The 491970-nt window shown below is 47.0% G+C and overlaps 55 protein-coding genes and 3 long non-coding RNA genes across 84 annotated transcripts; 23 read left to right on the top strand and 35 right to left on the bottom strand.

The window, feature by feature from the left end:
- Positions 1-6944: 6944 nt before the first annotated feature.
- LOC117893562 (RNA-binding protein Musashi homolog Rbp6) lies at positions 6945-180169 on the bottom strand. 6 transcript variants are annotated; one of them, XM_034800227.1, is made up of 14 exons: positions 179688-180141; positions 167246-167286; positions 121344-121425; positions 107484-107568; positions 104716-104757; positions 65329-65421; positions 26058-26106; positions 20478-20560; positions 20257-20341; positions 16699-16734; positions 16548-16631; positions 9217-9282; positions 8900-9141; positions 6945-7192 (listed from the first exon to the last, which is right to left on the bottom strand). In XM_034800227.1, exons 1-14 carry the CDS (start codon positions 179792-179794, stop codon positions 7151-7153), a joined length of 1137 nt encoding a protein of 378 aa, XP_034656118.1. In that variant the 5' UTR covers positions 179795-180141; the 3' UTR covers positions 6945-7150. The 6 variants fall into 6 exon arrangements, with proteins under 6 accessions (XP_034656118.1, XP_034656122.1, XP_034656119.1 ...); XM_034800228.1 differs by lacking the exon at positions 6945-7192 and adding an exon at positions 8457-8534; XM_034800229.1 differs by lacking the exons at positions 6945-7192; positions 8900-9141; positions 9217-9282 and adding an exon at positions 13205-15230 and having other exon boundaries at positions 179688-180147.
- Positions 180170-180314: 145 nt separating this feature from the next.
- Positions 180315-182575, bottom strand: LOC117893573. Its single transcript, XR_004648808.1, has 3 exons — positions 182187-182575; positions 180470-180534; positions 180315-180330 (listed from the first exon to the last, which is right to left on the bottom strand). It is a non-coding gene; the product is annotated as an uncharacterized LOC117893573 (long non-coding RNA).
- A 390-nt stretch (positions 182576-182965) lies between these two features.
- LOC117893881 (AFG3-like protein 2) lies at positions 182966-186253 on the bottom strand. 2 transcript variants are annotated; one of them, XM_034800652.1, is made up of 4 exons: positions 185906-186253; positions 185321-185805; positions 184849-185244; positions 182966-184790 (listed from the first exon to the last, which is right to left on the bottom strand). In XM_034800652.1, the coding sequence occupies exons 1-4, from the start codon at positions 185987-185989 to the stop codon at positions 183296-183298; spliced, it is 2460 nt and encodes an 819-aa protein (XP_034656543.1). In that variant the 5' UTR covers positions 185990-186253; the 3' UTR covers positions 182966-183295. The 2 variants fall into 2 exon arrangements, with proteins under 2 accessions (XP_034656543.1, XP_034656544.1); XM_034800653.1 differs by having other exon boundaries at positions 183296-184790; positions 185321-185802.
- A 973-nt stretch (positions 186254-187226) lies between these two features.
- LOC117895275 lies at positions 187227-187888 on the top strand. 2 transcript variants are annotated; one of them, XR_004648908.1, is made up of 2 exons: positions 187227-187250; positions 187802-187888. It is a non-coding gene; the product is annotated as an uncharacterized LOC117895275 (long non-coding RNA). The 2 variants fall into 2 exon arrangements; XR_004648907.1 differs by having other exon boundaries at positions 187237-187389.
- Positions 187889-190979: 3091 nt separating this feature from the next.
- On the top strand, positions 190980-196190 carry LOC117895273 (cold shock domain-containing protein E1). The gene is made up of 10 exons (XM_034802798.1): positions 190980-191893; positions 191952-192466; positions 192540-192934; positions 193017-193224; positions 193281-193748; positions 193817-193970; positions 194032-194201; positions 194264-195238; positions 195293-195470; positions 195532-196190. The coding sequence occupies exons 1-10, from the start codon at positions 191857-191859 to the stop codon at positions 195546-195548; spliced, it is 3117 nt and encodes a 1038-aa protein (XP_034658689.1). The 5' UTR covers positions 190980-191856; the 3' UTR covers positions 195549-196190.
- A 3537-nt stretch (positions 196191-199727) lies between these two features.
- LOC117895274 (E3 ubiquitin-protein ligase CBL-B-B) lies at positions 199728-204929 on the bottom strand. Its single transcript, XM_034802799.1, is given in 7 exon segments — positions 199728-200481; positions 200483-201493; positions 203094-203225; positions 203282-203403; positions 203468-203592; positions 203653-204060; positions 204125-204929. Coding segments are annotated over 7 exon segments (2607 nt in total). The 5' UTR covers positions 204676-204929; the 3' UTR covers positions 199728-200223.
- A 3232-nt stretch (positions 204930-208161) lies between these two features.
- Positions 208162-212835, top strand: LOC117895329 (agrin). Its single transcript, XM_034802901.1, is given in 5 exon segments — positions 208162-208571; positions 210831-211141; positions 211143-211852; positions 211914-212111; positions 212169-212835. Coding segments are annotated over 5 exon segments (1896 nt in total). The 5' UTR covers positions 208162-208438; the 3' UTR covers positions 212713-212835.
- Positions 212780-216358, bottom strand: LOC117895327 (exocyst complex component 7). Its single transcript, XM_034802897.1, has 8 exons — positions 216222-216358; positions 216004-216169; positions 215432-215946; positions 214391-214455; positions 213598-214328; positions 213217-213539; positions 213018-213151; positions 212780-212961 (listed from the first exon to the last, which is right to left on the bottom strand). The coding sequence occupies exons 1-8, from the start codon at positions 216267-216269 to the stop codon at positions 212859-212861; spliced, it is 2085 nt and encodes a 694-aa protein (XP_034658788.1). The 5' UTR covers positions 216270-216358; the 3' UTR covers positions 212780-212858.
- LOC117895331 (protein matrimony) lies at positions 214527-215355 on the bottom strand. The gene has a single exon (XM_034802904.1). The coding sequence runs from the start codon at positions 215254-215256 to the stop codon at positions 214645-214647; it is 612 nt and encodes a 203-aa protein (XP_034658795.1). The 5' UTR covers positions 215257-215355; the 3' UTR covers positions 214527-214644.
- A 27-nt stretch (positions 216359-216385) lies between the features above and the next one.
- LOC117895326 (intraflagellar transport protein 122 homolog) lies at positions 216386-220644 on the top strand. Its single transcript, XM_034802896.1, has 10 exons — positions 216386-216571; positions 216630-216860; positions 216917-218854; positions 218914-219188; positions 219248-219395; positions 219461-219661; positions 219726-219846; positions 219902-220058; positions 220112-220389; positions 220445-220644. Exons 1-10 carry the CDS (start codon positions 216507-216509, stop codon positions 220538-220540), a joined length of 3510 nt encoding a protein of 1169 aa, XP_034658787.1. The 5' UTR covers positions 216386-216506; the 3' UTR covers positions 220541-220644.
- Positions 220560-222423, bottom strand: LOC117895330 (NADPH-dependent diflavin oxidoreductase 1). The gene has a single exon (XM_034802902.1). The coding sequence runs from the start codon at positions 222394-222396 to the stop codon at positions 220642-220644; it is 1755 nt and encodes a 584-aa protein (XP_034658793.1). The 5' UTR covers positions 222397-222423; the 3' UTR covers positions 220560-220641.
- A 145-nt stretch (positions 222424-222568) lies between these two features.
- LOC117895332 lies at positions 222569-225213 on the top strand. The gene is given in 4 exon segments (XM_034802905.1): positions 222569-223106; positions 223174-223419; positions 223422-224127; positions 224174-225213. Coding segments are annotated over 4 exon segments (2010 nt in total). The 5' UTR covers positions 222569-222667; the 3' UTR covers positions 224793-225213.
- On the bottom strand, positions 224829-229836 carry LOC117895328. 3 transcript variants are annotated; one of them, XM_034802898.1, is made up of 6 exons: positions 229682-229836; positions 229474-229630; positions 227587-227661; positions 227234-227534; positions 226536-227113; positions 224829-226473 (listed from the first exon to the last, which is right to left on the bottom strand). In XM_034802898.1, the coding sequence occupies exons 4-6, from the start codon at positions 227490-227492 to the stop codon at positions 225238-225240; spliced, it is 2073 nt and encodes a 690-aa protein (XP_034658789.1). In that variant the 5' UTR covers positions 227493-227534; positions 227587-227661; positions 229474-229630; positions 229682-229836; the 3' UTR covers positions 224829-225237. The 3 variants fall into 3 exon arrangements, with proteins under 3 accessions (XP_034658789.1, XP_034658790.1, XP_034658791.1); XM_034802899.1 differs by lacking the exons at positions 229474-229630; positions 229682-229836 and adding an exon at positions 228017-228185; XM_034802900.1 differs by lacking the exons at positions 229474-229630; positions 229682-229836 and having other exon boundaries at positions 226536-227080; positions 227587-227720.
- Positions 229837-231829: 1993 nt separating this feature from the next.
- LOC117894709 (serine protease 1-like) lies at positions 231830-232678 on the bottom strand. The gene has a single exon (XM_034801890.1). The coding sequence runs from the start codon at positions 232652-232654 to the stop codon at positions 231872-231874; it is 783 nt and encodes a 260-aa protein (XP_034657781.1). The 5' UTR covers positions 232655-232678; the 3' UTR covers positions 231830-231871.
- A 671-nt stretch (positions 232679-233349) lies between these two features.
- On the bottom strand, positions 233350-248346 carry LOC117895815 (titin). Its single transcript, XM_034803741.1, is given in 8 exon segments — positions 233350-233950; positions 234016-234568; positions 234639-237116; positions 237193-238049; positions 238052-238606; positions 243652-243783; positions 244001-244175; positions 247991-248346. Coding segments are annotated over 8 exon segments (4959 nt in total). The 5' UTR covers positions 248129-248346; the 3' UTR covers positions 233350-233879.
- Positions 248347-250722: 2376 nt separating this feature from the next.
- LOC117895795 (rab GTPase-activating protein 1-like) lies at positions 250723-277227 on the bottom strand. 4 transcript variants are annotated; one of them, XM_034803711.1, is made up of 11 exons: positions 277216-277227; positions 276542-276898; positions 275887-276162; positions 275648-275831; positions 275377-275564; positions 274145-275310; positions 273900-274088; positions 273124-273843; positions 272608-273063; positions 272042-272200; positions 250723-251300 (listed from the first exon to the last, which is right to left on the bottom strand). In XM_034803711.1, exons 2-11 carry the CDS (start codon positions 276843-276845, stop codon positions 251181-251183), a joined length of 3762 nt encoding a protein of 1253 aa, XP_034659602.1. In that variant the 5' UTR covers positions 276846-276898; positions 277216-277227; the 3' UTR covers positions 250723-251180. The 4 variants fall into 4 exon arrangements, with proteins under 4 accessions (XP_034659602.1, XP_034659601.1, XP_034659603.1 ...); XM_034803712.1 differs by lacking the exons at positions 250723-251300; positions 277216-277227 and adding exons at positions 251421-251449; positions 271196-271197 and having other exon boundaries at positions 272037-272200; positions 276542-276967; XM_034803710.1 differs by lacking the exon at positions 277216-277227 and having other exon boundaries at positions 276542-276967.
- LOC117895805 (isocitrate dehydrogenase [NADP] cytoplasmic) lies at positions 264030-267891 on the top strand. Of its 3 annotated transcripts, XM_034803726.1 has the most exons (3): positions 265906-266100; positions 266214-266279; positions 266394-267891. In XM_034803726.1, exons 1-3 carry the CDS (start codon positions 266005-266007, stop codon positions 267642-267644), a joined length of 1413 nt encoding a protein of 470 aa, XP_034659617.1. In that variant the 5' UTR covers positions 265906-266004; the 3' UTR covers positions 267645-267891. The 3 variants fall into 3 exon arrangements, with proteins under 3 accessions (XP_034659619.1, XP_034659617.1, XP_034659618.1); XM_034803728.1 differs by lacking the exons at positions 265906-266100; positions 266214-266279 and adding an exon at positions 264030-264131; XM_034803727.1 differs by lacking the exon at positions 266214-266279 and having other exon boundaries at positions 265908-266100.
- LOC117895798 lies at positions 268020-271697 on the top strand. 2 transcript variants are annotated; one of them, XM_034803715.1, is made up of 6 exons: positions 268020-268297; positions 268353-268683; positions 268744-269148; positions 269416-269784; positions 269843-270544; positions 270623-271697. In XM_034803715.1, exons 1-6 carry the CDS (start codon positions 268094-268096, stop codon positions 271543-271545), a joined length of 2934 nt encoding a protein of 977 aa, XP_034659606.1. In that variant the 5' UTR covers positions 268020-268093; the 3' UTR covers positions 271546-271697. The 2 variants fall into 2 exon arrangements, with proteins under 2 accessions (XP_034659606.1, XP_034659607.1); XM_034803716.1 differs by having other exon boundaries at positions 270609-270988.
- Positions 277228-277584: 357 nt separating the features above from the next.
- On the top strand, positions 277585-279358 carry LOC117895802 (heat shock 70 kDa protein 14). The gene has a single exon (XM_034803724.1). The coding sequence runs from the start codon at positions 277721-277723 to the stop codon at positions 279257-279259; it is 1539 nt and encodes a 512-aa protein (XP_034659615.1). The 5' UTR covers positions 277585-277720; the 3' UTR covers positions 279260-279358.
- LOC117895806 (DNA primase small subunit) lies at positions 279271-283431 on the bottom strand. 2 transcript variants are annotated; one of them, XM_034803731.1, is made up of 3 exons: positions 283294-283431; positions 280607-280772; positions 279271-280547 (listed from the first exon to the last, which is right to left on the bottom strand). In XM_034803731.1, exons 2-3 carry the CDS (start codon positions 280761-280763, stop codon positions 279385-279387), a joined length of 1320 nt encoding a protein of 439 aa, XP_034659622.1. In that variant the 5' UTR covers positions 280764-280772; positions 283294-283431; the 3' UTR covers positions 279271-279384. The 2 variants fall into 2 exon arrangements, with proteins under 2 accessions (XP_034659622.1, XP_034659621.1); XM_034803730.1 differs by having other exon boundaries at positions 280607-280775; positions 283294-283425.
- Positions 280883-283011, bottom strand: LOC117895807 (UPF0183 protein CG7083). Of its 2 annotated transcripts, none has more exons than XM_034803733.1 (2): positions 282689-283011; positions 280883-282614 (listed from the first exon to the last, which is right to left on the bottom strand). In XM_034803733.1, the coding sequence occupies exon 2, from the start codon at positions 282608-282610 to the stop codon at positions 281300-281302; it is 1311 nt and encodes a 436-aa protein (XP_034659624.1). In that variant the 5' UTR covers positions 282611-282614; positions 282689-283011; the 3' UTR covers positions 280883-281299. The 2 variants fall into 2 exon arrangements, with proteins under 2 accessions (XP_034659624.1, XP_034659623.1); XM_034803732.1 differs by having other exon boundaries at positions 280883-282611.
- LOC117895801 (HIV Tat-specific factor 1 homolog) lies at positions 283404-328228 on the top strand. 2 transcript variants are annotated; one of them, XM_034803722.1, is made up of 7 exons: positions 283404-283529; positions 323136-324218; positions 324272-324474; positions 327398-327564; positions 327626-327812; positions 327879-328015; positions 328072-328228. In XM_034803722.1, exons 1-7 carry the CDS (start codon positions 283487-283489, stop codon positions 328190-328192), a joined length of 1941 nt encoding a protein of 646 aa, XP_034659613.1. In that variant the 5' UTR covers positions 283404-283486; the 3' UTR covers positions 328193-328228. The 2 variants fall into 2 exon arrangements, with proteins under 2 accessions (XP_034659613.1, XP_034659614.1); XM_034803723.1 differs by lacking the exon at positions 283404-283529 and adding an exon at positions 315978-316115.
- LOC117895809 (peroxisome biogenesis factor 2) lies at positions 283566-284741 on the bottom strand. The gene is made up of 4 exons (XM_034803735.1): positions 284610-284741; positions 284479-284556; positions 283984-284415; positions 283566-283924 (listed from the first exon to the last, which is right to left on the bottom strand). The coding sequence occupies exons 1-4, from the start codon at positions 284646-284648 to the stop codon at positions 283616-283618; spliced, it is 858 nt and encodes a 285-aa protein (XP_034659626.1). The 5' UTR covers positions 284649-284741; the 3' UTR covers positions 283566-283615.
- Positions 285520-287464, bottom strand: LOC117895811 (adult-specific cuticular protein ACP-22). The gene is made up of 3 exons (XM_034803737.1): positions 287339-287464; positions 286290-286532; positions 285520-286211 (listed from the first exon to the last, which is right to left on the bottom strand). Exons 1-3 carry the CDS (start codon positions 287348-287350, stop codon positions 285972-285974), a joined length of 495 nt encoding a protein of 164 aa, XP_034659628.1. The 5' UTR covers positions 287351-287464; the 3' UTR covers positions 285520-285971.
- Positions 293448-295253, bottom strand: LOC117895808. Its single transcript, XM_034803734.1, has 3 exons — positions 295109-295253; positions 294488-294626; positions 293448-294431 (listed from the first exon to the last, which is right to left on the bottom strand). The coding sequence occupies exons 1-3, from the start codon at positions 295163-295165 to the stop codon at positions 293635-293637; spliced, it is 993 nt and encodes a 330-aa protein (XP_034659625.1). The 5' UTR covers positions 295166-295253; the 3' UTR covers positions 293448-293634.
- On the bottom strand, positions 296851-297731 carry LOC117895813 (cuticle protein 8). Its single transcript, XM_034803738.1, has 3 exons — positions 297560-297731; positions 297257-297488; positions 296851-297178 (listed from the first exon to the last, which is right to left on the bottom strand). The coding sequence occupies exons 1-3, from the start codon at positions 297563-297565 to the stop codon at positions 297006-297008; spliced, it is 411 nt and encodes a 136-aa protein (XP_034659629.1). The 5' UTR covers positions 297566-297731; the 3' UTR covers positions 296851-297005.
- On the bottom strand, positions 301660-302583 carry LOC117895810 (pro-resilin). Its single transcript, XM_034803736.1, has 2 exons — positions 302187-302583; positions 301660-302109 (listed from the first exon to the last, which is right to left on the bottom strand). The coding sequence occupies exons 1-2, from the start codon at positions 302525-302527 to the stop codon at positions 301698-301700; spliced, it is 753 nt and encodes a 250-aa protein (XP_034659627.1). The 5' UTR covers positions 302528-302583; the 3' UTR covers positions 301660-301697.
- Positions 307516-310112, top strand: LOC117895799. 2 transcript variants are annotated; one of them, XM_034803719.1, is made up of 3 exons: positions 307516-308378; positions 308444-309105; positions 309171-310112. In XM_034803719.1, exons 1-3 carry the CDS (start codon positions 307590-307592, stop codon positions 310069-310071), a joined length of 2352 nt encoding a protein of 783 aa, XP_034659610.1. In that variant the 5' UTR covers positions 307516-307589; the 3' UTR covers positions 310072-310112. The 2 variants fall into 2 exon arrangements, with proteins under 2 accessions (XP_034659610.1, XP_034659609.1); XM_034803718.1 differs by having other exon boundaries at positions 308444-309109; positions 309175-310112.
- On the bottom strand, positions 311102-315515 carry LOC117895803 (adult enhancer factor 1). The gene is given in 3 exon segments (XM_034803725.1): positions 311102-313010; positions 313079-314187; positions 315254-315515. Coding segments are annotated over 2 exon segments (1470 nt in total). The 5' UTR covers positions 313929-314187; positions 315254-315515; the 3' UTR covers positions 311102-312390.
- LOC117895797 lies at positions 315932-320337 on the bottom strand. The gene is made up of 5 exons (XM_034803714.1): positions 320197-320337; positions 319016-319225; positions 318735-318950; positions 316170-318671; positions 315932-316086 (listed from the first exon to the last, which is right to left on the bottom strand). Exons 1-5 carry the CDS (start codon positions 320333-320335, stop codon positions 315962-315964), a joined length of 3192 nt encoding a protein of 1063 aa, XP_034659605.1. The 5' UTR covers positions 320336-320337; the 3' UTR covers positions 315932-315961.
- On the bottom strand, positions 324946-367964 carry LOC117895800 (trichohyalin). Of its 2 annotated transcripts, none has more exons than XM_034803720.1 (7): positions 367366-367964; positions 337418-337474; positions 329103-329314; positions 328716-329030; positions 328548-328659; positions 328220-328468; positions 324946-327350 (listed from the first exon to the last, which is right to left on the bottom strand). In XM_034803720.1, exons 3-7 carry the CDS (start codon positions 329152-329154, stop codon positions 325754-325756), a joined length of 2325 nt encoding a protein of 774 aa, XP_034659611.1. In that variant the 5' UTR covers positions 329155-329314; positions 337418-337474; positions 367366-367964; the 3' UTR covers positions 324946-325753. The 2 variants fall into 2 exon arrangements, with proteins under 2 accessions (XP_034659611.1, XP_034659612.1); XM_034803721.1 differs by having other exon boundaries at positions 328220-328444.
- On the top strand, positions 342646-345597 carry LOC117893635 (glutamic acid-rich protein). Its single transcript, XM_034800321.1, has 8 exons — positions 342646-342802; positions 342860-343429; positions 343489-343923; positions 343984-344217; positions 344273-344494; positions 344546-344788; positions 344849-345082; positions 345432-345597. The coding sequence occupies exons 1-8, from the start codon at positions 342688-342690 to the stop codon at positions 345530-345532; spliced, it is 2154 nt and encodes a 717-aa protein (XP_034656212.1). The 5' UTR covers positions 342646-342687; the 3' UTR covers positions 345533-345597.
- A 4271-nt stretch (positions 367965-372235) lies between the features above and the next one.
- Positions 372236-372768, bottom strand: LOC117895814. Its single transcript, XM_034803739.1, has 2 exons — positions 372537-372768; positions 372236-372474 (listed from the first exon to the last, which is right to left on the bottom strand). The coding sequence occupies exons 1-2, from the start codon at positions 372674-372676 to the stop codon at positions 372390-372392; spliced, it is 225 nt and encodes a 74-aa protein (XP_034659630.1). The 5' UTR covers positions 372677-372768; the 3' UTR covers positions 372236-372389.
- Positions 372769-375730: 2962 nt separating this feature from the next.
- Positions 375731-377764, bottom strand: LOC117893376. Its single transcript, XM_034799970.1, has 2 exons — positions 377454-377764; positions 375731-377404 (listed from the first exon to the last, which is right to left on the bottom strand). The coding sequence occupies exons 1-2, from the start codon at positions 377697-377699 to the stop codon at positions 375881-375883; spliced, it is 1770 nt and encodes a 589-aa protein (XP_034655861.1). The 5' UTR covers positions 377700-377764; the 3' UTR covers positions 375731-375880.
- A 716-nt stretch (positions 377765-378480) lies between these two features.
- On the top strand, positions 378481-379289 carry LOC117893378 (nuclear transcription factor Y subunit beta). Its single transcript, XM_034799972.1, has 2 exons — positions 378481-378544; positions 378607-379289. Exons 1-2 carry the CDS (start codon positions 378542-378544, stop codon positions 379225-379227), a joined length of 624 nt encoding a protein of 207 aa, XP_034655863.1. The 5' UTR covers positions 378481-378541; the 3' UTR covers positions 379228-379289.
- A 146-nt stretch (positions 379290-379435) lies between these two features.
- On the bottom strand, positions 379436-389726 carry LOC117893375. Its single transcript, XM_034799969.1, has 5 exons — positions 389063-389726; positions 384086-384332; positions 383906-384029; positions 381371-383838; positions 379436-381299 (listed from the first exon to the last, which is right to left on the bottom strand). Exons 1-5 carry the CDS (start codon positions 389615-389617, stop codon positions 379492-379494), a joined length of 5202 nt encoding a protein of 1733 aa, XP_034655860.1. The 5' UTR covers positions 389618-389726; the 3' UTR covers positions 379436-379491.
- LOC117893377 lies at positions 387145-389140 on the top strand. Its single transcript, XM_034799971.1, has 3 exons — positions 387145-387369; positions 387434-387688; positions 387935-389140. Exons 2-3 carry the CDS (start codon positions 387647-387649, stop codon positions 388958-388960), a joined length of 1068 nt encoding a protein of 355 aa, XP_034655862.1. The 5' UTR covers positions 387145-387369; positions 387434-387646; the 3' UTR covers positions 388961-389140.
- A 454-nt stretch (positions 389727-390180) lies between the features above and the next one.
- Positions 390181-395594, top strand: LOC117892990 (TBC1 domain family member 9). 2 transcript variants are annotated; one of them, XM_034799343.1, is made up of 11 exons: positions 390181-390224; positions 390794-390960; positions 391213-391471; positions 391538-392099; positions 392160-392308; positions 392377-393778; positions 393848-394065; positions 394128-394366; positions 394478-394834; positions 394898-394992; positions 395052-395354. In XM_034799343.1, the coding sequence occupies exons 1-11, from the start codon at positions 390181-390183 to the stop codon at positions 395352-395354; spliced, it is 3795 nt and encodes a 1264-aa protein (XP_034655234.1). The 2 variants fall into 2 exon arrangements, with proteins under 2 accessions (XP_034655234.1, XP_034655233.1); XM_034799342.1 differs by having other exon boundaries at positions 394128-394834; positions 395052-395594.
- On the bottom strand, positions 395475-398340 carry LOC117892992 (pre-rRNA-processing protein TSR1 homolog). Its single transcript, XM_034799344.1, has 4 exons — positions 398146-398340; positions 396531-398083; positions 396199-396465; positions 395475-396131 (listed from the first exon to the last, which is right to left on the bottom strand). Exons 1-4 carry the CDS (start codon positions 398249-398251, stop codon positions 395610-395612), a joined length of 2448 nt encoding a protein of 815 aa, XP_034655235.1. The 5' UTR covers positions 398252-398340; the 3' UTR covers positions 395475-395609.
- Positions 398341-398519: 179 nt separating this feature from the next.
- LOC117893646 (ras-related protein Rab-26) lies at positions 398520-411410 on the bottom strand. 3 transcript variants are annotated; one of them, XM_034800334.1, is made up of 7 exons: positions 408397-408533; positions 403817-404559; positions 402635-402745; positions 400444-400552; positions 400159-400269; positions 399894-400038; positions 398520-399826 (listed from the first exon to the last, which is right to left on the bottom strand). In XM_034800334.1, the coding sequence occupies exons 2-7, from the start codon at positions 404477-404479 to the stop codon at positions 399712-399714; spliced, it is 1254 nt and encodes a 417-aa protein (XP_034656225.1). In that variant the 5' UTR covers positions 404480-404559; positions 408397-408533; the 3' UTR covers positions 398520-399711. The 3 variants fall into 3 exon arrangements, with proteins under 3 accessions (XP_034656225.1, XP_034656223.1, XP_034656226.1); XM_034800332.1 differs by lacking the exon at positions 408397-408533 and having other exon boundaries at positions 403817-404623; XM_034800335.1 differs by lacking the exons at positions 402635-402745; positions 403817-404559; positions 408397-408533 and adding an exon at positions 409762-411410.
- LOC117893651 (probable serine hydrolase) lies at positions 408596-416599 on the bottom strand. Of its 2 annotated transcripts, XM_034800342.1 has the most exons (3): positions 416254-416599; positions 415260-416198; positions 408596-408614 (listed from the first exon to the last, which is right to left on the bottom strand). In XM_034800342.1, the coding sequence occupies exons 1-2, from the start codon at positions 416350-416352 to the stop codon at positions 415305-415307; spliced, it is 993 nt and encodes a 330-aa protein (XP_034656233.1). In that variant the 5' UTR covers positions 416353-416599; the 3' UTR covers positions 408596-408614; positions 415260-415304. The 2 variants fall into 2 exon arrangements, with proteins under 2 accessions (XP_034656233.1, XP_034656232.1); XM_034800341.1 differs by lacking the exon at positions 408596-408614 and having other exon boundaries at positions 415076-416198.
- On the top strand, positions 412516-415143 carry LOC117893648 (polycomb group protein Pc). Its single transcript, XM_034800337.1, has 2 exons — positions 412516-412768; positions 413080-415143. Exons 1-2 carry the CDS (start codon positions 412652-412654, stop codon positions 414085-414087), a joined length of 1125 nt encoding a protein of 374 aa, XP_034656228.1. The 5' UTR covers positions 412516-412651; the 3' UTR covers positions 414088-415143.
- On the bottom strand, positions 415076-438884 carry LOC117893661. Its single transcript, XR_004648809.1, has 3 exons — positions 438873-438884; positions 436239-436246; positions 415076-415224 (listed from the first exon to the last, which is right to left on the bottom strand). It is a non-coding gene; the product is annotated as an uncharacterized LOC117893661 (long non-coding RNA).
- LOC117893650 (probable serine hydrolase) lies at positions 417136-418572 on the top strand. The gene is made up of 2 exons (XM_034800340.1): positions 417136-417326; positions 417392-418572. The coding sequence occupies exons 1-2, from the start codon at positions 417225-417227 to the stop codon at positions 418334-418336; spliced, it is 1047 nt and encodes a 348-aa protein (XP_034656231.1). The 5' UTR covers positions 417136-417224; the 3' UTR covers positions 418337-418572.
- On the bottom strand, positions 419318-420008 carry LOC117893659 (pupal cuticle protein Edg-78E-like). The gene is made up of 2 exons (XM_034800351.1): positions 419916-420008; positions 419318-419841 (listed from the first exon to the last, which is right to left on the bottom strand). Exons 1-2 carry the CDS (start codon positions 419925-419927, stop codon positions 419491-419493), a joined length of 363 nt encoding a protein of 120 aa, XP_034656242.1. The 5' UTR covers positions 419928-420008; the 3' UTR covers positions 419318-419490.
- Positions 421003-422612, top strand: LOC117893655 (pupal cuticle protein Edg-78E). Its single transcript, XM_034800346.1, has 2 exons — positions 421003-422022; positions 422093-422612. Exons 1-2 carry the CDS (start codon positions 421828-421830, stop codon positions 422444-422446), a joined length of 549 nt encoding a protein of 182 aa, XP_034656237.1. The 5' UTR covers positions 421003-421827; the 3' UTR covers positions 422447-422612.
- LOC117893660 (pupal cuticle protein Edg-78E-like) lies at positions 423183-423798 on the bottom strand. The gene is made up of 2 exons (XM_034800352.1): positions 423710-423798; positions 423183-423623 (listed from the first exon to the last, which is right to left on the bottom strand). The coding sequence occupies exons 1-2, from the start codon at positions 423719-423721 to the stop codon at positions 423276-423278; spliced, it is 360 nt and encodes a 119-aa protein (XP_034656243.1). The 5' UTR covers positions 423722-423798; the 3' UTR covers positions 423183-423275.
- On the bottom strand, positions 424297-426096 carry LOC117893657 (pupal cuticle protein Edg-78E). The gene is made up of 2 exons (XM_034800348.1): positions 425463-426096; positions 424297-425373 (listed from the first exon to the last, which is right to left on the bottom strand). Exons 1-2 carry the CDS (start codon positions 425472-425474, stop codon positions 424966-424968), a joined length of 420 nt encoding a protein of 139 aa, XP_034656239.1. The 5' UTR covers positions 425475-426096; the 3' UTR covers positions 424297-424965.
- LOC117893658 (pupal cuticle protein Edg-78E) lies at positions 428111-428945 on the top strand. 2 transcript variants are annotated; one of them, XM_034800350.1, is made up of 3 exons: positions 428111-428316; positions 428375-428733; positions 428811-428945. In XM_034800350.1, coding segments are annotated over exons 1-3 (387 nt in total). In that variant the 5' UTR covers positions 428111-428289; the 3' UTR covers positions 428812-428945. The 2 variants fall into 2 exon arrangements, with proteins under 2 accessions (XP_034656241.1, XP_034656240.1); XM_034800349.1 differs by having other exon boundaries at positions 428112-428316; positions 428375-428945.
- Positions 430850-434822, bottom strand: LOC117893642 (transcriptional repressor CTCF). The gene is made up of 3 exons (XM_034800329.1): positions 433872-434822; positions 431392-433801; positions 430850-431328 (listed from the first exon to the last, which is right to left on the bottom strand). Exons 1-2 carry the CDS (start codon positions 434491-434493, stop codon positions 431451-431453), a joined length of 2973 nt encoding a protein of 990 aa, XP_034656220.1. The 5' UTR covers positions 434494-434822; the 3' UTR covers positions 430850-431328; positions 431392-431450.
- LOC117893649 lies at positions 435569-464098 on the top strand. Of its 2 annotated transcripts, XM_034800339.1 has the most exons (7): positions 435569-435971; positions 436308-436596; positions 436831-437162; positions 437515-437594; positions 437659-437967; positions 442864-442875; positions 464083-464098. In XM_034800339.1, exons 1-5 carry the CDS (start codon positions 435894-435896, stop codon positions 437963-437965), a joined length of 1086 nt encoding a protein of 361 aa, XP_034656230.1. In that variant the 5' UTR covers positions 435569-435893; the 3' UTR covers positions 437966-437967; positions 442864-442875; positions 464083-464098. The 2 variants fall into 2 exon arrangements, with proteins under 2 accessions (XP_034656230.1, XP_034656229.1); XM_034800338.1 differs by lacking the exons at positions 442864-442875; positions 464083-464098 and having other exon boundaries at positions 435570-435971; positions 437659-438216.
- Positions 438996-440019, top strand: LOC117893656 (glycine cleavage system H protein, mitochondrial). Its single transcript, XM_034800347.1, has 3 exons — positions 438996-439291; positions 439382-439660; positions 439721-440019. The coding sequence occupies exons 1-3, from the start codon at positions 439174-439176 to the stop codon at positions 439819-439821; spliced, it is 498 nt and encodes a 165-aa protein (XP_034656238.1). The 5' UTR covers positions 438996-439173; the 3' UTR covers positions 439822-440019.
- LOC117893645 (acetyl-coenzyme A synthetase) lies at positions 440587-447840 on the top strand. Its single transcript, XM_034800331.1, has 6 exons — positions 440587-441121; positions 445301-446039; positions 446110-446264; positions 446330-446498; positions 446560-446749; positions 446810-447840. Exons 1-6 carry the CDS (start codon positions 440811-440813, stop codon positions 447256-447258), a joined length of 2013 nt encoding a protein of 670 aa, XP_034656222.1. The 5' UTR covers positions 440587-440810; the 3' UTR covers positions 447259-447840.
- Positions 448478-451021, top strand: LOC117893644 (proteoglycan 4). Its single transcript, XM_034800330.1, has 4 exons — positions 448478-449049; positions 449104-450101; positions 450161-450532; positions 450587-451021. The coding sequence occupies exons 1-4, from the start codon at positions 448597-448599 to the stop codon at positions 450990-450992; spliced, it is 2229 nt and encodes a 742-aa protein (XP_034656221.1). The 5' UTR covers positions 448478-448596; the 3' UTR covers positions 450993-451021.
- LOC117893653 (inositol monophosphatase 1) lies at positions 451729-452979 on the top strand. The gene is made up of 4 exons (XM_034800343.1): positions 451729-451888; positions 451944-452077; positions 452135-452503; positions 452556-452979. The coding sequence occupies exons 1-4, from the start codon at positions 451733-451735 to the stop codon at positions 452818-452820; spliced, it is 924 nt and encodes a 307-aa protein (XP_034656234.1). The 5' UTR covers positions 451729-451732; the 3' UTR covers positions 452821-452979.
- On the bottom strand, positions 453712-481014 carry LOC117893647 (ecdysone-induced protein 78C-like). The gene is made up of 5 exons (XM_034800336.1): positions 480865-481014; positions 480662-480803; positions 456055-456689; positions 455719-455994; positions 453712-455656 (listed from the first exon to the last, which is right to left on the bottom strand). Exons 2-5 carry the CDS (start codon positions 480672-480674, stop codon positions 455279-455281), a joined length of 1302 nt encoding a protein of 433 aa, XP_034656227.1. The 5' UTR covers positions 480675-480803; positions 480865-481014; the 3' UTR covers positions 453712-455278.
- Positions 460103-462491, bottom strand: LOC117893654 (peritrophin-48). The gene is made up of 2 exons (XM_034800344.1): positions 461563-462491; positions 460103-461500 (listed from the first exon to the last, which is right to left on the bottom strand). The coding sequence occupies exons 1-2, from the start codon at positions 461570-461572 to the stop codon at positions 460758-460760; spliced, it is 753 nt and encodes a 250-aa protein (XP_034656235.1). The 5' UTR covers positions 461573-462491; the 3' UTR covers positions 460103-460757.
- A 1053-nt stretch (positions 481015-482067) lies between the features above and the next one.
- Positions 482068-484791, bottom strand: LOC117893632 (ecdysone-induced protein 78C-like). The gene is made up of 2 exons (XM_034800317.1): positions 483427-484791; positions 482068-482087 (listed from the first exon to the last, which is right to left on the bottom strand). Exons 1-2 carry the CDS (start codon positions 484541-484543, stop codon positions 482068-482070), a joined length of 1137 nt encoding a protein of 378 aa, XP_034656208.1. The 5' UTR covers positions 484544-484791.
- Positions 484792-491970: the final 7179 nt, after the last annotated feature.

The following is a 491970-nucleotide window of genomic DNA, read 5'->3' as shown; positions in this document are numbered from 1 at the left end:
TTCTTGGTTATATAACTATGTATATAATATATATATATATATCATTTGGTTTTTTATATGTATATATACGGGACAGCGGGTGTCCTATGAAGGTTGTTTTTTGGTTTTGCTTTTTGTTTTGTTCTGTTCTGCCTCTTCGGTCGTAGTAAATATACAAATTCGTTACCGGATTTCTTTATAGAAATGAAAAAATTGTTTATTAAATTCATGTTATGCTTCTATTTATGTGTATGTGTCATCATCATCATCATCATCATTGTCCGTCCACTTCCTTCCGTTTCCGCATCCGCTTCTGCCGCTTCTGCGGCTGCCACCGCTTCTACTTCCGTTTGTTTGTTGCGGTTTCTGGTTTCTGGTTTCTTGTTTAATTATTATTATTATGTTCTTTTTGTTTACCTTGTATAGTTTGCTGTAAGTGTAGTACTGTACCAGTTTATGTTTTATTTATATGTATAGACCTTATGTACACATATTGGCAATGCCTCCCGCGGCCCAACATCTCGCATCCAACATCCAACATCCCTCGACCCACCATTCAACATCCTTTATCCACCATCATCCCAATGCGTCCATCTGGGACTTACTCTCTAGACTCGCTCATATCATACCATTTGGTTTTGTGTTTGTTTTCTTTAAAGTATTCGCACTGAAAGTTGTTCGAGCTCTTGGCTCTGTAGACAGTATAGAGCCATACGGCCTGTCGTATGTGTTTTTGTATGTTTAATTGATTCTCCTCCTGCGCCTCCTTAATTACTTTACTTACATAGGTAGAATACTTACAAACTGGGGGGGGCCCTGCTTCGGGGCACTTTATAAATGTATTTTCATCATCATCAACATCCTCGTCGTGCACTCCAATACCTTGTAGTTTCATACGAATATCGAATTGCCTCGCGTCTCCTGATTCACTTCTCTTACTCTTGCACTTAATCTTTTTCTTTGTCTTTCGCAAAAGATTCCTTTGACTTTTATGTGTATAAAGTATTAAAATGATTTCATTTTTGCTTGGTTACGCATTTCTCTTGTAAATACAATTTTAACGCCGTTTCGCCGTGTCTTCTCTTCGTTTATGTATTACTCGTACTTGTATTTGTTTTCTTTTGGTTTTTGGTTTTCTTCTTTCCTTCATTTTGTTGTATATATTAATATATAATTTTCCATATAGTATAGTGTAAAATATATAAGAGATATTGTCAATATAGTAAAGGTGTTTGTCAGCAGGAGTTCTGCCACATCGAACTGACACATTCCTGGGGGGAATTTCTTACTTATAGCAAAAATAGTCAAGTGATCGTTCGTATGAAGGTTCTTTTGTATGTAAGTATTCTTCAACGTACACACATAAATGTATGTGTATATGCCGTGTTCTTCTGTCGACTGTTTGTGTGTGTGCCGTGTATGGGTGTGGTGTATGTACATATGTATGTAAAAACAAAACACAAAAAACAAAACTGAGGATAGAAATGTTGTCTTGTGTTGCTATAATATTGCTATCATATAAAAGCACGTCGAAGTGTATGTAGAAGGCCCACAATGTGTGTCTGGTGTTGTATGTTATCGAAGATATCGATCTTTCGATTTCCCAAGTGCCTTTTAGCGAGGCTTCAACGTGGATGTGTCAACTGTCTCCTTGTTTGTGTTGTGGTTCGGTGAAAAGAAAGATTCTTCTTCGATCGTTAGCGCCTAGACATTAGTTAAATTGTATTTCATTTTATCGTAGTCGTAATCGTTATCGTTATCGTAATCATTATCGTAATTGTATCGTATTTGTTGATGGTGTGGCATACTCATACACATAATTAGAACTGATATGTTTTTAAGTCAATAATAAGTAAGAGAAAAACGGAAAGCAGTTCGTATATGGTAACTACGTAACTTCTCCTTAGCTTCACTTTCAATCTATGTATCTTCGTGTCAGCTCCCACTTTATAACTATTTTACATTATACCTTATGCCGCATTTCGGTTTGGTTTTGGTTTTTGCTTTCCCGGCTTTAACCACCAATTGACATTTTGACTGAAAACTGCATATACATTTGTGTGTATGTATTTATGTAGCTTAAAGTATGGGTACATTATTTTTAAAAAATCTTTTACGGCATACTCTTTATACACACAATTGATCGCTCTTTGCACATCACTCTCCATTATTCATTATTCATTATTTGCTCTTCGTTCTCTATATAAAATGAGAGTTTGACTTTTATAAATGTTCCTCTTTATCTTTATCTTTATCTTTGTTCTTGTTATTTATTTATTTAATTATTTTTGTTCAATTTAAAGCTTTTGCGCCTGCGCCGTCGAGTGTCGTCGCTTCTCCACCCTCCTCCTCAGCCGCCATGGTTTGTCCTCCTCCTCCTCCTCCGACGGCGCCTGAGTAAAAAAATAATGAAAACTGTTTTTTTCTCTTATGTCTTTTCATTGTTTTGTTTTATTTCTAAAAAATGTATTTGTTGTTGTTGTTTTTGTTGTTGTTTGTTGTTGTCTTTATGTTGCTCTCTGTGCTTTTGTTGTTGGTGTAACTTGTTCTAATTGACTGAAATTGATTTTGTTACAAGGACGCATTGCTTGTGGTTGAAGTTGATCCGGTATACCAATAGTTATTATTACATTTGTAAGTATGTTTGCATGTTTGTATCTACTCGTACGTATATGTAGATGCTGGATGTCTTGTGATCTGCGATCTGGTATAGCTGCTGATGAAGTTCTTTAACAATAGTAGAGCACTACAAATCAGGGATAAAGCATTTGCACTACTCGTAACGAACGTTAACAGGGAAATGCTAGAGAAAATTCAACGTTACACTTAAAGCTGTCTCTTAAGCGGACACGGGACACACGCCCAGAACTAACCTCAGAAATCCAGCTCCGGTTGCCCTGTCGACCCACACCTGTCTCACAAATAATACGAGTACAAAAGTTGCCAGCGGCGCTACAAAGATGTACTTTTGGGAGGCACAGCTGCCTCCAAAAATCCAAAAATCAAGACTCGAGTCAGACGAACGACTCGTACGACAGTCGAAGGATCAAAGACCGAACGAAGATCGAAGATCGATCACCGACAGCAGATCAACCCGTGCACATCATCCGTTGTGCATCCATTGATTGATGCTGTGTGAGTTGTTCCTTGCCTTACAATCAATCGTTTACTTTAATATATATATTTTTCTTTACGTGTAGGTGTATATATATTTTTATGTATATTTATATATTGGTGTATATTTTATGTATTCCTTTTGGGGGTTTGTTTAACTTCGCGGCTTGTTCGTCTCGAGTTGTTCTCATTCTTTTTTCGGTTTTTTGAATTATTGCTTTTAGAACATGTCTTAAAAATATATTTATTTATATATTTATATGTGTATATATATGTATATGCCTTAGAAGTAGGTTTAATATATATATTTTATGCAAATATAACATGTTTGCCCTTCTCGCTGCCATCCTTCCTTGCTCCCTGCCTTCCTCGTTAAAAATATTTGCCGTCGCAGGGGCGACAGCTGCAGCTGGAATACTTTCAAATTACCCCCCGACCAGCTGAGTGCTCAGCGGAATCTGCGCTAAAGTAAACCTCATCGTGCCTGCCACTTTAATGACTCCTAAAACACCCATTCAAACTCTTCCTTCCTCTTCTATCGATATGCCCGCGACTGGCAATGTGGCCTGATCTTTTGTCTATCTAAAATTGAAGAGTTCTGTCTTTTCCGCTTCAAATCTTCATTTCTCTTCTTGGTTTTGGTTTGTTTTGTTTTGTTTTTTGATTATACAATACATAAATGTGTAGATTATTCGGGACTATACCCGGCGGGTCATGCTCGAAGAAATTTCCGAAATTTCCAAGAGGAATTCTCATATTTTGTTTGGTTTTCCATTATGGGGAAGTTAGTTGGGGATGCAACTTCATTGAGTCTCCCAATGTTTGTTGGTTTTGTTGGCGATCAACACTCTTCTAAACGCTTCTAAATGTAGTTTATGTTTCTGCTCTGCGGTTCTGTTCGCGCTTTCGATTTCTTTATAACTAGGCATATATCGTATAAGTATATGTGTTGGTGTGGTTTTGGGGTTTTGGGTTTCTGTTCTCGCGTTCCGGCCCCCCAAGAGGCTATCTGTGTGTGTGTGGTATTGTATGTAGGTTTGTTGTTGGTCCGAGACTTGACAGGCAAAGTCCTGGAGAGCGTTGGTTTGACAATTTGGCAAAAAAGTTATGAAAGGAACATTTTCACTGTTTCGGCATTTGCTTTAGCTTTCGCTTCGCTTCTTTTTTCATTTCTTACTTTTATTTCTATTCCTCAATTGGTTTTTATTCTGCTTTCTCTGCTGTTTTTGTGGCTGTCTCTGTGGCTCTGCTTTTTGTTTATTTTAGTTGTAGTTTTTCAGCTTTTTCCCGTCGCCTAATGCAAAAAATCTCAGACTGACAGACAGGGAGAAAAAGCGCATCGCGTATTGTTGTTCTGTCAATTATAGAATATTTTCTATCTCTCTGCTATTTCGATTTTGGTTTTTCCCTTCTAGCGTTTTTGTTCGTTTGTTTTCTTGTTTCTTGGTTTTTGTTCAATCTAATTTTCCCCCACTTGCTGTGTGTGTAACAAATGTCGTTTACTTATCTATCTGATAGGTTTTGGTTTTGTTTTGTTTTGTTTTGTTTTTCCAATAATTTAATACTCCATATAGTTGTATATAAATATATTTTTCTATTATGCCCCCCGATTGCATCTCAAATACTCGTATATCTAGTACATTCCATGTCCGAGTGATTCGCTGCCGGACGGAGCGACTAGAAAAAAATTAATTGCACATAACGTGGCCTGCATTTCAGCGTCCTCTTCCTCCTCGCTAACCCCCTCTATCCGTCCGCTTCTGATCCGCTTCTCTTATACATACATATGCTTGTTTACAGATACATATGTACATACGTATATGTATGCATATATTTAGTTAAATGTTCAAACATTTGCGATTTTGCGCGCTTGTTTTATAAATATTTTATTTACTTAATCGTACTATATGTGTTGTATGTATAATAGTTCATTGTTATATTTGCATATGCACTTACCAAGTAATTTGTTTAAGTTTTTCTTTCCTTCTTTTTGATTTATCAGTAAGATCTGTGAGTGTTGTTGTGTCTCTCTGTGTCTTCAGTATCTTTGTGTGTTTTGCATCTCAAAAATTGTTTGTGTGTTTGTTTCTTAGATATTTAGGGAGTTATTGGTTTGTTTTCCGCTTGTTTGGTATTCGCAAATAAATTGATTTATGCATGCCAGGCCTCGAGCTGCAGAAATTCTCGCTCTCCGCCACACTCACTCGCTCTCGCTCTCGCTCTCATTGTCATAATTAATGCTTTAACATATTTGTCTAACTATCCACTGTGTTTAATTAGCATTTTGTGTGTACCTTTTTCGCTTTCAATGTGAGCACAAACACATAAGTTTTTTCATTCCATGAAACTAATGACAATAAAAAGGGGAACTTCAACATATTTCAATAATAACAAATTGCCTTCGACTTTTCACATTTCACATTTGCTTTTCTTTTCTTTGCTTTGCTTTGCTTTCTTTTGTTTGTTTTCGTTAATTACTTTGGCCAATAAAGGATTTGTTGTACTTTAACATAAATTCATAAATATATGTACGTAATTGTAGCACAATACAATTTTGATTTGATTTGACTTTTGTGTGTCTTATTTGAGTGCCCGCCCGAATCGAGAAATCAGGACAAATGTCGAACCGAAACTGATTTTAACATTTGCAAGAAGCGTTTCACTCATTCGACTGCGATTGGTAGTATTAATCGTAATCGTAATCGTAATCGTAATCGTTATCTGTATCGTAATCGTAGTCGTGTTTGATAGTACATTAACTTGTTGCTGGTTTCTGCATTGTTTGCATTGGTTTTTCTTTTGATTCAATTAATTTCATTTGTATATATTGCGGTTTACTTTATACGAATATGTATAGAGTATATATATGTGTCTTGTCTTTACATATATGCATGTGTACATATATCGACTTTAACTTTAAAAGTTACAACTTAGATACGTTAAGAATAGCAATAATAATGATAATAATAATTTGCATTAATAATACGCAATCAAATGATAACATTTTCGCTATTACTGCAACATTTTCTCAATTTGTTTTTCAACTTTTATCGTTTTATTAGTTTCCCCCGATCTTTTTCGCATATACTCCATGTATATGTATACTTTTTTGTGTGTGTTTTTTACTTTTTTGTTGATTTCTCATTACTTAAAAGTGTGGCTGGGCTGCCACAACAGCGTTGTTGTCATCATCCGCGCCGCCTCCTTCAATTTTCGCTGTGTGTGCAGCCGCAGTCACGCCCCCGTGGCCTCGACGTCCCGCCGCCATGATGCCACTCTTCCGTTTAATTTGCATTTTAAACGATTTTTGCTGCACACGTTGCATCTTTCGGGGGCACGACTGCCGCTGCTGTTGCCGCTGCTGCTGCTGCCACTGCTGCTGCTGCAGTTGTTCTTGTTGCAAGTAGTGTGGTTGTTAAATTAAAATTAATTCTTTTTTTTGTTTGCATTCGCTCATAGTTTTTTTTTCATCTTTCTTTCTTTTTTTTTTTGTTGTCTTCTTTTTTTTTTTTTTTCTTTCTTTTTTTGGTATATATTTTTACATATATATATAAATCTATATATATGCGTGGGTGTATAGGGTTTTTTTTTTTTTCCATACGTATATATACGTTAATTAATTAATTATAATATGTGTGGTGTGTGTGTGTGTGTGTTTGTTTGGTTTATTGTTGGTTGCTCTTGCAGTTGCGTTGCTGTTGTCGTTACGGATTTTTCATTTTGCAATGTGTAATATGTAATTTATTTGATTTATATATGTATATACGACGGGTATATGCATATAGGTATGTGGGTGTGTGGGTGTGTGTATACATAATTTTAAATTATTTTTGTTGTTGCCGTTGCTGTTGTTGCTGTTGTTGCTGCAGCATTACAGATACTTGTACTCCTGCGTTCATCTCTGTGTGGTGTGGCGTGGCGTGTATCTGTATCTCTCTGGATGTTCATATCTGTGTGTGTCTGACATTGTTGCTAAAGTTGCAGTTGTAGCTGTTACTTTTGTTGTTGTTGCTGCTGTTGCTGTTGCTGCTGTCATTGCGGTTGTCGGCGCCACCTTTTAATGGTATCCATTTGTAAATGCCGCAGGAATTAGTGGTCCCTGTAAATAAACGTTTCGTGGAGAACAAAACAAGCAAACACCAAAAATTATTCAAATAAAATGCAATTTCTATGTATCTGCACATCTACGCACACACACACACAAATACATGTATGTATGTATATATACGAGTAAATATATGTATAGTAAATATATAGAAAGTAAACATTTATCGGTAGTTTGTTAGGCATAAATACATACATAAATATATGTATTCAATATAGAAAATATTACAAGTGAAAAGTTATTGGAGGAAGACAAAAATATTCGATTGTTCAACAAATAAATAGAGAAAGAGAAAATAACTTGGGAGCCGAGGAACTTTGCCCAAAATGCTGATAGCTGAGGTTTGATAAGAGACGGGCCGAAAGACCCCACTGGAGTGCCCTTTCTATCAATGCAAATGGAATGCAAAGTTTTACTTGGGATTATTTTGGTTCTCTACTGGTTTTCCATAACTGAATTAAAAGGCAGACTGATTCTGACAGTCTAAAAAGAATATCTTTAATGGCTAGAAATTAAGCAGAATTTATCGATGAGCACAGATGGCCTTCACTTGTGAAGTTAAAATCATTAAATATTGAAATAGAATTAAAAATATCCATCTATCTGTCTCTCGATAAACCTCGCCGTCACTCATGGATAATAGATATGTTTTTGTATAGGATTTAGGCATTTTTTGCTCTTGGGAGAGGGCGTGGGGCGTTGCATCGACGCATGGATATGGAAAATGGTTGGAAACATTGAAGTACTGAAATATTCATATAATACATTTTGTATACACATAATATGGTGTACAGTAAATAAATGAAAAGACTTTTAATTGGAAAACGGCCTAGAAAACTGTGCTTGTGACGTGCATACATATTATTTTTATTACGTTCATTTATTGTTTGTTTTTTAATTATAATAATTATTATTTGAAAAGTTCAAAATGAAACATATATTTTTGGATCGACTATTTTTGGTTGAAGTTAAGGAAATTTGTATTGTTAATAATTGAAATTGTTTAGTTGAAACAAACAAAAAAGAAGAGAAGAGAACACGCTGTATTTTGTTGGTGTGCCTACCTTGTGCAACTGCGTTTGTTTTTATTTTATACTCTTATTATTTTTGTTTTGTTTTTGCGTTTGCTTTTGCTCTTGCTTTCGTTTATTATCATTATTATATCTTTTTGTTGTTTTTGTTGCATATATATATATGTATATATATATATTCTCGATTTAAATATATAATTGTTTGCTTTACTTTTGCGTTACTTTTGTTTTGTTTCTTTTTGCGTTTATATTTTTGGGTTTTCAGTCTTTTATATATTAGCCATCGCAAAGTTCAACGAATAAATCTGTACGAAATGAAAGAGAAATACATACAATATATATAGAAGGATAACGCATTTGTTGTTGTTTTTTTAGTTTAACTCTACATCGGTGGTCGCTCTCTATCGCTATGGTGTCGGGGACGGATGTGATTGTGTGTGTGTTTCAGTGTGTGTATAAAGTTTAAAGCAAAATCATTAAACAGAACAATTAAACGATGAGTAAGTAGCATTTGGGTATTTCCCATCGCGCCCTGACATCTCCCGAGTGGCTAACTATCGCACCATGGCTAATCCGAAGCCCAAAGGATTCTTCTTCCGTCTTTGGGCTTCAGATTTGCAGATTTCTAATAGCTGTAACTGTGGCTGGGTCTGGAGTGGGCTGCACTTACCGGGCTGTAGTTCAACGGGGCTCGGCTGACGGCGATGGGGAAGCCGGATGGCTGCGGACTGGTGGCCTGCACATAGCCCACATTGTCGGCACCGGCCGAGCTGTACATGTCAATGGTTGGTCCCGGCGAGTTGGTGGATGGGAACCCCTGCCTGTTGGCCGTGCCAGCGGCTGCGGCATGCGGCGATGCCGAAGGCCCAAAGCTATGGGCAGCCGCGGCAGCCGCCTGATAGTTGTTCATCACTAGAGGGAGATAAGAGAGAGGGGTGGAGACGTGTTTAATTGTTTTGCGCCCTTGCTCATCACTCATCTACTTACCTGACAGCGCCTGGGTCAGCAGCGGTGTATTGTTGTTGGGTGTCAGCTGCCCATTGGTTAGATCAACTGCAAGTGGCAGAAGGGTAGACGCGACATTAGTGGGGAGTGCACACGGTAGAGTGGGGCGGGGGACAGAGCTAAGAGTTAGGGGCTGGGGCTGAGTATACGTAGGCAGTGCCCAAGACAAGAGTATATAATATACGAGAGATAATCTACAGGTCACAAAACAGGAATAGGAGTATACGAGTATGGAGTGAGAGAGAGAGTACGAGTACGAGTACGAGAGTATATGCGTTTCTTATAAGTAGATAGTGGGTACATATGTGTGGTTATAGCGGTTACAAACGAGTACGAGTACGAGTACGAGTTGTGTGTGTGCTTGTGCCAAGAAAGTAAGCAATCAAAAGCGAAAGTAAAGAGACACTAACTAAGTAGTCCCGGAACAACTACGTTAAACACAAACAAAAGAACAGAAGAACCAAAGAGTAAAAGATACATACGGATACACGAGTATAACGGCGGGCAGGGAGGGTGAGGGGTTATGGGGAAACGCTAACTGGAACGCAGGTTATGAAAACACAAAACTGCTCGGTTATTAAGCGAGCATTGCATTGGTTAGCAGTGGGGCAGGGCCGGCAGGGGGTTACGGTTACGGTTTTCCACTCTGGCTGTCTTCTATGATGACAAAACAAAGCCCAAAGCCAGAATAAACCAAACGAGACCAAACCAAACCAAACCAAACCAATCCTAGCCCATCAAAACCCATCCAGAGCCATCGAAAAACCCGTCCAAACCGAGCCAAACTCAGTTAGTTCGCTTGGTTTGGCCCGTGATGTGCACTTTCCTTTGGTCGCTTCTCCTCTGTTGTTAACGCGCGCTCTCTCCCTTTTTTTTGTGTTTGCCCTGTTTTTCGTGTTTTTCCTTTTCCCCCTAGATATAGCCATGGCTATAGCTATTACTGTTGTTCCCTTGTTATGGCCACAGCTGCTGCAGCAAGTAAAAATACGCCAGCGCCAATATTGAAATGACAACAGAATGCGAATGCGAATGGTGAATGAATGGTGAATGGTGAATGGGGTAGGGGATGTGCATGGTGGTGGGGTTGCGGATGCGACGACTGTGAATGTGAATGAAGGACGAACGGGGTTTGGTCTAGTTCTGGACTATCTTTTTTTTCGGGGTACCCTGATGGTTCTGGTTCTGATTCTGCTCCTGGTATAGTCCCTGACAAGACTCTCACACATCAGCCCCAATGACATGCCCCATTCCAAGAGGGGTAGCGGTGGGAAGGGGGGAATACATACGAGTATGAATGAGGGAAAGCGAAAAAAGATTGGATAACGGGTAACGGGTTAAGGATGGATGAGGCGGAGGGAAGCGACGATGTTGCGTTTCCTGCGGAAACACAAAAATTGATGTAACGTAACGTGATGTAACGTAACGAGGCATGGCCGTGACTCGTCGTCGGTTGCCTCACACTCCCCTACACTCCCCTGCTTCCCTCTCCCTACGCTTATTCCCCTGCCATTTCTGTTGTGCGTTTTATGGCGCCAATCAACTTTGGCTTACGTTTAGTTTACGTTTTTGCGAAATATCCGAGCGCCATGTTGTTTTCATTAGAGTCTGGCAGTGCCACAAAGAAACAGCAGCAAAAGCAGTGGCAGCAGCAGCAGAAACAGCAGCAGCGGAAAGGAGAAGAGCGAAAAACAGCAGAAATAACCCGTTGAAGCAGCAACAGCAGTTGCAGCAACAGTAACTGTAACCGTAACCGTAACCGTTTCTTTTCTAAATAAATAACTTATTTAGTACGGGGACTTTTTCTTTCGGTTTTTTGTTTGGCATTGAATGAAATGCGTTTCCGCTGGTGGAATCCCTGCCAATTGTCCGCTTCTGTGGTGTTGCAAAACGTGGCGCAAAAAACAACTGTTTCTGCTTACAGCTGCTGACCTGGCAACCCTCTATTCGTTCCCCCCACAGGATACACGCTTCAATTGAGACATTTGTGCAAACAAAATTGGTTAAAGGAAGACATTTACATGATCAGCGGGCGAATGCTACACAGTTGTTTCTGATATAATTCAGCCGAATGTTACATTAAGATTGCTACAATTTTGTGTGGTTATATGTTTGATTAATCAGTTACAATTCGTTATGTTACTACAGCTAATGAGAGTGGGTTACACATGATACCTTTTCCAATAGCAAATTCTATTAGTATTTATAGTCCAGCTATAATCGTTGTAGTCTTTTGTGTGAAATGTTCCATAAACTGAGGCAAAACGAAGAAGAAAACACTACACATAAATACGAGTTTACGTATGTTTTTTTTTTGTTACTCCATGTTTTGGAGGAGAGACTACGACTGCCGCCAATCGATGTTGATGGGGGGACAGTTTACAATTTGTTTTTATTAGGTTTTTATTAGGCTGTTGTTGCTACAACTTTTGCTATCATCAACTAACAGTTTACATAATACATAAAGTCAAGTTAATAATCATAAGATGCGAGAACGTCTTTCGGAACGGTTATAGGTTCAATATATGTTGTATATACTATACGATATATAGAGATATGTAATGTAATGTATATAAAAAGAGTAAGTATAATGCTGGTATGGTACGATTATGCATTGGAATTATAAGACGACCATTAGCTGACCTTGTTGAGTGTGTGTCGAAGAGTGTTGTGGTTCGGTTAGATGTTGCTCTCGATGTTGCAAGTTGTTTGCTGGCTTTGCATTCTGCCTTCTGCCTTCTGCCCGTTGCCTGCTGCGGATGTTGTCGTTGCCAAGTTGCTGTCAAGTCTAAAGCGCACACGCCCCGCTGGCCACTTTGTCACTCTCTCTCTCTCCCGTCTGTCTGTCTGACTCTGCCTGTCTCTCCGTCGAAACCATTCAAGAAATTTGCCTTCGAAAATGCTAATAATACCCAGAGAGTCTCTGACAAGAGCCAGAGACCGACCGAACGAACAGAGACAAAGGCAAATGCAAATGCAAATGCCCTGCAGCCCGGAAAGGATAGACTTTGCTTTGGGTTTGTTTTTTTTTTTTTTCTTTTTTTTTGGTTTCGGCTTTTGTATCCGCATTTATTAGATTTTATTTTCACGTTATTTATCTTAGTTTTTGTGCATTTATTTAGTTAATAACTTTTCGGTTTTCCATTTTGTAAGCAATTTTCAATACTGCGTTTGGCAAATGGTTTTCCATTTTCTTTTGTTCTCGTTTGAAGCGTTTTCTTATAAATCACAGTATATACGTGTAAAATACATATAGTAGGTGTGTGTGGGATGTGTGTGTGTGTTAGTGTGTGCTATATAGGTTGTGTGTGTAAATATATATAACTCGAAAGCGCCTTATAATATTTAGTTGCAAGCAGCACCCTCGAAGCACTTGGGGCCACCAACTGCCAACCATCTGCCCAGATTGTGTGGCCATGTGGCAAGTGGCGATAATTGCATTCAATTAACTAAGTAACAGCTTATCAATCTATCAATTTATAGATTTAGTTATAGATTGATCATTCATTAAGGTATGCCATAACTAGATTCGAACGTCGAATGGGTTTTTCTTTTCACTTTTTGGCTTGTATGTGGGAGAGGGCCATTGAAAAATTGCATTTTTCATCAACTTAAAGAGAGAGAGATTTGTTGTTGCTGTTTGTGTTTCGTTTTTCGTTTCGTTTTGTTGCTCTTCGAAAATGGATGGACATTAATATTGTATTTATCGTTAAGTATTGTACAAATCAAATTGATTCACGGCTCCTCCTCCGCCTCAGCGTACAAAATGAATACTCGTCCAATGCTTAATTTGTAAACCCTCGAATATTAAATACGTGTATATATAAATAGTCATGTATATAGATATAGGTATAGTATATAGTATATAATAATGTCTATATTTTGAATAAAGAAATTTCCAAAAATTTCGCTCGATTTTTGTTGTTTGCTGTGGCTAAACATTTCTTTCTTTTGGTTTTTTTTTGTTTGTTGATTTTTTTAGCGATGCACCGATGAAGGAAGGAATTTTTATAGTTGATTTTCTTAAAGGCTTTCAATTCGTACAATATGTGGGGGGGTGGCCAAATGCGGTTTGTTGCTAGTATTACGAAACGGAATAATACAACAACGGATAATGGGCAAATGGATAAATGGACAAATCTACTAATTAATGAACTTTTTGCTATGGCAAAAATCTCTGCACACGTTTGCTAATTATCTCTAAAAACTCATGGGAACCACCAATATATACATATGTATATATATCTACATTTATGTATGTAGACCGACAACAGAAGCGGAAGCTCCAGCTAAAACTGAAACTAAAATAGAGAAAAAAAACTGAAAATCAGTAGAGGAAAATGGGGTATGGAAATGGCAAAAACAAAACGAAACACACACAAAAAACCAAAAAAAAAACCAGAGTAAATATCATACATAATATGCAGCAAATTAATTAAAGGATAATAATGGCACTACATGTGTGACAGGCCTGCTAAAATTTGTCGTTATCTAAATGTTATTCCATGTGCATTTTATTTCGCAATTCCAAATTGTTGCTGCCGCTGCTGCTGCTGTTGCTGTTGTTCCAATTGTGGGAAGCAGCAACTAATTTATGCATAGTACAAACGTATACAAGGAGGAAGGACTACAAATGAAATTTGCATTTAAATGCTACGGTAAAATAGTTTTATAAATATTAAATGTGTGTCGGGGGGAATGGGATGGGATGGGATGACTCTGAATCGGGATGCGATTCGAGCACAAATGCGAGAATTGCCGCACAAATGGGAGCAGTAATAGCAGCAGTACTGGGACCAGGTCAAAGGGTACAAATGTACGAGAGATTCGTGTGTGATTATAGTTGGCTATCGTATATATGCAGTTACTGTAGATAAGTATATTTCCGATATTTCTAGGGTTATCTCTAGTTAGCGATATACGAGTATAGGCGATACAGTGTGGTACGTATACATGGTTATATGTTTGTTTATGTGATTATGTTTGCCTACAGATCTAAAGATCTAAGCCTAAGCGATGCTACACGGTTATACGGTAGATACTTTCATTCACATTGGCTATAGAACTGCTCTAAGAGGTTAGAGGCTAGCCCTCTAAGCCTCATAAGTATTTCTGCATGAGTATTGTGCTACGTGGATAGCGCTAGCTACTACTTAGGGATTCCAGCTAATACTGATTCGATATGGGGAGTAAGTGGAACGAGAGAGTGGCTATAATGTCAGCTATTTATGTCAGCTATTTGTGTGTCAGCCACAAGACTGCAGCTCTAAGTGTTTGTGTGTGTGGATTACATGGACTCGGAGGCACACATATTCGTTGTGCAGTTCTCTTCGAATCTCTGGTTAGTTTTCGTTTCGAGTTTGAGGCTCATTTCATCATGTTCTGGATGCGGTTATCGGCTGGTTGTAGTTTTAGTTTTCAGTTGTTACTCGTACCATTACCGTGGATATACATATGGGGCTAAACTATGGCTGTTTGTGGCACTTGCGGCACTTGCTGTTGCTGTTGCAGTTGCTGTTGCAGTTTGCAGTTTGCTGTTGTGGTTGTTATTGATTGCTGTACCTACTTGTCACTTGTACAAATGATTTATTTGGATAGCGTGTCGTTGTCGTGGAGACCCGAGGAGAAAGAGACAAAAATGGCAATGAGAATCGAAATGTAAACATCAAAAACTTTTGCAGGGCCTTGTTCTCGGGTTCTCTGGCTATCTCTCTGTGTGTCGCTGTCTGCCTCGATTCATTGTCAGACTCGATTCAGCTCTTAGAAATTTATGTTGCCCAGAAACTGTGACTTGATGGCCGCCGAGCGGGCTGTCAGCGCTGTGGCAAGTGGCAGGGCCAGCGCCTGTTGATGATATCCCGACTGGGGTGGGCCATGAGCGGCGGCAGCCGCCGAAGCACCACCGACAGCAGAGGCACCGCCCGGAGCGGCTCTGCTGCGGCCCGGTGTCGCGCTACAAGCGGCACCATAACTCCTACCGATGCCGCAAATGGTCAAGCCTACAAAATCATACGAGATACAATATAGATAGAGAGAGAGATTCAGATGGAGAGAGAGAGAGAAAGAGACACACGCTAGAGCTGCAAAACCATCGATCGAAAGGGTTGGGGCAGACGCCTCGAATTGGAATTGGAAACCTAAGCTAAGAGAAACCAATAACAAAAGAATGGAGAGAATTGTTTGCATCGATTGTTTTACAGCTCTAACACACGCAATGGGTTCGCATGGGGCAATGGCTGGTGGGGGTTAGATCTGGTCGGGTAGCGGGATCGGGTATCTGGTTATATATGGAGGTTTGTATCAGCTAGAAGCCCTAGTAGCCACGTGTTCTGTAGTTAGCTCTCTGTGTGTGATCTGTGAACTTTGTGACTGATGCAAATGATAAACGCAAGGCCAAGCACAGGGGAGTTGCGCGCAGGGAATCGATTCTAAAGGGGGAGATTCTATACCAAATGGAAGTGGGTGAGGAAACATCTGATTCAATGTGTGTGCGTGTGTGTGGTGAGTGTGTAATCTTCTATTTGTGCATTGATATGACGAACGCTTTGGGCTTTAGCAAGAAAAGTGATTTCATTTATTGATCGTGATCGTGAGTAATACTCGATAAATAGTCATTTCAGCTGTGGTAGATTCGATTATCCCAGATCCCAGATCCCAGACACACCGGCACATGGGGGATCCCTAGGAGGAGCCGTTGGTGGGTGCCACCATGTAATCACCAATCAGTATACGATTCTCCGGCATTACGCCCATTACACCGGCTGCAAAGCAAATATACAAAATTAAGAAGTAAGGAAACAGAAACAGAAACACAACAAACACACACAAAGAAAAATACTCAAAGAAAAGTAACAGAAATGTTTGATTTACTGACTGACTGAGTGGGCTGATTGGCTGATTGGTGGATTGAGTGGATGATGGAACACAGAAACGAACACGAACGAATCGAATCGAACGAACACAAGCACCGAGGGCAAACAAATCATCATAATCAGTGCCGGAGGCCAGTTAGTGGTAATGCTAATGATTATTACACGACTTTCGTCATATCAAGTGACACAAACTGTTCGAATGGGGGCTGTGGGGCATGGTCGGTGGCTGGGGTGTGGTGTGCAGTTAGTACTCGTTTTAGTCACAGAAGTTTCTTCACCTTTCGCTACACTTCACACACTCTCACTCACATACAAATGAATAGAAAAGAGAGGGCGGTGGCTGGGGTGTTTGTGTACCTACAAATGTGTGTGTGTGTGTGCATGTGTGTGTGGTGGGGTGTTGTTGTACGCACATATACGAGAGCATGAATGAACGGGACTTACCAGTTGGATAGGGGAGTCCGAAGGAGGGATAACCCGAATAACCGCGACCAGCGGCATAGGCAGCATAAGCAGCTGCCGGAAAGCCTGCGATGAAGAGAATAAAGAATCGATTAGGATCACATATTTAGAGATATATTTCTGTTATAATTACCTTCGGGCAATGTCCCCAGACCCCACATGATGTTATCTAAAAAGGTGGATCATAAAAAGAGATCAAATTACTAACATTCAGTCGTTACGATATCAAAAATATTAGAACTAATTGTTAGAAACGAAAGAGAGTATTGAGATTATATCAGATATATAGTAGTGTGTGTGTGTGTAGGACTAATTGTTATAAACTAAAGTATATATGAAGAAAGATTGTTTTACTATAATGTAGATCGGTATTAGATTAGTGTTTTTGTTAGTGTTTCGATTCTTGTGTACTTAGAGTTCTATGCTATAAAATATTATGTGTTATATGGCAACTAAGGAACACCATCGACGAATCGACCGATCGATTGTTCCACTATATGTACTAGTTGTATGTGTTTGTGTAGAGTTCTAAGATTTCTAGAGATTCCCTCCCGATGGTTCTCTTCTTGTTTGCAATAACAGCCTTGTTTTGAGCTATTTAAAGTTACATATAGTATATGGAGTTAGAGTTACATTTTGATCGATATGACACACAATTCTAAACACTTATTAGATATAAAGTTATCTAAGACATTTAATGGCTATGCTATGAGTATAAATTGTAATATTTTCGCTAATAATTCACTGCTTAAGATACGAGTACGTACGAGTACGAGTACGAATAGATATTTGTTTAAGTATATTTAGAGTAAATATCCGTTGCGGGGGCAATTCTAAGGGCCTGTGACAGTGCATTTCTACGAAAATGCCACATGCCAGCAGGCCATTGCCCCGCACAAGCGGCTAAGGATAAAGGATTAAATCGAAATTGAAATCAAATCAAGAGAATTCATAACTATAATCACACACAAAATAACTAAATATATGTGGGCTAGAGAATTTGCTACAAATCAAGATTAGGGTGGGTCGGGGAAGGAGAATATAAAAAAGGTTGACATCTATTAGGAGGGAAATATTTTTGTAAGAAATTTGTATAAATTTTGCTTTGGCCTGGCATCGCTTTCCTCCAAACTTCAATCATCAACTGTTCACTTCTACGACTCTCCTTGCTCTTCTCTCATTCGTTCATCTTTGGCGTCAGTGCGTTGACGGATGGCTGGTTTCCGTTTCCGGCTTGTTTGCTTGTTTGCCAGTTAGTTTGTTGTCGTTTTTGTTGCTTTTTGCTGGTTTGTTGATTTGTTTTGTGGCAACTTAGGCTAAGATTACAATGGATATAACGTCAAGTACAACGTTGTACGAGTACAAACTAGAATTCTGAACTTGAGCAGCGCTTAATGCGCTTATCGTAATGCAATATGTATGTATGTAGTACGAGTATGTAGAATATATGTAAGTATGTATGCGCTTCTGTAAGTATGTATGTACGAGTAATAAATAGCTAGTTTCATGTTTAGTCAAATATTAATGGCTATATATGCAAGACAAGTACAGTATCTACATACAGCATGTCTGTATGTCTGCTCAGATAAGTGGATGTGGGAGTCAAAGTACAAGAAGATGCCGGTCTGTCTGTCGGCCTGCACGGTAAGTTGGCTAAGGTTGCCCTGTTATTGCGACCCTCAACTGTCGGTGCTGTAATTTGGGCAAACGGCACAGCAGGAGCTCTTGTAATTGGGCATCCATTATCCATGATCCATTTTACCAAATTACACACTGACAGCTGTCCTAAAGGCCACAACAAATGGGCATCATAACTCCACCTTTCCATCATTCACTCTTCCAACTATCATACAATACATTTGATTTATGTAAATATGTACGCTTGTATGTAGATACTTTCATTTCTAATTCCTTTCTTGATGCTTGCTCTTTGTGTTGCTCTTGCTTAATCGCTAATTTGATACATTTGCTAAGTTTCAATTCGATTCAAATCCGATTTGTTGTTGAACTTAAATGTTCATTTTGCATTTGCTTTTGGCCACTAGAGAGTAGGAGTTTGAGTTACACTTTAGAAGAGCTATTGATATGAGAGATACGTTTGATGTACAAGAAATATATCCAGTTAAAACACAAATGAGGCGCCGATTAGCAACATTTGTTCCTGCTGTTTGCTTCGCTTTGGTTTTTGGGTTTAATTTTTACATTCATGTGGGTTTTGGGGGGCTGGCTCTTAGGTGTCTAAGACATACATATGTTACATGATCGCCCTCTAAGGTCTAAGGTTTGCTTCAGGATTGCCTAGCAGCAATCTGCGCACATCTAAGCAGGCCCCTCTAGGACCTGCACTTAGCCTAGAATACTTAGAATCTTAAGCTAGTTCGAGTTACTTCAGTTCTCTTAGGATCTAATCGAAAGAAAACGTGTAGAATGCGCGCTAGTTGAGTTAGTTAGTTAGTTAAGTAATTAGTTAATTAGTTAATTGGTTCGCTTAGACACACACTCAAAAGATACGTCTGTGGTTACATGGCTAAGAAATTGTTACACGTAATCCTAGGCCTAGGCTTAAGGGCGTTGCATACAAGCGCCGCTCTAATCATTTTTTTTGGACATTGAGACGGAATGAGAGTTCATATGTATAAAAGATATATATGTGTATATGTGTGTGTATATAGGTATATAAATATATATCAATGTGTGTGTGTGTGTGTCAGTGTGTGCGCTACGAAAAGCTTGGAAATCCATTTGGAATCGGATTGGTTATCAATTCTTTAGTGAATCATTTCCACGTCTCACTGCTGCCTGGGCGGTCACATGCCGGGCAGCTGGTAGAGCGAAGCTGCTGCCGCCGCCGCCGAATTGGCGCCCGACATCTCCAGGCCGCCCGGCATCGCCAGCAGCTCGCTGAGCGGATAGTGGGCCGCCGCCAGCGCCGCGTTCTGGCGCAGCTGCGCCTGCTGGGCCACGGCGGCGGCTGCTGCCGCTGCGGGAGTGTTGGCAGCCGCCGACAGAGCGCTGAGCGTGGCGCCGGGCGCTCCACGGAGACCGCTGCTGACGGCGGCAGCGGCCAGCAGCCGCTTGTAGCCCATCACGGCAGCAGCGTCCGCGTAGAGGGAGTTGGCCAAGGCGGCGTTGTTCTGGCTGGCATTGGCTGCCGCTGCGTACTGCAGCAGTGAGGGGCCACCCGTGGGGGCGGAGTTCGAAAGGGGCATGAGCGAGGGCGTGGCGCCAGCAGCAGCGGCCACCGCTTGGGCAAGGCTCTGCTGCTGCTGCTGCTGTTGTTGCTGCTGCTGGTGGGCGGCGACGGCAACCGCCTGTTGCTGCTGCTGCACCGCTTGCTGCTGCTGTTGCTGCTGGTTGACAGCCGCAGCAGCGAGGGCGGCCGCTGAGAGGTGCGCGGGCAGCGGATAGGGGGAGTAACGCAGCGAGGCGGCGGCTGCCGCGGCGCCCAGCAGCTGGTGGTGGGGATGGTGTGCGTGTGCGTGTGGGTGTGTGTGTTGTTGTGCCTGTGAGTGTTGCTGTTGTTGTTGTTGTTGCTGCTGGTGGTGGTGGTGGTGCTGCTGCTGCTGGTGCTGCTGCTGCAGCACGGAGGCGGCAGCGGCTAAACTACTTGGCAGCAGGCCAGCAGCGGACGAGGCCGCCGCCGCCGCTGCCGCCGCCTGATTGGCGTGGCTGCCCCAGACTACCAACTCACCGTAAGCAGAGCGGCCGGCCGCACGGGTCTTGGCCAGGTTGGCCGGCAGCATCACTTCCTTTGGCTGCGCCTTCTTGCACTCGACCTGCAGAGAGAAGAGAGAGGGTTGGAGAGAGGGTGAGGGAGAGAGGGTGAGGGAGAGGGAGAGCGGGAGGGGAGAGGGCAAAGAGTTGTTGTTGTGGAGTTAGTATCTGGGATTCATGGCGCTACGCTCGACTTACCATTTTGTTGTTTATCTCATGGAAATGAATTTCGCAAACTTTGTCTACCACATCTTCGCTTTGAAATGTAACGAAGCCAAAACCTGCAAAAAAGAGAGCGAGAGAAAGAACGGGATAAAAGAAGAACAGCAAAAAGAGCGAGCGATGGAGCGAGGAGTGCGGCAGGGGGGTCGGCAGAGTGGGCAAGCAGCAGCAAAAAGTTGAAGGGCTGCAAAAATTGAACGAAATATGCTTTTGTGTGTGCGGAGCGGAGCGGCTAAATAATTTACTCAAGTGTCGAGACTCCGAGACACAGGCTGGCTGATGCCGGCGCCCTCGGGCCACTCTTCTGCGCTCTCTTCGCTTTCCCCCTCCCTCCTGTCCGCCTATCCTTAGTCTGTCCTCAGGCTGACCTCAATATGCATCCCCTGCAGGGACTCAAGTGGCGGCTGGGCGAGTAATTCAAACACTGGACGCTCGGCTCTGGCTCTGCTCTGGCTCTGGCTCTGCTCCGGGTTTACATAATAAACTTTGCCAGCGGACAAAACTCTGCCCATGCGCCTGCTCTCCGCACTCCCCTCGCTGCCCTCTTGGCTTGGGAAGAGCCTAATAACTTTGTCTTAATGGCTGGCTGGCCCAGCAGTTCTGGCAGTTCAGCTATTTTTGATATCCTCAAATTAGAGGCTGACGGAGAACTTAAATTCCATTCCATTCCATACCAAAGTCATTCCAGTGGGAGCAGGGTGCAGGGCGCAGGGCGCAGGAAGAGCTGTCCCGAATTGGCAAAGGATTTATTGTTGCTTAATTGCATTTCTTCTGTTTGTTCAACTTACAAAATTGTATACTCCCCCCCGAGGGTAGAGTGCCCAAAACTTGTTGTTTATCGGATCGTGGAATATGATATTATCTTCGAGGATTCTCCTGCGGCTCTTCCCTTGAGGCGTTCCACCAATTTGGTCTTATCGGAGGTTTTCAATTAGCGCAATTGTCTGAGATTTCACATGGTCGAAGGCAAAGGACTGCTCATGCTCCTACTTCTCTTCCCTTCTCTGCTGCTCTCTCTCTGTGCAATTAGCAAGGCCAAGTGCAGACACCTGATGCCCCCGGAAAGCCCCTATAACAGTGTCTGCTGCTCCCTCTCTCTCTCTCTCTCTCTGTGTTTGCCTTTGGTATGCGGGCGTGCAGGGCGTGTTTGGGGCGTAACTGACAAATTAGTTGAAACAAGTAACAGTAAACACGCAGGCTTATTAGCGACATGTGCCTGGAAGGAGTAGAAAGCCAGAGCCATAGCCAGAGCCAGAAGAGGCTCGCTCCACTTGGCCCCAAGCTTTCAGCTCCGAGCTTCTCGCTTTTCGCTCCTCGCTTGAGACAACGTGCGGGCGGGCTGGCTGGCTGGCTGGCTGGCTGCTTCCTGCTCGTCTCTATCCTTCCCCTTCGGAGTGTGTTTGTATTTGTTTTAATTATATAAAATTAGCGCACGTTGCAAGTTGCACGTAAAGCTGCCACTTCTGTGTTTTCCTGCTGCCTGTGCCTTGGCCTGCCTTCTGCTACTTTTTCGCCTTGGGCCACTCATAAATCAGCCGTGGAACAAATGAAGCCAGCAATTTTTTGGCTCTCCCAACCTCCCAACCTCCCAACCTCCACCCACCAGCACCCACCACCCCACACGTAACTCAATCAAAAATGTATCTGCTGGCTGTACAAGTGCGCCCTGGCAGCTTGAGGAATGTTCGGTCCGTTTGCCTCGTTGTCTAGTTAATTCTGCGGCTGCCTCTCCGGCTCAGAGCTCATGTTTGAGCCTGGTTCTCGCTCGGATGGTCGGTCTGTGGGAGCTGGGAGCTGGGAGCTGGGATCTGGGGGCCTCGGTCTGTGGCCCAGTCGCCATTTTTACCTGTCGAAAATTTCCCGCAGGACGACGACGAGGACGCCGATGGCAATGGCCATGGCGATGGCGATGGCGATAGGAGGAGCTGACGATGGTCTTGGCAACTGCAAAAATTGCACACTCATGCATGTTATTGCCAAGAAGCGGACAGGACATAGATATATGTTCCAGGCATAAGCTCTAGCTCTGCTTCTGGCTCTCGCTTTGGTTATGCCTTTGCAGGGGAGCGAGTGAAGGGGGGGAGCAGGCAGCAACGGAGCAGCATTGCGCCAGCTGCTGTTATGACTGCGCTGCGCCGGCTTGCCAAAAAGAAAAATTACAAAATTTTCAATTTTAATATTAGTGGCGGCTGGCGGCTGGCGGCTGGCGACGCCAACTGGCAGTTTCTGCTGCTGCTGCTGCTCCTCCTCCTACTTCCCTGCCCCTCTTCTACATTTATCTATTCCACCTTTTTTCCACCCACCACTGGCTGCTTAGGCGCACGTTGGGCATGTCCTTGGCTTGCCAAATGAAATTCATGGCATAGTTTTGGTGCCACCCACCTCTTGTACGCCTTGTGCTGTACAGTAGAGATAGGCTAAGGGCAACATGTGCGGCGGGTCCAAATAATACTAAGAGGTGCCCAAAAGAGACATCTCATTTTGGCAGAAAAATCACAGCTCAATCTGGGAGAGACTTTGATTTTGGTTCAACCAAAAGTGCATTTATCGTTTGTAAAATTGATCGATGAATAATCGTGTAAGGAAGTTCCTTTGGGTTCCATTTGCTCCTTGGGCTCTCTTAGCGCATCTCCACTGTAATTCGAATTGCCTTCGCTGCTGCCCCCTGCCGCTGCTGTTGCTGCTTCCTGTTATTTCTGCTATTGTTGCCATTGCTTTTCGGGCCTGCCCTGGCCTGCCTATATTGTTTTATGGCATATTCATATATTGTTTCCCTGTATTTTCAGTTTTTTGCTAGCAGCTCCCATCCTAGTTCCCATCCATTCCTCATCCATGAAACGATTCGCTTGTACGTAGTTTTTGGGCCAACTGTTTCTGTCGCTTGTTTTTTGGCCCCTGCCTCTCTGGTAGCTGCAATTTCCAGTGACCAGGCTTATGTGTGTTCCAATGTCTGTCGTTTTGTCTATTTGTCTGACTGTCTGTCTCTCCGTCTCCCTGTCCCTCGGTGTGCCTGTCGCTGGTGCTGCACACATGATTTATGAATGAGTAACAAACTTGCTGCCGTGTAGCCGGAGCAACCGGCGCACCGAGCGACGTCTTTTCCACTTTTCCTTCACGTTCGTTTCTTTTTTTTTTTTGTGTCCAACTGCCGCTGCCCCCTCTCCGTTGGCTTCTTTATTATGGTCGTTGGCTTGTTTGTGTGTGCCAGCCAGCACGCTGGCAATTGCCACGTATACGAGGCAGCCCGCTCTTGGATCGATAAAATGCAATTACAGGCATATCGCAAGTGCCAGTAGGCAGGGGCAGGAGCAGGGACGTAGAAGCAGCTGAAAAGATGGGGCAGGCGGTAGTCCGACGACTCGTGGCAATAAGGTCGTACATCGTCCAACTGTACAAAAAGTCGCCAACGCCATTCGCCATCGCCATCGCCATCGCCATTCTCCATTCTAGCTATCGTTGTCCTCGTTCTCGTCCTCGTCCTCTCGGTCGTGGCAATGAAGGCTTCTGCTACAACTAATACCCTTTGATTAACGACACACATTTTCTATTGACTTGGGTACGGGCGGGGGCATGGACGTTGGCCTGTGAAGTTGGGCAGTTGGCTGCCAGTGCCACTGCCGTTGCCGCTGCCTCCTGCCTCTTGTCTGCTGCCTCCTACCTCTTGTCGCTTCCCCACCCAAACAATGCCTGCATATTTCATACCGTGCACTCCGATCGATGCACGCAATTGTAATTTGCAATGCTGACATGGCCTGGCCTGGCACTCGTCTCTCTCCACTCTCCCCTCGCTCCTCTCTGCTTCAGGCCAAATGAATTGCTCAGCCAATGAGTCGTGTCAATAGCTAAACTGCCGGCCAATGCATTTTTAATTGGCAAATCAGAAAAGTAAGCCGCACCACACACACACACACACACACACACACACACACACAGTCGTAGGTCTACGTAGGGCCATACCTGAGTGGAAATTCAGTGGAAAATTTGTTCACATCATGGCCACAAAAATTTCTCATTATTTTCCTTGTTATAGACCCGAATGGGGTTCGTCGGTTGGTTGCTTTCTTGGGTCCCCACCTCGTGCCGAGAGTCTAAATCTTTAATGTGATGGCACCGGGCCGTGGCGGTCGTGTGTCCTTCACATTATTTTAAAATGCTTCATATTCGTTTTTATTGGCAGTAGCTGCTTCCTTTTCATTCTCTCTCTCTCTCTCTCTCTCTCTCTCTCTCTCTTTGTTTTCCCTTTTCAAGCCTTCTTTTTTATGTATGTACATATGACTGCATCATCGTGCAGTTTCAGCGTACTCCAGCGTCCAATTAAGCGAAATGTTCTGCTGGGCTACGTTGCTCTCTTCTGCCCCCGCAACAGCTCCACTCTCTTTTGCGTTCACTCTGCTCTGCTCTGGCGCTTATCTGCGATGCGGCGCACAGAAGTGTGCTACAATTTTTTATGGGCCGCGCACAAGCAAAAATCATGTTTTCTTATTCCCGTGTGCGTAATTTGAAGGGCGCAAAAGTTAACAATGTCCGAGGAGGGAACCGACCCACCAACTATTGATGTGTGTATGCTGCATCTGTGTTCTATCTGTGTGTGTGTGTGTGTGTCTGTGAGCTAATTACTTTTGACCAAAGAGCAGCGGCAGGAAGAGGAGGAAGAAGCGCTGCTGCACTCACATTGTGGTCTGTGTCTGTCCGGCTGCTCCCTTCGATTCGAGGTTTGTGCAAAATTGGGCACATCAATCTTAATGCCCCGTGTCTCAGGTTGTACCCCCCACCACCCCCTGTGCTCGTGAGCTGCTGTTTCCTCTGCAGCCACTCACAATGGACATGTCAATGGGAGGCAATGGGAGCTGGTCGCAATGCGAAATTCGGGGCGTCATTTAAAACTTTAATAAGCAAAATTGACAAGCGACACAAGGCATCGGACTGTGTACAGGACATGGACATGGACACATCCAGGACACATCCCGTGGCGCAGCAGGGGGCGGGTTGAACAGATGAACATCAGGTGGACACACGGACGGAGCTGCTGCTGCTGCAGCGATGGACAAGGCGCAGTCGTGCGCTACAAGTTCGTGTGTAGCGGATGTACACACTGGAGATTTAAGCTTACTGCTGCTGCTGTTGCTGCCTCGGCCACTGCCTCACCTGACCTCGCTCTGTCTCCGGAACGAGCTGCTGGGGTATGCTGGGCCATCCTCTTATGGCCCTTATATCCGGTTGCATTGGCAGGTAATCTTTTCGGCTGCCTCTACATCCTGTTGCCCTGGCCCTGCCCCTTTTAATGCCTTAACAGGGCCCTGAACACCGTTTCGTTTTAAAACCTGATTTAGCCCTTTCCCGTCTGCCCACCCCCAAAAACGCCAATGGCAAAGCCCTTCATAAGTATCTTTTCCACCGCACAACACACACATAAAAGGACACACACATTGCATATGTCTGCTAAGCTCTCTCTCTCTCTCGCACTTCCGGCCAACGGAGGACTGAGGGCTGCGGCGTCTCATCGTTAAGCACCGGAAACGTTGCTAGCAAGGGGTGGAATATATCGATAACACTCACCTCTGTGCCGATTGGTCTGCTTATCGAACATCAGCATGGCATCCTCGATCTGCAAAAGAATCCAAAGAGAGCGTTTCGTTAGCTTCAAAGTTGCAATTGTTCATTGAGTTTTTTCTTAGTTTTTTAGTTTTGCGAGCAACTCAATTAATGGGCTGAATAAATGTTCGCAGCGGCAGACAAAACTGCTGCTAATTGCACCGTGAGTGCGCACAATGATGGCCCATAGAACACATTCCAGCCAACAGCCCACGCAGCCACCCCATTGAACAATTCAACAAACCAAGAGCAAGGGAGAGGGAAAGGAAGGGAGGGAGAAGCGAGGAGCGAGGAGACAGCGAAAAAGTTTTAGCCATTATGGCGCACAAGAACTTATAATGATAGTTGACTGTCAAACCAGGCAACTAACTAACTAACCAACCAACTAACTAACTAAATAACTAACTGAACGGAGCGGAACGGAACTGACTTCGGTGCGAGCCTCAACTGGCTCATTACTGGCTGGAAATCAGCGAATGATGCACTGACCAAATGGCAGCGTGACAGGAGGGACACAAACTCGTTTCACTTGTCATTTGATATTTTAATTGATGGCCTAAATGAGTGCATGAATTGTGCTGCCGGATGGAGCTGCTGCCACTGCCTCTGCTGCTGCTGCTGCTGCTGCTGCACTTCTGTCTGCCAATTGGGTATCAAATTTTGATTGCATTCCCCCCATTGAATTTAATTTCGGAATCAATTTAGTTGCCACTTTAATGACGGATATTCGTATCAATTGTTTGGCAAGTATTTTGATCTGAATTGCAATTAAACACAGAAGCAGCCAGACAGCAGCCAGGCAGCAGCCACTGCTGCCTCAATAATCCTCAATAATCGTTTGACAAAAGCATAAAGCAGTCGGCAGGCCTTTTCATTGGCTTTTTCAACCGACGACAGACGACAGTTTTCACCTTCAGTTATCTTGTTTGGGCTTTGGTCTTTGGTCTTTGGCTTTGGCTTTGTGTCTTGTCTGTCGTTGTCTGCCATTCAATATTATAATGTGACAAGTTTTTCATCATTATCCTCATCAGCTTGGGCTGCTCCTTCTTCTATCCTTGCCTGCTAATTGCACATTTCCTGTCAAAGTTTCGCTGCGGCCTTTAATGAGCTGCAAGAGCAGCGAAGAAGCTGTTGTCGGGGCTCTTGTCGAAGCTGAACCTGACGCTGATGCTTACGCTGACCCCAAGCCAAAGCCTGACCCCTGAACTTCAGCTTGAGTGAGTGGCGCCCATCCTTGTCCTGCCCTGTCCTGTCTCGCCCTGCCCTGCCCTGCCTGCTTATGGGCCATTGATTAAGTTTAATCAGTGCGCTTACGGCAACTCTTGCAACGCAACTCCCGTGCACAGTAATTAAAATGCAGCCACGACAACGACAGCAACAGCGCCGGCAACTGCGGCCTTATAAAAATTAATTAAGCTTGCGCCGCACTTTCCCCCCTTGCCCACCCCGCACGTGCATCGATCTGTGCCTTTGCCACACTGCCAACTGGTTGTTGTTCGCGCCTGGCGCGCCCTGCAATTCGCAGCTCTTCAAGTGCAGCCGTCGATGCAACCAGCTACAACATTGTTTTTCAATTAACAATCAACAACAATGCCGCAACAATACAAACGGAACAGAGCCCGAACAGCGAGAGGTTGCTGCACGCGCCAAATGACACAAAAATTGCCAGCTCAGGTGCCGGAAGGAAGAGGCAGGAGGCGGGAGGCAGCAGCAGGAGGCAGGTGCTGCAGTCAGGCAGTGCCAAGTAGGTGGCAGCTAGCGGTGGCAACTACAATTGCAAATGTTGTTGTTAATTAAGCGGAGGCACACACACACACACACACACACACACAACACACACCGAAACACTGCTCATTGCGGCCCAGCCTGTTGTTAATGTTCCCGCCCCGCCCCATACGATGGGCCACGCCCAGAACCCAGAGCCCGCGTGGCCCTCCAATGGCTGTCATAATTACACTGCCCCTGCCCCCGCAACAGCCCCTACAGCGACGGGGATCGGCTCGGATCGGCTCATTATGTTGTTGCCTCCCACCGGTGGCGCCCAGCCGCAAACTTTAATTCTATTAGCAAACGTTAAATGTACACCACGAATATGGCTGGGCAGCGTGGCAGGGCGCTGGCTGCCACATAGGAGACAGAGGGGCGTGACAACGGCTGCCGTTGCTGCTGCTTCTGCTGCTGCCACTAACAAGCAGGCGCACGCGGCGGTAATTTTATTTAAATCTGAATTCATTAATTCGTCATAATCCCCAATCATTCGGCCCCCGCCGACCGCTGGCTGCTGCTGGCTGCTGCTGTCGTCGCAGGAGAACTTCAAAAAGCCATCAACGACAGACGTTGCTGCCACAGCAGCAGCAGCCCTCCCTCCCTCAATCCTCTTTTGCCAAACCAAAATGCCAGGCCATTCATTTGGCTCATTTCGTGTACAAAAATGCTGCGCTCAGTGGAAATGGCGACGCTTCATTATCGTAATCGTTATATAAAACAGCGGGCAGACTCCGCAGACTCCGCAGACTTCGCTGACTACAATGTCAGACAGAGTCCAGAGTGGTATTCGTGTGTGTGTGTGTGTGTGTGTGTGTCTGTAACTGTGTGCGTGTATATGTATTTTATGCGTTTTGTGGCACATTATGTGCCTAGGGAGAGCGAGAGCGAGATGAGTGGCGACTCCTGCCGCCTGCCGCCTGCCGACTGCCTCCTTGCCTTCTGTGGCTGACATTAATGAATGTTGCCGACAAAAGAGTGCTGCTGCGGGTGATTTTTATTTCTCTGTGTGTCCGTGTCCTCCCCAAAATTAAGGCAAGAACTGCCCCGAAAAATGAGCCCCAAAAGCAGCCATCGATAAGGAAGTTGCTCAAAGAGGAAGATGGATGGCTGGCTGGAAGGATGAATGAATGCCAGAAGGAAGCAGCAGGAACGGCAAGCAATTCGGAGGCTGACTGCCTGCAAGTCTGATTCTGATGTAGCGCGAAAGGGTTCTCGTTTTTTCCGACTGCTTTCCCTTGATTTTCCCAACCAGAAAAAGGTTTCTTGGCTCTTCCCCGCTAAGTGAAACGTTTTAATGAGGCATTTTCATGATTTTCCCCCTGCATTTTTGCAGCTATTTTTGATGGCCGAAATGGGTTGTTTTTCGAGGCAAGAGTTCTTTATTAAGCTAAAGGGTTGCTTATGGGTTTTCCTGATGTTAAACTAAACAATTTTTGGAGTAAATAAAAGCAAAGGCAAGAGAATTCTGCTGCCACATTCAGGAATCAGAATCTGTTGGATTGTCGTTCAATGTCCAATTTTGTGTGCACTTTTCGTGGCATAATCTTGTCTCTGGCCGCCACTTGTTAAAACGTCAGCAAGTTCCCCATGCCACTTGCCACTGCCACTTGCCACTGCCACTCCCTTTTGCTCTGGCCATTCCCTCTCGCCTTTTGGTTTTGTTTCAAAGTCCCCAAAGTTCTAACTGGATAATTTGCAGTAATTCATCTTGCTGGCGGTTTTCTCGATTCTCTGCTTGAGTTTTTTTCTTTGGCATTCCCTTGGTCTGCTGCCTACTGCCTGCTGCCACTCCCCCTCCGCCCGCTTTTGTATGCCTCCTTGATTGCGACAATTTATACGGCGTGAGGCTTGTCAGGATTTGGTTTTTGGTTGCCATGACGTGGCTGCGGCTGCTTGCAAAATTGAAAAAAGGAATAAGTGGCAGGCAGTGGCGAGGCAGTTGTGGCAGGCAGCAGCTCTTCAAAAATAGTGCCAGAGAGACCCAGAGATAGAGAGAGCGAAATTTAAAGCTGCAAAAGTGAATAGTCATACATCTAATGATAGCTGCTGCCGCCGCTGCTGCTGCTCCTCCCTCCCTCCCTCCCTCCCGCCCTCACTCAAAAACCCAACCGAAAAAGCACTCGACTGGCTCCCAGCACTTACTTATTTTTCGTTTGTGCAAAAAGCGAGAGAGCGGTGCGGAGCGCAGCGGAGTGATGGGAAAAAAGTAAACTTTTGCTAGCTGCTGGACGTGTGCGACTCTCGTCTGTGGCAGGCAGCAGGCAGCAGGGATTGGGGGCACGGGGGCACTAGCTTCAGCTTCAACTTGAGAGCTCGTGTCTGGTTCTGTAACTGGGGATCAGCGGGCGGGGGTGGTAACATCTTTCAAAAAACTTTTGGCCAGGCGACAGCAAAAAAACAGCAGCGGCAGAGGCAGCGGCAGCGCCAGAGAGTTCTTATGTGCCACATACTCCACATGTGTGTATGTGTGTTCCGTGTGTGTGTGTGTGTGTGTGCGTGTGTGTGTGTGTGTTGCATGTAAGCACATGACTGCGTGCGGTTGAAATATAGATAAACTTTTTTAAGCTCGTATTTATTACATATTTGGCTGTAAGTAGAATTTAAGTTGCTTTTTGCTTCGCCAACAACAGACATCGACGCACAGACACACCGCACACACAGACAGACACACACACACACACACACACTGCGTATGAGTAATGTCCAAGTGCTTACGCCCCCAGCCCCTGCTGCTGCCAATTGCTCCTTTCAACCGCTCACTGGCGCATCTTCTCCTGCTCGCACATGTGTGGCATGCGATCTGCGCTGTTTGTGGTAAATTTGCAATCAAAAACGCATCAATTGATGCCAGCAGAGCGAGAGACAGAGAGAAGGACACACAGCGCATTAATGAGGCACACTCGTGCATGGCCCAGGCACAGGATATATATTTCAATTCAAAAAGGATTCCATTTATAATCCGCAACTTGATTTGTTATGCCAAAGCACAACAACAGCAGGAAGCAGCAGGAGCAGCCGCAGCCGCAGCCGCAGCAGGCAGGACAAAACCGAGAGAGAAGAGACCAAAACCTCGACATTAGCTGCACGAATGGAGCGCAAGTATGAATATTAAATATTCTTCTATGCACAGAGAGAGACAGAGAGCAATTAAGAGCCAGAGACAGCGACAGCTACAGACAGTGTAAGAAAGGGACGGATGCTGAAAAAACACTTTTGCATAGCTGATAGCCTCGGACTGCCTCTGCCAGCCCCGTGCTTGGCTTAGTAGATCAACTATTAATGGAAAAAGAAGGAAGAGAAAACCAAAATCAAATCAAAGCAAATGAAGGCACGCACCACACACGCACACACACACACACACACACAAAGGTGAGCCATGGCAAAAGGTCAGGGACGACAATACAAAAGAGTTGAAATTTGCATCAATTTGCTTTGTCACAAAAGCCCTGCCCAGAAACCGAGCTTTAATTTGATTGGATTGGCATCGATAGGAGACTTGGAGGCTCCTTGGACTTGTGGCTGATATCTCATTACATCACACACAGCTTTGAGGTGGGGTTCATAGTTTTATAACCACTCGAACGGTTAGCTTAAACATTTTCAAATTAGTTTTGGTACTTGGGTTGTGGCTGCTGCTGTTGCTGGGGCCCGTGCAGATTATCTCACTTATCAATTTGCTGGACAAGCAAAGTTGCTCCAGGGGCTATGCACACACACACACTCGACACACTCACACACACATGCTGCTACTGTTAGCCTGTGCAAAGATAAACTTACATTTTAAGCGTCAATCTCCATTATAACCCTAATGAAAGCAGCTTTTCCTGGCCAGGCACTCACCCACACTCGGACTCTCTCCTTGCCCCCCCTTCAGCTCTAGTTCTCCGCTTTCTTTTGGCCCGGCTAAAAACTTGTCATCAGTTTTAATAAGCTGGCCGCAAAAACTTTGTCACTTCTTTCCCAAAGAGAGCGGGAGGGAGAGCGAGCAAGCAGGAGGTTTCTGGAGCTACTAAAATTTAATTAATATCGATTTCGGATTTGAAAAGGTTCTGCCTCTCGACCCAAACACACACACACACACACAACTGCGTGCGAGGCACATTTTGCGGCAGGCCAAACAACTTCGGAGTGGGGGGAGCGAAGGGCACAAAAAGGGGAACGCAGCAGCAGCAGCAGCAGCAAAAAAGAACCCCAGCTAAGAAAAAGATGAAGATGAAGCCGCTGGGCACAAAAAGCGAATTGGTGGGGCCACCGCGGGGGCATGTGGCACGGAGCAAATGCGAATTGGGGCCCCTCAGCGCTCCACGGCCATACAAAGATGTTACAAGCTTAGGCAGGAAGAACTTGCAACGGCAGCAGCAAGCAGGCAGCGCCACTGAAAAACTTTTAATCTTTGCCCAAGCATAAGTAAGATATATGTACTCGTGTGTGTGTGCGTGTGTGTGTGTTAGCCATATGTGTGTGTGTGTGTGTGTGATTTCAAGAATGGAGCAGCAGCTGCTCAATATTTTTGCAAAGACTTGCCGAGTGGGATTGAGATTTCTAATGGGATTGGTTTTCTGTTTCCATCTACCATTCGCTCGCTCGCTCTCTCTCTCTCTATGCACGCCCCCCTCTCTCACTCCCCCTCTCGCTCTTTTTTGCAGTCTTTTCTCAGAGTCCTGTGCCTGTGGCAAGCAGTTAAAGTTGCTCTTCTGGCCATATAAAACAACTTGCAGAACAATTTTCGTTAATTAAAATATTTTCAATGTGTAGTTATATGCTCGGTCTTGGCTCTGCCTTTGCCCTGTCCCATGTACCCCTGTGTGTCCTGCACAGAGGGCGCCCTGGCCATGGCCTCCACTGCCACTGCTGGCTACTGGCTACTGGCTGCTGGCTGCTGGCCCTGGGTCGCCATCGTCGCTGCTAAGGATGCTCGAATTACAAAGCAAATTATAATTTCATGAAAGTTAAACGAGCAACTCTCCAATGCTGCTGCTGCTGCTGCTGTTCCCGCTCCTGCTTGAGGGTCACTGAGCTGGGTGGGGGAGGGGCTTTGGGTCTGTGCTGTGGCAGCGTGGGCGTTGCGCACTTGAGTGCAAAGGTGGCCCAGGCCAGGTCGCCGTAGCTGTGCCCGAGATTGGGAATTAAACATGCTGCCAGCCAGTCAGCCAGTCAGCGAGGGAGCCAGGGAGCCACAGAGCGAGCAAATGCAAAATATATAAAGAATAAAAAGTGAATTGGGAGAGCCAGAGCTGAGCTCCTGCTGTGGCTCCAGCGGAAGCGCTGGGGCCCCAAAACTCGGGCACCAGCGGCAACAATAAAAAGCGAATTCTTCTTTCTTTTTTCTCTCTGTGTGCAAGTGCGAATTTATGTCTTCAATTATTCAACGCCTCATTTGTATGCCCCGCTTCCTCTCTCTCGTATTCCCCTCTCCCTGTGTGTGTGTGTGTGTGTGGGAGCCATGCTAAAATGCCAGCATGCATTTCCGTTTCCGGCCAGTGGCAGTTTCCAGTGCAGTGTTGGCATTGCCATTGCCATCATTGCCCCTGCATATGGCTAGGGCTGCACATGTGGCATGTCCCCACCCTGCCACTGCCTCTCCTTCCTGCCACACACCGACCTTCTACTCCTCCTCCCGCTCTGGCAATTGAAATTTCAACGGGCGCAAAAGTAATTCAATTCAACGCCAGCCCCCGAGATGCAGACCGAGACGGAGACGTCGGCCAGCCTCTGGACCAGGACTCGAGAGTCCTCACGAGTGCCGTCTCCCCCTCCTGCTGCTGCTACTCACCCATGCATATCCCTATATAAGTTTTCCCGGGCTCAGGCTTGTCGGCAGATTCCACTTTGAAGGCCCAGAGAACAAAGCATTTAAGAAGTTATTGTCATAAATGTTTGAGTTTTCTGGTTGTTCCACGGCCTGCCCCCTGCCACCCCCCCAGGTCCCTTAACATGTCTTCACCTCTGACTTGCAAGCCCACTCCTCATGGCACTCCCCCTCGGCCCCTGCCACTCGTTCCGCCCAAAGACACAAACTTTTATTTAGCCATGTTTGAATGCCGCCTGCAAAAGCCACTGCCACTGCCGCCCAGCAATTTGCAATTCTAATGTAATTTTTTCGCGAATCATAAGTTAGGAACAAGCCCCTCCCCATCCCCATCCCGCTCCCCCTCCCTCCCCCGTATACACCCACCAAAACAACTCAACTCTCGGAATGGCGTCGCCCTTTTTGCAATCTAAGGCGGGGATTTGCTTGAAAATATCGGCACCCCACCCCATCCCCCGCTGCTCTGTCCAATTGTAAAGTTCTTCCAATTCGGTTATGGCGGCGGCGGCTTTTGCTCGTTAGTTACGCGGCACAAATCGATCAGCGAGCAAACAAAAACGGAAGACCCGGAAAAGAACACAGCAGCAAAAAGAGAGAAAATATGTTAATTTGGGTTCATGTTTATTGCGGCACGATGAGTTAGAGAATTAATACGAGATTGGGAAACCAAACAATCGAAACGAATAAGGAATGCTCTGCGATTAGAGATAAAAGAGAGCGGAAGAGGGTGGAGCAGTGGGAAGTGGCAGCATAATTAGCTCCGCTTCATAATTAGCAGCGAAAAGGGATTTGCGAGCAGCACAAAAAGGAACAAAAAAGGGACACCGAGCGGGTCGAGCCCGCAGCAGCCGCACAAATGAAACTCAAATTTAAACAATGCCACATCGCATTTACATTTGCATTATTTAGCATTTAAGCGTCACGCGTTGCGTAAACAAATTGTGCAAACAAAAACAACAACGGCAAAGGCAGCAGCAGCGGCAAGCGCGTAATTCATTAAACAATTTCTTTGCCGCTTTCTTTTTCTGCTGCCTGCCTGCCTGCCTGCCCTGGAGTATTTGCTCTTTGGAATGGATTGGGCTTTGGGTTGGGATTTGGGTTGGAGCTTATCTCAAGTGAAGCTGTAACTGAAGGCAGCAGGCAGGCAGCAACTGAGACTCTGGGGATTTAGTTGGTCAGTTTTTAAAGCCCCCACAACTGCACACACATACTGCCTGTGTGTGTGTGTGTGTGTGTATATCGCTTTATACACACCAATGCACTTATTGGTTTACTTGTTTACATGGCAAGCTGCTCGTTTTCACACTCTTTCTTATTTGCTTTCACATTTTCGCATGCATATGCAAGCAGCGGCAACGGCAACGGCAACGGCAGCGGCAGCCAGGAGCCAGGAGCCAGCAACCAGCAAGCCAGAAGGAGGGACCGAACCGAACCGGACGATGTCCAGAACGATTCTGGGTGCAAGAGCACAGAGCACAGGATGTCCCCAGCTACTACATGTCCTTGCTGTTGCTGTTGTTGTCCTGCGGTGGCATTGCAGTTGCCTCCCATGTGTGTGTGTGGGTGTGCGCCTGTGTGTGTGTGGGCGCTTTAAGTGCGCTTGTATGCGTCTGCAGCTTGTTTGCAATGTTTTTACATCGAATGTTGATTGTACAAAACCACTGAACAAGAAAAATTAATTATACAAAAACGTCACCGCCAAACAGCTACCGAAAAACTGTTGACCCAATCGAAGGAGGAGCAGGAGGAGGTGCAGCAGCAGCAGCAGCATATGCATGCATGTGTGTGTTTGTGTGTGTGTGTGTTTGTGCTGATGAAATTTCGTTTCGTGTTTTTGCGGCTCAGATAAAACGAATGAATTTATGCCTAACCAAGAGCGCCGTCCACAGACACACATTTGCTCGTATTTCATTAAAGGCAAGTATTTATTTATTATTTAACATGCGAATAGAAATACGAAATATTAGACAGACAGACAGGCAACCCCCCAGCAACCGCAGTGTTTAACCCAAGCGAATGTAATAAATCAGACCTAACTGGCAGTTGAACAAAAGGGCAGCCAAGTGCAACAGCAGCAGCAGCAGCTGTGTCCAGGGCCATCTAGAATCAATTTATGCAAAGGCCTCGCTTGTCCCTCCCCCTGCCGCAGCAGCACTCGAATCTCTTACAAATAATAATCCTTCGAAATCGGTTAAAACAGCTTTTAAGCAAATGTAAAATGTAAAATGTAAAATGTAAAATCCTGCAGCGTACTTTTAAGCATCTCGCTTAATATGCCAGCGTGGATTCAATGGCTGGGTTGGCTGAGCCGCGGCAGCAGGAGCCGTTACAAAAACCAAAGACGTTGAATGCCGCGGGCTCTGTACGTGTTCAAGTGTGAAGCTGCCACAGTGCTGCCACGCCCCCGCTGCTGGGCAGCATTTCCTAGTGCCTCCTGCTGCCTGTTCCTCCACCTACTCTGTGCTCTGCGCTTTGTGGGCGGCACAAATCGACGCTTACACTTATATTATGTATTTTTTGCAGTCGCTCTGCTCTGCTCTGCTCTGCTTGTACTTCTGTGGATTTTTTTTCTACATTTTTTTGTGTGCACGGAAACTGCGTTTTTGCATTTCTTTCCATGGGCATTGCGTTGCATTGCATTTAGATGTTGCTTTCGAGTGTAGATGTGTGTGGGTGTGTGTGTGTGTGTGTGTGCTCGGCTTTTGTTGCCTTGCAATGCAATTGCTTAGACCCCCCGCCACACTCTTTCGGTTAACCGTTTTCTGGGATTCCAGCAAGTTTTTATTTCAAGCAGCCAGCCAGCAGCAGCAGCGGAAGTGCGGCCCTTGTTGCTGCTGCTTCTAGAAGTGGGAAAATGCTGAAAGGTGGGCCAAGAAAGTGGGTGGGGGAGGGGGCAACAGTAAAGTCAGTGCTGTACGCTAGATGCTGTCTGCTGTGTGCAACATTGTGGCACATGGCAAACTGAAACTGATGACAACGACAATAACTGTAATGAAACTGAGATAAGCTCTGGCCAGCAGCAGCAAAGTACTGCAGGGAGTGGACTTCCCCCCCTTCTGGCAGTGCTCTCCCGGAGACCAAATGGCATGCTCATTTGTACTGCCATTGTTGGACGCTGGGGCACAAATTGTGTGCAACGGGAGACGTTCACTGAGAGTGGGGAAGGTGGAGCGAGAGACGATTATCGAGGCTGCTCCACCAAAATGAAGGAGTGTCCAAATGGAGCTTAGGGACTGAGCTCTTCCCCCCACCGAAATCAGCAGTGATTGATGGCAGATGATGGATGAGGTTAAGAATTGGAATGAGGCTGGGTGCGATGCCTCCCAAAGTAGTGGCTGCTGCTCGTTCCAATTTAATATTTAAATTGGTTTCTCAAGATTCAGTCATGCAAATCGATTAAACTCCACTTGCCACTTCCACTTCCACTTGCCACTTTCCACTTTAGGCTTTTCTTTCTTTCTGCCACATTCTGCCACACACTCTGCCCGCAGCTGCCACTCCCCCACTCTTGCCTCTCGCTCTCTGTCAATCTTTTTCTTTGCGTATTTTTTTTGCTGGCCGAATTTTTGCTTTCCAAATCTAACCTCTCCGCTGGCCACTGAATAATTAAAAAAAATTTGCCACTCAGTTGGCGGCTGCCTCAGACCCCTCTAAACCAGCCCGGGAGCAAACAGTGTGACAGCCTCAACCGCTGCTCTACGCCACTGGCTCCGCTCCTGTCTTCTTTCTCTCCTCCTCCTTCTCCACTTCCCCCCCTTTCCAGCATCATCGTAGCTGTCAGCTTCAACTACGCTTTCGTTTTTACTAACCGACAAAAAAAAACAGAAGCGAATGACACAAAGAGAGAGACCGAAGGAGAGAGAGCGAGAGTGCCAGAAACGAACGTTGAAACTGTTGATGTTGACATTGCGCCTGGTCTGGGCTTCGGTTCGGCCCCTTCCCCTGCCGCTATTCGCATCCGTATGCTGCTCACTCCCCCCCCTCCGCACACAGTCATTCCCATTCCTCATGTTTGGCGAGTGATTTATTTGACTGACACTTTTTTCTGCGTTGATTGCATCGTAATCCCAACATAATGAGTACTGTTATATTTCATGGCCATTCCTCGTCTCATTCCTCGAGCGAGCGACCCAAATGAAGTAGACAATTTTTCAAAAAAAACAAAGACGGCACATAATGGCAGGGGAATGGGGGGAGGGAGGGCTGGCACACAAACGCTTTTGCCATTCGCCATTCCATTGTGCATGTGGCACACGTAGGCGGCCACTTGAGAGAGGACTCGTCGCGGACAAAACGTTGCTCAAATTTTCATCATTTGTTCGCGTCAGAAGCAGGACGAGCAGCAGCACCAGGAGTGGCAGCAGGAGCTGGGAACAGGAGCTGGGAACGGTAGCTCTGAGGTAAGACTAAAAGGCAGCCCATTTGCCACACACATCTACTCCGTTTCGAGGCGAAGGGGAATTTATATTTGGGTTTCATTTCAACCAAATTTCATTTCTTACGCTCTGCCACATCGACACTCTAAATTGCTGGATTGAAAAGGGGAAAACAGCGTTGAGGGAGCGCTTTCCCATTCCCCCTGTTGCCCCCTTCCACACACACACAAATCAGGCAGGAGTCTGACGCTTGATAGAAATCCCTTCGAGATGTAGCAATATTTGCAGTTAGCTTCAAAATTCCTTCGTTTTCCGGAAACTCTCAGAGATGAGAGCCGCCCGAGGATTCCGTGCCATGATCGTGGGACCGCCTGGCTGCGGCAAGGGCTTTGTGGCACAAATGATGGTGCAGACATACGGCGCCGTGCACATCTCGACGGGCGACATGCTGCGCGATCACATCCGCTACCGCACATCCCTCGGCAAGCTGGTGGAGCAGTACACGACGCGGGGCCAGCTGGTGCCCGATCATCTGCTCACCCGCATGGTGACCGATGCGATCGGCAAGGCCGGCAATCGGAACTACATACTGGACGGCTTTCCGCGGAACATCAACCAGGCTCGGACACTCGACTCTATGGTGTCGCTTGACTTTGTGCTGGACTTGTTCCTGCCCATGCAGGCGATCATGGCGAGACTCCGAACGCGCCTGGTGCACCCCGAGTCCGGGCGGGTGTACAACGACCACGGAGACATGGCGCCGCGTGTGCCCGGCCGCGATGACATCACCGGCGAGCGTCTGGTGCGCCGCGCCGATGATATCTCGCCTGCGATTGTGTGGGCTCGGCAAAGGCAGTACGTGAAGGAGGCCTATCCCGTGATTCATCACTACACGCAGCAGAACATTCTGCACACGATCCTGGCGCGACAGCACGAGAGCATGGTGCCGCTGGTGAAGCGCTACCTGGCCAAGCGCTGGCCCAAGCGGGAGCTGCGCAGATTCCGGCCCCAACGTCGCATCGAGCTCGTGTGTAATCAACCAACGAAGTGTCGTGGCAGTTCTTAGAGCACAAAGTTCCATGGTAGTGGTCGCGATTGTGTGTATTAAAGGTTCAATTTCTCTGTTTTCATTCTCCTTGCAGCATTGCTCATCAGATAATGTATTCCTTGGGGCAGACACTTGTCCCATGAACACCTCGCTGTGCGCCGCTGGCTGTCATTGCAACATCGCTGTCCTGCCGCTGGCTTTCAGCTTTCCTGCAGCTACTACTCTCTGACCAACAGCCGCTTTGGCAGCCATTTGGCACCTGTTAGCCTTAGGCCGCTTTTGTCTATTTGTGGCTCGTGGCACTGCCGGACAAATGCCCTTTGTCAGCCATGCCCAGCCAGCACACTGGATTCCATGTGGCTTCATTGTTGTCCGCGCTTTACAGATGTACGGCAAATATTTCAAAGATTTTTCGAGGCAGTGCTTAAAAGTTTAACGAGGGGCCAGGGCAGACATTGCAGCGTTTTTGAGATTTTTCTATGCATAATGCGGAGATTTTGAAACTGGAAGTTGGAACTCCAAATGGGAGCTAATTTCTCGACGTCTGTCTGGGACTTTCCTTCTCTTTGCTGTTGCTTTCGTTTCCCTTCCTTTTCTGCCTTCAGTCGCATCTGTGTGCGGCGGCAATAAAAACTTTTATTGTTGTCACACGTAGCACACACCCCACTGTAGCCAGCCTCGCCTGCTATCTGCCTGCCCCCCTGCTTGCCCCTTTGCTGCTGTGCAACCTGCGTACATACTTCCGCTTTCCGCTTTGGCATTGTCCTTCCCAGCCACTCTACTTATTTTTTATTTCGGGGCCCCTGGCCAAATTGAATAAAATGGCCTCAGTTAATGGTTGTCGGGCTGATTCAGTTAGCGCATAAAATGAGCAGCGGCTCTATCCGCCATCTCGCCAGTACCCCCCACTCTCTCCCTTGCTCCGCTTTCTCTTTGGCTTTCTCGCTGGCTCTTCTCGATGTACATATATATTTTTCGGTCACAAATGTGGCGCTCGGCCTAAATCTCGGTTTTACGAGCGCATTCCTTTGTTCTGCTCTCAGTCCCTCCGTCCCTGCGTTGCTCTTCGCAGTTCACATTTCGCCATTGTTTTCTTTATTATTTGTTTTATTTTTACATACTTTTGTGCGAGAGAGAGAGTCGGAGTCTTTAGTTGGGCCATTACGCCAGGCAGAGTCCAGAAATGGTGGTGGCAGGGGGTGGCTAGCTGTGTGAACAATGTGAAAATCAATGCTAATATATTAAACATGATTGTTCTCGCTGCATGTGTACACACTTTTTTATGACAGCCTTACATCGGTACAGTACAGTTGGGCACAAAAAGCGTGGCTGAGAGTGTGAGCGAGAGAATTGTAACAAATTGCAGTCAACGCATGAATAAATAGATTTTAAATTTCACCAACAACAAAAGGAGAGAGAGCGAAGTAAACGCTGCAACAAAAGGCACATGATTTTGGAAAAAAGAGAGCGCAAGAAAAAGTCGCACGCAGAGCATCGAACATCGAACGTCGAACATCGAGCAAAAAAGAATAAGAATCAGGAATAAATATATTTTTTGTGCCCTGAAACAGGGCACACAGACAGCGGGACAGGCAGAAATTCGGTGGGGTTTGGGTGCTGGGATGCTGCATTTAAATGAACGACTGCAAAATGCAGACAGTTGGACATGCAAATGGCAGTGACGAGATGTAGGTGGCACGTGGCAGGAGGGGAGAGTGGCTGGTGGCTGGTAGGTGCTGCTGCTGCCTCGGATAGGGTTTTTGGTAGCCTCCTCCCCAGCTGCTGCTGCCCAGCATTGGAATGACGAAATGCCCGTTCGCTGGCTCGCTGCCTCGACTGCCTGCCTCACTGCTTGGTTGAGTGTTTAAAACGGCTATTGTGCAGCTTGTGGTTGCTTTGCAAATTGAATAAAAGTTCATTCGAGTGTAAGGGAACCGATAGCACACCAACACACACACACACACACACACCCAAGCGAAGCGTACAACAAAAAAAAGGGAAAAAGAAATGCAAACCCAACTCTGCGAACGAACGAACGAACATTGAATGAATGTGAATGTAATCGTTTTGCAAATGAAAATTGATTTTTGAATTGTGGGTGGCCATGGACGTGGCCTGCCCTGCCCTGCCCTGGTCACTCTTTACCCTGCACCCTCCTCGCTGTTGCCTTGCAACCTTTCCAACATTCAGCATCCGGCGCTCTATCATTCCGGGCAAGCAACTAAATGAAATCAGCGACTGGACACGGCAGCAGCAGCTCCAGCCGCAGCAGCATCACAAAAACATGCAGGGAAAGGATTGTAAAGAAGGTGAGAACTTTTGGATACCCTGGAAGAGCTGTGGCAGCTATGGATATTTCCCGACTGAATTGGTTTAATTGGTATCAGAGTTAGATGCAAAGAAATTAAACTATGTGCTGGCAAAAATATGTCATTTGAATGATTCTCTCTCTGGAAAATATTACTGATGAAAGATGTTAAATGTGTGATTTTTTTTAAGTGCATAAATAAGTAGCAACTGAGAGGGGTTTCCCTATGAACGGAGGTGCCAGATGGAGTAGACATCGGTATGAGAGACATATCCACTACATCACCGCTCTTGTTCATCTTAATCCCCCCACAATAGCACTTCCCAAAAGCCAATTCCTTCTGCAGCGTTGCCCAAACACCTGCTCGTAATAATAATAACCCTCCTCTTTCCAGGGTACATACAATTACATACCAAAAATATACATTTCCAGCGTGTTGTGGTGCATCGCGCGATGTGCAATTTGGTTTTTAATTTAAATGCCAAATTTAAATATAAATTTAAATCTCTCTCACAATCGCATAACCAAATATGAAACCAAAAGCGGATAGATAGAGAGATGGCGTGCGAAAAAATAAAAAAAACGCATGAAAAAAGTACTAAAAGGAGGAGGAGGAGGATCAGCAGCGGGAGCAGTAGCTGAAGCAATAAAGAAACTAAAAAATTGCCATTAATAATGCAAGGCTTAAATATTTGAATGCTGCCTGCCTGCCTGCCTGCCTGCTAGTGCCGTGCAACGCGCTTCCCTCTGTCCGACGCGTCGTGTCTATCCGTTGATGGTGCCACAAACACAGTGGGCGCTCTAATTGTGTGTGCCAGTGCGAGTGTGTGTGTGTGTGTGTGAACGCACAGAAGTATGCTATACATTTTTCATGCGGCCATAACAAAAGCAAAAACATACGGAAAATAGTAGCGCGCTGCTTGCTATGCCAGTTGGAAAAGCTCGACGCTTTTCTTATGCCACAACGAGCGCGTTTTGCTCAATTCAAAGATGGGATGCACAGACAGACAGACAGAGAGACAGACAGAGAGACAGTCGAGACAGAGATAGAGAAAGGAGAAAGGAGTAACAGCCAGAGAAAGGAGAGCCAACAGATAGACGACGGGCAACAAAGTGGATTTAAATTATTCAAAAAATGCGATTGTTATTTGCAAAATGTGCAGTGAATTGAGACGCGCACAGACAAGCGACGACGACTGCGATTTCACGTTGGCGAAATAATGTTGTATTTATGAGGATGGAATAGTTGGCTAAAGAGTTGCATAACCGTTTTGAAGGCAGGGACCAGGCAGGCAGGCAGGACCAGCACCATGTCGGAGCTGCTGATTGAAATGTTGCAAGATGCTGGCAAAAAAAAGAAAAAAAAACCTATTGAAGGAAACTAAAGATTTTGCGCTTGAAATTGGTGAAAATTGAAGGGAAAATTGTCCCGAGACAAGCATTTCCGCTGCTAAATGCTGTTGCCTTTGAGTTTCTTTGAGCAGCGGACAGTTTTCCCTCATACATAAATCATTTGTTGCACATTGAAAATTGCTCAAATGCAGCGAAATTTATACAGCAATTACTAGATCTCCCTTAGCCTTTACGATCTTTCGGATCTTTATGATTTTCCTCACAATCTATGCCAAATTCTTCCCACTTAAGCGTAGAAAAGCTGTGCACAATCCTAACCACAATTGGCAGCTGCATCATTTCTCGGAGGCAAGAGCCACAGCTGCGGCGCCATGCTCTCTATCAGCTATTTATCATCGGAGTAAAGCTCCGAGTAAAGTTAAGCCGCTGCCAGTCACCCCCCGTGACTGATGCACCGGTGACACTGCACTCTCTCTGTGTGTCCTGTCTGCTGTCTGCTGCCTCCTGTCCTGTCCGGCTCTCAGTCATTATAAATGAAAGCGCACCCAACAGCATCTATTCAGCAGAAAGTACCACTCCTGCGCCATCTATGGTTCCCATTCTCATCTTCCCGCAACAAAAAAAAGGAGAAGCTGCAGCCAAAATGGTTTTAATCAGTTATTCATGAGACGGAGGGACGTCAAACAAAAGCCGCTGATGCTGCCTGCTGCCTGCTGCTCCGGCTGCTGCCGGTTGACATTGCAAGTCGCAGCTGACGGTGCGGCAAAGAGATGATGCCGCTGATGACGAGGCTGATTTCAGTTGCCGCCTGCCGCCTGCCACTTCTCCTGCCATTCTGATGATGCAAAAAAATACAAGGAGCGAAAAAAAATTTATGAGCTGGAAGAAAATGTTCTGCCCCCCCCGGCAGAAGATTCCAGCAACAACAATTAGCTGCAACTTAAAAGGAAGGAGGCGCAAAAGGTTTGTGTTTATTCTGCAAGCGTTGAGTTGAGTTGAGCTGAGTTGAGGCAACCCTGACAGCAGACAGATGCACAGAGAGAGAGAGACAGAGAGAGAGAGAGGCTGCCACGTTCAGGTGGTTGTTGCAGCGGCATCTTCGTGTGTGTGTGTCTGGGTGTGTCTGTGTCTGTGTTGATGGAAGAACCACTCCAAACTAATGAGTATGCACATATTGTATGCAAGTGTGCGAGGGGTGGCAGGGGTGCTCCCTTTGTTGCAACAACTCAAAATGCACTTGGAGAGCAGGCAGTGGCAGTGGCAGGTACACACGAGCACACAGAGAACAGAGAACATAGAACATCGTCTTGTCAAGAAGGGTCTTGTCTCGGCGCTGTTGTCGGGCGCTGATTTTGTTTTGTTCCCCCGCGCAAAGAGCCTTCAAATTAGTTGGCACAAAACATAAATGCAAATGAATGCGACTTGATGGGTGGCAGGCAACCTTCCCCCTTCCCCCTTTGCCACTTCTTCCATGCCTCATTAATGCAGGCCTGATTGGACTTTTTGTTTGCTCACACATATGCGAGAGAATGAACGCCTCGCCTCCTCATGCTGCTGCTGGCCCACTCTTTGGCCATTCCCATTTACATTTACATTTACTTACATGCCCCCCCCCCATGCCACATGGCACTTAAGTAGCTTGGTTTTAAACAATTACATTGGACGCCTTTTGCCACATTATGCTCCATCTGCCACCTGCCCATCCGCCCATTCCCTGTCGCTGTGTGAATGAATGTTGTCTGCTGATTGAAAATTCTTGTGCAAAAATGTCGACGTCGACGTTAACGTTAACGTCGTTGCAGTTGCCGTTGCTGCTGCTGCTGTTACTCTGACATGCTGCTGCTCATTACATTAATTGCTTTGGCTTGTCTTTGCGACAGCCACAGCGGCGGGCAGGCAAGTGCAGAGGGCGAAGTGCAGAAGGCACTGCACACGTTGCGTATGCGTATTATGCATGCAAGTGTGTGTGCGTGTGTGTGTGTGTTGCATATGCGTACAGATATGTGTGTGGCAGTGTGTGTGCGACAGGCAGGCAGCAGCAGTCGCATTTCAATTTCAATTTTGCAATTTTGGCAGCTGCCAGGTGGCGCTGTCTCTCCAACTGTCTCTCTGTCCGACTGTCTCTCTGTCCCTCCGTTCTGTCTGTCTCTCTGTCCTGTCTGTCTGCATCGCCCATATCATGGCAGCAAGCTTCATTTATCCCAACCCATTTGCACATTTTGCCCCCTCAGAACCGAAATGCAAAAAGCCTTTTTATCGCTTTTGCCCCTCATCAATTCACTGGCTAACAGATTTGCGCAGCTGTTTCGGCCCATTCCCCTCCCCCTGTAGCTGTATCTGTGCCTGTGTATGTGCTGCTCTATCCCTAATATCTGTCTCTGTGTCTGTGACTGCCTGTGTGCAGGAGGGCTCTTCTATCTCTCTGTGCACCCGAAAATGTATGTCGCCTGTCAAATTACTTGAATCTCTGCTGCTGCTCGCATCTCAATGCAGTTGGACCCACATTTGTGCGCTTGGTTTGTCGTGTCAGTCAAGCATAATATGATTATGTAGATGCTCTCTCCCTACCTCTATCTCTCAGTCTCTACAGGAAGCAGCAGCGACAGGATACACACACTCTGGGGGCAGGGATGGGCAGTGAGCGGGAGAGAGATCGCATTATGCCAATTCCTGGCATACAAAAAAAAAGAAAATGAAAACTATCTATCTATGGGATACACACAGCACCGCACACACACATCAGGCATAGTGGCTGAGGGAGAGCGAGGAGGCAGAGGGAAGCGCTGTCAAATCGTATTTATTATTTCATGTTTTCATTTTGAAAATTGCCATTGCTGCTGTTCGGTTCGGTTGGGTGTCTGCCGTGCCTTGCCTTGCCTGAATTCTGATGCTGTTTCCATTTCCCCATTTCCCATTTCCCATTTCCCACTTCCATTTTGCCAGTTGCTTTCGCTGTGATTACAGAAGAACAAAAAGCACTATCTGTCTATAATGTCCGACTGTCTATCCGATTGTCCCACCGTCCCTCTGTCCCTCTGTCTCACTGTCGCTCTGTCTGTCCCACTGTCTGTCTGTCTCTCTGTCTCTCTGTCGGGGTAACTAATCGACTGTTGTGGGAGCGCGTCAAGTGCCAGGAGTTGTCCTCCCCCCAATGCCATTGTGTTTGCGGCTGGCAAACACTCAAAGGGAAAGGTGGAAGGTACAGGCAGGCTGGGCAAAACCCCACCGCCGCATGACTTCACAGGAAACACACTTTCCGCATGCACACATGTGTGTGTGTGTGTGTGTTCCCTGTGTGTGTGTGTGGGTGGTGGCTGTATTTCTCTGCCTCAAAGTCCCCTAGCAATCAGGATTTGGTATGCAAATTTGTAAAATGGAATTGCATAAATATTAGAAATCAATATTGGTTTCAATTCAAAGCCAGCCATGAAGGTACGTAGGTGTCCTTACCTATCTCTCTCTCTCTCTATCTATCTCCATCTCTATCTATGTGTGTGTCTGTGTGGCTGTATCTAGTGCGAGTGTCGATTAAAAGATAGCCGGACAAAGTGTTCTTAACTTGACTAAATGCTTTCAGTGTCAATTTGCTTAATGCTTCAGTGATGAGACGAGCACAACGAGTGTCGAGCTCGGAGCACCCGCAAAACTTTTCCCCCCACAGCTGCTCCCTCTCTCTCTCTCGCTTTTCCAACGGCACTTGAACGTGTGCTTAACATGCAGTTAGAGCGAAGCGTTACCCTCTGGACCTCTTCGTGTGTGGATGTACGGCTGATGATGATGGAAAACAGTTTGCAACTAATTAAGCTGCACGCACAATCTAACATGCAAGTTAACACCAAGCAGCAGCAGGGGGGGCAGCAGGACACCCGAGACACACTCGAGCATGTGGGGAACTGTAACCAGTGGAGAGGGTAGCGCTGCAAAGGGGCAACAGTGCAACCAAACAGCACCGAAATGGCAGCAGCAGCAGCGGATTGTTGGATTGCGGTTGCAGCTCGGTGTCCCCAGGGGAATTGTGCATTGACTGTCGCATTATATGCAAAAGCCGCATAACCACACATTTCCAATAAGCCTTGCCACACGGTGCCTGCCACACACACACACAGAAGGCCGTTCGCTTGATGTCTTTGGTGTTTGACAAGGTAATATGCAATAAAAACGATACCCTCCAGCCGCCGCCGCCGCCGCTGCTGTCCGTCAAACGTCGCGACGTTGCGTGGCTGCGTTGCCACATTTGACCGCAGTTAACAAAGGCACACAGACAGAGAGGCCACACACTCACGTGCCTAGACGGGGCATAAACCAATAGCAGGGAACAGGCACAGAAACTGAGGCAGGATCTGCCACGAACTGTGGAACGTTGCTCGCTGCTGCTGCTGCTGCTGCTGCTGCTGCTGCTGCTGCTGCTGCTTTGGGGGTGCTGCTGCTGGTGGTTTCTGGGGCTGGGAGTGGGAGTGGGCGCAGTAATAAGTGACGCATTTAATCTGATTTGCTTTATGACATGTTCATGACGAGAACAATTAAAATGTGCGGTTGGCTGGGCAGCAGAGAGCCAGCGCTGGGGCATTGCCAATGCCAATGCTGATGATGATTATGATAATGATGATGTTGATGTTGTTGTTGGTTGGCCGGCGTAAAAAGCAAATTGTTTAATGTGCTGTGAATAAGTGACAAAACAGCTAAACTTTGCGTAGGCCTCGTGCACGCTCCCCGCCATCCCCCTGTTCTGTGCCTATTCCTGGACTTTCTGCCTGCCTTTTCTGTTCCTGGACTTTCTGGTCATGGAACTTTATCGACGCGTGGCCGCCACATAGCAGATAGCATCGACACACAGGGAGTAGCTATGGGGAGCTGTCCCTCAGGCAGAACTTAGTCTTATCGCACGTAAGGGTTTATCCCATTAGCTGCAGTTGACTGGATTATTAGAGTGAATGGGCATAGTGGCTGGAGGAGGGGGGGATGCTCTCTGATTAGCCAGTGGATTATTAATGATTGCTTTGCTTTTGCTTTTGCTTTTGCTATTTCTTTTTGGTTCTGGCCAAAATGTCAACGATATGCGGAAAGGAATGGAACGGCATGCCATTCCCATTCGATTTGGCAAATAGACAAGTTCGCTGTTGCCCTCTCTCTCTCTCTCTCTCTCTGTCTGCGTCTCCCTTCCTCTGACTATAATTGCGACAGTAATTGGACATAATGCGACAAAGCTGACTCTTTCGCTCCTACTCTCTGTCTGTCTCTGTCGCTGCTCCTTTGGCTCAAATTGTTTGGCTGTTGTCTACTTACAGCACGCCTCACTGGGCTCCTCCTCGTTCTCTTTCTACTTCTGCTCTTCGCTGCTGCTTGTTATGGGTGGGTGCTGGTGCTGGTGCTGGGGCTCAACTTTGTTGCAGTTTGTTTTTACTATTGTTTTGTAATGGCGAAATTATAGACCCAAGCGACCCTTAAGCTTCATTTCATTCTGCCACATCTACACACACACCCCGCCTGCCCCTCCCGCAGACATGCTTCGCTCCTTGCTCATCTTTGGCATTATCTACTTCCGCCATAAACAGCAACAACTTTTCATCTTTTGTGCCAAAGCCAGGCAACATTTTTCGTCTTTGTCTTTTTACTATCACTGCTAGTGGCCTCCCTCTCCCTCTCTCTCACTCACTCTCTCTCTATCCCTTTCCCTGTGTGTTTTCTGCTGCTGTCTCTGCTGGTTAACCACGCGCCATGCTCTGCACTTTTATGATTTTTATTTTGATTTCCTTTAAACTAACTTCTTACGGCCGCAGCAGCGGGGGGCACAGGGAGAGCAGAAAGAGAGTGTGGAGAGTGTCTGGAGGGGAGTGTGGAGTGTTCTTAGAAGAGAGAGAGAGAGAGCTAGAAATCGTTTGCTATTTTTGCAAATTGCCTACAATGAGGGCCGCAAGTTCACTTCCTGCTCGCTCGCTCTCCCTCTCTCTCTCTCTCTCTCTCTCTCCTGTCTCCCGTCTCCCCCTGCTCCTCTCTTGTTTCTTTTTTCAATGCTACGCTTGAAGTAATGTCACAGCATCTCTCTCCCCACTCTCCTTTCCCCTGTGACTCGCTCGTTTGTTCCTGTTTTTTTCTTTGGCACCCGGAAAATATTATTTCGCTTGACTTTTACAACGGCACAGGAGGCAGGAAGGCAGGAAGGCTTCTGCGCCTTCAAGTAGGTTCCTGCTGCTGCTCGCCTCTCCCCTTTTTTGCTTACTTTTATTTTATGTTTTTTCCGTTTAGTTGTTGTTTCTCTCTCTCTCTGTGTGTTCGATGTTTCGGTGCCCCGAGTCGCTGGCGACGTCCCGTCCGAAACTATTTTCCTATTTGTTTTTCCCTAACTCGATTTTTCACTGGTTGCCTTTTGTCTGCTTGACTGCGCCTCCAACTCCAGCTAAAGGAGACTCCTGCTGCTGCTCCTACTCCTCCTTTTGTCCTTCTGCCGCTGACAACACACACACCGAAAAAAACACATTTGACAAAAGCTGAAGGGCAACACAAAAACAGGCCCCCCTTTTATTTTTGTGTGTGTCCCGTGTCCCGTGTCCTGTCCTGTGTCTATTTTTGGGCTATGCCCCACCCGCTTCAGTCATCTTTTTTCTGGCCTTTGTTGTTGCTGTAGCTCCTGCCGTTCCTTTAGGTTTCCTTTGCTTGCTGTGGCCAGTTGCCCAGTTGCCCGTTGCCATTTGCCATTCATTTTCCATTCATTTTGTTGTGTGTCGTCATGATTTCCCTGCTAATCACAACAATTGACGCGTGTGCGTCCTCCTACTCCTGGGTTGTGTCCAGACTCAGATCGGGCTTCGGCCTCGGCTTCCATAACAAATGATTGCCATAATTGCATGGCCCCCTGCCACATTGATGGATGTGTCGTAATGGTTTTCCATGGCATAGAGTCAGTCCCTCCCGCTGATGTATAGTTTTGCCCATCCAATCTATCCGCACAACACACAAGAAAGAAGCGAAAACTGAAATCGAAATCGAAATCGACGCTCAATCGTTGATTATGTTGCTGTCTTTGATCTATTTTAATGCCCCGCGCATTACGTTATCATTTATTTGAGAGGAAAATTGAAAGTATTTATCAAGCTGCTAATAAATGGACGCGCAGGACCCAGCGCGGACGAAGGACCCCCGTGCTAAGCTGCTCAGCAATTTTTCAAACTCGAAATTAATAACGATTTTTTTGCTTCCCCTCTCTGTCGCTCGCTGTCGTTTGTCCACTTTCTCATCCGCTCATCCGCTCATCCTCTCAGCCGCTCATTCCCTTCCATTTTCATTTTGCTTTGCCTTTAATTTTTCTTTTATCTGCCATTGAACAATGGCCAGCAAAAGATTTCGTTGGGAGGGTGGCAGAGGGAGAGGAGGAGCTCTCCACTAGCCAGCATAATAAATTAAGCGCTGCCGCTGCTGGCCCCCTCCGATGGCTGCCACTTGGCCAAAATAAATTGCACTAAGCGAAAAATAACAACTCAATCCATGGGGGCAGAGGCAGGGCAGGGCAGGGCAGGGCAGGGAAAGAGGCAGAGGCAGCCAACGACAAACGACACAAAAAAAGCTGCCGGCCAGAAAATTGAAGTTGAAGCAGAATCAGAATCCTCGTATAAGGATTCGCAGGAGCAGCAGCAGTGGAACCAATGCCAGTGCTCAACAAATGGAAAAAAGTGCGCAACACAATGGCTCCTGCCCAGGAAAAAAGGGATATAAACAGATTACGTCGTTATTGGCGTTGCTCCTGCCTGCTCCCAGCTCCTGCCTGCTGCTGCTTCTGACCAGCACGTGCCCACACATGTCCCCAGGATAGATGGCCCTGCGCTGTCTGCCCCTGCATAGCCCCTACCCAGCATCGCGTATCTATGCATGCCCCACCAACGGACTGTCCCCCGATTGATTTTGCGTCATCCGCTCTCATGTCACCTGCAGGGCTAAGCCGCTTTCAGGGAACGGGGACGGGAACGGGCCAGTGGCCGGCACGACATTGGACGCAGTGAAGCGTTAACGTATCGTGTCGCCTTTGTGCCTGTCCAGCTGCCAGCATCCTGCTGCTGCTGCTGCTGCTGCTGCTCCTGGCCGTGTCCTCTCTGCATTAATTTATTTCATGTCTGCGACGCTGTCTCCTGTCTTCCCCTGCTGCTGTGTCCGCAGACAATCGTGCAACTATTCACGGCTGCGTTTTGTTAATTAATTTGCTCATTTATTGGCAGAAGAGGGGATGGCCAGCACAAGACAGTTCCCTCTCTTCGTGATTGCCACAGCAGGAGAGTCTCCGGCAGCTCCTTCCACCTCCTCTGATTGAGTCCTTAAGCGGGCATTGCAGCTATCTTCGGACAGCAGCTGTCTAAGCGTTTTTCTCTGCCCGTTTTCATGGCAGCTTTTCCGCTGTTTCTGTTTCGGTTTCTGCTTGCCTTTCAATTCTATTTTGTATTTTTCACTTTGGCTTTTTCGGACTGTTTTTCCCACATTTTTCGACCATTGGGTTTATGGAAAACAATAACAAAAACATAAATCATGCGAGAGAGAGAGAGAGACTGAAGGATAATTTCGGCATGGCGTTTGCTATTTCTTTTTTGTGGCCGCATCTGCAGTTTTGGCATCCCTGCCCCTAAATGGGGCAATAAGAGCGAGTATGAATGAGCGGATTTCCCCCACGGCTATTATCTGCCATTGTTCGTTGGCCCCCGGGAAATAATATTCAAGTGCTGGCAAATCCCTCGAGCTGGTAGAGTAACTCTCGGCAAATCCACCTTTTGGGTTGTCCTTCCGCTGCTTCTGTCTAATCTCTGGCATCCTTGCTGCCTGAAGTAGATCCTTCGGCCGTAAATCATTTCACCTGCACTTACGGGGCCAAAGCCATCGAACACTTGCCACCGACTTTGGCCACTAATTTACCATTATGTCGCGTCGACTTTGCCCTCAACTTGTCGTTCATTATGTGCCCCATTCTATGGGGCCTTGCCACTGCCACAACTACTTCTCCTCCTTGGGGCACTTACTATTTATTGTGCCTTAGAGGTAATGTCTCTCCCCCCCCACAGCCCAACCTGCTGCGTGCCGCCCCACTGCTTTTTGCCCTTCATTCAAGCTGCATTTTTCATGCACGTTCGTTATTATCATTGCTGCCACGCCCTACCCCGCACACCCAAGTCTGCCCCATCATGGCGCCCTCTGCCTGCCCCTTGGCTGGTGGTGCGTTAAGCTGCAACAGCCGTTGATGATAAGCGACGAAAATGTGCAGAAAGCTGAAAGTTTCGCACAATTTTTTATGCCACACAGAAGGCCAACGCGAAGGGAAAGCCAAGTGGTGGGGGGCAGGGGCTGCACAGAATTTATCACTGCAGGACGCTTTTCTTTGGATGAGCCCAGAAGGAGGAGCAGGAAAGAGGCAACGGCAAAGGAGGAGCCAGAGGAAGATGCAGCCGGACGGAAGCTGCCTCCTTGCTGCAAATAAAAAGGCAAAAGGGAGGGTGGCGAGAGAGAGGGGGTGTTGAGGAAACTGCAACGCGCCATTCAATTTGATTACTTGCGTCATAAATACCGGAAGCGTCGGGGTATTGAGGCACTATCCAACGATGCAACGATCCAGCCCCCCCACCATCATCAATGGATGCTGCTGCAGCTGCCCCACCAGTTCGTGCATCTTATCCTCGTGCCCCATCGCCTTAAGGCGCACATGGGGGTGTGTGGGTGTGTGCGTGTGTGTCTCTCCTTCGAGCAGAGGAATATGAATGCCACGTCAATGAATGACGGCGGTAATATCCTGTGCCGTCAGCAATTGCAACGCCAGTCGTGGAGCGGGGAGAGGGGCAGCGGGGAACGGGGCATGGGGCATGCAGTGACGCAGCAGCTTGGCGCTTTTTGCAGGAAGAGCAAGGGCTCGGAGGATGCTCGGGGGCGTGGGCCACTGCGCTCCTTTTTATGCACTCAAAAGAATCTGCTTCGGCGCAAGAAAAGGCATTAAAATGTCGACAGTGAAAGCTGCAGCGTGGCGGCGGGCGGAGTCTGAGGGGAAAACGTATTAGTAACAGACTATTGAGATGCCAGGCGGCAATCGGCAGGGGGTGGCGGAGCGACTGGGGGTGTGGGGATTGAAGACCGCTTGAAGGCGGATGGGTCTGTGCGAAATTCTTACAAGTGCCGCCTGCCAAATGACTTATGTGCCATGCAGGCAGTGGCACTCAGTCAGTGGCAGGCAGGCAGTCGGCAGGATGCAGCATGCAGGACGCATAAAGCAGGACCCAAAGATGCAGAATGGAACAGGGCAGCGCTTAAGGCAGCTGCAGGAGGATGAGGGATGCAGGATGCAGGATGCAGGATGCAGGACTCCCCGACGACACTATCGCCAAATCAGCGGCGTGGCTTGCAGCAGCAGTGGAGGTGGCAGTGGCAGTGGCAGTCGTGGCATCAACCATCGTGGCGATAAAAACGAGCAGGATGCAGCACCCAAAATGACTTTGGGGCACACACAACATAAGTGCTTATACGTACGTGTGTGTGTGTGTGCGTGTGTGCGTGTGTGCCTGTGGGTGTGTCCATGTGTGTGTATAATGACTGATCGTGTGATTTTTTATGCCACACACACACACAGAGAGAGGGGGAGAGCGGGAGAGCGAGCGAGAGTTGCGTTGAAAGACGATTTATCTTGGACTTCGTTGGGTGATTGCCACCGCCCTGCCCGCTCTCCCATCATCCCCACCCTTTACACCCACAAATCAAACAAGCGGGGCATGAGCAGCAGCAGGGTGTGGGGTACGGGGTGCGGGGTGCGGGCTGTGGACGCTTGTGGAGCGCATAAAAAGTGGCAGGAAAATCAACAAACAAACGAGTTTTTCCTGTGCGCTGTCGAAAAATGTAAGTTGCGGTTGCATCAAAACGAAAGTCAAACAGTGAGCGAGCGAGAGGGAGAGATAGCGCAAAGAGGAACAGAAAAAATAATAGCAAAATATCTAACCAGGGAGGGGGTAGAGGGGGGCAAGCGGTTGGCAGAGATTAACTTTCGGGTCGCTCAAAGCGACCACAGCAAGTGCTTTACATTTAAAACACACGGGGAAAAGGCAATGGGGAAAAAAGAGGCAAAAGAGAGAGCAAAGGAGAGGGTCGACCGAGGGAGTGAGGGATGGGAGCAGGCAGCTGCAGCTGCAGCGCAGCTTGTTAGTGGCTGGCCAGCGTGGAGCGACAGCGGGGACACATTCAGAACGAAACGCAGGCAGAATCGCAGAATGTGAAATGCAAAACGCAGGATGATGGTTGCTGGTCGCTGGAACGGCCTGGGCCGCCTGGCTAAAGCGCATATGCAAAAGCCGCAATCCGCCAGATTAACAATTAGCCGGCATTTTAATTTATTTAATATTTATATAGCCAGAAAGCTACTAAATGTAAGCGGCGGAGCAGCAGTGAGACAGAGATAAGAGCATGTTTCAATTGCTTAAATTTGTCATCATTTATTAGTACTATGAGTAGCTCCTCTAGCTTTTGCTTGCCAACATTTCCTACTTGAAGAGACCTTGAAAAAAGAAAGGGTTTAATTTTGCAAAGAACTTTATCCTTTTGTTGGAAGTTTTAGCTCAAATTTGGAGTAGAAGCCATGGCAATAGAGTTCTGTTCATTCTAGCAATACAAATTTGTATTGCGTCGTAGGTTATTCAGTTAAAACTGCATTTTTCAATTAATTTTTGCAATATTTTCTGCAATTCCTTGCTCAATCTCGGAATCCCCCAAATAAAATACACTCCTAGCTTGGATATTCTTAACTTTTTAGATGGGTTTACTATGTGTTTAGGCCACAGAAGTCACTAGTCTCTAAGTATTCTTTGAAGCCACTCAATCAACAAACAATAAACAATATTCGAATCACAAATTTCAACAGAAACTCTAAAAGTTCGGTTAGTTTTTCATTGAAATGATATCCCAAACAAAGTCAACGAAAAGAAAATGAATTTGTATGCACATTTTCCATTGAAAAAGTTCCATCTTCCATTGATACATAGCTCTTTCTATAAGCGAATCTATTATCCCTCATCATTAGGGCATACTTCTATCGAAGAGCAACAAATCTTCCAAGGAATCTTCTTATTCTTAAGCCTTTGCCTTTTGCATTTTCCTTCTAATTCTGTGTATCCATTACGCTTCAGTCCAATGCTCAATTTTCAATGGCAAATCGATGGCAATGGCTTTATAGACAGACCCTTTCCTTTCCATTTACTTTCGTTTCATGTAACGCCAACAAAACATGTCCAAATGTCTAACAAGCCCAAAAAATGTTTGGACCAACGCCTGTTTGTTTGTGTTTTTTGTAATTTTGTAGGCCTTGTGGGTATGCGAATGAATGTTGCCCTTGGCTGTATGTTGCACGTTGTGTTGTACGAGTGTGAATGGTGTTGAATATTTATGTTGGCACGCAGCAAAAAGGGAAGCGGCAAACGGGAGTTCAGGGGCAGCGACAGGCTGCAGTTAAGGGAAAATAAAACATGAAAATGAATTATGATACATGTGTTTGTTCCAGTTAGCAGCGGAGAGCGAGTGCCAGGAGTGGCACTCATTCATTTAAATGCCATTTTAAACTTAAATGAAAGTTTATGGCTTTTTATTTGCAATGTCGCATATGTTTGGCTAAGGCGAAGCGGCTGCTGTCTGGCTGGTTGCATGTTCTGCTGCTGCTGCTGCTGCTGCTACAGGGTGTTGATCTACTGGGGTTAGGGGGCAGCAGCAGCAACAGAAATCGTGTTCGCTTCACGTTGTTTTATAGCAGAGACGTGTGTGCACACACACACACACACACACGGGACACACGCATATGCCACGTAAAACTCGACACTTTACATTTGCCCTGGCAATAATTTATTTTTATTTGCCTTGTTTGGCTGCCAGAAATTCGTTACCTGCCACGGCAGTGGGAACAGAACCGAAAAACAGAACGCGCCAAACACGACATGAAGGGGCAGGGGTGGAGGGGTGCGAGCAGGCAGGTCCAAAAGGCAACATTCAGACATTAAGAGAGGAGTGGAGCTGAGAGCAGAGAGCAGAGAGAGGAGCAGCTACATTTATACATAAATCAAATTAATTTTGTTGGCAGCAGCAACGTGCGCCATTTTGTAGCCACCTGCCTGATGCTGCTGCTGCCCATTCCACCATTCCACCTCCTGCTCCTCCCCCTCCATGCTGCGGTGGTGGGGCGCAAAAGTGCGTTTTAATTGCAAAGATGCCGCCGCCATAGCCACCGCCTGCCATCGCGCTTGGCATCGCGATTCGACGCTAATTAGTCGCACAATTGGCACGAAATAAAAAGCCAGAAAAACAAAGGAGCGTACGTGACTATCTCAAGCTGTCGATCCATGGGTTCCACCCCCCCCCATGGCCATCAGAAAGTTGGTTTGGGGTAGAGTCGTGATAAAACGTACTTTTAAATTGTCGCAATGGGGCAGGGGAGATGGGAGTTGGGGCAGAGGCAACCGCATCGCACGTGTAGCAGCAGCAGCGCACACACAGAGACACACACTCCGACGTATTCGTATCATCAAATGAATATTCGCTTATTTGCATCTCTCTCAAGAGGTGGTAAAGGATACAGGATACACCCCCACAAAAGCACACGCACACACACACACACACACACACGCAGATAGTCCTGCTTCGTTCGTTATTTTACTACCATCTGCCAGGCAGGGATTGATGGCAGTTTTTGGATGGTGCCCCTCCTCCCACTCCTACTCCTTGCTCTTTGCTCCTTGCGCCACTCTGCTGCTGGCTGACAAAATGAGTTTTTCAGTTATTTCTTTTTAGCCATATCTCTGCTGTGCAACACCCTCGCAGCGCACTGAAAGGGCTGCTGCCCTGAATGGAGCTGGCGCTGGCGCTGGAGCACGAGTCGCAGGAAGGTTAACCTTTGATTCAACAGCTGGCTTTTAAATTAAGATTTCTGCCCCCACACACACACACACTCTCCCTCCTCCTCCTCCTGCACAATCTTTCACTGGGAGCATTTCTCTACTTGGAAATGAGAAAAGTTGGAGTGTAGCAAGAGCAGCAGCATCACCCTGCTCCTCCTGCTCCTCCTGCTGCTGCCTTGAAGAGTTGTTTGCCAAGACTTTTCACGAGTGAGGAGCCAAGTTTTTTAGAGAGCCAGAGAGCTAGAGAGACCGAGAGACGACCTGGCAAATAGGAAGTATTATGGCTTAGCTATGCCGTGGCATATTCCTGTGCATAATTTTCAAATGATTACAAAAGGTTCGAGCGAGGAGGCAGACTTGAACTTGCAGCTGGATTATGTTATTACCTCACTGTACTTTGTGTGTGATACTCTCGTGCAAGTGGAAGTAGTTATCCATTCAAGAGGATATCCTGCTACACATGAGCATTGCCTCTGCCCCAACCTCTGGCTGTGCTACTTTGCATTTGCTACCTCATCTGCATCTAATGATATTGAATAAGCACTTGAAAAACTCATATAAAGTAAACAATTGATTTCCATTACGTGGCCCCAGACCCCAGGAGTAAAACCCTGGACCTAGACCCAGGCCGAGACCCTGCCACAGATCCGTGCCATCCAGTCGAAGACCTAAGCACCCCACAGGGACTGTGCCGACAGCAGCAGGAGAGAGCGAGAGAGAGAGGGGGAGGGCAAAACCGCAAGGAAAAAGAACAAGTAAAAGTTGTAGAAAAAGAGAAAATGGGAGGAGAGCTGAGGGGGGGTGCTGCGGAGACTTAACAACTTGCCATTTGCTTAGCCACCGTTTACTTGCACATTTTCCGGTTTTTCCATTGCAGATTTTTGCATATTTCTTGCCCACTTTCCACAGCCAGCCAGCCAGCCAGCCAGCCAGCAGATACTTTTCCTCGCATGCTGGCTGTAAAAGTATTTTTCCCTTTTCCTTGTGCTTTTCCTTTTCCTTTCTTGTGTGCAAGTTATTTTCATATTTGTTTAAAGTCTATTTACCGCAAGTTGACAGTGAAATATGCGAAACTAGCGCGTAGCCAAATAAGTGCGACAGTTTCCGGTTACAACTGTGTGGCAATGCCACTGCCACTGCCACATGCCACCACCGCACTGCACCGCACTACGGGCATGGGGCATAAGCAGGAACCAGCAGGAGATATCTAACTGCTTGATGGGGGGAGGAAAAAGGCTTCCCTGCATGTCATTGCGGTTTGTTTGTTTGCTTGACTTGCGCCTGCCTGGGTAAGGATTTCATGTGCTTGAGCCATCGGTGGGGGGAGGAGGCGGGGGATGGCTTCCTCCCGGCGTAGGACCAACCGCAGAGCGCGTCTGTCTGTAGCTCTCTCACTCTCACTCTCTCTCTCTCTCTCTTGCGCTCTGTAAATGTAACTGTATCTGCAGCTGTCTGTGTGGGTTGCCTGCCTGTCCGCATGACAATTTGTTGTGCATGAAATCTGCTGCTGCTGCTGCTGCTGCTGTAATGTTTTTTGCGCAATTTGCCAAAGCCATGCAAGGCACGAAGCAGATATGCAGGGCAGCGCCACAGCAACGAAGCAGCAGAAGCAGCAGAAACAGAGCCAAGTGCAGCACGGAATACGAGTATATTCTGCCGAGAAAGAAGTAGGAGAAGCCAGCAAACCAAAGAGAGAGCGAGAGCGAGAGAGCGTCGCACAGGACTTTGGCCATGCCCCTGGCTACGGGGGACATGAGCATGGGGGCAAATACTAGTCTGGAGGAGCCATGGCAAACAAACGGTTATCCCAGCCGAGGCGAGGCGAGTCGCTCCCTTGCAAGACATATTAGATTTCGCTTGCCCCTCACTCACTCTCTCCCTGTGCAACTCTCTGCATCTGCATCTGAAAGTGTAGTTGGGCCTAACCACTGAGACGGAAGTAATGTGTCTATCAAAGCATTAACAACGTACCACCACCCCACCAGCACCCAGGGAACCCAAAGAGAACCCAAAGAAAACGAAAACCAAAACGAAAATGTCTTCGTTGGGAGCTGCAAGTTTTTTGTGCTTTTGTTTTGTATATCCCCCGCCCATAGATCGTATTGATATCTCATCGGAATTGGGGGATTTACAGGCATGAAGATTGCGCCGAGAATTTCGGATTTATTTGGGATTGAAACTTTAACGTCAAAATGTCTTTGGACTGCGAACTTTGCCCTAGCCTTAGGCACAGATTGTGATGAATTTTCACTGCCCTTAGAGTCCGTTTCCCATTGCAGTTCTATTGCACGAATTCCCGCACACATCAAAATGATTTCTCATTGCATTTTGAGGGCTTAAAAAAGGGATTAAACTGTCTTCTAGGCTGCACTTTTTTTTGTTGTGTGTCCCCAAAAGCTCCGACAGATGTCGCATTGGATGTGGGATTTAAGTGTCGCTGGGACATTCCACATGCATTATTCATGCATAAATCTTTGAGTTTATTTGAATTGCATGCCACACACACATACACACACATACACTCAAAAAATGTCTCCTTTATGCCAAATTGAACACAAAATTAAATTAGTTGCGGCCAAGGGATTAAGGTACGGAACATTGCCATCGTTTCAGCGTTCATTGTTGCTGCTGTTGCTGTTGCTGTTGCTGCTGCTGTTGCTGTTGCTGCTGTCTGTGTTTATGTACAACTAATTGGCTATGTAAATGGCAGCTGAGAGTGTCCTGTACACACACACACACAAAGGCACACAGAGAGTCTCGTACATATATGCTGTTAATTACAAGCAGAGGCAACCACAGCTTATGGATGATTTCGAAGGCTCTCAAGTGGTGCGGCGCACTCTGTTGAGGGGGGGAGGCACGCCACCCACTCAGGTTTGAGGTTGATGTTGATGTATTCCAAGAGGCAGAAATGCGACGCCCACATTGACATTTCGAGGCAGCGTTGTCATGAAACCTTTTGCTAAGGATTATGTAAATCTGCCACTCATCGTGCCACACACACACGCACACACACAGAGTGCGAGAGAGTGTGGGAGGCATGCCTTCATTTACATTTACATTCAAGCTGAAGATTTGCGCATCATAATTTATGCCCTGCCTCATGCCCCCCCCCAAACAACCTCTTGCCTAGAAAAACGGCACAGGGGAGACGCCTCAAAAATTGCCCACAGCTATGACAGGCGGGCAGCAGCTGAATGCGAGGGCACAGGTTCAGAGGCACAGAACAAAAAAAAAAAACTCTCTGGCACACAGATCGAAGCACAGTAGTTTGGGGGGCACAGACTGGAGCAGCACAATCCTGGCTACAGCCCTGAAGCAGAGAGACAAACAGGTGCCAGGCAACACCCCGAGTTCTCCTCTTTTTCCCACATTTTACTCGCTCACTCGCTTCGCCTTCTTCCCCCATAATTAAATCATAAAAAAAGCGATGGATTTTTAATGAAATTAGTTTTGGTTTTTCCTTTTGCTTTGCTTTTACCTTGCCTTTGCCTTTGCTCTTGCTTTGCATGATTTGTCATAATTAATACACACCCAAGTGGGGGGGCGTGGCAGTGTTATCTGACATTTGACTGCCGGTGCCGCACTCCGGACACTCTCTGGGGAAATGTTGCACTTTGGTGGCCACTTGGCTGCCCATCCACTTTTGAGTGTTCCCAGGAGACTCGAGGTTCGAGCTTCGAGGTTGCCCCATAAAATGCTTATGAAAAGCGCTTAAATTTAGTAACCCTTAATGCCCAAAGACTGGCCAGGGGGAAGGTGGCAAGGTGGCCGAGTGTAATGCAAACACCGTAAACACCTTTAGAAGCCAGAGGGTGGGCGGGAGCTCAGCACTGGACTTTGGCTGCCAGATTCTGATAGTTGGCTCTGAGCGGAAATTTCCATAAGAGTTAGCTGGCTGCAGGGGGGAGAGACTGAGGCAGGGGAGAGCGGGGTAGGACATAAAATGGGATTTTACAAAATGTGTAGTTTATTTGCAATTTTTTAGCCAACGAGAGGTTTACTTTTCTGTTTTGATTCTGTGCCACCTCTTAGTCCGACCCTTTGGCCACCCCGTTAGCTATCCTCTTGACCACCCCTTTGCTCTAAACTTTCCCCTGCCTCTTGCTGCCTCTTTGCCCATGTTTTTCCCACCCAACATTTTCACTCTGTCTGATTCTGCATGTGGAATTTTCGTTATCGCAGAGCTTGCAGCAGCAGCAGCAGCAGGGGCAGAGGCAGAGGCAACACCAGCTGCATCAGTTGCAATAAAATCAGTGGCCAAAGGTTGCAGCATCTGAGGTCAGCACTTGCCCCTTCCCTATCGTTCTATGTGTGTCTATGTGTGTGTGTGTCTGTGTGTGCTTGTTAAATAGAGAACATTTGCAATGAAAATTTTGCGCAGGGAAAATTTTTGAAAATTGTCCGTTTTGTTTGTGTTTTGTTTTCTTCCTTTTTTTGCACCGCCCCCTGCCAACTGCCACTTTTCGGTGCCTTTGGTTTTTGTCTCGTATTTCGTATTGGGTTGGGGGAGGGGAGGGGAGGGACAAAAGCAGTTTCCGATTTGCATTTAAAAGGTGTGTTCAAGGGCCCTCGGCCAGATACAAAAAGCTACAGCGGTGCACAAGGGGCACAGGACATGCCACAAATAGCCTAAAGGCTGCAGATTCAGTTTCCGAGTTGGAGCAAAGATTTCCAGTTAATTTGTAGATAATTGAGGCAGAGAGGGAGAGAGAGGCATTCGGCAAACATTCAACTGATTTCAGCAAATATTCCCCACACTCTGCAGGGTGTCCGTTGCCACACGGGGTGGGCCTTTGGTGGGGGCACATAGCAAATGGCCAACACTAGACCGAAAATGCAACTAAACAACAATGGGAAAAACAATGAAAAATGCAAAAAAATACACAGTGAAAATGTATTCTGCAACTGTAAACTGAATAGAGGCAGAAATGTGTTGCTGGCAATGTGGCATGTGGAATGCTGACTGAAATAAAAATGTTGAATGCTGCCGCTGCCGCTGCCGCTGCCCTGCTGGGGCAACATGAAATTGGCCTGGCAGCTGGGTCATAAATTTCTATATACTCCAGGCAACAAAAAAAGAGAAAGCACACAAACAGATACACATTCCACATCCCATAGAGAGGGAGTGCGGGAGAGAGTGTGATCTGAGAGAGACAGCAGCTACGCATGCAACTATTAATCATATTGAATGGCTCTGCCCTGCCCCCCGTTATGGGGTTCTGTGTCTGCCAGAGTTTCAGCTAATCAATCTTTTTCCAGGAGCAATCTCTACTCGTCCCACGCTCTTATCCGGGCGGAAGAAAAATGGCCGCTAAAGTCATTAACGCCTCGCTGGTCACCTGGACAGCAGGAAGGAGGAGTTCCAGTGACAGGAGCAGGCAGCAGGGAGCAGGCAGAGCAGCAAGTAAGAGCAGTCAAGGGACTTGGGTCTAAGCCGGGCCAGGTTTGCCATTTTGCTATTTTGTTTATGGCCATGGCGCAAATCTCTACCCCTGCGGATGGGCCGGGGCCGGGGCTGCTGCTGCTCCTGCTGCTGCCCAATGAGGCGGCAGGCGAAAGCCAAAAGGGGATTAGTTGTAATCAATAACTTGGGCAAGTGTGTGTGTCTGTGTGTGTGTGTGTGTGTGTGTGCTGGCTCTGGCTGGTTCTTGGGCTTCTGTTTTGTTTGCCTTGTCGAAAGTTTCTGCACAGCTTATGGCCGGGCTTATGCACACACACACAGAGGCACTCCGCCCCTGCCGCCCATCCCTTTCCCACTTAACCATTTTCCCAGGCCAAGTTATTATTATAATTTTCTTTGCCAATGCGGATTAATTGAAAAGTTTTCCATTAAGAGTTTGGCGCGCTTGGTTAAATCGCCAGGCAGCAAGGCAGCCAGGCAGCCTTTTGTTTCCACCTTTGGCGCTTCCTTTGTGGCAGCAGAAGAGGTCCTGCCATTAGCATTACCTTGAGTTTCTCATGCACTACCAGCGCAGGATATTTATCCTTATGCTCACTAGTTTTGATCGTTATGGATTTTGACAGTTTTCCACTCTCCGGGGGCTATGATGAAAATTACTTAAAAGCATTTCGCTTCTCAGCCGCTGATTTGATTGATGGCCGTTTATGGGTTTTCCCCCTACCTCCCTCTCTCTCTCGCTCTCTCGTCGTTATATTCGCATTATCAAGTGGGTGGCAGCAGCGAGTTGCTTCCCTCACGTTGGGGCGGCGGCAATGAACCATTGCAAATGGCAGTTGACGTCTTTGCGGTGAAGAGCTGACAAAAAGTTGCGCCAATTTATGTCAATTATCGGCAGCTTTACCTGCCCCAAGACCCAAGTGCCGCCACAGAGGCGTTGAATTTCATTTTATTGGGGCACGGAGGAGCGCATGGGATTTTCTGTGGCATGGGGAATCCCCTGCTGAAAGCGTGGCATTGAGAGAAATCTCATCGTGAAAGCATGGGGCATGAGAGAAATCCCATTCAGAACGTTGTGGAATGACAGCGGGGGAGTGGGGGAATAATTTGCTTGGCAAAAACAAATAATGGCATTTGTAGTTGTCACCCGATACAGCCATCGGAATCGATTGTGTTGCCTTTGTGTTTATTTTCTGTTCAAATTCATTCAAATTTGTCGCAGTTCAATGGGAAATATGAGAAAGCCCAAGGAGTAGCATTTTTAAAGGGAATTGGATGCTATTTAGTAATTCTTGAACTGAGAAATATCCTCTATATTCTGCACAAAACTTTGGGATACCTTTTCGAGAGGCTTTTTAGCTACCACAATCCCACATTCTCCTTTTATTGCTTTCAAAGATACTTCCCATATTCCAGCTTTTGCTCCTCTTACCCCTGAAACTCTCCCACAAGTTTAAAGCCATTGTGCCCCTCCCCTTCTTTCGATGGCTTTTAAGGCTCCCCAAAGATGAAAGACAACATCCCACACCCCGAAAAACGTTTAACCATCGAACCATTTAAATCTTAAACTCTTTTTCAATGGTTTCCTGCGTACACTTGAATGTCATTTCATTCCTCCTGCTACGGCTCCTGCGCTGCGTATCGTTAATGAATATCCGCATTTGGCTTTCTATGGAGGGGATCTGGAGAGAGGGGCTATGCCGCTCATTAAAATCGGGGAAAAACCAAACAAAACGAAACGACGAAACGGATCGGAATGGAACGGAGCGGCACAAAACGCGTCTAACAAATCGATTTTCGTTTAGTATCGTAATCAACAACACACAATTTTTGTTCTCGTGCTAAAAATTTGTGTTTTTGCGCTATAACAAGTCTGGGGGCGTGGGGTGTGTGGGCGTAAAAGGCTTCCATTGAACCGAACCTCAACTGAACTCCCCGCTGTACCATGGGCCTGGGCCTTTGCCTAACATGGCTGAATGGAGGAGGAACTTAAAGAGCACTCGAACAGCACTCAGCCGCAAAGCACACACACAGCTACACACACTCGATATGCATATGGTTGTGTGTGTGTGAGTGTGTGTGTGGGGTTTAAGTGGAGTTGCTGCTGCAGGTGGGGCAGGGGCGAGACGGGCATGGGACTCCTCCCGTGCTTCTGCAGTACTTGTCAAGATTGAATTTGGTAGGAAATTTCCTATTTTTTTGGCTGTAGGTTTTTCCTCTTTCATTCGTTTTTTGGGGGGTTTCGTTTCATGTCTCTTTCTTTTATTTTGGCGTTTTTATTGATCAAACAAAACGTAGCAAGTGGCAGCCAGTGAAGGTGTCATTGCTGCGCCGCTCCCGAGCCCACCACCCCACCAGAATTGCCAGAACTGCCAGAATCAGCCCAGAGCTAGAGTAATGTATACACACATACAGATGTACACACAGGTATGTTTGTGAGTGTGTGTGTGTACTGGGGCCTTGCCTTGCGGAATAGATTGCATGATTTGTTCCACAACTGTCATTCACATTTCGTTTCATGATTATTATTTTGCTTCAATTCATTTAGCATTTGCTGGCAGGCAGGCCGGCAGGCAGGCAGGTCTCTTTTGAGATACGGTACATAGTAATACAGATATTTGTATGTATGCATTTCTATGATGATTCAGATATTTTCATGAATATTCAAATGAGAGAGAAACATTTGGCATATTGATTGCACAGAAAGAAATCCAGTCCCTCAAGCTTAAGTTTGCAGCAGGTAGAAAAAGCAAAGCCAGCAAATAACCAACAAGAATTGTAGGTACCCAAAATACAGTTATTATATACAAAGCGCACCAAAAGCGCACATTCGATGTTGTTGTTGTGCAAGCCACGACCCTTTCGTCTCCTCTTTGCATCTGTTTTTAGCAAGCACTTTCGACGATCAGATGCAGCGCCCAAACTGTGCATGCACAGACATGCATGGATCGGCTGGGCTGCTTGTCTCCAAAAACAATAGCAACAAAAATGCTCGTTCTCGACTGCGCTCATTTGCACCTTTGTTGGTGTTGTTGGGTCGAGACAGAGCTCCGAGTGCTACGAACAAAGCACGAAGTAGAAAACGCAAGCGCAGGTAGAAAGTTTGTTCGGCTCAGTGGCCGATCGGTTGTGCTTGGCTTTTGGCTCTACTTCCAGCGGGATAAATTCACACACCTTTTATAAGTAGATGTTATCTTAAATATTGTACATATCTTATACACGATTCAGCTATAGTTTTCAGTCTTAATAATAGATATGTAGATGTCTGTAAGTATGAAACTTCCACCTACCGGACCAAACTGTTCAAAATAACTTTTGACATCCTCCAGCGTGGTGGGCGCCGAGAGGCCGCCCACAAAGATTTTCTTCGTTCTCGTAACCATCTGCAACACACACAAAAAAGTAAGAAAATTCATGAGAATAGTGTTAAGCAAAATGCAGAGTACGAGTATAAATGTACGTTGGTAGAAAAGGTTAAGTGGTATGGCCTGCTCTGGCATTTAAATATGCATTTTATATTGGGGTTACGCAAAAGTTATGACCCCTCCATCATCCGCACCCCTGTCGCCCACCCCAGCCAGCTACGTTGCCTCCTCCGTCTCAGATGTTGAGTTTCGACTTTCCTTTGGTGGAGGCGCTGCTGGGGCGCTCCACCTTCCTGCAGCTCCTCCTGTAACTTATGGGCTATCCAACTTTCGCTATGAGTCGTTCGACCATTTTGTGCATTTTATGTACTACATGCAAGTGCTCTGTCTCTGTCGCTCGCTCTCTCTCTCTCCCCTCTCCCTCTGTCTCACTCTTTTCTCTGTGTGCAGCTGGCATTTTTAAGCTGACATTTTCAAGTGCCAACTTTACGCAGTTAGCGCCGCATGCGGCAGCAGCCCCAGCATCAAGGGGGAGAAACAGTCGAGCGTCGAGCAGTCGAGCACCGAAAATGATGGCGAGACATGAACGAGAAAGGCAGCACAGGCGCAGCATTTGTATGCGTGTGTTAGGTGCTTCCCACTCTCTCTCTCTCTCTCTATGCTCCTTTCTCTCACTCTCGCTCGTTCCTGCCTTTTGTACAAGTGTGCGTATGTGTGTGTGTAGTGCAACGCCAGCCTTTTTAGCCCGCAGGCAAGCGTAAACTGTTAACGTTAAGTGATGGCAGTTAAGGCACAGTGGAACGGCACGCTGGAACCTCTGGACTGTGCGCCACCAAAGTCAGAAATAATTCCAGACAAAATAAAAATAGCTACAGAAATCTACAGTTGATATCTGATCCATATCTACAGCTGGTCGGACTAGAACTAAGGTTCGGGCAGGGTCTCCCTTATTGCATTTCCAAAGCCAAAATCATAGCGCCCTCGGAGAAGGACTATCATAATTCTTTATAAATTATCCAAAAAACTTGTTGAAAGTTTTCTGGTTACTCAGCAAAGAGCCAAAGTTGCTGCCCCGTTAAAGTGGATCTCCTCGCCCCTCTGGCAGGTCATATGGTTAAGGGTATCCCTGGGCCCAGGGTGAGCGTTGGAAGCCTCGACTGAAGCCGGATGAAGCTGATGACGCTGATTGCACTGACGCTTGCAACAAGCTGCAATTTATGAGCACGGAACAGACAACAGACACACACACAGGGAGAGAGATAGAGAGTAGCAGGAGAGAAGTTACAGCAGCAGCAGCAGCAGCAGGATGAAGTGAGTTAAGGATCAGCGCCAGCAGCGAGCGAAGGGGAGGATATGTCCGTTAAGGAAGCTAACGATATGTAACAGCGGTGCTGATGTTTTCTGCAGTGCCAGCAGTAAAATTCATACAATGTCGTAAAATTAAAACACTTGTGCTGCTCCCCAGTTAAAGGGGCAGAGCGAAGGAGAAAGAGAGTGAGAGAGTGAGAGAGTGCGAGGGATTGCAACTACAAAGTTAGTCGTGCAGCTTTTTGGCAAAGGCAAATCGCTTTGGCCCACAGCGTACTCTCTCTCCCTGTGTCTCAGTCCCAGTCATCGTCGTCTCATCGTTGTTCCTCGTTTCGTTGTCTGCTGCTGGCTCCCAGATATCCTTGCCACTTCCTACTGGCTGCCACAGATACATACTCATGTATATCCCTCCTGCAGGCTTCTATTTTTTTTGGTCTACGCTGCACTTTGCGCCAGGTTAAGTTTCGGCTGGGTGGGCGCCTGGAGTTTTGCGGTTCATTCGAGGGGGCGGCAGGCAGCACCGCGGGCGGCGCCTCTAACAATTTGCAACAGCACAAAAATAGAGGCAGTGATGGGGAGCAAGTGGGGCTGTGGCTGGGGCTTGGTGTAGTCAAAATCAAGTTGCAAGCAAGTAACTGTGAAACAACATGACGTCCGAGGCACCGGCAAGCGGCAACACTGCCACATAATGGTGCATCATAGCTGCGAACAGCCTCCCGGGGTCTCTGCTATTGCCACAAAAATTGCAACGTTGTTAAAAAGCGATTCAGTACGAGCAATGCAATGGCCAGCACTTTGTATGTGTGTGGCATGTGGCATGTGGCATGAAGCGCGCGGGGGGTGTGCACTAATCACTGCCACTAAAATGAAGCTACTTAAACTAATAAACTGAAAGTGGAACTCAAACTAAGATTGGGTCTTCGATCTGGAAGGTCTTCCGGTGGCAATGTCATCATCAAATATATATGGCAGCCACGGCCCGTGGGGGCACGGGGCAGCGAACACGCCCAATGCTGATAGCGTGGAGCATGAATCAAAAGTAGAAACACACCCAGGCCGATCCAAGAGCCGTAGCCAAACGCGACCTCAAGACAAATACACGCACCGCAAGCACAAAGGGCAACAGCTACAGATACATCTACAGATATACGTAGATACAGAGCCACAGAGCGACAGCTACAGGAAGATACAAATGGAGCCGAGGCACACACGCATACTAACAGAATGACACGGCATTTTAACGGCCACCAGAACCACACCAGAGCCAGAGCCAGAGCCAGCCCCAGCCAGCACCGCATTGGAGCAGAGATTAGGGAATGTCAATATTAGCCACAACGACTCCGATGAGCAGCCGGCAAATGCGGTGCGGGAAGGTCTTCAAAGGTGGAACACCAACAGACAGACAGACAGACTGCCACAATGTTTGATGGCCATGGGGGTCATGTCTTTTGGCCGAATAATGCCTGGAAATTTGACAAATGACGTCAGGAGAGTGGGCGTGACGCAGGGAACAGCAAGCGCTTGAGGGGCGTACCGCTGGTTACAATGCAGTTGACAAGAAAGTCACTCGTTGGATGGATGGTACGGGCGATAATGTCGAATAGATGTGAAAGGGGAGGGACAAGCCGACAGGAGGGGGAGCAGGAAGCACAAAAAGAAAGACACAAAAAGAGCGGACCATTAAATTTGTACGATTGAAAGAACAAAAGGAGAGACAAAGTAAAGTTTGTGGCACACCAGAAGGGATTTTGCTACTAAAATTGGATTTAAATCCATTTCTGTGGGTTTTATTTCCCTGTAAGAATTTAGGGCATTTCTACTGTAAGAGTTATTTAAATTTTCAGGTGGAAAATTTCTTGCAGACTAAAGAATACATTAAACCAACAAGGAACACCTGAAAATATCTCAATTTCCCTCTCTGTTTCAAGAAAAAGCTCTTCTAGATATTCCAAAGTATAATCCAGTTAAATGTAAATGAAAAGCTACATTTTGGATGGTGTTTGCACCCCTCAAATGCTTCATCCTCCTTCAATCCTTTTGATCTCCAGAAACCTCTTCCATTTCTAAGCTAAATGGAGTCTGTTCAACAGCAAACATCTCCTTAGCGCCTTACAATCCTTCTACACACAAATCCCACTTTCCTACTCGCCTTAATATAATTTTAATCAGAGCTAAAGTTCTTCAAAATAATACACCAAAAGAGATTGCGAGATAATTAAAGCTCAGCGCAGATAATTCTTTTGTGCGCAAGTTGAGGCTCCGACAGCTCTTGAGTTGTGTTTGCATCTGCCCCATCTTGGCTTGCCTCGCCTTCGTCCCAACTGATTATTCAATTTAATGAGCCATAGTTGAAATAAAATTGACACTTTATCAAGGCCCATCATCGATGTATGCCGCTCCTCTCCTCTACTGGAGTCTCTCTCTCGCTCCTCTCTCCGTTTGACAAGTGGCAAACATATTTCAGTTTGACAGAGCTGCTATCGATAGCATTAAGCAGAGAGTTTTCTCTCAAGGCTTCGAAGGGAGCAGCCCAAAGGCTTGCCGACATTCCCATCATCTCCTCCATCATCTGCCCGACGGAGATGGAAAAGCGGAAAATGGGAGAACAACTCACAAGAGATGGAGCGTCTGTCTGTCCCCGTGTTGATGTCTGGTTATGTTTAGTGGAGGAAAAGGCCAAATCAATTTAACACTTTCAACTAAATTATTCATTTTGCATAATAATTTTCAAATCTGTCAAAAATTTCCACCCACACAGGCACACGCACACAGCGAAACACACACACACACATTGTTGTGAAGCCTTTTAAAGCAGCATTTCAGCGATCCTTCAGCGGCGTCTGCACTTTCACACGCTCCGGAATGAGCTCATTGGAATGGGGCATGGGGCATGGGGCATGGGCTGGGATGGATTGGGGGCACTGCGAAACGCTTCCCAAAAAGCACTCAAATAATTCCCGGGCGTAAGCTAAACCATCGCCAAAGTTGCCTGTCGGGCGCGAGGCAGGGCAGGGCAGGGCAGGGCAACACAATAGCACAGCGAAACGGAAATTGGTGGAAAGGGATTGGAAAGTGAGGCCGGGGGTGAGATGATTGTAAGGGAATCCTGCCATGGCAAATGGTGGTGTGGGTGGTGCGGGGGTAGGACTAAAAAGTAAAACCCTTTAACCGTGCGTAGGCGCCGGCGTCCGTCCGTCCGTCCGTCCGTTCGTCCGTCTGTCCGTTCGCGAAGCGTCACAAATTCTGTTAAGCGAAAATTTCATCAACGGCAAAAGCAAAGGCACACAATTTTCATTCGCCATTCAGCCCCACACCCCCTCCTGCTGCCCGCGCTCGTTCGTTGTCAAAATGAAAGGAAAATGTCTCATAAATCCTTTTAATATTAAATGAGCTCGTTCTACGCGACAAACCCATTCCAGGCAGCCAGCCAGCCAGCAGCCCGAGGAAGAGCAGCGGCAGCCGCAGCCGGACCCACAACAGGAGGCATGGGGCAGGGGGTGGCATGGGGCAATGAACACACTTAAAATGATGTGGCTAATGGGAGCAACTTGCCTGGAAATTGCGAAAGGCACAGGCACAGGCACCGGCACCAGGCGCGACACATGTTCCACGATCTGCCAGACAGAAACCCACGTGTAACCAGGACACACAGGTTCTCCGGCAGAGCAGATAGGGAGAGAGGGAGAGGGAGAGGCACTCTGTGCACTCCGCCAATTGTCATTAAATGTAATTTTTAAACCTGTTAGCGCATGTGTGCCATAAAATGTAACGTTAAAAAGGGTTCGAGGTTTGGGCTTGGGTTTGCCAACACCCCCACAAAAGGGCCTCCCTAGGATGATGTGCCCTTTTTGTTGTTGTTGCTTTTATTGTGAAATTAGTCGGCAAAATGCGGCTGGCTGGCAGGGGAGTTTATTAAAGTTTGCCCCGAAAATACTTGATGCGTTTTGCCTACTAAAGGGGATGAGTGGGTGGAGGGTGAGGTGTGGCCAGGTTATACAGGAGCATGGAGGGGGGCTCTCTCTTCAACGACAACAATTTGTAACATTTGCCGCACTTCCCGCAGCAGGAATTTTGTGTGCGGTGGGGGGCGGCAAAAGCCTGGGATTCCTGGAATAAAACCAAAACGAAGATGCCACTTCAGCATCATTCAAAGTGACAAATTATCCATGCAAATTTTATACAAAAACACAAATACGCAAAAAAGAAAGGGGAAAAGGGAGAAAAAACCTTTTGGGCTCGTGGGAAAAAGAAGTGTTGCATACTTGTGACCGAAAAAAGGGATGGTAGAGGGAGAAGTTTTTCACATTGAAATATGAGAATTGATGGAAAGTTTGACAAGTGCCAAAGAGATGCTCAAAATGGAAATGCAAAGAGCGAAAGGGGAAAGGGAAATGGAAAGAGCAGAATCGATGCCTACACCAGCATTATCTTTTGCTCATATTCCTCCATTTCTGGGGCTCCAAGTTCCAAGTTTATGCATAATTCGATATGGCCTGTGCCCCTGTTTTTGTATTGCTTTCAATTAAAACACACACACACACAGCCTACAGTCTACACATGTGTGCGCCTGCCACAGCTGGTGTCCTGCAGCCCCAACCCCCCAGATTTTGTGCAATTTCCTTTACTAATACTTTTTGCGGTCAATTTCCTTAGAAATTTGCTTGGGTTTTCATTTCATTTCGTTTCGTTCGGCTCTTTCTGGTTGATTTATTACCTCCCTCTCCGTTCGGGGGATGTCCTTATGCTGCTGCTCCTTAATTTCGTTGATATTTATGCGACGGCAAATGTGCGCCTCCGACAACGTTCGTTCGTTGCCAATAAACACGTTCCCGGGCAGTGTCACTGACAAGGGATAATGGGGCTGCGCCCAGACTCATAGAGAAATCAGCATTTGAATATGCCCAAGGGAATGGACAGACAGACGGACAGATAGATAGATTTCTGGCAGGGATTGAGGGACTGGGACAGCAGCCACTGCCCATCAAAGGGAATGCAAATATCTGTCTCTCTCTCTGCCAGAGTGTTTTTTGTGTTACTTTGGCTTAGACTTGTAAATCAAATGAAATATATTGCCAGAGCACACAAAATACATTTGTCCTGGGAGCTGCGGAGAGGAGAGATCCACAGCAAAAAAGAGTTACGGGAGGGATGGAGAGCGGGAGAGAGTTGTGGCATTTTAATGAGCTTCATAATGCGATGAGGGGAGGGGGGGCTGGTTGCATGCAGCACAAAAACTAGCATTGGAATGGCAAGCAGGGAGTCGCCTTATTTATGCAAAACAATAATGAATATTATACAACAAGCCCCGAAATGTAATTCTGTGTAATTAATTATTAATTTATGCGCATACATTTAACTCGCACGCATTGTCGTCGACAGCAGGAGCAGGAGGGGGAAGAGCAGGGGGCGGAGGAGCCAGAGGAGCAGCACCAGCAAGCAATGCCAGTGCCAGTGCCAGTGCCATGTGTGTCGTCGTCTGCTGCTACTGCTGCTCCTGCTTCCTCTCGCCCCTCTCTTTTGGCATTGGCATCCTGGCACAATGGCGGCTGGCGGATGCGGAAACTGTTTTGCTGCCTGTGGATGCTGCCATAGAGAACAGCATCAGCAACAGCAACATCCTTTGTGCTTCTACCTCTTAATTGCTGCGATTGGGTAGATGGTTTCTGTGGGTGTTGTTTCCCCCATTTGTCTATGCAAATATGCAGCCAACATTTAAGAGTTATTAAAGTGTGACTGACACGGCACAGTGCTCGAAAAATGTATTATTTGTGAGAGTTCTTTTGCTGTGGAAACTTTTGCTGCAGGGTGTACCATTGGTAGCGCTTAATTGTGGCAAGTTTGAAGGGTTCTTTGGGTGCCCTTTGGACGTGGCACTGCTCTAGCTGGCATTTGAAAGTTATTTTTGAACTAAAACTTAAGAGTTATCACAGCACATCTTGGTCTGAACATCTAAAATGCCATTCAAAGGAGAATTTGCACTATCTATGCTCGAAGCAGCATCAATAGGTATCTGCTGTTCGTGTTTATGCCACCTTTATCCCCCCGTTTATTGCCGCTGCTGCAGCGACTAACGACCAACAAAGTCGTTGCTGATGCTGCTGCCTGCCTGCCTGCTGGTCGCATGTTGCTGCTGCTGCTGTTGCTGTCGGTTCTAATGTTAAGTTGAATTGTCATTAAAATTGTCGTCCATAATTTCGACATTAAATACACACACACACACACAGACGCAGGCAGACAACGAGCGAGTGTAGGAGAGAGAGCGAAGAGGCATAGCAAGCTGATGATAGTCGTCGTCTAAAGCTGCTGCTGCTGCTGCTGCTGCTCGGTATGTAAATTGTGTGTGTGGCAGGAGCTTGTCCTGTGTGTGCAACACTTTTATGCGACTACAGCATAAATGCTTGCCACTGCCACACTCAAGTGTGTGTGTGTGTGTGTGTGTGGAGCGTGGTTAAAAAGTGCCAACGCAGCATGTTTTCAACATTGTTTAAATTTATTTGGTAGACACACACACACACAGGGAAGACTCTTGCCACACACGAGAGCGACTGAGAGAGGGAGGAACACCACTTACACAGCACACAAAGGACGCATAGATGAAGCGAACGGACAGACAGACGGACGGACGGACGGACAGAGGAGCGACATCCTCTGGTTGGACCGCAACTTGTGCTTAAAGTTCTTAAATTTGCATAACATTTGGCGAGCGCTGGAAGAATGGGCCACACACATCCTTGTGTGTCCTTCCCCCCCCCGCACTCATGTATGTCCTGCCTGGCTTGTGTTGTGTAATTACCAGGCTCATAAACTTCCAGGACCCAATCATCATTAGGAGACGACCGAGACGACTGAGACGACGCGGTCATTACATAATTATCGCAATCACAACCGTTGCAGGTAATTGAAATTGTGATTCCTCGATGAGCCACCACCAACCCTCCCACACCCCCACCCACTCCCTTTATACCCCCCACTGATACCATTCCGGGTGTCCATTTGGAGTCGATTTCGGATAAAGTTTTCGAGCGCAGCGGAGAGTCGCTGCTGCTGCTGCTGCCGCTGCTGGCTCCGACTGTTTGTGGCTTCCATTTAACGCTAATCACTTACAGTCACACAACAACCCACACCCCACCCCACAGCCAATACAGCCATTCTACGCCCCTCTGTTGGCCCACTTCCCTCTCGCTCCCTCTCTGGCCAAAGTATTTCTGGCCAAAATAATTTGTCTTTCCCATTTCCGCTGCCTAGAAGCAGCAGCAGAAGCACCAGCAGCAGCGGTAGATTGAGGCAAAACTTTGCTGCTGCTGGCTCTGCGTATGGTTTTTGGTTCTAGATTGTTTTTGGCCAAGGTCAAAGGCAGCACAAGGGACCAGGGCAGGGAGGACTAGGTGACGGTTTTGCTTAATTAGAACATTCATTAATCAAATCAAAACCATTTGCCACCCCTGGCTTTAGGCCCACTAACCGACAAAATGAGAGACAGAAGCAAAGGCAAGAAGCAAGCGCAAAGAGAGTGGAAGTAAACTTTTGGCGAATGGCGGATAAACACGCACAGGGTGGCCGGCCACTCTCGAGCTCCTGCAGAAGGTGGATAAAAGGTTCGGGAAATAAATTCAGTCACATAGAAGAAAAGGAAAGGAAAAAACAGCACGACAAACGGCATAACAAAGCGCACAGATTCGGCATACAAGCCACGCACCAACACACACACACACACACACAAACACACAGGCAACACACACACACACACAGAGTAACAATCAAAGGAATAAAGCAACAAGAACGGATGAGCCGAGCCATTAAAACACATTTGTATATCTATTTTTAGGGCGAAATAAAACCTCAAACTCCCCGCCCGAAAAACAGAAACAGAAAACAGAAATGCGAAATCAACAAGAGAGAAAGAAAAAACTCCAATGCTAGGCGGAACCAGCGGGACAGCGACAACAATAGAGAGCACACAAAAGGGGAGAGAGAGAGAGAGAGAGAGGGAGAGGGAAAGCGGAAGGAGACTGAGCGAAAGAGCGACCGAAAATACTTAAAACTACTTTAATTTATGGCTCACGCATTTCTGTGTTTAGCTCTTTTCTGCTTGCTCTGTCCCCCGCACTTCCCTTCTTCACCCTCTTATCCCCCGCTTGCCGCACTTTCCGCTCATTTCTGTTACTATTCATGAGCTGCGGACGCTACGGCTAAAGCAATCAGTCAGCAAACAACATGGCTTTGAGTCGTGTCCTTCCTCCGTTCTCTCTCTCCCCCTCTTTTTCTGTCTCTTTATTTGAGTGGCATTCAAAGCGTATCCTTTTGCATAGAAACACCCAGAGATTCAAAGGTTTTCGCTGTTCTTGAGACGCCTCAAAGAGTGTGTGTGCCTAAACGTCTGTCGTTGCTGGCTGTGTTCTGGTTTTCACTTCTTTTTTTCGTCAGTCCATAGGCCAACCCCAACGTGCGCTTTTCTGGCTGAAAACTAATGAGAAATCATAAATCTGAAGATAATTTTTTGGTGGAGAGCGACAGACTCTCTCTCTCTGTGGGCGGCGTCTGCGGAGTTGCGACAAGTTTTTGCTTTTTTTTGGGGGCTTTACAAAGTCAAAGCGATATCTCGCCTGTGACTGGGACTTTTGCCAGGGATCTCACTGCCACTGCAGTCATACGCCCAACTCCCCCCAGTCACACCCCCCGCGCTCGTTGCTTACTGCCTTCCTGCGCTGCCAACTGCTGAGTGGGTAAATTATGCATAAGCGCACTACCCGGCCACATTATGACGAGGCAGGCGGACGTCTGCTGCAGAACGCAGCTGCCTGGATTATGTATGAGAAGAGGCAGCAGCAGCAGGCAGCAGGCAGCAGTGGGGCATGGCTAGAGCATGAAGGCAACTCACTTGTCAACGTGCTCATCACATTTCCACGCCCCACCACCCCCTGCAAACCGTGGCTACCCTCTGCCGCTGCCGCTGCCGTTTATGCGCACCAAGGCAAACAAACAGCGCAAAATATTTGTATGCTAAGCCAAACACATGCCACGTAGAAGAGGCAATGCCACGCCCCCCAGCCCAGCCAGCCACTACAGCGCCAAAGAAGGGCAGGGGGGAGGAGGCAGGAGGCAGTGGGGAGGCTCAAGTATTTTGCATTGCTAAGCAGAAATTATAAATCAGGGCAATTGTTGAAGATTTGTGCAGGCCGCACAACTAAACTGTCGGCAGGAGGCAGGCAGCAGAATGGAAATGGAAAATGGCAAAAGGGAAAAAAGCGGAGAGAACAGGGCAAGGGAATGAGGGAATGAGAACGAGGAGATTGGGATTGCGGCACGCACGCCTCGCTGGGCTAGCCCGGTGGCACACGGTAGGATGAGGCTGCTGCTGCTGCGCTGCTGCTGCTGCTGCTGCTGCTGCTGCTGCTCCTCCGTGATTCTCTGCTGTTGACTAACTGACTGGCTAAGTGACTGACTGACTCGCCTCGCCTCGCCTCGCTGCTGCTCCCAGGTCCTGTCTCTGTTTCACGAACGTGCGCAGGCAGTCAAAAATATTTTTGCAAGCACAAAACATGAAAAATAAATAACAAAAAAAGATTTTTCCATACCAATAACAAGAAGTTTGAATGAAAAAATCAAAGCTGGCGGCTGTGGTTGCCCTCAAAGATGATTCATAGACAAAGCCCATTGATTGCTGCATAATTTGGGGACTTTTTTGAATGGGAAAAGTTAACTGGCGGAGCTCCGAAATCTTGCAAGACCCTGAAACTATAAGTCGCTCTTCCTGCCTGACAATTGTATTCCCAAAATCGTTGTACCCTCTGGCAGGGTACATCAGAAATGAATTTAACGAATATAAAAACAGACGCAAAGCGAGACAAGCAGGATGGGAGGAACACAGGCAGATGGAGAGATGGAGCGATGGAGAGCTGAGGGATAGGCAGAGAGTGACTTCGAGAGAATGGAGATGCCACGAGACTGAAATCATAATTTAATTTCACGTATTTTTCGTTGCCAAAAGACAAGACGAGAAATCACACACACACACACACACAGCACACACAGAGAGACAGAGCGACAAAAACAACAGCTGCCAGGGAGGGGCAGAGCATGTGGCAGGGCTGGGGAGTGGGTGACGGGAGGGGGGTGGCATTGGAAAACTGTAGCTGAAAGCTGCAAAGCTAAGGCGGAAAAGTGGAACCTCTCTGCCGCTGCCAGACGGACTAAAAGCAGCGGAAATAACACGCTCCGCAGCGCCGTTTAAAAGTGTAAAAGCCGTCAAGAAGATATAGGGAAGGAAGAAGCTCTCCCCCCTGCCACAAGCCACTGCTCCTGCCACTGCCACTGCCGCCGATGCTGCACGCAGACGTCGCAGTCAGTTTTTCTTCGTTTATTTTGCTCGTCTTATTTTTCTTCCGTTTGCTGTGTGTAAGGTTGAGTCACTTTTGGTAATAGAATCGCAACGCGTTTTGCCTGGATTTTAATTTTAGTAATGGAAGACAATGCCAGACAGCGGCAAGGGCAGTGGCAGTGGCAGACAAATAAGCTGAGGAGCAGGAGCGGGTGAACCCTTAAGATATGCTGAGATTTATTGCCACACGTTGCAGCAGCAGCAGCATCATTTCAAGTTGTCGGCGATGCCCCAACCCAACCGCAACACATAAATCTATCGAAAGCAACTCTTGTGCGGCGAGCAAAGTGCAAAATTTACACATGATTTTTATTATTTAATGCTGCTATTGTTGCTGCCACTCCCACATGCTGCATGCTGCTACACGCTGCTTGCCTCCTGCCTCCTCTTGCTGCTGCTGCTGCTGCTGCTGCTGTCGTGTGGTTTTTAAACGATTTTTATTAGTGTTTCGGGCAGGAAAAGCGGAAAAGGCGGAAATAACAGCCACGCGCCGTAAAGTAGACAACACATTCTGCATGCCCCACACTGCGTGAGTGTGTGTGTGTGTGTGTGTGTGGCATGCAACGACTTTTGCATGGTGTGCACGTAAATGACCGCCGACTGACGATTTAAATTGTTACGCCGCGTGTCCTGTGGGTGTCCTGCGCTGCGCTGTGTCCTGTGTGGCCGTTGTCTGAAATCAAAATGCATTACGTATACGCAATAAAAATTACGCATACGCACACATCCCTGTGGGCAGGGTGCAAGGGGCAAGGACTGCATGTGGCACATGCATTTTATGCGTGCCGCGCATTATCATTTAACATTTCCTGTTTCTGCCACATTGCATACAGCAGTGAGGGGTGTGGCGGGGTGTGGTGCGCGGTGCACGGGGCCGCGAACGTGTAACAATTGGCTAAATAGTTGATTGTGCGTCTCGCTGTGTGGAGCGGCAGAGGAGGGAGGAGCAGGGGCAGGGGTGCGACCCGCAATTGATTGGCCATTGAAAAGGCAATAGACTCCAGCGATTGGCGAACGAACACGCCGGACGGGAGGCTGGGGGGCAGCAGTAAATCAGGAAAATTATACAATTATTGTGGGGATCAGCATCATCCTGTGGATTTTAATGAGTAAATTGCTGGGGCTTTGTCGCAGTCCATCTTTTATGCATTGCGCGCGACGAGCGAGAGTGCTTTTCGCACTGGTTTAAGCCGGGCTTTCCCTTTGAAATGTGTCACAATCTATAAACATTTTGGTGACATCTCCCAACAAGTTCTCCACTTGAGTTTCCACCGAAATGTGTGCCACAATGTGGCGCTCTCTTCTCCAATTCAAAGATTGCCTCTCAGCTAACGACATGTGTTGCCACACAGCAGCAGCAGCAGCAGCAGCAGCAGCAAAAAGGTTCCATTTTCCCCGCAGATTTCCACGGAACTTCTCATCCAGAAACCACATCCGTGCCGTGCCGTGCCGTGCCGCTTCGTTCCCACTTTTAATTTCTTTATTTGCCTTTTCTTTTCTGCTACCTTGTGGCGTTTTTTATTTTTTACTTTTCTCTTCCCGATATGCCTGAAAATTGCAATTGCTCTGTCAACTAATCATATAGAAAGCTTTCCTTTTTTTCTGTACCGCTGACCGAAGTTGCCGCCGCTGCCTCTGTTATTTTTTGCACAATAATTTACAACATTATTGCCGCATACGCCGCCGCCCGCGTGTGTTTGTCAACGTAAAATAAAAAGCCGAAACTTTTACAATATTTTCTTTATTTTTGTAGGGAGGGGTGGCGGGGTCGCAGGTTCAGCCAAGAGCTTCAGCTCATTTCCAGCTCAAATAAGCGTAAGTAAATTTATAAGACAAACAAACGGAAGGAGGCAGCAGGCAGGCAGTCAGGAGGCGAACACAAAAACTGATGTTGATGTTGCCAGCAGGTGGACAGGTGCTCCTGGATGCCCTCCAGCCTGCAGCTCTGCTCTCTGTCTCTCATCATCAGCGGCAAAAAGGAAAGAGAGAGAGGGAGAGAGCCACTGTGGCTGTGGCTGAAGCCAAACTCAAGCCAAACAGCTTCAGGGCACCACAGGGGAAAGGCGAGAGAGTCTCCCTCTAGTTCTGGGGCAATATTCATTCTGGTGGCAAACAAACACGCAGCAACAATGGCCGCTGCCATTTGTGGGGCAATCCAATCCTCCTGCCCGCTCCCCCTCCGTACTCTTGCGAATCTCTGGACTTAGTTGATGAACTTCGTGTTCAAGTTGTAGCACAAGAGTTGACGCCTCGCAGCCAAAAACTGCGACGGCTGCTGTTGATGGCTTGAAGGAGGGAGGCAGCAGCTAGAGGAGGCGCCACTGCCAGCTGTAACACTGATGGCAATTCCAAGAGACAACAGCAGGAGAGGCAGCAGCCACGGCAGCAGCCAGCGCCACTCCTCTGAAGAGGTTCGCTTTTTCTTTGCTTTTGCCGTGAGTTTTTGTTTTTCTTTCAGTTTATTTTACTTTCGTGTGCCATGGCGTCGGCATTTTCACTTTGGGTTTGATTTTATTATGTTTTTCTTTGGGACCGCACTGCCCCATGCCCCATGCCCCATGCCACACAGCCTGCGCACTTCTGCTGCTGCTCAGAGTTTTCCTTGCTTGTATTTGACTTGGCCTGCAGCTGGACCGGGGGGAGATTCGACCTTTGCCAGCACTCCCACCACCCCATTCCCATCCCCCATCCCCCGCCCGTTACAATATCAAGTTAATTGTTTGAAATAAGTGTTGCCTGCCCCTCCCCCTCCCCGCCCCCTGCCACATGCCGCACTCCTCTCCTGCTATCTCTTTCTGTTTTGCTGATGTTGCGGTTCCTTTTGTGCCGCCTTTTTGGGGCACAGACAACTACCCACATTTATAGTGTTGCGGTCGAGGCAGCTTCCCTTTGCTGGTTGTCAACGCCAGCCGCAGCATGCCCCTGCCCCGCTGCTGCTTGTAGTTTAGTTGCCTCGTTTCTTGCCTGCATGTGGGCGCCCCTTCTTTTTCTCCAACCCAATCCCTTTGACTGCCACTCCCTCCCCCTCTGCTCTGCCCCTGCCGCAGAGTCTTCGCTTCGTGGAGTCTTCTTTGCCGCTTCTCTCAATGTTTGGAGTGCACTTTAGCCTGCAACTCTTGAAATGAATCTAATAACTTGGCCCACACGCACACACACACACACACACACAGATACACACACAAAAGTAGTAGAAGTATTCGAGTTTTTTGGGTGATGGAAGGAGGGTTCGGGGGGCTGGCAGCTTTTGGGTAGAGAAAAGCGGATTTTGTTTTGCAAGTTGTTCGAGTGCTTTGGCGGTTTCTTTTCCACTTTTCCCACAGCTTTTCTCTCTCTATCTTCTGGCTGGCTTTTTCCTTTACCTCTTGCCCCTTTCCCCTGCCCAAACCCTTTGCCTGTACTCTCTTTCCCTGCCTTTTCCCCACTGCATTGTTCTGCCTGGCAATTCAAATATTTTACTTGAAGAATTTCTAACCAGTTATAAGTTTTTCCCTGTGCCACCACCCCGCACCCCGCACCCCTCACTCCTCCCTGCCAGGCCAATGTTAACAGCTCTATTAGTTCAATTTATTTGTCTGGCCGCAGTCTTTGGCTGTGCGAAGGGAAAACAACAATTTTCCAATGCGAACAACCCCTCCCCTCCCCCCTTTGGTGGTGGTGACATTTGCCAAAGACAAAAGTGGGTGGCGCTGGGGCTGAGATGCTCTCTCCCACTCTCTCCCTCTCTGCTGGAAGTGGAATTCAACGTTGATTGTGTTTGCAATTTCATAAAATAACAATTCCGCTTGCGTCTCTGTCTCTCGTCGTGCCTTCGGTTCGGTCTTTGGCATCTTTCATCCTTGTTATTGGCGCCCTCTGATTGCCGCCGGCGGGTTGTACGGTTTGTCCTCCGCCCGTCCCCAGCCTCTGCTTGGTTTTGGTTTCCTCACTGTAGGTATGGCACGGCAGTGGCTTGGAATGCGTTTGTAAATAGCTGGCAAGGTGTGGGCCAGGCATGTGATGCCACCAATGTCCCAGCCCCAGCCCCAGCCTCAGCCTCAGCCATGAAGTCAAGTTTCTTCCCTGCTCTGAAGTGGCAGGGTGCTGGCTGCCTGCTGCCTGCTTCCTGCTACCCGTGGCATGCGCCAAATTCAATTCACACAAAATACCCGTAATTCAACACCCCAAAGGGAAGAAGGGAGCACGGATGGAGATGAATGCCACTCCACTGACTGATTGCTTTTGCCTTCTCTGCTCCACCGAAAACACAACACTCCCCGCAGCCCCAGACCCAGAGCCAGAGCCAACCCCCGCCCCAAGGGCGCATTGAAATGAGTTAAACCAAAGTCCTGCCATGTCGCTGCTTCCTCCCTTCTTCTTTTTCTCCAGAGCTGCTGCCTGCCTGCCTCAAGTTTGCTGCTGCGTGCCACTGTTGTTGTTGCTGCTGCTGCTGCTGCTGCGTGTCTGAGATTTCAGGCGACAGCCAGCGCGACATCGACATCTCAAGCGACTCGTTGACATATTTGTATTGTATTCAATCGATGAATTTCTGCAGCTTCTTCAGTTCTCCCTCTCCCGTGCTGGCACATTCCCCATAGGGGAAAATGACTTATTTTGCTTACGCACACATTGAAGAAGTCCTCAGCAGGAGCAGGCACCAGCTTGCTGCCTTTGCAGCCATTTTCTCCCGGAGTTGATTGCTTGCCACCAGCCAGCAGCTTCTCCTTGGCATTGCCTGTTCCTGTTCGGCTCCTTCCTCTCGCCTGCTGCAAAAGTTTTTTACTTGGCTGCCTGTCGACATTCGCGTGGATATTAAAATTTTAATAAACCCTCAGCAGCACGTTGACTGCGGGGGAATCTGCTCCTGCAGCTGGCTGCCTGGTTGCTGCCACGGCTTAATGCCACAGCTGGCTGCCTGTGCTTGTTGCACTTGACGGAAACGCGTCAGCCGTTGCTCTCGCTGTGTGTCTCCCCCATTTGCGGCAGCGCAAATGCCACAATGCCACACACACAACAGTCTTGCCACTCGAATTGTAAGCCGCGCCGCACCACCCGCTGCCTCTGCTGCCTCTGCTGTGGCTGTCCCCAATGATTTTCTTTTGCGGATGGAACACACATGGAAATATTGTTGATAAATCAAATTCCAATACAAAGTCACTGCCACTGCCACTGCCACAGCCAATTTGGTTGACAATTGCTTCCTGCCACACACTCCTCGACTGTGCCCCCACCCACTCCATCAATGAAACAGCAAAAACTATCATTCAACTTTCTGTGGCATCAACTTTAAGCCCCGGACACCAGACATTTGTAATCCTTGTCTCTGGGAATTGCGAATTTCCAATTGGCTTTTGTGGCTGTAAAGTGAAACCTTAAGCGCGTTTGCCTCCGAATAATCAAAAAAAATAGTTAGTAAATAATAAAAGAGTCGAGAGAAAGCATAGACAGAGAGTGGCTTTCAGGATTCGAAGGACTCCAGCGATGCAAAGGGACATTTAATGCCCGCTTAGGCCGCCGCTCACTTTTATGGCCCAGCGAATGGAACGCGGGACACATTTTACGTCTTGCGGGTGCCCAGCCACGAGGCAGGACTGTGGACCAGGCAGTCAACAAACCATTAAACTCAAGTGTTTGCCACAAGAGGGAGCGAGCGAGACACAAATCTAAAATGGCATTTAGACGGCGATGGAAGTCATGAAAATGCTGAGGGCACAGCTAATGTGGTTACTTGTGAGATGGAGGGCCAGGTGATCATTGAGGCTGCTGCAGCCATTTTGCTTGGTTGCCTGATGAAATGCCTTTTGCTGGCAGCAAAAGTTTAAATTGGTTTGGGCCAGGAGGTGGACACGTTTTACGAGTACTACTTCCAGCTCTAACTGTCGCTGTATCTGTGCTTCGATTGATCGATTTGTGGCAGGGGCTAGTGCAGAGCTCTGCTAATGAAGACATGTAGCCTGTGCCATCATAACATTCATCAAAAAAGCGCTAGAGGAACGGGCAACCGCACTATAAATATATTTCAACTTATTTATGGCCACTTTTCGATGAGGGCTTATTCGCGTTTACAGCCGGGTTATAAAATTTATGGGCACCCCCACACAGAGAGCGCGGACCAGAGGTCGAGGATCGACGGCCTTCTGTGTCCAAAAAGTGCGAGAGACACGCGAATTCCGGGTGCTGCCTGCCTGCCAGCCTGCCTGCCTGCCAGCCTTCCGCGTTTATTTTCTTTGGTGCGTAATTATTTTTATGACATTTTTTCTTTGCCTTCTTTCGCTTCCTGTTTGTTGTTTTTTCGGACAGGCGGGCAGGCGGCGGGCAGGGGCAGGGACTGGCTGTAGCTCCTGTTGTGTCCGTGTTGAAGTGTTGGCATTTGCCAAACAAATTAAAAGCAAATTATAGCGAAGCAACGAAAATGAAATGAAACGATATTATCAGCACAGCCCCCACACGAAAAAAGAGGACAAACTAAATTTTAGAATCCCACTGCTGCCACCCCCCCACCGCTCCCGCTCCCGCTCCCGCTGTTCCTGCTGATGATGGTCGTTGGAATTTTAATTTCTGTGTTGTGCTTTTGCACTCGGACGGCGGCAATGCTGCCACTTAAAGCGATTTACTTGCAAATCTTTGGTAATGGATGGCGCCCAGCGCCAAGGTGAGAAACGTGCCCGAGGACCTCAAGAAGCAGGAGAGAAGTAGAAGCAGCAGCAGCAGGAGCAAAGCGGGGCCAATGGAGTGGACTCGAGTGGAGCGAGTGGCAAGTCGCCGGGCGAAACGTGCCTGACGTTGGACATAAATTAATTTATTGCGTGCGCGGGACAACAGAGAAACAAAAACACAGAAAAAAGTAAGGAAAGAAGTAGCAAAAAAAAATAATATGGAGAGGGGGAAGGAAGAGAGGAAGAGCAGAGAGGAGCAGAGAGGCGACAGCGAAGGAATCGCTGAGCCACAAAAATAATTCATTTCATACTTTCTTTTTTTGGCGGCGTCGCTTGGGAATCTTATTTGAATTAACTTTCATTTAATATTCGCTAAATAATTAAGAAATTAAATGAGGCAAAGATGACACTTAGATGGGGATTCAGCTTGTGATAATTTTATAACCGAGAGTGAGCGTGAAAGAGGGCAGAATTATTGCAGCTGCCCCCAAAATGGTTTCTTCATGTTCCCGTCATTAAATATTTTTAGAAAATTAGCCCAAAGAGTTACTTGATAAACATTGATGCTTGTGTATAGCTGATTGTTCAAACTTACAACGAGTTTTTTTGTTGGAATTGTGGCGGCTGCTGTCGTCGACAGCGGCGTTCCGGCTGCAACGTTCACGGGCGGACTAATCGCCTTGATAGTCGCCTGCGGCGCTGTTTGCGGCGGTGGCAACGGCGGAAGCTGCTGCGGCGGCGGCTGCTGAAAATACTCCGCTGGCTGCTTCACGTAAAACAGATTTACTCCAAAGTGTGAAATTTTGATCGGTTTTATAGCAACACCTTCGACAGGAAATGTGTAATGGATGGCCGACGTTTAGCTACGTCGGTCGGTTGGTTGCTACAGATTATTTGTTGCTTTCTTTGGCAGATCGGATCCTCTTTGGCAGACGACTGTGGGGCACGCTGCTGATTCGCTTTGATTTTCACTTGAGTTTTGTCTTTGCGGCTTGAATTTTCCCTTGTTTGGGTTTGGGTTTGGGTTTGGGTTTTGTTTATTTTCTTTCACAACTGTTTTGAGAAGCTCTTTTTGGGTTTCTTTGCTGATTTGTTTTTGTGTTGATTAAATTTTGTTGTTTGTTTTTCGGGTTTTCGGTTTTGTTACACACTACTAAAGCTCAACGTTAGACAGCGCGACAAATGTCCTCCTTCCTGCTTCTGATTGCACTTTGCACGCGTTTCAATAAAATTCACACAAAAATGGTCAATAAAATTCACTTTTAGAATGCGAAAAATGCCGCTTCGAACAGAGAAGAAATTCGCTTTTTTGGGTATTTGCGGAATTGCAGAGATTCAGATTTGGATTCGTATTTCGGTTGATTTCTGTGGATGTTTGGATGCTGGCCGCTTGGGGTTTTCGTTTGTTGTGACTGCTCGCTCGAGAGAGTGTGTGTGAGTGGAGAAATGATTTGGTTTGGTTTGGTTTTCCTCTTTCTGGTTTGGCGTTGGCGTTGTGGCTCAGTGGCTCCTGTGGCTGCTGTGGCTCTTTGTTGGCTTGGCTGGCTGCTGCTGTGGCTGGCTGCTTGTTTCACTAGGCTACTTTGCACGAGAGGACTCTGTGGAGACTCTGAGGAACAGAACGCAACGACTGCTGGACTCGCTTGTCTGATAACGACTGAAGGACTCTCGCGAATTGCGTAGGATTTTTAGCAACAGCCAAAACGCAGCAGGAAGCAGCGTCTCAGTCTCAGTCGCTGTCGCTGTCGCAGTTGGCGTTGTCGTTGACGTCGCCGTTGTCGGTATCGTCGCCGCTTCGTTGGCTTTGGCTTTGGCTTGACTCCTGCCTCAGAGGCGGAAAAGGAGCGCAGAAGCATTACAACAACGGAAGTAGCTAACAGCCAGAGAGAGCGGCACAGCGAGCGAGCGAGAGAGCAAGCACGAGCGACAGAGAGAGCGAGATAGAGAGACAATGCACCCCCACAGGCTGTGCTCTGGTATGGCAGAGGCGGCTGGGCTGCCTCTGTTAAGTGTTGATGCGGGCTCCCGAACTAGGGTTGTCGAGTGCCGCAAATGTTTAACTTTAAAAGAAAATCAAAGCAGGAAGCCTTAAAAAAAGGATTTTATGAAGAGATTGGTTGCTTTGTTTGGGTTTTGAGGGTTTCTTTTAAGAGAATTTTCTCAATTTTTGCTAAAAATAAAATTACTTATTACCTTTCATCGATTCTGCGTCTCATTTTACAATGTTGCAGGCCAAAAACATTCACTTTCAGGCCACACAGCAGTTGGAAGCAACAGCAGCTGGAGGAATCGGCTAACAGCGAGAGTGTTTTGTGTCTCCAAACTGCAGCAGCACAGAGCCAGAGTGAGAGAGAGAGAGCGCCACTGCCGAGAGAGCACACAAGCACGGAGAGCGCGAGTGCTCGTGTGGAGAGCGAGAGAGTGAGTGAGAGCAAGCGACCAGCCTACGCGCGTCATTGTTGCACCTTTATGTTTGTTTTCGTGGGTGGCCCGCACACACACACACACACATACAGTGGGACAAGGAGCAACAGAGACGGGGCGATGGAGGGGGGGCAGCTCTAGCGTTGGCGCAAACAAACAACAATAGCGAGTCGTCGTCGTCGGTGGCAGAAATGCCCATGTAACCTCTACAGAGGGTGCCAGGCGGCTCCTGGATGTTGCGAGAATAGTCCGGGATAGTTACAGGGAGAGCCAGGCCATGATGATGATGGGGAAGCTGCAGAGGCAATAACAGGTGCGTCTGAAAGAACTTCAGGGAACTCCCAGAACTCTGCGTAAGCCCAAATCTTAAATCTTATTCTACAAACTGTCCCCCTGCAGTTTCTACAGATATTTGAGCGAAAATGTTTCCCTAGCTGCCACTTGAGGCAGAGTAGGCCTAAACCTCATCATCGTTGTAATCATCATCAACATCCTCCTGCCCCCTGCCGCTCGCTCTCGCTCTTCCTCGCTCTGGCTTGCTCGGGCATTCATTCTCCTCCATTGTGCTCCGTGCTCCGTGCTCGGTGGCTCTGCTGTTCCTCGGCCGCTGTGTCTCGTGCGTTGGTGAAAGTGTCAACTTGACATTGCCTGGAGTGCACGCGCCATCGCCGCCACACACACACACACAGCAGTGGCTCTCTCACACACACACACACACCGTTTGTGTGTGTGTGTATGTAATGTAGAATCCGCTTGCGTCAAATATTTTTGCCTCCTTGCTTTCTGCTTTCTTTGCCCCCGGGGGCAGGGTTCTCGCTTGTTCGCTCCGTTTGCTGACATGCCAAAAGCCTCGCAGCAAGTGGCGCTCCGCTCGCTCTCTCGAGCGGTTCTCTCTCTCTCTCAGCGCATACTCTGTGTGTTGCATAATTTCCCCGCTTTGTGTTTGGAGCGCCACAACAGCAGGCAGTCAGGCGGGCAGCGACGTCGACTGCGACGCAGCGTCTGCGTTGTCGGCATCGCAGGCAGCGGCAGTGGCTGCGACTGTGGAGGCTGGCTGCCATGGCAGCTTTATCAGTGCCGCCATGAAATGTTGTTCCCGGAAAATAACCCAAAGGAAATGCTGCACACACACGCACACGCTGCCTCATGTGTGTGTGTTGGTGTGTGTGGGAGAGCAGCAGCAGCAGCAGCACCAGCAGCAGTGTGGCAGTGGCAGCAATAACTGTGTACATGTAAATCCTGGTTTGTTTCATTTGCCGATTTGGAGCGTCACCTCTCTCCCCCGCTGCCCCGCTGCTGCTCCTGCTCCTGCTGCTGCCGCCGGCACTAACTTTGTACGCTTGATGATGATAATAATGTTGCCCCTTTTGCCTTGCCACACGAAGCATTGGAGGAGCCCTAACCTCTGACCCAACCACAATCCCCAGCCCACCCTCCTCCTGCCCCACACAGCAATCGTGTACCCGAAAAACCCAGACGATGGTCTATGGAAATTCGTATGCCGATTTTCGAGCGATTGCAATTGATTTGTAATGTATTTCATTGTTGTGTGTGTATCTGTATCGCTATCTATGTGTGTGTGTGTGTGGCGGATAGAGGGGTAGCTGGAGGTTGTATAAAATTTGTATTGATTATTTCTATTGCCTTTTGTTTCGAGCGACAGAGAAGCGCCGAAGTCGATGCTTTGTTCCGCCATCTAATGATAGCATTGGGGGCATTAAAAATGCCATGCAATCCCCCTCACCCATGGGTGTGTGTGTGTGTGTGTGTGTGTGTGTGTGTGTGTGTGTGTGCAACTAACCAAAAAATCATCATAAAGTGCGCAACTTTAAGAGCAGCAAATGGAGCAGAGCAGAGCAGAGCCGCAGAGGGAGTCTGCGGCAGGTGCATGCTGGATAAATTGTAAACTTTGGATGTGCCGCAGAAATGCTGCCCAGACACGCACCCAGGGGGATGGGGAGGGGGTGCCAACAGGGGAATTGGCATGTGTACAAGTCAATTATGGGTCAAAACCCACACAGGACTTGGCGTCGCCCACCCAGTCTCAAGGAGATGAGTGTGGCAAGCACTTGAACAGTGGAGTGGGGCAAGCAGCAGCTAGCAGCGAGCAGCGAGCAGTGGCAGCTTCTGCTTCCGCTCAACGCACATTTTTATGAGTTTTCGTGTGCGCTTTTTTGCTCGCTTTTGTTTTGTTTGTTTGTTGCAAGATGGAAGGAAGGAAAAGCCAAGGCAATGGCCAAGCATCCATCGAGGAGCAGCAGCCAGCAGCCCAGCCCATTGGCCATTGCAAATGAAACATGTTTGGCTTTATCGCATTTATTGACGACTCCGCTGGGACGCTTTGCTTGCCACACACACCCATGCACACCCATACACTGCCACAGATCAAACAATGCCACTTGGGAGGAGGGATTGATACGGGACAGAGCAGTAGGGGAAGCTCCCCCACCGCTTCAAATTGCGCTATCCAGCAAGCACCAAAAACAGACTTATAAAAACATTATTTTATGTGTGTGTGTGTGTGTGCAGGGAGTCCGCTCCCTGGCAGCGTTAAGCGGCAAACAGCAAAACTAAAATCACTTAGAAAAGCATTTCCACAGCCGGATAAATGCGAGAGTCGAGTGGGTGGGGAAAGAGCGCAGCAAATGATGAATGTGGTTAGCAGTTCCTGCCTCCACCTGCTCCCCCTGCTGCTTGCTACTTTCTCCTATTCAATATTCAATATATTCGACGGGCTATTGTGGTCGCCTATCGATTCAAAAATCGCATAATTAATGAAGTTTTAGGAAGCGAAATGAATAAGTTATGGAAATGGAAATGGCAACTACTGCCCGGGCAATGGCTTACAGAGAGACTCTATTTTGGCTTTTTTGCACAACCCTAATCTAGCTGCTGCCTGCTGCCTGCTGTCCCACCGTTGAGCTGATACATTCTGCCACATTTAAACAATTCTGCTTGTTAAAAGCTTACGCGTCGCACTTTACTTTAAACCGCACACAACAAATGCCACTTCATTCGCTTGATATTTGTGGCATGAAGCAGCGGGAGAGGCAGCAGCAGCAGCAAAATCACACACATCCTTTTGCCATCAATTCTCTGAGCAACAAACAAATACACACACGCACACCCCTAGTTAAGAGACACGCACCCACACACACACACACACACACACACACACACACACACACACACAGAGAGAGAGAGTGGGCGGTGTGTGGGCGTAGATGCCACAACACGCAAAGCTCTTTTCACTACATAACGGAAGTACATAGAAGAAGGAACCAGGAACCAGCCAAAAAGGAAGAACAAGGCAAAAAGCAGGCCAGCAGAACAGTGGCAAAAAAGGCTGCTGTGGCAGAGGGAGGGAGTGGGAGAGTGAGGGGGGAAGAAGCGCGGGATAGCGAGCAAAAGGAAGAGAAGCTTAGAGTAAAACTACTGCGGCAAAAACAGAATCCTAGCTGGGGGATAGAAGGGGCAGCGGTTGGTTGGGTGAGGAGCCCTCGGCAGGTGGAAACTGGAGAGCAAAAAGATATTCATTCTATCGTAAAATAGCTAAGGAGGCGGCAGTGGCAGCGGCACCATGTGGCATGTGTGTGGGTGGCAGCAGCAGGCGGTCTGCCCCGACAGTCCGTTTGGGAGTGGCGGAGGGAGGGAGTGAGCGCACTGCTCTGGTCAGCGGATAACAGAACATAAATAATAACGACAGCGGGAGGAAGCCAAGGCAAAAGCATCTTGCCACACACCCGAAAGTGGGAGACGCGGGGTGGGGTATACTCGTATTTGATTGCCTCAGGGTGGCAGGCAGCAGCAGCAGCAGCAGCACCTCACTTACATTAGCGAGGGAAATCAGTTGCCACTTGCCGGACTCTCTCTCGTTCTCTTTAAACAAAGATCGCTGCCAAAGCGGGCATTCCCTTTGCTCCAGAGGGGGCTTCCCGCCCATTGCCGTGCTTCAAACCCGCAACTAAAATTAGCCACAAAAATAATAAGCAATAAATTCCCACTCACACTTTCGCCAGGGCCCATATCAGCGTCACATTCGCCTCCCCCCATCGCTCTCTGTCCACCGTTCAATTGAAATCGAGAATCTGTTTGGGTTCTTTTTTTTTTGCGACAGGGGCCCCAGCTGGACGACTTCCTGGCGTATCCTTAATCGCCATGTCCTATCGGTTTCCTGTGCGGCAGGCAGTGCCGAAAACTGCCAACTACAGCGCGGGGATAACCATGCCCCCAATGCCATGGCGGCCCCCATGGGGCCAGCACATTCTTCCGCCGAAGAATGGCCATGCGATATAACTCATTTATTTATTTATTTGTGCGATGTACAGTTGTATTTATACACACACTCGTAGTCAGGGGCGTAGCTCAGAGGGGGCTATAAAAACAGGAAGAAATGGGGCATTTTTCTTTGATTTATATAAACCAAATGTTTGACCAACAGCTGAAAAAGTTGAAGTTTCCTTCAAGTAAATTTGAGATTATTTCTGAGAAATTCCCCTACTGCAAGGGGACTTTTACCCCCTGTGTTTGTGTGCGTGCCTTGGTGTGTATTTGTGTATTTGTGTGTGTGTTTGCGTGCATTGAAGCTTGCGTTTGATTTAATAGTTTATTAAGATACGCGCGCAGCACCAAGTGCAGATTAAGGCGAGCGAATTTGCTTTGCGGTTCGTACTCCAGCCACTCCACTGCCCCCCCACTACTACCAGTCGCTCCGCCTCCCCCTCACTCACTATTTCCCCTCTTCGCTAGCCACATAACTACTATTACCCCTCGCAACACTCAACGCCAACCCCTAGACACTTAAATGCGACGACCACTGGATTTTGGCTGTGGTTTATGGGCTTGAGCTGGGGCATAAATAGATTTTGGGTTTGCGCGCTGCAGAGAGACAGAGACAGAGAGGGAGTGGGGAGTGGGGAGCGAAAGTAGCGAGGCAGAATTCTGTGGGTGTGGTGGATAGTCTGTAAGTAGGTCCTCTTATAGAACTGTTGAATTCTAAAGAATTTGTATTGAAAGCGAAAGGAAATATTCTTTTGTGCCTGATTTCCCCCATCATTTGTATGGATTTTATCTGTCGTTTGGTGTTTATTTGGTATGCGGCTTGGCTGATCGGCTGGGAATAGGTCTTTGCGAAGTATTCTGCTAATGGAAGTGTTCAATTCTTAAGAAGTTGCCAATAAAGTTTCAAAATAAAAAGTACTCTTCGATTAAAATTATGTTTAAATATTTCTAAAATTTTATCTCACGTTTGGTATTTATTTGGTATTTATCTGGGCTTATTTCGGAATTTATTGGGAATTATTTTGGTTGAAAATTTAGAACAGAAACTGTCCAGAGAGCATGAGGTAGCTCCTTAAAAATGTTTGAACCTCTTCAGAATTTCTTGGTATTTAAAGTATTTATTTAAAATTATTTCTACCATTGCCATATTTGTACAATCAGCCTACATGAGGAACTGCTTTAAGTCCTGGCCTTCAAACTGCTGCACTCAAATAATAATCAAAAGTGAAAGAAATTCCACTGCGTGCTGCGTGCGCGGTTCAGCATTTTGTGTGGCATTTATCTCGTTTAGTATTTATGTCGTATTAATGTGGTATTTATCATGCATTGAGTATTTATTTTCCGATTTATCTCTCAATGCGCTCCCCACACAGTTATTGCTTCATTTTCATTGGCAATTTGTTGCACAAACACACACACACACACACACACACACACACCGAGAGAGACTCCTGAAACCTGAATGCGAATGGGAGACGCGTACCGCGCGTTGCGAATGAGATGAGACACGAAACGAAACTCGTTTAAAAAGCTCATAAATTAATATTTTCACGCTTTAAATGCCACAACATTGCAGATCACACACACAGAGGCAGACCACACTGCGGGAGCCCCGTGTGGCTGCTAGACGATTAAAATGGCTGTTAATGACAAGTGAATGTTATATATTACAGCAATGAAGGAAATTTGTTCCACCTCCATGCCATGCCAGCCCGCACCCCCCTTTCGATGGAGGAGCAATGACGCCTCTCCTTCACCCCATTGGCGGGCTGTCATTGGATAGATGATGGAGGATGGAGCATGATGGGGCTGCTGCTGCTTCGGCTTCTGCTTCTGCTTCTGCTACTGATGATGATGGCAGCTTGATGGGGCACTGTGCATGTCTGTGTCTGTGTGTGTGTGTGTTTTTGTAGTACGTCTGCTGGCGACACCGAAGCCTGCCTAATTATTTAAGATCAAGGAGCAGCAGGCAGCAGGCAGGCGGGTCTGGGTGTGTAGCCTGCCAAATGCCAAACAATGGAAATTAAGGCCCAAGTCCGACTCGAGCTCTGATCTAATGATGTTGTCTCACTTGCCTGCTCCCTGCTGTCCGCCGTCCTACATGTCCTTTGGCTATGTTTCAATGTTATTAATGATGCCCCATATGACACACATAAATACCAATAGACGCACACACAGGCACAGAGACACACACAGCAACACCTCTTTTGGGTTTGGAGTTTTGGCATCCATGGCCTTTAAATTATGCGCCATATTTTCAGTCAGCGTTTTCATTTTTCTTTTTGTTCTCTGTGCACTTTTCCCCCTATCTCTCGTCTCGTTTAGGCAGATGTCGGATGTGGTATGCTTTGCCTCTAATACACACGAACACACACACACACACACACACACACAAAGTTCAGGGGGGTGTGGCGCGAAATGAACGATTGAACCAGCAAACAACAACAAGAGCCACAGCAATGGCTGTGTGGCAGTGGCAGGATGACGATGAAACGACGATGCCAGCACACGGTGAAATCAATGTGTGTGATTTGCCAATTATGTGGGTTATAGCTGTGTAGCTGTGTGTGTGTGTGTGTGTGTGTGTGTGGTGGGTGGGAGGATTGGCCTCGTCATTACCGCTGTTTCCATTTCCGGCAGACAGCAGAGAGCAGGCAAGGCAGGCTTCGATGTCAATTTCATAAGCAATTTACGCAGACATGGAGTCAAAAAGAAAGGGAAGGGGAGCAGCAGGAGAAGCAGAGAAGAAAAGAGAGAGGGAGAGAAAGAGAGAGAGAGAGCTGGAGGCGGGTGAGTGAGATAAAATTCCCCCCTCGTTCTGCCAACTGTTGAAGTGCCCGGCAGGCCGCATCAACATTTTGAAGTGTTCCTCCCTTCTTTCGCTTAAATTTCCATCAAAAGTCGTTGCATAATTAGCTAATTTGGCAATCAATGGGAGAAATATGCACCCCCCATGATATTGGCTATAACCGAGCCTCTGCTTTGTCCTAATTACTGCGCTGCCATAAACAACTGCAAAAGTCACAGCCCAAAAGGGGAGGAGTCCAAAAATAGCAGCAGAAAGAGTGCAAAAAAACCGAGAAAAAAAGGAGTGGGAGATGGAGATGGTGAGACAAAAGTAATGGCCACTATAATTCACAGTTACTTATTGTTTATCTGCTCGTTTTGGGGCAGCTCAATGTGGGCCATAACTTAAATGCGGCAGAGGCAGCCTTCGCCGCGCCTTTTGTCTTTGCTGGATTTTGCCGGCGTTCGATTTAATGGCAAAAACCCAAACACACAGCCTCCCCCGTGTGCCAAGCCATGCCTCTGCCCCATTGTGTTGCCCATGCCCCCACAAGTGGCAAGGCTTTCTCTGTGATTTAAATGATGCGAATTAATTTGGCGAATTTTCAATCTACCCCTCAACAAAGCCCCGCCGTTTCATCTATAATACATTTGCAACCTGTGCAGCAGGGTGTGTGGCACTGGGCGGGTGAGGGTATAGCAAGGGGAAAGGTAAATGGCAGCGGCAGTGGCTGCCTAAACTCCTCATAGATGATAGATTTTTAGAGATTTCTGCTGCGAAAGTTATGGGCAGCCTTACCCTTATATTCAACATACACTTCAATCCAACAATGGCCTGGGATAAGGAGCAACAGCAGCAACAGCAACACCATCACCGCAGCAGCAGCAGCAGCAAAAAAATTAAAAAAGTAAACAGAAAATCAGAAAAGTACAAAAAACGAAAGCGAGCAAAAAACAATTGCCAGGCTGAAGAGAAAACAAGGCCAAGGAAAATCTCAGTGTACACATAACCGAAAGCCAAAATCGTGGCCATAACTATGTGCGGCATCCACACAGAGAGAGACAGAGAGAGAGAGAGAGAGAGAGCGAAAGAAGGAAACGGCAACAGACAACAAAATAAAAAACACAACAGAAAGAAAACAAAACAAAAAGAGTCAAAAATAAAAAATGAAAAATGAAAAACAAAAGGCAAAACACAAAGCAATGCAGTTCGAAGGGAGGCGGGGGTGTGCGGGGGTGCTGGCGTAACTACAGACCAAAAGCAGATTGCATAAAAAATAGTTGAAGAGCCGGACAGCAGCAGCAGCAGCAGCAACAACGGCAGCGGCAGGAGCAGCAACAAGAGGCAGCAACAAGAGGCAGCCACCACATTGGTGGCAAACATCTCTTTTGCGGGCGGGGGCGGGGCGGTCGTTGGTCTTTGGTATTGGAGCGGCATGTGGCAGATTCAGCGTGGGAGGGCGGCAGCAGGCACAGGAATTGAGTGGGCGAAAGTTTAAACAACTATTTATTATAAAATAAAATACAACAAAATAACCAAATGCAATAAGGAGCAAGTCCTCAGAGCGCAGGCACAGGAGTATGCAATGAATGTTGCCCTGGAAAAGGCGGCTGTCGAAAGGGGTAAGGAATGGGCAAGGATCATTTTTGGATGAGGAAAAAGTTGCTCTAAAGTGTGATCTACGTCCTTAAATATTCCAGACACAATTCTGGCTGACTTTTGTGCTATTTTGGGTGTACAATAGCCGGAAAACACTCCAAAACAACGAGTCTGCATGGAGTCTTCTTAAGGCAATAAATTCCAAAAGAATATGCAATGATTCCAGTCTGCAGGTCTAACGAAAAGCAATCCTTACAGAATATGATCTCCTCCACAATCTGGCTAGATTTCAGCAGCTTCCAATTACCATATCCTTGATTGTTCATAGAAAATTGCTTAATAAACATTGAAAAGATCCACAAAAAGCCGCAAAACTGACATGGAAATCTACCCTTCCCCATATCTATGCATAATTTTACAGGGTATAAAAACTATTATACACATTCAAACACACACACAGACAAAGCTTTCTCTCCCCGAGTTCGAGAGGGCGAGCGGATGGGACTGCGGGATAAATGGAAACAGACAACAGCTGAGCGTGAAGGTGGCACGGCATCAGCGATTTTTATATTTTGTTTTTTTTTTTCGCAACGGCAGGGGGCCTCTGGCCAACGCAGACCACAGCAGCGGAGCAGGAAGGAGGGGAGCGCATGGAGCATGGAGCATGGACCATCCAATCCATCCATCCAGTGGGCACAGATGAGAGAGCAGCACACAGCGGATGGAGCCGAGTCCCGCTCGAGAGCCGGAGCCAAAGGAGCAACTTTTACGTGAAAATGTTCAAAATTTAATCAAATTAAAGTGAATGCGCCGCAGGCGAACATATTTCGCACGCGTCCTCTGGATGGATGCTGCTTGGCTCCGCGTGTCGGAAAGAGACAGAAGGAGATAGCCTGCTGGCTGGGTGCGAGGAGGATAGCAGCTCTGTGCTGCGGCTACGTTCGCTACATTGCTGCGGCGTAAGTTTAATATGTAAATTGTTTTTACTCCGCCTGGCCTGGCCTTCCCCCCCCAGCACCCACACACTCACGCTACACCCTGCCCCTGTGGCAAAAGCTCCTCCACTCGACATTAAGTGGTTATCATAGCCATTTATGAGGCTGTTAAAAAGTATCTCATTAAACATAAATGGCCGCCCGCTCAACTAGAAACAAGACTAGATACGGGATATACTCGAAAATACACAAAATATTGACTCTGGGGCGAGGGCGAGGGCGAGGGCGCCTCTCTGCGAGCGAGAGAGTGAGAGAGAAAAAAGCAAAGCACCGGAATCGAAAATCCAAAAAGCGGTCGCAGATGTTTCAGCGGTTTTTCATATGTGGGTTGCATGTATGCCATGCCCCAAGAGGAAGCCCCCCCCGTGACCCATTCAATTCCCATTTTATTCACACACACACACACACACATACATATGCACGTGGATATTCTACCGAAATTCCGTTTACCTGTCAAACTTTTGCCATTTGTGGCCAACATATTTTGAAGTTGCCCAAAAGCCCCGCTCCCAGCCGCCCACAGCCACTGCGAGCATTCTTGTCAGGCCACCCTCCAGCCTGCCCCCTCCTACACCTTTCAGCTAGAGGGGGCGGGCATAGACCTGCCCTTCCTTAGCGAGAGACAGAGCCGAGCTGGCCCCTGCCCCAACCCACGTTTATGCCTAAACTTTGTCAATTATTTGCGGATTTAACATTTTGTTGCTGGTGCGGATTTTGATTTTTGATTCGAGTTTGAAACAGAGCAACAACAATAACCATGGCAGACGGTCGTGAAAGGGGGAATAAAGAGGGAGAAGAGCGGGACACACAGCCACATCCTTAGATGGAACTAAAGTGAAGCTCCTCATTGCTTAATTTGGGTTAAAAAACACTCATGGCAAGGGGTGGACGGAAAGGCGAGCGGAGGACTCAGCTTTAATTGAAATTTCTTGCGAGAATTAATGTTTAAATTTTTCATTTAATTTTACAAATATATTTCCCAAAACTACAGAGCTACTAGAACTAGCAATTAAAATTCTTTTGCATGAAAATGAAACACTAAGACAGGGAAAATATGGAATATGTCAATTATTGTAGCGAAAATTTAAATGGTAAAGGTATTTTGAGCAATACACATTCTTCGCCATTAAATTAAATATGTGCAATGGAATTTCTTGAGAATTTCAACCTGTAACGAAGCAACCGGCAGTCACAAGTGAAGTAAAAGCCAGTAACCATAAAGGAAACTGCAACGCAATGAGAGCAAAAATCTTATATGCAAGATAGTTCCAAAGAACTGCCACTGTGGGATACATTTCAAGTGGAAATTCTGAGTTCAATTTGTATGAAAACTCTAAATATTTATATCATCTTTAAGCTGAATATTAACCTAAAGAAGGGACTCCTTATTTAATGAAATCTGAAACTTATCTTCCTCTCTTTAGGACCACTTCATTATTATTTCTTTTCCAGTAATCGGGCAGTAACGAAATTTAAAATTAAATTCCCTGTTCCACCATCAAGAGTGTAACCCTCCCCCCTACAACAGCCCTTTGACCGGACTTTTAGCAATATCATTAGCGAAATTCCCACCCAATCAATAAACATTTATAAAGGTATTCCGTATTCCTCCTTTTCTAGCTGTTCATGTTTATATTTTTATTTATTTTTTTGAGCAAACATTTTTTGGCATATCAAATAACTATCAATGCCGTCGCACAGTTGCAAATGCCACTTGCAAATGTTGAAGTCTCTTGCAACAAATTATCAGAGGAGACGTCAACGGCACCTGTCGTGTGCCCCAGCTGCCACCCCAAGCCTGCCACCAACCACCCACCCTCGACCCCCCTATCAGAGACAGTTGTTGTCTGTTGGACAACGAATATTGGCATAAAAAATCACAAAAAAACGACAAAAAATATATGAAAAGTCGAGCAGGAAATAAACAAAAGAAAATGAAGGGTGGAGAGGTTAGATGTTGGGGGATCCAAAGTTTTTGATACCCTTGTGGGGTGATTGTTTCTGATATGAATAATAAATCTTCAGTGATTGTTCGTCTTAGAGTTTTTAAATAAGAAGAGGTAATACTTATTAAATTGAATCAATCTTGATTCCTGAAGCCTGATCCTGAGTATATATTCATTAGTAAATTATTTACTATTTATTTCTTTATTATTTCTCCAACCATAAACTCCAATTCCCTATCTTCTAGGGTATTTGTCCTCGTAAAAGCGGGAGTCGTCTCAAATCAAATGAAATATGGACAGCAGCAGAGATAAAACACTGACAGAAAGAAGGAGAGCGGCAAAGAAGAGAGCGCTAGATAGCGTAAGACAAAGATGCAGAGAGGGAGAGCGAGAATGCGAAGAGCGAGAAGAGACAGACGCTGATTGTTGACAGTTGATGGGGCAACAACAACTTGCAATTTTCCCAATTGGATTATTTTGGCAAAAAGCTAAATAAATATAGCAAATAGATATGCAAAAAGTGGTGGGGTTTTGGGGGTGTGGGTGAGGTCAGGCAGCACCTGGCATTGCATCACTATCTCTCGCTCTCTCTCTCTCTCTCCCTCTGTGTCTGTGTGCCGTTTATTATGCGTAGAAAGCCCGGAGAAAGTTCGTACAAAAGTAATAACGCCACAGAAAAGTTCAAACTTCAATTGAAATAAATTAATTTCAACATTCGGACTGACAGACGGGCGGCAACTAACTCGACAATTACACTCACACACACACTGCACAGAGGGAGACAGAGAGAGAGAGAGAGAATCAGAATCAGAGAGTGAGAATCAGTGAAAGGGCAAAGAGACAAGAGACAGACAGGCCAGCGATGCACTGCTCCTGCCGCATAAAATAGTTTGAAGAACTTTCCGTGTCCCTCTCTTTTTTTTTTTTTTTTTGGTGGCGGTTTGCCCTGTGCCCCACCAACGTGGCTCGGCGCACATCTCTTTTGTTGTAAATGTAAAATAATAACGACAAAATTGCACTTTCAACTTTTTGACTGCCGCTCTCTGGCTCTCTCTGTCTCTCTTGAGTTCTATTGTCTGCACGGGAAAGTTGAATTAATCGAGGGCATACCACACGCCTGCAGCTGGAGAGGACACCCCTGCCCCCGCCACATAGCAATTGAAACTGCAGTCAGACGCATACTTCCGACATAGTTTGGCTGCCTCTCGACGACTGTTTCATCTTGATTGATTACATATTTTACAAGTTATTGCACACACTCACACAGACACACAGAGAATGGAGTGCTGTGGTGAGAGGGGGCAGTTGCTCTCTCCGTGTGTGTGTGTGTGTGTGTGTGTAGGTAGACGTGTGAGAAATACACGGTATTTATTAGATTTATGGCTTGGCTTTCATGTCTGTTTCGGTTATAATGGGACTCTCGCCTGCAGCCCCCTCCCCCGTACCAAGAGCTGTGTATTCAGACACAACTTTTTAATGTATTGGAAATTCACTTGGCAATCCCCCTACACACTCCTTGTCTCTCCTTCTCTCTGTGTGTGTTGTGAAATGCTGCAACATCGCATCCGTGTGGCAGGGCAGGCAGCACCCGTAGGTACTAAAAAAAAAAAAAAAGTAAAACTCATGTCGAGAAGCGGTAAGCTGTGGCAATTGACTGAAACTGCCGGTTTAAATTAGAAAAGTTTGCACAATGTAAGTGTACAACTCCCAACCCCACTCTGCCACATGCCACACACATAGACACAGAGACAGAAAGAGAGAGGGAGTGCGAGGAGACAGAGACAGAGACAGACGCTGTGGAGGCACATTCGAGCGTGTTAATTTAATGGAAAACGATGCCAGTGCCAGCCATTGATGGGGCTTCAAGAGGGAAATATTGTATGTCTGTGTTTAGACACGAAATTTGTCAAAGAAATTGAACTTTGCAACTTTAGAATTGAGATTTTGTGGATGCTTCTGTGTGGGGCAGCAACTATAATTCTACACAGAAGAGCGAGAGCGAGCTGCCAGTGAGGCTGGGTAATTTTTAATGGCATTCAGGCATAATGTAAGAGACTTTCATCATAGGAGGGGATTTCTATGACAAATTGGAGCCAATGTCTTCCTCAAGGAAAGTTCTTTGGATCGTGCTAAAACTTACTTTTTAGGGAATTTTCTGAGCTTGTATCTGCCAGCAAACAAGCGATATTTGTACCATTTATTTCCCTTTTACAGACCAAAACTATAGCTGCCAGAAATCTCAGTTAAATATGTAACAAAAATCCATTTATATTCCCCCTCCAACTACCAATCCAAATCCCAACTATCATCACCAGGGCTAACAGCGCTCGACAGTTCCATAACTTCCCTGATCCGTGGGACTATAATCAACTCATTTTGTTGCACGAATTTCCCTGCAAGTTTAGCTACCCGCCATAAAGTACTCGCTCTGTAAGCCATACTTCTGGCTGGTCGAAATCCATGCGTATAATCCACTTATAGCCCAAAACGTACGCTCAGCCTCTTGTACGCACCTCAACTCGGACATTAAAGGATTTTCTCCACTCGACAGTTTTTTCTTCCTCGCACACACACGGAGAGAAAGGGAGAGGGGCAGAGAGCGGAAGGACCTACCACCCACACACGATTTCTTTTGTTCGGAACAAACAGTCATAAATCCTAGCCCCAAGTTCAAACTGTATCTGCTTTTTGGGGGAGAGGGGATGCCCAGCATTCTGTAGATTCCTTTATTTTATGTGGCACTTATATGGGGCAGGACACACACAGCGCGCCCCAAAAAAGAAATCCATTTCACTTATTCCTTCATGCACTTTTATGGCTCTAGTCCGCTGCCCTGTCGCTGTCGACGCTAACAAAAATTTTGCACATTAAAAGCGAACTTTTTTACATGACATATGTGTGCCACACAGAGTTGGAGCGTGGCGCAGCCCCTGCAGCCCATCTTCACCCACTTTTTGGCTTCTTTTTTTGGCTTGGAAGACGGAGGAGTCTTATATTTCCCTGATGCTCTGGCTAACTATGGGCCCTGGTCATCATATATGCTCCATTCCTGCTCATATTTGGTCCCCTCTCAGTCTGCCTTTTGCCTCCCGTTGCTGCCTATCTTTTAACCTCATGTGACCCTCTCTTCTGGCCCATTCATGGGCACTTTTGCCTCCCTCTTTTTAGCCACATACAAAGCTTACACAAATATACATTTCATATTCATGGTGCGGAGCTTAAAAAGCCAAGAAATTAACTCCGCAAAAGTGCGCAAAGAGCGAGGCAATAGACTCGATGGGACATGTGTAGCGGAAAGGCCCCTTTACAGCGGGGCATGGGGATTAGGCGCAGAGGCCTACTTAGCACCCTCTTTCCGCTCCGTAAACCCCCCGCTCTCCCTCTCTGCTGTGCCACACTATTTTGTGCTTAGTCGGCGGCTCATCTGCATTTTATGGTCAAACAACACAAAAAAAAAAAGTATCATCATAATTTTTTCGCATTTCATTATGGCGCGCACTGTATGCGTGTGTCTCGCTCGCACCCCAGCTCTACTTCTTTCTCTAGTGAAATCTTGGAGCAGCGTCATTTAGTATGCTTCATTTCATTATGTCTACTCTCTCTTTCGCTCTCTCTCTCTCTCTCTCGCTCTCTCTCTCATTTGGAAAAACTCTTAACTTTCGCTGCTACCGCATGGAATTTGGGGCCACATTTTGTGGGCAATCCTTCTGTGTCCTGGTTCCCGTTGCCTGCTTCTCGCATCTCGTTCTGGTTCTGGTTCTGGTTCGTCCTTAGCAAACGGTGCGAGAAATTGTCCTCTCTTTTACCTCCATATCCTCCCCTGCTCCTCCTCGCCGTCTTTAGCCGCTTTTCCTTGCGCCATTTCCCTATGCCGTTTTTTGCTCTTCTTTTTTGGGATGTCGCTTGCAGCTTTTCCATTCCTTTGCTTCGTTTTTTTTTCATCTGCTGCTTCCTCCTGCGTGGCAAAACTCCTTTGGGTGTCTCTGCCATTTGCCTCGCACTAAGCCTGTGCCTGTCCCTGTCTCTCTCTAGCTCTATCTCGCTCTGTCAGTCATTTTTTCCTCGTAATTTTCATAAGCAGCCGTTAGACGTTGGATTTATGTTTTTAAACGCCTTTTAATATGCGAGAGGATATTCGCGCGTAGCTGCCGCCTGAGTCCCCCCAACAAAACACAAAGCCACTCGGCAAATGCCGCATAGCCACCGTGGTCCTAGTCTGCCACCCCTCCTCGCCACATCCGTGGCCGCCTCATCTTTATCCTTGCTCCTCTCCACTCATCCTCCTCCTCATTCTTCTTCTGGCTTCTGGCTGTCGTTTCTTGGTAACGCGCCGCAAATCCAGTGAGAATGCGTTTAAAAAAATATTATAATAATAACATTACGTAAATAATTGTTGGCTGCTGCTGCTGCTGTTGCCGCCTTCGAGGGACGAGAAGCTGCTGAGTGGGTTCGGTGGTTGTTGCAGGGTGCCAGGCACGCGCCTCTGGAATAGCAACGGAAATCAGCTGCGTGTTGATAAGCACGCATAGCACAGCAGGAAGGGGCAGCAGCAGGAGGGGGGCAACAGAATGAGCAACAGAAGGGAGGAGTAACAGCAGCAGCAACAGAAATTCGAAGGAGCAGCAATACGAAGGGGAACAGTAGCTGGCAGATGGAGCCGGAGTCGGTGCCTTCTTCGAGTTGGCTTCCTTCTGCTGTGTGTGGGGGACTCAGACTCCGAGTGTATCTTCCACTCTGTGTATGATTGTATCTGGCTGCGTGAGTACCATTTTGCGTGCGTATTATGGTGTGCTCTGCGGTTTGTTGTACCAGGAAAACTGCTTTCATATCGCAAATTGCAAGTCGAATGGCGGAATATACTATAACTAGAAAAAATTCCAAGAACTTCCTGCCATAGCCAGTGCAATTGATTCCGTAATGTAATTCCAGGAAGAAGTTATGAAATATTGATCACTTTCGATGGAAATTGAATCAAAGCGGTTCTTTATTGCCATTTAAATCGTTTCGTTTGTCAAAATTAACAATAACAAAAGGCCTTACATCAATGCCCAAACCACCAAATAACAGAATTTAACATTTCTGTCGAATAATGAATAATTCGCTCATTTGCAGTAATTTGTATACAAATTACGATAAAATGCACAAATTTCGATTTAATTAATTTCACTTGAATAGTCCCCCAACCCCAATCCCAACCCTCTGCATGTACTGCATTTTGGTGTTGTTTAATTATCATTTCTATAATCGAATTATGACGAATATTGACCTCAATTTGAGCTTAAACGATACAACAAAAAACTAATCAAAATATGGGCCACCAATATCGGAAACCAAATAGAGTTTTTTTTGTTTTATTTCTACCGAAAGTAATTGATTTTTTTTCTGTTATTTTGGTTTGTGATTTAACAGCAAAAACATTTGCAGCTATACTTTTCCTGCTAGCCAAGGGATTCCTCTTTCTTATAGAGTATTTTATGTCTCAAGAAAGTAAAGGGGGAGGGGGAAAAAAACCGACCAAAAACAGAGGCACATTTGTAACGCGCTGTCTAACCGGGACTCAAGAGAAAGGGCAGCCGCGGCACCCAAACTGTGCGTGTGAGAGAAATTGAGAAAGGCAGAACGAAAAAAAAGGAAAGGAAAGACTGGGTAGAAAGCTCTGCCTGCAGACAGAAGCACTCCACACACCACTTCTTCTGCACTTTTTGGCGAAATTTTGTTGTCATCATCACTTTAAGAACGTGAAGGAGTGGGAGAGAGGGTGAGAAATATGTGGGGTGTCGCGGGTGGCCCGTTTGGTTTGACGCTGAAGGTAAAAGTCCTGTAGACAGGGGAAAGCCAAAGCCACCGACGCCTGTCAGACACAAAGTTATCTTCTTTTCTCCCTCCCCACAGCCACGGGGTTTTGCAGCCTGTTTTCGCTGTTGTGTGCTTCCTCGCTTTTTCCTGTGGTTGTTGTTGTCATCTTCCGTTTTTAATTTCATCTGCCATTTACTGCTACTTATGACACATCCTTTTTGCCGCGGCCCACCCCACCCACACACCGACCCTCGCATTCACAGAAACTCAATTCTGAAAGAGTCTCCCACACAAATATCCTGTCCCATTTTTGGTATTTCTGTTTCTGTTTTTCCTTTTTCTTATTATTTATTTTTATTTTTTCGGTATTATTATACCCTTACAGTAGGATATAACGATTTTGAGCATTTGTTTGAAAGAGATAACAGCCTAGAGGTAAAGTAGTTTTAGATCAAAACAAAGACAGAAACTACGCACCACACTGGTGTCCCGTTTCGTTATTTCGTCTATGCTCTTTACACTGGTGGGCTCCGTGCTTGCAGACAGCGAGCGTCGTTGTTGTTGCTGAGAGAACGCAAGTTTGCAGCGCTGCTCGAAAGCAAAACGAACATGATCGGACATGCACGACATGGAGAAACCAAAACCACCACCATTTGCGACGCTAGCAACTTGCAAGCATCGCAGCCGACTGCAGCTGTTGGGGTTGTTGTTGTTTTTGTCTGGGCGAGAAATAGAGCGAAGCAATTGCGAGAGCGCTTATTGTGCGCGTGGCCAGGTAGTCAAAGTGAAGATCAAGAGATAAGACAATTGCAAAACCACTGCCGCTCGAGACAAAATAAAGCAAAAACAACAAAAATGCAACAAGCGAAGAACTGTGACTGCATGCTCTGACTCTGACTCTGTGTGTACAAAGTCAAAGTTTCTGACCATAGACCAAAATTTGCATTAAAGTTTTTACAAACGATCTTTACATTATATTATTTTAATTATAAGAAATACCCATGGAACCCTTGGGCTCAGTAATTATAGAATCTCCATAGAATTATAACCCAAATATTATTAAAATATAATTATAAATGTTTCTTAATAGTGTATTAAACGCTTCGACTTTAGAGCCTTTGCTACCTTTATCTTGTTGTATTTTTGGTGGGAGATTGGTACTTACCTTGGGATGTGCACGTCGCGGAAAAGCTACTTTTGGATCGACCTGCAAAAGAGAAAGACAGACAAATGTGAGAAAGAGAGGGATAGAGTAAAAGTGCGGAGTAGCTACAAAGGAAGGACAACAGAGAGGGAGAGAGACATAGAGACAGACAGTGCGTGTGGGGAAAAAGGAGAGAGGAAAATCGTATGCTTAATGACATTTAAATGAAAAGAACATTTCGCGCAACTCTTCATATTAATAGCGTAGCATAAATCTTGCATAAGCCCTGCACTGCACATTAAATGAAATTACCCCAAAGAGAAGGCACACAGGATGCGGGGGTGGCGGGCGCATGGCCATGTTGTGGCAGTGGCGGTGGCAGTGGGTGGCTCTTCAAGCTGAGCACGCACGAATTAACGCGTAACAAATTGCTCGGCCAGCGGGCAAAAAGGCGGAAAAGGGGGGACATGCGGGGGTAGGATAGGACACTGCCACAGCGAGAGAGCGAGCAAACCCGGGAGAGATTTCTCTCCTTTGCGACTTACGCCAATAAGCAGCGTCATTAAAAATAATTAAAAATCATAAAAATTCAATTTTAAGCACTTTTTTCCTCTCTTCTCTGATTTTCCTTCCTTTTTCTCCATCTCTGGAGGTTTTGCCTTGTGGCTTCCACATTAGTGGGGGAAGACAGCAGCCTGAGAGACAGCTCGTCTTGACAGGTCCCCCACCTCCTATATCCTACGTTCAATGCAGGGGCAGGAGGTTGGGTTGTATCCTTGGGATCTACGACTAAATCTCAACCAAACCGAAGTGCTTCTGTTGCAGTATCTTAAGCCAATGAAGGAGGGGCGGCGGCGGCGAGTGTGCGGAAAATCAGTGGGAAAATGGGCTCAAGGAAGCAACGCAATATCCTCTGGCGAAATCACAGATGAAAAGTTGTCACAGGACACGAATGTGACTAGGATCTAGGCGGCAGGCGGCGGACAAGCGGCACGGGGCAGGCGGCAGGCAGCGGCTGTGTGTGTGTGTTTGCCGTGTTGATTTCCTGTGTTGCAGAACAGAAAACGGGAAAAACAACGGCAGCCGCATGGCGGGAAATTGATTTTTAGATTAAAATTAAAACTAATCAGCGTTGAGTGCCGCACGACACACAGCCACTGCAGTGGGAGAGAGAGGGAGAGAGATTGAAAAGTGGCTAAAAACTGGGGGACCAGTAGCTGCGCTCCTTTTTTTCGGTGGAAAATACATCAGGCCGAAAAACCGTAACGTAAAATGAAATGAAATGAAATTCATTTTCGTTCTCGTTCTCGTTGCCTGTGCAGCCAAACGGAAACACAGGAAAATCCCTGACCATTCCCAGCGAAGAATCAAGGAGAGCGAGGCGCTAGCAGGGGCTGGGGAGAGGGGAAAGTATATACGATATATCCAACAGATATTTCCCCATATATACATGTTTATATGTAAATGCAGTTTTGCAAAAATCACACATAAACACAGACGAGGGGGAATGCGCATTTTATTTACAGTTGGGAAGGCATTCAAAAAGGCTGATCAAATGGACATCGCTCGAAAGGACACATCCCATCCAGCAACAGCGACAGAGAAGCTTCACTTAATTAGGCTAATGCCAATGCGGCGTATGCGTAATGCGTATGAAATGCAATTACCGCCGAGTCTTCACTGTACGAGTGGATTTAGAGCGGTGGATTTTGGGCGGACATTCGGGCTAATCAAAAGCCGGGCTTTTTTTTATTTCCCCCAGCTCATGTGGATGTCTGTATCGCATTTCGCAACGGATTTTGGTACACCTCTGCATGGGAGATACTTGAAACGCAGAAACAGTAGAGATTGGATCGTGGTTTCCAGGTGGGGATGGACTGCACATCAAAGGGAATTTATTAGGAACACAAAATAAGGGGTACAATATCTGTTTTTTATCTTTTTAATCTTTAAACATGGATGTCTATAATAAAAAACAATTTGTTTTTCTAATACAAATTAAAATAAATTGAAAGAGTAAATTATTTAATGAATCAAACTAAAAGATGGCTGTAGATTCCAGTCTCTCTCTCTTTTAAGTAATTTTGCAGCTTGATTAGTTTTCTTTGCAGTTGAACAGCTCAAAAGTCGCATAAAAAAGTAACCCCAATTTCTCACATTTTCATGGCGCTGCACTATAACATGCAGATGTTTTTTTAATGTTTCGCTTTGCCCCTAAAACTACAGAATTTTACTACCAGAAAGCTACTTTGATGGCACCCAAAATTTCATCAGCTAATCATAATAAGCAGCCCGCTGGAAAAAGGAACATTGCCAGCTCATTTGATGTTCTGCACCGTCCCTCCGCTCTCCCCAGCACTCTTGCAGGTAATTAAAAATTGTTTGGCCTTTACAGCAGCTTTTGCTACTCTTTTTTGGCAAACGTTTTTTATGGCAGAATGTGCTGTTGTTTTTGGTGTTTTATTTGGCAGGGACACTGTTACGCTTTGACTTTCTAATTGCTGTCAATAAAGAGTAGATGAGAGAGGATTCCATATGGCACAGAGTGTGATGGAGAGTGGAACGAATTTATGTTGATGATGAGTTGACGTCGCGAGTCTGCTTTTGAGCAAATATTTAGCATAGTTTTCCCCCCAAGTGGGGAAGTTTTTTGTTTGCCAAATGCCAAAAACACAAACACGAACAAAAAATGGGAGAAAAATGGTGAAAATAAGGGTATAACTCAGGGGTATATAGTATGGGGTTGTAAGGGGCATGCAGGGGGCATCTATAAACATTCAAACATTTACCTTTTTGCCATCCAGCTCGTGTGTGCCTTGGGTGAGTACCTTATCCACGCTATTTGGATCGCTGAATGTGACAAAGCCGAAGCCTCTGCAACGACAAAAACATACGAGCAAAAAACAAAATAAAAAGAGATAGAGATAAAGATAAAGCCAAGATAGATATAGTAAGTGCGAGAGAGTGAGGTATGGTATGGCTTTGGTCGGGCGAAAGGTAGCAGAGATGTTAGCGAGAAGTTCCTGCAAATATTTGCACAGCCGAAAAGGAGACGGCGTCGCCGACAGAGTCCTCGAGAGGCAAGTAACTGAAACTGAACCTGAATCAACGGCAAACGAGTTCTAAGGGACAAGCAAGGGGAGGGGCAGGGGGTATTGCTGGGACCTGCTGCCATCGTCAGTTTAGCACGTGCGCCAATTAGGCGCTCAAATTACATCAAAATATTGCCAGAAAGAGAGAGGAAGAGAGAGAGAGAGGAGAGAGAGAGACGCTAGGAGCGTAGCTGGTTGCCTGCCGAACAGTTCGAAGCCGCTAACGGTAGACGCTTACAAGCCATTACACTCCCTGCCCCCCCACTCGCGCTCTCCTCTCTCTCTCTCTCTCTCTCTCTGCTGTCTCTGTCTTCCTTTCGTGTTGTGATAAACTTATTTTTGTTAAATATTTAATTAAAATGCTTATTATCTCGCACTGCATTTTAATGAGTCTCCCATGCCAGCCGCACAAAACCCCGAGAGTCAGCGGCAGAAACCAGAGCCAAAATGTGGCAGCGGCAGCGCCGGAGTCAGAGTCAGAGCCAGCAGCGGGAGTCAGAGAGTCAGAGGCACAATCCAACAGGCAGCCAGCATGAGAGGCAGAGGCAGCAGCAGCAAAAATACAACAAACCAGTTCAGAGATTTTTGGCTGTGGCTGTCGCTCCACCACCTCCCCACCTGCCACACTCCCCCTTTTACACAGCCTGCCTTTCTGTGTGTGTGTGTGTGTGTGTGTGCGGCACGTTTATGTTTATTTGAGTTTTGCCACTTGGCAGCAACGCTTAACGAGGCATCTCCTCCTGGCCTTCTTCTTTTTCAGACGCACCACCGCACAGGCCGTAGCCCCAGCAGACACAGACACATGCTCGTATTTGTCTTGCTCTTTTAAGCCCAATCGTGTCAACCCCCTCCGCATACCCATCCCCCCCTGACGAGCAGTCAACCCTGATCCCTGGCACAATCCTTATCCAGGAGCCAAAGGCAAAAGAAGAGCAGCCGCAAGCACAGACAGTAATTAACGACGATTCTATTGCAATTGTGGCAATTGTTACGCTCCTGATTCCATGGCTCTCTGGTTGCCATGCCCCGGCAAGGTCACAGTGTGGCATGGCACTGTACCCCTAATAGTCCTGCGCCCAGTCCTTGGGGCACTAAATGGTCAACTGCTGCTGGTACTCAAATTACTATGATATAAGTAGGATATGCCCTGGTCCTTTATTATATTGGTATTTGGCATTAAATGGCATGCCATTTGCTGCTGGAAAAGTGGAAAATTACACATCAATTATGGCTGCGAAAATGGAAGGAATTACCATTGATTCTTGGAAGCAAAATAAACCTTCAACTAGCTTGAGTAGAGCTCATAGGAGGGGAGGTGCAATAGATGCAATTAGCTAGAATTTTAGATGTTTTATCATTGAAAGATATCTATGGGTAGGAGCAGGAATCTCTACACAAAATGCTCTCAGACAGCAGCTCATGGAATTTTCTATTAATTTATTCCAGAGCCATCTGTAGGCTGGCTTTTCATTGGCCTCACCATAATTATTCTCTGTTCCATTATCCCCATTTTGGAAACTATTCCAAATCTCTCTCTCTGCCGCTCTAGATATATTTTCTAATCTCCAACAAACACTGTTGGCTCACTGCTGCAATTCTCCTTCCACCCTAAATGCCCCTAAATCTCTCTCTCTAAACGCTGGGCCACACTTAATCATTCCTTAAGCTGCCACCCACTCCCACTCTCTGCCGTAACATTCCTTAGCTTTATTGCCTACACCAGCGAAATCCTTGAACAAGAACAAATTTCCTTTTTGTTTGCGAAATTTATAAAAACAATTTGCATATGGGAAAAATGGCAGAAAAGGAAAATCCTTTTTTTGCCAATGATTTGGCTTTGCATTTTGCTTGCCATTTCGAGTAACGAGTATCGAGGAGTCATTATTATTATTATTGTAGTTCCGGTGGGAGGGTTTTGTAGCTGCTTTCTGGATTCCTGTACAGCTGCTGCTGCTGCTGCCGCTCGTGCTCCTTGCTGGTGCTGCTATTGGCAGCAATGCCACGGCACGGGGCACTGTCTGGTACTCTGATATTCTCGCATTAAATAAACATTTTATCGTGATATTTATAGAACATTCGATTCTGAATCGAACAACAATTTGTGTGTGTATTGTGTGTGTGTGTGTTGCAATGTGCAATTTGCGCAGCAAAAAAGAGGCCTTCTCCTTCGTGCACCTATTAATATTGATTTAAATGGGAGATCCCCACCAACGGCAGGAGAAGCGGGCTGTACCCCCCTTAGAAGACTGCCACAGGGGGTGTATTTTATGGGGGCACTGTCGACTATAAGGGCAGTAGGCGTAACTTCAATCCAATGTTCAAGTGGGTCACACAAAATTGCACAAAATGTTGCAGCAGGCAGGGCAGTCAGCAGGTCGAGGGAAAGTGCCACAAAGTTGAGGACAGAGATTGTTGCAATTGCTCTAGAGATACGGGACTGCACTGACAGGGGGAGGGCTGAGAGAGAGAGAGAGAGAGAGAGAGAGACTCTCAAAGTGAAAAGCCACAAATTTAAAAGGCAAAACTCAAAAATAATGTGTCTCCTGTGTGCAATTTACTCACAAATTCAGATTCAATTTATGCAACTCGAGGCAGACAAGACCCTTCCACTGTGCCACCACCCCCCGTGCCACCTACTGCTGCTGCCACATGCCCCAAAAACGAGGAACGGCAGGAGAGACAGAGAGAGAGAGAGAGAGAGAGCGAGCGTTGCGCTGGATAACAACAGAATTTTGTGTGTGTGCGAAGGAGAGAGCGGGTAAGCAGCAGAGAGAAATGCAGAGACATTCAGGTTTTCCTTTTCCCCTACCCCACCCCCCGCTGAGGGTGGTGTGTGTGGCATGGTGTGTGTGTGTGTACATGCAACTTGGGTTGCTTGTTGAATTTTATAAAGCCGTTTCAGAATGCTAATGAGCGCCACGCACACACAAGCCAAGGATGATGCTTGCTGCTGCTGCTTGCCTCAACCTGTGGCAACAACAGCAACAGAAAAAAGGGTGAGGTGAGGCTGCGACAGGTGAGCCACAGCCAGAGGCAAGGCGAGGCGAGGCATGCTGTGTGGGGCTGCTGCTGCTGGTGGCGACGGCGGGGGGCGTGGCAATCATGTAACACATACAAAACACCGCAGACACGTACCCAAAACAAATCGGAGGAGGCCAACACACACACACACACACAGGATACACAGGGGGGAAACAGTCACTGCGAGGGGAGTGGGGTGTGGGCTGGGGAGCTGGGGAGCTGTTGCTAAAAGCAAAATAAAAGTGTTATTTGAATTGAGGCAGCAGCCAGCAGCAGCAGAGAGCTTGCAGCTTGAGCCAGAGAAACTTTAGTCCTGCCCCTCCCCGCCTGCCTGCATTCTGCTTGAGCTTACGCACAATTTAGCAGAAACCAATACAGAGACAGAAACATAGTTACACTCTCTCACACACACACACACTGGTGAGGCTGTGGCAGGGGCTGCAGGCTGCAGGGCATAGCTGGAGCAGCGTCCTGCCTGTCTGTCTGCCTGTCTGCCTGTCTCTGCAGTTAAGTTCCGGCGGTTGGCTTCCTGCGTCTTGGATTACCGTAAATAATCTCACTAAATGAGTTACCAAAAACGGTCAAAGTTCAACTATCAAGGTGTTGCGAGCGGCACATGGCCCCACCCACCCACTGACTCCTGCTGCTGCTGCTGCTGCTGCCATGTCCGTGTGTGTTTGTGTCTGCTTTTGTAATCGCAACATTTGCCTTTGGGGCGCCACACACAGCTAACAATATTAGAGGCAAAGTCCGCCACAAACATATGTCCAAGCAGCTAAGGGAGCGAACAGGACTCTGGGCTGGAGGATGCTCACGTGGTGGATGGGCTGCTGCTGTTGCTGCCATTCCACCGCCAGGCAAATGCAAACCAAATTGTAACTGAAGACTCTGCCTCACTCTCGCTCTCTCGCTCACTCTCTCTCTGTCGCTTTTGGTTGGAGTAGAGACAACGAAAGGGAGGGAAAAAATTGGCATTGCTTATTGGTCATTGGTTTCTTCTTTGATATTTTTCCTTTCCATTTGGTATGCACATTTTGAAGACGCATCTCCAACTGGCAGCTAAACCCTGATGAACCCTGCCCTCGCTGGCACTCTCCTGCCACTGCCCCTCCCCATTTTAATTGCCACAAAACCCTTGTGCCACCGTCGACCTCTCCTGAGCGGCTCCGAAAGACAAACTACTGAGAGAATTGCTCTTGAAGAGTCACAGCGGAAGTAAGAAAACAATTGTCTCTGTGTTGCTCAGGCAGCTCCCCCTTCCTCCCCCTCCTCCTGTCTATTTCTACTGCTGCAAGTTGCAAGTCAAGGCTGAAAATGGGAAGTGGAACATTATATTGTCTATTCGTCGGCTCTAAAAAGCAACAGAAAGGCAGCCGCAAGCCATGCCCTCAACCTTACACAGGGAGCGAGAGCGTGAGCGGGGGAGGGTGCGAAGGGGGGGCAGCACGACAGCAACGAATGAAAGTAGCTGACGGCTAACAAAACTTTCAATCCCTCCATCGAAATGGATGGCAGGGGGTGGCGGCAGGGCGGCAAACGCATATTCAAATGACTTTTTCGTGTAAAAATGTTGCAGAACAAAACAAAACAAAAGGCAAAAGGCCCGCCCCCTCCAGCCGCCCCCACAGTAGAAGGAACAATTGCAGAAAGGAATGCAACTTAAGACGACATTCCGGGCCAAAGTGTGCGCGGGTGTATGCCCCAGATTGGTGGCAGGAGCACAAGAGGTGCCAGAGCGACTCAAGAGGCTCAAGAAGCTGAGAGCTGGAGCTGGAGCAAGCAGCAGAACTGTTGGAGAAATGGAGACTCCGCCAGAGACTTGGACAAAGATGGAGGCCTCGCCTGGACTGCCACTTCTCCAAGTCTTGAGCGAGAGAGAGTGGGAGAGGGGGAGTGGGAGTGGGAGAGCGAGAGAGTCGACGTCAAAATCCCGAAGCGCACTAACAAGCACTTGCACGCCAGCCCGACCCCTCTCCACAATCCGCCATCCATCAGCTGAAGATGAGAAACAAAAAAACGAAGGAGAGAGCAGAGAGCAGAGAGACCGGAGACCAGCGAGACCAGGGACCCTGTTGGCCTGCTCGCCGAGGCCTTTGTGCGGTTGTTTTTGTGCACCAAAAATGTTTTGTTATACGCCAATACCCTGGAATAGTGGAAAGGCTTCAAGATTGCTAGCTAAAGGCAGGAAAATCTGTGATCTCGGGCATCCCAACTGTCTAGAACTTTCAGTCAAAGCAAAGAAGTCTAAGATCTTATGCGTAAAGATCGACTTCTCATGGCTTACACTTATCACAGGCAGATCCAAATTAACCTTAGCTGTACCCCAAATCGTTCTATCAGTTCTTCTGATGTCCTTTCTCTTAATTTCTGGAAACTTTAACTGTAATTAATGGAAACTTTGGCACTTTTCGGATATTTTTTCTCTCAAAATATTCCAAACTCAGTGAAATTTCATTGGTTTCTCGCTATATCCTCCCCTGGGGTATCTTTCATTCGATCTGTAACAAAGATTCCCACAAGATTCTTTCTTAGCCTGTCTTCCTCCCACTCTAATCTTCACCCCCCCCTTGGCCAGACTGCGCGCTGTCGTGTGAAGTGGGGCCGCGTGCATGAAACTTTCACAAGTGGCTTTCTGCCTTGGCGCTCGCTCTCCCTCTCCCACCCCTATCCCCCTCGCACTTTATAAGCCTATACACTTTTTTTTGCACGTTTTTATGTGCCGCCTTTTGTCTTTGTTTCGTTGTTTCGTTGTCGTCCTGTCGTGTCCGTGTCCGTGTCGTTTTCCTGGGCACAAAAATGCATCCTTGAACACGCACACTTAACTGTGTTGGAGGGGCACTGCGTGAGTGGCACAACCTCTTGCTGCTGCTGCTGCTGCTGCTGCTGCTCTCTCGCTCGGCCTCTCCTTTTTGGGGCTAGCTCTTGTTGGAGGCTACTCAAGGCAGTGGCATGGACACATTTAAGACGAGACGCGACGAGACTATGTTGCCACACCATCAACAAGAGTCCACCTCGAGAGTTGTGTCTGTGTGTGTGCCTGTGTGCGTGCCCTTGCGTTGATGTGGCAGCAGCAACCTCCGCCCTACCCCCCCTCTATCCAAGCGCTATCTATGCGGGCGGGTTCGTGGGTAATTTTATTAATCCCGCAACGAAACGCAAAGCAAAGAAAAGCTCTAAGAAAAAGGGGTTCTCCTTTAGACATTTCTTTCTTGTTGTCGGGGGCTAAATATTTAAATGTCCTGGCGGCCATTATGTGGGAATTTATCGATTTAGTGACAGTTTAAGGACACACATTATGGCCGGCCATTTGTTATGTTTTTATGGGCATTTTCGGTGGCCTGTTGCCCCCTCTGCCCCCAGCCTGCTCGTCCTGCCTGCCGCTAATGTCAATTTTTGAGTGTTGTTGCCACATTAAATTTGTGTGGCAGCTGCCGCACATGCCCCCGCTACAGCCCAAAAGAACGTCATTTAGTTGAGGCTTTTCTCCAGCTGCAGAAAGGTGACTTTATTTTATAATTCATTTTATTATTATTATGAAAAAGTGCGGTCGGTGGGCAGGGGGGAAGCAATTACAAAGGGTGGAGCACAGCACGCCGAGGGGGGCAGGCAGAGTGAGTGATTAGGGGGCAGAGTCTGTGGGGATCATAAAAATATGTTGAAATATTCTTCCATTCTTTTGGAATTTTGGATTTTTTGTTTGTTCCTTTCTTTTCATACAAAAATACAAACATAAAATGCGCATAAAAATTCGTCGAGGAGCGGCGGGCGGCGGGGGCAAAAGCGCATGAAATAATCAACAGTAACAATGGCAGGGAGGGAGGAGGGTGAAGTGCTGCCCCCACACACACGAGTTGACAACATCCGAGTGTGTGTGTGTGCGAGTGTGTGTTGGTGGGTGAGTGACATCTCAACCAGCAATGGACCATGCCACTGCCACTGCTGCTGTTGCCTCTGCCACTGCCTTTGCGCTGTCCTAATGGTCTTTTGCCTCCTGTAACTGACTGATGTTGATGCCACACACAAATACACAGAATGAGTGGGTGAGAGTGGGAGAGAGCAACGCCATAATTAATGATGAAAAATTGCTACCCACACAAGCACACACACACACAACAACACATGGACACACAACATATGCAGCAGCCAAGAGCCAAGAGGGCAGCAGCGAGAGCGCAGCAGTGGGAGAGAGAGTGAGATAGAGAGAGACAGAAGTGTGAGCAAGCTGCAAAACCATAATGAAAGGCTTTGCCATGCTGGCTGCTCAGCTTTCCTCAGCTTTAGATACTCTCCAAATATAAGACACGATCGAAACGTACTTCAAAATCGAAGCATAACGATTTCTGGCAGTGAAAGAACATCCTGGCACCATACTCTACGATAGATTATTGTCTGATTTATGCTACTATGCACAAAACCTTACGAAACAGACCATTTTTCCTGAGAAACACTTGATTTTCAAACGAAACTTTCTCAGAAGCTTCCTATGAAATCTTCCTATAAGTAATGGTGCTTCAATGTCAGCTATTTGTACGATTCCTGCAGCCAAAAACAATCCACAATATGTACTCTCCATCTGCGTAAGGGTATGCAAACACACAACCATTTCGATTTTTGGTTGTTATGTGCCTGGGAAATGAACATGAAAAGGGCAAAGCGTGGCTGCCATTCGCGCTTCTGTTCAAAATATGTGAAAGATCTGAAATGGGAGGCCTGCTGGTCAAGAATGAACGGCAGTGAGGGGCTGAAACGATGGAAGCTGCTCGACTGAGTGCCAGAAGGTCAGCTGTGGGAGAGAGAGCAAAACGCGGCCAACAAAAGCCCAAACCAAAACCAAACCAAACCGAAAAAAAACGAGAAGGGACGTGTGAGACGCTTCTTACGCGTCACAACTTTTATACCCGGCACTCAGTACTACATCTGCACTTTATCGGTTATTTGTCCAATTTTACATTTTTTCTTCATCTGTCATCTACATCAACAACACTACTCACGCCAACACGCTCCTTTAGCTCGCCACCCTCCCCTAGAGCAACACACTGCAGAGTCAGGGCAGAGACTCGGAAGAGACGCGACAGAAGCAGAGACGTGTCAGAGGCAGAGGCCACAAACTGCGCGAAGCAGAATGTGAATGACAGAATGTGAAAAAAACATAATAATACTCCAATCGGATCCCAATTTGGTGATCTGATAGATATGGTCATTCCCTACGGAATGGCGTTTTTAGTTTTCTGTTATCTTCAAAATTGTAGGATTGGAAGGTTTTCGCCCTTTTGCTGGGGCGGAAGGGGGCGGGGCTCATTTTTTAAATACACTGGTTTCAGTGTGAGCATACAGCAGTCTGGATGCACAATTTGGTGGCTCTAGCTCTTATAGTCTCTGAGAACTAGCCGACAAACAAGACGGACGGATGGACGGACAGACAGACATGGCTCAATCGACTCGGCTATTGATGCTGATCAAGAATATATATTCTTTATGGGGTCGGAAACGTTTCCTTCTGTGACTTACATACAACCGTTATTCGCACAAATACAATATACCCTATTTACTCTTAGAGTACCGGGTATAAAGAAGGAAACAGCACTCGGGGCATTAAGTGGCGCACTAAAGCGTCGAAATGTTTGAGGGTTTGAGTGGCCAAGTGATTAAATTGAGTTAATTATGTCCTTCGGGAGGTGCAGAAGGGAGTGGTGGCAGCAGTGCTGCTGCAGGACAAATAACAGTTTCAAGTTGTATATAAATTATTGCCAGGATATAAAATGACACACACGAGCGGAAAAGAAAAGAAAGCGCACTGGTGGCAGGGGCATCCGGCAGGCTGAGGGTTGCTGCAGGCTCAGGCAGGGATGCGTTACGCCACAGTGAGAAAAAACAAAGCAAATTTGGGGGATTATTAACAAAGTGGAAAACCTGCGAAACGTAAATGAAAATACACAACAAAAAAACCCACTAAATCTCCATTAGAAATACATTTGTTCCATTTATTCCATTTGTCAAAAGAAAGTTTTTTCTGCTGCATGGACAAATATTTCATGTTTAAAAAGCCATAGCAAAAACATAGCGAAACAGCGACCAAAGAGGCAAATGAGTTTCCAACATAATCTAGGCCGTTAATTTCGATGAAAGAAAAACAAGCTGCCAACATCGCACACCCATGTAATCGAAGTTCTATCAAAATTTTATCGGGGTCCCCCTTGAAATCACACCCCCCGCTACACGCATCTCTCGTTTATCCCTTTAGAACTTCTGCCCGCCCTGCGTTTGGTTTCTCTTCTTTCTTTAAGGTATTGTATGGCAGTTCTTATCTAAAAACCCGTTAAATTTATTATGCAATGCGATTTCTCATTCGATACTCATTTCAGGTACCACACGCACTCCCCCACTCCCGCTTTTCTCTCACTCCCTCCGCACTTTTTATGGTTGTCCAGCAAATAAATAAAATAAAATGAAAATTTTACACTGAAAATACAAAAAAACGGCATTCAAAAACGTTTGGAATGGCGCCAGATGTGTATCGACATGAAGGTATCTCGGTATTCAGTTTTTATTTAAATCGAAAATAGGGCTTGAAGCTAATAGCCAAATGGCATTTATTTTCTTCATGCTGTCTATAATATAATCTGATCTGCAATCTAGTAGCTAGAATTATTCCGCATCTTCATAACCTTCATACCCAGCATACCCCTTTGAGTGCTGGGTGCACACATTAACAAGCGGTAGCCAGCAAAAAATTTAACTTAATTGCCAAAACACACACACAGAGCAGGAGGAGGTGCTGGCATCTCCCACACCCCCACAGCAACATTCACAACAACAAAAAAGGTGTTGTTGCTGTGGCTCTGTTTTTCGCTGCTTTTTCTGCTGTGCTGTGTGGGGGCGGCTGGTTGAGGGGTGTGGCGTTTGCTGGGGGTCTGCTGCTGGCGTGTGCGTGCGCCGCCGTGCGATATAATTTATGTTTCAATAACTTTCGAAACTCATTGAAAAGTCGCTTATGTTTGCTTCAATGGCAGCGGCAGCGGCAGCAGCAGCAACAGCAAACATAAGGGGAAGAGAAGAATGCTAAAAGTACAACAATAAATTGTTTGGGATTTACTTATGCGAGAGCGGTGTGGGGTGGGTTGGGGGTGCCTGTTTCTGCCATTTGCCATTTTACTCAATTTTTTTTGTATTGTTGTTGCACTTCAGCGACCTCCTGAAAGTCTTTGTCTTTCACCCGCAGCAGCGGCGGTGGCGGCAGTGGCAGCGGCAAAGAAAATTCTCGCTTAAGTTGCAAAAAGTTTTTCCTATTTTTTTACTTTCCCCCCGCCTCTACCACTCCAGCACTCACTCCTTGCGAATGTATTTTGTTTGCCATTTGCTTTGCTGTTTTCTATTTTTTATTGTTGTGCGTTTCGTTTCGTTTTTTTTCTGCGTTCATTTTGTGCTTTCAAAATTTATTTGCAAGTTTTCTAATTTGTATTTCACTTCATTTTATTCTCATTTGGATAGAGAGAGCGCACGACATGGAGAAAGTGAGATATGTAGAGAAAAGAGAGTGGGAGATTAGGGGGCATAAGTATGCAATGCCTGGCGCTGCCTCAGGGGTGTGCGCATATTTATTAACCACACTGTTGACTCCACGGCAACTTTTACTTGCAGCTTGTTGCTCCAACTCTAGCTCTCTCTTGCTGTCTCTCTCTCTTTTTTGCCCTGCCTCTGCCCCTGTGTGTGTTTTGAATTTTGTTGTCGCACCTTCTCTGGAATTCTGTTTACATTTATTACTTTGCGCAAGTTTAAGTGAAAAATTTACATAAACATTTTAAGCGACATAAAGTTTTTATTAAATTTTGCTAGAGAAAATCCCTGACACGATGATATCAGACGGGTAACACTGAGAGAGAGAGAGAGAGCTGGAGCAGGCAGGCACCAACGACAGCCAACGACAACGACAACGACGATGGCAACAAATAGAGCTGCGGAATTTACAACTACAGCAGGGAGGATTTTCTCCCATTTCCATCTCCATTCTATGTACAAGCTTCAACCTGATTGCTGCTGCTGCTGCTGCTGAGTTTTTAAGACACTTTCAACGAGCAGGGGCACAGCAGAGAGAAGGTGTAGCAACTGTTTTACTGTTGGCAGTACTACCGGGAAAGAGATACGAGCTCTAGGGTTCCCCACTGATGCTGCTGCTGCTGCTGCTGCTCCTTCTTCTCCTGCTGCAGCACGCAGTTCATAAAAATTTTGCCAGCCAACATGACATGCACAAAGGCGAAAGGACACACGGGACCCTGGTCACAGGCACTGCGAGTGAGTGAGAGACAGAGACACAGCACTGCGAGTGAGAGACTGAGGGAAAGTGGGCTGTACGACTGAGAGTGAGGGCAAAAAAGCAGTGAAAGACTGTGAGAGAATGCGGCATAAACTTTCGTCGCTTGTTAACCTGAGAGCTAAGAGCAGAGCCAGCAGCCAGCAGCGAGCAGCAGCAGCAGCAGAAAAGTTCTACCCATTCCACAGACATTAGATGAAATTCAATTAAAACAAAGATATATTTCGTGGGGCATTCCAGCAGCAACGGCAGCAGCAACCAGGAGGAGTGCCAGTTCTCAAGTTGTTTAAAACAAAAAAATGCGCTTAAAAAAATGAACAAGCGAACGAATGAACGACAGTGAAGAAATGTGTGTGTTTTGCTCGCTCTCTCTCCCCCCTTTTGTCTTTTTTCTTGTTCCGTATAGTACATTGCGTATACGCCCCATAAAACGCTTAATTAGTGCGAAAAGAAAAAGCAGCGCATAAACATTTGCTAGTTTGTAAGTGATTTTCTTTCTCCCCCTCTTGCGCTTTTTTTGTCTTATTTTCTTTTTGTGTTGCTCTGCTTTGGCGCTGCTTTGAGTGGGTATTAGAGCAGGCAGAAAAAGAAAATGTTCTATAGAAAATATGTTTTTTGAAACCATCATTTATGGCAATGAGAGAACTGCATTGAGTAGGATCGAGCCTGCAGCAACGTGTGCTAGTTCGAACATCGAACATGATCAAACATGCTCGAGCCGAATACAAAAGCAAACACCTATCTGCACGAACGTACCTAAAAGCGAAACCGAAGACCAAAGATCGAAGCCGAAGCCAAACGGAAGCCAAAGCGTTGCTGTTGCTGCTGCTTGCAATCAAGATAAATGTTGATCACTGCAGCTCCCTCTCTCTCGCTCTCTGTTGCTCTCCGTTTAGCATAAAAGTGTTTTCAGTCAAGCTGTAATTTCTTGTCAGCTCCACAAATACTCATCAAAGTAGAGCCACACCCTAGCACTCCCACTCTCCAGTAGCTGCTTAAACTCTACTTCCTTTCCATTTTAATAGTGTAACTTGGCCGCGGTAGTTGGAAATTTAAATTGACTCTCTCTTTTTTCAAATGTCGCCTCATTATTCATACGGCAGGCACCGCAGAAACCCAGCTAATTTGCGTTAAGCATTTTTAAATAAGGTCAAAATGGGTGGGTCGAGACTGGAGCAGGGAAACAGACTACAGAGTGAAGAGTGGGGATTTCAATGGAGTGGGGAGGAGTGACTGGTTGGTTCAGCCAACTGAATGTTGATCGAAACCGCAACAAATGACAAACGTTACGGGTGGAAAATACACAACACGGAAAGCACAAACACAGACAAAGCGAGGGAGAGACTGAGAGGTAGAGCAAAGCGCGAAGGAGTAGCAAGGGAGAGAGACAGCGAAAAAAAACGAGAAGGAAAATCAATGAAAATGAAAACCAATTAGCGGTTAACCAAACTGTTCAAATTTGGAAATGGATGCGCAGCCGTGCATGGCCATAAACAACAGCAACAGCAAAAGATACAGCAGCAGAAGGAGGAGCAGTAACAGTAGCAGTGGGAGAGAGACAGAGACAGAGGCAGAGATAAAGCCAGGGGAGATGAGTGATAGCGAGAGGTCAGCAACTACAGCAACAAACAAGAGGTTGAAAGGTAAAAGGTTGCCACAGGTTACAAAATTTATTACGCAGACTATAGCCATAGCAAGAGATATGTACGAGAGTTTTGCAATAATTAAAATCAGTTTGCAACACGACACCATTTTCGATGGGGCCTGGGGGTCACCATAGCGAAATTAATTGAGAGCGCAATAAATTAGAGAAAACATTTCTGTTATATTTTATGCATGAGAGAAGAAGTTGACGAAAGATGTAGATGCTAAAGATGGTAGAATCATTTCTGGGAACGGGAGAACAGACTTCAAATGTGTAGAAAAGATCGGCAGATAGGGAAAGCAGATGGAAAGATATTTCCGAATGAGAAAATGGAACGAAAAATGCAATAAAATTCGAAATTAAATAACTAGCTGACAGTTTCAGCTATGGTAAAAATGCAATACCTCTGCATAGGATATTGCTGGGGTTTTAGGATAAAGAAAAAACAAAGAAAACAGCGCTTGAAAGGGTATAAAAATATCATTGATGGCAGATCCTTTCATTCCAGATAGCAATAACAATTTCCACCGACATCTTCGTTAAATTTCACTGTTTATTTCATCTATATAGCTGCTACACTCACCTGGATCTACGCGTCGTGGGATCCTTCATGACCATAGCCTCTGAGATTTCACCATAGCGTCCAAAGTAATCGCGTAAGCTCTCTGTAAAGAAAAACAAAAGAAAAGCAACAAAAATGAGTGACTGAAGGAAGGTACATACTGCAAATCAATCAATCAATCAAACTGTTTATATAAATTCAACTGGGAATACTGCTGGAAGTAAAGTAATTCCTTCAGTACGTAAAGTCGCCATCGAAATACAAAAATCACGACACAAACAGTAACTAATTTTATTTATGCGCTTCATAAAAATACTGGAAAAACGTAAACAAAAATCGCAAAACTTTGCTGCTGGTTTCTGCTGGCTCTCTGGACATCATTCACATGCTGCATGCGGCATACACCACACAAATACATACATTCGTGGGTGGAGGGGTGGGGCACGTTTACCCGTACTGCCAGCTCCCTGTATGGATTCTCCACTTCAGACGGGTACGTCGGCAGCTGTTGTCTGCGGTTTTGTGAGCTAATCTGGTTCTGCCACCAAGCGGAGGCACACACACACACACACAGGGCGTGGAGCAAAAGCACTTCAGCGGCACGTACGCACACAAACGCAAAACTGAAGTTATTTCAACAAAATTGCCAGACAAATGGGAGGAAAGCAGAAGGATCAAGAGCAGCAGCAGGAGCAGGAGCCGGAGCTGTGGCAGTGGCAGGCAACAGCGACAGATACCAAGCCTCGTTGGCTGCGATTTAATGCAGCAGCAGCAGTAGCAGAGGGCTGGGGAAAAAAACCGATAAAGTCATCTCTCATGGAGTTCGCATGGAGGGAAAAAAGTCAGCCCTAATCCAGTCGACGCAGGGACGTCATAAATTCAAACTACAATAAAAATTCAATAAAACAAACGATTTTTTCTGCTGCTGCTGCTGCTGCTGAACGGAGTTCCGCCAAGACGCTTCTTTAGCCATAAATGTGGTGCGATTTCTCGCACCAAAAGGACACCACACACACACGCACTATAAGCAGCGTTCCCCCCTCCCCAGCAACCCAACACCATTCGTAGAATCAAGGGGCAAAAGTGTCTGTGTGGCTGTGTGTCTGTGTGTGTGGAGCAACTAGTTGCGCCTTGTGTGGAACCCCACCAACAAAAGGGTAGTGGCATGTGGCACATGTGTGTCTGTGCGGCAGTCAAGTGGGGGCAATGCAACGCGAATCGCGCGTCGCGTGATTTACATAAGTATGCACAATAATTATGAACAATAAAAAACAATTTGTTTGCTTATGACAGTTTTGGTACCATAAATAACAACAGCAACTGGCTCTGCTCTGCTCTGCAGTGCTGTGCAGTGCTCGAGTGTGGCATGTGGCATGAGGCATGTGCGGAACGGGGCGCAAGTGGCTATGGGGTATGCGTGTGTGGCATGTAAATTGATGGCCACAACCAGAGCCAGAGGCCAAAAAAATATAAAAGGGTTGCGTATGTGGCGCTGCAAAGTATGCTACACTTTAAGTTTTAATGGGCAATTGCTCGGCCACCGTGGAAGAGAGAGAGTGAGAGTGAGTGGGATGATGAGGTATGCATGTATCTACATACATATATTCTGTATATTCTGTGGCATGACCGTCCATTAGCTGCAAGGTGTAGTAAAGTAGATAAACCTCGGGGGCAAAGTTATTCGTACTTTTCTACTTAGTAATCGTATATGTGTCTACCATTCCGAGTGTGTGTGTGTGTAGGAGGGCTCTGTCTTGGTATGAGAAGTAGGAATTGTTGGGCAGTTCTTTCAGCTTTGATATATCGGCTTTACATGTGATTTTTATGCGTATTTCTTGCTGCTCTTTTCGATAGATCTTTCGCCTATATTCAACAGTTTCCCTAGCTCATTCAGCTCTGAACTCTGACCTTTTTTAATTTTTCACAGCTACTTCCTTTACCTATTAATAGTCATGTCATCACTGCTTCCTTTGCAGCTCAAATCAAGCAAATTCCCAACTAATTTCTGATACTTTGCTGCAGTTTTGCAGTTGACTTATTTGGCACATCCTTTGACTATTAAATCTATGTCAAAATATCTTCAATTTCCCTTTTGCCCTCCACTCCGCTTTTGGTTGATTTCCAAATCCGAAAACTTCATCAACATTTTGATGCGATTCAAAGGTTTTTCGGACAGCCAGCTAAAGTTTTATACGAATTATAATTGCATTATTGGCTTCGCTTTGCTTTCAATTCAGTTTTGATGCCATCAGCCAGCAGCCATCCTGTCGCGTACACATACATACACATATATAGAGCCCTCTCTATTACCAGATTTCGTATCAAAATGCCAAAATGAAGTCATCATCAACATGTCAATCATATACCGGGGGCCCATCATCGTTCACTTTGTCAGGAGGACACAGGACACACACGTGGAACGTGGAATACCTTTCCGGCCAATTAACCATTTCAACATTTCTCACAGTGCACTTGCCCCTCTCCCTCTGCCCCATTCATTGCTCCTAGTAGCTCCCGCCGCCCCTCCATGTCCACCCACTGCACTGTCATTCCATTGCGACGTTCATTTTTGAGTGACAGCTGCAAAGTTTGTTTTGCATTTCATATTTGCGAGCTCTCGTCATGCAGTCGGCTACCCCGTCAGTGTCCCCCGCCTGTCCGTCCGTCCGTCCGTCCGTCAGTCTGCGAGTGTGCTCAGCGCCAACTGTCACTTGACTGCTGCTGCTGCCACAGCCACCGCCCCTGCCCCTGCCCCACCCACGCAACATGCAACACACGACTCCCACTGCTGCCCCCAACGCTGGACAGGGCCAATAGAATGCAGAGGCAAACAAAATAAATGTGTAAATGTGAAACAAACAAGAAAAAAGAACGCCAAAAAAAGAGAAAATTAAAACAAGCTGCAAAAAAAGTGAAAGAATGGGAAATGGTCAACAAATTAAAACGCGGAAAAATAAAAATAAAATTAAAATTTATTTGCTACAACAACAAAAAAGTGCTCATATAAATAAAACAAAGAACAAGGGGGCGGGGCAGGGGGGAAATATAAAAAAAGGAAGAGGAAATAGCGGAGGAGAGAGAGGTGTGGGCAGTGGAGTGGCGGCATTTGAAGAGTAGAAGCGCAAAGGAGACAACAGAGTGAGAAGTAGGCAGAGAAGGAGAGAGAGAGAGAGAGAGAGAATGGGAGAGAGCGAAAAAGAGCAACGTAGCGGTGGGGCAACAGGCAGGCGGCAATATATTGTAAAAACGGCTGGGCCAGGGCCAGGGCCAGGGACCGGGAAGCAGGCCAAAAAAGCCAAACTTGGATTTAATTAAAATGTTTACCACAGTCATTTCATTTTCATAGCCAGCAAACATAAATTTTGAAACGCATAGGAGGGCAGGGGACACAGTAGGGGCAGCGGCAGCGGGGGGTGGATCTGTAGCAGAACCACAGAGGCGAAACAGCTGCAAGAAAATGCCAGAAAACCATTAAAGTTGTTTGCCATTTTCATGCACAACAAATACAAAACACATATACATATTTATCCCCCCCATACATCACATATAAATACACAAAGACAAAGCAAAGGCACAACAATTTGATTGTTGCATTTGTGGTGCTGCCGTTGCTGCTGCTTACGATCTAGAAAATGCCAAAAATCTGTGAGGGAGCTGGGAAAATGGACTTTCAGGTAATTAGTTCAAGCAGTCGGCTACCCACAGCCCCCCCGCTCTGTGAGCAACAACAAACGACCTTCGACCTCCTACAGTGTCAGCAGAAAATTTATCCCAAATCCATTTAGTGAAATTATTTATAAGAAAAGTCTCTGCCAACCAGCAAGCAAGTCCCCTGCCCTGAGTCGTTCTCCTTACCCCTAGACCAAAAGGCAATCCGTTTTGCGGTTGCAGGCATATTAACCCCTTAACGTTCCACACAAAAGCCCTGCCGTACCCCGCTCTCGCTCTCCCTCTCTGTGTAGCGTCTCCACCCGCTACCATCATTCATCCATCTATCCCTTAGGAGGGTTAGGCCACACACCGCACATGTTGTCAAAAGCACAATGCTGAAACCATAAATTTATGTGCTTTCTATTGTTTTTGCCAAAGAAAGCGGAAGTTGTGTGTGTTCTCTCTCTCGCTCTCTCTCTCTCTCTCTCTGCTCTGCTCTGCTCAGCTCAGCTGCGGTGAGAGTGGAGGAAAAAGCAGAGCCAGCACCAGCACCAGAAGCAGCAAAAACTAGCAACAAAAAGCAGCACAGAGGCTGAGGAATGAGTGGAGCGGCTTGGGCAGAGTGAGCTGAAAAAAAGGTGTGCGCAAAGGGATTTCAATCAATTGTGAGGCAAACGGCAACTGGCAACTGGCAGCCAGCAGAAGAACGAAAAGCAACAAAAACTAACAACCTCTGACTGCCTCCTCCCTGCCTCATGCCTCATGCTGCCGCCTGCCACTGATTCTGTCCTCTTCTATCGTTTGTTTGAAAACGCAAATTGCTATTTTGCCTGAACATCACACAGAGTGAGATGGCCATAGCTTAGCGGGGAGAGAGAGAGAGCGAGATGTGAAGCCTGTTGTAACACATCCTTCCCCACTCCCTCCCTTGCGTGTGGCATCATTTTTCATGCGCTCCAACAACTTTTGACAAAGGTCGGTCAAGCAAGTCTTAAAAACTTTGCGACAAGACAACGCACGTTCCACGCTCCATGCTCTCCACGCTCCCCCTTCCTGTTCGCCTATTCGCTTAGTGAATTACGCAGGCTTTAAGGGGTTAAGGGGGTTAAGGTTCAGGCCCCATGCACACCACCAGCCCACCCCCATGGGGCCAGCGGGTAACAGTTGTCGCTGTTTGCTCTTCGCCCTAAGCCGTAAATAATAATATTTAGACAAGTTGGCAGCACCAAAAACGTCTACAAAACGTACAAAAAGCGGAACGACAATTGATGCCTGCCCTCTCGGAATGGTTTAGCATGTGGATAACAGTTAAGTAGAACAGTTGAGAGGTGGTAAAAATAATGAAAGATGTGAGAGAAAGCCAAAAGTCTCACAATTTCTTATCAAAGATTGGAAGGAGTTGCTCAGAAAGAGTTCCTTAAAGTTATTCAAGCTCTTTCATCTACAAATCGAACCCTAAACCCGTATATTTCGCATAAGAAGTGCCCAAGATATGCCAAAAGTAACAGATAATAAAAGATAACAAACGAAAAACCCCTTCGTAAACCCTCTCGCAGCAGCCGCCCAAACAGTATCAAAAAGCTTTAAAATAAATTCCAGCTTAATCCTAGCGAAAGGTTCTTATAAATGTCTGCAAAAACACTCCACGCTTTGATCTATAAATCAAAACCTTAAGCCCGTATGTGCCACATGTGCATAAGTTATCTTTTAATTAAGTTGAAGCTCTTCCGACTCCTCTTTCCCCACTGTGGAACATCTTCATGCAGCGCTAGAAATTACAAATTAAAATATCTGATTTCTGGTAAAAAATTATAGAAAACTTTATTTAAATTTCCCCTCTTGCGCCTGCAGCTCCCCCTTAACCCTACTCAGGGAAAACTTGTTTACAAGCGTCAACATTTCTACCTGCTCTGGCTGAAGAAAATGTTTGGCCCAACTTTACGTATCCAAAATGCGTTGCGATTTATGGTTTGGCTTATGGGGGGAGGAGGGAGGTCTACCAAAAGTCCATAGACTTATAGATTGCCAAGCTCTGGCACTTACCATAATTGCATTTTTGATTTCCAAGCAGTTTTCTTGGACAACTTTGAATAATTTATGTGTGTGGCTGTGGCTGTGTGTCTCTGTCTTCTCTGTTGTGCAGTTCAAAGGTTTGGAGCCTGAAGGCAACGCACAAATTAAAATCAACGCACACCGAAAAGTGATTGATGAATGGCTTTTCTTCTGTTCTTCGTTGTGTTCTCTGTTTTTGGCCTATTGTTCGGGTCAAGTCATTTAAATATGGGGAATTGCTGCGGACAATGCGGACAATGCGGACAATGGGGGATAATGTGTATTTGGGGAGTTGGAGTTGGGTTTTGGGCACACAAACAATGGATCAGAGATAGATATATTCCAAGGTAAACTTGAAAAACTAAACAGAATGTCAAAAAATCAAAGTCCAAACAAAAGGAAGGCAAAAGGGGCAAGGCAAGGCAAGGCAAGGCAAGGCAAGGCCAAGGGAGAGAGTAGGCTTCAAGTTGAAGCTGAAGACGCCACGACGCTGGTTAAACAAAAGGCGGTTTCAAAAACTTTTCCACACACACACACACACACACACAAAAGCAAACTTTGAGACAACTTTTGAGCGCAAGAGAGAGACATTTGGAGAGAGGTAGAAACGCAATGAGACAGAGCGAAAGTGGAAAGTGGAAGCTGCTTATCTCCGACTGACATACACACACACACAGAGAGAGCGGGGGCAGGACCCCAGGGTGGCAGCATCAAAAGCATGCTAATGTCCAGCAGTCCTGGCCGCAAATATTGGCCAGGGTAAGGTGCGGGCTGGGGGGCCATAGTTGGACAGAGACAAGAGCCAAGAAGTCAAGCACGAAAAAGGGTCAAGAGGTGGGAATTCAAAGGAACAGACGACACGGCGAATCCTTCGCTCTACGCAGGATATGCGACTCTGCAACGCATTCGAATCAATTGATTTTTTTTTTTTGGGGGCGGATAACTGTAGAAAGGATCCATCGGTATCCATGGGCGGATGAAAGGACGCCGGAGTGTCCGTCTCTGAATGCAAAAAGTCGCTTCCTTCCTTCGTTTCTTCGCTTTTTTATTTGTGTGCTGCAGCCAAGTGGAATAAATTTCCAGCAGTCAAGGTAAATCGTCGTGGAAATCACTGAAAGCAAATTAAAAAGTAACAGAGAGCAGCAGCAGCAGCAAGAGAAGAAGGAGGAGCAGGAGGCGAAGCAGGAGCAGCAGCAGTGGGAGTTGCGAGCGAGTCAATAAGGATGATGAGGATTCGAGTGTATTCGTGGAAGCGGCACCAAAAGGGTCAAGCCATCGACGCAATAAACCAAAAAGGCGGCGATCGGGCAGGCGTGGCAGAAGTCTGGGATCTGCATGGGGTGTGTGGTGTGGGGGTGCATGCCTCTAAAGGATTTCCTTATAAATTATTGTGAATTTATGCGAATCATTTCCAGTTGGATTGCCCCAACGTTGCCATAGCAGGGGGGGAGAGGGAGTCGGAGCAGGCCAAAGCCGGCAAGGATTTTGAACTTTATAATTGAATCCATTACTTAAGAAACGTGCGTCCAAGATTTCGATGTATTAAAGTGTTTGCAGGGACTGCACCAGCACCCACCCCCCAGCCAGCCAGCCATTCATTCTACTGTCGAGCCTCATCACGAATCAGGCGCTGATTGCCAGGCGGCAGGCAAGGGGTGAGAGCGAATTAAGTTTTTTTTTGTTGGTTTGTTTGGTGTCTGCATCCCCCACACCCACCGAAAAATAAGTTTTAATTACGGGCATATGATGGTGGCCGATAATAATAATAATAATAACAACGGAGCGAAAAATGGAAAACCAAGCGCCAGGCGCACTGAGCAAAAACTTTTGGCACCAAGGCAACCCCAGCGAAAGCAAAAGCCGAAAGAAAACCCCAACAGAGAGAGAGAGAGAGAGAGAGAGAGAGAGGGGAAGCAGCGAAAACGTAGGATCCACTGACTGAAAAATTCTATTATAATTAATAGCAGAAAATTATGAAATTAATGCAGAAAACACCACACGAACAGGGGCAAGCGGCAGTCAGGCAGCAGGCAGCAGGGAAACATGCCCCAAAAATTGGATTCATTAAAAATTGAAGTGGGTTTCAGAAGCGGCTTTGCCTTCGACAGACAAAAAAAACACAAAAAACAAGCAGAGCGGCGAATGAGATACAGTTAGAGTATCTTCTTATGGCTTATCCCAAATAACTTGGTTCGAATGCAGCCAAAAAGGGTTCCATGAAGCAGTGGGGTTAGTCCTAGATAAGGCTGGGTTGTGGGGGTTGTACCCACAATAATTGAATCTCTTTCGGTCTCTTTGCATTGCTCAAATCACATTTCATAAAATGTTGCTCCAAATTGTGATGAGGAACGGCCGCAAGCAACGGATTACGTATAACGAATAACGGATTAGAGGTTACAGATTTCACACGCCACTGAGCAGATAATCGGGCAAAAGGGGGGCGGGGGAAACGGAAGGGGAAGTCTTTTATGGAATGGTTTTAGTACAGGAATGGAATGGAATTCGATTTGTACGCTCTTCAATCATGATACTTCCCTACTAAAAATATTTCCAAATCAATTTAAACCTCATTTCGAGTGTATTTTCTGTGTGGATTATCCATCTAAAAGTTAGTTTTTTATTTCTCCCAGCAAACATTCAACCAAAAAGCCATTTTGCTTGAAGAAATGTCCCTTTAGAGTGTACTTTTCCATCATTCTACCTACAGTTTCCTCCCTGCAAGTGTCTCTGCCTCATATCTATCAAATTGAAGCTCTCACTGGAGTCTGTTTCTCCCAGCAAAGAGACTTACTTCAGTTACACTCTCAAAGAGCGAATCAGAGACCAAAGTTACTTTCATTTGCCCAAAGTATCTGCCACTTTATGGAGTACTCCACTCTGGATTTCCATCTATCTATCTATCCTGCGTGCCATAAAGTGTCCGGGAGGCCTCTTCTCATTTTCCATTTTCCCCACTCGAAACATTTCATTTCATTTCACTTTCCCCAACTGGATTTTCCTGCCTGCCTGTGCCGCTTGCCGCTTTTGTTGCACGCAATTTTTCATACTAATTACCAAGCAATTTAGTTTTGTGTGTTAACACTCTGCTCAGGCCAGCACAGCTGCCTGCCTGCCACGTTGATTGGCATTGGCAAGCGGCATTGGCAAGTGGCAGTGTGCCAGTGGCAGTGTGGCAAGCGGCAACGGCAGGTGGCCGCCTCATTAGTGGCTTAACTTGCTATACAAAATGTGGCACTTATGGCAAACACAGAAGCGGTGGCAGGAGCTGCCAGAAGAGAGAGAGAGAGAGAGAGGTGGCAACACGAAACATGAAAAAGCAGCAGCATCAAATTGACACTTAACCGGTAAGAGGGAAGTGAGGGAAGAGAAGTGGGAGGAGAGGGCGAAAGGGAATCAAGTGAAGGGGAGAGATGAGGTGATGCTGAGAGGCAACAATGAGCAGCCACACGTTGACCAGCTAAGAGGATGGCTCGATGGCTGGCTGGCACAGGACTAACAGGAACAACAGCATTGCCGACTGTGTAAACAAAAACGACGATGACGACAACGAAGAGCAAGAGGCAAACACACACACACACCCAGAGAGACACCGAACAGGATGAGGAAACGACAGGCGACAGAGCCCTGCCACATATCAGTCAGCGGTGCAGAGCCATGGGGGAGTACCCATGGAGATCCCCCCCCTTTTAAAGTCGCTTCGACGCTGGGGCACTTGTTGGTGTCCATAAGCTGGCTGGGCAAACAGGCAAACAAAACCCAACTAACAAGCCATAAGACGACAGCCTCTGCGCTCCCTGGCAGTGCCAGTGCCTGCCAGTGACAAATTGTGCCAAATCGAAATGGCAAACAGAATGCCAACAGCAGCAGCCACACTGAAAGCTGTGAAGAAACAGAAATAAAGAAAAAGCAAAAGAAAAGGGAGGGAGAGAGCGAGCGAGTGACACATGTACCAGCAAAGAGAGACAAGCCAGAGAGGAGGCAGGAATCTTTGCTCTACAAACAGAAGCAACAAATATGCAAATTTTTCACACAGCTGCTAATTTGGCAGAAGCAGAAAGAAAGCAAAAAAATGATTCTTAGGCTGCCATAACTTTGGAACAACCTTAGAGGCTCTTTGGGTTTATGATCAATGGGGGAAGAGTCTTCGGATGAGCAGAAAAATTTTCAAGGCTTCATTGCTTAGTGAGTAAAAGCTTTAATTTATAGAAGTTTGTGTTTACAACAGTACCCAAACTCCAGTTTTTGCTCTTAGGGAAATATCCTCAGCTATTGCTAATCAAAAATACCTCCCGCTCTGCGCTGCCTTCTCATGCGTAATCAAAATCCTCTTACCCACTTCAGAGTGTATCAAAAAATATGAGCAACAGTTCCCCAGCCTCAGAAAATAGTTACACGCAGGCAGGGAGCGGGGAGCAGCAGCAGGAGCAGCATATTGATGGCCGGCAATCAAATGTGCCACGGGGCGTGTGCGCAGCGAGGATTGCAAGATGGAAAGTGGCACAGAACTGGCTACACTTTTGCTCCTAGGTCCACTTTGTGCGGCATTAGCTAAACAAATAATCATTACATTTTCCATTTGTTTTTTCTGTTTCTGTTTCTGTTTTTGTATTTTGAATGCCCGCGTTGCCCGCATGCCCCATGCCCCATGCCACATGCCACATATATCTCGTAACGCCTCTCACTGTGTTTTCTGGAGTGTATCGATGGCCGCGCAGGGCCACGGCAGCAGGCAAATAAAAATCTCTCACGCATTCCCGGCACGTACCACATGATGCCTGGGCCGACTCCTCCTCCTCATCAACACCGATGCCACGTCGCCACCACTTGACGAACGTTGAGTTACAAGCAAACAGAGCGCTCTCTTGAGAGGCGCATAAGCTACGACGTAGCTATGTGCCACCCCTCCCTCCCTACCCTTGGGGCAAACCCCATCCGCAGCCCATGTCCATTGCCTTGCTCTACCCCGCCTAGCCATCTCCATTACCATTTATATTCCCCATCTTTCACTCGCATTTAAAAAAGTATCAATTTCATTGTTACGCGAGCTCGTTTTTTTTGCCTTCTCCTCTCCACACTCCGCACTCCACTCCTCTCTACCACTGCCTCCTATTTCTACACTCTCTGTCTCTGTTTCTCTGCTTCACTCTGTGCTTCCTCTCCGTGTTTTGGTTCTTTATTATAAATTCCCCTAAAGAAGAGTATTAGGAGTATTATGGTAACAGCAAAAAAACAAACCAAAAATCTAGAAAATAAAATGGCCGATGAAGAATAAATAAATATACTGCCATCTGTAAATTCTAGTAAAATATCATTATAAAATCTACAATTGAAAGAGACAAACAGCACCAACAGCACCCAAGAAATATCTCATCAAAATATTAAAACCTTTCCTCAGGTTATTTCAGAAGAATTCTTTGGCAGAAAGGAAGAATCCCCTTAGAGCACATCGCAAGAAACTGCAAAATTCTATAAAGTCTTGAATTAAATTCCAGGTATATAATACATATTCCAACACTTTATTCCCTCAAGTAATTCTGCACATCAAGTTCTGCTAAAATATGTTTATGTAGCTCTCTGATTGCGGATGCTTCCCCTCAAAGTGAGAGCATCGAAACTTCGCTTCAAACTTCCCCCGCAATTTCTCTTCCTCATTTTCATTTGGCTGTTGGAAAGTGAAATAAATTTTGAAACGGCAATTGCACGAAGGGGCATGCCCCATGGCAATATTAGATGAACATTTTCCGCCAGGACCCAGCGAGAGAGAGAGAGAACAGAAGCTGAGGAGAAAGGACAGGGCGCAAGGCGAAGGACAACAAATTATTGCCCGGTCATGACGTGAGTTTTCATTCGACTTTGACTTTTTGCATAAAATTTCAATAAGGCACAGGCAAATGAGTTTTTCTTTTCTCCCACTCCCCACCCACCCCCCTCTCTCTGCTGCTCTATCCCTATTTTCTCAGGGTAGATAAAGTACCAATAGTTTGAGCTTTTCCTTCTTTATATTTTTTGGGGTGATTTCTGTCGTGTCCCTCGTGTCAAATTGAAGGCTAATCAGGGGTCTCAGCTCGCTCAGGTTTTGTCCCTTAGTTTTGCCCACAGCAGCAGCTGTACAGCGAGAGGGTAACGAAGAGGGGCCTTGGGGGCAGGGGGGGAAGTAATGCATCATTTTGTGGTCAAAATGGCAAAAGCGTTAAGTTTTTATGGCCAACGATGGCTTTTTGGATCCAGACCAGGAATATAATCTCCTGCTGTTTGTTCGCTCTTCGCTTGCTGCTGGCTGGCTTGGATTTGTTTTGTTTTCATTTTGTTTGGGAGTTTCGTCGCTCGTTTGCTTTGTATTTTATTATTATCGCTCTTGGCAGGCGAAACATGGCTCAAAGTCTCCCGACCCCTCCACCTCCCCAGACATTTAGCCACTCCCTGCTCGCAGCAACAAACCAAAACCAAAAACCGAAACAACAATAAAACCAGTCAAAAAGCACTCGAAATGCCAAATGAGTTGGTCCCGCCCACCTTTTGCCTAATGGCTACGTTCATGCCTCGTGCCCCATGCCACCACCACTGTCTCCCCGGGAGACTTTCTCCCCTCTCTGTGTGCTCTCACCTTTTGCAATTAATCCGTGGCAGGCACCGCCTCCTACGACTTCTCCTCCGCCGCTTTCGTTTTGTCCATGAAGATTTTTGGCCAAGGAAATGGCATGCCATGCCGTTATACCCCGCTCCGCTTCCCACCCCATTCGTTATCTCAACATTTTGCTTCGTTTTTCATAAACAAAACGAGAAAATCTGTTTTGGCTCGAAGCAGATTCCACAGGAAGAGCAGCAGCAGCAGCAGCAGCAGCAGCAGCAACAAGGCGAAGGAATCACTTCCAGCTGCAATTTGGCATCGTTTTGCGGCGTGGATTCTACTACTCCCTTAAGCCCTGCCGTCCTCTCCTTACCCTTACCCACCACTCGCACTGAGCCAACTCCCATAAGCCATCTCTCTCGCTCTCTCTGCAACAATTGCTGCTGCTGCTGCTGCCATTTTCCGGTCTCAAGTGACAAATATTAGACGAGTCTTTATCGCTAATTAGACTTTTGGAGACCGTAAATCTGTTGTCATTTATTATTGTTGTTGCTGCTTTACCATTTGCTGTTGCTGTTTGACTTTTTGTTGCTGTGTACAACTTGCAGTTGAGTTGTTCTTGTTGTTGAATGCTTGCAAAATAGTTTTATTGCAGTTGTCGTGATTGTAGAGTTTATTTTTGTGGAGTTGGAATTCAGAAATGTTTGGCTTTTAATATTTTATGTAGTCGTTGTTGAGTTTCTGGTAATGTTGTTCTGTTGTTGAATTGTAATTGAAGTTATTGGTAAGAGCACTAGCACCTCATGCTGTGAGTGCCACAGATAAATGCACTCAGAAGTTTGCCAAAATGTAGAAACAACAAGAAAGAAAACAAGAGCGACACTGATGCCGGAAATATTCGCGACTCCAAGTGAAGTTGGTGCCAACGGAGTGCTCCAAACCCAAAAGGAAGTTTGGGGAAGTTCTCTACGAACAGGAAACTCTCGAGCATAACACAGATCATCCACAATCGAGAATAAGAAGCCACATAAGTAGCCTCACTCTGAGCATGCGATCGACAACTGAATACTCAGGCAATTTCAACCATTTTCGCCAGCGAACTCTTAATTTTCATTCATTTTCTGGATGTTGCTGCTGCCCCTCCCTACATTCTCCCCCTGCTGCTGTTGCACCACAGGCGGATGGCACTGCCAATGGCTAACTATGGAAAACAATGGCCTTGGATTGCATCCAGCAGACGAAACAATTCTGCGGGATACGGATACGGATGCGGACAAACGACAGGCAGTCACAGCCGGGAAAGAGTCTGGGGGGGCTGAACTGGTGGCAGTGTCTACGATTATACGAATTTTTTATGGCACATATGAGACTAATAGACGAAGGCAGGGAGAGAGAGAGAGAGATGGAGAAGTGGCGAGAGAATTGTGGGGACACAGCAGCTGCCGCATGCCAAGAAAACGAGCCGAATGCCAGAGGCAATTTATGCGGCTCAGTGTTGCATTAAATGTACAGTGAAATGCTCGACTTAATAAAACAAAACAACAACAAAAAATACAATATAAAAATGTATAAAAAAACCAAAAATGGAAGGAGGCAGAGCTCAAATAAAGAGGGAGAAAGTAGAACAGTGGCTTCAGAAGGAGAATCCAATTTGAAGTGTGGCCGGAAATGAAGCGTTCCCCCCCGTCCCGCATCATGCATACATATTTTTGTAGGTAATAAGTGATTTTGCGGTCCTTTGTTGTACATATGTAAATATGTACATATGTATGTATATTTGTATGTATGTACATATGTACATACATCCCCTCTGGTTACGGCTACGGCAGGGTATGCTTATTGGGTGTTTAAATATGCAACAGCGGAGTTGTAGTTGTAAAATCAAAATCTATGCCCATAAGAAGCGAAGAGCAGAGCAAAATAAAGACAGAAAACTGCGCACCAAACTGCAGTCCCGTTTCGCTACTCCCTCTATGCCCTTCACACTGGTGGGCGCCGTATTCGCTGCGAGCGAGTGTCGTTGTTGTTGCTCAGAGAGCGCAAGTTTGCAGCGCAGCTGGAAAGCAAAACGAACATGATCGGACATGAACGACAGCGAGAAACCAAAACAACCACCATTTGCGACTCATGCAATTTGCAAGCAACGCAGCAGCTTGGAACCGTATGCGCGTTGTTTTTGTTGTTGCTGAGAGAGCTGCATGGAGCGAAGCAAATGCGAGAGCGCTTATTGTGCGTGAGCGCAAGCAAAGGTAGTCGAAATGAAGATCAAGAGATAAGACAAATGCGAAATGCAAGAAGAGGGGCAGAGCCTGAGTTTATGTGGAATTCAATTCGGTTTTAGCATGGGCTTTAATTGAATTAATATCTTAATGCACATTTATACTTATTTACCTGATTCTGATTTACATTTAACATTTAACATGTGATTTCAATTATTCTCATGGAAAATATTTAAATGTAATCATTCTTCGGTTTTAGCTTTACCTTCAGTTGAAATCCCAAGAAATCCATGAAAATTTAAGCATTCCATCATTCCCCCAAGCTGCTGTGAAAGCCCTGCTAAAACCCCGTTAAATCTCTTTAAAAACATCCCATCCCCAGAAATGAGTTCTTAATGAGTATTTCATAGGTGATTGTTCCTTCGGCTTCAGCATTTTGGCTGCCATTTCCGTGTTTCTGGTTCCGAAACCAAAAACTTAGTTAACATCCACACACACACGCACGCAGATGCAGATACAGATACAGGCACTCTGTGTGTGTGTGTGTGTGTGGCATGTGTATGATAAATAGCTTTCAATTTATATGCCTCCTCCTAAGGGCGGCGGCGGTCAGGCGCCAACAGTTTTTTGGGTTGAAGGAAACGGCAGGCAGGCGGCAGGCAGGGGGTGGAGACTTAAAGGTGTTCAAGGGTCATTTATCAGGCAGAGCGGCAACATTTAGCTGGCAAGGTGTGTCAGTGTGTGTATGTGTGTGTGTGTGGCAAGGATATTTATGCCCTTCCGCCTCTGGAGGCTGTCTAGAGAGGTTTCTGGCTGGCTGCCTCCACCAGTGGCAACAACTAGTGGCATATTCATTTCGATCTGAAAGTGAAAATCATTTGCAATTGTGGCAGGCAGCAGTCTCGGGACTCGGCATGGTCGAAATTACTTTAACCCGCCACCAGATGGGGCACACACAGCGTACATGTACCGTACAAAGTTGCACCTCACACCAGAGGTATGCCTGACTTTCCCTCTTCCCCCGCTGTCTCTATTAAATGAGTGTGTCGACAGGTGTGCAAGTAATTACACTCACACCCATCATCAGCAGCAGCAGCAGCAGCAGGGGAGGTGCTTTGGTTTTGTGCCACGTTTTAGTCTTTTTTGCATAACGGCAGCAACTGCTGCCACATACAATTTATACTTGCCGCTGCCACTGAGGCGCAGACAGGCATTCTGCCTGGCAGTCAGTCAGTCAAGGAAAAATGGTTGCCATTTCCTTTCGTTCCTCGTCAAAATTAATTAATTTGCAGCGCTGCAGCAGCAAGGAGGTCCGCTGGCTGGTCTGGCCTGGCACATTCCTCCATTCCATCTAGTAGCTTGCGGTTATGCCTCAGAAGCCCGCCCCCACCCCCACACACCACAACCCCAGCCGACAAATCCATGGGCACGATGCGGCACTCATACTTAGCCCATTAAAACAGGCAGAAAACAGGCAGCCGCCCACTGTGGGGCGCTCTCTGTCCCATTCACTAATATCGCTCATCGTCCCACAGTCGCATAGTCCACAAATCAAACCATGAAGGCAGCCAGCCAGCGATTTACACTGTGAAACAAGCATGAGGGACGGGGGTAAAAACATCTTAAGAAATTCTTTAAGCTATCAATAGAGAGGTCTCCGAGCTCCCTGCACGATCTTCAGCACTCCCAAATATCCATCCAGAAATATCCATAAAAAATATCTAGCTAAAAGATACAAATCAGTAGGTTCTGCCACTTTTATTTTCTATCTACAGGGCAGTAAAAGACCCAATAGAGTTCTCCCTCTTCCGCACCCAACAATCCCACGCCTGCCCTGATGAATGGAGAGCAATTCCCTTGGCCCATTCAAAGCATTTAAGCAACAAAAGCAGATTGAAATATGCATAGAAAACAGCAAACAAAAGGCAACTTTTGAATGTTTCCGATGGATAACACTTCGTGTTGGGCGCTGGCCGCTCTCTAATCGAAACGCAACTTTGTTGCGGAGTGAAATCAAATCCAGGGGTCAGTTGGCGGCTATTGATTACCAAAGTGCGAGTGCGGGGTGCGGTGCGGGGTGCAGGGGGGAGGGAGAGAGCCAAGCCAATTGAATTGAATTTGTGCTACAAATCAAGTAAGCAACTTAGCAGCTAAACAACAACAACAAAAGCAACAGCAGCAACAACAGCAGCTACCTGCCACCAAGCCCCTAAGCCATGCCCCCATCCCCATCGTCTCCACCCCCCATTCTTTCCTCTTCCTGTCAATAGTTGACCCCAATCAGAAGGGAAGGGGGGAACACACACAAAAGTACGCACGTAGATAAGGCAGTGGGGTGGGGGGCATGGGGCATGTGGCATGAGCAAGAGTAGCGGCAATCAATTGCAAGGAATGTGAAGAGGCAGCAAAAAAAGAGAAAAGTACAAAGAAGGGCACAAAGGGGCAGGCCAAAAAGGGGGAGGCAAAAGTGCACAAGCTTTTCGCCTTTTGTGCGTTTAGGGGGCGGGGATTTGTCTGTGTGTGTGTGGGTGTGGGTGTGCCTGCCCCACGTGGCAGTGAAGTGCAGCTATAAAATACTAATCCGCATCAAATGAATGCTACATCAATCTTGTGTCGGTCGCAGGCGGCACTGAAGCTGAAGCTGAAGGCTGAGACGTGGATGGAGATGGAGGATGCGTCGTCAGGTGCGTTGCAGGCAGGCGGCGGGAGGGGGCAGCAGCAGGTTGCACGTGAAGGCAGGCAACTGCCAGCGAAGAGCTTGTGGCTGGCACAGAAATCACAGTAGAAAACTGATGGCAGGCGCAACTTTTATTTCGTTACTAAGCCCAGAAAGAGAGAGGGATATCCAGAGAGAGAGGAACGACAAGAGGAACCGCTCAAAAGTCATTTCCTGCAAATGTTGTCAGCATCGTTGTCGGTGTCATCCTGTGATGCCGTCGCTCCTTCTGCTGGCTGCCGGCTGCTGTCCTGGCAGGCAGGAGACAAACAGGCAGCAAAAACTAGGGATTAGGGATTTGCGTGCACACATAAATGAATTTCGTGCACGCATGCGGGTGGGTGGCAGGCAGGCAGGCAGGCAGGAGAAAGGGCAGCAAATCCCCGCCCCTGAAAAGCGCCACCTAAGCCGTAAGCAGCTGCTGCCGCAACAGTAAACGTTATCTACACACGTGCAACGTGTGTGTGCGCGCTGCTGCAACATGCAACGACTGCCTCCCCCCCACCACCACTCCCACCTGCAACCAATGAGCCGACCTCTGCATCACAATCCCTTCAGTATCCTTTGGCCCCGCAAACCAGACCCCAAATGCAGGAGACCCCCGGTAGATCCCCAGGATCCCGGTGCCGGTGCCGGTGCTGAGACCCCGAGCATGAGGAGCCACCAGGCTGTGCCCCGTCTGTGTTTGCATTGGTGTGCAATTGTTGGCATTACGTGCCACTCTCGATTGCCATTCAATGCCACGAGCAGCAGGCAGGCAGGCAGGCAGGCAGGCAGCAGGCGGCATCCATCCCGAAATGCGGAGGCAGCGAGGAGCTGTGGCAGAGCCGCCAACTATTGAATTACTTTCGAACCGAACAGAGGAACCTGCGACTGCGAGACTGCCACTGAAGATTGCACTTGAAATAGGATTCACAGCTCACTCGCTCCGCTCCCCGCTCCCCTCTCTCCCGCTCTCTCTCTCCTCCCTGCCCACCAAAAGCTTCAGATTTTCAATTTCCGTTTCCGTTTTTCCTTCTCTTTTTTTTGCGCTTTTGCCAGTCTCTGCCCGCCACCCTGCTTTGATCTGTGTGTGTGTGTGTGAGTGTGTGTGTGTGCGGATTGGGTCTCTCTTTTCCACACCCCTCCTTGCCAACCCCCCTCTGTCCACGTTTTGTTCATGTCTAAGCAAATGGAATAAGCGCGCCGCTCATTGCTGGGGCTTGTTGCTGCTCAATGGCTGGGCTGCCTGGCTGGCTCGATGGATGGATTGTAAAATTGTTGAATGGCATATTGATAGAATGATGGAATGCTTAGCTGGATAGATAAGGAGCTGGAGGTAGTTTAGTGCGATTCCCACACCAAAATGAATGATTGGATTGCCTGGAAACTAGGGATAGTTATAGGAGCTCCTCCTGCTTGTCTCAGCACAAAATATACGCAGAAAAGTTCCTTCCCTATTCGTATTGGAATTCTATTAGCTCAATCGACTCGACTCGAATCTGATTTCCAATGCATTGGCCATAACGTATTCATAGTTACAAAACCGCAGCACACAAGCTCTGTGGAAATTGTAGCTGCTTTTGCCACACATGCAGCATCAACACCTAGCAAGCACAGAAGAAGCAGGAATAATGCAGTGCATTTGCAGGCAGCAGGGAGGTGGGAGGAGGCAGCAGGCAGGCACAAGACAAGAGCAGGCACGTGCATCATTGACGTTGCCCCAGGCAACAGTTCACACTAGCAGAATGCGCCACCTACTGCCTGCCACCTCTGCCACGTACTCCACACCGCCCACTGACTCCCCCCCTTTGGGTAGTACATCAATCCTTTAAGACGCAACATTGAGTGCCAATCAACAAGTGCGTTCCATCTTGGACTACCCAACCTGTGTGTGTGTGTGCCTCACCCCGCTTCCCGCTTACATGCAACAGCACGCTGAACACTTTTATTGCTAACCATTTCTTTCCGCTGCTCCACCACCTCCTCCTGCTGCTGCTCTGAGGAATGGCAAATGTTCTGGCAAGGATTTGTACATACACACGTTTTGCAGGGAGGAAGAGGGATGTGGCGGGGTGGCCGAAGTCGGGATTGAAAAGAACTCGGGCACGTATTTGTCACGTATTATATATTTATAGCAACCAATGAACCGTTGAATGCATGGACAGACTGCAGGATAGGATACGGCCAACACGAAGGATGTTGAATGCATAAAATGATTCGCCACCTCCCAACCCAGCCACCCAGCCACCTCCTGCCACAGCTCAAACTCCACATCTGTAAAGCTTTCTTTGCTCTGCTCTACCCCCTCCACACCTCCTTGGACATTGCTCATACGCCGCGTTGTACTTGAGGAGAATTGAGGATTTAGTTTAAATTGAATATTCCTACAGCCCAGAGAGGGCGGGGGAGAGGGGGCAGGGTGCAAAAAAAGATGGCAACAGAGGGAGACAACCATCACAGTTTAATTATAATTTTAATCACTTTTGCAACAGCAGCAGCAGCAGCGGCAGTGGCAGCAACAGCAGCCATGGAGGCAGGAGGCAGCGGCGGTGGCGGCACGGAAATGAATTTTATGAAGCGTGCTCCGAACTGTCGTCCCCAACATAAACTGTTGTCAGTTGATGGCTGCCTTGCCCCAGCAGCAGCGGCAGCAGCAGCAGACTGTCTCCTCCACCTCCCCCTTGTAGCAGCTTCAGTTCCTTGCCTCATGCCACATCATCGAGAGATCTGGCAAGAGCAGCTGGTAGCTGGAACCCAAACGACTGTCATGTCAATTCAATTTTTGTGCTTCCGTGCGCGGCGACAAGTTTTTAGCCAGTTTTCTAACCTTCCCACACCCAAAACGCCCAGCACCCCCAACCCACCCTTTGCTCTCGCTCACTCTGTGTCTCCCTCTCTCTCTCCTTGTCGCCCCCCGCCTGACAGCAATTCAGCCAACGGCACTTTATGTACATCATCATCAACACCTTTTGCCAGGCGCCATTTACACGCCGTCGTCTATCGTCGTCGTCGTCTCTAAGTCTAATCAGCGGAGACAGCCATCAGTCGAAGAGTAGAGATAGCGAAGGAGAGAGAGAGAGAGAGAGAGACGAGCGGAGTAGGGTTTGCTCTCTATCGCTTCTTCCTTTCTCCATCATTCTTTGTCTACTTCTCTCTCTCTTCTGCTGCTGTTTCCACTGCTGCTGCTGCTGCTCCCTGGATAAGCGAATCAATTTTAATGCCGCATTTGTTGCTGGATTTTTTTCGTAGAGACAAAAAAAAGAGAATTAACTGCTAGAGCATACAGCAATGGGAAGAACCGACCAAAGCATACCCTGCAAAATAGCTGAGGAATATAAATCGAAGCATTGCCGCTTATTCGAGAGCCCAAACCAACCCAAAAAAGGCAACAAAAATGGAAGAAATTATAAAAATTAATTTTCATTCGAAGGGACAGCGCAGCGCATCGGTTGGTGGGTCGTTGGGCGGCAGCGGCAGCGGCAGCAGTTCAGCGGAAGGCAGAACAAATTGAATCATATTTTTAACACACAACGGGGAGGGGGAGGGTGGAGGAAAATGGCTACTGGGAAATTATAATTGCCAGCTGGGCATTTGCTTTAGACTCAAAAACTTTGCGCACTCTTCAGTGCCTGCCGCCTGCCAGTCTCTGGGCTGCCGCTGCATGCCACACTTCACTTCATTCATAGAATATTATGAATTAAACGAGCGAGAAAGCTATATACGTATACGTATGGATGGACAGAGACAGCGCTAGAGCTGGGAGCAGGGGCAGGGGCCAGAGACGAGGCTGCTGACATGTTGCTGTCCACAGGCACGCATTCTCTTGCGGCATTTTCTGGCGGCTAACTGAGGACTTGGCCCGGCTTTTGGCTTGCCACCAGGGGCAGCGGTGGCGGTGCGGTGCGGAGGGACGGGGCTAACTGTGGACTGTGGACAACTTTCCTAACGGCACGCGCGCTGCTGGCTGCCACCAAAGAGAGCTTCCTGAATCTCTCTGTGTCCCTCCTGCGGCTGCTGCTCCTATTGCTCCTCCCTCCTGACCCCTCCGCCTGCTGCTGCTGCCTGCCTGCCTTCTGCTGCTGTCGTGTGGCCCCAACGACAAGTCAGCGCCTGGCCTCTCGCCTGCCCTGGCTGTGTCACTCAGATGAGCCGCAAATATCCAACCCCAAAATGCTTGCTCCCCCCCGCCGCCAGCCACCGTGCCACACGTTGATGCCACGCACGAACGCTTACTTTGTCGCATGCACAACTTTTTGGCTATTAAGTCATTTTTTGGCTTTTTAGATTTTTGTGACGACAAATTCGCTCGCAATTCTGTTGCGCGTCCACTAATTGTGGCAGAATCATGTGGCACATACACACAGACACACACACACACATACACACTTAAATCTATGGGTGGCTGTTGCTGCCCCCTCAAGTTTTTCCCCCTCAAAGTTTCGACTTTGCATCGCGTGTGCTCGTGACAAATTTCAACAGTTTAAGGCCTCAAGGCAGGCACAGAGAGAGAGAGGAGAGTGCAGTGGGAGAGGGGCAGCGTAGAGAGTGAGGAAGGAAACACTTTATCATCTCTGAGGCACTCTGGGGCTCTGGTCAAGTGTTGGCCACTGTCCCAGACACAATCGAAGCAGCTGCCTGCTCCTGCTGCTGCTCCTCCTCTGGCAACTCTTTTATAAGAAAATTTACTTGAATGAATTTTGTGCAGAGTTTTCGAGTGGTGCAAAGAGAGTCTGTGGATGGGTTTCCCCATAACAATGACAAGACAGCAGCCAGGCACAAGTGAGGCTGTGAGGCCAGTGGCTGTGGCTGTGGCACTTGGAGAAGTGTTGATGAGGCACAGCACACAGCCGGGCGGACCCAGCCACTCAAATGTTTGCATGAAAAATCAATAAGAGAGTCAAGAAAAAGCTGGGCAAAAAAGGGTAAAATCTGCTGTTTCTGTGTCCGAAAGATCACAGGTTTTATTGGCCAAAAAGTTGAGTTATAAATAAATTTTCAATCACAATTTCCAGCAAATTTCAGCAGCAATTGGACAACTAATTCCGTACCTCAGCCCCATCAGTATTTAACTACCATAAAATATAATTTATCGAACATAAAACACTGCAGAAAAGTCCATGGAAAATATCTTTAATTTGGATTAGAGTTTCTTCAATGGAAAAACCTTTTGTACATAGTTTTTCCCGACTTATTTGCTGGGGAAAACTCTCTGAAAATCATCTCTAAATCCATCTTGCCATCTTGCCATAAGTAAGAACCTTTTGCCAACTGCAAATCCAAAAATCTATAGAAGAAACTTTGACAACACAAACAATGGCCCGAGCGGGAGGCTACTTTGCCACTCCACTGAGCAGCTCCTTGCCCCTACCCGCACTCTGCACCCTCCTCCCCCTACCATGGACTCCTGTTCCTGAAAAGTGAAAAGCAAGATTTGTCACGCACTGATGCGTCTTTAAGCGTTTTAATTACCCACCAAACGAATGGAAATGGAAACGAAATGGAAGCCAAACCTGGCACAAACTTTGGGGGCATAATATGCAAAACCAGGACAATAATTCACATTGTCCTTCGTGGCACAAAAGGCCAGGCAGCAACTGTTGTCCGTCTCTGTCGCTCTGTCTATCTCTTCTGGCTGTCTGTCGGTCCAGCGATGTGCGGCCTCCATCAGTGAATCTGCCTCTGGGCGCTGCCTCTCGGCTCTGCTCTGCTCTCTATTCTGCGGTGGAGTCCGTCCCCCCTCTTCTCGCTTTACTGTAACCAGAAACAGATCTCTTTCTCTCGCTCTCGGCTGTGAAACAAAACCCCTTCTCGCTCTCTCACTGCCATGAAAGCTGAATCCATGGCTGTTGCAGTTGCAAGTTGCATTTGCAATTTGCATTTTGGACGCTCTGGCAATTAATAGCGCACACGTAAACAAAACACGAAATGCAGGCAGAGAAGGATGACAATGAAGGAGCAGCAGGAGCAGCAGCAGGAGCATGAGACACATGGGGCACAGGGACCCTGGCTTTGGCTCTCTCTCTCCCTCCTGCCTCTCTGCCCGCTTAGGACAACGACGACAATGATACGACGATACTAAGGTTTAGGAGGACTATCAAAATGCAAAGCAGGCAGCCAGCAGGCAGGCAGCAGGCAGGCAGCAGGCAGGCAGGCAGGTAATGAAAATGCTTAATGGCTTGCAAAGTGTCACAGTGGCTGAGCGCCGTGACCAGTGGGCGGATGGGGAGATGGCAGTGCCATTCCATGTCCATGGCCATTTGGTTGATTCGGAAAGGAGTCCGAGTACGAGTTCGAATCCGGCTACAGGCAGCAGGCCGCAGGAGGTGGCGGCAATGCAATTGGCAAACTTAAAGCGCGTTAAATTCAACTGGCTAAAACACAGCCAGAGAGAGGGGTGTGGTGGGGGGCACCACCAGAGTGAAGTGCGCATAAAAAGTCAATTAAAAGAGGCGGCACACAGTGGCAGCGGCAGCGGCAGCGGCAGTGGCATGAAACTCACTTGCTTTTCCAGCTGCGCTTCGCGTTTTTGAGCTCTTTTTTTGTAGACCCAGCAGATGCCTGAGTGTTGTGCCCCCTTCCCCGGTTACTATCCCCCCTCCCCGCTGTCTGGGGTGCGTGTGTTTGGTAAGACTTTCGAGTGCATGAGGAGTGTTGGCCAGCGCTTTTAGCAGAATAAACAGTGAAAGTTGCGCAAAAAGGACACGGCCAAGACAGAGGCAGCCACACTAGGACACGGGACACACAGGAGGCGGCAAGAGGCAGGAAAGCAGGAGCCAGAGCCACTGCCAGAGCCACTTTCCAGAGCCAATTTCCAGGAGCCACGAGTCGTCGTCGTCATCCCTGCCACCGTCCAATGCCAAGAATAAAGAGAGATGGCCATAAAAATGGCTCTGAAAGAAAAAAAGAGTGTGAAGCATGTTGCATGTTGGAGACCGGGACTGGACCTTTGAACGTGTTGAACTTTCAAATGGCTTTGCTGCTGCTGCTGCTGCCGCTGCCAGCTAATGGCATTACAGTTCACCCACTTTTACCCACACCCCGCGCTGGCTCTTTACCCCTTTGACTGCATACAAAGACAGAGGCGAGTAGCGGAGGAGGTTGAGAGCGTGCGAAAAAGTAGAGTGTAACTGCAATGTGGTGTGTGTGTGTCCAGTAGTCCGTCTGTCTGTCTGTCTGTGTCTGTGCACTGCAAGAAAATTGAGTGTAATTCAAGTGCGAAAAACTAAGAAAAAGTGGGGGAAAAACTAAGAGGAGGATCGCTGCCCTTAAGGAATACTAAAAGATAACTATTATAATAGGAAACGTCATAGGATTTTGGTATAATATTGGAAAAAATGTAATTAAAAAAAATACATTTAATATAAATAAAATTCTGAAAGTCAATGAAATCTCAATAAATATGTATAAAACATACGAGAAAACTATTTAAACAGATTGGTTTTATCTTTTTCCTACAAAAAGACACCCAGAAATGTACTAAAATATTTTAATTTATGATTTAATTTGAACCAAGAAGGAATTCTTTACTTTAAAATAAATTTAATTTAGATATCCATCAAATTCTGTCAGAACAAATCACAAAATGTTTCTCTCAGTGGCTATGGGCAGAGGCAAGACGAGCAGGAGGGCTGTGCAAGGGACAGGGGGTAAGGCAAGAGTGCAATTAGAGTGACGTACGCTTTATTGATGCCCATGGCCATTTGGCATGCATTAGGACGCGCGACTATCAAACACACACACATGGCTACAAGACACACACACACACACACACACACACACACGAAGACAGTGCCGCTCAGAAGCGGTTTCCAAGGTACAAAATATCAAAGTTGAAGTGTGCACCTACAGCGACAGTGGAACGAACGAACGAACGAAGAGACAGACAAACGGACGAACGAACGAACGAACGAAGAGACAGACAGACAAACGAACGAACGAACGGGACGGACGAACTGTTCTCCTTCGTTTGTGTCACGCAGCACTGGGTTCCCTATAAATTATTTCTTATGATAATTGGGGCTCAAACGTGGGCGAACAGCAGCAACAAAACAAAACAAGCGAATGGATAGAAAATCGGTTTAAGGAGTGTGGGGGGTCTGGGTGGGTGGTTGCACCAATCAAAGTGCAGCAGCAGCAGTACCAGCAGCAGCAGCAGGCAACAATAACTGCAATCAATTGCTGTTTGTTAGAGCGGAAATCGGTCGACATTTGGCCCCATCGTAATTACCGTTATGCCACAAGCCAACTGGAACTTATGGCTTAAAGGCAAAGGCAAAAGGTCTGACTGCGTGTCTGTGTGTGTGTGTTTTGCCATGCCACAAAAGACAAACACACATGCCACCTCCAACTCTGTCTGTAATCGTTGCACTCTCTACGCAAATGACACGGAAAATGTCTTTCAAATTAAATGAAACAACGATTTGACGATACTCGGTACGATGCCATGCGATTGCGGGTTAAGCATTTTCCAGTTGACTATTGATTTTTCACCCTCTGCCACACACCTCCCTCCCTGCCTGGGCCACACTGTCATTAAAAGTGTCAGAGATTTGAGTTCTAAATCGGAAAGAAATTTGTATTTTCTTGGATTTTTATGGCATTTATTGCGGTAAATGCAATCAAGTGTGAGGGGATTGGATTTCCATTGAATGCAATATTTATTAAAGATTTGCTCATAATGGATCCAGCAGAAAGATACTCGCAAACTTATTTTATTCTTGCAGATTTTTGTGGAGATTATTTTGTTGTTGTTGTTGTTGTTGTTGTTGCATGTGACAATTAGATTTTGTTGCATTTAGCATTTAACACAGATTAAAAACATTTTTCATGTTTCTACTCTTCTTTTGCGTATTTTCTTCTTCGCTTTTATGTGTAAATAATTTTGAAATACTTTTTCAGAGAATATTATTCTGGGGCAAAAATATGCAGAATAGTTGTTGCAAGTGCCACTGGGTGGAGGCTACTCTGTATCTCAAAGATATGTATGAAGGAATGGCATCATCATATGAAAGTGTACTTAATTTAACTGCCGTCATTCCAGCCACACCCCCTACGCCCAACCCCCTCTCTAGACACAAGGGTTCCATCTCGCGCTCTCTCTCTTTTTTGGAATCTTTGTCGCTGCTGCTGCGTAGATGATGATTTAAAATGTGCATAATAAGCGGCGGCACTTCGCAATGGAATGCTAGAATGAAACGGAGGAGGAGCAGAAAAACAAGAGATACCCCGTGCATGTATATGTATAGTATATGTATGAATGTATGTACATATGTATGTATAGACTCTAGAGAAGCAAAAGGAACAGCAGTGTGAGCAGTGGAACAGCAGCTAGAAGGCCAGCTGGGTGGGGTGCTGGGGTCGGGCAAGAAAGTCAGGAATACATTTGAATCACAAAACTAACAAATAAATAACACAAACAACCAAACGGAAAGATGTGTAAGACAAACAATTCCAAAAAAGGGAAAGAAAACAAAAAAAAAAAGGAAAAGCGTTGGTAAATGTTGGGCATGGCTCTTGCGATACCCTGGGCGAACGATCAATGCGCGGATGAACAGAGATTTCGCAGAGATTTGAGGGAAACACACCCATGACTGCAGCATTCGTTGAATTATTAAAAGGAATAAAAGATAGAATAAATATAATTCTAATAAAATTCGATCTCTGATTGCTCAGACACAAAGAGCAGAATTAAGACGAGAATTTAGTCAGAATCTGTCAGAATTAGGGACTACATAGAGTACTCTAGATATTTAAAACATATCAAAAATACTTTCTAGCTTGCATTTCTATGATAAAGAAGAAACTTCATGGAAAAACATTCAAAATAACGCAACGAGCAGACAAATGGCAAGCGGAGATCGTACAGAAAGACAGTCAGAGAGACATGGAAAGAGAGAGAGCGGGAGGTAGAAAGAGATAAAGAGGTATGGTAAGGTAAGAGAAAGAGCTGGAAAGAGAGAGAGGGAGACACGTGTGGAGACAGAAAGATAGATATAGATAGCGAGAAATGTACATACACACATCCATGTCTACATACTCGTATGGAATGGAATGGGGGAAAAACATATTCAAATTTTAAAAATTCGCTGGATTTTCCACGCTTGCTTTCCCTCTCTCTCTCGCACGCTATCGCTCTGCCTCATTTTTCTCGTTTGCATTTTTGGGCAAAACAGTGCGGAGAGGCAACTTTTCACACATGCATCCTGCCTGCATCTGCATCTCGTGCATCCATAGATATGTATGCGTGTGTGTGAGTGTGTGTTTTGGGTGTGTGTGTGCCTGTGAGCAGTGCATACATACATATGTATGTGTTTACAGTTAGCGGGCGCCAAACCAAGGTGTCGCCGTGCGCCCAAAATCGTTTCGGCGTGAATACATTTGCCCCCTACCCAGCCGTCTCCATGTGTCAACCTCTCTCCCACTCCCCCTACTCCTCCTGCCACCCTCTTCGTTACCATTTTGTGACAGTGGGGCAAATGTGGATGTGTGTAGGAGGGAGGAGCACTGGTAATTTAGTTAAAATATTCCAAAAGTTTTCCATAAGTATTTTTCGCTACACAGAAAAATCTCTGAATGTATAAGAAAATGCGCAAATGAATTCGATTTTGCACAAGTTATTGCTTGTGGGTGGATGCTCGAAGTGGGTGGGTGTAGACGTGGTGCGAAATGAATTCATTTGCTATTTGGTATTTGTTATATAATCAGAGAAATGCAATGCATTCATCATCACAAAAAAACTGCTAGACAGCGTGAATGTTATTCGCAAATATGAACCACATACTTGTGGGTATTAAAATTCTCAAAGGTTAGAATTTAATTAAAATAAATTCATGGAATTCAAATGCTTAATTATTCAATTCAATAATTATTCAGTATTATTAGTGGATTTCAAGCAGTAAAGTGAGAGTTCTAGTGATTCTAATGCTAGTGAGAATTATCTCCCTTCTCACTCAACTCTTTCGCCTTTTACTTTCCCAAAGTTTGAACAGTTGTTGGCCCCACTGTACCCCTGAGTACCCTGTGTGCACGCGGCCTGGGTCCATAGTCTGGGAGTACCTTGAAATCGTCGTTTCGTCGTTGCTGCAGCGAAATGTATTCGCATTTTCGCAAACGCGCTGCATTAATTACCGCAGCAGTCGCCTCTCAGCCGGCTCTTCCTTCTCCTCCTACTCCATCTCTGCCTGTCCCTGTGTGTTTGTGTGTGTGTGTGTGTGTGTAGAGTGTATACGCTAACACGTTTTCCTGGCATGATTTTCCCAGCCCGACACCCACTCCTCTGGCAGCTGCTGGAGGCAGAATGGTGCACGGTCAGCGCTCAGCCGCCTCACTTTGCTTGGGTTTCCGCTCTGCCGTTCTGCCGTTCTGCCATTCTGTCGTTTCGCCTCGCAACGTTCGGCTCTGGCTGTGCTGATATGTTAAGCTGCATTTTTGGCTTACAAAAATATGGAGAACAGTGGGCCAAGGGGGAGGGAGTGGAGGGGAGACGGGAAGAGCGAGTGGTGAAGGGTGCACAGAGCGAAGCACCTGCACAAATCCTTTTAGCTTGTTTTGGACATTTTGTGATGTATTACGTAAGTGGCGGCATTTGTGGTTCATATAAAAGAGAGTTGCAAAATAGACCACTCAACCCCCCCCCAGCAGCCACACACCCACACACACACACAAACCACAAAAAAGAGAAAGAAAGAAAAAGTGAGTTGGCATTGGGAAATCCTTAAATGATGAAGCATCCAGCATTCATTCGCTTTAAAGTTGGCAATGAAAAAGTTTTCTACATGGATATAATGAACTGAGAGGAGTGCGAGAGGATAGCAGGGCTATGGCTATAATGAAGGGTGTGTGTGAGAGTGGGGCGCGGCTAGGCTTGGACACCCCAAACTTTACGATGAATGGGGGATGAGCGGAGTGGAAGCTCTGGCAAAAACCTGGTAATCCATTAGGTTACAAAACAACTTGTCAAAACCATAAATGAAAGTGGGAATGCAACTGGAAATGTAACTGTGTAAATATATGCCTTTTAAATGAGGCAACTTTAGCTTCCACATGGTTGACGTGTCATGAGGCGGTGATCCTCGGTCTGTTCGACACCTCGTAAGGCTGGAGCTCCTTTGGGATACTAGATGGAATCACTCGGATATGCTTTTTATGTGGTTTTCAATCAGTTTATATTTTATTATTTTTTAAATTCTCATAAATACAAGTGAGAGATTGTTTTCTATAAAATATCACGGAAATTTAAGCATAAAGATATTTTCTGACTGTTGACTCATCATTTATGGGTCTGTAAATTCTCTCAGCTGTTTGAAATATCATGAAATTGCACATCAAATGTCATTGCAGCCTGGACAATCTGTACCATACGCACAATTTGTCAAGGAAAATGATCTAAAGTCCCATTACAAATATATTGTTGTCTGGAAAGTCTTTAAACCTGTACAAAATATCATTACAAAAACTTCAAATACATCTTTCTATATGCGTTTCCCAGTCTAAACCGTTAAGAATTGCCCTACAATAATTCTCCATGTCACATTAAATCCCTTAGAACTTTAAATTTCCTTCAAGTTTATTGATTTTAGTTGTTGTTTTTTGTTTTGTGTGCGCTTTTGTTTGGAAATTGAATTTAAGGATTGCTTTGCTTTTCGGCTTCCTAATTGATTCTGTGGGACACAGCAACAGCACTTCCTTCTGTTGTTTACCACAATATCCGGAACTGGTAGCTGGAACCACACAACCTTGTCGCATGCCACACGCACACAGCAGAGAGAGAGAGAGAGAGAGGCCAAGGCAGGGGCAGGGGGCATGCCACAAAACTAAAAGGTTTTCGGTGCACATCGAATGCATAATCAACAAGGAACAGCAGCAGCAGCAGCATATATTTATGGCCTCTGCCTCATACGATGGCAATATAAATCAAAAGCTTTTGCAACTCCATCCATCATCCAGGGGATGCCTCTAGATGCCCCATGATGCATGCTGCATGCTGCATGCCTCCTCCTTTGTTTGCCACAATTTTCGCACGAATTAAATGCACATTTGCACGACTCTCCTTCTCCTCCATTCCCTGCCTGTGCAGCAATTACAGGAGGCAAGGACCCTCCCTTGGGCGGTTACATTGCACTTGGACGCCTTTGGGGCATTGTTGTTTGTGTGCGCCACAGAACGCTGTGTGTGTGTGTGTGTGCGGGTATCCTCAAGGATAAACGATTAAGGAAAAACCAAAGCGTGAAACTAGGCGAAAAATAAAACAGAGAAAAAGAAGGAAAAGCAGGTGAGGCGCCGCTGAAGCTGAAGTTGAAGTTGTCCTCAAATTGAAGGCAAATTGGAGAAAGAGATGGAGAAAGGCAGCCAAATAGAAGAGAGAGACAGGAAGCATCCAAATGGTAGAAAAAGTAAAGATGCAAATTGGTAGAAAGCGAGCGAGAAAAAGAATAGAAAGGACAATCCATAAACACAGATGAAAAGCAGAGAGGAGAAAGCGCAGAGCGTGGAGCATCCTCTTTGGGCTCTTCCCCTGCCCCCTCTCCGCGCCACCTGCAACTCCTGCCACGTTGCTGCGCTTGCGGCAAATTCAATTCAAATTTTGTAAGCATTAAAATTGTTGTTCCTCTTCCTGTTGTTGCTGCTGTTGGTGTTTCTCCTGGCTTGACTGCAGAAAAACTTGGGTAAAACTTGAGGCAAAACGCGAAATAAAAGTGATTGTAAGTGCCAGGAGATGGAGCAAGGGAGAGGAGAGAAACGAAGAACTGAGCGAGCAGCGGGGGAGTGAAGGAGCGTGGGGTGTGGGGAGTGGGTAAAGCCTCTGCACAAAAGCAAGAAAATTTATGAAAAGATAAAAGACGCAGGCGTTCATTCAAAACATAACACACACACACAGATGCACACCCACACACACACACACATTGAAATACAGGTAAGAGGGTAAGCGACAGGTGAGGACAAGCGCCAAAGCCAAAGCCAAAAGCAATTTTAAATGGCGGCAGGCGGCAAGCCTGCCTCAAAGTTGGAGTTGCTCGCTCCCACCCCTTGGCTCTTCTTACGCTCTTCGCGGTTTTGGTGGCTGCCACTTGAGGCAACATTACAGGCAGCCTCCACGACTTTTTGAAGATGCTCGAACGCGCCTGGCTGCTGCCACTGCCACTGACGCACTGGCGACACCTAGCGTGCACAGCGGGACGCCCATGGAAAGGCTCGAATGAGTTGGTGGAGATTGGAGTTTTGCAGAAAAATAAAGGCGCAAAATGAGAGGGAAGGCCATTCAGGCGACCCAGTGTCCTACGGCTGCAGGGGGGGAGGGAGCTCCACCACATTCAACATTCGTGCGGCCTACTGTTGCAACAACCTACCCTCCTCCCCCTCTCCTGCTGCTACTATTGCCTACTCCCACTACTCCTTTGCCACGTCATTGCCTGGGCTGCGCACTCAGCGAAAATAAAACGCAAAAATATTTAAATTTAAATAAAATAAAAATTAAAAATAAAATGAGAAAAATCTCGCCAGAATCGAGAAATTTAACTTTTTTGAACTGAATATCAATTTACAAAATCCGTTAAATATTTAAACATTAAAAAATACAAAATTATAAAATTTGCTAATCCTTGAGCCTGAAATATCCTTTTTTACGGTGCATAATATGCAAAATAAAGGCAAAAAACCCAAGTGATACTTTTTTGTTCACTTTCATTGGGGATGTTCCTGCCGCTGCTGCTGTTCGCACCCCCATTCAGCCCCTTCCGTTCCAGCCACGTTGCTTGTTTGCGGCAAACACAACACAACCCAAAAGCCTCCTCCTGCTCCTCCTGCTACATAGTCCAGCTCTAGCTGCCACGTTCCCACACCCTCCTGGACACAGGAAGGACCACAGAGCGGCGTTTGCTGAAAAGAAGTTTTTTAGCAACTCAGCAGAAAAAGCAGAGACAAAGGAGGGGAGAGGCAGAGGCAGAGAGGAGTACACAAAAGGGGGAATACAGCAGGAAGGGCAGAAGGAGGCTTTGTCTGTGGCAGCACATTTTGAAAATGTCCTCACTCTCGCCCGGGACTCGGTGTGTTGCCTAATGTTGTGTGCATGCCGCCCTCCTGGATCCTGCAGTCCCTCCGCCTGTGTGGCCATTGTTTGGGGGAGGGAGGAAGGCAGGCGGGTGGGAGGTGTGGCAATAAAAACACGCAACAAAAGCTGAAAGCTGCAACACACAAAACATTTAATCACACTTTGCAAAACTAGTTGAAAATGCAAGCTGGCAACAACACTCTCTGTCTATACATCTATCTGTCTATCTCTTTCTGTTCGTGCCTCATGCCCCAAAGTCTCTGGTATGCTGTGTGTGTGTGTGTGGGTGTGGGTGAGCTGTGGGACCAATTGGCAAATTAACTTTCAATTCAATTCAATGGCAACATTTGAAAGATACATTAACACCTGCCCCACAGAGCAATTGAGACAGAATTGAATGGAGAAGAGAAGAGGGGAGAGGTGAAGAGAAGCCACACACAGATCGAAGGACAGTGGGGGAGGGAGAGGTACATGCTGCCACGCCTTTCTCTACAGCATCCATTGACGACCCCCGCTGGCCATTTGATTTGGCTTCTACTCTCTCAACTTGATGACTCTTTTTCCAACGGAATCAGCAACTGTGTATTTGTGTGTGTGTTTGTGTGCGTGTGTGGGTTGCAATTGAAAAGGTTAATCGAGTCAAATTTGCAACGATAGTTAACCTCTTCAACCACATTGCGTATCCCTACGTATTTCTATTCCTCCTTTTGTTATTCTGCTACTCTAGGGCATCGAATGGCAGCGTGTGCGGGGCGGGGGTCATGTGCGTCTAACAGATACAAGTTTATGCGTAAAGGTCAGATATATCTGTGCATCTTGCGGCTTACAAATTGAATAAGTTGTCCTTGATTAGAATGTGGACGAGAAAATGCAATGGAATCAGAGTTCACAGCAGCTGAAAGATTCATTTAAAATTTGTTTCCTATTTCTATAAAAATCTCCACAGCTAAATCAATAAATACAAGGAAAAACTCTAAGGTTAAAGGGCTGAAATGCTACATTTCCCTATAAGAACTCTGTTTTCGTTTTCGGAAGTTTTCATTGCAAAAAATTAGGCTTTAGCCAGAAATATGTAAGTTCTCCAAAGGCGGCAGGAATGCTCCAATTATGGGTAAACAAAATAAAGAGAGAAGCCAAACTTTAGTTCCATTTCATTATTTCTTCTTCTTATTAGCTGAGAGCGAGATTCAGCCGAGTCGAGAGAGAGTGAGAGAGGGAGAAAGCTTGCAAACGAAATGAACATGAACGGACATGATCAGCGGAGAGATGACGAATATGCAGATAAATGCAAGAAATGCAACAGCATGGAATCGAAAGCCGAGTGGAGCGCATTGTTGTTGTTGTTGTTGCTGAGAGAGCGCTGCATGGAGCGAAGCAATTGCGAGAGCGCTTTTTGTGCAAGGGAGGAAGCAAAGTAGAAATGACGATCAAGAGATAAGACAATTGCGAATTGGCTGGCGCTCATGACAACAGATGAAATTCAAGAAGATGAGCAGAGCAGAGTCTCTTCTCACTCATCTTTTCTTCATGGTGAATCAAGATTCCACGTTTAATTATTGTTTAGCCTTAAGCAATTGTTGATTAAATCATTTACCATAAATTATTCTTCACACCAACAAGAAAACTATAATTTATAATGCTTTTTCCTTAGATATTTTGCTTCTCCAATGGGCAGCATATCTTGATCTTTCCATCGGCAGCAATTTCCGTAATATTTCGTACATTATTATTTCTCCTGCATATGTATACATCCTGCCTGCTTATACTCTCTCTCTCTTTCCAGCAGAAGCTTATCAACAGCTTCTACGATAGGCACTAAATCAATTTCTGCCTCGCTGCCCCATTAAACCTCCGCCCAGACCACAATCCCGAGACCCAACTCCCTGGCTGGCATATCCTTCCACCTTTTATGCAATGTCACACAGTGAGAAATAGCAGCAGCAGCAGCAGCAGCAGCAGCGGAGTGAAGATAAAGCCAAGCCAAAATCCAGAACAAAATCCACACATCACACAACAATCTCTCGCCCGGCACTTAAGCCGTTGCTGCCAGGAGCAGCAGCAGGATCTATGTATATCCAAGGACTGGGTAACAGAACACAACAGAGAGGAGAAAAAAAAAACGGAATGAATAATTGCCAATATGCCACAAATTATTTCAAATGAAATGTGAGGTTCCCGGCGACCACGAAACGAGCTCGTAAAATATGTATTTATGATTTATGTATAAGAGCCAGAAAAATACACACACACAAGCAAAAAATATTATACAAGGCTGCCCTGCCTCTGCCTCTGCCTGCTGCATAGATAAAAGTTTGACAGGAATTGGGAGGCGTGGTTGGGTTTCTCCTTTTTTTGTTGCTTGTTGGTGGGCGTCATTGCAATGCATTGCAACCCACAAAGAGCTAGAGGGAGGGGTGGAGAGAGAGGTGAGGACCCTTTGTGGCAGTCAAAAAACTTGGCACCGCCAAATGAGATAGATCTGGCACGGACGAAGGCCAAGCAGCCGCGGCAGCGGCAGCGGCAGCAGGAGAGCCACTTAAGCAGCCCCAAGTCCATGCCCTGATCCGCCGGAGTAGATTGCCAACGTCAATGTATAACGTTGCAATGTTGCACACAAAGGTGGTGCACAAAAAACGCCAGTAAGTAATGAGTTGTGGCGACTGGCAGCAGGACTATGAGTGTACCCTAGACGGCAGCGAGGAGACGCAATGAATACTCCAATCCTTTGATGCCTCTGCAAGTCATAGCCTCCCTCTCGTTTCCGTTGCAGGGTATCCATAAGTTTTGCTAGAATTGCCTGCGTTTGCGTTTCCGTTTCGGAGGTGGTACGAGTGAAGGCAATGTTTGTGCCACACACAAAAAAGGCAACTTGAAAGCCAGCCAAAGATGCACCGACAGCGTGAGGCAGAGGGGGAGAGGGGGAAGTCGCAGCAGCAACGAAAATAAAAAAGGCATTTGCAATAATAATAAGTTGTTTACGGCGCGTGAGGTTGCATCAAAACAAGCGCGCTGACATTTAGGGGCGGACACGAACACGTCGGATACGGACTTGGACACGGGACACGCGGATGTGGACACACGGACTCCACTGAGTCTCTGGACACAGAGCAAGGGGACGGAGATTCCCCCTGCTTTTTTTTTGCATTCGTAGGCAGCGCATTTCCTCCTTGAACAATTTCTCATTCCAGCTGCCATCGATCTCCATCGTCTTGCAGTGTCACTGTGGCGCCAGCTGTCGTGGCTTTTGTGCAACTGGGCAAAAAGCTTGACGCCATTTTTATGAATGAAAAGCACTGGGAGGCAAGCAAAGCTTTAAGAGCGGCGCTAAGAGAGCGAACACAAAGAGAGTGAGAGAGCAAGAGTAAGCAAAGAGCGCGGCAGAGCGTAAGAGAGCGCAAGCGGAAAGCTTGAGCGGCTTTTGGGCAGCAGCAGCAGCAAGCAGCTGACTCCAGCGGCAGGCAGCAGCGGCAGCGGCAGCATGTGGCACACGTTCGCCGCCCAGTCACGTGCCAGGGCGAACCCAAACAGGACCTCTGCCCCCGCAGGACTTAGGCCGCACGCCCCGCCCCCCATTCGCTGCACTTGGTGACACATTAAATCGGGGGTTTGCCCCGCAAGTCGCGCCACTACTTGCGACTGCCGTCGTGTGATTTGTGTGTGTTTGCAACTTCGTTGCAACTTCGAAAACGTAAACGTGTTGCAGTTGCACGTTACACGTTACAGTCACAGTTGCTGCCATTGGCGGGGTCATGCAACTTTAATGTGTAAACAACACCGTTGTCTGCGCCACCTTGCAACAGCAACAACTGCAACTCCCTCCCCCCCGCCTGTCTGACTGTCTGAGAGAGTGCTTAGCGAGCATGTGGCATGCGGCATGAGGCATATGCATGTGTGTGTGTGTGTACCGGAAGCAGACATGTTGTGACACTCTTTGACTTGACCTCGCCTCGCTCCCAAAGCTCGAGACATGACCCCGAGACGTTCTGCCACACGCACACCACGAAAAAGGGCAGCCTGATGCACGCATGTCAATCGGAGCTACCGCATGCCCCCCACCCATTATGCCTGCCCCAGCCAACAGCCAGCTGACATAATAACAACACACAAGTTGCAGCAGAAACAACAACGACAACAACAAGCTGCCACAACCCGAAACACACACAATTTTCGGTTATGCAAAAGAGCTACAAAAATTTGTGTGTGACCCAGTTTAAGGCCAGAAGCCAGAGGAGGAAAATGAGGTGGAAAACCCAGAGAGCGAGCGAGAGAGAGAGAGGAGCACCGGCAACCGACAATGGCAACGGCAACGACACCGGGTTGCAGCGCCAGCGCCAGAGGCAGAGGCAGAGACGAAAAACGAAGACCGAGACGGAGTTACGTGGCAGGTCCTGTGGCCGTTTGTGGGTGGGCTTTTTGGCTAGACGAAGGCTCAGCTACACAGACACTGAGGCAAGCGCACACACACACACACACACACACAGACAGAATGTATGTGACTGCTGCAAGAAGCAAGTGGCACACAAAAACGAAGGCAGACACGTAGCGCACAAAATTTCGTAATAACTTAATCGATGTCGACTCGCTCAGGAAAGCCTCTCTAGAATTGTTTGTGTCTGTTATTCGCGATATACTTATACACTGCAAAATACTAGGGGGAATAAACAGTCCTTAAACCAGATAGAAGTTGCAAGTAATAGAAATTTTTCTTGGGAGAAAAAGATGTGGTATAAAAATACTTCCTTGAAGAAAGAAAGGCAGCGATAGCTGGTGAAAGAAAACTCTTCCCGAAAAGAGTACTGGAAGTTGTTCAGATTTCTCATATTGGAGATTATCTGATCCATGGAAAAGTTAAGTCTTAAAGAAATGTAAGCAACCAAAACGATAAACAAAATGGTTGGCATAAAGCAGCAAAGTATGTGGTAAACATTCATGGGAGTAAAGGAACTTTGAAAGTGATAAGAGATCATCAGAAATCCATCATCAGCCATAGATCTACAAAAATCACTCTCCTTCCTTAGTTCCTTCTTTCTACTATTCTTCTGTCTGTACATAGGAATTCTTTTCAAAATACTTTTGCTGCATGAATATTAGGGAAGACTTTGATATGGAAAAGAATACTCGAGGCTGAATTTGAATGGACGCTTAAATCTCTGTAAAATCTCAATAATAATGATAATAATTGGCACCAAAGCTTAGCAGCTTTTACGAGTATGCCACAGTTCTGTTGCAGCCATAAAATTAGTTAAAATATGCCAAAAATCGTAGACCCAGAATGCATAATTCCCACCTTTCCTCAAGGGTATCCAATTGAGCGCTTTGAACTCTCCTTTTTCGCCTGAATTTGGCTCCCTATTTTTTTCAATTTTGTGTGAGAGAGCTGCAAGCAAAGCTAAAGAAGAGCTTGAGGAATTTTTTTGGGGGCAAAGGCAGGAAGTTGGCAATATATTTGACTGCTCTGCAAACGGAAGGCGCAGGCAAAGGCCTTTAACAATGGTGCTACAGCCATGTGGCAGAGGTGGCAGGCAGCGGCAAAGAGCGCGCCGCGCGTTGGTTAACAATCGTCGAGGAAAATGTCACTTAGCTTCTACTACTCGTGCTAGAGGCAAAGCCAGAGGAAAAGCGCAAGAGCGCAACGAGCTGGAAACAATGAAAGCCAAAAGTTGTCGCTCCTTCGCTTCTGCGGTTCGTTTTTTTTTTTCGGGTGTGAAATTCAGGGACCCAAAAAAAGCGAATAAATGGCTGGTTGGATGGTTGGATGGATGAAAGTTCTAATGAGAGCGGCAGGTAGGCAGGGAGGTGGCTGTGCTTCATATTGAACGTGGGCTGTGTTTACCTTTGCTTCGCTTTTGGTGTTGGAAATTGCAACAACAACAAAACAATCTTATCGCTGCACAGGTAGCGGACTCCCTTGAAACCCTGCCCCTTTGAAACCTCAACCTCAGAGATGGTCAAACGTAGCAGCAGAAACTTGTAGCCTCCAAATCATGGCAGTTGTGCAAAGAAACCACCAAAGACCACACACACCCAGAAGTAGAGCCAATATTAAGGAGGCGGCAGATGTGGAGGAACCGCAGCAGCAGCAGCAGCAAGTCCTGCAATTGAAATGGAGGCCCAAAAAGACACTGGAAGAAGGCATGGCCCGAACAACAAACACATAAAGTCGATAGCCCCCCGGCTTTCAGTCCAAGGGAGGAGAAGGAGGTGGGGGCTCTGCTGCCAATGTGTGTTTGTGACGTCAGTGGGTGGAGGAGCAGGAGGAACTGCAACTACAGGAGCAGCCCCGTAGAAGTAGTCCCAGCAGAAGGACTCCGCCCGAACCAGCAGGCGCGAGCAGTCCTCGGCAGCTCTGGTGACTCCATTGTGCACCCCCTCACTCCCCCCTGTCTGTCTCGACTGAATATTTGCTCGTCTGCTTTTACCCATTTTAGTCGGGGTTTTCGTCTTTTTTTTTGCTTATTTTAGACCAAACTGGGAACTTGCGACTTATGACTTCCCGAGCCGACAAAAAGCAAAAAGGGAATGGGCGACGTACCCAAAAGGGATAGGACACCCCGCACACTGCCACACAACTGCACACCCCTGCACCCTGCCCCTCCGCCGCACCATCCATACGCCTCTTACAAGTTTTTGGTGTTGACATTCACAGAACGCTCATTAAATGTGCTCTATCCTCGTATCGCTCTTCGCTTGTGCAACCAAAAGTTTCCCCTGAAAAACTTGGGAAGAGAACTCCCTCAGAGGTGTCCCATCTTATCTCTCTTTCTCTCGCTGTGATAAGTACAATTTTATTAAATATTTCTACCATTAAAAATATTGAAGTTCTGGAGCATAGAACTCCCAGGGAAAAATTCTTTTTTGTGCTTTACTTTTGCCCCAAAAACTGCTTTAAAAGTGCTCAAAAATATTGATATGTTTTAATGAAAGCAAAGCCATAGCCGATTTGATTATAATAAGGTCCAAAAGTTCTCAAAAAATCCCAGCCCCAGCCCAAGTTTAAATGAATTCATTGATATCTCAAAATAATACAAAATATTCCTTTCTCAGCCACTTCCCAAGTGATTCTTGAGTTCCTTTCACTCACAAATCCATCCACAAACCCCATCCAGTTTCTTGCACTCTCCTGCCATTCTTTACGTCTATTTTCCCTCTACATTTCTAGCTTAAAGCCGCCCACCCAAGCCTGCTTGCCGCTGTTTAGTCTTAAATACAAGTCCAAACCCTTCTTTAATCTATATTTTATGCCTCCGCCTCTCTCGCCTTTCCCATCGTCATAATAATAATAATAATGATAGTAATAGTTTGTTGTTGTTGCATAATTTTAATGTGTCGTCCTTAATTTAAATGCTTCCGCTGCACACGGGACGAAGCGAACTGAAACGGAGCAGAACCGAGCAAGCAAATCCTTGGCAACGTCACGACATGGCCTCGTCTTCTATCTACCTCAAAACGTGGCACGGGGCAACACCATCATTCCCCCTCTCTCTCTCTGTTTTTGGGCGGCTTCTTTCTGCATTGTCGTGTTCCGCTTTTGGCTGCCAAAAAATTGTCTATTAGTTGGGCCAGGCCAGAATGAACATTCCATAATAATGGCATATGACAAGCGCCACATGCGGCAGCAGCAATCCAGAGACCCCTCTGGATCCCCATCCAACTGAAACTGTAAAGTGTGGGAGGGGTTGTTGGGGGTCCTTTGCTTATTAATTTAAAATTTACGTTGAATGCATTTAGGCGTCAGCTTGAAGCTCATTTTTCTGATTCCTCCCTCTTGCCACTTTCCTGCTTCCAATCTGCAGTTCATGCCCCAAAGGCAACACGACATTTTGATACTTCGTACAAGTTAATTAATTGTTGAGGCAGGAGGCAGGCGCAGGAGCAGGAGCAGGGAGCCAGGCCCTGCTGCTCCAAGTCGCCTGCCTGTGTAGATATATTCCCATGTACGAGTATATGTATATTCCAGTGTCACTTGTGTAAATATTCAACAGAGACACGACCCACCGCACTCTCTACGCCCTCTTGCTGCGCCTCTAAGGATGTGGAAGACGTGTCTAGGTCTAGGAGGAAGCCAAAGGCGCAACAACACTGTTGAAAAACGAGCCACAGTCTGTGTGGCATGTGTGAACTTTTTAACCAAAACTCGTGCCAAAGTCAACACAAAACGAGGCACAAACGATGGCAGCAGGAGAGCAGGAGAGCAGGACAAGGGGCAGCGCCAGATAGGAGGACAAGCCATTGGCCAGGACACTGGCAGGACATTAAATGCAATGCAAAAAGCGTAGCCAGGCAGCCGCAAGAGAGAGGCATGGCTGTGGGGTGGTGGCATTCTATCAAAGCCAAGATGCGATGTGGCCACAGAGCCGCAGGGATAATCACATTCAAAAGAATATGAAGCGCCGTCCTGCTGCTGCTGCTGCTGCTGCTGCTGCTGCTGCTGCTGCAACAACATCGCCAAAGATAGCAGCAAGCGGTGGAAGGGATGCGGGAAAGGACAACGAGGGAATGGCGACAGTCAACGGACTGCCAAGCGAAACAGGAAATGTTGCGCGGACAAATTCAATGCTAAGAAGCTGTGGCAAAACCACTGAACTTTGACTGATGGACGCACGACAGGGAGAGAAAGAGAAATGAGAGAGAGAGAGAGAAAAAGTGAGAGCGGGGAATGGCTGGATGGATGGTTATTTAAGGACTTGGCCCAACCGTCCGGCACTTATTTTATTGACAATTTTATTTTCCCTCTTCCTTGCATTCTTTTTTCTCCGCACTTCTGTGTTTTTTTCTGCCAGCTTTTCAATTTCAACGGCCGCTTGCGGCAATTTGTTGTTAACTGCCTCTATCTACCTCTCTTTCGCTCCTCTTTCTCTCTCTCTCTCTCGAGTGCCATAAATTAATCAGGAAATCGAACGAAGCAACGGCTATGCTGCCCCTCTGCCTCTCTGTCTGCATCCTGAGGTTGCCGCCCACCTGGGCGTTACTTTCCTAACATAAAATTTTGACAATTTTTAGATTTTAAATATAGAATCTGGTACAGCAGCAGCGCACAGGAATATTTTGTCATCATCGTTTGTTTCCTGATTGAATTCCTCCTGCTCGCTGGAGGGCAAATTTGAATGTGGCACTGGAATGCCAGCCAGCGGAGGCAGGCAGGAAGTATTAGCCCAAGCAAATTGAAATGGGAATTGGCAATCGAAACTTTGTTTAGAAAACTGGTTAAGATTGATAGTTAAAGATTTAAATTGAGTTCGTTAATTGATGTGAGGCAGAGGCGGTGCATAAAAGTGCCTCAAAGGCGCAAGGAAAACCTTTCCGGTAAGCGTTTCATTAAATGTGTAAAATATGCCTCCAAAGCTGCACTTTCTTTTATTTTTATTGCATCTCCCTGCGCTGCATAAACCTGCCAACAATCATCTGGCAACAGCTTCTCCTTTGAGCCACGAGTTGTGTACCAATCCCACACCCACAAATATCAAACGCTGTCTGCAGCATATGCAAAAACCTTTAGAACTCTTTTGAGGAGCTTCATCTATTGACTTTACCTGGACAATTTCGGCGGCGTCAAAGGGCAGAGAGTGAAGGAGAGGTATATAAGCCCCAGATATGCACACAGTCATAATGCTCGATGCAAACAAAGAGCAAAGGCAGCCGTGGCTGCTGGAGATTTTCTTCGAAGGGCAGGGCCTGGGCTTCATTTTCATTTGCATGACACTGAAGCTGACAGACAAACAAACAAAAAAAGACAGTAATAATAATAAAAGGCAAGCGTGGAGGCAAATGCATATTTATTTGCCCAAAGTATGTTCCAGGCTCCATTCTTCTCCTACCGATGGCCACGATGTGTGTGCACGGATTTGCAGCGTTTCGTTACGTTTCGTTTCGTTTCCTTCAATTCACTTTTCCATTTCTACTTTTTTATTTGGTTATTTGTTGCATGAGTAATGGGGCATCTCCTCCGCCGCTGCTGCTGCCGCTGCAGATGCAAATGTACTTGGCGGATACAGATACAGCGATACCGAGAGTATCTGTATCTTTAGTGCATATATAAATAGTATTTCAGTTGAACGCACATCCAAAATAGCAGAAGCAAAACACAGGGACAGGGGCAGGGGCAGGGGCAACCTCTTTCGTATTGTATTTCGTAAAATGTTGTTAAAATTGACACAAAATCAGAGACGAGGCAGCGGCAGCCAGCGAGAAGTCGTGTCTGCCGTTGAGACAAAAGCCCAGCCCCAGCGGCCTTTCATTCACTTGAATGTCTCCCTCTCTCTCTCTCCCCCCTCACTGAATGTGTGAATGGGAGAGAGCGAGAGAAGTCTATTCTGTATCCGCAAATCCGTAGCCCCAAAAGTCAGACCCAGAGTCAGAGTCAGAGTCTGAAGCTGAAGCTTTGCCGGCGGGCAACGAGCGAGTGTTTCCCGGCGATAGCAGCGCCAAATACATTTCGTCAATGCACATACAATTATTTCCAGCAAACTGCTTGCGAAATTAAAATTAAATTACTACGCGAGAGACCTCGCAGCTGGGAGCAACGATCAGGGAGGGGACCGTCGCCTCTGTCGCTGCTGGCAAAAGTTCATTAAGTTATGGATGACGTGACGTGGTGGTAGTTGACACGAAAAACGAGGCAACGAGCAGTGGGTGGCAGGCGCCTAAGAACATCATTAAGTAGCTGCAAAGACAATCGTGCCAATCATTAAAAATCTTTGGGGGCACAAGCTAAAGTCAAACGCTTTCATGAGTGGCTGAAGCTGAGGCGCTGCAATGCGGATGCTTTTCCCTTTACATCTTCTGCAGTTATCAACACGTTTCACAGACTCTGCCTGTGCCGCTGCTGTCGTCGTCGACCTGTCTAAAGCAGCCACTAACTATGCTGTTAGACCCAAGCTCGAGCAGCAGCCCCAGCCCCAGCCCCATGGCGCATGTTTATAGACGCCCTAGATTAGGTCTTTGTCAGCAAATTTTCGAGTGTGTACTGTAGCGAAGGAGAGGCATATGCCATATGCCATATGCCTCGTGTGGCTGCTGGCTGCTGGCTGCTGCTGCAACTGTGTGCTCGAGTGGCGATAGCTGCGAAAAATCCAAAGCATAAGCTTTTGGCGCAAGTGGAAGTGGAAGCAGCCCACTTGAGGCACAGGCCCCACTGTTCCGGCCTCCGCCATCAGTGGCAGAACAGGACACAAGTGAAAGAGACTTGGCTTGGCAAGAGGCAAGAGGAACAACAACTACAACTGCAACTGCCACACAAAGCAGCCGTGCGGGGGTGCAGCGAAATCAAAGACCAAGACAATGTCTGAGGCTCGGACTTTGGGTTCTTTGTGCCCAAAATGTTAGCTAATTGAATTGTCCTGAATAAAGGCAAGTCTTTGAGGGGTTTCGCAGTTAACTATTATGTAAGTTGAGCATAACTGGCGCATAATCGATTCATTAATAGATTATTTGGCAGAAAATTGACCCCAAAATGCTGGACAAATTAGTTATCAAACCTGAACCTAACAGAAACGACACCAAACCGATCCGTGTAGCTGCATCTTGCCACAATCCCCACTCTCTAAAGTACGTTTTATCATTCATATTCGTTTCCTCTGTAGTTCTTCCACGTTCTTGGGTCAATCAACTTCATTGTCTGGCAATTTTTTGGGTCATTATTTAAATTAACGATTGATAACCAATACGCCCCTGCCTCCCAGCCTGCTGCACGTGCCACTCATTGACCCCGCCTGCAGAGCCTGCAATTTGCATTCCATTCCAATTGACTTCTTGGCCATGTCTCGAAGGAGTTTCCTTCCGCCAGAGCCAAATACAGAGAGACACTTTTTTACGCCCATCGTTTGCGGGTTGTGTCGGGGAAGGGTTTTGTGGCGAATGTGTGTGTGTGTGTTTTGGGGCTAATTTACCAGGCAGAGTAGCTCCATTGGGAGGACCAAAAGGCGGCTGCCAAGAGCGAAAATAAAAATTAAAAAAAAAAATGTACACCACACGTCCGAAAAATGGCCAAAAGATAACAAAAGTGAGACACAGAGCGAGAGGGAGAGCGAGGTGGGAAAGGCTACAGTGGGAGAGAGTAGGGAATGGCTACAGTGGGAGAGAGAAGGCGGAGGCAAGAGGCAAAACACACTACACTCGGCAGCGGGACAGGGGGCAGGGGGCAGGAGGGTGCCCGGTATTGAAGAAGCCATTTGAAAATTTGAAAATTTTTTGGCACAGGTACAGGAAAAGCACCCCACCCTCCCTGCACAGCCCGCTGCTCCCCCTACAGACCTCCTACAAAATACGAAAAAAAAAAACTGAGAAAAAGAGACAAACCCAAAGACCGCATTGACTCTTCAACTATTGCTGCCGCATATGTGTGACTGTGTGCGAACGTAGCTGTGTGTGTGTGTGTGTGTGTGTGTAGATATGCGCTATAGGTTATAATATGTTAGCGTAATGCCCCCGGACAGAACGACAGAGCGACGCGAGTGTGGCACTCTGATGATGGGCGGAGCCAACAAATTCGCTAAACAAAAACACAAGCGCGCTCGACCCCAACGCCAGCCAGCAGCAGCAGCAGCAGCAGCAACAGCAACAACACAAAGCGAATGTATCTGTATCTGTGTGTGTGTGTGTGTGTGTGTGTGTGCTCTGTGTGTAGCTGTGTGCACTGCAGATGTGTGTTGGCGGCGGCTCTAAGGGCTCTAAAGGGCTCCCAAAAGGCAAGCGCATCTTGCCAGACGACGGCTGTAGCAAATCTCTACGTTTCGCCCTTTTTTCCCATATTTTTCTATATCTTTTTGTTGTTGTTTCTTTTCTGTTGGAGTGCCATCCAAAATTTGGTTAATATGAATGCTTGGGAGGCTGTGTTTTGGCTCCTGCCTTTTGATTAGCCTAATGAAACTATGCGGCAGAGTGAAAGAGCCTCGGATTCCCTCTGCTATCTGCTATCTGCATTCATGCCCCATTCCCATGTGCCCCCATTTGCATCTGTATCTGCATCTGTGTCGCTGTGTATCTTTGCATCTTCCAGGCCTACAACACAATTGAAAAAAAGGGAGCAAATCTCAAGCATTTGATCAATTACAATTTCAATTTAAAGGCAACAAAAAAACCCCTGCAACTGTTCCATCTCTCCTCTCCTCCCCTACCATGTCTTGATTCATTGTTTTCTCAATGAGAATTCAAACACACAGCAAACGAACCACCAGAAAAACTGATGAAAACGGGAATCAATTCGTATGGCAACTCAAATTGAGATACAAAATTCAGTTAGATGTACGGCGAATAGATGCATTCCCCCTTCCCTTTCCACCGAGTTGAGGCAATGAGGGAGCGAATTGATTAGCCCGCTTCAGAGCTGCAGAAACGAGAGACAGAGCGCTTCTCTTTCCATTTGAACTGAGACAAAATCTACATAAATCTCGCTGAGTTCTCATCTCAGAAGTGAAGCAAAATAAAGACATTTCAATCCACATTTTAATACCACAACGAAAACCTTCAGAGGGTCTTTTAGTTTCTTAGCTTTTCTTCTAGTTTCTCGCATTTTGCAGCAATTTTCCTGGCTCTCTGGTTAGCAAAGGAGTGAGAAGAAAGAGAATCACAGATGTTAATGGATGATGACCCCCTTTTGGACAGAGCAATTCACTCCACAAATTATAGCAACCGCCAGCTAATTGTCAGTTAACTTTTAGTTAAGGTAAAAGAAACAAAAATATTGAGGCTTACCTGGACTCGTCTGCCAACTGAGGCCGCCAATGAACATTTTGCTGCAACGAAAGAGAGAGAAGGCAGATGATAAATGATACTTTAGGCACATGTGCAACAGCAGCAAGAAATTAGATAAATGTTATGGCTAAGTAGCAGAAATCAGAAGCAGATCTTTTATCAATTCCCGCGCCCATGTCCAAGTCTTGCAGCGTTGTGCCACCGTCTGTTGTGGCACCATTGTGGCATTGTGACAGCGTTGCACTTGCTCATCTTCATCATCATCATCATCATCATGATAATGTCTGTTGTCTCGTTGTCTTCATCATTATTTAAATCATAGAAAATAAGCCGCTTTTCCCGGGCATTGTTTTTCAGGCTGGAACAAAAAAAATCTCACCCACTCACTCTCCCACAGGTTCACCCACAACACCCTTTGCCCGTCTAGACCCGGACCCATGGCTTATGCAACAAAAGAAAAAGAAAGATGCAACATTTGGAGTCTTTGATTGTGAGCGAAGCATTTGATGCTCTTACTTTAAATAAGAGAAGAGTTCCACGAAGAATTGAAGCAAAAATTCTCCTGATTGAAATTTTTGCACTTAAAAAATAAAATTCTGTGGCAAAGATAACATTAAATGAAGCAAAAATCGAAGCTCTTTATTAGGTAAACGCACAGGCAAATTCCTCTGACAAACTTCTCTTAAAAAACAAGGAACTTTCCTTTACAAAGGGAAAACAGAGTATGGGGGGGAAAAACAAAAGGCAAAGGCTCTGTGCCCGAAACGAAAGTAGGCGGCAGCGGTAGCGGCAGTAACGACGACGACGACGACGACAATGATTATGAAAACTTCAACAAACTGCAAAAGAGCGCAACAGTGGCATACAACATACAACGCAACGGTGGCAGCAAAGGGAAGTGGAAGTGGACCAGCCAGTGTTTGTGGCTGGAGGAGTGCAGCGTGCAGGGCGCTGCTGCAACGGCCTATGTTGGGCAGGGGTTGAGGGAGTGCTCGTGGGCTCGTGGGGGTGTGGCAAACAAAATGCACTATGAGAGGAGGCAAATGTTGGTGGCGACACGAAAAACGAATGTAAAACACACACAAAAATGCATAGAAACACAAATTGCAATGAAAAGCAAAATAAAAAAGGCGCGCAACACAGAGGCACTGCCAGAGGGAAAGAGACGGAGCGACAACTAAATGAAAATGTTAATAAAATGTGCAACAACAAGAGCTGCAATAGCGGCAGGCAGGCCGCCACCAACAAAAGAGTAAAGTAAAGCTAAAAAGAAAAACTAAACCAAAGAACGGAAGAAGCGTCGAGCAACAACAAGTACAGCAGGAAAAGCAGCTGGAAAATGTAGAGGGGAAAACGGGGTAAAGAGGGCACAAAGTAAAGGCACGGCAACGGCCCCTCGCCGCTTCGAATCCACTTTTCATGAAAATAGGCCTCCCAATCTGAGAATTTTTGTACTTTTTTGGGCCCAGGTAGCTAAAACCTTCGACTCTGGCAAACAATTTGTCATTAATCAATGTTTCTGGTCTGTATTTTTCTAGCCATTTTCCAAGCGATTTTCCAGCTGTTTTGCGCTACGAGTTCTCCTTTGGGGAACTCCAACTCTCTGAATTGGCCATGCAAAATAATCAATCTTCATGGAAAAGCAGAGATATCGGCCACAACTTGTGTTGGGAAAAACTAAAGAAAAAACCGTTACGAGTAGATGGGGGCGGGTGGAAAATATGTCCAGAAATATGCTGAAAATATGGTAAAAATAGTTGGAAGAATTGTTGTATTTTTTTTTAAACTAAATTCCAATCTCATTCATCATTTTCCAGTGGCTCTTGAAGTTTTTCATCGATTGGCATTTGCTTTTCATTATATTTTATCTTGGCACTTATTTTGTTGTTGTTTTCGTTTGCGAGATCTCATCATTCATCAGCATTTGATTTTCACTTTGTCAAGACTGACCCCTGCCTCTTGACAGCATCCCCCCTTGTCCAGTGGTTTCCCCTTTTCTAATGCTGACCGATCCGCAAATATTTGTATTCATTTCATGATAATTCTCTTCTGCTGCTCGTGCTACTTGCAACATTGTCTATGGGGGTGCCGCTGCCCCATTGGGTTGTGCACCGCAGGTGACCTTCGAACGCACTTCTCTGCCCTGCCCCCCGCTCTCCTATGCCACACACACCTCTCTCTCTCTCTCTCTTACCAGCCAATTGCGAGTGCACCAAATAATGCGCACGACCTTGTCCCACACTGGCAATCAGTATGAAGCCTCCGCCACCACCCACAACCCCCCAGCAGTGCCACGTTCAGCGTCCAGCTGTGTGACGCGTAATTTTGCAAAAAAATACAACAGATTGGGGTGGCAGAAATGGTTGGATGGGCAGCGAGGGGGGTAAAAGTGTCAAAGTCAACGCTGAATACTGTTTAAAGAGAGATATTCATTCCGTACGTCGTTCCATTTGTTTCTTTTCGTTTTTCTGCACCCGTTTGGAAAAATGTTGTATAAATTGCAAAAGATTACGCATTCGCCGTGGTGTCTCCACGTACTACGATTATCTGTGGGTTTGGGATTCCATTGGGTGATGTCTCCATTCCATACTCCCGCGGGTGCACACCATAGAGAGCTTTGATGACATTTGCCTTTTGTCTTTTACAACATATCTTCCTGCATTCTGCCCCCCGCCTCCTGCCACTCCCTCTCTGATGGTATATCTTCCCTTAGGGGCATGGCATTGCCGGCTTATACTACAGTTTTCGCAGCTATTTACAGATTTCCCACAAGTCCCCACCCACTCAGACAGACACACAGACAATCCTTCCTCCCCCCATGTGTAGGTTGAGTGTGGTTTAGAGCTGTGGGAAGGAAGTGGTTTGAGGTTGGGGCGGCTGCACTAAGCTTACGAGTCATAAACAAGTCAACGCAACATGTCCGATTAGTAGTGCAACCACCGAAGAGACTGGCATTTGTCACCCACTGCCTAAGCCACGAGCGTATGGGCGTGCGGAAGTGGGGCGTGGAAAGAAGATGCTGCCTGCCTGCCAGTGCCCCCATATGATTATTCCTCTGCCCTTAAACTCTAATCTGCACTTGCAGAAACAAATCGCTGTACAAAGATACTCAGCAGAGAGAAGAGATAAAGAATTTGAAGAATAGATCTTCCATTAGTGATAATTTTTCCACAATCTCTTCCACTAATCAATCTCTATCTATAAATGTATCCAAGTTCTTGCAGTTTTCTATATTTTTGTCGAGTGTATCTTCTCTCGCATGCCACTCTATGGCCGCTGTTTCTCTACGGCTGCGGGTGCGGGTGGTTGGGTGCTCTACAGCTCTGCTGCTCGGCTGCTCGGTCACATTTGCTTGCATTACGAAATAATTGTAAAGCGCACGTCACTTTTCTATAGGCCTTCGTCTGTCTATCCAGTGGCCCGCCTCTCCAACCACCCTAACCCCCTGGTGGGGCAGCAGCACCACTCTTGGGCCATTCATGCGCAAGTCGTCATCCATCGCCCCATTCACGGGCCCATGTGCTCTGTCCCAGTGCCCGTGCCCGTGCCCGTGCCCGTACCCATACCAAAACCCGGACCCGGTCTCGGGCTCCGTTCAGCGAGGTTTTGGCTTTGTGCTTGACGCTCGCCGCTGTCGCTGTCTCTGCCACTGCCACTGCTGACGTTCGCTTTGCCGCTTGTTTGCCATTCAAAATCCGTTCAGAGTTTTGTATGCACATCCCAAGTGTTGCCTTCTCGCTTCTTCTGCATTACATTTGCATATAATACCATCTCTTTCTGACCTTTCTTTCTTCCCTCTCTATCGTCCGCTGTCTCTCTTTACTCTCTTCTCTCCCTGCGCTAGTTGACGTTTTCTATTGTGGCTTCATTGTTGAATAGAAAAAATGTGCAAAATAGTAACGAAAAAAAAAGAAACACAAAAAACGAAAAGAAAAGAAAAATAGCAAAACAGCCAGAGGGACGACTGCCCCGCTCCCGCTCCACCACACACACGCATGCTGCCGCCACACGCGCTGCCTCTTGCTGCTGCCTCTTGCTGCTGCATCTACGCTGCGTGGAAGTGGACGTGGTCGTGGATGCCATGCCGCTTACATGGAAATAAAAGTGCAGATCTTGTAACTTTAGTAATTTTTCACATGACAAATTATGTGAGCGGCGACCAAAGCGGGACAAGGTGCAGGAGGTGACGGAGGAGTACTGTGTCGAGAGGCCAACAAAGGGGAGCAACACACTCGGGGCAGGGAAAAGGGGGTGGAGTGACATATAGTGGCAGCAAAAGGGAACCCCATACACGGTCGACAGACAGTCAGAGAGACAGAGACACTCAACAGAGAGGGAGATTGGGAGAGGCCATTCAAAAGGCGCCGAGTTGTGGCTTTTAAGAGCGGACAGTCCGCATTATGCAACAATGTGTGGCAGGCGACAGCAGAATGTATAAAACATTAAATAACTTTAAAGTCTGCCCTTAAAGTGTGTAAAACATTATGGAGGAAAAAGGAGTGAACGAACTTCTGCATAGAAATCTCAAACAAAATGCTCCCAAAACTGTGGCAATGACCATAAAAACAGAAGAAAGTCTTAGTTTATCGTGACTTCTTAATTCCTTAAATTCTGTACCGACCATTTCCATATCGCCATTAAACCACACACAAATTATAAAGCGCTTCTTCCGTGTTGCATAAAGCCAAAACATCGCGTAAAACCCAATGCACATTTTATTTCATTATTTTGGTTGCCTCTTCCACACAAAATCCTCTGAACCTCTGAACAATTTGACTCCCGCAAGGCCCAAAGCGGTGCAGCAGCAGCGGCAGTGACAAAATGTTAGGATGGAAGACTTCTTAGAGGGTCGAAGCATTAATACCCTTCAAAACTCTAGCGAGATATTTGCTCAGAATAGGCCTTCACTTTAAACGATCCTCCTGTGAAAAAATAGGGAACGATGTAGCAAACATTTCCCCAAAAATCGGTATACCCACTGCTAGGGTGTGTAGGATGCCTTCCCTCCCCCTTATCCATGATGACTATCATGTGCGGCTATCAACAACATCATCAAAATACACCAGCAACAACAACAAAAACAACACAGAGAATAAGAACAAGCAGCATGAGGTAGAAAGGAAGAGAGGCGGAAAGGAGGATGGATGAAGAGCATGTAGTAAAGAGAATGTAGTAAAGCGGAGAGTGGATGGCGGAGGTGGTGTAGAATGTATGGAGGGGATAGCGGATAGCGGAAATCGTTGGACACAAAACTAAAACGCATCGAGAGCAGCAGCGTAGACCCAGAGACAGGGCTAGAAGTCTACAGAGGTATGTGTGTGTGTGTGTGGCCATGCTGGAGAGATACGAGACAGTTATGGGAGCTGGAGAGTTGTGGAGAGGAGTGGCAAACTCTAGGCCAAAGCATAAATATGCTGCTGCCGACAATTGTCTGAGACATTCGAAGGCGCGCAGCGCCGGGCCACCGTCGGCAGAGGCTGAGTGTGTGAAAACGACACTAAGCGGGGGAGAGGTAGGGGGTTCCATAGTGGGTGTGCATTAGATGGTGCGGGGGGTTGGAGAAAACACGCAAAACAGAGCAGAAATATGAACCGATGGTCAGGGAGAGGGAGAGAAAGAGTCGCTGAGCGTAGAACGGTGGAGAGCTTAGAGATAGTGGAGAGCGTGGAGAGTGAGCGGTAAGCGAGCGTCAGACAAAGCCAGGCAAAGGCAAAGGCAACGTCTAAATGTTGGCCAGGCAGCAGAACCAGAAGTAGAAGCAAATGTTTTATGTAGCAGCAGCGCACCCACAGATAGAGAGAGAAAGAGAGATAGCCACGGGAGATGATGGTACAGTGGGTGACAAGTGCTAAACCAGCAATTAAAAAAAACGAATGCTTCAAAATCCAGTGTACACCACTGTACTGTGGGGGGAGCAGAAAAACCTAACCATTACATGCACCCAAATTAAATATTCGCATACAAAAAGTAAAGCAAATTCTAATTATTTATTTATTTGTTGATAGTTATTGAACCAGCAAATTTCACACAAATCACTACATACACAAAAATTGAAATTTGTGACCCACTGTAAGCCGGGACGACGCGACGTGTGTTGGTGCACGCTTGCGGGGGTGGGTGTGTGTGCCTATGCGAATGCGTGTATGCTTGATAGTGTGCGTAATGCGAATGTGCACGAAAAAGCGTAATAGAAAAAGAACTTTACAGTTGCATCGATTTAATCGTGCGGAAAGCTAAATATGAAGGAGAATAGCAGAGGAGAGAGCCCAACAGAGAGAGAGGGAGGTAGAGAGCAAAAAGGGGTCCAACCAAGGCGGACCCAGCGACCGACGACAGCAACCGGCGACTGCGTCTGGAGGCAACGTCATCAGCATCTATGGGTTGGCTGCGGAGAGTGAGGAAACAGAGGTTCACTGGGGCAGAGGCACAGCCTAAATTGGGATACGCTTCGGCTCATTTAAAGCAATTCTACTGCCGCTGCTACTGGTTCTGCCGACATCGCTGCAAACAGAAACACAATTACCAGTACATGCAATTTATAATGAATAGCGGACGAGGGGGAGAGTGGGTGCACTGTGCGCTGATTTTAGGGGATAGAGAGGGTGAAAAGGGGGGGGTCATATAACCCGCTGCACTTTGCGGTTCAAAGGATGCATTGTGCCGACTGCGATACAGATAGCAAAACTTTTGCACTGCTTTCCTCTTTTCCACTTAGTTCGTCGTTTCTCCATTTCTTGCAGTTTTCTTCTTTTTTTATCGTTTATTGCATAACATACGCCCCACTTTTGCGCGGGTGGAGGAAACGGAGCCGGTAGACAGCGGCGGCAACCAGGCGACCAATATAATGTTTGCCTACACCTATAACAGTTCCTTCTGCTTGCTTCTCCAGGCCTCCTGCTCCCGTTCCGTTCCTGTTTCTGTTTCTGCTCCACCCAAATCCCACTCGACGTCATTTTCTAATGGCGGCGGCTTATACTTCCTAACCAGAAAAAGAGTTTACTTTTTATTTTGCTGCCAAAAGTTATGACTGCATTTAGCAGCAGGAAAAGCAGCAGGGAAAACTTTCCTTAGCCTTGCATTGATTTCAAAAGAAAATCGCACAGAGAGAAATGTACATACTTTTTAGGCTAAGTATTGTGCTCGAAAGTACAGCTGCTGCCCAAAGTCTCCACTCTACCGGCGTCTCCGTCCCATCTCATGTCAAGTAACCCCATTTTAATCGAACTGTTTACTTAAAAGTGCAACTTAGGCAAATGAAAAGTTTTAGTTTCCACCAAATGGCGTGTCAGACGGGCAGGGAGATTATAAATTGAATTTTGATAATGTCAATTGTGGAATTGCACACAAAAGTTTCTGCTATTTTTGCGGTTTAAGTGGTTCTTCTCTCTCTCTCTCTCTCTCTCTCTCACTCTCACACCCACCCACACACGAACACGCTCTCCTTCTACACGCTCTCCTTCTGCACACAAACTTCTTTGCCATGGCAGAGTTCCGTTATTTGCCGGCTGCTGCGGGCAGTTGACTTTGTCTCAATGAAAATCATTAATTTACATGTTTATACACAAAATAAACCCATTGAAGCTCACCCGCCAGCAAACAAACACTGAAATCTCATAACGAAACACTTTTTTAACACATTTAAGACACTTTAAACCACTTAAAAAAAAAAAACGAGCGGGAACTCACGACACGCACCAACTTCACACACGCACAAGAAAAATACACTAACGCCATCGCTTTAAGTGTTGCTAAATGGTCAATCGATTGATCTCCCTGCAGTGTTGGGAATGTCCAGCATCTGTTGGTGTCTGTTTTGGTTTTTGTTTTTGTTTCTGGCTTATTGGTTATAAAATGAATATCTGCAACAAAGTCGGCTGGCACTTTACGCTAATGGCTGGCCTAGAGTCAAATTGCCCCAGGTCTCATTATGCATACCAAATGAAAGCTTATTGGCCGGACAAACGGCACAAACACGAACACGGGTCAGCATGGACACGGACGAGACGAGGGACAATGACAAGCAAACAACAGTTTGGGGCAATATGGAACTGCGCGGCACACACAGCGACACAAAATCATTTGAAAGCAATTATATCAGACAAAACAGGAGAAGTACGCTGTGGATGTGACAGACGATTGGGTAAATGGGAATGGGGTCCGGTCGGTCACTCTCCATTTTCAGTGGCTCCATGCTCCTCCGTAGTCAGTACAATGAATCAATTTACGAAACGTAACAAAGCCGCAATTACAAGCAGAGCGATAGAGAGGAAGAGAGAAGGAGAGGGAGAGAGAGAGAGACGGAGGCAAGAAACAAAACGACAATTATGAAAAGAGCAGCGAGTGCAATTGCATTGCCCCGCCAAACCAACTCTTCCCTACCCCACTCACCTCCGTCCCATCCTTGCGCGAATGACAACAACCTCTCTAACGGTTGTTGCAGCCGTCGCTTCCCTCTCTCGTGGTTCTTGTTGTTCTTGCTGTTAATTCCTAGGGCCCAATTTTTCGAAAGGGGCGAGCGCTGGACGACAGAGAGCGTGTGCTGTTGTGTGTTTTTGTTTTTGTTTTTGGTTTGCATTGCTTTTGATTCCTCTGTGCTTTTGGGTGCCGCGTGTCAGTGTTTTAATGGATAATTGTCGAACTCGAATGCCAATGCGGATGCCGTTGTCGTACGTAGCCAGCCATGTTCTCGCCCCACCACATTCATAGAGGGTAGCAGGGGATGGATTTACTAGCTCAACCCCTGGGTTGGTATTATCCTAAAATAACTAAAATACTTGTTGATTTTTCAACAATTGTTCAATTGTTTTATCAGTGAAGATTCCTTTAGGCGCCACGGAGGTTTCATGCGTTTTACAGGATATTTATGCATACTGAGACTCTAAATAATATTTCTTGAACTGTAATTAGTGAATTTTTTCAATTCATCTAACATGCAATTAAGATTTAATAGAAGGCTGTAATTAAAAACAAAAACAAAACACTTTTAAGTGTAGGTAAAATACAAAAAACATTTTCCTTCTGTCTGATGCTCTGTTTTTACACGAGTTTGTATTAGATGAAGCATGATAGTTTTAGGGTATACACATACATTTTTCATGGTTTATATTATAAGCTATAGATTAAGAACCCTAAAATCTCTGCTCTCTTGAACAAAATTAACAAATTCCTATAAATAAAAGAAGTAAATTTGTGGCTTTCTACCCAGAATTGATCCCATCTACTAAAGGGTATCCCAGCTGCTCGATCAGCCTACACACGTTTGTTGTTCTTGCTGCATTTTGCCACTAAAAATACATTGGCAAAGTGAATTATATTAATAGCAGGGCATTTATTTAGTTATTTCAAAGTTCTGTTGCGTGTTGTTGTTATTTTTGCATTTAGTTGCGCCTTTGTGTTTATTTACTTTGCCATTTTGCGCCAGCAGAAGATCTCTCAACGGCCACCGATCGTCTCATCCTTTCGCCAAGCCAAATAGATCTTCCCTTCCCTTCCCTCTCTTACATTTCGGTGGCACCTTCTGTTTTCCTCTTTCTCGCAACTTTTCCACGGGTTGGAGGCCCTTCAAAATATTTATAAAATTGCCAAAAGTAAGAGCATGAAAGAGTGGGAGAGTGAATGAGCAGGAAGGCGGTGCCGAGGCCGGGAGACCGTTCAAATTTACTGAGCCATGGCGATCGCCGCGAGGAGAGCCACCGACCGACCGAACGAAACTGTGAATGGAATTGTTGCATTTGCATGTCTCCCCCGAAGTTGCACAACCAAAATAGAGATAAAGATAGCAAAACAGAGAGAAAGAGAGAGAGAGTGAAAGATGCAGAGATGCGGATGCATTTGTATCTGTATCTGTATCTGTTTCTGTTGCTGTGGGGAACGTCATCAAAAGGTATTTTACATTAATTCAAGATTTATGCATTCAACATTCGCGCTGCTCTGCGCTGCACTGCCCTGCTAGGTGCTGCATTTCCCATTCGTGCAACGCCACACACAAAACTTTTACCCGACTGCAACTGCTTGCAACAACTGTTGCCAGTGTGGCACCTGCCAGCAGCAGCGGAGATGGAGGCAGCAGCAGCAGCAGCAGCATCGGTCGCGAGCAGCAGGTGATCCATTTCTTTTATCCGGTAGCCTACCGAACCGCCCTTCCCTGCCCTGCCCCGCCCTGCGCTGACTGCCTGCCACTTGAAGATGCAACATGCAGCAGCCTATTTTTGTGGCTGTTGCTGTTGCTGCAAGTTGGCCAAAAACTAATGCAAATAGACAAGAAGAGCTGCTGCATCAAACATCCCAAAAGCCCACAGCCCCCACCCCGTGCCGCACACTCTTTGTGGAGTGCTGAAATTTGCAGCATTTCGATAATAGATATACGCGCATACGAAATGTGGCAGTGGCAAGGGGGGAGGGTGGGGAGAGGGGGAAATTATGTATCACATGTATATGCATGAACTGCATAATTTATGGGGATTGCGTGTTCAATGGATTGCGACGGCTGTCCGGGGCCATATGGCCATAACTACTGCCCATTTCCCGCTGGCCCGTCTCTCCTTTTTCCCTTGGAGATCTCTGCCTTACAGTCGGAGGTAATGTCTGACTTCTTCGCGATATGATGGAGAGTTTCTGTGCTTCAGTGTGACACTAGAGATGGTTATGGAACGCTCCATTAGTGTCTCATATTTAAGATTTACTTTGTTTGAAGTTGCAAGAAATTAAATTAAAATTGGGGCATAAAGTTGGGATGATATTTTGTGATCTTTGCTGTGGGTTTTCTTTTCAATTTTCTGGAGAAAAGAGCTGGGATCTACGATTTATTTGATTTGGAGTAGAACTAACACAAATCTCAAGGGTTTTTCTTGGTATTTTACTTGGTATCTTTACCCTAATTTTTCTTAGATAAACACACAAACCTACAATCCAATTCCACGCATTTTCCCATAGATCTCTTCCCTTTTCATATGCTCCCTTTCCTGACTCCAATTACATTTTCCCCCTTTCATATGCATTCCCTAGGAAGCTCATTTATGCTACACATGCATGAATACTAATGCCACATCGATTGTGGCATTTGCCTCCTTTCATAATTTGTTCAGTTCATGGACTGCGTCAAAAGGCTGTTTTGTGCCTGGCTGCCTGCCTGCACCCAGACGCTGCCCATCATCATTACCTTTCAATCAGTGCCACAGCAGTGCCACTCGACTGCCAATCATGGGATCACTCATTTGTTTGTCTGTTTCTCTCTCTCTGACTTTCCAGCAGAGACACACACCCACCCACAGTCCCCCACAGCCGTTGCAATCCTCCACATCCACAGCCAGATGCAAATTATCAGCAATGCAGCTTGCAATTAATCTGCTGCATATGACACCGCCGCAATCACAACTTAACCCATTTTCGGTGCAGAGTAAATGCGACACAGGAAGTGGCAAAGCGGCAGTGGCCGTGTGGCAGAGTGGCAGATACTGGACCGATGATAAACTGTAACCAGTAGAAGGACGAGTGCCGAGTGCCGAGTGCTGAGGAGAGGACTAACTGCAATGCACTAAAGCACTAAGCTCTCAATGGCTTTAATTGAATTTTGATGTCCTTGGCAAATTGTTTTCTAATTAGTTTCGCAGACTTTGCACTCCCCTGTTCTCGGCCTAGACACCACTGGACGGGCCTGGACGGTACTGGTGCCCATAGTTGACATAGAAAAACTTTCTGTCAACAGCTCTAACTGCTTTCACACTTTCCTACCCCCGCCGCATTCCCCTTGCCACGTTACTCACCATTTACCACTGCTCCCCAGCCATTTCCTGCTCTTCAATAATGACAAACTTAAAACTAAAACAATTAATGCCACGTCCACGACCTCAGACATAAAAAAAAAACACATTAAAGAAAGAAACGGGCGAGATTTTTGGTAAGCGAATAATTAGATACTCTTAAGGAGATAATCTTCGGGCAGTTATCGAATTTGGATAAGATTTTGTGGCATAGTGGGGAAAGTTTTGCCAATTTGTTTGCAGAAATTTCACATTTCATCGAGTGCAGCTTTTGGGATGCAAAGTATGAAAATAAATGAATAAAACCTTTATAAATAAATGGGAATAAATTTTCTTCAAAAAATCATGAAATTTTCTCTAGAAAGAAATGTTTGAGAACAAATCGTTTTTAGGGTAAACTTTTCTTATAGAAATTTAATTATAAAATGATTGATTTTTGATTGATATTTTGGAGAACTTTTTGGGGTATTAACACAAAAACGAATGATGGTAGAGGCAAATATCTAAAGAGCTTGGGAACCTAGAATCAAACTAAAAGTTCAAAGAGCAGACTATGATATCTAGGGGTTAATATAAGGTATATGTGTAGATAGATCTTAGTTCCTTGAGAATGTCACAACCTTCAAGTACACACTGCAGTACCCTCTTGAAGTTCTAAGAAATTAATAGAGTAAAACACTTACCCAGGATCATTGGGCACCTCCGAGGGCGAGCAGGGACCCAGCTCCACTTGCTGCTGCTGCTGCTGTTGTTGTTGCTGTTGCTGCTGCTGCTCAATCTTGATGTCCATGTTGATGTGGGGGGAGTGTGTTTATGTGTGTGGATGGATGGGATTGTGTCTTGCAGGGGACTGGCTGGCTGACTGTCTGCTGCTGGCTGCTCTCTGTTGCTACTCTATAATTGTTGCGCTAACGTCTGCTGTCCGGGCATTGAGCGCGGGGCTGGGGGGCGTCTGTGGTGTGGTGTGGTGTTTATGGATGGACGGGGGGATGCTGCTACGATTACTACGGAACGGCTAACAATCCCGGCCCTTAATCATTGGCCACGCTGGTGGCTGCTGCTGCTAGTCTGCTGTTTAATTTGCTTGAGGATTCCTTGATTTCCATTTGGCTACTTGGATTTTTGCCACTGCTTTTACTGCCTTTACGTTTGCTTTAATTTATTTTTGTTGCTTGGTTTTGGATGACTTTTGGTTTGGTTTTGGTTTTAGGTTTGCTTTTGGCCTTGGCTTTGCTTTGGCTAATAATCAAATAGAATTGTTCACGTTTTTGTTTACATTTCACACTGGGAATCACATTTCTAGGTTGCTTCTTTTGTTGTTGCTTTCTCCTCCTCGTTTTGCAGGCCACTTTTGGTTAGAAATATTTTTTTGAAACAAATATTTTACTTGTTTTATTTAATTTTATTTGATTTATTTATGGGGATTATTGTTATTTTTGTAGTGTTTTAGAAACGTTGCGTTAACTTTTGTTGTTGTTTTGCTTTGTTGTTGGATACTTATTGGATTTTGAAGGCACCAACATCGTATTACTGCAAAAAAGATTTGTTTTTTTTTTGTTTGTTGGTTGTTTGTGGTTTGCGGGTGGTTTGGGGGGGTGGTTGGCGGTGTGAAATTTAATTAAATTGTAATTTTAAACTTTCGGAAATGCAAACTTTCGACAGGCAACTCCCTTGCTCGCCCTCGCCCTCTCCCTCTCTCTCTCCGTTTTCCGCAAAAAGTGCAATGATTCGCAACGAAAAATCGTAAAACTGCAGCGATTGGGGGGTGGCACAGGGAACTGTGCGGCAGTAGCAGAGAGTGGGTGGCAGGTGGCAGCTGGCAGGTGCACGGCATTGACGGCTGAGTGACAATTTGGATGCGGGTACAACAATAGAGAGTGAAATAGATCTGCCGTAGTTTATATGCAACTAAAGCCAGCCAATAAATTTGAGTAAAAGAACGACACTCTATCGGTGGAGTTTCAATCCAGTTATAGCAGCCAGCTGTCTAAATGGCAATGAATATAAAGAGGAGGCATGGCAGATACAGCTGTAAAAGTAGCAACTAAAGGTAGACTTTTTCAGGTGGAAAAGAACTGTGGAAAAATCTCTAGAAATATGATACAAGAACCTACTGAAGAAATAAATATAACCAGGCTCCCGCTTTGGCATCAGAGAAATGCCGAAGCAACACAAAACCTGACGACTCACAGAAGCTCCAATCACAGGCAACATTTACACCAAGGATCTGCTTCTCTTTCCATAAACTTTATGGCTCTCCCACTAAAATATTTCTGGGAACAAATTATAATTTTTTAATAAAAAAAAACCACTTTGTCTCCACCTGATCTCATCCACAGGCTAACTATTTCCCATAAAATTAACTTTTATAGCTCTGAACTTTTGTCTTCTGTTCGGACTAGCTCCCACCACCCCTCCCGCTCTCTGTTTTTGCATGTTGCTGTGCGCTAATACGCGCCTTGATCTTTTCCCACACCCACAACAACAAACAATTGATGGAGCAGCACAGAGAGACGGACAGATAGAGTGAGATGGAAGAAGAACATTGCATGTGCTGTGGACTCCCACAACAGCAACAACTGCAGTAGCGGCAGCGACAGCAGCAGCAACAACAACATGAATAACGCACTAATAACGCACAGCATGCAAGCTTTCACAAACAGACACTCATGCACACCGATGCACCCACTCACACACACACACAACCAACGGAGAACATGCACCGTTACAACGAGTGCAGAAGTTAACTGGCGGCAGCAACAAACACGTGACCCGACAATTGCGACAATTGGCAAAAAAAGAGAAGAAAAACAAAAACAAAACACAAATCAAACACAAAAATTGCATTGCAAATGAAAAGCCCCAAGAACGATCAACGGCCACAGGGCGGCATAATGAATGATCTTAGTAATTTGAAATTCGAACTTCAATCTCCGTTATGAATGGACTTTTGCCGGCCGGCTGCCATTTTGCCTGCACCAAGCAGGCGATCAACCAAAGCTAAATGCTACTAAACTCGCAAGGGAGTCGAGAAGAAGGAGACAACGAAGGAGCAGAAGGGCACGGAGAGCAGATGGATCCCGCAGCGGGTAGAACTTTAATTCAACTTTGATTTTTGTCCGCGCACTTTTCTTTCCGACTAATTCTCGCCTTGTATTTGTTTTTTGTTTATTTTGTTTTACATTATATAATCGTCAAATTGCATTCCACACAGCCATCGTCGATTTAACAAAATGCAATTCAGCCAACTGCTGCTGCTGTTGCTTATGATTATATTGTATGATTATTGAGTTGAGTTATGGCCGGCGCACTCCACTTGCTTGCAACTGCAGCGGCAGATGATTCGAAACTGGGGGACTTCAGCGGAATACTATATTGTGGCTATTATTGCGACTGCGATTTGCTGCTGCTGGCTGCTGGCTGCTGCTGCTGTTTTCTGTGCGCGCACACGAACGCGACAACCAACAAAACGACTCTACGACACGGCAGGCGGCAAGCGGCAGCTGAGACCCCAACACACACTGGGACGCCACTCGATGCGATGGATGGTGGTAGTTGTAGTTGTATTTGAGCAAAGCTTTGCGGCAACTTGCACTACTTAACGTGTCCGTGCCGGCTGCACAAAGCGCATCACATCAGCATCGGAACAGCTGATAAGTGATAAGCGGCCCACAGTCACTCAGAGAGAGAGCGAGTGGGAGAGAGTAAAGAAAAGCATGTGGGAATAAGAGAGCGTAGGAAAATTAAGAGCGAAAAGCTTACACTGGTGCATAAAAAAGGGTAGCAACGCGCAGGGTATAAGTACAGCTAGGGTGAGGCCATCAAAACTCTGCTCAATCAAACGAGATGAATTTACCGAATCGCAGCAATTAACCGCAAGAGCGGCTTACTCCACCCACCTTTCGCTCGAAATACCTTCGAAGAGAGCGCCTGACAGAAAGCTCCGTTATAAATTCAAGCGTTTTCCCACACTTAAAGGCGCGTTGCATTTATTGTTCCATGTTCAAAATACAGCTAACGGGGAATTTAGTTTTCAGATCCAATGCCCCGTTCTTAAACCCGAACAGGGACACATCCATGGGGGTGGGGTGAGGTCTAGCTTAAAAATATGCAAAAACATTGTGAAGAGCGTGCGCTTGTTTGTGTGTGTGTATTGAGTGTTTGTGTACGGGAGTGACACTCCAAGCACCCGTTAAAGCGCTGCTCTTCCGCTTCTCCATCCTTTCTGGTTGCACATTCTCTAACCTCGACTAGGGATTACAACGAAAACAAAGAGACGGCGGACGGGCGTCTAGCTGGTCTGTGCGGTCACTGGCTTGGTCGGGGGCGGAGGCGACGTGGAGGTGTCTGTGGGCGGTGTGATCTCCTTCTCCTTGTTCCAACTCTTGAGGCCCTCGGGCAGGGTGGTGTCCTCCTCAAAGGAGCCGGTGCCCTCGACAAACTCCTCGTAGGTGGACTTCTCCTTGAAAGGACGCGGGCCGAGCAGCTCGATCATGTCGTCGCGGCTGAGCACCTCGTTCTGCAGCAGTCGCTCGGCCACGCGACGCACCTCCTCCTTGTGCTTGGTCAGCAGTGTGGTGGTGGCCTCGTGGGCGGTCTTGATGATGGACCGCACCTCGCCGTCGATCATCATGGCGGTGTCCTCCGAGTAGGGCTTGCTGAACACGGGATCACCGGCCTGGCCCACATCGAAGCTCACCTGCCCGATCTTGTCGCTCATGCCGAAGCGCACCACCTGCGAGTACGCGATGTCCGTGATCTTCTTCAGATCATCCTGTGCGCCGGTGGTGATGCGATTGAAGAACAGCTCCTCGGCCACGCGACCACCGATCGTCATGCACATGCGATCGAACAGCTGCTCCTTGGACAGCAGGTAGTGATCTCGGGGCAGATACTGGGCATAGCCCAGACCCTTGCCGCGCGGTATAATCGAAACCTTCAGCAGGGGATCGGCATGCTCCAGGAACCAGCCGGCCACAGCGTGTCCCGCCTCGTGGTGCGCCACCGTTTTCTTCTCCTCCGGCGCCAGCACATTCGTCTTCTTCTCCATGCCGGCAATCACACGCTCGATGGCCTGCTCGAAGTGCTTCAGCACAATCGAATCCTTGGAGTCGCGGGCGGCAATCAGGGCGGCCTCATTGCACACGTTCGCGATGTCTGCGCCAGTGAAGCCAGGCGTCAGGGCTGCCATTTTGCGGGCGAGATCGTTCTTGTCCAGCTCCGCCTTAAGTCCGCCCAGATGCACCTTGAAGATGCTCGCCCTGCCCTTGATGTCGGGCGCTGGCACATAGATCTGACGATCGAAGCGACCCGGTCGCATCAGTGCCTTGTCCAGGATGTCCACGCGATTGGTGGCAGCCAGCACCACCACATTCGTCGTCGTGTTGAAGCCATCCATCTCCACCAGCAGCTGATTGAGTGTGTTCTCCTGCTCCGAGTGGCCGCCAAAGTTCTTGCCGCCACGCTTTCGGCCCACGGCATCGATCTCATCGATGAACAGGATGCAGGGAGCATGCTTGCGGGCCATGGCGAACATGTCACGCACGCGGGACGGTCCCACGCCCACAAACATCTCGAGGAACTCCGAGCCGGAGACTGTGATGAAGGGAACATTCGCCTCGCCAGCGGTGGCCTTGGCCAGCAGCGTTTTGCCCGTGCCCGGGGGTCCCGTGAGCATGGCGCCCTTTGGTATCTTGGCGCCCAGATCGATGTACTGCTGGGGATTCTTCAGGAAGTTGACAAACTCCATGATCTCAATCTTGGCCTCCTCGCAGCCAGCAACGTCCCTGGGGAAGAGAATAGAAGTTACAAAATGAAAGCAGGATGGAGACTCGCGAAACTCACTTGAAGCCCACACCAATCTCTGTGGGATTTGTCAGCTTGGCTGTGGACTGCATGACGCCGCCAAAGAGACCGCCACCCTTGCGCCCCCGTGCGCCGCCCATCATGTCAGCGGATTTGCGCATCATGTAGACAAGGAAACCGATGATGAGCAGCGTGGGCAGCAGACCCGTCAAGCTGGACGCCTCCACCTCGTTGCGATAGATGACGGGCACAAAGTTGATCGATTCCGTGCCCTGCTCCGTTTGCGCCGTCTCCAGATTCCGCTCGAAGCTGTCGACGCTGCCAATATTGAACCAGAGCACGCCGCTGCCCTGGCCACTGTTCTGCTGGAGGCGCACACGCACCCACTTCTTGTTAACCACCTCCAGCTTCTCCACCATGCCCTTGGACAGGTAACTGAGCAAAGAAAAAACAACAGAAAAAAATTCATAAATTACATAATAAAAATTGCAGAGAAGGGCCTGCCTCGCACCTGTTTACGAACTCCTTCCAGGAGATCTCCTTGTAGCCCATCTCGAAGAAGGCAAACGAGCCGACAAGCACCACGGCACCGATGGCGCCCAGCAGTATCCAGCGCTCGCGATCTCCGCCACTGCCCTCGCCTATGGGGCGACCGCCGGGCGGATTTGAACGTCGTCCAGACGCTCCGCGTGAACTGTTGCTAAACATTCCGAAATTCCAATCTGATTTGGACTCTGAGGCAGCTGCCGACTTTGACGTTTGGGGTTGTGTTGCTTTGGATTTATCTGTCGCCGATTGGCTGTCCTTTGCCACAGGTTTTTTCTCCCCATTGGCACCTTTCGGCTGTGTGGACTTGCCGCCGGCCTCAAAGTACTTTTCAAAACCCTTCGGCGGCTTCTTGCAGAACAACTGCAGCTGCTCCACGAAGTAGCGTATGAGTGGCGACAGTTCCCGCGGCAGCATACCAACGCCAGCACTGGCTTCACGCTGCACCTGCTGGCCGAGAAGGTGTTGCCGGAGGAGGAGGAGGAGAAAGCAGAGGGTTTATAAGGAGCCATCACGTGACCCTTGCTAATTCCGTCATCCTGTTACTCACTTTGTTTGGCAGCGGACCGGACATGTAGCTGCGTCTCATCAGGCTGCTCATCGCCTTGGCCGTGCTCAGCAGCCGGAAAGCCATGACTTTTCTTTGGGGTTATTCAACGATTCCGGATGGTTGTGTTGTTGTTGCGTTTGCCTGAGCTATCCCTAGCCAAATGCCCCAGTGCGATGCCTACCCTACACTACGTCAATTTGGTATCAAATACTGTGTGTTGTTGTCCTGCCAAAGGTGTTGCCGCCTCATAGAGCAGATTGTCGTTTTTAAATTTAGTAAAAATGTAAAAAATATTACGCGTAGCGGTTCGCGATTGTGAAATTTCGATTCTTGTAATCAGTGTGACCGCGTATTTATCGATAAAATATACTGCCTGACCCTCACAAATATACCAAGATATACCATAAATAAACCCAAATCCTAAATTATTTTCCTCGATTTTGAAATCCCATTTAATATTAGCAACAAGCATGGACTCTAAGCACCTAAGCTATTGTCTGCGTGCTGATTTTTTAATAAAGAAAAATGTTTTCACTCAATTACCATGTTAAAACTTAACATAGGTCTGTCTAGCTCTGTTAACTAACTACACATTAAAATACGGAACTGTGAAATCACAGTCAATGATTCGTTATCCAGCACCAGCCCCACATTAGCTATGAAAACGGAAAATCTTATGATTACAATTTGTAGAATTTATGCCGGAAAGATGGTTCGTATAACCATAATTATGTTAACTAATTTACATATAAAGGCATGCAGCCGACAAGTCAACTTTCAATTGCCGCACAAAAATACCGATAAAAAGGATGCCCCGATAGGTAAAGTCAATAGCCGCGGGATTTCTCGGTCTCTTTAATCAACTTTTAAGCATTGACTACAGCAAAATCCGTTCTGTTGACCTTAAATCTACAAAAATGACCCATTTTGGCGAATTTCCTAGAAAAAATGATATAGCTATATATGAATATGAATACAATATATCCCTGACCGTTTAGCCTCAGGATAGAATTTCCCTGAGCGTTCAGCCACAGGAGAGAATTTCCCTGACCATCAAATGAAACATTCAAATACAAATATGTATAATATATGGTCATAAGGTATACAATCCAATAAAAAGAGTACTTATAATAAGCCAAATTGATTCTTCAATCGGATTTAATTATTGGTTCAGTGTTAAAAGTCTTTCAAAGCTCGTAACGACAAATAGAATATCAAATCGTGGAATATGATTTTAAACTGCGGGATATTACGGTATATTTTTAAATTGAGATGGTATATTTTGGTATATTTTTGAGGGTATCACGGTATATTTTCCGCGGTCACACTGTTGTGCTGTCGTGTGGTACGTATTTCACTCGTGAAAATTATTTTCTCTTAAAATAAGACAATTAATTAACTAAAATTCGGCCTGAAATTATGCACAAAATGTGCCGCAAGCAATGCTGTGATAGTGAAGCATTGCAGATTGCTGTAAAAACCACGTTTAAACGCCTAAAAAGCAATTTTCAAACCAGGCAATTGTGTCTGGTCTGCTAAGGGGTGCCAAATTTGCAGCCCGAAAAAAGTGGAAAAAAAACGTTTTTACCAACTTGGCACCGTGTGAATGTGTGTGTGTGTGTGTGTCGGTGTATGTGTGGCTGTATGTACAGTCGGCTGCTAAATTTACGCAAAAAACCACAACAAAAATGTGTAAAAATAGTTTACAATTGCAGTATGCTGCTGTGTGTGTGTGTGAATGAGAGAGAGTGTGCGTCTGCATGTGTGCGTGCAATTTTTCCGGCAGCCAAATCAATAAAACTGCAGCCGACTGCGGTGTAGATTTCACTGCCCAGAAAAAAAAGTATTTGCTAATTGTTTCCACCTTTCTCTTCCCCCTCCCTTACTTTCTTGCAGCTTTTGTAACTAAAACTCCGTTTTGACATCACTTTCATCATAATCTGAATAAAAATAATAATAATAAATAAAAAATACAACAAAAAATAAAAAAAATATATAATTAAAACACCATCGAAAACGAATCAAAAAATAATGCATAAAAAATAATTGAAAGTCACAGCAAAAATATCTAAAAATCAACAACAACTACTACACCAACAAACAACAAAAATCAACAAAAAGCTCAAAAAAGTCAACGAGGGCAAAAGCAAAACTTCTGCCATCAACTTTTTGGTTTTGAACACTTCTTTAGTTAATGTTTGCTTTACTTTGCAAAGAAAGAGAGAAAACACAGAGGGAACGCCGAGAACCTACCAGTTAGTGGGACGTCCGTGAGGCCTGCGTCCCGTAGGTGAGAGGGAGACAAAGCGACTGCGCAAATAAAACAAAAAAATACAACAAAAAACAACAAGCCAAGCTTGAAACGGAAGACTTTCAAATAAAACAAAACAAAACCAACAAAAAAAAAAAAAAACCAAACAAATTGTAAACGCTGTGAAATTAACTCGTCAATACTCAAAAGCACCAACAAAAAAACACATAAAAACCAACAACAAAAGCAAAACTAAGAAGAAATTGATAAAAAAAAAAGAAAGCGAAAGCAAAAGCAAAAAAACGGCAAGCACTGAAAAACCAACGGAAAAACCTAGCGGTAGGATAAAAACCGGCAGACGTTCTGTGGACGTCTCGAGAACTCGAATAACAGTAAAAGGCAAACAACGCGTGAAAAAAGAAACTTTCAAAAAGCAAAATCAACATCAATCCCAAAATTCCTCATTTAATTTCCTGCAAAAAGCTTTAATTTAATTACGAATTTTTCTGTTAAGTCAAAGTGAATTCAATTTGCTAATTATTTAACATTAAGACAACTACAAAAGGAAGCTACAGAAGCAGCAGCAACAACAAAAACAACAAAAGAACACCAACCAACAAACAACTGAATTAATGTTTTAAAGTACAAAAATAACCGGGAGTAAAACAAAACTAAAACATAACAAATAAACAATTTAAGTTAAACGCAACATCAATCTTAAATTATTGAAATACAAAAGAAAACAGAAACTTCTAGCCTTTAAGCCTAGATAACGGTATAAGCCCATCGGGCCGAGGACAGTGTGTTCGCGCGAGAGAGAGCCAGATAGGAGGAGAGCGGAGTAGCCAGAGAGGAGCAGCCAGGAGCACGAAATAACTAACGGAAGAAGGAGCAAAGCAAAATAAACGATAAAGCAACAATTGTGCCGCAAAAATGTGTGAATAGCAAAAGCATAAAACAAAAGAAATCTACTAAATAACGGTAACAATAAAGCAAAAAAAAAACATTAAAACCAAAAATCTACAAGAATTCTATAAGTTTTAAGTACCGTTTTACACCACAACAAAACACGAAGAAGAAGGAGAATGAGAATGAAACCCTAGTACATCTATGCAAATAAACGCAAAAGCAAAACAAAACCGTTAAAACATACGCGAAAAACTTAGCCAACACTTTTTTTGTACATAAACCGAGCGAAAGGAACACACGGAAAATTATAGAAAAGAAAACTGAGGACAAAAAACTGTGCCGGCCTTGTGCCCCCCCAAAAAAAAAATCAACAACCGTTTTTATTTTACAACAAAACATGGTTTTTTACTAGTTTTTCAGTTGAATTTTTTTATAAGTGTACCTAGTGAGAAATGTTAAAAGTCTAAAACAACAACAGCAACAACAAAAAGCAACTGCAACAAAGGAAAGTAAAAGAAAAAACAAAAATAAAAAAAAAAAAAAAAAAAACAAAACAAATTCAAAGAAAGATTTAACAACTCTGTGATAATTACTGTAAATTTATAAATTTAAACAAAAAGAAAAAAAGAACAAGAAAAAACCACACAAAAAAATCTCTAACGGAATGAAAGGGAAATAACTGTAATTTTTAACAATAGCAAAGGAGCGAAAGCGGAAAAAGGAGAACGAACGAAGAGAGAGAGAACATCTTAAACCAACAACAACTTTACACTTAAGAGCAAATGCAAATGAAAAGATAAAAAAACATTGAAACAAATTCGTGATATCTTAAAGGACTTCGATACATATATACTATAGTATATTATATATTATATTATATTATATAAACTATTAAACTAAGCTTAAATCTAGTAAGCAAAAAAACTGAAAGAATAAGTGAAAAACAAAAACAAAAACAAAAACCAACCAACCAACAACAAAACAAGCAAAATAAAAACCCTAGGTTATAAAAAAAGACTTCAAAACGCATTCAAAAAAAATATATATATTATTATTTAAACAAATAAAACACAAATAAAAATCGTAGTCGCTAAGATTTCAAACAACCATAGTAAATGATCAGAGAAGAACGAACCTCTCCGCCGTATGGGAGTATCTACATACATATATCGACATAAATATATATCTATATTCTAAAGCCGTAAAAGCCCCGTAATTTTTGCTTAGTGAATAGTAAAAGAAACAGCAATAGCAAGAACAACTGCAGTAACAAATCATACAAATTGTGCAACCGAAAAGTAATAGCAAACGTACAGCGAAAAGATTTAACAAAAATAAACAGACTAGCAGAAGGAGGTGGAGTATTGGAGGAGAAGAAAAAGAAGTCGAGAGGAGAAGCCTGCAAACCCTAGAAGCTGCCACAGCCGCCACAGAAGCAATCAACGTGAAAGCAGCCAGCCCCCCATCGTCCGCCCCTCCACCCACAATCGTCGTCGTCGTATAGCGCCCAGCCCACACACACACACACAATCTTGGGCCAAATCCAGCTCCAGAATCACTCAAGAATAAAGGGAAACCGTGAAACCGAAAAGCAAATATAGTAATAAATCACTACTACTTCCTATAAACCACAACGATTGCCTACAAATATATATTATATACATACATATATATATATTATGTACATTATATAGAAGGAACAATTATAATCACTTCCCAAAAACAAAAGCAAAAGCAAAAAACACAAAATATTCAAATATCAAACAAACAAAACTAATCTAACCCAAAAGTAAAAGTATTCCCAGTGTATTTTTCTAGTAAAACTAAAATATAAAAAAAATATACCTATATTACAAAAAAAAATCAACCGATAAAAAATCATCAATAAATGCAATAAAATTCAAATAAAATAATTCAAATTCAATTCTAAAATACAACAAACAAAAAACACTAAAACCAACGGCGCAGCAGCTGAAGCTGGAAAAGGAAATGCATTTTCATCGTAGGACACGAACAAGAACCATATTTTGAAGTACCCCCGAAAACACACATAAAACACACAACAAGGAGCGATCCATCAAGGAAGCAGTGAAGATAAAGAGGAGAGAGTAACGAGAAGGAGCAACCACAACTACCAAAAGGATAACCAGAAACTACAACGTTACAATATTTGTCGGCATTTTTTACAAAACAAACAAAAACACAACCAGGAAACACACAAAACACAACAAACAAACAAACAAAAAACCAACCAAGAAAAACCAAAAGAAAGAATAGCAATTTTTTGTGTGTGGTAAAAGACAAAAACTTTTATTAACTTCGAAGACAAGGAATTTCAGTGCCTCTTGTGCCAGTGTTTAGCCAAAATATATATACACAAAAAACAAAAACATTAAACAAAAAGATTTAAAAAACAAAACAAACAAAAAAGAAAAACGAACAACAAATACGTATTTATTGCTTAGTTTTTTTCCTCTTTGATAAATAACAATTACACTAAAAATCGAAAAGAATAAGGATAACAAAATAACAAAAACAACAAACAATAAAACACAAAATACAGTTTTAGTTTTTATTTTTGTGGGCCACTTTTTGGACCCAGTCACCGCCGCGCTCTCTTCATCGTTCTCGTCACACGGATTTCTCGGGGTGTTTTATCATCCAAAAAATATATCATCAACGTAAAGGCGCCCAGTCAGTGCGTCAGTCGTCGTCTTGCTAGTCCTCTTATCAGAATTTGTTCTACTTTGTTTCCTCATATCGAATCAATCGATCAATCAATCAATTCAGCATGAATACGCAATCGAAGGTTTATCGCACAGGCGAAGGTGAGTTTCTTTTTTGGGTGAATATAAATTTGGAGCTAATTCTGTCTCTCCCTTACAGAGATCTACGAAAACTTGCCATGCGATGGTTATTTCAATATAAATGCCATTCGCAATTTGGGTATACCCACAACTTTCCCTACCATTGGAACATTTACGCTTGACTCCACCACTTTGGGCCTGCAGCCTCAACCGCCGCAGGGTCCATCGCCTCAGCAGCAGCAGTCCATGCATCATCTTCAACAGCAGCAGCAACATCAACAACAACAGCAGCAGCAGCAGCAACAACAGCAGCAGCAGCAGCAACATCAGCAACAGCTTCTCCAGCAGCAGCAGCAACAGCAACAACAACAGCAGCAGCAGCAGCAACAACAGCAGCAACATGCCAGCATTGGAATGTTTGATTCGACTGAAGTGCCCGATGTACCACAGATTGGTGTCTTCACATCGAACAGTGTGCTGACCAATGGCGCTGGCAGTTCATCCTCAATCTTTGGCTCGTCGAGCAGTTCATCGGCCGCCGCAGCGGATCCCAATCAGACCACACGGGAGACCGGCATCATTGAGAAGCTATTGGTGAGTACTTCAAAACTTTCACCCTGTTGGCACTTTCTAATGTCTGCCCTCCCATGTTCTATCTCCCCTACAGCATTCTTATGGATTCATTCAGTGCTGCGAGCGTCAGGCGCGTTTGTTCTTTCACTTTTCGCAGTTTAGCGGCAACATTGATCACCTGAAGATCGGCGATCCCGTTGAGTTTGAGATGACCTATGATCGTCGCACCGGCAAGCCGATCGCTAGTCAAGTTTCGAAGATAGCCCCAGAGGTTGTGCTGTCCGAGGAGCGTGTCACCGGCACCGTGACCACCGAATTGCGCACGGACAGTGCCAACAATGTGCTCAGCTCCAGCGAGACCACGGGCCGTATCAGCTATGAGAATCGTGGCGAATGTTTCTTTCTACCTTATACCAAAGACGATGTCGAAGGCAATGTCAACTTGCGTGCTGGCGATAAGGTCAGCTTTCAAATTGCAACGAACCAAAGGTGAGAAAGTAGCAAGTGAAAGCAGCAAACAGGATAAAAGTCATCACACTCTCTCTCTGTCTGTTTATCTTTGATCCAACAGAGGCAACCTGGGCGCCTGCCATATACGCCTAGAGAATCCGGCCATGCCGGTCAAGTATCGTGGAGTGGTTTGCTCCATGAAGGAGTCGTTTGGCTTCATCGAACGCGCCGACGTGGTCAAGGAGATATTCTTTCACTTCTCCGAGGCCGAGGGCAATGTTGAGCTGCGTCCTGGCGATGATGTCGAATTCACCATTCAAACACGAAGCGTAAGTATAGACAGCATACACATTAGAAGACACAAAACTTACCCCTCCTTCTACAGCAATCTGCCACTGTGCCGCCGCAGGGACGTGAGTTTGCGTGCAACATTACGCGCCTGCCGCCCGGCTCCGTAATCTTTGAGGATGTGGACAGCACCGTTTACAAGGGACAGGTTCTCAAGTCCCTCGATCGCAACAATCCGGTGCGTCAGAACAACGATCCGTTGCCGGGACGCATACGTTATCGCGCTTTGGACTACTCCGAGGTGGAGGTGCCGTTCGGGGACAAGGATCAGAAGGGTGACTTTACGCTGCGCCACGGCGATTGGGTGCAGTTCCTGCTGGCCACCGACAGGCGCGATCAGCTGCAGCGTGCCACCTCCATTGCCCTGCTGGACGAGACCTTTAAGGTGTCTGGCGAGAAGCGAGAGCAAGGCACCATTGCCTCGCTCAAGGAGGGCTTTGGCTTTTTGCGCTGCGTGGAGCGTCAAGTGCGTTTATTTTTCCACTTTACCGAAGTGTTGGATACGGTACGAAAAGAATACATTTAAACCTTTAATCGTTACATTTAATTATAATATCTTTGTGATATATTTAGAGCCGCGAAATCGATGTTAATGATGAGGTGGAGTTCACTGTCATTCAGGAGCCTGGCTTGGCCTATAACAACTCGCGTTTGCAGGCCATACGCATTAAGCATTTGCCGCCCAACTCTGTGGAATTTGAGACACTGATGGCCAGCAATATTGAGGGTAAGCCCACAGCATTTTCACAATTGTATATTCATTATTTACCTCTCCCCACTCCTTGCAGGCTGCGTGACACGTGAGGCGCCCAAGAGCCCTATTAAATCTCAAGATCGCTTCGAGGGCGGTGTTATTACCTACGAAAGTGGCGATGTTAAAAAGACTATAATGTATTTTCTTAAAGACTGCGAAAAACCACCAAGGATTGGGGAGCGTGTACGCTTCGATATTTACATTGTAAGCTTTGTCTCTCTCCCTGATTTCCATTCGAACTTTAATGATTTGATTTACTCTGACAGGTCAAACGTAACAAGGAGTATATAGCCGTCAATGTACAGCAAATTTCGCTGCAACAACAGCAGCTGCAACAGCAGCAGCAGCAGGCGCAACAGCAATTGATAAACCAACAGGCTGCTGCCCAGGCGGCGGCAACCGCAAGTCTCTCTCAAACCGATCAGCTGTCGCTTACAAATGGCATCAGTGGCAGCAGCTCGACCGCTTCACTGCAGAATGGCTATGTGATGCACGGCAGCCCCGGGGGCAGCATTAGCAGCGTGGGCAGCAGCAGCAATCAGGCCAACATGGATGACTTTAAGCTGGAGAATAACAATCTGGCCGGCACCGAGGGCGGGCAGGTGTACCGCGGCTTCATAGCCGTCATGAAGGAGAACTTTGGATTCATTGAGACCCTCTCGCACGACGAGGAGGTCTTCTTTCACTTTAGCAACTATCTGGGCAATCCCAATTGGCTGGAACTCGGCCAGGAGGTTGAGTATACCCTCGCGCCCAATGGCAACACCTCCGTTTCGGGCAATTGCCTGCCAGCGGAGAATGTGCGGATGCTGCCCAAGAACTCCATACCGCAGCCGTCGGTGCTGGAAACCGTGCACAATGGAGTGGTGGCGCGTCCCCTGCGTTGCATCAATCCCGACCAGCAAGAGTACGCTGGCCTCATTGAGATACTCGACGAGCAGCGCACTACAATCATCTCGCAGCACGAGTTCGGCATCACCAGTCTGGTGAACAAGCGGGATCTGTTGCAGAAGGGGGATCTGGTCAGCTTCCGCATCGATGAAAGCGGACGGGCGGCCGATGTGAATGCGGTGCGGCTGAAGAAACGTGCCACAGTGGATTCCATCAAGGGACAGTTTGGTTTTCTCAACTTTGAGGTGGAGGATGGCAAGAAACTCTTCTTTCACATGTCCGAAGTGCAGGGCAACACTGTGGCCCTGCATCCAGGCGATACTGTGGAGTTTTCGGTGGTCACCAATCAGGTAAGTCGTTGGCTATTTAATGTAATTTTTGACTAATTTATGTATTTTTATCAGCGCAATGGGAAATCTTCGGCTTGCAATGTTGTGAAAATAAACGATCGTCCGGATCGATTGATCTCGCGCCTCAAGCTCAATGGCGATGATACGGTGCCACGCCTGATACTCATACGTGCACCCAAGGGGCCACAAGGCAAGGGTTTCTCTGTACTAGCGCGCCATCCACGCATTCCAGGTAAGGATAATACGTTTGGGATACTTCAAAGGGGAATTTTATTAACTTATTTGCATTGCAGGCAACTTGGTGGAGTAGAGAGTTAATTGTGACGTGAAATGATGTTCCAAAGCCAGGGATATTAGATGCAAATCAAAGACAACTACAACAACATACAGCTATAAACTTGTATACTTGAACGGAGCCAGGCCATAAGCAGCAAGCAGGCAACCAAGCAACCAACCAACAAACCAATCAACCAACTAACAGCAACGTGAACTTGTCGTTAAACCTAACCATAAACACACACACACACAACACAACACAACACACTTATATTGAATATAATCAATCCCTAGGAGCAATCAAAACACTATTGGAAGCGATAATAATTGATAATACGCGTACACACAAATATAATAATTATTAAGATCCAGGGGGGGAAAGCGAACCTTTCTTCCTGTGTGTCTGAAAATGGAAATCTATTTGTAATATTACTAAACAAAAACACTCTAACCCCTCCAAAAACCAAACCCATTGTAACGCTTTGTTCTAAACTCAAAACGAGAAACTCAAACTCAAACGAAAATTCGTGTTGTGGCTGAAAAAATGAAAATGAAATTCTGAAAGTTGTCTGAGTGATGAGAGTCTGAGATGAGATAAGATGAGATGAGATGGAAACAACCAAAACGTTTGTATACGTATACTATTTTCAACTAGTTTGATGTTTAATTTTAAAATTAAAAATAACAAAATGAATCCAAAAAGCAAAATGAAACGAGAATTATAATCTAAACAAAAGTAATGTAATTATTCTACGAGTAGAATGGCAACGAAATCCGTGCATTAATCGCGTTCGAATTTTGTATAAAAACAAAAGGCAAAAAACAGCAACAGCAACAACAACTACGCTCCTCTCTATGTAATGCAAATACGAGTAGTTCCTGCTTCTAATTGTATCTTGCTCTATATTCTTCTGTCTCCTTCAGCCGAACACCTCCTGTTCTTTCGATGCTTTCAAGGCTTAACTGTTAACAATTTATATTTATTATTAAATAACACAGCAACGGAAACACCAACAGCCCCCCCATCCCAAACTGTCAAAAGCAATAAATACCTTACCCAATAATAACGAAATGAAGCGAAGCAAAATGAAATGAAAAAGTATTTATGATAGCTAAACAAAAAGTCTAATTTGTATACAAGCATACATACATACATACATATATATACATATACATATATCTATATATATATTTTACATATACATAAACATAGCTGCTAAAATTATTTTATTTGTTGATTATTTTTTGTACTTTCGCTTGGAACCTCTTTCACCTCTTCTATTCTGTTTTTCTGTTTATAGCATCCAGACTATTCAGGTTGCATTAACTTATTAAAATTAACATAGGATATTTATTTAAACAAATCAGCAACAAGAAAAAAAAACCATATACATATATACTCTTTGGGTATTGTATCCAAAACAAAAATCACATAAAAACAACTAAAACCTAAAAAAAAACACATTTAAATGAGGTAGAAATTTACGAACAAGTTTTGTGTGTGACGAGATGAAGAGAGCAAATAAAATTTGCTGCGCCAAATCTGTTGAAAACCATTTAATGAAGATTATAAAAATAATTTTTAAAAAATATATTAGTAATATTAACGAAACCAAAACCTTATGAACGTGTCGTCAGTAACAAAGAGCAAATATTGTGAAAATTATGAATTTCAATTACTAAAAAAAACAAACAAAAAAATAATGTAACACAAACACACAGACACAAAAAAAATATTCGTATGCTCTTTGAGTATCGGGTATAAAAAAAACAGACACAATTTAAGAAGCTAACAAACAAATTTGGGATCAGTACGTCCTATTATAGCCATGTTATATACAACAAACAACCAACAACAACTACAGAAACAAAACTAATATTGTCTATGCCTCAATACTCTTTGAGTATGCAGGCAACAAGAGCAACACTAAAACACAGACAGAAAGCAGAACAAAGAGCAAAACAAAATAGTAACTTTAATCTTGTATAACACATCTACAGATCACATATACACACACACACATATATAGAGTATATATATATATATATATATAACTCGCAATGTGGTATACCTTATATACCAACGGGGCGGGTGGGGGACAACAGCAAACAGAAACAGAAAGAGTGTGAAGCGGAAAAAAAGATCGTAAGAGAGAGAAATGCCAAAACGCCATGGTAGCCCAACAACAAAAATTAGAACTCGATTTTTCAGCGGCTGAGCGTTTCGACATTTATAATGAATGCAATGCAAGAAATGAACAGCACAGTAACTAAATCCTTATTATAAACAAAAAAACGAAAAACATAAAACATTTCAAAACAAAAAAAAAACACCAAACAAACAAAAAAAATCGAAAAACTCACAAAAAATGTAACAAAAACAACAAAAAAAGAAAACGATACAAAAAATACAAGAAAAATATGTGCTTGAATACGAAAAAAAATCGCAAACTATATAAGTCAAATATATAATAAAACAACAACAAACAAACAAACGTAATATAATACAAAATAAATACATATTTCAATAAAGCCTAAAAAAATGTGTTTTTGTTTCCCTAAATTTAAATATTTGGAAAATAAATAAAGAATATGCGAGGAACCATTCCATGACTGAAAATTAAATCTAACAAGACAAATCCGACCATTAACTGTGGAGAATTCCAATTCTAAAGATTACTTCTGATAGTTTTCCTCACCCACACAAATATTACAAATCCTTTTCGATTGGTTTCTTTTTTGGTTTTATTTTTGTTTGTTTTTTTTATATATAAGAATAATTTATATCTGCTTAGATTTGTTCGGTTACATGACATGACATGACTATGGGTATGGTAATCATCATTTCCAACGTTTCCTTAACCTCCCTCTTCGGTTCCCGTTCCCTTTTTGCTGTGGACTCTCTCGTATACATCCATCTCCACGCGGACTCTCACTGCTTCCTTACTGGTTATGCTTTCTGCTCCTGCTCCTCTGTTGTATATATTTGCTTGAAGTTATATGTTTTGTATATGTTTTGTGTTTGTTCTTATGCTGCTAAAAATTCAAAATCTTTTCGCTTCACTAAATATATGTATGGTCTATATATGGGTATGGGTGTTTTCCTTATCTGTTTTGTTTTTGCTTCGAAGGGGTTCAAATTACTTACGAGTTAACGTTTTTGTTTGCATTCGAGTGTTTGTTTGTTGTCTCTATTAGTGAGTATTGCATTGATTCGATTCGATTTGTTTTGTTTTGTTTTGTTTGGTTTGTCTCCTATGCTACAAGTATGTGTATATTGTATACTAATATCGCTTAGTTTGTTAGTAGATATACGAGTATTTTGTTTCGAGGCTTTTGGGGGCTAGAACAATTGATTTGAATTTTTAAAAACCGATCGATCGACTACGATATACGATATACATATATATAAAGCCTGTAAAAAGGGATTTCGTAATACAAATTGAATAATGATTTTCGTTCTTTTCCTTTTTTTTTTTTGCTTTTTTTACTTGACTTTTGCTTGTTTGCGGAATTGAATTAATTGATTCGAACTTACAAATTACAAATACTATTACAATTACAAATACAAAAAACATTTCGAGCATTGTATAAAAAATCGAGGTAAACTTTGATAGTGCATCCGGGTTCCGGGGGACTGGAGCGTGGGCTGTCACTTGTAGTTCATTCTTTGGCGTCATTGTTGTTGTGGATAGGGGGGGAAGGAAACTCAGGGGTTTTTGCTTTTAGGCTCAGTGGTTTTACAGGAGAAAGGCGGCAGCCGCCGAAGGCATATTCGATTCGTATTCTTGTTGTTTTTGTCACGATTTCTAATGGCTGTGTTCGGTTCAAAGCGCCCCCTAAACGAGGCTATATGGCATCCAACTACATCAAAGTTGAGTTTTTGCTTTGGTTTTTGGTGTTTTCTCTTGCTTTCGGGATGATATGAGGGCGCTACTTATACAAGGATGGGCTCACCGGAGCATGAAGCATGATACTGTTTTGTTTTTTTTGTCTATAAACGATTAGATTATAGTATTTTGTTGCTTTCTATGCTAGAGAGAGAAAGTTTGTGAGAGAGCAGAGAAAAATTTCAAATTTTAATTTGTTTTTTTGGGGGGTGGGCAAGTTTGTCGTTTTTCCTTTCCAGAACTGCAACGCTTATACTTTCTAGAACTTTTCTTTTTGTTTATATTATAGTATTGTATATGTTTTTGTTTGTTTGTTTTTTGTCTCTTAATAGGAAGAAGTTAGATAGTCTTAACCATACGTGTACATAGCTATATTTGATATCCATTTTTGGGTTTTTTTTTTTATGCTTAAATTTTTGTTTCGTTTTATTCCTTTTCTTTTAATTTTTTTTTTGGTTTTTTTTTAAGGGAACTTTATCGAACTGGGGGAAAGTTGAATTGCTTGTTGGTGTGCTGGCTACGCCAAGTTTGTGGGCGGGGGAAAGGAGGCATTCTTAACCCATAATGGGGCTGGGCAGGGCGTGAGTTTAGCGTACCTACATGTATATATATATATATGTATGCGTGTGTGTGTTTGTGTTTGTGCTCCTAAATATTCACCATGATTGAGAGGGAGTCTAATGTGGAATTTCTTTTTCTTAAGACTTCTATTTAGATTTGTTTGCTTTGCCCTGGGAACAGCATTAACATTTATCATTCGCATCCATTATCATTTGAACCATCAATCTGTCAATCTTGCTTGTCTTTTGGGACACACTTTTAGGCGCTATTCTTGGAGACAAACTCGCGCAGTATGTCGCCAGCCATCTCGATGTTGTTGCGCGATATCCCCAGAGCGGTGATCGCATTCTCCTTCGAATATCCCGCATTCATCAGTCGCGCTATATACTCCAGATTGATGTTCTCGTAGGGCACGGAGCCACAGTCTTTTTGATTGATCGTCACGTTTGCATAGAGCAGCGGTTGCGTCTGCTGCTGCTGCTGCTGTTGCTGGGGAGGATTTGTTGCAGTCGCCCCCCGCCGCTGTCGTTGTTTGGTTCACTGACTGCTTGGATGCGGCCTTCTTGCCGTTGGCCAGGGTTGCGGCAGCGGCCAGCGCCGCCGAACCGCCAGTACTGGTGGTGCACAGCTGTGTGTAGTGCGAGGAGGCCGAATCCTGACGTGTGAGGGTCAGGCCACGTGCCTCCAGGGGGCGGGTATCGATCACGCCGCTAATGGTCTCCGCGGGCCCCACCTCCACGATGTCCTCGTCCAGCAGGGACAACACGGGGGAGGTGGTGCTAGTCGCTATGCGTTGCTGCCGCATCAGATCCTCCGCCAGGGTGTCCACGCTGGGCGTCACATGCGGCGGAATCGGGGGCGCTGTCGTCTGTGGCGGCACATTGTCCATGCTGCATTGAATGTTGTCGATGCTCTTGCTGCTGGTGGGCGTGGCACTCACCTTGCCCGGCGTCTCGACACCCGGCGAGGACTTGCGCGGCGGGAGTGGGGGTGCCACCACAGCGGAGGCGTTGCTGCCCAGCCCTGAGGCCGAGTCCTGGAGGTTCTGCAGAATGGCGTACGAGCTGGTCGAGGCGGTGTCACTGCCGCTGCCGCTGGACGCCGAGTTCTCTGATTTTCCAGGCAGCTTCTGGCCGTACGTGGAGTTGGTCACGCAGGAGCCAATCAGCGGTGCGCTCATGCGGTTCGTCGTCTTCTGGCTGGTGCTGGCGGAGCCGCCGCCATTGCTCAGCACAGCGGAGGCGGGCGGGGCCGAGGGCTGGGGCTGCGTGGAGGAGGATCCTGCTGCTGCTGCTGCTGCTCCTGCTGCCGCCGATGATGTGGACGAGGCGCTGGAGCTGGGCAGGCTGAGCACCGGACTGCCGCCCGAATAGAGATCATTCTGCACGGCCATGAGGCTGGGCGTGGTGCTGCGCCGGCCCAGACGCGGCGATGTGTGCGGACTGTGCTTCTCCGCGGCGGCACCAGCGGCTGCCGAGGTGCTCAGAGCGTGCAGCGAGGAGGTGGCTATGTTGAAGTCGCCCATGTCCTAGAGTGGGGTAGGCGGAGTATTAAGTTAGGCAGATAGATGTGTGGGCGGGTGGGGCTAGGGCATGCCGCTAACAGGAGCAGGCTGCAGACCTGTGCATGCAGAACGGAACAAAATGGAGAAATTCAACAACAAAAGAGAGAGTGTGAAGAGGAGAAGGAGATAACGAATAAATGAAAACATAACACAATTGCAACCAATATTTAAATATTCATAAAATGTTTATATATATTTTCTTCGTTTGTTTGTAATTATTTGTTTTTCTTGTTTTTAGCATTAAAACTTATTAAGGAAATCCGAAAAGAAAAACTAAACTAAAGGCTATGATTGTATGTATAAAAATTGCATTAGATGTATTACATAAATAAACATTATCGAATATATTGATGGTGTTACCCAGAACTGTGTCTAGGATTGGTTAACGAAATGAGCCAAAGGATGAGTTTTAATTGAGAAGAGCTCGAACGGCGGCGACTCTTTCTCAATGTTAAAATTCTGTGCTAATACTTTCAGTTCTAGCTATAAAGTAAGAAAACACCAACAACGGATCGCTATCAAAAATTGTGACCACAGTGGATGCCAAACAAACTTTGTTGTTCGTTTCATTTAAATAATCTAACTAAATTAATCAATTGTTTGCTTGCTTGCTTGGTTGGTTGGTCTCTCTCTTCCTTTCGGTATAGCCTTGTTTTCGTTTTCGTTTTGTTTTTGTTAATAATAAATTACAGTCTTAGGGCAGCCCTTGGGCTTACACATATATAAAATTGAAACCGAACACAAAACACAAAAAAACACGCTACTAAAAACTAAATATATCTTTGGAAGTATTAAACAATAAACTAATATGAAATAAACACACAACGGAGCAAAAATGTATACGTGAGGAGAGATGAGTCTAAGGAATACTGCCGGGGGGTGTGTGTGTGCATGAAGAGAGTAGATAGAAGAGGGAAGGAAGCTCTAAAAGATAATACAGAACAAAAGTTACAATTATAAATTGCTATGTACAAAAGAACGATCAAGGGCGAACCGAAAATGAATCATTAAATGAATGAATACACACTGAGAGAGAGAGAGAGAGAGAAGAAAAAGAAACAAGTGTAGAGGCAGCGAGCGCGATAACGAACATGGGGCTGATGAGCCACTTCCGCTTTGGCGCGGCGCAGAAGAACGAGAAATTTCAACTACATAATGGATGAATGAGTGTATGAATGAATGGGTATGGGTATGGGATACATGAATGAATGTGTAAATAGTTGGGTAGGGTATGGGGGATATCTCTGCATCTGTTTTTGTGGATTAGTTGCGAATGAGTTTTGGCTAATAATTTAAATATGTTACAGCTAAAACAAACAAAAAATTAATTAAAAACTGGAAACTGCAAATAACTGCTAACAGCAGGCTAAACATTAAACTTATATAAACAATAGCAGTTGTAAGAACTAACGTATATATATATATATAATGTATATATATGTAGATATAGATATGGTATATATTAACGAACCAAAAGTAATCATAAGTGTAATTATGTATATATATAAATAGCAGCACAGGCGGCAGCGGAGCAGGCGGTTTCAGGCTGTGAACAAAACTATACCTCTGTATCGTCATCATCCTGCTGCTGCTGTCGCCCATTGGTGACATTTCGATTGTGTTGCTTGCGCGGATCGAAGGCATCCACAACGATCTGTTCGGTGCCCTTGATCTCGGCGCGACAGAAGGGACAGCCCTGTGTAAAATAGGTCAGAATTGCTCGCAGTTGGGTGTTGGCAGGGGCGGGCTTACCTGTCCCTCAGAGTCCACCTGCCAGGAGGTGAGGCAGGGCGTGCACAATAGATGACCGCAGGGCTCGATGCGAATGTCCTTGTCGTTCTCCGCACAGATTTTGCATAATTGAAAGGTGCTGCCTGCAAACACCAAGAAAGGAAAGGTTTAGAGAGGAGCACGAGAATGGGCTGTGGCAGCACTTACCCATTTCACAGTATAGTTCGTATTGCTCTTGTGTGACTGTTATGTGATCCTCGGTAGGACTTTGCACCGCACAGGACAGATCCGGATTGTAGGCTTGGCCATCTGGATACAAGTAGAAGCCCTCGCTGCAAGCGGAAACGCATTAAAAATCGTTTAATTAAAGACTGAAACTAGTCCCCACTCACCGATGACCATCGAGCAGCGCCTGGCATAGCGATTTGTTCTGTGGAATCGTTTGCAGAATCTCCCCCTCTGCCGTCACATAGCCAATGGCCCACTGGCCGAGTCGTGTGCAGGACAAACGAAAGACATAGCTGCCAGCCTTGAGGATGTAGCGCTGCAGACGCGCCTTCACCTCGTCGTATGTGAGAAACGCCACATAGCCCGGATGTGTGACGGCCAGGATTTGCCAGTTGCGCAGCAAGGTGACCCACGGCTGGAACAGACGCGTGAAGACATCGAATTCAAAATTCGAAATGAAATCGTTGCACGTCAGATCAATGGTGGTCTTCAGGGCCATAGCCTCCAGCCCCGACGATATCGGATGCACTTTGTTTAGCTCCTGTCGAAAGATCTTCCAAGGCACCAGTGTGCTGTGGGGCGAGAGTGAAATGAGTATGAGCATGTTGACGCGATGCCACAACAACGAGCACTCACCTGTTACCAAAATTACTCTTCCAGAAGTCGGCCGCATCGGCCTTGGTGATTCGAAACTGATCGCCGGCAAAGACGCCATTGGGAAATATCGCCTTGAGCTCGCTGAGCATGTGGGAGAAGACCAAACTAAGTTTGGTCAGGTTACGGCGATAGTGGGAGTTCTCATCGAACATCTTCTCCTTGCCCTCCTTGAAGAGCTTGATGGCCTGCTTGCATTTGCGCATCAGATTGTTGATGAAGACGTTGAAGTGCTCGTTGGCGTGCAGGAGGTGCATCTGGTCCTCGTTCTTCGAGTAGATGAGACGCAGTCGCTGATACGTGTCCGGCAGTATGTCCAGTATGAAGGGTGGACTGTTCTTGAGGTTCATTTTGGGCTGCTGGCAGAGCTTGACCACCTTGTCCATCAGCTTCCACGTCTTCTCCAGCGTTTTCTTGTCCGTGGACAGGCGCTGCGAGACGCATGCCTCCGAGATGGCACCGTGCAGTTTCGAAAAGAGTGAAGGAAAAATTTTTGGTTGTGATTGCACGCGAGCTGTGCCTCTCGTCGCCATCTTTTCTCTGCTGCTGCTGCTGTTCTGCGCTGCGCTGCTGTTGTTGTTGCTGCTTTTGGGAGTTGTAGGTTTCACTCTTGACGTTCACGACATGAATTCACAGCTGACCAAAACTACGCACGCACTAAACGGGAACTCTCGCACTATTATTTATGCACTAGGCGTGTGCATTTATTTGCACATTTCATTTGCTCGGGTTCAGTTGTAGTTAATTTTTTTTTTTTTTTTGGTATTTAATCGCTAGGGCGAATTGGATGGAAGTTGGAATCAGTGTGGCCGAGGATACATTAAAATATACCGCACATATACTGTAAAACTGTAAATATACCGAAAATACTAAATTGTATTCCTAGATTTGGATGTTGATAGTATAGTAAGGGTGTTTGTATACCCTATTTCCATAAATTAATATTAAAATGTCACTTTCAAAGCTTCTCTCAAACATTAATAATGACTTTCTAACCTTTTCATATGCCTTCTATGTATATACACATATGTGTATCGATCTAGATATATTCTCGGTATCTGCATAATATGTTGAGATGGCTTACCAACACAGATGGAATTTGTTTGGCAAAGATTTCCAAAATTTCATCAATTCGAGGATATTTATCCCTCCAAGGGTACTAAATGTTGCTTATTCCGTGCAAGTGTTGAGGAACAGTGCTGCTCACTTTTCACAGCAGTGCTGCAAAACGGCACACAGCACAGGGTGCCTTTTGTAAAAATCCGTTATAGAAAAAGCATGTAGAATGCATGGGATGTAAAATGCATGTGTATACCAACAGATGGCGATGTCATAGAAACTTCATTTTAATTTTTTTCTGTTGGAAGAATTCAAGTAAATCCAGAAAATGACCCTATTTTAATGATGAGCTGGCCATAGATTCCGTTTATCAGTTACAGTTCTTTCTCCCTTTAATCTTCTGCAGCTAACAATGTTTTTGGAAATTCTTTGTGTGATTCAGAAACTTCCTTTCATTGATCTTCCCTCCTCCCCATATAATTGGAGCTCTCTGGCACAGCATTTATATAATACGAGTACGACAAACTCGAATCTCGTCTTTTTCTTGATGCGGCGTCACAGTCCCAGAGGCTGTGATTAGTGCCGCCTCGTAGAAAACCCGCAGAACAGGTGCGTGGATGGGGTATGGGCCGGGATTGGGATGCCGACGCCTGCTTCTATCTTTTATTATTGCCATTTCTTCGCACACAATCTTTTTAATATGCACTGCCACCAGTGCAGCTACAATTTTCACTTTCCATTTTATTGGCAGCCCCGCAGGCCGCAGTAGCAGCAGCAGCAGCAGCAGCCGCAGCAGAAACCGCAGGCAAACGTCAAATATTTGGCCAAAAAGAAATTGCACGGCTGCCAAAAGGTTTTTACGTCTGCCTGGCTTTCTTTTAATTAATTTTTCGGCTTTTTCCTGTGTGTTCGTGTGTGTGTGTGTGTGTGAGGCTGTGCCGCTGGTCGTGTCTCCAGCATTAGTTCTGGACGCGATGATGGCGCTTAAAAGCAAAGTCATGGCTGTCATATGCAGTTTGGCTCCAAGGCCCCCACTGACGTGACGGTCGCTGCCGCCGTCGTCTGGCTGCCCAAAAACTAACTGTAAACCATTCACTTACTGACCTCTTTTTTACCGCTGCTGCCTGCTGCTGCTGCTGCTTTTGTTGCTGCTGTGCAGCCGCCTCCACCTCCACTCAATTTTCTTTAATGCACACGCGACTCTCCCGCCGCCACCGCCATTGATCTGTATGTGTGTGTGTGTGACCCTTATTCGCAACGCCACTCAGGCGTAAAATTTATGGCTTTAAAGCCCAAGTCTATAAACACAGCTTCCAGCTAGCAAAGAGAGCTGCCTGCACCAGTGCGGTGGCGGTGGCGGTGGCTGCACTTTCTACTGCAACTGCAACTTGGAATCGTGTGGATCGTGTCTATTGGAGAGGAGGAGCACCGCACCGCACAGCATGGAGCATGGAAGCATGGAGCGCATGGAGTGTGTGTGTGGTGTGTGTTATAATTTCAAATGCGGTTCGCCTTTTTGGTTGCATTTGCTGCCACTTTTGGCAAATTAAATTTGTACGCAAAACCGATTAGGCAGCAGCGGGCAGACAAACAACATGGCCAAGTTGTTATTTTAAATACCGACAACTCCATTTAATCAATATGCCATGCTGCCATGAAACAAGGCGATGCGATAGCTTCTCCAGCATATGGGCTCCAGCTACATCGCTGTGTAAGCTCTGCAGCACACTCCGCTGTAAGCCAGCGTCGACTGCGCTGCCTTTCACTCATATAAATTTGTTGGCATTGCAAATTCGGTGCCATTCGTCGGCGCATTGTCAAACCTTTCTCTTCGTTTCGCTGGAGCCTGCCTGGACTACTGCGACTCTACTTTATTACTCTCTGCTGTGCGCTTGAGACGGAGACGGAGACGGAGAAGGAGACGCACTGGAAGCCAATTCTGTGCAACAAAAGAAAAGAAGCAACAATAAGAACGTATAATTTTTATGAATGTACAAAAATCGGATGTGCGCGTGTGTGTGTGAGTGTCGTGCCAGAGAGTGTGTTCCATTCATTCATTGAAAACGTCAGCGCGGGGACAACATCAACAACAACAACAATACATGTACAATATAATGCAATCGCCAGCGTCGTCATCGTCGTAGCAGTAAGCTTCTGCAGAGGCCTAGCATCATTGGAGAGAAGAGCACAGACAGCGCAAAAACAGAGCAGCGTCAGCGTCAGCAGCAGCAGCAGCAGCATCGGCAGCAGCGCAGCGCAGTGATCACTTCATATGCGAATCTCAGCGAGCGCGCATCAAAATCAAATTCAAACGGCAAAAGAGTAACGAACTACTCCCCGCCATAGAGGAGTCGCCGCCACAGGGGGAGGAAGCTGTGAAAAGAATTTTTTGTGTGCATAATAAAAAGCGATACGATCCAGAACGAACCAACGAACGATCGACGGAACGGCGGAACGGTGTTTAAAAGCACTCTGAAAGCGTAATTGAAATCAAATTAAAGGCCAAACCGTGCAAAAAGTAAGAGAAAAGGCCAGGCACAGGCGATAAAAAAGAAATTATGCTCCATTGTGCGATTGTATGACGAAAGAGAGTGAGAAGAGAGAGAGAGGTCAAGTGCTTTAGCTTAGAGGAGCAGCAGCAGCAGCAGAAGCATCAGCAATCCTCATCTAAGACGACCAGAAGCCCAGCAGAGGGAAGAGCATCCAAAAGGGGGAAGTAAATAGGCAACGAATGAACTCATGAAATAAAAGGGCCAGAGCAGTGTTGTGAGGTGACCACAAGAGAGAGACACAAGAAGACTACCGTTAATTCGATCGTTGAAAGAGAGTCATCGAGCGACGAAACAACAGCAGCCGCAGCAGCAAACAGTAGCAGATTCTGCGGTAATCTTGCACCAGTTTAAGAGGCGTCTTGTGGTGTGTGGTGTGTGGCGTGTGGTTTGTGCAGCAAAGGCAAAAAGGCATAGGAAAAACTTTCTTCATTTCAACGCAAGTCAAAGTCGTGTCGTGTCGTGATCCGCTGCCGCCGTCGCATAGCTGGTAGTGAACTTGAGCAGAAACTACAACAACAACCACAACAACAACAACTGTTGCTATTATTTCAATTGTTAACGAGCGAAAGCGCCGTAGTCACGCACACGTCGTTGGATCAGCAGCAGCAGCAGCAGCCAGAGCCAGAGCTACAGCCAGACAGCAGCAGCAGCAGCAGGCAGCAGGAAAGTGCAGTCGACAGTGAAAATGTACCAGCCCCAGAGACAAACAAGGCCCCAGGCCCAGTGCCAGAGTCAGCTCCATCCCCAGTTAAGGCTTAAGCGCCAGCTGTTTGGCGCACTGCTTGCCATGTTAATGTTGACGGCATCCACCGCTAATGGTAAGTCTCATACGCTGCACTTGCAGGAAAAGTGGTTTCCTTCCAGAAAGAAGCCTCGATTCAGCTGGGAGGTGTGCAGGGTAGGGACGTGCTATTTGCTCGTCCCCGGATCTAGTTAGACCCACCAGCTGTGCTGGTAGAAAGGTGCCGTCGTAGCCATCGTCCGAGTAGCTATTAATTTCTAAGGTACCAGAGTGCGGAAAGCGCCACAAAGTGAATGGAAACTGGCACACATACGAGTACGAGTATGTACATACATATGTATGCATGTGTGTGTGTGTGTATGTAGCTACAGAGGCTACCCAAAACATCCAAGCACTTCCCTCTGCCTTTGCCACTGCTCCCCCCTTTCCGTACAGACCACGCACAACATGCTCGTAAATATTTTCGTGCACAATTTGTCCAACATTCAAATAAATTCATTAAAGGCATGCTCCGGCACACAGAGAAGGGTAGGGAGTACGAAGGGAAATCGGTAGGGAGCACGCACAGTGGAAACGAGCGGAAAATTGCCTCCTCTGCAGAGGGGCGTCCATTTCGAGTTGAACCCTCGAAGCCACAGCGGAACGCAGAGCGTTGCCCAAGTGATTTGCCTGTTCAGAGCTCGTCATGATCGTTTCTTCGATTAATTGATATCAGAATTTCATCAGAGATTGATGGGTGAAAGATCAATTAGCCCCCGGAGTATATATTTTGATTTGATTGAATGGGGCTGGGAGAGAATGGTGCCTGATCAACTGATCAATTGCGAAATCACTTGCAGAGTGATTCATGTGTAATGGCATGGCCCTGGTTATGATTCTACGATTGATCAGAGTTTGCTTTCCACTGTGCTGCCCGTGTCCATGATGCTAGTGTGTGGGGGTAGCAGCAGCAGCAGCAGCATCAGAGCTCACATATCATGTCTCTCGCCAGAGTCCATGTCCATGAGCTACCAGCAGCAGCAGCAAAACCTCAGCCCAGGGCAATGCAATGCGTTGGCTGGTGGCTTTTTCCACTTTTGAAAATTATACGGTTTGTGCTTCGCTCTTTTTTTCTCTTTTTGCAATTGATGGCATCCGATAGGCAGCAGGAGGAGGAGCTGCAGCAGCAGGAGAATGTGATGGAGAAGGAAATGTGGGTATGGGCATAGGAATTGGCTAGGGAATGTGCCAAAGCATGGGGTTGGGGTTGGGGTTGGGCTTCACATAGTTTTAATGCCGAATGAATGTCTGTCTACCCCATGGAGCGTTTACATCTGCATTAATTCCCTAACGCCGCTTAATTTTCTCCAACTTTAATAGCCACTGCGAGGGCTGCGCTGCCCCGTCCAACCATCCATTAAGCGTGGAATGTCTGCTGCGTTTTGTTTGAATGCTGAAAATGTTGAAATTCTCATCTCAAACAAATTGGAATAATGAACGTGGGTTCAATTATCGCAGCCAAACAATCGCAGCCAGCCCCAAAGAGCGCTAATAGATTTTCTACTCTGCGTCTTCGTCTCCATCTCTGGCGTGTGCCCCGTGCCCCGTCTGCGTGTGGGCATCGTCTTCCTCTGTACCCAAAACTGGAGGCGGCACTGCCGTCGCTTTCTTTACAAACAAAACCAACGGAGCCACATCCGACCAAAGACAACAGAAACATTCGGTGCGGCACGGCCCGGTCCAAGTCCAAGTCCGAACCGACGGCCGGAGGCAATTAGTGTGAAAATTTCACTTGCAGTTTTTAGCACAGATTAAGCTTACGATCTCTGGCGGGGATTAGCATGAACACAATTATAGATGGAGGTCGCTGATAGTACCAGCTGTACCGCCATCCCTCCCCCAGCACATACATACAATTTCTTCCAAAATTTCCATTGTGTGTGGTGTGGTGTGTTTTTTATTGTACTTGGAATCGACTCATTCGGGGCCAACATTTGCCATTTCCCATCTGCCGTTTGCCGTTAGCGAGCCCCCGCTACCGCCTTACAACGGCAATGGCTCTGCAGAGCAACTCCATAAACTCCCAAATTATTCCGGTTAATGGGGGGTTACATGAGTCGGTCATGCGATCATTGAGCGGCGGCGGTGGAAGGCAGAGTAAGAGTTCAGCTAGACAGTGGGTCACAACTGCGCAAAATGTTCTTCGGACTGAAGCTAATCTTAAATTTGTATGCCGCACAATGTCTCTTCCGCATGCGGCCAAAGAGCAGACTCTGGTCGTAGCAGACGCAGCTTTGATACCCTGGAAATGATAAAAATACATAACAGATCTCGCTCTTCTATCTCTCACCCTCAGGCGCCGTCACAGACTCACCCATTAAGATCATCAAGCTGCCCGCACAGGCGCCTGTCATACGTTACCGCAGTGCCGATGCCGCGCCGGACTCGCTGCTGATCAACTACCGCCAGGATGCGCAGCCGGAGCTGTCGTCCACGCTGATGCAGGCACCAGGAGCAGCGGCCGCCGCTCTCGAGAGTCTGCTGCGCGAGGAGACCGAACAGCTGCAGCAGGCGCAAATGGGCAGACAGAATCGTGCCAGCAGCTCCAACAACAGCTGCCCGCGGTCGTGTCCGCCCAGTCTGACGGTCGGTGCAGAGCCGGTGTGTCGGCAGCGATGGATTGATCTACGCGAACATTTGCGAACTGCGCAAGAAGACGTGCACACGGAATGGCCTGTCGCTGGTGAAGGATGAGCGGGAGGGCTGTGAGCGGTCCAAGGGCTCCGAGTGCAAGCATCGCTGCAGCACGGAGAAGGATCCCGTGTGTGGCACCGACGGGCGCACCTATCTGAATCGCTGCATGCTGCGCGTGCAGTCCTGCCGCGTGGGACTGGCCGCCGTCAAGATCTCGCATGTGGGTCCCTGCAGCAACACGAGCGCCATACGGGAATCCTGTCCCGTGGACTGCAACAGCGCACCCAAGGATGGGCCCATCTGTGCCTCCGATGGGAATGTGTACAACTCCACGTGCGAGATGAAGCTGCACACGTGCGGCCAGGGTGTGGTGAAGACCAGCCGCAAGCACTGCCAGTCGACGCGGATGTGCCGCGAGTCATGCTGGCGCGTGGCCAGACCCACCTGCGGCTCCGACGGACGTCTCTATGCCAGCCTCTGCAAGATGCGCTCCTCCAACTGCGGCAAGCATGTGTTCGAGGTGCCACTCTCCTTCTGCATGACCCAGGAGCGGCACGGCAATGCAGCGGACGCCTGTCCCACCGATTGCCCCAAGACCTCGGCGGACTCGCCCTCGCAGTATGTGTGCGGCAGCGATGGCAACATCTACTCCTCCCTGTGCGAGCTGAAGATGCTCAACTGCGGGTAAGTGTCAGCATTAAACCTGCAGAACTTTTCTCTTTTAATGGTGAAATTCCTATTCCAGGCCACAGCGCAAGTCCATTCAAAAGATGAGCATGGACAAGTGCAAGAATCGCCTGATTCGCTGCAAGCAGCTGCCGCCCTGCAAGGACTTTAACAATCTCTTTGGCTCCATCTTCAGCTCCAGGCGGAACGACAAGCTGTGCGGCACAGACGCCAAGACCTACAACAACGAATGCGAGCTGGCCCATGCCACCTGCCTGTAAGTATCAGGAATATTCCTACTTAATTCCCATTTAATCCCAACGCTGCCTTGCAGACGCGGCGTTAATCTGGCGCACATTGGTCCCTGCACGGATCTGAATACGCCCAGCAAGGATTGCGGTGATGCCTGCACGCGTGCGGACCTCGTGCAGCAGCCGGTGTGCGGCTCCGATGGCAACACCTTTGCCTCGCTGTGCGAGTTCAAGCGACGCACCTGCCACATGCGCGTGGTGGCCGTTTCGCTGAAGAACTGCGCCCTGACCGCCGACTGTGACTCGGATTGCGATGCACAGCCACCGAATTTCGTGTGCGGATCGGACAACAGGTTCTACAAGTCCGAGTGTCACATGCGCAAGGAGAACTGCGGCAAGCATGTGTTTGTGGTGCCCCTGAAGCGCTGCCTGGCCGCCTTCCAGTTCAAGGGATGTGCACGCATCTGTCCGAGGGAGTTCGAGCCCGTGTGCGGCAGCGACAATAAGACATATTTGAACGACTGCTTCCTGGACATTGAGAATTGTCGCACCAATAGCACGGTGGATGTGCAGCACTATGGCGCCTGTGGACGCCCCGAGGCGCCCTCCACTAATTTCCTGTATTAGCCGGAGCAACGTGACGCCTTCGAGTTTCACTTGGCATTTAATATTTGTAGGCTATAGTCTTGTATTGTATTTTTTTAAAGCGATATTTATTGAGTTTTGCATTAAAACCCCCGAACGAACTTACGTTAGTGGAATGCAAAGGAAGTCTAGGCGGAGTCATCGAAGAGTTTGCTCAGCATGGCATTGATCTCGTGCGGCCTGTACTTGACGTACTTGTCGGGATTCTTGCTGAATTGCACAGCGGCATACCTAGAAGAACCAAGCATAAGATAACTCTCTGAAATCAGCAACAAACCCCAGCTTACATCTCGAAGAAGCGATTATATTTGGGCAGAATGTGCTCCATATTGTCACGCTTGATGCCCCCGCGCAGTATCACATCGGGTATGGAGATGCCACGCTGTATCTTGCAGGCCTCTTCGAAGTCTTTGTTGAAGTTCTGGCAAAAGAAAATTCAACAGTTTATGGAGCAGCAGCAAGAGCGGCGATCCTCATAATACATACAGAAAATCTCTCCTTGAGCACACTGCGATCCTTGTCCTTGACTTTGCCAGCCACTGGCTTGGGCAGCTCATCCAGCGAGTAGATGCCCTGCAGCATCTTGGACCAGGTCTTCTGATAGCTGGCCTTCAGTTCGCGTATCATTTCGAGGTAGCTGTGCTCGCAGTCCGGCTCCGCCAGCGTAACCAAATCAATGAGGTTCGAGCGCTGCAGGGACTTGAGGATGTAGTGAATGTTGTTCAAGCGAAAGAGATGCTTGGTGGCCTGATCGTTGTACTGCTCGCACTTGTTCATAATCGACAGATTCAATTCCGCCAAAGCTTTCTCTGCAAAGAGGAAGAGTAAAGAACATAAAATGGAACTTCGACTGCCATTTCCACTCACTTATGTAGATGGCCAGCAGAGCCTTATTGCGCTCCTCGCCAGGCAGCGCCTTCTTCATCAGAATGGTGTCCAGCTGCGTGGAGTAGAGCACATCCTGCGCCAGTATGGAGCCAATTACATCAAAGTGTTCATACAAATGCTCAATGAACCAAATCGTATTGGAGGTCAGCTCGTGCACGGTGGCATCTTTGGGCACATTGCTCTGGCCCACGATATTTGTGCTCGACTCGCCCTTGACCACGTCCAGAAAGTGCTCCAAAGCCTTGGCGCCCGTATGCTGCAGTTTGTTGAGCACTTTGGTGAGCTGTTCACGCTGCGCAGGATCATACGTGCGCTCAATGTCGGGCTGCAGCAGTATGACACGCTTCAGCGCAGAGAATATGCCCAAAGCAGAGGTCCACTCCTTGCGGGAGATGCAGCGCATTATGCGCTGGGTAATAGCCTCCGCATCCTTGACCACCAGCTCGATGGCATTGTAGGCGAGGCGAGCAAAGACTTCGTTGTGCTTCGACTGCGGTATAATGTCATGCATAATGGCACGCTCCCAGTTGAGCAGCCGCTGCAGGCCGAGCAGCATGACCAGATACTTGTCCAGCTCCTGGTCCCCATCCAGCAGATCCTCCGAGGTCAAGTGATCTGAATGGGATGATGCCTTCTTAATGGAGAATCCAGTTGATTGCTCAATGGTTTGTGTCGCCCGCAAATACAGCTTGTTGGCCTTCTTCTCGAAGCTGCAGATAAGGTATGGTGAGAATTAGTTTAACTCATGGCATGGAATGGATAAACTAATTACATTTGCTGCAGACGCGCTGAGGTGTTCTTCTTGGGCTCCGCTTGGCGTCCACCGTGTCGAGGTCTCTGCAAGATGTACGACAATCAAATGGTTTATTTTTAAAACAAAGGAAACACACAAATTATTTCTCATTCTCTGAAGGTTTGCATACAGATTTATTTGATTATTTTTGGGGTGGTACATAAAACGCATTAAAATCTTAAGCTTAAAATTGTTAGAGTTTGGATACGCCAGCGATCCCTTAGGGCAATCCCTTAGAGTTCTTTTAGCACATCCAAAATGCGATTGCAATCCTCATCGGTGGACAGGCCAATGTTTTTTAGATCATCTCTCTCCATGGAGGCCAGATCGACCAGATCAATGTGAGCCTTCTCGAAATTATCCACATATTGCGCCAGGCCAACATGCACGAGCACCTGCTCCACATTGGCGCCGTGATTGAACACGTACGAGTGATTGGAGGCCATTATGGAGCGACGACGCGACTCGCGGCAGAGCGACGTCTCAACATTCGAATCGTCGGATAAGTTATCCGAACTGCTGTTGCTCTTCTGCTCCCGCTCGGTGCCATCCTCCTTCCTCTTGGATAGTACGACCACTGGAGCTGCGATCTCCGTGCGGTGCATGTGATGCATATATTTCTTCAGCGGCGGCTTCTTGAACGTCTTTGCCAGCATGGTCTTTGCGGGACTCTTCAGGGCGCGCATACTCTGTATGGGCGACATGTTGGGCGAACGAAAAGCGCCCGTGATTGGCGTCGAGCAACGCACATTCGATGTGTTCACATTCAGGTGGTTCCACCTCATCGTGGGAGTGAGATTAAAGTTGAATTTGCTTTTGTTTGTGGGTGTGCGGCATTCCTCCATTTTTGTTCACAATTTAATTTAATGACAATTACACTTGGACAATGATACGGTACGGCAAGAACACGCTGATTAAATGGCAATGGCGGCGCCCAAGAGCACTGGGCAGCTTTTTCGAAGTAGTCCCGTTGCACGAAATGTCATAGAATGCAGAGTTGCACTCGGTTACGGTACTCACCAAAGCTTCGTGGCCCCAGCTGTTGCTCTTCTGATGATCTTTCAGCAGCTGCAGCGACCGCAGCACCACATCTCCCCTCTCCGTTGCATAGATGTGTGTGTACTCCCGCATGTTCTGCTCCAGCCAGTGCGAAATCGTGAAGAGCTCCTCGCGTGTGGTCTGCGAAAGTTGGCGAAAGGACGTGTACTCATCGCTGGATGAGTCATCTTCGATGTAGATGAGATCCAGCAGCTCCACTGGCTTCAGTGGGGCACTGTGCTTCTTCAACAGCATGCTGTAGTGCTGGTTTAGGCCCTCGCAGCCGGTGTTGAACAGACTGGTCACATTTTCCAGCTCTACACTTTGCGAATTGTTGTGCAAAAAGTAGTCCATGGCGGCGCGCAGCTTGGCCAGCGCCTCCAGAAACACGGAAATGTTTCCCTCCACCGGCCCCTGATGTATAAGCTGGCACACCTCCTGCGAGACATCGTAGTGCGAGAGCACGCTCTCCAGGCAGTTGAGTGTAGCCTCTAGGTCTGAAAAGAGGCGGTGACCACAGAAATATAAGTGTTTGATGTGCACAAAGAACTTACTTTGCTGTCGCTTCTGTAGCTGCTCCGTTTCCTGATATACTGGCAGTATTGTTTGCTCTAGATTACCCAGCCGCTTCTCAAAGACGGTAAGAATGCTGGACATTTGCGTGGAGAGATCATGATACTTGTCCACACGGTCTTTCAGCAGGGCCAAATTTGTTGCTTCCTATGAAAAAATGCACTATTAATATGTGCACAGGTTTGACAACTGTTGTTACCTTTTCCAATTTGTTGTGTGCCTGCAGTGAACTGTCCAGGTTATTCATTTTACTGCAAAAAGCCAAATACAGCTTAAATTGAATTGCAATTTACGGAAAAACAAAAACACTTGTAAATCCAACGATAGCGATATTACACTCACCTATCGATAGCCAAAAGTGTTGAAAAGCGCATTTTTTCTCGTTGTCATGGAAGCGCGGCTTGTAAACAAATCAAGAAAAACATTTTCACGGACTATACTATGCAAGCTGCAGTGAAATAGGAATCTTTTCGGCTGTGCAAAAATGCGTGGCGTCCTCAAATGGTTGGAACGCATAGAGTTCCCCAGCACCAAGGATGGGGAGACCAGGTAGAGTATTTCCAATCCAGCAACCTGTTGATTTAACTGTAAAAGCCCGTTTTTGCAGCGTACACAGCGTTTGCTACGCACCGGATGGCAGCCAATTGGTGGTCGCCGCTGGCGATCGTATACTCATCTACGATCCCACCGATGGTTCCCTGCTGAACACGCTGAAGGCACACAAGGACACGGTGAACTGTGTGGCGTATTCACGCGATGGCAAACGCTTTGCCAGCGGAGCCTCGGATAAAATGGTCATTGTATGGTCGCCGCAACTGGAAGGGATACTCAAGTACTCGTAAGTGGTGGACCCCTATGATGATTTCCAGCTCTCAACTCTTGTTTTGCATACAGGCACGGTGATTCCATACAATGCATGAGCTTCAATCCCGTCTCGCACCATTTGGCCTCCTGTTCAATGTCCGATTTTGCCTTCTGGTCAGCGGATCAGAAGGCCGTGCAAAAGTACAAAATATCTGCACGTGTGAATGGCTGCTCCTGGACAAACGATGGCCAGTATCTCATCATGGGCCTGGCCAATGGCACAATCTCCATACGCAACAAGTTGGGCGAGGAGAAGGGACGCATTGATCGGCCGGGAGGGCCCAATAGCAATGTTTTCAGTGTCCAATGCTGTCCAGCAATGGGGCCAGGAAGTGTGGACACCATTGCCGTGGTGGATTGGAGCCAGACCCTGTCATTCCACACGCTCAGCGGTCAGATGATTGGCAAGGAGCGAACCCTGGGCTTTGATCCGCTTTGCCTGCAATATTTTCCCAATGGAGAGTTCTGCTTGGTCGGTGGCTGCACGGGCGGACTGCACTTCTTCACGCGCGAGGGCATACGCTTGGGCACCCTGGGCGACAGCTTCGACACATGGATATGGTCCGTGGCACTGCATCCCAACGGGCAGTCGTATACCATAGGCTGCCAGGATGGCACGCTGGCCTGCTTCAACATAGCCTCGAGCACGGTGCACGCTCTGTACAGGGAACGCTACGCCTTTCGGGAGAACATGTGCGATGTGATCATTCAGCATCTGATTTCTGGCCAAAAGGTGCGCATCAAGTGCCGCGATCTGGTGCAGAAAATCGCCATCTATCGCAATCGTTTGGCTGTGCAGCTGCCAGAGCGTGTGGTGCTGTACGAGCTGAGCTCGAGGGAGGATCAACCGATGCACTACAAGGTCAGGGAGAAGATTCAGCAGAAGTTTGACTGCAGCCTGCTGGTGGTCTGCGGTCGCCACATTGTCCTGTGCCAGGAGAAGCGCCTGCAGTGCCTGGATTTCAGCGGCATTCTGCAGCGAGAGTGGATAATGGACTCCTTTATACGCTACATCAAGGTGACGGGCGGCCCGGTGGGACGTGAAGGCCTGATGGTGGGCCTGAAGAATGGCCAAGTATTTCGCATCTTTCTGAACAACTCTTTGCCGCTGCTAATCACGACGGCAGTGTCAGCGGTGCGCTGCTTGGACATCAATGCCAAACGCAGCAAAATCGCAGTCGTGGATGATGTGGGACGACTGGTGGTGCGGGACATTGTCAATGACACCATACTCTATCAGGATACGGGCGTGAACAGCGTCACCTGGAACACCCATCTCGACACGATGCTCTGCTACACCCACACCACGGGCGGCCTGAGTGTGCGAGTTGGAAATTTGCCGCCTCGTGCGCCGCAGAACATGCACGGCGTGGTGGTGGGACTGTGTGGGGCCACGGCCTTTTGTCTGCGTGGGAATATAATGCACAACACTCCGCTGGCCTTGGGCTCCACCATGTGGCAGTTCATTGAGGCGGGCCTGTTTGAGGAAGCCTACCAGGTGGCCTGCTTGGGCGTGACCACTAGCGACTGGGAGGGTCTGGCTCAATCCGCACTGGAAGCGCTGCACATCAATATAGCGCGGGATGCCTATGTCAAAGTGAGGAATCTGCCGTGGCTGAAGCTGATCAGCGAGCTGCGGGACCAGCAGCAACGTTCGGCCGTGCCCAAGGAGGTGCTCTTGGGCGAGAACTCCGCCTTTGCTGGCAAATTCAAGGAGGCCGCTCGCTTGTTTCTCAAATGTGGACAATCGTCGCGTGCCCTCGAGATGTACACCGATCTGCGCATGTTCGATCTGGCCCAGGAATACCTCCGAGATGGCACGGAACAGGAGAAGAAGGAATTGGTGCGCAAGCGAGCGGAATGGGCTTACTCCGTGAAGGAGCCGCGTGCTGCGGCCGAGCTGCTGCTTTCAGCTGGCGAGAATCAAAAGGCCATTGACATTGTGGCCGAGCAGGGCTGGGCAGATGTGTGAGTAGCTCCCGGTAGATACCCCTGACTGCTTACTGATTTTACTTTGCTGCCTTTAGTCTCTACGACATCGGACGTCGCCTCAGCCTGAGCGAACGCGTTGCCTTGGAATCGGTGGCACAGAATTTAAAGACTCTAAAAGCCCTGCCCCTGGCTGCGGAAATATTCAAGAAGCTCGGCGATGAGGCACAAGTGGTGCAGCTGCACGTGGAGGTGCGTGACTGGCCGGAGGCTTTTCGCTTGGCGGAATCGTTGCCACAGCTGCTGCCCACGGTGCACTATCAGCATGGACAGTGGCTGGCCGAAACGGATCAGTTTATAGAGGCACATCAGGGTGAGTCTCAGCCCACAACTAAAGTCAAACCAGAACCAAGTTTTCTTTTATTTTCTTAGCTTATCTGAAGGCGGGACGCACCAAGGAAGCCAATCGCCTGCTGAAGCAGCTGAGCATCACGGCCATTGTGGAGGAGCGCTATCTGGATGCGAGCTACTTTTACTGGCTGCTGGCCAAGCAATCTTTGGATATTTATCATGCCAAGGAGTGGGTTATTATAAACAGTCTTTGCTGCCAGAGAAAACTGTTCCTAAATCGTCTCTTTTCTGCAGCGAACAGAATCCCATAGATCATAATTTGGCGGAGTACAAGAATCATTTGCGCATTGCCAAGGTGTACTATGCGTATGCCGTGATTTATAGCTACATGAAGGAGCCCTTTACCACACACTCGCCTGTGAGCCTCTTCAATGTCAGCCGCTTTATACTCAACGAAGTGGAGCACAAGGGCGTGCCCAAGGGTGTGAGCATGTTGTAAGGCACTTAAACCCTTCTTTTGATGTGTCTCTTTGCTCATCTGTTGTACTCTCCTTTCCAGCTCTGTGCTGTTCACTTTGGCCAAGCAGGCAAAGTTTCTGCAGGCCAATAAATTGTGTTTGCTGATCAACAAGCGACTGCAGTTACTCAAACCACCAGCCGGAGTGCAGGAGCAGATTGATGTGCGTAGCAACAGAGACAGAAATCAAAGCTGCTAAACGTATTTTGTATTTGCAGTTAAATTTCTTAAACAGCAAAGCATGCAAGAGCGGCTTCAATGATCCCGAGGAGCTGCTGCCCTTGTGCTACAAGTGCTCCAACTACAGCCAACATTTGAACAGCAATTGCTGCCCCACCTGCAGGCAGGATTACATTTTCTCATTTGTTTCATTTGGTATGTGAATTCGGGCTTCCATTAGGCACCCATTGAACTTTGTTTCCCTTTAGAAATTCTACCCTTAGTACAATTCTATCCCGAAGTGGATATAACGGATGCCGAGGCTGAGCGTTTGCTGCTGGCTCCTGCCAAGCATGTGGAGGATTCGGATCCCTTCAACGAGGATGTGGCCAGTGCTTTGCCCTTGAGCTTGGATCGAAATGGGCTGCGTGCCATAGATCCCAATCATGTGCTGATACTCAAGCGGCAGGGCAAGAACATACGAAATGTTTACTATCGCAATATATTGCCCGATCTGCAGGTCACCTACTGTCCGCAGTGTTTGCTGGTAAGTGTTATCCACAGAGCAAATAGAGGAGCAAATATAATCACTTCCTTTGCAGCTCTTCTATGCCGAGGACTTTGAGCTGCAGGTGCTGCAAAAGGGCTACTGTCCGTTCTGTCACACATCCTCGGAGAAGCTGCTGGAAGACTTTTGAGCATGCTCAAAACACTCTGTTTATAGATTTAAGTTATAATTTCCGTCCAAAATTGTACAAATAGGAACACACATACGAAAGTACAAGCTAAAAAGTTGACTTTACGCCCACGTCTCCTCCTGATATCTTCGCTGCTTGATCATCAGATCCACATAGTCGCCCTGGCCGCCTAGGATTTCAATGAATGCATCCCGCACTGACTTGGGCATGTTGTTGGAATTACCCGCCACATAAATATGCGCATTCTGCTCCAGGATTAGTTGCGCCAAGCGTTGGCCACATTTCTGTATCTGATGCTGCACATAAACCTTGCGATCCTCGTCCCGTGAGAAGGCATAATGCACCTCCACCAGCTTGCCCTTTGTCCAGGCTTCAAAGTCTTCTTGGAAATGGAAATCTGCCGCTCTGTTGCGGCAGCCAAAGAACACAACAAGTGGACCAATGCGTGCGCCCTTCGACTGTGCATGCAATCGCTGCTGAATGATGCTGCGGAAGGGTGCAATGCCAGTGCCAGGTCCAACCATAATCAGTGGCACAGCCAGATCCTGCGGCCACACCATTGTGCCTCGCTTCACAATGCCACAGATTTCCACGCCTGGGGACAAGTTTTTCAGCCAGTTGGAGCACAGGCCGAGGCGCGGCGTCTGCAAAATGGTCTTGTATTGGACTACAGCCACGAGCAAGTCCAGCGTGGAGGCGGACACATCAGAGGCGATGGAGAAACTGCGCGGTTGAATCAGTGGCATCATCTCAAAGAGCTGCGAGAGCGTCAGCTTGGAGCTCGCATGCCGGAAATCCTGCAAAACCTCTAGCACATTGCGCCGTGGACGATTCACATAGGCCACCAGATCGTCAATGGCTTCAGCGGAGCAGAATTCAGCGAGTTTCTCGCTCTCCATCTCATCGCTGCAATTGTGGCCCAGCACCTCAAAGAAACGTTGCCTTGGCTTGGCGTTCAGATCCCACACATATTTGGCTGCATGCGCGAGCGTTATGGGCGTGGCAAAGGCCTTGGGCAGCGGCATGTCTGGGTAGGCAGCCAGCACCTCCACGACGGTTTCCTCATCAAAGTTCAGTTTGTGTTCCCTCAGCAGCTCGAAGAATGCAGACACCGCTTCATCGCTGTTCTGTGGCTGCACGTCGAGCACATCGCCAGGCTCCCAGCTGAGATTTACACTCAAAGATTCGAGCCTCAGAAAGCGCACATCCTGAAAGTGACTCTCCGCTGTTGTCCTCACATTGTCGACCAGCTTGAAGGTGTGACACTGTTGCTTCTGTGTCCAGGAAAGTTGCTCCAGCCTCACAGTCAAGGACACAGAGCCAGGCAGCTCTTTTATCAGCCACTTGCTCACAGTCTTGTTTGCCCCGCCGTTCTGTGTGCTTTCGTCTATGCCAAGGGATGACTTTAGTGACGTCCAGAGATCCCTTGTCCAGCTGAGGGAAACACCCAAATGGCCATAGTCATGCTGATCGTCACACAAGCCCAGAGGACACACAGAGGTGGCTCCTAGGTTCTGTAGCCGCTTGCTTAGCTTCTTGGCGGCGTAATTGAACTTTGGATAGCTGGAGTCTCCGAGGCCCAGGCACGCGAACTGCAGTCCCTGCAATGACTGGGCTGGCAAGCTACGTTTCAGCAGGAAACGCCAGGCCTGCTTCATGTTGTCCGGCTCTACACCATCGCCAGTAGTGGCCACCACGAACACCACCAGCCGCTCCTCGATGAGCTGCTGCATGTCGTAGTCCTCGAAGGAAAGAACCGGCCCGTGGAAGCCCAGTGGTCGCGACTCTCGCCAGATTTGCTCGGCCACGTCCTGGGCAGTGCCGGTTTGGCTGCCATAGAGAACCAATAGCCTCATTTCACTTCAAAACGATAATATTTATAACAATAACAACAACAATTTTTAGAACAGTGTTCGAAACTACACGTTTGGATTAACACATCAAGGAACATGTTTGTTGTATTCGGTATATTTACGGTATATTTTTTCGAGGGTTCATGCGGCATACTTTATCGATAAATCTGCATAAACACCGATAACACCAATCAAGAAAAACAAATAAAAAAATTAAGTTTTGTTTTTAGCGAAAACAAAGCGGAGCAATGGGCAGTTGAGCAATATATCGCCCATGGAATCTCTTGTTGAAGGACTGCAAGCTCCAGAGATGGCCACAGGAGACGGCCAGGAGCCAGGGGGCAGTGCCACCGGCTTGGTGTTCTGCACGGTGTGTGCTGCTCCCTTTAAAAATGTGACAGACTGCCTGGCCCACGAGTTGCACAAGCACAAGAACACAAACAAGCCGCAGAAGAAATTTCGCAAGAAAATTAACGCGCTGACCAAGCAGTTTAACAGCGAAGAAACGCAAAGCGAACGCAGCAAGTTGCAGGAGGCGCTGGACAAGACACAGGACGGGCAGTACCTGGAGACAATATTGAATCGCTATGCGGCTGACTTGAGACGACTCGATTGCTGTTATGCCACTGTGCGCAGCTGCTTTGAGAGGGAAAAGGCACTAAAAGTGGAAGTGTTTCCCTTTGGCTCGCTGGTCACCGGACTGGCCTTGGAGGGTGAGCGCCCATATGCCTTGTGTGTCGCCTGCTAAACTAAAGATTTCTCTCCTCTCTCTTCGTTTAGATAGCGACATTGACTTGTATCTAGAGTCCACAGATGAAAACGTCAACTGCCCCCAGCGGCTCTTCAAGAAGGTGCTGAGAGTCTTGCACCGTTCGGTAAGCTTTACCGAAATCATAAACGTTCGACATGCCCGTGTGCCCATTATTCGCTGCAAGCATCAAGTGACGGGCCTCAACATAGACATCAATATGAGCAATCCCAACAGCACCTTCAACTCTCGCTTCATACGCGAGCTAATGCTGCGGAACCCAAACTTCGGCAGCTTGCGCTGTTCCTCAAAATCTGGGGAAAGAAGGTGAAAGTCGTTCGCATGGGTGGCATGAGCAGCTACTGCCTGTTCAGCGTTCTCCTCGTGAATCTTCAAATGCGCAACTTGTTGCCATCCATCAGGGAACTGCAGGCGCATGTCGAACCCATCTCCGTCAAAGGAGTCAACTACGCGTACAGCATGGAGCGAGTGCCGCCACTGCCTGCCCAGGTGTCCACGCTCGACTTAATCGGAGACTTTTTTGCGTTCTGTACCAGCATAGAATTCGAGAAGAAACTTTTGTCACCGTTTCTGGGCGGTGCAGTGGACAAGGTGGAAACTTTGGGCACACCTGGCGGCTTTCCGGAGTACGAAGAGCAATTGCTTGCCCTTCAGGAAGAGCTAGGCGAAGCGCCTGATAAATTTCACTTGGATCGTACGGTATGCGTGCAGGATCCCTTCGAGCTGGCACGCAATGTGGCAAAGAACATATCACAAACAGATTTTCTGTACATCAAACAATGCCTGCATATGGCTGCACAGGCATTTAAGAATCGAGAGCTACGAGCAGCGCCAAATAAACTCTATGATTACCTGCTCTTCGGCCTTGGAGACAAAATGGCATTGGAGAAGACATTGCATCGGCCAACGCCAGCCAAAAAGTACAAGGGGAATGCAGCTCCAGCAGAACAGAAATGGAAAATGAAGTAAAGACGACTGAACAGCAGCCACCAGCAGTGGCGCAAGCAGAAGACGTCAAAGATCCACCAAAGCATGAGAAACTCTGCTTGGATGTTCCCTGGCGTGCCTGCCGGAAACAAAGCGCACGCACTTGATCCTGCCCAGCAAGAATGATCTCAAGAGCTTGCGCCCCGTTCTGCTCAGCCAAAACATTGAAGAAAACCAAACAATTTATTACTACTGGCTGCTCTGCTATGTGGACACCATAAAGAATGTCCTCACGGAGATCTTTGCGCTTGACCTGGAGCTGGAGGACTCACAGGAGCCGTGCTACCACAAATGGCTGATGCGTAGCACAGTGGACACCTGGACAGGACGCGTGAGTAAGCTGAGCCAGCCGGGCCAGTACTTTGATATGCACAAGCAGCAGACTGACGAGATGCTAAAGACGCGCAGCGGTAAGCCACAGCATGCGGTTAGCTTCGAGGGCTACTTCTCCCTGCGCGCCACCGAAGACTACAAAAACTTGGAACTGGTGGTGGAAGCGTGCCCTGAGCACATCAATGAAATGCAGCGCCAAGGCTCGATTACAAAACTCTTCAAGGCACTGAAGGATCTGCTGTCGAAGTACACGTTCCAGGAGAAGCTGCGCAAGTGGGATATTTGCAGTGTGGGCACAGTGGATACGTAGTCCAAAAATGCTACAATTGACCTCCAATAAGTGTATTATTTTGATATACATATATATTTGAGACTCGCTTTTAATTTATGAAATTGGACTATTAACAAAGAGTAACAAGAGTAAAGACACTACCAGCCAGTAGACACTCGCTATTAGCCACTAACGAGACACAAACATCCAACGAGTATTTCTAACTGCTTATAAAATTAAGTTTAGTTTGGCAAGAGATTCACTTAAGAGCATAATTCAGGAGAATCAATCTACTAAAAAGATATAGTTATATATACATGGACTATATATATGTACAATGGAAACCCACCAAAGGGGCTAGGACAACTACGACTAGCTTAAGCAATCTATGTACATGTGTATTATCAGGTAATATACCAGATTCGAATCTGTTTAACGGCACTTGGGGCTAGCTTGAATATATTTAAGTCTCCTCCTTTCTAAACTATCCTTTTTTGTGCTTCCAGCAATAGCAATATTTCTTGGCAGCCGAATCCTGTATGCAATCGGACTCGTTAATGTACATGTTGAGGCGACTGACAGAACCCGTCACCGTCATGCTGTTGTCCGTCTGATTGTGCCGCACCGTGGCCTCGAACAAGCCATTGCTGGGCGATGCAACCAACGTCAGGCGCACCGTTCGCATGTTCTCCGGATCGAGGGCATTGCGATGTGCCTGATAGGCGGACTTGACAACGGACAGCGTGAGCGGCGCACAGAGCTTGGCCAGCGTTCCGTTGCGGAAGCTGTGCACAAACTGATTGATGTGGCTGACAACGCGCATCGCTAGGAGTCGCGTCTCCTTGGAACTGGTGGAGATTTTGTCATACGACCAGCAGGTGCACCAGTGATCCTCGATGCCCACATCCGCACAGGAACGTTGCTCCGGCACGGGCAACAGCAGACTCTGACACTGCGGGCAGGAGGGCGCTGTTCCCAGCGACTCCAGGCCATTCGTTCGCCCGGACATGGCGAGTATGTGCTTCAGTGTCATGTGTAGATCATACGGCGTGGTCAGACGATTGCGATTCAGGCGCAGCGCTTCAACGAGCTGTGGCTGTGACTGCCGCAGACCTGCTGGCAGCCATATGAACATCGCAGGCAGTCGCTCCTCCAGATGCCCCGACCAGGTGCTGCGCGTGGGTCCAAACCGCAGCCCGTGATCGCTGAAGAACACTACCACACTGTTGTCCATCGTGCCCTGGCGCACCAGACGCTCCAAATACCGCACCATGTACGCATCCATGCTGCTCGTCTGCGAGATGTCGCTGTGGCTGTGCGTGTTCGTCCAGAAGAAGCCAAAGTAGGTGTCGTTCAGGAAGCGACGCGTAAACTCCAGCGCATAGTCGTACACATGCTCCGCCGCTGTCTCATAGCCCAGGCAGTGCGGCAATCCCATGACTATCGTGCGCTGCAGCTTGTCCTCAGCAGCGGTCAGATATGGCCGCAGATAGTAGTCCACTGGCGGCTTGACGAAACCCTCTTTGAGGTAGTTGAAAGTGTTGATCTTGATGGCATCCTCCCCGTAGGCTGTCACATAGCCATGCTGCTCGTACAGATTCCAGATGAAGCTGCACTTTTCCAGGCCACCCACCTCGTACGGGGAGCACTCCTTGTTCGCGCTCTTCAGATCATAGCCAGTGGCCAGGGCCATGATGTTGGGAAATGTATTGTCATCCACCTAACAGGAAGGAGAGTGAGATTAGAGCTGTTCTTTATGCACTTGGAAGTGGTTTATGTTACCTTATTGTATCCCGCCAGCTCAAACCATCCATTGTCGTACAAATACTGCGCTGTCTTGGGCATGGCACGTATGAGATTCGCACGCGAAATGCTGTCAATGCCGAGCATCAGCACGCTGGGTGGCCGCTGCTGCTCCTTTTTCTTCAGTCGCTGCTGCACGGACTTCTTCACGGGTATCGTGGCATGGCCATTGATGTAGATCTCCCCAGCATCCGAAGTGCACTTCACAATGATCCCTTCGACCGCGTTGGGCAGCACTGCCTTGTGTATGAAGCGCTGGCACTTGGAATATGACACCTCGGTCTCGTTCACACGGTGCACCTCCATATAGCAGCAATGGATCGACGAGCCCACATTGTAGCGCGTGAAGGCTGTGCCATTGATGCTGAGCACATAGCTCTGGGATTGCTCATTGAACTGCACATTGGTGAGGGGCGGCAGCTTTTTGCAGGGCACGTACTTGACGCGCTTAAAGTGGCGCATGACTTCGGCCTTGTACGGATCTACCTCTTTGATCTGGCAGGAATTGCTGTACACGAGGAAGCCTTTCGGCACAAAGGGAACATTTTCAATCAGCTCTACACGGGATACACACAGTGGACACACAACAGGAAACACAACATGAAGGATAAACAAACAGAAACGGAAACAAAACATAAAAAAAGCAACAGAAAAGACATGCGACTGGCGACACTCACCATCCATGCCAGGCACATCGGAGACATGATGGACCGTGTAGTAGTTGTCGTTGTGCAGCGCATCTATGTCCAGCACATTCACCCACTCCGGCCGACCGATGAGGAAGTAGCAGAAGATCAGCGCCACAATAAGTCCGAGTAGCGATTTCCTGCGCAGCAGGCAGCTCCAAGGCATCGATCGAACCTTTGAACCTTTGGCCATGTGCACGACCAGCCGCTCCGTCTCTGCGGTGTCACAGAGCAAACGTTTGTCAGCCATAACATGCAGTCGGCCTCTTCTGCCGATAGTTCTCAAGTGTGACTGCAAACAGTACATTAATGTATATCCAGTGCCAGCAAAGGTGGGGACTTACCCAATGACAATGATTACTATTTCAAAGCTGACTCTGCTTGAACTCTATCCTATCCAGCTGTTGCGGCATCCGACACTGAAATTAAGCGGAAATCGCTGACCAATGAGTTCCTTGACACGGCAAACGAACCACAAATACGATTCGAATTCTAAACTCTGCATTCGTTCTCCGGATTCATTCATGATATTTCCGTTTTGTAAACAAATTCTTGGATTGTTGCACATTGTTCACTGGTTCACTGGATGGCACTGGTATGTGCCAATTTATTTATTTGTTTATTATTTTATTTAGATAATTGAAACGCTTGAAGACTGCCCATCTGACCATATGTTTTTGCTTTGTTTACGCAGGGATTTCCTCTTGGCACTCGCCCTGCCCAGAACGCTTGTTCCGTCAAGAGGGAATATAAATAAATACGTTCGGTATTAACCTTGGCTGTGGCCCAATGAGGGGAAAATGAATTTAATCGAATTGCAGTGTCCGCGCTTAGTTGCATCGAAAGCGAAACATCAGCAGCAGAGGTAGCAGCAGCGATACCGCACCCGACGGCGAATCGTTCGCGAGTGTGACGTAGCCCCACAAACCATGGGAATGGGTATGGGAATGGGGAAATGATGGTTGGCTTTGCTTGATGAGTGTTGCTGCTGTGGGTCTGCTGTGCTTTGCTGCTGCTGTCTACTCTGTGTAGTGTTTGGTGTGCTGTGTTCGGCATCCATCGATCACGAAGCGCTGCTGCGCCGCTCATTAGTTTTTCATTTTTGCATTATCGTGTTATATCATTGTTTAGATTTAACTTGTCTATTGCATGAGATGAGTCTTACAGCTGTCCAAATATAATTATACACATTTTTTTGTACACTGTCTTCCTCTTTTTTCAACACAATTTTTGATTTATAACTTGATGGACCAACCACAGGCAAAGCTGTTTTTGTGGTACACCCCCTCCGATCATACGAATAATCTCGCTTAGGCATGGCCTTCAGTTGGTTTTGTGGACTATAGTTCTGCGGGTAGCGATAATGATGTATAATTTGTATGTATGAGTCTCTGTGCGCTTAGAATTTCATTTAATTTGAAGCACAAAACGGAAACACAAAAGATAAAATTCTTGAATATTAGCTAGAGCAAATTGAGAAATATTCTAGAGCAAATGTCTGCCCATGATTATTGTTTATCTAAAGAACTTTCACTGTGGCCGAATTGATTCATCTAAAAATCTCACTTTTATGCACGACACTCGACCGAGGCTTTGCTCCATTTCGCACCTTTAACTAATTTAATTGACACTTTTGTGACTGTGCAAACGAATGCTGTAGTGCTCTATGGGCAGAGGGGCTTCAATAAATTAGAAAAAGCTTGAAAAGTGTCCCATCATAAAAACTAAAATGATTCTCACGTCAACTCGTAATAGCATTTAACGACTGCCTGCTTGTGCATATCCATAGAAAATGTATAGAAATTTAAATTTGAATGCAGTTGAGTCAGCTTTTGAGGGACATAAAAAATATATATAAATAAAAAATATAATGGATATTCCGAGTGGGGAACGGTTGAAGGGCGAATGACGTGCATTGGGTGCACACGTATATGCACTTCTGTGCAAGTGTTGTATCGAATCGAGGACACTTTGGGCACACACAGAGAGAAGTAGAAAAGCAAGCCCTGGGGGAAGACTGTGTCAAGTTCCATTGAGGCGCTGCAGTGTCAGCGTTAAAAATGCAATCATTTGGCTAGCACACAACAGATACACATACAGATACGGGATACACACACACAGATACACACACACTTGGAGAACTTTTGCGTCTTTTGTCATCACTTTGACGCTGTGTAGCGGGGGGACGCAACTGAAGATTCATCTAATATTCTGGCACTTCTTGCACTCACTTGGACTCATCGCTGTATTGATTGCTGCAGCTGCAAATATTTACACCATGAGTTGTGTGTGAAATCTAATGCGGATTCGTTGTGGCTCGTTGTGTTGTCCTGTTGTTCCTGCTGCGGTGCCTGGCGCACGGATAATACTGCAGTTCGCCGCGTATGCCTGAAAGTATGCAATGTTTATTTGCCAATTGCCTCACAGTTTGACACTCACTGAGACTGCGCAGACACTACGAGTACTCGAGAGATATTCTCTGGCAAATAAATGCCTTTTGGCACGTGCTGCAAACGAGACTTTTGCTTCGCTATTTTACACTTCACTTCCCTCTCTGTTATTTGCTTTTTTATTCAACCACCCTCCTACTCACTCTCTCTTCAGGCTTGCTCTCTCTGTGGCCCTCTCTCTGGCTATACGCACTACACACACTTGTTGGCTGCCTTAATGTGCAAAAACGGGCTGTGTGGGTGTGAAATGTAAGGCATTTATTCGCCCAGTATTTTGCCCAAAATTATCACACGTTGTCTGTCGTTTTGTTTACACAAAAAGCGACAAGGTCGCGCCAATGTGTTAAGATGTAACAGCAAAACGGAAGAAAAGCAATGCAAAGCGTGAGAAAACAAACAGCACAGCGCAAACAGCACACACAAAACGTTGAAATTTGCCAGCTTTTGCGTGCCAAAACGTTGATACCCTTGGCGGCTAATTGCTGCTACATATGTGGGCTGTGTGCTTTGGTTATTGTTTTTAGTTTATGCTTTAGGTACTGCCAATAATTGCATTTTAAAACGTTAATAATTGCAACTCAAATTCTCACTTAGATTTGTTACCTTATCGTTGGGTGTCCAAACGTCTGTTAAAGCTTATTATGCTCTATGAAACTTGAAAAAATAACACGGTATGCGCAAAGCACACAAACAAAACAATTACGCCGGCAAAGAAAGAGTGAGAGAGAGAGAACGCGATAGAGACACAGAAGGAACTTGGATAAGGAAGCAAAGACGCAGCAGCACCGTAAGCGAATAATTATTCCACATTACATTAATGAATTGTTTAATATTTATTTGACTCTAGTGTTTGTCTTGCGATTAGCTCGAAGATAAGAAGCAACAACAAACACCGCCAGCGATGGACATTATTCGATGTAATGTTTGTAATAAGTATTTAAATATTGTACATCTTCTATCGATCATCCGTTCTGGGGAGGCGGGACTGCTAACTTAACTCACATTTTTGTGGATTAAGGAACCGTTTAAGCGGGGCAGCAGCAATGGAAATTCAACCCGAATTTCACTGCCGCTGCAGTTGCTTGCTGCTGCGACTGTTTTGTTAATTATTTTAAATTATTTAAATATTTTGTTTGCCTCAATTCGGCTTATACAAGTTTTCAACAAAACAAATTCGATTATTTTGGGTATTAGTTCCACTATTTCCATAGCAACCAGCCTTGCTAGTTCTATGGCTCTCAGCTTTGCTAGTTTCATGGCAACAAGCTTTGGGGCTGGTAAACTGTTATTGCAGACTTCATGATGAAGTGACGTCACGCTAAGTTAAGCTTTATTTATATCTACAGTTATATTTTATTTATTGGTTTTTGTATTTATTTATACAAGTATGTACATATATCCCAGTACTTTAACCACTGTTAGGTACATTCCACTTAACCTTTAAACCTCGTCGCTGTTTTTCGCTAAGCTGCTAAGATTACACGGCCATAAATTGATTACAATTTTCAAATTTATTCAAAACAAATGAATTATCGTTTGAGAAAGAACACAAACTCAGCGGCACTTTACATGCAATCTCTGGGCATAAATTCAACTGCTGAAAGGCACCCAAAAAAAACCAATAAACAAATACATAAATCTGAATCGAAGCTGAATACTCAATGAACGTGTGACTTGGCACATATCAACTTATTGTAAAGTGGTTTGCTTGACACGCGATGCACTGCACATCCTGTAGTAGTGAAAATATTTATGAATGGAGATTGCCGGAAAGCGGAGTCGCAAATTGTAATCAATAAAGTGGGTTTATCAGGTGCTACTTCTACTTTTCTTCTTTGAACTCTCTCAATCTCTCTTTGTAGAGCACTTGCTTTACCAGACAAAAATCTCAATTGAAGAAGGTTCCTATCGGAAGTCATGATTAGTAATCCAAAAGCACTCAAGCGATCAGACACGCATTTATCAGTATTGGCTTAACCTCTTTTCTTATCTGTAGAGATCTTAGAATTAGTCAAAGTTCCCCCTAGAAGACAGTTCTCCTTTAGCAACAAAAACCCAGCGATCCCCTCATCCCACAGGCTCTCTTGTATGCTGCGAATTCCCCCCTAAAAGTTTCATAATTTTCACAACCAAATAATTTGCTGTTCAACTTTAATTTATTTCAAAACTTTTTCAAAGTTTAGTAAGAAATTCCAGTGTGGTCACGGATCCAGTCCAGGTGGTAGGTGACGCGCTGGAAGCCAGCGGGATGGCCGGCCTGGCAGCCAGCACCGGACACCCAGTTGGTGACACCGACCAGCTTGCCGCCGTCGTGTGAGACCAATGGGCCGCCAGAGTCGCCACCGCATGTGCCCTTGCCATCGACGACACGGACGCAGATGATGTTGTCGCCGACGGTGCCGGTGCCGTAGTAGCTGGCGCACTCGGAGTTGTGGATGATCTGGAGATCGGCGCACTGCAGCCAGTCGGGCAGTGGGCTGCCGTCATAGGTGCCGCCCCAGCCGCAGGCGACGGCCCACCACTCGTTGTAGTCGTTGTAGCGATCGTTGTAGCTGGGCAGCTCCACCTTGTTGACCATGTGCCAGAAGTCCACATGGGGAATGCGGATCAGGGCGATGTCAGCGTTCGAGTGCGAGATGAAGTTGTTCCTGCCAACCCAGTGGGTGTACTGGGCGTTGGTGCGCCACGTGGCACCGAAGTAAACGGTCACAGAGTCAGCGTTTCCGATGCAGTGCTCGGCGGTGAGGACCCAGTCGTGGGCAATGATGGAGCCACCGCACCACCAGCCGCCGCTGAAGCCCAGGCCAACGGTGTAGGGTGCCTTGCCCTCCGGGGCCGCATAGCCATTGGTGATGCGTCCCTCGATCTTGGTCACCTTGGGCAGATCCTTGGGATGAACCACGCTCTCGTAGGCCGAGGCAGAGGCCACAGCCAAAGCCAGAATTGTAATGAATACCTTCATGTTGCAGATACAACTTGTTCTTGGCTCCCTTCCGCGTTGCCTTTTATACTCGGGAGGCTCGTAAATACGATCGAGATTAAGAACTTGGCCAAGATAACTGCTGGGCGAGTGCAGTACTAAATCAAAGACTATCTATGCCCAGATTATTCTACAATATGTAGGGGCCATTGACGGCGATGACAGTATATTCCGGGCAGTGCTCCGTCGCTGGACTATCCCAGCACATGATATCATCATGGAATATTTTATGCGCTGCCCAGAAGCAGGCAACATTTGTGCGTCTGAGTTTCAGTTTAAATTTCCTCTAAACAAACTCACTTTAATACAATTTGTAAACAGTTTTTTGTATGTTTTAAATAGATTTTATTTTCTTTTTATTGTCATTTCATTTGTTGATGCATTTTTCGCCCTGCTTCAATGGATTTGATTTTTATTCTGATACTTGGCTGTGACTTTGAGAAAATGTCTGCGTCTGTGTCTGTGTGTGTGTGTACCCTAAATACATACAATACATACAAATACATGGAATAAGTTATAGGGGGAATAATAGTTAAAAACTGATCTTTATCATCGAACGATCTCGTTTACTTATTTACAAATAATTAATCAATAAAAATGCATCAATTTTCATGGGAGCGGGAAGCGATTCTCTGCCCTTCCCTTTTCCTTTTCTGTTTTCGTTTCCGTTTTGTGGGTCTTGCCGGGCCAATAATTTAAATAAATTAGATTAGAAAATTTGCATAAAACTAAACTAAATGAAGATTGTTTGTGTGTTCGTGTTCGTGTAGTGTAGTTCCTCTTTTGGGGGAGTGGGCATGAAGGTTAAATAAATAGTTAAATGGTTGGGGGACAGGGATGAGTAGAATAAATAATCGAAATGGGTTGTGTGGGTGTTGGTGTGTGTGGATGTGTCTTTTTTTAGGGTTGCGTCCATTAGCTCAATTGACAAACATCACTGGCTCAAAGGGTCAGCCCCTTTGATAGCAAGGGGTCAATTGGGCGTGGCAAGGGGCGCAGCTAAAATCATAAATAAATAAATAAATAATTTTTCGTTAAAATATCAACCTTAAATTCTAGTCAAAAATGTGTCTCGAATATGCAGGGGGGGAATAAAGTTCGATAAAGCGACAGTTAGTGTTGGAAAGCTTGAATAATAGTGTGGCAAAACGTTGCAGTCGGTGTTGAATAATTGGTTTCGGATCCCTATAATTCCTCTCTCTCCTTTCTACCACAGCGGCATGGGGCGTTGCCGGGCGAGATAGCCGGGCAGGCTGGCAGCAGTTGGGGCAGGACAACCTACAGAAGATCAAAGAGAAGATTAGCTCATTTATTCCTGCAGATAATCCTCTAGTTCCACTTACGACACACGGCACAGGTCTGCTCGTCGGTGCCATCCCCGCATCCATCGCGTCCGGAGCACACAATGGCCGTGGAGCGGCACAGTCCGTTGCTGCAACGATGCGGACAGTAGGCATCGGCGGAGTCGCGTCGTCCACCGCCCAGCAGGCCACCCGCATCGAAGAGACGCATAAAGATGCTGGGCACAGAGCGTGAGCCGCACAGATGCGGCGGCTCGTCGCTGCCATCCTTGCAGGACACAATGGCGTTGCAGTACTCGTACTCCGGCAGGCACTCGCCGCTCTTGCAGCGGAACGTGTGCTCGGGACAGGCGTTGCCGCCCTTGAAGCTGCCATCGCAGCCGAGCTCATCCTCGCCATGGGGACACTGCTTGCGGCCGTCGCAGAGAGCGGCGCGGGAGATGCAGCGACCGCTGCGCTGGCAGCGGAACGATTCCGTGGGACAGGTCTGGTTCAGTCGCGCATTGTGGGTGCACTCCTCGTCGGAGTCATCGTTGCAGTCGGCGCGTCCATCGCACACAAAGAACCACGAGATGCAAACGCCACTGGAGCGGCACTGCAAAAGAGGAGAGAGAAAGGGTTAACTTCAACCGATCCCTTGGGCTTTTGCTGCTTTTTGCACTTACCTGAAAGGTGCCCGGACTGCAGCCTGTACTCTGAGCACTGCACTGACCCTCAGCTTGCTCGCTGCTGCCGGCACAGTCGCAAACGCCGCGTGCATTGCACACCGTATGGGGATCCGAGAGCTGGCACTGGCGATCGCTGCTGCAGGCCAGGCCCAGGGAGATGGCCTCTAAGCCCAGGTCCACGCGCTTGCGCAGCTCCGAGGCAAGATTGAACTGTGAAGAGGAGAAGGACGGCGCCACTGGCTCCGGCGTCGGCTCATCTGTGGTCATTAGGGGCATCAGCGTGGTGGCCACGGGCGCTGCGGGTTCCATGAGCGTCACACGGCTGGCCAGACCCAGCATGGTCTGCGTGGTGATCTCCACAATGTCGGCGGGATTGGGTGTGGCCTCCTCGTGGGCGCTGGCATGTGCGGCAGGCTGCTCTTCGATGTGATTGCTGTCCAGCTCCTGGATGCCATCGACGCTGGTGGTGGACTCCACAATGAGGTTGTCCGATTCGAGTTCGTTGATGCGAATGGGCTGAGAGTTATCGCTGAGATCGAAGGGCAGTTCCTCGGGGGATAAGGTGGCCTCCTGCTCCTGCTCCTGCTGCTGCTGCTGCTCCTGGGGTTCCTTCACGGTGGTGGCTTCCTCTGGCAACGATTCAGTTTCCTGCTGCTCCTCTGGATAGAAGGTGATTAGCTTCTCATCATCCTTGGCATCAGTGGTGGATTCTTCAGCTTCCTCTGCTGCGGGACTTGCTGTCGTTTGAGCTGCATCCCCCTCCTGCTCCTCTTCATCGTTTGCTGCCTCCGCAAAGAGATCTGGAATGGCGGGAATCTGCTCCTGCTCTGACTCTGCTGGCGCTTGCACCTGCTCCACGTGCTCCTCGTCGTGTGTTTCATCAGCCTCTGCCACAAGATCGGGTATAGCTGACTCAACTGGCGTGGCTTCCTCCTCCTCCTCCTCCTCGTTGTCCTCGGTGGCCTCCACCATGGGCACGGTTTGGGCAGGCTGCTGGCCGAAGGGCACGGGCGGCACGGTGCTGTCACCCTCCAGCATTAGGTCGCTGAGAATGTCGGCAATGCTCTCGCTCTCATGGAACTTCTCCGGGTCCTGCTCCTCGCTGACAATGGCACTGATCTGAGGCGCCACAGTGGACTCGGCGGTGGCTTCTTCCTCATCATCATCTTCGTCATCGTTGGATGCTAGCTGTGCGGGTGTGGTCTCCGTTTCGGTCTCTGCCTCAGCCTCCGCTTGATTGTAATCCTCCTCTGCCGTGGCCACTGGCTTGTGTTCATCCTCCTCCTCCTGCTTGGGCAGCTCTTGCAGGTGCTCGATGCTGGTGTAGTCCAGCTCTGGCTTGCTGAGCTCCTCCTCCTGCTGTGGCTCCCCCTCTGGCTTGGCTTCCTGCTCCACATTCGGTTCGGCACCTTGAATGATGTTATCATTCTCAGTTTTAATGGTTTCCGTTTCATCTTTATGGCTCTGCAGCGGCTCCTCGGCACTTTCACTGCGCTCCGTGACAGTTTCGTCTTGCAATTCGCTTTCCACTTCGCTCAATGATGGAGTGATCTCTGTCAGTGCCTCGCTCGCTTCCGGCTCAATATCTTCGGGTGTCTTAATTGGCAGCTGCTCTGGCTGTGGATCCACATCTGCATCTGCATCTGCATCCACCTGCGACACTTCATCATTAGCAATGGCTTGAGGCAACACTTCACTGTCCTGCTCGGTGACTGTTTCGGTTTGTGGCTCCTCTGGGCTTAGCTCTGCCTGTGGCTCTGCAATTGCTTCCGACACTGCAGGCGTTTTAATTGCATTTGCATTTTCCACCAGGGTGAGCTCTGCCTCTGCCTCTGCCTCTGCCTCTTGCTGCTGCTCCTCCTCCTGTTCTGGCTGCTGTTCGGTGCTGGAAATTTCTGGTTCTTGGAGTGCCGCCTCTGTGGTCTGTTGCTCTGCCGCTTGCTCTTGCTCCTCCTCCGGCTGCTGCTCAACTGGCGCCAATTCATCATCATTTGTTGGGTATGTCAATTGTTCGTGCTCTGCTTCGATGATTGCCACCGTCGCTGTCTCTGTCTCTGACTCTTCCTCCTTCTCCAACTCAGTGTCTTCCAGCTGTGTGTCTTCTTCCTCGTGCTCTGGTTGCTGCTGCTGCTGCTGCTGCTGCTCCTCTTCAACTGGTTTCACTTTGATTTCTTGTGGCTCTGTTGTGGCTTCATCTGCATCTTGTTGGATCTCCTCCACTGGCTCTTGGACTGCCTCTGCCTCTGCCTCTGCCACACTCTCCTCCTCCTCCTCCTGCTGCTGCTGCTGCTGCTGCTCCTTCTCTGCTTCGCTGGCAATCTCTTCCGCTGCTTGGGGCTGTGTCTCTTGCTCTTGATCTTGATTTAATTGATTGCCTACATTTAAATCATCTTCGCCACTTGTCGGCTTGATGTCGGCGCTTTGTTCTGCCTGATCGATTTCAGTCTCCGTCGCCGGTTCCGTCTCTGGTTCAGGCTGCCTTCTCCTCCGTGGCCTCTGCCTCTGGTTGCTGCTGCTGCTGCTCTGTTTCAGCTTCCACTTGTGGGGCAACTTCTGTTGTTGCCACCACTTCTGCGGCTTCGGTTTGTGTCTCTGGCTGCTCCACTTCCTCTTCAGCCTCTTCCTCAGGCACTTCCTTTTGGCTTTCACTCTCTGGCTGCTCCTTTGCTGGCTCTTCGATCTTCAGCGCTTCTGTTTGCTCCACCTGCTGCGACTCCTCCTGCGCCTCCTCCTTGGCTGGAACTTCATCATTAGCCACTGCCGCGATGTCTGGCGTTGCCATCTCATGATCCCCCGAAGCTTGATCCTCCTCCTCCTCCTCCTCTTCGGGCAGCTCCACTTCTGTCGCCTTCGTCACACTTTCAATTTCTGCAGCTCCTCCACCTCCACCTCCATCCACGGGTATCAATTCCTCGTCAGCCACCGTCTGTGCCGGCTCCTGATCGTCTTCATCCTGCAGCAGCGCTTGGCTCTGAGTCGTGGCCTCTGCATCAGTCTCGCTCTCGGCCTCAATGGGCACCAACACCTCATCAGCATTATCATTATGATGATGATGGTCTGCCGTCTGCTGCTCCTCCTCTTTGTCAGCCTCCATCTCCGCCTCCTCGACGGGCGTTTCATAATCGAATTTCATGGTATCGTCGACGGGCAATGAGGCAATCTCCTCAGCGCCCGAGGCCTCCTCCACAGCATCCTCTCCATCGACATGCTCTGCCTCGTACTGATGTTCGGGCTGCTCCCCCACCAGCTCTGGCCTCGTCTCGTGCTCCTCTGTGTACTCCTCATCGATCTTGTAGGGATAATCCTCGGTGGGGCCGCCCTCCGTCTCCTGCTCCACACCCACAGCATTCTCGGTGGGCACATCGGCGGGTGTCAGCAGCTGTTGGCTGCCAGTGGTGGCAGCATCCTCATGAGCTGCCTCAGCTGCTGCATCTCTGCTGCTTCCTTTTCCGCATCCTGCTGCTCCTGCTGCTGTGTGAGTTCCGTCTCCTCATGCGCCATGTCTATGGCCTCCAGTTTCTCGCCATTGTCCAGCTCCGAGATCTCTGGCCGCAGCTTGACAGCCTCGCCATCGTCTTCCTCTAGCGTTTGCTCCTCCACGCTGGCCGGCAGCTCATCCTCCAGCTGCATGGGCGCGGCAGTTGTCGTTGTCGTGGTTGTGGTTGTTGCCCTTGTGGTGGGTGCAGGAGTTGTTGTCGTTGTTGTTGTCGTCGTTGTGGTGGTGTATCTCCTCGTTGTAGGCTCTGGTGTCGTGGTGGTTGTTGTTGTGGTAGTTGTCAGCTTCTCCACCTTCTCGCTGGGCTGCTCTTCCGTGGCTGGTGCCTGGCACTGTCCGGCAATCATCTTTGTGGGTGCCGTGCACTGGCAGCGTCCAAAGAGATTTGGAATCAGGAAATCGCAGTGGGTGCGTGTATCAAACATTTGGCAGTGGGCGTGGCTGTAGCAAACGGCACCGGGATGGGCAGCTGCAACGAGCAGAAGAAAAAAGAAGGAAGGAAAAAAAAGATTCTCATGAGAATTTTGTTGTATTTTTTTTTTTGCATTTCTTGCAGCGCTTGCAGATCTAATTCTCGATGCTTTATGGATGTGTTATTAAGTTAACCGTAAACCGAACTCTCCGGCAAGCACCAAATGCATATTAAAAACTCATCATCGTCATCATCATGTGCAGCAACAGAGCAACAGCAGCAACAGAGCAACACCCCAACAGCAGCAAGCGGCAAGCGGCAAGCGGCAAGCGGCAGTTGCAGTTGCCCCCGAGTGGTGCAACGAGTACGAGGCCCACAGGCATTAGGCCGCCTTCGACAGGCCTAATAACCGTCAATAAAGTCAACTGCAACTGCATCAACCTCGACGCATGCAGCGGTTCCCGCCTACCCCCCTCTCCCTTGCTCACAAAAAAGAGAGGAACGAACCGCCAGTGACGTCGCCCATTCCCATTACCGTTCCTCATCAGCATTCCACTCGCCTGCCTGCCTGCCTGCCTGCCTGCCTGCCACCTGCGTGTCTGCCCGAACAGCCACTGGAATCTCAGAGCTCTCTGACTCTGACCCACTTTCTGGACTAGCTGCAGAGTCGAGAGCCAAAGAGCCGCAGTTGCTGCCGCAACTTGTTTTCACTTGTTTCGTTTTTGGTGTGGCAGGCAAACTGTGCAACTGTGCAACTAGCAACCTGGCGACATGCCATTTACCAGCAGCCACTGGAGCCACAGAGCAGCCAGGCAGCAGCCACCTGCAGTGGCCCTTAGGGCAGTGTCTGCTCAGAGTTTCCAGCAGGAGTTTGCTCAGAGTTTCTTTGTGTGGCAGAGCTCATAAATCTGTGTGTGCCCTTTCGATCGAACCCTCTCGGGGAATTTCATTTCCAACATCCAAACTCAAGTCAAACGTTTTCTGTCGGCATTTCACCAAAGGCCTTTAGCCGGCGTTTTGTTTTTTTTTGGCATTTGGCATTGGCCACTGGGGGGAACCGGTTGCAGCTGAAGTTAAAGCCAAAGTCAAAGCCAAAGCACATAAAAGGCAAACGGCAAACGTGGCGTATACTTAACGAATGCAACGCCACTGACACTGACACTGGCACTGACTTTGACTCTGACGCTGACGCTGACTCCAGCTCTGATGCTGACGCTGACTCTGTGGCGACTCCAACGTCTTTGCCATTCCAAATGCGAGTAGCTCAAACGTGTCTCTCGCTGCAGCTTTGACACCAATATGGCAGCAACCAGGAAGATCTCTCTCTTTGTCTCTCGCTCTCTCTGCTTGTGTCTCTCTCTATGACCATAGTTGGCGCAAAATGTTTGGCTTCATCTTTCACTTTTATATAACACAAAGGAAGGAGCAGCAGCAGCAGCAGCAGCAGCAGCAGCAGCCGCAGGAGACCCTGGGAGCTGCGTTCTCGGGCGCTGACCAAAAACGATGATCGATCTGCCACTCCCCCTAATCAGGGGGCACCCTCTGGGGGCATGTTTGCTGCTGCTGCCACTGCTGTTGCTGCTGTTGACAGGTTGCATGCGAATTGCTGCACGACTGGCAGTCCGCCTGTAAACCTAACCCACTTCGATTACTCCGTGGGGCGCTCTCGCTGCTGCAAACGCGTGTGAAAATTGCTCGGTGGCGCGGCTGGAGATCTCTGCAGGCATCATAAACCATAATTCCCATCAAAATCAGCATAAATTATTATTGAAGCTGCCATGTGGCTTGATCTGTCGCTGCCGGTGGCCGGAATTGCGAAATCTGTGTCAACTGCCACCAGCACGCACAGATACAGATACAGATACAGATGCCGGCCACAGATACACTTGTATCTGCACTTGTGGCTGTGGATCTGCGTTGCATTCCTGTGGCTTTAATAAGTCTCTTTACTGCCGGGCAACTTTCATTAGCAGCGCCAATTGTGGCGCGCAACAAATATCGTAAAATATCTCCAAGTGCCGCAGTGGATTCTTCTTTGTTGTTTTGTTTATAACTTTTTGCTACACGTAATTAATTGTGGCACTTTGCATGAGGCATGAAAATGCTATGGGGTCTGAGGTTTTCCTGCCATTATGAGCTGTTTTTTCTTATTGTTTGCGGAAGTGGCCAAAAGTGCTGCCACCAGCTGAGGCACTGCCTTTGCCACTGTTCCACATAATTTGCATTGCAATTTGGCATTTGGCGCAATTTAGTTTCAAATGGCCACCAAAACCGCCACCATTCATTCTGGCCATTTTCTGCTTCAGCTTCTTGGCCGCAAATTAACACAGTTTGAGGCTTTTGACTAACGCTTTTGTGGGTCATGCGAAATGAAATGGAATTCATCGCTTTTTGCTTTTTTCTTGACTCTGTTTCGTGTGGCTTTTGGGTGTCGCAAGGGAAAGTAATTTTCCGCTGCTGAGTTTCGGCAGCTCTGCAGAAAGTGAGTTGCGTTGACAATTTGCTTTTCTTGCTTATATCACGAGAGCAGCTAATGGTTTCCCCAGGCAAAAGCGATGCCTGACACTTTTTCTGCAACTTTGTAAAGCCTGAAACTGAGATCTCGATCTGGCTCTCGCCGCATCTTCTGGCTGTCTGTTCATTATCTGTTTGAATGCAAAGACTTGCTCGTACGTGGCATACTTTTGTGCCCCCCAACATGAGCTCTCTTTCCAACGTGCCCCAAGGGGTGGCAGCGAGGGGAGTTTGTCATACGAGAGAGCTCATAAAGATCGTTGGTTGGGCTGGTAGGAAATGTTCTTATTGTTCTTGCTGCCTCGTTAAAAAAGGCCACAAAAAGCAAAAAGCAAATAGCAAACAGGGAACGTAGCAACGGCCAATCCCGGTATGGGGCGCCTCGACTTCGATGGGTTAAGGTGCATGGGAAACTGGAACAAGTGGCAGTTAGCTAAACCGAATGCCACCGAATGGGGCAGCAGCAGAGGCGGCGTCGCAGACAGAGACAGAGACACAGCGAGCGAAAGCCTGACAAGCTCACAAAATCTGGCACACAACTTGCTTCACTTGACCCAAGAGAAAGACAGACAGACACAGAGAGAGAGAGAGAGAAAGACAGACAAAGAGAGGGGTAGAGATACCAAGAGAGAGAAAGAGATGAAGCTGGGATAAAGTGAATGGTCGTAGGCCGTGCCCATTGCCAAATGTGTGCAACATTTTTTTTTGTCAACTGCAAGCCAAACATTTTTGGTCTCCCGGCTTTTGGGCTCCTGCCTGTACCTGCTGTCTCTTTCACTCACTGAGAACTAATTGGACTTTTTGCTGTGACTTTCTTTTGCTGTGGATGCCATTGGATTGGCGCTTAATCAGTGCAATTTAATTACATTTAAAACCAGCAGCCAGCAGCCGCCGCCAGTCGAGGCAATTAGGCATGTAAAGTAGCGACAGAATGGAAGAACGACAGAGAGAGAGAGAGTACAAAGAGGGAGAGAGAGATATGCCAGATACAAATCAAAGAAGCAGCAAAGAGCTGAAGCTGGAGCTGGAGCTGCACAGGAGACACAGCGCTAAGGATTTTCCTTTTTGGTGAAAGGTTCATTCATTTCATTCCGTTGCCATTGTGCTGCTGCTGCTTTTTTTGGTGAAAGTATCTCATAAATGAATGCCTGCTGGCGCTGCCCCACTGCCTGCCACTTGCCACACAGTAGGCTCGTGTGCACCTGCAGCTGCCTTCTGACCACACGCTCCTCTTGTCATTAAAATTACTTTTTAATTAAATATGTGAAGCGCACTCTCGGCCAGATGTCGCGGCACGCCCTCCCCCTGCCGGATATATAGAATTCGGTGGATATATAATTAAGTCAGCAGAGGGGAGCAAGAGGAGCGCGGAGCGGACAGCAGGCAACTGCCACAGCAGCAGCTACAACAGAACAGGTGAACGGCAATGACACGAACTGTTGCAGTTGCACCATGTCCATGATCGTGCCTCATTGCTCTCCTTTGAACGTGTTCCTGTTGCGCTCTCTCTCGCTCTCGCTCTCTCTCTGTGTCTCTGACAAATTCTCTCGCTGCCAGTCGACATTCATTCTAATCAGATTAACGCCACTTGGCGCCAATGTGCCAATAGGAAGTGGAATTCTCTGCTGCTCGAGCTGGTAGATGACAATCGTTGGACAGCAGGGCTGCAGACCCACGGAAAGCTGTAACTGCAGTGATCACTGATCACAGAACTCTGGAGAACTCTACGGAAGGGATGCCAAATATTTCTTTACTGTGCAGTTCTGGGTCTAACGCTCTTCTGCCTGAGCAAGATATCTTCGCTAAGTTTCCTAGTTTTCCTAGTTTCATTTCTGATTCATCTAATGCCAAAATGATTCATCTATGAGTCAAATCACTGCTCCTCAGCCAGCCCTCAGCTTAGTTGCAGCTTCCAGCCAGCCAGCCAGCCAGCCAGCCAGCCAGCCAAAAATGAAGCCTCGAAGTAGCGCTCGAAATGTATCTTTCACACATCTTTCACACACACAGACAGATCAGAAAGAAAGATCGAAGAGATCTCTGGAGTCTAGAGTCAAACATTTACATTTTACATTTGAGTTGCCGTTCTGTTTGGTTCTCTTCGCTTCTCTGCGGCGATTTCTAGCCAGGTTGTTAGCCAGTTCTTGGAAAATTAACCAATTATGCGTATAATTAGTGACACGATTGTCTGCCTAGAGTGTGTATCTGTGTGTGTTGGTTCGTTATTGCATTGCCATTGTTATGGCCATGTTAATTGCCTGTGTCAAGTGGCAGCAAAGTGCGGCAAGGGAAAATCTCTGCGCAAACACAGGAAATGTTTGCTGCCACACAAGGGTGCGTGACATTCCACAAACGAAGAGGGATCAGAGATGGTAGTGGGTAAAATGATAAGCAATCAAAGAGAGAGATGATTCCGTCTGTGGCATCTGTGGCCAGAGCTGCGTTCGTTTATTGCAAACAGCGAAACGAACAGATCAGTTAATGATATTATTAAGAGTTAATGTTAATGCTTTCTGAATGTTGCAACATCGTGTGTGTGGAGTGTGCTTAGGGCCACAATAGTTGCTGGCCAACGGTCGCCAGATACTTACGTCCCAGACAGGTGTGCTTGCGGAACTGCAAGAATCCCTCGACGCAGCGGCAGGCCCCATCCAGGCAGCTGCTGTTGGCCACCTTCATCGAGCATTGCTCGCTCAGTTGGCAGTCGCCGCCCAGCAGTTGGGCTGTAAAGAAGAGAGACAGAGAAGGAGTTAGAGTGAGAGTCGCGTCGCTGTTGAGTTGTGTTAACGGTTCTTGGATGCAGCGTTGCACCCCATTGTTTGCCCACAAACAGGCAAACATTCTTTGGGTCCAATGTTTGTCCCAGTCGTCCCCCCTGGCCCATGCCACTCCCACTCGGCTCCATTTGGGGCCAACCAAAGATTGACATTGCCTACTTACATGACAAACAGCGCTTGGAATTCAGTTGAACAAAATATGGCGCACACTCGCAGTAGCCGAGGGCCGAGCAGCTGGAGCCCTTGATGAAATCTGTACAGTCCATGTCATGCTGGCACTTGTCACCCAGCTCCAAAGCCTCACTGCTCGTCAGCAGCACTGTGAACATGATGAGAAGCTGCAAAAGCGAAGAAAGGAAATGTTTTAAAGATTAAATAAGGAAAAGAATTTCGAGTGGAAGATGTGTGAAAAGTGGAAGGGAATCCTTCACAAAGAGTGCGAAAATATGATGATATTTATTCCTATTTTTGTTAGTCCGTGTTCGCAGCTCTTTCCCATCTAAAAATCTGCTTCTCCCGCTTCTGTTCCACTGCCCAAAATTACCCAATTTAAAGTGCATAAATTTTGCTATTCAATTTGCTGCTTAGCTTGGCACAAACTATGATTAAGTAATGCACAAAGAGATCGCAACTTAACAGAAATGAGCCAACAAATTGGCCAACAACATGGATCTTGGCCACAAACTCTCCTCCCCAGAGATGCTCTAACCCAAAGAAAAAACCAACAAATTGCCCGAATGCACGGAATATTCGTAGCCGACAAAAAGCCACAAAAAAACAGCAAAAAGCGCCTCTAATCGGCAGTAATCGGCGCAGTTTGCTGAAGTCTGTTTTATGAATGAAATACCGCTTGGGGTGTACGAGTAAGTGTATCGGGCATAGACACAGTTAACCGGAGAGAGAGGGAGAGAGAGATATGTGGCAGATGCCTTAAGCGATACGAGACGCAGGTTGTAAAACAAAATTAACAGTTGCCTGAACACCGCGCACACGCCCCAAGGGGGTGAGTAGGGAGTATGGTGCCCGGGGGCATACGTACTTGGGATCTATAATTAAAAAAAAAGAACAACAAGAAACCGAAACAAAAACCAAGGGAACCCACGACTAGCCAAGAAAAGGCGTAGAACTACGCTTCGAGCTGCTGAATCTTTTGTGTAGGTTTTTTTGTTTGCAGTTAGAACGTGTGCTCTGGCTCTGCTCCGACTCTGCTCTGTTGTTGGCTAATAAATAAGCTGAATTTTGTGGCAAGTGGAGAGTGCAATGTACTTTCTGCTCATCGCGAACGAGCGCCACACGCCATTAATTATGGTCTCTGGGCTGGGGCTCTCGGGGGCATTACCTAACCGAAACACAGACACAGATACACAGAGATACACGGCAGAGTTGGGTAACTGGGTTTCGGTTTCGGGTTCTATTCTTTTGCATACTGAGCAACGGTACTCCTGCTGGTGCCTCTCCCCCGCTTCAGTTTTCGCTGACGCATTAAATTCAATGATTACATAAAGTTTGCGTTCACGGAGGGGAATTCCACCTGGTCAGCCCCAGTCCCAACCCCTTCCTCAGCCGCTAATTGGTAAGAGAATTCTCCAATTTGGATGCCAATTCCACAGTCACGCAATCCGAGACGACTCCTCCTCTGCCCCACTCCCTCCCTCTGTTATCTGTGTAGAATTGTACAAGTTGAGACATTAAAACCACAGTTACATGTGGCAGCGAGGGTCCAACTTTGTTGCCAGCCCAAGAATCCTTTTCCCCCCATCGTTGATTGTGATAAATGAAGATGTGTATCCCATGATTCGTGGAAAAGTAAGTACTTATTGGCATGGGGGGAATCTTTCCCATGTGTAATTTGAAATTCTTGGAATTTAAACATAATTTTAGGCTAGCAAAAATATTACAAGTTCCAATGAAAAACTACAGGAATAAAACCCAAGCTATTCCCAATGGAAACTCAATTTCTTTGGCAGTAAAACCACAAACAAAAGTGTTTTATTTTCTAAGCACTCAAGACTGTTTTTCTGCTCAAATAACACACGGATTTACAGCACTCCAGCGAGGTGCCAACGATTGTTAAAGAGCCACAAGAAAAAGCACTCAATGGACCACTCCAGAGATCAATGGCAAGAGGAATACAAAACAAATCGGAGCCACTCGAAGCGGGTAAAAGTATCTCCGCATCTCCGCAGCTCGGCATTGAAACAGAAACAGAACCTGAATCGAAAAGCCAATACGAATGAAATGGAACCGGCGGCATCAATAAAATGTCAATAAAGAATGAGTAGAAATTGTTTAATTACGCTTTCAAGCGGCTTTTCAGCACGAGATACAGATACTCGTGGAATGGCCAGAGAGGCAGGCCAGAGAATGGTGCAGAGAATGTGTGCGCCATTAGATTGTGTCTGCGGCTGTCTATTGACCCAATAAATAAAAGCCAAGTTACTTTCATTGCCAGCTTATTGTTTTGGGGCAGATTTGACAACCTTTTGGAATGGCTCTCAGGGGAATGCTTATGCAGAGAGGATGCTGCACAGCAGAGCACTGGCTAATAACCGTCGGACCATGTCCACCCGGCAATTTGTAATCCTCCGCCTGGCCATTCATCTTCCAGCTCTTGGCCAAATGTCCGACTGTGTCTTTAAAGCTGCCAAAACATCATTCATCAAGCGGCTGCATCTGCATCTCTCCCTCTATGGATTCTCAGAGTTCTCTCTGGTTCTCTGTCTTGGCATATTTATTTTTCTGTTCTTTCTGTTTTTGGGTTTATGGCCAAGAATTTGTACAATACGCGGCTGTCGGTCTGTCGGTCTGTGCTAATGAAGACCCGTTGCCGTTGCAGTTGCAGTTGCAGTTGTTGTTGTTGTTGATGTTGCATGTTCCTGTTGCTGTTGCTGTTGTTGCCCGTTCGCTCATTGTAATTTCGAATCGTAAAAGAACAGCAAGAACAGCCGCAACAGCAGCAGAACCAACAGCAGCAGCAACAAAAAGGTAAATAATTTTTCGTGTTTTACAAATTACTTTCGTACTTTTGTTGTTGTTGTTGTTTTGTTTAATGATCGTCGGGCGCCAGACCGTCTGCTGACCTTTGGCCGGGCGGTCCAAGTGCAGGTGGAGCAGACAGAGCAGAGCCCAACATGGCTGCACAAGATGAATGCACTTGAGGGGCTTTGGGGCTGACCAGAACCCAGAACAGAACATTGAAATGGATAAATTGTTTGTTGTCCAAAGGCAACAGAGAGTGGGTAAGCCCCTCCAAGCCCTTGCTGGCCTGGGATTAAAGATGAAAAATGCATTGGATTATAAGGAAAAGTTATGGAAAGATAAAAAAAAAAACTTGGAGAGAAACGACAGCACTAAAACATAATAAATTCCATAAAATTTGCGCAACTTCCTTTCTTTGATGTTTCTTTTTCTTTTTTCTTTTTTCTTTGCTCCGCCGCTAATGAATCCATAAAAAGAGTCAACCAATTCAATAGAAGAACCTATTTATAGGTAAACTAGTTCCCAGCCAAGAGACAGCGAGCGAGGAAACACTCTCTACGAATAGTACACGTACCCATAATAATGATTAAGTGTCGGGCAATGAAATTTTATGAACCAAATAATTCATTCATGCCGAGCTAATGCACACAGAGAGAGAGAGAGAATAAACTCCCACCTTTTATTAGATTAATTTGCCCACATTACTCTCGGATTGAAGAAGTGAAGCGTAGAGACCCCCAACCGATGGTACATCATCATCATCGTCATGGAGGAACCTCATCTGCGAGACTGCCTCCCTATCCATCTATCAGCCACAATTTGACCCAATGGCCGACTTCACAGCTCTTTAAACAGAAAGAAAAGAACGCGCGCGGCCCACGACTGAAGTGCCAAAGCAGGCAGCAGGCGGCAGGCGGCTGGCAGCCCACACCAGAAAAGAAGAGTTGTGCCAAAAAACAACAAAAATGATTGTAGAGAGCTGCTGTTGCTGCTGTTGCTCTTGCTGCTGCCATTAACAATGGTTCGACGGGGCAGTTGACAAACATTTATTTCATTTCATTTCGTTTGCTGTTTGTGGATGCCTTTTTTTGTGGAGCAATTTGAATTGGCAACGCCCTGAAAGGGGGGTGTGCAAAAATGGGAATGGAAGTTGAGTTGAGTTGAGTTCACTTACCGCTAAGAGCCGCTTAACCGTAAAAGCGTTTCCATTGAGCATTGCGATTGTTGCAGGTTGCTTTCTCGCCGATGCTGCTGCCGATGCTGATGCTGACGCTGACGCTGCTGTCGCAGTCGCAGTCGCAGTCGCTGTCATTGTGCCGCTTCTTGAAGCGCTCCCAGAGAAGCGCGCTGCTGCTGCCTCGGGTATCTGTTGCAGTTGCAAGCCAAAGAAGACTCTTCTTGTGTTGAGATCTGTTGAGGTTTTTGCTGGTTGTACTCCTCGTTGCAGTCGTTAATATATGGTTTTTCCTTCTTTCTTTTTTGTTGTTGATTTTTTGTTTCTTTTCGTTTTGCTGTGGAAAGGAGTCGGAGATTTGGTTTTGGGAAAACTTGACTTAAACTTTTGAACTTTTAGGGTCAGAAACGGAACGAAAAACGTTTGGGGTTTTTTCTCCTCCTCCTCTTCTGCTGTGGTGTGTCTTTTTTGAGGGGGCAGCAAAAGGAAATGCGCCCCACAAAAAACAGACCCCAACAGACTACGAACCAAAAAAAAAAGAACGAAATAATAATAATAATAATTTCTGTTTTTATTATTTTGCAGTGGCAAAGTGTGGGCACCGAGAGGGGCACCGGGACCGGCCGGCTAGCTGTCCATACGCCCCTCATTCGCATTCAGTTGGGCGCATTCGAGCGGTGCGCGCTCCACTTTAAAGCGAAAGACGGCAGCAGACGGGAAAACCCAAAAACCGAAAACCCGAAAAACCGAAAACCGAAAAACGAACAACTTAGGCAACGAACTTGCCTCTCCTCAAACTGGAGTGCGGAAACCCCGAAAATGGGAAATTAACACCTGAGCCACGGAACTGGAAGTGAATTCCGTTTTGGGCCTTCCACCTCTCCCTCTTACTCTGTCTCTTTCTGTCTCTTTTGCTATTTTCACTTGCTGTGACGACCTTTGTCTGCCTCTCTCTCTGCCATTCTTTCGCTGTCTTGTGTTCTTTTTTTGTTGGAATTTGGGCAACGTTTTTGTTGTCGCTCGCTGCGGCTGCTGCCTGCTGCCTGCCTGCTGCCTGGCTGCTGCTGCTGCTGCTGTTATAAAATTTCATTTTATTGCAATGCATGAGTCTGGTCCCGTTCCTGGGTCTCTCTTGCTTGTATCTTGGGTCTGTCTGTCGCTTGGGTCTGTCTTCTGGGTCTCAGGTCTGTGAATGTGGCGCTCTCGGGGGCATTACCGTTATGCGGTGCGGTGAAAAAGGTCTATAAAACATCCATCTCCCATCTCCCGCTTTTTTTATAACTTAATAAAAACCCATAGACGGCAGGCGAGTAGGCAGAGCTGAGTAAATGGCCTCCAGAGTTCAATTTAAATTGGACCATGGTGAGAGCTGGGCCTAAGAATTAGTTGATCTCCAGTTTTAGTGCCGTGCCACAACTCTCATGCTAATTCCGCCTCTGGCCTCTGCCTACGTTACTGTCGATGGGTGGGTTTGCGTTCGGGTTCGACTGGGCAGAAGATTACGACTATTTGCATTTGGTCAGCGAAAAGGGTTAGGCCCCCAAAAGGCGGATGTTGTTCATGTGGGGCCAAGAAGGTGATGTGCGTGGGCGTTACTTGTGGATTGCTGCCTCGAGCCCGGAGCAGGGCAAACGGTTCACTTTGCTGACCCACTCAGCAGGCTAGGAGGAGGGCCGCTGGAGATGGGAAATGGAGATGGGGATGGAGCTGAAGATGAAGATGATCTCCCCACAATCGATCAGCATGTGCAAAGTGTTGCGATGGCTAACCGCAAAAAAACTGAAAGGAGGAGGTGAAGTAGGAGGAGAAGTAGATAGGAGCCCCGCTCTGGCAGCATTTTTTTGTTCGCTGCTGTCGCTGTCGTCTCGTCTCGGTCGGTCTATCGGTCGCTGGGTCGTCATCAATGCGAATGCACACACAGAGAGCCGAGCCCGGGCTGGGGGATCGGGGATCGGGAGTTGGGGCCGTGTGGCCGTGGCAAGAACGCCAAAGAGAACAGAACCAACTTAGACACAAGGCAACACAAAAAAAAGCAGCGCGATTTTTGCACCGTTATGCACCCAATATGGCGGCAGCACCACAAGTGAGACAGATAGCAGGAGGAAGAGAGACAGCGTGCGAGCAGAAGAGGGAGACACACATGTGGCTGTGGCTGCGGCTGCGACTGTGGCATGGACCAGGCCTGTGCTTGGTCTCTGTGCATCTGCATCTCCATCTCCAAACTGGCCACAAGACTGGGGACAGGAGTGGAGTGCGCTGCACTGTCTTCACTTGACTGCCTCTCCTGGCACTGCCACTGCCACGGCCACTGCCATCTCCTCCTCCTCCTCCTCCTCCTCCTCCTCCTCCTGCTGCTGGTGTGTTTGTCTATCTGGTTGTTTGCTGTTTGTTTTTCTTACGTTTTACGCTTTTCGTACAAAAAGAGCTTCGAGTGTGTGTGCATTGAATGCGCAAGAAAACAGAAATTACACAGTCGCCCAATGGCCGCGCCTTAGTCCAATTCCCGATGCCCGATTCCTGCCCGATTCGGTTCCCCTTCCAGGTGCTTCGGTACCAAAAACAGCACACTGGAAAGCTAGAGGTCTGGACATTCCACAGCCAAGTGTTAAGCAGGATCAATGACTGTGTGCCACACACTCGACAGAAATTTGCTAATCATCTTTATTGATGATTATTATTATTATTTCCTCCTGTTTTTTCTTGTATTTTATTTTTGAGTATTTTTTAGCTACCGTTTTGTGTGGTGTTTCTTTTTGATTTGCACTCGCGCCGCGACACTTGTATCTTATTTGTTTCAGATTTGTATTGAAATTTTCCAAATGTTTTGCTTGGCTTTTGCTGTTTTGGGTGGTTTTTGTTGGTGGGGCCAAATAGTGCAAAGTGCAGCCACACTACACGAGAGTCGTCTGGATCGGATCGGATCTGATCAGTCGGATCGGATCGGATCGGGTCTCTGAGCTTGGGAACGTCCGCACGGGTACGATGGTCAGCACGAACTGAAGAGGAGCCCGGCCAACGACGGACTTAAAGAACTAAGACAAGCAGCAGCCAAACCGCAGTCGCCGTCGCCACCAGCAGCACGCCGACGTCGGTGGCTTAAAAGCTCTCTTTTGCTGAGACTAAAGTCAAAGTCAAGGCGAATGGGAAGGCAAAATGGGAAGGCAGGCAGGCAACGGCTTGCGCGCTCAGCTTAAAACGAAGCTCTGCCAGACACGACAAGTGCCGACGATGACTCTTCGCTTCGTCGCAGAGTGAGTGTGTGCGTGTGGTTGTTGTTGCTGCCCGCTGGCTGCTGCTGCTGCTGCTGCTCTTACCCAAGGTGTTACGGTAAAAGGTATGGCAATCTCGAACGTTGAGAGCTGTGCTGAGAGCGGTTCTCTCCGTTTGCCTCACCCTATGTGCAGACACCTTGCTCTTACTGTTGTTGTTGCTGTTGTTTCTACTGCTGCTGCTGCTGCTCTCCCTCTTGTTGCTGTTGCTATGGTGGTGGCCTTTGTCGCTTCTTTTACTTCTTCTTCCTTCCTCTTCCTCTTCCTCATCGTCTTCTGCTTACAGTATGTAAATGTGACCGCTGCTGCGTCGTGGTCATGGCATCCAGCATTCGCCCCCGCCCCCCCCCCGCCTCTGACGCTGCCGACGACGGTGCTTTATTTGTTTCTTTAATTATGAGTGTCAGGTCCGAAGGGGTGTGGGTGTGGGAGGTGAGAGTGCTGTTGCTGTTGCTGGTGCGAACGCACAGATTAAGAGAGATAAAGAGCGAAACGTTTGTACACCTACACACTGCGAGACATTCGGTTCGTTCTCACCAAATGCAGTTCTCGGCGACGAAATTAACCGTTTTATTTGTGTAACGTTGGAGAGGACAGAACTCATGTTGCAATCCATCCGCATGAGGCAACGCTTTATGGATCCTAAGGAGATCATCCGATTATGGGTGAGTGGGAGGGGTATTCCAACGCACTCCATTTGGCAGAGCCGAAAACAAACGATTACAAATGCCTCTTCCCTAATTGAATAATGCCCAGTGCCCATCGCATCGACTGGGGCCCGGACCTGCCTCCATTTCCTTGAGCAGTGTGTGCCTCTGCCCCTTAAGTCGTTGAAGCTCTTTAAAGTTTAAAATTATAATTTAATGGTTTTAAATTGGTCGCTTGGGGTGTAATTTTCGCATTTGAGTTCATTTTGTATAAACAGTTTGGTTTGCTGTCAGATTTCTCAGACTCCCCAACAGTGGGCTGCGGGGTGGATCCTAAAGTTTCACTCAGGGAACAATAAAGAAAGGAAGAAATCATCTACAGGGTTCCACCTAAGTTTCAATAGTTAGAGCTGAAAACAGAATGCTGTAAATGTCACTAAATCCATTTCCGCAGCTTCTGTCCCTTTGCAAACTCTTTGAAAAACCCTCGCACACACTTCTGAAAAAAGACAGAGCCATATAACCCCCATCCATCGGGGTGTAGACCTCGCAGATTGTGCCAAGTGGTCACTCAAAGCCTCATTTTGATCGTTTTTGATTTCACATTCAATTTTTGTTGCTGTTCTCCCCTTCTTTTGTAGCTCTCTCTCTCTCTCTCGTTCTTAATTCGAGCAAAAAGAAAACAAAATAAACAACAACATCATACAAAAAATTGCTTCGATTTTGGTGAATTTTCTGGAAGACAGAAACTTAATTTGAAGATTTATTTCAAGCACCGGAAGGAGCTCCCCAACCAAAAAAAGAGTTGATTGTCCCGAATCGAAATTGTACATAAATCTATACAGATGGATGAGATGTATGGGAACATGGCCATAATTGACGCTGATTGTTGACGGTTGCTTCATTTGATTTATTCGCGTTTTGGTGTCTGCCGTTGGGGGCAATGGAACCCTAAGCCCAGAAGAAGAATCAATCAAGAACAAGGAAGTCGTTGAGGCTGGGAACTCTTTGAGTGTGCTGAGCCACTCGTATAAAGTGTGCTAGAAACTGTACTTGAGAGCAAAAGTTATTGGAGGGGACAAGTCCCCAAGCGAAAGCCACAACCAAAGCTGCCACAGCATAAGAAAAAGGATCAAATATCATGGGGAGACTGCTCTAACTTTTAGCATCTGGTGTGCCATATACCAATGGAAACTTTTTTTCCTGTTAAAAACCATGAAATTGTTGTTAATGCTGCAACAAATGGCAGCAGCAACACCAACGGCAGTCGCATCCACAGACCATCATCGCATTAGGAACAATGAAAAGCAAAAGTAAATCGAAATCGTAGCCAAGACGAAGCTAGTGCAATGGAGAAATGTTCCTCATCATCATCTCCCACACCCCCCTCCATTAACATGGAGATCATGATCGTCGCTGAGTGTTGAACAATTGAAAAAATGCTTTTGCTTTGCTCCCGGGGCAACACGTGCCAGGTCTCTTGTCTCTTGTCTCGCCCCGTCTCGTCCCGTCTTGTCTTTCTCTCTCTCTGCCATCGATCTGCGGCAACAATCTCGAATCTCGAGTGCGCCGGTGTACCTGTCGCTACTGGCGGCTGCCCCTGCCACGGCCACACAGTCACAGAGCTTCAGCTTCAGCCTCAGCTATAACTCTTGCCGTTAGCTCATATCATCATTGGGGGGCCGCCGCATACGGTCAGCCCTGCCCTACAAACACATATGCAGGTCCCCCGAAAACAGTTGCCCGTTTCGAGCTGGGCTGGAGATCTTAAACTTTCATTTATACAATTGTCTTCAAACTGTGCAGCGCTTGCCGCTTGCCGCTTGCCTCCAACCCACTCTTTGTTGCTGCTCCGAAATGAAAGTCGGAACAAAATGGATTTGCTTTTTGGAATTTCTGTTCAAAATACAACCAACAACAAAAAGAAGCATTTTCTGCTGCTGTTGCTGCTGCTGCTGCTGCTGTTTGTTCATTTGTTCATTTTGGGCCACTGGCGGTGGCGGCAGCATTTGGTTTATTGCAGTTTTCATATGCTGCTGCCGCCTGCCACAGTTTCGCGGCAGCCATGTGCCAAAGGAAAGGCCAGGCCACGCCACGCCACGGCACGGGCACTTAGCCACTTTACCACTTGGCCGAAGAGCCTTACCTTTAGCCAACTTTTGTCCAATATCTCGTTAAATCTAAATGAAGTTTTTTTCTCTCTTTCGCTTATTTTTATTTTTCGGGGATCTCTGATCAACTTTCGCCGCAGAATTTTTGCACAGCCCAACAAGAGAGATGGTTCTGTGCCCATCTTCAGCTCACAATCTCAATCCCCATCCAGCCTCAACCCCATCCCTATTCCTGGCTGGGTCATTGAACGAAGGTTTTTTGGGCTGCGCAAAAAAAAGCGAAAAACCCAAAACTGGTTATTATAATTTTTTGTGTGTGTTTTTTTTCGGTTTTCGCAGAATCGCACGCAGCAGCAGCTGCCCAAGCCCAGGCCCAGGCCCAGGCCCAAGCCCCCATTAGGTTGGCCCCATTCTCTGGTGGCCAGGAACTGGGCTTGGCTCTGGTCCACCGGCAGCAGCACCCCTCCCCCGACTAGTCCCCTACACTGTAAGAAATGCCCAAGAAGCTGCCAGCACAAGGCACTGGCTGTGAGTTGTTTGCTGAGTTTTCTTCAGGTGTAACATGTTTGGGTATTTGGCTTCGTGACAAATATGAATATTTTTAGAGTAGCGAGTGGGTTAGAGGGGGAGGTGCAGTCGGCAGTCACGGGCTGAAGACCCATCCGCATCCAGCTCCAGCTTCAGCTTCAGCTTCATCCCAACCCAGCCCATCCCCACATCCACATCAGAGCACCGCGAACGCGGAAGTATTTAACGTGTTTGTTTGTCCATGCCAATTCCAAGCCTCGACTACAGCAGCAGCAGCTCCAGCAGCAGCTCTCGATTGTGGTCTCTTCGTAGTCTTTGGCCAGCTTTTCCTTGGGTTCTTTCATTTGGGTCTCGAGTTTGGGTTTGGTGAAAAGTGTTTTGTATGCAAATCATTGAAATTACATATTATGGCCAGTCGTCGTCGTCGTCGTTTTCCACTCGTAAGTAGCAGTTGGCCTCAAACCAATCCACAGACATGCACCATGCACCATGCAACCAACAATGTTGCAGCAGCAACAGCAGCAGCAGCAGCGCTGAAAGTCCAAGCAGAAGCCGTTCTGCCACAGCCACAAAAGGTGCACTGAAATGTTGGCAGAACTGTGAAGACTTCATATGGCCAGTGGACCAAATGGAGAGCGGCTCAGGCACAAAAGCAATTGGTTGTGCAATGGCCAAGACAGATCATAAATTCATTACTGCACCAACATTTTGGGGGTTGAGTGGGAGTGGCAGCTAAGGGCCAAGAAGTGCGTGAGAGATTGCCCTAAAGGATCAGTCAGAGTGTGGCAAGTAGCGGAGTTCAGAGACAAATGAGGAGTGTTAAGATCAAAGGTCTCTTTGGAGCGACTTCCCTCCGTCCATAATCCACCGAAAAACTCGTCACATTTGGTGAAAATAAAATCAATGGTTATCCTTAGAAAGTGCCCACCGCATGGCCATTAGGAAATGCCAATCAACTGGAGCGGCATTCCTAGTCTGTCTCTCTTTCTTCCTCTCTCTCTTGCATGCACGCACAGCACAGCCGCGGGGCGTATGCGCAATTTTCCAGAAAATAGTCGGGTGTACGCCGCAAGGGGGGGGTGTCTGGTGGTTAAGTTGACTTTAATTAAAATGACAGACCATTAGAAAACTCTTTTGCCCAGATGAACATTTTTATGACTTGATTTGGAGCAATTGGAAATTGGAAATTGCAATTGGGCAAACGTGCGGTTAGCATGGGGCTGGGGCACAGTTGCATTTCCATTTCCATTTCCATTTTCTTTCTTGAAAACTGATCATTACAAATGCACAGAGCGAAGAAAAGTCAGTGAAAACTTTTCCCAACTGCTGTTGCTGGGGCTGCCGTGGCTGTTGCGGTTTTTGTGGTGCTGCTGCCGCTCAGAATTGTTCCACCTGACGCTTTCTACGTTAGATTGAATAATGCCACAGATTCATTAGTGCCCCGCCTGCTGCATAGATCGTCTGCCCCTCTCTCTCTCTCTCTCTCTCGGCCTGGGGTCATGCATTAATTGATTTGTTTCGTAACCGAAATTAGGTAATGCCAGACCAAAGAAGAAGAGAAGAAAACATTTAAACGCTTAAATCTTCTTCGACGCTGGTACTTCCGACAGGTGCAGGGGGCAGGGGCCAGGGGCGGAGGGGCATATGGCATACGTGAAAGTTCATAAACGAAAGCAAAACGTAAACTAAACATTTGGTTCGTATCGCTGCTCATTGTCATTAAACAAAATGAAGCAGAACCGCCGCGTTCGAGCCATGAAAGGCTTTGAGCGCGTCCAAAAAGGGTGGAGAAAAGCGAGGAGAAGCAGCAGCAGCCAGAGTACAAGCAGCAGCAGCAGCAGCAGGAGGGGTGCCACACGCACACACCACGTGAGGCAGCAGCAGCAGCGGTTCACTAGCGCAATGATCATTAAATGCCAAAAAAGTAAAAAATCACCAAGAAGGCAAAGCCGGGCTGTGAGTAGACGAAGATTTTGATACTCTTAAAGTTAGACTTTTGTCAGCCAAAGGTTTTGATACTCTAAGAAATCGATGGTTTGCTTTTGTTGGTATTAGATTTGGTCTTTTGGTTTCAAGTTTATTTGCTTAATCATTAAGAAATCCATGAGGCTTTAGAGTCTTTACTTTGGTTGGAATTTCATTAGAAATTTAAATGTTTTACCCACAAAACTTATTCTTAGAACTTTTTTTTGACATTAAAATATTATGATATAGCAATATAATATATGCAAATATATCTGCTTACGTATTTGTATTATTATTAGTTCGAATTTGAGTTATTTTCCTTCTTCATTTACAAAAATCTTCCTCAATTCATGGCACCCGCCCTCAGCAGAAAGGGCATAACGAAAACACACTCACTCTGCTGTATGATGCGAGTGGATGAATGAATGAATGAGTGAGTGAATGAATGAATGCCAGGTCTAAAGTCAAATTATAGGCAAAAGCAAAACTAAAACTTTAATGTTTCGAATGCTACGTTTCATTTTGTTTCGTTTCGTTTCGTTTTTTCTCGTTTTTCATTTCTCCCTATGGGGATGTACATAAATACTGCGTGTGTGTGCGTATGTGTATCTATGAGTTGTGTATATTAAAAGTGAAAACATGTAAAGAGTCATTCATTGGCAGCAGCAGTAACAGCAACAGCAGCGAAAACCCTTTAAAGCCAAATTGGCATACAAATTGCGTATACGTAATTTTAATTGATCATTTAAGCGATTCAGTTTCTTGATGCACGCTTTATGTAAGCATTTCTTTCTTTCTTTCCATTTCTGTCGAAGCTCTGATCTCACATTATGCTAATTTTGTTGTCGCATTTAGAAGGATTTGCTGATGAGGGTAAAAGTTTGACAGTCACACATCACTCACGCAGCTGTCTGGTCGATGGAGAGTGTCAAAATCCAGCTGAGTGGATTACCCAATCGTTTTCTATGACTCGAATGCAAAACAGTAGCTTTCTGTGCGGATTTATGGGCATTTTTAAATGAATAAAGGCGCTCTAATAATCCGTTTAGCTTTTGTAATATTAATTTCCTTCCCATTGATCTTTAAAACCTTGGAAATATTCGCGCAGAATCTTTTGTGCTGGCAACTTGAAGTGGAGCAAGTATCTTTGATCTTAATTTCTCCCCTAAGAGCTTCACTTCCTTTTCATTGAGAGCTCTCCATTCAGGCGCACTTGAAGCCAAGAAGCCAGCCAGTGAAAGTGCCCAAAGACACATTCAATTTCGAATAAATTTCGCTATCAATTAATAAAACTTGAATTCGCCATCACGTGAATGCATGAATGAGTCGAGTCAAGCGAATAAACGGGCAACAAATGAATGGCCAAGATCCGAGAGCTCTTTCCTGTCTGCTCTACTGGGGAAAGATTAATTGCTGCAGCGCTGAGGGGGCATCATTAGCACATCATTACTGTCCCACCGCCGAAAAACTGTAATGATTACTTTGGATATTTTGAATGGGGGAATTCGAATGAAGTTTTGCAAGTGGAAAAAAACAGAGACTCGCGAAAGCGAAGGTTTGTTCCCGGCTTTCAAAACGTAGCCAGGGGCAGAGGCAGAGCCAGAGCCTGGCAGCAGACCAGATCCCATGTACCCATCCCAGCCAACATCCCCAAGCAAATCTCATGCTGCGTAAGCGTTTTAGCGCCCAAACGATGAAAGTGCTCAGTGCTTGAGACTGTCTCTGAGTCTTCTGTGGATGCTTCTTAGTGGCATTTCACCGTGTCGCGGCATGATGCTCAAAATGTGAATAATAATGGAAACGAAAAGCGTGTAAAACATTTGCGCAAAATCACAAAAATCAATTGGAAATTTTACTTTCGACGACAAAACAAAAAAGTTTCAAGATCCAACAGACGAAACGGAGACTGAGACTGAGTCTGACTCTCAGATGGAAGGCGGAAGACGGCGATGAGTCTTTGCAATGTCGAACTATTTGCACTGTCCTATGGGTATGGGCATGGGCATGGCTGATGGAGCATCAGCGAACTGTAATTAAATTTCTTTTCATTTTGATTTTCACCCTTGCCGACTCACAAGTCATTCCGGCGACCCATGAAGGGTTTAACCAAAGAAAAGACTTCAGCAGCAGCAGCAATGAATTTGGCATTTGGCCAAAGAGATTTGCCAAGGGATTTGGCAACCAGAAGCTCAGAAACTTATCATGGAATAGATGGGGAAATGGGGAAATAATTATCCAAATCTTTTGGCTAAAAATAGCTGCAATGCGGGAACGAGTTCCAAGAACGCGGAGCCACGTTCCCTGCTGCCTGCCACTGCCACTGCTGTCTAATGTTCATTGTCCTGCCTGGGGCTGCAGTGCAGGATTCCCATTCCAGCTCTAAGTATTCGCTGTTGCTTTCAACATTTCCGCTGCTGCAACTTCAATTACTTTCGAGTTGCTGCTGCTGCTGCAAATTTGCATATAAGCAGAGGGAACACATGAATTAATATTTGGCTATTGGCCATATTTAGCTGACACAACAATAGACCGACCGCACAGCGACCATGTCTCTGTCTATGTCTGGGCAGGCAGCGCCGGCCTTTAGCCATGTGAAAGCCCGGCATGTGGAGCGGCATTAGTGATTTCTCACATGCGGTACGAGTCTCCAGTTGGACTCGAAATGGGATACAGATGCAGATGCAGATGAAGATGGAGATGGAGCTGCGCTGTGCTGTGCTCTGGTGCGTAGGCACTGGGCTTGGATCTGCTCTGCTCCGGTCTGGTCTGGATACATTGACCCAGTGGACAATTGGTATGCAATATGCAGCACTTGTCAGCCTTTGGCTTTCGTTTTTGTGTTGCATTTTTGTAGCTTGAAAGCCATTTGCCAGCTTTGGCAAGGTTTCCTTTCCTCTAGGTTCGAACATTGTCAACATTGAGCGCCTTTCACCACACCGGATCGCCCGCCTGCTCGCTGAACAAAGCGTTGGCTCCACGACCCGGCCAGGGCAGTCAAATTAAAAACCAATCAAAGTAGTCGCTGGAGTGGTGATGGCCCATATCGGTGGGAGAAGAGCACACAAAATCTGGCTATTTGTGGACCGACTTAGCATACATTTGCATAAGCAGTAAAGTCCGAGACATAGCTGTAAACACAATCAAACGAGCGCTTGATAAATAACTCCCCAAAAATCAAGCAGAGCGCAGGCCCAAAAGATCGAAGAGAGTGATAGGGCGACGAGGGCACGAGGTTGGGTCAGGGTTTTCGATTTTCATGCATTCTAAAAGACATTTGCATTGGAGATGGACGTGAAGCAAAGGCAAGAAATGAAATATATGCCATGGCAGATCGGCAATGCGATTAAGATATCAAACTCGACTTCAGCGCCGAAAGAATGCCGTTCCAGAAAGATGAGAGGCGGTCAGCAAAAGAGTGCCACAGATGGAGGAAGGTCTAGAGATGGTCAGTTGGAAAGACACGAAGTGAGTGGAGCAAAGAACGAAGCGAGAACTTCAAGAGAGTGTTTGGGTCGAAGGTTACTCATGCACTAATTGGCAACTAATTGAATGGGGAAACCAAACCAAAGCAGATGCAGATAGAGGTGGTGTCGGTAATCCTTTCTTTCTCCCTATCTAATCTCTCAGCAGATCAACTGCTATCTAGTACTGCTGCTGCTACCGCACGTTGCCATCTCTAGCCCAACTCCATTGAAATGGAAACTGACCAACTGACTGACTGACTGAGTGACTGACAGGCACACCTTGTCTTTAGAAATGGCGCACAAAAGAAACACATGTCTGCTGCTGGCTGCTGGCTGCTGGATGCTGCGATGTGTAGCTGCTGTCCAGCATTGGAGTTTGTTCGTTCAACGAAATTGACTTTCTCCATTCAATATAATTAATAGTAATATTTTCGATGCTTTTGCTGCACACACGCCTTCAGAATGGTAACCATCTCGGGCAGAGTTTAGCTGCTACTTTGGTTACTGCCACCAAATGGAATGTACAACAGATAGTAATGTCGACAGGAAGTAATTTGTTATTGCCGAGAGGCATTAGCTCTGCAATGAATCGAACACTTGAGTTGCACGTGCACCGCATTGCCCATGGACTGCTGCTGCCTCTCTCCTTCACAAATTTGCACCGCACCATGGGGCGTATGTGTAACAAGTGAAAAGTCAAACATTCCAGCCAGAGCCACTCTCTATGCACTGGCAGTGGGAGTGGCTGTGCCAATGGCAGTGGGAGTGGGTTGTGTGCGCCACAAAATGCTGAAATTTATGACTCTGCTCCGCTCCATTGGCTTCTACATCCACGACGAGATCATCATCTTCCATTTGAGATCTTCCACATCTTTGACATATTGTTTTTTATGCAAATGATTGTCTTCTCACTTTCAAAATGAGTCCGAAAGCATATTTAGCTGATATTTTAGGATGACTTCTGTGGCTTTTACTTTTGCTTTTGCCTTTCGTTCACATTTCGCCCGGTTTGGCCCGGTCTGGCTGAAATTAAAAGTAGTTTAGTTTGCTTGTCAGACGCGCTTCGCTTCTGTTTTTTTTCGTTTCGTTTACATAACGGCAAAAACGACACAAAATTAGTTTAAATAAAGCCAAAGAGGCAACTATCAAATATGGCAAACCAGGCACGCACTCGGCACTTGCAGAGCCCCAACTCCAAGCCAATGTGTGAGCCATGTGTGAGCCATGAATGATGTGCATTGGCAAGTCCGAGTGAACATTTCACGTTCATTGACATGGCTAATGGCTCATGGCTCATGGCTCATGGGCTAATGGCATATAGGGCTGAAACAGTTTCATACATGGCCACGTCTGCGTGGCGTTGAAATTAAAGTTTCGCCGGCACGCGTTTGTTTTACCAGAAAAATTGGTTGCTCGCATTGCTAGGTACTTGATGTCTCTTGTTTTATGTTATTTAATGCATTGGCATGCACAAATTAAGACTCGTTACAATTGGGGGGGTTGGTTATATAATCCCCTAACAATTATCTAATTACGCGCCAGAAAGAAAGAAAGTGGCACATGACGAACCTCCCCCCGCCCGACCAATTAGACAAGTTTTTCCAGCCAGTTTTCTGTTGTCAAATTAGGGGCCTGTTCGCTCAGGAGATCTCTTTCGTGTTAATGTCGCCGCCGCCGCCATTGATCTTCCAGCGGGGCGGGGAGAGTGGTGGGGGAAATGGTAATGCTTAACGGAAACTTCTCCGGCCAGAGCAGGGCCCATTTGATAGGCAAATAAATATTCAATAGACTTAGTCACGGGCGGTCGGCTGAACAGCGAGAGAACAGAAATTTGTGTGTGGGTTACACACATACGCCCGAGTATTAAAATATTGCCACCAGGCAGGCACACTTTCGCACATAAAAAGTGGACACACGACTACGAATCGCAAATGTTTTTATATGCATATTAAAATCTGGCGAAAAACAAGAGCTCCAGCTCGAGAGCGCAACTTACATTTCACTTTTGGGGCAGAGAATAGGAATGTGCCTTTAACGTTTCACGGTTCCACCGGGGCCATAAAATGTGGGCCCACTCTTCGGCCCGCAGCAGGCGTTGCAACAAGCATTGGCTAGGTCATAAAAAACCCCCTTGCTCTAATTGCTTGCTGGCAAATTCAAATTTGAATTTCAAATATCGGCGCCAACACAACTGCAGCCGCGCAAATGCTGACTGTTGCGCTACGCAGCTTGAAAGCTTTTCGCGAAATTAGAGGCGGAAGAACTTTGATTTTACTGTGTGCGATATATCGATGTGCTTTTGCCAAACAGAAACATTTTTCAGCACTGTTTAGCGCTCCCAAGCCACTGTCATCGAATTTTAAAATGCTTGTTTCAAACAGGGTGACCATTTACGTAATATTATAATTGTATAAAAAAGGTCAGTATTCAGATGCGCTAAATTTGCTTGCGACAGAAATTGCCATATATTTTGCTCTGCGTCCAGTTTTACCAAAGTGGCCAAAGAGCTTATAAAAGCCTATTAATGGTTAACATTTCATATAAAATTCTCCAAATTAACATGATACTTAACATAACATTAACAGTAAGCATGCGTGTTTTTACGAATTATTTAACAGTTTTCGGTTTCTGCTATCTCCCCCTCCTCCCCCTCTTCTAAAAAGCCGCGCTGCCTCTCTATCTCACAGCAGCACCGCGTGGCATTGTGATCTACACATGAATACAGACATATCATACATACATATGTACATACATATGTACACCACCATGCACTCTTATCACTGCTCGACGCTCTGCGCTCTTATCACAGCTCTCGATACTTGACGAGCAGAAACGAAGTCTCGCTCTGACTCTTCGACTCTACCTATACACTATTATCAACTCTCTGCCCTACACATATTTATGCAAGCAGCTGCACTCACACTGCGCTCGTTTCCCACGACCCACCTGCTTACGCTCTCATTCTTATCAATGCGATGGGGAGAGATTGCACGAGCATAAACGAGGGCCGAACTGTAAGCTGCTTTGACTCTTTGGTCTTTTCGGTCCCCCCTCCGCTATCAGTAAGCATCTTCCGGTCGCGAAGCGTGCGCGCGTGCGCTTGTGCGGAAGCGGGTGCGGGTGCGGGCCGAATTGATCTGATCGTAAAAGCTGTGACGTCATTATTTTTTTGTGTGCAAATATCTGTTAAGTGCATGTGCAATCAATGTGTGTGTGATGTTTAATTATTTTGGGTGTTTTTTTTTTCTGTTTTTTTTTGTTTTTTTTTTTTTCTGTTTCTGCCAAGAAAATAATTGGGTAATTCATGACGACTTGAAGTGTGTGTTGTGTGAGTGTAAGTGTATGTGATTTGTGTAAAGTTACAACATATAAAGCAGCGAGCAGGCGGCGAAAGATCATAAAAGTGCACTCTCTTTTGCTTTGTGTGAAGGTAAATTATTTTGGGTGTTTTTTTTTTTTGCTGTGATTTTTTTTTTTTTTTTTATTTTGTTCCTGCTAACCAATAAATTGATTAATTCATTTTTAAGGTGTGTGTTGTGTGTGTGTAAGTGTATGTGATTTGTGTAAAGAAACCTTATAAAAAAAATTCGCATTTAATCCAACAAAGTAATACAACAAAAGCTGTAGCATTAAAACAAAAACAACGCAATTAAAGAAAAAAAGCAAATAATATTAAACGCAACAAAATTATGGGAACCGGTGAGTCTTTCTGTTTTAATTTATTTATTATATTTTTTTCGAAATCTATTTATATATTTTCTGTGATAATCATTATATTTTGATGACATACATTATATTTTCCATTTTTCCATATTTGTTGCACAATTTCCCAACGCTCACATCGCATTTAAACAGGTTTGAATTTAAATTTAAAATAATTGCGCCACTAAACCTGCAGCCACACAAAAGCTGGCAGTTTCGCTAGCTTGAAAGCTTTTCACAAAGTCAGAGGTGGTAGAACATCGATGTTGCCTTATGCGATGTATCGATATGCTTTTCCAATCAGAAACTTGTTTTTGCTCTCCCAACCAAGTGTGATCGACTTATAAAATGCTTGTCTCCAATTTTCTTGTCTTCATTCGCCGTGGTCAAAAATTCAAACAAGTCGTGTTCTCTATTCTCCCGTCAGTACCGTTCGAATTTAAATATTACGAAAGGTAAGCCGCTCATCCATTTATTATATAAAATGTGTGGCACCATATTTGTACACTAATTTTCGTGACGCATTGATTCGCCGCCCATCTTCATTATCTGACTGGCTGACTTGCAATTTATATCTAATTGAAAAATAAAACACATCATCCTGAATCGGTTAATGCAAATTTGCGACACAGATATGTTAATTTGTGAGCTGTTTAAGCGAATACTTTGCGCCTGTTTAAGTTTATGCAAAGCGTAACCTCTGCCCTGTCCTCCGGTCTACCCCCCAATTACCTATTTTCGTTTTGTTGCTGAACTTTCCCCAACAGACAAGCCCATACATATGCATACAGAAAGCGACACACATGCAAACTCGCTCGTATATATGTACATATGCAGCGGCATTTTATATGCAATTTATCGTCTCTCGCGCAGCCAGCCGGTTTGGGGCCAGACAGATAGAGAAAGAAAGAGGGAGAGAGATAGAGGCCGACCGGCTGGATGGATGCTTTTGCCTTTGCTTTGCTTTACTTTGCGTTGCTTTTCTAACCAGACAGACACGTACCCCATTCGAGAGCCCATCCCACCTGTATCTCTACTCGCCTTCAGGTGCAAAGTTTAATCTCGTATTTACATAGTTTGACACCTGCGAGACCTTCTCCTATACAAAAAACATATCTATAGATTGTTCGAGAACATCTGAAGGAGGGCTCGTATCGCAATAGTTGCCTTCTCATTGCCTTAATACTCGTTTTAGTGTTTATTTACCCCAATGTCAAATCTTATCGTGAACGTGCCAGTATCTACTGATATATTCGTACAATGTTCGAACTGCAAAGTCTGTTTGTGTGTCACAAAAACGGTAGTCGAGTGAAAATTCAAATGGTGAAAGCATAACAGCATATTGGGCAGACAGGCACTGCCTTTCACCCATTTGTGGGCGTGTCCGGAGTGGCGTGATACCAGATCGCGCCAGCCTGGCATGTTTATTTGTTTCATCAAGATGTTATCCGATCGCTTGGGCAGCCATTCAGCCATGAATGAAAAACTCAAGTCGGCAACAAAAGCTCCCGAAAAGAATCACGCAATTATGACTAGTTATACAATTGGGCGACAAGATAAGGAACGCAGACCGCAGACAGACGCAGATAATCACCGAAGAACAGGCCTCCCGAATCAAAGCAACGTTGGCGGCATCATTTCAAAATAACACATCACCAAGAGGTCACTATCGTTATCGATAGCCAAGACTTAAACTTTAAGGGCGTGTTGTGCGCCACGCGCCTCCAAAAATGTGTATTTGTATTATCAGCTTGGCCATGAACTTAATACAAATACAAATCAAAAGCCTCGCCTTATGGAAAAGTTTTCGCTGCTGATAAAACTAACAAATAGTGGTGAGAGAGCGCAGGTGAGACAGAGAGAGTCCCACCCACAATTGACAGCCGGCGATAACGATAACACTGCCACGCACTCCTGCATTTATTTTGTTTTGTGTGTTGTTTTACAAGTCGAATTGTTAATTAAAACGACTGTTTGCGGCACATCCACGAGCTTAGAAGTGTGAGAGAGCAGCTAATCAGAGTCAGGAGCATTGAGTGTTATCTGCAGGGCAATCCAATGTACTCTGATTACGTCGATTGCGCAACAGTTGAACAGCGTACAATCACTCCGGTTGCAGTGGGAGCAGGCAGAACGAGCGACTAAACTAACGGAAAGCACATACAGTTATCAGTTACGGTTACATCGTCGTAGTCGCAGCGACCGTTTTTTCCGGAGAGATTTATTTTCCAGTGTTCCCCTTCATAGCGATTAGTGCCAGTTTGTTTTGGTGACAAAATATTGTCTCGTTCCCAGTCGAAATTCATTCATAAATTACCGAATAGTAAAATGTTTGCCATCCGCCGCACTGCCACACTGATGACTGCCCGCCGGCCGCAGTTGATTCGCGCCGTCTTCCAAGCAAACTTCGCCAGCAGCGCCGTGGTAGGTTCGCACACTGCTTCGCACATTCCATCCGGATCAAAGTTCACTTTGCCTCGCTGTCAGTCGAGCGAGACATCCATTCGATTCGTAATCATTATCCCCTGCGTGTATAGCAAGCAAATCCAGAAAAGATTCACATGGAGAAGGCCATCAGAGAGAACTGTGCAAAAGTTAGCGAGGTGCGCACCACACACACTCATCTCATCGCATCCACTTTGAATAGCTAATTCGTTCCTGTCCTGTCTCCATTGTTCCATAATTCAAGAGCTTCTCTCGTTTGTTGTTCCGCACAGATGGCTCAAAAGATTCGTGCTGGACCCGTTGTGGATGTGCTGGGAGATGAGATGACCCGCATCATCTGGGAGTCGATCAAGGACAAGCTGATCCTGCCCTTCCTCGACATCGAGCTGCACACATTCGATCTGGGCATTGAGTACCGCGACCAGACCGAGGACAAGGTCACCATCGACTGTGCCGAGGCCATCAAGAAGTACAATGTGGGCATCAAGTGCGCCACCATCACGCCCGACGAGAAGCGCGTGGAGGAGTTCAACCTGAAGAAGATGTGGAAGTCCCCCAACGGCACCATCCGCAACATTCTCGGCGGCACCGTCTTCCGCGAGGCCATCATCTGCAAGAATGTGCCCCGCCTGGTCACCGGCTGGCAGAAGCCCATCGTCATCGGTCGCCACGCGCACGCCGATCAGTACAAGGCTGTCGACTATGTGGTTCCCGGACCCGGCAAGCTCACGCTCACCTGGAAGGGCAACGACGGCCAGGTCATCGATGAGGTTATCAACGACTTTAAGGGTCCTGGCGTCGCCCTCGGCATGTTCAACACTGACGATTCCATTGTGGACTTTGCCCACGCCTCGTTCAAGTTTGCGCTGGACCGCAAGCTGCCGCTGTACATGAGCACCAAGAACACCATCCTGAAGAAGTACGACGGTCGCTTCAAGGACATCTTCGAGGATCTGTACAACAAGCAGTACAAGAAGCAGTACGAGGCCGCCGGCATCTGGTACGAGCATCGCCTCATCGACGACATGGTCGCCTATGCCATGAAGTCCGAGGGTGGCTTCGTGTGGGCCTGCAAGAACTACGACGGTGATGTGCAGTCCGATTCCGTTGCCCAGGGCTACGGCTCTCTGGGTCTGATGACCTCCGTGCTGCTCTGTCCCGATGGCAAGACTGTCGAGGCTGAGGCTGCTCACGGCACGGTGACCCGTCACTTCCGCTTCTACCAGCAGGGCAAGGAGACCTCCACCAACCCCATTGCCTCGATCTTCGCCTGGACCCGTGGCCTGCTGCACCGCGCCAAGCTGGACGACAACGCGCCACTGAAGCAGTTCGCCGAGACCCTGGAGCAGGTGTGCATCGACACCATTGAGGGCGGTGCCATGACCAAGGATCTGGCCATTTGCATCAAGGGCAGCATCAGCGCTGTCGAGCGCAAGGACTACCAGGAGACCTTTGAGTTCATGGACACACTGGCCAAGAATCTGGAGGCAGCACTCGCCAAGAACGCCGCCGCTGCCAAGTGACTAGCCGACCCAGAGCCGATGGCCTCGCACCTCTAAAAAAACCACTCAGCGTCGCCTCGTTGCCCCTACTCTAAACACTTATCTACTTTACATATACACAAATGTGCATGTCTTAGGCTTACTTTGCTGTGTCCTCGATGCACATTTCAATGTTCATTGTCTCTGCGAGACCTCATCCGCATTCAATATTCCCCCTTAACGTCTAACGAAAAAAAGGAAATTTCAAATAAATGTATTTTTATACCGATACAAGGGGCGCCCCCCGAGAGAGGTCTTTAACCCGGCCGCTAGACCCACCCACGTAGGGCAGAGCATGGCACGTTATGTGTTGGTCCACTTGTTAGGCTTCACCCAAACCTTATTGGATTTGGCAGCACACTGGGCCAGCACAGTCTTGCGTCGGCACTTGGCCAGTCATCATTGATACGGACGAGGAGCAGCAGCGCGCGATGGTGGCACAAACTGTCGCCTATGGCTACTTGCTGGCCTATGTGCTGACACTGATCTGCTACCCCGGCGACGCCTATCCAGCCAGCGCCAGCTACCGCGATTTGGATATTTGCAATCACTGGGATGGCAGGCGGCACTTCCTGGAGCTGGGCAGCCCGGCGGGGGAGCTGCATGCCCGCAATGTGACCAACACGGCGTATAGAGTGAGTGCAACAGCAGCAGCAAAGATCCACTGAGATCAACATCCACCATTCGTAGAGCTCTCCGCTGGGTTTCAAGAGCGATGCCGTGGCCGGGGATGTGTGGTACCAGTGCAACCTGGAGCTGGTCACCTGCGCCGAGTGCGTCATCCGTGTGACCTTTACCCACGCGAACTTCTCGAAGAGCTGCGGCAACACGGGCGGCAAGTCCAGCATGTGTCCCTGCGAGCACATACAGTTCTCGGAGCCGCCCTACGACTCCACCATCTCCGGACAGGAGTTCTGTGGCGATGGGAAGGTATTTCGCAGCAAGACACGAACGTTGCAGCTGAAGTTCTTCTACAGAGCCACCAATGCCCATGTCTTCTCATTGCAATACTTTTCCGAGCGTAAGTGGAGGATGGGAAGCCCTTATCCTGGGAGTTGATGCAATCTTTGACTGTCCCTAGGCAACGTGAGGATTGTGAGTGGTTCGCCCAGGCAGTCGATCGTGGGCAATGGGAATTCCAAGTACCAGCCGCAGGTCATATCCACACCGTACTTTCCCATGCCGTATCCCAGGGATTATGGCATCGAGCATATACTCACCTGCGAGGCGGACAACTGTCAGGTGCGGCTGGACTTTACCGACTTTCAGCTGGGTCTCTCCTCCACCCTGGAGATCTTTGACTCCAATGGCCAGATGCTGGACTCGTACACGGGCGAGCACTTTCGTCCGCCCATCACCGTCAGCAGTGGCAAGTCCCTGCTGCTGCAGTTTCGTGGCAATGCGGCCACAGGCGTGGGTTTCCGTGCCGAAGTGAGCTTCGTTTCATCCAAGCAGATCAAAGAGGAGCGCCTAGTGCCCTACACAGGTGAGTGTGGGATAATTGGTGGATTAGTTGTGCACTTGAAGGTCTGCAGGCAATTGTCATATTGATTTTCGGTCACACGGAATGGGGTTGGGTTTTTGTGTTCTATTTGTGGGGGGACGAATATCAATGTCAATGCGAAGCGTTTAAGTGGAAACTAGGTGAGACTCTCGCTCGTTGGGTAACACAATCGATTGTGGGTCTTTGTGTTGGGTGCTTCTTCCTCCTCTAAGAACTGTTACCTAAATAGTTTTATAACACAATCCACAGATTGTGGTGGCATGGTCACGGGACCCGGTGGCGCCATCACCATGATGAACATGATTGAGAATGCCACAGATGTGCGGCTATTCGATTGCATTTGGATCATCAGGCCGGGCAACAACTACATGATGATGAAGACCCACATCTCGCTGCGCGTGGACGACTTCTATGGCATGGCAGCGCGCTCAGAGCTCACCGTACGCCAGGGCACCACCTCCGACGGTGTGGAGATTGAGACTGTCATGTGGCCCAACAATGGACTGAGCAAGGAGAATCACATTGCACCCATACTCACCGGGTACTACATACGCCTGCGTGGAGTATTCGGGATGCCCTCCAAGCTGGCGATTGTCTACAGCGTTTTCAACTATTTGAGTGAGTGCCGCAAGAGATTCTTTCACATCTGCCAGCTTCAATGTTTAATGTGTCCTAGATTGCTATATTGGCTCTGAATTTCTGTGCGGGAACAACCATTGCATCTCCATACGTCTGCACTGCGATGGGTTCGATCATTGCGGCGATGGCAGCGATGAGCCGGACACCTGCGAGGAGGATTGGGCCCATCTGCATCACGATCGTCGCTGGTACTCCCACAAGCCCAACTATTACTTCCCCAAGATGGACCAATATCCGGATCTGAAGACAGCCACAGGCATCTTCATCATCAGCACTTTGGGCATCTTTGGCGTACTCTCGGGTTGGATGGTGATTCTGTATCGGATGGGTGTGAGGGCGCGGCACCAGCGGGAGCTGCAGAGCCACTTGCAGACCATCAGCGAACTGCTGGATCGCCAGGATGAGGACCGTACGCCGGATGAGCCACCCAGCTATGAGGCTCCACCCGACTACGAGGAGGTGATCAAGATTGGGATGCAGCAAGAGCTGCGGGAGCCACGGCGCCAGCGGCGTGCCCGTCGCCAGCCGAAGGATCGAAGCTGCACTCGCGCGCCCAGCAACTGCACCGTGCAGTCCATGCTGCCGTTGCAGCGCAGCTGCAGCCTGCACAGGGATCCGGAACAGCCTAGCACCTCGGCAGCAGCCATGACCCATGCCGTGGCCGCCACGGACACCACGCAGGATGCAGTCCAGAGCCAGCAAATGGCACAGAGAATGCTTCTGGCCACGGCCATTTGTGGTAGGTGACACCCAGACGATCCCCAGATGATTCCCTCCCATTGCGGTGGCTAATTTACCCACAGAATCCAAATTGCAGGCACTGCAGGCACGTCTGGCCCGGCAGCAGCAGCGAACCAATCAACCACGCGTCAATCCGTGGGGGTTTCAACGAGCCCGCCACCGCTATCCGCTGGGCGTGAACTACCCACAGCCGGTGGGTGCGGAGCGGAGGCGCAGCCAACGACGCCCAACAGTGCGGCGGACGATGGCACCGACTGCGCTTTCCGAGATGGAGATGACTCTCTCAACATATCACTCACTCTAGGCCTGCCCTCCACCACGCTAGGCAGTCCACTAACCTCCGCCCAGCAGCAGAATCTCAATCCGCAGCAGGAACAGTCCCAGGCCCAGAGCAACTGCACGGAGCACACGTATCTGAAGCGCTCCTGGCTGCTGGTGCATCAGCCGCCGCATGGTCCCAGCTATCGAGTGCAACGACTGCGGCACACCTTCTCCTCACCGGAGGCGTTCACGCCGGCCCACGAGCTGCATCTGCCGTATCCGGACTTTCTCAGTTACGGCACCAATATGCCGCACGAGCGGAGCAGCAGCAACTTTGGCTCCGAGCTCTCCCGCGATCCCTCCAGCTACAGCATTGGCAAGCGGGCACGCCTTGGTGCCGTGGGAGATCAAAGCGAATCACAGACAGTGACACCCCAAGTGGATTGCTCCAATGAAACGCTGCAGTCACCCATGACGGAGGAAACGATGCCCCACATGCAGAGCGAGAGCGAGAGTGAGGCAGAGCAGCAGGTGTCCTGCTTTGGAACTGTGTCCCAGCGCCCCAAACGTCGACGTGGACATGTGAGAAGTCGCTCCTTTAGCAATACGCGTGGTGCCGGCAGACGTCGGCTCATACAGCGCAGCTCCTCGGCCGATCTGCTGATGAATTATGCCTCCATGGCGGTGTCCACACCACAGAAGCGAGGGGAAGGCTTGCAGCGTTTGTTTTTCATATGAAAAGAGGTTGGAAATGGGAGTGGGTTAGGGAAATGAAACGTTAGTATTATGTGAGATCTGGGTGGGTTCTACTGGAGTGGGGAAGTCTCTATATTATATATATATCCATATCCACTTGTGGAATAAAGCAACACCCACAGTTAGTTAGCATTTTAGTTGATATTTTATTCATTTTATATATTAGCGTTAGACGTGTAGCTTCAGCCAGTGCTTGTCAAACTGAGAGTTTGATATTCTCTGGGCACAGTTGTGGGTTTGGGTGTGGGCGGGGTGCCTTAAAGGTGCAAAACAATCATCAAAATCGTAGTAGAAACTAACAAAAATTCACACTTTCTATGCATTGTATATGTGGAGTACTATTTATGGTATGTATGTACTATATATTATGTACTATATAGACGTAGTATATGATAAATAATACCAAAGCGTGCAGTCAATGCTGTGGGAAGTGCCTGCTAGCCAGGTTGCACGTTCCACGTTCCGATTTCTACTGCTGCAGCTGCTGCTTGAGATTCTCGGCCAGCGATTTGCCCGTCTCCAGCGGCGCCACAATATTCCTCAGGCTGTCGATGCTGTTGCGCAGCTTGGTGGCCTGAAATTTGCTGGGCAACTTGGGCGAGCCACCCACGGAGGCAAATGCAAAGGTTTTGTACTCCTGAACGCAGCAAGAATAAGAGTTATTCGATTAAATATACATACAATATATTGGGAGGGTTTTATTTGCAGCAGCAAAAATATCAATACTATTAATAAGAACAAAACAAAAGGTTTATAAACTGAAACAGCAGGCAGGTAGATGGGGGGTCAATGCTTCGATATAGTCAACAGATGGATTACCATAAGGCTAGGCTACAAAATAAGATTCTTCAAGGGGTATGCGTGTGGTGTGCGTGTCATGGGGTGTGTGCCATAAATTAAACATGAAATAATTCCTCTGAGAGATAAATACCCAGTGGAAAAACCAAAACTTAAATATACAAAATTATACACTTGAAAACTGGTGGACGCTCCAGCGTTAGTCCTGTCATGGATGGAGAGATGGAGGGTGCATCCCTAGGTTACCTGATTGCCGCTGGGCGAACTGGCCTCGCTGAGTGTGGTCGGTGGCTGGCCCATGTACGACTGGAATGTGGGCGTGGGTCCGCCGCTGCCATTGTCCCGATTGCCGCTCCGTGTGGTCACCTTCTCCTGCAGCGTATTGAAGGTCTTGGAGAGCCACGGCTGCCAGCTATTCCGATTGGTCTGCAGCTCGCTGAGTGTGTTGTTGAGCTGATGGTTTAGATCTTGGTTCTTGCACTCGGCCTCCACCTGCGCCAGCTTGGCCTGTGCCAGCTCCAGCTCCAGTTCGCGTATGCGCTGCGAGGCGGCATTCAGTGGATCCAATGGCCCCAGGGGCGCCTCATTTGCATTGCGCATGGCATCCGTTTGCCGGTTGGAGCGACCTTCGCCAGACCGTGAATTATCGTTGCCAAATTCATTGACCTGCCGCAGGCAATGCTGGCACTGGCAAACCGTTTTCTGCAACGAAAGGGAAACCATTAATCAGGTCTGATATCAGTCAGATGTCTGGAGACTCACCATCACCTGGCTCAACGTCTCGCTGAGCGTGTTCATGTCCTGCTCCTGTCGCTGAATGATCTGCTTGTATTCCTGTATGATGCCGGTGTGCTTCTTCTCCTTATCGACAGCCCGCTCATTGGCCACGGCCAGCTGTTGTGTCACCGATTCGATTTCCGCCTGCAGCTTGCGTCGCTCCTCGCCGAATCGATTCTCATAGATCTGCGCCTCCTTCTCGAGGCGCTCCTTGTGCTGCTTCTTCAGCAAGAACTCCTCCTCGTACTGCTTCAGTTTCTTGATCTTCCGCTCGCACGCCTGCTTCATCACCTTACGCGCCTGGCTGGAGCTGCGGCACTTCTTGGGCAGCGTTACCCTGAAGTACTTCAGAATGCCCTCGAAATCGAGCTGCCGCAGATCGGACTCACAGATTGACAGCAGTGTCACAGCCACCTGGAAGAGCACAGGCAATCCGTCCAGTAGGAATACGTCCAGCACGTGGAACACAAAGCAGAGCGGAAAGCGGGCCGTGTACAGAGTGAGGAACCATTGGGAGGCGTACATGTGCGTCTCAATGCCGCAGGCCGTGAAATGTTCATGCAGCTTGGGCAGCTGATCCTTGATGAGCCGCTCCAGTTGATACAGACGCAGATACAGCACCTCAAAGCCTGCCTTGTAGAGATCGCGCAGCCCGTAGTCATACATGAGGGCCACCAAGACACAGAAGGCATCCTCCTCGGGCATCTGGCGGAGACAGTTATTATTGATTGCCATTCCAGAAATTCTCAGAAACTACTCACATGTAGCAGCAGGCTGGCAGCTATGAAGCTGAGGCCCTGGCAATAGCCAACCTCGCTGTCGTGCACCGCATACGCCTTGGACACCTTGAAGAGCGCATCCTGGCCGGAGCCGCCCGTCTCCTTGAAGCATTTGTGCGCCGGAAAAGTGCGATGGATGTCCCGCTGGATGACTGTCTCGCATTTGGTTTCCTGAAAGAGAATTTCCATTGGAATTTATAGCGATAAAAAGCTAGAGAGCAACTCACTTTGGTGATGAGAATCTTGTACATGTCGTTCATCTCCACTTTGCCCTCGACGCTGGCCAGCTTCTGCCAGATCTTCTCACGCAATGCCTCTGGCACACCGAGACGCACGAGCGGTGCCAGATTCTTGGGCCTCTTCTCGCTGTCCCACTCGCGCAGTATGGGATCCCATTCATCGAGCGTATCCTGCGAGCAGTCCTTGGATACCTCGCCAGTGCCACTGAGGAGCGGCTCGTCGCCATCACTGCTGTAGTCTGTGGGGCAATCATCCTCAATGGAGGCAATGGACGTGCTGCGCACAATGCGCGAAAGATTATTCATGCCCATCTTCAGCAGGGACGAGGAGGCTGCTTGTGGGCCCGGATGATCCGTGATCTCCTCGGAGGGATCTATGCTGTTCACCTTCCAATTGAGCTCATCGGTGCGCTTGAGGTGCAAGTAGAAGCGCAGCGTCATTGGGCGCTTGGACATGAAGTGATCCATGATGCGCATCTCGCTGGCCGACTGTATGGTCACTGGGGTTTCAATCACGAACCGAACGGGCTCCTGGATGCCACGCATCACAATGTCCACGGCCACGGTGAGATTGGTTTTGGACGTCTCTAGATTCAACTGCTCGAAGGCCTTCTCCTGTGCCTTCCATTCGGCTCGTATGGCATACGGCAGGCAAGCATTTAGCGCCAGATTATTCTCGGACTCTGCCGCTGCTGCTCCTACTCCTCCTCCGCCAGCTGATGCTGCTGCTGCGCCTGCTCCACCGCCTCCTCCAGTTGCTGTTGCTCCCGGTGCTGTCACATAGCCCATGTTGAGCAGATCAATCAGATGCATATCCTTCTGGACAACCAGTTTTCCCGGGGCCACAAGCACACCAAAACAGCGCTCAATGTACAGCGGCTGGAGCACATTCGAAGGCGTTTGCTTCACGGTAATGCAAACTTCCTTGTCCGTATTTGCGCGCAGCTTGAAGCAGCCCCGATCCCGGGGTACGGCAGCATACGAATTCTTGGCCACCTTCTCGCGTATCTCCAGGGAAACGATGAACTCGTAGCCAGCCGTGTTGAGTGGATTTCCGCTCACATCCGATGTCACTGAGTTGGCCATGTCCACGGCCGATGTGAGGCTGCAGCTCATGCTGGGCGGATACGTTTGGAATGCTTTCTGGAAGCAGGCTAAACAAAGAAATGCAAAACAGCGAATGAGATCATGCTAGGACCCGCAAGATGCTGCTGACTCACCGCTCACTTGGTTAACCGCCTCGGGTATATGGCACCGAAACACATGGCACTGGAACAGAGCATCTCCGTGCAGCCAAGTGAAGGCAAAGCAACCATTCTCCGCCGTATCCACGGGACCGCGATAGTATAAAATAATGCTGGATATCTCGTAGGTCGCTATAATCGTATTGCTCTCCGCGTCATGAAGCCTGCAAAGGGGATGCTTACATAAGTTGCCTGCATGAATCACACAACAACCATCGGGGGGAGGGATAGCGAATTCTCTACTCACACGACCAGACCATCAGAGCAGATGGGAATGCTGACAGTAATCTTGAGTCCCACAGACTTTGAGCCACTGTTCAGCTCGTTCATAATGCGATAGACATCTGTCTCCGATTTGGGTGCATTGATGTTTGCGGCACCCAGGTAGGTGACGCCCGAGAAAATGGTACAGCCCTGATCGATCTCTGAAACTGAAACAATGGATTATTATTCCGCAGGCTAAGGCATTGTTTACTGTCTACCCACCCTCCTCGTCGGTTGTGTCGCCTTTCTCTGGCTTCATGGCATCCTGCTTCTCCTCCACACAGGCAGGACTCGCATCAATGCAGTCATAGAACACTGAATGGCCCACGCGATTGTGCGCATCCGAGTGGGAGGCATCGTCCACAGCCTCCTCGCTCTTGGGCGTAAATATGTTGCAGGGAAAACGCATCTCGGCGTCTGTTCCTGTGCCAGTTAATGGCAGTGTCAGAGACTTTTGCTGTTGATTCGTTACACGCTGTGTCGCCTTATCGCCGGCAGCTGCAAAATTCACAAATTCAAAATGTTAATTGACAATTACGAGGAAAGTGCGCAACTCGAATAATAATAATTGAACTGAATTTATTGAAAGTTCTGTCTGCTGTCTGCCGCACGGGTGGGGGTTTACTCAACGTTTGTTTGTTATTTGTTGCCATGACACCGACTGCCATAGGGGGAGACCGCAGCTTTGCTAGATAAGATTGCAGCTGGATGGCTTTACTTACTATCGACGACTCGCTTACATTTCCAATTATTTGGAGCGCGCTCAGCTGGCGAGTGTACACAGCTGGCGGAGCGCACAGTGTCTGGCAGACGACTGAGCGCCCCCCAAATTGTAGGTACGTGGAATTTCTTTGCTTTCAGTTCTTGCTGTACTCACCTACACCACGCTCCAGCTCCAGGTCCCGCAGGGCGTCCGTCATCTCGTGCTGAATGTCGCTCAAGTTGCGATTGTGTGCCATGTCCAGCGTCGGGGATCGATCACCGCCTCCCTCGGGCGAGGACAGCGCCAAAGCACTCAGCGAAGTGGGCGGCTTGCTGGCGCCTATTGCCTTCGGCTCCTGGGCCACGGCTCGCTTTGACTGATCCGTGGGACTGGCGACATTGCTGTCGGTGACTATTTCGTACTCCCCGCTGGTCGTTATCGAGGACTCCGATGACTTTGTGCTCAGATTATCATCCATTGTGGTCGCTCAAGGTTGCCTTAGGGCCGAGAGGGTTTTCTTCGCTTTCCTTTCTCCCTCCCTCGCTGGGTGTTTGTGTGTGTGCGTGTGTGTGTGGAGTCTTCGTTTCGCTTTTTTTTGCAGTTCTGCAGCTCAACTTATGAAATGCGCATTTTCGAGCAGGTACACAAATCAATTTCTATTTCTGCATCAAGGGCAACATTCCAATCGCTTTCGTTCGGTATCAATTAGGTTTGTTTTATTTTCAGCGGAGTAACGTCCAATCCATTGTGTCGCTTGTGCCACCGCGTAAATCGATGACGAATCGGGACGGTTTGGGGGCGTTGATTGCGTTGCATATATATGCGCATGTATGTGCCACAAGACCTACTTCTCTGTGTGTTCGTGGGGTGGCGCCTGGCGGGGTCAACAGTTTGCTACCGTCGCGCCGATGTGATCGGATCGGCACCCTTTGCAAATAGATTTTTCGTTAGCCGACACCAGACTCCTCTACACTCCACTACACGGACGACTTTCGGTAGTTTCACCTGTGCGAATGACACTGCAGCTTCAGTAAATTCCTCACACCCTCTAGTACTAGTTTTTTGCGTGGATTTTAATGATTTTTCTGCAATTTTTCCCAACTGTTTTGTTTACATATTTCCCAGCTAGTGCTGAATAACTTGCACATAATCAGAGCTGCATGCCGATACGCGTCAGCTGTTGCGCGTTTCACAGTACTGTTCGTCAATCTGTGAATCGCTAGCCAGCACTAACTGACAACACTACCGCGCGTGGAGGAAAAAACGTGCGTGATTTAGATTACATTACACTAAGAATTTCCAAATTATTAATAAGTTCCCCTGTGTTTGTCTGACTCAAATAACTGAAACGCGATGTGGCCACGATTCGGCATCAAGATTGGCAACAGCACCCTCTGCATTGCTTACGTAAAGGCCGATGGCAAGGCTGAAGTCATCGCGAACAAGCAGGGCGATCGTGTCTCGCAAGCGTGTTTGCTGTGGGATGGCGACTCCGAGATCGAGTGCGGTCTGACGGCCAAACAGAAGATGGCCACTCGGCCCAAGCAGGCGGTGGCACACAGCTTCCAGCTGCTACAGCCCAAAGAGCATTTGACCGAGCAAATTTTTACCAATGCCCTGAAGGATATTCCCTGCGAATTTGACAAGGAGGAGCTCGTGTTCCGCATGGAGCACGCGGTGCCCTCTGATAAGGAGGACCAAGACGACAAAATTGTGACCAAAGAGCTGAGTGCCTACCAGGTCACGATGGAGCTGCTGCGCGCCGAACTGGAGCTGGCCCATCAATATTATACCGATGCGGATCAGGCTCCCATTGCTGTGCTCTCCATACCCAGCTACTATCCCGCCGAGGCCTTCAAGCTGCTCTCAGACGCTGCCGAAACTGCCGGCTTCCACGTGGCTCAGATCATAGCCGAGCCCACGGCGGCCGTTCTGGGCTATAACATTGGCGAGGATGAGCTGGCGACGCGCCAGCATGTTCTGACCATTAAGTGCGGTGGCCTGTATAGCGATTTCGCGCTGTATGCCGTGCAGAATGGGTTCTTCATCGAGCTGGCCACTTTCGGGCCGTTCGCCATTGGTGGCCGCCAGTTCACCGAGGCCTTGGTGCAGTTCATCTGCGAGGAGTTCAAAAGGAAGTACAAACTGGATCCGCACGAGTCGCGTCGCTCGCTGGCCAAAATCCGCACAGCAGCTGCCAACTGCAAGCACACCCTGACGACGATGCCCTCCACTCAGCTGTACATCGACTCCCTGATGGACGGCGTGGACTTCAATGCCCAGATGTCGCGTGCTCGCTTTGAGAGCCTCATCCAGCCGGTGATCAACAGCCTGATACAGCAGCTAGGCGAATGCATCGAACAGGCGCAGCAGAAGCGCCCGGAGCTGAAGCGCGTCGACCACATTGTCCTGCTCGGAGCCACCATGCAGATACCCAAGCTTCAGGCGGCAGTGGCTTCACGCTTCCCCGATGCCAAGCTGCACAACAGCCACTCGGCGGACGAGGTGGTGGCCATTGGTTGTGCCCGTCAGGCAGTCTGCCTGCTCGATCCCCTCGAGCAGCAGCTGCAGAAGGCCGACGACTGTGTGCTCGTCGAGGATGATTTGTACATTTGGCACGGCGACGATGAGGCGAATGCCACACTGGTGCTGGGCAAGGGCAGCGTATTGCCACAGAAAATCAGAATAACACTTCCACAGTCGGGCGAGGCCGGTGGCGATGGCCCAAATGAGCAGTCCCTGTTTAAGATACGAGCTGGCGATAAGGAAATACTTGCCAGCCTGCCTGGCACAGCGGCCGCAGAGAATGGACTATTTCAACTGGAGGTTGAGGTCAACTGGAACGACAAGGACGGCAATGTGGTGCCGCAGGTGCGGCTGAGTTGTATGTGAGAGTCGGAGAGTGAGCTCACGGGCAATCGTTTAGTCTATTTATTGTTGGTAGCCTAATCATAATAATACATAAATAAAAGTAACATCAAAAGCCGCAATTCCATCCGATCTATCCATCACTTTCTTCAGAACTGCAAGGCGTTGGTGCGTTCCTTGTTGCTGCGTTCCAGCTTGCGCAGGAACTCCTCAAACACGACCACGCCCTTGAACATGCTCGTCTTCTTGTGATCCTTGATGCGACTCTTGTCCTCGGCTGCCTCCATGTAGCTCTTGGTCTTGTCATCAAACGCATTGATCTCGTGCAGCAGCTGCGTGATGGTGGGCACAGTGGTGGGATCGAACTTCGCCACCGCGCTGACGCTGAATGGCACACAGACCTTGCCAGTGGCCGGGTGGATGCAGAATGGAGATTTCAGCAAATGATTGAATCCCCTGGTCACGTTGATGTCCAGACGGGGATAGAGCAGACACAGCTGCACCTCCTGGACAATGTTTTTCAGCTTGCGACTCCACACATTGGCCGCCGAGGTGCGCATGGAATTGGAGTACTTGACGAAGCTCTCCCAAATCAACCTGGAATGTGCTCCATCCTCGTGGCTCTTCTGCAGATACCCCTCAAACTCTGTGCGTGCTCCGTCATCGTGGATCATGTGCAGCAGCTTATTGACGCCCTTGGGCGTGCCAAAGAGGTTCTGATCTTCCAGTATGATCTCCTCAAACATGGGCTCTAAGATTTTCGAGGCACGCCTCAAGCTGTGATGGGGACGATCTCCCATCTGGCATCTCGGCGAGTTGCTGCCCATGAAATTGATGTAGCTGATAATATTCAGGTACTCGGCCACGGCATAGCGTCCGCGGCCATCCAAGTGACGCGCCTGATGGTCACACACCCAGCAATGGATGCCACGACGCCCGGAGAACACCCAGAGTATGTGCTCGAAGCCAAAGTCCTCGCGCAGTGCGGGATCCAAGACACGTGCAGCTAGCACCATGAATTTCCAGCACTTGAGGCACACCTCGGCACCCGAGCAACAGGTTCGCACCTCGTCATAGTCCGTCATATCGATATCGAAGACCAGTTCACGTTGCACGGGCGACAGACCGCCGGGGACAATGCGAAAATTCTTGGGCCTCGTGTGCATCACGGGTCCAATGTCGATTTTGAACGGATTACGCGAGCAAATCTCCTTCTCCAGCTCCGCCTGTGTGTCAAAGCAAAGGTAACGAATGTAGATGTCATCGTGTAGGGTGAAGGATATCTCGCGGTTGCAAAAGACGCCATCCTCATCTGGAGAAAAGAGAGGATTATTGTATAGGTTTACGTAGAGGAAGGGTGTATGCACTTACATAGTCCATAGGAGAGCCAGCGGTAGAAGGGCTGATGCGGAAACAAACGCCTGTAGTAAACGGGCAGCATGTCCGGCAGTATCTTGGGATCATATTCAGGCACTACCTTCTGCTGTGGCACAGCTGCTGTTTCCTGTTCTGTGGCTTGTTCTGGCATTCTAAACGACTGCTGGAATTAAGAGCCGATCGGGAATTACAATAATAGATAAAGAAAAGGCCAGCAGATGTCTTGTCGAAACCTTATAATAATTATATATATTATGTATATTTTTTTTGTCGATTTTTGTTTGTTTCTTTTTTGAGCTTAAAAGTATTGAAATATTTATAACGACATGCAATTTGTTAAAAGTACGAGGCTACTTAATTGTCAGTTAATGCGTCGCGTCGGGTCGCGTCTCGTCCGAATTGAAACGATTTAACACAATGGAATACCGCAGAATGAACGTGGTCAGAGATGATGAGTCGTCTGATGAGTTTTGCTTAGCCTACAATAGAAATTCTATATATAATATTTATATATATATGCATGTATCTACGTTATGCCTAGGGTTAGATCATTGTTGTAGCTTATAGATTAAAACACACGACACGATAAGACGATCATTCCTTCCTTCACATTCACACAAAAGCATCATAGAGCCCGCATCCACATAGCAGCTAAAGACCTGTACTGGGGCCCATCTGTACTATACTCTAGGCCACTGTCAGGCGAATGTCCTGCATTTTGTGCTGCTGCCAGGTGTGGGCGGGCTGCCGGGGCGGCGCTGTATTGTAGAGCGTCACAGAGGCAATATGATTGTTGGGCATCACTTCGAAGATAAGATCCTGATAGCCATAGCAGAAGGTGGAGCCAAAGGGATTCGCCGTGTTCGTTGAGCTGGCACGATGCAACACCACTGGCCGCTCCGACGTGGACAGAGAGCCGCTGATCTCATCCCATTTGGTGTAGGCAGATATATTCACATAGTCTTGCTTTGAGGGCGTCATCAGATCGAGGTTATCACTGTGCTGGTGGTCCGTCTGCAGCTGGAACTGGAACTCGCAGCGATGGTACATGTTGAAATTGAAGTGGCCCGGATAGTTGGTGTGCAGAATGAACTTCTTGCATGTCTGTGTGCGAGCGTCGAAGAGAACATCGATGCCCAACGTGAAGTAGTTGAAGAATATGTCGCTGCGCTTGCTCTGCGCCTGCCGATTCACGCTCGAGCTGTGTATCTTCATCTTGTCCTCGCTCTTGAAGAATATGCGATTGGGCGCACCCAGATTAGTGGCCACATCCTCGCAGCTGTCGCCAAAGAGCAGCTCGCGCGTGAAGCACTGCCGACGTGGCTCCAGGGCACGACCCGAACCCTCCGTAAAGAGATTCAGCTTGAGGCCCTTGGTGTGGCCATAGGAGGAGCGCAGAACTGTGGCCGATTCGAGATACATTTGTCTGTGGTAGCAGCCCAGGGGCAGTGCAGGAGCACGATTCTCCGCGACATTGCTGCCAGCGTACAGAGACATCTTAGACACGACCGGCGAGGCACCGTTCAGGAAAACCAATGAGCCAAGACCATGTCCGTAGCCAGAGTGCAGTTTGCTATCGACGGGGAAGTAGAAGCTGAGGCCTCTGAAGTGCAGGGCAAAGAGTTGCTTGGCCGCATCGTACACGCCCGGATGGGTGGCACCGAACGAGTGCTCGATCTGTTCTATGCTGGGCAACACCTCGGGCGAGTTGAAGTAGACGCCGCCGTATTTCAGCTTCACCAGCTTCATGTTGAACACCTCTATTGTCTTCAGACGCTGCACAACGGGATCGAAGATCAGGCGCACACCATCCTGTGGCAGATTGATGATTATGTCCACGCCCAGTGGATTTGTGTCCGAATATAGCACCTGGACACCTTTGATGATCCCCACCTGAGACTGTATGATTGAGATGGCCTGCGAGAAGTGCATGCCCAGGACAAACTCCCAGGCATCGCAGCTCATCGAGTTCTCGGGCACAATCTCAAGTTCGAGCATTCTGCTAGAGACAAAGTGGACGGACGGATTGTTTAATATTACGCCTTGTTTTTGTTTGCGAATCGCCACCTTACTGACCTTGATATGTGAAATCAGCTGCTGTTGCTGCTGCCCCACGAATATATACGCAATTTGTTGCTGGCTGGGGTCCGCGTCGCAAAGTATTTTGTGATATTTGCCCACTGTCTCGGTTTCGTTTTGGATTTTCAATTTAGTTGTTTGCTCTTGAAATTTGCTTGTTTTCGGGGGTGACGCCTTGGAATTCTTGCCCGCAATTACGCAATGTGTACCGAAATTAATAGTTTTTAGATACTTGGGTTTGGCTGACCAACTTAAGTGTATGTTTAGGCGTAATGTTTTCTTCTAAAAACGGACAAAGGCGAAATGCGCAGCAGAAAAAATGAGATAATAACAAAGTGCTGGCGTTGCCGGATCGCCATGGGCAGCTGTTTTTGACCAATTGCAAATAACAAATTGCGACTCAAATTAAATGTAAGCTTATGACTAACTAATTACTTGCTATTCTTTAAAGATAACTTTTAAGTGAATTCAATGGGAGAAACAACTTAATACTATTATTTTCATTCGTGTTTTCTGCTCGGTGGCAACGCCAGCCACGAACGCAACAGCTGTTCAGTATTTTCGCGCGCTTTTTACGTAGTCCGCAACGCGCAAGTTCTTACCTTTTTATTAAGTTTATATGAAAGTTTTTGATTGATTAGCAGTTTTCCGTGGTTCAGTACACTCCCGTGCTTCGTTTAAAACTATGCGAATTTTTATAGAAGTGCTTAATTTTATGAAATTCGGTGTTTAGTGTCCGCAACTCGGTGCTCGTGCGCGAATGTATCAATTTTTTTCTGTGACTACCAATACTGTATGTGTGAAATTGACCAATACTGTCTAAAAATTTGGCGGAATGGTAAATATATTTTGTATTTGTTGTTTACAGCCCATTATTCGTTTAACACTAGTATAAAATCTTTACATGCACACCATATTTAACATTTATACACTTTGCACACCATCCTTCGCACATGCAACACCACAAATGGTGCAGCAAAAGCTGGCATCGGTTAAAACATTGGCGCTTAAACAATAATAACAATAGATATGACCACAGCCCATGTGATGGGGAAGGGTGGGACGTTCACCGCAATAGGTGCACGTTGTGCCCACCATCATCTTTGGTGCCAGGAGCTCCCTGGTGTCCAGCTCTCGTCGCTTGCCGCTAAATTGCTGGCCCGAAGTCCAAGACTTCAGCAGCCTTTGTAGTTTTCGGAAGTTAATGATGGGTAGAACCAGTCCCAGGATTTCCTAAAAGAACATTACTAAGTTAAATAGATGATACCATAGAACCCACAAGAAATACTCACCATAAACCCACCCCAGAGCAGCTCGCGAGTCAGGTACTTGTATCCAATATCGCGTCGCTGATTGTTGCGCAGACTAATGTAGTCCAGACCAAGGAAATAGTCGATTAACGTGGGCTTCCGTCCTGTCTTTAGGAACCGAAAGTAGTTAAGAATATTCAGCACCAGGGCGCTGTTCTCAGCCCATGTTATGGCCTGGCTAAACCACTCGACGCGCCGTGAAAGTCTTCGCTCCTCCCAGCTCTTCACATAGCCGGGCAGCACGGTCAGGGCAAAGTGGAGGACCAGCCTGGAAACAGTAAGCTTCTCCGCATCGTAGGCTAGGACAAGCAGTTGCTGGCCAAAGGTTGAGCATCGCTTGCCAACGGATCCGAACCAAATCGCAGATTGTATAAGCAAATCGAGTTCTGGCTGGAATTTGATGAATAGCACGGGCTAGGGGAGATTTAGGGTTTTGAATTTGTTGCACGGACTATGTTTATATTTGTCTGTACATACCGATATGGCCTGAAGGTTCTCCAGCAGATTATCTCGTATCAGTCGGGCAATATCTTTGTTGAGTGAAATTGCGTCTATCTGAAAGGGATGGTGTTGGTTTGTAGGCTCCTTAAGTTGTTTATATGATTTACCTGGTTGACCCGTGGCACATACTTATTTTTCTCTAGCATTTTGTTTATTTTGCGGTGTTTTGGCTACGTTTTCATTGATATATTTTCTTTTTGGCCCCGTACTCTGCCCCTTTCTTATCACATTAACGCGAACTGGCTTATCGATATATCGGTATATCGGCTGAGGGGGAAAACGAATCAAAGCGCCCAATTTGAATAAATGATCGAAAAATACTTTCTCGTTTTTAAAATATACTTCAAAATATAAATAATTTTCCTTGGTTTTGATGGTCTATTTATTATTAATAGCAAGAAAAGACTATAAGAATTTAAACTATAATGTTATATAATTGATTAGAGTAAATTCCCTACGAATTAGAGAGAATATCCCCCAAAGGGAAACCTGGAACTGGAGTCAGTTAGTATTTCAGTCAGTATTTAGTAATGCTGGGATATGAATATGAGCGCCAAATTTGAAAACATTTTGGTTGAAATGATCATTTCCATGTAAACCAGCTAATTAATTGTTCAATTTCGAGTTTATGTATTGTTGCCAGTCATAAATATCGCCAACTGCTGGTTTTTGGGCATTTAGGAAGCATTTTAATACCACTCTTCAATTGCAGCTTATATAATTTTAATCAAAACAAAACGCACAACTCGTTTTGCGATCCGGAAAATGTGTCTAACGATGTCTGGTAATAGTTTTTATTGCTGCAAACGCACAAACCAGTTGGCCAAGATGCAGACATTTGGTCATTCAATCCAAGACTGGCGTGGCTATCCCGACAAGCCCCCAAGTTCAATGATTGCCCCCGACGCTTAAAGTTATGGCCAGTAGTCGGGTGGGTTTGTTTTTTTGTTTGATTTTATAAAAAGTACATAATTCACACTTTATTACACAATTTACAATACATTCGTTTGATCTCTGTAACAGATTTAACAAGAAGACATACAAATAGATTAAAGATTAAGGATTATAGATTACAGATTGATAAATTCGTCTGAGCAGGAGTGACTAAGGATCAGTTGAAAGCGGAAGATGTACGTAGAAATTATTATTCGCTATCACAGAATAAAATACAAATATATATGAGTACAAATGATTATGAAGTAGGAGGGGGGAGGCATGACCACAAGGGAAGAGATTGGGCATCCCCTTTTGCCATTTGGGGCTTGTGGCATGTGGCGTGTGGCATGTGGCATGTGTGTGTGCGCTGATGTTTCCTAATTACGAGATATGAAGCTGATTTCACGTTCGATCGTTCTGGATGTCTGTTCTGTTCTGTTCTGTTTGGCTGATGAGGCTGAATTTGGCTAACTCTAGTGCAAAGTTAAACGTAGTCTATGGGCCTGTCCTTTGCGGGTCTCGTCGCGTCTCGTCTAGTAGTGATGCTGCTCGTGCAGCTCCTCATGATGGTGCACGGGCGCGGTCTTGTGGACGACGGCATTGAAGCCATTGTGCTTGTCGGCAGTGTAGTCCACGGTGCGAATGGAACCATCGGGCTCCACCAGCGAGTACTGGCCCTTGACGGTGTCACCATCGCGCGTCTCGTGCTGTGACTTGACATCGCCAGTGTGGAAGTCATTGACGCCATACTTGAAGGCATACTTGGGAGGGGCCTATAAAACATACAAGAGACAACCATTAGCTACCCTTAGTGATCCCCCCCAGCGTGCAGTGTATCCTCTCCCACTCACATAGTAATCCACATGCTCATCCTCGTGCTCGTGCTCGTGGGTCTCATAGTGCGCCTGCTCGTGGTGTCCGTGCTCCTCGCCCAGCGAGATGCGCTCGATCTGATGATGCTGCCCATACTCATGTATCGGCTCTGGCTCGTGTTGGGCCAAGTGCTCGTAGCCGTGGCTCTCGTCGTAGTACTGATGCTGATGCTCCAGCGGATAGGCCAGGCTCAGGCACAGCGCCGAGGCAAAGATCAGGTACTGCAATGCAAGCGCATAATTAACAACTAAACGAGGATCTTGGCTAATTGTTTTTGTTCACAACTCAACATTAGCATCAGCATTTGCAACTGTTGCAATTAGTGGGGGGCGGGTCTGTTGCCTGTCACTGCCTGTCCATGAAATGGCTGCATTTACAACTAATGCACATAATTCAGCTCTTTTTTCATTACTTTTTTGCCTTGTGGTTAGTGCCGTAATGAAGTGTTTGCTGTGGCCTGACTTGAGCTATTGTTTAACCACGTATTTACTGTGGCTCTTTTCTTTGTGGTTTCGTTGAGGTTTTTGCTGTCTGCAATGCTGTACAAACTCTTGAGGCAGTTTCGGGGGAGTGGGTCTACCTGTGATACGTAATAAAATCTAAAAGAATTCCCTTACAGCAGGAGATTACTTTTACCTGAAGTCTGTTATATTTTCTTTAAAAATGTGTTTAAAAAACAGTCATGATTGGTACGAATTAATTTATGTTTCTTACTGCTACTATAAGATTTATATATTCCCTTCCAAGGACTGTTTTAATACAGTTTCTTACTACGAAATTCCAGAATATTTGAGATATTCTTCCCAAATTGTATACCCAATCTATCTTTAATTTTTCACATCACCACTTCATATAAATGTTGAGCCCAATATCTTTTCATTATATAGCCACATGCACTTCTTGTTCACTTCTTTCACTTGATCTTTGCGATCTCTTCTTGGCACATAAATCCTTGTGGGTTTATATGATTACAGTTCTTTGTGCACATTTTAGTATCCTTAATCCTTTGGCTGCCGCTGCTGCTCACCTTGAATGCCATTTTAACTTGGGTTTTTTGTCGAGTTCGTTATCGTTCGAGATCACAAAGGAAACACAAAATGTAACTGTAGACTTTGGGGGACTTTGTTGAGATGCCACGAGCTGCACGCAACGACTTTCCACAACTGAATAATGTGCTTGCAACGAAAATTCGCCGCTTTTATATGGTTAGGAAGAAAGTGAATCGACAGCAGCCGCAGCAACGGCAGCAGCGGCGGCGACTTAGGCCGCAGCGCCAGGTGAGCGAGCAGCGGTGGGGCGCCTCAAATGTAAAACAGTTCAGTTTTTTCCTTATTTTTTCTTCTCTTTCGCTTTGTTTGCCATTGTTTGTGGAATTGGAAGTTGTGTGTTTGTTGCACTGCTGCACTGTGGTGCAGGACTCTTTGTGTGTCATTAGTGACGCATTCACTGGCAGTGGCAGCACTTCGATGGCGTTGATAAGTCGTCACTGAATACGGGATACGGATTGGGGGGAACTTGCAACATCGCTGACAGCCAGCCAGGCTGACGTTTGAAATGGTTTGTTAATAATATTTCTTGGTTAACTCTCCGCTTATTTGCATTGCTGGCAACCCGAACGATTTCTCGAACGCAGTTTGACCCAAATATTCGGCTAGATGATTTTTCGTGGCTGCTGCTGGGCAGCTTTTATCGGGCACTGGGTTGGCGGTGGGGTGAGCTGCGGGGGCAACCTTCTATTACGTGCAGCCTCCGGTTGATCATTCACTTTTAATGCGCTAATTTTCGTAAAAAACGTAATTCGTAAATGGTAAACTGAATTGAATTGGCTCTGCAGGCGCTTCGGCTTGGCCCAAACCATTTTGTAACATTTAATTGTCCGACATAAAAAGAAGTTTTTTCACTCAGCTCTTTTCTGGGTCTTGCATGCACGCCACGGACTGTACTACGGATCAAAGTTAAGTGCCACAATTGCAGTGGGAAATTAACCAATTTGTTGGGTCTTTCGTCAATCTTCTATTTGGCTCGAAGCTAATTACGCATCGAAGCGTGGATTTTGTGTCCCTTTTTGGGTCTCCGATTTCAAGGCTTCCCATTCGTTTGTTGTTCAGGCATTTGTTGTCGTTTTGTTGAATGAAACAATTATTTGTAGAGCCAACAGCAGCAGTTTTTCCTGCCCACATAAACCAATTCCCATCAACCCTCTCTTTGAGCCACTTGTTGGCCAATATGTTAAGGAAATATTTGGGTTTCATGTCTTGGACTTTAACCACTTTGCATAGCATCCCTCCATCCATCCGTCCTGCATCTGCATCTCGATACGAATCGATGCACAGCAAGCGAAATGAATCGCAACGAGTGACATCAGGTTGATGTACTCTTAAAGACAGACACAGTTTTAATTGCTATATTATGGTCGGACAACGTTTGACAACATTGCGAGAGACATGAGAAACGAAAACTGAAAACGTGAAGCGACGCGACGGGACGGGATGGGACGGGACGGAACGGGGATGGGAATGGATAAAAAGAAACATTTTTCATGATGATTACCAATCCAATCCGCCAGTGCGGCCAGTACAGTGCGGCTGTACGTGTAAATCCCGAAAGCAGCACAAGAAATATGGCAAATAAAATAAATGCTTAATTATGGCCCACGATTTGGGGTCTACGTCTCCTGTTTTTTCTCTGTGTACTTGTGTGTGTTTAGTTTTTTGTTGGTTTTTTTGTGTAGAGCGTTGCCGTTGCAGCAGGTGGAAAATATAACGCAAGTCAACATGCCACACTCGAGTCGAGTTGGAGTCGTCGTCGTCGTCGTCGTCGGCGTCGGCATGGCATACCAAAGGCGCATAGGAGGCATTTGGCAATTCGTCGAAGCGCAATGCTGATACAATTTTTGAGGCTGCTACAGCTGGAGGATTTTGGATTTTTGTAATACACTTTATTGGCAGCGGGGTATAGTTATTAAGGAAGTGGGTTTGAGCACTAAAAATGGGTACTTAAACCTTAAAATTTCGACGCATTTTTCTCTACTTATTTTACTGATATTTTTCTAGATTGAAATTTATTTTGCAGCGTACCAAAAATTCGTTAATTCGTTAATCTCTTTGGTTTCACTTTTTTCTGCCAGTTATCGCCTCAGATATTTCTAATATTTTTTGTGCATAGTTTTTGCTCTTTTGTTGTCGTCGTAATCGCACACTAAATTTTCGTTTTGTTTGCTCATTGAAGCTTTGTCTTTGCCTCCACTCTGGCCCGGGCAGGTGTTAATTTCTTTGGTTAGTTATAGTTTAGATATAGTTGGTGGCGCTGGTGGCGGGTAACTTTTACCCAGAGCCACTCAATCAATTGCATTCCCATAGCCATACCCCGTTACCCACTCACAAAAGTGAAAAGTCAAAATGCGAGTGGCGGCTGTTATGTGCCTGCGCATGTGCGCCTGTGCGCCTGTTCGTCGTTCGTAACAGCTGTTGTTAAGCAGGCCAAGCAATTACCTAGTAACTCATATTTACCGTTGGACATTTAGTACATGCATTAACTTGGCCGCCTGAACTGCTCCTGCTGCTGCCTCTGCCGCTGCTGTCTGAGATTTCTGCCATACATTTGCGACATCGTCCAAACAAACCCAAACAAAAACGAAATTAAAAAAAAAGAAAGGCTGCTTCTGCATAGACCGAAGCATTAGATACTCTTGTGGATTGATTGCTGCTATGATTGCTTTATGGGAGTTGATTTGGGAACCTATTTCTGGCTCATTTCACTCATTCTTCCCATGATACCTGATGATATGGTAGACAGTTCTATGCCTGACTTCTCCACCCGCCAAAGTACTTGAACCCACCACAAACATCTGCTATAAATTATAATGCCCTGCTAAAGACTTTGGCCTGCCTTAAGTGATTGTTGGCAAACATTGTTCCAGCGCACAGTACTTCGAGCAGCAGCAACAATGGCAGACAATCAGCAGCAAACTTTGACTTTTTGTCTCATTGTTTCATATTTATTAGAGCCGCCGCAGTCAGGGGAAGCAAAAGAAAAACCTTGCAACTTAACAGGCCAGCGGACGCGTGCATCTTTGCCAAAATAGTTGTGGGAATTGCTGTCGCTGCAGATGGTTGCTCTGTCAGATGTTGCTCTTTTAATGGTTATCCTTTTATGCAGCTTGCAACTTACGCAACAGCAGCAGCAGCAGCAGCAGCAGCAGCAGCGATTGTTGTATGCTCAAATGTTATTTTTTCTGCTGCTGCTGCTGCTGCTGCTGCTGTAATTGAAACTTACATACATTTGTGGGAGCTTCTTGTATTTATTCGATTGGTTGCAATTTATATTCATTTATTTGAAGGCAAAAAGCGAATAAAACACGAATTCACTGGAGACGACTGCTTGGCCGGTTTTCAACTGCAAAATATTCATCCATGCGTGTGTGTGTCTCTGTGTGTGTGTGGCCAAGAGGAAAATGGCAAAAATATTCCGCTAATTGCCAGCGCACATTGAACTTAAAAACGCAATGGAAACATCAGCCTGCGGCAGCAACAAGTTAATGCCGCAAAAATCAGTCCGTGCTGCGTGGTGCCGTGAGACGAGGCTTTTCCGCTGATTGATCAAATGAAGATCGTCACACGCTGCGTCTGTGCAATGGTGGATCACTGGAGGCAATCAGCATTTAATCTTTTCATTAGTCAGTGGAGTAAATTATGACTATCTTCTGTTGTATTCCTGCCAGCTTCCATTTGCCATTCTTCATTATTCAATCGCTCATCCACACTACCATCATCATCATCATCATAATCATAATCATGCATGGATTATGCACTGCACGTGACATAACCTGCCTGCTGGCTGCTCGCAGCATAATCTGAAAAGCCTTTCAACGGTAACAAACAATATTCAGTTGGATTTTTTGTTTTTGGTGCGGTAACACCCAAGGCGGCAATGGCAATTGCTACCCTCGCCCAAGAGGCGCCTCCTCCCGCGAAAAGTCTAAGCAGCTTGCAGTTGCACTGCCGACTGCCGTCGTCTGCCGTTGACATAATAAATAGCTGATGAAAATTAATTAAATGCAAATTGCCAAATCACATAATCATATCATGTGGCAGTCGAGACAGTCGAGCGACACTCTCCCTCCCGCCTCTCTCTCTGTGGCAACACACGCGGAAAAGCCAACTCCAGCGAAATATTCCAATTGATTTTTCACGCAGCCTTTAATTGTGTCTCCTTTGACCAATCAAAATATTTACGTTTTGCCTTCACAGAGTCCCCATTCCTCCCTGGAGTAATTGTTAATCATTTTAATTTGACATTTTTTCACACTTCCCACTGGGTGGGCAGGAGGCTGGTCAAGGAAATTGTTCGAGTTTGTCCCATGAAGCAAGTGTCAGCCGTGTGTGTTTGTGGCTCATTAATTAGGCGGCAATTGTAAATGTCTGTGCTTCTGTGCTGCTTCCTACAACGAAAAACAGGCAGGAGGAGCAGTCAGCAGCCAGCAGCAAGCAGACAGCAGCCAGCAGGAGGACCTGGCAAAGTGGGTTAAATACTTTTACCTTATTCCACGCTGCTCGCTAATTGCTGTCATTTTTGGCGGTCTACTCCGGCGCTGAGTTTTGTTTTTCCTGCTGTCTGCAGACTGCCACGTTGCCGCCTCAGATGCAACACAAATTAACAACTTTTCAAGCGCGCTCTAACCGGATATTATGAAATTTTCCAGTTTCTACCAAATCGAGATTATAAAATTGTTAAATTTTATGCAACCGCCTTTGGACAGGAGCTGGAGTTGCTCCTGGTGTTGCTGTTGCTGCTGCTGCTGCTGGCCAGAAACCCGCCGCCTGCAACTTCTCTAATCAAGTTGTCGGCGTCGACATATTTTTCAGTCTGGCCAAAAGATTATGTTTCGTTTGGCAGAGAGTTGCAGGGACAACGCCCGTCCGTCCGCTCAATGTTAAGTTGAAGTGCAAGTTGCCAGTTGCCACTTGGCGACCACCCAGACAACTCGTTGGGCCCACTGTGCGTATACGTAATGGAATGTGTAATAGAGCTTCGCGCACGTTACGCCCTGGAACTGCAAGAAACACTTTCACAGAGCAGCGATCACTCCCCTCTCATTGGTTTGGCAAGCCTGATTACCGCAGCGGCCTGCCAGCAATTAGTTAATGACCAAATATGTATGCCCCAGCGCCAAGAAACGAAAAGAAAGAAGCCAGCCAGACAGACAGACGGACGGAACGCAGCGTAATGAAATGGTTTGGATTGGATTGGAATGGAATGAACGTGGCAGCAATTTAATTAACATACAATAAAACACTCGAATGCATATGAAAGTTTTGGCAGAGCCAGAGGAAGGCGGCGACTGCCTGCCAGGCAGCACATAATTATGAAGAAAACAACTACAAAGAAAATGCAGAAAACAAGGCAGGAGCAAGAGGTGTGAAGGAGAACAGAAGAAGTAGCAGAAGCAGCAGATAAAGAACAGCTGCTTAAGGCTTTCCCACTGCTTTCCGCGGCATCAAAAGTGAATGTAAAAATTCGTAGAATACACATCGAAAACGTGGAAAAGTATCAAGTTTCAGGTGCCTCTTGGCAGCACAAGCATTGCACAATAATCGAACAATAAATTCCCCTGTGGGGGGCCTACTGTGTGCGTGCCACACATTAAAAATCGCTGCAATAATGGAATAATAAATCAGCATAAATATGTGCAATGGAGAGAGGAGATAGGAGAGAGGCGTGTGGCGTGGAGGAAAGCAAGCATTGGAAATGCAATTCGCATTTCCTTCCGTTTTGTCGTTTTCTTTTTTGCGTTTTGGCAAACGCATTTGGAAATTTGAGCAATTAAATGGCCAAGCCATTTACACTTGACTGGAACGTGATACGGCTGATTGTCTTCCTGTAGCAGGGAAATAGCCAGCTGCAGCTTTACGTACATCGATGTACATCGATATGTGATAACACCCACCAGCTGTGTCGCCCACAAATTTAACCTACAAAATGCTTGAAAGTTGCCTCATCGATGGCAAAAGCACTTCAAAGGCGGCGGCGGGCGAACGAACCCGCTGGTGGCAAGCGATTTAGATTGGGATCAACTCTCAGCACTGCTCCAATTTGCCACCCGGAAGATATTTCAAAAATGCTGCCAACACTTCGAACGTTTTTGGTCTCACTTTTATTGCCAGCCTCAATTATGTTGTGTGTTGGCATTCTTTTGTTGTTTTCTTTTCGCTAGTTTTTTGTGGCCATTGAAAAGTGAAAGAAGCTTACCTAATAACCAGCAGAAGGCTGGTCTAACTAATGCTAGTGGGGGATGTCTCTAAGTTACTTTTTGGGCGCACATTTTCAGGCATTTACTTTGCTTAAGTTTGGTAGATTGTTAAGGAATTCACGACGATTTGCATCAATGATCCGCTGATACCAATTTGCATCGCTGGCAGCCTCATTGACCAATGGCCTCGGGGGTGGCAGCAAATCCGACTCGGGCGCCTCCACTTGCGGCGCCTTCTCCGCGTTGTTGGTCTTCGCGCGGTTGTACTTTGAATTAGAATTTCCCTTGGGCTGTGGTTCCTCGGTTGTGGCCTTGATGGGCTCCGTGTCCGTGGGCAGCATAAAGGGAGCGATGGGAAAACGATTGGGTATCACATTTTGAACCGGTTGGAAGGGAGTTCCGTCTTTGGTTTGATTCTTGAGCGGCGCCTTGCCCTGCAGCACATCGAGCACCGCTGGCTGTAGGACATCTTTGGTCACATCGATGTGATTCAGGTCGAGGCCGTGCTGCTCCTTCAGCTGCTTGGCCACATCGTCGGCCACATGGGAGACGCTCACATTGAGATGGCTCTTGGGATCCCACGTGACATTCGCCGGCGACTGCACCTTGTGTCTGTCCACAATTATGCCCGGTCGCTGGGTGGGCCACGCCGTCTTCGCCTGCTCATCGCCCGGCTGGAAGCTCTGCGTCTGTGCCAGGAAGCCACCATTCTCATCGGCCCGGTACTTGGTCACCTCTATGAGGCCGTCGGGCCGCACATACCCGTAGCTACCCTCGACGCTGCCATTCACAAAGCGTCGCTCATCGCGGAACTGCACATTCTGCGTCTGCGGATCATCGATCTCGTAGCCAAAGGCGTATGTATTGGGGCCTGAAATTCACACAATTAATGCAAAGTTTGGTAAAGTTTTCGTGTGCATAGCCTACCGTATGGCTCGTGCAGAAAATAGTTGGTTACTTTCGCTTTTTTGCTGGCATTTGCCGCAGCTGTCTTCGAATAGGCTTCACTTTTGGCAGCCAATGGGCTGGCCAGCGTGGCGTATACTTTTATGATTAATAGGAATAGCTGTGCGATAGAGAAATGATTTATTTGGTAGCATATATTTGGGAGATTGAAATCTTTGAATGGAGTGGGGAGTGGAGCTTAAAGAGCGGGTTTGCTGCTGCTGAAGATATTTGGCAGTATTAGCGTCCAACTCTGGTGGAAGCTCTGAAAGTGCTTCAGTTTTTCAAGGGTTTAAAGTGGGTTTTGCTTGAAGAAAATACTCTTATTACTGATAGTAGATATTGAGCAGTTTAATCACAGTCGTTTCTTGTACATTCGCACAAATTTTGAAGCTCACAACCTTTAAATTATCTCAATAATTTTATTCGCATTTAATTTAAAATTTTAAAGTCTAAAACGTTTATTCGCATCGCAGGAATCTCTATCTTAATCCTCTTAAAACACAATCAATTGCACATTTTGTTCTCTTCAAACCGCACCACATGAATTCTTGTCTCAAATATACTTTTGCAAATGTTTTCGCCACTCCAACGCGCACTTACAATGAACCACAACAAACTGCTCAAAGATCTCATGCTGAATATTAATGATCTGCGCATATTGATATTTCCATCAAACACATTTATTTCGGTGTTTGGGCCAGCTCTGGACTTGCGCGTACAATCAATGACTGGGACAGACCGAGGAGTCGAGAACCCAAAGCAGAATGGATTGGAGAGACCTTCTTTCGAGCTCGAGTGCGAATCCCCTCCCCACCATTAGAAATACTTCACCAGAATGCTAAGTGTTTCCTCTTGCTCAGCTCTCTTTTGCCCAGTCTTATAAATGTAATAATTATGGCCCATCCATGCTAATCTCCACGACCTTCGTTAGCAAGTAAGAAAAGAGTGAAGTTTTTTTAAATATGATTTTTATTTTATTTTTTTTTTCGCTTTTTTCTATACATTTGAAAATTTGCCATAAAAACGTTGGTTTGCATTCTCGTTCGCTGTTTGCTGCTGTTTGCACACACAAATGCTTATGCTTATGTGGGGGGAATATATGGTACATAAGTGTAAGGCCCAAATGAACCATTTGAGAGACATTTGAGAGACATGTGAGAGTTGGTTGGTTGGTTGGTTTTGTTCTGGTTGTAGGCCTACAAATTGAGTACAAAGATCGATTCCTTTTTTTGTGTGGATTTTCTTCTATGTTTTTTCGTTTGTTTAAAATTAAGCTGCATAATTGTTTATAAATACACAATAAATGTGACAAAATACTAAATGCAAAAAATGAAACTAGATACAAAAGATGTCAGACTGAGTGAGAGAGTGAGACAGACAGAGAGACAGTTAGAGAGAGGGAGAGACGCTGAGAGAGAGCGCGTGAAGAAGGTGAGCGGTGAGAGAGAGAGAGTGAGAGATGGTTGAGGCGGCGTCAGTGAGTGTGAGTGAGTCAGTGAGAGAGTTGAGATTGAGAAGAAATAGAAACGGAATGAGTTTTGCATGGATAACAATTATTTAACAGTTAAATTGGGAGAGGGGCAGCACTACCTACTAATGCACAATTACCGGCCCATCAGGGAGCGGGGTTTCTCCACTATTTTTTTCACACAAAATGCATACCGAATGAACTGTGGCTGTCAAACTGTGTACCCCCACCGCATCCCGCAATGGCACAAGGTTCTCTGAGGGGAGAGCACGCCCCAAGGCATATGTTAACTGTTTGGGGACACAGTTGGGGGCAACAGTTTGACGAGCACTGCAAAAGGCTTGAAGAGCAAACAGAAATGGAGAGAGAATTAGGCAGAAAGTTAGAGAGAGATAGGGGAAGAGGAGAGCAGAGCGCACAGCACACATAAATATATTACAAAAGTGAGAGCTTTGAAAAATAGATAGAACTCGGGTAGATAAATAAAGTTCTATGTACAGATCAGGAGAGAGATTCTGGCTGCCAGCAGAGGCCTTTGCTTCGTTCAGTTCGGGTGGGCTCTGTGCAAAAGTTCTGCTACGGGGAGAAGTATTAGAAGTTATATAAGATCCTCCACTGCCGTACCACTTGAAAACATTGTTATCCATCATTCCATCATATCTCCTCTGTGATCTTCGATCTGCGATCAAGTCGGGTTTGCTTGCCCCTCTTCTGGGTCTTGCTTTTGCTTTTGCTTTTTCTTATCGTTTGTTTTCCTTCGTCCATGCCATGCCAGGATCAGCCGGGTGCCGGGTGCCGGGCAACGCCCACGAAGGCGTTCCCGTGTTCTACTAAAACTCTTAGCTACAACTTACTTTTTACATTTTTTGTGTGATTTGTTTTTGTTTTTGTTTGTATTTTTTTTTGTGATTTTTCTTTACGTTTTCTTGTGGTTCCTATGATTCTGCTGCGGTTGCTGCTGCGCTTTTTGTGTGTGTTTTGTTTTTGAGATATGGAGCACCTGTGCGTCGTTGTCCAGCTGGTCTGCGCTTAGTAGTGGTGCAGCAGGGGGGCGTGCGACAGGATGGGGGCGTGCACTACGGGCGCATGGTGCAGGATCTTGGGTGCGGTCTTGTGGACGACGGCATTGAAGCCATTGTGATCGTCGGCAGTGTAGTCGACAGTGCGCACCGAACCATCAGGCTCCACCAGAGAGTACTGGCCTGCAGGGGGGAAGAATTAACAGAAGGTGTTTAGTGGGTTTCCCAGTTTGTGTCCTCAGTCTTTGGTCTTGTGCTCACCCTTCACCACATCACCATCACGCTCCTCGGCCTGCGACTTGATGTCGCCAGTGTGGGGATCCTTGATGCCATAATTGAAGCTGTACTTGGGATAGGCCACAGGCTCGGCGTGGACAGCATGCACGGCGTGGGTCAGCACGGGCGCATGATGCACCAGCGCGGGTCCGTAGTGGCCCAGCTCAATGGGCACGGCCTGGGCGGCGGCAAGCAGCAGAGCGATGGCAATGAAGTACTGTATGAGTGGGAGAGAATCAGGATCAGGCTGGGTTCGTCACGCTGGAGGCTGGGGGGGCAGACACACACCTTCATGTTGGGGGGTTCGAGCACAACAGAAAACGACAGAAACAAACACGAACGACGCGAACACGTAGGCTGACGAGAGGACAAAGGACTTGGCGTTCTTGATTCCTTGTGAGCGGACACTGTGACTGGCAGGACTCTTTCTGTGAGTGGAGGACCGTGAATAGCACGAATTCGTAAGCTGAACTGATGTCTGCAACGATGACCAAAAGTATTTATATACGCGTCGGACGCCGAATGCAACACGAGTTGGCCAACGAAAGCGACAGCGACGACGACAGCAGCAGCAAGAGATCGGAGCAGCAGCAGCCAGAGATCGTTGCTGCAGCTGCCACGGATCGGGCCGGGTGGGGGAGGAGACTCAGCCAGCCATCAGCTGCAGTTGCAGCCACAGTTTGCAGCCTCTACGAGCTGCTGCTGTGCCGTGTGGCAGGGCAGTCGTACTCGTACCACGCATGAGCAGCACCACAACAATGATCCCCAACAGCTACAGCTCCAGCTACAGCTCCAGCGCTAGGTGCGGCATTTGTTTTGTGAAGGCGTTTGGGTTGACTTTGTTTTTTCCATCCATAGGGTACTCCCTCTGGAGAGGAGAGGGCAGGGAGTGGAGCACAGGTGACACTCTAGCATTGCCTCTAATGATCTAAGCTCTTTATTTATTGATTTGCCGACATAATTACGATCGGTTTTAGTCGTTTTGGCTTTGGCTGCTTTCTGGTTTTGCCCAAAAAAAAGCCTTAAAAATATTATTACCATATCTGTGGCAATCAGGCGGGGCGTCGTTATAATTACCACCACGCCAAGCACCAGCAACAACAACATTGAGCCACAACTTGCGTATTTTTCATGCCACGCAATTTGTTGACTGACATTTTTGTGCCCGACTTCGGTTTGTTACTGCCACAATCTGGAGAACTTTGCCCGCGGGGAGCTCGGTGTGTGTGTGTACAGTGTGTGTTGTGTGTCGGCGGAATTCCACGGTGTTGGCAAATAATTTGACTCGAATCAAATGCTGCTCAATCAATATTCCCTCTCTCTCTGTCTCTCTCCTCTGTGGCATGCGACAAATTAGTTGTGCTGGAATGAAAGGCAAATGATAAATCTTGAAGGAATTTTGTTGATGGAAGATAAGATATGAAATGTCAAAGAATTGCACTCTAAATATAAATATGAACTGCCTGGAGATTAGCTCTGGATTCAGCTCGTATCATGGTGAAAGATTAGCTTGGAATAATCATAAATATTTCAATAATAATATGAAGGAATGGTCCATAAACTCCACTGAGATTCTGCACCCCGGGGGAGGTTTCTGCTCTTCAAACTCCCCCATAAAATCTTAACCAACTCCTAGAAGTCATTCGTTGACACTTAATCTTGGCTAAACTTTGCGGCAACACCCACGACGAGCTGTAAAAAACAGCAGCAGCAGCAGCAAAAAACCCAAAACAAATAATTCTTGGCATGACATATCAGAAAATTATGATTGTATCTTATAAAACACACACAAGTGGCCATTAAATGGTGAGGCACATACTCAGCACATAGTCAGCAGTGAGCAGTGAGGAAAAACTATGGGAAAAAAAAGAAGTGGATGCTTGTCGCCGGCAGTGGAGGTGCAGAAACAGAAACGAAAACGAAACAAGCCAAAAGTGGCCACAAATCGCACTATAAAAGAGCCAAGATCTCTGTGTCTGGGCCTGGCCATTAGCATGTGGCACGGCGGAGAGGCGAAGACAAAGACACAGAATCGACTTACATAAAATGGCTTTAAAGGCGACACATTTACACGGCTGGCCGAAAATCGCTCGCAAAACACAATTGTGCCCGAAAACGCCGAAAAAAAGACAAACAGCAACAACAGTCACAGTCACAGTCAGAGGCAACAGCCAAAAAAACTTAGACAGACTCCAGCAGAGAGGCGGAGGAGCAGCAGCAGCAGCAGGGCAGGCTGGGAAACAAGTTGGCCACGTCACGATCGCACTTTGACAGAGAGCCAGAGTCAGAGTCAGAGCTAGAGCTAGGAGTTGGAGGAGCCACAGCTCCCCCTTAGGAGCTGAGTTTAGTTGGTTAGTTGGTTAGTTGGTCAGCGGACAAGACAGTTGGAAAAGCGAAATGACTTCAACAAGCGCCAAGCTCTGTGTCTTTGTCTTTGTCGTTCGTCTGGGATCTGCTGGGGCCTGCTTTTCCGATCGATGATTGCGCAATGCCGCGAGTATCTCTCCCTCCAAGCGACATTTTGGCTGATCGATGGCGGGAATACTCGCAAGCGTCGTTTTGCATGCGTTAATTGCACTTGTCCACGCATGCTGCATTCAGCTCTCTCCCTCTCCCACCCCCTCTTGGGGGGGACTGAGCTTAACTGGAGATTTATTACATTTATGGCTGCGACTGTCGATAAGTAGAACAAAGTTTTTATCTTGATTTACGAGTGGTGTACGGTGTACGAGCCCGCAAATGTGGCAGTTTGTTTGCCTATGTTTGGACAATGGTTTGTCGTGGGCGGACGGAGGGGGCAGGCACTTTGATTGAACATTTAAACGCACTTTGCATGGCCAATGCCCTGCAATCGACTGGGGCATATGCGGTCTAGCAGCCACTGGGTTGCCTCTACTCCTGCTAGTCATCTGGCTGGTCGTTTCCCCTTCTTGCTGACCCACTCCCCCCGCTAAATGTTTAACCATTGGCTTAAATGACTTGACAGTTATAGATTTGTGCCTTGATTTATGCACTGGGTGAAGCAATTTTTGTTTTTGTTTGCTGTTTTTTCTTGTTCATGATTGAGACCTGAAGGCCTTGCGTTGGGTTGCTCAGGCTGGACAATGGCCTGGCCTGGGGCGGGGTGTCCATTAGAAAGTCGCTGCAGCGAATGCATGCAGCTTGTGGCATGTAATTCAAAGCGTTGCTCAACGCTGCGTATGCGTAACGTGCCATATCCGGCAGGGGAGGATTATGCAAGCAAACAAGTACTTCCGAGATGTCATACGAAACCCTTGGGGGAGCGCAGATCTACACGTCTCCAATTACTAGTCTCTCTGTCTCTCTTTTTCGTCTAATTAAAACATTTCGAGTGCGAAATTCTTGCACGTTCATGACGCAGGCACACGCTTCATCGGTCTTCAGTCTTCAGTCTTTGATTTTTGTCTATGGTGTTTCATTCTATGCCACAGAGCGGCGGCGGTTGGCAGGGGAACCATTAGTGGGCCATAAGTTTGCTGTCAATTAGCCCGATCCGACGGCGACTGCGTCTCTGTCTGCGTTTTCGATGGCGGCTGCCAACCCAATTTTGTCGGCGACTCAATTGTGAGATTACCGACCGACTCCATTTGGCCAGCATCAGGCATTGCAGCATTATTACCGCATCGCTTGGCAACAAAAACCAGACGTCGTTTGATCCACTTTCCACCACCAACCCACTCGGAGATGTGTGCTCCAGTCTGCAGCACTCTCCGCTCTCCCGGCTGCTGCTCCTCTCTCCTGCTGCTGCCTTTGGATTTTTCGCACATTTAATGGGATTTTGCGCATTTGCGCGTTGGAAATTAAGCGAGTGACGAAATGGCACCACCAGAGCCACACGCACCACAACTGGAGCGTACACGCAGCAGCGTTGCAAGTACATGGATTTTAGCTGAGGCTTGCAACAAACTTGCATGTCCATCGGAACGGACTGACAGTCGCTGCGCTGCGCTCTCAGCTCGCCGCTTTCCGCTTGATTGAGTCCATGCGAAAATGAAATCGAAATCGAAATTGAATCAAAATCGTACTCCAAATCCGAGCTGGAGCTGGAGCTGGGAGCTGTAGCTGGGAGCACACGCTTCACTTGGCTTCGTCCGATGTCCACTGACGTTGATGTGGCGCTTGCTGGCGGTTACGCAAAGGCATGCCCCACTCTGCATCTCCCCTATCCATGGCTCCATGTCTGGATAATTCAATTAGTGGAGTTCGTTCCGAGCTCTGTCTCTGGCTCTGGCGGGTCAGAGTTTGATGTGGGATTTGATTATGCAAAAGGAACCCCAACCCCCACTCGGTAAAGTGAAGTTTCTGCCGTTTTGTGTGAGTATTTTGTTTGTTTTATTTCTGGTTTATCACAAAATAATAGTAGTTAGCATATTGCAGACTTATAGCTAGGGGCATGGTGTCCCTTTTAATACTCTTCGCTGCTCTCCTGCTGCTGACTGTGCGCATCGGCCTCGTCGTAGCCCTCCTCGCTGCTGCCCTCGTACTCCTGATGATCGCCGCCACCCTCCTCATGGTCTTCAGCTCCCTCGTTCTCCTGCTCCTCTGCACCGCCTTCTCCCTCGTCGTAGTCCTCGTGCACCTTGTAGTAGGCTTTGCCTTGATCTCCTTCTTCATCCTCTGACTCCGTTTCAGCAGGGGTTTCATGCCTTACCTGTTCATCCACCGATGCAGCACCTCCTTGCGCACCTCCTCCTGCATCATCGCCTCCATGGCCGTGCAGCGTTTTCACACCATTCGTGATAACCTCCGCCTGGAAGCCGTTGGCATCGTCTGCGGTGTATTTGACCACACGCAGGGTGCCATCAGGATCGACTACGCTGCGTGGATGTCGTGACATTAATGAACGCTGACAACTTGTTGTTGTCCCCCCTGTTGCCCCTCTGTTTACACCTACCTGTAGACACCGCGCACCTCGTCCCCGTTGCGCGTCTCTTTGCGATTCTGCAGCACACGCGTCTTGCCATCTTCGACGCCATAGGCGAAGCTGTACTCGGGCCGTGCCACATAGTCGGTGCGTCCATTGTGGACCGTCACCAGATGCTCCGGCCCCGCCACGGGACCCTCGAAGCGCGTATACGAGTAGCCAACGGCCGAGCACACGCCAATCATGCCGAGTCCCACAATTAGCCCCAACAGACGCGTGTGGCAGGCGCATGCCATCTTCCACGGTGCAACACGGAAGCCACCGAAACGAGTTCCCACTGCCACCAACTCGATTACGCGTCGCCTCTTCATGTCGCTGCTGGATTGCTGGATTGCTGTTGCTGGTGGATTTTGTGTGTTTCGCGTGGAGTTCAATCCGCGCTCGATTCTTGCATACTAAGCGTGAAATGTGGCACTTGTTCAATATTTATATAGCCAATGGATAGCCAGGGAAGTGTCCCTCCCAATGCGGCCACAAACTAAATATTTCCGTGAAATTATGCGCTTCATCAGTCAAGTGGAACTGCGCCACGGATGCGGTCAGCCAGTGACGTCTTGTGGCCCCTCGAGCCACACAAATTGCATAAACCCTTGCCCATGACGTCATTGGGTATACAGAGGGCATACACAGCGGAGAGTTGAGGTTTCAGCTGCTTAAATGCCATGGATCCTACATGATTGACCATCGCACACAGCCCACTCCCTGGCCGCTCAATTTGTTTCAGCTGGAAAATCGCTTTAAGTGCGTTCAGTTTTAAGAGAAAAATCGAACATGGAAACACTGCAGGCTGCTGGCTGCTGCGACTGCTGATGGCCAAGATAAGCCACCTCCACAGCAGCTTCATTCGCAGACGCCGCAGCTGCATTCGAGTTGCAGCTTTGACCTTTTTTTTCGAGGGTTTTTGACAAGCAACTCGGCAAAAAGGCAAGCAAAATATGGCTATTATTTCGGCTACTTCTAATTTATAAGCAACGCGCCACAGCCACAGCAACAGAGCCATTGTTGGCTGCCCCGTTGGCCGGCTGCTGAGGCTGCTTGGAGTTCGACTTCGAGTCTGCTGCTTTGCGGCATGAAAAATGCATATATCATTGGCCTTTGGTACTTGGCGGCAGTTTGTTGTTGCCCCTTAAACAGTAGTCAATGCAGGGAGGGGGCAGGGAGTGCAGTGGAGGAGCCGCTGGAGAGTACCAACTGGCCATCGTGGGAAAACCCCGATGTCTGTTTATGTGTGTGCGGAAAGCGTCGCTTAATTACCCAGATTACACAAATGCTGCTGCTGCCTGCTGCCTGCTGCTGGTTATGGCCATGTCTATAGCTGCCTGGCTGCCTGGATGGTAGCTGCTAGCTGCTAGCTGTTGTGGCAACAAGAATCGCACATGGATCGCTGGCTATTGCTCATTGCGAATCTCTTTGGCTTTTTGGCTGCCATTAACGTAATTAAGACGCAGTTTCGTTGCCCTTTACGGGGTACTGCAACAAGAATGTGTCATTATGACTCCATGCCACACTCCACTCCAGTCCAGTGTTGCAATGCAAATGTTTGTTTGTCAGCTGGCAGGTCTATTAGGAGCAGATCTCAGCCACATGCCACCGAATCATGTGTTGCCTAAATGCTCCCCGATGTCGTTTGCTCTCGCTCTCACTCGAGAGATCTCTGGCCAGATAAATTGCACATGGTGTTCATGCTGCCTACCCCTGCAACCCTCCCTCCCTGCTGTTACATTTCTACGGTGCATTATATAAGGCCTACAGCTTCTGCTGCCCCTCGGCTAGACCCATTTTTAGACTGGAACTGAGACTGGAACTGGACTGCAACCGGACTGCCTGCCGGCGCTGCTCTGGTTAAACAAGCTTTGGTTTTCTTTTCTTTTCATTTTCATTTGCACTGCTCATTGCAACAGCACTCTGTCTCTCTCACACACACTCTCACACGTAATGAAAATGGAAAATGGATAATGGCAAAAGCGAAATGAGTAAAAGTTGATTCAATCACAGCAGTCAGTGGAATTTTCATTCAGTCATTAGGTTGTTGCTCGCAAGCAGAGCTGCCCAAAATTTGAGGTTTAAATTGCCACAAAATTGTTGTTTATTGATTATTATTTTTACCATCCCTCAATATGATTTGTGCATCTCGTTTGGTGGCCCTACACCTGGCCAATGTCTGGGCGCCGTCGCGTCATTCTCGGACACGAAAACTGAATCTTTATGCGGAATCCACGGCGAGTGAGTTTGGGCGGAAGACAAAGTGAAGGAATATCTCTGACTCCTTTTCCTTTGCAGCTCACTCTGAGATCCCCTGCCCATCTGGAGGCATTCAGAGCGAACCCTTCTCTTGGGTACAGCTTATCTAAGGTGTCCCAAATGCTTCGTGGAGCGTCCTCAATGTCGTAGAATGCTTCGAGCCTAGAGCTTCCGCCGGGAATTAAATATCACGCAGCTAGAGAAAAAGTTGTTTGCTTCCAATTTTGGTTTGTTTTCCGATAGATGATGGCCTGATTGATGTCTCCAACAGCTGGTCTCTCGTCTCTGCTCTGCTCTAGCCGATTCCATTGACGATTGGCAATTAAAATTGCATCTGATGCATGGATTAGCTCACGTCTGCTACGTGCGGCGCACTGCTGCGCTCCCCTCTGCTGCCCTCCCATTGCGCCGCGCTCTGACCCATATCGATCGATGGTGCTGCCGCAGAGCCGGTTGCCTTGCCGCATATGTTGGTCAGTGGTGCGATTGCCAGACACCGGGTGGCTGCTGCCTGCCTCCTGCTGCCATGACAAGGCAAATGGCTACCGGTTCGCTTTGATTCGTTTGTGGCCCATTTCTGGCGCTGCTTTTCTCCACTTCTGGCTGGGTTTTCTCTATTTTGGCTCTATTTTGGCTCTATTTTTCGCTGCAGGCAAATTAGTCAAATGGCAAGCAATTATATAATAATCTAGTTATATTTAAAGCGAGTGTCCCAGCCAAGAAGTGGGCGTTGCATGTTGCTTGCCTTTCACTTTTGCGTCTCCTGGAGAGCTCCGCCAGCTGCTCCACTGCCAGGATATATATCAAAGCAGCAAACAGATTATACAATGGACCAAAGAGCCAAGACAGCCGCATGTAATTCTTGGCCAAGTCTCCCCAAAACTTCAACTTCAAACAATTGTGAGGCCAGTGTGTGCTCCGATCTCGCGGCTTTTCAATTGAGACATTATTCAATTTGTGACAATCGCGAGAATAGCCGAAAAACGAAACTGCAAAACCGAAAACCGAACAATTAACTGCATTTTCGTTGATTTCCCAAAGCAATGTTCTAATTTTCGTGCACTGAAAAAGACTTCTTGCTGGTCTCTCTCTTGTCCAAAAGGGGTTCCAAAAGTTGCGAACTGAAGCGAACATTTAATGAGCACCAAAATCGTAAATTTAATTTATATCGTTTTCTAGCCTTTTTGTCAGACGACAAATTTCGTAATTTTTTGTTGGGTTTTTTTCTGCTGCCTGTAGCTTCGTGTAAACTATGCCGACGCAGCATGGAGGCAGCTTGCAGCATGGCCCGGGGGCCCCAGTTGCATGTCAAAGGCGCATGAAACGCCGCCAGCCGCTGCCACAAGAATCAAATGACACTGTGGCCTGGTCCCAAAACTCGATATCCATGCGGAGAGTGTGTGTGTAGCCTTAATTGGCACCTCGACACTTGGCCAGGAGTCGCTGTTGCAGTCGCCGCTGGCCTGCTGGCTGTGTAGGTGCACTTGATGGTGCCTGTCCCCTGCCCCTTGTGTGTCTTTGAAGTTTTGTGTGAAATTTATGTTCTGCTCGGCTTTATTTCCACCAACACAACACACTGTCCGCCGATAGTGGCGTTTGTTGCTCAACGTAAACCCGCGTTTTCGCACATTCAAACAGCAAACGTCTCGTGGCTTGGACGCTGGCAATCGGCGATCAGCGATGGCTGGCGGTAGCGCTTTATGATTAAGTATCCCAGGCAATGGTCACGCAATAAATATTGACTTGACTTACGCATGTTACGCATAAGAGTTGGTGGCAGGCAGCGAAGCAAGATTAGATCAAAAAGAACAACTAAAAGATGCCACACCTCTCCTTCCCACACTGCCCCACAAATGTCAAACGATTATCCAAGCTTTTCAAGGCTGCACCCTGCAGTAACCAACATCCAATAACCAAAAGCAAGCCATTTCGAGCCATTTAATCGTTTTGGAAGAGCCAGCAAGAGCCCGCCCACCTGCAAACGATATGCAAAAACATTGGAAAACCAATTTCCAATTTCAATGCTCAATAAGTCAATTAAAAATGCGCATTCAGAGTGCAGTTCCACGGGCAAACTCGTACTCGTACAAGTCTCAACATCTGTTAACCGATTGATTGTAATTACTTGGCCTAAAGATCATAATTATCAGTGGCAAAGCAACCGAAGGCAGGCAGGCAGCAGCCCCAGCCCCAGCCCCAGCCCCAGCAGCAGTAGCAATAAAACATACGAGTAAATCGTTAATTAAACACACAATCAGCGGTGCGAATGGGATAGGGGAGATTGTGGAGTGCAAGAGAACCCACAATAATTGGCATTTACTAAGAAACGGGCGATAAAGCCAATGGTAATTGACATTTAAGGCAATTCATTAACGCGGCAAACACATCTGCGTGGCACTGCCGGCAATGCTGGCCAAAAACCAATGGAAAAACTATGGATAATCCATGCACCAGATTGCTGGAAATCGCTTTTTCACATGCCCGACTTAAAATGTTGTCTTGTGGTCTGCTCTTGCCATTTTTTTTTTTACTATGAATTTGCATACGCGACAACGGCAATGGCGCCAAAGTTTGGCCACAATTCTTTCCACTGGCCGTTCCCAGACATACAGACGGGCTTAGAGTTTTTTTTGGGGGGGGAGCTGGAATTGTGCTAGCAGCAATGCAATCACTGTTACATGCATATAAATCAGCTTAATTGCTGTATTTAAATTCTAAATTTGGATTTTTAGCAGAGTGCGTGGACGTTCTTGTAGTTGATTTTGGTTCAAGTTGTAATTAATGCATGAATTTACTTGTTCTGTCAGCCACTGGGTGGTGTTTGACCATATGATTGCCATTGCTATCCATTCAAATTTGTGATTGTAGAAAATCTTGTTCATATCAACTGGAAATCATATTCGAATTTATCAATGCAGCTTCAGTCTCGATGCAACAGAGCATATTCGAACACATGTAATCGAAGCGTAACGTAAGGTTCCTACGTTTTCGGTACATTTTGGTATATTTCTGAAGAATTGGCGGTATATTTGATTGATAAAACCGCGGTCACACTTGTTAATTGTAAACAAAGCGGCGCTATGTGAATTATTTTCATCAATTTATATAAATTGCTGTTATTTAAGCGTCATTATGTCCACAACTGAAAATGTAACTCTGCCTGTGACTGCCAAGTTGGTGAAAGATGCTCAAGAAGTGTCTGAAATGAAAGACACTTCACTGGATGATATTGCCGAGAGCACGCGGGACATTGAGCTCAGATTAAAGAGAATTGAGGAGTCCAAGGAGTCAAGCATTAAACACGAGAACACCGACAGTGTGGAAACGGTCCCATTTAATTGTAACGACAGAAACTCCGACAGTGTGGATACTGTGCTGTTTAATCCAGACGATATAAACACAGACAGCGTGGACACTGTTATATTTAATCCAAACAAATCGAATGCAGCCTCCAACAAGATCGAAGCTGCAGCTGAAAAGGCGGATATGGAAACACCGGAGCAGATGGAAGTCGATGGCTCTTCATCAGATTCGACCACAAATGAGCGCATGAATGCAACCACAGAGAAGCGGAGGAAGAAAATGAAGAAATCGAAGGAGGGGACATCGAAGGCGGCGCCAGCTCAGAAGATGGACTGGCGACGGAATCTGCGCACTCACATTTCCAATATGTACATGAAGTCGGAGAACCGTCTGCCGGGTGCATGTGTGCCCAGGTGTCTGCAGAATACGAGAGAATGCGAGGACAAACACCGCACTGCCATGCTGCCGGATGTTCCCAACTTTATGATGGCCGAGGATCTGAAGAAAACGCTGAGCGGCCACCACTACGACACGTTTCTGGACATGCTGGAGATGATGGCGCTGCAGTGTGTGTACCCGGGAGATGGTGTACTCGACAGGCTCATGGACATGGCCATGGTAAGGAAGATGCGCTGCCCTAAACTGAGGGAAATATTACCACGGCTGCCCCTTCCCATTTTCAGATTCTGTTGGCCAAAGAGATGAGTGTCAAGGAGCTGGCGGGCATCTATGGCAAGGTGATACGCACCTTCTTTCTCCTCGTCGACGCCTTTCCGCCCTGCTGGACATGCTTGCGGCCATACTACTTGAATTTCCTACGCGTGCCCAATCCGGCAGTTCGTAGCGAGCGCTCCCACAATGCGCCGCAAAAGGTAAAATTCTATCTGGATCTCTTGGAGGAGCTCTTGCCGCAATGCAGCGATAAGGATATCCGCGAGTACACAAAGTCCTACGAGGAGCACGTGTACAACTACACGGAGGAGGAAGAAATGGACATGTCACAGGACACGGCATTCCTGCAGCATGTGCAAGAGTACGACTGGGTGAGTGGCAAACTCTGCCTGGATGACTTCAAGGTTCTGTCGCCTGGTGCGCGCCTTTCACGACTCTGCGATGTGCTGAATATGCTCTGCTGGGTGCTCGAAATGGAGTTCCTCTCCTGGCTGGACCACAACCGTCTGCGACAGTCCGAGACTGAGATGTTCAACGAGGAGACAAAGCCCTTTGCCATCCATGTCTTTGGTATGTCGGCAACAGTGCGGCTCACGGACACTGTGCGCCAGGTTATGCGTTTGTTTGGCTTGGCGGCGGGCAAGTCCATGTACCCCGATCGTTTACGCATACTGCAAGTGAGTTTATTTTATGGATAGGCTCTTAAATGTTCCTCTTTACTTTTGTTAATTGTATTTGCCAGCGCCTCATCTCACTCGTTGTGGAAGTCAGCAACACGGCTGAGCTCAAGTATGTGGATAACGCTGTGACCTACCCGAATTTGGGACCGCAGACCCGCCTGCTCATTGCCGAGTTCTTCAAGATATTCAAGTCACAGAATCCCACACACATCAGCACCTACGTCAAAAGCATCCCGCTGCTGGAGCAGCCGTATCTTCGCTTCGAGTTCACGGATCACTTTCTGCAGCTCTTTTACTTCCCCAGAAATGTGCCATTCGGGCCAAAAAAGGTTTGCGATGAATTCAACGACAGGCAGTGGATGAAGTACAAGCCAAGGAGCGAGATCGAGGACGAAGACGATGAGCAGTTGTCGCGGGAGGATTATCTGAGTATATTACTGAACGCCCTCAAGGACTATGATAAGTGGATGAATCTGGAGGGCTTTTGGAAGTTCATGAAGGGCAAGGAGCAGGTGCAGCCATTGCAGACCAGAACCAGCAGCCCACTGGCCACTCCGGTGGGCATTGTAACTGGCGAAACGTTCAAGGTCTTCGAACTGAACGAAATGGAAAAGGAAGTGCCCACCTGGAAGAAGCGCCTCAACACGAAAGTGATTTTGGGCAGGCCCAAGGTTAATTTGCCAGTGGCCAAAATCAACTTGCCCGAGATGTGCGTTCGCTACAGCAACGATGTGCGTTACATGCGCTACCTGCGGCGGGTGCTCGTCAAGGAAGTGCAGTCGGAAATCGATGTGAACGATTGGTTGTCCTATCTCAATGGATTCCTGTGCGATGATGAGCCACCATCACCACCGGGAACGCCGCGATCAACGCCACGATCATCGCCAGTCGCAGACTCCGAAAAGTGTAGTGTTCCGTTCCAAGTATTTTTTAAGCCAAACCAAAAGTGGAAGTTATGAAGTTATTAATTCTAAGTTAAGCTGAGCGGTGATCCATTATGAAGAGTATATAAAAAATAATGCATTTAAATTCATTTGCCATTTCATTTCATAGTTTTTCGTTTTGTGTATTTCTCCATTGCAAATATATATATTTATATATATTTTGTTGCTGTAACTAAATACACATTTACGCACACATTTACATATAAATACAGCTACTACGCATTTATAAATATACATATACACGTACTATGTGTGTATATGCAGGTGTATAGTTATACAATATTATCGCGTTTTGTTTTTTAAGCATTTTGCTTTGCTTTGCTTCTTGTTTTGTTTTGCAGATCTCCTTCTCCACTTCGTTTCGTTTGTCTTTGTTCATTTAATGTCTAAATTCTTTGCAGTTTTACATTTTACACACTCAACTAACCATAAGTTGGGCTCTTAAATGCTAATCTCACTACGTCACTTATTTATTTATAAAATATACTTCGTACGTACGCGTGGGAGATGAAGATGATGGTGAGTGGAGAGAGGAAGGGGTGATCTCTGACATTTATTCGATGCACTCCACATAATATCATCATCAGCATCATCAGCCTTCCAATGGGCTGCTGAGAGACTCTCTCAAGTGTGAGTGGATCTACCTTAAGCGTTATTTAGAATATTACTCTGCTAGGTTTCCAGTTGCGGTGTGTGTGTGTGAGGGGATGGGTTTAGTTATTCTCTTGCTGGTTTCGTTTCAATTTGTTAACACTACACATTTATCAACATTTATTTAGTATTTATTCAATATATTCTAGGGTTTTTGTCTAGTGTAGTCCTTCTCCCGTTTTGCATTTGATTTCGTATACATTTTAGTGTTTTTTGTTTCGTTTTGTTGCGCTTTGAAATCTATAGGAACTTGCTTGACGCAGGGATCGCAGGGCTTGACCCGTGCTGCAGTTTTTAAAATTATCGCGAACGATGCGAATACACAACAAGTGTCAGTCGGGGGGCTGTTGAGAGGAAGGGACGAACATCAAATAAAATAATAGTCGCCAAATTATATTTTTAGAAAATATTATTTTCGCTTTAAAAAATGTTTGTTGATTGATTTACAATTGATTTTTGGGTAAATTCTCTCCTTACCACCGCTGCGCTGCGCTGCTCGATTTATACATACAAAAAATTGGAGTTGGGCTTTGTACAGAACTTGCTTCGCTTTTCCTATCGCATAATCATATCATTATCATAGCATTAGCATTAGTTTGTGGTTTACTTCAGTAGCGTAACTAATATTTAGTCGAAGGCTAGCGCGACTTGCTCTTCTTATCCAAGTTGTGCCAATTATGTAGAAATTATAACTATTAAAACTAATCAATTAATATTAACAAAACGTTTCACTACAAACTATGGCTCTCTGCACTTCGACCACTTAAAACTATAAGAATTGTTTTTTTTTCGTTAGCGGTTTTCCCTTTATCGGTTTTTCTCCTCTAAGATTACAAATTAAATAATTATGCTAGGAATTGAATAAAACAAATTGAATTTGTGTCAACCCAGACGACCGAAGTACACCCGCATAAATCGTCACCCAAGCGGTTTGTGTCTGCTGAATGAAAGTTCATAAAAAAATAGATAAACCACTGGAAACTCTGACTAAGTCAGGTCTGTACAAGTTCCCTTCAAAGTTAAATGCTAATTTAAACAATCTGAAAGTGGTTATTACAATTTTAAAAGTGTCTGCACTTTGTGAAGCTATTTTCCTGTTCTTTTCATTTCGTTTACGCTTTGCTTATTTCACATATTATCAACTTAACGCAATGACTTTTCGCTTAATAGTGTTTTTAGTACTTTTAGCTTTCTTTCTAGTTCTGCTCCTAGCTAGGTTTACGATTAGGTTGTGTTTTATGTGAATAGGAAGTGGGGTTTAAACTATTGCCTCGTTGGGGGTTTGGGTTGGGCTGGGTGTGAGATGCTGGGGCTGGGGTGCCGCTGCCACACAGCAGCACTTCTTCAAGGGTCTGTGGTCATGCTTCTGGTTCATTTTTAGTTACTGTTCTGTTTTCGTGTTTGGGGGATTTTTCAGGTTTTCAGGGGGAACGCTGTGTGCTGCTGCTGTGGTGTTGGCGGTCTGCCGGTTAGCTACTTTTGAAGCGTTTTGCTATACATTCATCTTGGTAAGTTCTTAGTCACACATTAAACCTTAACAACAACAACAATGTTCGCTACAATTAAACAACTAACAACAACGTAAGCGTACACACCAAACATGGCTCACTTCTTGCTCGATCGCTGCTCCTCCTTCTCCTGCTCGGCCTTGAGCATACACTCGAGGAGCAGCCGATCGACTCATCACTCGCGCTGCGTTGACGACGCCGCTGACGTCGGCACGGTGGTCACACCATTCGATGGTGACTCGACCTTAATCACTCCGAGCTGCTGCAGCTCTTCGCGCGTGTGCTGAATGCGCCCCACCACCACTCCATTCATGGTGACAAAGTTCCCATCCGCAGTGACAGCTCCCAGCTGCATGGCGCTGGACAAGTCACCCAACGAGGCCACATTGAAATGGTGGGGCGAACTGCCATTGCCATGATGCAGGAGCTGTTGCTGCTGCTGCTGTTGCTGGTGTTGCGCCACAGACGTGGTGGCGGGCAGAGTGGTAATGGTTATTCCTCGCTGATGATCGATGTGGTGGGCATGGGCATGGGGAGGCGTATGATGCGGATGCGGTGGCTGTTGGTGGTGCGGATGTTGTTGCTGTTGCTGCGGCAGATGATGGTGCTGCTGATGCTGCTGCTGCTGATGATGCCCCGCCAACGCCATCCGTCCTAGTCACCCCTCCTCCTCCTCCGTTTTGATCTTGACAGGAACGTAGACCTTGTCCATGACATGGATCTTTATGTGGTTGTTGAGCGTGCTGGACTGCCGGAATTGCTTTTTGCATATGACGCACTCGAACGGCTTTTCACCTGCAAATGAGGTATGGGATTAGTTTGGGAAGGGTTTCAGGGACAGCCATAGCTGGTTGGTCGCTCACCCGTGTGGATCTTGACATGATTCGCCAGAGTGCTCAGCTGGCGGAAATGCTTGGGACAGTAGTTGCAGTTGTAGGGCTTTTCCCCCGTATGGATCTTCAGGTGGTTCGTCAGCGTGGACGATTGACGGAAGGTCTTATCACAAACGTTGCATTTGTAGGGCTTCTCGCCAGTGTGGATCTTGACATGGTTGGTCAGTGTGCTCAGCTGCCGGAAGCGTCGATCGCAAACGGTGCAGTGGAAGGGCTTTTCCTGATCTCTCGCGCCACTGCCGCCGCCACCGCTACCACCAGAGTTTCCATTACTGCCAGCGCTCTCGCCTTGGTGCTCGCCATGGCCATTGGCCATATAGTGCTCATTCGACATGGTCGGACTGTGCGTGGACAGATGCACCAGATGCGGTGGAGGCGCCGGCGGTTGCTGATCGGCCGCCGCTGCCTGAGCTGCTGCGGCCTGAGCAGCCGCCATGGCTGCAGCCTGAGCGGCACTATGCGCCTCCGTCGATATCCCAGTCAGATGCATTTGGAAGGGTAAGGCGGCAAGTTCCGCTGGTGCTGGTGGCGCTGAGGGTGGCCCAGAGGACTGCTGTTGCTGTTGTTGTTGCTGCTGCTGCGCTTGTTGTTGCGCCTGTTGCTGCTGGTGATGCTGCTGCGCCTGCTGCTGCTGCTGTTGCTGTTGGGCCGCCGCTGACACATGACCGGGATGAGTGGCCTGTGTGACCGTATCATTGTTGTTGTTGTTGGCAATCGTCGTCTGCGGCTGAGAGGCCACAATAACAATGTCACAGTTGCTGCTCATCGCCGTGGCAGCGGCATGGGCATGAGCATGGGGCAAACTCTTGATATGCATCATGGGCAGCTACCAGTGCACTGGATCGGGGAGTGCGTGTGGGAATTGGATTAGGCTCTGGATGGTGGGGAAACGGGGGATGAGGAGTTGTTCTCTGACAGACGGAATCGGAATCGTACGCGCGGACTGGTCTCGCACTTCTTGAACAGAAAGTTGGCAAACAAACTAAGATCGATTGATGCTCAAAAGCGCCACGACAGATTCATCTTGGTTGCTTCTGCTGGGTGGTGATTGGTGGTGGTTTGTTGGTGCTGGTTAATGCCTGAAAACGAAAAGCGGAGAGGAGAGAGAGGGATTAGTAAGTTGTTGGGATAGTGGCTCGGCGGCGGCTTCATCAGTCGATGTTGCCCACCGCTTTGGTATGCAAAAATATGTGAGGAATTCCCCCAAACACAAATACACGACACGAAATACCTAACTGCGAAATTATAAATCTAAATTATTCAATGGCTGACACACTTCCCGAACCGAGAGCAGAGCCCTTCCCATTCCAGTCCATTATTCCACCATCCTATCCTATGAAGAGTTCTATTCAGACTGCCTTTAAAATGTGTTTTTCTCTTTTCGCATAAATTATAAAACACGACGATTATGCATTTTTAAACAAAATAAATACGCGCGCGCGCCCAAATGCATGTAACTTTCAGAGCTCTGGTTTTTACGTCCCCATCGCTCGGACAGGTTACCTACCGCCCCCTGCCCCTGCCATCACACCACCTCCCCAACAAAAAACCTCTCTCGCAACACACACACACACACAAGCTCGCATGCACATACACACGTACAATCTCTCAGGTATCTTTTTGGTTGAATTGACAGCGTGTTACTTTCTCGCCAATTACATGTGTTTCCCAAATAAATATAAATATATAATGGCCAATATCGTAATCCAATTAGAGAAAGTTTAGCATAGCAAGTGTCCTGGCAGCGGGCAGTGGGTGGACTTCCTTGTGAGGCGGGACTATTTTTGGGCGGGCTTTTGTGGTGAACAATTTTCCCTTTTTTCAAAAGCAGTTTTTCCACTAACACGTTGCCTTGCCCCCTCGTTGCGGCCCATAAGCGACAACCACTTTCAGTCGCTCGCACAGCACACACGAACGCACATACCATCACACACATGGACACACACACACACTGGCATTGACTGTAAAAGCTCTTTTGAGGTTAGGAGACAGACTTCTTCTATTTTGGAGCTCGTTGTTTAATGTTCATTGTTGTTTTAATGCCTAAAACACTCTGCTTTTGGCCAGACAATTGTGCCATGCAGTTGGCAGTCTTGGATTTTTCACACTGGTATATATATTTGTGGCGCCCACACATTGACCTACCTTTCCATTTTGTGCCTCTGCTGTTGTGTGGGGCCTTTCAGGTTTAGATTTCCCCCCGTTTTACATCATTTTCCGCATTCGAGTGTGTTGTGTTGGGTCTCGGCAGGGGAAGAGAGTGCACGCGTTCCGCTATCAGTTGCTTAAAGCTAGGCTTTCGAGCATTATTTGTTGCTGTGTGTTCATTTATAAAAAGGAGTATAAATGTTAGAAAAATAGTACAAATATTTCTTTTCTTTTTTTACGCGTACAGTGTGACCGCGTATTTAACGTTAAAATATGCCGTCTGACCATATGAAATATACCGGAATATACCAAAAGCTTCATAAAATAGACTATGTTCTTTCCGGATATGCCAACATTGAACGAACCCAGTCAGCCAACCTTCATACATATATTCCAACAGGCGAACAGCTAAAACTGTGTTTTCAAATTCTTATTGGTATCACGATTTCTACCACCTGAGCGTTGCACTGGTCGACAATGGGTTAATCTCGTGTCAAGTGTCAATTCGGCAAACTGTTGATATTCGTGAGTGAACAGAATGCGTGCACACTGAGCTGGAAAAGCATCGATGTATCGATAGCCGATAGTTTGTGAAGAAGAGCTGCAGAAATTGTTAATGCAAATTGTTTGCTTTATTTTCGTTAAATTGTACTTTAAAATCAAATGCAATTGCTTAGAAAAGTGTTGTGAATGGTAGTGCAAGTTTTATAAAATCGTGCAAACACGTGACGCCTGCTGCTCGCCATGCCCGTTGCTTAAACTGAGCTCGCTGTTGACTTTGTTTTTGTTGTGGTGCGTCGCTGCTGCCGGCGGAGGCGGTCGCGTCTCATCTGAATTCGAAGGAAAACAAAGTTTTAAGGTAAATAAACAAATTTATATGTATAGTCACACTGAAATAACTGTGAAATCTTACCCTGTATATCGACGGCCCTTTCGTTGCGACATGAGAGCCGCACGTTATCCAGAAACTGCTGAACGAAGCCCTTTGTTTCCTCCTCCGTTTTGTGCGCAACCGCATGGACATGTGAGTTCGCTCGCATTTCCATTGCCCGCAGGTCCTCCTGCATGGCCTTCTTGCTGCGCTCAACAACGGCATCGAGGGGATCGACATAGGAATTGTTCGGCTCAAAGGGCGTGCTCTCCTCGAACTGCGCTCGATTCCCATTCCCCGCTGAGTTGTGGTTCGAGTTCACAGATGCCGTCGTTCGTTCATCCTCCTCGCCAGAGCCCACGGTTGTGTTTGTCTTGGGTCCGCCATCCTTCGAGGAAATATCCATTTCCTCATCGTCGCCACGTGGCGTGGACACTGGCGTGGTGTGCGGATCTGCTTCGCGGGCTGCCTTGATCTGAAACAGCGACGAAATGTTCTCCTTGGCGCCAAGCACCTCGCTGGAGATCTTGTTGGTCACCGAGTCCATGGCCCTGCCCATCGAGTCCTTCGTTTCGGAGGCTGCCTTCGCTGCACTGCTGCCCGCCTGCTCCATGGCGTGCATTGCATCGTTGGCCATCCGCTGGGCACCCTTGCCCGCCGCCCCAACTGCATCGCCCACAGCATCCACTGCGCCGCGAGCGCCTGTGGCCATGCGCTCCCCTGCCGCCTCCATCGATTTCTTTGCTCCCTGAGCGGCATTCTTCACTGCCGTCTGGATCGAGTCTCGCCTGGACTCCAGGCCATCTCTTACCTCCTCTGTGGCCCTCAGAGCCTCGTCTTTGTGCTCAGCGACTGTCTTCTCCACGCGCTCTTCCATCTGTTGCAGCGTCTGTTCGGCATCCGACTCCAGCTCCTCCGTTGAGTCCTCTAGGGATGTGTCCGGCATTTGCTCCTCCACCTTGGCCGTGACATCCACCCCGTTGTTGATGAATCGAATCTCGTTGACCACCTTGCTGCCATCCCTCGAGTCCTTCGTTGTGGTTATCTCCACCGCCAGCTGCTCATCCTCCTCTGTGGGCGGCGTGGGCGTGGACACTTGAATGGTGGCCGGCGCAGAGACCTCTTCCACCGTCTCCAGGCTATCCACCAGCTCGGGCGACGTTCTCTCCAGATGGTCATGATCCATGGCCGCCTCGTACGAGAAGTTCCTTATGGGCGTCTTTTTGATGGTCTGCGGAGTGCTGCCATTGCTGCTGTCCGGATATGGTGTGCGTGGACGCAGCATTTGCTTCTCCTGGCTGCCCTCCTCCAGCTTCTGCAGCGGATTTCCGGGCTGCACAAAGCGTGCGGACTGCAGAGAACCAATCGAATCTGCCGGCGATTTGGGTGGTGGTGGTGTGGGCGTATGTGTGGGCGGAGTTGGTAGCTTATCCATTGAATCCATCTGCTTAATGGAGGACTCTGCAGGTTTTTTAGGGCTTTCCATGGGTTTCTTGGGGCTTTTCTTGGGGCTTTCCATGGGTTTTTTAGGGCTCTCCATGGGTGCCGATGGTTCCATCTGTTTGTGGTCTCCGCTTTGAGGTTTTGTTGGTTGTTGCTCGTCCTTCTGGCTGCTTGGTATGAGCTCCTCTTCATTGCCATTCACCTCGGCCTGCATTTCCTTCGCTTCCTCTTTTGCCTGCACTTCATTCTTGTTGTCTTTTTCTGCCTCTTCTGCCTCGTTTCCATTTGTTAAATGCTTCACAGCCTCCATGGCTGCCGCTGTGCCAACTGCAGTGCCCACTCCCGCAGCAACGCCCGCACCCATAGCCGTGGACGTGGTCCGCTCTTCCATTTCCTCCGCCACCTGTTGCTGCTTGGTGAGGCTGCGTCCGCTGCTGTTCCTGCCCTGCTCCAGCACATTCCCATTGTCATCCTTTGGCTGCAGAACGAAGCTGTTGCTCACACCCACCGAGGCGGAGGCCATCGATGATCTGGGTATGCCCTGCACCAGGATGTGCTGATCCCCCACGGCAATGTCCAGCAGGCGGAGATTCTTGAACTTGGAGATCTCGCGAAAGGTCTTCAGGTGGTGGCCGCTCTCCGAGAAGGTCGTGAAGAACTTGTTGGCCTTGCTGAGGGCCGCGTAGAAGGAGAAGCCCTTCAGCAGCTTCCAGATGGGGCCGTTCTCCTCGCTGTCGTAGTCGTAGAAGCGCTGGAAGACCAGGCTCTTGTTCCGCACCGACTCGAAGCTGCGGTAGATGTTGCCCACGTTGCTCACGATGTAAATCTCGCTGGCCTTGGAGATGTGCATGAAGATGATCTGCTCCGTGGGCGAGAGATTCTTCTGCAGCTCCGTGAACTTGGGAAAAACAAACTCATTGAGGTGCCCGGTGAGGAAGAGACTTCCGCTGGCCGTCAGCACCAGCGTGGACTCTGGACCGCAGGCAAACTGCTGCACGGTGGCATCCAGTTTAATCTCCACGGGATGGCCATCGTAGTCGGCCTCGAGCTCGCCCAGCTGCTGCTGGCCATTCGAACCGCAGCCAATCAGCCGGCCAGTGGCTGTCGAGAGAACAAACTCACATTCAGAGAGGGATAATCCTGTAATTAATTGGGTTTACTCACTGGTCAGCACGGCAAAGTGCTCGTTGCCCGCCTGCACGGACAAGAAGTTGTCCGTTTCCTCGCTCTTGGACAGATAGTCATCGAACTCCTCCAACCGAAAGGGTTTCCGTATGATGGCGCACTGCTGCTGCTCCACCTGTGCGCTGATAAAATGCTGTGCCACATGCGTATCCTCCGGAAAGATGTTGCGACCCGTAAAGAAGATTTCATTCGAGTCTTTTTGGGTGTATAAATAATGAAAAGAAATGTTCCACCTGCTGCCCACTCTCTTGTTTACTCACGTGTTAGCATCACGGACCAATTGCTGCCAAAGGCCGCATCGCAGATCTTCAATCCGAGACTTTTCAAGGCCTTTACACATGTGGGCTTTGTGACTATATCCCCATTGGTGGTTGAGTTGCCCCTTTTGGCGCTGGCTGTGGTGCCACTGTGGCCGCCAATTCCCAGCTGTCCAAAGTGATTCTCGCCCCAAACAAATAGTCGGCCAGATTCTGTAATTGAGATAAGAACCGGTGGCAGGTGGCAGCCGGTGGAGGTATGACATTTGCTATGGCTTTTAGCTGTTGCTTTTTTCTATTGTTTTATTATGCGATTAGGGGTAGGGGCAGGGACAGGGTGTGGTGTGGTTCCCATTTCTTGACTTTTATTGATTGTGAGTCGGACGGAGTGTTTCGTTTCATTTCGTTTCGGGACAGCCCCAAATCCCTCTTGACTGTTCGACTTTACGCTTCAATTACGACTTGGACTTGGACTGCTTTCGTTGGTGGCGGGTTCTCAGCTCTCAGCTCTCAATTCTCACTTTTTCGGTTCGTGAGTTTGCTCCATATTTCAGGTATTTTTTAACGTTACGCCTGACCCCATTATGATACCAAAATAATGTACCGGATTATGGTGTGTGTGCTGCCGTGATTGGGAGTGCTTCGGAGTACCTGCTGGCTGGCTAGAAGTCTCTCTCTCTCTCTGGTTAAGCTTATGTAATGTGGGTCAAATGTGGGACAAATTTGGTACTAAATTGGGTAAAACTCATCGCAGATGATAGTACTACCTAATCCTTGGTCACCAATTTGTCCAAAGTGGTGGGAGGCTATAGTTTAGCCATTCAATAGCCGGGGCTAGAGCCCAGTCCTGTCCCTCAAGACTGGGCCAACAGGAAAGTGAAAGTGAAGTGCCCGCGCGGGGGTGCTGTGGTGGGCTGTGTGCTGGTGGTACCTTATGATTATTTAAAGAAAATTGCAGTAAACATGCAATGCAGAGGCAGGCAGCCAGCTAGCCAGTCAGCCAGCCAGACACGAAGAACCACCGTCAATCCACTTTGACTTGAACCACTTGACCACAGTCTGAACTGCGGAGAACCCCAATGAATGTCGGGCTGTCCGACAGGCAAGACAGGAAGTGGCTACTAAAAGGAGGGAATTTGGGTCTTGGGGTCACTCTCTTCTGACCGAATACTCGTTGTAGTTACCGCATATGACTGCACTTTGGTGTGGACCCGATATCAGACGCTTTACAGGATCATTTTTAATGTAGAAATAACTTTGGGTATTCTCCGCCAAATGGGATTTGCCCAGAGTGAATATAGCGCCAGTGCTGGGTATATCCATATCGTTTACTCTTTATTATTCGGCTATTATATTAGAGTACACTTTTTGGATTTGGTTTCCGTTTTTATTGATTTGCCAGAGCGAGAGGTTTTTGCATATTATTTTTTGCCGGCTGCAGTTGCAGTTGCTCCTCATATATATCTATCGTTTTATATACACAATAATGCCATTTGGAGTTGCGTGTGCCGCACTGACCGACCGACCGACCACAGGAAGTAGGGGGACAGACGGTAGTTATAAGCGGAGTTCAGGCTTTGCGGCTTCTGACCCGGACCCGGCACTTCTGGTCAGTTGAACGTTTCAGCGCGTACTGGTCGTGTCGGGTCTGTTCTGGTCAGTCAGGACTAGCCAGGAGTTAGGTCTAGCCTCTAGCCACACAAACACACACAGACACACACCAATACTCCCACAAGAGCTGCCATCAATATTGGGCCATTTGCGCCCTTATAAGTATGCTATGAAAAAAGGCTTGCTGCTTGCCTGGTCGTTGGCTCGCTTTATGCAGGAGGGGGTGTGCGCCAGGGTGGAGGCCTGTCCTGCCAGTGAGTCACCCTAACCCCAGGCAACATTTTAGTCAAGTTAAGTTATTCCACTCTACCGGAGGGAGAGCTCCAGTGGGGGATTTCCTTTCCTCTCTCTTTCTCAAATATTTATGGCATTTGTGAGTAATGTTTGCAAATCTCTCAGAATACAACAGCGAGCGAGGGGGTAAGGGTAATGTTAAAAATAGCATTAATATATATTGTATGTGCAGGTGAATGCAAATTGGGGCTGGCCAGCACCACCCTAGCCATCCCCTTGACCTGTTGACATTTGCATAAAGGTAAAAGTGTGCCACGAAAATTCGCGACACATTTCTCAACAGAAAAGAAACCTAATTAATTCGTTCCTTTGGGGCGTTCTTCCTGTGAAGTAGTTGAAGTAGTTCTGTTTTCGTTTTTATGGCCTAATCGACACTAAAAATGTGGCGAAAGGCAGGGGAGATCCTCTGCCCAGTCTTCGGGTTACGACTCCTCACATTTGCAGACTTTCGCAGACAATTTGCGTCAATTAATTGATTTTATTGTGGGAGTACTAAGAAGGTTACATTACAATTACGATATATAACTTATGCAAACGAGTGGTGCGCTTATTTATTTTCTCTAAATTGAATGTGAAATGTTAAAGGTGTTTCTGAAGCAAAAGGATAGCAGAGGAAGGCCAGAGCTAGAGCTAGAGTTCTAGTTCTTCCAACCACTTGGCAGGCTTCTTTGACTCGGCTTTAGCCTCAATTGGGAAAACTAAACTTTCTATATGTAGATATATTGTATATAGTATGTGCAGCATATGTATTCGCTTATATTATATGCATGTAAAACTCCTGCAGCGTTTTGGCGAAACATGAACGCCCCACGAGTGCGACGGGGTCTACTCGAATGTCTATGTAATTTATGAATCCTCTAACAAAGTTGTTTGCCTTGCAAACTGCAATAGCTGCTGGCTACTGTTGGCTTCTGTTGGAGCTGCAGTTTGGGTCTCTCCATCGCTCTCTCTCCCTCTCTGTGTTGCATGCCATTAGAACACCCCCCCAACCCACATGCCCGCTGGTAGGTGTGCCGGCCAATGTGCCAGTTATCCGTGCAGCTCCTCCTCCTGCTGTACGCTTCCTGCCTGCTCCGTTCATCCGCTGAGTTGGCAAAAAGCAAATCTTATGCGTTCCGTTCCATTTTGAGGTGCATGCAAATGTTGCCCTTTGCTGAGCGTTGAACTCTGTGCAGTTCTGTTGTGTTGTGTTGTGTTTTGGTTCGGTTCGTGAGTGGTTTTCTTCTGCCTATTTTTTTTAGGGCTGGGCGTAAAGTCGTGACAATTAGCCAAAGTACATTGAACTCTCTTCGATTGGGCCACTAAGGAGATGCCATGTTTGTGAATGATGACGTAAATGGGAAAAGAAAAGGCAACCCGAGTCAGCTGTCGCAGGTCTCAGGTAATGCCTGGCGCTGTGTCGAAGCGTTTGACGAATCTATTTGGGCTCTCAAGTCAAGTAGTCCTCTGGTCAAAAGGTTGATTGAACCTCCCAATCGATTGGAGGAGCAGGCAGCACTACCCCTACGACTTTCCCTCTCTCTCAAATGAGTCGGCTTGACCTTCAGTAGGGGTGGAGCGGATGGCAGCCTGCGCTCCTGTTTTCTTACCTTTTTTTTGGTGTGGCATTGGGATGGGCTTTGGGATTTGTGTTGGTCTTTTCTTGGAGCTCCCCCGAATGTAGCGTGCGCTTTTCATTTCGTTTTATTACCCGACTCAATGCTTGACCCACACACACAGCACACACAGAAGTGCCGCATCGCTGCCACCACTGGAGTCCGAGTGGAAGGTGAAAATGGCAATCATTGTGTAAATTGTTTACCAGCTAAGGCGCAAGCAAAAAAATAATAGGGAGAGGAAAGGGAAAGGGAAAGCAAACTTGTTATTTGCCGTGTTGGTCTTCTTGGAATGTGCGCCCATCCCACACCCTGGACACACGCTTTTCCCACACTTTTCCCACACACTTTTCTTTTCCTTCAATGTCAAGCGATATGAGCACGTTCCACGTTCCTGCAATTTATTTCTCTGTTGTTTCACGTGGCCCCGGAGCGGCCGCCCCTGATTATTTGTTTAAGCAAGCAACAAAAACCAAGAAAAAAAGAAAAAGAAAAATATATATGAAATTAGCTGGGAATTAGACGATTGTCACGCCCACGCGGCAGAAAGGAAAGCAGCAGCAGGAAATGCCACAAAGGAAGCAACTAAATGTAGTCTACTTTTCGGCTTGCTTTAATTACAGAACCCAAAATGAGCGACGAAGAAGGGAAGGAGAAGCAGGAGGAGGCGAAGCCCGAAACGGAACTTGTAACTAAGGAAGGCGACATCGGAGCTGAGGATGAGAGAATGCCACACACACTCACACCTAAACCAACCATTCCAACGCCCACAGCAACCCCAGACGAGAAGGCTGATGATGAAGAGGAGGAGGCCGCAGCAGAGTGTGACACCAAAGCTGATAATGATGATGAAAGCCAACCCCAGGTAGATAATGCAGCAGCCAAGAAGCCGATTGAAAGCTTACGCCAGGGAAAGGATGCACCAGACAAGAAGGAGAACGATGAAAGCCAAAGCCAGGCAGAGGAGGAAGCAGCCAAGAAGCAGAAGGAGAATGAAAGCCAAAGCCAGGTAGCGGATGAAGCAGACTCAAAGAAGGAGAATGAAAGCCAATCCCAGGAGGGAAAGAAAGCTGCACCAGCCAAAAAGGAAGAGGCAACCCAACCGCATCAGGATTTTGCCGCCTACGCTGAGCATGTGACTTACGCGGAAAATGGCGATGCCATCTACACGGATCCCAGCACCAAGCAGGAGTACAAATGGTGCAACACTAAAAACAGTTGGCTGCCGCAGAGTGGCAATGGGGAGAATCCCTACGAGAATGAGTTCTACAAGTGGTGCGACGAGACGAAGCAGTGGCTGCCCAAGACGCAGACAGAGACTGAGCACTACAAGTGGGATGAGGATCAGCATACGTGGGTGCTCAAGCAGCAGCAGCCGGAGCAGGATGCCGTCTACAAGCTGGATGAGCAGGGCGAACGCACCTACACGGACAAGGATGGCACCGTCTACCTGTGGGATGCTGAGAAGTCTGCCTGGTTCCCGAAGATCGATGACGACTTTATGGCTCAGTATCAAATGAATTACGGATTCATAGACAACACGAGTGCCGGCGAGAAGGAGAAGGCCGACAAAGAGGCAGCCGAGGTGAAGCGCAAAGAGGAGGAACTCAAGCGAATGACGGCCGAGGCAGAGGAAGCCATGGCCAGAGAGGAATCTGGAGCAGCAGCAACAGCGCTGGGCAAGCGCAAGGCACCAGAGCCACCAAGTAAGTTGTGAGGCAAAGCTGGAAGCTTCTTTTAATGTGAATTTCCCCTGCAGAATGGTTCGAGATGGATCCCTCGCAGAACACCAAAGTCTACGTGTCCAACCTCCCGCTGGACATCACCAAGGAGGAGTTTGCTGAGCTAATGGGCAAGTGTGGCATGGTCATGCGGGATCCGAAGACGCAGCAGCCCAAGCTGAAGCTCTACACGGAGGCGGATGGCCAGATCAAGGGCGATGGCCTCTGCGACTACATCAAGGTGAGGAGTTTTTCTTTCAAACTTTATTCTTTATTTCACTTTATTTGCTGTGGCTTAAACTGTAGATTTAATCTTGCATAAATATTATATGGTAATATTAGAATATGTTTATCCATTCGATTTCATATTTCCGATTTCCGATTGCTGATTTCTGATGCCGATCCTTGACTGATCTTTGCTTAAGTTTCGCTGACTATTCATGTAGATTCGCTTTCATTTTTCTTTACTCATGGGTGTATTGTTTGTGTTTCATTTATATTTATTATATATAGTAGGTAATAATAATATTTAAAATTGGTTAGTGTACTATTAAAATGCATTTTACTTGGCTATAAAATTGCTTCGGCTTTTGCTTTTGCTTTTGCTTCGTTTCTCGCTTCATTCTTTTCATTTTAAACAAAATAAAATGTTGGAAAGATACTTTTCGCGCTTCCATCCACTTTTTGAGGTATTAAAAAAATACATTAAAAATTTACATTTAAACATACTTTAATCATTATGTTATAACCTAAATAGTTAGTACATGGGATACTTGTATTATCAAAAGGGTTTTCCTTAGTAAATTATTGCTTCTACGTTGCCTTCTCCCCAAGGCCGCACATTTCGAGGATACATTTTGCATTGGGTTCAAACGAGGAATCGATCTTCCAGCCATTCCCATTCTTTGCTATAGTTTTATGAGATATTTCCATATATATTTTCTGTGTGCTCTCTAGTTGTTAAAATTCTTTGTGATGGGCTTTCAAATTGCTCGATATTCTATATAGTTGATGGTTATATTTCGTGTGGGTGGAGGTGCCTGTGGGTGTGTGTCTATCCTAGACCTATAGATATTATATATATCATATTTGTATATGGTATATATGTTTACTGTACAGTACTACATAGAGCTAGCGCGAAGTTCCCATAGAGATTAAGTGTTTTCCGGAACACTCTCGAAACGATATCCAAAATTTCCATCGCTCGCCTGCGGATCAAATGCAAAATCAAACTGGGTTTTCCCTTCCGTAACGTTTCGTTTCCTTTCCTTTTCTTTCCCTTCCTTTCATCTCCTTTGTAAATAATACTTTTGCGTGTTTTCCTTTTGTTTTTCTTCCATTAAAAGCAACAAATGAAAAAGCAATTAAAATAAAGAGGGGATCGGCCCAGTGGTTGTGCTGTGAGCCAATTCTCCGAACGATATGTCTCGGTTAGTAGCGGGGATTAGTGCGACGTTCTGTAAAGGAGATTGGAAGAGATATGTTTAGGAGGCGATGTGGGATCTGCGAGTGCGTCGCCTCTACTCGGCATCATTCAATCGCATGGCCTGCTGTATCCGCTTGAGTTTCTTCTCGTTCTGCTCGCGCAGCTTCTGCTCCTTGAGCTGCTTGCGCCGCTTGCGCATCTCGATGAACTTCTTCTGGTCCTCGGGACTCAGGGCCGAGATGCGGGAGGTGTACTCGCGACGCTTCTCCTCGAGCGTGGCCTGGACCAAGGCATCGGCGGCCTTCTTGGCTGCCTCCAGCTTGCGATTCTGCTCGGCTGCCTTGGCCTCCTTCTCCTGCCGTTCGGCATCCTCCTTGGCCTTGCGCGCCTCCTCCGCCTCGCGCATCTCCTTCTCCAGCGGGAGTTTCAGTGCACGCTCCTCCTCCTGCACCTCCTTGCGCAGACGCTCCTCCTCCTGCTCTAGCCTCTTCTCGTTGGCCTCGCGCTCGGCAATCTCTGCCTCGCGGGCACGCTGCAGCTCCTCCCGCCGCCTGTTCTCCTCGTGCAATCGCTCCAGTTCCCGCTGTTCAAAGATGCGCGTCTCCTCCACACGCTTCAGCTGCAGGCGCTTCTCCTCCTCCTCCTGCTCGCGACGGATCTGTTCCTGGCGCTGACGCTCCTGCTCCTGCAGCTGCTCCTTCAGGGCCTGTTCCTCGCGTCGCTTGTTCTCGCGGGCCTCGGCCAGCTGCTTCTCCTGCTCGGAGTTGGCCTCGGCTATGCGCTTCTCGTGTTCCTCCCGCAGTCGCTTCTCCTCGGCCAACCGTTCGGCGGCATTGCGGCGATCGATTTCCTCCTGCTCCTCGCGCTGCTTGCGCATCTCCTCCTCGCGTGCCCGACGCTGCTCAGCCTCTCGCTCGCGCTGCTTCTGTATGCGTTCCAGGCGCAGTTTCTCGGCCTCATCGTCGGCCGTGCGACGACGCTCCTCCTCCGCCTGCCGCTGCTTCAGTTGCTCCAGTTCGCGTTCGCGCAGTCGCTGCTGATACTCGCGCTCCTGCTGGTCGCGCTGCTGTTTGTCCTTGAGCTCCCGCAGCTGCTTCTCCTTCTGCTGTCGCTCCTGTTCCTCCTGCTTCTGCTGCTCCTCCTTCAGCTGCTTCTCCTGCTGCTCCTTCTGGTCATGGTTGGCCGCTCGCACGCGCAGTTCCTGCACTTCGGGCTGTGGCTGCTCCTGCTGCACCTGCTCCCGCTCCCGCTGCAATCGCAGCTGCTCCTCACGCTGCTTGCGCTGACGCTCGCGACGCAGCTGGCGGTTCTGCTCCTGGCGCTCCTTCTTGCGCTGCTGGCGGCGTCTCTCCTTCTGCCGCTGGCGCTGCAGCTTGCGGTCGTACTGGGTCATCTGCTGGGGCGTTGGCGAGGCGGGCAGCACATCGTTATTGTGGCTGTTGGACAGGGCACCGGGTGCCAGCTCGGATGTGGGTGCGACGGTGGTGGTCGAGACACGTGGACGCTGCTTGCGCGGACGCTGCTGCTGCGGCTGCGGCTCCCTCTGGTGCGAGTTGACATCGTTCGGGTGCAGGGGCGACTGCTGCTGTGGCTGCTGGCGGTTGCGTGGCTGGTTGCGACGATTGTTCTTGCGGCGACCGGGAATAATCATTTCCTCATCGCTGCCCTCCGCCTTTACACGACGATGATATCTGCAATACACAAAAATACTCATTAATTTATTTATTTCTCGTTGCAGGTGGAATCTGTTCACTTGGCACTGAAGATTTTGGATGATTACGATCTGCGGGGCCGCAAAATACGCGTGCAGCGCGCACAGTTTCAGATGCGAGGCGAATACAATCCCGCTCTGAAACCCAAACGCAAGAAGAAGGACAAGGAGAAGATGCAGAAGATGAAGGAAAAGTAAGTGGAGAAGGAAAGAAGGAAATCGTATAATCTGTAAGCATTTCTTATTCCTTGACAGATTATTCGATTGGCGACCGGACAAGATGCGCGGCGAGCGCTCAAAGCATGAGAAGACCGTCATCCTGAAGAATCTCTTTACGCCAGAGCTCTTTGAAAAGGAAGTGGAACTCATTCTGGAATACCAAAACAACCTGCGGGAGGAGTGCAGCAAGTGCGGCGTGGTCCGCAAAGTTGTCATCTATGATGTGAGTTTGGCAAAGAAAAACTCAGAGAAAGAATCTCGCTTTACCCTTCTGCATCTCACTTTTCAGCGCCATCCAGAGGGCATTGCTCAGGTCAACATGTCATCCCCGGAGGAGGCCGATTTGGTCATACAAATGATGCAGGGGCGCTTCTTCGGACAGCGTCAGCTGAGCGCTGACCACTGGGATGGCCAGACCAAATACAAGTGAGTGGAGAATGCAAACAAAACAGAAACAGAAGCTAATTTTCAACCCTTTTCAGGATCGATGAATCAGCGGTGGAGGCGCACCAGCGCCTGTCCAAGTGGGATGAGTACCTGGCAGCCGAGGAGGCGGATAAGCAGGATAAACAGAACGCAGAAGGGGAGAGTGCCAGTGCTTAGGGGCTAGCGATGAACGCGTGGCCATACCTGCGATCCTTGTCGTTGCGATCGATGATCTCCAGCACGACCTCGTTGGCCCGCTCATTCGGATAGGTGGCATTCCAGCGATTGTAGATCTTGTAGCGGTTGGCCTCGCTCACCTTTGGCATCTTGTGCTGGCAGATGAAACGCAGCTTGTCCGGGCAGGAGCGTGCCGACCAGCGGTACTTGAGACTCGGATCGTAGACGGCGCAGTTGTTGTCGTTGGGCTCGCTGTTGGAGATAAGTTGCACATAGCTAGAATTGTTGCTTAAGCGTTAAATCAACGGAAATAAAGAAGGAAAGGACAGAGCATCTTAAGGAGCGATTGACTTACGTGGGATCCATTTCGCTGAACGAATCGTAGGTCAGGTTGCGACCGCTCATGCTCCACTGCCAGAGATGATTGCGGTGATCGAAAGTGGCGCCAATCCACACCGGTTCGTGATCTAAACATTGAAGTTTTTATTGGATTGTTTATGGATTATGGATTGCCCTCACTCACCTCCTGTGTGGGCATCCTCCTTCTGCAGGAATGCCCTCAGCTTGCGGTCGGCGTACTTCAGTGGCTCGGCCAGATTGGCGTTCTTGTCCTTGCAGAAGAAGTGCGCCTCCAGCCAGCTGCTGCGCTGGCTCACCAGCGAGTAGCAGTCGGTGCCCACGCGCTGGAACTGCGGCGGACACATGGCGTACATGCGGCGTCTGTTGGGTCGCGCTGTCGGAGGGAGTGCGCCCAGCGCCTGCACCGGCGAGGGGCCATCGAAGCTGACTGCCGCACTGGCTCCGCTTGCATGGAACTCCGCCCGGATTGTGTGTGCAACTGCGTGAGATAACGAGATGCTCAATAAATCATGCCCCATGCCGCATGCCGCATGTGCAGCGAATTACTCACATAAAACTAAGATAAATACTTGACAGCACAACATTCTATGGCTGCCACTCATCGTGATTCCTGCTCGTTGATGGTCTTTTTTTCTCCTGTTAATGGCACTGCGTTTCGTGGAAGATTCTCCGGTGGATGTTGGCTGGTGGTTGGTTGGTGGTTTGGTTTGGCTTGGCTTCTCCTTGCTGGTTGCTCTTTACATCGCACAACCGGATGAGGGGCTGAAAGATGGAAACAAGCAAAATGAGCATTCGTTAATCTCTCAACTCGTCTGCTTATCATATACGTTTTGTGGTTGTTGCTGTTAGATTATGCAAATATTTATCAGAGAGCCTCTTAACAAGTGTTTCCGCTGATGGATGGGCAACCTGCGAACGCCTCCACACTTCTGGCCAAGAAGACAAATTGAGCAAAGCGATATAATATATTTGAACAGATTTATTTTATTTATTGGTCATCTCGTCTTCGTTTTCATTTCATTCATAAGCCAGAAACTGGTCGAGCGTCGTCGTCGTCGTCGTCGCTTCGCTGCCTTGTCAGTGGCTCATTTGCTTTGGCTTTTGTGTAGAATTTCAATTAGCACTTTCATAACTTTAACCACCTTGTCAGGTGAGTGAGAGGTCCGTCCGTCTGCCACCGCCACTGATGCCTCGCGTTGTTGCATTCTATTTTAAATTTGTTGACACACTGCCCACAAGAGTGTGCTACTGTCTGCCCAGTGTGTGTGTGTGTGTGCATTGCAGTGACCCACTTGGGCCCAACCAATGACTTCGAGTGGCGTGGGTTAATCCGCAAAACTGTTTTTACTCTCGGATTGCCGGGGGGTTTATGGGTTGGGGTTGCGAAGTGGGTTATTCTTAGCTGCATTGACACTAAATATACACACACTCTGTTGTTTTGCCATTCATTCGATTATATAAATTGTTATCTTTCCAAGCGTACTTTATCATTGCATTTACGTCTATTGTAGCCATGTAGAAATTAGTCACAAGGAAGCACAACGTGTGCCCTGTGTGTGGAATGGCAGTCGAGAAAGGATAGAGGATTTTCCAGGTCGCAACTTGGGAATGACATCGGATGCAGAATGTGCACAAGTATAAATCAGAGCTGTGCATTTATTGTTACAAACAATTAAGAGCCTACCAATCTGAAGTGGAGAAGGAGGACCCGTTTCAGTATTAAATTGAATCTCCTTTGGCATTTCGCAGAGACTTTTCCCAGCGTTAAGGGAAAGTATAATTGATACATGTATTTATCTGAAGATAATCCATAATTTATGCCGACATATTTCCCCTTAAATTTCAACTGAAATTCATGGAAAATGCATGACAAAAGGCAGTCAGCACGTGCACTTAACAAACAAACTGGTCTCTGGACAAACTCGTTGTATTTGTTGGCTTGATTGTGTCATTTTAATTGAGCCATTAGAGCGTGTGGCTAATTTAGCGCTGGCTCCCAACCCAACCCAACCCATCCACAGATAGACACACGTATGCCCGCGACTTATCATATATAATTTCTGTAAAAATAATGCAGGCACCGCAAAGACAAAACAAATTAAAAGGCGGCAGAGGGCACAGGGGGAACCACTCTTTCGAGTTAAAGAAGTAAACACAAGCCGGCTTTTTGCTGCGGGCCACCACGACAGCAACTCGCTTGACGGCTTTACCAGACACGCTGGCTTTAGCCGGGTCGATTCGGGTGGGGCTTTGCCTTTGGGCTGCTCTTGGCCGACAACAGCAGACAACAAATTCCTCAACGATGACGTCTTGACATTCATTATGGGCTGCTGTTGCTACCGATCTTGCCAAGGTCCAATAGTTGTAATTGTCGTCTCCCCCGTCTGTCTTAGTGTCTGATTGTTTGTTTGCTTATTTGTTTACTTGCTTGCTCGCTCGGGCAGCCTGGTTTGTTAGCTCTAACCCCATGATGATGACGGGAACTCGTCGAGCGATAGACCTTCATCGGCGGCGCCGACGTTCGTCCATTACAACTTGACATTTGTTTGAGTGGCTAATAAAAACGAGAAAAAAAAAGAGCGAGAGAGACGCCACATCACCCACACACGCACACTAGAAAGGGGCAACGGGTGTGGGCGATATTTGACTGATTTATGGCCCACTTTGGATGCAGTTCTCTGTGGGAGAGCAAGCAGACGACGACATTCAAATGGCATTTGTGACACAATCATGCATGGGCCATGAGACGACTTGTGAATGGAACACACGCACAGCTGGCTCACTGGCCTTGATCTTGAACTTGGAACTGGAAATGGAACCGATGCTGGGGTTGGGCCGGGTATCTGCGTCTGGCTCTGGCTTTGGCTCTCTATTACAGCATCCACGCAACGTTTGCAGTTTAGAATTTGTTTTTAATTGGATTTCTCAACAAGTTCCAGAGAAACTCGAAAAAGCCACACACACTGACACGCGGCAAATCAATCAAATGGGAACCCAAAAAAAAGAACCAAGAGGCTTAATGCCAAAAGAGGTAACAACTTTTTTTTAAAGCTGAATCTCTGGCAATCAGGCAATCTCGCAGGCAGGCAGGCAGGCAGGCAGGCGCCCAGAACCTTTTTTTGTATCGTAACCTTGCCCAAAACAGTTGGAGGTTAAATCTAAGACCATCAAAGCAGCGACACATCGGGGCACGGATGGGAAAACGCACGTGTGACCCGCTTCAAAAATGTTTTGATAAACGTTGCCTGGGGAGTCTGGCACGGCGGTGGGGGGATTTCCTCCTCAATTGGGGAACTCAATTTACATTTATTAGGTGCTATTTGTGTGCTGCCTGGGAATTAACATAAATTATGGAGTACCCAGAAGTGTTTATGCCCATGCGATGTGATATATGATGTGTAATTATCAACCAAGAACGAGAATGGGCAACGGGAACTCGAGGAAGCATCCTCCCTAATTGAGATCTCTTCAGCAGATCATCAGCCACAACACAACACCCACATCGGTCAATCAACGACCAAGTATAGACATGGAATCCATCAATCAAATAACCCCAATCGAACACGAGTCGAAAGCAAAAGTTGAATGGCTTCCCCCAATGGCAAACATCTTTCGGACTTAACCTCTTCACATTTGGGTTCAATGCAAACCAGCTGCCAAACCTACAAAAACACACAAAAATATTTAAAACAAAAATAGAACTTGGAACAAGAAACTCCATTTGGGAAGTGGACAAATTGTGGGCATTAATCTTCACAGCGTTGTGTACGTCGGTTGGGGGAGTTCCTGTACGCAAATCAATTATGAGGAATTCGCAGTAGAAAATTAACCCGTTCTTGGCATAATTAAGTTGCCAGGCAAAATAAAAATAGGAATTTGCATAATTTCAAATAAACAAACGGGCCAAATCGATGGCACAAATTGTTGACTAAATACCAGTTTCTGTGCTTTAATTAAAGGTAAATGTACATCCATATGTGTGTGTGTGTTTGTTTATGGATGAAGCTCGAGGAAGTCGAAACATTTATAGAGACAACATACTTTGCCTGTTTTTTCGCTTAATTAATTTATGCGCATTTCATTGATTTACGAGTATTATATGCAGCCGCAGCCTCAAACAAAATGAAATAGTTTGAGAGCAAAAAACACACACACAAAAGCCGGGGTAAAAGCAGAAGCTGAAGCAGTAGCCCCACAAATGGCGGCTATAAATTGCAGTTGCGCGCATTTCATGTGGCAAATCACAGAGTGTGGCAATATAATTTATACGCAACTTTGTACCGAGATTCCCGGCCATCATGCAGACAGCCAGTCAGCCGATTGCTACTCGGCTTCTCCTGCATCTTCTCTCCTTGGAGCATTGCAAAGTGGCCGAGAAACGTTTTTACAGCTGGCGCGCTGGCAGCTCTCCCTCTCCTTCCAATTGGTTGCACTTTCATGGTTCACCTGTGCGGAATCTTACCAAGAGCCAGAAATCACGTAGCTATCACCGCACCTATCATACCTTTTGACTGGAGTTTTCTTGATATGCCGCGCGCTGCTCCTTCCTGCCTTCTTCCTTTCAATTCATTCATTCTTGGACTTGCCACACACACACACACGTACCCTGTGGCTGTATCCTGTGATATTATGCACCCCGTCTTCCTTCCTGCCCGCCGCAGGTGGAAAAGTGAAAGTCATTTAGTTGGCAGACAAGTCATGGCGGTGAGTGGATGGTGGAGGGACACCCCGCCCATGTCGTTGTGGTGCCCCATGAGACGCATGGCGTATGCGAAATATCAAGTATACGCATGGCGAAGCCATGAGGCAGCATTTTTTAATTGAATTCGAGTGCATTTAAAGTTTCAAAAGTTGAAATTCATTTACAGTTTCGTCCGAAAACTTTTTTAATGAGTTTAGATGAATTTTAAATGGATTTCCCTGCTCTCTCTCTCTCCTGCGGCATGGCATGGCACACTCAATGAGCCTGAGTCTGTAGACTGTTGATTAGTTCTTTTGGGTGTGGCATTGCCAACGGGCCATATAAAGTGACCGCACTAAAAACTAAGCACATCCCACCCCGAGGCATAAAGCATTCTGCGAAGCGCTTTGGCACTGCCAAAAAAAAAGTGCCATAAATTCGGTTCGGGATTATGTGATTCATGGAAGAGCAGCCACTGGCAATTCATCAGAACTCATGCCGCAGGCATCACAAATCACAAATCAACTCAACTGCAATTTGGATACCTCAAAAATCGCACATCAATCACTTCTACCTGCTGAGGAGCACAACACAGGCACAGGCACTGGCACTGTGTCTCCGTCTCAGTCCTACCCCAAAAAGTTATGACATAACCCGTCCCACTCCATTCACATTCGCATGAGCACGGGTACGGGTACGGGTTCGGGGTATCTGCTGCAGCCATCACTTGAGGCTCAGGCCTAACTTTGAAACGCAGCACGTACCCCGGCTCCAAGATATCTACCGAATGTCTCTCTGTCTGTCTGTCTCTGTGCATTTTCAAACTCTATGAGCCAACGACAACGTCATCGACCAAATAAACTGTCGGGGGATTTGCCTTTTGTATGCGAAACGAGGCTGATTTTGCACTGGGCGCAGGCGCCCGCGGCTACGTCAGCATCTATAACACGTACAAACATTACTTGAGACCCATCAGCCATCAGCCAGCAGCCAGCAGCCGCCACAACTGAAACTGGAACTGTGACTGCGACTGTGACTGAATGAAGTGAAGTGATGTCATGCAGCTTCAATTTATGCCGCACTATTTGCTCTAGGGGCGCCTCAGTCGATCTATCAGTATCAGTCGTCGCATTACACTTGAAAAAAGCACGTGACTGGCGAGAGTTTATATAAAATATTTGAGAAAACAAATAATGATCAGCTTCCGGAAGATTCTCACACTCTGTACTTGAATAAATAGAAGTATAATCTCCATTTTATGTGCCAGAAAATGCTGAAAATACATTTGAGACAGTCATTCATTTTCTTCGAGTGTGTGTGTGTATTTCCCAGCGATGATGTAAATTCTGTCAGCGCGATCTTCGCATTCTCTTTGCTGTCTATGTAAATAGATCGGCATTTTTGTTGCTTCTATATTCATTTGTTGCCGAGTTATATATAGCGATATTTATGTCTGTATGTCTGACTTTTGTGTGTCGTTTTCATTGACATAAAACTGTCACATGAAGTAATTTTTTGTGCTGCGTTTCCAGCCACGGAAATATTTTCTATTCATTTTTTTTCAAGTTCAAAACTTGCACAACAACAAAAGCGACAAGAGAGCGACAGTGGGAAAGCAAATATTTGTGAAAATTAAGCCTGGAAAAGCAAACAAATTGTGCGGAACTTTGTTTTTCGTATTGCTCGGCTCATGTTTTCTGAGGGAGGAGACGGACAGGGACACAAATTGTTTTGGCCAGGGCAAGTTGACCATTTTGCTGGCCATTGTTTGTCTGGAGAAGCATCTCGTCCAGCATCTCTCACTGTCATTTAGGGTGCTGCTGGGTGCGGGCCATTCTGAAGCTGAAGTTGAAGCGGGCGCTGGACATTTAATGTTTGTTTGCAGTTTCTGTGCAGGACCACAAATTTGTCGGCGCGTGTCGGCGACACACACTTGACCATGGGACCGGGGACCATGGATGTTGCTCGACACACAGTGCTCTTTGTTCCTGGGTAATTTGCTTGAAATGCAGGCGCCTTTCAGGCTGGGAGCTGGCTGGGAGCTGGCTTCCATTATCGACGCACCGCACGCATTTGTGTACGAAATGTTGGGCTCTGCTCCTGTTTTGTGGCCCTTGTTCCTTGTTCTTTCTATTCCCGTTGTTCGTGTCAACGATAAATCAAAAGTTTTTATCTTGTTTGTTGACCGCACTCTGCCGTGCCGTACCCTCCCGCTGCCCCCTCCCGCTTCTGCCATACATGACTTGGCTCCGAAATCATTTACAGGCTGAAAATTTGTTGCTCCGTCTCTGGGTTTTTGTGCTTGTGCTGCAGAATATGTTTGGGGGCGGTGGGCATAATCGCATTATGAAATGAAATATTCTTAGTCCGGAGTCCGGAAAATATTCAACACATCACGTATACGCAGAGCTGACAATGGCAGGACAGGATGACACTCCGCTCCTCTTACTGCTGCTGCAATGTTGAATATCCGCTTCACATTCCGCAGACACAAACAAAACATTTTCATTTACAATTGGCTGCCGTTTGTGCCCCTACACCCCTTGGGCATTCCTCATTTGGTGCATTGAACCTACGCCCAACAGGACATGCATGGAAAATGATTTCCGTTCGAATGTAATTTATAGCCAACGGACAAGGGACTGACACTCCAGCCTCTACTCTCACTCCCACTCGGAGCAGACCACACCAGCTGCTGCTGCTGCTGCTGCTGCTGCTCCCTCACTCCTTTTATCCTACGATTTGTTGACTTTACGGCTATGCAAAGTCTGGCATTTAGTACGTGGTGTGGTTGTAAGTGTGGGCGTGGCATTAGTGCCTACTAATGGGAGTGCTGCTGATGATGCTGATTCTCAACACTCTCCGTTTGCCGCTTTTGGCAATTTTTAATCTATATTTAAATTTTCCACCATCAAATGTCAAGGCAAACAAAATCACAAATCAAAGCCGATATCTCTCAAGTCAAATGAAGTTCCTCGCCAATCCGTAAATCCACAAATCCGCAAATGGTCAAAAACAACTCAAAATCTGTGACAGCACAAATGACATGCAAATTGGCAACGATCTGCGGCGAGAGCAAGTCTTAAATGAAACAAGACGCGAAAATCTACCGTGACTAAGTCGTGACGCTCGAAGATGCCACTGAATCATCTGGCAAGCCAAGCCAAGTCGATGTTGCGGTCTACTCCATTGACTCATTCAATTAGCCATGCAGCCAAGTGCAGCCAAGACTTACTGAGAATTACCAACATCTCCCCCCTCCCGCGCGACACACATACATTTATCTGTTGGTAAGTGACTACGTTGAAACAAATTGTACAAATATTGGCCAACTATCAGCATTTGTATCGGACATTAAGCAAATTGTGGCGTTAAGGCCATCCCCTGACGCCTGAACTTTATTACGCATTCGCCACGTGTCGCCGGTCGCCCACTAGTCCCAGTACCAGTACCAGTCCCAGAGTTTATTCAGTTATTCATTTATATGCCGCACCATTCGCAGGAAAAATGTCCACTTTGGCATAGTCACCTTATCGCTTTACTTATAGCAGTGACTGTGGCTGGCAGTGCAATAAAAAATGCACATGGACGATAATGCCACAAAAGAATCAACATAAATACCCGCTGGGGTTTTGGGCTAAGCGCTTTCCCAAGGCGTCACAGAGGTAGCGGTGGGAGGGGGGAGCTGGTGCAAAGTGAGGAAATAAATATAAATAAGTGTAAATGAAAACCGTACACGACGCAACGGAAAGACGGGAGAGGGTAGAAGGGAGTTGGAGACGGAAACCAAAAAGATGAAAACCAAAATCGCCGCTTGGCATTGCGCAAAATGTGCGGCAAATATTGACAAGCCACAAAGCCAAGGGAAAGCATAATGGCAGTGGGGACTGTGACTGCCAGTGGCAGCCACAATTGTGTGGGTGGGGTGGTGGCGGCTGTGCCTCTGCCCTGCCCTGCCCTGCCGCTCAAATTGCATTAGCAAAATGAACTGCAGCAACGATATGCAACCGATAACGTTGCGAAATTTATTCACACTTTTATTACAGTATTTTTTTATGTTTTTTAAGTGGAAATTTATTCCGAGAAAAGTCTGGAAAGTAATAATTGACAAGGCAATGGATTGGATGGGTTATACTTCACAGCATGGGCAGAGCATTTGCATATTTTTATGCGGATTTACTTACCTATTTGAAAGATGCCTTCGAGTGTCCGTTCACAAGTAGAAATTTGAGTGGAAAGAACTGCAAAGAAAAAATAGACAAAAATCATTGAATTATTAGCATTAAAAAGGAACACACATTTTTCGAAGCATTTTTATGGTCTGGCCATCAACATTGTATTTAATTGGTGCACAAAGAGCAAACCCATTTCAATTTCCATTCGCGGAAAAAAGCATTTTGACATATTGAAAGGCGAATAAAAATGGCAGCAAAGTAGCACTAGACGGCGTCAGCGAAATGCGGCCCATATTCAGTAAGAATACGAATAATAATAATGGCTCGACTGCACTTGAGAATGTCCATCCCCAGTTCTCCATCCCTTTGATCTGTCGAATCGTTCATAATTCCAGCCCCTGCTCCCCCCGCCAGGAACTGCATTTTCTGTTCCTTTGTTTTGTTTGGATGCCTGTCAGCTGGAAATGTTTATTTGTGAAGTTATACGAGTGGAAGATGGCCAACTGAGGGGCAGACTGCGCCACCTCTATCCCCTCGCGTGTTTACCTAAATATTTGTTGATGCTGTGGCTTCGTCTAGTGTTTCAGCCTTGTTGTTTTGTGCTTATGCAAACTGAAAGTCCATAATTATGCTCTTCTTTTTTTAGCACAAATTTAGCATTTTTCAGAGCCATGCCAGGGGGAACAGAGGAAGTCTAGAACCCGATATAGTCGTAGGTAGTAGATGGATAGATGTACGAAAATATTGCATAAATTTGCCGCCAGCTTTGAAAAGTTGATTTGAATTTAAATTTGAATCGAAATGGAAATCGAAATCGGAGCAGACTCCCGTTGCTCTCTCCTCTGGGATGATGATGACGATGGATGCTCGCCGTCGTGAAGCAAACATAAATTGAATTAATAAATGTGCCACCGATTGCCACCCTGCCCGATCCCGTACCCCCCTCAAGCCATGGGTCCACCTCTTCCTGCTTTTAATTTCGAGTTTTGCGTTTAATTGCCATTTTGCATATGAGTGAATAAAACGAAGCGAACGAAAGAACGCTGCTGCTCCCCGCGTTCAATTGATAATTTATTAAATTCCGCTCAACTTTTTGGCAATAAATTTCAATTCGTTCAACCCAAAAATGGTATTGTGTACCAAAGATACAAACAAAACAGAGAGTGGAACAATCAAATGTAGGCGCAGTCTCATAATTTGTGTCAATTGGGACTAATCAAGACGATGGCGATTGCTATCTTGTTGCTATTTTGTTCCCCTTTAGATATGGAGTCAGTCACCTGAGCTATGATTAGATAGGCGGAGTCAAACATGACGTCGCTGTACACTGTACACTCAGCAAACTGCAAATAGAAAGTGAGTTTATTCGCAATTTTGTTACCCAATTCGTAGTCTTTTGTCAACTCCATAAAGGACAATCTAAATTGCAACTTTGTCTGTTTGCAATCTCTTTCAGTCGATTTGCATAACGGTACAACACAAAAGGAGCTTTTCCCCCCAGTTTGCTCGAGAGTAAAACAAAGCAACAATTGCGTAAAGGTGAGTGAAAAACTTTTCATCGCACAAATGTCAAAGTGCACGGCAGTTACAGCTAAACTTTCAAAGTGCAAATGCTCTCAAAAGATCTAAAAATAAGCAAGAAACAAATGCATTACATTGTCCGGGAGCGGGGCTGCAGCATTCAAACAGTTAACAGAAGCCGGGACAAAACAGTGTTGTGCAAGGTAAAGCAGGATGCAAATCGATGAGTGAAAACCTGACAGCAACCTGACACTACTGCATGTCATTTAGTTTGTGAACTTTTCTGCGACAAACAATTGCTGCTCAGTTCATAGATTCCCAAAAATCAAGTGCTAACTAATTTCCGTGCATTAAATATAAATACAGAGAGAAACCTGCAAGGGCTGTTGTTTTTATTGTAAATTAACTACAGAAAAATCAGCAAGCTGTACCAAAAGACCCCCAAAAGGCAATTTTTGTATTTGCCGCCAGTGCAGATTCATTACTAATAAGAGCGGACATACAAATAAAAATTCTACATTTCAGAGCTCGTAAATGATGGTCAAACACTTTTTTTTCATGCTGTCTTCTTACGAAAAAGACCAAGATCGTTTTCTCGTTTTTTTTTGCAATTATATGTCTATGCTGCAAATGACTTTGGGAAATTTTTGACCACTTCTTCTGGCCAAAACTTATTTCTCAATTTATCTTCTAGTTTTCAACTTTTAAAAATCCAGGCACGCCTTGTCCTAATATTGCATAATATTGCATTGCTTCCTCTCACTAAAAAGAACTAATAAAAAAAAAAACTAAATAAAAAATTTTTTTTTCTTTGGAAGTTATTAACTTTTGCCACAAATTCCCCATAGTGCAAAGAGGTAGACACACACACAAACACTTGCAAACGAGCGCAAGAAGCGAGCGACAGAATTCTCTCGTTGGTTGAGCAAAGTGCGCACTGAGAACCGTTTCAGACCGTTTTGAAAAATGGTCGCAGGCAACAGATTTTTGTATGGACCACATGTAAAAAGGGACCGCTTCTTGCGAGCTCCGCTAATAAGTAAGAGCGGGCCTACGAATAACATAAGTGAACATAAGCTATTTTCTCTATGGCTTCGATTCCTAATTATGACGTCACAGCTCAGGTACGGCGGTGGTCGGCATGCTGTGCCTTTGTGTGCGTATGCGTCAGACAAAACGGAGCTTTGGCATTGGTGCCAGCTACTGTAATACACGCATAGGCGTGAGCGACAGCGCGGCAGCTCAGCAGCAGCGGCTTTTGCCCATACACAATATAAAGGGCCATGCATGTTGATGTAGATGTACTTGCGGATGTGTGGATGTGTGCATGTTGATGTACAAATGTAGCTGTACTTATGTATGTGTGTGTGCATGCACAACTGGAGACGAATGTTTCTATCATTACCTCATTCAGATGCCGCAGTTTGTGGCCATGCAAACTTGTTTTCTTTTAACAATAATAACTTACAATAATTGTTATTGTTATTGTTGTTGGCATTTTACACAATTTGACAGATTGACAAACGTCCGAATTGGCTTCCGTGGGACGGCAATCGTTTGAGCAGCGCGCGCGCGAGACCGTTGACCATCTGGCGGCTCTTGTCTCTGCTCCGCTCTGCTCCTCGGGGCCTCTAATTACGCAAGTTTGCATTGATTGTGTCATTAGCCATTTGCAGTGACCGCAGATCGATCACTTGACGCCGTTTAACTGGCCAGCAACCAAAAAAAAGTCGTGCAGACTTTGATTTTGATTGCTTTGACTGGCTCCAGGAGATTTGTAATGAGGCCTTAACTACATGATCATTATCCAAAAAGAACTGATCAACGATTCGATTCAACAATCTTTCACTTCATCGTTAGCCTCTCCAGCCACCAGTGACCTTTTGTGTGCAGAGTTCATGTGGCTCCGTTAGCGGGAGAACGTGGCTCTCCTCAACCTGTTCGCCAGTTCCGGCACCAAACAGCCTGTCATAACCATTATGCCGCCCTCCATCAACAGATGGGCTTCCAGAGAACACCAGAACCCCAACCCCAACCCAGATCGTGCCACAGACACTACGAGGAGGAGCGCACAGAGTTCTAAGGCAAAATGCAATTCGCTGGCGTGTGGGGGGCTTAACGGTCCAGCGATTGCCTCCAGCGACTGCAGTCTCGAGTCGCGTCGAGTCAAGTCTCGATATCTCAATAGATTTATCTGGTCTCCTCGGAAACTGGAACAATTTGTTGTGCTTTGTGCCTGTCCAGCCGACGGGGCAATTTGCTGTGGGGGGAACTAGGGAGAGTCAGCGACTTCTAAGGCAATCGGCTGCTCAATCAATTTGCTGCAGGTTTGTCCAACTGTCGTCTGTCGCTCTGTTTGCCGATTTCAGCTGCAAGCTTATCGAATTAATCGTTCGAATTAGCCCGTTTTGGTGGCGGCTGGAGGGAGGGAACAGCTCGGGACAGCTCAATTTGCACTGGTTGCAAGGCTGCATCGCTGCACTATCCTCCGCCAAGAGTGACCACGAGATCGCTCTGTGGAAATTGCGGCAATTATTTTGTTTGTCATCGGTGTAAAAACAACTTGTGAAGTGCACAGAGAGAGGATGCTCCCATCCATCCTCACTTGTTAATTATGAATGAAATTTATGCGACAATGGGATGGGTGTAACCGCAAATGCAACCGCACAAATTTGCATGGCACGGGCAGGGCGGGAGATGTGTACATGACCGAACAGAGCCTTAAACGGTAGCGCTTAAAGGCAGACAACAGATCGGAGCAGATATGGGCGAGTTCTTTGCACAAATGTCAGCCATGAACGCCCACAAAGCACGACCGTTCCTCATAAAACATACACATCATCATCATCATTATTATCATCATCATCATGATCGTAAAAACCATGAAGAGAGAGAGGGTTGGAGGTGGGTGGGAGGTTGGAGGTTGGAGCAAGGCAATTTGTTCAATTGCAGCAGCCTCTGGGGCGTCATACAAATGCGAATCTCTGGCAGATCTACTCGTAGCTGTCTGGCATCTTAAGTGCTCAGAGACTGTACAACTCCTACTCCTAGTTTTCCCTTGCGGTGTGACACAGTAACCTCGTGGCTGGGACTCTCCACTCTCTCCCCCCCACGATATGACTGATTATGCTTCGCGTTTCGGCCAATCCATGACACAGAGTCGGCGGAAATTTGTCATTGCACAGACAATAGCCAAACAGGCAGCCTCCACTTGAAAGCCATCGTCTGTCTGTCTGTCTGGGCTCTGTCTTTGGTTTCTTGGAAATTCATTCAACTGCAAATACTTGCATAACTCATTAGGAAAGATGTACGAGATACGCGCTATTATTATGGGTGAAAAAACTAAGGGGGAAAAATTGTTTAGGCTGTTGGCAGTTTGTCGCGATCGCAAAAGGCGAAAATATTTTAATTAGTTTTCGGGGTGTGGCGGAGACATTTTCAAATCGGTAGCCAAACAATCCAAGCGAGGCATCTCTTTTGTGTTCAGCATAACGGAAAGATTTGGCTAAAGATTTAACGACAGAGAGGAGGAGGTACTAGCAGAAAAATTAAAAGAAAGAAAAGCCATTAAGTAGAGAAAAGGAAAATACTCAAAAAGGGCACGGCAAATGGCAAGTACAGTGCCGTCCACGGCAACTTTACAACACTACTAAACTTTTTTACAACACTTTAATGACAGGCACGAGCTTGACAGCTCAAATTTTCACTGCTTTTACAGTTCTTTTGATTTGTGTACTGCAATTATCGAGTTCTACAAAATGGGTATCTACGAGGACACCTTAATAAAAGTAGTGGAGCATATGCTGGCCCAGAAAAGCATCGAGGTGCAGGACGAGTCGGTGAAACGCTGGATGGCTCGCCAAATGGGCGACAGTAAGTACCGCGGGGAGCTTCGCTGCAACCCAATCTCAACGCAGTTTTCCCCTTTAGAATTGTCGGAAATTGGCACAATGGCTAGTAATTGGGCAAGTCACGCTGGCCGCTCCCAGCCGGGATATTTCGATGTGGAGCGCACCTTTAAGAGCTTGAACATCACGGCCGAGGATCTTGCCGCCGAGGTCAAGGCTAGTGCGGGCAAGCCCATGCCCAAGATCGACTTTCCCGAACCGGAGACGCGGGTGCATCACACGCCAGCCATACCATTGCTGGGTGCCACTTCGGCAAAGGAAATGGCCAAGCACCCAAATGTTCCCAGTTTCCTGCCGCCTTTTCCCGGGCCACACACCTACAAGAGCACACCGATGGTGCCGAACAACAAAATTGATCACGTGGAGGCGCGCGAGAAGATGGCACTGAAGCGACGGCAAGAGAAGGATAACCTCAACGGTCTATACATGCGCATGAAGCCAACTGTGTCCTTGATCAGCGAGCCAACCGGTCGATTTGATTTGCTCGCCTTGGAGCCGCCCAAGAGACCTGCCTACGTGGACGCCCTAATGGCACGCGATCAGAAATACGAAGTTGATATCTACGGCGATAACGATGCGATTCCCGAGCAAGGTAACTCCACTGCCTGCATCCGTTTGAAGTACTTCTCCATAATCTCTACTTTGTGACAGCGCCCAAGAACCCATTTTTGATGCCACCAAAACCACCTGGCACCCCCAAGACGCCCTTTCCCATCGACTTGGGTTTGATCTATAACGAACATAAGGGTCAGAAGTCTGCTGGTGCCCATGACGATTTCGTTGCTCTCTACAATGAAATCTACGGAGTCCACGAACCTTTCAACGAGACCCTGAAAGTACCCAAGACTGACTTTAACTTTGCTACTGAAACAACAACTGTAGCAGAGGTGCAGAATTCTGAGGTAATTGTAGTGGCAAGAAACGAGACTACGAATATCAAAGAGCAGAAGCCCGAAGCAGCGGTTGAGCAGGCTTCCACTTCTGGCTCCGTAGAAAAGGTCCATAAGAGATCTAAGAAGAAAAATAAGAAGCAGAAGAAAGCCAAAGAGTCGAAGGCTGACTTGTTGGGCCGTGTGACCTCTGAAGGTATTTGTGATTGTGATTTCAATGTTTTCACTGGATTAACTTTCTGTTTAGCCATTGTAGATCTAAAGAACTTAGAGCCAGAGCCTGTGCCAAAGGTGGAACAAACTCAGGAGAAAGAGATTATAGCAGAGCAGAAGCCCCAAGCAGAGGTTGAGCAGGTTTCCACTGCTGGCTCCGCAGAGAATCTTCCTCAGAGCTCTCACAGCAAGAAAAGGCGTCCTAAGAAGGACAAGAAGCAGGACAAGAAAGCGAAAAAGTCGAGGGCTGACTTGTTTGGCCGTGCGACCCCTGAAGGTATTTGTGACTTTTTTATTTAAATTTCCTTTCAACGTTTCCACTTTCTGTTTAGCCATTGTAGATCTAAAGAACTTAGAGCCAGAGCCTGTGCCAAAGGTAGAGGAAACTCAGGAGAAAAAGAATATAGCAGAGCAGAAGCCCGAAGCAGCGGTTGAACAGGCATCCACTTCTGGCTCCGTAGAAAAGGTCCATAAGAGATCTAAGAAAAAAAATAAGAAGCAGAAGAAAGCCAAAGAGTCGAAGGCTGACTTGTTGGGCCGTGTGACCCCTGAAGGTATTTGTTATTGTGATTTCAATGTTTTCACTGGATTAACTTTCTGTTTAGCCATTGTAGATCTAAAGAACTTAGAGCCAGAGCCTGTGCCAAAGGTGGAACAAACTCAGGAGAAAGAGATTATAGCAGAGCAGAAGCCCCAAGCAGAGGTTGAGCAGGCTTCCACTGCTGGCTCCGGAGAGAATCTTCCTCAGAGCTCTCACAGCAAGGAAAGGCGTTCTAAGAAGGACAAGAAGCAGGACAAGAAAGCGAAAAAGTCGAGGGCTGACTTGTTTGGCCGTGCGACCTCTGAAGGTATTTGTGATTGTGATTTCAATGTTTTCACTGGACTAACTTTCTGTTTAGCCATTGTAGATCTAAAGAACTTAGAGCCAGAGCCTGTGCCAGAGGTGGAGGAAACTCAGGAGAAAGGGAATATCGCAGAGCAGAAGCCCCAAGCAGACGTTGAGCAGGCTTCCACTGCTGGCTCCGGAGAGAATCTTCCACAGAGCTCTCACAGCAAGAAAAGGCGTCCTAAGAAGGACAAGAAGCAGGACAAGAAAGCCAAAAAGTCGAGGGCTGAGATGTTCGCCGGTTTGGCCAATGAAGGTATTTGTAATTGTGATTTCAATGTTTTCACTGGACTAACTTTCTGTTTAGCCATTGAATATCTAAAGAACTTAGAGCCACAGCCTGTGCCAAAGGTGGAGGAAACTCAGGAGAAAGATAATATCGCAGAACAGAAGCCCCAAGCAGACGTTGAGCAGGCTTCCACTGCTCGCTCCGGAGAGAATCTTCCTCAGAGCTCTCACAGCAAGGAAAGGCGTTCTAAGAAGGACAAGAAGCAGGACAAGAAAGCGAAAAAGTCGAGGGCTGACTTGTTCGCCGGTTTGGCCTATGAAGGTATTTGTGACTTGATTTCAATTTCCTGGATTAAGTCTCTGTTATTCCATTATAGCCTCGAAAGAAGTGGAAAATAAGGAAAACGTTCCGATATCCGTGAACAAGACTCTCCGCGACGGTAAGAAGTCGAAAAGAATGCATAAATGTGTAAATTAAACTCTGAATAAAACTGCAAGCTGGGGCAGAGAGCTCGGGGAATATTACCATTTGAGTGCCAGGCGCTGCACGCGGCGAAAGAGTGCGAGAAAAATTAATTTATTTCAATTACATTTCATTAAGAGCTGCCAACACGTTGCCGTTGCCTCTACTCTGATGGAGTTGCCGCCAGGTGCTAGGAGAGCACTCGCCTCCCCTCCCGGGGCTGCCTGCCACCTGCTGCAGAACAAATGAGGCAAAGGGCACAGGGACCAGAGGCCAGAGTTCAAAGCGACCAAGAGCAGATGCTGATGCTGGCTACCTGGCTGGATGGATGCTTCACTGATTCCTGCTGGCACAGCACGGCACAGGCGGAGTCATGCAGTCATCCTGTGTCTATCACTCTCCATCGTGGCAGAGCCACCGGCAAACGGTAACGATTCCCAAAGTATTAAATAACTTTGTAATTTAATTAACTTTGACGTCGGCATTGCCGTCTGCGTTGCGCCGCTTAACTTTGATTAACGTTTTGCAATTTTTCAACAAGTTTCTCCAGAACTTCTGGCGCACATTCAGGCAGCGACACTCCGAGAGAGTGTCAGCCGGGGAGTGTGGCAGAGTGCCAGAAAATGTGGCAGACTAGAGTGCCAGACTGTAGCCGAAAGGATTGTGACCGTGATTTCGTTGGCAAGCTCAGATTACAAGGGATTTTCAGTCAGTAAAAGTTCTCCCTACCCTCGCCCTTTCCCTCTCGAATATCGAGCTGCCAGACGGGGGTAAATTAATGCAATTAGGATTGGGATATGCAAGGATGTCGGGGCTTAGGTTGGGACTGTGTAAGCCAATACATATTCAGTTTGGATGGGTTACGCCTGATGATCCATAAGCTGAGGATTGCTTGTTGTATTTGGGGCATTAAATTGATTCAATAAATAACTCTAATGATATGGAAACATGACGCATGCCCCCTGTCTGCTGCCCCCCTTTCCTCATCATTTAGTCATCAGCTTTGAATTGGTTACAACATTTCCCGCCGTTGATGATTCTATTTGGGCCAAGAGAGAGCGAGCGGGCTAACAACAGAATTTTACACACAATTTGACTTTGATATTGTGCCAGGGTCGGGGTGGGGCAGCAGATGGTTGAGGCGGGCCACTGCCCGACAGAGCAGGGGCCAAAGATCAGACGTCTGGGGGCAAAGAGGAGAAGGAGGAGAATGGGCGCCGGCTGCTTGCAGGCCAAAATTCTGTTGCCAAATTGTTCCTTCTTCGAGCCATTAAAATGCATAAACACAAACGAGCAGCGGGGCAAACGAATTTGTAAAAATACCAATAAAAATGAAATTACAATTTCTGTGGGGAAATGTGCAATAACAAAAGACAGAGAAGGAGACAGAGACAGAGATAGAGGGAGGAGAGTGAGAGGGGTGATAGGCAGTGCAGAGACGTCAGCGGAGAGGGCGACGAAAGGCCAACAAATGTTGTAACTGAAAAATTGTTGTTTAGAGACATCTCCCGATGCCAATTTCGTTTTGTCATTTTAACCCAGTTTTAACCCATTGCTGGTCGCTCTCTCTGTGTGTGTTTGTGTGTGTGTGTGTGTGTGTGTGTGTATTTATGCCATGTTTATTGTTGTTTTTATCCATTGGCTTTGGCAATTCTTTTGTTGCATTTATTCACATAAAATTCAATTGAAACTGAAAACGAGACTGAAAATTATGGCAGCTTTGATTATTTATTTCGTTACAGCTCCTCTCTTCTGGGTTTTCTATTCACTTTGTATGCCCTATAAAAATGGGAGGCAGCAGGTTGCCAGGCAGCAGGCTCCTTTATCTGATCTGTTAGTGTATGCCGCGCCTCGACCTTTGCGAATATTCCTTTCATTTCTTTTTTGTTGGCCCGCAAAGAGGTCAGCGTGTGAGTGGGCGTAGCATGACCTGAGGCCATATAGTTTTTGATTTATATATTTTATTTGAAAATGGAATAAAAACCAACGGAAATCCAAACGAACAGCGGGATGGGCTGGTAAAATAAATATATGTAAGAGAGGCAGAAGTCGAGAGTTCTGTCATAAAGTTTACATTTTCATTTCCGTTCGCAGGGACATGCATGTGTGTGTGTGTGTGGAGTGTGTGTTTGCATGCGTGTAAGTGTGTGTGTTTCGGCCATGTTATCTTGTTTACTTGTGGAGCCCCTCGACGCAGCGCAGCTCCGAACGAACAAACGACAGCAGCAGGCAATTTTTCATAAATCTTTTGCAGGCTGCCGCATCACTCCCCAGCAGGCTGCAGCCACCCCCTTTGGGGCCACACATTTTACAGCTGCATTTAACCTTTTTCTCTTGACATTCAGCTTAAATTTTATTTGCCGCTCTGTGCCATAAAAAAAGTTCCTTCAGCCGCACTCCCCCGCGATGCTCATACGAGCCGTTTGCCATACAAATTGCTACCTCGTTATAATTATGATGTTTTTATGGTTAACAAGAGGGGGCTGAGGGCATGTTAGGGGGCAACTCTCTTAAGCAAATCAATTCAAGTTCACGCTTCTTATTTATTTATGTACGATGAGGAGATATTTCCTTCTCTGTTTTTTCTTTCTTTTGCGGCGCGTGTGTGAAATTTCACTTTCTTTTCTTCTGTGTTTGCGGCTTCTCCCTCCACCCAAAGGGAGGAGGTATGGGAGGTGCGTTGGGTTCGCCCTTGGTTTATTTGGTTTTTATTATCCAGCGGCTTGGGCTACAAAAGAAAGAGCACAGAGCGAAAACGGAGCGCATGTTTGGCATCTTGTTCCTCGCTGCGGCTCATGTTATTTATGTTGTCTGCCACACAGTGGCATACTCACACACACACCACACACATTTTCGTGAGAGGCAGAAAATAAAGAAAAAGTGCCAGTAAATCGCTCTCTTTTCGTGTTTAGCATGAGAATTTCCCCAAGCTTCAGACTCATTGGGGAATTACAAATTTCCACAGAACAAAAAAACAAACTCCACTCTACGAGGGACATTCCGGGAAACTGTAACAACAGAGATGTGTGTGCATGTGTGTGTGTGTGTGTGTGTGAATATGATTGGTGGATAAAATGAAGTCATTTCTACTACATTTTGTGCGAATTTTGTTGGCCTGAGCAAATAGTTTGGGTAACTGACATCCCTTTTGGGCCATTTTGTACGTGTTGTTGGCACGTTCGCCGGTTCGCCTGCTTTATGGCCGCTTGATTATGTAGCCAGGGACTAACCTAAGGACAGGAAAACCCTAAGCCAACAGCAGCAGCGGAGTAGAGGAGCGTAGCGTAGAGTAGAGCTTTCTCCGTGTGCTTTCTCCGTGCCGTTTGTTACTCGATATTATGTTGGCCATATAAAGACAAGTGTATGCCGTACAACATTATATTTTTAGCATCCCCGCTACGTGCGTAACGTGTTAAAAATAAAACACAACCAACACACACACAGGCAGACACACACACACAGACAAGTCTCTGGCATATTGCGTATCCGCCAGGGGGGAGCTCTGCAAGCGCCCCAACGATGAGGGCCCCGCCCCTTGGCGGCTTAATTAAATTGATTGAATTTGATTGCCATCAGTGTGGCAAAGAACGAAACGGCAGTTTACGGCAGTATTCCCAGCAATTTGGCGCACTTTTGCCGCATGCAACATGGCCAGACAAGGAGAGAGCGGGAGACCTGGCGGGGGGAGGAAGCAATTACAATTTCCCTTGGCTCACCTGTCGGTGGAGGCCTTTATCCCCTCCTATCTCTACATACTACTCTCTGACAACACTCAATTATGCAAATTTTTAGCTGCACTCCGGGACACACCAGCAAAAGGCTGCAATTTCGGCGAAAATACATTTCCAATTGAATTAATAAACCTCTTTCCTCCTCCCGATGGCTTTCTCCCTTTGCTCTCTCTCTCTCTCTCTCTGCCTGCTGCATCCAAATGAAAATATTTTGCTGAATACTTAATGTGTTTATAATGCCAGGCAGCGTGGCAGGCAGCTCGTGAAGATATGCCACGGCATGTCAGAGTAACAACAGCGACAGTAACTGCAGCAGCAGCAGCAGCCTTGTCTTGGCTTTGCTTCCGTCAGTCAGTCAGGAGAAGCTCAGCGAAGCCAAGCCATCTCATTAGCTCGACTCATTGCCAATTTATGCATTCTAAGTGTGTGTTTTCCAAGTTCTAAGAGAGAGCTGACATGGCGTAGAGTGGAGTGTTTAGAAGTCAGCTCATTTGCCAGTTTAAGTCCCCATTCCATGGGTTTTTCATTTCATAATCCCAGCCCACAGAGAAGGGCAACGGAACAATGGTTTTGTTGCACAAAAAGAGTCATGAATGGGGCAAGGGCAGCGCAGGCGCAGCAGCATCTCAGGTTCCACTCACTCAAAAGAGCTCCATTTTGGCCTAGGCGAAAGTTTCCGCAATCTTTTTATTGTGTGGCCACAAATCATTATAAACCAGTAAGGCAAGCGACATTTATGTAAATGCAGTTACTGGAGATACACTAAGAGATCTAATTTCACAGAATTTGGTAGGAATTTTGATTGTTTCATAACCCTGCTTATATTCGCCATATCCCCCGATAGAGAGAGAGAGTATCTAAAAAGATCTATGACCAAAAAGAGCAGCGGCAGTGGCAGCGGCGACCGTTTGGCTCCGTCTCTAATGCGCCCGATGGATGGTATCTCAAATGCTTATCTCAGACGATGCTCTACTCTCGTTGCCGCAGCCACTCTCCCTCTCTAATCAATTTCAAATGGTTTTTCGGGGAGTTCGTGCCTGCCGCATTCGCCGGCTTATCAGCGTTTGGCAATCTTTTTGAAATACTTTTCCATATGGCTGGCTGGCTGCCTGGCTGGCCGATTCATCTTGTGGAGATTAGAGCGCAGAGCTCCCCACAAACGGCCACAACGAGGCCTGTCATCGCCAGCAGCAGGCAACATCCCAGCAACCCAGCAACTCAGCGTCCCAGCAACATGTTGCTGTGGCTTTGGCTGCTGCTTTGCCTGTATGCATGTATCTGCGGCGGTTGTCAAGAGCGCATCCATAAAACTTTTATTGCCGCAGGTCATGAGGCAGCCCATAAATATGAAATATTGAAAAATATTTCAGAGAAAGTGCGGGGGGATTGTATAGGGAAAAGTGTGTTCGCTTCACAAGTGGAAAATGCATTTGGCTTAAGCACAAAAATGTTGATTGTGCATCTGTGCGTGTAGCGGGGGGGAGCAGCTGTGGGATGTTGCAGCGATCGAAATCGGAATCGGCATCTGTGTGTGTGCTTTGAGGTTCTGTTTATTCTCAATCGAATATGTGTCGTGTGCCATGAAATGGATGGACTCTTAAGTTGCCTTTGGTTTGTCGATTCACAGAATTTTCATGTATTTTTCGTTCTCTACAACGTTGCACTGAATATTCCCCAGGTCCCTCAGCACGTTTACCAATTTGAATTCAATTTGCGGTGCACTCCAAAGGGGACACGACTCCGAACAGCTCCCTTGACCTTTGTCCCCTTCTATCTTCGAGACAATCTCGTTGGCATGAACTTGAAAATGTATTCCCTCCCATCCCCCCATGGTCTGGGCACTAAATTTAGTTGTATTTTTGTACATCGTTTATTTATATGCCACACAATCCGATATTTATGCATCTTGACATCTGTCCTTGAATAGTGGGGGGGTGGGGAGTGTATTTATAGCCCTGCTAATTGCGCTCGACCTTTTGTTGTGGCAGTTTCTTGTGCATTTTTCATGAGCCGTTCCCAATTCCATGTGGCCTCGAGTGTCCCGGGTCAGTGCTGCATTTTTTATGCACTTTAATTGAATCATTTTCGGAACTGTATTTGTTTTATTCGGTTAATGGCTAATGGGTGCGAGAAGTCCATTAAAATTGCATCGATCCGGCAGAAGGAAAATGTCATCAATATTGCAGTCATTAAATGCAGGAAAATCGAATTTTATGTGGTAAAATGTGGTTAATAATGGAAATTATGCATCCAAAATTATTTCAACTGTGGGAAATTCTCTGCATTCGCAGAGTGGAAAACTCTGGGCCCTGCATTCAATCATTCAGTGGGAAATGTTGCATGTCATTTGCATGTCGAGCTGCGAGGTAGGACATCAATCACGGCGTGGAGACCTGGCCCAAAACCAAATGGCCAATTTATAGTCCCAACGTCTAGGACCTTAGCCCGCACATGCAGCTGACATGTTTTCCAACAGATTTGACAGCTGCCCGAATGTGTTTTTGTGTGTGACATTTTATACATTTCCCATTTTATGCTGCCGCCACCCACTCGGACGGAGCGGACTCTCTCAGGTGTCGTATAATTTCGATATAAATATCTGTAATAAAAGTGAAGAATAAAGGAAGGGAATTGATTTACGCACACATGATGCCAAATGCATTTGGCTCTGGCTCTGGCTCTCATTTCAGTGCATCAATCCCTGTGTCAATGTGGTCACAAAATATTCCAACATCAATGGAAAATATATAAAGTTTAACCCAAATTTCGAATGGCAAAGAAAATGCCAGCAAAACCAAAAATTCCTGTTCTGAAAATGTTGCAAATAAATCATTAAAAATGTGATGGATATTCGTACAATATTTATATACTCTTATTTCTGAGAGAAAACAAAGCCACATGACACAAACGAAGGCCTAAATGATTGCTGGTTGCCATAAATTGAAAAGAATTTTTAAAGCCTACCAAAGTTCCTCGGAAAAATAAGAACAATTAATTGTCAATTAGAAAGGCGTGTGGGGGAGGTGTCGGTAGGCTGTCGCAACAAGTGTTTGCCCTTCTGTATATATAGATATATTTTGTTCTTTTAAATGGAAAACCATCCGAGTTTTGCGTGCCGTTCCGTACGCTTTTGCTCTCGTGGATGACTAATTTCGGGTACAAAAATAGCGTCTAGGAAAACTGCCAAGAAAATTGGCACGCTTCTTGTTTCACACACCCCAAAACGGAAAGCATGGGGGGAACTGCTGCCAAACAATCGGGGAAAAGAAAAGTGTGAACCAATTAGCTAGCTAAATTATGGTGAAAAAGCCTCAAGATAATCTGCAATAACCCCCAAAGATCTACATGGGGTATAAGTGCGTATATATACACACAGATATGGACCCGTATAGTTGTGGCAAACTCTTTGTGGCGAGTGCTGTGGCGAGTGCCAAAAACATAGATGTTGCATCAACTATTTCGCCGTTCAATGTTGGTGTGCGAGAGCGAAAACCCATTAAAATGGCAACCGAAATAGAAACAAGAAATACTTGATACAATATTTAAAATAAAATAAAATATGTGCACATTTTCACTTCATCTAACGTCACATCACGCGTTGGATATAAATTAGCGACATTCTGCAAATGTATTCGGATTTGTTTTATTGTCAGCAAAGAACTCAACAAACGGCGAATTTCGTATGTTATTTTCATCATTTTTATGCTGGTGTTTTCATAAACAACATTAGCTGAATCACAGCACTAGCCAGCGCAATCTATTCGACAGGTTTTGATGTCTTTTCCATGAGCTTTAATCAAAAATTGCCAGAAATTACGAGTATTCAATGGCAGTGGCAGGAGGCACTGTGGTAATTTCCCTAAGTGAAGCCCGGGGGCACGTAAATAAAAGAAGTTTTGTGGCCAGCCTTTGGCTGATTTTATGATCATCCACATGCAGCCGCCCCCTGGCCCATGCCCCCAACATCATCCTCTGCCGTCATTCCCAAGTCAAGGAGTGAGCGACTGACATGCGAACTTCCGTTTGGAGCGTTTCGGGGTGCGGGGGAAATGCAAATAAACAAAAGACCAACGTCAGAGACGCTCCCCCTAGTGGTACTTCCGCCCTGCAAATGTGTAGGGGAATTGATTTTTATGGGCCGTAAGTTTGGGATATTTATGCAGCCACAGCCCACGGGCCTACCCAGCATTATAATCCACACACAGACACACACGGATAACGAGTGTGCCGAATATACCGAATGTAGCAGGAAGCAGGAAGAGCACTCGAGATTTGTTTATGGCGAATGGCATTGCCAACTAGCGCCGGGCAGCGGCACCAAGTAGTCCTAGCAGTGGCATAATCTGTGGGGCTCCATGGGAAGTTTGTGGCATCTTTAATGGAACATTAACATCTGCAGACAGCAGCACCTAAAGCAGCAGCAAGAAAAAATTAAAACTTAAGCAGCGGCGGCTTGATTATGCCTGATGGCGGCACGGCCCGGCCCGGCTCGGCCCGGCCCTGATGATGGCAACACAAGAAAGAGGCCAACAAATTGGCCACTGGACCATGGCCGAAGGGGCCGCGCTCGCCTCTCCACACAGCAGCAGCCTTACATTTTTTTTCCTTATAGGAATAATTTTCTCTTTTTTCTTCGCTTTTTTTTTTGCTTTTGCCTTTCGGGGGCTGCCTTTTTATGTATTTTAATGCGCGAGCATTAACAGCCCAAGAGTTTGGCTTTTCTTATTGCTCATTTGCACAATCGTCCGCTGTCCGATGTCCGATGTCCACTGTCCCCCTGCTGGAGTGGATCCTGCTGCCGCTGAGGGAACAACATTATATTTATTTGACTCACAATGAGCGATGGCACTTTGGGCCAAGCGGAAAACCCCTGGAACAGCCAGACAATGACAATGCTGGGAGGGAACTTCTTAAGCAAGAAAACCCTCAGGAACTTCCTCAATGGAATGCCCTGATGGATGCAGGATCCTGTGCCCGCTGTGCCCATATAAGTCTCTCAATTTCACTTTCTGTTCAGGGTACATTTCGTGTCGCTTATCCCGCATTCATTTGTGGCACCCTCTTGGTGCCGCCTTTGAGCCTGGCAAATGGAGAAGGCCTTCCGCTCTTATGGGCGCAAAATTTCATAAAAATTCAATAAGTTTTTCTCTTCAACTGAAGTTGGTTGCCCTCACTCATATTTGCCTTTGCCTTTTGCCCCTTTTTCTGGTGAATTTCTTTACTTTGTGCAAGCCGTTCTCCTTTTTTTCGTGGTGTGGAGTGAAGTGTGGCGGCTTTTCACAAGTTTTAATTAGCCGCATTTTATGCAAACGCATTTAAATCAACAAAAGTAATGGGAGTGAGAGTAGGGGCAGGGGCAGAAGCTACTGGGGGGCACCTATCGTTAAGGCTACTCGGATATTTTCGCATAGAAATCGCTTTGGGTGTGAGAAAATCAATTAGCCCGCCGCTCGTAATGGACAATATGTGTGCACGGCGGGTATCCCGCTTCCCGTATCCGTATCTGCCTCAGCATCTGCATCTGCACTGCGCTGCGCTTCCGTTCTTGCTGTTCTTCGTCGCTTGTTTCCGTTTCCTGTCTGCACCGCTCCCTTTCCATTGCCCCGCCACGAACCCGTTCATTTGTTTCTGATGACTTTTGTCCTTGTTCGCCTTCGCCTTTGGGCGCAAATATTGAAACAACTGATTAGTTTGAGTGGAACACGACGACTGCTGGCTGCATGTCCTGCATGTCCTGCATGTACTCCCAGCTGTGTGTGTGCGTGTGTGTGTACTCCCTTGTGCCTGCGGTGTATCCATTACGACAATGCCTCAATTTGCGAATAATTAGATCGAAAAATATTCAGCCAGCCCCAAAATGGAATTTGAATTGAAATATTCATAGACAGGCGGCAACCAAAATCGATCCATGAAAAATTCATTCACCCAACACACACACAGGGCAGATGACTCGTACTGGGGGGAGGGGGGGCTTGTTACGTGTTGGAAAATTGCATTTTCTATTTCCTTGTAATTATATTTGCCATGCAAATGTTTTTTTTGTTGTTGTTGGCTCGGCTAACATGCTCCCCAAATGGCTCTGCAGTTGGGTTCGTCCTGCTCCAGGCATTTGGCATCTGGGAATAGCTAACTTGCCAGCCAAAAAATACTTAAATGACATTTGAGTTGCAGACTTTGTCCTAATGGAATCACAATTTCCCGCCCACACACACACACAACATAAAGTCACACACACACACACACACACACATCGGGGACTGCCGTCACACGCCACGGAACCAGAGAGAACCAAACCCATGAGGGTCCCTCGCAAAAGTTGAGCGAGAGTAAATTCTTGTTGTCTTATTTAACTGCAAAGTTGAGCGCAAATAAACCGATCTCCCCGGGTGGGCGTGGCAGTAAAACGTCGCACAAATTGAACTTAATCAAATTGCCAAAATGTTGACAACCCAAAAAGGAAGGAAAAAAGAGGAAAAAAATGAGTGTACTTCCACGCTTCGCTTTTGTTTTTGCGCTTCAACTTTTGGCCAACAAGTCTCCACCCTTAGAGCCATGGAAAATTGAAATGTCTCTTCGGCTTGCTAGTTATCAACAGTTTTAGTTCTTTGTTGTTCGAGACCTTTTCGAACTTCGATGAAGCAGAAAATATGTGCAAGTATTTCCTGTACTCCATACCCGAGGCATAACTTAATTAAGAGCCAAACCGATTAGCCAAAACCAAGTGAGGGTCAATCGGAGGGAGGGGCGGTCTGAAGTGGCCAAGATAAGCACCGAAGGACCATTGCCATGGCCATGGTGAAAGTTTAGTGCCCGAGGAAAAACCCTTAACCAAATGCATTTCAGTTTGGAAAATCCTGAAGCATTTCCATTTAACTGCAATTTATTGTTGTCGAGGCTTTTGTGCTGACCCACAAATTATGCAGAATGCTAAACTCTGCAGGGAAGTTGCTCTCTCTCTCTCTCTCTCTCTCTCTCCTGCAAGCTAATTGAGTTGCTGCAGGTGGAACAGGCACAGAGACACAGGCAAACAGCAATGAAAGTCAATTAAGTGGCTAAACCTGGCAGAGAAACATCTTCATTATGGTGCTGCCGAGTCCAACGATTTGAATAAACGCTGAAAAATGCACTGCAAGTGACCCAATTAACAGAGCGGCAGGAGCAGCACTCCTCGAGAGAGCAGCGGCAACAATCGCATTAAACGTTTAATTACAATGTCCCTGGCACAATGGCGACAGACAATGGACGCCGCCGCCGCCGCTGCTCTCTCTTTTTCTGTCTCTGCCGTGGACTCTGCCTGCTTCCATCTTTGTCTTATCTGGGTGCCACTTCCGCTGCTAACAAGCATATCCTTTCCGGCCAGCTTTCAGAGTACCCAATTCACAGTTCACAGTGCACAGTCCCCAGCCCTTTGGCGCCTCAAAGTCTGAATGCTGCTGCTGCGCCTCGCAGTCTACGCCGCTGGGGTGCGGGGCCTCAAAAGGGATTTCAGCAATTTGCGTTTTTCTTTCTCTTTTTTTGTAGACATATTTTTTCTGCCCCACTCTTTTTTTGTACTGCTGGTTTGTTTGTGCTCATCGACGGCTCTCGCACTGTGTTTTTGTGGATTGAGTGGCACTCCATTGTTGACCTCCTTCAACAACAGAAGCCCAGCTAGCCAGCAGCAGCCCCCGAAGCACCCACCTAGAGGCCAGCTCGTACGCACTTTCAGCACTCAACTGGGTCAGCTCACACATGGATAGAGATATGGGAATGGAAATGGAAATGGGAATGGGAATGGCAAAGGCAGTGCAGGCCAAAGGCAAAGCAATCTCTGAAGATCCACAGATCATCGTAATTGAGTGAGAAAACGGGCCACAAAGAAGTTGGACCCGAGATCATTGCAAACGATAAACAAAAGCTGAAAGCTTTGATGGCTGTTAGCTTCATGAATGGAATAATTTTAATGGGAAATTAAGTAATTACAGAGGGACCCGAGGCATTCCCTTAGCTCTCCCCTGGCAGCTGCAAGTCTGCACTGAAATCTGCATTGTAAATGACCCCAAAGTGTCTGATTAGCTATGCGACATGTGGCCCGTGCAGTCAGCTCCCCCGTGCAGCCAAAGCAAACCAAATTTATGAGCCTAATTGGCTTTGACCAAAGCTGCAGTCGGTTGTGCGTGCGTCCACAAAGCTGCCATATAGCCATGCAGCCGCACACCCAACCAAACATACAAATGCTGCCATATCTATCTGTGCGTGGGTTTGCCAACTTTAAGGCAAGCAAACAGCGCGAAAACACAACAACTTCATTAGCGAGCGGACTGGGCCCGACAGCCAAAAAGTGAAACAACAACGTTCCCATTTTTCCGGCTGATTGACTGATTATGGTCAAGTGTTTGACTGCAACACGCCCGCAAGCCCCCACCCAGCCAGCCACAGTCACAGCAACACCCCGCCTACTCCCCCATGGATTGTTTATTAATTATCGTGCAAATTTGAAATTTATTTATTATGCACACGCCGTCGTTGAATTGAGGATATTTTATGCTTCGAGTTAATTTTTATTTTCGGTTTTTTTGCATTTTGGCTTTTGGGTATTTCAGTGTTTCGGCATTTTGGCATTTATTTATTTGTGTGTACGCTCTGCGATCGCATTTTGTTTTGCTTAATTGCGCGTGGCGTGGCGTGGCGTGGCGTGCACGCGGCGTATGCGTTATGTATGGCATCGCGCACAAACGCACTGGCAGACGAGCGGACAGACGGGTGGACGGGTGGACTGGGTGCAAAATCAACAAGCGAGAAGCGAGAAATAAAATTGCTGAAAATATCTTTCTGCCAAACGAACACAAAATTGTTGCCGCTGTTTGTATATCGAATGTGGAAATGCATTTTTTGTTGTATTTTTAGTTTAAGGCATAGAAAATGTTGCAGAATGGAGTTCAAATATTTACCAAAGGCATTCAGGGCATGAGAAGCTTACCTGCAATGAAAAGAACAAGAAACATGAGTAAAAAATAGTCTAAAAATCAGTAATTATATAAATTATTCAAAACTAAAGCACAAAACCCAATTGGCAGCCGAATTTCTTATAAAAACTCAACCCAATTCTGACTTTGCTCAAGGCTAAGACTCGGCTCTCCATTGGCTCGCACTCCCCCCAAGACTTCACACTCCATGTGGGGCTGGGCTCTCAATCTTCGCTAAAGACTTCACTCCATCAGCATCATGTTTTTGCTTGGCAATTTTTTTGCTGTCACATTTCCGCTAAACAAATTCAAATTAAGCTTCAAAAGAAGCGTCAGCGAAGAAGCCTGCTCCGTGCTGAAGATCTTTGCGTGTTCCTCTCACTCTTGCTCTCACTTTGCCACTGCAACAAATGGCTTGTTGTCAGCCAGACAATGCTCGGCAAAAGTCTATGGCAGCGGCAACTTTTCTTTGCACTGGATTTGCAATGTCGAGCAGCTAAACAAACAAGCGGAGGGGCAGGCGGCAGCTGTGCTCAAAGAAAATGAAAACTAACAAAAATAAATGCACAACAAAAGCGACAAATGGAGGGGGGAGTGGAGTGGAGTGTGTGTGTGTGTGTTATACACATTTTTTCGCTTTCTCCGTGCACATTTTTCAATCTTTTTTTGCCATTGCTTCTGGCTTGCCCGTGCAACATTTTAGCATTTCCTTCTTCTGCCACGCCTCTACTTGAGAATGTTTCGTGAACTTTTTCCACACACATGCACGTGCACAGGGGAAGGGCAACGGGGTTAGGAGTGGCACTGCCACTCGCGCTGTTGCAAGTGAAATTGCATTAAAAATGCCAATGCAGCCGCTGGCATTTGATGCAACCTTCTGTTGCCCCAACCACCTGCCGCGATGCCCTGCCTGCAGCTGTATGCTGATTAAATTAGTTTTCCACGCAGGCAAATTTCCACCGGTTAGAATATAAATAAAACATATAATAAATATGTTTGATTTTATATTATTTAATGTACGAATTAGATGACAATCAATTTACCATTAAATTCCACAACAAATCGTTGAACAGAATTCTAATTGGAAACAGACAAAAAGGCGGCAACAAACAGGCCACAAAAATATGAATTCCATTTGCCATACTCGAGGGGAAATGAGGATCCTTGGATTGTTTGGCAATTTGCATAAACAGCGGACAGCTTTTTGTGGCTGCCACCGCCACAGGCGATGAAGGGGGGGGACTGGCAAAGATTTATGTGCCTATGCGAGTGAAAAACCGGCGCCAATTTATGCCGGAAATTGTTCGCCACATTTTTGGTATTTTCATTTGAAATTGAAAACATATTAAATGCACATTAATTTCGCATGTCAAGAGGAGAGCCAACGATGAGGACTTAGAGAGTGGGAGGTAAATAAAATTCTAGGAGTTGCCGGCGGCTAAAAATAGGAGCAAGAATTTCGCATAAATTCGCAGACGTATCTGCCATATGTGGAGGTGCCACGTCAGCCATTTCCAGGTAATTAAATTGAGCCCCATCTTGACCTTAAAGTTTCCTTTCTGATAAACTAATTTCACCCGCTTTAGCCACGAAAGATAAGATCCATATCTTGAGAGCACCAGAGGCTATCTTATCGGCAGTCGGAAATGAGAGCGCTACTTGGAACATTATCTCTGGCATCAGTTCAGCTGAGGTAGGTCCATTGTGCTATGTTCTTGCGGGTCCTATCATCATCTCTGCATCATCGAGACCGTGTCAGCGCCATCTTTGCCATCATTTTAGCATATTTACGACCGTGTTCATTTGCTGACGCAATTGAATTTATAATGAGCGGCCCCAGCCCACCCTAGACGCAGCCCAATCCTAATGTATTACATCATTAATTCTGGTCGTGGGTGGGGGTGCGGAGTGATGGCAACAAAATTCATCAAGTGGCCAACATTAAATACGCAAAGTTGATTAATTTTGTTCAGGTTTAAGACCGACTTTATGGCCACTTCCCAGCCACCAGTTTGGGTTAATTAGAAAAATAGTTTGACACCTCGTAGGGCAAACGTGTTTGTTGTGTGATTAAATCAATGCGAAGCCTACCAAAAATGATATACCACATCGGTAAGAAACAAAGAACGAGATGGGGAGAGGCTGAAAGCTCAGACAGTCGCTGATTGAGCGGAAGACAAGCTGCCGCACTGGCGACAACTTTTTGGTCAACTTTTCTGTGGCTCGGCTCTGTGGACCCCCGAAATGAATCCAAACTGAAAGCCCATAAGGCAACAATGTGTTCTTGGGGCTCTGTTTTCTTTAAGTTTTATCGCTTTTTATCGTTCGTTTGGCCTGACCACATAATTTATTTGATTTCTTGAGCACGATCGCTTATGATAAGGGGCGGGAGGAGGGAGCATTGGTTGGGTTCGCGTTACAGTTCTGTTTGTTCTGGCTGACATGATCTTGTGTATTTCGCATTCCGTACGCATAAATAAACTTGAAAGTTTTTTGGTTTTTTTATGGATTTTGGGACAGTTTTTTGTGGCACTTGAGATGAGCTTGGCGTCCAAACCTAATTGGCATTTTGAGCGGGGCCTTCTCTTTCTCCCTGTGGTTACTTTTCCTCTCTCCCTGCTGGCGTCAACGCACCCAAAACATATTTTATATGGCTTCACCATATTGTTCTTGACAAAAATTTTGCATGTCGTGGCGAGGCGAGGCGACGCTTTCTTTTCGGCTTGTGTCTGCGCAATTATAATGCTGCCATATCTGCGGGCGGGGTGTGAGGCGGAAGCCATAAAAACAGATTTTATGTTCGCAATTTGAAAGTTTTTCAATTTGTTATGGGCCGACTGACTGACTGACTGTATTTTAATGCTCTTTGAAGGTGTGCGAACGAGCCGATTATGATGTAATTCACACCTGAGCCTCGGGTAATGCCAAGCTATGCAAATAAATTCTTAGGGCTTTGGTCATCGATTCGTGTAAGCTTCAGGCAGTTCCTGCTGGGAAATATCATCGCTAAATGCTTCCCAGAAAGCTACTCCCCATAGTTTCTCTCTGTGTAGCTATGCCCTGAAATTGGTTATGGAGCAGTTCTTGAAAAATTACACAAATCATGCAAGCAAACGCCATTCTGCCTGTTACAACATATTTTCACAGCTTTGGACTTTGCTCCGCGCTTGCTGTAAAAGTGATAAAAAAAATATAAAAATATAAAAAAAAGAGCAAGAGAAAGACAGAGAAGACTTCCCAGAATGACACTTCAGTTTAATGAACCGCCAATTCGCGACAGTCTGAACATAACCGAACTGAACCCGCGCTGAAAGGCAAGCAGACGCGTCGCAAAATCCAAGCCAAAACTCAAATGTTAAAGTCAGCGAAATCCAAGAACCAAACAGCCAAACAAGCGAACAAACCAGCAAAAATGAAGATGAAATATTGTATGTTGAGTGCTAAAGAGCGTGGTAATTCCCGGGGTGGCATGTGCGGCCACCTAACTGCCGCATAATTAAGACTAAAAACCGCAGAAAAGAAAACAATTTGCCGCTCGATGGAAATTGTCAAGCGGTGCAGAGAGTGGAGTGTGTTCTGAGGTCAGTTTGGTGCTGATGCTGCTGCTGCGGTTTTTTGGTTAGCAGAGTTTTCCCAGCTCAACTGTGCGGCATTAAAGAGAATCCGCTTTGAATCGCAGGACCCCATAGAGCCCAGGCCAAGCCCCAAAATCGGTGGGGGCCCATCAAAAGCGCAGCTGGAAAGCCAAACATCGACTTAATTAGGGTTATGCCTCGGCTGCAGCTTCAAAAGGAAAATATTTAATAGAATAACAAAAAGGAAAACTCCTGCTGCTGCTACTGGTTCTGTGCTGCTGCTGCTGCTGCTGCCTGTGTTTGAACAAAGTCTGGGGCAACGGGGCGTATGCGCACACAAAAAGCTGAAAGAGTGAAACTTGTATCGCTGCCGCGCCTTAGAATAGGCCTTGGGTCAAGGACGCTATCTAACCCGTGCCCTTTCGCTCGTATTAAACATACAGGAAATAAAGTTGCAGCTCTGTTGGGGCAGGCCAAATGCCACAAGCAAGTCGATTAGATTGTTAGCGATTTATAAAAGTGCAAAAAACACACACATAAATGGCATATAGAATGTGGAATGTGTGTGTAGAACATGCTGCTTCGATGCTGCTCAATCAACGAAATTAAAGCTATCGACGACGCCGTCTGGTCGTCATTTCCCCCGCTAATGTCAACAATTTACAATGCATCGACATGACAGGCAGCGTCGGCGGCGGCTCGGGCTCCGACAAGCGCCAGTGTCTCTACTCATCGCCTCATCATCTGGCCAAGCCAAAGCCCAATCCCCAATCAACCCAAACGCTCGGCGCTGTGAGCTTATTGCAATCGTAATGGCAGGCCGTTTGTTTTCAAATTGATTTTTATTACAATATATGGCCTATAATTTGCCACACAAAAAATAAATATTCAAATTTGAGAGCCTCGCATGTAATGGCGGGCATTAAAAATTCATTCTACATGAATGATCATCAAGTGAGATAAATGAAGAAGAAAGAGGAAGCTGTGCCGAGCATCGATACAACGCAGTCGCCACAAAAACTAGTTTCATTTTCGATCAGCTAAATCGCAAATTCACACACAATTAGAGAGCTTTTAGAATTTAATTATAACGACATTTAATATAGCTGAAATACCAGCCTAAAGTTTAGAGTGTCAAGCCACATCGGAATCGTTTCAGTTTTTGTTCAGTCTCTGGTTATGGAATCGAACCCTAAGTTTGCTCCACAAAAAAAACTAATTATAGAAAGAAATACTCTGAGCGAATCAGTTGATTTCCCAAAATACTTTATTTGGCCCGGGCTGAAGTCAAGTGGAAAGCATAAAAATGCGCAAATTCCAGGCAATTTCGAGAGAGATTCCTTTTAGCCACAACAAACTCATAAGTGGGGCACAGCCACTGGGAGGGTGCGCTGGGGTAGGGCTGTGCGGGGAAGACTATGTTTTTTATGTCTAACCGTTGACCGCTAATCTAATCGGGTCTTATCTGTTTGCACCAGACTGTAGAATGTAGAATATACATACATCGTGCGGGAATGTGGCTCAACTCGGTGGGAAAACAAAGTTTTAAAACGATCTGCGAGTGGGTGAAAGCGGTGATGGGGGGGTGGGTGCGACTCTCATGCAATTAGCGGAAATTGCAAATTAATAATCATGTCTCGTGTGGCTTCCAAGGACAAAAGCTAGCACACACGACACCCACTTAATGGAGGGAGTTAAGGGTAAGGCACAGGTGCGCAGAGCGTAGCCGCTGGCGAGTGGGTGGGTTGGGCGGCGAGTGTGGGTGATTTGCGGTACAAAAACCATAACAATTTGCCAGCGTATGAAAAATGTATGCGGGGCAAACTTTAAATTCATTACACACACGCAAACAGTCCGCAACCAGCAGGGAGAGAGGGCCACACAGGGATAGAGGTACAGTGGGAGATAACATGTGAAAGGGCGAGCTAGATGGAGGAGAAAGTTAGGAAGAGAGAGAGGCAGGCAGAGCGTTAAAGGTAAAGGTAGTGCTGATGGCGATGGCATGGTGACAACTTTTCCTCACGGCAAAAACGAGCGCTGGACATTCGGGCAGTGAGACCCGACCCTACCCTACCTCACACGCCCATTTGTGTGTGTGTGGGTTGGCATGCGTGCCCATTCGCACTTTCAATAGAATCTCCTTCGTCTCAGATAAATAGAGAGATACGACACTGCCACTCCCTCCCCTCCGGCTGCGACTTTGCGCCGCTTCAGTTGGTAATTTCGAAAAGAATTCTCGTGCCTCGCTTCCACATACTACACGTATTTACGCTTTTATCTTTGTGGCACATTTAACCATCCCACCCACTCACCCCTCCTTAAGCGCTGCTTCTTTTTTATACAATTTGTATTTCTTCATTTCTTCTACGAGTATTTGGTGCTTCCCTTCTTCATTACGACTCTGCACGTGTGTTTGTGTCCCTGTTCGTGTTTTGTGTTAACCTTGGCCAAAAGCATTAAAACCGTGCCAAGTGTCGAGGAAAGCCGACTCCTTCTGGCAGCAGAAGCAACTAGAGGTGGCCAAAGGCCCAGGCGCTGGACAACTGGACATTTATTGGGGTGCCGCCTGCTTTTGCCCTCGCTCGCTCTCCCTTCTCCCACAGCACATCTGCCTCCTTGTGACTCATTTGAAATTCGGCAATGTAGCCAAGTGTGAGAGTGCCTTCTGTGTGTGTGTCTGCAAATCTACTCAAAGTGCAAGGTGTTTGAAAAATAAGGTAAGGCAGCAGCGGAGTGCAAGTTCAATGCAGGAACTTCGACAGATCGTGCAAGCCACACCTTAAGGGTATGAAAACACCCTGCTGAAATGTAAGCTAGTTAGTGCTTAGTGCTCGAATTTAGTCATTCGTTCTTGCTGGCATATTCTTTTGCCAACTTCATCTGCCACTTTCTGCCTCTCGCTCTCTCTGACAATTTCTTCTGCTACTTCTTCAACCGCATGTATCTTAATCAGCTTCTAATTTAGCTTCTGCTACTCCTGTTACTTCTTCCATTCTGTACTCCTGCTTCCACCTTCGCTTCTGCTGTCTGCTTCTTCTTTTTACTGCCCCTCTGCCTCTGCCTTCTCCCTGCATCCTCCTCCATCTTCTTGCTTATCGCACAGAAACTGTTGCATTTTTTATGCCGTTTTATTTCATTTTTATTTTTATGCTTTTGCCAAAATGCTTTTTTCCTTTCCTTTTTTTTCTCTGTGTCATTTTCTGCTGTTGTTTCTTTTTGGCTTTCTGTCTCGCATTCTCACATCCCCTCCCTCCTCCACACACAGAAACACATTTAGAAGTTTATCATTTTGTCTTTCTGCCTCTTTCTTCATTTGTTTTTATGCTCACGAAAAGAGCATTATGCGCCTCCAAGGAGGCTTGGCAGATCTTCGTCGCAGCGGAGAGCAGCAGTCCCCAAGCAGATATATTTGCATAAGAAATGTTTAATTAATTTTGCAGATATTTTCGAAAGTTCAGATAAGATAAGCAAAAATCTCTCAACATGTGTTTTTATTGCTCGTGAATTTATTTGAATAGATCTAACTTCGAAACCAGTTTTATTTTTATTTTACAGGGTAGCTGGCAGTGCGACTAATCCTCTCAATCAACTCCACGCCTTCTCGTGGCTGCCACAGAATCTGCTTTTGTGCTCTGGCTAATGTCTATTTTCTTGTATTTCGGTTTCGTTTTCTGCATTTCGGCATTTTTATGATATTTCTCCTGAATGCAGGGCCCTTTCTCTTCCCTTCCCTGCCCTTTCCTGCTTTGTTTTCCTCTTTTTTATCATGGGATATTTTTTTGTTGGTTGGGATACAAGTATCTTTTCCTTTTTGCTGAATAAAGAAATGTATTTTTATATGCGCCATGTCGAGCACCTGAATGGAGTGGCTACGAGTCGGAGGGTGGGTAAGAGCCGGGCCAGGGGCAGAGTGGACAGATTCAGGGTCCATTTGGTTTGCTTTTTGGATACACTTTGAGCGAGGGTACTTTGATTTTCAACAGAAGTAAGTAAAGGGCATCTTTTTCAGTGAGAGCAAATTGTAATCGAGGTATAGAGCCAACAAAACTTGGACTTAGTTCTATAAATATCATAAAAATGTTCCATCTTCAGCTTAAGGGTATCAACATCTGCGACCCTCCATAGCCAGCATGTTCCTATCGTGTTTTATTTATGACCCTCGAAAAAGCTCTTCGTGCATTTGGCTAAAATCAGTCGCTCCGCCGCGGAGGAGCCTGCCTGCCTGCCTCTGTTGAAGGTCACTTCGAGGCTTGGAACTGGCCGCCGACCCACCGCTGCCCCCACCATGCTTCCTCCACTCCCCTCCCCCGAGCAACAACAAATCGATTTTAGCGATTATACTTTTCTGTCGTGGATGTTGTCGGTTTAGTCACACTCATTCATTCAGTCACTCATTCGGAGTGGCGCGGCTTATGAATATGAAATGCATTCGCACGGCCGGCGAATGGTTACAAAAAAAAGAGCGCGACTTGTGATTGACAAAAGTGTGGCAAGGACATTTAGCGAGGCACCCCAGCCGCACACCGGCGACGCTGCCACATTAACGTTAATTGATGGCCGAAAGCTTAAGCCAGAGCTTGACCTGCCTCCTCGTCCTCCTTCGGTCCAGTTGTTGTGTCATCAGGCGGAAGCTCCTCTCCTTACATCCCATATGCTTTGCCTACCCCCACGGACAGCTCATTAATAATCGGATTTGGCCCTCTGAAGAGCATGTCCCCATGTCCTCTGGCACTGCCCTTTGTGTTGACGAGCTAATCTACTACGTAAATCTACAGTTTTGTTAACAATCCCAACAAAAGGCAGAGCAAAGCACCAACAAGAAACAGGAGCAACAAAGGCAATAAAAAACATCGGAGCAGCGCAGAGCAGAGCACAGAGACAGCAGCAACCAAGTGGCAATCAAGGGGTCACCAGCGATAGGGTAAAGGGCATGGGCAGGCGGCTGGAGGGTGTGGCAACATCATTGGGGCAGGTCTCAGCACTTAATTAGAATTCTGTCTGCCGAATGGAACGCGTACTCGAGCTCTGGACCCCAAAATGGAATAATTTATGCAACAAAAACCAAATGAACAAACAAAAAATATATTTCTAGGCGTTAACAACATTTCACAAGAGCAGATTTAAGGGAAATTTGGAGAGTGGAATCTTGGCCCTAGGAATACCTCAAAGAATGTGCAAAGATCGCAGAAGAATTGAACAGGAAAACATTGCTGGAAATCTTTCAGCGAAAATATTTGAATTAAATATCGCTAAAGTTTAAGAGTTCTTCAATTTTTAAACTTATTTAAATTCACAGATCACCAACAAATATTATTTATCACGTTTAAATTATTAATTTTAGTGACACAAGCACAAAACAAACTCCAATTAAAAGCGGTTAAATATTCAAAGCACTTTAAACAATAAGTAATTGTAGATTAATTGTGCCATCGTATTTGGTCACCAGCTAGCTAATGTTTGTTTGGCTTTCACTTGGGCACACACACTCGCAAATTAAACACATTTATTATGCGAGTGGGGAGAGTGGCAGTGGCAGTGGCAGAGCACACTCTCAGTTTCCAGAGATGTCGCATAAGGCAAACTTCTCCTAAACTCACCTTAGATGCTTCGTCGGCTCCCAAGTTCTCAAGTGTGCAAACAATTTCAAATGCAAATATGCAGAATGCTCCGCTCCGCTCCGCACCGTCTTTGCTCGTCTTTTTCTTTGCGCCTCTGCTGCTCACTGCTTGCACATCCACACTCAAAATCCAAAGACCTCAATAGACCGCTGACCGACTGACTGACTGACTGGCAGTTTTTTGACTAACTTCTAGGCGAGACAATTCGCGGGCCCACGGCAAATATTGGAACTTGATATTTATTTTGGCCAAAATCAAGCCAATTAGCACGGATTGACTGCGAGCGGGGGGCAATTGGCTTCCTCAAGGCGGGAAGGTAGCCGGCACGAGTGAAATTTTCACCTGCACTTTTGCCAAGACACACACCAACAGTGTCAGGCGGAGGGCACTATGGAGGATGGGAGGGAGAGTGCACTTGTTGTTTGGTTTGTTTGGTTAGTGGAAGATGTTTTCGTTTTTGGCCAATTGTATTTCTAACGGAAATTTCGGCGAGGAGTTGTCTTTAGTTCTGTTATTATTCGTTTGGAAACGCGCGCGTTCTCCACGAGGGTAAAATCGCGACTAACCTAAACCGTTGGATGGCAAAACTTGCAGGCAGGCAAGCAAGCGCCAAAGCGCCAAGCGGCCGGCACAACGTGGAGTGACGCTCTGTCTCTCTCTCCCTCATGCTCTTTTTTGTGTGTGTGCGTGTGTGTGATGATGATGATGCTGCCGGAAAGAGAGCGTAAACTTGCGGACTAACTCTCTTAGTCTCCCTCTCTTTGTGCAAATTGCCGGCTCGAGAGTCAGTCACATGTTTTCAGCGCTTATGTTGCGGCAACATGTTCCCTTGTTTGGCGCGGGTTTCAAACAGTTCTTCCAAATTGGAGTTTTTCCTCGCCAATTTTCAGAAGTTTTAATTGGCTTATTTATTGACTTTGTTTTGTTTGAGTTTATTTTTGCTCTGCTATGCTCTGCGCTGCTTATTTATAAACACATTTAAATTTATGGCCACTGATTTTTTTGCATGAGATCAGAGATCGGGTCTCTCTGGCCTACTTAATTTATGGCACCCCCAACGGGTGCGGGTGCGCCCTGTCTCCTCGTCGCGTCTTCTACTAAAAATTTATGTTTCAAATAACACATTTTCAGGCCACAGAGATAATCTTTCCATGTGTTGGGGTTCGTCTGTGTGCATGTGTGTGTTGCTCAACACAGAAAATGTTGCCAGCAGATTTGTTTACTTTTTGCGGCTTAGTCAACGAAAAATGGTTCAAAGAAAGCAACAGAAAAGCTACAAAAAATCAACAGAATTTCTTGACCACATTCAATGCAAACAAATTACGTAATCTGCAACGTCTGCTGGCCATATTTATAAACAATTACGTGGAACAGAAGAGCACACAGCCCACATAGATTAATCACCCCGTCCATAGTGATTTCTTTGATATATTTAGCTAAATGTATCAGCATTTTTCCCACAAAAACTTTTTGAATATTATCGAAGTTCAAGTGTGACCGAAATGCGCGAAAGTTTGCAGCAGGACTTTTACTGTAAGTCGAAGAGCTTTCAAGCTTTGAGAAACTTGTTGCTCGAGGGCGATGCGATGTAACAAGAGCCAGTGCAAGGCAACAACAAAAGCAAAGCAAAAGCAACAACAAAGTGAGGCAGAAACAACACCGAAATTTCATTGCTTGTGCGCGCCTGACCCATTTACTCCCCCGTCCCATACCCCTGCCCTACCGCTACCCTCAATCCGATTTATTGACACAGACATTGAAGTGGCCGAAGCATCGTCGTGTGCGTCGAGTGTTTTTAGCAGTTTAATATTTAATATGTTGCACTTTTTCAGCGGCATAAACAAATGCGAGTGTTGTTTACACTGCTGGAGCGAGCGAGCATACAATGTGTATAATGAGATTCGGGAATAAATTGAGGCTGGAAATGTGCGGAGCATTCCATAAACAAATTGTAAACAAAAGCGAATGATTATACAGCAACTATTTAAATGGATTGGGCCAATCATTTTGCACTTGCAGATATGCTGCAAAATTCAATTTAATCCAATGGAAATGTATTGGAATTTATGAAACGAGTTAATACGCGTACAGGGTAGAGGCTGGGCTAAAAATAAAGATGACATCCAAATGGAAATAGAATCCGAATCCCACAGCACCACACACACACCCCCACACATCCAGTGGCCAGTGGCACCACCATCTGCTCTGGACATTGGCATTGAGTGGGTGGCGCCTCACTGCCAACATCTGGGGCAGTGCCTGATCACGCAGCTACTTTTTTTTTTGCATAAACATCAGAATTACATGATTTACGTATGCCCAAAGTTCTGCCACAGGGCCAGAGACAGTTAACACCCTAAAGCATACGAATCAAAATGATATTCTTGAATGGCAGAAGGTCAATCGTTTCGTTCTGGCAATGATTTATGCTCCAGCTCAAAATATATCAAAAGGGCAGACCCATTAGTTCTACAAATGCTTCGATCCCACTCGGCACTTGACTCTGGTGCGAGTTTGCGCAACATTGTAGGCAGCCGCATCAAACTTGTGCATGGTAATGTCTCGAGTTCTTGTAATTTATGGCAATTTAAAGATTTGTACAGCAGCCCGAAAAAGGCGGGGAATCCCGTCCGACCGACATTGACCCAGCAAGAGGGCAAGCCCTTAGGCACGTGGATATTGTTTAAAAATAACTTAAATTTTGGGGTGATATCAGCAAATAGAAAGCGCTTCAAATATGGATAAATATGCCTGTAAGATCAAGGGCTGTTGAGAGATTCATTGCTGGCATCTTTCAGCTGGGAAAAACTATTATAATTCGACTTAAACTTTCGACAAGTTTGAAACAAATGATGCCACGCCTCAGCCTCAGTCTCTGTTACTTACACTTGCCACATGTGGCCAAATGCTATCCATTTTTCGCACATTCTAGCTATACACGAAGCGCAACATGTGTCAGCGGTGGCCGACTGCGTCTGGCTATGCCCCACTAATAAGCACACAAATTTGGATCACAAATGGGTTGCTATATTTCTGTGCAAAAGGAAACAGCACTCCCCAAAGCGAACATAAAATGTATAAATATACGAATAAACATGCTGGAATACACGAAATGGAATACGGGCAAACTTGCACTTGTGCCCGGAGAATGTTTAGCGATGCCACGGAACGGATCGAGTGCGTGTTGATTGGCCGAACCAGTTGAGGTCCGGCTGGGGGGCTCGTTTACGAGCAATTGAAGGCCACCATTACTCCAGCTGAGTCACACGATTTGCAGTTGCATTACTCACTATGCAAATCAGAGATAGAGGGAGAGGGAGAGGGACTGGGAGTGGGTATGATGAATACCCCTACCGACAGCCAGTCATCTAACGTGTTTGCAATTATGCAAATATCCTAACAGCAGACTGAGAGGCAGCGCCAACCGTTGATAACCATGTTTGGAATACTTTCAATAATAAATTTCAATTAAAAAATATTTGATAAGCCTTGGCAAGAACGAGCAAAGCCACCCAGCTGGCTGGTGGCATGGTATCCGAGCCTCCTCGAGCATCGAACGTCACTTAATTGCTTTTCGTTGTTGTGCCGCGATTGGCGCTAATTGAAGACAACTTGTTGAGTGTTTTTGGCCAGATGTGATGGTGGTGGTGGTCAGTACAGAGACTGTGCAACCTGCCACTGGCGGTGCAGAAACTTTGTCATTGATGCTTAGTCCGTGCTCTGCCACCGCTTGAGGCCACCCAATCAAGAATTGTGCGTTCGCCTCTTGGCCAACGGTTAAGCGATGATGCGGGTCTGGCAGTGTCACTTCCATTTTGTGGATTTTCCTGTTCCACTCCACACACTAATCGATTTTCAATAACTTTATGCTCGAACGGCAAACAAATTGTTTCTGGCCACTGGCCACTGGCCGTTGCTTTTCGGTGGTCTCATGAATATTCATATTTTAAATACTTATTACCCAATAGCCATTGATAAATGATCTTTAAAATGTTCATACACAGCCCCAAAGTGCTGTACGTTTACGCGATTAATTAATTTTTCACGCATTATTCACTTGTTTTTGCATTCCGAAATAAATTTGTAGCTAGAAAATGTATAAATTGACCCAAATATTCATGCACGAAATTGAGATATTCCAATTGCTGTCACTTAACATCAAGTTCAAGTTCAATTAGGGAGCAACATTTGTCTTTTGGGGGAGAGCAAGAGAGAGGGAATCCCAGAGAAGTCTCCCACCAAAAGTGACAACTCTCTGACTCAATATCAAAGTGAGAAATCACTTCAGCCAGCTGAATCATCGCATAACCTGTAAGCAGCATTCTCCTTATCGATATGCACATACCGTCCCTACTCATAATCTATTCTCTCATTGCTGATTCACCTGTGAAAATTCAATCTCATCCATCAGCCATGACTAAACCGGCATGTGTTTTCATCTCTTCATTTATAGCGCTGGAAACTATCACGCGCCCATAATTCATGTACAATTTGCAAAGCCATCGACAGATATGGGGCCATAAACCTATCCGCAGGCATCTAATCCATGCATTCATCCAACCATCCATCCATACGGATATCCATTCAAATGATTCATGAATATTCCGCTTGCTTTGGCTAATTAATCAATTTTAGTCTAATTCGCAGAAACGTGGCCGACTCTCTCTCTCTCTCTCTCTCTCTCTCCCTCAATGGTAAGTAATTGCATAGAAATTGATCAAACATTTTTCGCTTTACGAATTTGCAAATAACACGTATACGCGTTGCACATACAAAGTTACATGTGTGGCATGCACCAATCCCCCATCCATATTCAGCAAAAGAGTGAAATTCAATTTGTCATTTCACTGCTAAATTTTATTTGGCTTTAAGTGCGGCTTTGATTTGTTGGAAAATGCATGCAAACTGCACACACGAAACATTTACCACACTGTCAGAGACCCTCTTGTACTTTCCTTTCCCTTTTGGGACATCATAAAAGTAGATACTCCCCTTACATTAGCCTATTCCTCTCGACGTCTCTGTATGTTCAAAGACATGACGGCATTACGGAGCTGAGTGTCGACTGCGGAGCGTCGTTTTGGTGTGCTATTGGATAAATACGAACTAGATTTAGGTCTTCCCAGAATACTCCTGTTTACGATGTTCACCTGCTCTCGGAATTGCCAATCTGGTGATGTTTGTGTGGTATACAAGTCTTCTTTGGCACTGCCTTCAGTTCCAGGCCAAACTCGCTCTCAGAGGGGTACAAATCCAAGGCGTCGTTGGTCACTTTGCCGTTGGAAGACATTTTGCTTTTAGCCACAAATTTTCAATATAATTTTTAGACTTTTTATAATTTTTCTATAATTATTAACAACGAAAATTTCTACTCTGACACACAGAATCGAAAATGGAATTGAATTTGACTGAAAATGAAGTGCCAAGCTGATATTTAAATGAAAATTTTACTGCCTCTACTTTTGCCCCTCCCTCATCCACTCTCTTTTTGCTTCCCTGCCAATACAAAGAGTGAAATTTAATTTGTGCACAAAATACTTGCACTTGCAAAAATTCCAATTCGATTTTGCTTTAAGGTGGCTTTAATGTTATGCAAAACGCATTTGAGCTGCAGGCACGAACCACGACGAGACCATCCATGTCAATGACAACAAACACTCACATACACATGTACATTGCTGCACCAGTGCCTTCTTTGTGGCAACAATTACAACCACAAGAAATGAAGCGGAATTCGGTCAGTGCAACCTCAAGCTCTTCTCATCGCCATCTCCATCTGAGAGACTGTTGCAAGCGGCAGCGCCAATTTCCTATGCATATTTAATTTTACGAGCATGAGATTTTGCCTGCCAATGTTTACTTTATGAAAATGAGAGGAGATTTTGCCCAAAACTGGAAAATGGGAAATGAAAACAACACACGCGCATTTTTGGTCCATCTTGGGGCACTTTTTGAACTCTGAATATGCCAATATATATTTTATGCAAATTATGCCAAGCACCAGACACTGCCAGAGAGACATTTGAGTGAGAGTCGAGCAGCGATCGAGCCAGAGCAGAATTCTTCTTCTGGGGACAAAGTTCAATTGTCGCAAATTGGAGCGCAAAAACAAAAGCAAAAGGCGAGTAAGAAACAAAACAACAAACTTGCCAACATAAATGAAATAAGAATTTGCAGAAGGAGATTGGGTAAGGCTTCCCTGCCATCAATCATAACCATCAATCAGAAGCGAGCAACTTTGAAGTTGGCGGCATGCGGCATGCGGCAAGCGCAATTTTGTGGTCCATTTCAATTAGAACACAACAGCTACAAACAAGCCACAAAATGTGGCAAACGTTGCACATACTCGTATGTACATAGATGAGGTCGAACGAATCACTTTGGCTTTAAAGTAAACATTTCTAACACGAAATTGAACCCATTTCCCCGGGTGATTAACGAACGCTGATCTCATGCAAAAAATGCCCTCAAATTCTATTGCTAAGTACGATAGATCCACAACAACTGATGTCACTGGGCCACTTTCGTGCAAATGGTCATAAGTGTATTAATAAAGTGCAGCTGCTATGGGCGCAAAAATGCATAAACCACAAACACAAAACATTCAAGTGCAACAGAATGCCAGGCGGAAGTGTGAGGCGATTCATTATTCTGATTGAATGATTTAATTTTGTGCACAATTATGCAAATTTATGAATAGAAATTACAGCATGCCAGAACAATAATAAATATAATTAAATAGCAAGTGATTTGTGTATAATTATAACAGATAAAAATACGTTGAGAACTCTGGGGCGAGAGACCTTCACCTAAGAACTTTTCACTATCTAATTTTACTGAATTTCCTCAGCTAAAGTGTCTCAAGAATTATTCTACATCTTCATCGAATCTCTTTCCATGCCCTACGAGCATAATTTGATAAATTATCCAACTAAATAGCTCATTTCCAACAATATCCCCCTATTCCAAGTGCATTCCAAAGCCAAATTCTGAAGAACTACAAAATTTGGGAACTTTTGCCTCAGCCCGTTTTTAATTCCGTGCCAAAAATTCGCGTCTAAAGACTCGTTAACGAGCAGACAAACAGACTTTGGCATGCTTGAAGGAAACTCAGAGCTATTTTTGAACGCAGACAGACCAGAAACCAGAAGACTGAGTGGCGGAACCACAAAAGTTCACATCAAAATGGAAGCCACAGAAGTGACAGCTCCAAAGAGTTTTTATTTAGGCAGCTCCAAAGAGATTTTAGACAGCGAAGACAGTCAGACAGCAAAGTCATAGATGATACTCTCATCTGTCAGCGAATTTCTGCGATTATAAATTATCAAATATGTGACATTGACTGCAAGATGATGCATGTGTACATGTGTATGCTGTCCGAAAATTGAGCATCAATTTCACGACGAATTTCACACGTAGTTAGAAGCTGTCAGAATGTGTCAGAGTCGCGTCATTTGTCTCATTAAGCCATTATTTCCGCCTGCCGCAGCAGCAGCAAACACCGAACAAACACAAACTCTCACTTGACACTGTTCTCCAGTGAATGGGAGACGCAGGGGGGGGGGGCACACCATGCCACGCGAAACGTGGCAGCGTTTGGCAAGTGCCATTCAATGAATGACATCATGGGGCGGCGGCGGCGGGGATCGCTCGATGTGCATATGTAGCGCCGGATCCCGTTCAATGACGCTGCCACCATTAATCACAATCGTTCTGCGACAATCGAGACAGCGCCAGAGAGAGGGAGACGCACTCATATCATCATCAATTGCATTCCACCCACACACAGAGGCACTCGATTGAAGAGCCTAGCAATGATATGTGTACGAGCAAGACTTTCAGTTTTATAAAATACATTTTGCATTTTCTTATTGTCTGCTGAGCGACTGAGTGATGTGGGGGCGAAAGAGTCAATCAGTGTGCCAGACGCAAGTGCTGACAATCGATACACACAGAGATTTGTTTTTAGGAAAGGAAATTTCTATCAAAATGCTACAAGGGAATCCTTGTGCTTGAGCAACCTTAGCTTTAGCTCCTTTGGCGATCTTTGGATCTTCATGAATACGTCTTACAATTATACAACAGGCGATCCTTAATCCTCTTACAAATTGGCTGTACACTGGAGCTACAAATTCCAACTACTACCCCATGGAGCAGCCGCGCATCGAAAAATTAATTTTACTTCTGACTTCCACTGAATGTTGGGATACTTTTTGTTATTTGTGGCACACTTTTGGGCTGTGTTTGTGTACAATTTATGTAGAATAGCCAGGCAGCAATTTGTGTGCCTGATTGATATCAAAACTGGCAACTTTTACAACAGGAAACATATGTAATTGTACCAAAAATGCTGTGCAGAAGGCAAAAACTTGTACAATTTGGGATCGAATGCATTGTGAGGCGGCAGTTTTCATGTAGCTACAATGCAGCTTGCTTCTAGCTTGAAAGTTGCCTAAGCACATTCAATTTTTATCATCCAAAGTAAATAAATTCCCTACTCAATCTTCACCTTAACGGTGAGCAAGTGCTTGCCCCGCTGTGTGATGCGTCGAACCAAGTTGTATTGCATGACCAGTGTGGAAGGACTCTGGAAAATGCTGGGCATATCCTGCGGCGCTCGCATATCGTAGACCGGTGCGGTACGCACCATCAGGCTCTCGGCCATGTCGGAGCACGTGGCCTCCACGGAGAGTGTGGCCTTTACATGAGCATTCGTGGGCTTGTAGCTGCATATCCAAATGAGCAGAAACTGCGTCGCTTCATCCTCCAGGGCGACAGCATCCTTGGTGCTGATCTTGTCAGGAAACACATCACAGTAATGGCTGCGGGCAGTCATGACGAGCACGGGCAGCATGTCGCCTCGAGAGTCGATGAGCAGATCCCTGACAAAGTACACCATGTGGCACGTGGGTTGACTCCTCTTCGTGAGTCTCAGATCCAGCAGGAAGGTCTTTGTCTGCCCCACTTTGATGCGCTCCAACATAACATTTTGATGGTCGCGCTGCACGTGAGTGTTGAAGTCCGAGACAAAGCAGCGCTGCTGGCACTCTCCATCAATTGGACAGACTATGGGCTTCCTGCAGATCTGCAGCAACTGTGCAGGATTCTCTTTGGGACTCTCCAGGTGATTGCCAAGATGCTCATTGTCCCTGAGACTGGAGCTGTCAGGCATGGCTGCTCTCTCCGCTGTCGAGGATGAGTTTATGTATAAATTCTGCATAGACCAATCCGTGTTATTGTCCGTCTCCCTGCGCTCATCTTTGTGTTCTTTCTTTGCTCCACACTTCTTCAAGCGATGCTCCTTGGATCCCCTCGGATCTTTGTCTGATTCCTGATCATCCTTCCGCCTGCGCTGATGCCCAACTCGTGGCCTTATGGCCTGCAGCAGAATATTTGCCTCTGCCTCCATTCTGGTGTCTCTTTGCTCCGTTGACCATTTGCCGAAAACCCGCTCCAAGTTCTCGCGTTGCCACCATGAACCACCGCGCACCAAACCGCCCGCAGCCACGCGTTGCCTTCGCGACTTTCGCTCCACGGTCGCCTCCTGCTGCTGCTTGTCCTCCAGCTCCACCATTTCCGACTTCAGCTTGATGGATTTCGCTTCGATGCGACGCATGATGCTGGCCAATTCCTCCAGCCGCCTTCGGTTCTCCTTCAGTTTGCGCTGCTGTCGAGGCCAGCCTCTTGCGCTCAAGTGGCCCACGGCGCTGATCTTCAGCGTGGAGCTGGGACGATCTCTGTTATGTGGATTCGGTTGACGGCGGTAGAGCACCTTTACGTCCATGACGCTGTGAGAACTAACAGAATCCGTTTCAGAGTCCAGCACATCGCCTATGACTGGAGTGATCCCCGAATCGGTTTCACTCACTTCCGTGGCGGAATCTTCTTCCTCTGTGTCTTCAAACTGCGGAACAGCAGTAGGCCGTGTCCTCAGATCCGCAGAGGATGATTCTTGTGCATCCAGCTGACCAGCCGTCTCCCGGAATATTTCCGAAAGTTTTGTCTGCACTTCTGCATCCTGCGGAATGAACTTTAAGGAGTGTTTCCCCCTCAAGTGTTTGCCTCACCTGCGTCGGCAACCTGCCCAACTTTTCTGCCGCAAAACAAAACATATTCCATGCCAATGAGGCGCGAGAAGGGCCCTCAAAGTTCTGTGGATTCACAAAAAAGGTAACACGCTGGCAAACATTGCAATAGTTGGATAGACCATAGATTTCCATCTCATCCGTGTTTGCCCTAAGACGCCGAAGCTCGAACTCCGGCGGAGTGCTTAGCACACTCTTCCTGTGCTCACAAATGGTGCAGCCAAACATATTGAATATCGGTTTAAAAATCAAACAAAAGTGTAGCCAACAAATAAAATAGGAACTTCAAAAGAAAGTGTGAAAATATTTATTGTAATGAAATTCTGGCAGGAGTTGGCAGTGCGGAAACGTTTATCGTTTGAGTTTTTCCACCACGAAAACTAGATACAAGCAAAATACACTCCGGACTTCCCTTGGTAACAAAGCAAACTGGATTTCCCTGAATATTTATCCGTCCCTTCGGGCTTGACATCTTCTTCAGTTGCTGCTGCTGTTGCTATTGACCGTGAAATCCACCAGAGAAGGCCAAGCCCCCAGAGAGCTTAAAGTGTGCAAAAGATACTTCAAATGGGAACCTTGGGCTGAAGCCATGCTCCAGTTTATGCGCCTCGAGAGCTGATAGCTGAGAGCCGAACCAATCTGAAGCGCAATTCAGATTGTCAAACGCCCCGTCAAGTGGCACCTGTCTGCGGCACACACACACACAAAATGGAAGGAAGGCGAAAAAGAGATGCCAAAAGCGGCTTAAGCCGACTCCAATTGAAGCATCACTTTGGCTTGGCTTGGATCGGATGGGATTGGTTTTGGTTTTGGTTTTAGCCTGGCTTGGCGGTCATTCCATCAGTGATTCAACGAAATTCGAATGTTTGTTTGTTGGTTTGTTTGCTGGGTAATTGTTGTTTGTTATAAGATGCGCGAAATTCGACGACAAATTCAACGATCGAATGGGTAAATAACGGAACCAGACTCTTAGCCAAATATTTGAAGTAAAACGAAGGTCTCCAACGGACAGCGGTATATATAGCCACAGTTCCACCTGTTCCAGCATCAGACGCTAGACAACCAACAAGATGGTAAGTGAAGGAACGCATGGGAGTCCTCAATTGGATATCTAAATAATTCGAACGTTCCACAGAGCTCCCTCAGCCTGACCATTGCCTTGTGCCTGGCCTGCCTGGCCGCCGCGGATGTCTCCCATTTGCCCAGCAGCTATCTGCCGCCACCAAAGCCCGAGCATGCCGTCTCCATGAGCATTGAGCAGCAGGAGCTGCGTGAGCTGCCCGAACAGGTGGAGTTCATGCGGGAGAACGAGCAGGGCGTGATGGAGGCCATGCCCAGCAGTCTGCTGACACCGCCCGCACCCCTGGAGACCGAGCAAATGGATGCCATGCTCTCCTCGCGCTACCTGCCGCCCGCACCACAAATGGAGCAGCGCTCAGAGCCGGAAATGATGATGCAGCAGCAGCAGCAGCAGCCACAGATGGAGATGGAGCCAGAGCAGCCACAGATTGCCATGCGCTACCTGCCACCTCCAGCAGCCACATCAGAGGAGCAGCAGGACCAGCAGCTCACCTACCAGCAGTACCAGGAGCAGATGCAGATGCCACAGGAGGAGGAGCAGATGCCCTACTACATGGATGTACAGCAGCCAATGGCACCCACGGATGTCGAGGCAGAGCCAGTGCCCGCCCACGAGCTCCGCTCCGATGGCTATCACTACAAACAGGCCGAGGAGCAGCTGCGTCTGAGGCATTAGGTCACGGCTCAGTGACTCAATCGTGGAATGACGGCATCGTGTGGATTGCGTCATTCGCTTGTTGCTTAAATGTTTAGCATAGTTCTTAAATATTTGATTAAATTTCGACTTGGAAGTGAATGTGGGAATGTGTGTGGGTTGCTGGCCAAAAAGTGAAGGGAACAGTTGGGAATTGGCAATCCAAAAAGGATAGATTTGCGCACAAACATTTGCCGTTTCTTATCATTTTAATGGTTAGACTTCTAAGCTAAAAGATACAGCCCCCTAGCCACCCTCTTCCTCCTCCTCGTTCTCGATGGTGGCACCCTCGCGCAGCATCTCCACCTTGTGGATGGTAAAGTCAATGTTGTAGAAGGGCACATTCAGCGTCACCACAATGCAGTAGAGAAGCACCTGAAGGTGGCGCGTGCGCAGCATGTAGGCAGCGCCCTGCTGCTTGGGGAACAGCGGATGATCCTTCTCCTGGCAGTCGTACATAAAGTAACCACCATCGTGGCCCGGACAGAAGCCAATGGCCAGGGCACGCTTGCGCACCATCACAATGCCGTACTGGTAGTGGCTGAAGAAGTAGATCAGCGCCTCGGCGAGATTCATGCGATTGAAGGTGGGCACGCGGTAGAGTTTGCCATAGCAGACGTGCTCGATGTGCACCACAAAGTTAATGGCATCCATGGCGCAGTCAATGTTGAGATTCTCCAGCGAGAACTCGTAATCCTCCTTGTTGATCTGCTCCACGCTCTCCTTGAAGTACGTTGTGCCGCTCACCACGATATTGTCCAACATGTGGGGGCTCCAGTCCATCAATCGGTAGACGCTGGCCGCACAGCAGGCCATCACATAGCAGGCCAGGTACTGGCGTCCACGCAGCTCATCCTCGAACACAGGCGCCTCCGGATGCAGGTTGCCCCAGAGCGACCACAGACGACCCTCGATCTCCACGTCGAACTTCTTGAGTTTGCTGACTGGCAGATTGCGATATTTGCCGGCCGTGTTGCGGCGATTCAGGCGACTCCACACGGGCAGGCAGTTCTCCAGCTCCAGCCAGCCGAGCGACTCGTTTGTGGCACAAATCTCGTACTCCGGCGCGCCGTAGTGCTTGTTCGAGCAGGTCATGGGTATGGAGAGATCCGTCAGCAGCTGCAGGATGCGCGCATTGGGTGCTGCCTTCTTGTGGGAGAGAATGTCCACCACATAGAACTTGTACATGCACTTCTCCTTCCACTCCTTCACGCTGCAACGCTCATCGACGTACTCGATGAGTTCCTCCGTGTCGCCGAACAGCACCCAGGAGGCGGTGTTGCGCTCTGGATAGCGCTTCGGTCCCTTGGGGCACTTTTTCTTCTTACCACCCTCCTCTTCGTTGCCCGTGTCCTGCTCCTCCTCCTCCTCGCCACCGCCTGCCTTCTCCATGCTGCCATAAGGATCGAACAGATGGAAGAACTCATCATGGTACAGCGCATAGCTGCCGTTCGGCGTGAACATCAGCAGATACTTCCGCTGGTGCAGCGCCTTGTCCAATTTACGCTTCAACATTTCCTTGGCCATGCCCGCGGGTTGCTCCTTTTTGGTGGGTGCGCCCATGCCTGCAGCCTCAAAGCCGCGTATCCAAATGTCAAACTCGTAATCATCCACCGTCACATGACGCACGACACGCTCGAAGACCGACTCCAGCTCGCACACCGTGCCAGCTATCGCCTTGGCATTGGATATCACCCGATCCACCCGATACGAGTTCCAACGATTCAGCGGACGCATCGAGCAGCTGAGTATGGCCAGCGCGGAGGCGAAATAGCAGGGTTTGATCTCCTTGAAGCTGCCCTCGTCGCGGCCCTCGAGTGCGGTGCTGCCTTGGATCTTGAAGCGGCAATCCTTCTCCCGCATGCGATAGCCGTAGAGGATGGGCCGCGGCTGGTATGCGCGCGACAGCTCCTTGGGCAGCTGCTTGCCCGGCTGGTGCTTCAGTTCGATCTCCTCCTCGCCCTCTTCCTCCAGCTCCATGCCCAGCTCCTCGTACTCCCTGTACTCTTCGCCTTCGCCCTCGTCAATGCCAGTGTCACGATAAGCGGGGCTGCCTGTGGTAGGTAGGGGGGAGTTTCCTTTAGAATTATCCAATAAAGTGACAACAAAGTCCCAGAATACTTACGCTTCCTCCTCTTGCGATCCTGATGCTGCTGCTTGGCCCTGAGGAACTTCTGTATGCGATCATTCTCCCGCTTCAGCTCATCATCGATGAAGCGCATCTTCTCCAGCCGCGTGTCGCGCAGCCGCTTCTGTCGCGCCGACAGCTGCTTGTACTCGGCATCCTCATCGGCCTTGGGCCAGCGCCGGAAGCGACCCTCCAGATGATTGTCCACCACCTTGATGCCCGCCACAATGAAGTTCATCACCGAACAGCCCAGGGGATTGCAGCCAAACTCGATGCGTTTGATGAGCGCGTCCAGCTCGAGGAAGCGCAGCAGACAGGCTGGACCAGAGCCGCCCTTGCGGTAGCCCACGGCGCTGCAGGGGAATCCAATGAACATGTAGAGGAAGTTGTAACGCTTGAAGATCACGCAGGAGAAGCGCTGACACACGAGCAGCAGGCGCGTCTGGCTGGCCAGCAGATCGACGAGCACCTGCCGCAGCGGCACTGTGATCGAGGACTTGACCACCTTGGGCACCTCCAGGCTGAAGCTGCTCTCCCCGATGGCAATGTCCGGCAGCTTCTTGGCCAGCAGACAGGCCAGAATGTACTCGTAGTTCTGGTAATCCTCGCCAAAGCTGTTGGCCGACTCCAGCGCGAATTCGATGAGGTCCGCGTTCCACGTGGAGAGCTTGTACTTGGCGGACACCGCCACGGCCACCACGGCGGACAGCAGGCCGCCCAGTTTGGCCATTTCCTCATCCAGTTGCGGCAGCTGTGTGGAGCCCATGATGATCCAAGCGCCGTCTGGCAGCGCCTGGAAGTTGCTCCTCAGCGCCACCTCCTCCTCGAGTGTGGGCGCGCGCTTCTCCTCCTCCTCATCCTCGGCGTCCAGCTCATAGCCCCGCTTGATCTTCAGTCGCAGCGCCCGCAGATTCTCCATGTCCGTGCGCAGCAGCACCTTCTGCGCCTGCGGATAGAGGTGTGGCCGCTGCAGCGCCGGGTCGGGCAGATCCTGGATGATTTCATTGATAATTCCATTGATTAGATCCTCGATCCACTCCTTCTCCTCCTTGACTGGTATGCGCTCCTCGTCGGGTATGCTCTCAATGCTCTTCTTCTGCTTCAGCTCCGGCTCCGGGGGCTCGTCCGTGAACGTTGGCAGCCCCATCTGCAGCGCCTGGAACTTGTTCGTCTTCTGTGTCATCACCTGCAGCGGTCGAATGCAGCCGGTGCGTATGCCGTGTATGAAGAACTTGCCACCGCGTCGCATCTTCAGCGCATTCATGTACAGCACGCGGCAGAAGGAGTCAAAGGTGGCGTGCATCTGCAGCATGGCCAGACCCTTGATGCGATAGTCATCTGGGTCCACCACCATGCCGCTGCGATTGCGCCGAAATGGATCGAAGACGTAGAAGAACTCCCTGTCCCGCCAGATGCCCAGCACCGAGTTGTCGATCTGCAGCAGTGCCGCCGGCCACTGTGGCATATTGAACAGCTGCTGCAGCGCCATCGTTAGCTGCGAGTCCAGATAGCTCTTGCAGTCAGCCACATGGCCATTGATGAGGAATGGCTGCTTGCGCACGGTGGCCTTGAAGGCGCCCATGAGGAACATCTCCGGCAGATCGACGACATTCAGGTGGGGCTTCTTGTTCTTCCAACGCTTGCCATCCAGCCGGAACTTCTTGCGCAGCGTCTGGTAGTAGGCCATGCCATAGCGAATGATGTCATCGATGGTCATTGGACGCCACAGCTTCGCCAGCTCAAACTCCGCATAGATGAGAGCTATCAGCGAGACGACCAGCGAGCCGTTCTTCTCATTGCCCGATATGGGCTGATGGATGCCACCCTCCCCCGCAGGCTTCACCGCAAAATGTTCATTGACCACCGCCCACAGCTTGTGCACCTCCATGCTGTTGTTATCCTTCTTCAGTGGCTCACCCTTCAGCTTGCCGTACTGCGTCAGGGATATCTCATAGATGCTGAACTCATCCTGCGGCTGCAGTTCACTGAATTTCGTTATCAAATGCACCAAATGCTCCGTGTAGCGGGTGGCCATCAGCGAGCATTTGCCCTCCGCAAAGTCACGCAGACACATGTCATTCCGTCCATTGGGATCGAAGACGTAGTACGAGTTGAGGCAACGCTTCCAGATGAGCAGGAAGAGCTCGCGGGACACAAAGATGCAGGCATTGTATTTGGTAAAGAACAGCGAGAGGGCCTTGAACATGTTCGGCTCGTTCCTGAGCAGCCCAGAGAAGTGGATCTTGATCTGCACCTCAGCCTCGCGCTCCTTCACCTGCGGTATAATGTCAAAGTCTGTCATCTCTGGCGCCTTGTAGTTCAGGGCGATGCTCTTTTTGGTCAGACTAACGCCTCGCTTCAGTATGCCATCCATGGTGCTGCCTGTCCAGAAGTCCGGATTCAGGCGAAAACTTTCCACATAGGCCACAATAATGCAGGCAATTTCACTCGGCCGATAATAGTATCTAATGGTAGGTTGGCAGGGGGTAAAAAATCACACAAAAAACTATCTGTCTCTCTGCACTCTCTCACCTCGTGCGACCTACTTCCTTTTCCTTCTCTGGAAAGACATTTCGATTGCCAAAAACAATCTCCGCCTTGAAGGTGATGTCCAATTCCGTGGGTATATTATAGTAGATGAGTTCTCCGTCGTTTTCTGCGGGAAACTAATCGAATGAGAGGAAAGTGCAACCTGCTGGCTCTTGTACACACCATATTGTGGCAGTGAGGCTGTAATAAACTCTTGATCCAACTCCTCTTCACGCTTCTGATAGCCCGTGTTCCACGTCCAAAGATCTTGCGGACTGCAGCCCTCAATCAGATCGAAAGTCTTGAGATTCTCCCCCTCGAGACCCTCCTGAATGGTGCGCGGATTGTACGAGGGAAAGGGCAACTCCTCCAGCGGACCCACTTGTGTTTCGTTCAGGTAAATGCGACTCTTGGGACGCTTAAGTTCCAGCTAAGGGGCAGGAGGTTGAACGATGGCAGCAGTGAGTAAAGGAGTTAGTCATTAAAGGATAATAATTGCTGACATCTGGCCTGACTAATGCCACTCCAAAGGCTTTCTCTCTCTCCCACTGTCTCTCCTGGCCATGGTCATAAGCTTTTAGTGGCCAGTGGCCTAAAATAGCACGCATACGCCACCGATGCCAGTCCCTATGTATACATAGATATACTAGAGAGTGGGCTCCAGCACGAGGCGAGGCCGTCTTTCTGTAAGCGGCATAAGGTAAGGCACGAAATGCCAACTAGACTGGCCATAACGACTCGTGCATGATGTGGCTTGGCGCTCGTCAAACGTTTTGCGTGTGTGTGTGTGTGTGTGTGTGTGTGTGTGTGTGTGTGTGTGTCTGTGAGGCACCTCTATGGCTCGCTGGCCACTGCTGGCTGACTGCTGACGGCCACAAGCAGCCAGCCGGCCAGCGTACAAATTGCACAGAGCAGCAGTAAACAACGAACAGCGCTTAGTGCCACATCACGGAATCTTATCGCTCTTATTCGGTACGGTTCGGTTCAGTTCCAAAACCAAAACCAAACCCCCAGACACAAAAACCGAAACCGCAACACGAGTCCCACACACACACACACACCCACAGACACGAAGCTCGTCGTGCCAAGTCGTGGAACTCGCCCGAAGAACAAGTCATCTAGCTATAGTAGCCCCTCCATCCGTACTCGCATTCGTACTCGCACTCGTAGCAACAGCAAACACACAGCAAACAGAGCATAGGCAGCAAAGTGAGGCCATAGCAGACCAGAGCCATAGCCATAGCCATAGCCACATCAGCGACGCAGTATCGTCGCACAGTTATAGCATACGACCACGTCAATACGAGCGCACAAATGCCAACACCATTGGCACACACACAAATACACCCATACAAGCCACTTAGTCGTAGTTGCTGCTGCTGCTGCTGCTCTTGCTCTATGCCCAACAACAAGTTGGCCTAAAAGCAAACCCCAGAGACAGAGCCAAAGCAAGAGCCAAGAGCCGCCAGAGACGCAACGAACGCAACCCTCTCCAGACGGACCAGACCTACGCTCAAGCTCTGCGTTTTGCCGCTCTCTGTTTTGGCCAAATGTCAAACCGGGTACGTACATACAAACACATAGCCTTAAGGGGTAAGCGGTAAGGCGGGTAGTAAAGATCGGGCACACACAACAGCGCAGGTGTTTGGTATCCCGTCCAGCACAGCTGTGTGGGGCTGCCCTGCCACAATCGAAGAGAGTCAATGAAAGTCCGTTTTTAAAATCAATAAAAATAATAAAAGCAGCGGACAGGGCAATGCAAGGCCAGCGCACGTGTAACCGGCGGGTCCAGTAGGGTGGCACCTGATGAAATATAAATCTAATTCGGCCAGGAATCGTTGATGGAATAGATGCCGACGTTCCCCAAGAGTTGCTGAGGCTGCAACACAACAGATGGCTTGAAATTGTTGGCCAGTTGCAGGTGCAAACAGCAACCAGCAGTCGCATCTTACGAAGCTGCCTTGTTGGCAGCCATAACCAGCACAAGCACACTCACACACACACATAGACAGACAATGCTGACGGCGCCACTCTGACGCAGAAGTACTTGGGCGCGCTGTAAAGTGCATTGAAGGGAAAAGCAGTGGCGTAGGACCATGTTGGTGAAAAGGGGTTTTTCGGACTCCACTCCACCTGCAGTTGAATCACGCTGGGTTAGTCCCCAAAATTGCTGTGTTTGATAAGGCTCATTCAATGGAACGCCCATAAAACATTAAATCGTATATTTTCTATACCAATATCAATCGAATTGTTTCATACGCGTGTCTGGAGAGAGCTCACACCCACACACACAGACATAGACATTGTTTGCCCTGGGCCTTATCTACGGCGGAAAGTTAATTAGCTTAGTAAGTGCTCGACGGACTAAAGGTGTACGCGATTGAAGAGCTCTGCAGATATAAACACTATGTATACATTCACTGTATGTACATTTAGGGTATGTACTGAGATTTTTAAACACGCGGGAAGGATGCATTTTCCACCCTGCAAGGGATTTATATTATTGATCAGCACCCGTTTGTCTGTTTATTTTTATGTCTGTGCTGAACCCCCAATTTCTAATGCAAGGAAACTAAATCACACTTGTGGCATCACTATATCAAATAGTTGTCATGGAAACGATCGCTTAAAAATAAAACTTAAATAAATAAACGTTGAAAACTGCAATTTTATGTGTCTGCTTTTATATGGCTCAAGCAAAGAAGATACAATTCTGATGGGAAACATCATCTAAAGCTTCCGTACCTCGAAGCTGTCCTTCCTTTCTTTGTTTTAATGCTATATAATTAGTGCTAAATTAAGCACGTACGCATATCCTTCTCCCACCACTAATAACCACCCTATAAGTATGACCCCCGCTCGCACCATCCGCCCATAGAAAACAATCGAAACATAACAAACAGGCGGAAAAACGCAAAAGAAACGAAAAACTCAGCAACAGCGACGACGCCAGCGTTGACAGCGGCCGCATACTGCATATACACACAAATGCATTTGCAATATGCCCAGTACGAACCGAAAACAACAACAGTAACAGCTGCAAATGTAGCTGCATGCATACATATAAAGGTGTGTGAGTGAGACGACCAAAACGCTGCCTGCCTATCGTTCCTCTTTTGCCGCATTTCTGACGTCCGTTGCTACAACAACAGCAAACAGCCAGCCAGCAGCAGAAGCAAAGCAACAAAGCGACAGGGACAAGACTCTCGTGGCGCGGCTGTGGCCATAGCGAACCGTTTTTATTTCATATGGAGAGAGGAGAGCCAGCAGAACGTACAAACGCAAACACAGGCACGACTCGGCAGGGCAGGCAGACAGACTGAAAGCTGAAACCGTAAAAAAAACAGGGGCACAAGTGTTATTACTCAGTAATTGTAAAAATGTCAGCACACAAACAACAATAGGCTAATAGAAGCAGAGCTACGTGTCGCGGCGCATTCGCTGAGAAACAAACACAACAAATAAAAGTGACTAACAATGCTCTGGCATTTGGATGGAGCAAATAAATAATTCTTTTATTTCTCTTTGCAGCCGTAAAAGGAAAGGAGAAGTACTCTCTGCTTGTCTCTTTTGCACATTCTCTGCCTCTCCTTTGACTTCGAGAGAGACGGCGATAGGCAGCGCAGTTGGCTTTTTGCTTTTGCTGCTGCGCAGTTAAGGAATAAACGGTAAACGAAAACCAGTGTTCAGACTGTGCAGAGGAAAGAACCAACAGAAATACAATTTATTGCAATTGCAATTGAAATGGCAGCCATGGCACCAGCAACAGTCAATAACCACAAAGGGGTAAGTCTGAGGCGTCGTCTGCTTTAACTTGGCCTTTAAGCCGCTCCGAGGGTTGGTTTCCGGGGCATTTGCTTATGACACACGCGGTCGCCAGACCAGACAAATACGCGACCAAGTGCCGTGTGTGTGTGTGTGTATTATTTGCACACATGCATATTTTATGGCGCGGCACAGTGGGATGTTTGAATTTGGGAGTGCGTAAATCGTTCGAAATGCTCACTCAACTTTCAATGTCTTTCTCCACAGCCCAAATCGCGTCGCAATGAGCGTAACATTTTGACCTTTTACGAGAAGATGGCCGTCATTCGCTACTACGATGAGACAAACATTTCGAGAAACAGTCTGGCCAAGATGTTCCATTGCTGTGCCACGCAGATTCGTCGCATACTGGAAAAGAAGCAGGAGCTGCTGCAGCAGTTGGCCACGCTCAGCGAGGCGGATGCCTCCACCATCATCGAGGAGATGACGCGTAAGCGTCGCAAGTTCGAGATGAGCGCCATCAGCTTTCTGCTCCACGAGTGGGTGAAGCGCTGCCGCCAGCTGCGCCTTGGCATCAGCATACGCAACCAGAAGCTAAAGGATACGTCCATGAAGATGGCAGCCGTGCTGAACTTGCCCAGCTTTCGTCCATCCTATCGCTGGCTGAATCGCTTCCGCGGCAAGTACAAGTACGACGAGGACGACCTGGGCTATCAGGGAAGCGACAGTGTGACACAGGAGCTGCCTGTCGAGGAGATCATTGTGGAGTTCAAGCATTCGCTGCCCAATTTTATGCAAAGGGAGCTTCAGGAAACCGATGGGGATACCAGCAAGGAATTGGTCAACCTCTCAAGTGAGAACAGCCTGATGTCCGACACTGGGCCAGAGCGCTTCGATGAGGACGACGTGGAACAGGTCACCTGTGAACCCAGTGTACTGCTCTCTCCGGCTACCTCGCCTGAGGCCATGGATCAGCCAGATCAGGTCGCACCAGAGGAGGATCCCTCGGACAGCGCACAAATTAACGCCGGCACCACAACTCTACTCAACGGCGTATTCCCCCACCTGGCCATCATTCACCAGTTTGCTTTGATGAACTCTGACATACAGGCCCTGGAGCTGATCTCACAGTTGGGCGTGCACATGCAGCAGCAGGCCACAAGCGGCGCCTATCGCACCCTCTCGCTGGCCGCAGGCACTGAAGGTGGCGCTGCTGAGGAGTTCAACTCCATGCCGGAGCTACCGCCAGGCAGTATCTACGCGGACATTGATGACATAGAGCTGGTCGAATAGGAATCCAAAAACTAATCTTAAATCTACTTTAAAGCCACGCTTCTGTACGCCTAAGATTCCAGCCATGATACAAATACAAGTATTGATATAGAATAAGCTCACCATGCGCCTATCCGGTATGATGATCATGTTTGAGCTGCACTCGGGAGATGCCAGTTGTGGCTTCACCTCCCCTTCTTCCTCCTCGCCTTCTTCGGGCTCCGCTTCTTCCTCGCCCAGGTTCATGGGGCTGTTGAGGACGACAAGATCGTTGGGGCAAGTTCTGCGAGTCCGCGCATCGTGCTCGACCAGTCCAAAGTCCCTGCGGGCCAACAAAAGGTGCTCCCGCATCTCGGCATGGGTTCTCAGCTCTGCTGGCGTGCGCTGCGGCATCACGCACATGGGGAACTCGTCGTAAGGGGCGCAGGTCTTCTTGACGGGACGCGCGAAACGTGACGCCTCCGCCTTTTGGTGGATGCGGCGAATTTCATCCTCGATGGTAAGAACCTGGGATATTGTGGAGTTTGGAGGCTTCTTTGGACAAACGCGTTCGCGAGGAGGACAAGTCTCGGTGTTCCATTCCAGCACAGGGGTCTCGTTGCCCATGTAAGTGCGCACTTCGTACGGATTGGCCGAGGGGCTCTCCTCCGCATTCACTTCGACGAACTTCTTAAGCATTTTTGCAATCACACAGACAATTTGGTAAAGAAAACAAAAATTATTATTCACTTAAAATTTTGTAGCACGGCGCGATTTTATTTAGTTTCGTTTCACATAAACACACGAGTGACGAAAGGTTAAGTTTGACTTTAACCGTTATGTACTCACAAAACACATGAAAACACGCGCCAACTTCGCAAACATCGATAGGAACAGTAGGGGTACTCGTGTGCTCGACTGAGGGTTGGCTGTTTATATATACTGGTTTTCAATGCAAAATGTGTGATAAAAATAAGATTAAAGCCCTTGCCTAAGATTTGCGTACAGTGAAATAAAATAATTAATTTTCGTTTCTTGTTGTTTTAATTTGTTTACAATCAATTTCATGAATCCCCAGAACGAGTGTCATACATCGATAGTGAAAATATTCTACGTATCGATGGTACACACACATCGATAGGTCTTACAGCTCTACACGGCCATACACAACAACAACAAAATCAACGAATGCAGTATTAAACAAAGACGAAATTTTGTTTTTCCAACTGTGCTAGCCCTCAAATAGGCTAAACAAGAGCAAGATGTGGATTGAGCCGAAGGAGTTGCTGCTGCCCTCGACGTTTTGGTGAGTGTTCAATGCCCTTTCTGTTCTCTGCGTGCTGTGGGGGGTGGTGCTACTAGATGCCGATGCTTAATTTAAACACCAACTAGAGTGCTGGTATGTGTGCGTGTGTATGCAGTGTTATGTTTATGGAAGGTGTATCATGAAAACGCTTATTCGCGATGCACATCATGAGGAATGGTGCATTAGCGCACGTACGGAGGCCGCGCATAAACTGTTCAACTATTTGTTTAATTGTATTGGCGCTCTTTGTTGATAACTAATTGAGAGGGTTCAAGTCGCCAGGGCGGCTCAGCGGCCTGCCTCTTCGATTCTACTCCGATTTCACAACGCAATTTCCTGCGGAAAAACAGCTGTGCCCACACACACGGCGGCCGAGTGCAGAGAGTCGGTAGCTTGAAAATTGATTGGCAACTGTGTGTTTCGTGCTGCGTAGAAAAAACCACCCAACCCACCCGAAGAACACCCATACACACGCACGCACATGCACCATGAATGCTGTATGACCCCCTTTCCCTTCGAATTGCATCTCGTTTCTGAATCCCGTTATTCTGCCTCCCCTCACTCCACAGGATTGCCGAAATGTACTCCAGGTACTTCGTGCTGCAGAAACGTCGCGGCCATGGCGAGTCGCGCGGCTTTGGCTCCATGCTGGTGGGCACCTACGACAGTGTGTGGAACACCAAGCCGGCTCCGTATCGCATTGTACACCGGACACCGTCCTCGGAAGTTTCTTACGGTAGGTTCAAGTGCATTTTGGGAATGGATTCTGGGGCCCACCTTATCAGTGCCTTGCCATGTGCGGCAGTGGCTGGTGTGTGAGTCATGGCCTGGCTGTGATTTCTGTGATTTTTATGGGTGTATTGTACACAGCCCGAGGCCCACATTCAAATCATTGTTTTTGTCGCCTACGGCTCCAAGATTGATTCTCTTATGCAATGTGAAACAATTGAGATTACACAGCTTTTTGAAATGAAATTCTACCCGACAGAAATCGCCATTGGCATAACACAGGATGAGATTGCACAGGACTGGGAATGGCTGCAGGCGAATCTCTTCAATGTGCTCAACGAAATGGAGAACGAGGATGAAGTTACTAACTTTACCATATGCAAAATCAAATCGCTATATACACAAAATAACCAAGATGAAACTGGGGAGACGGCCGACTTCAAGGTGATGACCTCACAGTTCCGACAAACCTTCAAAATGCCGGAGGAAGAACGTCTGGTCAACTCCTACTCGGCCACGTAAGGCTTGCTGGCATTCTGTGAATGCATTTACCTAATTTAAATTGATTGTTTTTCCATTCCCAGATATATAAAGAACAAGATACCGCGACAGGGTCAGCTGTACATCTCTTTGAATCACGTTTGCTTCTACTCGTACATGCTGGGGCATGAGATCAAGCGGATTATACGCTTTGCCGAGCTGGAGGACATCAGTCGGAATGCAAATACGATTTACTTGAAGACCACCAATAATATGACGTATAATTTCACGCTGATCTTCAATGCCGGCGAGGCGCATCTGCTGATCGAGCAGCTCAACAAAATGGCCATACAACAGTTGATCCAGGATCCAGAGAGTCCCGTGGTCGATCATGATCCCTCGAACTTTGCCCGTCTGGGCACCAAGGCATCCAAGAAACCGGTGCTGCTCAGAGACCTGACAGCACGCCAAAAGTCCGAAGAGTTTCGCATTTATTTCCGCTTGCCACAAACGGAGATAATCGATGGCAAGATCAAGGCAAACATTTGGACACCCTACTCGAAGCGCTTCAATGCTGGCTACATTTATATGTCGCCCAATTTCTTTTGCTTTCGCAGCGATGTCAAGGATTTGGTCAGTGTGGTCATACCCATGAAAACGATTAAGGTAAGGGGGAGAATCGGCATCTAACTGATGGATCATTTCATTGTTTGTTTTCCATTGCAGAGTGTGGAGAAGAAGGATGACGGGCAGCAGCGTTTTGACAATCAAATTGTCATCATTACGTCGGAGAATGTGCCCTTTATGTTTGCCCAAATCGTGGCTAGAGAGGTGCTCATATCGAAAATCACAGATCTTCTCTCCCGCATTCATGTGTAAGTCTCAGCTCAGCACATTTGCTCAGGAATAGTGCGCCATTTCATGTTCTGTTTATCTCTTGCAGCCCCGTGAGTCGTGAACGTGCCAAGTATGACATCTCGTGGAGCAAGCAGACGGCTCTGATGAACACATTCAAGACACAGTTTAGTGCAGAAATCATTCGAAATCAGGAGGAGAAGATGGTGCGTTGGGAGGCGCATTTCCGCGACTTTGGACGCGGCATTGGCATGTTTCGTACCACCGATGTCATAAATCTCATTGTGGAGGGCATACCGGACCAGTTGCGTCAGGAGATTTGGTTGATCTTCTCGGGTGCTATTCACGACAAGGAAATGAACCCCGGCTTGTATGAGGATCTGGTGGAGAAGGCTGCTTGCATTAAGGATTGCTTTGCACACGACGAAATCGACAGAGATCTGCCACGCTCGCTGCCCGAGCATCCGGCATTCCAGAGCACAGACGGCATTGGTGCACTGAGGCGCGTGCTGCAGGCTTATGCACTGCGTAATCCGCAGGTGGGCTACTGCCAGGCCATGAACATTGTTTCGTCGGTATTTCTGCTGTTCTGCGACGAGGAGAACGCCTTCTGGATGTTGGCCAGCCTGTGCGAGAATCTCTTGCCGGACTACTACAAGGACAAGGTGGTGGGCGCCCAGATAGACCAGGGCGTGCTCAATGAACTGGTGGAAACACATCTGGCCGATCTGCACGAGCATCTGGAGCAGCTGGGCGTCATCAAAATGATCTCCATATCATGGTTCCTCACCATCTTCATGAGTGTCATCAGCTACGAGAGCTCGTTGCACATTCTCGACTGTTTCTTCTACGAGGGCGCCAAGATTATCTTTATGGTGGCACTGCAGATCATCGAATGGAATCGCGACAAGCTGCTCAAGTGTCAGGACGATGGCGAGGCCATGCTGGTGCTGCAAAACTATTTGGAGGGCATTTACAATCCCGACTATCAAGTGCCACCCTCCACGGACAAGCGCAAGATGGAGCGCTCGCAGACGCAAACCGTGCAAACGCTCATCCACGAGGCGTACACAAAGTTTGGCGAGGAGCTCACACAGCAGCGTATCGAGGAGCTGCGCAACAAGCATCGCCGCCTGACCATGCGTCAGTTTGACATTGACAACGAGAAGACCATCGTGAAGGCCTATCTACAGAATCCCTATTTCGATCGAAATGAGCTGCACATGCTGCTCACCATTATCAGAGAGGAAAAGCATGCCCTCAAGTCCATGCAGCAGCAGCAGAAGGCACAGTGTTCGCTGTCAGAGACGCCACAGCTGCTTTTGCATCAATCGCCCACTAAGGTGCCGAATGATCCCATTCCTTGCGGTGGCGGCAATGGCAGGCATGAGGCCTACTGCGTCAACTATGAGGTGTTCCACACGCTCTTCACAGAGCTAACGCCCTGGCGCAAGTGTGTCAGCGTGGATATTGGCGAAAAGTTGTTCAGGGTAAGCGGAAGGAATGTGAAGAAACTGCAGGCCGGATTTATTGTTTATTTTCTTTGCGTGTTTTTGCAGCTGACAGACAAGAAGGGCACGGGATATCTGGATTGTGGACAGCTTATCAATGCCTTGGGCTTGGTGTGCTCCGGCAAGAGCATGGAGAAACTGAAATTGCTTTTTGTTTTGCATTTGCCGCCGCTCTTGTCCAAGGCGGAAATCGAACGATCTCGTCGTCCGCGTCCACGCACCAAAGATGATGCCGAGGAGGCCTTCGAGGCGGAAGATTTCTTCGAGTGAGTGGATATTTATATTCCTAAACTACACAGAATTCTGAAATTTATGTATCCCCCTGCAGCGACGATGCTTCAGAGTCCATGGAGGCCTTGCCCTCGCCCTCGGATCATCAGTTTGATGCGGATGATTATGCTTTGATCAGCGCTACACAGCATTTGCATAATCTGGCTGGAATATCGGGCAACACGTTCATGGATCTATCGCGCAATACGCCGAATCTATCGCTGAATTCCAACACCTCCTCGCTGGCGCAGCGCAATTCAACATTTTACGTGGATCTGCCGACAGGTGCATTCCCGGGTACTACTACTGCAACACGCTCCGATGCTGGGCGGGATGACGACGGCCAAGAGATCGGCCTACGCCAGCAGGGACGTTACGAATCGATTGACACATTTTCGGATATTTCAGATTTGGGAGCGGCACGAATGACGCCGCCGCTGGGAGCGACAGCTGGAGCAGCCTCAGCTACCGCTGCTGCTGCTGCCGCTGCTGCAGCCGATAAAATGCTTCTGAATGTCGAGACTATATCGAATTTCTCACAGATCAGTGACCTGGTTGCTGCCACGCGACTCGATCGCGCCGACTCGAATGCCACGGACTCGAGAAGCCTGGGCAGCCTCGGCTATCTGCTGGATCAGCCCGATGAGGGTGCCTCGGGCTCACATCAGACCATTCCGCATTTGCGCAAAGAGAACTTCCAGCTGCTCTGGCGCAGCATTATCGAGATCATGGGCTGTGTGCAGGATGAAGAGATGCGAATGGCATGTAAGTGTTGGGCAGAAAAAACTCTACTAATTGGTTGCATTTTAAGGCGCTTTTTCTTTACAGATGAGAATCTTTTGGAGCTGGGAAACAGCAACATAAAAAAGGAGCCCAGCCTGGAGAGCTTTACACAACTCAATTTGGGCGGCAGCGGCGATGAGGTGAGCCTTAAACCTAGCTGTAAGTAATGGCGTAATAATCCTCTAATGCTGTTCCACAGCAACCGGATAGCAATGGCAATCCCACAACACCGGCAGCAGAGCACAGCAGCACCACGCGTCTGTTCGTGGCACTTGAGGAGGAGCTGCGTCAGGCGAGCGGGAAGGCCACCAACAGCAGCCGGGATAGCAGCAGCAGCAGCACAAACACCTCCGAGTCCTGGCACATATCCATCAATCAATTTATAGCCACCGTGCTCACGGTCAACAGCATTGTCGAAGGTTTCCAAACACCCATCCAAATAACCGAACAGATCGAGCAGCTGCAAAAGAAGCGACGCAAGTGTCTGTCCACCAACTACTGAATGAATATCCCCCAGCTCCTGCCATCAGCCCCAGTCCAGTACAATAATCTCCACACCTCAACCAAATCCTAGCCCGAAATCTGTATTAGCTCTCCTCTCCCCTCGATCGATCGATCTTTGTGCAATGCGGTAAGCTTTTAATCGTATCCCATGTTTTATGTATGTATATTGTGGTATTGCCTTCTACCTTAAGTTAAGACAATTGTTTGTGAATATAATTCTATTATTCCTATTATAAAACGAGGTGTCTACACACTACATATCCATGGCTACCTGCTGTTGCTGCTGCTGTTCGATTCTCCTATTTACCGCCGCCTGTTCACGCTCATTCTCCGCCGTACGCACCAGGCACTCCTCGTACGTCCACTTGGGAAAGACGCGCTTGTACAGGTACATAAAGGCCGTGTCATAGGAGCGTAGCTGGCCATCAAAGTAGCACTTCATGTGGCCATGCGTGCCCAGCGACTCCTTGATGTGGCCCAAACGACCGCACTTGGTCCTTAGTTTGACGGGCTTGAAGTACTCCACGTCCTCCTTGTAGAAGAACATGTAGCGTATTGTGGCCGATTTGCGATTGATGCGCATGGGATGGCCACTGAGCACGACGCGCTTCAGCACAATGCGATCTGGATTGCACGAGATGAGGCGTCCGCGTGCCACCAAAGCCAGCGTCGAATCGGGATTCACCTTGAAGGCCAGCACAGCGGATGGAGGGAATTGAATGGGTGCATAAAACGTGGCACATACTGTCTCATACGGACGGAAGTAGCGCTCAAACTGGAAAAAGAATCAAGCATTAGCATTAGGAATTGATAGGGAAGATCCTAGAGAGTTCAGTCCTCACCTTGTGCTTATCTCCGTTGGTGTGTTGACTGTAGATGGGATTAACCACAAAGCGGCGATAGCCACACTGCACAATCAGCTCCTCCTTGGACTTGAGCGGCACTTCGGAGTCGGGCATGCGCTGCAGCACGACATTCATGACGCACATTTGATGCTCGTGCGGCAGCATGCCATAAACAATTATGTTGTCCGTGAGGTGGGCGGACTTGAAGGCGGTCCAACGACTGCCGGGAACATTGATTACATGCAGCGTGATGTGGAGACCAGGCTGCAGAGAAGAGACCCAAGATTAGAAGCGACTCAACAGTAGAGTTTGGGGAATAAAAAGCTCACCTGAATACCCTCGAAATCCTTGGTTTCGGTGAGAACCCTCCTCTTGGTGCGATCGAAATTCTTGAATTGATAAATGCGAGAATAATCGCTGGGCAGATTCTCCTTGGCATCCCATGGTGATGTACGGAAGGACTCGAGTCCGCGATACTTCTGGAAACGCTCGTGGGCGGGCACATCCAGCGGCGTGTCTATCTCGTCGGGCCAGAGCTGGTCAGTGCGCGCCTGCTGCAGCTTCTGCATGGTTTCCCGCTCCTCCTGGAAGTCCATCTGCTGGTCGTATTTTTCGTCATTGACTGCCGCCTCCGAGGACACCGAGACGCTGTCCTGGAACTCCTCCGTGTCGGAGTCGCGTTTCTCGTATTCATCCTCGAAGGATTTGTTGTCGCACGACATGAAGTCCTCATCCTCCTCATCATCCTCGCTCATATCGTCATCGTCGTCGTCTTCGTCCTTGTCTGCATCCTCCACCTCTTCGATGTCGGGTATCCAGGCCGCTTGGTAGTCGCTGAAACCCTTGGGCACACGCTTGACCAGCTTCATCTTTTTGGTTTCCTTCTGTGAGGCCTCGATCTCCTCCTCGGTAGGCCACGTCTGCTCAGCGTCCATGGGATCGGGTATGTTCTCGCTCTGCAGCGAAGTACGCTTCAGTGGATCACTGCGAGCGAGCACTTGCGCTGCCGCGTTGCCATTTCGTGACTTGTCGAGCATGTACGGATCTGGCTGTGCTATCACCTGACCCACCTGAAAGTCACCGAGTCCGGGAATGTGCACCAATCCGTTGACATTCAGCGACTGTCCACGCAGGAAGCCAGTCACCTCGAGGGTGCCCAAATCGTCGCTTGGCTCGCCACTGGGCTTAAACTCCACAATGTCACCAAAAAGGTGCGGCCGATTCTCCACGTTGTGCAGGATGCGCTTCTTCTGCCCACCGATGCGACGCATCACGTTCAGTCCCTCAGCGGCGGTGTCCAACTGCATCAACTTCTCCTCGGGCAGCAGCTTGGAGATGAATTTCTGTGCCGCCTGCTTGGCGGCAGGGCGACGCTTCGGGTTCAGTGACTCCAGATCCATGAGAGTCACCACTGGCGTGGGTATACCCTGAGCAGAGATCATATTGAACATGCGCTCGCCCCACCGATCGAAGATCTCGTCGTCGCCAAAGGCCGCCGATGTCAGCAACACCGCTGTGTCGCACACCTTAAGGTAGTCCAGGACAATCAGCTCATTGCCGCGTCCCACAGGCGGCGTGACGAAGGCAAAACGCTGCTTGAAGCGCGGCAGATTCATGTAGGTAATCCCACTGGGGGAGCTCTCCACTACCAGCTCGCTGTCACAGCCCTCGAGGATGGCCAGCGCTGACTTGGGATCGATCTGCTCGTGCATGGGCAGCAGACACACCAGAAACGGCGCTGTGGTCTGGCCGCCTAGTTTCCGCTTCTGCTCCAGCACCTCGTCGCGTTTGTTCTTTCGCAGTTGGTTCTGCTGGTTGCGTCGCTGCTCACGGCGCTGCTGCTGCTTGTGCCGGTGCGAGATGGCCTTAAGACCGATTTTGCCTGCATTTAGGATAATTTTTGTTGATTTTGGATTCCGAATTCCCACTTGTGGCGCCGCTTACCTTTCGTTGCATTCTCGATGGCTCCCTTGGAGCGATGACGTCCCGTCTTGTGGGCCTTGTTTGTTTGCTTTAGCGGCCCCGGTCGATGGAAATCGTGATCCGCCATGGTTGCAGGTATTTTTACCAAAGTTTCAATAAATTAAAGCTGTTTTGGTTTTTCGCACGTGTTTTGAAAGAGCAGATCAACAGTGTGACCGTGGGCTTATCGAGAAAATATACTGTATGAACCGCAGAAATATACCTTACCATTTTATAAATATACCGAAAAAGAGAGAACCACCACCTCTGCGCTCAACAGCACATTGTGAGTTGTGCGCCCACCAAACCAATTTAAATTTAAAATTAAAACACTCAGCCGCATTGTTTTCTGTTTAAACCACATTCAATGTAAATATGTATTTGTTGTTTATGGTATAGACATTCCGTCTGCTTGGATATAACGCTGTTTTAGCTGCTAGTTTGTTCGCCTCCCGCATATGATATATTTGTAGTGTGCACGCATCTCGTTGCGTTTACCGCTGCGCGCTCTCTGTTGTTGCGGGGGCCGTGGAGATTATAGTTATAACTTTGATTATTTGTAACACTCCTCCTGCTATGACTTGGTTTATGTTGTGTGTGGCAGATGGGGCTTAATTAGAAGAGCTTTAACTAACTTAATTGCAAGGGGTATTCATTAGTGTTTTTTCTGTGTGTAAATAATTTTCAAAGTTCAAGCCAACATTCTTGTGGTTGGTTTTTGGAGTGGATTTAAAAACTTAACGATAGGCCATAACAATTAAGTTGTTTAACAATAGAGAACCAAAAAAATGTTTGGTAATTAGGTATAATAATAATTGTTTTTAGTTGTTTTTTGTTTATAGTTTATAGGTAAATTGAGTGATTGTATTTTTGTTGACTAGGATTTGGTGGCATCCTTGCATCCATTCCTTGCCCAAGGACGTGCTGGACAAATCTCAATGTTGCATGATTTTGCTGCGATTTACATACGTTCACGATTTCCAATTCCTAATCCGGTTTGGAGTGAGTTTTGTTGTTGCTTCTTCTCTGCTTAGTTGAGGGGTTTGCCTCTTTTTAATAAAGTACATTTATGCATTTGTTTTCTTGTATATGGATATATCATATATGTTTCTATATATCCTCTATATATATATTGTTCAATATTTTATGCACTCGTGGCACGCCTTAAAGTACATATCTGTCTGCACCCCCCCAAACGTTAACCAAAAATTCCAATTTACATACAAAATGCTAACCATACCGCACATACCAACAAGAGTACTTCTTCCTGCTCTGTCCCCCCGTACTATCCGCTAGGGTCTTAAGAAATTGGTGCCAACATATGTATGTGTGTGTGTCCTGTCTGTAGGTGTATCTGTGGGTTGTGTTTGTGTGTGTGCTTTCTGTGTTTTTTTATTAAATGCAGAAGTTCGACTTTTGCCCAGCTCCTGCCCATACCCATCGACCTTTTTCCCTTTGATCTCTGTCTCGTTCCTGCCTCGCTTTGTCGGGATTTTTTCCTGTCAATCTTTTGTGCAAGGAATCGGGGTGGATGTGGGTGTACAAAAATTACATGTTCCGGCACTGGGCACAGACGGAGCGCGCCTTTGTATTGTCACGCACAAAATCATGCACATTGAATTTTCCATCATCGCCGTGGTCGTAGCCGCGACTCTTCAGCTGCCTGCAGGCGACAACAAACAAATGAAAGAGGAATTCCCAGAAGCAACTTATGGCCAAAGAGGACTTACCTAGCCACCGCTGTAAAGGCCAGCTCCACATTGAGTCCCGTCTTGGCCGATGTCTCCATGAATGGCACATTGTGCTCCCTGCCCAGGCGTTCGCCATCCTCCCGCTTCACCTGTCGCTCACTGCCGCTGCAATCGGCCTTGTTGCCTGGTTGTTGGCAACGAAACAAAAAGTGAATTTGATTCGCAAACTCATAAGTGGATTAAAGCGTGTCGGCTAGTGGATGAGGGCAAAAGCTTTCATCCCACGCCAGGCCATTCTCCTCACCTATTAAAACGATGACCACGTCCTCCTGTGCGTACTCCCTGATCTCCCCCAGCCAGGCGCGTATGTTGTCGTAGGTGGTCTTGTTGGTCACATCGTACAGCAGCAGCAAAGCTTTTGGTTTTCGGTGTCCATGTCCATGTCCATGTCGATGTCGATGGCCATGTGGGTGTCCATGGCCGTGTTGATTGCCGGTTCGCATGCAGATTTCAGACAAATTTAATTAGCATCAAAGGGGCCTGTGGATAATTACAAGAGGGATAGAGTGCATGGGCGCTGAGTGCTCACCGTGTGCATCCCGGTAGTAGGCGTGTGTAACGCTGCGGAAACGCTCCTGCCCGGCCGTGTCCCAGATTTGCAGCTTGACGCGTGTGCCATCGACGACGACCACTTTGTTCTGGATTGTGCAACACGATTTATAAATGCAATTAATTAAATACATATTGTTTTAAATGCACAAACACACACGCACACACAGGCGCACACGAAATGCGACCATGAAAATCCAATTGTTATGTAAAATGCAATTAATTCACACAAAATGTTTCATGCATAACAACCGTGCCCAGAATTAAACACAGAGTAAGAGGAGACATAAACAGAGGGAGAGAGAGGGGGGGAATACGCATACGCTGCGTGTACATTTTTATTGAAGACCAACAAACACTCACATGCAGGCAGGGGCATACATATTTATAAGACACACAGCAATATCCATGATGAAAGTACAAGTACTCCCGTAATGAGTGGCAGACATTTCGGCCATTGGCAGGGACATTGCCACTCCAGCCCAACCCCCAACTAACTACTCAGACATTGAGTCAATAGCCCAAAAGATACACACAGTTACACACACTTGCACAGTTGAACACCAAAAAGGTACGAGCATAAAGATAAATGAATGTTTTGCCTTGACAAATGTGTGTGTGCGGCTGGGGCATTGATTTGATTTCAATTTCATTTTCATTTACGTAAAAGATAAACCAAATAAAAGTATTCCAGCAGAGTAAACAAAATGTCAATGCACTGACAGAATTTATTAGAGCATCTTTCGATGGGGGGGAGCTAGTTGGAAAGAAATAAAAACAAATAAAAAGTTTGCTTATTTCTACGCAAATTAAACACATTATTCACAAATATATTCGTACGAGTATTCATTTACTTTATGTGTTTGCTGCTGACTACAAGTTTGGCCAAGACTCAGCCAAGCTGCAAGACCAACATGAAAATCAGACAACTCTCCCCCAGGTTCAGGTCATTCCACCAATGCCTCCGAGTTAGACAATGCCCCGGGATCGACATACATTTAATATAGAGAAAACATGGCAACAATTTAAAGTCAAGGAAACCCAGAGCAGCCCTCGGGCAGGCAGGCACTTGGAAACATTTCTTGGGAGTGAAAGGAAGAGACATAGAGACAGAGACAGAGTGGGGATAGCTAGCAGAAGATAGAGAACATGTTAGAGGCAATTCCCGCTTGTATTTTAATAAATTTATGAGGCATGAAACAGCGACAGAGACAGAGAGAAAGAGAGGGAGAAGACATAGAGAAGGAGAGCGTAAGCCTGAGCCTGAGCCTTGAGGGCAGGACAAAACTCGTAAGCCTCTAAATGTTGGACCGCACACAAACCGCACAATAATGAGCATAACAAAATTACAACAACTTAAACGCGCACACAGATACAGATACATTTAGAGCGACTGCAAACACAGATACAAAGATACATTTACAGGTACACACAGACACACACACATACGAGTGAGTGGAAAAAGCATCAACAAGTCCTTTTCAAGTTCACATGCTTTTTAATAAATAGTCCCCCAAGGATCTTTAGCAACAGGACCCCCCGGCCTGCAGCACACGCAAACACACACACACAGAAAGCAGACAGCAAGCATAGGGTTACAGGGAACATGGAATGGGGTATGTGGATGGGGATGGGGATTCTGTGGTACTGGTAGATAAGGTTTGAACAAGAACTAAACGTAAAGAGGACAACCGCAGGCAGTACGACGAAAACCGCAACTCATAGAGCAGGTCACAAACAGAGAGAGGGGGAAGAGAGAAAAAGAGAGAGAGCGAGCGACAGAGAGTGGCGGAGGGTAAACATACACAAAGTGAGTGTGAGAGAGAGAGAGACAGGTAAGCAGGTGAAAATCGCATTGAAAGCCTTGACAACTGTTGACAGGAGACACACACAGAAACAGACAGAAAGAGGAGCATAGAGAAAGAGCAGGAGAAAGACATAAGAGTAGGATGATGAATGGCTGGATGGATGGATGTTTAACACACAGAATAACACAGAAGAACACAGAGACAGAGAAACAGAGAGGGAAAGACAGAAAGAGAGAGTCACAACACTTAGAAAGAACAACAATTACAACAACGAGAACAAGAACAACAAAGAGAAACAACAACAACAACCAAAGACTTTTATTTGTATTTTTTTGGGGGGTTTGGTATTAAAGCGCCTCTTACCCTAAAATCAATGCCAACGGTGCTCAGGAAATAGCTGGGCACATAGCGACCATCGCGGAAACGTATCAAAAGCGATGTCTTGCCCACTCCCGAATCGCCCAGCATAATGACCTATGTACATGTATGTACATATGCATGTAAATATGTACAAGCAGCCAAATATGAACAGATTATGTATGAGTCAGTGTAAGCACTTAAATGGTTTTCTGTGGCTTATGCTAAATATTTGATGTAATGAAATGAGCTAAGCTGACTGCTTATGAGGATAGTCCTTTCCCCCAACCCCCAGCACATTCAAATTGCTCGGCTTGTTGACTTTTAATGTTGGAAAAAGGTTATTTTTTTTTGGGTTGTTGGCTTAGTTATCTAAACATTGCAATTGCAATGATTTGACTGGGCAAAATAATATTTGCCAGCAGCTGCTGCTACACAAAAAAAACTATTCACAGAAAGAAATTTCTGGACTGTGCTGGAAAAATGTAATTTCTGGCACTCATTTAGCACAAAACGAGTCCTAAAGCTGCCAAGCATTTGCACAAATAAATGGGTATTTTTTATGCAGCTTTTTGTTAATATATTTTTTATTCCCCTGACATTTGCTTGGCAGCTGTGTGACAGGAAGTCGTCGTCGCCGCATGCCAGTCTGTCATAATTCTCTGGAATTACTCTAATCAACAGCAGCTGCAGACGAAAAACTTTCTTCTTTTCAGCAACTCCGAGAGTCTCAGACTCTGCCCTGTTTGCTTTTTGTTTTGTTTAATTTCCTTTTGTCACTTGGCACTTTATTGAGTTTTATGACTTTATTTTGTTGCCTGCTTATGTAAATCACATTGTAAATCAGGACCAAAGCCGATCAGTGCCAGAACGAATATAAAAGCCAGCAGCAACTCGTAAAAAGAGACCGAAAAACAGACAGCAAGACAGTCAGACAGCCAGCCAGCCAGCCAGCCAGCCAGTCAAAGAAAAAGGTATAAAACATAAATCAAATTGTGGCTGCCTTTGTTGTCGCTCCCCTTTTTATTTTGCTTATTTTTTGTGCATGCAAATTGGCATTTGCCGCATTGAATCGAGAGCGAAAGGATTCTCCAATTTGGATTTTCTGCTACACTTTTTGTATGGATAAATGACGTTTGGCTGATTCCCCAATTTGTGTTTTGGGTTTTGGGTCTCTCCCTTATTCACCTTTCCCATAATGTCAAAGTCCTCGTCCTCGTCCGGTGGGTTGCCAGATGAAATCATGCGTATGAGCGCGCGTCCGGCGTTCTTGCAGAGCGTGGCACTGGCTCCCTCGCTGCCCGGACCTGGAGCTGGTGGAGCCACGGTAGGAGCTCTGCCATTGCCATTGCCGTTGCCATTACCGCCAGCATTCACGCCGCCTCCACCGCCGCCAGTGTCCAGCAGTGGCTGCTGCTCGGAGCCCGAGGTTAGGCGCACGCTGCTCAGACGTGCCATGAAACCATTGCCACTGGACAGATGTGGCGACTGTTGGGCCTGGAACAGGGACGATGCTGTCATAAATTCGGGCAGCAGCGGCTGCTGGGAGATCGACTGCTGTCGCTGATGGACAATCACGCTGGGTCGCCGCTTCGGGTAGCCATCGTCATCGGAGTCGTCCGAGTTGATGCCGTTGATCTTGTCCAGCGTCTTGGGTGGCAGCTGGCCCGGTGTGATGTGCTGCCAGGTGGGCTTCACCAGTGACTCACGGCGTGTGGGCGAGGCATTGGCCAGGGGCGAGGGCGAGTGCGAGTGCGAGCCACTGGCTGCCGCTATCGAGGGCTTCCTGCCGCCCGACAGCGAGGGGCTGGCAATGGAATCGCTGCGGTAGCGAGTCTGCTGACGACGCATCTTTGAAACCGTTTCTGGGGGGCTGGAGCTGGAGCTGGAGCAGAGCGGAAGTCCTTCCTTGTCGATTGAGTGGCTTGATTCTATATTTAACATACGCACAGAAATCAATAAACTGGATTCAACTTTCCCAGATGCCAGATACATCTTCATTATTGTGAAATGAAAACCGAAAACCGAACCGAAAAACAACCCCCAAGGAAGGGAATTCCCCCGCCAACAGATGGAACCCTTCAAGTTTGTTTAGGTCTCAAAGCACACACACAAACACACACACACACACCGAGTGCTATGTACATTATTATGAACAATATTTTTTGTATCTTCTGGAAGATCCAACAAAGTCATTAAAACTCATTAAAAACCATAAACAAGCAAAGAGAGCAAAAACTTTCATTATCCATAAAAATTAAAATTCAAATTCAAATTTCATTCCTCACTTTGCACACTCCCCCGCAGTTCTAAGTCGCCCCCGCAGCAATAAAACAATGAACGAACAGGTGCAAATTGAATTTAATTTGCTTGTGCCACCCGCTGAAAATGAAATGAAAACCGAAACCCAGAAATGCTGCAGGGCATCACACAACTGCTCTGCTCTGCTCTGCTCTGCTCTGTCGTTGACAACAAGCAGTCGGCATGGGCCTGGCTGTGTGTATCAGTGGTCAAAGGTGCGGGGTGGCTGTTGTGGTTTCTTGTCGCTAAATCAACAGTTGGCAAGCAAAAACCGCAGCCCAACAACCAGGCAAAACAACACACAGCACACAGAACGGCAACAGTCATGGGCAACCGAAATGGGGAACGCATCGAAGCGAGGCCGCGACCAACTAAATTTTCCAACTAATTATGCGTTGTGGCAGCCACAAAGGCGGCGAGAACGGTGGGCGTGCAACACGCAGCCTTGTGATTAACTGCCGCTCATTAACACCCAAGAAATGGTCCTAGAAGAGCTGTCAATAAACTGATTTTACATCACGTTCCCTTTTTCATAGCACACTTTTTGGGGCAATGAAATTCTATTCCACGAAATGTTGGCAATTAAATTTGGGAAAAATATTAAATTAAATTACTCGACACACAAAAAAAAGCATTTGAAAACATAAAGCAGAAATAACATTTTACGCCAGGTGAAAGTTCACAGAACTTTTATTTGCTTTGACATTTGCAAACTTTAATTTCATTTGCTGCCAAACAAAATTTGTCGAAATGCCACTGCTCGTCTCGTATCAATTGATAAAACCCTTTTGAAAAATCCTCAGACGGTTTCGAAATTGCTCGACCATTGTGCACGGCTGTCTGCGTCCTGTCGCTTTACCTGCGAATCAGCAGGCGTCTGTTGAGCCGGGGGCTGGCTTTTATCCCAGCTTGGCAGCTCCTTAAAATGTTTTTTATGGCACGCCGAGTCGTGGGGCGTGTGGATTAGAGTGGATGGATAACTTTGCGCCATGCAGGTCAACGGCAGCGACGCGTCGAACACGTGCAAAGACGTTAACTACTTTCTGAGAGACGCATAAAGTCGCGTTCATCGTCGTTCATTCTCCACGAGTGGAAGTGAAGTGCTCGAGATGAAATGACAATGAAATTGGATAGCCCTCGGTCCCCCGGGTTCCATTTGTTAGAGCAGAATAAAGTATACATTTACCAATTAGGATTTCACAATTCCTGGAAACGAAACAACTCACATTCGAGCACCTTAAATTATATCCGAAACTCCAAATAAATTGGAGCGAGAATGTGGAGGAATTTACGACCATGGATTGCCTTTGTCCAGCTGCTTCCCTTTTCAAATCTTTGTTCATACTTTTGTTTTTATGCAAATATGGCAAATGATATTTGAAAAGTTTACCCTTTTTTTGTTGCCTCTGGGGCAGTAAGGTGTCGATCCATGAAATAACCTTTCGGGCAACCGAACCATCCAGCAATTTACTTTAATCAACTTAAACGCAAATGTTGATAACAAAAGTTTTTAATTGGGTTGTCGCTGCTCTTCGACTCCACAGCCGCCGCCGCCGCCGCCGCTGCTGGTGACAACAGCCAACAAAAAAATGAAAGTAAAGCAATAAAACAAAATGTAAAAAGGAAAAGCAAAATTTCCTTTCTCTGAGTACACGAAAATTGCTGTTCAAAGCTAAAAGTTAAGCAGAATTTTGGTTCCCTTTTCCTCAAACATAAATTGAGTGCGCAGGAGACAGTGAAACGGAGAGTGGAGTGAAAATTGTAAACTGTTTTGGGGCATTCGTCGTGTAATTATACAAAGCGAAAGCGAGAACAAGCGAGGTGGGTTAGCCCCAAGGACGGTTCAATGCACAGGCAGCACAAGCGATGGGCGGCACACGGCCCACGGCCCACTGCCCACGCAGGACACAATTCACTTGTAAGCGTACATATATCCTGCACACCCACACACACAGACAGACAATCGAGGGACACGCTCAATCACGCGGCTTAACCGGCAGCGAAGGAGCAGGAGCAGACTGGAATGCCAGACAATAGTTTCCTGATTGCATGAACAGCTTTAAGGAAATGAAAAGCGTCAAGGCATAGACAGCCCCAAACCCTACCCCACATACGCACACAGATTTTGCAGGGGGGAAAACTTCAGCTTCAAGCGTAGATGCGAGCGGCAGGCCAATTGACAGGACAAAAGCAAAACGTTTTCGCGTTAAACATTTTCAAGATAGCTAAAGTCCACTATCATCCGCTCTGACCATAGTTCACAACCATTGCAGCTTGGTGTAGACAGAGAGCGAGAGAGAGAGGAAGGGAGAGTGAAGGTTAGAGGATGAAAAATTCCCCCAGAGATTTGTGATAGTAATCGGCTTAAAAGGCGATTCAAGTGACTGCCGTGCCGCCCTGTGCCCGCACTCAGAATGAATCCCTGTGGAAATTTCGAAACGACAAGAAACAGGACAGAGGACACCTGTGGAAATGGTTTGGGACTGGCCTACAATGTCCTTCTTTGAAGTTTACAGCAGGAGCAAATGCTTTTAATTGCGAAATCGATGTAAAGCATTGGAGGCGAAGCCCCATCGGAAGCAGCCTCCGTTTCCCAGGAGCAGCCTTGAAAAGAAGCCACAAGCTGCTTAAAAAGTTTCCTCAAATTGCAGCCAGACAAACAGATAGTTCGACCTTCGACTGTTCTGGAATTGATGCGCAATTTGCTGGCTCGTTCGCATAATTAGTGCGCATTTAAAAGAAAGAACAATGGGAGTCGGACTCGAACTCGGACTCGAACTCGAACTCAACCTCCCAGACAGTCCATGAATCAAATGGAAAGACCAACTTGATTATAATCCAATGCGTAGCTGCAATTTCCTTTCAGACAAAAGACAGAGGAGAGAGCCGGGAATCCGATCAACTCTTTGTACCAAGATTGATTAGTTTCTGTGATGAGCAGTGGCTGTAATTAATAGTGGAAATGGCAAGCATACATACTCCTACATGTGTGCACAAAATTTAATTAGAAATATTCCCACTTCGCGTTTAATTACTGGAACTTCCACAAACTTCCACGCTTGGTCATGTCATCCATCACACATCATTAGAGATTCACTTTGATCTCGCGCAAATCAAACAGATTAACAAATTAGATGCCAAGGCAACCCCTCGCCAACCACAAAATCCACAATTATTTTCAGGTGCACTTCAATTATTGAAATAATAAAGCGATGCCATAAATGTTTGTCCAGCACAAATGTTTCAATTCAATTTCAATTATTTTTAAACACGCACGGGACCTTGTTCCCCCCATAAATACCACAAAACACAACCACACAGAGGCACACAACAGGGACGGGGGCGAGGAAAGTAAGCGCCAAAAATTAGTGAGAATTTAATTTGTGGCGCGCAACAGTGAAATGCAAAATGTGCAATGTTTTGGCTGCCCCACAGCAAAATTTCGAATGTTTTCACTTGTACTTTACTTTAAAGTTGGTTTCTTCAGTCAGCAAAATGTATTTTTGGGCTAAAGCGTAGCAGCTTAAGCTGGATGGAGAGAGAGTAAGAGTGAAAGCTTGGGATTGCGCGCCCGTTGATGCCTATCGAAGCGTCCTTTCGCAGCAGAGCTCAGAGCTAGACTGACTGGAGCCCGACGAGCCCAAAAAAGGAGCCCAAAGCTGGGTGGCCCACAACCAAAGTGTGTGAAACGAAGGTGAGGCGTGCACAGCGAACGCTCTCCGGAAGGTATCTTGTTGGTAGGAAGCACAGCGCGTGAGAGCGTGGCCATGGCAATGTGCTCACCTTGTTTCCATACACACATTGACCGAGACCTTCGCCTGCTTCGGCTAACTTCGGGTTTGGCTTTGGCTTTGAAATAGCTGAAGCAGCAGCCGTAGCCCTGGCCTAGAAACGTGATGCGAACGGGGGTTGGGTGTGCAATGAAAGTGAGCTGCAGCCACAAAAGAGAGAGAGCGAAAGCCAAGGCAAACGAAACGGTTGCACTTGAACTTCATTCGCGGCCATTGTAGCAGGCAGGTAGCTGGCAGCTTGTGGCTCTGTTCGTGTTATGTGCTCGTGCGTGTCGCTGCCTGTCTCTAGCTGTCTGTGTGTGTTTACAGTGAAAGTGAAAGCAGCAACAGGTTCTGTCTGTGTGTGTGTGGGTGTCAGTGTGTGCCAGCTGCATCCACATTTTAAGCAGAAGGGCAATCAACGTGTCAACAACGTGGAACGGGCTGCCTGCGAGTTTATAAAAATATTTACATGCCTTTGGAACACGAGCGCAACAAAAAATAAAATCAATTTGAGGGATTTACGCACAAGTGGGAGGACTACGCACTCCACAGTACGTGTGGGCATGCCCAAAAATAGAAAATCCCCAGCGATTACAGCAGACAATATGTTGCCTATTTAGCCGCGAAATGCTCGTACACTGCCCGAAAGGTCACAGCGGGTTCTGGGTTCACTCAAGTGTTTGGGGCAATTGTGTTTTCTCTCAGTGTGGATTCAATGGGTGTGGCGGGGATGCTTGGGGTAACGGTAACGCGTAACGGCTTTGGGCAGCTGTTGTCCAATTACACACACAGCAAGCAAACACAGAGACAGAGACAGACACTGAGAGGACTACTAGGAGGGGTACAAAAGCGAGCCGAACCCATTCGAATGTGCGTCAATAAGTACATGGGCAGGGCTTGGATTGGGGTATGGGTAGGACAGAGCTTCGACTCAGATCACATGGTACGACTGGGGTTTGGGGTTCAGGTTTTTGGGGATTTTATGGGTGTATTGGGCGGTTGCTTCATGCAGCAGGCAGGCGCTACAGAGTTGCCTTAAGGCTTGGTAATTCTACTCACCGTCAGAGCAATGCCCACCGTCGCCGAGAAGGAGCCCAGCCGGAATTCGCCCGTATTGTATTTGACCAGGAAGGATGTCTTGCCCACGCCAGAGTCGCCCAGCAGTATCGTCTTGTGATTGACCGTGTCGTCGAAGGGTTGCAAATTGGCCGTTGGCTGTGCCTGGTGCATGTCCACCTCGTCGTAACGATATGAGCGCCAGCCATCGTCGTAGTCGTCGTAATCATCTCCAGTGCCGTAGGCGTACATTTGGAGAGCTTCTCGGGAGGGTCGATAGCCCGGATATCCTGTGGCCGTCCGCTGCACGGGCGCCATTATGGCGTCGTCATGGTAGTGATGGCTGCTGCCCGTCAGGCTCTGCTGGCTTTGATGATGATGCGGATACTGATGATGATGGTGATGATGATGCTGCTGCTGCTGCTGCTGTTGCTGCTGCTGTGTCGTTGTTGCTGCGGATGCGGAAGCTGCCACTGTGGCTGATATTGAGACGGGTGCGGCGGGGGGATTGTAACAGCCATCGCCAAAGGGCCGGCGTCGCAGCTCCTCGATGCGGGCCTGTGTGGTCTCCGCATCCTCGAAGACGTCGTCGCTCATGCTGCTGGCATCGTCGTGGTGGTGCGTTCCCGTTGTTCCCGTTCCAGCTGCCGTTATCCCCGTTGCTGCTGTTGTTGCCATGTTGGACTGGGGACTGGCTTGTGTCTAGGGAAGAGCTTTTATCCTGCGCTTTCCTCGTTGTCCTTATGGTTTTAACATTTGAATTATGCGCTTGAGCTTTCCCGCACTCCGCTGTGCTTTCACTCTCTGTGCTCTCTCTCTCTCTCTTTCTCTCTATTTGTGTGCGCTCTCTCCTTTGCGGTTATTCTCTCTCTTTATGACTTTGACATTTGCGGGACTATACGTCCCGTCCGGCTGTTTGTTTGTGTGGCACGTTTTCTGAATGAAATTTTCGGTTCTCGGGCTTTTAGAGCACGGTCGAGGGGAGGGGGGCGTTGCTATTATTATTTTCTATTTGCAAATAAGCTTAATATTTTCGCTATCCTTATCAGTAGTGTGTCTAGATTCCCTAATCGTTATTCGTTAGTTGTAGTTATTCGTTCCATACAATTGAACTGCATAAGTATTGGTTTTTGCTTGCGGTTGGTTTGGTTTTGGTTTGGTGTTTCGTTTAAAGCCACTAATTAGTAGTATCTATTTATGTATGTATATAAATTGTAACTAGCTAAACATATTGACTATCATTTATAGGTTATGCGCTAATTGGTGCTTGGTTTTCACTATTCATTTAAGTTTTATCATTAATAATTATTTGCAACGTCTTGCTTGGTGTTTTTTTCTCTTTTGGTTAAAGCTTTTTGGTTTTGTTGGTTTGGTTTGACTAGTTTAATTTTATTTCATTTAATTAGGTTTCTCTCCTCCTCCTCCTCTCGGCGAAAATATTGCGTTTGATTCGTTTCTTTGGTGTTGATGTTCTTCTTGTTGTTGGTGTTGGTATTTCACTATCACAGCATAAATAAAATAATGTCATCGTCGTTGCCGTTGCCGTTTGCCGTCCATGTCGCGCTCTTGCCCCCGCCACGCGAACCCGAACCCCAAAAACCCCAACACAATATTAAAAGAAATATCTGCAGTCTCCAGTTACAGTTGCCTCCTTTCGACTACCGTCCTGAGCTTTTGCTTTTACTCTCTCTGTCTCTCTTCTTGGCTCTCTTTATTGCTTTGACATTTGAAAATGGAACGTTCGGAACCGAACTGGTTCTTTAACTATTGAAATCCCATAGATGGCGGCTAATACTTTTTGTTTTTATGAGAAGATAAACCTTTATAAATTTCTTTGCATATGTGCGATCCTAACCATTTAACTAAATTAAACCATTCCCGTGGCATGTACATACATATAACGTAGTTAAATATGTATGTATTTAGCGCCTACAGTTTTTTGGAGACGTTGCACTCGATAGTATCGATGGGATCGGGTTCATATATGCGGGAATACGTAAATGTGTGTAAATTATACAAACTTTGAGTTAATTGATTTAAAATAATATCACCGTTAATATCTTCTACTATTTTTATCCAATCATTTTATCGCCGTAGCAAAATTTAGAAAAACATCGGTGCATCGTTTGTGCTTCCATCTCTAGGCCGAAGTAACCCATTATCGATCAGTGGGTATTTCAACTTATGCTTGAATTTTATAAAAGTTGAACGAATGCCAGGGGAAAGATTACGTGTTCATTTATATTTTTAAGTAAAGAGGAAGGATATAGCTACAAGGAGCACTCACAAAAACAATTTTTTACCTAGGCTTAATTCAAGGCGTTCAAGTGTTTAAATAGAGTAGCCTTAAAAGGGTTAACCTCGGTTTCTTTCTCGGTATATCATAAAAATAGCAGGGTATATTTTAGTATATTTCTGACGTCAGGCGGTCATACTGAAAACAACGCGATTTAAGTAAAGCAAATATATTTTTTTGGTTGACCTTTTTAGTTGTAACCTTATTATGCAATCAATTGAAAAAAGATGTATCATAAAATTAGCAAATCCTGCGGAGAATTGAAAGATGATTTGAGTAAAATTACAGTTTTAAACCTGAGAGTCCTAACCAACTGGTAATATTAAATCGAACATCAAAATGGATGAAAATGATTTTAGATTCACGGTATATTTTACGGTATATTTTGAAAATGAAAAAGTATACTACGGTATATTTTCGAGGCCCTCACGGTATATTTGATCGATAATTCCGCGGTCACACTGGGTCATACTGAAAACAACGCGATTTCGGAGCAGAAAAAAATAACATTTTATTGAATAAAAAACGCATGAAAAGTCAAACAATATTCAGTTGCACTACACGTGAAACGAGCATCAAAGTGTAAAACAAGGAAAAATGACTGGCCGCGGAAAGGGAGCCAAGGGAAAAGTGGTGCGCGAAAATGTCCAGGATGATATGGACGATTTTCTCGTCTACGCTGCCGAGAAAATTATCCAAAAGCGCACAAGAAAGGTGAGAGCGTGTAAACAAATAGCAATATATGGTCAGCCAAATCGAGATGCAGGACGAAATATGCGCAGCACACAAATTACAAGGTCACATGTCCTTCGGATATTTTAGGCAGAGGACATCTGCTGCAGCAACCACCAATTGCGCGTTGCATGTGTTTGTGCGTGAGTGTGTGCGAACTGTATAAGTGTGTGGCATGTGGCTCGTGCTGTTGTTGTTATTGCGCTTCATTGATGGAAAATCAATTAGTTGTCTAAGACACTGCAGCTGGAAATTAAATTAGGATAACATCCCTCCATTTTCCATTTTCTTAGGGGACTGTCGAGTACCGTGTGAAATGGAAGGGCTGGAACCAACGCTACAACACCTGGGAGCCGGAGGTGAACATTCTAGACCGTCGCCTAATCGACATCTACGAGCAGAGCAACAAATCGTCTGGAACGCCATCGAAGCGCGGCCTCAAGAAGAAGGAGAAAGAGCCCGATCCGGAGCCAGAGTCCGAGGAGGATGAGTACACATTCACCGGTGATGATGTGGACACACCCCAGGCCACCACCTCGAGCGGTGGCCACGACTCCGACAAAAAGGACAAGGAGAAGAAGCACCATCACCACCATCATCACCATCACATCAAGTCCGAACGTAGCGGCAGTCGACGGTCCGAATCGCCGCTGACACACCACCACCACCACCATCATCATGAGTCCAAGCGCCAGCGCATGGATCATAGTTCCTCCTCGAACAGCAGTTCCACGCACAACTCGTTCGTGCCCGAGGCAGACACTAATTCATCCAGCTCGGAGGATCAGCCCCTGATTGGAACCAAGCGCAAGGCAGAGGTGCTCAAGGAATCTGGCAAGATAGGCGTCACCATCAAGACCTCACCGGATGGACCTACACCAAAGCCTCAGCCACAAATCCATTCACACGACCAGCAGGCACAGAAAACGACGTCCGATTCATCGGCTACCCTGAAGTCCGAGCACCAGAACACTCCCCTGGGCACTGAGGTGTCATCAACGCCAGCCGGTTCGGGCGCAGAGGAGGAGGATGTGGATGAATCTGGCGCGCAGTCAGATAACAACAATATACCAAAACTGGGCAACACTCTGGCCCTATCACAAAAGCAGCCCCTGACTCCATTGTCGCCAAGGGCTTTACCTCCGCGCTTCTGGCTGCCGGCCAAGTGCAACATATCCAATCGGGTGGTCATCACCGATGTCACAGTCAACCTGGAGACGGTCACCATACGCGAGTGCAAAACGGAACGTGGATTCTTTCGGGAGCGCGACATGAAGGGTGACTCTTCGCCAGTGGCTTGAGATCCACCCAAACATAGGAAGAAAAGGAACAAACAATTGTAAATAGGGGAAAACCACAAAAAAAATTCATGCTAGATGTTGCTAAGCATTTAATTTAAACAAATTAATTTATTTATTGTATTTATTTATAGCTTAGACATTAGTTTGTTATTTTATTACAATGTTTACAGTGCAGAGTGCAATTTGAGCAGTGGCCACATACCCACAATCCCCACTCTTGCGACTGCTTGAGTTGCTATTGCAACAGATTTTACATCCTCATAGATTGTCAAATATATACAGATGCATACATGTATATGCATATGTATATACTTATTTACCACATATTGTATATTTTTCTATAACAATTTGAATCTGATCGAAATGTGACACTCAAATGCAACAGAGCCCGAAACTCCATGCGACACCGAAGCAATTGTTAATTACGCTTGATATAAATGTATACACACACATACATACAAAATGCATATATTCATATATATATATATTCGAGTATGCCACAGTGTTTGCTGCTCCGTTGGCCTATCCCAATGTTCTATTTGTTTTATGTTGTATATTCTATTTCCTGGCGCTGACTGATTTTTACAAAAAGTAACCCCAAAAAGATATATATTTACACATAGTTTGATAAATACTTTTAGAGATTAGCTAACATCAATCTATAATTAACTATTTATTTTAATGTTTTCCAATGTCGTCCAATGCCCAAGTGCTGCCTGTATGGGTTCTGTAAAGTGCAGTGCACAAGATACATAACTCCATAGAGGAACCCATAGATGCAATACTTAGCCATAGGATGATTTCAACCGCTTTAACAATCCCGCACAAATGAATACTTTTGCGAGAGCTATGCGAAATTGCAATATTTCACATAGTTCTTATCAGCGAAATCCCCCTGCATGCCCCTTTGTGTGTGATCTAATTTTTGCGTAGTTTCCCTCGGGAAGCTGATTCCAGAAAAACCATTCAAAACCATTACACTTGAAGATTGTAATTTAGTCTTTAACTTTAATGTTATTGCCGGTATCGATTGTACATAATAAATTAAATAGAAGCAACCAAATGTTCTACAATGGGGGATTCTATAACTAAGCCTGATGCGCGTCACAAATATCCTTAAATCAATATCAAAGTTCGCTCTAGTCTGCAGGTCTACATCTACAACCGAGAATATGTACAGGCATCCCAGATGCTTAGATATCCATGTCCATGGGATTTCATAAGGGACGGTACTTGTTGATAAACGAATTGATGATTGGCGCCACTTTCTCTGGCTCGTTGAGATGAACGTGATGTGAGCCGTCGAGTTCGTTGTATTCGAAGAGTGGATTCTTCCGCAGCTCCACCAAGGTAGCATCGTAGTACTCCTTTCGTTCGTAGTACGGTGCCTGCAACGCTTTAATGAATAAATGCGGGCATTTGATGCGACTCGCCATCTCCAGTGGCACTTCGTTGTGAAGGGTGTAGAAGAGCGAGGTCTTCAGTCGATTGTCGCGGGAGAAGTAATACTTGTGTGGCTCGTGTGTAGATGGTTTGCAATTTCGTTGCAGTAGGTACTTGCAGGATTCCATTGAAACGGATTTGTTAGATCCCTCGTGCAGTCGCGTCTCCAGTTCATCCCAGGCATAGCAAGGCGGCTCGGAACCGCTGCGTAGGCGTCGCTCAAGCTTCAATGTAGCCTCCAGACGTTCGCTCAACGCATCTACAATGTGACGGGCGCTCCGAACGGGCGGTTTCAATACGTCCAGTCCAATAAACATATCCACTTTGTCGGGAAACAGAGCGCAGAACACAAAGCCATTTATGGAACTCATCGAGTGCGCCATTATGGAGATCTTATCCCAGTTGTATTCCTCCATGAGTCGACGAGTGACGAGGACGTAGTCAATGGAATGGTAGGATATGCCAGGTGGTAGCCACGACGACAACCCGTGGCCAGGCATATCAATGCTCAGAAAGGAGATATGGTTGGGAAGCATCGGTGCGAGGGTATCAAATGTTCCGGCATTGTCCTGCCATCCATGCATTCCCACAAGAGGCCGTACATGCTTTGGCCCATACCATTTACCCGCAATATGACCCCACGGTACGGGTATTGAAATTTCGTCATACTAAAAGTGAAAGTCATGCGAATCATGAATGAAAAATATAAAGCTGGACACCTACGTGTTTTGTCAGGACCTTCAAGGGTCTGTTGGCTCCACTGCTGGCGTGACGGATACTTGTTAGCTGTGTGAGCAGGCGTAAATTCCTGAGGGCCTTCATTTCAAGGTATGAATCGTTTGTTTTTGTTGAGTAACGTTGAACCAGACAGTTACACGTTCTTCCAGTTAGCTTCACAACGATGTTCTGATTGCGATTTCACCACTCATTGAAGGGTGATGAGACAGAACACGCTTGGATGATGACCTTTGATCTCTGGGCGGTCGTAGTAGTACGTAATATCTCTGAAGAATTATGTTTAGCAAGAATTTAAAGTTGTCATCCGTCTGCGGCTGCGATGAAACGATTAGCAGCACTGAACACGTGTTGACCGTCTTTTGCAACACTGGCGCTTGGTTTATGCGCATAGCAGTCATGAATTCAGTTGCTGGGCAGAAAATGTATTTAAAATGTTTATAATTTATGACACATGAAACAGCAGGAATTAAGTCTACAAAGTGAATGGGACTCGGATCCGTTATGAGCTGCTCCAGCCAAAATCAGTTGGCAATCTAACTTAACATCATCATTAGCCGCCTGCATAAACGTTGTCTTACTCTGATTCTCATTCAACAGCTGTAGATAATTGTGAATTTTTTATCTTTTTGTACTTTTCCACCTTTATAAAAGTTCACCTTGACCTTTGAGACAATCGACGCGACGCCGGCATTGAGTTTTGGACCTACTTTACAAACCTATGCCACTGCACGCACGCAATTAATTTATGTGCAAGCAGTGCCCTTTATTGTTTACATTGCCAGCGTGCTACTTTCTGCTTTTATTTATTTTTTTCGATTCCCTTTTGCCTTTTCTTCTGCTTATGGCTAACTAATCGCGCCTAATCTTGAGCGGCTGGCTGATAAGCGCCAACACTCGCTAAACTTTGGAATTAAACCTCATTCGTCTTCTCGTTTTCGGTGAATTCAGTGCACAACATGGACTTCCAAGAAGATAGCTCAAGTGGCACCACTGGCAATGATCTGGGACAACGCTATCGACATGCTGGGGACTTAACCGGCGAGCAGCCAACCAGGCCAGTAAGTGCACTTTGAACCCCTATGGGGCGTTATTCGCATTTTTTCATACAAATTTTCGCTTGCAGTTCGCTGAGATCAGCATTACTGTGCCCTGGGGACACATTTCCGGCAAATGGTACGGCCCGCAGAATGTGCAACCCATCCTGGGCCTGCACGGTTGGCAAGATAATGCGGGGACCTATGATCTGCTGATGCCACTGCTCTCCCCGGATGTGGCCTTTCTGTCGATTGACCTGCCCGGCCATGGACTGTCTTCACGTCTGCCCGATGGCTGCTACTACAACTCTGTGGACAATCTCTATGTGATACGCCTGATCATGAAGCAATACAAGTGGGAGAAGGTGTCGCTGGTGGGGCACTCCATGTCCTCCATCATTTGCTTCGTGTTTGCTGCCGTCTTTCCCGACAAGGTGGACATGATCATTGGGATAGATGCTCTCAAGCCACACCAGCGACCATATCCCTCGGTCATTCGGACCATGGAGACGCGTCTGGACGAGTTTCTGCGTGAGGATGAGCGCAACCGAAGCAAGAATGAGCCGCCTAGCTACACCTACGATGAGCTCATCGAGCGCGTCTACCTCGGCACATTCCACTCGGTCAACAAGGAGCACTGCAAGCACTTGATGGCGCGAAACGTCCAGAAGTCAGAGAAGTACCCAGACAAGTTCTACTTCTGTCGCGATCGGCGGCTAAAGTTCTATAACTATGCAATAGGCTCCCAGGAGCTGTGCGTGGAGATGGCCCATCGCATCAAGTGCCCGTATATGTTCATCAAGGCCACACAGTCCTCGTACTTTGAGGACAAGAAGTACTACGACGAGGTGCTCGACGTTCTGCTAAAGAAGCCCAACTTTGAGTACATCGAGGCCAATGGCTCGCACCATGTGCATATGAACAGTCCAGAGGCCATCATTGAACCGGTCAATAACTTCATTCAACGCTTCGGACCGGCGGCAGCGGCAGCGGAGCGCCTAAAGGCCAAGGAGGCGAAGGAGAGCAAGCTCTAGAGTATCAGTATCAGGCCATACGCCCAAAGCACACAAGACGCACACACTCGCATGCACACGCACAACACCAAACGGGTCAAATGGGGCTTATTTATCGTTGCACAGATTGCACAGGTTTTTATACTTAATTGTTGATTATGTGATCGAAGCAGAAGAAGGCTCAGAGCACAGAGCGCGGCTCTGCTCTGCTCTGATCTGCACTCTGCTATAAATATACAATGTACATATGCCGAAAGTTTGTACGCTTCCACTCGCCTCCGTTTAATGGGGAAGTTGTGAAGGATACTGTGGAACTGGTTATGCCAATGGGTGCTTAGCTACAAGACTTACTCGTAATGTCCCTTCTGCGGCCTAAAGCACTTGGTTTATGTTGGTTTTTGTGCTGCCTATTAGTGTTTATGGATCAATTTAGCTTAGGCAACCTTTGTTGGGCTACCAAACTTACATGCTCTCTGTGCATGACCTACATTTCGATACAGTCTCCGTAGAATCCATGCAGCGAAAGTGTTAATAACCCGCAAACCAGTTTTCCCTTTCCGACATCGAATCTGTGGCGTTCCCAGCCAGCAGTTGCATCATTTTCTAGACTCTTTCTTGGGTACGCTCTGGAGGTCAAGCGACGGATTTACATTGAAATTGATTGTTTTTTTTCCTTCAACATATATATATTTATTTTTTTTGATAAATGGAAGAAACGTAAGAAAAAGATTCCAAGTAACACGTTGGCCCTGCGGCTTCCACATTTGTCTGCATATATTTTCAGTCTCTTGCCACTTTTTTGCTCTTGCCCCAATATGGACGCTCGAGACAGTTCCTGAGTCTCTTTTTGCACTTTGATAAATGAACATGGACAGGCACTCAATTTGGTATTAAATTTTTAACACATTTCATACAAAATGTGAGGCTAAGAAGATTTTCATTCGACATGCTGGCTTGGAGTGAGGGTTTTTCGTACCAAATCCATAATTAAATCAGACTTCATTCGGCTTAAATGATCAGCATAGCTGTTGGTTTATTTTTTGTGGTGGAGTTTTGTAATGGAAAATTCTTGTATTTAATTATGTACAAAGTTGCTAAAACTAGATGTAACGCATCTTTAGCCACAAGAGCACTGACTAGGCCTGTAAACGACGGGTATCCAATCTAACATATATCTATTCCTGTGCTGGTGGATGGGCGGCAATGTACTCCAGGGCACGGATGATGGCCTCTGGAATGGGTGGTGGAGTCGGCAAATGGGCACCACGGGGCTGGAAACCATTCTCATCGGCCACATAAGTCACTTCGATGCGCTCGCCTTCGGGAGAGGTGTACGAATAGCTGCCAGTGGCTCCATTGGCATTGCCAGCCTCCTGGGTTTGGATGCCATTGCTGGACTCAAAGGAGTTGGCATAGTTGCCCTCCGCATCGGCGGGATCGTTCTTCTCACTCAGGATGGTGGCATCTTTGTCGATGTGGTCTGCGTGGACATAGGCCACGAGCAGGGCAGCGAGCAGGCAGATTGTCTGAAAGATTTATTCCATTAATAAGTGATTCCTTTTGGTATCCGTTTTGGTTCGCCGCAATCCGATATACTCACAAGCTTGAACATGTTGTCGGAATTGTCTAATCCACACTGTTTGGGTGATCTTCAGAGGCGGAGGCTTTTATAGCCACCAACGTATGGCATCTCATCGCCAACGCAGCGTTGCCTTTCGGCATCTGCGTCGACGTTCGCGACGGCGTCGCTGTCGTCTCTAATCTGGCTCGCAGACGGGGACGTGCCCGTGCCCGTGCCGCTTTAAGCCAAATATCAAGCTTAATATGTTTGTAGATATATATTTCGAGCGAAGCGCAAAATACCCATCGAATTGAACGAAATTTAACGAAACAAAAAAAGAGCAAATACAAATATGTGTGGTAGCATTTGAACCCATTCAGAGTGGATGGTCCCACATCTAGATGATGATGATGATGGTAATGGGTGAACCTGAATCGCAGCACTTAATAGTTAATAGTTGGTTGGGTTTTCTGGCTTTTTCGCCTTAATGGGCCTGCGACATTCACTCGAGTGTGTAGAGGCGCGGGTGACTTCAGAGACGGGCCTGTGCTCCACTCGTGTGCGAATAAATTGATTTGAAACCCATTTATCATCCATTTCATTTCGATTTCATTGGCTATTTAGTTTGGGATGCGCGCAGGCGTAGAACCAGTTAAGTGGCTTCATCAAGGAATTTTTAAATATCCCGCTAAGACTCAACAAGTTCAACGCATTAGCATACAAATTTGTAGTCCCAGTAATTAAATTAGGCATCGCGCATAAATTGTCTAGGCCTAAACGCACTTAGCACTCGGACTAATAAAATGCCCATCAATCGCATAGCACAACACCCAACCTGCTAGTGGATCAAACAAACCCATCTAAATCACGCCAAACATCTATTCCATGACGTTTCGAACAGATGGCAACATTCACTAAAATTTGAATTGGTAAAAAGCCAATAACCACTCCATAGAACATTTCATTAGTTAGCCAGCCACCTGGGGATATTTTATAGATCTATATTTTATTATCAGAAGCAACATTCCACTCATTTAAATAGTAATGTGTTCATTAGAACAGTTTCTGGATAGCATGGGTGAGTAGTAGGACCAAGAATTTATATATCTGTGCGAATTCTATTGAATTATTATGAAAGGAATCCCGTTCTGATCAGGTTTATGGGTCAAACTAAGTGTGAACCGCTTCCTTATTGATCAAACATATTCCCAGCAATTAACACCAATTTCAAAATATGTTTACTCCGCTAATTTTTAGATAAAACAAAAGACTTTAGGAGAGACGACAAAATGTTCGTATAAATAAATTTGTTCAGCCTTATCGACTGGTTCATGGCAATTAATCAAAACGCTCGACTTCAAAGTTGTCAATTAATTAAAGTCATAAATGTAGGGTATCAGATGATCACACTTTCATAGTCGTTTAGTTTGTGGATCAACTGAAGACGATGTTCGGCGGCGCTCCAGGTGACAAACTCCGACCTTGCCCATCTCCAACTCCAAATCTGAATCCAAATCTGAAACGATTTCAACAGCTTTCCACCTGCCACTCATCTCAGGCCCAGGGCGCCTTCAGCAGCACGCACCCATAGACTTCCAATTGAAAGTTGTAACAATGAAACAGAGTTTGTTCGGGAGGGGAATTTCCGAGCGCCTCGTGAATGAGTTTTGGGACCGCATTAAACAACGATTTTTATTTGTAAGCAATTTAACATTTAGGGGGATATTCGTACAAAGACGGTGATGATGATCACTAAATGCGAAACTGAAACCGAATTAAAGCATACAATATAAATTGTTGGCAAATGACTCATGTATTTTAAAGGCAAAGACACGATAATAGTTGGCGAGTATTGCCACCATTATGGGTATATGATAATACAAGTTTTTTCCTTGTGCTTTTTTTTTGGCAATTATTGCTACCCCTGCCCTGCACTGCCATTGCCATCCCGATGGCATGGATGCGGCCCGAAACTCGTTTTGGTGCCTGTGAACCCGTCAACCCAAGCACAAGGGTCCCCATCCATATAAAAGACGCACTTGAGCTGATCAAATTAAACAGTTGCACTCCAAGCAGCATCTCCATAACATCCAAGCATCACCCCAACCGAATTAACTTTATATTCAGATCCAACATGTACAAATACGTAAGTTACCTTTGGGATATTCCGGGATGCCGGATAATTGCAGTGCTAACCATGACCGTTGCTCCTACAGCTGTTCTGCCTCGCTCTCATCGGATGCGCCTGCGCCGACAACATCAACAAGGACGCCCAGATCCGAAGCTTCCAAAACGACGCCTCTGATGCGGAGGGCAACTATCAGTTTGCCTACGAGACAAGCAACGGCATCCAGTACCAGCAGGCCGGCAATCCCAATGGAGTGCGCGGTGCCGTTGCCTACGTTTCGCCCGAAGGTGAGAAAATCTCACTGAGCTACACCGCCGACGAGGAGGGCTACCATCCAGTGGGCGATCACTTGCCCACACCGCCACCAGTGCCCGCCTATGTGATGCGCGCCCTGGAGTACATTCGCACGCATCCCCCGGTAGCCGCTCAGAAAGATCAGTAAATATGCTGGGAGACACATCAGCCATCACATTTAGTAGCACCGCTTGCACTACCACCACCACCGGACTCCAAGCCACTCATTGTTATTTAGAGACATACGTACATTCGTACGTTGTTTTAGTAGTTATCGTTAATAAAGCCCGTCAATACAGGAAAGCAACATCACCTTCGATTTTATGAGTGCAAGAGAGCAAAGGCAACGCTTCTAATAATCTTGAAAATCACTCGCTTGCATGCCACTGAGGTACATACATATGTACATAAGTATGTAAGCATGTATTTCTTTCGCCATCTCTTATAATCTCTCACTCTCTTTCTTAATCCGCGTCTTTTTGCTTCCCTGTCTCGTTCTTTTTCTTTCTTACATACCAATAAGGTGACGTTGTTCATGCGCTCAAAACGCTCTCTCTTCTGACAAGCGCCGTTATTGTTCTCAAGCATTCCAAACTGACGAAAGAGAGCGATGTGGGAAGACGCCACCTTATTAGTAATTTACATTTACACATTTAAATTACCCTCTCTCACTCTCTTTTTACCACTCTCACGCTCTCAACGAAAACAGTTATCAATGAAAAGGGCATATCAGTTCGACACTCTTTCGCTTTGCAAAACTACCACAGCTACTGCAACTGCACAACAGGGTAACAACAGTGCGAGTCTCAGTCCCTAAGCCGCTCTCTCATTTCACTTTTTTTTTCATTTCACTTCATTCAACTCAAACGAAACGATTGGATTATTGTGTGTCTACAAATTTTCTTCTATTTAATTATGTGCAACGTGCTTAAAACTAAGCAACTGACTAGGCCTGCATAAGGGCATTCAATCCATATCTATTCGCTGGATGGATGGGCGGCATTGTACTCCAGGGCACGGATGATGCCCTCTGGAATTGGTGGTGGAGTGGGCAGATGGGCACCTGACGGCTGGAATCCATTCTCATCAGCCACATAGGTCAGTGCAATATTCTCACCCTCCGGCGAGATGAAAGAGAAACTACCAGAGGCGCCATTGGCATTGCCAGCCTCCTGGGCTTGAATGCCGTTGCTAGTATCGAAGGAGTAGGCATAGTTGCCCTCTGCATCGGCGGGATCGTTCTTCTCACTCAGGATGGTGGCATCTTTGTCGATGTTGTCTGCGTGGACATAAGCCACGAGCAGGGCAGCGAGCAGGCAGATTGTCTGAAATATTTAATCCATTAATTAGTGATTCCTTTTTGGTTTTCTTTCGGTATCCGTTTTGGTGCAACGCCATCCGATATACTCACAAGCTTGAACATGTTGTCGGAATTGTCTGGTCCACACTGTTTGGGTGATCTTCAGAGTCGGAGGCTTATATAGCTACCATGGCATCGGCTGAAATTAAATATGCTTGCATATTTTAATCAAAGCACCAAATACCGAATCGAAAATGTAGATTCAGTTAGCATTTGAACCTATTCGATACGGTTGTGTTAGTAGGACCCACATCTGAACCTGAATCGCGGCACTTAATAGTTGCTAATTTTTTATGCTGTTTTTTTTTGTGAAAAAAAACAAACTCCATTCGGTGTGGGGAGATGTGCCCCAGGGCTTGTCTGACGTCATGTTTTGATACAATTACAAGTTATATTTGTATTTAAATGAGCTCCCACAGGGTCTTCTGGGTCAGTAAACCGTTATGGGATCTAAAATATCAAACCAAATTAATTCGTCATGCTTGGATTCTGGAGATCAGAGCAAAATCGGTTGAGAATATATTCCAACAGGTGAATATAATGTATTTTTCAGTTATCTATTCCATTTTCCCTACCCCTTTTTAAGATAACCAATCATGTACCCTAAAAACACAAAAACTATTTCTCAATTTGCATTATTTATTTGGATCGCTTAAGAGTTATTTTGTGAATATTATTTAAATTCGAACCCGCCGAACTTGTTTCAACACATGGCAAATGTTTCTCTGGCCCTCTGGTTGAGAGAGGAGAGTAGCGAGGTTGTTACCCGGAAAGAAAATCCCGCCTATTATCAAGTTATCGAAAGCTATCCAAATAGAATCGCATTCTATTTCCATCCAGTTTTCAAAATTCAGACATCTGAGAATAGACATAAATATTAATAATCAGACGCGGAGATAAATTAGATAAAGATGTTTGCAGATAGCACAACAAAAAAAAGAATATAGAATTCGTTAGGGTCATTCTATGCGGACATCAAGTATCATATTTGGGCTTGGCTTTGTTTGCTCGTTTTGGGTGTAAACACAATAAATTATGGCATGGGTTGGGTGCGGAAGAATCAATGGATGAGTTGATTTATACCCCGAGCGGAGCGACAGAACAGACAGAACAGACAAAACATTTGCGCAGTTTTTGGATGGCTTACAAGATCTAGCAACAACTTAGCCTACGCCTAGTGCTGGATTATACTATAGTTAGTTCGTTTGTTTTGGGATTATTACTACTACATGCTATGGTGGTATGATCAGCCTTCTTCTTGGACACTAGTTTCCATGTAGTGGATGTGGATGTGGTATGCAGGAACTCTAGAACACATTCGGCTTCAGCTTGCCATCCTCCGTGTGGGTGCGAATGTATTCGAGGGATCGCAGGATGTAGTCTGGAATGGGCGGCGGCTGTGGCAGGTGTCGGCCCACCACATGGAAGCCCAGCTCATCGGCTATGTAGCGCGTTTCGATGGTCTGGCCCTCGGGCGAGATGTACGTGTAGATGCCAATGGTCTCCAGGGCAGTGCCTGCCGCCTGGACATCAATGCCATTGCTGGTCTTGAACGCGTACTTGAACACGCCCTGCTCGTCCAGCGGCGAGACCCGGTAATCCGTAATCTGGGCGTCTCGCTCGCTGGAGCCCACCAGCCGACGAATGCGGCGTATCCGCACCAGCTTGGCATCCAATTCGGCCCAAAGAAGGGCCAGCCCAAGCAGGGCTATGATCTGCAGAAACGAAGAGATCTTATCAGCAAGAGATATCACAGATCGTTGGGGAAATGGGAACACGTATGGGGCTCAAGGCCTATGCTTACAAAATATCGCATATTTCCCTTTGTTTTATGTTTTCGCACACGGCACAATCACACACGCTCAATCCCCAATCAAATTGATTAATTTCGATGTTTATCTGCGCTAAACGATCTGCCACTGGCCGATCTGAGTCCGAACGAAAGACGTCTGCGAGGTTCAAAGTTAGCCACCGTACTGCCAATCCGGCGAGCGTGTGTTTTCAGTATATATATGAGGAAAGCAGTGGAGTGGAGGGGCAAAGCGAATACGAACCGAAAAATCTAATAAGCATAACCAAATGCCAATAATCGTTGCCTCCATCTTTTGTGTCTGCTGTGTATCTGACTTCAGTGGATGTGGCTGGGGATCTGATGCTAGCTAGGGCTTGGGGTTCTTGCTTGATAACAGGTCACGTCACGCCGATTCGGTAAAGTCATTCATTTCCGTTAATCTTTGGCCCAAAGCCAATGTCTGCTTATTCATATTTTATGATCCCATACGTCAGCGGTAGTTTCTGCAGACATCTCGTGAGCATTCAGATGTGCTAAGTAGCTCGAGTTCTCGTAGATCCGTACCCAATTTGGATTCAAATTTATGATGCCAAGAAGTTCCGATCTCGCATTGTTTTGATTATTCTGCTGCGGAAGACTTGAAAATAAAATGAAGCTAAACAAAGTCAAATACAAGTTCTTGTTTCTAGCATTTCTCCAAGCTTATTTACTTTGGTTTATTTAATTAAGTTTCACTAATTAATCAGCAAACACGTTCTACCACAATTTTGATTGAAATGAAAGCAACAATTCCATACAACATGCCTCCTGGGGTGCCAACACGGAAGATTATTTGCCCCCCCGACATGTTCTAATTTATTCACATTATTATTATTATTAAAAATCATAAAAAGCATTTTCTTGTTTAGTTTTTGGCTTATAGTTGAATGCCAATGTTGGCCATAAAAATCACAGCAAATGCGATAAAATCACGGAAAATAGGCCATCAAATAATGAGTAGCAAACAAGATGGTTTTAAGATTACCAAAACTATAAAAGAGAATCTATCTTTAACGATCTTTGGGCTGATCCAATTGGCGGAAACAGTTTCGCGTCGATTGGTTCTACTGTATAGCAAGTTGCAGACTGATTCTGCTTCTGATTGAGTCGTTGTTCGAGTTCGTTGCCAGAGTCTTTTGTGTGTGAGTTCTTCTAAGGGTCTGTGAGTGTGTTTTATGTTAATTTTACTCAGAACCCACTACAGCACTTCAACATAAGCATATGTTGTTTATGCTCACATTTACATTCATACGTCTATGCTTTAATCAATGTTCTCATAGTTCCCAAAAACCAACTAATAGTTCACGCACGCACCGCTCCGCTGAGGTGCGAACCAAAGAAGATGATGATAGTGCGAAAGATGAAGAACTGGAAAAGGCAGTTCAGTTTAGTTTGTCTGTGGCTTAAGGTTTCTGAGTTTTCTAGTTTTTCGTGTTTTTTTTTTTGTGTTGAGAGTTTCGCAATCGATTCTAAGGCTAAACTATTTGGCGTCGATTTGCGTTACTTAATTAATGTTGTCCGCGAAAAAAAAGATCTCAGACGACAACTTGACTTGTTTGACTTGAAGATTTATGTCTGAAAATTAGCCATAGATTATTTTTGGCACAATCTTTCTCTTTATGAATCTTTTGCCTCGTATGTCAATTGTCATAAACGCTGGTGTTGCTTATTAATTAGTTAATAATTTTCAAAGCAAATGACTTTATGCTTCGGAATCACAACAAAAAATGAGATAATGCAAATGTCATTCAAATAAACATATAAATTCTGATTGATGGACTGATTGATTTTGTTGGCCGACACCTTGAGCGGAGGCTTGAGAGTCGGCAAGTTGTAAGATCGCGGGCTGCTATGCAAATGCGTGCAAGGTCTAGGCCTGCATGGCATCCAAACCAACGCACAGTGGAACCAATTAGTTGTCCAATTTAAAGAACTGAAAGCCAAGAATTAAATCTGATGTTGCCCAGTGCAATTTCAATCAAAGAAATCTCAAATTAGCGCTGACAAATGGACCTCTAACATTTTCAGCTTCGCTTTGACTCAAATTTAGCTTCAAGTTTGACGGATCTTGCCACACGAAGTCAAATTAAAATATTTTGTATTGGCTTTTTAGTTGAGTGTTGAGTTTCTTCAACCATGACCTTTTCCAACGTAGCCAAAATGTAGAATTAAATTATAATAAATTACCGATAACATGCAACAATTTATCCATCTGGTAGAGCCATCGTCGGCGAACCACTGTGCATAGCTCTCCGGTCCCTGGTTGATATTAGTTTGATATGCAGCAGGCACACCCAACTAAACCAAAACAACTTCATTGTCAGGCCGATAATGGTCGAGCAGGCACATTAGCACAAATTCAACATAAATCAAGCCCAACGCGATCCTCCAAAACCCGTACACGGATCGATGCTGCGGCTAATGCTGTTGTTGCATTGATCTGCTCGGCCAATTTATGCATCGGTTGTTTGGTTCATCATACTCATGTTCCGTCAGTGCTGTGTGCCATATCTCTTCCTCAAACTCGGAATCTGATTCTGAGAACTCTTTCCCAGAGAGCAGCGAGACAATTAGCAAGCTTGAAAGCTTCCTTATGCACCGGACACACTGGCTGGTTTTTTTGGCAGTTTCAATCTAACATTCGGGGACAGCAGATCGCGACGCAGTTGATGTTTCCAACGGTATCTAACGGTTCATATTTCGGTTAATTCTGATTCTGATACGGTTTCAGATTCAGGTTTAGGTTCCAGATCGAGTCGAGTCTGTAAAACGATACATTCGGAGTATATTTAATTGGGAGATGATGATGTGGTCGTTGTTTGGCAAGGTTTGTGCGTCGTTTTGCGTCTCCCTGATTACTCAGCCGCTAATCCAATCCCGCCCAGCTTCTGCTGGCCTTCGCAGTTGCATCCACCACAGCCATCGCCACAGCCAATGCCGCAGCGTTGTTCGATCGCACCATTTACTACCACAACACGCCGCCCAATGCCGCGGGCCACTATCGTTACGAGTTTCAGACCAGCAACGGCATCACCACCAAGGCGGCTGGCAACGAGCATGGGGCCGTAGGCGTAGTCCAGTATGTGTCCCTCGAGGGCATACCCATAACCTTCACGTATGTGGCCGACGCCAATGGCTATCAGCCGGAGGGCGCGCACATTCCCGCCGTGCCGCTGCATGTGCTCCGACAGCTGGAATACATTCGCACGCATCCAGCGGTGGATGAGCGCAGATCGCGGCGCTGGTAAGGCTAGAAATCAGCCATAAAGATAAATATATATTGACTTTTGACTATCATATCTGTCAATATCTGCCTCGGAGAATCGCGGAGATAAGCGGAGAACGTCGTTGCACATGAGAAATATTTAAATTTTTGTATTTATCGCTTATCGTTTTCACATGCAAATGTGGGGGAACGGGACGGACGCACAAGCAACAACACAAAAAGCGAACAACAGCGGCAACAGAATCATACCAAAATATATAGCAAGCAAATAAATATTCTATAAATGTATATAAAATACAATTTTAATTGAGTTGTGGCCCCCAGTTGCTGGAAAGTACTGGAGTACAGGTATAGGAAGGAATTCGCTGCAGTAAATAACAATTAAAGATGTTGCACGTCACAGCATATGGCAAACAACTAATCAGGAAATTCTATGAATGGCAAAAATGTTCAGAAAATTCCATGGATAGGCAAAACCAATGGAAAGTACAGAGAACTACCCAAGCTGTTTACGAAATGTGCCAAAAATGTTCTTACAAATTTGTCAAAGATTCTTTCTTGTCGGAATCATGTTTTTGTTTGTGTTGTATGCTAATCGTCGCACATGGCACTTATTCACACTCAAATGTCAGCTTTCTATCAGCTTGGTTTATGCCGACTATGCCATTCCAAAGACCTTGATTCGAGGGGCCTCTAAGAACGACTTTCGCTTTTGCGACAATCGAGAAGAAGATTGTGGCCTGTCGTCGGTCGTCTGACTCATTTGCATGTGGGCGCCTAATTAAGGTCGTTGCATACTATTGACCGACTGACTCTTCAAAACCGAGAGCCGACCGCACTTATGTAACCAGACTAATAAACCAACTTGAGTTGACATCAACGATGGCCGCATTTAATGTCACCGAAAAAACAAGTTGCTGATTGATGCACGGCTCGGAATAATCCATCCTACAATCAGTTCCGGCCTCGGAATGTAATTTTCGGAGTAGGAGCATTTACGGGAGCCATCAATGTGTCATCACATGTTAGCGGAGAGAATATCCCATTAGCACACACACCATAGAAAGCAATTATGAATTCATAACCAGTTTTGCCTATCTGATGTTCTTTCACGCAGCCGTTAAACGCTCTAACCGACACTCTGCTGGAGATCGCCACCAATTTGTCACTGAACCCCACAACTATTCAACAGATTATTAGTTTTCTTTATCTATGTTTGAGTGTGTTCCCTGAATCATCCACGTGCCAATCCGGTTGCTAAAATTCTGCGCTTTATTGCGGTTGCTAATCAGTGGCGATTCCAGAGTTAAATATCAACTGGCGCAGAGATTTATGGGTCGGAACGAGCATTCATAAGGCATATAATGACAGTTTCAATGGCTTAAATGCCACCGCTAGAAGTTTAGCATCCACTTGGGTATTAAATCTTATTAATCAAGTGCATAAAACATTTAAATCAACATTCATTCAACAGGTGTGGCGAACGAGTTGAAAGTTTGACCAACAATAATATGAACTTTCATAGAATCGTAACACAAAGCTTCATTCATCCAGAGGCCAATGGCCTGGTTGAACTTGAAATATACAAAAATATACCCAGATTCATGTTGGGGTTACTGCCTGACTTATGGGGCTATATATATTCATGGAGACTAAGCTGGAAACATCCCATCATGATCATGTTCGACTGCCTTATCTAAAATCGATTTACATGCATAACGAATTCCACAACTTTGCTTTTGTTTTTTTGCACATCTTTACAATAATATATTTCAAGTTTCTTGACATATATATAAGGTTGTGTTTGTGTGTGTGTGGGGGGTCCAAAGTGGTTTACATGTAACACTCAAATATATCATTATCATCTATCATGTTTGAGGGGGCAGGAAACTGTAGGAAGTAGTTGAATTTTCTTTTATCAACGATCAATAAATCAATCCGCTGCTTGTCGGAGCTGCTCAATTGTCAATTGTTTTGTTTTTAATAGATTTTATTGTTTTTTGTTTGTTGTTTAATTGTATTTGTGTTGTGGTTGTATGCATACTTTTGTTAAAATAATTCAAGTATCTCATGATAATCTAGTATGTTTATACATTTGTTTTTGTTTTTTCCACCGTATGTAGTTTACTTTTTGTCTATAATTAAACTAATCCTAAGACACCTTCCAAGTCCGAGACATGAACCGATCGAATGCGCTTTCGAATGCCAAATGGGGATCTGAGATGAGATCTCTGGCAGATCGGAGCAGCAGAGTGCGAAATGTAAACGGAAATGGGCCGAATGAACAATTTGATTGATTGAATTATTTTAGTTTAGTATTCCTGGGTTTTTTTTTGTTTCGCTGCGACCGGGGCCGGCGCACAAGGGAGAATAAGAAATTGTATAGCTTACTGGAGTGTAAATACATATGCTAAATGTAAATATATTTGTTAGGTGTGTGTGTATGTGTGTGGTTCGTGTTGGTGTTTCTGTCATCAGTAAAGTTGGGTTTTGGTTTAGACATGTTGGATGTGTGTATGTCTCGCTGTTCTGTGTGTGCGAAAGTCCTCCAGAGACCTTGAGCCGCTCAATAAACGTTCTAAGCGCGCGCACAGCGTGTGAATCTGTTAAGTCCTGCAAGAGATAAGAGATAAGAGAATCACAGCTGGAAGCAGGCTGCTAATCCAATCGACTTACCAGTCCTCATCGCATGCCATTATTCTATAGTGTTCACGGCCCCGCCTCTAGAGCCAACCCTAGTCTGCTTTCGTCTCCGTAAATTCCTCCAGGCCAAAGAAGCTGCCGCCGGAGGCGCCTGCAGTGCTGCTCGCCGTGCTGGTGGCCACCACAGTGGTGGATGCAACGCTAGTGGCCTCCGATACTTGCACTTCCTCGCCGGCAGATGTTTCCGCTGCCTCCTTGTGGTCGGGACTGTCACCGCCGGCGCCCTGCTGGGCTGCCTCCAACACCTGCTGCTGCACATGGACAATGGGCTGGCCATCTTCGGTGTACGACACTGACACGGGTATGCGTGTGCCATCCTCGCTGATGACATGAGCACCCTCCTCGCCATCCTGGCCCTGCTGGATGATCAACTGACCCTCGGAATTCAGCAGCGAGGCGTCTATCAGCTGCTGTTCATTGTTATCGCCATGGACCAGCACCATCTGGCCACTGCCGTCGTTCATCATTTGCAGGGTTTCGCCTTCGAGGCTGTCGCCGGACTGCAAGACTCCCACGCTCTGCAGCAGCTGCTGGATCTGCTCGGGGTCTTGCACAATGATCTGGTTGCCGTCCGCATCGGTCAGAATGTGGTTGTCCAGCTGCAGCAAATGGCCGTTCTCATTGACAATGAACTTAATCTGGCCGCCATCTACTTGGGCCTGCATGGCTTCATCCAGCTCCATGGCCACCTGCTGCTCTCCGCCCGAACCTTCGCCGGCCTCTCCCTCGCCCTCTGCTGACGCGGCATGTTCGCCATCAGCCGATTCACTGGCTTCTGTGGTGACCGCTGCAGCCTCCGACTCGGTGGTGGGCGTGTCTGTGGCTTCCCGCTTCTCTGCGGCTTCTCCTTCCTCAGAGGGATGGGCTTCCTCTGAGCCGGCAGCCTCCTTCTCCTTTGCGCTCTCCTCTGCCTTGCCCTTATCGCTGGCTTTTCCAGCTGCCTTGCCTTCCTCGGCGTTCTCCTCTGCGGCGGCTGCCTCATTGTCATCATCGAGGCTGGGCATGGAAACGGGAGCAGCGGACTTGCCGTCAGCCGAGGAGGCATTGGCGCCACTGCTGGCCTTGGCATCAACGCTGCTCTGGGACTGGGATTCGTCTTCAGCCTGGTCTAGATTAGGCATATCAATGGGCATGCTGGGTGCACTGGCATTCGCCGAGTCCTGCGATTGGTCGCCATCCGGCTGGGGGATGGTTATGTTGAAGGTGATGCCACCGCTGCCCTCCTGCGAGGTGATGACCATCTCTCCGCTCTTGCTGGTCTTGGGAGCCTCACCGCTCTCGTTCTTGTCCGAATGAAGCTTCTCAAAAAGGCTCTCAATATCGGCCTCGGCATTCTGGTCGCTGTTATCATCGGCCTTGCCGCTGGTATCGCCTGGCTCGTCGCTGAGCAAAGCGGTGGCAGCCGAATTGAGGGCCGATGCTCCGCCAGCTCCGGCGCCCTTCTTGTCCCTTCTGTGGGTCTCCATATGATGATTGTAATATGTCTCCTGGATGAAGGTCAGCGAGCAGATGCTGCACGAGAAGAATCGAATGTTGTTCTCCCCCTCGCCGCCGGCAACAACAGCGGCCGTAGTTCCCGAGGCTGGCACGCTGTCGCTCAATGCCTCATCGATGGTTTCCTGGAGCAGTTTCTGAGTGTTCAGGTTGGGGCTGCTGACAGCCGAGAGCTTTGTGGACGCGCCACCGCCACTCTGAGTCTGATGCACTTCAAAGTGCTTCACGAGCAGCTCACGCTTGGGGAAGGTCATCGAGCAAGTGCCGCACTTAAAATAATTTGTCTGATGCTGCTTGGCATGGGTGGTGGCAGCCTCACGCGTCTCGAAACGCTGCGAGCACAGGCGGCACTTGAACGGCTTCGGCTTGGCATGCTTGCGCATATGCTCGTCGAAGACTCCCTTGTCGGTGGACTTGAACTGGCAATGATTGCACGTATACAGAGCGGCGCCAGGCGCGCCCAATGCCTCGGAGGCAGCGGCGGCGGCAGCTGCTGCCGCTGCAGCGGCCACTGGTGCAGCTGCTGCGGGTATGGTTGTGGTGCTGGTAACCAGGACATTGGTGGCATGATTGGTCTCCATGTGCTTCCGCAGGCTGGTCTCGTTCACGAAATTGATATGGCACATGGCACAGGTGTTGTCCATGGCGGTGCTATGGTCGCGCACCATATGCTGCTTCATGGCCCCGAAGTGAGGGAAGATCTTGCGGCATGTCTTGCACTGGAAAGTCTGCTGTTTGCAGGTCTCATAGTGGGTGTTGAACAGCCTCATGTCCGAGGTCTTGTAGTCGCACGAGGTGCACTTGTAGATCTTGGTGGCCTTCCGCTGTACCTGTGTCTGTGTGCCCGGCGTGCTGCTCTGCGTCGTGATGGGTGCCAGCTTTGGCGTACCTGGAAACGGGAGAGGAATGAGCGTTACATAAGGTCAAAACTGATGCTATAGATTCGAGTTATCGCGTACCTGGCGTGGCTTGGACAGTCTTGCGCGTTCGTAACAGATCCCCGCCAGGACTCTCTTCCTGCGAACGGGCGGCACCGCCCGTGGTCAGCTTTTGCATCTTCAGAGGCGGACTGGCGTCCGCGCCGCCAGCTTCATCGTTGATTGCATACTTTTTATTCAGTAAACTAATCAAATTGGTCTTCACACGCTCCACATCGTTCTCCAAGCGGTCGTAGTAGTTCACCAGGTTTGTGCATCGCGAGCAGACAAAGTCCTCGCCGCAGACAATCACCAAGAAGCCCTCGCCGACGAGCTGGGCCAATTTATTGGGGAACTTGGTGGCCGTGTGAGTGGTACACATCTCGGTGAGCGCCGTCTGGGCATCGCATCGCTCGTCGCAGATGTAACACCGCGTGGCCATGCCGCCCGCATCAGAGTCGCTGGCCGCTTGCTGGGCTGCAGCTGTGGCCACAGCAATGTTGCCGCCACCGCTTGATGCAGCGGCCCCGCCTCCGCCGCTTGACCCGACGAGTCGCGTCGTCTTTAGAATGCGCGGTTGGCTGGGGCCAGTGACGGTGACGGCGCCGCTGTTGAGCAAATTGTTAAATTTGCGATAGGTGACCGGATTCAGTTGGTTGTTCATTGTGTGGGAAACAATTGTCTGCCGTGGCCGTATTGGGGGTCTTTAAAAATTGAGCGCAACACGCGCAACTGCAAGCCGCTTCTTTTTTATTATTCGGCGATTACGACGAACGGCGATTTTCAGCACTGCGCTTATGCGGTCTTCTCGATTGACGATACTACTGCAAACGTACGCGGCTTGTTTTTATTTTTTCAGCAGCCACAAAACAATATTGTGCACCAGGAACAACAGTTTTTTGTAATTTAATTTTTGTTCTGACTGTCGCGGCGTCACTTTGACTGTACTAAACACTCGGTGCTGTATTTTTTAGGGTTAAAAATGCGTATGTTTTCTGCAGCACTGCTCGCTGACTAGCTAGTTGTCTCGCTCTCAAGCACGCACGCTGCCCTGGCCGCTGGCAGCTGCGCAATGTTGTTGTCTCGCTTGTGCTATACGGAAATGGCGGCTTGCCTAGGCGGTCAGGCACGTTCAGACAAAGAAAAAGTATGACAGCGTTACAGTTTGGTATTATTCGTATGTGTTGTTATGGTAGAAATTTGGTAAATTAATTATGCTGATAGCAGTTTTGTATTTATTAACTAAAATGCGTAGATAAGAATATATTTACGTGCGTCTGTGGTATTTTTAAGCGACGTGTCGTGTATGTCATACAACAACGTGCAATAGTAGTTATCCAAACAACCGTAAGAGGTCGCCTTTGCGCGGTTCTTTTAAATGTTTGCAGGGGTACAAGAGAACCAATTAAAACATTTGATCAATGAGGCAAGCATCGCATTCCACTCAGACAACAACAGGCGTTTAAGCAACGATAACAAAGGTACTACATCACTAATGGGCTAAAACCGAATACCGATAAGATTCCGCTATGCCATTGCCGTTTTTAGCCTTTCGATTTGGCTGCCTTCGCGTTGGGTTGAACTTGTGCCGTACAGCCAAGCGCAAGTGGGTGGTGCGGTATGGCCAGAAGACACCGTTGCTTATCAGTGGCACCGATAATGTTTTATTTACCAACCGAACCACCAAACGCCGAACAAAAGTAAAGGCTGATATGTATTTTGTATCTGAACGGACTTCGCATTTCAGTTGCCAAACGAAACGAAAAGCGAACGGATATCGGCGAACCGAACCCAACCGATACGAAATAAAAGCCTGGCCCATTGGCCCACTCCAATACCCATATCATTCATTGTTAGCCTGGCTGTTAGTTATTCAAAGTGAACCCCACACTATCGCGAAAAAAAGCGGCGCAAAAATTAATTGGCGCATGTTACGGGCCAATTCAGTTGTCCAACGATCGTCCGTCGCGTACTACAAAAGCGCACTCAACCCGATCCGAACCGCCTCGAACTCGGGGGCGTGAGAATCAAACAACAGCAGTGTTCGACAACAGTGTCTACAGAATGTATCCGCCAGCGGCCAGAATCAAGAATTTTCCGTCCCTCAAGACGGCCGTTGTATGGGCCGGTGTTCTCGGTGTGGTATGTAATCAGAGATATGTTGCACGAGTGGGTGGTGACCCCATTCACATTGATAAGCCCATAGACTGGTGGAGATATTGACATTGAGATGGCAGTACAACCAAAACACTAACTGAAATTGGCTTCCCCCCCAATGCCATCGCGAGCGGAGTGCACTCCAACTGATCACAGTTTTTGTGCTAATCAGAATTTTGACTCATGACAAGAGAAATGGATCCACAATCCACAGATAACCGTTAACTGTTGCCCCCTTTGACGTGTGTAAACAAAACTAACTCTCGCTCTCTCTCTCTCCCACTCTCTCTCGCTCTCTTTTTTTGCTTCTCTCCCGTGCAGGTGCAGTCCATCATTTGGATTGGCTTGACCATTACAGCAATATGCGCCTACAATTGTGTGCTCTATATAACCGATGAGCTCAGCTTTGGCACCCTGCTCAAGACTGTCTTCTTCGACTTGTACTTCAAGGGCAGTTGTAAAATGAATCCCGCAGACTATCAGAACTACGATTACGGCATACTGAAGACGGTCGAAACGGTGTTCGATCCTTCGCAGGTATTGATTTGGGACTGCTTCTACCTGGGCGTTTCCGTGTGCTGGCTCATCGTTTCCATTGTTCTCCTGCTGTGTGAGTATGCCAACAATTTGTAAACGGAAATTAAATGCATATAGAAAGAAAATATCGCAACCCCTTTTATGGCATGATTCATTCTTGGCACTTTCGTATTTTTATCAAGCAGCTAAGATTTAAGATAAAAAGCAGCACTACAACGATTAGATAATTTCCATTGAGTAGTCACCCGGCCACTAGCTCAATGATTGATGCAACTCTTGATATTCCCCTCTTCTTTCTTTCTTTCAGGTGTGCGCAAAGATAATCCCAAGCTATCCCTGATCGCCATCGCTCACTGGGCCTTCTTTGTGGCCGTCATTTGCTGCATGGATGTGGCCTCTGGCGTGATCTTTGGCATTGATTATGGACGCTTCCAGGCAGCAGCGCTGACCTACAATGCCAACACCATCAACTCTGATCCGGTGCTGCCCATGGCATCCACTTTGATGGCCGGCGGTGTGGCTGCCATTTCGATGATGATCATTTCCTTCAAGGGCTTCATTCTGTGGCTCATCAACGTTGGACTGCTCTTTTATCTGTCCATGCGAGCCACGCGCATTGCCACCGATAAGGATAGTGTGGTAAGACTCCAAAGGGGAGGGATGACCTCATCGGTCAATTATGCTGACATTGTCTATGCCGGCGCTATGAATTTATGGACAGCGTCTAAGCCCATGAGAGCAATGGGCAAGGTCTTGGCGGTGGCCTCATCGAAAATAAAACATTTCGGCAACGCAAAAAGAGAAATTCCTGCGACAGCGGCTACGACACGGCTAAACATAGCAGCGGGTAACCACTGATAAGCCCTACGGAGACGAGAACCGCTCTCGATAATGGTTGATTGTAAACCAAAGTGTGCTGCAATATACGATAAATGGGGTTGAACGTTGTGTTTGAATTTCTTGAATTAATCTTTGATTTTTCTCGCCACAGGATACTTTGTTCAATCCCCGCAAGGACTCCAATGATATTCTGACCACCCGGACACCCATTCGTGCCTACGAAGAAGAAAAGTAAGTAGAGAAAATCTACACCAAAACGGCTGCCCGTTAATGTTTTCGCTTTGTCCATCTACAGAGTCGAATTTCAGGCATACAACAATGCCGCTTACATGGCGGATAATCGTTCCTCGGCGGAGACCATCGAGGTGAACGAGCAGGCAATTGTGCGAGCGGCTCACATGTCGCTCGATTCCAATCTGATGGATCGCCGGTTCCGCGACATCAATGCCTTCCAGCAGTATCCAGCACCGAATCCGCACGACAGCCGTCCTCTGCGGTCGCCCATGCAGGAGACAGTGGTTGTGGCCACATCCGGCTTCCCCATGCCCGACTACACCCCACAGCCGAGCCCGAGCGGCGTTCTGCGTCATCCCCAGTATTAAGTGGAGGCGGAGGAGCCAAGCAAACCAAAGTACCCAAAAGCTAACTTGCATAATATAATTCTCAAATAATACCCCCCCAAAAGCCGCCCCGAGTATGAGTACGAGTACGAGTGGCCGCAAATGAAATAGGAAATCAGCTAAAGTTTAGTTCAAATGTTTATCAGTATGTTTTGTGCATGTTATTTATATTTATTTGCATGTTAATATAACAATATATAAGTGTATGCAGTTGTAAATATATATAATATACAATCAAGTGTTATATAGTTATAGCTATTTGCCAAGTCGGTGGAATTTAATTTGTTTATAATGTCTCATTTCTGATAAGGCATAGGTCGGTGATGTTCTGATTGAAGACGGCCCCCAGCAACGTTTATTGCGTCGCGATTATCGCGGAATTTTGAACTGACAAAAATAGAATTAAAAAACAAGCATGGCATGCTAATTGTTATCTAATGATTACCTAACTATTTAAAATAGTTATTTTTCAAATACGCGCCCAGTGCAGACCATTTCAAGAGTTGATTTGAAGAGCTATCGAAATCAGTCCCGTTCTGTTTAAACTTACGTTTTATTCATTTAGTGTACTGTATAGAGAATCCAGTAAAACAGAGTCCTCAAATATAGACAATATTGTAAAAAACTGCTTGATCAATTGGATTAAATTATATGTTTAGTGTTGAACATTCTTGCTAGCCTGTAATATTAAAGAGAACATCAAAATCGTTAAATATGATTTCCGATCAACAAGAAATAAAACGTTATCCCATTGTCGACCAGTGGGGTATTTAATATTTCCACAACAATTATGAAATATCAAGAATTTTAGCGAAGTTCAGAAGAAAGACTTGTGGCTTTTTTACTTGTTAGTTGAAAGAAGAAGTATGAATCTGCAACTATAATTCACAAACAGTAAGATTTTTAGCGTTTGAACGCAAGTTGTTTACCCATTTATATTTAAGGGGCTTAAGTGGGTTAATTTCCTTTCTATCGATAAGTCGGGTCAAAAAGTTAAATTAAAAATTGTTCGTTTCGTGATAAGCCGGAAAATATTCGACTTTAAACAGTAGAGCCAGGCGTAAAACGTATCTCGGGCTCGTGTGTTTTATATTTTACTCATTCGTCATCGAAACTCACCGGGGAACGGATCGAATCTCTATCCAAGCGTCAGCCGCCTTAGCTAACTTCTTCTATTTTGACTCGAAAAAATGGTTTTCATAACAAAATTCGCACGGATCGGTGTGCAGGCGGCCCGCCAATTGCGTGCCACGCCCCTTGCCACATCTCAGTGGCGTAGTTTCCACATAACCAGCATGCTGGACAAAGGTAAGGACTAATGCCATAACAAATACAGTTGGCAAGCCACTGTGCATCTAAAACTGGAAATGTTACATGTGGATCTTTTGCATTCCACAGAGCGCCGCTACACAGACAAACACGAGTGGGTGGAGCTACTGGACGCTACCAAGGCTATCGTTGGCATTTCCAACTATGCCCAGGAGGCATTAGGCGATGTGGTCTTTGCCCAGCTGCCGGAGCCAGGCACAGAGCTCAAGCAGGACGACGAATGCGGTGCCCTGGAGAGTGTCAAGGCGGCCAGCGAGGTGTATTCGCCCGTGAGCGGCAAGGTCACCGAGAAGAATGCTCAAGTAGAGGACACGCCGGCTCTGGTCAACAGCAGTTGCTATGACAAAGGTGAGCACGGGACTGCAGAGTACTTTCAGATCATTTAAACAAGAATTGTTTCCCCTATAGGCTGGCTCTTTAAGGTGGATCTGAAGAATCCCACTGAATACGAGAAACTTATGACTGAAGAGCAATACAGCGCATTTGTGAAAAGCAGCGCCGAACACTAAACACGCCTTAGGCATGGAAACTGCCACCAATACTTGAGTCTAGCCTAAAAACACAACGTCCACGCATTTGTTATCTCTCGCACGCATCAAAAACTCATACCAAAAACTCATCCGCACATCCCCCACGTTGTTGTAGCACTTGAAACTTGTTACGAATAAGAATCGACAGTAAAGCCAAACATAATATTTGAAATTTGAGGGGCAATCGCCGTCTCTGCTATTGACCTGCGACAGCCAATGTCTGCTCCCCCATGGAAACCTAGCGATAAGAGACTTAAGAGAACGTACCGGCAATCGCTCAAAGATAACGATTGAGTGAAACCCAGAGAGGAAGTGTCCAAAGAGAATGTCTTCAGGGATCACTCGAAACCAACTCGATTGAGATCAGCTCTGTGCGGCGTGGTATGCACAGTGGAAACAGCCGCGTCGCGTGTATAATGCTGTTGCCGAGACGACCGATGGCACACGCCAATCGTCAGGGTTCAAGTGTCCGCCATCACCTGATTAATGTGCAGCTAGGAGACGAAGGCGAAGTCAAAGCCGGGGACGGACAGCGCACACACCTACTTCTCTGGAAAGTTACGCCGCCGTGATTCCGATAAGGATCGACGGCGATGGTGTCTGTCAGACCATTGTAGGGATGGATGCTGATAAGAAACAGCAGCAGCGCGCTGTCTCTTTGAACTTGAAAAACTGGCACGAAACGGCACATCGAAAGCTTTTGCTCTCGCCAAAGCTCGCGAATGCCAAAAAGCTTCGGTGTGGCGCGGCCAAGCAGTCATTCCGTCATTCAAACTCACTCCGTGCGGTGCGAGAAAGCGCGTGCTGCTCGAGAACCAGTCCGTAATAACAATAAGCACACAAACACACACCCCGATGAGCAAAGGATAATCAAAGGAAGGAAAAAAGTGCAACAGCAAACAAAACAGCCACAAGGAAACAATTAAATTCTGCCCCACAAAATAACAACCAAAACAAACACAGACAAAATGCCAGCGGAAAAATCAATATACGATCCCAATCCGGCCATCAGCCAAAACGCTTACATATCCAGCTTCGAGGAGTACAAGAAGTTCTACCAGGAGTCCCTCGACAATCCCGCAGAGTTCTGGTCCCGTGTGGCCAAGCAATTCCACTGGGAGACACCCGCCGATCAGGAAAAGTTTCTGCAGTACAACTTCAACATCTCCAAGGGACCCATTTACATTAAGTGGATGGAGGGCGCCTCGACCAATATCTGCTACAATCTGCTCGATCGCAATGTCCGCAATGGATTGGGTGACCAGATTGCCTACTACTGGTAAGTGCTGTCCTTTCGCACTTTGCCATTTGGTTGCGTAGGTCGCATGAAAACAAAAGTTTCAAGGGACCCCTTCTGACAAAGGACAACAGTATTGATTTTTCTCTTGTGTGCGGTTACGAAACTCTCGCCTCGTGACGTAGTTAGGTACGTGAAATATCTAGGTGATTTACTGCGCAGGCACAAAACAGCAGACGGACAGACCGAACAGATGTTTCCAGCTACAGCTATGTACTTCTTCTTGGGGTTTTCTTAGGGGCCAAGGACACGGAATTACTGCCATTGAGTTTGGCAGGAAAAGGAGGAAATTTAATATTCTGACAAAAGACAAATGTTTATGCATTATTTTTGTTTTGATTGCTCTCAATTGGTAATTGGTTGGTAAATGTTTTTGCATGCCAAATGTGACATCGACACAAATTACTTTTAATTAAATCAATTTTGGATGCTTTACCGTACGGAAAAAACTACCTTTGGAGCGCGCAGCACTTTGGGTCAATGTCAGGGTCGTCGTTCCTAAAGCTTCAATACGATACGTCCCTGACTTGCTTGATCTCCGATACTACGGTGCGACCTGCCTAAAATAGCTTTTTGTGTTTATTATATTTGTTTTCTTTGCCACACACGCCATGCAAATACTCGACGTAAAGCAAACAAACAATAGCAAATATTATAGAGGTATGGAATTCCGCCCATCCAAGTGCAGCCCCAGGTTGAAGTGCGAATCTATTTGTAATCAAAATATTGTTTAGATGTGGCCAGGCCCTTGCCTGATTAGTGCAGCACGGAACGGTGCCTCTTTGAGAGGCAACTCTCACAACGCAATAGAACAGCTCCCGGCATGAGTACTTTGTTTTGGATGATGCTTCAGAGATTTTGTGATTTTTTTTGTGCAACCCAAAGTTCATCATAATCATCGTCAGAAGAAAAACAATAAGTAATGTTGAACAAATGTTAATGTTAATGAGCTTATCTCGGGGTTATCACCAACAGAGGGTTCGAAGCGTTCACTGTGCTCGTGTGCCCGGGGAAATGCAAATGAAAGTCAGGTAATTGAAAGGCAATTACAAGGTCATAAGTAGGTACCCAACCCATTCCATACCCTGGGAGAGTATTTGTATTAAACTGCTCATCCCTATTTTGGTTCTCTTTTCATTTCTTTCATACATAAACTATTCAATTTCGTTGCACAATCAGAGTCGCTGCCTTCGCTCCCTCCAGATAAGATAAAATAGAATAAAACTGTATTAAAAGCTGGCGCGTAATGAGCAATAATTAGCGCTTTTCGAACGGAATGTCCCAGATAATTTTGTTGCAAAACCAAAGCCAAAGCAAAACAACATCTTAAACTTTTTATTTGGCCCACATTTTGTTTTATTGCAAGATAGGAACGGAGTCACACATATAATAAGAACATAGAGTGCTTCCCAAACTGATGAGCGTTTCCTCGTGGGTTTCCGCACAAAAAACTTTAACTAAATTAAATACACGAAAGCCCGGCACGAGAGCGTAAGTTGTAGGGCAGCATTATGTAAGCGATTTGACAATGCGCGCAAATTGTTTATTCAAATTGATTTGAGCGCGTCTATCGTCGCGTCAAATTGCGTTAAACGCTTTGCGGGTTTTTGTGTGTCAGCTGGCGGGGTGTGTGGTGTACGGTGTCTGGGCAATAGGTGGTGGAAATTGTGGGAAGCACTTGTAGAATGCAGATGCCTTGACATTAACAGACAGGCAGCCAGTAGATTAATGTCGGCTAACTCACAGTTTGAGCAGCCTTTATGGTTTGAGTGGCGCTGCTGAAGAATCACGCGATCACATCGCCTGATTACTCACAACCAATTAGAGAGCGATTTTACGCTTACGCACGCACACCCAGACAGAGGTAGACAAACAGACGGACAGAGAAAGATAGAGAGAGGAGGGCAGACAAGAACCCGGCATAAAAGAAGAATGTGTGGAGGAAACGTCGTGTACCTGCGGTTCTTTTTTTGCGGGAGAGCCAAAAAGTACCGTATAAAATGCTGTGTGGGCACTTCTTTTCTTATTTTGTGTGTTATCATTTTTGCAGTCTGTTGATTATGTAAGCTGGTGTTGAATATGCTAGTGAAACACACCCAAAAATGTAAAGGTGATCAGCAGAAGCAAAAGCAAACGAAGCAGCATCATACGATTATGGCTGTCAAACTGTAGGGCCGGCTAGACGCTGCGTCGCTCCGTTAGGTAAAGGCAGAGAGGGTGAGAGAGAAACGAAAACATTCGATGCGATGTATTCGACACGCGAATGAACAGCTGTTGCTGCTACTTAGATAAGTCTGTGTTGTAGTTATTGCCGTTATTTTAGTTCATTTTTAACCAGGAAGGTAGTCGAAGCTGCTGATACCCTTTCGCATCGATCGATATTTTCTATAAACAGGAAGAAAAATAAGCGTAGACTATCTTGCTTAGAAACACACAGACTCATTTACTCTATGACTAATTTATGTGATCGGAAATACATATTTCCTTCTTTTTTCGGGTGTTTTGCAAAACATGATTATCATCATAATACCCTCTACAAGGTTATAATAATAATCTTTAAAGTGAGACGGGAGTCTCTCCTGTTTTTTTTTGGTTATATTTGTTGCCATTTCTTTTGCTTGGCATATCATTTTGTGATTTGTGATAAGAGCAGCACCGCCACGCGTCTGTCTGTGATCAAGCGATCGCCGAGACGAGGCGCACATGAGGTGTTTCCAAGGAAGGCATGGAAAATTTCTTGTCTATCGATGGGTCTGTGTGATTAGGGAAAGGCCAGGCCAGGCCAGTCCGTTGAGTGGGTCGATTACGCCTCCAAATTGGAAATTAATACACTCGAAACGACTGGGATAGCTTTCAGCGTCGTGCCACTTTTTCTTCCACTTACTAAAATTAGTCATAATTGTGGCACGCACATAAATAGTGATAGTCTGATAAGCATTTTAGGATGTCCGTTCTCACTAGAAGGAGATTTCAAGGTAGCTGTTAGTTGGTTAGTTCTGTGGAAAAGAAAAGCTTATGCTTTCGATGCGTATTTTGTTTATTTTTGATGCCTCTTACTAATTGATAAGTTCGAGTATTTGTTGTATAAACAAGTATTTCGCTGAAGTGGAATAACATTTCATGAGTGTTGGCCAACTCACAGCCCCACCTCAGCAATCAAAGCAGCCCCTCCACCCTCCAACCCCCCGACAACACTGCAAACAGTACGAACTTTGGTCGCCGCCCCGCCGATTACTCAGGGTATCCAAAATAACCCTGAGGGACGTCACGATCTGCGCTGTGCTTTGTGGCTGTGTTCTTCCTGCTTTCTTTTTGTGGCATATACACAAATTACTAACCGCTTTATAGACGGCTAATTCTTATCAGGTGACTGACACTGCACAATGATTTATACGAGTGCTCTCGTCAGTCAATGTGGACACCTGTGGATTTTACAGCTTAGACAAACGTTTACAATTGTTTTTGTTTAACAAATCGCCCCCACACACGCCTTGACCTCCAAATGGTCTACGGTAATTCGCTTTCCCTATTCGAATTGTTTGCCCATTGCGTGTTGTCCGTTAACAGGTGGAGAGCAGTTTACATCCGTTTTGGACACGATCTAAACACAGTCACGATTTCTGCCAACCCATTGTAGCTTTCAAAGCTTTGATAAATCTTACATTTCATGTTAAATATTCATTCGTTTAATCGTAACAATCATTTAGCACACTCAGAGAAATTGGTTTAGAAATGAGCGAAATTGGAGAGTTTTTGGATGCATTGAACTTATGATATTTGGGAACCAACCACAGTCTGGGGATGACGATGTGTGTTTTCCTTTATTATATGGCTCAGACTGTAGATATCTGTCGAGGAATTAATTTTATCTGTTGCCAAGTTCAGAGCAAAGAGGGCAAAGGCAAATGATCGTACTCGCATTCTGGCATTCTGTCTGAAATTTAAATTATAATTTTAGAAAATTGAATTACGTTTTCCTCTGTCAATTAGGAAGCTTCAAATTACTGTAAGTGATCCCCAATTGGGTCGCTAGGTGGGCGTAATTATGTGCAATTACGAGACACCCTGTACGATCCATGTGGTTGGGAACTTTGCCAGCGATCGCTGGATATGCATGATATGTTTCCTCATGGCTGTTCTGTTCTTTTTTTTTTTTTGCAGGGAGGGCAATCACCCCGACGATTACTCGCGCGGTCTCACCTACCGCAAGCTGTTGGAGGAGGTCTGCCGCTTCGCGAACGTGCTGAAGGACCATGGCATTAGGAAGGGCGATCGCGTGTCCATCTACATGCCCATGATCTTGGAGCTGCCAATTGCCATGCTGGCCTGCGCACGCATCGGGGCGGTGCACTCGATTGTGTTTGCCGGCTTCTCGCCGGACTCCCTGGCGGAGCGGATGTTCGACTGCAAGGCCAAGCTGCTGATCACGGCCGATGGGGCATGGCGCGGGGAGAAGCCGCTGTACCTGAAGGCCCTCTGCGACACGGCGCTGGAGAAGGTCGAGGAGATGGGCCACTCCGTGGAGAAGTGCATTGTGGTGTCGCATCTGAAGCGCGTGACGCCCTGCCAGGAGAACCATGTGGAGGAGGAGATCCCATGGACCGATGATCGCGACTACTGGTGGCACGAGGAGATGGAGGACAAGGAGCCGGCCTGCTATCCCGAGTGGATGGACGCCGAGGATCCGCTCTTTATGCTCTACACCAGCGGCTCCACCGGCAAGCCCAAGGGTGTGCTCCACACCACCGCCGGCTATCTGCTCTATGCAGCCACCACATTCAAGATCGTCTTTGACTACAAGCCGGGCGATATCTACTGGTGCACTGCCGACGTGGGCTGGATCACCGGACACACCTACGTGGTGTACGGGCCCCTGGCCAATGGTGCCACTTCAGTTATTGTAAGTGCTTTGATTAGCGCCAGTCATGGGACGCCAGTAACTAAAACGTTCTCGGTTTTGTGCATTCCAGTTCGAGGGCACTCCATTCTTTCCCGGAAACGATCGCTACTGGAGCGTCATTGACAAGTACAAGGTTACGCAGTTCTATACGGCTCCGACGGCCATTCGTGCGCTGATGAAGTTCGGCGAGGCACCGGTGCTCAAGCACAATCTTAGTGGTCTCAAGTAGGTTGCGAATATGCAGCCTTGCATCCCAGAATCTCTACTAAATCCTCTTTGGCTTTCTGCAGAGTTTTAGGCAGCGTTGGGGAGCCCATCAATCCGGAGGCCTGGCTCTGGTATTATCGTTACATTGGCAAGGAGCAGTGCTCCATTGTGGACACCTTCTGGCAGACGGAAACTGGCGGTCATGTAATTACACCTTTGCCGGGAGCCACTCCCATGAAGCCGGGTTCAGCTGTAAGTAAAAGTGGTTAAAGAATCGAATCTTTAAGTAATCGTTTATCCATTCTTTCCTCAGTCATTCCCATTCTTTGGCGTTAAACCCATTTTGCTGGATGAGTGCGGCATTGAGATCAAAGGCGAGGGCGAGGGCTACTTGGTGTTCTCTCAGCCCTGGCCAGGCATGATGCGCACGCTGTACAACAATCACGAGCGCTTCGAGGATACTTACTTCTCGAAATTCCCTGGCTACTACTGCACTGGCGATGGTGAGAGCTTCAACTAGAATCCTTTGGCCTGCAGTTACTTGAACTATTCCCCACCAACAGGTGCTCGTCGCGATGCTGATGACTATCTATGGATCACTGGCCGTGTGGATGACATGTTGAACGTGTCGGGACATCTCATGTCCACCGCCGAGGTGGAGTCTGTGCTCACCGAGCATCCCCGTGTGGCCGAGTCCGCTGTGGTCTCGCGTCCGCATCCCGTGAAGGGCGAATGCCTCTACTGCTTCATCACGCCCAATGAGAACGAACCCTTCGATCAGAAGCTCATCTCGGACCTCAAAAAGATGGTGCGCGAGCGCATTGGACCTTTTGCCCAGCCCGATGTTATCCAGAATGCCCCCGGCTTGCCCAAGACACGCTCTGGCAAAATAATGCGTCGTGTGCTGCGCAAGATTGCCGTTAACGATCGCAATGTGGGCGACACTTCGACCCTGGCCGATGAGCAGATTGTGGAGCAGCTGTTTGCCAATCGTCCGGTGGAGGCCAAGTAGATGGTCAAGATATTCCATACCCACACATCCCCAGGCTTTCTATGACTTGTCCTCCACTTTTGCCATTGCACACCGCCTGGCTCTGGCCCAGTGCTTATGCGTATCCCAATTACGTGTCCTGTAAATCTCGCCCCTACACATATACCTATTACTAGCTATATATGTATAGGTATCTATCTATATACCCCTTCCCTGTAGTGTAAACTTAATGCTAAATGTTGCTCCCGTTCCATTCCGTTTCGGGTTACGGCGTGGTTTAACGTCTTTCTAAATTCGATTTAGTTTCTAAGCCGTGTGCGTAAGTAAAGTGTTGACAGGCTGATGGAGAGATCTTTGCTGGTTTCTCCCCTGCCTCTTGCTGTTGGTAATCACCGTAGGTAAAACCAAAACCCATGCTCACACACACACATCGTTTTTTCGCAGTTCTTTTCGTTTGTTTGTTCGTAGTCGTAGCCTAAGTTCTTGCTAATTCGTTGTGATACAAATTTAATTATATATCTTTACACTTATGTATGTATGTTTAGTAGAATGAATTGATATGATACAAAATATATACACAATTCCCAGTTATAGCCACAAATTGACACCAGTATCACCACTTTTCTGTTGTATGTTCCTTATGCTTTGTAGTCTTGTAATTCCTTCCTTACTTTGTTCGATCTACACACATTTTGCAGCCACACGTAAGTTCGGAACTCCCTCCCTTTTATATATTATAAGATTGTGAACGAGATACATATCAGTATGGCATATCATTCCTATATAGAAGCTACTTACTTATAGAGAAAAACACTACTGGGATAATCTACGTGGTTACATTATGTATACTATGTGTTATAATGGTCTGAAGACTTAACTGCAACGAAACATATCATTGACGTTACTGCTGCAACACAACCTATAAATATTATATACTGATTATTATTGTTGTTAATTGAGATCTACCTAGCTGGAGGAGCGATGAGAATGTGCACTATGGATGGTTGGTTGGGGGAGTGTTTAAAGTTTGTTAGTTTTACAGAGTGTTGGCAAAGATCTACGTACCATACACACACATACATACACAAATATATATTTATCGAGGTGCATATATCTGAATGTGTATATCTACATACGTATCGTGTATAATAAAGTTTATTGTTTCAATCTGCTTTTGATCTGAATGCGGAAAGATCATTTCATCATTTTAGTTTAGTTTTCAAATCAGATCTCATTGGCCTGGCATAGACATTCCAGGAATGATTATTCCAGTCCAAACACAAACAAAATTTTCAGCTTTGCCTTGACTTCTTGGCTGGCAGTGGGGCGATAGTTAGGGAAAAGAGCAACAGCAGCAGCATGCCTGACCAGGAGGAGAAAAAGTCGGAGAGCAACGAAAACATACCCAACGCACGACCCACTAATGCAGCCACCGAATATGGGCTGGAGGACCATGTGGCCACACAGCAGGATCCGCGTGTGTTGGCACTGAAAAAGGCGGAAGAAGCGCGGCGACTTTCGACGCAGAGTGGCGGTGCCGTCAGGCAGAATAGACCACAAGTTGTGTCTCCGCCACAAACAGATCCTCCATCTGCATCCAAGACAACACCTCAATCTGAATCTGCTTCTGTGACCCCGCCCGAATCTCCATCGAAGCCCATGCTTCGTTCACATCAATCCTGGACCGAGCGAAAGCCCCAGTCAGAGGACCAACCCTACAATGCTGCCACGGACTTTGGATTGGAGGAGGCAAAGGCCACAAGACAGGATCCCAGGGTGGAGCGCATCTTGATCTCCGAGCGTAAGCCAAGGGTAAGCTTAGCTGCCGAGAACTCTGCTCATAATGTTAACCTGGAAAATAAACAGGAGACCAAACAAACACCAACGGCGGCTGCATCGAGATCTCAGCTGCCATCAGAGGAGAATTTCCAGGCGTCGCAGGCTGCAGCGGAGCCTTCCACACCCATGGTACCAAAAGAAGCTGCGATACCTCCAGCGCCACCCAAGCCAGTGGAAGTGAAGGCTGCTCCGAAGCAAGAAGAAGCCAAAATACCTCCACCACCTCCGCGGCCGGAGGACGTGCGTATGCCGCCGCCCACCATGTACAGCAGTGGGTGTGTCACGGGTGCCTGTACTCTGCCAGCAAGAACACGAAATGGACGAGGGAGACAAGAGTGCCATGAGGACTGCGGCCTGCCATGCAGGAATCCCAATCAGGCGGATGTATGGAAGGACCCAGAAGATGATGATGGCAACACCAAGAGGATCAACACCGACTACACCGTCGACCCGGCGAAGGAGTTTACGCGGGCAAGGACGAGTACTGAAGACAGTGATCGGCATGATACGCCCGTGATCATCACACCTCCTGCTCATGTTAACCTCCCCGCACCCGTCCCCGAGCCTGTAGCCGTGCCCGCCCCTGTCCCCGTCCCCGCGCCTGTCCCCGTTCCCACACGAGACCCCTCAGATGAGAGTGAAAAGGTTACCAGTGGAAGTACTCGAGTGGCTACTGACGGAGATACCACAGAACCCACTGCCAGTGATTCACCGACGACAAAGAAGCCCCTCCTGGAGGATACAACAGAAAGTGAGAGTAGTTCACCGTTGATAATACCACCCGAAACGGATGAAGAAGTAGCTAGTGGCAGTAAACCCGCGCCGACAGCGCCACCCACTGTGGAGGAGCTGTTCCGTGAGGCCAGCAAACAGGTGAGGGCGGCGGGTGCCATGGCCCTGGAGGCGAACAAGGTGAGGCAAGAGTACACAACGAAACAACACGAGCACGACATCCTCACCAGCACCGACAAAGCGGTGGAGGATAAATTCATAAAAGAGATGAGCGCGCGGTATCCAACTCACCAGTAAGTTTTGGGCACAAATCAACAGCTGAGTTCCACTGTAGATCCCGCTCTCCTCGTAGATTCATTGGTGAGGAGGCAATTTCCAAGACAGAGACAGGCCAGGTGGAGCTCACCGATGAGCCAACTTGGATCATCGATCCCATTGATGGTACCATGAACTATGTGCATCGCTTTCCCTACTACTGCATCTCCGTGGCGCTGGTGTTGAATAAGCGAACCGAGTTCGGAATTATTTACAATCCTCCCATGGATGAAATGTACACGGCTCACCGGGGGAAGGGCGCTTTCCTCAATGGCGAGCCCATCAAGACCAGCGGGCAGCAAAATCTGGAGCAGGCGCTGGTCCTGCAGGAGTATAGCACGGGAATAAACGAGGACCGCAATACGGTGGTCCTTGGCAATGCCAAGAGGCTGCTCAAGAAGACCCACGCGTAAGTAGAAGCCAGCCGACCAGGTCACAGATTATTTTCCTTTTCGATTTGCAGCATGCGCTCCATTGGCTCCTCGGCTATGGGTTTGGCCATGGTGGCCTCGGGCGTGGCCGATGCATTCTACTACTTTGGGCTGCACATCTGGGATATGGCAGCGGGCGTGATCCTGGTCCAGGAAGCCGGTGGAGTCGTTATTGATCCTGCCGGCGGTGAGCTGGACATCATGTCCCGACGCTGTCTGGCAGCCGCTTCCATGCCCTTGGCCTTGGAATTGTCCGAGCAGTTGGACCAAAATTATCCCTCACCACGCGACGATCAGCCAGTCAGAGCACCGAAAGTCGAGACGAAAGATTTCTTCTCACAAACTGACTTTAGCGACTCATCCGATTCCCTAACAACGGAAAATAATAGTACGCCGACACATCAAAAACCACCAGTGTCTGCTAACCAAGAAGTCTAAACCAATAAATTGTCAATTAAAATCGAATTTCACAATATTGCTGATCGCCTTGAAGTGTTGGATAAGTCCTGCAGATTTTATGGCAACGTGCCAATTAGCACATAATTTATCCGCATGCAACAAACCGATACGAACAAGCTACTGATTTAACATTTTAACAGACATTTACGTTATTCTTATTGAGCAACACAATCTGCTGCTGCTGCCCCGTTTAAACAGGCCTTAAAGTGAGCAACTTTTTATTTTTAATTTTCGCTCTCTCAAATCGTGATGAAATTTGATAATTTCTGCATGCATGGTTAAACCTTATTTTATGGACTATCCAATCAAACAGAGTCCTTAAATATAACAAGTATTGTAGAGAATTGATTTATTAATCGGATACAATTATATTTTGAGTGCTGAGGGGCTTTGCCATCCAGTAATATTAGACCGAACACTAAAATAGAAGAATAATTTCCTATCAACGGAAGCGAAAGTTAGCCCATTGTCGACTAGGGGGGTATTTAATCTTCTCACGAACATTACGAAACTTGCCGAACTCTAGCGTGGTTTACAGGATAGACATCGCAGTCATTTTATTGGTACGTAAAGAGGAAGGATAAACCCACAGGGAGCATTTACAAACTGTATAATTTTCAGCGGCTTAAAGCAAGCTGTTCACCTGTTTAAATAAAGGGGGCATAAGTGGGTTAAGTGTGTTCACTCATATGCGGTATATCGATTGTCGGTATATCGGCATGTTCCTAATTAAATTAAAACGAATTTGCACGTCAAAATCAGCTCCATTCAGTTTATACAACGCGAACGCTGCAAAAATCCACACAATGGGCGATAACGTGGACTTGGAAAAGTGTTTTGAGGTCATCAGCAACCTCTTGACCGAGGCTGGACGCGTAAGTGGTGGGAAGTACACTTGAAACTTTCCTGCGATGGAATTTTCCCTTGCAGTTGATTGCCCGCAACAATGAGACGCGCCAAGTGTTTGTGTGCAAGAGTGGGGACATTGACTTGGTCACACAGACGGACAAGGATGTCGAGAAGCTCCTGATGGATGGCGTGCGTCGGTACTTTCCCGACCACAAGTAGGCACAACAGGTAGGAGCAGTAGAACAATACAATAATATTTGCTACTCTTGCAGGTTCATTGGCGAGGAGGAGAGCAGCACTGGGGCCGGTGTGAACAAGCTCACGGATGCGCCCACCTGGATCATCGATCCCGTGGATGGCACCATGAATTTCGTTCATGCTTTTCCCCATTCCTGCATCTCGGTGGGCCTGAAGGTTAACAAGGTCACGGAGATCGGCATGGTGTACAATCCCATACTGGAGCAGCGCTTCACAGCCCGTCGCGGCCATGGCGCCTTCTACAACGGACGCCGCATCCAAGTGAGTGGCCAGCAGGAGCTAGGCAAGGCTCTGGTTACCAGCGAATTTGGAACAACTCGCGACGAGGCCAAAATGGAGGTGGTCAACGAGAATTTCGCCAAAATGGCCAAACATGTGCATGGGTAAGTGCTCGTCAAACTTTTAAGTCTTTCCATTCAATATTCCTTTAAATAGTTTACGCGTCCTGGGCTCGGCCGCCCTCAACATGTCCATGGTGGCCTTGGGCGCCGCCGATGCCAATTACGAGTTTGGCATTCATGCGTGGGATGTGTGTGCCGGCGACTTGATAGTGCGCGAGGCGGGCGGTGTTGTTATTGATCCCTCTGGCGGAGAGTTTGATATAATGTCACGCCGTGTACTGGCCGCAGCCTCGCCCAAGCTGGCTCAGGACATCTCTAAGCTGTTGACTCAGTTCCATCCTCAGCCTCGCGACGATTAGGCAATCATAAATGGTGTATCCATTCCGTACTTAACGTACTAACTGAAATGCATTTGAATTATACCCGACCGTGTACCTACCTAGAATGCCAAATGGGCAACTTAACCGATTACTCATGGAAAATTCCAAATAAAACTCGTGTATAGAGTATTCCTTCTATATTATCAACATACATACATAGACAAAACATACATCGTATCGTCAGTTTTGAGTGGATGATATTTTGCAGCTGTTTATCAATTTATTCAAAGACGTTTTTGCCTGTTTGCTTGTTTGCCTTTTCTGTAATTTTATTACAATCTACGCCAGCCATGTGTGTGTCTGTTTTTCATTCTAATTAGTTTTCGCAGTGTTCTTATCGTCTTTTGCTTATTTGTTGTTGTAATTTGTTTGCGGCTTAGTGTTATGAATATTGTTTTTGTATATTTTCTTAGTATGTTAGTAAGCGAGAGCCTTGCCTCATATCTTCATGCTTGCTCATGCACCGTACTCCAACCAGACCACAATGGGAATGGGCTTTCAGGTTGAACTGGAGTTTCCAACTCATTTATGGATGTGAATGTTTTTTGTTTTGCTTGATATTGATATAGGTCTAGTTGCACATACAAATATCTGGTTCATTTTTGCGCTGCGCGAGAACTTTTGTTTGTTCGTAGGAAGTCGGCGTCAGTTTGATTTCTATTCTTTATTTATGCGCGCTGTAGTTGCAGTTGTAGACAGAGAGATTTTCGAGTGTTATGGACTATCGTTAATACCATTTAAAATTTGACACATCATTGAAAAATGTAATCAAAGCTACAGTAGGTAAAAAATTGTATCTATATATTTATTATAGGTTTATCATGTATATCATATATTTTATGTATAAGTTAATTAGTTAATTTAAAAATCTGTTGTTGTTCTTGTTCTGTTTGTTGCTTGTTAATGCTACATTCACAAAGTTCCATTATGCGCACTGGTTTACAAAATTAACACAGAGATTTGTTGGGGTTTGAAATCATTATTGCAGGATCGAAGCAGGGGACTGCGTGTGCTGGCCTATTAAGTGGTTTGTCTTCTAAGATATTGCAAGTCATAATAGAGTCTATATATCTGCATGTATGTATGTCTATATAGTATATTGATTCTTCGATATTTTCTAATTCAATAAGCGAAAGGTACACATGGAGCATAAAATGGTCGCCACGGCCACAGCTGGGATCGTGGCCACCTTCTACATTAAATATTTTCTTTGTCACACTAATAAAATGTACAAAATGTTTCTATATAAATTCAACAATCAATGCAGAGAGAGCTTTAGAGAGAAGAATCCATATTTTTGATTTGTTCTTTACATACATATATTTGATATATGGATAGCTTTAATGTGTATAATATATTTAGTTTATTTCTGATTGATTTCTGATTTGCAAGTTTGATTTTCAATGTAAACGTAACACACGAAATTTAGCACCAATCTATTCAAGAATTGATCAAACAATTTGATTGTTCCAAGAGTATACAAAACGAAGCCTTAAAGCACTTAAACTACAAAGTTATCTTAATCGTAGGTATGTCAAAAGTTTTTGATCTTAAGTGATTAACTGAACACTTTCAATGGAGGCTGTTGCCGTAGACGATCTATCCGATATAACGCCTGGAGAGATCATCGAGCAACTGATTGTGGGCGGGGACTGGCGTGGGGGGCGGGGGATAAATAATAATCAAGTCGCAGCAAGTTAATGTTAAGATTTAATTTAGATTTATTTACACGCAGATACAATAAACGCATCGATCATCATAGGCATAGATTTATCAGATTTATCAGATTATGCATCAAGTTATTTATTTCTATATATTTACTCGTAGATATTATTTATCGGTTGAATCCTTCCTCAACTCAATTCAAGCAAAACAAAATTGGGTCTTTTTGCTTTCAGACTATCTCTAACTCTAGGTATATCCGATTAATAGTAATTTAAGATTCTTAAAAAAAAAAACCAGTTTTTATCGAACTTTAACGCTTGCCCTTCAGTCGAGTTTCTGTTTCTAATAGATAGATGCCTTGGGATAGCTGGCCAATGGTTGATTGTGGCATAGATCCTCCAGTCAGTGCTTAGAGCGGGGGGATTGGATGGGATCTCGAGAAGGTTGCCGCCGAATGGTGGGTATTGGATGATGTGATGATGTTTCAGAGTGGAGCTTAGCGTTGAATGATGTTTGAAACAATGAAATAAATAATTTATGTTTTGCGCATGGATATGTTCAGCGTGGAGCGGGTAGCGAGGGGGGGGGGGGGGGGAGGGGACCGCCTTTAACATTGCTAATTTGCCTTTAAGCTTAGTCAACTACTCGTATGTTGGATGCTGCTGCTCTTCCTCCACTATCCTCTGTTAACGCTAAGTTCTTAAGCCTACAAGTTGTAGAATATTTGTTGCGGTTGCTTTGCACGGCCCTGGGCGTCTCGGTCTCCCTCTCCCTACAGCTCATCATCGGCCTTGGGTATGTCGAAGATCTCCGCAAAGAGGGGCGGCAGTCGCAGCTTGGTCCAGTTCATTCGCAGCCAGTCTAGATGTGAGAAGTGCTTGGCTCCCAGCGAGCGCAGTTCGGGGATCTTAGCCTCCAGGGCGGGCATCAGTTGCAGCGCCTGCGGGGATCCGGCCCGAGAGCGCAGAATCTGTACGCGTAGCGCCTCGGCCACCAGCTCCCGCGCCCGACCAATCACCTTTGGCTCACTGAGTCCGGTGCGGTCCGAGGCCAGCAGCACCATGGCCGAGAAGAGGCCAATCTCGGTGTCGCTCAGCCCGTAGGCATTCAGCGTATTGGCAAAGTTCAGCAAGGCATTGACAAAGTCCGTCTGAAAGGCAGAGAGTGGAATCATTAGAGAGCTGCAGAGCAGCCTTGGGGGAATGTCCTTACATCGTAGAGTATCTCCAGCTGCTGGCGTGTCAGATAGGCGCCATCGTCCAGCGTCAGTGTCGTGTCATTGATGAGACGCGCCACATGGGTGAGCCAGACCTCGAAGAAGCCCAGTTTGATCAGGATCAGCTGGTCATCTTGGGTGAAATCACAGAAGCCAGGTACGCGTTTCGCAAACTCCACAATCCGCTGAACGCCGGGCGTTACCCTGGCCGAGAATTGCTGCCAGAGCCAGATCTTCTGAAACTCCAGACTCTCCGCTACTGTGGTGGCAATCTGAATAGAGGGAAGCGAGAATTAGTAGTGGCAGGAGGCAATAGCTTTCTGGGTACTTACGCCATTCTGTGGCACCGTCACTGGACGTCGCATCAGTTCCCGCGTCAGCTCCTCCGTGTAGGAGCAGTTGAGGCGATGCGCCTGCGAGACGCACACAATCACATCGTAGACGGTTAGCTCGTTGGCCGTGCCGGCCATGCCATCATGGCACATGGTCACCTGATGGCCACCAACCTCGCTGGCCATGCCGTTGCCCACGCCCACCATTTGCTGATGTCCGCCGACGACTACAACTCCCACGCCGCTGGCTCCGCTGGCATTGCTGCCGTTGTTGTTGTTGTTATTGTTGTTGTTGGTGGCACTATTGCAACCGCCCAGCTCCGATGGCGAGGAGGCAATCGAACACATTTGTGGCGTTTGTGGTGTACTCGGTGTCTTCACACGGACGCTGTTCACATGCGGCGTCAGTGGCTGTTGCTGTTGCTGTAATTGTTGTATTTGTTGCTGTTGTTGTTGTTGTTGCTGCAGTTGATTTGTGTGCAAATTATTGACAGTGGATTCATCCACATTTAATGGCGCACCGGCCAACAAGGGGCAGGCAGATGTAGAGCTCGCTCCGCCAGAACCTACTGCGTTGGTGGAACCAGCGCCGTTCAGCTCACGGGATCGCTTGGGAACGCGACCATAACGTACAGCTAGAAGAGAGAGAGAGCGAGGGAGAGGGTGTGATTAAAGACGAATATTTATCTTTTTATATTAGATAAATTCATAAATTTGTTTGCCAATTTTTAAAAGTGTTTTAAGCAAAAGCGCCCCAAGCTATGCTACATTTTTGGTGCCATTATTCATGTATGTAGAATGCATGTAAAAAGCATGTAGAAATGACAGTTTCAATACGTACCTGACCCCATGTCGAAAACGAATTCGTAATGCGGATCAAAGGGCGGATTTTTTGTGACCATAAAATTTAATTTCTTGTCAAGCAGAGCGAAGAAAATTGCACTGCAGCCAGGCTAAGTTTTACTCTAAGTAATTTCCATTTTAAAACTTAATTTTTGTGCGTAAAATTTGTTAAAATTAATTTACCAAAAGTGCTGCCAGAATATGTTATAAATTATATTTTTCACTCAAAGTTCTTACACTGAAAATAATATCTATAATTTGTTTGTTTGTCATATTCCTCCGATTAGTCACAAAACTATTTCCCAATTTAAATATTTAGTTTTACGCTACAAAACAGTCAATTAATATTAACATGATAGCACTTCTGGCAACCTATACAGATTTATATACATATATTTAGTTAAGTCCCCAGCAATAGTTTGAAAAAAGAAAAACAAGAACTGGCACACGCATAAATCTTATAAATGCGTCACACACTGGTGGCTACATCTGTATCTATGTATCTTCTCTTTGTAGCAAATTGCCAACATTGCTGTGCTATCAACTAGAAAATTTCGGTGTCCTACAACATGTTGAAATGGAAAAGGCAAACCACAGACAGAAGTCGGGGGGGGGTCGGCAAAAATATATTTCAATTTGTATTTCGCATTTTCGCATTTTGAAGTGATGTTCATTAGCCTCAGGTTTTCGTTTTTTGAATTTTCCTCTTTGTAAATTGCACAACATGAAAAAATGTTTTCCTTTGTGCAACCAAATACTCGCACTCGTACGCGCACTCGCGTCTGAGCATATTTTATTAATTAAAATCGCATTTCGGCTGGCGGGCAGACAGACAGACAAGAGGCAAAAGCAGACGCAGCTGCTCCAGTTGCTGGCTTTCAGCTGGCGCTGTGGCTGCGGCTGCTCTGCTCTGTGGCTGTGGCTGCGGCTGTTACTGTCTGTGTCTGTGGCTGTGGCTGGTCGGCAGTCGGCGGGCAGCACCACCACCGCGCTCGCTCACTTTATCAGTGGGACATTGACCCACTGTGCTCAATATGAAAACGGAGGCAAGTGATTTTGTTGTTGTTGCTGCTGCTGTTGCTTCTTTTTTCGCCTTATATGTGTTTATTTCTGTGTGTATTTCTTCAGCTTTGTCTTGTTATTGTGGTTCGTTTGGTAGCCGGCGGCATCCGCGCACGATGGTTTACAAATGACGAAAGCCTGCCCCTACCCTGCCTCTACGCTACACTATGCGTCAGCATTCAACACAAATAATATCGTAAAATAAAGCAACCAAAGTGAAAGAAACTTCGCACACGGATTGCGCATACGCAACGTTTGCCGTTTGCTGTTGCCGGAAAAGTCTGTGCAACACGCAAGTCGACTGGGCCCACAGCATCATGCAAAGTGAAAGATGGCCATTAGTCGATGCTGACCCACATATTTGCCACGAGACAGAAGGATCGTAAAGGTCATTAGCGTATTCCCCCTTGACCACGCACCAACCTTGTCACAGTTACACTTTGGAGTTCTCATTGTGGCCCGAGAGTCACGCTCAACAATCACCCACCCACAAAAGCCATCAAGTGTTGGCGTTAATTGTCACAGGTCGTAAATTAATTATGGCATAATATTACTATGTCACACACACTCGACTCCCCTGTCCAGCATTGGATTTGCATTATGGGGCAGACGTGGATGTGGATGTGGCTGTGGCTGCCACCTTCGAATCGCAGTCTACGCTAATTGCTTGTGGCGGGCACTCTCCGCGTTCTTGCTCCGTTTCTTTTGAGGTGCTTTCAATTAGCGGCTCATGGCCCATTGCCCATCATCGCCATCGCCATCGCCTCACGCTTCTTGTGCCCATTGATTTTTGCAGATTTCAAAGTCCGCCCTCGAAAAGTGCGAGGCTTGAGGAGCTGCAGAAGTGGAGCAGCTCAATGGATCTGTCTTTGAAGTGTGAATCCATAATGGTGAAGTGTTTAGGGAGCGGCCTCTCCACCTCTTACTTATAAGAGAATTAACCCACATTACTCTTTTTTTTCCACCCATAGTCCCCCCCATCATTAGTTATTCAATTCAATGGCTGTGGAGCCTGGACCCAGCAGTGGCAGCCTGTCACCTGTCACCACCCACAGAGGCGCACACACCCCGGCACGATGGGCACTTTGGCTCAGGTCAACATCATCCATTACACACGTTCCATGTCCGGAGCAGGCCCATTCAGGGGGGAGCCAACATACATAAATAAGCGGAGCATTGCTGGCCTAAGCTCAAACTTTTTTCCCATCGCTGCCGTGGCTGCTGCTGCTGCCAGCTAAAAGCATCTTAAGTGATTTAGTGCAGCCAAATGACGAGTAGAGGCGGAAGAGGGCCAAGAGTGGGCCAGGAAAAAGAGAGTAAGAGGTGGCGGGTTGAGTTGGAACAAACTCGTTTAGGCCATAGCCAGGGCAGCCGCATCGCAAGCCAAGCCATGCTGCCACTTCTGGCCAGGGGGAAGAAAGGATTTGGGTCACCAAAATCTGTGGCAGCAGCAGCACCATCAGTGGCAGCAGCATCAGCAGCCGTAAAGTGGCCAAATGTTGCCCGCATTTAGCTTACTTTCCCCCTGCCCTGCCCTGCCCTGCCCCTCTCCTCATTTTCGTCTCGGATTGGAGCAGCGGCCATTAGCATGCGAAGAGAGGGCCAACTGCTGGAGCGCTACATACATTTATGTACGTATGTACATACGTTTATGTATATGTGTAATATGTACATATATAGTTGATATATTTTTTGGGCTTTAGCGTGCGCATGAATGGCCCTGCCCTGCTCTGTCCCCGACCCCGTGTTGCTGCTGCTGTTGCTGTTGCTGCCGCTGCTGCTGCCTGACCTCGTTTGAGGTCGTTCGTTCACCTGTCGTCGCTGCCTGCACTTTATGCACTCTACATTTGCATGACTGCATGGCTGTGTGTGTGTGTGTGAGAGCAGAGTAGTGTATGTGTGTGTGTGTGTTTACCCAGTTACGAAATTGTCCAAAATGCTGCGGCTTACTGCTGGGTGAAAGTTTTGTTGTTTGTTTGCCGTTCCACAAAAAATAAACCAAAAACGAAGAAAAAGAAAAAAGAATTTCAGAGCTTAAGAGACTTGGGCGGACACCCTAACGATAGAGAGCTATAAAGATGAAGAAGATGAAGGAAAAATGCAGCGTATTTCGGCTAGTAAAAGTCACAGAAACATAAGCAACAAGTGCCAAGTTCTTGTCGAATTGTTCGAATAGATCTTTGACTATGATCTCCCATAAATTCACAGAATTATTCTGCTAGAATTCAAGAGCTGAAAACTCAAAGAACTTCCCCCAGTTTTCCACTAGTTTCCCATACAAAAAGTGCATTGGCTGTTCGTTGTGTCAAAGCCTAAACGTGCCTCTGGCCGCTTCTTTTGTTTGCTGTGTTCCATATGCACCTGGGTGTGCCTGTATCTGTGTGTGTGTGCCTGTGTAAGTCGGAGTATCTGGAACAGCTAAAATTGTTAGTTGCGTGCTAAATTTGTTGCTGTATGCCGGCGGCAGCAGCAGCAACAACAAAAAGTCACACGCAGCAACCGCCCACCCGCTTGGGGCGCAAACCAGCCAGCAACAACAACAACTACAACTGCAAGTAAAACTAACAACCAACAAAATTGTGTCATGCAATTTGCGTAAATTATCGCAATGCTGTTTGGTGCTGCTGCCTCAGTCTCTGCCCCTGCCCCTGCCTCTGCTTTGTTGGCTGTTGACTGTTGCCAGTGCATGAGGACAATTGCAGTCTAACGACCGTTGAAACGAGAATTGCTTCAGCATCGATTTGGCCTGACACATATTTATTTGATTTGCATTTGATTGGATGACAGCAAATGGAGTCCTAGTCCTGATTGATCGGACAGTTGCTCACATTGTTCGGGTATCGGCACACAAACTTTTCCCGATCGAACCACATCCCGAGCTCACAGAAGCCCAACATGGGGCACCCTTCCACGCAGGTCCAGAAGAAGCGGCAGTGCTGGGCATGGGGCAGGATCTGACCATGGAAGCGGCACTGCACCTCCTTGTTGCCACAGCCAGAGGGGATCTCTGGATCTTCTGGATCTCCTGGATTTGTTGTGTTCTTACAATCGTTGCGTGGACACTGTCCAGGCACACAGGCACTCAGACTGCTGTCGAAGATCTCCCCCTGGTTGCATTTCAAACGCTGTATGATGTCCTCGCCGCATAGGAAGTACCCGGAACAGTCATCGCAGTCAGGCAGTAGATCGCCCACCTGATGGTCCTTGCAAATGCAAAAGGTATCCAAATTGGCCTCATCCTTGCTGGAACAGCCAGAGAGTGCAGCTGATCTGCTGCAATCGCTGCGCGGACACGTGCCAGGCACACAAGCAGTCAACCTGCTGTCGAAGATCTCGCCTGGATTGCATTTCAGTTTCTGTATGTTGTCCAGGCCGCATTGGAAGTACCCTGAACAGTCATCGCAGTCGGGCAGCAGAGCACCCACCGGATGGTTCTTGCAGATGCAAAAGGAGTCTGAATTGCAGGAGGAATAGGCCTGTTCCTGGTCCTGTCCTTGCACCATGGAACTCCATAAAAGTAGGAGCCAAAAGTTTACACAAACTGCAAAGGATTATACCTTGTAGAGAATGTGACTGGGAGTTTCCCCTCCTGCAGAGTCTTACCCAACTTCATGCCGTCTTTAAAGCGTTAGAATCCGCACTGATTGCAGGTCGGAGGAGCTTGCCACATTTTATACGTTTAGATGTTATCTAAGTGCAACTTTGTTGCAGCCAGTTGTGGACACTGCAATTGACCCAACTCCCAATAGCAAGCAGACATTCGTATCAGACATTTCCTGGCGATAATCTTTCCACTTCAGTGGATATTTGTTTTATAATGCTCTCCAGCGATAGATACAAGCCATTAAAGAGAGTGACCCAGTGCATAAAATAAACAGCAAAAGGCAATCCCATTCCACTGTCAATCCCAACAAATGACCCACAGTCCCGTACCCACAGCAGCAAACGCGGAGGAGCACGTGTTTGCTTACATTTTTTGGGGCAGGGCATTCCGACTGGGAATATGAATACAAAATCGAGTGAGAAATCAAAGGCAAAGGCGCACACACTCGCCGCATAGTATGCAAATTTCGTACTGACCTACTCCCATAAGAAAATCAAATGGAACCACAAACCAAAAGCAAAGCAAAGAGAAGAGAAGAGACGATAAGAAGATATATGGGATAGAGGCATTAATATCCAAATTCCCAATTCAAATTGTGCAGGGAGAGGGAACAGAAAGAGAGGCGAACAAATATTTATGCAAATCTCTCGAAGAGGGCGTCGATCTCAAGTCAATCAATCAGAATTGTAGGTTTGCTGGAGGGGGAATCGATGAAGACAGATGGATAGCGGCATGGTACGTTCTGTGGCAAATTGCGGGCAATTAGCATGTTCTCTGTGCTGCTGGGAGAAAGGCTTTCATTCCCTAAAAAGCTTGACGCCTAAAGTGTACCCACCCCAGTTCTGGAGTGCAAAGTGGTTGGGGGGAAAAAAGCGTTAGAAATAGTTTTATTTTCTGTCTATTTTCTGTGTGTGCTGTGTGCCTCCCATTCACATGCTCATCTAAGCTTCTGTGCCGCCTGCTGCCCACTGATATATGCCCTGTCCCCGCCCCTCTACTATGTGGAGTCTTCCCCCTTCTTCACACAGACTCAAATGTATCTACGTATACATAATTCACTTAAGCGGGCTCAACGAAGCGAGATGAATGACCTCAATTTGAATAGTTGTCTCTCTCTGTCCGGCTGTCCCGCTGTCCATCTGTGCCGCTGTCCAGCTGTCCGCTTGTGTGTCCGCTCTGTCTATCTCTGTGTCCGCCTGTCTGTCCATCTGTTTGCTTCCATGACTGACTTTTTGGGTGCCATTTAAATCAACAAAAGCCACCGCCTACTTTTATTTTTTTGACAATCTCTTTCGTAGTCGTTTTCCACTTCTTTTTGGGGAGGCCTCTTTTATTCTCGTTTTATATATTTTGTGTTGGATTTGATTGCATTCTTGTAAAATTATTCAAATGCTCTACAATTTTCGGGGCCAGTTTTCTCTTATTAAACACGCAGCAGCCGTAGCCACACAGCTCCAAAGCAAAGCGGGAATTGAGGTTATAATTATAACTGCCTCTGCCTCTGCTGCTGCTGCTGCTGCCTCAACTGCTGAAAGGAGTGGCTGCCCCATCACCATCATCATCATCATCATCATCGTTGTCGTCGCAGTCGCTGTCTCTGCCTCTGTTGTTGCTGTTGGCATCGTTTTTCTTTTTTATCTATTTGACACAATTCTCTGGGCAAAGTTGAGTTTGCTGTTGCCTCCGTTACTGCCTCCTGCCTCCTCCTCCTCTGGCTCGCTGCTCTGTCAGAGATTTCTGTTTAGTGACACAGTTTATATTACAGGGAGTCGAGAAGCGTTCTCCCCTTGTATTTTGACTACCTAATTAGATAGGAAAACAACGGAAAAAAAAGAATGGAAAATCCAGTTGCCTTCTGGCGTGCAGAATTTGTTTGCAGAATTTCGTGTGGCAAGTTACAGACAGTGGGTGGCGTTCTGCTGATTGAGTGCTTAGATCAAAGACAGCTTGGGGTCTCGGGTCAAAGGCAAAGCACGATTTATGGCTAAACATTTAGATAAATTGCCAGCGACAGGGCAGCGGAGATTCATCAGATTCTGTCTATAGAAAACTGGCAATAAACGTTTCAATTAAGCTGCAGATTAACGCAGATTATCGTCATCAGAAAACCACCAAAAAGACATCAGTGTTTATATGCGGATTTCAGTGAAATTACCAGATCATTAAGCGTATCTTGAACCTGTTCCAAAAACCGCATTTACTTATGTATTAATTTCTGTATCAAAATCGAAACTGAAATGCGAATTAAGCATGCAAGAAACGTCATTAATTTACCAGCAACAAAAAGAGCAACAGAGATAAAAATATAATTAAATATTAAAAGCTCTCTAAAGCCAAAAACCGTTCGACAGCCGGAAGCGAAAACGAGTCCCGCGCTGGCGGTGACTGCGTATGAGTAATGCCGAGCCACTCGAGTGGGATCTTATCAAATATTTGCACTAAAATGTGCGGCTAAATTAAACAACAAAACAACGGCAGCAGCCACAGAAGCAACAAAAAAGTCAGACGCCCAAAAAAAAAAGCAAACCAACAAAATAAAAGAAGCAAAATAGGTTTTCGATGCTCCAATTTGATAAGCGGGTAGCGAGCGAGCGCATTAGCAATTAGCGAATTAAATGCCAGCCCAGGCCCAGCGGCGAGCGGCGAGCGCGCGCGTTTGTGCTATAAATGTTTCAATGAACTAAAAAAAAGCCTTCATCCCAACATCCCACTCTCCATACATATGTACATCTTTCTATCTATCTTTCTATCTATCTAGCTGGTTGTAGGAGCCTTAATGAAAAACAAACAATTAAATTAGCCAAGAGGCAAACGTCAGGCCAAAGACGAAGGCGAAGACAAGAATGCGAGTCGACAGGGGAAAACTAGAACGCCGTCACATTTGTGGGATGCCAAACCACAGTACAGTAGTCTGTCGAAGGGGCAGGGCAGGGCGGTGGCACGACAGAGACAAGATACAGATACAAAGCGGAGAGATGAGATCAATGCTCGCAGTCAGCCGGCAGTCCAATCGAACGTTGAATCGCTGGCCGATCGATCGTTAGGGAAGGCAGGGCCAGTGATTGATTGAATTAATAATACAAATTAACAGCGCCAAGTAGGTAAGATCAATGATCGGCCAGAGCCAAGTGGCACGGCGAGCCAGTGGGTGCTGCGACGCTTTGAACAGCAGAAGCTGTCCCGACCGTCTGTCTACAGCGGTCACAACACTAGCGAATCGCCTAATAGTATAATTGTGGGGGGAGGATCTGCTGTAATTGAGTTGAAAGAATGTTTGGATCGATCGAAGAACTCTGTGTGTGGATCGTAAATTGGAATGATCACTGATCAGTGGTTATTGATGATGAACGCTTGACTACAGAGATCTACAGGATTGCTTCACTGATACACGTTCTGGCAAATATAAATCTCCGCAGATGATTGCACAGTCAATTTGATCATCCCATGTTATCCTCATACTGAGCATTCCCATTTGCTCCATCGAATCTCAACATAATCAGATCACTTAGTGGACCATCGATAGCGACCGCTTCCTGTCTGCTTTGCTCTGCTCTGCTCTCTGGCTCAACATAATAAGATCAACATCAGATCCGTCACCATATTGTCAATGAAAGTCAACAGGAGTCGTTGTCTTCATTATGAGGAGGTCGGTCTCTCTCACACACACACACATGCACACACACATCCGCACGATCATTGACCGGGGGGCCAGAGAGATGCAAGCGCGTGAGTGATTTCTTTGACTCCTCTTCCTCTCTTGGCTCTGCTGCTGATGGAGCTGCCGTTGCAGGAGTTTTCAGACACAGGCCCCAGGGCACCGGCACTGTCCAATGGCTACTGATCGCAACAGCAGCAGCAGCAGTGGAGGAGCATTGGAACCAGCAGCAGCAGCACCCTGCCCTGACAGTGCGTTGAACTATAAACGTCGTTGTCGTGGAGGATGATGCTCGTTCTTCGCTTTAGTACACTTAAACAGGGTATTATGGTTTTAAGCAGAGGTTTAAACTATATTTTTAATGAATGTACATTTTCTTTGCCTAGCAATCCTATAATTTTCGAGATTTTATGCATTAACTCTGCTTCGAGTTTTTACACAGATCGCAACTTATCGCCTCAATGAGTTAAGCTTCCATAACAACAATCGCTCTGAAAGGGTATCAAAAGTTTCGAGCTTTCACGAATTTCTCTCCCTTCTTGCCGTTGTGTTTTTGTCTTTAAAGATCTCTTCTGTGGTTGTTGCTGGCTGTTGCTGTTGTTGTGGCATTTCATTCTTGATTTTGCTTTTGTGTTGCGTTGTTTGGCAACGTCATCGTCATTATCAACAACATCGCAGCAGCAGCAGGCAGCAGCAACAACAAACATCATTACGATGATTCCCAGCGTCATTATTATGCGAGAGTCTGGGGTTGAAGTTTTGCGTTATTTTCTTCTCATTTTGCAATATCATAATCAGTTAAACCCCCGCACTTCTGATCTCACCCCCTCTTCCAATCATTCTCTCCTGCTCTTTCCCACACCCTACGCTCATTTAGCAATTCGAATTTCGAATTCGGTGCAACGAACGCGAGCTTTATAGCTGTTTCTCTCCTTTTTTTCGGTGAGCGTGTTTTCTGACTCTCTCTTTTTTTTGGGGCTTCTGTCCTCTCTTCTGCCCCCTCCTTTCACTGCACGATCTGCTTTTTGGATCAGCTGTGTGGTGCTGGCTGCTCTGTGGAGGTCGATCCCTTTATGGGCTTTGCTTTCGGCTTGCGGATTGCTATCAAAATGCAGCGCTGGCGGTGCTTCACCCTTTGCAGTCGCCTTGCCTTGCTTTGCCGTCCGCCGTCTGTCCGCTGACGTCGCTGCTCTGTCCGTCTCTCCCGCTGCTCTACGTCAGTCCATCTCCCTTTGCCCTGTTCTTTCTGTCTGTCTCTTCCCCCTACCCGGTGCTCTCTGGCCGTCCGTAAAGTGTCAATGCACTTGTTCTTGTTTCCACCAGCAGCAGCAGCAGCAGTGAGTGTGTGTGCGTTGATTGTGTTTGTTGGCGTAGTGCGTGTGTGCATGACTGCGTCGTCGTCGTCTTCACGTGCGTCGCCTCCTGCTGTTTGGGCATTGCTTTCCTACCTCCCCCCCTCCCACTGTTCCTCTTTGCTCCTCTATGTTTTCCTTTGCTCCACTGGGCTCACTCTGGCTCCTTCTCTGCTTAGCACACTGCTCTCTCCCTCTCTCGCTCTTTCTCTGCTCCCCTATGCTATCCACTTCCACTCTTCTCTTCCTGCCATGGCACCCAGGTTGTTCAATCCTTTTGGCTTTCCGTTTTTGAAGCACTGTGGCACCAACAGTGGGTCTATGCACCGAAAATCTTGCAACTAAACAGAGAAGTGCATCCCCAGGTGTATGATGGAAAAGGTATTAAAAAGCTGCTGACATTACGATGCCTTAATTAGCAGTTCAGTTTTTATATTTTCGCCAAAAAAGTCTCTCTTGGCCCCACTGTACGTCGTCTGCCTCGAGTGCCTTCCCAGTCTGCCTTTCTCTGTCTCCATTCCCCCTCTCTGGACGTTGCTTCGGTCGTTGGACGTTCGCCTGTTCGTTCGTTCTCCTCCTGCCCCTTTTGGCACTCCGACGACTGGCTGCTGCTGCCTTTGCACTTTGGTGCATCCTTGTCTGGCGTTTGAACTTTTTTGTTGCTTTTGTGTGTGTGTGCAATCTTTGTTCGGCAGACGTCTGGGGCTCCGGCCAGCACTTGGTTTATGCTCTTTGTGTGCTGTGTGTGTGTGAGTGTACTTTCCGTGTGTGTGCATTGGCATTTGACTCCATTTAAAGTTTGTTTCGCTTTATTTTGCAAATAAAATTAACTCCAGCGTGGAGGGGAAGTGCAAGTGAAAATTGTTGAGGATGCAGTCGGTCCCTTATCCCTCTCTGATGGTGATGGTGGCCCCTTCAGCCACTTGAGGCATCTGCTAATGAGACAGTGACAGCGCCAGGTTACGCATAAATATGAAATGCTGCACACACACATTAGGCACCCCCTTTAACCCCTCCCACCAAGAGTTTTGTGTGTGGGTTTTGCCTCTTGCTGTAGAGTGCTTTAAATGGTCACAGGAGTGCCACAAAGAAGATTTGCATTACAATGAACCAAGATAAGTTGAGATTTAGCAGAGAAAACTATTCTAGTGCCATGAAATCAGAGAATGCTAAACATTTCAATCAAAATTTGAATCTTGTTCCACTTAGAGCCATCGTAAGACTTGGATATTTGCATCCGCTTCCATTCAAAATGTTTTCTAAAAAAAAGAAGCCACAACTTTTTGGACACGAAGAAGACGGCATTTTCCCAGCGACCCCGATCCGCCTGCGCTTAACGCTTTTAACCCACTTTAAACATGTCTGCTTTTGGGGCACAACAACGCCGAGTGGTGGCAGCCGAGCGACAGTCGAGCGTCAGTCATTAGCCAGACAACGGCCACAAAAAGCCACTATCTTCATCTCTTTCTCTATCGCATGTCTCATCAGCCGTGGAAGCGGACACAACGGGCTGTCTCAGCCTCTGTTGCTGCCACCGCCCCTACCCGATGTCCCGCTGCCTGTGTCTCAGCTGAAAGCCATCAACAGCATTTAATAGGCTCATCAACACACAGAGAACCTCGTCGTGGTAACTCCACCCCAGAGAGAATCCGCACTTCCTCTCACACTTCGTCTGTTGCGTTGCCAACAAAAACCACCTGTGCAACATTTTAATACATTTTGTAATAAAAAGCGACGTCATTAAAGTGGCAACTCCCCAAGTAACTGGCGAGAGATACGCTACGCTACGCTGCTCTGCCTCATGCTGCTGCTGCTGCTGCAGCACACCACCTTGCCACACCCACACCCACTCGCACTCCCACCAAAACAGTTACTGTCGACGCCCCTGTCCATTCAGACGTTTGGTTCTGTTCTGTTTAGCTCTCTGAATGGTGTAGCCAGAGCCCGAGCCGTCTCCATTTGTGGCAGGCCACATCCAGCCGTCAGTCATTCAACATTTTGTGCACTTATTAAACAGATATTTTGCGTGCTGCCTCCTGGCTTCTGCAACATCATCATCATCAGCATTCTGAGGTGGTTCTGCTCGCCTGCACCTTCCCTCACTCATTTTGTGGCAGCGTCCGCGACTGTGAGGTGAGTGAGGGTGGTGTGTGGTGCGGTGGCCAGGTTGCAAGTTCCCTCAATGTCTGGTGTTCTCTCTCTACATTTAGAGGTCACTTCTTTGGTGCTGTGCTGCTGCATTTCCACTTTGTATCTACTCCCAGAGTGTGTGTATCAGTTTCTGTCCAAGTACTTGTGTCTCTGTGTCTGTGTATCCATGTATCTTGGCCTGCCAATGCAGCCAGGCGTATCATTCTGTGGCGGCTGCCATTCCAAATCAAAACTAAAACAGTTTGCGGTATATTCTTGGCACAAAACTGTCAATTACGTTGAGGGCTAACACACACACACACAAGCACACGGGGATTGTCCGTATACATAACAAATGGTTTTGAAAGTTCTCCAGTCTCGTTTCTGTTTCGCCTTCATGCTGATATACCCTAAAAACTCTTTGTAGAATCATCTATGTATATAAGAAATTTCGCCAAATTGTTGACACATCAAATGCGAATCGTTCATCCATATAAGTTCATTAATGTCAACGGACAATAGCGACCCCGCCCATCAGCTCTCCAACTTATTTGCTAATGACAACACACACACAAAAGATACTCAAAAGAAACGACACAAAATAAAATAATAATGAATAAATAACAAGAAACATACAAACACACACACATCAGAAAAACACACTCTCATGGGGTGAGATACAAATGTATCTGTGGCCATACAATGGCCACTCAGTCGTAGCGCAAAATACGAAGCAAATATGTGGGTCAATTTTGTAATAAACTAGACAAAAACAGCAACAACAACAAGAACTTGGAGCTGTTGCTGGGTCCAGGAATGGGAAAGGCTAATGGGAATATGCTCACACATGCGAGACGGCCAGCTCCCAGGGGAGGAATCCTAAACGGAAGAGGAATTTGCAGATAGCTTGGGAGCTAAGGAAGAAAGTATACCGTCTCCGTAGGTATTTGCTTTTGGTATGCATAATTTATTCTTGAAGTAATTATTGTTATCTGTATTTACTGCCTAAAGTTTCATATTCAAAACTTGGTGAACACTTTGCATGGCAACAAATAGAACGTTCAACAGCACAACGGAATGGTGAATGCTTCCCGTTCTCACAGCAAATCTCTGACAAGAAAGCAGAGCAAGAATCGTAATGGATTTAGGAATTAGAACGAAGATCCAAGTCAGAGACCGAGTAAACTGATTTTAACCGATTTCTGGCAGCACTTGGGGTTATAGCTGCCTGCCGCTTCTTGCTCCCTCGCCGCTCCTCAGTCTATGATGTGTTCTGTGGCAGAGTCAATTACCCTGAGCTCTTGGGTAATTGGCCCCACTGCTGCGGCCCCGACGTCTTAACTGTTAATGGGCGCTTGACTTGGCTTAACGGTAACAGAAGCCAGCAGCCAGGCAGGCAGTCGGGCAGCCAGGCAGAGCTGCTCCATGCCACATTTTGGTCAATGAGCTTCGGCCTCATCCGCGATGTATCTCATGGATACACATACACTGAGCATGAGCTTGAGCTTCAGTGTCAGCGTGTGTATGTTGATGAAGCTTCGGCTTGTGCTAGTTTTGGATACCGGCGGGTCTCGGCAGATGATTTCATGCTTTTTGAGATTTAATTGTTATTCATTTGGCTGCCCCAATCGTCGTCGTCTGTCGTTGGTCTCTCTTCTACTAGTTGTGTTTGTTGTTGTTCGTTTTAGTTTCGTTTTTGGCTTTGGCCAAACCTTGAACCGCACGCGTTCGGTTTATTGGCCGCTTTTTTACTACAAATACCGTTCGTTCGCTTCGCTTCGCTTGCCTTCTCGACTGACTTCTGATGATTATGATGATGATGATGATAAAGTTTAGCCATTGCTTTAGTGTGGATTATTTGGCTGTATATATAAACTCAAGTGTGTGTGTGTGTATCCATCCACCTGATGGGTGGGTTTGTGGGGTGCTCCTGCCATTAGCTGTTGTCCCTGTCATGTCAGGGATTGCCTCTCTTTATTCCTGCTGCTCCTACTTAACCTACTTTGCTTTTGCTCTTTGTGGCTGTCTCTTTTTTTGTTGTACTTATTGCACATAATTTATTTAATGGTTTTTGGGCCGGGCCTGGCCTCCCGAAAAGAGAATATTCGGCTGAAGGAAAGTGCCAGCAGTAACCATTTATAGGGCATCATTGTAGTCGCTGCTTGGACCTCATCAATGTTTGATTCGCTTAGAGCAAAAAGCAGAAAACGCACAAGGACAACATTTAATGTTAATGAACTCGGCAAACAAGTGCACGGGTATGGGTGCGAGAGTATCTGTCTATCTATCCATCTATTTATCTATCCATTTATGTGTTTCTGTGTATCTGTGTATCCATGTATCTGTATGTAGCTTTGTGTATGGTTTATATAGTTTGCGAATTTGTCAACTATTTTATGCGAGGCCCCGACCGACCCATATGTACGAGTCGCACACATAATAGATACAAATGTATTCATAGTCGGTTCGGTTCGTTCGGATTGAACGCCTATACAGACACACCACCGACCGACTCGACTTGAACTCTGCTGTGGGGCAGTGATTCTCGTCCAGGGTTTCGGTTGATAGCTGCCGCACGAGCACCAGCAGCAGCAGCAGCAGCACCAGCTGAAACTCTAGTCACAGAAGCAGCTGCTAATAGGAGCATTAATAGGATTCTCCTCTATGTCTCTGGCTGTGCACCTGTTCCACGGGGCAGCTGGGTCTTTGAGCTTCAAGCTGTAGCTGGCAGCATTTTTATGTTTCCGGTTCTGATTAGAAAAAGAGAATGCAAAGAGCCAGTGGCAATAGCAGAGGAATGCCAATGCAAATGCAGGCATGGCCAGTACCAGAACCAGAGCCCAAGACAGACACAGAGCCAAATCAATTGCCCTGAAGGTGCTTGCCTGCCGCCGCCAAGGAGTCAAATCAAAACAGAAAACACACACACGGAGATACACACACACATACAGAAATGAAAGCAGCAACCAGTTTCGCAAACGAAACCAGTTTTTTGGGGCCAGTTGTAAAGTTAATAATAAGCAAAAGGAAAATGGAAATTTGCACACAAATAGGAAGTAAAATGTTTGCGGCCCCACCACAAAGACAGGAAGTGTGATTCCGGAGCGCAAGTGAATGAACCTGATGGGGAGTGCACGAGTGCGAGCAGCGGCATTCGATTACTCAGCGATTGTTAATTCGATTGCAATTGATATTAAGCATACGACATGTATGACAAAAAACTCTCCTGCACACTCACACTCACTCCGTTCACTCCAGGGAGTTGCTTCCCGGAAACGAACAAAAGAAATTCAGTGCAAAAATTTACCATTCAATCGGGAGCTGCTCCTGCTGGATGTTGGAGGGGTTATCCAAAAATAGGCTCTCTCTTCTCGCTCTCTCTTGGCCTCTCTCTCTCACACTCTGTTTTGTGCGTTCGTCTCCCTCTCGCTGTTGGCGTACCTTCGGGGACCGTTGGACCGTTCCTTATTAATCTTATTCTTATTCCAATTCGAAAACTTCACTTGAGAAACGATTTGTACACCGATTTTCTCGCTGTTGCTTTAATTTCACTGCTCTGCTTTTTTTTGCTTTTATTTTTTAACCTTTTGTTGGGGAAGCTTTTTTTGTATTTTTGGGGAAGAAGTGTTCTTCTCTGGAGGTTTTTTGAAATTCAAATCACACAATGCCCCGAAATCAATTTATGCAACGCAGAGGGAGGGGCGGAGAGGCAGCACGGACCGCAGGGAGAGTAGGTGTTGGAGTGTAGGTCTTGGGGTGTGGTGTGCTGCGCTGCGGAGGGGGGGCACGCGTCAATTGTTGAGTGTATATTGAATTTCACGCACTTTTATTTGATCTTTCTTCTGTATTTTTTGCAGTTTTTTGGGTAACTTTTTTCAGTCTGCTTTTTCCCTGATACACAAAACGAAACGAAGTGCTGCTGCTGCTGTTGCTCCCACTTTTGCTGCTGCTGCTGCGAATGTTGTTTGTTTGTTGCCGTTGCCGTCGCTGTTGCGGTTGTTTGTCCCGTCCGTTTGGTGGAGCATTCGCGTGCCGCGCGCTGAGTCGCCGAGAGACAACTGAAAACGACAGCGAAACGAAGGCAACGAAACGTTGGGGCCCTGCTCCCAGTCGCTGCCGCGTCCGCTGTCTCAGTCGCAGTTGCGGCTGGCGCTGACCGAGCAAAGCTTTTTACAGCAACAGCAGCAGCAGCTGAAGAATACCAGAAGCAAAACAAAGAAGTGAAAAGAGCATAAGTGATGGGATGGCGAGAGAATGCAGGAGAGAGCGACAGTACGCGAGAGAGAGCGCGCGCACACTAGCGTCACAGAGAGAGGGAGAGAGTGTGAAAGAGAGAGAGAGAGAGCTTTTGCCGCTGCAGAACTTTCGAGTGCAGCAGGAAGCGTAGCGTTGCAGTTGCAGTTGGCAGCGGTGCTGCTGTCGCTGCCTCAGCCAACGTCGACAGCGCACCAATTGAAATTGAGTAACAAGATTTGTTGCTGCCGCCGACAGTGACGCGCCGCAGTGTTCGTGTGTGTGTGTGTGTGTGTGTGTGTGTGTGTTTGTTGCATGCAACTGCTGCAATCTGGTTGATGCACAACGATGCAAAAAAATAAAAAGCTGCCTAACCGGTGTTAGATGCATTTGCATTTTCTGCAGTTTGGCAACACACACACAAAAAAACCAAAAACAAAGAAGGAAAAACTAGAGGAAAAGTCAAGCAAACAAAATAGCGAAAAATGTTGCTGCGCTGGCAGTTACATAAGCCTTGATTTAGATGATGGCTTAAATGTGCCTGTGTGCGTGTAGCCAACACACACACACACACACACACACACACACACACACTATCTCTCTCTATCTTGAGCATTGCAACAAGGAAGTATCTTTTCGTGTCAGTCGTCGGGGCCTCTGTCTTTGGGACTTTGGCGGCTTGGTTTTAGTTTTTGGTTTTTTTTTTTTGCACAGCGGAGATGGAAATGGAAATGTAGACAGGACGCATCGCTTGACAATTTCCGGCTTGAACAGAGTTTTCCACAGTTTTGCTGGTTTCTTTTTCCCACGCACACACAAAAACCCAAATTGCATCCGCCAGATATTGGAAAATTGCATTGAGCTGAGAGGAAAGTTGATGCTTGAACAGGAAACTGAAGTCCAGGCTGGGTTCCTCTCTTTTCAGAAAGTTTCCTCTTTAGTAGAGTATTTTTAGACTTAAATAAAATCTTTCCTTGGGCTTTGATTAAACCCTGAGTTTATGTACAACCCCCCCAGCCATGTCTCAACATTGTTTTCCACATTCACTAATTGGGGGTTTTAGCAGCGCTGCCAATCTGTGCTAAACATGGGCGCAAATCAGGGTGCAACTTACAACCGTTATGGTGCAGGCAGGGGTAGTGGTGGCTAATTTACAACACGCAACATGCAGCGCCCACCAATGCCCTCATTCACCGCCATTCCCCTCTCAATTGCACGCGTCTCAAGTGCCGATTTCCTTTTGCAGTGGGGGACTCGGCACAGCTGCGCGATCCCTTGTTCCATGCCCTTTTTGGCATGTCAGGCACGTTTTAACACGCTGCCAGTTTTGATTTAATTTAGTAACAGCGCAAAGATGTTGTGCTCCGAGGGGCAAGCACACAGTAGTACTCGGAACAGGGAGCCGCCATCGATCAAGTTGCAACAGCAGCAGCAGCTTACCCCATCATCATCATCGGGGGCATCGTTTTGATAAAGTTGAGCATTGAGATCAGCCGCAGATCAGCCAGAGCTCAGCCACAGCTCAAGCAATTTAACATGCAACCTCAGAGCTGCATCTTTCAACGTAATCTTTTGGCTGCAGCTCTTCATCTTCATCTTGCAGCTCTGCCATCTCCCATCTCTCCCATCGTTTGCAGCTTCATCTTCAATGTTTCAACTTCAGCTTGATTAAGCAGTTAAATCAAAAGCGCAGTTAGGGAAGTGCCGGGAAAAGCACTTAGTGCGGGGCTGAAGGTGTTCCCAACGAGCTGCCGTCAAAGTTGCCGCCGCCCGTCAGCGTCATCATCGTAGTGATGATCATGATCATTATCATCATTTGTGGCCACACTTGAGAGCACACCACTCTCCCATGCAGCATGTGGCAGGAGTAGGAAAAGGTCAACGCATTCTGCGAATCGTAAAGGGAAATGCCACACAAACGAGCAACACAAGCAGCAGCAACATCAGCCGCAACATCGAAGCGGCGTGTTAATTGAAGACAGACAGGCAACCAAAGCTGCCATGAAAGGCGGCAGCAAGGGGTGAGGCGGGAGGGGGGAGCTGCCACTACCACTGGCCAGCAGTTAACCAAAGTGGAGAGCAGCGAGCTCTGTGTTCGAAATACACAATGCTTCACTGATTTCTGCGTTGCAGTTTGCCGCAGTTGCAGTGGCATTTGAAGTTGCTTCCTTATTTCTGGCTCTCATAACATGCAGCGGCAACGGAGGCAACTCCCCATAGACTTTGATCACTTTGCTGGCTGGTTTCATGTTCGTAATTAAAGTTTAAAGGTTTTTGGGGCTACCAACTATCAAATGACAATCCCACTCTTCCGGGTGGCAGCTTGCCATCATCAGTTTGAAGCTGCCACTCAACGACGCATGAAGTTGCAGCGGCAGCTACAGGCAGCAGCTTAATCAAGGCACCTCCCCAGCCCTCTTCTATCTGCTACGCCCCCCCACCACCACTGATAATGCCATGTTGTTGACGTCGCTGGCCAGAATCGCGGAAGCGCCAAGAAAAATGCGTGCCATCGTCGTCCGCGTCGTTCTTGCTGCTTTGGGCATTGAACCCGCAGGCGGGTGCAATTGCCGATGCGCTGTCAACTATTGTGTGTCTCTGTGTGTACACTGTGTGTGTGTGTGTGTGTGTGTGTGAGTGTGCAAGTGCTTACGGGTAATGGCATCGCATCATAATCATTTATTTTTGCACTAGACAACAGCCATCACCACATCGCATCACAAAGTGCGCTGGCTAATTTTATAAACTTCTTTTCTTCTGCATCGTCTGTGATTTGTTGTTGTTCTTTTTAGCATTTTGCTTCACATTTTTTTGCATATATATTTTTTTATGATATTTACTAAGAAATTCTTATGCAGCGCACGTTGTGGAGTGGGGAAAGGCACGGCATGTGCGGGCGGGGGCGACTGTGATTGACATTTAGAAGTCAACGTTCGGTGGGGTTCGGCTTTGTTGCTGCTGTTGCTTTTTTGCTGTTGCTGCTGCTGCCCTCGTTGCTTTTGCTGCTGCTGTTGCTGCCATTGTCTTGGCCAATCGCCCGCGCACCACATTGAACATATTTCTTGCCAATTTGTTGATGGCTTTTGACATTAATTGTGTGTTTGTTGCAGGGCGAAGCACAGCGAGGGGCTCCCATAATTGCAAGTCGACAGCAATCGATGGAAATCGTGAGTGTTCTGGGCTGCAGTCCCCTTCTAATTACTATAATTGGTGTTTGATAATCTAACAGAAACATCTATAAGAATCCACATGGTAATAGCTAAAGGAAATTGACTTTTCACAGCTCATTTGCTTAATCCAATTGCTAATGCTTACTAATGCCTCCAAAATATTCCCTTAGTCATTTGTGTTTAATTTAAGCAGAATTCCCCTTGCACATCCAATGTCAAGGTTACTCATCCATCAAACAATGACAATTTTTGTGCAATATTTCGCAATTTGCTCAACTGTGATGTGTGTGTTGTGTGTGTGTGTGTGATGTGAGTAGAGCGCCACTCATTGCTACAAGCATTGGGTGTAAATAGAACCCGAAATGTGCGTGGAAAGTTACCCCAAGTGAGTCACAGGAGTGCTGTACTCTCGTATGTTAATCTCCTTTTTGGGCAAAGTAGCAAGTGATGCAGAAATGTGCAAATTGCACAACCAAATTGTTGTTGAGATGTTCTGCAGGGGGTCACAAAGTTCCCTGAACTTTCGGGGTACTTGCCACAATTTCGTGCCTCGATCAGACAGCAAAGTGTCAACTGATTTATCTTTGGGCATGTGTTTTGTATCCAAGCGACAAGGTGTTAATTAAACTATAAATAGAGAGAGTCAGACCGCAATCGGGTGCAACATCTAGGCGGCACACACGAACAAACCGCTGCGGGCGGCTCGCTGTAATTGGAGGACAGATTGCCAGCGTTGTGGCAGAGCGGGGCACGCATGCGTAACACGCCGGACAGAACAATGAACCGCAACGCAGCCTGTTGCATAAATTAGCGAATGCAATTAGTCAGTGGGTAGATGTTGCAACACTGTTACTGCCACTTGGACCCAGCTGATTGAGTCATCTTTCGGGTGCATTCATTCACCTGCAACAGGTGCTGCTGCTGCTGCTGGTGTTCGCTTTTGTTCTCCAGACTAAATTGTTTAAAGATTCAACGTATCAGCGAACTGTTTACTCAACTTTTCGATTTATGCAGCGAATAAATTTCCGCGCTGCCAAAAATGTGTTTACAAATCGAGCAACTTAAATGCATAATTAAAAAGTTAAATGATTTTTCAGCGGCAACAAATTTGTTGACCATTTCATATTTATATTTCTCCACGCCTCGGTGTTTATGGCGTTTGTTTTGTGTGTTTGTTGTTGGGCGCCAGCAACACATCAAGTTGGGGGAGCCATTGGACTCTGTGCTGGAGACGCTCTGGCAGGGGCAGAGCGGGGGAGGCAGCGGAAGCAGCGAGCATCGAACGACAAACTGAAAGTGAAAGGCCCCTGGGGGGGAGCGGAAGAGCAACAAATGCCTGAGGGAGCTGCAGAAGGTTTGCTGAACTCGGGAATAAATATTGTAAAAGGTTGAATGACAGCGAATTATGTAAGTGGGAAGATACTTCCGCTGATATTCCAGAGCAGCCTTAAGCTGAGCAGAGCGAGAGAGAGAGACTCCGCTCTAGTTACAGCGTTGACCCAAGCAACCCTTTGAATCATAGCCAAAAGCAATCGAAAGACTGCCCAGAATGTTGCCTCCTTTGTTCTCGGCAATTTTTCTATTGCCAAATAATAAAAATCTCGACCGAAACAATGGCCAAATAAAGCTGTGACTCTGTGACTCTGCGACTCTATAGCCTGTGACTCTCTGTGACTTTAATGTAACCAACGAAACAACAAAAGACAATTGTCAGAACGGCACGGCACACGAAAATCAGAACAGAACCGAGCGAGCAGAGCGGGGAGGCCAACAATGGGCCAAAAAGCGAATTCAAAGCGATTCAAGCCAGCAGAACGAAGCAGGGAGAAGGGGCTGGGGTTCGGTTCGGGTCTGTGGGCCTGGCCAAATGGTGGATTTGGATTGGCCTGGCAGCCTGACCCAGTTTACGCCACAATTATAAGCCAGTCTTGCTCTTTGTCTTTGTTCTTGTCACTGCGCAGGCGCAGCAGCAGCAGCAGCAGCAGCAACAACTACAGCTGCCACAAGAGCAACAGTTTCATTTTGCACTCGATTTTTGGGCGTCTAGAAGAGTCGTGTGGCAACGAGACGAAACCAAACGAAACGAAACGAAACGAATCTTTGGCGCTGACATTTGATAGTTGGCTTTCAAATTGACTACAATTGAGTCGAGACGAGAGCCAGAGCTGTTTGATTCTGTGTTACTGTGTCGCCTTGGCGCTGCTCTAACTGAATGTTTGCTGTCTGTTTGCTGATGTTGCCCCCAAGCAGCGACAGCTCTGTGCCCATTCCCAGACAGGCAGACAGCAGAATATTGTCCAAAAACTTCGCCCCGTGCTGGCCCATTCCTTAATTGTAATTTGATTTGTGGCAAATTTGATTGACGGCAGCTTCGTGCAGCACAAGAGAAGGGGCAAGAGCGAGAGAGAGCGGCGGAGAGACTGCCTTCAATTAGCCAACTTTTGCTGGATATTTGCACATAAATTTGATTAATGCCAGGCCAGAGTCCTGGGAGCAGAGTTTAAGCTCTTTGGCAGCAGAGCAAACACACACACGCGATGGATGCTGCATGCTGATGCCACAAAATGCCGCATGCCGGCATAAAGACCCCCTGTAGATGTGTGTGTGTGTGTGTGTGTATTGGTGTGTGTTTTATGTTTGACCCAAATTCCTGCAGAGCCATGCAAAGTGTTGCTGCTGCCTCTGATGCTGCCTCTGATGCTGGCAAGCGTCGCGTTATTTTGCCTTTTTTATTGCACTTTGTTGCTTGCGCTGCCAACAAAAGCTTTTGCAAATTAAATAAAAGCCAGGCAGGCCACGCCCACACAGATAGACACACGGCACATCAGTGTAGTTGCAACACGGGGGCAACATAATTACATTTGGTGGAATCGGGGGAAAGGCCGGCTAATGCCAAGCGGCATGACCCATTAAAATGCAACAACTTCAAACATTTGCACAGCGAAATTTCGCTGAATTGAAGCTCGCATTTGGTTGATCTCTGAGCGGGAATTTAATTGGAAAATCTCTCACGGAGTGGCAGCAGGCAGCAACAGCCAATAGGCCATCGACAATCGCCACAATCGGCAATCAGAAAATGGCATTTGCTGCATTTTGCCATAAACCATAATAAACCGCCAGCGCCAGCGCCCCCTCCTTGCCATTTGACTCGACAAAACTCTAATTAAAGCGAGCAAAGCGAATATCAAGAGGCGCCTCGAATGGAGAAACGTTGCAACGCCCACCAGGCAGCAGCAATGGCAACATCTGCAGCTGCAGCAGGAGCCCGAACCCAAACTTTCCACAAAAGCAATTTAACTAAATTATTGAACTTTCCGTATGCATGGGGAGGCAAGGTAAAAGTCTCCAAAGCAAAAGCCAGGCCCAAAGGAGGAAGAGCCAGCAGCAGAGGGAAACTTGGGTCATGGGAACGAAGCTGCAAATACTCTGCCAGAGAGGCATATATGCCACACGACAAAGGGTATGACAAAAACGAACATTACAGGAACAGAAACGCCAGAAGAAACTCTAAGAAAAAGATTTTACATGAAAGTCAAACCAAATGTTGCCCAATCCTTTCAGGGTAGAGCATTTCCCTGCATGCAGCTGCACGGCAAGAAAATCTCTGCACTGGAAAAATCATTAAAAGTGGTAAAAGCAAACACCAAAAGGCTTTTGTCGTACAATCTGGCAGGGGAGAGAGAGAGTCAGTGAGGAAATCACAGTGGAGCAGCGTGTGGGTCGAGCTGGAGGAGGACTGGCTGACTGCGTGGGCGCTGTGGCAGCAGCAGCATGGAGGAGGGTGAAAAATTAAGGAAATGTTTGCCCAACACCAGGCACGGCACGCCGCTGCAGCGAGACAAAAGCCATAAAAACGTTGCAACAAATGTTGCAGGCAATAGACACGACTAATAAATGTTGCTCGCGTGCAGCGACAGCGACAGCGAAACGGCGACAGCAACAATGACAGTGACAGCAACAAATATCTTTTGCCGCACACACACACACACACACACCCACAGAGTGTACCCCCTTTTGGTGTTGCAACGATGTTGCCTTGCTGCTGGCTGGAGTTTATGTGCCGCTCTCTCGTTTCCGATCTTTTTTGGGCAATTAATTGTGCAACATCAAATAAATTGCATTCGAAAGCAGCTACCCAAAGGCATCCCTCTGGAGTTCCTCGCCTGCTGCCGCGAAAGAGTCATAAAAACTAATTTCAAGCTCTTGGCCCGTGGGTGGATTTTGGCATCACGTAAAGCTGTCGTTGCCCAGCTGCCCCTCAAGTGGTGGCACGGAGTGGTTTATGGGTGCTTAGACAGATAATAAACTCGTTTTTGTAATGGCAAAATGATCGTAAGTAAAGGTTTTTACAGCGTTTCAGGAGGCATCAGCCTCGATTCAATATCGATTCAATTAGCGGGAATAAAGTAATCCAAAACCATTGACAATGGCCCGCGGCAGTGGCTGACATAATCTGCGATCTTTCACTGCGATTTTCGCAGCTAATAAAGTTATTGGAAAAGTCCAAACTAGGTGCAGCCTCCCCTTCACTTTGTTTGTGCAACATTTGGGTACTCACAGTCGCGGCTCATGCCAGCGGAGAGGCATTTCTTGAAGCGGCAATATTGGCAGCGATTGCGATTCAGCCGTATGACCAGACACTTGCCGTCCCTCAGGCACCGGTACTCGATCTGCTTCTGGATGCTGCGACGAAAAAAGCCCTGCAAGGGAAGAGTGTTTAGTGAGCGAAGTTGGGAGCGGGCTGTGCCTGGAGCAACTCACCTTGCAACCCTCGCAGGAGGTTACACCATAATGGTAGCCAGAGGCCTTGTCACCGCACACTTTGCACGGCACAAACGACTTTGAGGAGACGCCGTTGGAGTTGTTGTTGTTGCTGTTGTTAGTGTTGCTGTTGCTGTTGTTGTTGCTGGAGTCGGCTATGCCAAAAGATTGCTGCTGCTGCTGCTGCTGCTGGGGGTGCTGCTGTTGCTGCTGCTGCAACTGTTGCTGCTGATGTGAGTGTGGCGGCGGCTGCTGCTGTAGCTGCTGCGTTGTCTGTGGCTGCTGCTGTGGCTCTGCAAAAGGAAAAATTCATTGGATTTCGTTTACATTTCCTTCGCACGAAAGTTGTCTGGCAAGCTGTCTGATTATGCAACAACCTGGGCTGCCGTGCCACACACTGCACAGCAATTTCCATTTGCCAAATGAGTTTTGCTGTCAGCCATCATATCACACGCTCTACATCTGATGTGTGCTCTGGAAACACCAATTGGGAGGACATTTCAAAGACAGCAATCAATGGGGCGAGACTTTAAGGAGCACTTTCAATTAGGGAAACTCTCTGCAAATCGCTTTTGCCTTCGATCATCCATCTGCCTTAATCATTCGCAATTTCCCTGCGCTGTGAGCACGGACTGTGGCAAGTCACAAATGCAACAGCTTCAGGGTGCATTCAACTGCTGCAGGGTGCGATGTGCGATAAGAAGAAATGCCAAAAAATCACGTATACGCCTACAACAGTTTTTCTGCCTGCCTGCCTGCCTGCCCGCCTGCCTGTATGTGGCCCCCTCCTGCCTCAGTCACGAGTAAAAACTGCAGCCGCACAATTTTCCCTGCTGGAGCCGAAACGAAATTTGCAATGCAAATGCCAAATGGAAAATGGAAAAAGGCAGAAAAAGGCTGCACAAAAAAATTGAAGCCAGACACAAGCCAATGCTTCTTGGCACTTTTTTCCATTTTCCATTTTGAATTCAATTTGACTTTGTTTCTCGCTTGTATTTGTATTTCTGAATTTTCTAATGCCGCAGCGCAGGAAGAGGCAAATGAACTAAGCGCGGAGTTTGAACTGCCGCACAGTTGTTGCCACACCTCGAAAAATGCGAAACAAAATGAAATTAATGTGCAACTCGCACGCGCCGACAAGCAGCGGGACAGAGCGGATAGAGCTGGCAGGGGTATGGAGGCAACTCCACAGATGATGGGCTGCTAGCAAGAGGGAAAGGGAGCTGCGCGGAGTTGGAGGCATATGCAGATGGGGGAACACTGCGCGTTACGCGCTTGTGCAATTGCAAATTGAATTTTCACCATTGGACAGCAGCAAGAAAAGCAAGCAACGATGTCTGGAAAATGTCGTCGGTCTTGGGCCGCCTGGGCCTGGGCGTGTATGAAAAACCAAAAGGAAATTCAAGTGCCTGGTTTTCATTTTCGCGCCGCGTTCAAATGCAAATCATTTGGTCGCTTTTGTGTAAGTTGACAATTTCAAATGCCATTGTTCGAGTGGCCCAGGGAGGGGCAAGAGCTGGGGGAGAACATGTGGCATGGACTGACTGCTTGCTGGCTGGCATTTCCGCGTTGTCAGACAGCAAACAGTCTGTGGCAGAGTCACCGACGATAGGCGACAAAGACTTCATATTTTTGCTTGATTTGTTGTACATTTTCTTGGATTTATCTGCAGACAAGAGATTGAAAGAGCCAAGGGGGGAATGGGGCAGATACAAATATCAATTGGGAGTTTTCCTTCCTTTTTTCCCCTGTTTGAAACTGTATTTGGCTCTCCCCTAGATTTAATTTGCTGGCAATTTGCATTTGCCTGGAACTGCCCGCACTAATTGCTGCAATTAAATGTTGCCCCATGCCACATGAATCCTTGCCAGCCCAGCCCAGGCCCAGGCCAAGGCAGCCACTAAGGCAATTAGCAAGTCCAGCCAAGACGCCGCTGCTCGAGTGCTTATGGTTTTTATGACATTAGCTCAGGGCTGCCGCAGCACTCTCCCTGCTGCCGCTCAAATGGTTTTTCTTTCTGCTGCATATTTCCGTCCAGTTTGCCATTTCCTTGATGCTTTCCCAGCTCGAACCCATTGCAATCATATCATGGGAGGAGCGACCAATTCCCAGAGCGATTTATGAAAATTAAATCAGTTTTTTGCATGGCATTCAATTGGCGAGCAGCAATTGACAGACTGCAACATGAAAAGCAATTTTCCTGGCAGCCGTAAGGCGAAGAGTTGCAACTGCAACATGCGGCAGAAGGAGCTGCAACTACAACTGCAACAACATTGGCCAATAACAGGGAATTATATTCATTTTCACATTTTTCATGCTGCGCTTTAATAGTTTCCCCTCAAAAGGAGAAGAAAACCCGACAGGCAGCAACTTTCAATTGGTTATGCGACTGCAGTTGTTGCTGCCACCGTCGCTGCCGCTGCCGCTGCCGCTGCCGCTGCCGTGTTATGCAATGAATGCAAATTTATTGAACATAATTTTTGCAACTGCGACAACAATGGGGAAGCCCAAACGCGGAAGAGCTGAGAGCTGCGAGTTTCCCGATCTTGGAGTTGGACATACCTGAGTGGCCTTTGTTTAGATGCGCAACAGATGAAGATGTTGCTGCGCTGGAGCTGGCAAGGGAGACGGAGACGGAGCTGGGACTGGAATTGGAGTTGGAGCTGGAGCTAACCGCTGACGAGGATGTATGAGCATTCCCGCTGACATTGACAAGCGACGTGGATGTGGCTGTGGCTGCAGATGCAACGACTGCTGCTGCGGCTGCTGCTGCGGCTGCAACTGCGGCTGAGCGACCAAAATGCTCCGAGCAGCTCGAAGACGATGATGAGGAAACGGCGTGGGAGGAGCTGGAGCTGGCCGAAGAGCAGCCGCTGTCCGGCGAGGCGTGTGCCCCACTCGAGTTGGGTGAGGAGCTGTGGTGGTGGTGGTGGCTGCTGCTGCTGCTGCTGGCGGGACCAAACTGATGCACACTGCTGATGGTGTACAGAGCACCTCTACCATTGCTCAAGGTGCAGTTCAGCTGCGACTGCTGGGACTGCGGCTGATGGTGTGCGTTTGCATTGGAGTTTGCGTTGTGGTGTGGATTGCTCGGATTGTGGTGTGGATTGTGGGGATGCGGTGCAGTGGCAGTTGTGGCTATGACTGGTGCGCCTGCCACGCCCTCGCTTGCAGCGGACGGGCCGTAGTAGTCGTCGCACTGCAGCAGCTGCAGGGGATCCGCATCCGCCGCCTCGATGGCACTGAGGCAATCCTGCAGCTCCCGCTGCTGCTGTGGATCCTCCCCCGGCTCCTGCTCCGGATCGGAGTCTAGGTCGCGGCTGGCGGCCTCGCTGTAGGCGCCTTGCGTCGAGGAGTCCTCGGGCGTGTCAAAGAAATGCAAATTGAAATCCGAATTTGCATCGAAATTGACTTCTGGCAGGAGCCTGTCCTCGTGTTCCTCCTCCTCTTCTGCGTTATCTTCGTCCTCCTCCTCTTCTTCCTCCTCCTCCTCCTCCTCTTCTTCCACGTCCTGCTCTTCCTCGTTGTCGTCAAAGTCCTTGATGTGACTATCCTTTCTCTCCTTCTGCTGATGCAGCTGCTGCTGCGGCTGCCCGACTGCGTGCTTCACACAATTTTCAACCAAAAGATTGGAGCGGATTTGTGCCTGTGCCTCCAGCTCTATTTGGTATGCATCCATGTTGCTCGGATCGCTGCGGTTACATGGCCATCCATCATCTGCATCATCAACATCTTGCTGCGGGCACTGCGGGAACTTTTCAGCATGTTTTTTTGGGGGCAGACTGGCAGCTATGCAGGCTCTGAGCACACTCCCAAGTCTTTTGGCACTTTATATCGAGGCAGTCTCACGATTTCGAGGTTTTAGTTAAAGTTCATTCGATTTAGGGATCTTTTCTTTAAGCGATTTCCAAACTATTTGAGGGGAAATTTTGGTAACTTTCTTTCTCTTCGGGTAGCAGAAAGGTATTCTAAATCTGCAAAAATCTTCAAAGCTTCTTTCTAAACTAAACTAATTTTAGATCTAAATAAAGTATACAAATTTCAAGCTATGCCTGAAGCTAATTACAGTGAAACCTCTCTTGTCGGTTAAAGAATTTCATAGATTTCGTGTCCGTTAAGCGAGTTAATTGTCCGTCCGCCAAGAGAGCTTTCACTGTCTATCTCCCTCTCTCCCCTGATCTATTCTGTTTGCCTGCTGCGCTCTCTCTGCCATTTCTCTTTCCCCCTTTCTCCGTTTTCACTTGCACTTTGCTTTCATTTCATAATTATTATAACATGGATTTTTGTTGTATGTTTTTATTGTGTATTCAATTCACTTCCGTGTTGCTTGGATGCCTCCTTGGATCCACGTAGATCTTTCTGTGTTCAAGTTCAGATCGATATTTGATATACGATATTTGAGGTATGGGTTGGGTTGGGTTTTTCCCGATGCGCGTTGAGGAGAAATTCTGAAATTGCAGCGATCGCGCGCACGAAACTCTCGCCTCGACGAGATCCAAGCGCCAACTTCGCAGCGCTCCAAATGCGCAACACAAATCCAAGGCGAGAGCTGCAGAACAGAACCTACGACAACAACGCTACGACAGCGGCAGTGGCAGTGGCAGCAGAGACCAAGACCAAGTCCAAGACGACGACGGCAACGACGCGAAAGAACAAGAATCCCCATGTGAGTGTGTGTGTGTGTGTGTGTGTGTGTGTGGAAAGAGCAGGAAAATAGAATGTGGCTGGGGCCTCTGTGTGGCCCAATGGAGTGGGCAGGGGAAAAACTACGTAGCGCCGTTGCTTCCAGCACGAGGCGCGGCATCGCATCTCTGGGGGAGTGGGAGGAGGCGGCCGCAGCAGCGGAGTAAAAGTCAATGTGCTGCAAGCTGGAGCCATGCTTCCCCCGGGTTTTCCTATCTTTCTAATCTCCACCAGCAGCAACAACCAATACCACCAACAAGAACATCAGGCATTGCCACTCTCGCTGCTGCTGCTGCTGCCTCTTGCTGCTGCCTCTTGTTGTTGCACTTTTCCATTTGCAACTCTTTTCCTGGTTGCTATTTTCAATTTCTATTGCGCTGCCTCAGCTGGCAGCGACGCCAACGTCCAAGTGCATCCACACTCAAACACACACACACACACACACCACTCAAGATCAATTTCACACACACAAGCGCAGCATAGAGAAAGAAAGACAGAGAGAGAGAGGGAACCGTTACCTAGTTTGCACTATTATCGAAAGAGCGAGAGAGCAATAGATGTTGCCCAGTGTGTGTGTTTGGCAGAGAGAGAAAGATGACGATGAAGTGGGGGCGCCTTCAATGGGGCGGGAGTCAAAGAACCTTCTTCTGCTTCGCGAGAGAGTCAGAGTCGGAGTCGGAGTCAAAGAGAGCAAGTTAGAGAGCGAGATGATCTCTCTCTCTGTCTGAGTGGGAGAGTTGTACAATGCGGAAGTGGAAAATGCTGCAGTGGAAAGTGGCAGTGGCAAACAAGTTTTTGGCACAAGAACAACTATTTGAAGATCAATTGAAAAATAACTTAAATAGGGGCAAAGGGAACCTCAAAAGAATTAAATACCCATGCCTTCCCCTTGAACCTTGTTGAATGTTTCAATTTAAAGATCAAATAAAATATTACTTAAATTAATTAAATTCCAAAATTATTCGTTCAATGTTTCCCCATTGTTCCTGCTTCAGCGCCCCTCCTACGGGCTCAACCCTTCCGTCTGCTTGACGAATGCCTGGCCCAAAAGGGAACCAACGAAAGTCAATGATCAGCAACGGCTGCAAAGCCACCAGCGACGCCAACGTTAACGTCGACGGCAACTGCAGCTGCCGCTTGCAATTTTTCCAACGGGGCAGCGAAAGCCACCAGAAACTGTAAATAACAAGAAAACGGCAAACCTCACGAACGTTGCGAAGCCGCCAACCGATCCTCCACGAAAGCGAAACGACTCGACGACGAAGACGAAGTCCAATCGAACCAGCACGCAACAGCACACCCACCACCCACCGCAGTCGTTGCAGCGCCAACCCATTGCACGACGAACCGACCCAACGTAATATGTTCGATTGCGTTGCCTGATAAAACCTGATCTCCCCACACACAACACACACGAACACACGGCTGCTGCTGCTGCTTGCTTGCTGCTGTTTCTGGCTGTCCAGAGCAGAGCGCATGGTGATGGCGCGATGACGACGAACCAGGAAGAGAAAAATGAAAATGCCGCTCGCAAAGATTGTGTAATCGATGTGCCTAAGTGTGCGTGTGTGTGCTTCGAGTGAGAGTTGTTTGCTGGTGTGGCAAGGGGGCAGGCGGCTTCCCCCTCTCGCATTTCACGTGCCTCTCACTATACTCATTATATATTGTAGCAAGTCCAAGGAAAGACTTGCGGGTGGGCCAGAATTAAGAATTTAGAAATCTAAGAATTTATTCCAATTTATTTTCATTTCTAAAACTTTCTTGCTTTCCTACATATCAATGATTCAGGGTTAAAGAATTTACTTCCAAAAATCCTATAAATTCGCTACCACTGCGACTTTTCTTCGAGTGTAAATTTTCTCTGAAGTTTTCGGCAAGAAAGTGCATGCATTTCTCACTCCTCATCAACACTCTCTGCGGAGTTGTGGTGTGAACGGGGGGGAGATGCGTGCTGGTTGCTTCCACTTTTCTCTGGCAGCAAGAGACTTCTTCTTCTTCCAGCTTTTCTCTCTGACTTTTGCTGTTGCCTCTCGCGTTGCTGCTCGCGTTTTCGCGTTTTATTTATTTTGCTATTGTTGGCGGCGGGCGGCGGCTGGTCCTAAGTTCAATGACTTCTAGGCAACGTCATGGGCAACATCTGAGCAACGATAACAACAACAACAACAACAACGACCACACAAACATCAGCATTAAGCGGAGAGCAACAAAGAGGCGCAAAATGCGTTTAGTTTTAGTTTTATTTATTTGCTTATTATTATGCCACTGCCCGCTACACGTAGAGAAAAAACTTGACAAAAGTTTCATAAAGTTACACAAAGTAGGAGCAGAAATGTTCGTCCAAGATTCACCCTCGATGGACATGTGAGAAAAAGTTTTCTTTGCCAAATTTCGAATTAAATGTTTTAAGAAATGTTTAATTTTCCCACAGTGTATTCTCTAAGATTGTAGAGAGTCTCTTGAATGTGAATTTCTGTTTACTTTGCACATTTTTCCTGCTGCTGGCAACATTTGCGGCCAGTTGCCGAGGCCCAACGACTGATTCTGATAGCATTGGGACGGACAGGGGACTGGTAAACAAACTGGCAGCGGTGGCGGAGTGAGGGTTGCGTTAGAAATTATCACTTGAAATGGCACTGGGGGACGAGTCAATGGGTGGAAATGTTCCTAAGCCCCAAACAGATCAAATAAGTTTGAAATTTAAGTGTGACTGGGGCAGAGTTAGAATGCCAGGAAATGCAAGCAGATTATAGAATGTGGAATGCAAAGAGATAGCCACAAATTGTGGCAGGCCAGGCACAACACTTTGCGCGTGTTTGCGGCATGTAAAGTAAACCAAAGCAAACTGCAGGCGGTGGAGGCGCGGGCAATGTTTGGTTTGAATGTCAGCAACCTCAATAAAATGCTACAATTCGTTTGCATTTCTTTGTTCCTGGGTCATGATCTGGTTCGTGGGCAGCTATAAATAACAGATTCGCAACGGGCAACGGGCGAATGACTTACCCAAGAGGATATCACTGCATCCCGAGCCGGAATGGGAGCTCAGCGAGGAAATGTGTCCGTCCGAGGGGCTCTGGGGCGCCTCTCTCAGTGGGCTGCTGGGCGTGGTTGGGGGCGTATTAAGGCAACGCTGGCTGCCCAAAGCTGTAGCTGTTGCTGTTGCTGCTGCTGCTGCGGATGATGTCGAACCAGTTGGGGATTCAATCTTGAAGTAGCTCCCAATGACAACGGGCAGTCTGCAAGTGCATCAAAACAGGCACTAAATGTATATTTAAATATTCTATAATTGCCACAATGTCAATGTCAAAGTTAATTGCTAACAGGAGAAACGCTGGCAAACGGTGGCTTAAAAATTCAAGTAATTATCTTTAGCTTAAGGTTGGTTTCCACCCAGCACTAACGACCCCGCCGGTGCCAGGCCGCAGCCAAGGCGAACCCTTCCCTTATTTATTTTCTTTGCACGTTCTTTCACTTTCCTACCCCAACAAAACATCTCCCCCTCTCTCTATCTCTCTCTCTCTCTTCTACGTAATTGATTGGAAAAATGGCCATTCATGTTAAGTGCAGGCGGCTACGGCCATTCATTCCCAAAGAGATAGCAAAAGGAGGGAGCACAACCAGAGAGCGGGAGGGTGGGGAGAGGGGGAGCGAGGTAGCCCCTGTATTGGCCATCTCTCTGCTGGCACAATTCTTAACTCGTTTTGCCTCGTAATTGGCCATTTTCCCTAGTCCGGCTCGGGCCAGAATTTATTGAATATCAACGTTGCCGGGCAAGGGGGGTTGGTGGTGGTGTCACTTGAGCCACAGGCTCACTCCAACCCCCCCAACCCCCCACTTTGATCGATAGTCTTGAGCAGTGGCTGTGCTGTGGCTGTGCTTGAAATTTAAGAGCTATTTCCTGGCCGGAGCGAGGAGAGCGAGAGCAAGAGCGAGGCCTTTCCTTTAAGTTGAAAAGTTTTATGGAAATCTCGAGATTTATTGCCCGCACAGCTGAAGCGCAGGCCGATAGCACTCGAGAGCAACACATTTTCTATACCACACCGCCCCACCCTCTAATGCGGCTTTTGAAAATCGGATAAATCAAGTATACGCACTGGTCCTGCTCATACGCCACAGAAAGGAAAAGCCAAGTCAAAGCAGCAGCCAAAGCTTGTGTGGCATCTTGTGGCATCCTCAGGGAGTGAAAATCAATAGATGCTTTGCATGCTACTTCCTTTGCTGCTCCTCCCTGCTCCCTTCTCCCCATTGCTACATGTTCTTTTTGCCCATTTTGTGGGCCTCACAGGACACACGTTCAACCAGATGCTGTCTCTGTATCTGCATCCGTATCTGTCTCTATGCCTGTGCCTTCGCTTGTAGTTTGCTTTTACAATATTTCCACGTTGTTATGCACTTCAGTCGAGTGCCTAGACCGAGCACTTCCACTTGAGGCTGCTGCTGCTGCTGCTGCTGTTGCTATTGCAGTGGCTGTGTGCTGCCTGTTGTTGTTGTTGTTGTTACTGCTGCTTGTGGCAGTTGCTGCTGTGGTTGCTGCCGCTTGTATTGTCACAATATTTTCGCTTTTCAATGCGCCGCTCGAAAGCACAAGTGAAATATTTGCCCATGTGGCATTTTAGTTTGGCAAGAAGCCCTTTTCCCATTCTCTCTCTCTCTCTCTCTTCCACTCTCTGCTTGGCTCTGCCTGTGCCTGTGCCTCTGCCTCTGCCTCTGTGGTGTTCCTTTGTGCTGAAATCTGCAAAATGGAACTTTTGATTTATTCAGGCAACCATCGATCGCTTAGAGCAGGAGCGAGCAGAGATGGAGATGCTCACGCTCCGCTTGCTGCTAAATAAATCTCATCATTTGTTATGCCTCCTCCCCCCACTGCTCTTCCTTGTGGTTTTTTTTTGTAATTTTCCCATTTTCACTCATCAACGCCAACGTCATCTGCCTCGAGCCTACCGCCTGACTGCCTGCCTGCTTGCCATTGTGTGGGCGTGGCAGTCGCATGCCGGCAGCATGAGCTGCCACAACGCGAACTGCAACAACAATAACCACAACACAGCAGCATCAGCTTCAGCAGCATCAGTGGCATCAGTGGCAGTGGCAGTAGGTGCCGCATCTGCTGCGGCTTTTGTGTGTGGAAGGAAGTAGGTTAGTGGCTCACTCGTCAGCCAAATGAATGATGGAGTAACTGCAGCAAACTGTGCTGTGGCCCTGCTGTTGATGGGAAACTTTTTCATTTGAAATGATGTGGCAGGCAGTCAGTCAGTCAGTCAGTCCTCCAGGCAGCCTACTTGGTCCCTGCTCCTCCAGCATCCTTTGTCTGCCAGTTTGCGGACTCCCTGTGCCTGTGCACTGCCCGGGCAATTGTATGGTTAATTGAAATAAAAATGAGACTAAAAGTGAAAGCATGAAAAGTTTTGCCCCCTTTTGGCTCAGGTGTGGCCGCAAATTGGAGCACACACAGCCGCAACACCCAACACACAGACACCCCCAGGATACACGTACATGTGTGAGTGTACTATTTATAAATATTAACCTGGTTTGTGGCAGCTGCTCCCGATCCCGATGCCGATCCAGATTCCGCTCCTGTTCAATGTGATTCAAACCTTTTGTGCTTGAATACTCCATGGGTTGCCGGCCCTCCAAGGGGCTGGCTGTTGTTGTGTGCAATCACTAAAATACATTTAAGCAGCTGCTCTCACTCAAGTTCTGGCACGAAAAAAACACTCACTCCTTTGTAGGCACAGCACCGAAGCAAACGAATTCGCACGAGAAATCTCTTACACGCAACGCCTAAAAGATGCCATGGATTTTTTCACTTTCCCTACAGCATGTGTGTGTGTGTGTGTCAGTGTGCGTGTGTGCGCTTGTGTTGGTTAATTATTAAAAGCTTTCTATTATTTTTAGTGATTTTTGATTAGTTCTCCCCGCACGTTTCTTGCCTTTACACTGGAATTAATTGTCTTTGGGTGCCTTGGCCATTGCGGAAATGCTGTTGCCGTTTGGCTGGCTGCCGTCATAACTGGCATGGAAAACTGTAAATCGGCTTTTGGACACTGCAGCTGCAGTTCTGCCGTTGCCGTTGCCCATGTCTGTGTCTGTGTCTCTGTGTGTCTGTGGGGCGACCGAGCAACCGACCAGCCTCTGGGCCCGAAAAGTACCGACGACTACGACTACGTCCTGGTCGTACGACAGCGCCAGCGACAGGACGACGGCGACAACAAAATGCAGCAAAACAGAAACAAAAAAAAAACAAGAAAACTTTAAAGCTGCAGCAGCAGCAACAACAACAATAGGGAGAGGGGTCCACTGGCTATGGCACAGGATGTACCAACAAAACAATCACATGGCTCGGTGCAAGCTTGCCGCAACGTCAATGGCAGCGCAGTGGCAGCGGCAACAACAACAAAAGCAACAGCAACGGCAGCAGCCCCAAATGAA

The sequence above is a fragment of the Drosophila subobscura genome, chromosome J (genome assembly GCF_008121235.1).
Source record: "Drosophila subobscura isolate 14011-0131.10 chromosome J, UCBerk_Dsub_1.0, whole genome shotgun sequence".
Taxonomy (NCBI): domain Eukaryota; kingdom Metazoa; phylum Arthropoda; class Insecta; order Diptera; family Drosophilidae; genus Drosophila; species Drosophila subobscura.
This window is presented reverse-complemented; position numbering and strand designations above follow the sequence as displayed.

Bases quoted from the DNA above. Each gene is read 5' to 3' on its own strand.
- LOC117893376 (XM_034799970.1), bottom strand. From the start codon at position 377,699: ATGTTTGGCTGCACCATTTGTGAGCACAGGAAGAGTGTGCTAAGCACT. The intron at 377,405-377,453 runs GTGAGGCAAACA...TTCATTCCGCAG, and splicing joins TGGGCAGGTTGCCGACGCAG to GATGCAGAAGTGCAGACAAA.
- LOC117895799 (XM_034803719.1), top strand. From the start codon at position 307,590: ATGTCCACAACTGAAAATGTAACTCTGCCTGTGACTGCCAAGTTGGTG. The intron at 308,379-308,443 runs GTAAGGAAGATG...TCCCATTTTCAG, and splicing joins GGCTCATGGACATGGCCATG to ATTCTGTTGGCCAAAGAGAT. The intron at 309,106-309,170 runs GCAAGTGAGTTT...TAATTGTATTTG, and splicing joins CCCGATCGTTTACGCATACT to CCAGCGCCTCATCTCACTCG.
- LOC117895811 (XM_034803737.1), bottom strand. The intron at 286,212-286,289 runs GTGAGTGGGAGA...TATGTTTTATAG, and splicing joins ATGAGCATGTGGATTACTAT to GCCCCTCCCAAGTATGCCTT.
- LOC117893648 (XM_034800337.1), top strand. From the start codon at position 412,652: ATGACTGGCCGCGGAAAGGGAGCCAAGGGAAAAGTGGTGCGCGAAAAT. The intron at 412,769-413,079 runs GTGAGAGCGTGT...CCATTTTCTTAG, and splicing joins TCCAAAAGCGCACAAGAAAG to GGGACTGTCGAGTACCGTGT.
- LOC117895813 (XM_034803738.1), bottom strand. The intron at 297,179-297,256 runs GTGAGCACAAGA...TCCCCCCTGCAG, and splicing joins TGATGGTGATGTGGTGAAGG to GCCAGTACTCTCTGGTGGAG.
- LOC117895330 (XM_034802902.1), bottom strand. From the start codon at position 222,396: ATGAGGCTATTGGTTCTCTATGGCAGCCAAACCGGCACTGCCCAGGAC.
- LOC117895801 (XM_034803722.1), top strand. From the start codon at position 283,487: ATGTGTGAAATTGACCAATACTGTCTAAAAATTTGGCGGAATG. The intron at 324,475-327,397 runs GTGAGGAGTTTT...TTCTCGTTGCAG, and splicing joins GCCTCTGCGACTACATCAAG to GTGGAATCTGTTCACTTGGC. The intron at 328,016-328,071 runs GTGAGTGGAGAA...AACCCTTTTCAG, and splicing joins GATGGCCAGACCAAATACAA to GATCGATGAATCAGCGGTGG.
- LOC117893881 (XM_034800652.1), bottom strand. From the start codon at position 185,989: ATGGCTTTCCGGCTGCTGAGCACGGCCAAGGCGATGAGCAGCCTGATG. The intron at 185,245-185,320 runs GTGCGAGGCAGG...TTCTTTGCTCAG, and splicing joins TGGAAGGAGTTCGTAAACAG to TTACCTGTCCAAGGGCATGG. The intron at 184,791-184,848 runs GTGAGTTTCGCG...TCTCTTCCCCAG, and splicing joins GAGATTGGTGTGGGCTTCAA to GGACGTTGCTGGCTGCGAGG.
- LOC117895797 (XM_034803714.1), bottom strand. From the start codon at position 320,335: ATGGATATACCCAGCACTGGCGCTATATTCACTCTGGGCAAATCCCAT. The intron at 319,226-320,196 runs GTAACTACAACG...TCTCAATTACAG, and splicing joins CCAAAGTGCAGTCATATGCG to AATCTGGCCGACTATTTGTT. The intron at 316,087-316,169 runs GTAAGATTTCAC...CTTCGAATTCAG, and splicing joins AAGGGCCGTCGATATACAGG to ATGAGACGCGACCGCCTCCG.
- LOC117895810 (XM_034803736.1), bottom strand. From the start codon at position 302,527: ATGAAGAGGCGACGCGTAATCGAGTTGGTGGCAGTGGGAACTCGTTTC. The intron at 302,110-302,186 runs GTAGGTGTAAAC...ACATCCACGCAG, and splicing joins GAGGTGCGCGGTGTCTACAG to CGTAGTCGATCCTGATGGCA.
- LOC117895805 (XM_034803726.1), top strand. From the start codon at position 266,005: ATGTTTGCCATCCGCCGCACTGCCACACTGATGACTGCCCGCCGGCCG. The intron at 266,101-266,213 runs GTAGGTTCGCAC...CTGCGTGTATAG, and splicing joins ACTTCGCCAGCAGCGCCGTG to CAAGCAAATCCAGAAAAGAT. The intron at 266,280-266,393 runs GTGCGCACCACA...TGTTCCGCACAG, and splicing joins ACTGTGCAAAAGTTAGCGAG to ATGGCTCAAAAGATTCGTGC.
- LOC117893375 (XM_034799969.1), bottom strand. From the start codon at position 389,617: ATGCTTAAGAAGTTCGTCGAAGTGAATGCGGAGGAGAGCCCCTCGGCC. The intron at 384,333-389,062 runs GTGAGCTTATTC...CCTGCCCCTTAG, and splicing joins TCATACCGGATAGGCGCATG to CTGGAACTTAAGCGTCCCAA. The intron at 381,300-381,370 runs GTAAGTATTCTG...TACCTACCACAG, and splicing joins GGATCGCAAGAGGAGGAAGC to GCAGCCCCGCTTATCGTGAC.
- LOC117893642 (XM_034800329.1), bottom strand. From the start codon at position 434,493: ATGAACAACCAACTGAATCCGGTCACCTATCGCAAATTTAACAATTTG. The intron at 433,802-433,871 runs GTACGCGATAAC...TCCCGTTTCCAG, and splicing joins GACTGTCCAAGCCACGCCAG to GTACGCCAAAGCTGGCACCC.
- LOC117893651 (XM_034800342.1), bottom strand. From the start codon at position 416,352: ATGAAGGCCCTCAGGAATTTACGCCTGCTCACACAGCTAACAAGTATC. The intron at 416,199-416,253 runs GTAGGTGTCCAG...TTTCACTTTTAG, and splicing joins TGAAGGTCCTGACAAAACAC to TATGACGAAATTTCAATACC.
- LOC117893635 (XM_034800321.1), top strand. From the start codon at position 342,688: ATGGGTATCTACGAGGACACCTTAATAAAAGTAGTGGAGCATATGCTG. The intron at 344,218-344,272 runs GTATTTGTGACT...CTTTCTGTTTAG, and splicing joins TGGCCGTGCGACCCCTGAAG to CCATTGTAGATCTAAAGAAC. The intron at 344,495-344,545 runs GTATTTGTTATT...CTTTCTGTTTAG, and splicing joins GGGCCGTGTGACCCCTGAAG to CCATTGTAGATCTAAAGAAC.
- LOC117893647 (XM_034800336.1), bottom strand. The intron at 455,995-456,054 runs GTAAGTACCCAG...CCCTCTATTCAG, and splicing joins TGACGGTGCCACAGAATGGC to ATTGCCACCACAGTAGCGGA. The intron at 455,657-455,718 runs GTAAGGACATTC...TCTGCCTTTCAG, and splicing joins AGCTGGAGATACTCTACGAT to ACGGACTTTGTCAATGCCTT.
- LOC117893655 (XM_034800346.1), top strand. From the start codon at position 421,828: ATGGCATGGATGCGGCCCGAAACTCGTTTTGGTGCCTGTGAACCCGTC. The intron at 422,023-422,092 runs GTAAGTTACCTT...TTGCTCCTACAG, and splicing joins GATCCAACATGTACAAATAC to CTGTTCTGCCTCGCTCTCAT.
- LOC117895814 (XM_034803739.1), bottom strand. From the start codon at position 372,676: ATGTCTTCCAACGGCAAAGTGACCAACGACGCCTTGGATTTGTACCCC. The intron at 372,475-372,536 runs GTGAACATCGTA...TTTATCCAATAG, and splicing joins ATTGGCAATTCCGAGAGCAG to CACACCAAAACGACGCTCCG.
- LOC117895806 (XM_034803731.1), bottom strand. From the start codon at position 280,763: ATGCCAGAACAAGCCACAGAACAGGAAACAGCAGCTGTGCCACAGCAG. The intron at 280,548-280,606 runs GTAAGTGCATAC...TCTTTTCTCCAG, and splicing joins CTGGCTCTCCTATGGACTAT to ATGAGGATGGCGTCTTTTGC.
- LOC117893649 (XM_034800339.1), top strand. From the start codon at position 435,894: ATGTATCCGCCAGCGGCCAGAATCAAGAATTTTCCGTCCCTCAAGACG. The intron at 436,597-436,830 runs GTGAGTATGCCA...TCTTTCTTTCAG, and splicing joins TTCCATTGTTCTCCTGCTGT to GTGTGCGCAAAGATAATCCC. The intron at 437,595-437,658 runs GTAAGTAGAGAA...GTCCATCTACAG, and splicing joins CGTGCCTACGAAGAAGAAAA to AGTCGAATTTCAGGCATACA.
- LOC117893377 (XM_034799971.1), top strand. From the start codon at position 387,647: ATGGCAGCCATGGCACCAGCAACAGTCAATAACCACAAAGGG. The intron at 387,689-387,934 runs GTAAGTCTGAGG...CTTTCTCCACAG, and splicing joins CAGTCAATAACCACAAAGGG to CCCAAATCGCGTCGCAATGA.
- LOC117893562 (XM_034800225.1), bottom strand. From the start codon at position 179,794: ATGGACATCAAGATTGAGCAGCAGCAGCAACAGCAACAACAACAGCAG. The intron at 104,758-107,483 runs GTAAATGTTTGA...TCTCTTTTGCAG, and splicing joins ACGAGCTGGATGGCAAAAAG to GTCGATCCAAAAGTAGCTTT. The intron at 26,107-65,328 runs GTAGGTGGAAGT...ATTCTTTTGCAG, and splicing joins ATTTTGAACAGTTTGGTCCG to ATCGAGGATGCCATGCTGAT.
- LOC117895800 (XM_034803720.1), bottom strand. From the start codon at position 329,154: ATGAGTGGCAGCCATAGAATGTTGTGCTGTCAAGTATTTATCTTAGTT. The intron at 328,660-328,715 runs GTGAGTGAGGGC...TTCAATGTTTAG, and splicing joins GGAGGATGCCCACACAGGAG to ATCACGAACCGGTGTGGATT. The intron at 327,351-328,219 runs GTATGGCCACGC...TGTGTATTGCAG, and splicing joins CGCAACGACAAGGATCGCAG to ATATCATCGTCGTGTAAAGG.
- LOC117893645 (XM_034800331.1), top strand. From the start codon at position 440,811: ATGCCAGCGGAAAAATCAATATACGATCCCAATCCGGCCATCAGCCAA. The intron at 441,122-445,300 runs GTAAGTGCTGTC...TTTTTTTTGCAG, and splicing joins GACCAGATTGCCTACTACTG to GGAGGGCAATCACCCCGACG. The intron at 446,750-446,809 runs GTGAGAGCTTCA...CCCCACCAACAG, and splicing joins CTACTACTGCACTGGCGATG to GTGCTCGTCGCGATGCTGAT.
- LOC117895326 (XM_034802896.1), top strand. From the start codon at position 216,507: ATGCGTGGCGTCCTCAAATGGTTGGAACGCATAGAGTTCCCCAGCACC. The intron at 219,189-219,247 runs GTGAGTCTCAGC...TTATTTTCTTAG, and splicing joins GTTTATAGAGGCACATCAGG to CTTATCTGAAGGCGGGACGC. The intron at 220,059-220,111 runs GTATGTGAATTC...GTTTCCCTTTAG, and splicing joins TTTCTCATTTGTTTCATTTG to AAATTCTACCCTTAGTACAA.
- LOC117893650 (XM_034800340.1), top strand. From the start codon at position 417,225: ATGGACTTCCAAGAAGATAGCTCAAGTGGCACCACTGGCAATGATCTG. The intron at 417,327-417,391 runs GTAAGTGCACTT...TTTCGCTTGCAG, and splicing joins GCGAGCAGCCAACCAGGCCA to TTCGCTGAGATCAGCATTAC.
- LOC117893644 (XM_034800330.1), top strand. From the start codon at position 448,597: ATGCCTGACCAGGAGGAGAAAAAGTCGGAGAGCAACGAAAACATACCC. The intron at 449,050-449,103 runs GTAAGCTTAGCT...GAAAATAAACAG, and splicing joins TCTCCGAGCGTAAGCCAAGG to GAGACCAAACAAACACCAAC. The intron at 450,533-450,586 runs GTAAGTAGAAGC...TTCGATTTGCAG, and splicing joins CTGCTCAAGAAGACCCACGC to CATGCGCTCCATTGGCTCCT.
- LOC117895798 (XM_034803715.1), top strand. From the start codon at position 268,094: ATGGTGGCACAAACTGTCGCCTATGGCTACTTGCTGGCCTATGTGCTG. The intron at 269,149-269,415 runs GTGAGTGTGGGA...CACAATCCACAG, and splicing joins GCGCCTAGTGCCCTACACAG to ATTGTGGTGGCATGGTCACG. The intron at 269,785-269,842 runs GTGAGTGCCGCA...AATGTGTCCTAG, and splicing joins CAGCGTTTTCAACTATTTGA to ATTGCTATATTGGCTCTGAA.
- LOC117892990 (XM_034799342.1), top strand. From the start codon at position 390,181: ATGTGGATTGAGCCGAAGGAGTTGCTGCTGCCCTCGACGTTTTG. The intron at 391,472-391,537 runs GTAAGGCTTGCT...TTCCATTCCCAG, and splicing joins GTCAACTCCTACTCGGCCAC to ATATATAAAGAACAAGATAC. The intron at 392,309-392,376 runs GTAAGTCTCAGC...TATCTCTTGCAG, and splicing joins CTTCTCTCCCGCATTCATGT to CCCCGTGAGTCGTGAACGTG.
- LOC117895273 (XM_034802798.1), top strand. From the start codon at position 191,857: ATGAATACGCAATCGAAGGTTTATCGCACAGGCGAAG. The intron at 191,894-191,951 runs GTGAGTTTCTTT...TCTCCCTTACAG, and splicing joins GGTTTATCGCACAGGCGAAG to AGATCTACGAAAACTTGCCA. The intron at 192,935-193,016 runs GTGAGAAAGTAG...TTGATCCAACAG, and splicing joins CAAATTGCAACGAACCAAAG to AGGCAACCTGGGCGCCTGCC.
- LOC117895328 (XM_034802898.1), bottom strand. From the start codon at position 227,492: ATGGCTGACAAACGTTTGCTCTGTGACACCGCAGAGACGGAGCGGCTG. The intron at 227,114-227,233 runs GTGAGTGTCGCC...TATCCCGTGTAG, and splicing joins CGATGTGCCTGGCATGGATG to AGCTGATTGAAAATGTTCCC. The intron at 226,474-226,535 runs GTAACATAAACC...CCTTCCTGTTAG, and splicing joins AGCTGGCGGGATACAATAAG to GTGGATGACAATACATTTCC.
- LOC117895808 (XM_034803734.1), bottom strand. From the start codon at position 295,165: ATGCGCAGATCATTAATATTCAGCATGAGATCTTTGAGCAGTTTGTTG. The intron at 294,627-295,108 runs GTAAGTGCGCGT...TCTATCGCACAG, and splicing joins GCAGTTTGTTGTGGTTCATT to CTATTCCTATTAATCATAAA. The intron at 294,432-294,487 runs GTAGGCTATGCA...TGTGAATTTCAG, and splicing joins TTTTCTGCACGAGCCATACG to GCCCCAATACATACGCCTTT.
- LOC117895807 (XM_034803733.1), bottom strand. From the start codon at position 282,610: ATGCTCGAACTTGAGATTGTGCCCGAGAACTCGATGAGCTGCGATGCC.
- LOC117893658 (XM_034800349.1), top strand. From the start codon at position 428,290: ATGATGATGTGGTCGTTGTTTGGCAAG. The intron at 428,317-428,374 runs GTTTGTGCGTCG...AATCCCGCCCAG, and splicing joins TGTGGTCGTTGTTTGGCAAG to CTTCTGCTGGCCTTCGCAGT.
- LOC117895327 (XM_034802897.1), bottom strand. From the start codon at position 216,269: ATGAATAACCTGGACAGTTCACTGCAGGCACACAACAAATTGGAAAAG. The intron at 216,170-216,221 runs GTAACAACAGTT...ATTTTTTCATAG, and splicing joins CACACAACAAATTGGAAAAG to GAAGCAACAAATTTGGCCCT. The intron at 214,456-215,431 runs GTGAGTACCGTA...TACATCTTGCAG, and splicing joins GCTGGGGCCACGAAGCTTTG to AGACCTCGACACGGTGGACG.
- LOC117894709 (XM_034801890.1), bottom strand. From the start codon at position 232,654: ATGAAGGTATTCATTACAATTCTGGCTTTGGCTGTGGCCTCTGCCTCG.
- LOC117893656 (XM_034800347.1), top strand. From the start codon at position 439,174: ATGGTTTTCATAACAAAATTCGCACGGATCGGTGTGCAGGCGGCCCGC. The intron at 439,292-439,381 runs GTAAGGACTAAT...TGCATTCCACAG, and splicing joins AACCAGCATGCTGGACAAAG to AGCGCCGCTACACAGACAAA. The intron at 439,661-439,720 runs GTGAGCACGGGA...TTTCCCCTATAG, and splicing joins CAGCAGTTGCTATGACAAAG to GCTGGCTCTTTAAGGTGGAT.
- LOC117893632 (XM_034800317.1), bottom strand. From the start codon at position 484,543: ATGGATGCATACCAAATAGAGCTGGAGGCACAGGCACAAATCCGCTCC. The intron at 482,088-483,426 runs GTATGTCCAACT...AACTCCGCGCAG, and splicing joins TCTAAACAAAGGCCACTCAG to CTCCCTTTCCCTCTTGCTAG.
- LOC117895331 (XM_034802904.1), bottom strand. From the start codon at position 215,256: ATGGAGGAATGCCGCACACCCACAAACAAAAGCAAATTCAACTTTAAT.
- LOC117893646 (XM_034800332.1), bottom strand. From the start codon at position 404,623: ATGTATCTGGCATCTGGGAAAGTTGAATCCAGTTTATTGATTTCTGTG. The intron at 400,553-402,634 runs GTAAGAGGCGCT...TGCACAATCCAG, and splicing joins CCGTTGGCATTGATTTTAGG to AACAAAGTGGTCGTCGTCGA. The intron at 400,039-400,158 runs GTGAGGAGAATG...GCCAACAACCAG, and splicing joins CGTGGTCATCGTTTTAATAG to GCAACAAGGCCGATTGCAGC.
- LOC117893653 (XM_034800343.1), top strand. From the start codon at position 451,733: ATGTTCCTAATTAAATTAAAACGAATTTGCACGTCAAAATCAGCTCCA. The intron at 451,889-451,943 runs GTAAGTGGTGGG...TTTCCCTTGCAG, and splicing joins TCTTGACCGAGGCTGGACGC to TTGATTGCCCGCAACAATGA. The intron at 452,078-452,134 runs GTAGGCACAACA...CTACTCTTGCAG, and splicing joins CGGTACTTTCCCGACCACAA to GTTCATTGGCGAGGAGGAGA.
- LOC117892992 (XM_034799344.1), bottom strand. From the start codon at position 398,251: ATGGCGGATCACGATTTCCATCGACCGGGGCCGCTAAAGCAAACAAAC. The intron at 398,084-398,145 runs GTAAGCGGCGCC...TCCTAAATGCAG, and splicing joins CATCGAGAATGCAACGAAAG to GCAAAATCGGTCTTAAGGCC. The intron at 396,132-396,198 runs GTGAGGACTGAA...TTCTTTTTCCAG, and splicing joins CCAACGGAGATAAGCACAAG to TTTGAGCGCTACTTCCGTCC.
- LOC117895802 (XM_034803724.1), top strand. From the start codon at position 277,721: ATGTGGCCACGATTCGGCATCAAGATTGGCAACAGCACCCTCTGCATT.
- LOC117895795 (XM_034803711.1), bottom strand. From the start codon at position 276,845: ATGGATGATAATCTGAGCACAAAGTCATCGGAGTCCTCGATAACGACC. The intron at 275,565-275,647 runs GTGAGTAGAGAA...TCCCCTTTGCAG, and splicing joins TGCTCTGATGGTCTGGTCGT to GCTTCATGACGCGGAGAGCA. The intron at 275,311-275,376 runs GTGAGTCAGCAG...TTCTTTGTTTAG, and splicing joins GGCGGTTAACCAAGTGAGCG to CCTGCTTCCAGAAAGCATTC.
- LOC117895809 (XM_034803735.1), bottom strand. From the start codon at position 284,648: ATGCTAGAGAAAAATAAGTATGTGCCACGGGTCAACCAG. The intron at 284,557-284,609 runs GTAAATCATATA...CATCCCTTTCAG, and splicing joins ATGTGCCACGGGTCAACCAG to ATAGACGCAATTTCACTCAA. The intron at 284,416-284,478 runs GTATGTACAGAC...AATCTCCCCTAG, and splicing joins AGAACCTTCAGGCCATATCG to CCCGTGCTATTCATCAAATT.